General features: G+C 38.9%; 38 protein-coding genes across 53 annotated transcripts; 18 read left to right on the top strand and 20 right to left on the bottom strand.

The window, feature by feature from the left end:
- Positions 1-666: 666 nt before the first annotated feature.
- Positions 667-111,132, top strand: LOC108104055 (CUGBP Elav-like family member 2). Of its 7 annotated transcripts, XR_001772276.2 has the most exons (11): positions 36,409-37,326; positions 68,418-68,905; positions 75,390-75,472; positions 79,058-79,106; positions 96,501-96,682; positions 96,754-97,051; positions 97,137-97,343; positions 102,576-102,725; positions 108,857-109,286; positions 110,703-110,798; positions 110,862-111,132. XR_001772276.2 is itself a non-coding variant. In XM_017209904.2 (10 exons), the coding sequence occupies exons 3-10, from the start codon at positions 68,428-68,430 to the stop codon at positions 109,123-109,125; spliced, it is 1,716 nt and encodes a 571-aa protein (XP_017065393.1). In that variant the 5' UTR covers positions 667-1,041; positions 2,706-2,810; positions 68,418-68,427; the 3' UTR covers positions 109,126-109,462. The 7 variants fall into 7 exon arrangements, 6 of the variants coding, with proteins under 6 accessions (XP_017065393.1, XP_017065394.1, XP_041674969.1 ...); XM_017209904.2 differs by lacking the exons at positions 36,409-37,326; positions 110,703-110,798; positions 110,862-111,132 and adding exons at positions 667-1,041; positions 2,706-2,810 and having other exon boundaries at positions 108,857-109,462; XM_017209905.2 differs by lacking the exons at positions 36,409-37,326; positions 110,703-110,798; positions 110,862-111,132 and adding an exon at positions 667-1,041 and having other exon boundaries at positions 108,857-109,462.
- LOC108104056 (2',5'-phosphodiesterase 12) lies at positions 8,009-9,936 on the top strand. Its single transcript, XM_017209908.2, has one exon. The coding sequence runs from the start codon at positions 8,101-8,103 to the stop codon at positions 9,934-9,936; it is 1,836 nt and encodes a 611-aa protein (XP_017065397.2). The 5' UTR covers positions 8,009-8,100.
- A 27,200-nt stretch (positions 111,133-138,332) lies between the features above and the next one.
- LOC108104050 lies at positions 138,333-138,898 on the top strand. Its single transcript, XM_017209897.2, has one exon. The coding sequence runs from the start codon at positions 138,362-138,364 to the stop codon at positions 138,896-138,898; it is 537 nt and encodes a 178-aa protein (XP_017065386.2). The 5' UTR covers positions 138,333-138,361.
- A 5,206-nt stretch (positions 138,899-144,104) lies between these two features.
- LOC108104023 lies at positions 144,105-144,531 on the bottom strand. The gene has a single exon (XM_017209855.2). The coding sequence runs from the start codon at positions 144,222-144,224 to the stop codon at positions 144,105-144,107; it is 120 nt and encodes a 39-aa protein (XP_017065344.1). The 5' UTR covers positions 144,225-144,531.
- Positions 144,532-153,498: 8,967 nt separating this feature from the next.
- Positions 153,499-200,085, top strand: LOC108104076 (CUGBP Elav-like family member 1). 4 transcript variants are annotated; one of them, XM_041819105.1, is made up of 9 exons: positions 153,502-154,563; positions 159,695-159,915; positions 161,185-161,267; positions 164,472-164,520; positions 188,415-188,593; positions 191,893-192,361; positions 195,943-196,434; positions 198,572-198,712; positions 198,784-200,085. In XM_041819105.1, exons 1-9 carry the CDS (start codon positions 153,779-153,781, stop codon positions 199,053-199,055), a joined length of 2,691 nt encoding a protein of 896 aa, XP_041675039.1. In that variant the 5' UTR covers positions 153,502-153,778; the 3' UTR covers positions 199,056-200,085. The 4 variants fall into 4 exon arrangements, with proteins under 4 accessions (XP_041675038.1, XP_041675037.1, XP_041675039.1 ...); XM_041819103.1 differs by lacking the exons at positions 198,572-198,712; positions 198,784-200,085 and having other exon boundaries at positions 153,501-154,563; positions 195,974-196,288; XM_041819106.1 differs by lacking the exons at positions 195,943-196,434; positions 198,572-198,712; positions 198,784-200,085 and adding an exon at positions 194,498-195,446 and having other exon boundaries at positions 191,893-192,383.
- On the top strand, positions 158,093-159,608 carry LOC108104078 (ribokinase). The gene is given in 5 exon segments (XM_017209973.2): positions 158,093-158,243; positions 158,298-158,466; positions 158,468-159,148; positions 159,150-159,257; positions 159,259-159,608. Coding segments are annotated over 5 exon segments (1,308 nt in total). The 5' UTR covers positions 158,093-158,181; the 3' UTR covers positions 159,547-159,608.
- A 620-nt stretch (positions 200,086-200,705) lies between the features above and the next one.
- LOC108104034 lies at positions 200,706-204,092 on the top strand. The gene is made up of 9 exons (XM_017209869.2): positions 200,706-201,510; positions 201,581-202,071; positions 202,128-202,519; positions 202,576-202,807; positions 202,868-203,095; positions 203,152-203,394; positions 203,452-203,699; positions 203,760-203,810; positions 203,864-204,092. Exons 1-9 carry the CDS (start codon positions 200,706-200,708, stop codon positions 203,970-203,972), a joined length of 2,799 nt encoding a protein of 932 aa, XP_017065358.2. The 3' UTR covers positions 203,973-204,092.
- Positions 204,093-205,909: 1,817 nt separating this feature from the next.
- Positions 205,910-224,909, bottom strand: LOC108104122 (nardilysin). 2 transcript variants are annotated; one of them, XM_017210024.2, is made up of 5 exons: positions 224,718-224,909; positions 212,255-212,425; positions 210,391-210,569; positions 210,015-210,302; positions 205,910-206,837 (listed from the first exon to the last, which is right to left on the bottom strand). In XM_017210024.2, exons 1-5 carry the CDS (start codon positions 224,779-224,781, stop codon positions 206,256-206,258), a joined length of 1,284 nt encoding a protein of 427 aa, XP_017065513.2. In that variant the 5' UTR covers positions 224,782-224,909; the 3' UTR covers positions 205,910-206,255. The 2 variants fall into 2 exon arrangements, with proteins under 2 accessions (XP_017065513.2, XP_017065512.2); XM_017210023.2 differs by lacking the exons at positions 210,015-210,302; positions 210,391-210,569; positions 212,255-212,425; positions 224,718-224,909 and adding an exon at positions 207,111-207,131.
- A 2,989-nt stretch (positions 224,910-227,898) lies between these two features.
- On the top strand, positions 227,899-229,416 carry LOC108104152 (protein FAM92A-A). The gene is given in 5 exon segments (XM_041819041.1): positions 227,899-228,112; positions 228,166-228,325; positions 228,374-228,514; positions 228,580-229,089; positions 229,092-229,416. Coding segments are annotated over 5 exon segments (1,212 nt in total). The 5' UTR covers positions 227,899-227,972; the 3' UTR covers positions 229,353-229,416.
- Positions 229,417-229,952: 536 nt separating this feature from the next.
- On the bottom strand, positions 229,953-230,704 carry LOC108104153 (heat shock factor-binding protein 1). The gene is made up of 2 exons (XM_017210054.2): positions 230,509-230,704; positions 229,953-230,426 (listed from the first exon to the last, which is right to left on the bottom strand). Exons 1-2 carry the CDS (start codon positions 230,605-230,607, stop codon positions 230,265-230,267), a joined length of 261 nt encoding a protein of 86 aa, XP_017065543.1. The 5' UTR covers positions 230,608-230,704; the 3' UTR covers positions 229,953-230,264.
- Positions 230,705-231,031: 327 nt separating this feature from the next.
- LOC108104141 (probable tRNA (guanine(26)-N(2))-dimethyltransferase) lies at positions 231,032-233,035 on the top strand. Its single transcript, XM_017210042.2, has 4 exons — positions 231,032-231,111; positions 231,166-231,620; positions 231,674-232,753; positions 232,811-233,035. Exons 1-4 carry the CDS (start codon positions 231,085-231,087, stop codon positions 232,980-232,982), a joined length of 1,734 nt encoding a protein of 577 aa, XP_017065531.2. The 5' UTR covers positions 231,032-231,084; the 3' UTR covers positions 232,983-233,035.
- A 43-nt stretch (positions 233,036-233,078) lies between these two features.
- Positions 233,079-233,910, bottom strand: LOC108104142 (protein C1orf194). Its single transcript, XM_017210043.2, has 3 exons — positions 233,733-233,910; positions 233,264-233,679; positions 233,079-233,201 (listed from the first exon to the last, which is right to left on the bottom strand). The coding sequence occupies exons 1-3, from the start codon at positions 233,771-233,773 to the stop codon at positions 233,080-233,082; spliced, it is 579 nt and encodes a 192-aa protein (XP_017065532.1). The 5' UTR covers positions 233,774-233,910; the 3' UTR covers position 233,079.
- Positions 233,911-234,896: 986 nt separating this feature from the next.
- Positions 234,897-236,802, bottom strand: LOC108104100 (serine/arginine-rich splicing factor 2). The gene is made up of 4 exons (XM_017209996.2): positions 236,596-236,802; positions 236,347-236,477; positions 235,337-235,748; positions 234,897-235,223 (listed from the first exon to the last, which is right to left on the bottom strand). The coding sequence occupies exons 1-3, from the start codon at positions 236,671-236,673 to the stop codon at positions 235,373-235,375; spliced, it is 585 nt and encodes a 194-aa protein (XP_017065485.1). The 5' UTR covers positions 236,674-236,802; the 3' UTR covers positions 234,897-235,223; positions 235,337-235,372.
- A 392-nt stretch (positions 236,803-237,194) lies between these two features.
- On the top strand, positions 237,195-243,653 carry LOC108104099 (eukaryotic peptide chain release factor GTP-binding subunit ERF3A). Its single transcript, XM_017209994.2, is given in 9 exon segments — positions 237,195-238,187; positions 240,720-240,905; positions 240,969-241,390; positions 241,392-241,682; positions 241,684-241,740; positions 241,798-241,884; positions 241,964-242,140; positions 242,199-242,367; positions 242,426-243,653. Coding segments are annotated over 9 exon segments (1,854 nt in total). The 5' UTR covers positions 237,195-237,766; the 3' UTR covers positions 242,470-243,653.
- A 777-nt stretch (positions 243,654-244,430) lies between these two features.
- On the bottom strand, positions 244,431-247,400 carry LOC108104144 (solute carrier organic anion transporter family member 74D). Its single transcript, XM_017210045.2, is given in 9 exon segments — positions 244,431-244,926; positions 245,004-245,420; positions 245,423-245,688; positions 245,743-245,936; positions 246,001-246,494; positions 246,561-246,813; positions 246,874-247,115; positions 247,173-247,197; positions 247,199-247,400. Coding segments are annotated over 9 exon segments (2,244 nt in total). The 5' UTR covers positions 247,394-247,400; the 3' UTR covers positions 244,431-244,768.
- A 1,741-nt stretch (positions 247,401-249,141) lies between these two features.
- Positions 249,142-251,141, bottom strand: LOC108104145. Its single transcript, XM_017210046.2, has 5 exons — positions 251,007-251,141; positions 250,852-250,957; positions 250,550-250,799; positions 249,845-250,456; positions 249,142-249,716 (listed from the first exon to the last, which is right to left on the bottom strand). The coding sequence occupies exons 1-5, from the start codon at positions 251,102-251,104 to the stop codon at positions 249,505-249,507; spliced, it is 1,278 nt and encodes a 425-aa protein (XP_017065535.1). The 5' UTR covers positions 251,105-251,141; the 3' UTR covers positions 249,142-249,504.
- Positions 251,142-251,545: 404 nt separating this feature from the next.
- Positions 251,546-255,296, top strand: LOC108104041 (solute carrier organic anion transporter family member 1A1). Its single transcript, XM_017209875.2, has 5 exons — positions 251,546-251,757; positions 251,822-252,010; positions 252,682-252,838; positions 253,039-254,336; positions 254,403-255,296. Exons 1-5 carry the CDS (start codon positions 251,691-251,693, stop codon positions 255,191-255,193), a joined length of 2,502 nt encoding a protein of 833 aa, XP_017065364.2. The 5' UTR covers positions 251,546-251,690; the 3' UTR covers positions 255,194-255,296.
- Positions 255,297-257,339: 2,043 nt separating this feature from the next.
- Positions 257,340-347,097, bottom strand: LOC108104042 (protein bunched, class 2/F/G isoform). Its single transcript, XM_041819098.1, is given in 5 exon segments — positions 257,340-258,721; positions 278,438-278,489; positions 324,175-324,915; positions 344,336-346,221; positions 346,223-347,097. Coding segments are annotated over 5 exon segments (3,936 nt in total). The 5' UTR covers positions 347,018-347,097; the 3' UTR covers positions 257,340-258,259.
- Positions 347,094-354,682, bottom strand: LOC121529677 (nuclear pore complex protein nup54-like). Its single transcript, XM_017209884.2, has 2 exons — positions 354,623-354,682; positions 347,094-348,504 (listed from the first exon to the last, which is right to left on the bottom strand). Exon 2 carries the CDS (start codon positions 347,332-347,334, stop codon positions 347,107-347,109), a length of 228 nt encoding a protein of 75 aa, XP_017065373.2. The 5' UTR covers positions 347,335-348,504; positions 354,623-354,682; the 3' UTR covers positions 347,094-347,106.
- A 42,045-nt stretch (positions 354,683-396,727) lies between these two features.
- On the top strand, positions 396,728-431,123 carry LOC108104084 (protein nubbin). Its single transcript, XM_017209980.2, is given in 7 exon segments — positions 396,728-397,360; positions 397,362-397,441; positions 416,744-417,295; positions 426,233-426,277; positions 428,723-429,723; positions 429,725-430,445; positions 430,600-431,123. Coding segments are annotated over 6 exon segments (2,895 nt in total). The 5' UTR covers positions 396,728-396,767; the 3' UTR covers positions 430,349-430,445; positions 430,600-431,123.
- Positions 413,676-414,436, bottom strand: LOC108104085 (THO complex subunit 4). Its single transcript, XM_041819027.1, has one exon. It carries the CDS (start codon positions 414,359-414,361, stop codon positions 413,729-413,731), a length of 633 nt encoding a protein of 210 aa, XP_041674961.1. The 5' UTR covers positions 414,362-414,436; the 3' UTR covers positions 413,676-413,728.
- A 30,124-nt stretch (positions 431,124-461,247) lies between the features above and the next one.
- On the top strand, positions 461,248-489,518 carry LOC108104101 (POU domain protein 2). Its single transcript, XM_017209998.2, has 5 exons — positions 461,248-461,493; positions 463,623-464,288; positions 475,674-476,531; positions 483,843-483,899; positions 487,757-489,518. The coding sequence occupies exons 2-5, from the start codon at positions 463,835-463,837 to the stop codon at positions 489,070-489,072; spliced, it is 2,685 nt and encodes an 894-aa protein (XP_017065487.2). The 5' UTR covers positions 461,248-461,493; positions 463,623-463,834; the 3' UTR covers positions 489,073-489,518.
- LOC108104102 (endothelin-converting enzyme 2) lies at positions 469,981-472,211 on the bottom strand. Its single transcript, XM_017210000.2, is given in 3 exon segments — positions 469,981-471,105; positions 471,107-471,925; positions 471,927-472,211. Coding segments are annotated over 3 exon segments (2,004 nt in total). The 3' UTR covers positions 469,981-470,205.
- A 3,880-nt stretch (positions 489,519-493,398) lies between the features above and the next one.
- Positions 493,399-496,086, bottom strand: LOC108104104 (T-complex protein 1 subunit delta). 2 transcript variants are annotated; one of them, XM_041819029.1, is made up of 5 exons: positions 495,856-496,086; positions 494,649-495,301; positions 494,448-494,578; positions 493,692-494,385; positions 493,399-493,624 (listed from the first exon to the last, which is right to left on the bottom strand). In XM_041819029.1, the coding sequence occupies exons 1-5, from the start codon at positions 495,959-495,961 to the stop codon at positions 493,607-493,609; spliced, it is 1,602 nt and encodes a 533-aa protein (XP_041674963.1). In that variant the 5' UTR covers positions 495,962-496,086; the 3' UTR covers positions 493,399-493,606. The 2 variants fall into 2 exon arrangements, with proteins under 2 accessions (XP_041674963.1, XP_017065492.2); XM_017210003.2 differs by lacking the exon at positions 493,399-493,624 and having other exon boundaries at positions 494,264-494,376; positions 494,438-494,578; positions 495,856-496,085.
- A 73-nt stretch (positions 496,087-496,159) lies between these two features.
- Positions 496,160-497,077, top strand: LOC108104108 (PITH domain-containing protein CG6153). The gene is made up of 3 exons (XM_017210007.2): positions 496,160-496,552; positions 496,614-496,804; positions 496,858-497,077. Exons 1-3 carry the CDS (start codon positions 496,233-496,235, stop codon positions 496,980-496,982), a joined length of 636 nt encoding a protein of 211 aa, XP_017065496.1. The 5' UTR covers positions 496,160-496,232; the 3' UTR covers positions 496,983-497,077.
- LOC108104107 (intraflagellar transport protein 43 homolog) lies at positions 497,011-498,145 on the bottom strand. Its single transcript, XM_017210006.2, has 5 exons — positions 498,010-498,145; positions 497,710-497,951; positions 497,630-497,653; positions 497,438-497,560; positions 497,011-497,385 (listed from the first exon to the last, which is right to left on the bottom strand). Exons 1-5 carry the CDS (start codon positions 498,097-498,099, stop codon positions 497,124-497,126), a joined length of 741 nt encoding a protein of 246 aa, XP_017065495.1. The 5' UTR covers positions 498,100-498,145; the 3' UTR covers positions 497,011-497,123.
- Positions 498,146-498,179: 34 nt separating this feature from the next.
- On the top strand, positions 498,180-502,035 carry LOC108104103 (PRKCA-binding protein). Of its 2 annotated transcripts, none has more exons than XM_017210002.2 (3): positions 498,180-498,300; positions 499,328-499,439; positions 500,598-502,035. In XM_017210002.2, the coding sequence occupies exons 1-3, from the start codon at positions 498,254-498,256 to the stop codon at positions 501,948-501,950; spliced, it is 1,512 nt and encodes a 503-aa protein (XP_017065491.1). In that variant the 5' UTR covers positions 498,180-498,253; the 3' UTR covers positions 501,951-502,035. The 2 variants fall into 2 exon arrangements, with proteins under 2 accessions (XP_017065491.1, XP_041674962.1); XM_041819028.1 differs by lacking the exon at positions 498,180-498,300 and adding an exon at positions 498,325-498,652.
- LOC108104106 lies at positions 499,496-500,474 on the bottom strand. The gene has a single exon (XM_017210005.2). The coding sequence runs from the start codon at positions 500,395-500,397 to the stop codon at positions 499,603-499,605; it is 795 nt and encodes a 264-aa protein (XP_017065494.2). The 5' UTR covers positions 500,398-500,474; the 3' UTR covers positions 499,496-499,602.
- A 147-nt stretch (positions 502,036-502,182) lies between the features above and the next one.
- On the bottom strand, positions 502,183-503,825 carry LOC108104105 (thiamine transporter 2). The gene is given in 3 exon segments (XM_017210004.2): positions 502,183-502,889; positions 502,951-503,661; positions 503,664-503,825. Coding segments are annotated over 3 exon segments (1,299 nt in total). The 5' UTR covers positions 503,697-503,825; the 3' UTR covers positions 502,183-502,334.
- Positions 503,826-504,861: 1,036 nt separating this feature from the next.
- On the bottom strand, positions 504,862-507,417 carry LOC108104143 (ATPase family protein 2 homolog). Its single transcript, XM_017210044.2, is given in 4 exon segments — positions 504,862-505,479; positions 505,481-506,382; positions 506,438-506,929; positions 506,988-507,417. Coding segments are annotated over 4 exon segments (2,400 nt in total). The 5' UTR covers positions 507,394-507,417; the 3' UTR covers positions 504,862-504,879.
- Positions 507,418-507,696: 279 nt separating this feature from the next.
- Positions 507,697-509,601, top strand: LOC108104137 (magnesium transporter NIPA2). The gene is made up of 2 exons (XM_017210038.2): positions 507,697-508,074; positions 508,519-509,601. Exons 1-2 carry the CDS (start codon positions 507,774-507,776, stop codon positions 509,373-509,375), a joined length of 1,158 nt encoding a protein of 385 aa, XP_017065527.2. The 5' UTR covers positions 507,697-507,773; the 3' UTR covers positions 509,376-509,601.
- A 212-nt stretch (positions 509,602-509,813) lies between these two features.
- On the top strand, positions 509,814-510,805 carry LOC108104138 (phosphatidylethanolamine-binding protein 1). Its single transcript, XM_017210039.2, is given in 2 exon segments — positions 509,814-509,940; positions 509,942-510,805. Coding segments are annotated over 2 exon segments (765 nt in total). The 5' UTR covers positions 509,814-509,889; the 3' UTR covers positions 510,656-510,805.
- A 273-nt stretch (positions 510,806-511,078) lies between these two features.
- Positions 511,079-514,453, bottom strand: LOC108104132 (uncharacterized transmembrane protein DDB_G0289901). Its single transcript, XM_017210034.2, has 3 exons — positions 512,531-514,453; positions 511,610-512,460; positions 511,079-511,541 (listed from the first exon to the last, which is right to left on the bottom strand). Exons 1-3 carry the CDS (start codon positions 514,272-514,274, stop codon positions 511,485-511,487), a joined length of 2,652 nt encoding a protein of 883 aa, XP_017065523.2. The 5' UTR covers positions 514,275-514,453; the 3' UTR covers positions 511,079-511,484.
- Positions 514,454-515,031: 578 nt separating this feature from the next.
- Positions 515,032-524,188, bottom strand: LOC108104071 (PIH1 domain-containing protein 1). The gene is made up of 5 exons (XM_017209951.2): positions 524,004-524,188; positions 523,818-523,926; positions 515,437-516,077; positions 515,233-515,376; positions 515,032-515,167 (listed from the first exon to the last, which is right to left on the bottom strand). The coding sequence occupies exons 1-5, from the start codon at positions 524,070-524,072 to the stop codon at positions 515,132-515,134; spliced, it is 999 nt and encodes a 332-aa protein (XP_017065440.2). The 5' UTR covers positions 524,073-524,188; the 3' UTR covers positions 515,032-515,131.
- LOC121530265 (GATA zinc finger domain-containing protein 14-like) lies at positions 518,942-521,223 on the bottom strand. The gene has a single exon (XM_041819097.1). The coding sequence runs from the start codon at positions 520,197-520,199 to the stop codon at positions 519,054-519,056; it is 1,146 nt and encodes a 381-aa protein (XP_041675031.1). The 5' UTR covers positions 520,200-521,223; the 3' UTR covers positions 518,942-519,053.
- On the top strand, positions 521,313-537,493 carry LOC108104069 (multidrug resistance-associated protein 1). 4 transcript variants are annotated; one of them, XM_017209930.2, is made up of 13 exons: positions 521,313-521,482; positions 524,585-524,713; positions 524,788-526,305; positions 526,377-526,514; positions 526,937-527,083; positions 527,900-527,984; positions 528,045-528,864; positions 528,950-529,320; positions 532,889-533,112; positions 535,317-535,534; positions 535,609-536,115; positions 536,178-536,559; positions 536,623-537,493. In XM_017209930.2, the coding sequence occupies exons 2-13, from the start codon at positions 524,660-524,662 to the stop codon at positions 536,812-536,814; spliced, it is 4,656 nt and encodes a 1,551-aa protein (XP_017065419.2). In that variant the 5' UTR covers positions 521,313-521,482; positions 524,585-524,659; the 3' UTR covers positions 536,815-537,493. The 4 variants fall into 4 exon arrangements, with proteins under 4 accessions (XP_017065419.2, XP_017065427.2, XP_017065425.2 ...); XM_017209938.2 differs by lacking the exons at positions 521,313-521,482; positions 532,889-533,112; positions 535,317-535,534; ... (1 more) ...; positions 536,178-536,559; positions 536,623-537,493 and adding exons at positions 533,378-533,598; positions 534,765-534,973 and having other exon boundaries at positions 524,485-524,713; XM_017209936.2 differs by lacking the exons at positions 521,313-521,482; positions 532,889-533,112; positions 535,317-535,534; ... (1 more) ...; positions 536,178-536,559; positions 536,623-537,493 and adding an exon at positions 533,955-534,175 and having other exon boundaries at positions 524,485-524,713.
- Positions 537,494-553,882: 16,389 nt separating this feature from the next.
- LOC108104024 (beta-1,4-glucuronyltransferase 1) lies at positions 553,883-558,222 on the bottom strand. Its single transcript, XM_017209856.2, has 3 exons — positions 558,191-558,222; positions 554,602-555,211; positions 553,883-554,449 (listed from the first exon to the last, which is right to left on the bottom strand). The coding sequence occupies exons 1-3, from the start codon at positions 558,220-558,222 to the stop codon at positions 553,901-553,903; spliced, it is 1,191 nt and encodes a 396-aa protein (XP_017065345.2). The 3' UTR covers positions 553,883-553,900.
- A 507-nt stretch (positions 558,223-558,729) lies between these two features.
- Positions 558,730-560,223, top strand: LOC121530260. The gene is made up of 2 exons (XM_041819089.1): positions 558,730-559,752; positions 560,179-560,223. Exons 1-2 carry the CDS (start codon positions 558,730-558,732, stop codon positions 560,221-560,223), a joined length of 1,068 nt encoding a protein of 355 aa, XP_041675023.1.
- The last annotated feature ends 16,493 nt before the right edge of the window (positions 560,224-576,716 follow it).

Raw genomic sequence — 576,716 nt, 5'->3', positions numbered from 1 at the left:
AAAAGATGTTTAGCTAAATGGTACGGAAAAAATAAACTGCAGTTGAAGGTATTCAGTTGAAACATTTTCTAATTGAAGGGCTCTAATGGGATTGGCAATAAATTTTAGAAGGCTTCTTTACTATTAAACTGTGGCTGTGGCTGTAAAATCTTAAAAAGATTTTAATTAGAGAAATAATTTAGAAAGCTAAATGGGTTTTGCATATATTTCCTAAAGGGCAGTGTTAAAATTCAATAAATTGTATATATAATTAATAAGAATTATTCTGTAAAAAACTTCTGACAGGGCAAAGGTCGGTACTTACCCTTGAACTGTTCCTGCGATCATATTTCAAGTACTTGAAGATCGCCCACCTCCACTATAGACTGATAAGCGCCAATGCTCTTGAAGATTTCCTTTCTCTTTTTTACAGATGCATTGATTTCCAATCAGTTTGTTTTTTTTCGGACTCAAATGCCAAATCGATCGATACGTAGCGGTCTTATCAATTTTCGAAAATAGATCCGGCGAGGGAGCTCTCTTTTTTCGAAACAATTTCTCTGAGTTGCGATCGCCGCCGCCTCTTAATTCGATCACGAGCATTATCACCGATCTGCTGAATACTGCCAGTTGTTATTTTATTTAATTTTTTGTTTTATTTTCTTAGTTTGTCAGAGTCTGTTGTCTTGATAACGTTGCTGATCGTCTCCAATTTGCTAAGCCATTTAATTCGACTATTTCTGTGTGTTTCGTCTAAGTTTTCGTTTTGTGCGTTTATAAGAAGAAAAAAAAATTCTGGCTAAAAAAATTCTTTAAATTAGTTGAAATTGTATGGAAAAGTGCCGTTATTGTCGTGGACGTTAAGGCAGTTAAAGAAATCTACAAAATTATTGTACGCTTATGTCATTACGTCTCGTAGCGTAGCGTAAAGTCACGTCTCACGTAAAACGTAAACAAAAAGTGCCTGTTTTGCTTTCTTTGTGGGTTTTTCTTGGTCTCTATATACAATAATATATATATTTCGATATCTGTCTGTGTCCTACATGCATATAAGAGTCTTATGTGAGTACATCTAGAGTGGAGTATCTTTAGTTTTTAAGCCTTTAAGTTTTGTTTCAATTTCAATTTCAATTCAATACCCAAGTCTAACCTCATTTAACTGTGTTGTCTCATTATAAACCACATGGGTTTAACTCGGCTATATAAATCAGTGAACGTTTATATATATATGTTTGTACATATATAAAAGTGTATAAATGTGCTTATAAATGCAATAAATCTTTGTTGCTTGGGTTATCTGTTTTCGCCTATTTGTTTTTGTCGTCGATGTTGATGTTGATGTTGATGCTGTGGTTTTTATTTGCCGTCGATGTGCCAATAAAGGTTTCCTTATCCTCAACATTGTGTTTACTTTTTTATGGAATTATAATTGATTAAAATGTTGTTATATATGCATATCGCATTTCCCCGGGTGACAGATTAATTTAACAAGTTTTTATTCAATTTATTGTTGCATTTATTAAATAGTTCGTCTTTGGCAGGTGCGAGAGGCTTTAGGCCAAAAACTAATTGAGAAAAAACTAACTTTATACAAAGGTATTAATCGGTTTTGGTTGGTTAATTTGTGGCCTTTTTTTTTTTTTGCGGTTTAACAATAATTAATTCCTAAGGGGTAACTTTTTCAATTGAAAAAGCCATAACTTATCTTGTTAGTCGAACTTTTTCGGTTGATTTAATTGAGATTTTGTTGTATTTTCTATGTAAAAATTGTTTTTAATTACAAAATCAATAAAGAATAGCCAAGTATATATTTTATTATTTAATATTTACTGTTTTCTGAAAATCCCTCAACAAATCAATTGGCAAATCCCAGAACTTTGAGCCATTCAATTAGCCGTAATTAGACGGAAGTTGCCGGTCTCTGCCATTGAGCATCACTTGTTGCATGAATAATGTTGCTGCCAATAATAATGCCGTTAACAAGGGGCGAGGAGGGGATAGGGAGCGTGGCCAACCCGAGTAGCGAGTTTTGTTTGCTTTGACAAATACAAGTTGCCTCCCGGAGCCATAATAATATTATTTATGATGCCCGGGAGAGGACATCGCTGAGTAGGAGAAAGGGCGAAGCTTAAGGAGCGGGAAACGATAGAACTGGTTGACAATTTATAGATGTTTCATTATTATGGTAACGTAAAAGGGGCGTGGTCTTAGCCTTTCGCATATAAATTGCATTGACAGAAGGGGGAGAGTTGGAAAAAAGAAGCTTAAAGATTTTTATTTCTTTGCTTGTTAGCAATGTTTTAAGATGAAGGAAGCTCTCTAGCGTGCTTGTTTTTGTTTGTGATTTTGTGATTGTTTTCTGTTTTTTTTTTTTACACACACACATATACATTTTGTAAGACTTTTTATTGTCTCTACTTGCTTCGGTTCTCGTAATATGTTCCCAATGTATCTGTGGGTTCTTGGGTTGTCCCTTTTTCTTCTTCCTTTAACGCATGTCAAGCAGGAAAAGCTCCTTGTTTACGCTTTTCGTATGATTTTCCTCTTTTCCTCCAGCTTTTAACATATGTTTCACTTATGTTCCAAGCCATTTGTTTGATATTTACAAAACAAAGCAGCTCTGACAAAACAAATGTATATTGATGAAGATGTCTTGGCAAAATATATATCGTATACATATCTATTCTACATTTTGGTATATAAAACTTTACTTTGTGCCTTTACAGCTAGCCAGTTCTTGCCCTTGGAGCAAATTAGCTAACTTAATATAAACTTTTAAGCCTTAAAATAAGTTTGGGTAACAGCCTTTAAGCCTCGGGTTAAGTTAACAGGTGAGTAAACTTAGCTGTTTATTGGCGAAGGTAAAACTTGGTAGATTTCAGTTTCAGATGTTTGAAATGTTCTTGGAACAACGGGAAAACTTTTACTTCTATATTGGGAAACCTTTGAAATGTTTTTGGGTTATATTCCTAAAATAAATACTTTTAAAAATAGGTTCCTAGAGGAAAGTGCTTAAAAATTAAGATAGCCCACTTTTAAACTCTTATGTTCAGTTTGTTAACAATGTTTTTTAAAGAAATAACCTAAAATAAAGTATTTTTAACTTAAGTTACACTCCATTAACATTGAATATTTGGAGGAATTTGCATTTTAAAATGCATTAACAATACCCCTATTTAGTTCCTTTCTTACCCAAAACTTCCAAAAACCCTCCGAAAATCCTACCCCCTTGCAATGGTTTTTCTCCTTTTTTCTTAAGCATTTCTTTCCTACAATTGCCATGGTTATCCTTGACAATTATTTTCCGCACTGAAGACTTTCTAAATGCAGCACACCATGGTGGATCCCTTATAATAATTGCCTAGGCCAAAAGGACCCAGCAAGAACCCGACCATCTCATTCTAGCCACCTTAATTGCAGCCGTCTTCTCTCTCGACTCCTAACCGAGTCAACTTTCCACCAACCAGCACTCAACACTCACTTATTATTAAGTTGTTTTCGAAACTAGCAAAAGGAAAAACACAGAGGCAGCAGCAACGGCAAGAGGAGGAGGCGGAGGAGACGGAGGAAAATCCTACCCCGGGAAAAGTTAAATTATAAAATCGTCAAAAGTTGACGAAGACATTTTGCGCCTATGCAAACAAACACACAAGGAAAATGCTCGACCAAAAAATGAGGAAAATTGCTGGCTGAGAAGGAGGAGAAGAAGGAAGAGGAGGCGGAGGAGCCACTTAAGATGCTTAGCGCCATGGCAAGCGAAAATAATGACGCTCATAAAAACTAACTAAACACAAAAATAAAGCAAATATATATATATATGTTTGTACTTATATATAGGATGCTCTTTAGGTTGGGGAGTGTTTTTAAGCTCGAAGGACGCACGCTTCCTGAATGACAACGATAATGATGTGCGATAATGTTTGTTGTTTCTTCGTTTGCTTTTGTTTATTGTGCTTTTTCATTTCACAATGCTCGAAATAATGATGAAGTTGTTATTGTTGTTGTTAAAGCTAAGACAACTGTCAAAAGACTTTGCCAAAGGATTAGTCGAGCTGTTGTCTTTCGCCCTGCTATACCCTGTAATAATAATAAAAGTGGGGAAGGATGTTTTGTAAGTTGTTTTAACATAAACACTAAAAACTAACAGAAAGGTTAAAACAAAGTATGAAAACTTAAAAATTACTTTATATTTTTTATTTATGCTCATTTTTATAAAATTCCTTTATCGTTATATTAATCTTAATAGGCCTTTTGGGTTTCAAAGCTATTTCTGATTAGTAATTAGGAAAACCTTTTTCATATGGAAAAGGAAATTCATTTAATTACTAAGTATTTTCATAGTCGATACAAACTTAAATACCACTTCTGACTGGTTTCCATTGCGCCTTTCCATTAGTTTGGTCCTGTTCTTATCGCAGTCGTAATTAAAATTGCAGCAGACGTAGTGAAGTTTTGTGCTTTCTTCCTCTTCGACACCCGCTCAGCCACTCTTCGATTTAATCGCTTTGACTGCCTCCTGCTGGTTGTAATTTATTTATTGCCCAAAATCGTTCCCACTCTTGATTTAACCTCCCTTTCCCCACTCTTTGGTTGTTGTATTTTTTAATTGATTAGAAACTTGAGTTTTGTTTTGTTTCTTTGCCTTCGATTGGCAAGAAGCCAGAAAATTTTCAGCCTCATTGAATTTCTTTGGGGGTTTTCTTTTTGCTCATCACCCTCTTTGACTCTCTTTTTCGATTCGCCAATTTTAGCAAATGACTTTCTTGGCAAAACTTTTATATTTGTTGATTCATTTATTTATAATGTCAAACGTTCGACTTGGCGAACAGATGAGATAGAGTTTGGTCATCAGTTAATGAAAAGTCTAGGAGAGGACTTTCTTTACTTTACTTTCGAATTTCTAAGAAATATGTAAAAAAAAAAAAGTTACAATCAAAGTTGGCTGCTTTGAGAGCTTGTCAAAACGTTTGAATGTTCAAATTAATTTTTTTAGTCGTAGTGTTTCCAAATCAGATTGTGTAGCGTACATATAATTTTATAAAAGTTCATCAATTTTCGGCTTCTTGGTGGCAAAATTCTCAATGTGTTAACTTTTCGGCCGTACCGCGTCACGTTCCATGCTTTTATCAATAATTAATAACAAATAAAAAAAAAAAAACAAAATATATATATATATGATTATATATATATATATATAAAGAAGAAGCTGCTCTCTCACCAAAAAAATAAAACTACAAAGGAAATAGCCTAGTTCTCCGCTTTCGGCTACAAAATTTTCAAGTGTAAAGAAGGAAAAAAGAAGAAATATTACAAATTCCTGCAGCCAGTGAAATAGGTGAGTGCGAAAAAGTTGTCCAAGTGTCGAGACCCAAAACCGGATATTGTGTAGTTGTCGAGTTGGGGCAGAGTGAGTGTTGGGGGGGGTGGATTAGTGTGTGGGTGGAGGACTGAGGTGTTCCTCGACTGCATGACAGATTATCGCAAGGACTCCCCGTCCTTTGAGTGTTCTCAACGGTTATTGAAATGGCTGCAATTGAGTTCGGAGTTCTCGAAGCTATTTAATTGCTGCCTGCCTCTAAGATAGAGGTGGTCGAACTTCCAAGGCTTTTTTGTTTTATCCAAATACTTATTTTGACATCTGGATTTTGGGTGACACTTAAATCTTAATATTTCTTAAGGGGAATTATATTTTAAAATGCCATTTCATATTGCTTAAAAATCAACTGTTTTACAATGGAACCAGTAATCATGAGCGTTCTGAAATTTGAAAAAAATTATCAAAAGTAATATTTTCAGATTTTAACGCCATTTGGATTGGGAATCGACTTACAAGCTCAACGAGGTTTAACACTTAACATTCTGATCATTTTTCGCTTTGTTATGGTCAAAATACTGACTTTTAGGACGAAAAATCTGGATGTGCCAAATGTTGCACTTTCGGAGGGATTCTATCATCTAATTTTGAGAAAAATGGCAAAAAATTTACATTTTAAACTATGAATGCAGTTTTATTGGGCATTGAATTACAATTCTAACGAGTTATAATAAATATTCCAAGTTCTGACCATTATTGGCTTTGTTATGCGAAAAATACTTATTTTTAGGGTGAGAAATCAGAGTAGTCCCAATTTTGGACGTTCATCTAATTTTGCGAAAAAATGCAAAAAATATACATTTTAAACTGTGAATGCAGTTTACGACCATTTTTGGATTTGCTATGAGAAGAGTACTGATTTTTAGGGTGTAAAATCCGTGTGGATTTTCGCCCTTTTTAGATAAAAAAAATTGACATTGGACAAAAATCTGACAAAAATGAACTTTTTCAATTTAAATGCAGTTCGATGCAGCTTAATCTGATTTTCTTAAACTGAAAATTGTTACCTAACTAACTAATCCTTGACCAATTCCCCGTGTTCAATCGAAGTCTTTTGGGCCATCTCTAGTTCGGGTCAATGAGGATGGAGCTCTGAAGAAGCAAGCAAGCAGTGCTCCTCCTTTACCCGCAGGTGTTGTAAGCCAGCAAACGAATCCTGGACCAGAGCCAAAGCTGCTTTCTCTCAAGTGCTAACTAATTTCGTTGTTGTCCTTACCGCTTCCGCTCCAAGTCCCTTCGCCTCCAAGGATGCTCTCTGCATCCTCGAGCTTAGCCTCATTCCCAGGCTCATCCTCATCATCGGTGGCGTCTTCCTGCAGTTTCGTTTTTGGTGTCAGCAACATTTCTTCAATTGGTTTCGTTTTGCCCTGCTGTTGTTGTTGTCGTCTTTGGTCCTTCGTGTCCTTTATAGAGTTTTATGCGATTTTTCTGTAGATTTTTTCGTTTCTCGTTTTCCGTATTGCAATCTTTTTGGCAAACTCTTGTGTGGCGCACAGTTGTTGACTCTGTTTCGGGGCCAAGCCAATTCCTTTTTGGCCCTGGCCAAGTCATCTCTTGGCTTGTTTCTGCTTTTTATGCACTTGTGCTGCCTTCCGATTTTCTTCTCCCCCATTTCTTCTCCCCTCTTCCAAATACGCTTTTCCCCCATATGATCTGGCTTCTGTTTCGAATTTTTATGGCCGCCGTCTCAGTTGTCGTTCCTTAACTTGGCCGAAAGTTGAGTTTCTTTCGGTTAAAACATGTCTCATTTGGATCGTAACAGTTAGCTTAATGTTTATGGTATTTGCCGTGTGTGGAGAGTTTCACCTGATGTGAAATAGGAGGTTTTATAGTAGAGTTTGGTTGCGCTTTTTGGAGAGTAATTGGGGCTTAAAAGGAAGACTGAAGCATTTAAGGAACTCATTTATATTGGAAAATTCTAATTGTAAATTAAATTCTTTATTTTTTAGAACAGGGAAATGCAATATTACATTGCTTTTCTAGTTTTCAGGATTTTTTAAAATTAAAATTAAATTATTTAAAAGGAAAAAAAGGATAGGTTGGTGCTTATACAAAAATGTTTTTATAATTTATGTTAAAATTAATTTTTTAACTTGGAATGTGCATTGTGCAGCTTATAAAAATGAAAATTAGTAAAATGGTTTAAATGTGTTTTATTTTTAATAGTTGAATATTATTTTTTAACATTTGTTTTAATAGTAAAATGTTTAAGGCTTCAAAAACTAAAACTTAATCTGTGATCAATTTGTCAATATTTTTAACAACGGTCATATTTGATGAAAATAGTTAGAAAAGCAAACATATTTTTGATTTTGAAAGAATTAAAATTAATCTCTGAAAGCTTTTATATAAAAGCTTTCGTACAAGCTTTTTCAAGATCAGCTGTTTGTCTCTGAAAAGCATGTGCTGCGCTGCGCTGTGAATGGCAAAAAGAACAGCTGATCAGTCATAGCGTGGCAGAGCGAAAAGTGAAAAACTCTCTTAGTTTTATCGCGATTGCAGCAGTTTTCCCTGAATTCAGCCGTTCAGGAAGTGATGTTTTCTTGTATTTTCTAACTTAATAAAGTGTTAAATCACTGAAAAACTTAAAAGAATATCAGCTATAATTGTGAGTTGGCTTAAAGTTCAAGGCAGCAGTTCAAGTTTTTATACTGTAATTATTTCTCAGATAAACACCGGCAGAAGAGCGGGAGTCCCCCACTGCAGCAACGATCTTCACTCGCACCTAAACCCTCTCAGATGTTTTCATGGGTTTTACAAAAAGTGCAAAAAGTCTGGCCTTCTGTTATATAAAAACCAGAATCTTCAACTCTGATTTGTTTGTCAGAATTTTAAATCAGCCAAAAGATAAATTTTTGAGCAGATTCAAAAGCACTTTCAGTCCAGTCAAAATGGACAAGGTCTACTTTAGAAATGCCAGCGATAGCACAGATCTAGATATAGTCTTTCGCTTTGTAAACGCAAATCTAAACATAAATCGGGAGTTTAACTTACGTCGCCAAATGACTGAGCCCATAGAAGCTATATTGGCTAGGATTCAAAATAATGTACAAACAAAGCTGGCCAAGTCCTCCAAGAAATCCAAAAAACCAGCTCCCGAAATAGAAGTTAAGTTGCTGAAAGACAATAATGAGGGAAACTTCAAGGAAATGACATTCGGCGAGCTGTTTTCTAAGGATTTCACTGGAGTTAAGCTGCAGGTGTTGGATACAGCCTACGAAGTGGTCTTCAATCCACCTTGGATCTCATCTATTAAACTGCCTTCGTGCATCCTGGCAGGATTCGTGATTTACCCGACCAATCTGCAGATACAATTCGGTGAAAGGGAGTACAGCAAAGGTGTGTGGTTAAAGGCAAAAAAATCAACAGACGCCGAATGGACGCACTGCGGAGAAGGCTTTCAGTACCTAGTAAAACCAGAAGATGTCGGTTACTATTTAAAATTTGAATTAACCCCGAGAAATGAACAGGGAATAGATGGTCCTGTGGTGGAGAAGATATTAAGCTCTGCAGTGCAGGAATCACCAGGACTTTGTCCATTTCAAAAACGACAAACCCACACTCCTGATTACCTAAGTAACCCAAATGAGATTCGGGTGATAACCTATAATCTGTTAGCTGATTTATATGCCAGCAGTGACTATGCTGGTAGCACTCTCTTCTCATATTGCCCTTCGAAATACCTGCAAAAAGACTACAGGAAGCCGCTCTTCATCAACGAAATCATAGGCTATAACTCCGATCTTATTTGCCTGCAAGAAGTCGATCAACGCATTTTTGATTTCGATTTAAAGGAAATTCTGGAACAACCTCCTTACAATTTCCAGGGCCTGATGGCTCCCAAAGGGAAATGTGCCGAGGGAGTGGCCATTTTCTTTCGGAAATCGCGCTTCGAACTATTGGACTCTCAAGTTCTGCATTTAGGACCTAACATCCCCAAACTGCCCGTTTTCCAGAGCCTTTGGAATAAAATCAAAGTTAATTCCCAATTAGCAGATCGAATCTGTGCGAGATCTACTACCCTACAAACTTGTTTGCTCAGAATTAAGGATACGGATAACTATGTCCTTGTGGCCAACACGCATTTATATTTTCACCCAGACTCTGATCACATTCGTCTCTTGCAAATGGGATTTTCCATGCTCTTTGTAGAGGATTGCATTAGGAAAGCCGTAAAAGATTTTAGTATTGGAAGTACTGAAAATATTGGTCTGATATTCTGTGGCGATTTCAATAGCGTTCCCGAATGTGGAATCTACAAATTGATGACCGAACAGCTGGCGGAAAAATCTCTAGAGGATTGGCGTAGTAACACCGAGGAGGCGGTCACCGATGTTGAACTCTCGCAGCCTTTTAAAATGGTTTCAGCTTGTGGCGCCCCAGAGTATACCCATTATACGACACTTTTTGCGGGTTGCTTGGACTATATATTCTACCAAAACGACCGCTTCGAGTTGCTCAAATATGTTCCATTGCCAACGGAGGAGGAGTTGAAGGAAAATGCTGGCATACCATCAGCGGTTTTTCCTTCTGATCATGTGGCTCTCGTGGCCGATCTTAGGTTTAAGTCGGTTGTTTCTTAAATAGAGAAGTTGAGGTAGTAGAGTAGATGATGGTAGAAGATGCTTAGGTTGTCTAAAAACTCTGGGATTTCAAAAGCATAATTGTATGAAAATTAAAATATATTCTTAAAAATATATTTTGTTTATTTATTTTTCTTTCAAAGCATTTAAATTCTAAGTACTTCCAAAATAAAACGTTTAAATATTAGCTTTTTAAAAGTTAAACCTTTTGTCTTATTATCTCAAAAATACAACAAATATTTTCCTAAATTAAAACGAAAGAAAAAACAAAAAAATCTTCCAAAAGAAATTGCGGAATGAAGTGACAACAAATTGAGTAAATCCCTGAGTGGCTTAGCTCGCCTGCTATATAGCATCTGCCTCATGCCTGGCTTTTTCTGGCTCCTGTTTTCCGGCTGATTGCAGGACGCCGAGCAATTAACGTGAAAATTCGCCAAGGAAAGACCTTGTGGAGGTGGCAACAACAGAAAATCCGAGAGAGAGTGTAGAAAAAAATAGTATCCCAGGCCAACTGAAGTGATTTTCGCACTAATTAACTGCACTTAGTTGACACATACCAATCTATTCACACCGCCACTCTCACTCCCATTGCCCCTCCCAGGACAACGTTGTCGTTTGCCATAATCAGAGCCAGTGCAGCATTTTAATTGGTTTCCACACAGTGCTGCCAATATAAAGTCCCATATGTGCAATCGGAATTTTCCACAGAAATTATTAGAAAGCAAATGAAATGTGAGTGTCCCGATGTAAGCTACATTGCGGGTTAAGATTATAGTTATGAAAGTAATGATGGTTATTATTATTTAATCTTTGTTTTAATTACAGAATTCGTTTATGAAAATAACTACAAAACATCTTTAAAGAATTTACTTTACCAGAAGTTTAAAAAGTGACTTTTAAACTTTACTAGATTCTAGTAGCAAAATGTGCTATTTAAAGGGAGTTTTAAAAGGATACAATTTTGCATCTTAAAAATAGAAAAATAAAGTTTAACCAACTTATTTATACTTAAATACTATTAATTTTCCTATAACTGTACAAGTTCGTGTGTGGTGTTTTGTAAGCCCTGCAACTCTATAATTACGTGGGACCGTGTTGACAACTAACTTCTTGCTGTGAAGGAAATGGGAAATGCTGTGGGGAAGCAAGGAAAAACGGAGCTCTCTTTTCAATTCCCAGTTCAGCTTGCCTGAGCTACTCATTTTCCAGCACATATGCGGCATATTGTTATTGCACATCAAAGTGAATTCGCTTGATTTAGTCCTGATTTTTCCATGGTAACATGGGTTAGAGAAAATTCAAAAGAATTTAATGAGTTTCTGGGTATGGTTATTAAGTTTATTAGTTGGTTTCTGATTAGTTTTTTTATCAATATTAATAAGGTATTTCCTAATTTGACTTTTAAAATAAAAACCTTAAGAAATACTTTTTCTTATTAAACCTTATTTATGGCCCAAAAGTAATCTCAAATTTATTCGAAAATACATATTTATATGTGACTTTTTAAGCCCTAAGCTGGAGTTCATAAAAAACTGACAGCAAATTACCTCCCAACGACCAAGGGTCAGTAGCCAGGACATTTTATTTACTTTGTTGATTAAGCTAAAATAGCATAACAGCTGGGGAGAGAGAGAGTGAGAGAGAGATCATCCAAGTGGCAAAGTTACGAGCCAACTGCCAAGGCTAAAATCCTGCACAAAAAACTCCCAAAAAAATAAAGCAATGAAGAAAAAGCAAACGGAAGCATACGGAAATGCCAAGAGCGTGGATTACATTAACGCAGTATTTTCATAGACGAGGGTGTAGTAAGAAGAGTGGGGCTTGGATTTTGGTAGGACGGTGCGAGTTGGCAAATTAAACGCCCGGCCGGGTCAACTTGTGACACGAAACTCAGTTGCAGGGGTAGGTGGCCAGGAATGCTGAGTGGGCAGATTTTATACAGAGAAAAACTTGAGATTTAGAATTAAAAACTTGAAGTTTTTTTGTTAATACTTTCATAAAATTTAAAAGGCATATCAAAAAGTTAAAGTTAAAGTTAATCCTAAAATCTAAATGTAAATAGAAAAATGAAATTTATCACAGTATCTCTGAGTTGAGAGGGAACAGCTTGTAGTATTTGGCAAGTTCAGGGACATTGCCAGGGGACAGTGTCAAGATCAAGTCTGTGAGTCCGCCTCATTCATTCTACTTCCCCCCAAAGGTCTAGTCGGTTTCAATTAATTTCACGGCGAAGGGCATGGTACACGGCTGGCTGGGGAAAAACTAAAGAAAAACTGTGTTTTCCAGGCACTTTTGTGTCAAAAAGTTGTCGTCGCGACGTTTCCACTGTGTCGTCTCGCCGCCCGAGTTTCCCTTTTGCCCAGATTCCTCCCCTTGATTTCTTTCCTTTTTTTTTTTTGTATATTTTGCCCAGCCATTCCTCTAGTCCTTGGAATGTTTTTATTTAATTTTTTTTCTGCTCTCGAGTGCAGGAAATGCGTACTTCCTGTTTGTTGTCTCTGCAAGCTTTGGCATATTTGCGTGCCTGCCTCCTGTCTCTTTCTCGCCTTTTGGCAGCCTCTTTTTTCAACTCCCCCAGCGATTTTCCTTTATCTCTGTGTGAGTTTGAGGGACAATGAATGCACTTGCTCATGGTCTTGGACTTGGTCTCAGACTCTGTCTGCGATTCTGCTTTTCCTTCGACTTTGTGGGGGTCACCCCATAAAAGTTTTCCTTCCTACTGACGCATAATTTTACATGTTGTCGTTCTTGCTTTCCCTTCTCTTGCAGATACTCTAGGTTTGAGGATGTTAGGGTATATAATATTCGTATCGGGAGTACAAAAATAATAACATATTACAGAATTATCAACTAACTATACGTGGAACCCAATATATTTCCCTTTAGAACTTCAACTATATATTTCCAAAGCTAAACAGGGTATCTTATAGTCCTTAGTTTTTAAGGATTCTTGGGGCAGGCAGGCAGGAAATGTCTGAGCTCAATGCACTGCCCGTTCCGTTGGTTTTGTTAAAAACTTGCTACCATTTATCTGTTTTGTGTACGTGTATGTGGAGACGGTTCATCCTTCAGCTCCTTCCCAGCAGTTCACATCCCCGGGACTCCCCCAGTGTGGCAGATTCATCCTCTGGCTCAGAAAGGGTGCGTTGATACAATTTTTTTTGTAAAAGGCTCTGTGCAAAATTTTTCCGGCAGGAGCTTATTGGAATGGATAGATTGGTTGGAGAAAAAGGAAAGGTCTCTTGCAAGTTACTTCCTTTTTGTCCGCATTAAAAAAAGCCACCTTTCAGTGCTGGGACTTTTCTGTTTAAACCTTTTACTGGCCAGCAAAAAGAAAAAGTAGCAACTTTTAATAGAGAAAACATAAATAAAAGCGTATAAGTTAGTCCTCCTTTATGTCTAGTTTTCATCATCAAATCAACATAAGTCTGCCAGAATGATGGGTAGATGTTGTCATAGGTCAGTCATATGAATAGAGTCGCTTCGTCAACAGAAGTCCCCACCCGAACTGAAGTTTGTGTGTTCATTGAGGGCTTTGAAAAGGACTGGGAGAGTATACTGCCTTGTGGGCGTCTGTTTCTGTTCATGGACATGTATATGAGAATGCTCTGTGTTGACCTCTTTGCACTGCCATTTTCCCCACTTCTAACTACTACTACTACTACTACGAGTACTGCTCCATTGAGAAGCTTGGGGCAGCACTCCCATCATAGAGACAACAACACATTTTGGACACACTCCGAGCAACAAGGACTACAGCGGTATGAGCAACAAGCGGCGACCACAAACGCAAAGTTCTTCGCGTCAACTTAATGGAGTTCGGCAAAATGCCACCCAAATCACAGAAGGATAGTGTCTTATGTCGAATCTTGAAATACACTTTGGAGTCTTGTTTTAAAAAACTTCAAAGTGAAAATGATTTTTTTTTTATTAATAACTATCAAATAGCATAGTTTTAGGGGTTTTATTCTAGGACTCTGATATCGTATCCTGAACTCAGTCTAAAAACCAAACTAACCCAAACAGAGAAAGGGAAAATTGGAGACGAAAAGTGCACTAGGTTTTCACCGCAAGGTTCCAAGTGCTTTGTTTCTGTTGTTCCTTACATGGATTTTCAGAAACCGTCTCCATTGGAATCTCCCTGCCCTGCCCCAATGCGTCCACCACTTCTGGAGCTTACCACATGGTGCACTTTGTAATCTGTCGGCGTTATTGCATTGTGTGGTCGCCCGCCGAGGTGGGCGGTGTTCGGCTGTGTGTGTGTATGTAATGTCACCTAGACTTTTGAGTGCATTTTCCTGCGGTCGCTCTTTGCAGTTGCTCAAGAAGTTTATTGGGTTCTCAAGGAGCAGCCGCCTTTTGGAATTTGATCCGCTTTCAGGGCGAAAATTCACTAGAACCTTATCCAGCTAATTGATTTGTATCTTGTATGAGAATTTTATGAGGCTTTCCTCTTTAAATTGTTTTATAAGGAAAATTCTTATCAATCAAGTTTTTGGGTGCGGGAGACCGCAACAGCCACAAAGGAATTTCCACTCTCTCTGTGTCATGCGATCTGGTTGTGCCTCTTATTTTTCCGGCTCACCTTAACAAGAGCCTCATAATCGCATCAGGAATTTTCTTGTTAAGCGTCAAGAGAAACAAAATAAAAAAAATAATAAAAAAAAACAACGAAATTTTCGCAACTTTTAGCGCGCGTCGCGTCGCCGCAGAAAAAGTCAACAGAGCGGGGAAGTGGGAGGGCAGTATAAGAGGAGTCCTTTGTGGACCGGGCTTGAGGTCCTTTGCCTCTCCTCCCCTTCCCCCCCTCTTTCTCCCTGGATTGAATATACAAACAAGGAAAAGTTTGTAAACAAAAATTCTGTTAAAGGGCAGACTCTCCTTTATAGCGGGGATGGAAGGTGGAAAATCGGAGGTCTTTGGGGCTTTTGGGTTAGAGGTTTTCCTATGGGTTAAAGCGCGGGGAGCCGGGAAAGTTTTTACATCATGATGCGGCGATGATATGGCTCGGAGAGTGTGACAGGGACAGCGATGCTGTTGTGGCTGCCCTCCATCCACCTTGAATTTTCCCTCTAGACCCTTCCTCCCGCCACCTCATTACCCTCTGCTATGCTCCATTATTGTTGTAGTTTTTGTTGCGTATTTATTGTCGTCTAGGTTCAACTACGGCCCACATCCAGCTCCCAATCCCACGGCCATTGCTGTTGCTCCTGCTGATGATGCTGGATACATTCCGTTTCCACTTTAACTTGCCCCATTCATGCTTCTTCACTGCGTGATTATACTCTTTTCGGAGAGTTTTACTGCATTTTGCATTAAAATGTTAAGTATTATTTTAAAAATCTTGAAATATTTATTATATTTTTCATATATTTAATTTAACTTCTTGTTTCTGCACATATGAAAAGTAAATCTATAACTTTCCATAAGTCAAAAGCAGATATTTTTGAAATTTGTTAATAACAAATCTTTCTGGATCTGAATAAAAGAACCTTCGATAAATATATTGTAAAATAAATAAGAGTATTCAAAATATGTTTGTTGCGAAAACCAGGTTTTCCTTTTGTTTTTTCCTTGTTATTTTTGTTCCTTTTTCGCGGTTAAAGTTGCCGGCATTTGTTCTTCTGCTGGCCACACAGTTCGTTGTCAACTTTTGTGGTTGTTGTCCTGGTTTGTTGTTATCCTTGTTTGTTGCTATCCTTGTTTGTTGTTATCCTTGTTGTATGTCCATTAGTTGGTTAGTCGGTTGCTGTTTGCGGTTGGGAAATAAACTAAAAGGGTCTGCATTAATAGGTAAACTCTTTACCTACTTTAGGAACTAATCGAATGAGCTAAGTATTCTGTTAAGTTAAATTAAGATTAAAGGTTAAGGCGATTTAAAATTAGTTTCTTTTATTTATTGTTTGTTTTATTTTTCTTTGATAATTTATTTATTTTTTTGAATATTTTATTCTCCTCTTTCATTGTTTACATTTTGTTGTGTACAATTTTTGTTTTGGTTTATTTTAGACCAACCGTTATTTCCCAAACCGTTTCTTGAACTAAAATTTCCCTTAACCGCTAATCAGCTCAACGCCTGCGCGCTCTTTTCATGGGGTAAATATTCTCTTCGAAATCTTCAAAAATATCCCTTGGCTTGATAATAAACTTTATTTATTTAGCTTTAGAGAATCTTTTAAGATATTGAAATTCAACTTTTTAGTTTTCTTTCAGAACAAATGTTAAATTTAAATCAATTATCTTATTTAAAATGTTTATATTTCATGATAAATAAATAAATAAAAACATGTTTTGATAAACGAATAAATATAATATAAAATATTAATATAATTATTAAAAAGTTCTAGTTCTAGTAAATAAATTGTAGTTAATATGCTTCCACTTCAGTTCTTTCCCTCTATCCTCCTTTCTTTCATTCATTATTTCTAAAGACTTACTATCCTTGAAGGGAATGGCATAATGGCTAGGCTAACAGGTTGCTATGATGGCAACATGTGGAAGAGAGATTCCTAACGGTAAAACCCGAGCGGAAAGGCAAACGAGAGAAAAAGTACCAGAGAGTATGAAATTATTCTCTGTGGATTTTTAAATTTAGAACACAACGTTTGCCGCCTGTAAACAGAGAGCCAATTCCTGCAGGACCTTCGCCAAAGGACTCGGTGTGCGTGTCTGAGTGTGCGAAATTCAATTTTGACAATTTGCCGATTCCGCTGCCGAAGCGAAAGCAGAGTATTTAGTATAAATCGTGCTTTCAAACGGTGCGGATGTTCCTGATCGGCGGCGTTATCCTGCGTCGCTCGTCTTCGTCGATTGTCGTTAGCCATTGTCGTTTCGGTACCGTTATCGCGTAACGGTGCGCCCTCTTATGTAGGCAATACTTTTTGTAAAACTCACATTTAACTCTGCAATTAACCAAAAATAAAAAGGAGAAAAGAAAATTTTACAGGAAGCAAGGGCTTCTTTAATTATTTATTTTCTGTCCTTGCCCTCTCATTCGGTTAAGTGTACAATTAGGTGCGCCGAGAGGAGAATTCAATCAGTCAAAGTGGAAAAGAAATCTATATGAAAAAAGAGGAAAGTGCGTCTGTGTGTGCAATAAAGAAGGGACAGGCTCAAATGATAACAGTCGTAATAAAAGGCTTTCGGTTGGCCTTTGTCCTTTGTTGATTTTGCCGTGAATTCGATTTTCACCCGTGCAGCTTAAAGTTCTTTCTTGCCGATTACAGTGCAACATCAAAGTAAGGAAAATGTTTGTTTTCTTAGATAAAATAGCTTAATGCTTAAAATAGTGTAATGTTTCAAAATATTTGAGTGTGTGTGTGTTGTTTTTAGAGGGCTTATTCTTATTTATTTTAAAGAAGAGTCTGTTTATTTTCACTAGCAAATATTTTTGTAGTAAATATTGTTTTATCAGAAATAATTGCAAGATTAAATCTAACAATTGCCATGAATGTTACTTAGTAAAGAGGATGTGTTTGTAGACAAACAAGTCAATAGAATACTTTGCCTTTGAAAAGAAATTTAACAAATCAAAACTCATTAAAGTTTTAGGAAAAGGAAAATAAAATAGTCTGAAAATATTCCTGAAATATTCCTTAAATCATAATCACTCATATCTGTTCTTATTTTATACAAGATTATTCCAGGAATCTTTCCTAAAGTAAATACCTTTAAGTTGCATTTATCTGATTCTTACTGTGTCTCTCTGCTGTGTGTCAACGTGTTAAATGCAAATGAGTTTTGTGGGCTCGTTGGTTGGTTTCTCTCTTGCCTCTTTTTTTGACTGTTAAGCTTTATCAATGGGCACCAACAATTACACATTGTTACGTCTTCAGATTGTGTCTTTCTCACTCCCCCTGACTATGAATACATATATATATATATGTATATGTCTATATATAAGTGTGTGTGTTTGTGTTTGCATACCGGAAATGCAAAACTTCAACAACAGCAATGGCAGCTGCCTTGACTGCCTTTCTCCATTTTCACCCCCAACCAAATACATTTTGCAACTTCCCCGCCATTCCCACACTCACATTTTTGCGATGTGTTTGCGCGTCTGTTTTGCAATTGCAATTCCCATTTCTGTTACAGTGGTTGCCAGGTTATGGAAAACTTGAAAAGCCAGACTAACAAGTTGAGGTTTATGTTTAAAAGATGGTTAAATGAAAAGGATTATGATGGGGGGTGAAGTTGTGGTTCAAGAAGAGGCAGGCAGTTGTCTTGCCAAAGTATAAAAATGATATTGATATTTAATATGACAAAAAGTGCAAAAAATGTATCAATATTTTGTAAATGTAATAGAAGACATATCAACTTATTTTAATACAATCTTTTTAGTGCCTCCTTAAAGCCGCTTTTCTTAGTCACATAACAGAAAAACATATTTTCCCTCCTGTAAACAACAACAGCTGAGTCATAATAAATTTTTAATTTCATTTCGCCTTTGTACGAGTATATTTACTGCCGCCTCAATTACATTACAGTGTTCGCTGGCTTTGTTGAATTCAGAGCCAGGCATTGTTCCTGTTGTTGCTGTGCCAGTCATTTTTAAGTACTCTTGGCCGCCGCCATTTTGTGTGTTTGTGTAAATATTTAATTGATTTTTAATATGCGCAATGCATATTTGATAAGTGTTTTGATTTCTTCAGGGCAGCAGCAGCAGCGGCGGCAGCAGCTGGCGATTTCTGGCTGAGGAAAAAAGGAGGAAAACGAGTGGGGGGAGTAAATTTTCGTTTCGTTTTTATTGTCTGTGCATAATTTGTGAGTGTTTTTGTTATCTGACTGGTTGCTCCAGGGCCTTGAAATTTAACATCAAAATTTAAAAATAATTTTGGCTGAGAAAAAGATGGGAAAATGATTTGGGTTGAGTACAGTTTTTTGATTTAAAAAAGTTTAAATTAACTTTTAAATATTTTCTAAAGTTGTTTTTGTTTATTTGCATTAAATTTCACCATTGAACATTCCAATCGAAATAGCACATTCATTTTTAATTGACAAAATCGCTCAAATAACTGCCAGGCAAAAATCAAGTTAAATATTGGTCAACACTTTTAATAATATTTTTTCCCATAAAACTGTGACACTGAAGTGTGCGTTTAAAAAAATGTATTGCATAAATGTTAGACCACAAAATTTAAATTGCCAATTGCTGCCGCAAGCGCGGAAACAAACAACAACCAGAAATCAACAAAAATGAAAATTCATCGCAAATCACGTCCCGGCGCGGTTGCCTAGCGGAAATAAACGCGAGTGCGTTTTCTTTGCCGGCGTTTTTTCACGCCTCGTCTGTTGACAGCAAAAGACGGCGAGAATTTTCTGTATAAGGAGATATACCAGATATAGCATAGAAAAGTGGCGAAAGGAAACGGTTTTTTAATTGAAAAACGTGATTGGGTTTTGCAAAAAAAATTCCCTTGCCTTGCTTTGCATTTTCCTCAAAAACTTTGCATTTTGCATTTGATTTTCCTGTGTGTTGATTTTTTTAAATGTGTAAATGTTAGCTCTTGTGTTTGTTATAGACTTTGCCCTAAGGCTAGAAATGGTTGAATGGTATTTGCATAAAGTTGTCAGGCATTTGATTTATAGCATTTAATTAAATCTTTGACATCTGGGGTTGATTTCTGATGCTGAGGTGGAGAAATGAGGGCGAGATGTTATGGGAAAAATAGAAAGAAAAGTTGGGGCTTTCAATGCATACAGCTTTAATAGGTTTTCATTTTGAAAATATAAATTTTTATTAACCTTAATTTACTCTAGTTTAAGATCTATCTGCTGTCTCTTCCTACATAAGAAAATCGTTCCCCTTCTCAATTTTCTTGTTGCCACCCCCAGAAGATATATTTTTTGTGTTCTAAAACCTGAGTTATGGCTGTCATTTATATTCCCAATATAGCAAGCATCCCCCTGCCATTGGAATTTTCCTGGCACGCTCGAGCTAACAAAGCTTCCTGTCTGTCAGTTCAGTGACCTCTTTCAATGCTTTTCCTCTGAATTAATTTTCCTTCCACAACAAATACGAGTAAACCCGAAACTCTTTGTGGAAATCTTGTTTACAGAAGAGGGCAAGACAAACCACAAGTTTCAACTTACATTTGCCCATAATTATGCAATTACGTAACCATTTAAATAGAACATCGGACGAATTCAAAGTGAAATACGAAATACGCAGACGGAAAAAAGCAAAAAGGGAAATGAGCAAGGGATGCAGACAGCCTTTGACGTGACTTGACTGTTGCGTTGCCAGTCTGCGGTCTGTGTGCTGGTCGAAGGGAGAGGGGCCAAACCCTGCCAGACTGACTCCATCTTCCTCTTATTTAAGTACCTAAGCATACTAATTTTTGTTAGTGTGGGTATGAAAAGTCCTGCATACATTTAAAAAGAAGAAAAGTCAAAAAGAAAGCTAAGGAAAAACTCAATAATCTACTTTGAAAATAACCACACTGAGTTCTAGATTTTTCATAGACTGAACTGCAGAAAAAAAAAAAGAAGCAGCCACAATAATACGTCCTGACTTTATCCCTTCTATGTGCAATTTTCATAAATGTCCTGGCTAAGGAAAAGCGACTTAAAAAAACGAATTGAGCATAATTCAATCCACTCGTTCGTTTAGTCATTTGGATTCCCTTTCAATCGGTTTTATTCACGTCGCTCCAAGAGTCAATCAATCTGTCCCTGTTCCATCTGCTGTCCTGTGTCCTCTATTGCTCCTCCAGTTCTCCTTTCCATGCCCATTCCTTTCCCTCGTCCTTCGTCTGGCTGTCATGTTGGAGTATCTGTTTAGTAGTGCGCTTAACTTGACTTCCGTTTCCGCTTTGAGCGGCTTCCGTTGAGCGTTATTATCTAACTAACTAGTGGCACTCGTGCGCGTAACGTTCTTTATGTGAAGCGGGTGGAGGGGTGGAGGGAGCCATCCCATCTCCTGTATCTGAATCCTCGTCGTCGTTGTATCTTTGCATCTCTGGTCGGCGGATCGCAAGTCTCTGGCAGTGTTTGAAAAATTTAATTACAAACTCTCTGAGGCATTATTAGAGAGATAACAGGATAATAACGATGGGCAAGGACGTCCTCAGTCGGCAGCTGTGCTCCACTTTTTTTTTTGCCTTCCCCCAACCAGACCAGTCTTCCTTGCCTCTGTCCTTGCGTCCAAACCATCCTTTGTAGGCCATCATCGTCGTCATCTTTTTTGCATGAAAATTTTGTTTACTTTTCCTTCCGTCTGCCTTTCAATTAGTTGTTGAGACTAGACTGCACGTGACAAGCCTTTTGCTCTTTTTCTTCTGTTCTGTTTTTGGTTTTTTATAACAGCAGGGATTTTTTCATTATAGCCACAAACTTTAATTAAAGACAGTGTCTTTATTTTATTATGGATTTTTTATTGCCAGCTGCATTAATTATGAGTTTAAATGTTAAAATATGCCACTGGTTGTGGGTCATCAAGTATGCATTTAATTGCCAATCATATTTCAATTAATTGCTTATCAAAAAAATTGGCTCAACACCAAAAAAAAACCATTGCCATGAATATGCAATGGAAAATGTGTTTAAAGCGTTTCATGTGGAAATTTATAGTTTTAATTACTTTAAGCGGGGAGTAGAGATTACTGATAGTAAATGAGAACTAACATATTATTTCAAAATATAATAATATTAAAATAGTTTTAAATTTTGTGAGGTAACAATTTTACCTTTTTTGCTTTTTGATTTTCTAATTTCTATTGCAGAAACTTTAATAATAAAATAATAGTAAACAAACCCTCTATGTAGAGTATGTTTATTATATACATAAAAATCATTAAACCAACTTGGACAGCTTTATAAAAACATCGCCCACACATTAAAGGCTAACATCAAAATGAATTGACTTGGCATGCATTAAGTATACGCCCAGTGAACCCTTAATCCATTGGCAACAATTAAAAGCTTTATTTGGAATCGCCGCTGAAAAGTATGCCACGTTACTGAGCTCTCAATATTTTATTTTTTTATTCTTCACTAATTGCCCTCGTTTTGTGCTGAACAAAAAATGAAAAAAATATTGTTTTGTTATAAAAATTAATTCGCTTGTAAAATATTTTGTTTTGTTTGCCGGCCATAATTGAATCGAAAGCGAAAGGCAGAGAGGGAATGCATTTCAATTTATAGTTAATTAATAAATGGCAATGAATAAACGCCGACGCACTCAATGCAAATGAAAACATTTTTATTTTTATTCAACTTTTGTGCATTCGAGGCTAAGCCTGTAAATTGTTTAACAATAAGCCAAACAAAAATATTCGCCAGTTAAGCTTTTGTTGTGAAAAAACAGGGAAATAAAATAAATCTGTAAGTTCTGCAGGAAATATTTTTGTTAAATATTAAAATAGCTGCAAAAATATTTAAAGGCAAATTAAAAGTATTTCTGAGAGGCTTTTAATAAGAAATCAAGCACAAAATCCCTGCGAAATCAAACCAAAATTAGAAACTCCCTCCTATTAAGCTAAGCTTTTTCCTGACTCAAAATTAAGATATGTAAAAGCCTGGAAAAAGAAAAACAAAACAGAAACAAAAAGATAAAGAAAAAGCAAAAAAAATGAGAAAAAGACGAGGCGCCGCTCTACTAATTGTTTAAGTATTAGCCAAACTCCGTGGCATTAAGTCAATTCTCCCCAAGCAAAGCAGAAAATTTAATTAAAAAAGTTATTTTTGGGGCTGAATTTAAAAATTCATTTTGGAAACGCTTTTTGCTTGCCAGGCCAATGGGAAAGACATTTTGTGTACTATGAAAACTGTTTGACCAGCTGGCGCAAATGAAATGAATTGTTTGCTGGAAAGGGAAATTGGCCCAAAAACTGGTGGGCATATGACTCTCTCTGGGTCCGACAGTAAACAAATTAGCCCCAGTTCGCAGGCATAAAGAAAATGTATTGAATATCTGCCAACGTCAGCTGACGCCTCACAGCAGCAACAACGATAGCTACAAAAGCTACAATAACAACAACAAAAGACGCAGAAAACTCAACCGCAATGCAAAAGCATAAAAAATGCAGTGAAAATCGCCAGTAAATTGTGCAACATCTGAGCCAAATAAATAACGTTTACAATGTGGGCTTAAAACCGAGCTTAAATGATGGTGGAACAGAGTTTTGTGGGGAAATGGGTTTACCAGAGTTGGAAATATATTATATATAATATACATTTTTCTGTGTCTTTATTGGGTTTTTGTTAATGTTGAAACTCCAATTTCTTCATATTTTTGCATTCTTAAAATCTTTTCTTTTTAAGAAGTAATGATAAATGTTCATAATTAATAATATTTAAGAATTATTTCTAACTAAAAAGTAATATAAATCGAATTTTCGTAATAAATTGTTAATATGGAAGAATATCAAAAAGTATAGCCTACTTAATAGGGCTTTCGATGTTTTTTTCATTTCTTCTTTTATTTTAAAAGATTATTTTCTTTAAAGTTTGAGCTGCAATATTTTGATTTAACCTATAGAGAAATAAAAATCTTTTTCTGCCCAAACCATACAAAATTTTTAGTGCCTTATCCTAGGTGATTTATTGCTACCCTCAAGGCATGAACCTTCTTGTAGTTACTCCCACTCTGTAAAACCATTTTGATCGCTATTTTTTATAAGCATTAACATAATCTTTATGGCCTCTACTAACATTCCTTCCCCTTTTTTATGTGTGTGTGTGTGCGGCCAATTAAACCCAGCCCATATAAATAAAAATAAACAATTTCTGCAAACAAAAAAAAGGGAGAGAAAAGCTCACAAAATTTGAACATAAAATGAGCAATTTCCATGAAAATGTTAAGAAAAATGTGGAAAACATTTATTGTTTGAGGGAAAAGGAGAATGAAGAGCATATGGAACATAATTTAGAGGGGCAAGCAAAAAGGGGAGAGAGAGACATCATTTAAGTGCCGCCTTTTGTTATGCACAGAGAAAAAAAATTGCGTAAAATATATATTTTCTTGGCACTTACCCTCTGCTCCTTGCCAGTTTAGCACTCGGAAACAAGAGTAAACACATGTCTGCTGAAGCGCATCAAATAACAGAAAGGACGAGGCAACAGGACTCTCCCACACACTCACAAAGGCCACTAAAATATTATATCTAATAAACCAAAAAAAAAAAAAAAGGAGGAAAGTCTGGGGGCGAGGAACAAGATGAGAAATACATAAAAGAGAGAACAATAACAAAAGACATCAATCATAAGTCACTGGGTACACGTCCACATAATCTTTCTTACCCACCTCCCCTCCCGAAAAAGAAAAACTTTTATGTATATTTCTAGAGAAACAGTGAAAAATTGTTCTTAGCCAAAAATGCCCATTGACATTGATGTTTGTTTGTATTTCAGCCATGGCTAATATCTTTTTCCACCTCTGAACTACCACTCAAATCTCAGCTTGTTTCTCGCCGGCGGCATATGTTCATTAAATTTATTAAATTACGGACACACACGCAACACTAATACATACAGATATATATATATATTTGTATAGACCCCCCACCATATGGTCATGGCAGATGTTCAGACATTGAGAGCATTTAATAAAGACATGAGCCGGGGACACATGGTGAAAGCTGTTGCTAAAGATGTGCGCTAATTGGGCTGGGAGGAAATTGGGTGGCCAAATTGGCCCTAACTAGAGTTTATTGAGTTAGTTGAGAGCAGAAACAGCAGCGGCGACATCATGTTAAGAGTAAAAACTTTAAAAGAAACAACTTTGACATAACAACAATTTTAATGAACAGAAATTTTAGAAGAATGAAACAAAATTTGTCTAGAGGGTAGAAAAATCTAAGACTTACATAGATTTAGTCAGAAAAATCACTTACTCTTTGTCATCTTTAACAGCTCCTCTCATAGTAAATCACTTCACTAGAGTGCTGAACCTACTTTGACTTTAAAATAATCAAAAAAGAGTTTACCAACTTCACAATTTTCGTCGTGAATTTTCACGCTTTCACTTAATTGTTAATATCTGCGAAATAAATGCCATCATGGCCATAAAGTCAAATCTGAACGTAAAAACAGCAACGGAAATGCAATCTCTATCTCTGTCTGACGGCTGTGGGAGGCATAAAAATGTCCTTGACATAAAGATGTTAGCAGGGCATCTCACTCTGGCGTTTTTGCACTCCTATCTTCGCTCAGGAGACTTTATTAAGACATTTTACGCTGAACTTTATATATATATATATGTATGTATATATCTGTGTATAAAAGTAGAGAAACAACAGCGAGTGGCGCCTACTGGCGGCAATAAAGCCAAGCCAAAAACGCAGCTGAGTTTCATGCAGAAATTGTGAGATTTATGACAGGAGGGTGTATATGTATATGTATATATATATCCACCCACTTGCCACCCAAACCACCCATGGTTTTTCCATAAAAGCATGCGGGAGAGGAGAGAGAGAAAAGCCAGTCAGAGGGAGATGGCAAGCGACAAGGTGACTGCCGCAAGTGCGGTTTAACTGCCAAGCCAGATCCCAGATCCCCGAATTCAGTCCCCGTAACCAGAGCAAACAAAAAACATTTGCCGACTTTTGGGCGTCTGGCGGCGCGGTACAAACGTCGGCTTGTGTTGTTTGTGCCAGGCCATAATTGGGCCAAGTTCCCAGGGCTTTCTATAGCCAGAAATTCTGTGAAAATTTCCGCAAGTGAAATCACTGAATATGTTTCAATTTGATGGGTTAAAAAGTGAAAGGATCCTACAGTGAAGGCTGCAAAAGAAATCTTTAGGGCTTGGAAAATATTTTGCAAATGGGTCTAAAAGTATGCAACGGATCTTTCTATCAAAAAATCTTAAATTTAAACGCCAAAAAATGTTAAATGGAAACAAACAAATTTCGAATTTCCTAAACAATTTCCTCAATTAAAAATGGATAGACTTTCGAAGAACAAAAACCTGAATATCCTTTCCACGTATTGTTTTAAAATCGATATATTTTTTCATTTCCCTTTCCATTTTTCCAACACTCCCCCTTAACAATTTGTTTTTACACGCCGCCATACAGCAAAAATGGTAAAAAGTGTCTGCAAAACCAAACAAACGCTCGCCACTTCCGTCGAGGCCAAAAATGAGTATTTCCATAAATAAAAAAAAATATGTATAGAATATTCTACCATTCTACCATAAATTAAATTCATTTGGTAAAATGCATAAAACATAAATCAAACCCGATAGAGAGGAGGTGAAATGCGTTGAGGGGAAGCGCCTAAACAATGCCTGTCTGTCTGTCAAATGCACTCAGCGCTCGGCGCCGACGAAAATTTAAATGGTCAAAAATATATAGGAAATTAATAAAATATTTAAAATGCAAAAGAGACACGGGCAGAACAACAACAACAACAGGACAATGCAATTTTAGCCAACAATTATAAGCATATTAAACTATTAGGATTTGCATTAGTGTGCGTAAATGGGGGTATAGTGTGTGTGTGTGTGTGTGTGTGTTAGTGTGTGGGGTTAAAAATCTGGCGCAACTTTATTATGTAGGCGCAAAATTTGCATATCAAAGCTGCTAATAGAGAGACACGGACAGGTCTGTGTGTGTGTTTGAGTGTGGAAACACACTCACATGCCTATGTCTGTGTGAGTTCATTGTAATGTGTCGTGGCCCCTGTGCGTGTGGCTGTGCCATAAATGCGTTATTTATGAGCCATATTAACAAGCGACAAACGACGGCGACGTCGGCAACGACAACATAACTCATACGCACTGTGTTCTGGAGCACATTTATTGTATTCAATTATTGATGTAGTTCAGTTTAGCAAGTCTAGCTTTAATCTCTTTCTCTCTCTCTCTCGCTGGGTTGTTGTAAAATATATTTATATGTTTTGCAGATAACTATTAAAGTCGTTGAGCCTGAATACGGTTTCATGGAATATTTATGAAAATAAATAGGAAATTAATAATTAATGGTAAATGAACGGTGTGCATGGAATCACTGAAACTTACATTTCCTTTTAATAATTTAGCTAGCCTAAGGGATTTAATATCAAATCTGTAATTTGTTGTTTTAAATCTGAGATTCTGTATTTGCTGATCACTTAGTTTGGTCTTTAAATGGGTTTTAATCTTAACATGTTAGTAATAAATTTACTTTTAAATTTAAATTCAAAGTAAAAGGTGTATGACAATGTTCTATAAACTCATTGATCCGGCAAATTCAATGATAATCCTGCATATTTAAGTTAAACAATTACCTTCAGCCATAAAACCCTTTCAAATCTTTGTAAAATCTTAAATTAAATTCCGATTCTGCAAAACAAAAACCCGGAAAAACAAATCTCCACAAACTTAATTCAATTTTTCAACTTGAAATGCAGAAATAAAACCCTTTTTTCATATCTCTTAAACAGAGAGCAGGGAAAATTGCTGATAATATTTTTGTTAGCCAGACAGACAGACACAAAAGATAGGGAAACCCTCAGAGTGGCGAAGGTCCAATGACTGGTCAAAGTCACAGGACACCTGCAGATTGTGTGTAAAAACAAAGAACAACCCTTTTTTGATAAGCGTGCGAGACGGGGTTGACACAGAGAAGCAAAAACAGAAATCGGAAAAGGGAGAAATATATATCCTTTTTTGGTCTTTTTGCTGATTTCGGCCACATTGTCTATTACACACGAATTAACATGAAACCCAAAAATAAACAAACGCCGGAACGGGAAAGGGAGAAATCCAAACCGGAGCTATATAGCCTAGCCCATTCAATCCGTATCTGTATCTGCTGTATTCACTCCATGAATATATATATCCTCCACAACATGTCAACAGCTTTGTGTGTTTTCCCCGCTTCTCGATATATCTTTCGTATATATTTTTTATTTGTTGAGTTTTCCTTTTTTTTTATAGACAGGTTTTTGGGTATTATTTTGGTTTTGTTTTTTGTGTGTTTTATGTGCGAATGCTGCACCCAATATTTATTTGACAAAAACCTATGGCAGACCCGATAAGCACACCAGATGCACAAACAGACACACACAAACATGGAGTGAAAGATTTAAATGCAACGTTTGAAAATCAAGGAAAACTGAGGGGATATGTCGCAGCAGTAGGTGGAAATATGAATGATTTCGGCAAGAGTTGGTTTTTTGATGGGATTTTTTTCTATATTTTATATAAAATGTGAATATGGAAAGTTCGTAACCAACATAAAGCTTCATAACTTAACGTTAAAAGCCTTGAATTAAACGATTTTCTTGTATTTTAATCACAAAGCAGATGTCAGCTTAATCCGTAGATCTCACCTCTCCTTACTTCTGACCATTGCATTGCTCTGTCAACTGTTTTTAATACATCACAATTCTGCCAGAAATGGCTAACGAACTGCATGACAATGTCAAATTTCGAAGGCAACAAACAATAAATTTTCACGAAAATTGACAACATCAAATTGATGGCTCGCAACAATATTTGAAGGGACAGACAACACTCACACAGACAGAGGATGAAAAACAAACGAACCCAGTTAAAGATAAGAATACAAAAAAAAACAGAGAAGGAAAAGCGGGAACAGGAGCATCGCGTGTCAGGAAAGATTATGATAGGATATATTATACAACAGGAGCAAACAAACAAGAGCAGGAAGTCGGGCAAACAGAATCGAACGTCGCACAATTTGAGTGACATGTCAGCAGAGAGCAGGAAAAAAGTACAACAGGAAAAATCGATGTGTTGGTGGTGGTAGGTGGGGGAAAACTGAAAAAATATACATATATTTATTTATGAATTTTTATCAACAACGACAATACAATATTGTCAAAGTTTATTGCATTTATCAATGTATAATTTTTATATTTTTTGTTTGAGCACTCAAGGGAGTCGGAACACTCTCCGAGTAATTAGTTCAGTTGAGGAGTTTTCCCAACCGTAGTTGAAAGCCAGACAAGTGTCATTTATGACTAGCCCATGCCCTGAATGTCTGGTTTTTGGTTTTCCCAGACAACCAACCAGAACAGAAGGCAAATCACTGCGGAGCCATTAAACAGAACCAAAGTTGTCTAGCCGTGCAAAATGGTTTCCAAGGCTCCTTTCGCTTAATTTGTTAGTTAAAGCTATTAGCCTTTGTCATTTTATGCGTGAAGTAAAAGAGTTAAAGGTGTTCCTATAAATGCTATAAAAAAGGGCAATTTTCAGATATTTAATAGGTTTACTATTATTTAAGAGAGGTAATCTGTTGGTAAGACATCTTTGAATAGGGGCTGAAACCGATGAAACTTTACATTTTTATATGTGTTCCATTGGTTTTCATAGATTTTTTCTTGTAAAACTTCATTAATTTCAATATAAAGTATTTAATTTCACTTTAATTTTGATTTCCCTGAAAATAAAACAATGTAAAATACTCATCCATAGCCAATTATACTGTAAAATAAAAAAGCATTTCGACTAATTAAAGCTGACGCAATCCGGAGATAAGAACAAAGTCGACTGCTTGCTCGTTAACTCGTATTATACACATTTCCAGCCACCACAACGGGTCCCCGCAACAAGAGGCTTCACATAAAAATCAAGGGAATTGGCTCATGTTTCGCTTTAATTAGTATTTAATTACTCAATAATGCAACCCACGCGTCGTATGAGCAATATAATTTATTTCGTAGCTCCCGAAAGAGGCTATAGCCAGTGGTTAGGACGGGAATGAGGGGGAGGAATGACGCTCAGGAAAGCCGTATAAATTAATAAAACATCAACGGGACGCCATTAATTTGATTTCGTACAAATATTTTTTGCGTGAGAGAGCAGTTGGTCAGAAGTTAAACGCTCCTAAAACCTCTCCCCGTTGAGGAAACACGCAATTGTACAAAAGGCAGTTTTCCCCTATTTTCTGTTCTTTTTTTTTCCTCCTGCTTTTGTTGGACATGCCAAAAGTCGTAAAAACACAAATCTCGTTGCCAAAAGTCGAAAAAGCAAACGCAACACAAATTGATTTGGACATTCTTCTACGTTTTCTTGCAGCAAAAAAAAAAAGAACAAAATTTAGTTGTTTCAGCGTTGAAATAAATGGAATTTCTCGAATTAATTAGCAAATGGTGAAGGCAGTTAAATGAGAAATGTGCCGCCACTGCTGCTGCGTGTGGGTTCCATAAATAATCCCCCCCTTGATTCCTGGCCAAGCAGGGCCAATAAAAGGTAGAGAGCCAAGCTTTTTGGATATATAAAATTGTTCAGTTTGCGAGTGTTTGGCACGCAACTTTCTGTTTTGGGCCCGCGCTCATCGATAGGCCAAGTCGAAAGTGTTTTGGCATTTTGCTTTTTCGGCTCTAGGCATTAAAAAGGTGGACAATGTGTTAATTGCTTTGGGCACGTCGTGAAGAAGGTGAAGTTTTTCCCAGGGTGGGGTGGATTTGGAGTGCTACTTCAGTGGAATTTATGGTAGATAAATGAGCCTTAAATGGAAGTCATGCATTTCTACACAAGCGATAGGAGGACTAAAAGCATTAATTAGAAAATATATTGAAGAAGATATTTCATTCTTGCATTCTAGGAATATAAAAAAGTGCTTTTAGTAGCATTGATGGTTAAAAATATCCCATAAAGAAGACTAAAATCTTTATTTTTCAACCCAAAAAATTAGTGTTACTTCATCAACCTACTTTCCCTACTCCTCCCAAAGGCAAACTCTTCACTTTTCATCATCTACTCACAAAAACTGAGCCGCAAAGGGCAACAGCTCATTTTCAATATGAAATTGTCGGAGTATTTCTTTTTAGTTTTTCCATTTTCCATTTTTGGGTTTTTGTTTTTCTGTTGTCTGTTCATTTACTTTTACGAGGCATTTGAGATTTGCATAAACAACAAATGGCAGAGTGTTCAGCACATGGACATGCTACTAGCTACATATCCCTGACACAACAATGGCAGTTCTGTCCACCCAACTTGTGCAGGAAAAATTCAAACTACAGCCAAACCAACCAACCCACCCACAACACCAATTCCAAGCCAATAGAAATTTCATGAGACCCAGAGAGGAGTGTAGTGGCTGTTGCTCTGTTTTTGGCAATTTTGCAGTTTGCAATTTTTGGTCAAATAGATAACAGAAAATAAATATAAATTATTACAGACTCGTCGCAGTTCCCCAGTCGGTTCCGTGTGAGTGGAAATTCGTTCAGTTACTGTTTTAATATTTATACTAGGTCAGTGCTGTGCTGCTGGCCTAGAATGTTGATATCAAAAGGTAGTCATAGGCTGGCTATTACCTTATAAAATCAGTTAACTTTTTCTGTTAAAATTCTCTTAAAATGGTTATATAAATACAGTTACTAACCATCTCTTAAAAACTCTTTTCTTGATAAATTCCCTTTCCTATATCCTTCTTAGAATAAGTATACCTACACTTCCCAAGGATATCAAGAGCTGAAAACACAATGAAATCGAAATTTTCCAAATATTGTTCATTTATTTTCCTCTTTTGAGAATTTCACATTTTTCTCTCTCTCTCTCTCAGCTAACACTTGTTTGTTTTTATTTACCTTGGCTTAGCATTGTTTGATCTTCCAAACATTTTTCATTTATGAGAAATTTTCCTGCACCAAAAATTAGTGATTTTCTGGGAGAAGTTTTTGATGTTTTTAAATTAGAAAATCTTGAAGTTGCCCAGTCCAATCAAGAAAATTAATAATAATTTTTCCATGGCTTTTTCTACAATGAGCCAAGGCAGGAAAACCACAAATTCACCTGAAAAGAAAAGTGTTGTATATAAAAAATATATTTCCCCAGGAAAAAACGAACTTCACTTCACTCCAGACAACTTGCAATTGCTTGAAATTTTCTACGAAAATCGACAGATTAACGCCAAGCACAAAAGACTAGCAGTCGGCGACAGTCGATTTCGCAGGACACGTCAGCAAAGTTACAGAAATGACCGGGAAATTGACCAACTACTACTCTTGGCTGAGATAAATAGGAAAAGGCGAGAGAACGTAGAAAAGAGCCAAAGAAGTTGAACGCAAAAGTTGGCCATTCAAAAAAGGAAAAGAGAATATTAGGGAGGAGAATAAGGAAGGTTATAGTCTTAGTCCTGGGCAAAGTTTCCCGCTAATGAGAGTAAGAGTTTTTCCCATTTTGCGGTGCAAACTTGTAACTTGTCGCACTTCCTGTTTTCCACCATCAGCAATTGCCTCTCTCTTTTTCTCTTTTTTTTTCATGTTTATTTGGCTTAATCAGTTTGGCCGCGTTTTTTCTTTTCGGCGCACTTGTTGGCATAAATAATTCATGAGCAAAATATTGGACTAGAGCCTGAACTTTTAATTAAATCAAAGTTGACTTTAATTAAATACTTGAATGGGCGAGAGAGAGGTCGAGAGGGCTGAGACAGGCTGGCCTGCTAAACAAAGGCGAGCCGAAAAACGCTCTCGAAAAAGCTATTAAGCCTTAAAGTCTAATAAAATAAACAGTAAACACACTTAATGCCTTGATTACCAGCATCAACATGGGGTTCAAAGTCCGTTCCCAGGGACTCGCCACAGGCCAAAAGGAGTGTGGGTCCAAGGAGATGTCCTGTCCAAAGGCAAGACGGCTTCTTCGGTGTAGTTTGCTCTCAGATTTATGCCAGACCATCCAAGGCTGACCTCAAAATTTGTGGCCCACTTGGCTGGGCAGGCTTCGTCTTAACTTGGCCAAGCAAAACACATGTTCTGAACTAACCACAAAATACAGTGAGAGAGTTTTGGTTCGGTAGGGAAAATGGGAAAGTCAGGTATCAAATCGGTTTCTTAAGGGTTTTAAAAACTGATTTTAATCTTAGGTTGATCTCAGCAAAGTTTGAGAGATTCATTTTCAGGAGTTTAACAAGATTTTACTTTAACATTTCGCTTAAAGATATTATAATTTTGAATACTAATATCTATCCAGCTTGAGAAAATCAGTAAGGAAGGAATTTATGTCTGGAACCGCCCACAAGAAGTTGCCACTTTGTTGTTCTGTTCCGTTGAGTTTTCGGGTCGTTAGAAGAGCGGCAGCATGAAGTAAATTTATAGCAAATGATGTGGCTGCTGGTGCTCGACTCCTTGTGGCTGGGTGTCTTAAAGTAAAATATTGACAGTTTGAGTCGAAGCAAGTGTAGCATAAACTGCTGTCAGGGCCTCAAAAAGTTTTCTATTTTTTTTCTCCTTTTATTCTGTTTTTAGGGGCAGGGCCAACGGCGACGTCTTGTAAAGTGAAGCAACAAGCAAAGCAGAAAGTAATTGCTTTCTCCCGCTCTCATCTTGACTTTGGCTTGTTGCGGTTAAGACTTTCTTCTTTACAACAATGAATTTAATTTCCCAGTTTTCTAGGAAATACTTAAAGTGACAGAGAGAGATATGTTATTGGTGTTTCTAGGGCATTTTGCTGCTTAATTAGTTACTCGATTCGTTTACATTTGCATAGCTCTTGTGGCTCCCCCAGGCAGACCACCACACATATCCATCCATAAATGTCTAATCATTTTAGCCCTGAGTTTGCATTGTTTATTAAATTGTCAGCTGACAATTTATGCCAGTATCTCGGGTTTGAGTTTCTCAGGACTCAGGATTATATTTTGCGAAGTGACACAATATTTGTGCCCGCAACAAACGATTCATTTGATTTAATGCTGGCCGAAAGGAATATTTGCACTAGTTTCATGGAAAATAATGCCAGCCAGGGAAATTGTGACTCAGATTGAGCTGATAATTGAATATTGTGTACATATTTATTCATGGAGCAAGAAAGGTTAGGTCTTTGAGGAGCAAAACGACAGGGAAATTAATTAGTTTACATATCGAAAATAATCTCAGATAGATATTGTTAAATGAATTATTCGAAAGTGGGCATTTATGTCCTTAAAAAAATTCAAGTTCCTTTTCTGGCACTCAATATTTTCTATGATAATCTCTCTCTGTCACATTGGATGCCATGGAAAATCTTATTATTTGTAACTCCGCAGTGGAAAATCCGCATTGAATGTGTCTCATTCGGGTTTTCTTACCCTAGCTGGGTGTTGAAAAGCTTTTGCAGTTGCCGCTTATCAACTTTTTCCGCTTATACATAGTACATCCTCATCTCTCTCTCTCTGTCTCTTGGCCAAGGAAAAGCATATTCATTTTTCTTCTTGCCAGTTCACTTTATTTAGTCTACGCCAAAGGATTTATGTTTTTGGGTTATGCCGCGCGCTTGTCTTTGAAGCTCAGAAAGAGAGTTTTTCTCGTCTAGCGCGATTTTTCTCTTTAGTTTTTTTTTTAATTTTTCCCTCTACTTTTTGCCTTACTTTTCCGTTTGTTAGTTTTGATAACACACCCACACTAGCACAGAGAGGGTGTTCTTAAAGCCCTTTCAAATTCTATTACGAAGCCATGGCTGGCTAATGAAAAGGACAAAAAGGAACTGACTTCCAACTGTCTGGCGTCCTTTGCCTTCGGGCTCTGGGTTGAGCCTGATATCCTTTGAATGCAATTAGCTGCATGCCTAATTAAGTTGCTGAATTGTTTTTTAAAGGATTAAAGCGAAATTCATTGGAAATTAACATATGCAAATTAGGGTTTTTATGCATTTAATTATAGCCTTTTAAAGGGAAGGCTTTGTAGTTTTATTGGAGGTTTTTTTGGGTTAATTTAAAGCTGTCTGACACAGTAATGTAATTATGCTATTAAAGTTTTATTCCGAAAGAATTTCCTCATTAATTCTGACATCTCAAAGTAAACTTTAAACTTAGTTGGAAAAACCCGCCTATTGCCTGCTAATTACAGGCAAAAAGACTCCTTTCTTTCCGTTACTCTAGAAGCAAAGACATCCTGTATGTGTAGGCAAATATCCTGCAAAGCATCAGATCTTTCTGCTCTTGCAACTTCCTCTGCATTTTCATTCCCATTCTGTGCTTCCCCATTTGTGGCTGGGACTTTGATAGCCAAGACTTGCAACAGTGTATCTGCAATAATATAATGTCATGTAATAAGGAAGTAACATTTACAAAAGCCAACTGCTTGCAACAGCCAAACAAATACATTCGCACAACGTGTTTGTATGTGTGTGTGTTTTAGATCCATTTGCGTGTGTGTGTGTGTGTGTGCTTATGGAAAAGCGGTCGACGCGTGTAAATTGCAAAGAGTAAAATCTTGTAAAAGGCAAATTCCTTTCAAATGCAACCATTGCTCCGGATAGAGAGAAAGGATGTGTGTGAGAATGTCTATGTGTGGGCAGGGAGAACTACTTAAAGTTGCAAGGCACTAGAGAAAGAGAACTGCAGGACTCTCTGTGTGGGAAAAAGGAGGAGAAGAAGAAGGAGTTGTGGTGAAATTTACACAGCGCATTCAAGTTGACTTTTATAGTATGTCATACAACAAACATCAAGAAGAGGATATCACCCATCCACTCAGCCACACCACCCACTACCTACCACCACCACCCCCTCAATCATCGCTAGTAAAAGATACTAAGCAAACTTTGTAGTTTTTTCTTGCAGCAGCCACACAGAGCAGTCTCAACTTGTTGTAAGCTGGAAATTTGATTGAAGATATTGCAGGTGTTGAGTAGAGTGGATAAGGGTTTCTCTAGGCTGCCAGGAAGGATGCCAAGGAGTCTGAGAGAGTGTCCATAGACCAGGATGAAGTGCGGTCAACATGTTTGCCATTCAGCTCCCTCTTGTTACTTTATTGGAATAGCTTAGCCTTCTCAACTAACCACAAAGTATTGCCATCTTGATTAGTTTTTAGGGTCTAAGATGATCTGCAAATGATTTAAGCCGTAAAATGAGGATTTAAAACCAAGAAGATATTAAACTTATACTCATCAGCCAACGAATCTTCCCCTTTTTCATGTGAAAAACCTTTAGCATTTCTCTTGATTTCCTTCATTTGAATGTCCTACCAATTATTTTGACCAGAGATGGCTAAAGCGACTTCTGCCCCTCGAGATGTTTGTGTTTGCCAAGGGGAGTGGTGGCCATGTTGGACTGCAAGGGAAGTGCTGGGGGTGTTGGGTTGGACAAACACTGCACACAATGTGAGTGGCAACCACTCCACCATTGCATCCTCCTCTCATCCCCAACAAACCCCCTACGTTTTGCCTTTCAAGCTGCTGGCCCTTTTCTAGTTCAAGTGTTTGCATTTTACGACCACAGACGCAGACGGACACGGACATGTGCTTGTGTATAGATGGTTGAGTAAGTGTGTGTGTGTGTGTGTGAACTGGTTCTTTATTTTCGAGTTTGTGAGCTTAAGTGAAATGTAGCTGACCTAAGCTATTAAATAAACAGAGGATAACCGTAGATTGCATGCCCGTTTGTCTCAAGGTCTCCTCTTACTCACTCTCTCTCAATCACTATCTTTCTCTCTCTCTTGCATCCACTCATTTATCTACCTTAACTAATAAATATTCATTTAAATTTACTAATCCATTGCAATCTGCCTCCCAACTTCTCCTTCAGGCAAATTTTATGAAATAAGTGAAAAACAGAGAAAAATATTAGAAAAGAAAGTAAAAGAGGAAAAAAAAAACGAGAGAAACCAAGACCAAGAATAAGAAGAAGAAGGCCAAAAGCAGCACAGTGCTTGTCTAGCTGGAACAAAGGTTATAAGGTCGAGAGGACTCTGCATGTCAGCAAGAAATCCACAGGCAATTGGCCATAGAAGAAGGATCGGTTATAGCCGCTTCCGATCGATCAGCGTATCAATCAAAATGCTCAGCTCGCTGGACGCGTTGGCTGGCAAAATAGCCACTGCCACGCCAGGAACGGGAGCTGTAACGGCTGACAGTAAGAATACACAGTCCCTACATCATCATCATCGCTTGGAGTACGATTACTCGGCGGTTGAGATTGAACCACCAGCCGAACAGTTGGCCAATTCGCCGCGCAGCGAACGGGAAAGATTGCAACAGGCTCAGCAGGCCTATGAGCAGCAGGCCCAGGCGGAACTGGAATTTGGTCTGGCCGAGGTGGATGCCAAGATGACACAGCTGAAGAGCAGTTCAAATATGCAGCACCACCATTCCAGCCAACATCAGTTACAGCGCCATCCGCATCACCATCAGCTGCACCACCATCAGCCCCACCACAATCAACATCATAATCATCATCAACATAATCATCATCATCCCTACCAACGACCCAAACCCACATCGCCGTCCCATCACCAGCTGCATCAATCGCCCTCCTATCAGCAGCAACTCTCCCACCTGGCCGCTCTGCAGGATCACCATGATCTCCTCCAGTCCCAGCAGGAGCTCTTCCACAAACAGTTGGCCAATATGCAGGAGTACCAGCGGGAAAGGGAGCGAGAGCGAGAGCGAGAGCGGGAGAGGGAACGGGAACGGGAACGGGAGCGAGAGCGGGAGCGGGAGCGCGAGCGGGACAGGGAACGCAGCAGCTTTATCGATAGCAGTGACTACGATTCCCAGACGGAGTTCAAAATTTGCCTGAGGGAAAGGTGAGTGTGCGAGTGATTCATTCCTCCGGAACCCCAACATCCACTCACACTAACCTCTAACTAATTTTTACCATTAATGTTTAATTTTAATTTTAGCTAATTTTAATTTGTAATTTAATGTTTAAATGTAACCTTTTCATTATGTTTTAGTTTTTACTCATTTTCTTTAAGTTTTACTCTTAACCTTAGTCATGATTTTTAAACAATAATTTCAGCATTAAACAAAAATAAAAAAAACATATTTAAAACCCTAAAATCCATAACTTACCACTAATTAAAACACTTAATTATATTAACTAAACTTACTTATTAAATCAGTTTGCAAATTTCATTCATATTCGAAAAAAGATTTCCTTATCTAGTTCATCTTTCACCCCCTTATAATCATTATACATTCCATGGCTATTTATATATTTCCTTTGCCTTTAATCATAAATTACAATTTCCATTTTTCTTAGGAAATCTCTCATAAGAAACTATAACAACAATAATGAGAATTTTCTTTATTATTTTTACACTCCAACATTGCATGTCTGCATGCACGAAACGAAAGTATTTTAAAATCCAACTTAATTCATTAGCTAAAATCGGCAAGAGGCGGCCGTATAATTATAGTTATTAAAAATGAAATGAAAATGTTAAAGTCTTCATTTATTCGGGTTAATGGATAAATGAACACTGAAAGTCAAGATTTGTAAGAGAAAAAGTAGATTTATTTTATTCAAAAGACAATAAATTTATATGAAAATATGGGGATACAATCTTCAAACTAATAATCCTCTAAGAAGCTAATGAGTTTCCTCACCTATTTCAGTCTTAGACTTCTTCAGTTTCCACCTCTGTTTTACCTCAAATGTCCAATAGAATTACCCCTTAACCTCAGATGGCGATTCTCTCTAGTCTCTTCCATCTTAATTTTCCCATTCCGGTGCTGTCATTTTGGGTTGTATCCTCAGTGTAAACACACGTCAGGAAATCAAAACTCGAAAAACACGCACCTTGGCAACGCCTCAAAGCAAATGCATGCAGCGCGAATCCTTGGGTAGGGAAAGGGAAAACTCAAACCAAAAATAATAAAAACATTTGTAATTTTTGGCCAAACGAAAATGTCACGTGACAAATTGCTGCTGGGCGAAAATGAGCTTAAACCGCCGCCAAGAGTAGCAAAAGGAAAATCAGCTTGCTATGGGAGTGTTGGGAGGTGGCATATATATATACTTAGGTGTAAGGAAAATCGAGTTTTCCAAGCACACATGCTTAACACGAAACCCCCTCGTCTTGGCACCCTCACAGCGAACACGACAGGCAACTTTATTATTCACATTTGTTTGGTCTTAACTAATTTAATGTGTAATATCATTTGACATATTGTTTTCATGTTCCAGCCTTTGATTTGTGGCCCTGTAAAGGGTTTTCTCGTTATTTGTTTTGCCTTTGCGCCCCTCCTTTTTTGTGGCAACAACCCCCCTGTCTGGGCCTTATCACACATGCAAATAGTTGGCGCCTAAGGGAGGCGCCATTCTGACAGTTACCACCTATACCGAAAACGCTCTAAATGGGGTTCGTTTTGGTGAGGATAGGGATGGTAGAAGGGGAATATGAAAAGTATAATGATAACTCTTCTTCAATGATATGATTTGAATCTTCGATATCTCAAAGTTCTTCTTCATAGTGTACCCCAGAAAAATATTCAAAATTTCCCTTTTCCCATCTCTAACTTCTTCCGGAAAACAGCAAACGATGCGTAAATTTTTTTATAGCCCACACTGAGTATGACATTTTATGTTTACTGCCACTGCCTTGGCAATTTACAACTTTTGCTGCTATTTCGGTGGCATCCCATGGTTCTAGGCACTTTATGGCTATTTTAAAAGGCTTTGACATTTGCGTGCGCCTGCAATTGTGGCTAAGTAAAATGGCCAAATACCGAATACCGAATCGTTCATTGACTTTAAAGCGCGTGTTGCAATGCAATTAGCTTGGACTAAATATAATGCTGCACTTGCATGTGACATTCAATTAGTTGGGCGCTGGGCGTTGTGGCTTCTGATGAGGCAAAATTATAATTATTCATAGCCAATGGGGGAAAATTCTCAGCTGAAAGTGAAATGACTCTTTTTCTAATGCGCTACAAAACCAACAAACAAATAATAATAAACAAAACAGAAAGAAATGTTGGAACAAAACAGCAGCGGTAAACAAATAGATGTGGGAAAACAAAGCTCCGAGAGAGGTTTTTCATTTATTAAAGTGGCCGTGAGAGTGGGTGGTCGGGGATGAGCTGAGCTTTGGGCACGTAAGCAAATAATGCCAGCACATGTGAATACAAGGATGTGTTGTTGGAAAATAATGTCTAGGCGAGTGCTGAGAAAGCAGCGCTCAGCTTTTGTGTGGCCAAAGGTAAAGTGACAATGCAGCGTGTAAGCCAAGCCAAAAGGAAAGAACACGGGAAACCTAAGGGAAATTATAAAGGAAAATGTTGGCTAAGGATTTGCATAGGCTAGCCTAAATTATTACTCTGGTCGTATGTGAATTCAAATAATATTTAATCTTAAAAATAAAAGGGAAATGGTGGTGAATATTTTATAAATATATTTTTAATATTTATTAATGATCATTAAAATGACTTTTTCTAATAAAAAACTCAATTTTTTGTGCATTTTCTGGCTGGAAAGTTAATCCCACAATCATTTGCAAATTTCTGCATTTAATCTGAAGGTCATTTTCTTCAATTTCCTGAAGTACATACCACATTCTCCTCCCCCTTCCTAGTTTCTTCTTTCCTCGTTTTTCTGCCTATGCTTACAGCAGCCAACAAAAGCAATTGGAAAGAATGCTGCGCTGCTTTTTCTTCTGGGCATTATGAAAAAAGGAAAAGCACCTACAACAATTCCTTCTACATTTGCCCTACACCCACTTTTCCTCCTCCCGCCTGCAGTCTATTTATAACCCAAAGCTGGCATTGCATTTCACTTTGCAGCGTTCTTTCTCAGTGTGTGTGTTTGTATCATTTCAATTGTTGCTGCTGCTTTTTGCTGTAGCTGTTGTTTGTTTATCCAGCAACCGCCAAGCCACCCACTCACACCCAGCTTTTCTTTATTTGCGGGTGTGTGTGTGTGTGTGACCCAGGAAAAGCTAATTTAGCTGCTGGATGAGGGACATTCAAGGATAACCCAGTGAGTAAGCTCAGCTCCCGCGACTTTTTTTGTGGTGTTTTGTTCTAGTGAAATCGAAATCCAACAGACAGGGGCAGTGTATGCATTTTTCTAGGCACTGAGAGAAAATAAGAGTGCCTTTTGATGAATATTTTTAGCAAAAATAAAAAGTTTTAAGCGGAATTTCATTTACAACTTAACTAAGGGTTAAAGCAACTTACATTTTAAGGAAATTGATATATTTTTTGAAGGCACTGAAACTCCTTAAAGAAGAGTATCCCTGATTTTTGTTTAGTGCTTAAAAAGAATATGTGCTCTTGAGGGAGACAGGACGCGTCAGATGTTCTATGTTTGCCATTTGCATAGTTGCATGTTGGAGTCCGGCTCAACGTGCATTTGTGTTAGTCATGTATGTCTGCATACTTTTCACCTTTATTGTTTTATGAAAATTTTATTTGTACAAAAAAAAAAAGAAAAATAATATGTTAAATATTTGTGTGTGTGTGTGTGTGATGTGTCAGTTGGCTTGAGTTGACTTGCATCTGCTCAGTTTTTCAGAAATTTGTTATTTAAATAAAAATAGAAAGTTGCATATAAATTACATGCATGAGTAATGTTTTTCAGTTGAAGGAAAAGGTTGGGGAAAACCCTCTGCAAATATTTTGGGAATGTATAAAATTGTTTTTCAGTTATGTTTGAAAATGGGCGAAAAGCTGGAAAAACTGTCAGAACTTGAATTTATAACAAGGTTTGGGTTCTAATTAAAAATAAAATACTTCAAAATATTCAATAAAATGGATCAAAATGTATTTTAAAAATGAAATAGTAATTAGTAATAATTTCTTTTCTCCTTGAAAATCAATACAAATTGTTCAGATTTTAGCCAACAATTTGATTTACCAAACATTATTTTGAGGGTTCTATTTTACAGGGTCATTGTATAAATATTACATTTCCAATTTTAATGAGCGGCAATCAAATAAACAAATAACAAACTTTCAACCAGCAAAATAAATTTTGTGTAATTTGTTAGGCAGAAACCTGAAATTGTTGAGGGGGGCAATGAAAAGCAGAGGAAAATTGCCAGTTTCGCCGGGTCAAACCTTTTTTATTCTTGTTATATTTTTCAGTCGATTTCTGCTGTTGGTTTTATTCTCTTTATTTTATTGTATTCAAGTGCGGTTTGTTCCCTGGAAAATAACTCAGCTCGTTAACTGCACAAATAACATGTCAGCACTTTTCCTTTTCTCCCTTTCGACCTCTGGTTGCCGCAAATTTGCGGAGTCCCCGCCATGGATTCAGTTCACTTTTGGTCTGGCCATCATTACTCAAGAGTCCTTAAAGTCGGGGCAAATAAAAAAATAATATAAAAAGGGGAGCAGCAAAAAACACACGACCCCCTCTCTCGCTCTCTCTGTGAAGTGGTTAAGTCAAATAAAACACAGAGTTCGGTTGAAGTTGGGTTTGCCCTGTGTTTTTTAATGCCTGACCAAATGTATTAATCACACACTCGCTCGGAAAGGGAGAGTGGCCACACAGGACCCTTCGTCTGCAAACTTTTCTTTTGGAGCCCACATATCAATGAACCCCCTCAAATCAATAACTAAAGGTCCTTTCCAGCAACCAACAACAAAAAAATTAGTAAATGAAACTGCCTTCAAATGTTGATTTTCGGTTCACTTTATTTTGTGGTTTCTCCTTCGGTCAGCAAATAAAAAGAGAACTGAATGTGACCCCAAATAAAATAAAATATAAAGCAATAAAAAATATGGGTGGGCAATATGAAAAAAAAAGAGTGAAAAGTGAAAGCAGCCGCCGCAGTTTGTTGGTGCAGAAAGCATTAATAAAATGGCGCCGCGTGATATGCTATACTTTTTAGTTTTCGGGGTTTGCCTATATGCTTTGGTCCTTTAAAACGTGAGAAATGTTAGTTTACCTTTAATGAACTTTGTTTCATGTCACTTTTTCATTGAAATAAATATTCTATTCTATAAACCATATGAATTATGTATAATAATTTTTTTTAATAATAAATAATATGCACTCAAAACTAACAAATCTTTCCCTTGGCCAAGGCTTTCCTATTTTTACATGGTTTATAAAACCCTATTATACACAAACTTATGGTATTAAACACTTCGTTACCTTTTATCCAACTTCATATCCTTTTTTATTATTCCTTTGCCTTTTCTAGTTCTATCGCATGCAAGCGCCTCGAAAATTGCGGTTAGTTTTTGGTTCTACTTTTACCATTTTTTGGTGTTTGCTTTCTGGTATATGCTGAGTGCGAGTGTGTCTGCGTTTTGAAGTGTGTGTATGGGTGTTTGTGTTACTGCGTTTGCGGTCTTCGAATGCTTCAGTGGAAAAACAAAAGCTGGAAAGCTGCGTTCGCTTCTCCCCTGCATAACCTTCCCTTCATCAGCCCGAAATCCCCATTTCTTATCTCACTTCCCACTCGACCCACACAAGCTGTGGCCCGTCTGAGGGCAGACTGAGAGAAATTCTAAAACCCATACCAATAAAAATGTCCTAATTTATAAAGATTTTAAAGATATTTTTAATATAAATATTAAGTTTTTCACTTTTTCTAATGCAAAAATTTAAACGTATGTAACTTCATTTTTTTTATAAAAATTTCTTAATATTTTCCCAGTGCATTTCACTTACTTTTCCCTTTCCTTTTGCCTGCATCTGTTGGTTCATTGATTTTGGTGTGGAAATTAACTTTGCTGGTTTTTTCCTAGACCCAGTTCCCCCTTCTCCCTCCCTCCTTCCGCTTCACTATCCTGCAAGTTGTATATATATATATATATATATCCACAGCAGTAGTTTCTTATGGATGGTTTTGGTTTTTGTTGGTAGATTTTCGGCACTTTGTAAGCATTATTTGTTTTCGCTTTTATTTATGTTGCGGTTCGTTTTCTTTAGTATGCAATTTTCGGGTTTTGAGGGCAAAACTCTAAACAAATGAAAGTTGTAAAAAAAATAATAGATTTACTACGTTTTAGTTTATGGTAAATAAACAAAATTGATTTAAGGAAATAACAATAGTAAAGCCTTTTTGGATTAAAAATTATAAAATTGGTTTAAATAAAATGAAATGACAATGCCCCTTTTTTATTCCTAATAAAAACTCTAATCCTTAGTACAATATCAAATAAAACTCAACTTTATTTAAGCCTCAGTGGCCACAATAACTCTTAATCCTTGACACACCTCCTTTCATCTGCAGTACCTGACATTGATGGTGGAGAGTCCACTTTCATTTGTGCCAAAACATTTTCATAAATTAAAACGGCGCGTCAGCGGCAATGCACAAAATGCCAAACACATGACGGGCCCAAAATGAATTGCAGGCAAACAAACCCATGTATTGTTACAGTGAGAGAAAAAAGGGGTTATATATAAAAAGGAATTATTCATATTTTTGAAGTATATGCGAAATGAGTGAATGGTTTTACCCAAAACAAACAAAATCAGAAATATAGAAAAACAAAAAAAGTACACAAAATATCTTTCAGTGCACTTTGGACCCGCCATGTGAAAACAATAAAAACAGAAGCGCCAACAATTGCTACCCAGTGATCCTTCCATTCTGTTGTTTTTCGTTATTACCTTGGAGATTAATTAATTGCGAGGCAGAAATATGCTACAAGTTCAGATCCCTTCAGGCCTCCCCTGACCTCCCTCTCATTTTTTAACCTCTACAACTGTCAGTCATCCAACACCCCGCCCACCCCTTCGTTTTAACTCTTTTCCTTGCATTTATGAGTCGAAATAACAAAAACAAGGGAGCGCACGCCCTCTGCCGGAGAGTAGGGGTAGCAAACGAGCAGGAACATCCATGGTAATTTTCGGGCTCGTTTTTGTCCTTCCCCTTCCCGCAGACCCCTTTTGTTTATGGCTTTTCTTTTATAAAGTGGAAAATTGCAGACAGCATTGTTTGTTATTTATTGCCATTTTGATATGAAACCTTTTTTGTTTTTTTTTTGGTATTTCCTGTAGGTTATATCCTGGATCTCAGGCCTCTAGTTGGCCTCTTTGGCTTGTCATAAAATCTGTAGAACATCGTTGAATAAGAATCTTTGGTAATAACAAGCTATCAAAGTTATTGGTAGCGAGGTAAAGGGTTAGTATTGTATATTAAAGAAGCAATTACTACTGTCTTTCTGCTATCTAACTTTACCCCCATCCTTCCACTGATATCTCAGCCAACCATATTGACCTTCGATAGATTTTTCCGTATTGAAACACAATCATTTATTTAGCTTATAATCCGATCCACTTGCCCCACCGATTACCCGAGCTCCACCTTTATCCGCTCAGCCATTTGCCATTTGCTAACTCAATCAAGGCTCTTGAAAAATGGCATGGCCAACGCCCTTTCTGGCCCGAACATTTTACCTTGTCAACCCATTTTAGCGTTGAAATCAATTTGACAAAAGCCACATAAATTTAAATAAATTGCGGCTGTACATAAATTTAGACATTGAGAGCGTTGGCACAAATACAACGAAGGCGGCCAACTTAAGGAAGGAAGAGGCGGCGGCGGCTAGTCATTTGCCATTGGGTCGGGCTAACAAGAACGAGAAAAAAAGGGCAAACAAGCCACCAAGCTGTGGGGTTTTTCTAAACCAAAATACAAATAAACTTGCCCAGGGACGACGACTCAACTAACAAAACAAACAAAAAATTGAGTAGAGCAGAAAAAGTGGCTAAAACCGGGCTAACTAAAAAGGGGTGAAGAAAAATGTTAGTGGCTCTGTGTAAGCTAAGGGGAGTCGATTTTCCAAACCAACCAAGCAACCAAGCCACGGAAATAGAAAATAGAAGAAACAAATACAATTTGAGCTGAGAAAATCAAAATGAAGCATAAACAAACACAGGCCAAAAGCAAATGGAGCCAATAATAGAAAAAATATGCGAAAAAAAAACTAAATAAAGCATAACAAGCAAAGACGATTTTCAGATAGATTCGATTTTGCCAAAAGAGAGAGAGGGAGGAGAGAGGGAGAGTGTGGGAAAAAACTGAATTCAGGAAAGTGTATAAATGAAAAGAAATCGAAACCGATTGGAACAAAGTTGGCAGGGGGTAAAAAAAAGGGAGGAGCAGGCAGGAGCGATAAGCAGGCAGGAGTCAAACACAAACGGACCAAAATTCGAACCCGGGGCCAGCCAGCATAAATGAATCCTAAGCAGGCAAGTGCACAGTACAGTGGGTCCAAATGGAAAATTAGTAGATCATGTTGAAAAGGATATGGAAATTTCAAGAGAAAAACCATTTTCCCCACTGTATCCATCACAAGTTCCCGAATCCGGCAGCGGGCGACTACAACCCCTTAGGGAATTCTTGCTTAGTCTGTCCCGCAGAGAGCTGCGTCCTGGCAACGTCCTGCCACGATTTCCTGGTCCTGGTCCTAGACCGGTCTGTTCTGTTTTGGGCCTGGCTAACAGGCAAAAAGGGCTTTTCATAATATTTTTAGACATTTGACTTTTGATTGAGCGCATTACACGCGATTCAAATGGGAATGAAGTCGAAGTCCGGGCTTACATTTCAACTGAGGCAATTTATTTGGCCCGCATTTTGCTCAATGTTTCGCAGCCCTTGTTCTCTGCCCTTGCTCTTGCTCCTGGCCCCTCACCCACTTCCTCCTTCTTTGGCCATAAAATTAGATTGTCCTGGCTTATGCAAAGGATTTTGCTGGCTGTTGCTGCTGTCGCAAGCATTTGGCTGCGTAGATTGGCACAGTATTTTATTGAAAATCTAAGTCAAATATCTAAACGACGGTGTTTTATTACCTGTTTTCCACTCTCTCTATCTTTCTCTCTCTCTCTCTGGCCATGTTTAGCGAATGTTTTACATTCAGAAACTAAGTCAGTTGGTTGGCTAAAATGGTTCTTCTAAGTGGTGGGGCTTAGTGGGATGAAGTGGCTCCATTACTGGTTCAGGTTTTGAGGTGGGTTTGAATGGTTTTAAGTCTCTGGGAATTCTCCTTGGGATATAAAAATATCTTTGGGTTTTGTTAGGTGATACTTATGGTTTGGGTTTTAGGATTGGTTTACAGTAGGAAAATATAAAAGGGAAACGTACAAAAAAGGTTTAAAAATAATACCAGATTTTCTATTAGGAGTTTTACTGGATTTACTTTCTGAAAGTCCATAACTTCTGCTGACTTCCTACTATAAACTCCAACAAAATCAACCCACAAATTTGTTCTCGTTTATTATCACCATTAATGCGCCTCTCAAAAAGTTGTCTTAAAGAAATTAAATTTCCCAAAACCCCTCGCTTAATTCGTCAAGCAAATGACGAACAAATCCGGGAAAATTCTTCAGTAAGCTTTGAAAAGTGAAAGTGACAGAAGAGCCTTAATTTTCAACTTTTCCCAGCGACTTCCTTACTTCTTCTCCATCTTTGATTTTTGTGTGCTTGGAGCAAAAAAGGGGCCTGTCCTTAAAATGTTCGTTTTGACTTTTTTTGTTAGATATTTTTTTTATATTACAAACGTCAACTTCGACGTCGCTGACTGACTTCCTTCCGCTTAGCTCATTAAACATACAAAAAAAGAAGCGAATTTCTGGAATCAGACCTCCTCCTTTTTCAGTCTCAAAACTCTGTGAAATTCTCGCTGTTCTCCAGACATCCAAAACGAATGTGTTTTCTTTATTTTTTTTTTCTGTAAGAGTGAATTTTCTGCTCGTCATAATGGCCACGTTGAAGGCTCCCCGGGGAAAAAGCAGAGCCCGCCGCCTCTCCACTCCTTCGTTTTATTTATTTGCCGTGTTTATGCTCCCTCCTCCGCCCTTCAGCATAATTTTATTTGTTTGCTTAAAAAAGAATTAAAAGCGGTTTTCTGCTGTATTTTATTTTTTATGTGCACTTTTTATCCTTGTGCTTTTGAGTGCGCGAAATCGTTTTTATGTGCGTCTGCGGTGGCGGCAAAATGTCCTCCGAGGGTGAGGCCCAAGGACCAAACTTGAAAGAGAAGCGCATTACTTGGCAATTGTTGACATTTACATTTTTGGTTATAATTCGGAGTTTTATGCGGCATATAAAGGGCAATATGTGAGGGGGTTTTATGGGGCTTTCATTTTTTAGTGTTTTGTGGCTTCAATTTTTGAGTAATTCTATAAGAAAGGGCTGTAAAATATAGTCATTGTGTTATTATTAAAAAAGTTATCTTAAAGGGTTTATGATTTATGATTTTTGTGGATTTATTAAAGAACCGATTTTTTTCTTATCAGAGCTTTGGGTTTAGTTGTTATTTTTGATTAGGTAAGTAAGCTTCCTTTTAAGCTTTAAAATTACTTTGTGAAATCTTCACCACTTTAAACAACCCCTCAGAATATCGAAAAAAGGGAAATCCCCCATATTCTTTCCTTCCATTAAATACTTCCAACCACCGAGAAGGAGTTTCCCGCTCTGACATTGGCGCATAATTGATGCCTCCGGGGAGCTGTGATAAAAACAAATCAGCGGCACACACACACAAAAAAAGTGGGTTTGCCACACACACCCTCTTCTCACATATAGCAGCTGGTTTTTCCAACATGTGCGTGTGTGTAGGTCGCTTAATATAATTCACACCATTAAACCGAGAGCTGCGGCATTTTGCCCCTGTTAGACATAAATTTTTATAGACAATGCACAGAGCTGCTGCTGCTCTCCGCATTTCCCCTGAAAATATGTTAAGTTAGCCCGGAAAACTGGTCGCTTATCAACTTTGTTTTCCCGTTCTTGTTTTTCTTTTTGCTAAATTTTTCCTAGAGTTTTTTTTTAGCTACCTATCTAAGGGCTGCTGCATCGCCCTTTGGTTTAACCCTTGAGCCACATGTGGCGGCGTTGGCAGCCAGCCCTTTGCCTTTTAGCTTATCAGGGCGCGTTTATGCCAAAACACAAACACTCCTCGCTGGGCGAAACCATTTCGACGCTACTGTTGTGCTATAAGGACAGTGGGGGTGGGGTAAATATTTGAATGGGTTTTGGATATTCTAAAGGAATTATCAGACTTGGTTAAGTTTTTCCCATTTCGAAAGTTCAAATCGGGTTTGATTTTAGTTCTAGTTAAGGGTTTGAAAAACCAAGTGAAAGGTGTAGAAAAAATATATATTCCCGATACAAATTACAGCGTAAGCATAAGTTTTTCTTTATGTTTGTTCCACTGTAATTGGACTTTTGGTATCCCAGGTAGGCGCCAAGTGAGTTTGCTCTGTTCTCGAGAGTTTGTGTGTGTGTGTTTTGAGGGCATTGTGGATTCGCATATGGGAGTGTGTGAGGGGTGGAGAGGGGAAGGGGTAATATCATGTGTGTGTGCTACTTAGCCTAATGTAAACCATATGCATGCCTCGTTGCGCACCCAACAACAGCAACAACAACAAGAGGAGAAGAGCGGCGACAGCAACAACATCAAACACTTTGCTGTGCAGCGAGGCTTCACTTTAGTGGAAATAGGGTGGTTGAGAAAAGGAAGGGGGTAGTCAAGTGATAGGGTGGGAAAAGGGAGCTAGAGGAAGAGGTACTCCTCTTGGCATACATTGACACAGAAATGGCGAAAACTTGTGGCAAAAGTAAGTTACCAAAAAAAAGGTTGAGGTGGCTAAAATACCACTCTAAACTACCCTTCCTTTAACTGTTTTTCTTTTTTTTTCCCCCGCAATGCTTGAAAAATACTTTTCGCCTGTCACGTGGTGCAAACTTTGTACCTCGCTCTCTGCTTTTCCACTTTTCAGCTTTCCTCCACTCGCGTCATCTGATATTCGAAAAGCGCCGAAACTTATTAGCAAAGTGCATTCTTTGCTATCTCTTCTACCTTTCGGGGTCAGGTCTGAGTTGCTTTTTTACTCATTTCTCCTCCCTTTTCTTCCTTCTTGTTTATTTTTTTGGCTTTCCATTTTTCAACTTGTTGAGCGAAAATTAAATTTTTAATGAATTTTTCCCCGAAACGAAAAGTTTTCCCATACGTGCCGAACGTAGGGTGGGCTAAGAGGCAGGAGCTGGGATGAGCAGGTTTGCTTTTTTGATTTAATTAAAAACATTCTTTGACTTGCCAAAGTGTTGCAAAATTGCTGTAAGCAATGTTTCTATCTGCTCCTCCTCACTGGCTTTTTCTCATTTACTCTCCAAACAATCTACAGTGATTCCTCGGCAAAGTTTACAAACTGCAAAAACTGAAAGTATTTAAAATTGGGTTTTTAAAGAGAATTAAAAGTAGCAATACCTAATTATTCTTTTCCAAAAACCAAAAATAAATATTATTTTCACATTTTCTAGGTAAACCAGCCCCTTAACCTCTCTCTCTCAGTGTTCTTTCCCCATTTTCCAGCAAATTGTGAAAATCTTTAAAGCCGTTTAAACTGTTTTGTGTGCCAAAATTGGGCAATAGATTATGTCTGTTGGAATATTCGGAGCACCAGCTGTGTGCTATCCTGAGAGCCAATGCCTCCACCGTTTTGGGGCTTCGTCGTCGCTCTTCTATTGATTTTCAATTAAAAATCCATACAAACTCTGGCGGAGGCCAATTAGCCCAGTTTGCTGCCAACGGATATGGCTAACAACAACAATTAGCCCGGAGAGTAAAGTATTGCCCGAAAATTGTTGTTCTTGCCACTACTAGTGCCTCTATTCAAGTGCCGTTTGGTAAAAGTTTTCAACGTGAAAATATGTGTGACTGGGGGGTGGGGTAGTTTGGGAAAGACTTAAGCCCCCGTCCCTCCATTCTGTCTAACGGTGTTCTCATCGCATTTAGGCCATAATTGCAAGCAGCCGCTAATTTCACAGGCACCAGACGACAACTTGACAGGCGCCTCTGTTTGTGGCGACTGAAAGAGGGAGGCGAACGGGCTGCGACCTGCTGCAAGGGGCAACCAAAAAAGGGGGGATGCAAGGCGAAGTGTTTGGCAAACGGAATGACTCGTTGATTGACTGAGTGAGTGACTGCAATGACGACTGCTCTAGGTTGGCTTGTTTGTGTGGTCTTCACTTTGTGGACAGGCAGAATGCACTGATCGAAAATAAAGAGAGATTTTGGATAATTTTAGTTAAAAAAATACAATTTCTTAAGTTTAATAAGCTTAAAGATAGGCAATATCGACAGGAGTTTATCCAAAATCAACGAGAAAGTGCGACCACGCTGCGTATGAGCAATAAATCCAAAAAATACTTTTAAAAAATCAATTTTCTCTCCTATAATATTTCTTTTCTTTTATTTCTTGTGTATTATTTTCTTTTTTACTTATTAATAATTCATTTTTTATTAGTGTAGCTTACAAATGCAGGCTAACAAAATTTTTTGGCTAGACGGCGGCGGCCTGTCAGCGAACACACAGCCAGACGATGCAGTCTTTCAGCGTTTTTGACTTGGCAATGTTTTGAATGCAATTTTTGGTCTCTGTGTGTGTGTGTGTTAGCCTGGCTTTAACCAGAAGCCAAGTATAAAAGTGGTTGGAGGAGTAAGCAAAACTTTGCCAGCTGGTTTGTGTGTCTGCTCTTGATGTTCGCCTCGAATATATACACAGCAACTGTTCGTTCCATCTTTTTGCCCGTGCCACATTGTAAACGCATTTGGCCGGAAATGATATCGACTCCTGGGTTAAAGTGTGTTCATGTTGCAAGTTGCTGTTACTGTTGCTGCTGCTGCTGCTGCTGTGTCGTGTCGTGGTGTTGCATTTGCCGCTTCGTTGCACCGGCGATTGGCAACTGGCGGACACTGAACGGACAATGGACAAGGGACAAGGGACCGCCGGAGTCTGCCTTTGTCTTTAAGTGGTCAATGAGCAGACTCTGGTCCGTGTTCCCTGGCTTTGTGCTCGTGAGCCCCCTTCTTCTATTGTGCAACTGTCAGGTTTGTTGTTTCGTTCTGTGCTTTTGACATCGGTTCGATATTTCGGGAAATTTCTGGGCTTTAATTTCATGCCAAAATAATGGTAATGGAGAAAGCCATCATTTATTCCGAAAGTGAGGTGCCAGAAACACAGCTGGAAATGAACTAATTTGAAATCCAGGTTTAATTTGGATTTAACAGGAATTTCATTCGAATTTGGTTTTGGTAATTTACTAGCTAGTCAATATTTTATATAGAAACCTTGCCATACAATCATAGATAACGAAAATCGAAGGATAAATTGCCTCTTCCAACCCAATTTATCCTTCGATTTTCGTTATATTCCCCTCATATTCCATGCATAAACGCTGATAAAATCCCATTTAATTATTTCTAAAATAAAAATTAAGAGGCCTTTAAACTGTTTAAATAAAAACCAGAACATTATGAATTTACAATATTTAAACTAAAAATCAAATAAAAACTTTTTTTCACTTACTTTTAGCAAAAAGTAAATGCTTTCAGCCCACAATCTCTCACACTCTTTTCACTTTAATTAGAGTTTGATCCCTGGTTTTTTGTGCAAAAAACTTATTTAATTATCACTTTATGAGCCCTATTTGGGTTACCAGCTTGCCCACCCATACATGCGTTAATGCGTTTGAAAAGGTTTCGTTTTCATTTTTGTGCTAAATAGGGATTTTTTTAAGCACTAACAAAAATTCTAAAGAACAGGGCTACCATAGTGTAAATATGTTTTACGAGTACACACGAGCTGCATCATCAAAAAAAAAGGAACCCAAAAAATGTCACGTACTTTTTTTGTATTTTCATTTTTGTAAAGGGAAAAACTCTCCCACACACTACTATTCCCTTTAATATTTCCCGCTCTGTGTGAGATTTTGCTTTTCAATGTTGGGTTTCCCGCTGCAACGACAAATAGCGGGGAAAATGATGTCAAGTGAAGATGAGGATGCGTCGACGTGGGTGTAATTAGGAAACTTGCCTCCCCACTTGACTTGCTTTTCAGCTAGAGAGTGAGATGGATGGACGAAAAATGAAATGCTAATATGAAGAGTAGCTGGAAAACGGTGTCAAGAAAGTGTTTTGAAAAGTTTTTAGAATATTTTTCGATACTTTAATTCCTATCTTTTGGTTGGGAATATTTTTTACACTTTTTGTCTCTGTTAATGCAGTAAGTAACTAAGATGGTTTCTGTCAAAAAGATGCCTCTAGGAACCTCCAATTATTAAGGGTTCTTAATTTATATGTGGACAAGAGCTCTTGCAATTAAAGGAGCCGCAGACATTGTAAAAGTCTGAGGAAATGTTGCCCCAACAATTTTAATTGTCACATTTTTGGTTGCATGCACATGAGACCAGACAAATAAAAGAAGGTACAGTGAAATTTAGTTAAGAGTAACTGTCTGATGAAGAAATATAAAGAAGTAATGAAAGGCAACCTATTATCTTGAATTTGTTGCATAGATCCTTGGAATATAAGTTTTGAACTTGAATTAAAGATGAATGGTTACCAGGAAGAACATTTTCCCAATCGAAATATCTTCTTTTCTTCTCAGCCAGATCCATTCTCTTTCATCTAACTGTATTTCCCTGCACATCGCTTTGTTTATATCATTTGGTTTTCCCTCTGCCTTTCCCCCCCCCCAACCCACTGCGATGGTCATTTTAATTGTCTCGTTTTGTGTTTAGAGTGGATTCCAAGCCTGGGTTGCTGTGATGAAATATTTGTCTCAAACCAAGGAAAAGCCAGTCCAAATTAGTTTCATTGATAGCAGCCGGCCAAGGAGAGCCACCTTCATCATTACAAGTTATGTGGGAAGAAGAACAATTAAAACCGAATTCATTCAGGCTTGAAGACGATAATGATGATAGAGAGAGCAACTACAACTACGACTAGAATATAATTATGTTAGCTGGGAAACAAGAAAAGGGCAGCAACAATAAATGCTGGAACTTTCCTTTTGACCAGGCTAAATGCATGTGCTTTTCCTTTTGTTGGACAATGAAAAGGCAAAAATATAAAAGAGGCCACGACCCACGCCCCCGCCCCCAAACACATGAGAACAATTAAGGTTTTGATGTAGTTTTTTCTTCATCTTGTTTTTGTTGTTTTAAGGGAAAGAAGGGGAAGCCCATAATTATGATTATGAGTACTGCCACTCCCACAGCCTTTTCCCTCATTATTATTGTCCTTTCACTGGTGGCTCACTTCAAATATGGCAACTCAGTTGGTTTTAATTGTTGAGGCAGTCTCAAGGGGCAGATGATGGTGATGGGTGGGTGCTCCTGCACTTGTAGTTGTAATTGTACTCTTTGTGCCCTTCTTGTTGCTGCTCAATTGTTGGTTGGCTGCTTGAGTTCTGCTGTTGATTGCTTCATTCTTTGGTGAGGAAAAGTACTTTGGCCTTTAATAGGTAATAATTTTTTACAATTTTCTTTCCTACCACCTTTAAGAATTATCATCCTGCTGTACTCTTTTCTTTCAATAAGCTTGATTTTTAACATCAAAGTGGAATTTTCTTTTCTTATTCCACATTAATTTGGCAGTTCCCCGTTTCTCTTCAACCTTTCTTCTCATTTGCCACTCCAGACTTGCGAGTATCTTTGATTATTTCTCGCTGATAAACCGCAAAAGTTCCCTTTTTTGGTTATATGTAAATTTCCGTCAGGGTCTTGACGTGTCCTTGTCTCCTTTTGCACCCCACGTTGATAATGATGATGATGACGGCGATGACGATGTTTGTTTTTCTTCCACGAGTTAACTTTTCTTCGTTTTGTTGGCTCTCGCTCTGGCCTCATTGCCGCTTCATTAGACCCTGCCTTGCCGCAAGTTGAAGAAAATAAAGTAGGAAAAATTGTGTTGCCCATCAACAGGCGCTCAGTCGTCTGGCTAAATTTTCAAGGATATGAGTTGTTGGTTAATGTTATGTGGCACATTTCCTCCATGCTTGCTTCCTTGCCGCAGCGTAGATGATTGCCAAGAAATTTGCTCTCTGTTTTGGCCAACAAATTTCCCTCAGCTTCCGTTTTCATTCTTTATCCACTCGCCTTTTGTTGTTCTTCTGAGGGAAAATGCTTATACTGTCGTTTAGTTAATGATCCAGCATGTAGTAGTGGCATTTTCCCAAACTCACTTGAGCTTACACTTTACTCTCCTTGACTGTTATCTTAAGTTATTTCGATTTAAGAAGCAGTTTGAGTTTTAGTAACTTTAATTGGAATTTAACTTTTAAAAATTCAGAAATTGTTAGCAGACGAACTCAGCATTTTAAGTTCCCCAAAAGTCGCTTCAATTAGTCACCCATATGGCCTTTGAAAATTCTCCAAATTAAATTCTTTGGTATTCACCACCCTTTTCAAAGTCCCAAAAAGGACTCCTGGGAAATGGAAAACTCACTAACACACACACACACACAGAAAGTCGCAGCAATTATTCCATCTGCGGGTGCCGAAAGTCTAGACCAGCTCCTCTTCTTCACTTGACCAAATGGTTTGAGAAGCGTGAGGAGGGGCAGCGAGAGGAAAAGCCTTTCCACGGCTATCACCTGTCACATAAATAGCTAGCGAATGAATTATTAAAGCAAAAACTGTGAAAAACAGAAGGAGCCCAGCGGAAACTTTAACCCGCAAATGTGTGTGAGTGTGTGTGTGTGTATGCCCCAAACCCCAAAATGAAAACTTTTTTTAAGATGCTTAAAATGCGCCGCCGTCTGGAAGAGAAGGATGTGAGGAGGGAAATTGGGGAAAAGGGGGAGGCCAGCGAAATGGCTAGCAAAGTCTGGCCAGCAGCGGGAAAGCAAAAGAAAAGCTGCATTCGGGAATAATATAGACCCTTTGAATACCATTTCAATTTTAAATTATTTAAAAAATATTTTTAAAAAACAGTAATTAAATGTAAGTAAAGTAAGTAAAAGCTATTTTCCTCTACTTTAATATTCTTAAAAATAAACTACCTATTTTTAATGGGAAAACCTCCTCCTTTTAATCGTTAATTCTCATAATTTTGAAACTTTGAAAACTTAATACTTTTGAGATCTTTGATACCCTTATTTTTTATCAGAAAAGTTTCCTTTGGGTTTTTCTTCTTTTTCACTGTCTTGGTTATAAAAACCGTTATAATAAGCGGCAAAACTGCGGCGCTGGCAAAAAGCGGCAACAAAAAGCGCAGTCAACTTTGCCTTTCCCTCCACTCTTCCCAGCTTTTTCCTTACGGACCGCATAAGTGGCACCTGTGACCAAAGAAAAACCCACACACACACACAGACACACGCATTACCAAAGTGTGTGGCTGTGTCTATGTGCTGGAAAATGTTTGGCGTCGCGGCATTAAATTGGTTTGTTTTTGGGTCCAAATTGTCTGCTGCTTCTGAGGGCTTATAAAATATAATTCGACAGACGACAACCAGGGGCTGCAAAGATAAATATATTAACAAGAACAGCAGGCATCGAGCTGTTGCTGCTGTTTTGACGCTTAAAATGAAAATTTCTACCAAAAAGTGTTTAAAAAAGTCTTTATATGATATGTGATGTGGTTTTATGATGTATATTTCTTTATTTTTTATTAAGTATAAATCATACAAATCATTTTTAGTACAATTTATAATAATAACCTTAAGGATCGACCTAAACGTATCCCACTAGACACAGCCGAGTCGCCTAACCTCTTCTAATCCAGTTTAACAATCAGACGCACTATGGTAATGCCAGCGAATAGACAAAGTTAATAGCAGTTAGAGGACCTCTGTTCTCCTTCTGAACACAAGCACATAATTTTAGACTGCCTCCTTCTGTGTTTCCTTTTTGTGCCCTCCACATTCAAGGATCCTTTCTCTGGCTTCGTCCTGCAGCAATTTGCCAGCCGTTTTATTTGCGGTTGTCGTACATTTATGGGCTCGCTATTTCCCTTTGCTTCTCTTCCACAGACTTTCCATCCTTTTTCCTTGATGATGTTGCTCCTTTGTTTTCCCATTTGGCTGTGTGTGTGTGTGTGGGGTTGCATTCACATTTGTATTTAGTGTAATCTGTTTTGGAGTCCTGCTCCTTGTTGACCATTTAAGTGCAGCTCTAATTACACTGCAAATTATTCGAATTATGCATTTTTAGAGAGCACTTATTTGGTAACACCCGCTCTTAAGCTGTCATTAAACTCTTTGGTTTGTGTTTTAAGAATTTTAGTATCAAATTTTTAACCTTATAGCTCTATCTAATAATATCTCTCTTTTTCTTCTCTTTTCATATACCTCTTTTACTACCAATTTAGGTGAGTTAACTACTAAATCTAATATTTTATAAGCCCAGTTTGAAATAGAATATCCCCCAGAAGGATAATCACTCAATTTAGTCATTCGTTCTAATTCATTAATTGCTCAGAAATATTAAATTCTCTCCACCTTAAATATTTATTGGTCACTTGAATGGAAAGTTCAATTTATTTCTTTTGTTTTTTTCCAATTATGAAAAATTTATTGTTTGACATATTTTGCATGAATTTTCCCTAACGAAAAAAGGAAATGAAAAAATTCAACGTTGAACAAACTATTTTTGGTTTAATTTTCTTTTATTTTTGGCACATTTCGCGGCGCCTTAAAATATGCAACGCTTTGTCCCTGTCATGTGGCATTAAGGCCGCCCAAAATGCGATTGACAGCGAACACACAAATACACACACATGAATATGGCCAAAAATAATACCAAACAAACAAACAACAGTCAAGTGGTAAACGAATATTTGCCTATTTTTTTCTGGGCTTTCCACCTCTCTCTTAACGCTTTTCCAGCGATTGCTAATGCATAAAAAATTGACCCACATTTCGATTAAATATACATATTCATATTTACGTTTGTTTAAGCAACGAAAAAAACATAGGAAACAACCAACGGGAAACCTTTTTTCATGAATAATAAAGTATTATATACGAAAGTTGATTCGAGCATGAAAATAAAATCGAATCGATTTATCAATGTTTCTGGTGGAGAGCAATTCAAGCTGACAATTTAATAATCACAAGGAAATGCCTTTGAAAAGAAGTTATTGAAATATCAGAGGAAAAAGTGTTGCATTCTTTTGGGGATTTTAGGAAATTTTCAATTTACGAGTAGTTAAGTTTATTTTTGGGAATTTTTGTTTTTCCTCATCAATATTAGCTTAAAATATATTTTTCTTTTTACAACTGAAAAGGTTAGTTTTCGCTCAATTTGTTAACAAAATGTTCCATATTGAAGCTACACCTTCGTTGTATATTTTCCTACCTGGCATTTTAGCCTTTGGCAATATTCAACTGACAACAGATAAAAGCTTCGGCATTTCGCCATCGGAGTATCTGTGTGTTAGCTCTGACTTTCTTTCTATACTTTTGTGTGTGTGTGTGTATGTGGGCGAGTGACACACTTATTGATGTAATAACATGTGCATTAAATATTTATTGTATTGGGTAGACAACATGGCACTTTCTTTCGCTTACTTCTGTTCCACTCAGACAGTTTTCCCCCCTTCGCCGAACCACTTTTTATGGCCCCACACACATGGAGCAAAGATCGTAAGTGGCCTGGCCCAAGGAATTGTCTTCAAGTCAAATGATTCGAAAGGTTTTTCCTTTCGGAAAATACAAGGTGGCAGTGTGCAGGTGGAAGGAAAATTGTGTCACATTCGATGATGGCAAAACAGCAGCTTTTGAGGGCATGCCTGAGCTAAGGAGCCAAGATGTTTGCATTATAAAATATGAAAAGGCAAATAAAATGGCAAAAATCAAACACTCGATGCGAAATGTGTGAAAAATTGATGTTGAAATGAATTGAAACTGAAATTGGGCAATCGCATGTGTAAATAAAAAGTTCAATTGCAGTTTTAAGTTGCATATTTACATTGTGATTTATTGGTTTTAAAGGGGATTTGAATTTCTAATAGGAAAATTTATTTACTAAAAAAAACACTAAAAAATATGAATTTCAATTTATTATTGAAGGTAACTTGCCTCCAGGCCTTTAATATTAGTCCCAACATTTTAATTAATTTCTAAAAAAAGAAACATTGGCAATTAGAAAAAGGCAGATGGGAAATTTTCCAACGAATATTTGCTTTGTCTGCTTGACTCAATTAATAAAATTTGATCAAGTCAGCAAAAGGGTTTTTTGTGGGTCCCCCAAGCAGTTAATCCCTGAAAGCTGATCCCCCTTTGGATACCCAAACACCACCCCCTCTTGTTAATCAGATGCATAAAAAAAGGGAAAAGCAGCTCAGACGTACAAAATAATTGTTGCTGTTTTTGTTGCCTTAATAAACAACAACAAAGCGCGCCAAAGTCTATTATTCCTGCGTGTCTGTGTTTGTTTTTCTCTCGCGTGTAAGCCTAAAAGCTGCTTAAATTTTTAATGACTTTGCTTGTCCTTTTAATTGTGTGCATGTGCGTGTGCCAGTGTGTGTTTAAGCAGCAACAATTTCCACGAATGAGTTTTGTGAAGTATAAAATTTCAATTGGAGTTTTGACAAGGTTTTTTCATGGACTTAATGAGTGGGTTTTTAAAAAGTTTATTATTTGTAGTCATTGACATTTTGGCTGACTCTAGCTTTTGAACTTTAAAATAAAGGTAAACTAACTTAAACTAAAAGAACTTATAGATTTCAAATATTATATACCTGTTAAGTTCAATAAGAGATATCGCTTCCCAAGCCAAGGGCTAACAATACTTTATCAAAAAACAATTTGCTTTCAAGCCAAGATAAACACCAATCGTAGGCCACAATTCGAAGGCGTTAGTTTCCCTCTTCCCCTATCCATTTTCCTTTTAGCCACTACTACACAAAATGGCAATAAATATTTACCCAAGCCAGCCGAAAGAAATGTTTGTATTTTCCGAAAAAAAAAGGAATCCAAGAAAAGCTTTTCAAGTATAAGGCTACGAAAAAATGCCGCCAAGTCACGTAAATAATTAAACACGTGACATGCGTCAAGTAGAGCCTAGCTAAAGGAGAGGGCAAGCTCCAGCAGCTTCTCATGTGTGTGCGGAAAGGAGGGTGGCTAAGGATATAGCCAACTTGATGTCGCGACATTTTCTTTTGACAAGTGTGCGTGCGTGATTTCTTGGGCTATATTTGCTCAGCTTGCTCGCCAGGATGTAGAGAAAGTTTTTTATTTTTCTTTAGCTAAAAATAAATTGTCAACTTTATTGTTTTAACCTTTGGAGAGTCCATTCTATTTTTAATAGGAAATAAAATATTTTCTTAGATCAATGGTCTTAGAGTAAGCTAAAAGGAAGGTTCAACTTTATTTTTGTTGGAAATATATATTAAAATATATTTTAATGGTATACCATTCATATATAAAATAATAAACCTTCACAAATTGATTTCCCTTTTTCCGTACTTTTCACAATATTAGACCCTCTATAAAAAGAAATAAACGAAATCGTTAAACATTTCACCCCGAAGGATCGTTTAAAATATGGAGCTTTTCCTGGCCCTCTGGCTGCTGGCCAATTTATGTCTCAAGATTGTTTTTCAATAAATTGATGGCACTTCTTCTCCTCTTTTTCCCTTTTTCTCTCCTTTAAGGATTCACCTGGCTAAGAGAGAGATAGCTTTTTCTTGTCCTTTTAATGGCCATTTTCCTAGGCAATTAGAGACACGGCCAAACGACTTGGCTTTCCTTGCAAAGCTTTTTCTTATCCCTCGTTCTCTTGGCCATGTTTTTCCCAGGGGTCTCGTTGGCCATGTCCCGTTATTATGATTATCGTTTGGTCGTTTTGTGGGCTATTTTCCATCTCGTTCTATCACGGCCCCTTATCCTTTCGCTTTCGCAGCTCGTTTTCCTTTTTTGTGCCGCGTTGACAAAATCATAAAAATGCACACAAAACAGAAAACACAAACAAATTATACAAATGTCTCCCGCATGAGAATGTTAAAAGAGGGACTTAATTTTTTATTCCCCTCCCTGCCCTCCTTCTCTCCTTTGTTGTCACAATTTTGAGGTAATGGTCCCTGAGAGACCAAGATGGCCAGCAAGAGAAGCAGGAGTGTGTGTGTCCCTGGCTAGGATAACGATGTGTTTAAGTTTTGAATGGGTTAAGAGGGGGATTTAACGGTTAAGAAGAAGGCTTTAAAGGAATTATTTTAATATGCAAAAAAGATTGAATTCGATTTGTTGTAAAACAGATGAAAAATTTAAAAGTTTAGATAAAAAGTTATCCAGAAACATAGTTAGGTTTTACCTTTACAATAAGTATGTACATAACTAAGCCCTTTAATATGTTCATGAAGATTGACTTTTCGATCATCTAAGTTTTCCCTATTACCAGCATGACCAATTCATTAGCATTGCAGGAGGGCATCCATATTCAAGTGGCAGACCAAAGACCAGTAAATTTTCCTTGGGGCATTTCCATCTGAAATTTCCATTGCCCCGAATACCCCATGAACCATCAATTTATAAAATGCGCGTCAAACCAACAAAATTTATGCGCCACTGCATCGAATTGTGAAATACGAAGAGCCATGTGGAAAAGCGCTGTCTGTGGGAGAAGGAAAACTGTGCAGTTAAGAGCATGGAATTGTTTCAATTTCGTTGGCAAACAACAATTTCCAAAGAGTGGCGACAATTTTTGCCTGCCTCAAGTTGCGAAGTTTTCATGTGGCATCCGCTTTCCTTTTTTCCTCTTTTTGTTTTTGCATCCCCTCTCAGCACTTTGGAATTTTCATTTATAATTTTCCACCTTTTTTTCTTTTCTTTTTTTGAATTTTTGCACCAAGACTTATGCTGGAAAAGTGTTAACCCCTTGCTCTGTCTCTGCCGGAGAGAAAAATAAAAATCATTTGATTCAATTTTCCACATATCTTGGCCCGGTTTGGTGGGTGGAAGTTTTCCAAGGGGGCGCGGTGAGTGTGGAATTCTTTTTTTGCCGTTACCGGGAGCCATGCAAATCATTTTCTTCTTTATCCAAGGCCCCCCAGTTGTCGCTGTTCGCATTCGGTTTGGGGACTTTTTTCAAAATGAATCAATAAATTCCTTTTCCAGGGCAAAAAGTTTTTTCGAGAATTTCATCTTTTCGAATTTTAAAATCTTTACCAAATAGGGTAAGGTACGGTTACTCTATCGATTGGATTTTAAAGCATAAAATGTTTCAGATTTAAGTTTGAATTACTAAAAATAGTTTCTAAAAACATTGAAAGAAAACAGCCTGCTAAGGATATACAAAATGACAAATTATAACAAATACTAGAGAAATAATTTACCATTTTAAATTTTAAATTTAAACATAATTGATATTTCTCTGTTCTTTTCCTTTTTAATATTTTTGATCAAAGTTAAGCGTATCTAAACTTCGCTGTCTCCAACCTTTTCCTTTGCATTTCTTTTCACTTTTTTATTTCTGCTCGCTAAAGCCGTTGGCATTGTTGAAATTTCTGCTCCGCAGTTGGCCGAAATGCCTGTACTTTTGTTTTAACACCATGGCCATGGCCCGCCCCCTTGATCCTTGCCCGGCATGTGTGTCATTGCTGGTTTCTCTTAAAGAGGGCCCAAAGTTTTCCATATACCCCAAAAAAAAAAATAAAATAAGTCAGGCCCAGAAAATGGGAATAAATATATATTTTTTCTGGTTAGTACTCTCACATTTATTCCATTCATTTCATTGTGGTTAAAGCCTGGTTCGAATCGCCTCTCTTGGACTTTTGGGTTTTTGGCTGCGTTAACATTACGTTTCACAATTTAATTTTCCTGCCTTTTTTGTTTTTGGTTGGCTTGCATTTTCCTCTTTTTTGCTAGTGACATTGAGAGCCCAGAGTCCTGGCATATCCTGGCATCCCTTTGTGCTTTATCTTTCGACACAATACATACATACATACATTTTATACCCGATTCGGCTTTCGGTTTTTCATTTTTTGCTTTTTCGGTTTCATTTTTTACATGGCCACAAGATTTACTTATTTAATTTGGTTTCCTGTGTGGCGGATATTTATTGCACACTTTTTTCTTGGGCGACAATGTCGATGGGGTTTTTTCTTCGTGCCCCTGGCTTTTTAATTTCTGCGTCATTTTCAGTTGCGAAGATTGAAAGTTATGGCTGAGCAAATGAAATAAATGAATTGGGAAAGTCATTTAATTAATATTTAATATAATATTTGAAGAAATAATTGAAATATTTACTAAGAATAATTTTTAAAATCTTCTTAAAGGGAATTCCTTTAACATTTTTAACTTAACTTTTACCCACTTAATCATAGTCAAAAAGTCAAAATCCCATCGAAACTTCAAGAATTCCCTTGAGAAAACCAACCCCAACTTAATTCTCAATTTTTCTCAACCAACTCCCCAATGAACTCGTTCCCTCATCAACCTCTAATTAGTCAACATAATCCTGTCCAGACTTTTCAGTGTGGTGCCAACTTCAATGCCCCTTAAATTCCTCGCTGTGATGAGGAATTCAAATAAAATGCCAACTTTGATCTATTTACAAGTGATTATTAACAACAAAAAGAGAGAGTGAGAGGTTACCAGGCGGCAGACAAGGACAACAACTACAAACGATTTCGAATTTTTGCTTAATTACACACGAGTCCTAAACCTAAAGAGACCCCTCCTCCCTCTCTCTCTCAGAAAGTCCCTTTCGGAAATCCCCAGAGTCGAGTCAAAAAATGAGCTGCATCACCTCCATCATCCTCTGAGTCCTTCAGCCCCTGTGCCCTCGCTGTCTGCTTTTGGCCATGTCAAATATTTGTGCAAAGTCCAAGCTTCACTCCCCTTTTCCCTCCTACCCTTTTTTCATCCTCATAAGCCCCATTCCCACACCACTTTCGTCAGAATTTTCTCATCCAATTGTCGCAGTGGAAGGACGAAAAGGAGACCAAGTCGTCGGACAGGTTAGGAAAGGATGAGAAGGAGTCTTTGACCAAAAAAGAGCAGCCGGTCAAAGGGATAAACCTGCATTTACCTCTTAGAAAAACCAAATAAAACCAAATATTTTTTTTTCTATTTTATTAAATTTTCTTTTTAAAGAAATCTTAGCAGGTTTTTTTCATTAACTTTTGTTTTTTGTCAAATATTTTAGATAGGGTATTTAAAATGTCGATCAGTCATAAATTCCTTTCTTGGTTTTATTGTTGGCATTGCCTTTTTCGGGGTTCACTGACTGTCAACATTGGGCCACCCTCTTCCTCCTTTCCTTCCAGTCTGCTACCCTGCAAAATCGTATGCCCACGCAACGAGAATTTTCATCCAGTGTTGCCAGACAACGCACAGTCAGCGGAAAAAGTCGCGTTGCTCGGCAAAAAGGAGAGGAAGCAACGACAGAGGTAGAATGAGGCTGGAGAAAGTGCCAGGGCCTGTGCGAAAATAAAGCAAAGAAATCATTTTTAAATGCGGCTTAAAATTATCTTTGATAAGCGCGCTGAAATGCTCTCATATTTTTTGTTTTCTCCCATTTCCCAGCCCAGCTTTTCCACAGCTTTCTCTCTGCTGCCTTTTTTTTCTGAGAAGTTCAGTAATTTATAGTCTCCTGAACTTGAGTCGCATTAAAAGGTTATTCCTGGGCAGATCAAAGAAAAGCCTCTGCTTGGGCTGAGGGCGAGTTTAAGCTGCTTAAAAACCGCGATGTTGGAGATATTAAGAGGCGGATTAAAAGTAAAGGAAAAGGTACATACTTTCTCGAGGTTATAGTTTAGCTAGAAGGATATTTTAGTATATAAGAATATTCACATTTTATAAACTATTTTTGTCTTTTTTATTAGTTTCATTCACTGTAAACTGTAATTCTTGAAAACCATTCCCTCTAGTCTTAAAGATCTTCTTATTAACCTTTCGTCCTTGTCAGTCCTTGTTTCCCTTTGCTCCACTTTAGAAATTACAATGTTAAAGCTCTTCAAGAAATCCACTTGGGTTTTCCTTCATTCCCATTGATTTCCCATCTCTAGCATACCGCACTAGCAACAAAAACCAATCAAGGAGAACAAAGAGCAATGAGGAACAAAAAACAAGAATCAAAAGTTCGCTCTTCTCTCACAACAACAACAATAACATGAAGTGGAGGACTCCACTTTGCACTTGATTTGTTGTGAAGCAGACGTTAGACATAAAAAAAAATTATCCAACTCACCTGCAAAATAAAAGAGATCCGAAAAACAAAAAACAAAAGAAAATGAGAACAAGCTAAAGTTTTTCACAGAATTTTTCAGCTGCTACCCATGCACTCAAAAAATAATAATAAATTTATATAAACAAGAAATTGATTTTAAATTTAAGATTTCTAGAAGGAGGTTACGGAGGTCTGAATTGTAATAGTTGCGAATTGCTTATATCCTAAACCTTTTTTTTTCATAACCATTTTGGATTGTTTTTCATTTAAGAAATTTCTTTTTGAAAACTTCAATATTTTTTCAAGTGCCTTCCTTCTGCTACAATTTTTTCTTCATTTTCTTCTCCATTGTTAAAAAAGTTCCTACTCTTTGTCCTTGTCCCTGTCAAAGTGTTGACCCATGTCGACGCCGCCGAAGATGATTTTACCCGTCCACCTTTTTCGCCGCCCACTTCAACATCTCAGTTGGCGATCCCAAGTGTGCCTTCATTTTGAGGCTAAAAAACTTTTATAATAGATTTCAAATTTCTCCGCCGCCGGAGATATTCTCTGGAGTAATCAAGCAAATTAGTGAGTTTCTCGAGAGAATTGCAGGCGTGGTCCAAGCACGAATCCCAATGCCGAATCTCAAACACTCCCACTTTCTTCAGCAGCTCCCTCGACAATTTTGCGGTCGGCAAATTGTTGACAGCTGCTCCAGCAGAAGGTCCTTCTGCTTGTCCTTCTGCTACGACAAATGAAGATAAATGCCAACAAAAAAGTAAACGATGGAATAGGGCCAAAAGTTTGCTCAAAAATTTAAAGAGCGAAATCTTCAATTTGTAACTGGAGTTCAGTCTTTGGGGTGCATTATTGACAAGCAAATGCGATAGTCCTTTTAAATCCAAGGACTAAGTCTAAGAAAGTGGAACTTGTTAGTGTACCCTGTAGTGGAAAATGTATGGTATATGATGATGATACGGTTTTATGAGTTTTTCCTTCATAAATAACATCTTATAAAACATGAATCTTTTGTTACTGAGCATTTATTTTTATGACTTTAAAATTAGTTTCACGGAAATTAATTTATTAATGGGTATTATTGAGTTCAAATTTCGCCAACATCACATGTTTCCACTTTTATTGCATACTTTTTGCTGATGAAGATGAATTGCAGTTTGAACTTTGATAGCAACAAAGTTCAGTTCGTTTTACTCGTTCATTCTTCGTTGGGTTGTTTTGCCGACTTGTTTTTGCTGCTCGGGTGAAAAAGTTTTGTTTTTCGGTTTAAAAAGTTTTGGATAAAATTGTCGCAATTGCATGTTTTATTGGAACCTAAGCTGAACTTGGATCGTGTACAATTTGCACTTCTAGAAATGGTATAGCACGGAGATAAAATTGAGCTTAGGGTTTAATAGTCTTAAAATATTAAAATTAATTTGGATATTTTTTGAACATACTAAAGTACTAAACCTATATTATAATACTACAATGTTGAAACAAAACCTGCAAAAAACTTGCAACATTTGTTTCTCTGTAGAAAAGAGTAAGAAATGCAATAAATGTGTCAAAGGGTCGTTGCAATTACAGACCTTCCCCAGAGAGTCCCCTCGACTTTGCACTCGAGTGTAGGGGCGTGGCAGCAGCCCTTCTCTCCAGTGACTTACAAACTTTAACTAAATTAAAGTCAAGACGGCAAAGCCAAGAAAAAGGGTTAAGTGGAAAGAGAGAGCGGAAAAAGAGAAACAAAGTTTGGAGTCTGGAAAACAAAGACCAAAGAAGAAGTTCAAATTACAGAATGCAACAAAGAAGTCACCGAGGGAGAAAAAGAACTGGAAAGGGATGACAGGAATTTGCTAAATAAAAGTGAAACTTGTAATGAATTAAAACACAAAATAAAGTTAAAAAGAAAGAACAAATTTGTGGCTAAGGCAAAGGAGTGGAAAAGGAGAACAAAAATAGTCGGGCGCTGAGTTAATAACGGGATTTACAGTATTACCTTGATATATGTGGAATCTTTATATTATTAATAAAATAAATAAACGAAAAATATATAAAATTTACATATATATATATTTATATATATATATATATATATATATATATATATATATATATACATGTGTTAAAATATATATATATTTTCGATTATCGAAACCTTTTAGTTATAGTTCAATAGTGCTTTCAATTTTTCAAATTTTCATTATAATTTTTTTTTTTTTGGTTTATTTTTTTTTTTTTTTTTTTTTTTTTTATTTTTTTTTTTTTTTTTTTTTTTTTTTTTTATAATATTTAAAAAACTTTTATTTTTTTTTAATTACTTTTCAAAACAAAAAAATTTTTTTTTTTTTTTTTTTTTTTAATTTGTTTTTTATAAAAATAAAAAAAAAAAAAAAAAATTTATTAAAAATTTTTTTTTTATTTTTTTAGTTTCTTTTCTTTTAAAACCCCCCCCTTATATATATAAAATGTATACTAAAAACACCATTAGGTTTACCATGCAAAATTACATCCACCTTCAATATCACCTTACCTTTTCTTCACGTCAGCCTAAATTTCTAATTACGCAAAAAAAAGCAATCCATTTTATTAGTAGTCTGCCTTCTTAGCTGACACTCCCTGTTATTCGATCCCATCCTTTTCTCTGCCTTAGCTAATACATTTCAGTCACTCTCTCACATATACAGTAGAGTTCAACAGATTAGTTCCTGTTTAAAAATTAAAAACTAAATTAATGTTTAGAAACAACACAATGCCGGATAATTTATTTTTAAAATGAATTATGCTATTTTAATATTATTTAACTTAAAAGTGAGCACTAGTATTTGACTCACAGCTGTACATGTAAGGAGACAGAAACCGTTTAATCATCAGGTGTGTTAGAGGTCCTTGTCCAAGTGTTTGCTCATCGCGTTTCGGCTGGCCCAATTCCGTCCTAAAAAGCTGAAATCGTTTATTTACACAGGCAAATGGCCATTAGGTTAATGCTATTTGAGGTTTACTCGACCAGAAAATCGCCAAGGCAAACAAGAAAGGCTCACTCAAGCCGAAGTCGAAGTCGTTTTAAGTCTACAAATTACCTTTAAAGTTTATTTGAGGATGAAATTACAGCATATCACATTACACATAATTAAGCTCTTCAAACACAAAATTAAAGAAAACCAACTAAATAGTTTTTTATTTTCCGTGTTTTTATTTTAAAATCAATGCTCTCCCTTTGTAATGTTGGTTTTATCTAGTTTGTTAGAATAGGACAGAGCAACCTGTCTCTCACTTCCAACTACATTTAGATCCTCTCTTCAGCTGTTCATCTTGGAGATCTTTGGAGCAGCTTTCGCTTATTCTTCCTTCCACGCTCTCACTGGAATCTATTGGAGGGCCACCAATATCTCATTACAATTGCCTCTTCGGTTTCTCGTTCATTTGTCCATCGACGATTGACCGGGAACGAAGTGCGAGGAAGGAGACGAAGGAGGAGAAGCGAATGCGCTGAAATTATATATTTAATTAATATATAGCTTTTTTTAATTAGTCACGTTGAGTTCCGAGTGCCGTGTTAAGTGGAAGTATTTATTTAGGCCCTTAATTTAATCAATCCGACCTCGAGTGTCCGTGTGCGTTAACAGTAAACGTGAAGCGTATTGGTATTGGTAATTGACTGCCAGTAAATTAAGAGTTTCCAAGTTTTTCCCGTTCTTTATTCACGTTGATAGTGTAAAAAATTTGAGATCGCAAATATGTTCAACAGTCGCGTTTCGTTTTTGGCCAATCGCCGCATGATTTTCGATTTCTCCGAGAAGAACAACGATATCTACATGGAGTAAGTGTGTGATAACTGTAAATGGTACAGATGCAGTGGGTACACGTTAAAGATAATCCCAACTTCCATAATTTACATAAAGGCATAGACAAACTAAGAAATGTTCTCATATTTAACAATAAACTAAAAACTATAAGACAGATTTTTTAAAAACATTTTAATATATGTTAATTTCCCGCTTATCCCCAGATTACTGTACTAATACCTCTTTCGTCATTTCTCTCTCTTGCAGTGCTTTTGGTATGAGCGATAAGAGCAGCAGCGCAACAAATAGTCTGCCAAATAGTCCCATACACAGCAACAACAACAATCCCTCGCTGCTGAACAACAACAATAACGGCAGTAACAGCAACAATAGCTTGAACGTCGGCAACAACAACAACAGCAATCCGAACTTGGTCAACAGCAACAACGCTCTGGTGCCCGTCGGAAGCAACTCTATAATGTCCTCCGCCGGTTTGGTTAACAACAACAACAATGCTTGTAGTGCCAATCGAAATGTGGTAGCACTTGTAGATGATGACGCCTGCTTCCGGATGGACACTGATGCCGCTGTGGTCACGTACGGCGAAAAGGAACCGGATCCGGATAACATCAAGATGTTCGTGGGCCAGGTGCCCAAGTCGATGGATGAGTCGCAGCTGCGTGAAATGTTCGAGGAATACGGCGCAGTGCACTCGATCAACGTTCTGAGGGACAAGGCCACCGGAATAAGCAAGGGTGAGTACATACAGTACTCCTTCGATTAAATAGATTAATAGCTGGAGTGGTTATACATATTAAGGTTACCCATAGGCGATCGCTTAAAAGTATGCTATTTATTTTGCTACTTTAACTTTTAAAAGTCAAGAAACATTAACAAAAGTTCCTTTAACCTACGTAACACTGTAACATTTCTCCTTCTCTCTTACTCTTCGCTTTTGTCTGGCTGATAAATTGCACCCGAATATGTTGCGGTAAATAGCCAAAGCTCTGCCAAAAGTTCTTCGTCGCCCGTCATGGAAATGAGAGATGTACAGACAGAATTAATATGAGATATTGGTCTAGCCAGAACTCAAATATATACGTATATATATATATATGTATGTAGGAACGTCGTGCGTTTGGTGCACACACATCTTTCTATGTCTCCTTCTCTCCCTTTTAATTGCATTCACTTGCAATTGCCATTTCATTTCATCAGCAAATTGCTTTTTGTTCGCTATTTGTGTTTGAGCAGAAATTTCAATAGCCTTGAGCTTTGCTAATGGAGATTGGGCCCAGAGTTTTGGGAGTAGGGGATCTGTTGAATTAAATAATACAATTCATAGTATTAAATTGGCCTGTACTTATGGAGATTTTAATTCTTAAATTTGTGTTGAATTTATTACATTCTAATTTTTTTCATAATGGATTAAAAATGCAGATTTCCCAGACGATATGTGTTTACTTTGTTCACTTTGTTCACCCGTCAGTGCTAATTGAAATCTCTGCAAGTGAAGATAAAACTCAGTTTCATTTCTTTCGTCCTAAACTCCCTTTTCCATTATTCCAATATCATTCATTGTTCTGTTCATTTCTCCGCCCTTCTTTTTTACTGAGGCCTCTCAACTGCAGTCAAGTTTCTATTTTTATTGATGTGCCATGCTCTTTTCCCCCTTCATTCACTCATTCATTCATTCATAACGACATTTCCACTTCTAATCTTTTTCATTTCCAATTGCCATTTTGCTCGGATTTTCCTATTCATATTTCTGTAAGAGATTTCATTCTTGTCTGCTGGCCATTGTGTATTTGTATATTTTGTATTTCGAAAACGTTTTGTTTATTTTACGTCATTGTTATTCCATATCCAACTGTCTATTTAGCTTTTCCATCTGTATTTTTCTGCCTTTTTTTTTTGCTCTTTCTAGTATTCCGGCTGCCACTGACAGGTTCATCCTTATTTTTGTAAAAGTGGGCGTGACATTTTGGTTCTGGTGGTCAGTAGTTGTAGCAGTGTCCGAAAAAAGTGGGCGTGGCATAGAAAGAGGAGGATAGGAGGAAATCTGAGTGGGAAAAACAGTTTTAGAAGCACTTAAGTGGCGCGTTGTGTTGATGATTTATGACAAGCAACGAAAAGTAGTCACAGCATTTGCCACTCCCCAAAGAAGTGCTCCTCATGTGAGAATGTTCGCTTTTATTGCCATTATTTTTGTCGCCGGCGAAAGAGCTCGGAGAGACTTGTGCAAGTCACAAACACAAAATCGACACAAATTGCATTTCAAAGTTATTATTTATGTCAGCGCCAAGTAGAGAAAGGAGGCGGTACGTTTTTTTCCGTGGGCGTGCCAGTGACCTAAAACGAATAGTGGCGAAAAAAAGTTCAAGCGAATTTTCTTCTATCTTGGTGAATGTTTTTTCAAGGAGTACATAGGACTGAGCGAAATAGGAAAACCTTTTTATAGGATTTTTAGAATTGATTTTTATATTTTAACATTGTTAATTTAAAAACAATTAGCTCTTGAATATTAATAAATTCTCCTTTTAAATTGTTGTTTATTTTTTAAGATCTAATTTGACACTCAAACATGAAAAAAATTCAAAATGGTTAACTAAACCTTCATGCCTAAACTATCTTTAAAACTTTCTCTTAGTGAACTAGTTTTCATTTATAGACTTTTTTGGGAACACCATTTTCTCCTCTTGCATGATGCATTTTCGTTGGTCGCCTTTTTTTCTCGGTTAAAGCCAAGCAAAACTTCCTGCTAACAACATTTCCATTTAGATGGCAAAATGTAACCCAGTTTTTGGCTACCAGTTGGCTAAAGGACCTCATCCATATCCTTAGACTTGTGCAACGATTTTTTTTCTGCAGCTGCTTTTGTCTGTTGCATTTTCCGAGTTGTTTTTTTTGGGTAGTTGCTGTTTCGCTTTTTCCTTTAAACCAAACAAAATGCAAAATGACACTTTTAAGTGCGATGGTTGACCTCTGAACCAGAAAGTCGTAAATAACTAAAAATACCAACGGCAACCAAAGCAAGAAAAAAAAACAAAAACACAAAAACAAAATTGTATCAACCAAAAAAAAATTTCCTTTTCGTTTTGGCCAAGTATTTCTGGGCTTCTCTCCGTTCTTCTAGCTTCCCGAAATGGTTATCCTTTTTGGGGCACTAAATTTCGTTAGCGGGCAGTTTTTCCTCCCATTTTCCACCTCGAACTTTTCCACCTCTTTTGGATGTTGTTTGTGGGTGTTGCGGTTTTAATGGTTGGTGTTTTTGTTGCACTGCGGCCAGCAGATAAAGGTGAGAGGTGTGAAGGTTAAAGGGGAAAGTGGGGGCGGTGGTGGAAAGGTGGAAACCAGAGCGGCACAAGGTTAAGCGCTCGGGTCATAATTTATTAGCGCTTGCGGTTCGGCGATAGTATGGGAAGTATTTTCCGAATACGGGATAAATGGGCGTTATAAGGGGTCGTAGTCTGTGGGGGGTTGGGGTCATCAGGGCGAATGAACTGAGGCATAGCGAGAAGGATTTTCTGCGGTTCCCGTTTCGGATTGTTTCAGGTGAGAAAAGGTAGAAACAGGTAGCTTTTAATTCGATATTGAGTGAGCTGGATTCGAGGGAGAAAGTAGGGCAGGGCGAGCTGTAAAATGTTTTGTGGGCTTTTCGGTTTGGTATTTTCAAGTTTTCCGCGGCTTTTGCGGCCAACGAAACGCAGCCAACTATGATGAAATTAAGATTTTCCCCTCAGAAATGCCGTTACAATTTAAAGTGAACTTAAAATAAATTGCTTTTCAGCTTAGTACATTAAGCGATTTAAATTTTGTAGAACTCTAAAGTGCTCCTTACTTCTTGTAATTAACTTAATTGAAGTAACTGTATTTAAAATAAACATCCCTTAATTTTCTTTTGATAATCATCATCGTTTTCTATACCCTTAAGCTAAGCTACTGCAGATAAACCAGCCCAAAACATATTCAATTGCGAGTTTTACCTCCACCCCAAAACAAGACCATATGTCACAGTTCCCCATTAAGGCAGCCACTCCCATTGCACCCCCAACGCCCTCGTTTTCCTTTCGTTTTTTAGTCAAGCCTGTGATTTATGACCTCCGCCTTATAAAAAACTAACTCGCTGACCAAACCAGAAAAGGAGAAACTGAGAAACGCAGATGAGAATCCGACGAAAAAACCAAGAAAAGGAAATAATATAATTCACACAGAGTGTGAGTTAGAAATCGGGGTTAAGTGGGGTTTTCTTATTTTTGGAGGGGGTAAGGAAGGGGGAAAATCTTAGTCAGTTAGCAGATTTCTTTGGCTGTTTGCCGCCTTCGTCCTCGTTTTCGTTATCTTTCGGCTGCCTTGAGAACTTCATTTTGAAAAGCTTTTTCGTGCTCTAAGACCAGCTGTCCAGTGTCTCCCCGGAAAAAGGAAAAGTAACGCACTTATCTAACGCCTTCATCGGCCATTACTTTTTTTTATATATTTTTTTCTATTTTATTTCCCTTCTCCCAGGAACTTTTTTGCTCTTGACATTTTTATTTAGCTGCTGCACTGAGCGTGAAAAATGCATAAAATTTCACTTAATTTTATTCCCCGCTCCTTGCACTTCCGCCGCGCCAAAGGAAAAGGCGAATTTCAATTTCAAATGCAGGTTTTCAGTAGTAAGGAAGTAAATTTCCCACAGCTTGAGTTTGATTTTTCTCTCTTTTTTGGGGAAATTGGAATTTGGTCATGACTTTTAGTTGCCACTGAAGCATGGCTAAGCATTTGTCACGCTTCAGGTGAGAGATCTATAGGCGGGATGTGTTGGTCTGGTTTCTTTTTTTATTTTTTATAATCTTATGGTTATTAGTTAATGGTAATTTATCAAATATTTAAGGAACAAAAACACTAGAAAGGACCAGCGAACTGCATCCTTGATTGTGTGCACTCTTCCTGCTTTAGTTCCACTTTCTTTGTGTTCCTTTAGTCGCAGTCAGTAAATCTGTGGGTGGCAATGTTTAAGGACATTGATTTATTTAACTTCGATTAATTCGTTTCGGTGCTCGCCTCGTCCACAAACGTGTGTCCAACGGTTTGTATTTTATGGGTGAATGGGTGGCTATATAGGATATATATATATATATATATGTCAGGATATATATATGTTATAGGTATGTAGCTTTTTTGCTGGACTTTGGCACGTCTTGTCTGGCGGCTCTCGATTTCATCTTCCTTCCACTTGCCGGGATTAAGTTCTTTTTGTCCAAAAACGTGACTGGGTGTCGTTTTCAGCTCTATTCCTGCCGCTGCTTTTTCTTCGATTTTCCTTGGCTTCTCCCATAGTTTTCCTCCTTTGCCATACTTGTTTTTATCGCTTTGTTCTATTTTGTTGCCTGTGTGTGTGTGTGTGTCTTTGGTTTGATTCTAACTGCAGTTGACATGCACATAATGGGAATTGTGTGAGATTTTTCTTCGTTTTACTTCGTTGTTTTGATGCATTTGCAGTTGCCTCCTCCTTCGTTATCCTTCGATTGCTTTCTTTATCTATAGCCAAGGATATCAGCCCTCTCCTTCTCTCCCTGGAATATAGTATCCTTTTGCCCGCCAACTATGTTTTATTGCTATCGAAATGGTTTCGATTTTCTTCCATTTGTTACATTTAACGCTAGTTTAATTTTAAATGATATTTAATCTGCGCTTGCCAAATGGAATTGAAGTGAATTTTCATTCGATATTTTCTCTTTGCTTTCCTTGACTTTAAGTGGAATGCGATATTTTAATGATGGCTTAATAATAGATGAAAAAGGAGCTTTGTTGAGGGTGTAATTTGAGAAATATTTTCTTTGTGTTGTTATTTATACTTTGTCCAATGATTTAAGATTGTTGTTTCTTAGAAAGTATATAAAATTCAACTTGAAACGACATTTTTAAAATATACTGCAAACTTTTGATCTCATAACTCACTCACACGGCGGATGTGGCCACGATTCCGTCTAACCTCTTTTCACCGGATATTTAACGGCAAAAAAAGGTAAGAAAAACCAGAAACGAGAAATGAAAATATTTGCAAATATGTATGTGAAAAATGCAGAAAAATGTTGGTGGTGACATGGATGGCAAAAAAAAAAAAAAAAACTGCGACAGATTGAATTTACCTGTGTGTGGGGTTTAATATCTAGTGCCACGCCCCCTTTTTGGCCAAACGGCTGAGTGCGACCAACCAAAATGGTCACCACTAAATGCCGCCGATACGCTGGTGGGTAATTGCATTATGCAACTATTGCATTGCCATATTAAGTTTTGTTGTAACCATCGCTGCTGCCATCACACACCGCTGAGCCTGAGGTTGAAGGTAGGCCTTGAATTCGGGGCGGGTAAAAGCGGGGTGAAAATTGCGGAAAATGCGGGAAATGGGATGCACAGTGAAAGGTATATGGAATGTATGTGTGTTCAGGAGCCGGAAATGGATTTAACCAAAGCTCTGGCTGGCAGTGTGTGTGTGTGTGTGTGTGTGTAACTTGGCCACAGATTTGGCACAAAAAGAAAGGGAATTTCAGCCACATCCCAAATAGAAGCTAAAAAAAAAAATTTTGGTGAAATGGAAATGGAATGCAATGCAAAAAGAGGCCAAAACATAAGGGTAGATAAAATGTTTTCCCTTGAAATTTAAAGAGACATTCGAAATGTGTAAATTATAAGGAAAATTACCTAAAAATCAGCGTATATAAAGAAAAAATCAATTTAATTTTACGATTTATTAACCTGTCATTAAAGTTAAATGTTTTCCCAACGGAAGTTTCACCACATTCGAAGGCGAAATAAGCATTTCCAAGCTAATGTTTGACTTTAAGTATCACTTAATATGCTGCCCGCCACACTTGCCTTCCACTCGAACCCTCATAAATTCAAATACCTTGGCCACCCTTTTTGAAGCCCAAATCGTGGCCCAACCCTTTCTTGACACCCTTCTTGCTCCGCCCCTGCTAGCTTGCATACTCCAATCTTAAACGCGACACATTCGTTGGGGCCATAATGTTTAATTTAATGCCGGGCTGTCATGTTGTTGCCACATTTCTTGCTGTCGCTGGCCACCACGCCCATGGCTTCCTGCCTTTTCACACGTTTTCCCTTTGCCGGTCCCTGCTAATAATAATAATTTTCATAATTTCCCAGTGCCACCTTTTTCCCGACGCGCTCGCCTCGAAAATAAACTCCAATTTAACCCCCATGCTAATCTTATGCCGCTCTCCTTTTATTTTCCAGGTTGCTGTTTTGTGACGTTCTATACGAGACGCGCCGCCCTGAAAGCCCAGGATGCTTTGCATAATGTTAAGACGCTGAATGGGGTAAGGAAATTTTGATTTGTGTAATGATTTTATCAGGGCTCAGCCCTCTCAACTCCATTATAACTTAAATTAGGGATATTTTTCAGCTACTCATAAAACCTAATGGTCTTTGGTGGAATGTATTTGGGAAAATATGATTAGGAAAAGTTTTAGAATCAGGTTAGAAGCAGTGATTTTTCTGAGTGTAGTAAACCCTTCTCAGACTGCGTCACTTACCTTACATATTACCATTAATGCCATGAAGTAAGTCTTCTAGCCTAAATTGGGGCAGCGTCTAAAGAAATGTAAAAGACATGACCATCTTAGCCTTTAATTGGAATTTTCGCTGATCTGGCACAAACAAGGAAAAACTCTATAAACTTATCATGGAACGCTATCAGCCGTCTGACAGGACAACAGCCAAGAGGTTTTTCCGAATGGGATGGAAAAGGGATGGGGGATGGGGTTTTGGTAGCATCATCGTCGTGATTCCTCTCGCCTCCTTCATTATGGCTAACTGACTCGCTGACTGACAGATTGACTGGCGTTTGGACTGACAGAGCCATGACACCGCACAAAAAAGGCAGAACACTCTTGGGGGCTAAAATAAAATGCATCGCAAGGGGAAATGTTTTTCCGAAACGCCGACTTAAAAAACCAAAAAAAAAACCGTAGAACGTGAAATTCTTCCTCCTCTATTTTCCAATATAGTAGTTTTTTCGCTACGTACATTTCCCTATAAAATGCAAGTAATTTTAAAAGTTTAGCCCTGTGTCCTGTGGCAGCTTAAAAATAAAGAAAGACTAACAAAAAATAGCGAAAATTGTTAGCACAAGATACGCGCCAGAAGTTTTTCGTGTTTTCTTTCAGTGAGGGTATGATGAAATTTGTCAGAAAGTTTGTCATACTTTAGACTCTACTCTTTGTAGGTTGTTTATGGGGATAAAATTTAGCAGAAATTATTAATATTACTAATAATAATAATACTTAAACAATCAAACTTAATTACTAGATATTCGAGTCGTCGATCATTTAAAAATATTTGATTTCTGACGGGAAGAGAGCAAACCGCAGGCACAAAAATGTCAATTTGCACTTTGGAGCAGAAGCAGCTGAAAAGCGGAAAAGCAAGCAGAGTCCCGGCAAAGTTGTCAGCACAAGTGCAAAGGGAAAAAGATGTTGAATGGGCGGAGAGGGGGTTTCCAGGGATAGGTCAGAAGATAGCAGCACCAGCGAGCAACGTCAGCAAAAGCGAGCGACATTTGGCAATGTTGCTTTTTATTTTCGGTTCCCAATTTTTTGTTTTCATTTTTCCCCCTTTTTTTTTTGTTGTATAGCGCCATCAAATAAGCATTGAATATTATTATTATTTGAAAGCCATGTGTTGGCTCAAAAAAAAAAAAAGAGGAAGGGTTTCTCCTAGGGACAATGCTTATGTCATCACGTTATCGGCTTTGAAAAATCGGGGGAAAAAAAGGAGGGAAAACTGACATAATTTGCATGTAACTTCGTGGCTGCAGCTGCGATATTTATTTTAGAAAATTGCTATGGAACATTTTGGGGCGATGACGGACGGGTTAAAGGGCAGATAACGGGACATGTGCGTGCTGCATTTGATTCCCATCGTCGTTGCCGTTGCTGTTGTTGCTGTTCTTGCTTTTGGCAGTTCCACTGACAGGCTTTGACGTTAGCTTGTAATTTTCTTGCACAATTTGCGATTGTTATCGAAATGGGGGGAAATGCTTTTGGAAATTCATGTTGATTGCCGGGTTCGTCGAAGGGATATTTTCAATTTTTACTTAACATAGTTTAACATTAATGTGAGAAAATGATTGGTATTAGGAAAAAGGCTATACAAGATCAAGATTAAAAACAATATTATTAAAATCAACTTTGCGGTGAAATGAAATCCAGTACCTAAACAGCAGAAAATATAAACTCTTTCATAGCCATTTGCCAATTTTCAAACGATTTACTTTCCTTGCCTTGCCAATTCGATAACATATATCGCAGGGCTGCATTTCACGAGCCACTTTTCGTTGATTAAGTGCAGACCGGCCGATAATTGCCCCAATAGAAAACAGTCGCCTGCGATATTTCAACCAATTACATGGAGGCAGGGAAAAGCCAACCACGAAAGCTGCCTTCGCTGGCTGCCTGACTTGCCTGGTTGACAAAGTGAGGAAAGGACTCTCTCTTCCACCTTCGAAACTGTTTTCGCCCGGTGGGGGCGTGAATGCCGCCTGTGTTTGACTGGTAATTGCTACTTCCTGCATATAAATAAATTGGCAAAATAAGAAAGCCAGAACAGGCAGCGGCGGAGGAGCAGGTTGACTTGGACTGCAATTTGTAACCAGTCCCGTTGCGTGTATTATTTACGGCCAGAAAAGGTTGGGGCAGGGCAGGAAAGTAGGAAAAGCAGTGGGTAGTGAAAAGGATGAAGGGAGGATGGGAATAGGAGGGAGCAGAGTGCCAAAGGGAAGAACAAGGACATTGCCTTCTAGCGTCGACTGTCGTCGTTTGCTCGCTGCCCGTTTGCCAATAAATCACGCGCCATTATCCAAGCTGTAGTTTCACGCAGAGGTGATTACGTGACACGCGTGAGAAGTTCATTAAAAACTACTCACTTAGTATAAGAGATATTGTGGCTCAAAAACTGTGGATAATCTTTTATAAAACATTTTAATACTAAATTTTTGTAATATTTATCTTACTTTTTACATCTTACCTTTAACTCACGCCGTCATCTCTAACTATAGAATGCAATCTGACCTCGTGCCGTTTTCGCGGCTTCTTTGAGTACGGAAAAGAGGGCATGGCTAGGACAGGGGCGAGCTTTAAGCTTGTTTTAATTAGAAGACGCTGTGAGGTGTGTGTGTGTGTGTGGGGGAAAAATTACATTTAAAACACGCTGCAAAGTCTAACGCATATTTTAGGATTTTGCACATAGCAGAGAGTGAAGTTTTCCCCTTTTCCTCGCTTTTGGCCAACGCCCGTGTCCTTTTTAGCGACCGCTGAATAAATGTGTTTGGCTTTTGTCAAGGATTTAGGCGGAGGCTTTCTTCCGTGTCCTGCGAGGCTCCTTTTTGCCATTGCCTGCATTCCATTCATTATGCAGCTTAAGTGGATGGTGGTGGTGGTACTATGGGAAAGAGGGCTTTCCACCCCATTCCGATTCCCCATTTTCACGGCCCTTCTACAGAAAATGCAGTCCCTTGTCGCCGTTTTTGGCGACTGCATTTTGGCCCTAAGCTCTGTAAATTAATCGCGGTCCTCTCTCTGTCTTTGCCCGGAACCACGGAGCATATTGCGCTCTAATATTTCAAATGTGATTAACAAGGTCCGGAAACGGATTTGATTTTAACGAGAGAAAATGGAGGGATTATAACAAGGATAAGGGAAAGAAAGAGATTTGCTGAGTTTTTGTGTTGGGAGTTTCCCTAACCATATTTTTATATTAACCTATTAAAGACGAACAAAAATGACACCAATCTTATATTGACATACCAAATATGCAAACTATTTCAAGTATTTTCCCAAAACAAATCTAAAGAATTTACCAATTTAATTCTCATTAAATTTTCTCTTGATTTCCTTTCGTTTCAGATGTATCATCCCATTCAAATGAAACCCGCCGATAGCGAGAATCGCAATGGTAAGTTTTTTTTTACCCATTCACAAAAACAAATTTGACAAAAAAAAAAAAAAAAAAAAGGAAATAGAAATAGAGAGCTATACACACACAATGCGGTGAATAGATGCGGTGTGTGCATGTGGGTGCCTAAAAGTATGCCAAGCCAAAATATTTCCACCGCCAGCAAATCAACAAAAATCGGCACAAAGTGACCAGCCAAGCGTGAGAAATATGTGTGCGATTTCCTATCGAAAGCCAAACACAAATTGGGGCTTACGGCTGGGAAATGCATAGACTGAAAGGATAGTATAAATATTTCGGAAAATGGTTATTTTCCTCTTGCAAAAATAAATTTTTGAGAAGATTTTGATTATTTCCTACCCTTGACAAGGATAATATGGATCTTCTTTAAGCATCAATATATTTAAAAATCTTAAGTACATGAAATTGAGACTCACAACTTTAGAAGTAATTCTTTAAAATATAGTATTTTTTACCTATATCATTTTAATTTTCCTTGCTTTTCCCCCGAATCTATATCACCCCATCCATATCCAAAGTAATCCCCAGTCAACAAAATTCTGAAAGAGAAGAGAGATCGACATAAAAGAGTGACAGAGATAGACAGTGACCGTTCAAAATTGTTTGGTGTGGCTGTGCGAAATTGCGTGCGAAAAACGCGGTCAGCCTAAAAGCGGGCAATAGTATTTGACAGTTTTTATTGGCAATGGTCAAAAAGGGGGAGCGAGGACGATGAAGAGCTGAGCGCGATGGAAGGGAAAATTGCGAAAAACATGAAAAACGACAGCATTCTCTGTGTCTGTGTGAAGCGAATTTTTTTCGCAATATTTTACCGATTTTCCATTGAACTTTCATTCATTCGTGCATTTCGCCTCTCCATCCCTTTGTTTTAAAGTTCGTTGTCAGCTGTCGGTCACTTGGCAGTTAATTAAAAACCATCAATTATGTGAGCCAGTAAAAATTTCCCAACCAAAAAAAAAGTGTTCAAAAAGCTGAACACAAAAAAAGTTGCTGAACATTTTTTAATTTATGTTAATTTCAGACAGGAAGAGCTACAACCCGCCCACACTTTGGGGGCTGCTTCTTTTAATTACACCCATGATATTAATCTGCTTAAGTGACCACAAAAATGTTGACTTTTGCCACCCCTCACACACTCTGAAGGGGTGGATGAAATAGGAGAAGGGGAGAAAAGACTGTACAGAATGCCACTTTTAATTGGACGACCTCTAGCGGCGTTTATTGTTAACAAGTTGTAACAAAAAAGGAAGAAAAAAACTGCAAAACTGAGTGCAAAAAAAGTTTCGCTGGCATTGCGAGTCTTCCTGACAGGCAATCTCCTCCCCCTTACGGAAAAAAAAGAAGCTACCACCCACCCACCATCTGCTTTTTCAGCAGTGTGTAATTACGCTTGTACAACATGGCGTATGCTTAATAATTTTCGGCACTTTTTCCTCTGTGTGTGTGTGTGTGCTTTGCTAATTTTTTGGGTGTTTTTATAATGTGGCTTGATGATGGATAAGTGCTTTCAATGGTGGTAATGAGGAATATGATAGTTTTTCATGGTTGGGAAAACAATAGAGGAGGAATGAAGGGTTGAATATAAAGTAAATTTGAAAGCTAAGTCGTCTATAAATAGTCGAAATTGACGTGTGGGCTACTATTCAATATACATACCATGTTAATTTCTATTTGATTTCTGCCCATGTACAGCAGGGAAACTTTTCCTAATTTCTGTATAATGTTTAGTCCATTTAGCGGCTTGGTTGAACTCCAAATTCGGGCCGAAACCTCCTGCGAGGGCATTTCAATTTCAGATAAGCCCTTTGGTGGCGACCGCCCGCATTGCGCCTAAAACAAATTCGATGCAAATTCAAGTTGGACGCCATCCAACATTTGCCGCATTATAGACAGACGCCGCCGACTACGACGACGGCTCCTACCGGCAAACAGCGAAATTGCAATTCAATTCAATATTCCAAACTAGACAGAGAGAAATGTGGCTTGTTTCGTGATTTGGCACTTTAACCTCGAACACCAGGCATCAGCAGCAACAACAATATTTTTTAAATAAAAAACCAAAACGAAAACAAACTGACAAAAAAGTTTGGCTGGGATCCACACAGGAAGCGATATAATAGAAAAAGATGGCAGAAATATTTTTGCCATGTTTTCTATATATATATATTTTTTTTTTGTAACTTCTGGTTTACCGCCATGGTGTTTGAGAGAGGGAAGGGGTAACTCTAGAGTACTCACAGCCTAGAAATCGAAAAAAAGTGTATATAGGAAAGACAGTCGTCGTCGTCGTCTCAAACGTAACAACAAACGGAAGGTGGCAATTTAATAAAATGCTTGAGTGAGTCGCCGAGTTTTGTTTCCTGCTTGGCTCACGCTGCTTTTCTCAAGTCTATACTCGAATTTGGCTTTCTTTTTGCCAAAGTTTTCTTTTGCGAAAGTGTTGCATACTTTTCGGCTGGCGGAAATCGCTAAAGAGAACAACCCCTCTGATTGGTTTTCTTTCTTTGTTCTTTTGCCATTGCTATTGTTATTCTTGATTCTTAGACTAGTTTTTTATGAAATACATTTTAAAATGTTCTTTATATAGGGAGAGCTTAAGTTAAAGGTTTGAACTGGCGTGGGAACGAAAGCAGCTGTCGACGAAGAATATATGTCCGTTTTCATAAGCACTTTTCTTCGAATTGGCAAATGGGTTTCTTAAGAAGTCTTAAACTTTCCAAATTACACTTATGAAGTATAAATTATTCGATACAAAACTGAAGCCATCAAATCTCCCCTTGAGTGTTTTCCACAAAGGAGGAGCTCTTTCTTTACTCAATTTTAGTATTCCGGATTAAAGCGATTTCAAACAATCAAATGAAATTATCCCCAAACGATTTGTTTACCTTTGATCTTTCATCACAAATTCAATCAGCGATTGCTACTCTCATAAAAAACCAAACCACCCCCCAAACCCACAAAAAAGTGTTTTCTTGAGAAATTTCCCTTCTGCCATAAATAGCGAACAAATGACTTCTCATTTCCACTTAAATTGAAGCAAAGGGAAAAGCAAAAATTGCATTCAAATTTTATGACACTCTGTGAGTCCGCAGCTTTTTCTCTCTGACGCTGGGCTGGGTAGCCCCTCAAGGAAAAGCGTGGAAAACCCGAAGGACATAAATACCTCAAGGAGAAAGCAGGGGAAACAAAGAGAATATTGTCTAAGGGCAAAGAAGTGCATAATAACAGCGATTTGCATTAGGTTAACTAAAAGGAAAACCAAAGAGGAGGAGGGAGGAATGGCAAACGAGACAACAGCAAAAAGTGCAAGCAAATCAAATGAGTAAGCAAAAGTGGAAAAGGCGAGAAAAAGGGGAAGGTGAGAAAAACTGCAACGTGGTAATCAGAGCAATTTACATGCAAGCAAACTTCAAACAGACAACGAGGAAAACGCGGAAAATATGGGGGGAAAAGCAGAGAGAGGGGCAAGAAGCCGAAAGAGAATGTCAAGTTTTGAAGGATTATGAGAAAAATGGATGAAGGAAAATGGTAGCTTCCACTAGGGGCGAAATTAAATTCTCAAATAATCCACAATTTCCCTTTTTTTCGGTTGCAGCAGAATGAATGAAGGTGGAAAAGCAGAACTAGCTTAGATCAACGAAGTTAAGAATACCCTTTAGTATATCAATTGGGGAAATTTGTTATATAAGAAAGAAGAATCTAATTAAGGAAAGTTCCCTATAAAGATATACCTTCTCCCCAAAAAGATCCAAAAGTGAGAGCAACTGAGTAGCGATGAACATCGTCATGTTTATTTCATATAATTTTGGGAAAGCACAAAAAACACGATTGCATTTGCTCGAGAGTTGAAGGAAAGCCGAAAAGGAAGTAAGGAGTGGGTGGGCTCTGCTGTTGTCGTGGAAAAGACGCGGGGTAACATATGAATTTTTCCTCACTGCATATGAAATCGATATGCAAATGTTGTGCGAGGTTTTTCCCGGCGTCAACAACAGCTACAGAAAAAGAGGAAAAACACAACGACGGCTCGGCTCCTTTCTTTCTGCTGCTATATGATGATGATGATGATGATGCACGTATTGTTTGCTTGTAAACATGATAAAAATTCAAATTAGCCATAATATATATGGCAAGTCAAGGAGAGAGTGAGAAGAGCGCACATATGAGTCTTCATTTTGTGGCGTTGAAATGCAAAATGTGCCAAGAAATTACGGCAAAAACTTTTACCCAAGGGTCGTACGAAGGAACCTTGAACAAATTACGTATTGTATTTGCATTTCTCGTACTTTGGTGCTGGCGTAGAAATCAATGAGTCAACAAGAAGGTGAAAGTTGAGTGCAAACACTCTATATAGATGGTATCTATTACATATTGGCGAGAAAAACAGATTGCTGTCTAAAAGTATGCAACTTGTTGAGAAAGAATGGGAAATTTGAAGTTTTCCTCTATTTTATTACCTATTTTGATTGATGAAAGAAGATTTTCTGTACTATCTCTTGCAAACCATTTTCCCACCTGGCATTTTAACGCCTGCGTGCATCTCTAAGGTTCTCCTCTGAGACAACTTTTTCTCTGTAAACAACAAAATGCCCGAGCAAAACGTGTTAATTAGCTCATTAGCATCAGGGGGGCGCTACTCCAAGAAGAAGAACAACAACAACTACAGTGGACGTTCGTTAGATGTGAATGAGCAAAAAGAATATGAAAAGGTAGAGATGAGAATAAAAAGTAAACAAAGCTAAACCAACATTAAAAGTCACTTAAAAGAGCTCAACTCAAAGTCAACCAACAATTTCACAACGCGACCAAAGTTGCTAATCAAGTTTTTCCAGCCGAGAACCCTCTTCTACATCGTAAGAGCTGAAATTAGATCTAATATGCGAGATGAGTTTTAGGGTCTAGATCTCGTACGCAGGTCAGTTGCATTTCCAACGTCAATCAGTTCGAATCGAGACAGAGAGAGAGAGAGGCGAGCAATCAACTTGATTTATTTTACCCACATCTCTCCTCGTCTACGTGCTAAAATTCCAATTTGAATTTTTCGCGATTTTATTTGCACGTTCTTTTTTTTTCAAATTGAGCCTATTGTTTGGTATTTAAATACGAAGTGAAGCCGCCTGCCCTGTTTGATTCGCTTTCATTAATGGACATTGCATGTGTGACGTTGCTTAATTAGTTGCCATCGGCGCATCGGTATCGTCTGGTTGTGATGACTTTTCCTTTTTCCTCGGCCCCTGATTGATGTCAATTTATTTTTAGTAGATCGAGTTTTGCCAATACGCGCGCTGTTGGAAAATCACAAAAAAGTAAAGTAAACAAAAGAGTGTGAGCCTTTGCACAAAGGAATTTATTTAAATCACAGCGTAACTTATCGGCGATGGGCAGGCTGTGAAAGTGAAGTAACAAAAAATAGCGAAAAACAAACAAAATCAATCCGAAAACAGGGTGTCTGTCTGGAAAGTTTATAGGAAACGGGAATTTAAATGAATGTAAGTCATGGATTAGTAAATAAAATATTAAAATTATAAGTGAAGAAACTCTATTTTCTTTCTTTTTAAACTTATTAATATATTAGTTTATTTCGATTTAAGGGTATCAAAAGGGTGGTCACCCTCTATACAAACAGTCCATCAACATTTTCCCCCAACTAACCCGAAAGCAAATGTCGCATGACTAAAATAAATCGAAGTGTATTGAATCGTTTCGAATTGAAATCGGGCAATCGAATTCTTTGTCTCCGAACAGATTCTAGAATTACTTTGGCCAAACTAAATTTAGTAGCGTTTAAGAGGAAGGCGTCTATATAAAAGCAGAAGTCGTTGAATCGTTAAACGCATTAATTGCGATCACAGGGAAGAACTTTCTCGATGCCAGCGCTATTGTCTGAAAGAGAACTCTGAAATCACACGCTGAAAGTGCGAAAATTTCCCAAAAAGAAAAGCTCACTAAAAACTAAATGTTGTTCATTGTTTTATGGCAAAGCGAAACCGGAAAACCATTTGTGTATTCATATCTCTCTGATTGTTACACGTTAAACGTTATAAACAAAATACAAGAAAACTGAACCAAAAAAGGAAACCGAAAATCAAAGTAAAAATAAATAATAATATTTTATAATTGTGCGTGGCTAAAAAGAAAATCAAACAGTGTTCTTCGATATATATAGATAATGAATTTCTTGAATAATAAATAAACAACGTATGGGAAGAAGTGTTAACTTGCTGATAATTGAGTTGAATATTCGTGTTTAATATTTATTATATTTGCTTATTGAATTTTCCACTTCACTCGCCGCCTGTTCGAGACTCACGATTCTTGTTCTGTTTTTTAACGCACTTTGCTCTCTCTCTTTCTCTTTATCTGTGTGTGTGTGTGTCTATCTGTGTGTTGGTTGTATCTGTGTGTGAGCCTGAGTGTAAGTGTGAAATATTTTCAAGAATTCTCTCTTCTCCGCTCGCCAACGTTGTCGTCGTCATCTCATCATCATCATCATCATCGTCGGCGTCATCTGACATGATAAATAATTCAACTGCAATCGGTTTCGTAAATAGCCAAAAAGGAGCCAACGAATGTGGATGCGGATGCGGCGACGAATGCGTACGCGGATGCGGATCCTTTGAGGAAACAGTGCGAAAATCTGAGTCATCTCAGCCAACAGCAGCAGCATCAGTGGCAGCTGGGAATGTGGCCTCCATTGGCAGCAGCAACAGCAACAGTCAATTATCCTCAGTAATTGAGAATTTATCCAATAACAGCGAAGTTGCAGCCACATTGTCCTTTGCCCCAGGACCACCGTCATCATCATCGCCATCATCATCATCGTCAGCGGCATTATTATCATTATCAGCAAAAGGAACAGCTTCAGCTTCAGCATCGTCAGCAGCAGCAGCTTTAATATCATTCGCTAAAGGAGCAGCATCAGAAGCAGGAGCAGGAGCAGTCGGAGGAGCAGGAGAATCCACCACGACAACGACACACCGCGCCACGCATAAATCCTATCCGCCAATAAATTCAGCATATTGGCTGCCATCGTCGCATCCATCACCGTATGCGGTGCCAGGTAGGAGTCGCAGTTTCCTCTCAGATTCCACTCTCGGTATCCACTACTCCACCACCTACTACCCCTGACTTTTCCCTGCCTTCAATCCCGGTGGGAAATTCGAACTCTGGCTAGGGATGATAACGTCATTAACGTGGTTAACTCTATCTATTTATATTGGGAAAATGTGGAAAAATATTGCAATAACACTTTTAGTTTAAATATAAAAGTATTTAAATACAGTTTTCCCAATTTTCTACTTTATACATTCCTTAATGCCATCTCTGGCGCTGTTCTGGTCCATTTTCGCTCACTCACCTGTCGTTCTCGACTTTCTGACCCCGCACCCTGCACCCACTCGTCCGCCCTGCTAGCCACTCTCTTATTGATGGTCTGTTGATGTTGAGTGTTATCTACCTTGTCGCAGGAGTTGCCAGGAGTCGTCAGCTGACCAAATTGCCTTACATTCACATTACGATGTATATCCCTCAACGTGGGTCTCTCCTTTGCCTGCTGACTGCCTTTTAAAATTGGGTAATTAAGGCAATTTATTGGACGAGGCGGCGGGCAGCACATCTCGTCCTCGTTGTCATCCGCCGGTGGATTGAGATTGAGGCAGGATACACCGGCATCAAATTGCCAAGAAATCGTCATTAAGCAAATTGCCCATGACCCGAAAAGTCGTCTCTTAATTGTTGCCAAAATAAATACCAGATGTGAGGGGATTGTTAAGATGTTTTACCTTTGGTTATGTTGGTTTTTGTGAGTTAAAGATTTGCATTCTTTAACCTGACTTATATATTCTTTTAAACCCTTAACTTCAATTGCCTGGAATCGTTTTCCGCCAGCAGCCACAGGAATCTTCGTTTCTTTTTCACGTTTAATTTTTCAACCTTTTCCGCACACACAATTTCCGCATTTCATTTTATTATCTGTTGATGCCAAACCGCAAGCGAGACAAAAAGGAACAACATCTGGTAAACATGTTTAAAACCTTTTTCTGGCTCTTTATCACCTGAATGTGACCAACACAGACATGCCACGCCCTCGCTCCATTCGCCGCCCACACACGCACTCATCAGTCGGCCACAAATTTACACTTGACTTGGACATTATTAACGCACAGAAACTGTTTTTCCTCCTCCTCGTATATTTAACAATAATTTTCCACTGACATACACGTGTTGCCCGGCCTGACACTTTTCCCGCTTAATACACTCCACCAAGCAGTCGATTGAGGAGCGGAGAGAGTGAGCAGAGAACATTGTCCTTGCATATTTCCCTCGAAATGAAAAAAGTGAAAATTTATATTTTGCACTTCATTTTCAATGTGCGTGGGCCTGGGGGTGAAAATTCATTCAAGAGTGTTTACAGAATTGCGGGTAAAGTGTGAAATGATAAGGAAAAATTTGAAAGAGGAAATAAGCTATATAATTTGAAGGAACGTAAGGGGTTAATATATATATTCAAGATCCTATAAGAAAGTCTATAAATTATCAATAAACCAAAATTCGTTTAAAATTCGTTTAATTTAAACACTTTCTTCATTCTTTCCAAGAGCAAATACCCTTTAAATTATTCCTTGCCATATTAAATCACGTATCCTTTCTATGTACCAACCTTAACCCTTGACTTGCCTCCGTATCAGCAGCACTTGTTACTCCATAAATCTCAGCTGGCCGAATTGCCATGCAAATTTTAACTGCTCTTTAATTTTCTGCTAAATTAAACGTTAAATAAACTGCCAGAGAGGGGCCATGGCCACTGTCCACAGAACGTGACTGCCCACCCAAAAGGCACGGCACAAAATATAGAAAATTTAACAAAAAAAATATTGCAGTAAAAAAAAGGAGGTAATTTTCCGAGTGGGAGAGATAGAGAAAGAGAATGAGGGAAATTTATAACCTTTAATTGCTTTGACCCAAAAAATGTGCAGCAGCTACTCCTGCAGTTCGGTGGCTGGTCCTGTGATCCTGGCCACAAATGCCACATATAGGCTATGGGGGAGACGGGGGCATGGCCCAGACTAGCGGACCCGCATAAAATTATTTTGGTTTTTTTTTTGTTCGTTGCGTGTAGGCCGCTTCTTTATTTGTTGTTGTTGCAGCCTAATGCATTTTCACATTCAGAACAAGGCAGCGTGTGCCATTTACCCACATATAGATGGCGCTTTTGACCCCTCATACGCAGCTTGCACTCGAAATAGTTTTCGTTTTTCAAATAAGATTACATTTTCATAAAAGGAAAATGCTTAAAAACTATATAAATAACATTCACAAAATGTTAGAAAAAAATCATATAATTACTAATTTTAATCACAATTTCTATAATATAAGTTGAGTTTTATCCAAGTGTATAGTAACTGGAATGATTTGGCCTGGCCTCCATTTAGAGTCTGATGGCGCAACCATGGCATTTCCTAATCTGAAAGCCAGTTGAGTTTCAGTTTCCATTTCCCATTTTCCATAGCTGCACACGCAGACACCCTGTGCTCTATTTTGGCCCAGAATCTAGTTGCCATTTTATGCAAATGAATTGGTTTTTAGGGAAATACTTCACACTTTGTTTGGCCGAGAAAAGGAGATGCTACAGAGGCAAGATGCAGCAGCGTCAGGGGGGAAGGAGGTCATCTTCTGGTGGGACAAGAACTCAGGGGCAGGGTATTCGCACACAAGATGCAAATGCATTCCCAGAGCTTCTTTGGCTGGCTGGTTTGTTGGTTGGCCTGTGCTGGCAGTTGTTGGTTTGAGTGACAGACTGACGGACTGACTGAATGATTGCAGAACCAACTGAGGGAATGACCGACTATCTCACTGACTGACTGACTGACTGTCCAACTGAGTGACGTATAGCAGCCACGGCCAGCCTTGTTGGCTAATGCGAAATGGGAATATGGCTTAGAAAGGCTTCTGCTGCGTTGGCCACCATTCTTTAAATAACTACAAAGCTAACATAATCCTGAGGAATTTGTGATGAAACTAAGGCTGTAATTAAGGATTATAAAATAATAAATTGAAGTTCATTTTAAATTTAAAATAAATATCAGGCTAAATCACCATCAAAGGGATAAAAAGTTTAAGGGGAAAAGAAATTCTATTGTTTTCCGCTTATCTCGTTCAATGTCCTTATTTATTTTTTAAGGCCCAGTTCAGGATTTGCATATTTTCCATATAATATTGATAAAAATGGTTTTGGCCTGGCCCATAAAACCGAACCCTTCTTCCTATTCTTATGCAGATGTGTTATTATCATAATCAAACTGGAACTACTTACTTTCACTTTCCCACCCTTTGCTATTTATCCATACACCCACACACACACAACATCCTTTTTCGTATAATAAAAAGGAAGTGTAGCCCAAAAAAAAGGAGAAAAATTGTGTGGGGGAACCATAAAATACAATAAAGGAAGTTGAAAGTTCTTCGACACAGAAACCCATTATCACAGTTACACACACACCCATACACCCGCACACACACACTCACTCATTGTTCAAATCAAAAGTTTTGACCCCACATACTGTATAGTATACACCCCATATAATGGACATCCATTCATATTTCCCCTCTCTTTCTCTTCATATAACACTCTTTTTGTGTGTGTGCCCTTCGTGCCCTTTGCTTGACCCTCAAAATGTGTAAAAATGCAAATAATTTCCAAAAGCAATAGCCATCTCTTTTGCTCCTACTTTCTTGCCTTATTGTTATGCTCTTGATTATGTTGTTGTAGTGTGTTTGTGAGTGTGTATGTGTGTGGCAGGATATAGGGATATCTGTGTTCGTGTATGCTGCAAAAACATGTCCTTTTTATTGCCTCGACATGAAAATTTATGTTTCCCTGGTAGTTCCTTTGCTGTTCTGTTTTCCTTCTTTTTTTTGTGGCTCATTTTATTGGTTGCTTGTTGTTGTTGTTGGACGGACATTTTTGTGGCTTTCATGTCATGTCGATTTATTAACCTGTACGAACTATTGTCCATCGCTGGCAACGAATTGATAAACGAGGCAAGTTTGTGGAAATTGGTTTCGTCTTCGCCTCCTCCATTTTATTATTGAGGGGTGTTGAAATTTATTTTCCTTCTTCGAAGCCCCCTTCGCCCGCGTATTTTCCTAATGGAAATTTATACGCAAAAAGTTCCATTCTCGTTGCAATTATTTTTGATATATATGCATAATCCTTGTTAGTCCTTCGGCTGCTGCGCTCCTTCAACTCCGCCGCAAAACTCCACTTGATATTCAATATTTTTTTACGCTAAGGAAGAGAAAAACGAAAGGAAAATAGATTAAGCGCAAAGCAACACAATTTCAATGCAATTAAAATGTAAATTTCGTTTATGCATTCCCAAAAATAAAAATTGTATGCCAAGGAGAAGGCTGAAGAGGAGAAAAGCAAAGGATTTGCAGAGTAGAACGAACAAAATGAGATGGGAAGAATCTTTAAAAACATCTTTGACAATTGAGAGCTTACTGTATGGAAATATAACTTTTCCGAATGTAAAATAAACACAGAAATACCCTGTAAATCCTGGCAGTGTCAACGAGTCCTTTGCCCTTCGTTTAACTGCCGACTTTTCTGGCTATTAAAATTTAAATTTTATACAAGCAATACAGAATTTGCCATAATTTTGTCGGTGGCGCTCTCCTCCGCTGACTGCTCGAAATTAAATTTAATAATGCATTGCAATTGTGCTGGCATTGGCGGAAGGAAAATTTCATTAGGCAGCTGGAAAAGTGATATATATAAGTACAGCTGGTTGGTAATGCCAAAGGTATTCGGGAGTAAGTGTTCCAAAAGTGAGAGTTGAAAGGCAGTTAAGTTTAAATGAGGATGATTTAAAGCCTTGTAAAAAAGTGTTTTTAATCTTGTTCTTCTGGTTTATTAGTCAATTTATTTATATCATCATGCAGAAGTAACTTTTCTTTTACCTTTAATCATTTCCACTAACCTTAAATTGATTTAATTTCCCCATTTTCCATCGATGTGCCCGCGTGTGTATCTATGCGAGTGCATTTTGATGCTGGTGTGCGACTATTGCCGCAGCGCTTGATTAGATTTTGCCACTCACTTTCAATACCCAGCCAGCCCACTAACCACCCACCTGGTTTTTCACTGTATGCGTATAACCGCAGCCACAACAACAACAACAACAAGCGAGGTGGTGGTGTATAGGAAGGGGGAGAACAACAACGCGAGTTCAGCATGGAGAGTTACATTATTTTTGCGAAAATTTGTTAAATATGCCAAACACGCAGCGATGCATGCAAAGTGGCAAAAGCAGCCAGGTGAGGAGGAGTGCTTAGGTAGAGGATGGGTAGGGGTTGGTAAGTGGGCAGTCTGATGATGGGGGGTGTGGAGTAGGGGGTTGGGCGGTTGGGCGGTTGGGCGGTTGGGCGGTTCTAGCCAACCAAGGCAAGTCCATCCAGCCATGGCATTGCGTACGCGTTTGCTCATATTTGTGACATAAATAAGCTAAGCCAAGTGTACGGTCTAAAAAGGGGTGGTGTGAGGTGGGTGGGTATGCATATAGGTGGGGCTTACTAGGTGGGTTACTAGGGGATGGTTTGACTGAAGGATGCACAGCCACATTCACACACACATACACACACTCGGCTGGAATGGCGGCAAATATGACCCGTTTTTATGAGCGTTGCGCGGCTGCCATTTTTGGATTTTCGGAAATGATAAACTGGGTGAGGTTTTCAAAGAAAAGAAAAGAAAAATATAGGGCTGTAATTATTATGAATTATATTTCATAAATTTTATAGTTTAATAGAGAGAAAATGTTAAATTTGATCCTTAGAGGGTTTAATTTGTACACCGTTAAGGATTACTTACTTATTACCTTTGAAAATTATTAACTTGAAGGAGTCCCTGAAGACGTGGTAGGCTAAAAGCTATCCATTTAAGAATATTTAAACGCAATCTCGACGCTCAAAGTGAGCGTTTCTCTAGAAAAGGCTTACAAGGTGTTTAATCCACAGTTTCCTTAAGCCCTCCTGATACTTCACTTTTGTGTAAACAAACTAATAGGTATACTTGTAGTCGTTTCAGTACCAAGATTAAATATTTTGCATAACCCACTCATTACATGCAGAATCCAAAGAAGAAGGGGGCGCGAATGCAGAGTGGGAAAGAGGGGCCTTCAGGACGTCGATGTCATGGCTCGTTCGCCCTGCATTTGGTTTCGGTTTTGGGTTTGGGGTTCTGGGTTTCCCTGGCTTCCCCAACACCCAGACTCACTCTCTTTGGTCGTAGTTCTCCGGTTCAGGTTTTGGCGGGTTTGGTGGTGGGGCCAGCGAGGTTCGAGTGGTCGCTCGGTTAAGTTGAGTTGCATGCAGAAATGGCCAGCGCAGAGGAGCAAGGAAAAATAAAGTCCTGGGTAAATGTGTGTATGAATGTAGGTTGGAAAAGTGGCCCGCACTTTAGCCGCTTCCCTGGCTGCCACCTCCCCTCCTCCTTATCCTGCTTCTGCTTTATGTTTTCAAATTAAAGTCGAAAGCGTGGCAACACTTAATGTGCGCCACTAGAAGCAGATTAGTTGCATTACCCCGAAGCCGGCTCACTGACTCGTCCATTTTCCAGCCACCCGACATCCAATCCCCTTCATTTTGGCCGGGTTAAGAGGAAACTGCGACGAGAGAGCAGCCGCCCGGGTCCGACATATTAATAATTTAAAACTAAAGCAATTTTCCTGCCAGGACTTAAAGGTAAAGTTTTCTCGTCGGCCGTCTTAGTCGGAGAATTTAAGTTTAAATTGAAAGCTGGTTGAGACTTTGCGAGGTTCGCTAAGCAGAGAAATTCTTTTATAATTCTTTTCCTTAAAGACTTATATCTCCACCCAAGAATTTCCTTTTAATTTAAGTAAATACATAATATTTTCCCATTCTGGCTTGCTTGACTTTAATCCCTCGTTGGCGATAGGAAAAGCTTTCAATTTGCAGCTGATCGGAACTAATGAGGTCACCGCCACGCCAAGTTTGTTTACTTTTTCGGGAAGAGGGACTTGAATTATGGAATTGGATGGAGGATAGTGGATAGAGTGGGTGGTGTGTATAAGGGGATAGAGAGGGGGCATTGGCATTCAGCCACCGTCAAGAATCGAATTCAATGAATTTTAAAATTCCTTTTCCCAGTGGAAATGTTGCTTCTGCTGCCGCTGACTGCGCACAATTTCTGCTAGGATTATGATAATATAGCTCAAGTGCAGTTAGTCGATGTCGCTGCTGCAGTTGCACTTGCAGTTTGCGATAATCATAATAATAATAATGGTGCAAGTGCTCTCTCTGTGTGTGTGGGTGGGTGACTGTGGGTGTGTATGGTTTTGCATTTGATAACGCCTAGGGGAAGATGATGATAATAATGATGACGATGCAGCATCAGCACTTGGAATGGCAATTGAATTGGGGGCGGCGATAGAGAGACCAGCAAAAGGAGGAGACTTTAGGAGATGGAGCCGCATTGCAGCACGGATGATGCCTTGAAATGTGGCAAGCAGCAGAGTAGCAAGTGGCAGATCGAAATGGGAAAGGGTGGAAAACCCGAGGCATTAGAATTCCCAGCCATTAAGCTGAATTTCAACACTCCTTGCGGTTACACCACAGACCATCATAAAAACCCTCCCATGGCAGTAGTAATAATAAGTTTCGAATAGTAATTTTAAATACCCGCGCAAAGTCAATGACCAGAATGGCTACTAAAAATCAATTTCCACCCCATAAGCAGCTTAATTATAATTTTAATTGATTTCCAAAAACAGATTTCCAAGTGGGCGGCTTATGGCCAGCTTTTCCGACCTGGCAAATTGCTTGCTGGCCGGCCGCATAAAACATAATTTGCATTGGCTAAAAATTTGGCGTTTATTGAAGCGATAAAATAATAATTTATAACAAAAGCTATTTTATAGACGATTTTTCGGTGGATATTGCCAAAAAATAGTAGTTGGCCAGCGCAAAATATTAATTGGGCTTTGTTGGGGGGGTGGTAAGGCAAAGGGTTAATCTACAAAGGGAAGGATGAATAAATATGTAAGGACACTAATTTGGATGCCAAAATATTCGTTTAATAAAGTTGTAAAAACAAGAAATTAGGAATAAAAAACTTTAAAAGAGGAATTTAGAAATGAATTTGAAATCTTCTGTTATTAGAGGAATATTTATACCCGTTACTCGTAGAGTAAAAGGGTATACTAGATTCGTTGAAAAGTATGTAACAGATAGAAGGAAGCATTTGCGACCCTATAAAGTATATATATTCTTGATCAGGATCAATAGCGAAGTCGATTGAGCCATGTCCGTCTGTCCGTCCGTCCGTCCGTCCGTCCGTCCGTCCGTCCGTCCGTATGAACGCTGAGATCTCAGGAACTATAGCAGATTCAACGTTGAGATTAAGCATGAAGATTCTTGAGGTCCCGGGACAGCGCAAGTTTATTACAGCATCCTGCCACGCCCACTCTAACGCCCACAAATCGCAAAAAACTAAAATTGCTGAAATCTCAGGAACTAATGGAGTTAGAATGTTGAAACTCAGAAAGTATAATCTTTAGATGGCAACGCATCTTATAGTGATACTACTATCCGGCCACACCCACCCATACGCCCACACGGCTCAAAAGACGGTTTTCGGATTTTCTAGAAAAGCTGATATCTCGGTAACTATAAAACATAAAAATTTCGGATAAAGCATGTAGGTTTCTATAATGCTCCCAATGCGAATTGTTTTTTTCCGATCAAGCCACGCCTACTCTAACGCCCACAAAACCCGAAAAACCAAAAATGCAAAAATCTCAAAAACTATAAGAGCTACACAATTTTGCTTAGGAGCACGTATTAAGGAGACGCCTCTGCAACTTGCCACGAAATTGCACCCAGCCACGCCCACTCTAACGCCCACAAACCGCGGAAAACTGTGGCGTCTATAATATTATTATGAATGCCTTCGTTTGACCTCGTGTAACTTATTTCTGTTAATATCTATCGATTTACCAAAGATTTTTCAAATCGAAACATTATTTCGCTGTTTATAAAGAAATTAAGTTATAAGGCCTTACATGGGCAGTGACGTCACTATAAGCATCCTATAAACTTCCTCTGACAATAGGTGGCGCATTGTGAATTTCCACTAGCAAAATAATATTTTAAAATTTTGTAAAACAGTAACGGGTATCTTATAGTCGCGGCACCCGACTATAGCGTTTCCTCTTGTTTTGTATATCAAACGATTGGTTTTCATTTTCCCTTGCTGTTAAAATACAAATTTAAACCTATGAAAATCTTTAAAATTGAACCTGTCATAAACATTTGTCGACATGAAAATCCCCCAAACTGAATTAGGTTTGTTTATTTATTTTTGCCGAGTTGTACAAATTTAATCCGCTCGGCAGTAATCGTCAGCACTTTAAATGTATTTAAGCCAATTGATTTGCAATTTGGTTTAGTTAAAAGATAGAAAGCCCAGCCAACTGAAACGATCTGCTGGTGCTGCTGCTGCTGCCGCCCGCACAAACAACCGCACATCACATCATGGAAATGCCTCCCCCCCGCCGCTTTTCCCAAAAAACATTCTCAGCCAATTGCACATTCGATAACAATTAATTTGTGCAGTGCGCATTTTGCGTGTTTGTGCAAATAAATTAGTTGCCCATTTTCCGCCTCCCCCACGCCACCGCCTAACTTAGAGCCCTTCCTTTTCCATGGAAAGTGCAAATATTTGGCGAAATGTTAAATGCCTGCCAATTAGTTATCGAGTCCAGACCAGTTTCACCAGGGAGAGCAGAGGAGGAGGCGAGGGAGAGTTTTAATTTATGTAAAATTAATTGAGCATTGCCAAATGCTGGAATTAACTAAGCCTGGCTGAGCACGACGACGACGACGATATGATGCAGTCGGTCTGGACCAGTTCGAACTCGAACCTGGCCTGGCCTGGCCTGGCCCTAACCCACTTGACTGTGTGGCACTTTTCAATGCCAAAACTCTCAGCCAAGGCGAGGCCGTTGGCTATTGGATTACAGTCGCGCTCGGCGATGTGGTTGAGGCTTCCGCCAGCGTTTCACGCAGCGATTAATTTACCAAGGCCAAGGTCTATGTCTAACTTGGCTGGGATTTATCTTAGTTTGGTTGGAACTTATTTGAAAAAGGCAATTAGCACTTTGGGCTTTTTTATGGTTAAAAAGGGGGAATAAACATTAAAAAACAACTTCAAGTTGGTAAATAACCCAAAAATAGATAACTTTATCAGTAAAAACTTTTGACTTGGCATACTTACATACCCCAAAATATATCTTCTTAGTTCCTTTCTCAGTCTAATCATTTTAGTTTCTTACTAAATATTAATTTCTCTTTCAGAACGCAAACTCTTTGTGGGAATGCTAAACAAGAAGCTGAACGAGAACGACGTACGTAAACTATTTGAGGTCCACGGAGCCATCGAGGAGTGCACCGTTCTTCGGGATCAGAACGGTCAGAGTAAGGGTTGTGCCTTCGTCACATTTGCCACCAAGCACGCTGCCATTTCGGCCATTAAGTTGGTAAGTCTTTTAAGTTATATCTCTATATATATGTATCGATCTATAGCTATATATTTATCAATCCAAAAAAGACTCTTAGTCAGAACAAAATCATGGAGGGCTGCACATCGCCATTGGTCGTCAAGTTTGCCGACACTCAGAAGGAGAAGGAGCAGAAGAAGATCCAGCAGATTCAGGCTAATTTGTGGAACCTGGCTAGTAATATTAACATCCCATTGGGACAGACGGCCACGAGCGTGGCCACGCCCATTCTGCCCAACCCGCCGCAGCAGCCTTCACCGGTCCTTGGCGCCGATGCCATTACTCCGGCCTCCATCCAACTGCTGCAGCAACTGCAGGCGGTTGGACTGCAACAGCAGTTGCTACAAGGTGGGAAATATATATAGCTTAACTACTCTCTAGTATTAGGTTACCTAAATTAAAGACAGTTACTAATGATCTTAACCCCTTACAGCCCTCACAGGACTGGGAGCCCAGCAAAGTACAGCGGCAACGGACACAAGCGCTGTGACAGCCGCCGGACTTTTAAGCCCGATGACCGTCCAGAATTTGGCGGCCATTGCGGCCATGACGCAGCCGAGTCTCACGAATGCCGCCGCCGCAGCAGCTGCTGCCTCCTCGCCGGGAACGGCCCAGCTGACCAACACGGCTGCCCTGCTCTGTAAGTTTTTTTTAGACTTTAAGACGAAATTTAAGAGAGTTTTTGGGAAAGTGAATTGGAAAGAAAGGGAAAACACTTGAGGAAGTTCCATGGCTAATAATTCATCAGGATGTGTGGCATAGCCCTCAGTTTCTTTAGCTAATTATCTAGTTTTCCTCCATTTCCTTATTGTAGTTTTCCTTGTGCGTCGTCACAGGGCTTGCCCGTTCCTCTGCTTTTCCGTCAGCCTGTTGCTGGCTTTTCTTTTAGTGTCTGCTTTATCGATTTCTAATTATCTTCCGGACACTCGAATTTTTTCGCCGCTGTCCTGGTTATTGCCTTTAATGAGTGTCGAATGGTTATGGCGTAATAATAAAGTTATTTTTGGTTTGTACAAAAAGTAAAGCTAAAGCCATAGTTAGAGGAATTTCCTCAAAGGGAAATTTAGGTTAAATAACCAGTTAATATTTTCTATAATTGGTTAATTAAATTGTATATTGTATATAATTTTATGCAGCCTAAGTAAACCAATCGATAAACTCATTAATATTCATTGGCTCTCCTAATTTAATTCGTCAATAATGAGGTAAACTTTGCACTCGAAAAAACCCTCACAACGAAAATGGGCTTTCTATTCTTGGCTCTGCTGGCAACAAATGTGTCATCATCTGACAATCTAAGTGGCCAATTAGCTTAATTCAATGAAGGCCTTGGCTTGTTCCTCCAACGTCTTCTGTTTTTCCAACTTAACTGATGGAGGTAAATTAGAATCGTGGCCTTGTCAATCTTCTTTGGAGCGAAAACTCGGAGGATATTATTGACTTAAAATAGCCGAATAAGAATTTTCTTTGCCAAAATGGTTAATGGGATTGACGTCATTGCTGTTCTAGTCTAATTAGCTTTGAAGATTAAACTTTCGGTTGTACTAACAAAAACATGTACTTTCTTTAAATCTTCCTGAAACATTGCTAACCTTTTCTAAAAATAAATGTGGCTTAAAATAAAACCAGGCCTTCTGGGCAAAAGAGCAGCAGCTAGGAAAGCAGGTAAGGATTCGCGTGGAATTCCTTTTAGGTTTACAAATATTTCAACTTATTTAGGGTTTATATTGTCAAAAAGATTAATTATTTTTAAGAAATTAACTAATTCACTGAAATATTATCTTTCCCTTGCCTAAAAATTGCTTATCCTAAAAACAAAAATGGATTTTAATGAGCAGCCAAAAAGAAAAGTAAGAAGTCCTTTGAATATTTTCAAAGTTTTCTGCCTCAATTTTTATTTTTCCAACACTTATCAGTAAGTTTTTCCCCTTTTTGAGTTTTCTTCGCCTGCTAGCAGTTGACATGTTGCTTTCATTTTCATTTTGTCATAAAAAAAATGTGTGTGTTATTAAGTTTGATAGTTAAAGTCAACGAAGCATTCGACGTAACGTTCACGTGCACCGTAACGCGCTTGTTTAACGTCGCCTGCTTTACGTCACCAGTCTGTAGAGAGTTGATGGCCGTATCCTTACAGGAGGAGAAGGGTTTCTCGGATCCGAAGTACAGGAGAGAGACCCTACAACGTACAAAATTACAAGTTACACTCTCTTGCGAAATTAACAACACGGAACTTATTGCACCAAAAGCCTCTGGAGAAGGGGGCATGAAGTTACGAGTGGGGATCTGATCCTGGGAAATGGGAAATGTTGCGGGGATGAAGAGGCAGCCACGCTGCACAGCACAGCAGCTCCTTCTTGGCCTCATTGACTTTTTCGCTTTGGGGAAATTGCAATGTTTTCTGCTCAGTTCACGGTTTTCATTTCTCACTTCTCGGCTTTCAACTTTTGCAGCTGCAGCTGGAAAAGGCGAGTAAAAGCGGCAATAGGGAATTAGGATATTAAGGTCAGGAAAATATGAAGTTTATATAATATAAATTTAAGTAAATATCAATGGAATAAGCTGGAAGGTAATCCTTCTGCTAATTTCTATGTTTTTATAAAGAAAATAGAAAAAGTTCTTCTAAGAATTATGGCCTGTCGCCTCGTCTTTTATCAAATGAAAAACCACAAGAAAATTCCACTTAAATGTGGCCAAGACAGAAGCCAAAATGAAACACAAACAAGAAAAAAATATAAGTTTTCTGTTCAGGGGAATGTCATTGCCTATCTGTGGGCATTCGCTGACCGCATTTTCCGGCTTTTCCACACTCACTTCTTAAATATTTTCTTAGCAAGTTCATTTCGAGAGGGATCTAAGTTGAGAGAGAAGTAGACAGAACAAAAAACATGGCCAAAAATACGAAGAAAAATCTGCGGCTGACTTAACCAGAAAAATGCCAAAAATTAAGCGGATTTCCACAGGCTTCCCCTGTCCTTTCGCAACGCTTTTCCCTCTGAGCTTATCTTGTAGGGGAGGATTTTCCGTGAGCTTTGGCCCTTGTGCACTTGTGCGTGCTCATCGTGTGCCACTTGAACGATTTCCGGGCACTTCATTTAATGAAATATTAAAAATTCTTTGCCCAAGAGATCGGATGGAGTCCGGCGATGCTCGGACTCGAAGGAGATGTCCTGCGTCTCTTACATCCTTCCCCTTTGAATTGAAAAAGAAATTCAGTTCAAAGTGCAGTTGACAGCAAGGATGCGCCTATCTGGGGGTCCTTCTTTCTCCTTTTTTCTGATACCCAGTAGTTTAAGGGCGTATATTAGCTGGTTGTGATCATGAACTTTCTTATGGAGAGATTATCAGTTTTAAATTTTGGTATCTTTCTTATAATTAACTTAAATATTTTCTTCAAAAAAATGCCTGTTTCTTCCTTCTGTTTCGGATTTAAGAACATTCTTACAGCTTAGGGAATCCCAAAGTCAATATGCTTTTCCCACAGTTTACTTGCCATGTTGCCATACAGAGAAAAACTAACTTTCCGCTTGGTATTTTCTTTTTTCCCTTTCTGGTCGTCGGATGCATAAACTAAACTACAAAATCGCTTTCCAAGTTGCCATGAGTAACAAACTTTTTGCAGTGACTGTGCCGTTGTTATTGCTGCTCTCGGCTTTTGCCAGCCACAAATAAAATGGACAAACAAATTGAGCTCTCGACTTTGGTCCCGCTTTGTTTGTTTGCTTGTTGCTGCGCCCCCTCCCGAATATTGTTTATGGAAAATGTATCCGAGGTTGGGGGGGAGATATTGGAATGAAAAAACTAATTGTTTTAGGGTTGGTGGTGATATTTAAGGGGGTTAGATAGAAATTGGTGAAGGAGGGATGTAACTCTGGGATTTTGGTTTCAAATTTGAGTTGCAGGAAGATGAAGGAATTAGCATATTTAAGATATTATTAATCAGTTTCCTCTTTCTTCACATAAACTAAGTTAGTTAGCTGTAAAAATTAAGAAAAAAAGGCAGGAGTGGCCTTTTGTTTTTCCTTTCCTTTTAACCCCAACTTGATTTTCCGCCCCTCACCAAAGCTAAAGAGCAGCCAATTCAAAAAGTTTTTCGAAGCTAGCTCACTCCTTTGACCTCTCCAGCAAGTTGGGTAGTTACAGAAAAAAAAAGAAAGAAAAAGAAAAAGAAAAAAGAAAAGCTGAGCCAGGCCAACAACAACAACCGAAAATCTTAATCAAAGTTTGGCTCAAGTGCAGTAAACTATGTAGTTTATACTACCAGCCCGAGGTCCTTCAAACTGATTTAGGGTTTCAACACGTTTTGAACTGCGTTGAGGATTCTTTCTTCCTCTTCGTCCAGACAGACCCCCCACTCTCCATTACGTTTGTTTATACACAATTTTTAGTTTTTGCACTTGAAAATCAACAATAACAGTGAGTAGAAAAAGTATTCTACCGCCTGCAAGTGGCAAATAAGATGAAGTGAGGAAGAGAGGGGAACTGGAAATTGTACAATTTCGCAGCTCAACTCGGACGTACAACAAATTTCCAACTGCAAACTAAAAACTTGCAAATACAAAACAGACAACATCCGGGCCAGAAAATAGTTTTAGGCAATCTTTTCGACTTCTTATGCTCTGTTCTCTTGGCCATTTCTTCATTTTCAGTCATTGTTTGTTGTTTTTAACTGGTTGTTGTATGGTCAAGTCAGAGAACAGGCCAGGGCCACTCATGTGGATTATTATTGGCCAACTTAGTTAGCTCAGCTCGTCTCTCTCTCCTCCTTGATGATGATGAGTAGTTTCATATACATATTCCACTCCTCACGACTGGACGACTTTTCTTGCCGTTTTCAGTGCCAAACTTTCCTTCAACAGCAATTAAAACAATTTTCCGTGCAAATATGTGCAAAAGTTTTCGCTTACACGCTTCTGCAAGATTTAGCATGTCTCTTTGTCTGTATTTAAATTAGTAAAGTTTCCCGTTTGATTGCAATTCTAATAAATTCTTGGAAATTGTAAATAAAATAAACGGAAACTTAAAAGGAAATCAGAATGAAAGATTTGGTTTTGGTACGGTGTGGGGCATTAGGTCAATGTAGTGGCCGGCATACAACACGACCACATTTCAGAAATTTCGCACTCACCGAAAGGTTTGCAAAACTCATTAATAACGCGGTGATCATGACAGGGGGTGGGTGCCGGTCAGGGGCGGATTGGAAACCACAAAATTGCATTGCATGACGGCCAATGGCGAAACACGCAAAACAACTAAATAACAAACAACAGGCGTCAAATTACACAAAACCCGAAACCAGAACACAACCAACAGCCAGCAACCAACAAGCAACATTGCACAGAGACAAATTAATTTCAGATTGGCTATTGCGGATGTCATGTGTGTGCTTTGTAAAATAATCAAATGTCGCCCCGCGTGGCAGGGCACGAAATTCGATGATTAATTACGTCTGACGAAACGACGAGACCAACTAAATAATAATTATATAGAGGCAAATTGGAGGTAAAACAATGCGGAAAACTAGTTCTGTTTAATTATGATGGTTGGTCGGAATTTAATTTGAAAATATTGCAAGTTCACAGAAATATCTAAAAAAATATAGTAAAATATTTTGTAAAGGATAAAAATATGTGAAAATTGTTATTCTTTAGTTGGTATTGCAAACCTTTTTCCTTATCAAACTGAATATTTATTTGAACTTTTTTTTTATTACTCTCTTTGCCCTTTCATAAACGCAAACTTATTTCCCGATTTTATACCATCTCATCCACACCGTATTATGATTTACTTTACAAATTTTTAAAATTTCCCCTTGTACGACACCAACTAATATGTACTTCCCTCTCTCATTTCCTGATTTTTCATCTATATTCAGGGTCCGATCCGAATCCATTGGCATCGGCCTATATGTCAACAGCCGCCGGTCTACCGCAGTTCGGGAGTGCCAGTGCATTGTCCACTTCGCCGCTGGCCAGCGTTGCCCTCAGTGCGGCAGCAGCCGCCGCAGCGGGAAAGCAGATTGAAGGTGAGTCACCCGCAAAAAGTATACTGAGAGAAATATATTTAATTTGTTTATAATAGAATTCAGTTCAGGGAAAATAACTTAAAAATCTTATTGGAAAAATACTACAGTAACACCAGTCGTATACGTAATATAGACAGTCTGTCAAGTCCTGAGCTTTAAATGCAGAAATTAGTTAAAAAAAAAAAAAAACATTTTTATTATTTTTTAAAAATAATTATTAGAATTTCTGTTATATTTTCGCCGGTACATTGGCACTTTAGTGGGTAATCAGTTTTGTAGTAGAAGAGGGGGAAAGTGGTGGGGCAGAGTTACACGCCCACGTTAGAAATAGAAATGTCTAAAAGCCTGACATTTTGATAAATGTAGTAAAATGGCCGAATGAGTGCCGCTGCGGTTGTGTCAGTCCAATACCAAATTGTTCGCTTTGTATGCGATATTTTTTGGTTATATAAGTTTGGAGTCTAAATACTCTTATTAAAGTTGGTATATACTAAAGGGGAAATGTGTGAACAGCAAAATGTGGAAAATATTAAATTTTTACATCTTTTTAGCATTCTAAAAGTTAGGGTATATACTATTTAACATAGTCCTTCTCCACTTGCCACATCTGCTGTTGTATTTGGTTTCTGCCGCTGATGAGGCAACATCACATGCATTAAGCCCGCTCATCGCTGTCAGCGTCATTCGCTCGTGTTGCGGTTATTTTTTGCATCCTTTTTTGTTGTTTTCTGTTCATTGCCCCTGCATTATTTCCATCCGAATGTCCTTACCCCTTACGCTGCCAAATCCCACTTGTCATGGACATTTTGTGGATGTCTGTCTAATCTACTTAGAGTTTTAGAAATGCCATTGTTCTCGACGCTTTTATTGTGTTGCAGGAAGAGAAGGAGGAGCAGGGGCCCTATTTTTTATATGAAAAGTCATCTATCAAATGTTATGCAGTTGGATAAAAGATGGAATTTGTGTATGAGAAGAGAGAGCATTTTCATTTTCATAACTTTGAGTAGAAGATTTTCAAGTCTCTCCGCACTACAAATCAAAATCCTCGAAACGAAGCTAAGATATCTCACAAGAATTTCAATCTCCTTTGCCACGCCCTCTTGACTGCACAGACGCCCCTTTAATCCGCAATCGAATGTCTTTTGCTGACACAAATCCTTCAATGCCATAAGCCAATGCCTGGGAGAGATGTAGCAAAAATCAATAAGATCCATCATCCTGTACGCTTCACTTTTCTGCCCTCTAAACTCCTCTTTCCAGCATCTCGCACACACTCGCTAAGGAGAATTTATGAGGAGCGTTTTGGTGGGGCTTAAATTTTTATCAGCTCCCCGACACAGTGTAAATATTACACACACTTGACACACAATTCCATTAGTCAGACGTACGTCGCTGTCGATATCGGGGAAATATGGCAACCGAGCGTTGCCTTTTCCCGCCCACTTTGGCACACATAACATAACATTAAAGTTGCAACAGGGAGAGAGATATTCGAAATGTTGGCAAAATGCAACGGAAAATGTTTTGGCATTGCACTTTTTGCTGTATTTCCGGTTACATAAGCGAACATCCTTCGAGTGTGGCTGGGTGAAGGGCCGAGGGGTGCTTCATCTGTTATGCAGGTGCAGTGGGAAAAAAGTGGCTTAAAAATATGTTAACTACTAAGCCTTGATGTTAACTCTGAATAACATTTTCCTGAAATTCATATAGCAAGTTCCATCTTAAAGGAAATGTTTCTTATGTTTCCAAATCTATTTGCGAATTTAAAGGACATTAAATACCTACTCCCATATTTCTCTCTCTGTATTTTATACACCATATAGTGAGATATATTTTTGCAGTTGAGTGACTCTTCTCTGGCCCTTCGTCTCCTGTGACTCCTCCACTTTTGCTTGCCTCGTCCTTTGTCCTATTGTGTGTGCGAATCCTTGTTTGGTCTGCTGACTCATGACGTCGCCGAAAATTCCCTTCTGACCAACTACAACAACAACAAACCGGGGAATCGCAGGGTCACAGCAGAGAGAGGAGTCCTGAAGGAAGCGAGGACTGTGTGGTCCTGTCTGTGGAAGCCCAACAAATTGCTCTTGCTAGTCGAAATGCGAAATGTGAGCTGCCATGTTTCGCCTCGTTTGGTTGGACTGTGAAAAACTATCATAGATGACTTGGAGCTGCTTAAATGGAAAACGACTTTTGGCTAGGGAGGGGGGTAGGGATAGGATCTAAGCTCTAAATAATTATTGGATGAGATAGGGGGGAGATCGCAGACAGGAAGTGGTTAATGGGTAATTGACTCCGATTTGACAGGGTTTGTGGAAAAGGAGGGGCAGCTTTAGGTAGTTTCCATATCTCTTCTTCCCAATCGGCTTAAAGAATTGATTTCTAAATCTTATATCCTTGTAATGCTTTCCAAAACTCGTTCCAAAGCCAATTTCATTGAACTTCTTAGGTTAGTAGGGAAAATGTATGCTTGGAAAATTCTAAAAAACCTCGGATTTATGCAATCTGCGTAGCGCAAAAGGGCAGAACAAGTGCAACAACAATGTCTAAAGCAGATAAATTCCCAACATGTGAAATTTATCAAATGACGACAGCTCCACAACAGCAGAAAGGAAGGAAGGGGCTTGGGCTGGGGGCGGCGATAGTGGGTGGTTAAGCGGAAGATAAGGATGGGCTTGGAAGCAGGAAACAACTTATAAGCATGTAGACAGGGCCAGACGACAGGCACAAAATTAAGCAGGAAACGGAGGCGAAAGAAAAAAAATAAAATAAATATAAAATATGAAAAAAATATGTTATAAAATATCAAAAAAAGAAGTCAAAAGCGGCCAAGAACTACGCTTTTAAACGACGAGGAAGAGGCCGGAAACTCCGGTTGAGAAAGAGGGGGGCGGACGGAACGGAGGGCAGCAGCAAATATGACAGTGACAGACGATGGGAATCCCCCTGCCTTCATCATCGCATGGGTGACCCTAAGGCGGCAGCGGTCGCCTCTCCTTCCGGCTGCATCCGGATTAAAGTCATGTGCATAAGCCGGAAGTTGGAATATAAAATAACCAAATGTTGTATGTGCACCAAGAGAGGAGGTGGGCCAGTGGTGAGGAGCCACAAAGATGGCCAGAGAGACATCGCAGATTTGCGACTTTTGCGCTGGGATGCTGGGCGGAATTATATATTATAGAAGGGGTAAAGGATGTGCCTGCAAGTGAGTGGCTATGGTTATGAGGGGGCAGAAATTAAAGCACTCAACAAAAAACTGAGTTCATCTTGAAAAATATATTCTTCATCTAGTTTAGCTGAGAAAGATAGGATTACTGAGAAAGATAATCAAAAATATCTCTGTATAAGATTGTGATTTTGTATTGCCAAGTTCTCGCAGTGCACAAGTCGCATTAAAATCAATAAAGAAACTGAGATATATGTGCAGGCTGAACTGGAACTGTAGCTTATGTGCCATAGATTCCATTTGGCTTCCTTCCGCCTCGTTCTTCGTGCCCTTGAGAGGAATAGGAAAATAAAGGAAGACTTTCTCCAGCTCAGTTCGGTGAGCGCGACAGCCAGGAAAATAGCAAAAAATGTTGGGTCGCCCTAACTGTGGGAAATAGAAGAGAAGGAAACGGAGGGAATGTGCATCTGCAACTAACATCTCCCTTTATTCCCCTTCTGGATACGAGTGCATCAATAGCGAAAACGGGTAGGGGACATCGCCAAGGCGGATGGCGCTTCTTTGCTCGACGGAAGAGGAAAATGCAATATAGGAAATCGTTTTTCGCACACTGAAAAATTCCAACCGAAAAAAGAAGCAGAAGAAATTTGAGTTGAGAAAAAACAAAACAGGAAGTTTATTTGTAAGGGCAGAAGAGAGGGGAAATCCTTGGCGAATTCCAAGAAGTTACACATTTCTGGTTACCAAAATATGGGGAAAACATTTTGCAGTTGACAGCTAACTGAATTTATAGAAAGTTGAGTAAACTCCCCCCACTGACTGCATATGGATTTAGTTTTGAATATAAATTTGGTTCTTAAGGAAAGGTTTTGCGGATGGAAAAGTTTAAAGTTGTAATAAATAGTTGGCTGTATATAGATTTATAGTGCAAGATTTCTGCAATGTTTCTTCTACTTTTTCGTGCATTTATCATTTAATGAGAAATTCTAATATTAAGGGAGACAAATATAATGGAGGATAAGGTTTTTCCACTCAACTCGAAAGCTTCTCCCAAAAATCACTGAAGTGCCATTCAAAATTGTTGCCTTAATTTGTTGCCTTGAGAACAGCTCGCTCGTGCCTGCTTGCCAGCTTGCCTGCCTGCTCAAGCGCCCCTACATTTGTCCTTTCATCTAATTATATATCGTGTCGGGCCACACGTGTCGCTTGTTAGTCGCGTAATTCAATAGCTTGAAGCATTTTTAATTGGAGTTTTTACTCCGCATTTTGCTTTTCACTTCCACCTTCCGAGAGCCCAAATTAATTGATGGGTGTAAGGCTGTGAGCGTGTGCAAAATTACAGAGCAACAAGTGCATCACGAACCCTGAGTCAATTAATATTAAAATCCTGGCAACGTCAACGGCTTGTGACCGAAGGAGATGCCTCCGGAGGAGCAGCAGCTTTCTTCGCCATTCAATTTGGCTTCATTTTGTAATCGCATCAGCGTCGGCCAATCTGTCAGCAGTCAGTTTACCTTGAGGGGCGTGTTGTCATTCAGAGGGAAGGAGAATGGAGATGTGAGAAGTGAGATTGGAGGAGGGATTGAGGGCTGTGAAGGTGTAACCTACCACTGGGATTGCAGGCCTACGGTGGCCAACTCATACATCAAGGTGATCAATAGCAGTGCTTCTGGCAAACGATGATGGAGTGAGAGTTATGGTAGTGGGCTGGGAATGGGTGACTGAATGATGTCCTGGAACACCACCACTACAAACATATCAGATTACAGCGATGGGTTCGTGTGGGGGCACATCAAAGAGTGTAGCAGTTTGCTTTAATGATATGATTAAGAGGACATCATCGAAGGGGAAAATTGAAAACTTAATGAGGTAAAACATATGGAGACAGCATTTGTGTAGCATACTTTTTGGGGTTGTAGGAAAAGAGTTTCTCTCATAATTAAGTTCGCACTTAGACTGGTTATTTATTATTTATTATCTACATATAGTTAAATATTAATATCTTTGTTCTCCTTTTTCACAAGAAGAGGGTTTTCTCTTCTTTCATTTACCATTGTTTTTCCTTCCTTTTTTGTTTTTGTGTTTCATTCTGATAAAAATGAAAGACCGCAAAATGCCAGTTGCCATTCGAAGCGTTTTGCTGTCATTAAAAAGCATCATGAAAGTGAAAACGCGACTGCTGACGCGGCTTTCACCCTTCTCCTTCTACCAGTCCCAGCTCGCCATCTCTGTCTATCAAGTAGCTCCGTCTCTTTCTATCTGAGCTGCTTTTGCTTTGGATTTTGGATGCTGGTGGGTTGTATTACTGCTGACTGCTGACTGCTGACTGCTCATTGCCAGTGACGTTGACAGTAATTTGCACGAAAAGTGCAACCGCAGCACGAGGCGCGAGCGCCACATTAATGTAAGTGTGTGTGTGTGTGTGTGTGTGATGGTGAGGAAGGGGGGATAGGGCGACAGAGCGACAGAGCGACCGAGACAGAGCCATGATGATAGTACCAGGAATGGCGATGATAATGCTCCAACAGATAATGATGACGATGTCAGCAGTCGCAATAGCACGTGCTCCCCTAAACAAAGTGTCACACCCACACACGTACAAGGGGAGAGCGCTTTGGGTGTGGGGGCTCATCATATCCGCTTCCGTTTTGGCAATCAGCTGCTGCTGGCGAGGTTTCCCTTTCCCCTAATCTCTGCCAGTGGACCCATATAATTTCAGACTTTGTCCGCTCAACTTTCCGTCTCCGTTCTGCGGTTTGGTGGGTGGAAAATTGGAGGGGAGGAGTGACTGTTAAGGGAAAACGCAGCGCGTAAATGGATGCAACTAGTTAATTAATTGTTCTGAAAGGTGTGGGTGAAATGTAGGAGTAGAAACCACCAAAGCTGATATGGCACTACCCCAAACAAGGGGAAGAATAGAATGAGAAGAAAACTTAACTTTAACTTTATTCTTTAACTTATTTTCCAGGGCCCGAGGGCTGCAATTTGTTCATCTACCATCTGCCGCAGGAGTTCACTGATACGGATCTGGCCTCCACGTTCCTGCCATTCGGCAATGTGATCTCGGCCAAGGTGTTCATCGACAAGCAGACCAGCCTGTCGAAATGCTTCGGCTTCGTCTCGTTCGACAATCCGGACTCGGCCCAGGTGGCCATCAAGGCGATGAACGGTTTCCAGGTGGGCACGAAGCGCCTCAAGGTGCAGCTGAAGAAGCCCAAGGACTCGAAGCCCTACTAGAGGGCAGAGCCGGAGGATTCCAAGCATCAGCAGCGTGGTTGTCCGGGCACATTGAGGAGAGGAATACTGAGATTTGTGAAATATGGAGTAGTCAATGAATGAAGAGTTGCCCGTGTAGAGCGCGCGTTGCAAGAGTAAACGATGATGCGAAAGCCAACGTTGTACGTATCATGAAAAAAACCAAAAACAAAAACAAAAACATAAACAAAAAACAAGAGCAGAAAAAGACATGAAATCTGTGCCAAAAGAGACAGAATCACCTATGATTTATAGCACGTTATATGTTGAATTAGAAAAAAAAAAAAACAAAAAGAAAAACCAAAAAAAAAAAAAGAAACGAAAATTACAACTCTTAGACCGTAGTTAGTTACCTTTCTGTTGAAGTTCCCCTGGAACCCAATCTTTTACGACTTGTTTTCTTATTTTTAAACTGTCGTACGAGTTGGCTGAACCACCATCGCCTTTTTATTAAATATTTTGTATACATTTTCATGACTCACAAACGAAAAACAAACAACAAAAAACGAAAAACAAAAAACAAAAAACGGAAATTAAAGAAACAAAAAAATAAATACAAAGATCTGTTCGAGTGTTAGTTGATAAGTTTTTGATATATCTCATAATTTTATACTCGCTCTTTCTCTGTTTGATTTGTTCATCTCTCACGTTGCAAGTCACAATGAAGTTCTTTATTACGATATATATTCACCCACATGATATATATTCTAGTTATAGTTACAAGTTACTCGTTTTGTTCAATGGATTATCTCTTTTTATATATATAAAAAAAACCCCACATTTATGCCTCTGCGCATAATTAGTTTTTAGTTATCTGATTTGTTACTCCCCCAAAACTAACTCACACATTTTTTATTTGTACTGAACAAAAAAAAAGGAAATGTTTTTGTAAACATACTACTATTATTATAATTATTAGTTGAACAAACAAATTTACCTACGCTTCTCAGTGTTAATTATGCGATTTGTAAAAACGGAACTATGCATAAAAAAGACAACGAACCAAATGAAATCGAATAATGAAAAACTTGTTATTTATGTTGAAGTCTCATTAATGAAGTTTATTATTTTATTTTCCCTTAGTTTTCATCATTTGCTACATTTGCCACATCCAAATTTACATAAATCTGGTATTATATTACTATATATGATTCATATCGTTGTAAACTCTTTGTTTTAGTTGAAGTTTATTTGGCTTTCTGTCGTCGCACATCTCTGAAGTAGATAAGTGCCTTATGTAGCATACTTTGTTTATGTAAAAATCATGCACATATGTAAACACTTCATACCACACACAGCATATACATATCTAAATAAAGTTTTGTTCTTTGTTTCAAATGCACAAAAAAAAAGTACTTTAATCTGTGTGCCTAAAGCTTTGCTTATGTCTCTTTGGTTAATAATACGAAAAGGTAATTATTTGTGATTTATGTTGATTACTTTTTAGTTTATTCTTTCATTCTTTTCAGTGAACATTCCCTGGTCTCTAAACACTTTAACACAACTCTAACTAAGCAAATGAAAATGTAAACTAATTAGTAACTATTTTTACTCCCCAGATGATATGTTGAGGTTTGCAAGAGTCTTTGCAAATTTATTTTTATTTTTGGAAAGGCAAAGTCGAGTGGTAGTTGATGCAATCCGCCAGTTAAGAGGTAAGTTTTGAGCCGTCTTCCTTTAATTGGTAATCTTATTTTCTAATGCCTTTCCCATTTCAGTTGTTTGCTAATCGTTCTTAGAAGACGCTTAGGTCCCTGAAACTTGTAAATATTAAAAGCTTGAGTCTCGAAAGTCCTACAAAAATAAATGCCTATTCCACTGCTGTCGCATAAAAATTCCAAAGAACTGTACATTTTAAAACCACAAACATATTGGAAAAACTGTAAATTGAATATGGAAACATGTTGTACGATAGCCAAGAAAAGCCATTTTATAAGCTTGTAAAGCAAAAAATAATTTTAACAAAATAAATTTATAAAAACACACTGAGTTCCGGTTTGTGGTGAAATTGGTTTTAGAGCCGAAGAAAAGCATTGACAAATCACATGGAAAGGTTAGCTAAATTATTTTCCGTTTTTCAACTGAGTTTTTAAGTTTCCGTTTTAAGTAGAGTCTAAGCTGTGTGCATTTTATACAAACTATCTGGATGTGGCTTTAAATTAAAAATAATTTCAACGCAGAAATTAGCATTCACCTTTAGGAGTCTAAGATTAATAAACAAGAAGTGTTCTTTGTGTAATTAAATGTGTAATTAATATTTAGCTGCTAAGTGTAATTTTTTAGAGAAACAAAGCAAGGCTGTGTGTTCTGATTAGATTTTAAGCTAACTTCACTTTCGGATAAAGGAAATTAGAATACGATTTAATATTTGCGAGCAGAATGAAAAATAAAAGTTTGGAAAAACTAAGAAAATAATCGCCGAGGCTCTATACTAAGGCAGTAAACAGCGAGAACGTAATTCTAGTGATAAAACGCAGTTAGTTAAGTAAATGGATTATATATGTATTTATTAAGTCTTCAGTGTATATTGCTATGCAACACACGCCCACACCACCCACACCCACACAAAATCACACATCAGCATCCGAAACAGAATAAGTAAATCAATAAAAGGTGTCATGATTTTATTAAAAAAAAAGAGAACACATTTTTACTGGCAAAAACTTACACAGAAAACTCACGCTGGATAATTTATCAAAAATGTCTTAAGCCAAAAAACTTTCCAAGGAAAAACTTTCAGCCAAGGCAAGTCAGGAAAAATGAACGGAAAACATACAAAATGTTGACGACTCACAGAGAGAGAGCAAGCGAGAGTAACTAAGGAAAACTTCAACAATAAACGAAATATTTTGCTAAACTTGCGATTTGCATATGAGAAACTTTATGCCAATTGTTGAGCTGTCGAGGGGGTGGAGGTAACCCAGGGGTTCTGGCGAGATTCTAAAACCAGGGTGCTGCGAGGGGCCAAAACCGGCAGGAGGACGTGTAAACAAATTTGCCAACTACGTGACGCAGCAGTTCCTTCTCCAGTTCTCTCTCTTATCCCAGGCCTTGCATAATCCAAATCCAAGTCGAGTCTTAACGCAAGATTTATTCCCATTTAAATCATGCGTGGAAAAGTTTTCACAGCTTCTGTCGAAAGCAAATGCCAGACAGGGGGAAGGGCGTCAAGCGGAGCTTACACGGCAATAATTTCGTCTTGGCATATTCAAATATTTTGGCATTTGATTAAGCCAAAAAGTTTTTGGCATTCCTCTAGCAAAATCCCAATAGATAAACGGTGCAAGAATGGTAAGGTTGGGAAATTGATTGGCGGCGCATTGATCTGTACGATGGTTTGGAAAATCTTGATAAAAAGGGATTATTTAATTCTAAAGAAAGTGCTCAGGGTTGTATAGTCGATTTTTCGGCACAAAATTCTTTTGTATCTGCCATAATAACACTGAGAATGGTCGGAATATAGAATGTTATACCTTCTTGTTAAATAATTTTATTTAATGTCGTTTAATTATTTACCATGGTAAACAATTTGATTAATAAGGGATTAGCTAATATTAATGCATATTTAAAGAGCACTAACAGAAACCATTATGAGCCTGGTAATTGAGTTCCAATCTGCCGACCCCTGTGAACCAGCCTGGCAGTAAGACAACAAACCCTCTCAACTAACGCTTAATCGAAATGCCTTCCGCCTCCAACTCCATCAGTTTCTGGTTAACAATTTGCCAACGTTTGATGAGATCTTTTGTCATGCTCCACTGGATAAATCGCTATTTAGGCCACTAAATTTGAGCCGCATCAACGAAGCGCGTTCCAGCCAACGAACCCACGAGAGGATTGGTACTACATGTATGCAGGATGTACTCCAATCTAGACGTGAACAAAACACATGAACACGGACAGGGACACGAACACCACGAGCACTGACACGGTCATGAACAATATGGGGGAAAAGGCGTGGGAAAGCGTTGCTGGGGAAACCGAGGCAGATTAGCAAAGTTTGTAATTACGTTGGTAATTGATTAGGTTCGAACAACAAACTGCTAATAAGATTATTGCAGTTGAGAACAAACCGAGCTGAAAAAACAAAAGCCCAGGCCCACTTCATTCGCCCTCCTCCACCAATTCGCCAAATTATCCTCCAACTGTTTCGGCAAAAGAGATGAGTGGAGTCAAGGGTGGGAGTACCAAAATTGAAGCGATTTGTGGCACAACCTCTGTATGCACTCAAAGAAAAGAAGTTAAAGTATGGAATAATAATAATAATTTATCTAATTAAAGATAGTTCTTTCTTTTAAAAAATATAATACTATCTTTCTGATATACAATTTTAACCTTTGTTGCACATAAAAACAAAAAACAAATTTTTTAAGTGCTTCAGCAGCATCCTTTCAGAACAACCCATTCCCTTGAATCCACTCTAACATCCGCTGTTTGTTTGCACAATTTACCCAGCGCAGGGGCGGCCGAGGAGTAAGGGGCGTGGCTGGGGCAACAGTAAGCTCACGCAAGCCGGAAGAACAACAATCGACCACCGAAATAACAATGGATTTGGCGCGTTTGCCCGTTTTTGGCATTGGGCGTATGGTTAATGGCATTGCACGCACATCGATGGGGTACTACGAAATGAAGGGACATTCGGATTGGGATGGGTTGCAGCATCAGAGATTCAAGCACACACACTCCCATACACACACACAAAAGACAAACAATTTAGCGGCGTTGCAATGCGAACAAACAATCTGTGGCCAGAAAGATGGTGTGCCAAACCAAAGTTGGGGGAGTGACGTTGAATGAGAAGCCAAATAAATTAGGGCGAATGCTAATAGGTCTTATGTGTAAGAGCACAATGAAAACAATATATAAGGAAACCTATAACCATACTATAAATAAAATTAAGCTTCAAAATATTCTAATTAGAATTGTGTCTAAAAACAAACATAAGTGAAAAGTACAAAAATCCCAAACTTTAGTCTCAGTACTATTGTCTTATAGTGTGTGTACGGGGTGTATAGCTAGTATGAGGATTGCACGAAATATTGGCCAGGAAATTAAAAATTCAGATATTGAAGGACTTCCTCCTACCTCTGGCTATGTAAGCTCATGTATGCCTAAGACAAATGCCTGTACTGGCAATCAGTCAGCAGCTCCTTTGTTCTCTCAACTGGCCGTCCCTTTGGTGTTCGCAGGAGGACGATTGGACGAATGGACGTTACCACAACCGATCGGCTTCCAAAAGCTGCCTTCCCCAACCAAGCCCAACTTCATGGGCAGCGACAACAGCTGATTAAAATCCTTGGCAGTCCGTTTCCTGTTCGCATCGCATCCTGCCCGTCATCGTCATCGATCACACTCCAAATCGAACTCGAATTGCACTCGCATACGCACATCGTCACAAGAACATTCACAAAGTGCACTGAGGAAAAATTTTCTATTCTTTTTTTAGTTTATAAAAATCATCTTATTTTTTAAAAGATCACCTTAGTCATAACTTAAACCAATATCTTAATTGTTAATGATGTAAAAGGAAAGCTATAATGTTGAGACTGGCGATTTCTTACTATAAGAATATAATTTTTTCCCAGTGCATCCAACAAAGTGAATTCGATTTTGAAGGAGAAACCGAAACCCGCTAGGGAATCGCTGCAATTTTGCACGTGAACACGCTTAGCGTTCTTCCTTCCAACCTCCATCCATCCCTCTCCATATATCCGTATCACTTCCAGTTCACTTGACAGATATGGTGGGGGCGGTGGCATAGTGGGCGTGGGCGTGGCCAAACGCCTTCCCCGATTCGCTTCTTCTGCTGCTGCTGCTGCTACTCCTGTTTTGAAATGCATTGGCAGAGACATGAACGGATGGCTTTGGGACGGCGAGTGGGCAGAATGGTAGATGGCTAGGTCAGGGGTTAGAGGGGGCAATTGTTATTTTTGTTGGGAGCTTGTTGGCCGGAGAAATAGAAGAGGAGGAGAGGTCATGTTAGCGAAGGTAAAAAATCTCGGCAACTAACCTAGTTTTTGTGCTTTTCATGCCACAGTTCCCTCTTGATACAGCCAACTACTTGTATTTTTGTGTGTGCGGCTTTTATGACAGGCGGTTCTCTCAGTTCTCTCCCCATTGATATGATTGCCCAGTGAGTGTGTCAGTGAGTGTGTGTGGCAGTTTGAAATCCGTTACTTGTGGGATATTGCATATTGATTTGGCAAATGTGCCGGGGAGTTGCTGTTGGGAGTTGAATGTCAGATGAACATGAGGGATCCTCTTCTATTTCTACGAGCACCCCGTTCAGAACTGTGATTAAATCATGTTCACTGGGGGGTGAGAAACATACCGTAATTATGCCATTTAGTTTTGGTTTCTTTGAAAGATGTCAAAAATTGATAAGAAGAATTCACTTTAAGACAAATTTAATTCGCTTGATTACATTTCCAGTCCAGCTTTGCGTCAAACTAACCATTTCCGCTCAACCAGGCCTAATCACATCAAAGTTCGACCAGTTTCTCCGCCTTCCCTTGCCACTTCCTTTTTAGCTACAATAACACAATTTATGCTTCCTGTTGTTTACTCGAGTTTTGCCCCCCACCAAGCCTGCATTTTATTATACAAAATGTTATTTATTTATTTATTTTTGCGGCAAAACTTATTTTTCCTGTTCCGCTTCTCCCGTGACCGTCTGCCGATGATTACGCAGATTTTCCAAAGGGGGCTGGGCGATGCAAGAAGCCGCTGGCAAAATCAAAATAAAAAAGGAAAATATAACAACGGAAAAACAGAAACATTAAAAGCAGCCGCCACCGCTCAATTGAAGTGGCGAAGGGGGTCGGAAAATGAAAATGGAAAGAGGGGGAAATCCGCTGCTTGAAATCTTGCCTGTTGTTTTCTTTGATATCGAGCGGTGCACGTGGAAAATAACAAGCGCAAGAAAACTTTGTCATACCCAGGCAAGAAAAGAATAAGGAGCTGCTGGCGAAGAAGAAAAACTTTACCATATTTCCATGAAAATTCCATTGCCCCGCCGCCTCTGCTCAATTTAACTGCCACACTCGCTCCGACCATAACATTTTAGCCACACACACACACAGGATTCCATTTCATTTCACTCATATTCAGCACTTCCTTAAACGCTCCTTTCATTTCATTTGATATTTGCCGGCTGTCGTTCCAAATCTAAATTAAATCAAATTCATGTGACAAAATGGCTAAGAATGCATTTTATTACACATTCATACGGCTCGATTCGGTTCGGTGGGATTTGGTTCAGTTCAGTTGGTCCTAACCAATTTTCTGCTGCCTCGGTCGGCAGTCGTGCATTTTGGCAAAAAGCATTTTGCAGCATGAGAAAAACTCAATTAAAATGGACTTTAGCTTTATTTCTGCGTGACAAGACGCAAATCAGAATATTTCACTCAGTCTCATCCGACTGTCAGCCGACTTTTCCATGGCCCTGCTCAAAGCCCTGGCCGTGCCACAAAATGTACATCAAATATAAATATAACAAGGGATGGCTAAATGGTATTATAGAGGATGGTATGGTGAATACTAGATGCTCTGTCAATGGGTTATTATATCTCAATCATTATCCCAATCCAAACATTTATAGTTAAGGGCTATATTTCTGAAAGCTTTGGCAAAGTTTCTACTTGAAGTTGTTACAAACGAAGTCCCTTAGTCAACGGACTTCTCCCTTTAGCAAGTGTATTTTCTATCTGACCTAACCGTAGCTGTCTTCATTTGTAATGCATTCATCTTTTTCCTGCATATGTCTCGAAGTGTGGGCTCTGAAACTCGGTTTCCCTGTGCCCAAAAACTGCCACACGATACAGACAACAAGTAGACAAGTTACTGACAACACACAGAGCCCACACAACCTAGCACATCATAGTCTCCCATACTGAAAAACACCCATTTCCACACACACACTGAGACCAGACTCATTTCAGCTTAATTCTGTGGTCTGCTGCTGCAACATTTTTTGGCTTAGAATTTTTGGGAGCCGCTCTCGCTTACTCCAACTTCGTCGACCGTCTCCGTCTGACATTTTGTTCGGTTTGCGGCTTTTTTGGGAAAGGGGCGACTGTTAAGAAATCAACTTTCTGGCTTTTGCGGTTTTGTGGCGTTGGGACTGGGCTTAAAAACTGAATTTTCCTTCTAATTGGCGCACTTTTGTTTAGCATATTACGTATACGCCTTGAGGACTGGACAGAGATTTTCTTTTTAGTTTTATTTTCCTATTTTTTTCTTCTTCGGCTGGAGTGTGTGTGTGTGTATGTGGATTAAAAGTCTTGCAAACATCTAACAAGCTAAGCAATTACCATGCTTTATATGCCTAATGAGAGGCAGTTGGACTAAATTGGGGGAATGGTTTTCGGGCTGCCACTTAGAAAGGTTTTTACATCGTGAGACGTAGGCAGGATTCTAAGAAGACTCCTTATACATCTCTTAAGTTATAATAATTTCAAAAGTATAATATTAATTTTTAAAGGAAATTATTTAAAAGAAAAGATATTTGAAAGAATGGCAAAAAGAGGACTCCTTAAACTCACTTTTCAGTTGCAGGTTTCCCCTTTAAGTAGAATTTTTCATTTTGTCCTGGAATTCTACAAAATATCCATTGATTTTTTCAGAAAATATTTAATAAACATTCGGAATACCTAAAATATGAGCCTTCAAATTTATGATTTACCCTCGGGCTTTTATTTCCGCGTGTCTTCAATTTATTTCCTCTGATTTGACTGCGTTAGCAGCAATAAAATATTCCGCTGTGATCCAATGAAGGTTTTTATATGTTCCTCGAAACATCCTGGCTAATATAACGCCATCCCGCCCAACCCCCACATTAACCCTTACCCCACTACCTAGCCACCTTAACCCTTCATACGTTGACGTTGGGAGAGTTCTACTCGCATATGGAAAAATCAACTGGCATTTGTGCCTGTGGCGTTTTGCCTCTGGCTGTGCTATTAAATTTATGACGCAAGTAAATTGAATTTTAAATTTGAGTATGACAAATGTGCCACGCCCACCTGAGCCCATCCACCTTCGCAGGACGATAGAAATGGCCTATGAGTGCTGGCGCAAAAGTCATAAGTCGGCAAACGAGCTGCAAAAAATGGTTGGATTCGCAACAACAAAACACCAACAACAACCACAACAACAGACGTGACTCGAACAAAACATATAACCCAAATGTGTGGGCGTGGCAGGTGTTTGCAGCGCCCTACTCGCTTGGCAGTTGGAAAAGTGTTGACGCAATGACTAACTGAAACTGCCTGGGCTGACTGATTGAGTGAATTTGAGATTGACTGACAGAGGCGGGGTGAGCTATGGGAAGGGATGTGGACTCATTCGGGGGAGGGGGTAGTGAACAGCAGGCAGCCCAACATAAGGACAGCAAATCAAAATCAGCACAACTGTAATGGAAACGACAAATACGTGCGTTGTTTCTCAAAAAATAAAGTGAAAGCTTACAGAGCGGGGGAAAGACAAGGGTGAGCTCTGTGAAATATCAAGGATCTAGGGCACAAGACTAACGAGGCAATTATTTTAGAAAGTATTAGGTCTAGAAGAACACTAACTTTAAATTTAATATACCAAAATTGGTGAAATATCTTCTAAGCGTAAGACTTTTCACTCAAGAGAACAGATTTCCTTCCACAAGAAGAGATTTCCCTCTTGAGGGAGGACTTTCCCCCCAACACAAATGACGCAAACAAATTACAATTGCTTCAGCCAATTATACCGCTTAAGGAAAATCGAAGCAATTTTCATTCTATTAGCCCAGGAAATCAAATATGCAAAACTCCATCCCCATCTTGGGCTAAAAGAAGATGGCGGATGGCAACTTGAAAATTCCTCACACGTTGCCGCATTTGTTTTGCCATTGGCATCAAATGTAGCGTTAACTTTAGCTTCCTTTCTTTAGCTTTCCCTCTCGCACCTGCCCTCGAGAAAATCTCAGTGTGGAAATCAAATTACCAAAAACTCAACCGAAAATGTTCAGCAAAAAACTCACGTGTCATGATGCACTTGAGACTTTGGCGCATTTGTCTGTCCCAGCGCCTTTCTCCCGCCCTCTTCCTTTTGTCCCCCTGGCTTTTGTATCCTGTCTGAAATCACCCATCTCCTGCAGGACTTGTCATTGTTTTCAACAGGAGCTGGCGACAGATCCTGGGATAGACATTGACATTGTCTGACAACGCAAATCAAAAACGTATCAAATAAAAGTTTGTACTTTTCCTTTTCTTTTCTCGTGTTTTTTGCGAACTCAACACGTGCTCACCTTCGTCAACCCCCGGGGATAATTTCCTCGGCAGTGCGACAATTTTCCGTGGGTAGCACAGCCACTCGGGGAGTTTTCAAGCGGGTGCAGGAGGTTTACGAAAAGTCGATGACACACTAGAGATGACATGGCGTAATAACAGGGCATACAAAGGAGTCCCAAAAAAAGGAGAACACTTCAAAAACACAAATTCGATTATATGTTGCAAGAAGAAATGCTTACCCACTTCAGAAACTTTATTCGAGTTGTTGAAAATTTATAAAAATATTATCCGTTCTTAAATTCCTTTACCTATATTGCCCTTTAACTGCCCTAAAATAACATTAAATTTACTCTAAACTTTAATCAAACACAAAATGTTTGCGGACACGCGAGCTTTAATTGTGTGTGTTGGCACCCCTAACTAAGTGTATCTGTGTGCGTGTGTTCTTGCGGGGGCGCTAATTAAATAACCAAAATGCTGCGTGGCAAAGCGCTGGTCGCTTGCAAAACCTCGAAATGCATATGATTAACCCACATATGGAGAGAAAAGCCCACTACGAAACCCCACCCAAAATCAGCTGCAGGCGAAAAACCACCCTTCCATCAGCCACCCCCACCCTGCCCGCTTTTCATCACTCTTTGAGTGGTTGAATGTGTGAAAGTGGTCTTGCATAATTTCATTAAAATAACTGTCAAAAATTTCACGAATGCCCACATACGCGGCATAGAAAACCTCCTGCCCAAGAACCCAGGAAAACCGAACCCGAACCCCAACCCGAAACGCTTCAAATTCAAACGCGAATTTTCCAAAGACCACCGCCACCAGCCCCACCCCGCCCACTTTTACTCGCACAGCTGTCAATAGGAATTCTGCAGGTGTCAAAAATATTTCAGGCATGGAACTGACTGTCTATACATCCTTCTACAGCGCTCCCTCTGCCAAATTGGCATAAATTGCTTTAGGGCTTGCGGCTTACAGTCTCCGCGGGTATGTGTGTTGGTATATCGGTGTGTGTGCGTGTGTATGTGTCTGTGAAATTAATTTTCATTATTGGATTTTGCGACTTAGACATCATTATCGTGTTCTTATCGATACACATCAGCCATCTGAATTTTCCTCTCTCTCGATGTGGCGCCTAATCGCTCAGAAAGCGTTGAAAATTTCCACACAAAAATGACAAAATGCCAATCGATTTTCGCCCTATGAAATGCTGCTGGCTTTTCGTCAGTTTCACTTTGGATTTGAAATTGAAATTGATTGGCCTAGGACTGAACACCGCACATAAGTCAAGGATATATCAGATGGATATAAGCGAATTATCGAGGAACGAGCCTAAGCCCCTGCTTTATCATCGTTTAAATTTTCCCTTATATTCAACTAAGCTGTGTTTAATGTGCATACAAAGCTCATTATATATACAAACTACATTGATTACTCACATTTCCACTGAAATTCTAGACGATTGTATTTGCAGATTTGGCCTCATTAAATGAAAATCATTGATACTACATGGCAAAGTATTTACTATTTACTAATAAACTCCTGGATTTAGTTTCTGAAAATATTCATTAAATATCTTTTGAGCAAAAATAATCATTTGGATATTCAATTTAACTTTTATAATTGCAATCTCATTAGTTTAGGCTCTCTAATTTATAATAATTTTAATTTAAAACCCAAAAACCATTTCAATATTTGCTTACCAGTTAAATTATATTTTCGAAATACACACTTTTAATATGCAGCCATTCTAATATGCAGTTCTCTTGTGTTGAAAAACTAATGCCTATTGTTTGCCCCCACTACTGTATGTGTGTGTGTGCTATCACACATTTTAATTACGACTCGAGTCGAGTCAAAGAGTTTTCCGTATATGACAGAGCAGGTCCAGTTTCCCAGGCATTGTGCTCGGAAGATAATGAAGAAGAAGCCCCTTCTGCTACCACTCCTCTGTGTGCTGGCAAACAATTTTGTGGAAGCCACAGAACTAACCAAGCAAATAATTTGCGAAAATTCAATTTTCCTATGAATATGAATATGCAGATATGAGGAGTTCAAGGAGGGCATCGCTCGCCCGGCAGAGCTAAGCAAATTACAAATAATTTGTGGAAATTTAATATGATTTTCAGTTTGCGTTTTCGATTTCAGTTTTCCGGTTTTTCCTGTTTGCGCTTCATTGCCAGCTTAATTGCAAAGTTTCTCTGCATCAAAGTGGGCTTTTTCTTCCTTTTTTTAAGGGGGAGGGGTAACGTCCAAGCAACCAAAACGAATCCCAATCGAATCACGTCCACTTCAACGGAAAATGTCAGCTTGGAGAGCATTCAAATCTTTGGAGTACTTCGACCCTCAAGGTGGGCCGCAGAAACTTTTCAAAATCAACGCCGCTCACCTTTCGCCAAAACGTGAACTGACTGGGAAATAAGTGGTGGGCGTGGTCGGCTTGGGTTGAATTTTTCTTTGGCGGGGGGGTAACTGGAAATCGAAAGCGACAGGATCTGGGACTTGGAACTCGGAACTCAAAGCTCGCAAACATTTTCGTTTAATGAGACCAATAAAAGGTTTGGTCCTTTGACTCGACCGACTTGCCAACGAAATCAAAAGTTTTTGCAAATTGCATTTCGTAATGGCAGCGAGGCCTAAATCTTTTATGAGTCATCCGCCCTGTGTCCTTTTGGGTCCAGTGCTTGGCGTCTGTTCAAAGCTAAGTGGGAAGTCGGCCGACACAAATGAAATAGAGCCAAATGAAAGCGAAATTGAAAACTTACGCACGTGTCGCAGGATGGTCGAGCCCATCTGGGCACTAATTGTCCACATGGGAGGACTTTGAGAATGCGAAAAGGGTTCCGTCTCAAAAGGAATGGCCAAGTGAATGTCGATGGTGGTGATATCAGAGGATGAAATGTACAACTGGAATTTGCTGTTTAAGAAGGCATTTACGGGGAAATAATCGATTTTTATTTAAGAATTTTCCTACAAATTTAATCAGTACCTGTTTAGCTTTGCCATAATTTGACCTCCGAGAATTTAATTAATTTTCGTGTTTGAAGACACTTTGATTCCCCCGGCTGACCTTAATTGCTGAACCCTAATTAATTAACTAGCAATCATTCAAAATTTAACCCATTAGCAAACTGCGACCATTAGCAGGAATGCTAAGCACGAGTTGGGTCTTTTTTTTTAACAACTAGCGAATCTCAGCTAAATTTATGGCCAACATTCGCCACCGTAAAATGCAAATGAAAATGAAAATTAATTGCGTAGCGAATGTCCCGTCCAGACAATTAATGAGTCATCAGCTGAAGGACGAAGATATGATATCGGAATCAGGAGGAGGAGGAGATGGAGATGGGACTGACTCCTTGGACAACATGCAACAGTGGAAAGTAATCCACTTAAACTCGAATTTGTCAAAAGCATAACGTTACAATGGGAGCTACAAGGAAAGCGCAAGGCGAATGCGGAAAAACTGGAGGAACTGGGAAAAAGTGTATTGACAAACGACAAACAAGCAAATACAACTAGCAAAAGGGGGAAATACAAATGATCGCTCATAAAAAGTGACACTTTTTGGCGCTCCACAGACCGGGGAGTCGGAAAATTGGGTGGGAAACTCCGCCAGTTTGCCATTTGCCACTTGCCACTCCACTTTCATCGCATCCGTCACAGCGATTCCGTCCTTCCGCGTTCACTTAGATTGGAAATTTGTTACAATCAAAAAACGGAGCCGCGGGTCCATGTCCACACGTATAGATATAGCGTAGGTATATATATAGCCACCGATATAGATGTGCCATATCAAATCACTCAAAGTGCTGCAGAGACAACGCCAGACACATTCGAGTTTATTGCCAAATGGTTATCATATTGTTTATAGATTTCCCCCTCGCCACGTTTTTTGTTGGCTCCTTCGGCCAGGTGACAGTGATTGATCAATATGAGCGCCGCAGTTACCTAACCCAACTTGAATTGTCAACTCTTGCCGGGATGTCCGGTGTTCCGGCGAAGGAGAACCAGCTGTTGGGAGGATTTCGAGTTTCTGCGATTAATCATTTGGTTGGTTCAGAAAAGTTCTACTTCTTCTTCTCCTCCCTCAAACCCTCGAACAAAAAATTAAAAACTTGAGCTTCATGTATTTGCCATTTAACTGCTGCACACAGTCGGCAGTCGAGGCAAACAAATTAAAATACATTTAGGCAGCTGTGACCAGCCCGCCCACAATTTACGCAGTGCAAACTTATATTTTATGACTTTGATTTGCGTGCCCCAAAAAGTAGGCAACGAAGTGTACACTTTACAGAAGGTTGGCAGTGATGCGAAAATTGAAGAAAAATATAATAAATAAAAATGAAAATAAAATATAAATTACATTAAACGAATTTGTTTAGTAATCTCTGAATTATTTTCTATAAAATGATGTTTGTACTCAGCTAAATTTGTTACTAAGTTTTTCATTTATGACTATCAACGATATTTTAAAATGAAATCAATTAAGAGTTTTTAGTCAACATTTTAGTTGTTAACAATTTATTTCCTTTAACAATTCGACAACACTGTTTGGCAATGTAAAACTTTTTCCGGCCTTGGGGCGGCAACAGGAAAAACCCAGTGCGTACTTTCCGATTTGATTTTGCCTGCGTTTTCAAACAATTTGCTTGGCTTGGCAACGTGTTGAATTCGCAGGGAGAGAATATTTTTTGGCATAAACATTTCATATGGAAAACACACGAACATATGCCACATTCAAGTTTTCATAACTCAAACGTCAATTGTATTTTAATAACATAGCAATACACGCACAACTCACACAGACGCACACATGCAAATCAGTCACGCATTGAATTGTCAAACAAGAAGTTGAAGTTGTCGCAGATGTTTCAAATTAGATTTTATTTTATTTCGGTTTTTATAAATTTAACTATGAAACGGTGACTGGAAGAACTTAAATTTTAGATTGAATTTTATAAGTTAGTTGTTATTTCTGAATAGCAAGTTAAAGTAACTTTCGAACGACCATTAAATATGTCTAATTAAGCCTTTTACTTTGTTTTACATGCTAAATTTAGGGGGGACCTGGAAAATAATTCACTTTAGGCTGGTGAACATAACTGGGAAAAAGGGGAGTGAAGACAGCAATTACCAGGACTTAAAACGCCTCTAAAATACTTTTTTCCTTGTAACATATTTTTATCATTTTCTGCACATTTCATTTGGTCCATGGGACCTTCATTTTTTTTTTGTTACAGAGCAAAAGACAGCCCAAACAATTTGGTATAATTTAATTAAATGGGCACAGCAGCAGGCCAAAAAGCAGCGGGAAAGGCAGGACCTATCAAGTCGGTCTAGACTCTGGATCCCGGACTGTGTACTCTGCCCCGATTCTTGTTGGCTGGACCAGTGGACCAGAGTGGCCTATCTAGATGGAATGCTAAGGTTATGGGAGAAATTTCGTGATATCAATGTTTAACTTATGAATGAAAAATGATTTCACATATATATGGATATTAAACATACCCCCAAATTTGATAATTTAAGTACAAGTAGCTATATTTTGCTTTGGAAATCAAGTTTAATACATCACTACATGCTTTGAAATAAAGCATCAAACTGGTATTCGCCGTATTACTCCCGCATAAACAGCATAAAGGTCGGACGAGTCCTGCCAATTCACATTGCATTGTTCGCTGGCTGATGGAGAATAAAGGGGCGAATTGGGAGAATGCTCCGAATGACAAAAGTTAATGCCTAGCAACCTTTCAACAAAGGCAACATCAGCAGCAGCAGCAACAACAACAGCAACAGCATCATCAACATCCACTATTAGTAGGCAGTCAAGCTCGAATGAAAATAATAAAAAGCTATGACGATGCTGACGACAATGACGATGCCGTTGATAGGCAACCGCAAGAGCCAGGACCAGGTGGGGCAATAAGTGAAAGAGAAAGCCATAGAGGACACCTGCTGATTAAGATCACAAATTGAAAATCATGCTCAGGCCAACTCTGGACTTCGGTCTCTAGGATGTCCTGGCCTTCTCCTAGTGGCCACGGCAGGCAGGGAAATGAGCTAGAAATATCTGACATTTTCATTAGTTGCTGGAAGGCAATTCCCATCAATTGCAGAATTGCAAGGAAAAAAAGGGAATAGATGTTGGAAAAAAAGGAAATTTAAATTTCAATACTTTTTTGTTCGTTATTTTAAAAAGTTTTAATATGCATTATTAAATAATAAATAATTTGACAAAGTGTAAATCAATAATCGTTTAGCAAAAAAATGGATCATATAAAACCTTTCCAAAAGTGCTAAAACTTTATAATTAAACTTTTAAAGAGGAGCAAGGGAACTTTTCAAATTAAAATTGGCATCATTGAGATTATCAATAGGACCAGATTGTTTCCCTCATTTTTCGCAATCAGCTGCCAATCTTCGTGACTTCAGACAAATGTGGAAATTGGCAACAGCTGTCAGCCAAACAAACAGACAGTTTGTCGGGGAAAGGTAGAGGGGTAGGGTGTTGTCAAGGCGTTAATGAAATTGAAATCAATCGAAAGGTTAAAAGTCAACGGCAGAGTGACCACAGCAACTAGCTTCTGTCCACCCTCAAGACTCACCCTAATTCTTTGAAAATTCGTTGGAAAATTTGCAGTTTACTTGAAAAGCCGCAAATTGAGTTTTCCGAAAAACAAATTGAGTTTTTAACTAAGGAATATTTTCGTTAAATGTTCTTCGGCAAAAGTTTTTGTCACTCGGAAAAGTGAAGGGGAAAAACTGGAAAGGGCCGCCCTGGCTTTTCACATATGTCAGCAAGTTTGTGTGGCTGGCAAACTTTGCAGCTGACAACTTTCCTAATTGTCTGATTGAATTGATGATTTAATAACTAAAATTTAATTTCAGCAAAACGGAAGGGAAGGGAAGAGCAGCGAGAACGGTGACAAGTTCCTGGGGAAAGTTTTCGAGCTTTGGTTTTCATTTACTGCGGATTTGGGTTGAGTTTTGCGATTCCGGCAGGAGTTTTTCGAGGAGACACCTTCAGCTGTCGGAAATCGCAAAACAAAAGTAAAAATCAATTGAGGATCCCCCCACCACTGTACCGCCGCCCACTCTGCCGTGCCTTTGCCAGGCCATTAAGCCTGGGAAAACCCGAACCGGTAACAAAAATAAAGGGCGACAACATCGATGTGGACAATGCCACAATGCGATTGCGGTCAGGGCTCAGCTGTGGCCCTGCCTTAACCCGCTCAGGCCGCTCCGCCCACGAGTTTTCCGCCTTTTCCGACTTTCCTCTTTGGCCGTTCACTGGGCCGCATTCGTGTCCGGCTTGCAGCTGGAAACTAAAACACAAAAGCTCCGGCCGGCTCAGGTCCTGCACTTAACAGGCAAAAACCGAGCCGAAAATCCCAAAGAAAAACAGTTACAAGTGGAAGGGATGATCTTGTGGGGATAGTCGACCAGGCGGATATCCTGTAAATGGTTTTTTGTTTTTTAATAAAAGTTTGCTGTGAAAATAATGGTTGGTTCTTGAACTTTAATCTGATTTATATTCAAAGAGCTTATAATAATCTTAGAGATTAAAAGTAAATACTACTTGCCCAAGAAGACAAAGGAATCAGAATGATAAGATATTATACCTTAAAAATTATCAAACTTAATACAGCCCAACCAACCTCAAAAACCTCTAAAACCATTGATGTTGCAACTGCAGGCCAAGTTCCTTGTGGACAGGTCGAGGTTGGTTTTGGCTGCCCAGGCTGCCAGCTGTTGGCTCGGTTCAGTGCTGAAATCTCAAAAGAAATCAGATTGTGGCCAAAAAACTTCAAAACGAAGTTTAGGCAGCTAATTAATTAAGTTCCTGCACTTTTGGTCGTTCCATTGGAACAATCCGACGTGCGACGAGCCACAGGAATAAATCCGTCTGCAGACCATGTTCAATTTTAAAGTGGAGTTTCCATTGTGTGGGCGGTGGAGGAAATTGCTTTAACCCATGGCAGCAGAATGGCTGATTAACACGGCATAGCCAATGTTAACAAATTGCATTATTCGAGGAACAATCGAGACATTCCGCTACGCCCCACCACCTCTTCAGCCCAAAGGACTTTTTTCTGAGTGTTTTAAACGATACGGAAAGTCGCCGGGCAGACAGTGTAAATATGTGAACAGTGGGTGGAATAAGTGCTCGGCCATCGATGCCGCTATCGGCAATATGCAAACATATATATATAGATCGGAATATATACATGTGTGACTCTGAACGCTTCAGGTGTTAATGATATAATTTTATTTCGTGTACAAGTAAATTTCATTACCCTTGATAATGGGTCCATATAAAGAGAGTGTCCTCGAGCCACGCAGGACGGGGATGCAGTGAGTGTCGGGTAATGATAGCCGCCGATGTCGAGAGCCCCGGGATTATACAGATTGTTCGTTGGCCCTGACAAAACTGACATCGAACTGCATTTAATTTTTGCTGAAAATTCATTTTTTTAACTCTTCAAATTTGGTCATTAAAGTACAGTATTTAAACGAGAATCTCATTTTTATGGTGTAAAAAACAAAACACATAAAGTGTCCTGCAAATAATTTATTAAACAATTCTTCTGCATAAATTAATTCAGGCCGCCAATTAATAAATTTCAAATTATTAACAATCAATTAAACCAAGAATCTCGAATGAAGATACCATCAGATTGTTTGTGGTGCCAAAAAAGTATATAAAATGGATGATAAAGTAGCGATAATTAACGATATCCTGCTGAAATAGTGATGTAAATTCATTCGGTATTTATTTATTTAATTTGGCTGTGAATTTATGCCCCGCTGTCCGAGATGCCTCGGATAGTATTCTTGATTCGCATTCATTTGCTTATTGAAATATTATAGACAAAGGACAAAGGGTATGCAAAATATGTTGTTGGCGTAGGCGAGAGGGTTGCCTTCCCAGAGTCCCCTTCGTATCAACAGCAACTCCGAATTCGGGCTGATAAATATTAATGCTGTGCAAAGTGCGCACTGAGCCCTTGTGGGCAAAGGACTTTGGTGTCCTGTCCTCATACCCCCCGCCTTCCCTCAGATTTCGATTCTCGGCATCGACTGCCAGAATCCTGGCGGCATTAATATTCATTTCCATGGCTACAATAACAAAGGGGGCGCGGCCACAGGAGGCGACTGCCATAAAGACAACAACAACACTGGCAGCAACAGTGGCAGGACACGGTAGCCTCGGCTCCTCCTTCGGGGGAATGCCAATGTGTGTGTGTGTCTCTCTGAGTGTCAAAGGAATTGTTGAGGCAGGACCAGGACCCCGAAAACACACTGGAGTCTGGGGCAACCAGGAGGAGACACATTCTGAATGCTCGGCGACTGCTCTTTGACATTCATTTAATTGACTCCTCTTCTTCGATTTTGCATTTCAAATGAGGCGAGAATTCAATTTTTGTTTTTGAAATTAATTAAATTTCTAGAGCCAGCTCTCGTAGGCAACCGCAATACAAGAAATTTGAATATAAATTTAATAAGCCTGCTGCATGCCGCCAGGCTGCCAGGCCTTCCTTCTGCCACCAGCTGATTCTCAACTGCCCCTGGCATTTTCATCATTTTATTTTATTGTTATTATCGCTTTGGCAGGGATCCCACAAAAAATCTCAAGAGCTGAGATAGGAAAGTGTGATGATGATGTAGGGTGGCTTTTGAATGCTCTTTATTTGGTTTAAGTAAAGAGAAACGATACTCACATTCTCGCTCTAAAGCTTAAACTAATTTAAAGTTAATTACTTAAAATAAGTTTAAACATTTTTGCTTATTAGTTTCATGCCATAACATAGCTATGGGTTAAGTTTATTAGTACAAATTGTTATTCATTTTCAATACCACTGCCTAGTTAACTATTCCTACTTCTTAAACAAAGTGTATTTCTAGCAACAATGTAATATTTTGCTTAACTCAATTCAGTGAATTTGATCCCTAAGATATGTCCTTAGTTCTTCCAGCTCAACTCCTTGTTGGCAAGAGTATGCAAAAGGCAAAAAGCCAAGAAGAATGCTTTCGGCCTTCGTCCTTCGTCCTTCACACTTTGTCAATGAGAGTTGGGTGTGAAAAATGAAATTATAAGCAGAACGACAGGCCGGAGAAGCAACTCCTTTGCCAGGACAACTCCTGGCCTTGTCGCGTCGTCATCATCAGCATCATGACAGTTGAGAATACATCTTAGGCGCATTTTAATTTCATGCTTTGCTTGGCTCGTTGTCTCACTCCCATCTTCTCTCGATTTTCCCCACATTCCCCAGCTGCTGTTCCTGTCTCTCTTTTTGATTGTTGCTGCGTAATGACATTTAATGTCCATAGACCATAATTGACAGAGGGGTTTTGGGAAGGAAGGGAAACAGCCAGCGGATCTTCATGCGCGACTGCACAGCAGTTAAATTCCGGCCGAATGTCTTCCCTTTGTATATCCATCTCTATATATGTTTTGTAGGCCGACATTTGGCAGCCGCTTTTGGCCATTTGTTCGTTCTGCCATTCTGCCAATGAAAGGCCCAAAATGATGGACGGGGCAGAGATGTGAGGCGGCGGATAGCCATAATTTGTGGCCCAAAGTGCAGTTGAAAGCTTTCACGGTTCGAATTTAATTGTGCGACAACGTTATGAGCACGAAGGTGAAACTGGATGATTCTAACGAAATAATGAAAGATTTCCCCTCATTCCCAGGCCATTATAACCAAAAACCAAATGCCAAATGATTCCAGATGGCATGGCCTTAATGGCTTGCCATTGTTGCGAAATGCTAAGGATAATGATACGGCTTTTATTATGGATTTCAGAAGGAAGAACAATATGTATGCAGGGAATATTCAAGTTGATGTTTCTAACAATTTAATATGCCTTTAAGATGCTCAGCTGTTTATGAAATTTTTCACTTTTAAGTTAATTAAATATTAATTTAGTTCTGATTGTTTTTTTTCTACTTCAACAGCTAAAACTAATTAACTAATAACATTAAATTAACTCCTCTCTAATATTCTCATAAAAAGTAGATTTATTTTTCACTTATTTAATATTTAATGCTTGAACAGCCTACCTTTACTTTACCAGCTGTAATAATATTTAAATCATTTTAAGGGACAAACTTAATTAGCTTGCAAAAGGTTTGAAAAACTGCAGTGAATGCATGGAAATCCCAGCTTTTGTTCTCAGCATGGTGGCTTTCATTTGATTAAAACTGCAGGTAATTTAATATTCAAATAATTGCGTATTAATTAAATCTATTTCTATGGACTTCTCTTTTATTTAGGCCACATACTGAGCCTGAGTCGAAGTCAGCCAAAGCTGTCCAACAGTTTTGAAATGCAGCTGTCCAAAAGGCTTTTATGCACTTGACTTGGCTTGAGTGACTGACTGACGGAGGACTGACAGCCCGGGCAAAAGTTCATTAAATTAATTAATGGAAAGTTCTCGAAAATGCATTTTCCGTGAGTATCATGTGGCCGATGGTATAAGCCATATTCGAAGCTCCTCTTAGCAACTGAGTGCTGAGTCAAAGGCAGTGGCAGGCCAAATCTTAAGGCTTAGTCAACCGCCCTTCACCAGCCCCACCCGCTGGCACTTGAGCCAGTTCACTTTAAACTACCTCCTCTCCAGTTGCTGCAACTCCTTGCCAAATCCAATCCAATCCAATCCCGACTTGCCACCAACATGCGTATCCTTCGCGCTGCAGTCGAACAATGAGCCACAGCAGGGCAGCACCACATTTACTTCCACTACACTTCCACCCACTCCTCAGCCACCTCCTCCTCTTCAACAACAACAATAGCTGCTCCTTCAACAGCTGCCAGGCAAGTTCAGCCACTCCTCCCGCCCTACCACTCAAGCCCACTCTGTAGAGAAACCCCAAACTGAGCCGCGTGATGCATTTGATCTGAAACCAACAAAATGGCAGAGTGCGCAGGGTGTCGGGGCTATCCTAGTTATCCTTTGGGCGGAGGAGTTCGTTTCAGGACTGGCAAGTACTTGAACTCCTAAAGTTTGGCTCGCCTCGCTGGTTCGCCGTATTTCACTTATTTTATTGCTTGATTTGTGGCCTCACAAAGCGATTTTCTAAGACGAACGAACAGAGAGTGCAAGATTTTCCCTTTAGTTTAAAGTTTGTAATATTATATTATTTTAAGATTTAGTTTTTTCTTTATATTAATATTTCCTAGTTTTAGCCAACATTTGTACCTCCCCTGTATTACATTCCCAGCCAAGAAAATTAATTACCAGACACGCGTTGCGGTAGACAATGCATTCTCCGTCATAGTTTTCAGTTTTCACGCTCACCTGCCGAACCCCACTTTCTTGTTGCTGTTGTTATCCAGGGCAAATATTAATTTTCGCACCTTTGGCAGTTGTTTTCGCTGCGTTTGGCATTGTTCGCGACCTGTCAGCCATCCGATGCCACAATGCGCAATTGTTGATGGCCGTGACAGGGACCCCACAGCAATAACATCGTCAGAAAGGTGCAGTCGGTGATACCCACAAAGCTCTCTCTCTTCGAGATGGAGCCGTACTTCGTAATCAAATCAGGCTGCATTTAAATGCATGTTGAGCTCATTTAAATCTACTCGAGGCGTTCCCATTCACAACAATGCACATGCCCATGCCCAAGTCCCCTTCCTATAAACTATCACCTCAGTTCACCTCCTCTGGAGTGAAAGCATTATTCTGGCATTGTTCCATTTGAACTTGAAATAGGTGGAGAGGGAATGCAGCTGAAGATAGTTTTGTCTTTCAAAATTCTTATAGAGATGGGCGTGGAAATATAAAAAAGATTTCCTGATGAAAAGCATTCTCAAAACTGATTGGTTATCAAGTTTCTAGAAACGAAGATTCGATCTTAAGATCCAACATTCATTTTTATTAACAAAATCTTAAAGTAGTTAACCCCGTTGATCGTGAGTCACGCTGCCATCGCCGGGTGACGTTGCTTTCTGTTGATTTTACGTACGTGCCGTAACCACCAATAGAAACTCAACAGCTTCGTCCTGCGTCCTGGCTGCCAGCTCCTTAGTGCTTAGTTCAAACCGGACTCGGCATAATCTCGCACGTAATTTGTATGTATGCGACAGAAATGTCCGGTGCACCTGTCGCCTAACCTTCGTCTCTCCCATTTTCCGTTCCCCTACCCTTGCCCCACGTCCATTTTCCATTTTCCGGAACTGTCTGCCCCAAAGCAAAACTATTGTCTGGCCAAGTTGTTGACAGGCACGTTGACGTCATTGTTTCGTAATTTGTATCCTTAGCTGGCGCATTAGAGCTTAGTTTATGTCCCCTGTAGCCCTCGGAGAGACTTGCCAAGAATTGAAAGATTTTGGCCATATTTTTGTTTATTTTCATGGAGTTTGGTTTAGGTTTAGTCTCAGAGTTTAAGAAGTGCTAATTGATTAATGTTGTGTTAGACATGGCGTATGAGTAATATTTCCCTGTATAATCATAAACAAAGAGTAAACATTAATACCAATCGCTTTTCCAGTGAGTTAGTGAAAAATGTCAACCAAATTAAGGCGGTCGTATCATATTTAATAGATCTCCCTGGCGAATGGCGAAAATATCTGAATTTGTCTGCCATTTACATGCTCAAAGTTGCTCAAAAGCTAAGCGGCTTATGCCAGCCGGGGAGAAAAAATAGGAGTGAAGGGGGCTCAGTCAGGCAGCCAGGCAGATAGTCTGGCCGTGGGCTAAGTGCCGGGGAAATAGGACCCAGGACCCAGGGCTCCAGGACTCCAAACCCTGGACCACTTCCATCACATACACGTATCGATGGGAGACGCTAAAAAAATGCATCTCGTGTTCATTTGTGGCGGAAATAACTTTTTGAAGCTGTGGAGCCGCATTTCACCTGGTTTCACCAACTATCCTTTGCTCGGCTTACACTGCACGAAAAAAAGAGCATTCACGCTGTGTGCAGCGAAAAAAAAGTAGAGTGCTCTGAGTGGCAAAGACTTAAAGTCCATTACTATTAAAAAAGTTTTTTTTTAGAGCGACCATGGAAACTTTGTTTGTGGGGCCTAAGCACAAAGATGACATCAAAGTTGGGTGAGCTTAATGTAATGGCAAGTGCGGGGAGTTGTAGAAGGAAAAGTGGAGGGGTTGGAGGCTGGGAAAGTTCACTCACATGTTTAGCTGCTGTCGAAAGTTAACTCCGGCCCGCTTCTTTGGACAGCCTTTGGCAACTTTGTTGCACAATCGAGTACAAAATTCACTCGACTGGATTAAAAGATTACCGAGGAGATTATGAATCCTGTGGGCGGGGAGAAAAGGTGGATGTGCAACACAAAAAAAAGAAGCAGAACCCTTCAGTTTTACAGGCTGGGTAGTTGCAAGTTTTCCTTTGAAGGCGAATTCTCAAATGTATTGCTCGCCCCTTCTGTCATCCGCAGAAACCCAATTCAATTTCAATTTTACCTTTAACCCTCGCTTTTTTCCTAAAACTTCGCGAATTCCCGACCCTAATTTAACGCGTTGACAATTTTTAATTTTTATTTAAAAACTTTTACCTGGCCAACCCTCAATTCAAATCAAATTTTTTCAGCTTCTCACCTCGCCAAAGTCTGTCCGAAAAAAAGTTGTTTTGCTCATTAGAAATTCGAAAAGGTTTTCCCTCTTCCGGCCACCGCAACAAACAGCAAACTTTGTGCATTAATTTCATTGCTCGGACAGAAGCTCAGGCTGGGAAAACCTGGAATGACAAACCCTCCAAAGAGTTTTCCAGGCAAAAAAGTTTTCGATTAAGTTGTGCTCGTTACGTTCTTTTTTATTTTTTGCCAAATTTCTTTGTAAGCTGTCAGAGATTTTCAGCTTGTAAATTGGGTGTCCGGTGTTTGTTTTTTGTTGGCCAAATGAAGTGCGCAGATTGTTTACTTAGGGCAGAGGGCATAAAAGGATTACCAGGGGACAGTTGAGGGTCAAAGGACTGCATTGCTAATGTTATCAAGAAAATGGCCCAAAGGTAAAGATTTCAGCCTATGGGAGAAGTCTTAATGGTTGCTCAAAATAAGTAAAATAAATTACGAGTATATTAGAAAGACTTACCAAAAATTGTTGATCAGAGTATATATATATGTTAAGTTTCCTGTTGAATAAATTCATTTTATGCCTGTTACTTAAATCTCTAATCTTAATATTCCTATGAGATTGCAGCTAAGGGCTGCCCTGGATGACTGAGTGACCTGTGTGGTGGGGCTCCATTTCTGATTGAACCTCTCGGTAATCTCCCCTTCCTGGTCATCTAGCCATCCTGCCGTTTCATGGCCATTGACATGGTCGACTCCCATCGTTGACCCCCGATTCTGATGGCTCTTGGACAAAAGCGTTTGTGACAGCCACTCCAAAAACAGGGGGGATACCGGGGAAAAAACGCACTGGACAGTCGGCTTAGGATCCACTCCTTTGGCCCCGCTGCCTCAATTCTCTGACAGCTCTCCAAGGACTCACACATCCCAGGGATTAGCCAGGCAAAGTAAATTTCAAAGCTGGCATAAGTTGAGTTTTGTCACGCGCCACCCCGAAAAAAGTACCCAAAACAGGATGAAATCGAATAGGATGGAATCGAATCGAATCGAATCGAATCGAATGGCAACCGAAAGCAATGAAATGGAAACCATGTGTATGCGAATGGCGTATTATGTTTTCAATAAAGGTATATATGAGAGGCAGGCACTACAAGCGCCACTTTTCCCGCTCCCCTGGCCCTCCTGTCATGCAAATCTCTAGCCTGGAAATTTTAACACTTGAGCGATTTTGATCCGTCGTCCCAAGAAAAGCTCCTGGAGCAAACATGAAATATGCCACAGTTCTGTTTTTTTCCCCCGTTGTTGCTGGCCACAGGAATGTTTGTTAATGCCCAGCCGTCCGACCGAACTAGGGAAAGAAACTGCCAGGGCCCCCAAAAAAGCAAATAAATAACGAAACCCGCTCTCGCAACATTTCAGCAAATAATCGCATAAAGCATTTCGGACTGCCCATCTGCTGGATCGCATATATGTAATGTGTGGCTGGCTGTAAGGGGTATAAGGGATATGCGGAAGGGGGTTGGGGTAGCTCCTCCATTGTTTGCTAAGCGATTTGGTTTCGGGTCGCTTTTGTTGCTGGCATTAACTGCGGTTTCCCGTCCACAGTGGCGAAGGACCAAATGCTCCTTTGAAGTGAAGGGATATGGGAGGATAAACCAAGGAAACTCTATAAAAAGATAAAAACTCCAAAGAAATTTTATAAAATGAGCATATACCCAGTTTTTAATGCCTTACTTTATTTTTTTATTTTTTTATATTTTATTTATTAAGGAAAAAAATAGGGTCTTAAGATTAAATCATTTAAATTGGGTGACTTACAACTTGTTTAAACTAAAAAGCTAAGTTTTAATTTTTACCTTTTCCTCCGTAAGAATTCGTTAATAAATAGGGGGAAACCTTAAAAGACGTGTCCTTAAAAGGAACATTTTTTACCTTTAACTTTAAAATTATTTATTCCATGGTTACTTATACTAAATTGAAAATATAAGCTAATCATTTCATTACTCTTTTAACTTTTCAGTCTCCAGTCAAAAGAAACTTTCTGAAACAACTCAAAGTAAAAGCGGCAATATTTACATATTACCCAGCCTCCCACTTTTCACTCACTTCACTTTATAATCGATTAGACAAACTGAGCATAGGAGAGATTTTCCTGACTGGCCTCAAGGGGTTTCCCCATAACTACAGCTCCAACGCCTACTCATTCCTACTCAAGTAAGTGCAGAGAGGAAATCAACACGTAAAATTCCAATTAATTCCGCTTAGCTAAATAAATCGTTTCAACGCAAAACACAAACTGATCATAAAACTTAATAACCAAAGGCACTCAAACACAAATACTTTCACGCACACATGGGCAACGGGATAATTGGCCATGTATGCGTTGTGTAAACAGTTTTTTGGGCGATTTGCTTATCGGCTGAATTGCAAGTTAGTGTGGCAAAACTTTTTGTGCTGATTAATAAGAAAGTCCTTTGCAGAAGGGAATGGGATTGGTAGTCGGTAAGGGGGAGTAAGGATTACATAGCCAGGGAAATTGAGACATTAGCCAGCTGGGCACGCGATTCCGATTCGCATCTTTGGGCACATCGCAAACGCATAAATCCAATTGAAAGTGCTTAGCTTTGATTTTCGCTCTCGAGCCCACTGCCGGACCTACTCTTCTTCTTCACACATATATATAAATATATATATCTGATATGGAGTGGCTTAGCCACCCAACTGGCCATGGGAATATATATATATGTGACCCCCAGTTAGAGTTTAGTTCGGATCGGATCGGTGCGTACGTGTTAGTTTTTATGCACGGCTTTTTCAACACTTGGACACTTGAGTGTCGAGCGCTACGTGCCGCAATTCCCATCGACAGAGTTATCAGGACATGTCCATATATTGATAAATGCTCAAAGCGAAACATGCACAGAAAGAAATCAATGGTACCTAGGAAGTAAGTACTGCGCGAGTACGTTTCCAGAAATAGCCAATATTTTTAAGTTTAAGCTTAAATAAAGCAAAATATTAAATGTTCTTAGGAACTTCTTCCTCTCAGTGTAAGAGTTTAACTAACCTCTGCCCGAAATCCCCTCCCCCTTTTCGAATAGAACAAATATTTAGCCGTATGCCTGCCGGCGGTGGAAATTAAGTCACGTCGCGGCAATCGCGCACAGCAGTTGAAAGTTTTTCCAAGCCGCCGACATGGCGAGCAAGCGGGACGACGACTGATAGTCGAAGGGAGCGGGGCACGGGGCACGGGGGCTGCTATGTAGCTTGAATAAAGGTTATTTGGCTGCGCGGAAAATGGTTTTGGCAATCTTGAAAGCGAAGCGAATATTGAAATGCCATTTCCAATGCAAATGCAGAATGGCAAAATTAATGATGTTCATTTCCTGCAGCCAGGAAAAGGACCCCCCATTTCCAACCCATACCACACCATAACAACCCATATCCCTCCCCTTTGGAAAACCCTTCAACCGAACAGCTTACAGGAGAATTATGATTGTGAAACAATAGACTTTTCGCCATGGTCTGGAGGCCGAATCGTTTGCTGCAGGCGGCGTGCAACAAGATTTTCGCATTAAGCTGAAACATTGAAACCATCCTCACTCCCCCATTTCGCCAGCCATGGAAGGCCATTACCATTTTCGGTTAGCTGCAGTTTTGCGTTGCAGCTGACGGCGTCGTTTTTGTTTCTTTTGTTCCCCTATACTTGGCAATTTTGTATGCACTTTTTACCACCACCCATCCTCCACCCCATCCCATTTCCCTTGCAACGGCTACCAGTTCTTTCCGCTGTTGTTTACATTGTCACAGTTGCCGCTTTTCTTTGCATTCGAAGTTTTGTCTGCTCAGAGCCGAGCTCTGGGCCGGGCTTAATGTTTTTGCATTTTATTCGCACCACCCATCTCTGCACCACCCACTCACTGTATTTGCCTTTTCAATTCCCCAGCAGTAAAAGACATTCGCTGCATTTGCTTAATTGCCTGAGAAGAAACCATTGAAAAGTCTTAAATGCAGTTGGTAGCTGGCTGAACATTTGCTACATTATTGAACAGTTTATCCATGATTTTTGGTAAGCAGAAATCAATTATATTAATTGGAACATAATAAACGATTATCTAAGAAAAATACACGGATTATGAAGTTCCGTAGACTTCTAATTTACTACGCAAATTCTACCTTGGTTTGCCTTAACAAAGTCAGTAAATAGAGTCGTAAATCTTTTTCGAACTAAGGCCACTCATAATATGACATAGTAATTATGCTTTGACCTCCATAACTAACCCACCTGCGACCTAGCCCCTAATAATCTAGTATCTTACTGCCTGTTAACTGAGCATAACTCATAACTATCGGTGGTACCAGCATGCTATATAAGCTCAACATTCTAAAGCAAAACCAAGCAGTTGTCTGAGAAAAGCCATGGCAATTTTAGTTTTAACAGTAATTCTCCTTTTAGGACAAGGGATCCTCAGCCAGAATACTAAATCCTTAGAGCCCTTGACAAAACTAAACGAAATCGTCACCTCCCGTTTAAAGGAAAGCCTCAAAGAAGCCCAACCTGGAGAGTTTTCCTCGCATTACTTGAAACTACAGCAAGCAGCTGAGCTTCCGTTTTACCAACTAGATCAAAAAATAATGGTTTTTAATGAGATCAATGTTCTTCAGCAGAATGAAAGCTCCTTGAACTCAACCAGTGCTCCAGTCAACCAAAATGACACTTTGACCGAGGAAGCATCGGCATTACGGCAACTCTCAGACAGGGAGTTTCGAAGGAGAGTCCTGAGACTCTTAAAAAGGCTTGGTATCTACGATAGTTTCACTGACCGAGTTTTTAAGGCAATCCTAAGCGATGAAAAGCAACTGAGAATGCTTAAAAAAAAGCTTGACTCTTTGGGAGATGATAACAAGGAAGTGAGCAAAGATGCCCTCTGGAGCTTTATTCACGATCTATTCTGAGCTGCGACTTAAAAGCAACCTACTGTACTTTTTCGTATATCAATAAAAGTTATAATTATTATGCACTAAGAGATGTTTTTTTTTTCCTTTTAGTTTAAAAACAGCTCAAAATATTAACCTCCAGTATGATCTAAATTTTACACATTATCGTAGTTCTTAGTCCTATAATCCGTGGGTGTATCTTTCTGGAAAAAACAGTGTGAGACTCAAAAATTAAATCATAAACAGCACAATCAATCTACTTACATTAATACTATCAACTTTTTTCCTAAGATACTTGTGGATGAGAGTAAAAACGTAGTTTATTTTTCGAAATATCGCCATCATGTACTCTTGGCCCTTGTCCCATAACTTTTTACGGAGTTTAACCAACCACAGCTCATAGGTGGGATAAAGTTCGACTGAGTTCACAAACTCATTGAGTATCGATATAGGCCTGCTTAGGGCATCAATGCCAAGGTCAGCCCACAACCTAAAGTGTGCCTTCCACTTGACTGATTCAATTTGATCGTACAACTTCCTGCGAAAGGCCTCGATAATTGCTTCGTCGAGAATATCTGCATTGGTCACTGGTTCAACCACTTCCTTGTCTCGATTGTTTGTGGGCTTTCGCAATACAGCCATTACTACATCTTTTGTTAATTGAATGATTTTATAGGAGCTAGATAGAGTTAGAAACTTACTGTTGGCAAAACATGCGAGCAGAATAAGGGCAAAAACTATCATCTTGCTTGGCTGAGTTTTGGGTACAACTAATATTTGTTATTTCTTATCACCTCTAGTTTGTCATGGCAAATCAATTCGATAAGGTCTATTTTATAAATAATCTAGTTAAGTAGTAGAAAACTCACCTCTTCAAACGTATCTTTGAGAATATAAAAACTTTATCGAGAAAATAAATCATAAATTTCCAGTCCATCGCCCTCGAATGCCTGTTTTTCCGGCAGGTGTAATCTCAGTGCGCTCTCGAATTATGCAATTAAATAGTGAAACATTTTGGGCGCAAACTTTGCCTGAGCTCCGTCGCTCAAACTGCAGGATTCCCACTTTTTGCACTAATTTTTTTTTTCTTTCCAGAAAACTCACTCAACACTCACTTAGCAGCATGAATAAAATTAAACTCACGGCGCAAGTTTTATTTTTGGCAGCAACAAAAAACGTTGAAAAATAGAAGAAATGGAAAAAAGGCGAAACATACGAAACTTATGGCAAGTTGGGAATATTTCAAATACTGAATGAATTTTGCACATATTTCAAACTTGATTCCATTTTTCCCCCCACCCTGCCCACTGCTGCACGTTGGAAAAGTTTGCGTGGCAAGGCAAGTTTTTCCCCTTTGGTTGTTGTTGGTGTTGATGTTTCACTTCTCGATTCTACTTTTAATTTCTGGCAAAGAGGAGCGGCTACAAAATAAAAAACGAGAAGAGAAAAGAATAAAATACTTTGATGGCAAAGTTGCTTATGGCGCTACTTTATAAGAGAGGGGGGAATGTGTGTCAAAATTAATTAATTTCATGATTTATGCACGAAAACTTTCCCAAGGCAGTTTTTCACAGGCATAACACAGCACTGCACTGCGGGTTAAGTGGTGCTAATGTTGGCCCATTGACCGCTGGCACTCCACCAACAAAGGAACCCCACACCCAATGAAAAACTGAAAACTAAAACGAAATAGAGGAACTCCCTGCTAAAACTAAACAGGTCACGTCGTCGGCCAGCAAAGTATTCTCCCTCTAACTAAGGAACCCCTCAGAAAACTTTGCCACCTCCTTCGGTCAAAAGTTGGAGTCCCCAAAAAACTGGACTAGCCAACAGTTGTTACCAGCACTTCGAGAAATATTAATATAAACATTTTACGATTTATTAATGCATGTGTTTAACATAAAAATCTCCCTTATTATAGTCCTAAATGGTAGTTTATATGATAAATAGATTTTAATATCCAAAACATTTCTTCCCCAATAACTTTCCAAATCAAAAATTACTTTCTCTCAGTGCATAGCAAATACTATTGCATTTCTGGCTTCTACTGTAGGTGTGAACATTTATTTCAACACCATTCCTCTGATTAGAGCTCTTTCAAGCCGCCTCACCCGCCTACCCACCCCCTTCTATCTTGATTGGCAAAGTTGAGTTTTGGGTTTTCATTTCCATTTGGCTTTCCCCGCCACCCGCGCCCCTTGCATTGTGCTGTGGAAATCCTTTCGGCTGCTTATCGTTTTTGCATTCATTTGTTTTCAATTGTAATTAATCTTGGCCAGAAAAGTTTTCTTTTGACATTTTGTGGCTCCCAGGGCGCTCCTTGACTCCGGCCTTAGTTTTGCCTGGCTTTGTATTGTCCTGACAAACTTCTCCTTGTTGTTTTTGCTTTTTTTGGGCTGGGTGGCGATGGCAACAACGTGTTACTGTCACAATTAAAATAAACTTTCTTCACTAATTGAAAAGTGTCAAGTGTAATTTCTTTAAAGCTTCCCAAAAACGAAAGTATCTTGTGGCTTGACTTTTTATCTTGATATTTTGACGAAGAAATTGATTTCAGGGATTGTGGGTTTATTTATAATAATTATAAATTATTTGTTGGCAAAACTATAATTGGAATTTAGACAAGTCAGGTGGTTGGGAAAATAATAATTTATTTATATATTGATATGACCAAAAATATAAGTTAAAATATCTCCGATTTCCAGAGAGGCGAATGAAGATTACTGAAAAGCCAAAGGGCTCATCCTTTTTTCACAAACACAACATATTAATCGCCACAAAAGTTTAATCTTTTACAGACCCACCTCAAGGCTGCTTAATCAAGCATTATCAAATACATTAGTTCAGGATCTTAGGCAACCTTTGCTCGCGGCACAATTTTCATAATCCATGTTTAAATAAGAAGAGCAGGGGAGTTTGAAAGTATTTTGCATTGCATTAATTGAAATTTTTGCCACATCAAAGGGCATGAAAAAGCCGCAAAAACATGAAAAGCTCCGACCAATGCATTTCCCACCCCAAAGCCAAAGAGATTTTATCCGCAAAGCTGCAACCGCACGAGAACTAATTACACTAAAGTGTCAAGTAAGAGAGAGTGAGCCAAGTTTTTAGGAAAAGTGTGCAGAGTAAGGCAAAGTTTTCTGTCGAAGGCAGTCAGCCAGTCAGCCAGCCAGCCATAAGTAATGCCGAACTTTGATATAATAATTTATAAGAATATTTGCAAATTCCAATAGTGGCAGGGAAATATTTTCGCCGAGATGCCCGAAAGTATGCAATGGCAAATGCACTCGCAGCTGCTCGACACTGAGCGGCGAAAGTATGCAGCCAGGGCGATAACGCAAATCTATTGGGGGTGAGTTTTAGCCAAGGAATACGAAACTTCACCCGGCGAGAAAACTTAATCCCAGACCCGGGAGCCCAAAGTCAAACAAACAAACAAATGCCGTGGGTTTGGGTTTGAAGTTGAAGTTGGTGGGGATTGGGGGGATTTCGAGTCCCTGGTCCTTAAGCTGCCATTCATCAGTTCAGTTTCGACTGGCCAAGTATTTAAGCCATTTGCTCTAATGAATGCGGTCGCGCATTTTTAAACGCCCACAAAACTATCCAAAGGGTTTGAGTTGGTGGTGGGACTCGCAGTTGCTCACAAAGTTTGCCAAAGGAAAGTTTTAACTTATTCGAAACACGTGCAAAATTATGCTTGCCGCCTTCGGATTTGCATACCCTGTATATTTTTATTCAGTTGAGTCTTTTGGGAGAGATTTATTTACATTAAAAAAAACTTTTAATTATTTTATAAAATTTATAACAACTAGAAAATAAATTAAAATATGGTTTACTATTAAACAAATTATATATAATAGTGATAAAAAATATATATCAAAAGGGTATATAAACATTCGTAACTATTCAAAAATCTCCAGTTGGTTTAGCTGCTGATAATTATTCGACCAGAAAACCCTAAGAAAGACAAAGAAATGCAAAACTTAAGTGGCTTGAATATGACCAACAGCTATTTTCCACATTTTCTTGTTTTCCCCAAAATTAGATGGATGTAAAATTGCAATAATAAGGGGTTTATGAAACTCACAGCCATTGACATTGAGCGCTTTGAATAATTAACAATTGTTTTTCATTTTAGCCTTTTTCAGAGCTCTAAATTAAGATCTTTTGTTCTGATTTATGGAAATGGGAAGAAGGAATGAACTTGACAATGCTGCGAGATGAATGATCGATGAATAGCAGCGGGAAAATGTACTAAAGCTGTGTGGGAAATTTTGTATGTGGGAGGGAAAAACAACACGGAAATATATAGTTAAATTTGTATATCAACTATAAAATATAATCCTAATGTTCTTGTCTAAATCGTACAAGTAGAGTAATAAATCCTAGCATTTTAATCCAAAAGCCCTGTAATATCATTTTATTTAATATTTATTAAAAAAATAAAGTTAACGTTTTGACAAATTTCTCTCCAAAGGCAAGTATTGGCACTCTCCAAGATCCCTCGCCTTTTAATTTATAGAGTGCAACCCAAATGGTTCACATCCACATCCATTAATCCCCGAGCAATATTCAAATTGTTCGAGCAGCGCAGCCAAATTAGATTGCCACCCACTTGAGTGTCTACTTATAGAGCCTGTCAAACTAACGGCAAAACTAATCCGCCTGACAACATGTCATGGGAAAATAAAAATAATAGGAGAAAGCACACCTAGATGTTCGGGCCATCGGAAGAAATTAGTTGGCCACGTAAATAAAAGACAAACAGATGTTCTATTATGGTTTTGTTTGTTTTCTGCTCGGGGAAGCTCGTAAAAGCTGCAAATCGATCGGAGATCTATCTCTGAGATCGAGAGCCAGAAAGAAAAGATGCGGCCTTTCACTCGGATTTTCCGATGACGCCCACTCATTGACGCCTTTCTCTCTGCCCGGCGGACACTTGCTGACAGTTTTTCGCGAAAAACTTGAGAAATTAAACAGAGCAGCAAGTGCAGCGGGAGAGAGAGGAGCGACAAATTAATTTGTGTTTTGATTTAAATTATGGTCAACACGACCGCTTCGCTTACCCGCTACCCCAAAACACCCCGCTACCTCTCCTGCTAATTCAATTAAATTCTAAATAAATACAACATGCCTAGTATTTATTTCTCGAAATATTATTTATGCTTATAATTTATATTCCGGAATAAATAACGAGTGGTCCGCTGGGCGGCTCCATGGACTGTCAAGGCGATCGGCGTGGATCGCCCGGCAGTGCCATCTTGAACGTTCCGCCAGCCTCACGCGAGAAAATCGCGCGCATCGTCGCCGCCGCCGCCGTCGCTTTTCTGCCGCCCACTCGCATTTTCACTTTTACACACCCGAAAAGAAAAACACACGGATATAAAGTGCAATATATATACACATATATATAATAATATTTTTGTGGCCCAGTGCAGTTTTTATGGAAATCATGTCACTTGCAGTGCCAGCTGAACAGTGAGGAAATTCTAGCCAAAAGTGTAAGGGAGTGCAGTTAAAGTGGCAACCGATCTCAGAAAATCAAAAAGTATGTTCAAATGGTTAAAGTTATAAAATACATAAAAAATATTTTCTTACGAAATTAACAAAAAATATAAACAGATACTGGAAATATCAATAAACAATACATAGAAAGCACTGTTAGGCCATCGGATAATGTGAAAAAAGGAAACAAGTTTCGTGCTTCTCAGAATGAACTCTTTAGTACTTTTCATTTTTAGATTTTTAATATTTTCAATATCTTTTCATCTTACCTTCATATTAAAAGTTAAATATCAATCAAATTGTTGGCCAAGAACATCAAAAAACATAAAAGGAATGTGTTCCTTAATTAAAAGTACTTATTAAAATAATAAAAATGCATTGTAAATGTTAATAAAAACATAGTGAATTCATAAATATTGTTAATTTGCCTCTTTTATTGTTTGTTGATTGTATCTGCAGCGCGTCGTGTGCGTATCTGTATCTTTATCTGTAAATTGTGGTTCTGCGAGTGCGTTCGTTTTGCGGCATCCAAGAGAGATTTGACCTCGCACTTCACCCATCAAGTGAATTCATTTGTCGTCCAACTCACGCGATCAACGGTGTCTCCTCCTCGTCATCGTCATCATCGGTCGTGTGTCTTCTGGGATCTTGGCCCTTGGATCTTTTATCTTGTATCTTTACAAACACACAATCAGCCAGGCAATTTGTCACACAAAAGAAATCATTCTAGTCTACGGAAGTTCTTGCACATAACTAGAGCCAATTGCCATTGAAGTAAGTCACTTACTAAATTGAAAACTCAAACAAATTCCAGCTGATCTTTTGGGAATGGGTTTTGTTCTTTGGGGATACTTTGCCGGTCGCATTCAATATTTATTACCCCCCGAATGCCCAACATGTGGGCCGCATTGCAACAAAAATAGCCGGCATTGAAATGAATTTAGCAAAAACATACTGAAAATCGGAAAATAGATCGTGGAAAAATAGGAAAAGCATAGATAGCTATCCGAAAATAAACAATACAAAAAAAAAAAAAAAATTATTAATTAGTTTTTGGACAAACTCTCAGTCGGCGCTGTGCTGTGTTGTGTTGTGTTCGACAGTTCCGTTCCATTAACATATAAATCTATATATAGGCCAGTGGTCCATAAATCTTGCACATCAGATGCAAATAAAAAGATATAGATTTAAGTTATGGTTCACGAATCGCTTGTTTATAGTTTGGATGCCGTTGACAATTTTTATTTGTTTAGAGGTTGGTTTTAGCTTAATTTATGTGGATCCCCAAGTCAGCTCAGCTGATGTCCAGCGGGGGTATATAAAATGATATCCAATTAGCAGACACAAACACACTCAAACAGACACACGGACATACTATAACATACAGATGACCCCAAAAACTAAAGCAATTTGTCAGGGTCTCGGGATTGGTTTTGGGGCTTCCATTTTCCATTTTCCACTCTCCGTATTCTCTCGTATATGTACGGTTTTGTCATTACGGTCAATAATTACCGCAAGCATGTCAACCGAAATTATTGCCCAGATAGATTTTCCAACCCCGTTTGCCACACTTCGGTTTAAGTGTCCGGCCATGTGTTGCAGTCAAACCGCAAGGACTCTCCGGATCCTGCCTTTTCCTTCTGGGCAGCCCGCTCTGCCGGAAATAATTACTCAGCTTGCTTTTCTTTTGGCTCGGTGGTGATGGTGATGGTGGGAGCCGGCGGCAATGGGGGAAACTTTCCCCACATTTAATTTATATTATTTGTGCTTCCTTTTGTCTGCCTTGACCGGCGACCCTGCTCTCCTGCACCTGCTTTCACCTGGCTTTATTAGTAGTTCACTGTCTGTCTGTCTGTCGGTCGGTCGGTTGTTCGGTTGGTTGGTTGGTCGGTTGGTTGGTTCGATATACCGCCCATACCACCCATACCACCCCCCACCCAACCCACTCAACTGACCCAGGAGTAAAGGACGTGTCCTGGCTCCTGCTGTTGTCGTTATTCAACCACTAAACTGTGTTTTGGCTTTTGTTGCATTTTCAACCGCATTCCTGTGGTTTCTTCAACTTCGATTTTCCAGTTGAGTTTCTAATAATATTATTGGAATTGAAGGGTTCTTGCAGCGCTTACTCGGACATAGGGTGAATGTTTGATGTGTTTCGGGGGGAGGTTGGAAGTGTTACGTTTAATATTTCGACTTCACAAACAACTTTAGCTATGAGTGTGCTTTCCTCTTACCAAAATGCTTCGGTCTAAATTATTAAATAACATTTTCCGCTTAACCAACACGCTCGCCCGCAGTCAGGCAAAAGTCTGGCCAAGAACGCCGCCGAATCGTGGCTATAACCATTGGTCAAATTCAATTCAATATTGATCGCCATTCGGGGCCAGCCGAAACAGAAGGGGCAAACCAATAAGGACAGGAAAAAATCGAATTGCAAGAACAAAAAGGGTTACTAGTTGCCATATAGGTACACTAAGAGAAAATAGAGATTCTATATCTTAAATAACATCAACTAACAGTATTAACACAGGTAATTAGGTGGTCAATAACAACTACTTTACTGTCTTTGATGTAGTTTCTTAGAATTTACCTATAGGAAACTTAAACCTACTTCCTACTTTTCTGCGTGTAAAAGAGGGCAATGAATGGGGCAGCAGTAACTATCCATATACGGCTACACCATCATATATCTTCGATTCCAATGGCTGACTTTTTATGGCGTCCATTTACCAGTACCCACTGTACCTGCAAGTGTACAGAAGCAGACGTGACCCACTGTGTCTGTCGCAACCCGTGAGTTGTGGGTTGGTGTTCTAAGCCATAGAGGGGGGTTAGGAGGGGCACCTGGCATCAGAGGAAGTGCGGAGTAATTGCTCGAGATAAGAATCTCAGATTAGATAAATCGGTAAACAGTTAGGTACAGACGCTAGCTCCCGATAAGCAGCAGCAGATTGCTATCAGAACTTTTTGGTATACAGCGTTAATTTATATTTGGCTTAAAGGCACTAGGAAGGGGGTTATATATAGGCTGTACGGATCATATATATCTTTTTTAGGTAACTACGAGCTCCATTTAATCACTTGGACCCTATTGCTTTGCTATCTTTACACTAGATTTTGGTGTTTGCTCTAATAGAATGATTAACTAATCTGGCCTAGGAGTTCTAATACAATTTCACATTGTTGTCAAATTCTCTTAGAATATGGCACGCAATTCTTATCATCTGATAGCTGGCTAATGGCAATGGTTTGTGAATGAAGCTATAGCTGTGTAGTAACTATCAGAAAGTAGCTATCACTAGAATCGACTAATATTAATTTAATAAATTGCTTTGTAGGTATCTCAGGACTGAACAGCACTTGATTAATCAACCTACAAAAAGAGAGCCAAATTATAACTCGGGCCCATGAATAGATAATTGAATTTTCGATTTTTCCATTTTCGATTCCGGCCAAGGCAGGTAAAAACCAATTGTCCACCCTTCCCTCCCACCTTCCCAAATGATTATATCCTTAGAAGGGGACAGAAAATGATAGAAATAGAGGGTAAGAATGAGACAGACTGAGACAGAGGCCGTATGTAAAGTGACACACATTTACCACTAAATAGTCGCTTATTATAATTTGATGGCACAATGACAAACAAACCCACAAAACGCAGCTTTCCTTCGCCGACACGTATCGGTTATTTACCGGTTCTATATAGGATATCTAGTATATAGACCGACCGGCAAGAGAGAGTCGCTGGCGATGTTATGGCCACGGCTGAGAACGGCTGTCCGGTCACACGACCCCACAAAGTCGCCCACTCGAAACTCATCGATACTTTGGCTACGTGGCAAGCTCATTGGTCTCCATTTTCTCCACTACCCTCTCCCCCGCTTTGCTTTTTCCCACAAACTGCTGGCAGCGCTGGTATTTGTGTGTAATGGCCCTGCAGACACACAGACTGATGGACGGACCCCGGGCCGAGGGATATATTTCCGTACATATAAATTCAGAGCGGCCACTCGCATGAGTTTAGTTTATATTTATGAGCATTATAGTGCGGATATATGGAGCGCGAAGTCGAGAGTTGTCCGAAAGTAATTGCAGTGACTGTTTATACTCCTTTATGATATTTACCAGAGACTCAGTTCAGTTTCGGTTTCGTCATGAATTTTGGTAGCAGATCCGTATCATATACAGTGCTTGCCGTCTGCCCGAATGTTTGCTGGATTAAGCCCGGTCTGACGAATGCCACCTACCGCTTCCCCAGTCGATGCACTCCGCCGTGGTCTCGATAAGATAGTCAATTAAAGAGCTCGACAACCTGTACTATCCCTGCGATAGATAGGAAAGTCAAACAAAAGCCAACATTTTCCAACACGACGATAGGAGGAGAAGTGCTCTCCGTTCGGAGCAAATGTTTGGCCAGAGAAAACCGTAGCGTGAGAGAAGGCAAAGTGAAATTTACTTTCCTGGCGGCAATCAGCGAGCAATTATGCGATAAGCTCTTATCAGACAGTAGATAACACTTTCCCGAGCGAGAGACGACGGCCCACATTTCGTGGCCGAGAATTATGAAATCGGAATAGTTGTTCTCCATTGGCGTCTACGTGCGGTCGTTTTTTTCGTCGATTTTGATCAGTGCAGTTCGCGAGTGACTTTTCAGAGTGATTTACCTGATTGATTTAACTGATATCTGTAGATAAAAGTGATTGATATCTGCCCTAGGAAAAGGTTTTTGTGGCATAAGGTGTGTGAAAAATCAAAAACTGTCTTTAGAGCAACTTATTCTGCGGGATATTTGTTATTTTGATGTGAGTAATAGTTGCCTAAGAACGCACAAAGACTGTGTATATTTTGGAATGCATTTCAAGGCCTAAGAAGCAATCGATTAGCTCTTTTGCTTGAGTTCATACATATTTTGGTAGATTTTCAGACTGTTACTCAGCCACTCTAATTGTTAACAATATGCGCACTTGAAAAACTGTTATACAAACTAGTATACACACTCAGACTTCCGCAGATTGCATTGGCTTAACTCTTAGTCTGGACTATGTTACATATTTTTACTTAACTTATTATCTTAGCTTATCTTCACCTGTCTCCCCAGCGGAGATTAGTCATACGTCTGCTGGAAGTAAGACACTATCTGAAGTTCCTCAGAAACTATATAGATAAAGACCTGTTCATCCTCAGTCTTCCAACTCCAACTTACTTGGATATGAATGTATACCATATTGTCTCCAAAAATCAAGCAGAAGGTAAAAAAAGCAAAACCACAATAAAACGTATAAAAGTGGAGAGATAAGATAAGGAAAGTCGCTCAACAAGTGAACGGGGCAAAGGGAGGCATTCGGTATGTGAATCCGACATATGGGGATGTGTGAACGAGACATGTGTTGGTACTATAGTACCAGACCCAGACCATATATATAGGTAGATGTAACGACCATGACTATAGCTACAGTTCACAATGCAACCATGGACAAGTGACATCTTTACGAAATGTCAACTGTCAGAATGGCAAGACGCTGACAGAGAAAACACCGAGAATCGGGGTCAAAGTGTCCCTGGGACCAAGACCACTACCAAGACTCCGTTGCCCACATTTGCATACAATGGGCAAAGTTTGATTATCTCTCGGTTCCGGTGGGTGGCAAGAGCAGGGGCAGGAGCATGTGGCATGCCCCGACTCAAAGGCAAACTGGGCAAAATATTGTCACTAAAGTTAATTAAAAACAAGAGGAAACGCTATAGTCGAGTGCCGCGACTATAAGATACCCGTTACTGTTTTACACAATTTTAAAATATTAATTTTGCTAGTGGAAATTCACAAGGCGCCACCTATTGTCAGAGGAAGTATGTTGAGTATGCTTATAGTGACGTCACTCCCCATGTAAGGCCTTATAACTTAATTTCTTTATAAACAGCGAAAAAATGTTCCGATTTGAAAAATCTTTTGTAAATCGATAGATATTAACAAAAATAAGTTACACAAGGTCAAACGAAGGCATTCATAATAATATTATAGACTCCACAGTTTTCCGCGGTTTGTGGGCGTTAGAGTGGGCGCGGCCGGATGCAACTTCGTGGCAAGTTGCAGAGGCATCTCCTAAATACGTGTTCCTAACAAAATTGTGTAGCTTTTATAGTTTTCGAGATTTTTGCATTTTTGGTTTTCGGGTTTTGTGGGCGTTAGAGTGGGCGTGGCGTGATCGGTAAAAAACATCGCATTGGGAGCATCATAGAAACATACATGCATGATCCGAACTTTCTATCTCTTATAGTTACCGAGATATCAGCTTTTCAAAAATCCGAAAACCGTCTTTGAGCCTTGTGGGCGTATGGGTGGGTCTGGCCGGATAGTAGTAGCACTATAAGATGCCTGTCATCTAAAGATTATACTTTCTGAATTTCAACTTTCTATCTACAATAGTTCCTGAGATTTCAGCAATTTTAGTTTTTTGCTATTTGTGGGCGTTAGAGTGGGCGTGGCAGGATGCTGTAATAAACTTGCGCTGTCCCGGACCTCAAGAATCTTCATGCTTAATCTCAGCTTTGTATCTGCTATAGTTCCCGAGATCTCAGCGTTCATACGGACGGACGGACGGACGGACGGACGGACGGACGGACGGACGGACGGACGGACGACGGACGACGGACAGACGGACCTGGCTCAATCGACTCGCAATGATCGATCAAGAATATATATACTTTATAGGGTCGCAAAAGCTTCCTTCTATCTGTTACATACTTTTCAACGAATCTAGTATACCCTTTTACTCTACGAGTAACGGGTATAAACAGCCAGGGGCCCAACATGTATCCACACTCACACACCCGTGTTGGGATTGGAATCTGGTTTAATAAAAATGCCAAAGGGTGCCAGGGGTTGAGGTGGCTGCACTGGGGGTTGAGCTCTGCCTTTGGGGGTAGCTCTCTGTCAACGCTGCGTGGGCAAACAAAGGCAAATAAATAGAAAAGAGATACTCAATAATCAATAGATAAATAAAATTACAAGGTGACAGCAGCAGCGATGAGGATGGCACAGCTGGCTGCCTTTCCCCACCAATCTCCTCCTGTATATCCCCCAATATCCCTTGGCTCTATGTGCGTTAAAGCTGCAGGAGCCACCTCGGCGATAACTGCTCATAATGCAGCAGCCATGGGTAATCGTGTGTGGGTTAGCATCGAATGGGAAATACTCTAGAATAAAATGTAGTTCTTTATTGAAGTCAAACCAACAAAGGAGACCTGATAGTAGGTTTAAATTATACAGTCTTCCACTCAATCTTTTACAATTTAAAATATCTTTAAGGTTTTTAACAGTATACCCCAAATATACCTTAAAAATCGCATACCCTAACACTAACGACGTTGGCGTCGAGGTTGTTGTCGTCGACATCGTTTGATGGCGCTAGGATAAGCGCGTGGCAAGGATCCACAGGAGCTAGATGGTGGGCGGTAGGAGGGAGGGAGGCATGGCAGTAGCAAGAGCACGCCGCTGGCAAACCGATGACTGCCTTCCTAACACGCTTGCCTCAGCTTGGGGGGAATTTGACGGGGGATGCAACAAGCGCCTCATGGCACGACAACGATGCGGATGCGGATGATGACGACGACGACGACGACAGTTGCCACAGCCTGGCCAAGAGGAGCGGACGGAGCCAAAAAAATAAAACAAAGCACCAAAGCTCGCTGTGGAAATAAATAAGCGGGGAACGTAAATAGAAAAGCGCGAAAATATGCAAGCGCTGAAATTTATTAAAAAATAATAGAAAAACCGGCGAATTTCGTGGCGATTATCGGGAGAACGAGAGAATTTCGTTCAAGCTGGGGGAGAGCTCGAAGTGTGTGCCAGAAGTGAACCTTAAATTTTAGTAAAAAGATGTTCCAGTATCAATGAACTTCTTTTAGTAAGAAGATCTGAAACTTAAAAGGCTTAAAACGGCTTAGCTTTTAACCAATTTACTTCGGATGTATCGTAAGAATATCTGTGTAACAAATTTAAGGTCTTTAAGGTTGACTTGTAGCCGGAAATTGAGGTTGTTAATACTTTAAAGTGCCTCAAATTCAAGCTTTAATGCAGCTGTTCCGGTCACAGAGCAATAATACTAACCGTAATCGCTTTCCTTGCCAGTACGGCATGTGTATCCGTCCGTCCACACTATATCTACAGAAATCGGTGTATGTATGTGCAGACGCGTTAATTAAGGCGCCCATGCCTGTGGCCAGTCAAGTGCGACAACAAATAATTTGATTTCAATTTAACTAATTAGCTGGAGCCTTCAACATTATGCGGCCAACTGAGCTCTCGCTCTCCACTATGTGAGCACTCGAAATGCTTATCTGTTTAGCGGCAGATGCCAACATCTACACTTGAAAACTTAAAAGTATCTTCATAGGTTTTACCTTTAATCCAAGGCCAAGTCATCAGATTGAACTTCCTTTAGAGGTTTCGATTGTTTCAATCTCAACTTTGAGTATAGTTTACATTGATTAGGCAGCTGTCTCATTGAGGAGTTAAAAATCTTTAAGTTAAAACTAAATTTCTCTCAGTGCACTTGCATTAGTGTGGATCTATATGCCGGAGTATGTGCAGTGATATACTTCTGTGTGCGAATCAAAGCGGGCACTTCAATGCAGACAGTCGAGTGGCCCAAGTACTGCGGTCAGTCTGTCAGTCAATATGCTTTCCATTCAAATGCGCTTAGCTATGCAGTTAGGCTCCGTGGGCGGTGGGATTAGCTAGGAGAGTGCGCGCCTTCGGGGGGCGGAAAGGCAGCCATTTTGACTGCGGTTTTTCCTAGTGGCTACTTAGAACATTAATAAATATTTGCCACGCTGCTCTTTTCCGGAAAATGTAACACAGAACTACCTAATTGGTAAAATTCATTTTAATTAAACATTTTTCATTTCGAATAGATAGATGTTAGGGTTTATTATGTAATTTTAAATCACTAAAGATTTATTATGACTAAACTACCTTAATTTGTTCTCATATACACTCTACCACTCTTTTTTAACCGCATCGCGCACTCAATAATACAACTTGAAAACTCCTAATACACTTCTTTCAATCAGCTAACGCTTTGTTCTCCATTTAATTACAGTTGGAACTCAAGCTCAACCCTCAACAGAGATAACAAAAAAAAATAAAACGCAGAGGCTAATTGTGAAAGCGAAATAAAAAAGAACTGTGATAGAAAAAGGATAATCAAGGGGGTAGAAAACTAAACACAGAAAGAGGACCCTACTCCTGCCAGCTGGAAAATAATATACAATTTTAATAAAACTAAAACCCGAAGCAAATTAAAAAGCAAGCGACGCCAAATGCGGCACTAAAAGTAATTAGCGACAGGAGCTACAGGAGTTGGCAATAAAAACAAAGCAGAGGTGTAATAAATGATGTTGCAATCCTTGAGTCTGCACGCGGATAAACTAAGCGGCAATCCACCAGCAGCAGCAACAACAACAGCAGCAACACAAGCAACATCAGAGGGAACAACAGCAACAGCAACAACAATGCTAACAACAGCACCTGTTGCCCATGTTGCTAATGGCAACAACAGCAATTCGAGTGCCGGCAGCAACAGCAGCATCAACAACAACAGCCTTTACAACAATAACAATTTAAATACCGGCAACAATAGCCAGCAGCAGCAGCAACAACAGCAACAACAACAACATCAGCAGATAAAGCCGGTCAAGTTCGAGTATTTAGAGAATCTAACGAGCTCGGGAGCAACTTCAGGTGCCATCGCAGCGACAACAACTTTTACGGGCGCTGCAAAAAGTTTTCATCCCTATTTGCGGCCCACCGGCAACAGCAACAACATCAACAGTAATACCAATATCCCAGCATTATCTACAACAACACCAACGCCAGCAACAGCGGCAAAAATGTCGACAACATTGTTCGAAACACTCTTGCACAACCAAATAAATTCCAGCCCAACAGCACTGCCAGCAGCAACAGCAATCGCAGCTATATCTGCAGCAGCAACACCAGGCACCGCAGCAACCGCAACAGCAGCAGCAGCATCAGCAGCAGCAACGGCGGCACCGTCAACCCAGCTGAATTCCAGCATTAATTCCAGAACTTCATTAGGCGACCAGGGTGGTGCAATTGTTGTTACCCCTGCACCGCCCGTTGTTGCACCACTGCCACCCATCATCGGTTCAGCTAGGTGAGTGTTTCCCCCGTATTCAAATCCGAATTCTTGTCCCGCTTTTTTTGCATCATTGCTAGCTAATGACTGCTAATTACACTCAAATGATTTGCTGCAACAGAGAGTAATTTTCCATAGAAAATCTAGGAAATGCAGATAGCCCTGCGAAGTATGCTATGGTTTATGTTAAAGAATTTACAGAGCTATTAAAAAGAGTAAACCAGATAATAATGTCTTCTATATACTCCCAATTTTAAGCAGAAAAACCTTAGCTATGTCTGGTAATATCCTGTTTTCATTTTACCTGCTCTTCGGGAAAAATGCTTCACCAACCTCTCCCCCACATCTTCATTGCTTATCACTTTGCATATTACCTTTACCGTTATGGAACATTTCAATTTCCTATAGCTTCCCAGGACATCACCTGCCACCCTCAGACAACTTTGGCTATCACATTTCAAATGGTTATTTCTCGGACGTGCGCCACATTTTCTATTTGTGAGCTTCCTTTGCCCGGAAATTATAAAAAATTCCCACCGAATGTTGAATCCGTGGGCGGCCCACTTCTCAGCCTTATTTAATTAAAATAAGTGACAATGTGCATTGGCCAAAGGGTGGGCTTGGTAATTGGCGTATTGGGTGGAAGTTCGAGGCTGACATTGAGTAGCTAATGATAATTGCCATTGCATTAATGTTATTAATTGGCAGGAGCCATCAAGTCGACAATTTTCACATAGCCCAAGTCATCAGCGATAATGGCGAATGATTATTGACAGGACATTGTAATTATAATATTATAGCATCTTCATAATGATCTCAAAGACGATAATGTCGAGAGGGCAGAGTGGTAAGAATCCCGGACTCTTCCCTTCCGAACTCAACAACAATCTATCCGGCTTTCTCTGCTGTCGTGCTCGGCCATTAAATAATAAAGCAGAATTATTAAATTTATGTTGGGTCATTTTTATACGGCCTGTGTCCAACGCAAGGGGAGGCTGCACTGCCTTATCCATCCCCAACTTCTTGTAAATATATATTTTTTTTTGCTTCCTCTATCTCTGAGCTGTTTGTTTTTGTTGTGACAGGCGCGGCATAACAAACTGCCATCATAAATTAAGTGCCACGTCATGGTCATGTCGCCGCAGTGCACAGTGGTTAAGAATAGAGTCATAAAAATGTAACTGTGTTTAAAGTCTGGTTAAAAGTTTATCTTCGGATTTAACCGTTTAATGTGAAAAACTATGTTAAATAGTTCAGGATTGTCGATTAATCCTATTTGTATTTATTAATAATTAATAAGTTTTTGAATAACAAATAGTTTACCAATAATTCAGCAAAATGTAGGCTTCAGTATAAACAATTTTTAGCAAGACATGCAAAATATTCGCCAAACTCACTGTCCGGTGACATTTTGTGCCCCTCGACAAGGCTTCAAGCTGTTGATTCGCGCATTGAGCTGCGTTACCAACATCCTCATCAGCTTCATCGTCAAGCTCATTGGCGGCGATGTTGGAAAACACCTGCTGTCCTGGTGCCAAATCCCCATTTCCCAGTGCCCACCCACTCACAGCCACAGCCACAGCCACACCTACTCCCCACACTCCCATTTCACTTTCTGACGCGCTTCAGCTCCCACCGCAGGCGATTTTCTCATTAGGCCTGGTCGCATTTAAATGAAACTGAATTATTAATGCACAGGCGCATCCCCGAGAGACCCGCGATGAGAACTTGGAAGGGAATCAGGGGCAAGGGAGCAGAAAGATAGTTAGCTGCGAGCTGGAAGCTGGCACTCGGGGAGCGTTCACCTGACTCCCCGATGGATTCGCGCCTGGCTGAAATAATTGCCTGCCCGACTCCAGGGGCAACACACCTGTCGCTGCTTTCTTTTTCAGACACCCCCATCTCTTTTTCTTATTTGGTTTAATATATGGAATTTATTTTTTTTTTAAATTTATGGTAACACACTCGAGAAATTGGCTGATGCGTAAATGGCTCCCGTTTAGAGATTTATGCTGCAGGCATCGAAATCGCGATGGATTACGTTGGAGCCTGTGCTCTTTCCCAGGTGATTCGACACCCCAATCTTGGCTTATTCACCTGCAGGCAGGCCTAAATTTATCACCTTGACATAGACAATTTGGCTCGTCCTCGTTCCGGCTCTAATAGATTAATTTCGTTTTGTCATTCGATGGCCCGCGGCAGACGCGAAGCTTTTCATGGGCTTTTCACTGAGTGTCGCTGGGTATTCATCTTTGGGAGATGGGAAATGGGAGGAGCGGGGGCAGTTCATAACTGGCTAAGGAAGTAAGGGTAGATGAATGGATGGCGGCTGCAAGCGCTGGAATTACTTACGCAGGAAATTGGAAAATGAAGAAATTTAAAAGTAAATTGGAAGTAATTTCCTAAATGGCATCGTCTCAGATGACTCCGTGCGATAGCTCGAGTTAATAATGTACCAACACAGGGCAGAACTTTGTCACTCTCTGTACTGAGATATATGGCACTTTCGATTGTCAGCCTGAAAGTATGCAAAGCTAAAATTGTTTTGCATTATTCAGATTTGAAATGAACACGAATCGAGATAGAAATTGCTCAGAAGACTAATACATTTTATTTTCTATTTAATGGATGATTTAAAACGCATTTAAATTGTATCATAAAGTAAAAATTAAGCTACTAATGGTTTCCAACATGTTAAAAATCCAGTCAGGAATAATCCCAATTACATCCGTGAGATTCAACCCAACATACCGCTTTCACTTAGACATCCAACTAACTAGCTTAGCCAATTAAGTGCTGAAATTTATTGGGCCAACTGCTTGACAACTTCTGCTTACGGCAAATCGACTCCGTAACCGAGACCTCGAAGCAAATTGACAGCCAACCAAAAGTCAATTTCGTACACCATCAAGAGCACCCAATAAACCCCCATTAGGAGCAACAACATCGGCTGGGAAAAAGGGAAAACTTTTTCGGCAGCACACAAAAACCAACTGAAAGTGACCTCAAAGTGGAGCGTTCAATGCGTTGCCAGTCACTCAAAGACCCACATCCACATCCCCCAAAATGCTCCTCTGGAAAATGCTCCGCCCAAAACCCGCCCATTCCTCGAATTCAGAGTCGGAGACTGGTCAACCACAAAACAAAAGTAACAACGTTTACAACTTTTTAGATTAGATTAGTTTGCTAATAACAATTAGTATTTGTATTTTATGCTGTTAGCCAACTTCGTATCAGACAAGGATGGAGAACAAATGGTCCTGCTTGTTGTTATCTCCCTCTCCTTTTTTATGGTCATTAGCAAATGGAGTTAGGAACTGGAGGAGTTAGATTCTGGTGTAATGGCAAAACAATATGTTGTCCATAAAAGTTCAATGAAAAAGTTGGGAACTCGCATTTTAGATTTGCAATCACTTTATATGCGAGTGATGGAAATAGATTTGCTAATTGAGAAATAGAAACTGTTGGCATTTCGTCAGCTTCAAAGTGAATTGGTTTATTTTAGATGGAAACCTATTTTTTGTGAACTACAGATAGATCCCATATTGTTACACGTCGGAAATGTAGTTTATCATCAAAATCATAATTCCAGTAAAATATATTTAAAAACAGCTAGGCTTAACACCAGCCTTTCAGATGGGAAATTCTAAGGCGGTGGATGTCGTGGTCTTTGGGTCGGCAAATATCGAATACATAACGTAAGTCTCGTATAAAGCACTAAAATCCGTAATTATCAAACTAAAATACCAAAGACATGTTGCTGAGCTGCCGAAACCCGGAGAACTTGTCGCCGGAACGTATATGGATACATGCTTCGGTGGCAAAGGAGCCAATCAGTGTGTGGCAGCTGCCAAACTGGGAGCTTCCACAGCACTGGTGGCCAAACTGGGAAAGGACGAATCCGGCAATGGTTACCTGAATCCATCTGAAGCATCAAGAGGTTAATGTGCTGCACGTCGAGCAGGTGAAAAATAATCCCACGGGCATGAGCGAAATCGCGGTGTCCGATGAGGGACAGCAGTACACGATCAACGTGGCCGGTGCGAATGCCCTCCTCACGGCCAAAGATGTTAGCCGGGCCAAGAAGGCTTTTAGCGGTGCCAAGGTGCTTCTCTGTCAACTGGAAACAGACATGAATGCCAGCATGTGTGCGATGCGGCAGTTCAAGGGAGTTTCCATTCTACACATGTCACCCATGAGAAAAGAGATTCCAGCTGGAATGATCGCCTTGCCCAATATTCTGGTTGTAAACCAAGAGGCAGCAGCTCAATTAGCCGAATTGGAGGAGGTCAAGACCCTTGAACAGGCTAGAGAAGCAGCAGTGGCTATCATAGAAAAGGGAGCCAAGAGCGTGATCATCACCATGGGCGACCAGGGTGCGGTTTATATGTCTAAAAAGGACACCGATATGTGCACTCATGTGCCCGCTGCCGATGTGCCGCATTTGGCCGATCCCTCGGGAGCGGGAGATGCCTTTCTGGGCAGTTTGGCCTATCACATAGCGCGATTTCCGAAACTGACCACAGAGCATCACATCAGTGCAGCCAATTCCTGTGCTGCCTATTCCGTTGGCCGACTTGGCACTCAGCCCAGTTTTCCGGGCAAAGGATGGTGCCAAGAATGATCTATGCTATATGACACCCACCTTCAATGTTATACCACCTCCAAGTGCAGAAGCTGAACCTGGGGAAAATGAGGAATCTGGGGAAACTAAAGAAGCAGCAACCGCCAGTAGTTGCTCCTCCACCTGAAGAAGCTCCTGCTCCTGAACCAGTAGTTGAAGAACCACCACCACCTCCTCCGCCAGAGGAACCTGTTGCAGAAGCTGCACCTCCTCCACCAGAAGAAGCTCCTGTTCCAGAACCAGTAGTTGAAGAACCACCACAACCTCCTCCGCCAAAGGAACCTGTTGCAGAAGCTGCACCTGTGGACGTTGAAGAACCCCAACCAGTAGAAACTTCCAATAAACCCACAAAAGAACGACCATCAACTAAAACATAAAAACAATATTTTTACTCTATGCAATATTCCTTAAAAAATTTTAAATAAACTTCTTTTAGGAAACAACGTTTTCTTGTTTAAGTAGTACTTTTTAAGAATTTTTTTATTTTCTCTTTCAAAAAATAAGTACATTTCCTCTCTTTTTCAGCAACCAAAGTCCCATTCGTGAGCCCTCAATTAAGATGGAAATGATGGAGACCAACAGTCCGGATTCGATCAAGGATCAGCCGGATGCGGACAATATTAAGATGTTCGTAGGCCAAATACCTAAGACCTGGGACGAGTCGAGGCTCCGGCAAATGTTTGAGCAGTTCGGACCCGTGCACACATTGAATGTGCTCCGGGACAAGGTCACATCGATTAGCAGAGGTGAGTGCCACAAGATGGAAACGCTAGCCCCGGGGCATACAAATGGCAGGATTATTCCGGGGGCGGTTCAATGAAATTTTACAATGTCCATCCATTCTGGGTGGGTCCCCGGGCTCTGCGGATAAACATCAAGTAATATGATTATGCTGATGGCGAACCCATCAACATTAAAACCTGTTCCCAGCACACGTGTTGAAGGGCAGGAATGCGGTGTTGGCCAAAGTTTTTGCCGAGGTAATTGGCCATAATTGTGCGTGTATAAACGGGAGAAACTTCCACATACACAGATACACACACACCCTAACTGTAACTGGCGGCAGGATGCAGGACATGAGCATGTTGCTCTGGTTAATTTTGGGCTGTATTAGAATAATATGCGCATTTGCTTGCAAACTTTCCTCGAAAGCGAAAAGGTAAATTCTATTATGCATATTTATGGTCTAGAGGGGTTGATCCTGGCCAAGAGTGTGTGTGTGTGTGTATGGGTGGATTAATCCTCAGAGCAAGGTGTTCGAGCACGGCTAACTCGATGATATCCACCAAAGGGAGAAGTGTGGTTTATGTGGCTGCCAGTCGGAGTAGGATTATAATTTAATCTTTGTAATGGAGCAGTGGATAGTTTAGATGGGTCAGAGGAGGCAGGTTGTATACCAACTTCCAGGAAGTTTCGTAAGTAATCCGATAAAGATAAATTAAGGCATAAAAGAAAAGTAAGGTAACATAAATAATAGTACTTATTGATTTGAAGGGGACTTATGGTTATGTAACAAAGATTTTTTCTTAGCACTAAGAACTAAGTAATAAAGCTATCGGAACTTTGTAGATTTCAAAAGTCCTTTTAAGACGGAAAATATTTCCTTATCATCGAAGAAAAAAAGCAATATATCTTAGCCTAAGCCTCACCCAGTCCTTAGTTCCATAATTTTTGTCCACGTCCCATTTGCTCAGCATGGCTTGCATGAAGCGCTCGTCCCGTGTCCAAAATTCTGCATGCCAATTTAGATCTATATCTATCTAGACTTAAGCCTCGATCAATCTGTCTCAGATGCATGATGAAAAGCTACAGCTAACGAAGTAAGAGCTTAACTTTGTAATGGTCCCCAGTAAATAATACGTAATGCATCCGATAAATTATATATATTTAGTAAAGTTTAAATATATATATTATATATAAAATGTTCGTTCTGTATCATATGTTCTGTGCTACTGTCTATCGATTCGTTTGATTTGTATTCGATTTGTATTCGATTGTTTCATTTTCGTTTACAGGGTGCTGTTTTGTCACCTACTTTACAAGAAAGGCCGCCCTGCGCGCCCAGGATGCGTTGCACAACATCAAGACCTTGGATGGGGTAAGTACCTCCCAATACCAAACCACCTACACCGTACACCCCCCACTCACACAGCCCTATACCATCTATGTAGCTTTGAGTTCTGCCCGTTTTCCTGTTATCTGTGTCCATGTATGTGTGCATTTCTTTTCGTATTTGCGTATGTACGTGTGCGCGTGTGTGTCTGCGCCTTTTCTTCGTAGTTCACATACACATATATATATATATATGTGTATATATATATGCATATACCCAGTACTGTTTGTGCGCCCTTTTGAATAATACAGCTTGAGAAAGTCAACCGCTTGCTACCCGATCGATCGATGACATACTTTCAGCGCATGGTTTTCGGGTGGGAAGGGAATCGAAGGTATCGAAATTGGAACTGTATTGGGCAGGACATGCAGGGACATTGGTGGACTATTGGTGTATGGCCAACACAAAATGTAATCATCAGTCAATTAGTGGATTCAATTATTGAGGACAATCTCATTGTTAACGTATTAAATGAAGCGTTCCACGCACAAGCAAACACACTAAGATTACTGGGCGGGTTGGATCACCAGGGGCAGGTTGAGTGGGTAAATCTAGCTAGTGGATGTTACCCTGCACAGTGGCTCAATTATCAGTCAAAAATAATGATAGCAACGGTGATAGAAACTAATGCTAATCGTTAGGATCCTTAGTAAGCTAATACCTGAAAATATTCCTGGTTTTTGTATTTGTTTATGAAGCTGCCTAAAAGTATGCTGAGATAATAATAAAGTAGTCTGGAGTATTTTACTATTCGAATTTTTTTCTTCAATATGTGGTAATTACAGTATTGAGGTTTATTTATATCATTTTAAAAATAATTTTTATCAATTAATTTGCCGCAAGTGAATGTTAAAATAAAAGTTTCTCCCAGTTTCTTCATTTGAAACCACAGTTGGCACTCGCTCCATCATTTACATATTCAAATCGTTAATGGAAAATCCATATAGGAACGTTCGGCTAGCAGTAAAACAAAGACCCAAACTCACACAGAAACATTGAATTTAGGAGGGGTTGATTGGGTGGTGGTGGTCGAAGGGACCCTGGCCAAATGGCGCCACGTGTGTAATTGTCAAAATAATGACCACATGTGGATGTGTGTGTGTGTGTGTGAGCAAGGTGGATCTTTGTTTGTATAAGTAAGTGCCTGGATGTACAGCTATGCGTGTCTGTATGAGTATGTGTACAGCGACTGGGTGTGAGTGTGTGAGCATGTCTGATCCTTTAATGCATTTGGCAGGCTGCCCTCAACGGAAAGGACATCGATGTCGACATGGACGTGGAGGTCCTCGTCAGCTCTGAAGCTACTTAATTTACCTGAAATAATCGATAGGTAAACAGACGTTAAAATGTCCACATTTCCAAACACACACACATATATACTCTTGCGGAGACAGAGGAAAAGCCCAGCTTGTCAACGGCCACAATAAATATTTTGTTTTGAACTGCCCACAATTCTCTGCGATTTCCCTTTTTCTCTCTCTTATATATATATATATATGTAAGTGTTAAGTGTCCTGGGCAATCGTTGACCTTTTTCTCGGTCTTTTTTTTTCTGGCACGTGTGAAAATTTACAGTTGCAAGAGTCCTGTCAAAAATAAGGAAGGAGAAAACAAGATATTAAGTGGGCGGCCCAAAGCTGTGCTATGGATATTTAATTTGACAGTTTCTGTACAATTTTAAACGACAAAAGTATTTTAAAATTCCTTAAAGATTGATAAGCCATGTTTTTCCCTCTTTATTAATTTATAGTATTCACTCACTTAAGTTAAGAAATTTCTTGGGAAACTGAAAGACGTTTCCGTATTTGAAATTAATTAGAATACATTCCATTTTATCATGACCCTTATTGTTCATTTTGATGAAATTCCTTGTTTGCAGTGTACCTGTTCTTTATTTGTGCAAGGATTTGGATGCTTTTTTTACAAGAACCAAAGACTAACCACAATATTTGGACAGCTAATTGACAACCGGAGTAGGTCTAAAAAGTAACTTGCTGCAAATCGCATTATAGCCTGTATGCCATTAAATTGAAAAGGGTTTTCCATGCTGTATTTGGCCAGCACAAACATACACATCCACACTAGACGGACAGTTAAATGAAATGTCAGAAAAGAGCAATTCAGATTGAGGCAGACGGCCATTTTACTCATTCAACTGTCAATTTTGAATAATAGAGCAGCAAAATGGCGCAACAATAAGAGTGGGAAGGGTTTTCCGAATGGAAATCGGTGGCTGGTCGAGGAACACGGACCAAGGACCAAGGACCAGAGGCGGTGACATTTTCTCGTAATTTGTGCAAAAACCTTCTGGCTTCAGTTCGGTTTTATTTGGTTTGAAAAGAGATGCGGGGAGGCCTCAGCACGAAAGCATTTCATTTCAATTTGCTGAACATCATTCAGTCATTCCGTCACTTTGTCCGGACTGTGCTCCCACCCTCCTCCTTTTCCTTCCCTTTCGTCCTGCCAATGGGAAAAGTTTCCTGCAATTGAAGCTCCATTTTCTAATATCGCTGTAAGTATTATTATTATCATTTCCGCTGCTCGAATCGTTTGAATGAAAAGTTAATTGAAATCAAAGTAATGGCCACTGCCTGACAGGACCCAGTATCAAGGACCTTATCAGTTCGCCTTTCTACGAATGTAAAATAAATGGGAAATTTGTTAAAAGCATCTCGCATTGAATTGCAATTCTCAAGTGCTAATGGCCACGTTAATGTAATGGGCTCTCTGGTTCCCTTTTTGTTTCGCTCACTCCTTCTGTCGAACTTTGATTCCTTCCTTTCCGAGCTATTTCATTAGCGCTTTTCATTTTGCATTGGGCCAAATTCAAATCTAATGAGATCGAACAACACTTCAATAAACTAATGAAATCATTGTAGATCCAACAAGGGTTTCGGTCTGTTGTTGCCTTAATGGTAGAGTAAATAAAGCGAGTGTTTGAAACATTAGTTCCTTAAGCTGAATGCAGATAGAAAAGTAATTTAATGTTGATGGTAGAAATCAGGAAATGATTTTCTGGCATACAAACATATTTAAAAACAGTAAAAACAAAGCAGAACTCGCTGATTTCAAGTTGAATTTCAATGTAGAAAAAAATCTTCAATGAAAGTGATGTGTATTCCAATCACATATCCCAAAAATATTACCCATTTTTTCTAACGATTTTCAATTTTTCTTTCTCTTTGACAGATGCACCATCCCATTCAGATGAAGCCGGCGGATAGTGAGAACAGAAATGGTAAGTTCCTCTTTAGACATCCTTTCAGGGCATATTTGTTCGTCCTCCGTCTCTGACCCGCTCCCCTGTCTCGTTCCCCGTTCAGTTGATTGCTAGTTTCTGCTCTTTTTTATCAGTGTGCAAGAGCCTTTTGGGCTTAATCACAAGCAAGGATATGGGGATGTAGTGTCTGTATTTGATTACACAAAACAACACATGGAAAGGAATTCGAACAGAGAATGCGGCAATGAAAATGAATAATGCTCAAACTGACAGGACGGGTGGAGAAAAAAAGAGAGACGGAAAAGAGGGGGCTAACTGGCTACAATCGTGTATTAGTTGGATTGTGAGAGACCAATAAATCGATTAGGAAATGTGCTGAAAAGAAGAGGGAAAAAGCATAGAAGTCATTCGTTCAAAAAAGTGCTAACAAAAGGTTGATGCCACAATCCGAGAGCGATGAAATATTACTTTTAGAAAAAAATATGTGGCTTACTTTCTTTTAGGAATTTCTGTGAATTATTCTTTAAAATACTTAGATTTTATCATTGTTAGAATAAAGTATCCTTAGTATTCTCTTTCATAGACTAATCAACATATAATTCTCACTGACAAATCTCATAGAAGTTGACAGTTCTACCGCCTTTCTACCTCCTTTCATTTCAAAAGTCAAATCGGAAAGTCGCTATGGCTTCCATAGCACAAATTGAACGGTGATTTCCCTTCACGTCCTTCTTGTGTCTGCTTCTTGCGCTCCACTTATGCGCTGCGTTTCCGTTTCCGCTCTACCGTGTGTGTCAGACGTGCGTGCTTGTGACTTTTGGAATTCCTGGTTGTTTTTAGCCTTGCTCGAATGCAACGGAAATGTTTAGGGCATCGCTTGCATTCACCTCGATGTCCATCGATTGTTGTTCCCTTTTGTGTTTTCCCATGCTTTCCCGCTTTTCCCTATCTTACATAATTGCTTTCCTTCGTTTTCGATTCGAGTACAAGTGGCTCAAGGGCCAACTACCTCGCAGAGAACACTTTTTTTCAACCAACCCATTAGCCATATCTCAGCGTATATATAGGAGAGATCCGAAAGCCATTTGAGCGTGTTCTGGCCGCTGCTTTTGTTTCTCCTCGATTGCCTTCGATTGCGTCAAGTGTGTACGCGTGACAAAAATAAATCACAAAATTAAAAATACGTAACACGGAAATTTTATGGTAAATTAACGAAAAATTGGCACCCAACTGAGCGAGAATCTCTCTCGACACTCTCTGGGTTTTAGTTTTGTTTTTTTTTCGCTGTTTAATAAACGAAATATTAACAAATCGCATCACTAAAATGAAGATAAATGGCCGAGAGTGCGAGGGAAAAATACTTATCCAACACTTGATTCGGCTGGCAGTTTCTTTTTTCTTCAACGTATTTCTGAAAATGCACTCAAAAACGATTTTGCCAGAGATTGACAGGAAACAAGGTGTTTAAAATTTTGACAAATACATAAATTGTAAGACGAAGACAGTTACATGCACTTGCAGAAATTATTTAATCTTAAAGATATTTTCCAAATACAATTGAACCAATAAAATCAAGTTAGACAATGGCATAGTTTGTAGCTCATTAAAATAGATTTATTTAAAGTTGTTAAATATTAAATATATTTAATATTATTCTCAAGGATCCTTAACCTTTTCGAAAAGTGTATTGGCAAAAAACAAATGCCAAACATTTTCAAATGCCACACAAATTTTCTCAAATGCAACAAGTGCAAGATTCGCCTAAGTACACACAAATATTACCCCTTTCTCTCTCTCGTTCTCTTTCTTACCATCTCTTTCACTCGCTGTATAGCTCACTCTCTCTCTCTCGCTCTGTAGAGCCGTGCGTGTTGTGCGAAATGTTTTGGCGACACTTGACAAAATGCCAGAAATTCTAAATACTTTTAGCTGCCGTTTGTCGACGTCTGTGTAGCTGTCCGCCTTTTTAGCCTGCCCTTTTGGCTTGGCTTAGTTGCCGAGTTGTTCGGGAAGGATGCCTTATTTTGTTGCTGCCTTTTTGCCGGCATATTCTGGCCATCGATTGTCAACGTCTCTGTTGCACATTTTGGCCAACTAGCCAACATGCAAAATCATTCCAAATTAATGAGATGCGAGCAAATGCAAGTAGATGCCCGCTCGTAGGCACGATTTTATTTATGAACACAATTTCATTGCTATGCCTTTTGGCTTTCGAATTAATGGGCTCAATAATTTGCAAATTGTCAGACGTCGACAACGACGAATCAATTTTCATTTCACCGCTAGGATGTGATGACAAAAGATTTAACTTTTTAAAGTACCAATAAAAGCCAAGTAGTAGGTAAAATTAAATTCAGTAAAAATGTTTCTAATAGTGTTAAAAATGACTGTGTAATAAATTTTTTGTGTTACTTTACCATTCATAAGATTTTTCACAGTTTAAATGAATGTTTCTCTGTCGGTATCTTAAGATCTCAAAATGCATTTTCATGTTTGCAGTTTCAGCCCACAGATGACTTTGTGTTTGTGTGTGTGTGTGACCCGGTATCTGGCAGATACTCACTGAGAAGCTTAACTGCCGGTCGCATTAGCACACTTTTCGATTCAATTATAAAGCGTTCTGCGGGCCTGGGAGCGAAAACAAAGCGCTTTTTATGTTCACTGAGTTTTCAGGCCCGAACAGCTCTTCAATTGATTTTCTAGCTGCCCGCTTGACGTGATCGCTCGTTTAGCCAGATACATAGATATAGATACATCTGCAAGATACAGATACAGAGATACGGCAAGTATTTTTTCTTTATCGTTTATTTTTTGTTAGCTCTGATGTTAATTGCTCGCGTCTCGAAACCTTTTAGGTCGTCGCGATCTTGTCAAGTGAGCGCACAACTTTGGCTTGGCATTAAATGTGTTAGAAGAGGCGATACTTGCTGTTGTTGTTGCTGTTGCTGTTATATCCCGGGATGGGATGCACAAGGGGCGTGGCTGGGGCAGACCCGTTTGGGAAGATGTGTGAAAGAGGTTCCAGCTAAATGTGCAGTGATTTATGTTATGTCACGACAACCAAAGCTGCTGTAAATCGTTAAAGTTATTTGCTGGATTTATGAATACATAATGTATGAAGTAAATTGAAGCTAACTGGGCTTAAGAGAATGACTAAATTAAAGACGCTCTTCACCACACATCTCATGTTCAGATACAAACGAAGAAACACTTACTGGTCTAAGCCGGTTACTAAGTACATTGTAAATAGGTACTCGCAAATATGTGTTTACCCGCGTTAATTTTATTAGATGACATATGGGCATTGCTTATATAACTAGTTAACAATAAGTTAATGAGCGGAAAATGATTATTAACCTTCAAGATAGAAGGTAATTTAAAACCTTTTTCTAAGTTTAGTTTAATAAAGTAAATAAGAGTTTATTAATTTCTTAAAGCCTCTAATAACATGGGTCCCACTAATTAACCTATAGAAAGCTTTAGATACCATATCTCCTAAGCCTATATACTGATAAAAACTAAACCCAGTCGTAATAAAATCAAGTCAGTTAACACAGAGGAATCAAGTATCCGCTCCGCGAGCAGGAAAACCGCTGAGTCAACTGCCGGCACTGATCGGAAAGAGAAGTCAATACGAGCCGAGAGAGAGAGGCAGTGAGAAATCAGAAAAGCAAGAGAGAGCTACTCATACTCGCACTCATATAAACGAAAAACTGTCAACCGCTGATGACTCCCCCAGCAAACATAAATAAACAAACAGCCGAAAGGCAAAAGGCAACGAGCGTGGCTAATTGGCTTTCATGTGAGCGAGCCACAAGTGTCCGCAACAGCTGTTTAGAAAGAGAGGGGAAGTGAACAAATAAGAGAGATGGAAACAGCAAGAGAGAGAGAGAGAGAACCGGCATTGCCAGCGGGCAAAAGTATCTGTATCTCATCTCGAAGTGCAGCGCAATTGATCGCGGGGCAAAGTGAAGTGCCTGGGGGCTTTTCAGTCGATCGGTGATCGTCGATCGGGAATCATTATTCGTTATTCAAAAGTCGCGTTCACATATCCGAAAGCTATACGTGCCGTAGTTTGTCATTCATTCGCGGCACGATCTCCGTATCTTCGTATCTTCACCGCACTTTGTGGTTGGTCAACTGCAAATGAAATTCTTTAAATTAAATCTACGCCAACCGCAAAGCCTTAATTGAAAAACAAAAAAAAAAAAACGAAAACTAAATGAAAAACGTTTGAAGATATTGATAAACTATTGGCACATCCAATTGATTAAATTGCTTCTTCATATATATCGGTAGACGACTACGTTTATACGTGTGCCTCGTACTTAATCATCGTTGATTTAGTAATTGTGAATATGATTTCGAAATTGACAACCGTGCGGTGTGCTAACCAATTGTTAATTGGCTCAAAAGAAACGACTATAAAGTGCAATTAAATTATTTAATAACCTCGTGTGGATTTCATTTGAAATTACACAAAAGCCATGAGCATAGTCTGCATTCTTGTCTAGCATTGGGGTACTTAAAGCGTCCTGTTCAGCTTTTAATTGACTTTTTAATTTATTACATAATTATCAATTATAAGAAATACTATAGTTTAATAGCTAAAGTGATATAAAATATTTTTAAAATCGGGTTAGTTTAGTTTAAAATTCAAAATTTTCTTCTTTAAAACCTATTTATGAAACTTAAAAAGACTTCTGAAAAATAGGTTTTTAAACTCGAAATTTCCTTCGAGATTAACTCATAATTTACAACCTTTCAGAATACAGAAATATTGACTTTTTAGTAGCTTTTTAAAATCTAATTAAAATCCAAAGCAAACAAACACAATTTTCTTTAAAAAATATTATTAGGCTTTGGAAAAGTGCTGGGAAAATCATGAAAGTGTCACAATCTCTTTCGTTCTCTTTGGTCAGGCAAAAGACTTTCGCCATAATTCAAAATTTAGCCAACATTAAGTTAATAGCTTTGCTAAATCTACCGAAAATATCCGGCAAGCATACCTCGGACATATTTCAATTTCGATTTTTAGGGGGTGCCCGAAATAAATGCCATCAAAACATTAATTTCCTATGCCAGAACGGCACCAGCGGCCACAATTCAGTCGATTGGACTTGTCATGCCGTTTGGCAATTGCCAAAAAGTAAACACAACAGAAAGCAAATATAAAAATGTAGAAATCAAAATCGAAATCGAAAACGAAAACAATATGCAAAGCACTTCCCAAACGAATAATTAACTGCAAAAAAAGGGGCAAAAACAAAAGTCAGCTAAATAAATTATAATCTCGGCTGCAGTTTTGAGTCATTCTCCGCCGGCTTCTCCCGGATTCTCTTCATAGCTTCTCGACTTCTCCTCTCTGGCGAACAACCGGCTGAGGTCTCAACCAGTTTTCATTTCATTTCCATTATTAGTTTATTTTTTTCCACAGAAATTAGCGTTTTTCACCCGTGCTTCTGTTTATATAAGTCAAGTCAGCTGTTTGCTGTTTTTGTTTGCAGTTTGTTTTGCTTTTGGCCAACTCGTAACTGGGCTCTATAGATTCTAGCCAAAGATTGCGTGTCATTTGCGATCGAATGCGAAGAATGCCAGCCACTAAAAATGGAGAAATTTTCGTTGGTTGCGTGTTGAAAGTGCGTTGCATTCTGCGTGGCAATTGCAACAGGCAACAGCAATTGCATTTGCAGCTGCAGTTTGTCATGTGTGCCACAAGACATTTCTTACGCTTGACGAGCGGTAATTGAAATATGTGAATAATTGCTAGATTTGTGAGCCAAAATGGCAAGCCGCATGAAGAAAGATGCATGGGAAAGCCGGAATAATGACAAATGGCCCGGGAAAATCTCTCCACAAGGAGTTGCGTTATAAACACTGGGGATACTAAGCCATTTGGGGCTTAAAGTTTGATATAGCGCGACTTTATTTCAGGAAATCGTTCATCAGGAGCTCGTTAGCATATCATTTTCATGCGAGCTAAACTTGTTAGCTATTTATAATCATCTTTACTCTATTTTTAGATATTTATTAAGCCATTAAGTCATCTCAACTAACCCGGAGTACTTAGAACCTCCACTAGTTAATAGAATTCATACGAGATTTTTAGGCAAACGATGGTAAATGTAAATAAAGTTACTTTAAGAGGTACTTAGGTTGTATTCTCAACTCCATTTTGAATCAATAAATCATTACTTAACATGAATAAGATTTTCCTTTGTTGCATGCACCCACTCATAATTGGCAAGTTCCTCGTTCAAACATTTAGCATATTTCTTGGGCAATCCATGTGGCACAAACTCTTTGCCGAATGAATTGCAATATCTTGACAATTGTCATTGTTTGAGTTAGAATTATGCATATTTTCAGGGACCTTTGTTGCAGCTAGTACAATGGTCCGACTAGTTCTTCTCGGACCTCCAATTAGGTGTAGACAATGATGGGAAAAAAGAGTTCTGAGTGCTGTCAAGAACGACATTGTGCAGTGTTCAAAGTGCTTGGAGACAACAATTAATTGAAGAAATCACGCACGCCCAAGAAGGGGGTTAAAAGGGGGGTAATAAATTCTATGGAAATAGGGTCTGATGAGGGGCAGGAGGCAAGAGGGACTGCAACAGAACAAAACAGAGGCGCAAAGTGAATGACAACCAATTCCATGATGACTTCTGATGGACAAATACGGCTAACGGGCTCTATGACCCAAAAGAGTGGAGGAACTCTGGCGACATGTTTTGCATACTAACAGATACAAATTGTATTATGTATGCCCTGCAGTTGTTGCCTCTCTTATATGGTTCTCTTTCACTCCAATTGTGGACGTCGGGGCCGATCCTTCAACCCCCTTCCAGCCCCTCGAATCAGAGAATTTTAATTATTATTTTCAATTATCGAAAATGGCCTGTGCGTCTGTTCTTTTCAAGTGTTTTCGCATTGTATCTGCAGCTCTAGCTGTATCTGTATCCGTATCTCTGGCTGTAATTAGGGGGCGTATTGTTTTATAATTCCACTCTGCCACAACGCCCCTACGCCCCCTATTTTTCCAGCACTTGTCGGCGGCATATGGTTTGCTTTTGTTTTCCCTTTGATATTAATTAAATTTTCAACTTTCATTCCCCGATAAGCAGGGCTCTTCAAGCTGCATTTGTCCAAAAAATTAACCTTCAGTAGTCAGCTGACAACCAGATTGTTAATAATTTTCAGCTGAATTATGATCTAGCTACCAAAGCTTTTAGCCCAGAGCTGTTAACTGATAAACTAAACAACTGCCGAAGAATGAGACGGACTGTAGCTGTCTGATGAAATGCGAAACGAAAATAAACATAATCGCCAAGCCCGAACCCAAAAGTTGGAGTCTCTCGCAGGTAGAAGTTTCGAGCCAGGAATATGAGTAATTATGAAAATATATATAAGCAATATGGCTGAAAGGTGTATGAGATGCAATGCCAAACTTAGCCAGCTAATAGGAAACTAAGAAACTCCTTCTTGAAAAGTTAGATTTCTGTATCTGATAGAGAGATATTTTACCTAATAAACTTTCCTTAGGCTTCGATATTCAATCAGTGTTCCGGCTACCCCCTCCCAAAGCACTTTAAAACACATTTAATCTTCATAATTCTCGCATTTTCCCAAGAACAATTTCCTCGCCGCACGCTTTTCTTATTGCCATTTTGACACAAAGCCGAAAGGCAGCAGCAATAATAATGATTTTTTCGTATTCGAACTGTTTGCCTCTGTTGGTGTTGCTGGTGCTGTTGCTGTTGGTTTGACGTCGCCATGCGGCTCATCGTGAACTGAGTACACAATGGCTAAAGTACATACCAGATACAGCTACAACTACAAAAATCAAGTAAAATAAACCGCAGAACGAAGCGCAAAAACGGCAGCGAAAAAATAAGCGTCGCCAGCAGTTTGTCACTCAATCGCCCAGACATCAGTCGCGTTTTCGGATCGACTGCGAAAAAAACGAAATACAGAGCCCGAAAAAAAAGTACACAGAATAGCAGCAACAAAATCGTTGAAATTCTCGACGAGTATCTAACTCAGATATATACTCTCAAATCGGAGACGTGTCGTCGAAATCGGAGAGAAATATAGCGATTTGTGAGCCTCAAAAAACCAGCGGAAATTACAATTGCCGCGCACGCGCGTGTCAAAGTTTAAGTTCAAGACGTGCGATCAATCTACTATCTATCTTTCGGATACAAAGATACTATAATCTACGAATTGCAGCTAGTGAAGTTCATTAAGAATACGCCAACAAAGCGCATTTTTTGAGTGTGTAAATAAGAGTTTAAAATGCACATAGCATTTGCATAATTAGTGGACGATAAGAACTTTGCTTGACTCAATTGAGAGTACAGTGGGTACTGCTAAATAGTGGTTACGGTTTTCGGAAACGTTAGAATAAATACATATGAATATTATGGCGATCTACAGGTTTTTTTTTAACTTGATTTTAAATAAAGTTTCTTTAAATGTCCATCTTAGTCACTTACCACTGTTACTATATATCGTGAACTTGTTGCTTAACTCTATTTACCTGTGAAAATAGCCTCAATAATCGCGTTGAAAATAATTGAATTCACACTGAATAGTGAATATAGAACAGCTGATGAGCTTTTGGAATAAACCAATGAGTCGTAAGGGGCTGGGTAAGCAGATGGGTAAGGGGATGGGTAAGGCCGATGTAAGCTGGCAAATACAACAGACAAAAAGGCGATTTCCGATCCAATTGGCGTTCCGGTCGAGTGACTCGAGTGTGTGAGCTTGGAGCTGGGTGTGCCGGGCCATAAATAGCCTCGGATGAAGGCTGTCGATGAGCTCTGCCCCTTCAGCACCCTTCGTCACCTTCCCTCGACACGCTCTCTCCTACAAGGTCAACTTTTAGACCCTAACTCATCATTCCATTTAACTGATTAAATATATATTTACTGCATAGCCAAAAAAAAACTAAGCCCAAGTTTCTACTTTTAGATTTCTAATACGAAATTCCACTAATTGTAATCCGATTTTTCCCTCACGTAATGCTTCTTAAAATGAAAATGAATCATGGGAATGGGGAAAACTGTCCCTCAAAAAAATAATCACTCAAAAACGAAGTCAACAAACGGAAATTGTCACTTGTCAAATTTTCTTTCGCTTTTCATTTTTGAGGAGCCTCACACGAGGCAAACGCCACAGAAAGAAAAACCTGAGTGCAGGCCGTATTAAATACAAAATGTCAACGGCTCGTCAAAACCTCGAAAAGCCAAATACATTTTCCGACAAACTTAAAAGTGTTTTAAAAGATACACCAAGCTAAACACATGGGAACTCAATAATGATCAATATTTTAGCAGATTTAATTAAATAAATTGTTAGATGATCTTTGGCTTCGATATTCTATTTAAAAAAAGTATGAGGGGTATACTAAGGTATCAGGATCCACGCTCATTTCAACATTAAACAATATTACTAAGGATTACATAACTTTTCAACCTACTTGGCCGAATCATACTTAAACCACTTCCGTCTTGCATTTGTCTCTTTCTGAACATCAAACTCACTTTCGATATTCTTCGAAACAGAAACCTCCACATTAGATATTATCATGCTTCGAATGGGCCGCTTATAATGGTAAAGCGTAACTTTCCGCTCTGAATATTTTCATTTAACAGCAATAATAACAACAAAAGCAACCACAATAAAGCAACAACAAGCCACATGAGGTGCTGTGAGTGTGGCAGAAGCAAAGTTCAGAGTGTAAATGCTAAGTTTATGTGATAATTGCGAGCGAGTTTGTTGCCAAGTCAAATTGCACCTCGGAGCGCATTAGACAGCAAGATAATAATACAAAGTTTACGCAAAAGTGGGTTTGAAAATGTTTAAACGACAAAAAAACGAACAACTTCAACTCGACTAATCAGCTCACTTAGAAAAAATTAGTATTCCGCAATTTAAAATCGTCTGGTAACCAGCGAAGCGTTAACAAAATGATTACAAAAATGTCACAAGGGAACACGTGTATATATCAGCATATATATGTGTATATAGTAATAGCCAGTCGGGCGACGAATCAATTGGTTTCGCATATGTCGCAACCATCAACAGAAAACTGTTCCACTTTGGGCCACCTGCAAAATGGAAACTCTCGTCAATATTTGCACTTTCTTCTGAGTTACATTCCCAAGAAGAGGGACGGGGCCCAAGACCAAGGGGAAACTGTGTCTATTTACACATATTTATGTCTATATGTTGGCCATGTACAAACAAGAAGCCATCAGCCTTAACATCAGTCCCAGCATCCTCATCATCATCATAGCCATCATCATAATCATCGTCTTCTTTAGGCAGTCTGTCAATAGACTGGCTAACGTCAATTTCAGTTTGGGTCAGGAGAAATTGAAAATAGACAGTCGAGGCGACAGGTGGCGAGGGGAAAACTAGAAATTAGAAAATACGAGTACGAGTACTCTAAGAAAATATTCAAATTTCACAGAATTCCGAAAACGACTGAAGCCGCAAAATCAATTCGAAGCAATTGCGTTTCAACCAGATATGAAAATGTTCAACAAAATGGAAATCTGTTTGAAGGGAATTTTTAACAAATTCGAATATATGAAAAATTCTTCTTATATTGACAATTTATGAACCAAAGTAGTCGGAGAAAGCTGTTATTACGAGATAAGCAATTCTAACGAAATTGAGATGGAAATTCGAAATTCATTTTCATTATATGAATATTTCGATATGATTATGAGTTTGGCTAACTATGATAGTAAGGTGTTTTAATAGCAATTTCCTTTCTGTTATAAATTCCAAACTTTATTTGAACTCTATTTTCTGGTGACACTTCTCAAGGAAATACCCGAAACTTCAGTGTCAAACAAATGCGGTTGTTGTAGGAGTATATAGATAAATAAGCTTGAAATTTCACAATCATATTGTTCGTATATGTTTAGGTGTCGAACAGTTGTCGGCTTGTTTAGATTCCAGCTCGAAACTCCCCGCCTGGCTCTCAGGTTACTTATTTACCCTGAGTTCCCTTCTCATTTATTGGATAAACATAGACATTCGTCTCTTCGAAACTCTACTCAAGCTGATTAGAGCTTCACACAGGTGTTATATATACAGATAGGTAGAAAGGCCAGCAGATGGGAGTGGCTTAGTGCTAAGTTGGCCCACAGTTGTGGATATTTTAGCATAGGGATAGGAATTCACGAAACATTTACACAGGGTGAGAAAATATGCGTTTTTCAATTTGATGTTTTTGCCACATTTTAATTTAACTTATTGGCATTATATAACAGTCTATGGAGTAGATAAAAACTACATTATTATGATATTATACGAAATGATACCCCTCAAAGTGCCATATGAATAGGCAATAAAAATTGTTTAAGCGAAAGCTGGATGGATTAAAAATTTTTTGTTATTTATTTGCTTTGGATTTTTCAATGATTTTAATATCGCTGACGGGGCTCCTTAACGGACATTAAATGCAAAATCAAACAACTGCGCTATGTGATCGCCATAATAATCGTAACAATAAAAACAAATATGGTCCATCTGTATGAGCCACCCGTACGGTCGGGTCATGTCCGACCCATTAGCGCTCGGTGCGTTGATGTGGGGATGTGCAACAAATTGAATGTAAATAACACAGAACGACAATAAAAAATACTGCGTTATTGCAAAAGGCAAACTGCACTCGCCGGACAATATGGCAAATTAATTAGTTATACAAAAATGGTAGACCATAAAACGCTGTGCTAAAAAACCAAACGAAATCGTGTGTGTGTGTTCGTGTTTGTGTTTGTGTGTGGCAAATAAAATTCAAATTATGCACAAGTGAATAATTGTGGCATTTTAATGGCAGCCCTTGCTAATATAAATACAAATAAAATATTGCTTTTCGTTTTTAATTTAGCCCTCGAGGCCCATTAAAAAAAAACCAAGCAAAGTTTTAGCTAGACCAAAAAATATATTCCAAACCCTTCGACCCTAAATTTTTTCGTGTGTTCGTGCGTGTGTGCAGTGGCGCCATCTAGCGTCCAATAAATAACATGAAAAATCCAAATATCATGGAATGCAGCAATTCCTTCAGCAAAAAAACAGCAGCAATGGTGGCAATATCAACGGAAACGGAAGTGGAAATGGAAATGTCGGGCTTGGCGAACAGCGCCCTCTATCGGCCAAAGTCCATGCAGCATCTCCACCGCCCGTCGCCGGCAGCAACAACAACAGCAACAGCAACAATATGATCGTCCGGTATATTAGACGAAGCTCGGGCAGCTCCTCCGCGGACTCATCGCCGCCACATCATCAGCAGCAGCATTCCCCACCACTGTTGCACCATCAAAGCCATCCCAGCCACCCCCAAACCACTCAGTCCACTCGTCGTCAGCCATGTCCACAAACATGGCCACAAATGGCCATCAGTTGTATCCGGCGATAACGGCAACGTATTGGCTACCGCCACCGAATCCGGCGCCATATTTAGTTCCAGGTAATTAGTGTTACTTGCACGGACCATCGTCCAGTTAAGCTTAGTCGGTCCGAGCACAGGGGGTCTGTATAAGATGAACCTGTTTTAGGATAAACATAAATAACTTTCAAAACTGTATTAAATTACATATTATCAATATTTTATACTTTCCAACCGGATTTGTAACATTTAGCTAATAATTTTAATACATTAATCAATTTGTCTGTTAATATAATTTATACAAAACCAATCTTAATCAGATGAACAGAATAGATATTACTTGATGACATTTTAATCGTGCGTATCTGACAGCTTAATTTATTTAACAGGTCAATTTAAAACGATAAATAATTAATAAGGCTGACAAAGGTCATAGATACATTTATTCGGAAAGTATAGTAAATAAAGCCACTATTTGATTAATCACATGCTCTCACCACGTTCCACTTATCGAGCAGTCACTGTAGAACATCTATTGTCTAAAACTCATTGCATTTCTGCGCTTTGGCAGCGGAAGCGCGTCGCCTGCAAAAACGTTGCAAATTATATTTTCGTGTTTATTGTGAAGCTCGCGAGGATTACAAAGCCAAGCGGGTGGGCGGACTGCCCGCTAGGGGGCGCCAGTAGAGCAATTTTCCGGAGAAAAACACGGTGGTGCAGGGACGAAGGGCGAGTGTTTCATGTTTCGATGCAAGTTTCGTGTTTTTTTCCCTGCACTTTTGTTGGATTGTCGTGTATTTTATTTCCTTTTCGCGCCAAGTGGCTAAATGTTAAACCAATGTGTGTGTGTGTGTGTATGGATAGTAGAGGGGGGTAGAGGGGATATATGTGGAGTTTGCATTTCCTTTGTGTGCGTGCCTCAGTGTGAATGTGTTTGTATAATTTCATTTGCAAACGCCACTTGCTGGGCGGCTAATTAAATTTTAGCTTTGTCAAGGGACTTTTGAACTCCCCAACAAGAGCGAATAAAAAAAAATGGCGCAAGGAAGGGGGAAAATCCTGTGTGGGTGCTGCCAGTGGATCGTCTCTGTTCCGCAGTGTTTTTATTCGGTTTTGGAAAGTCATTTTGTTTTGTTTGCGGAGATAAATAAGTTATACAACATGGCTAAAATTGTGCATTATTTGCATGTTTATTTTAAGAATAATCCAGTCTTACAGATTTCTGAAATTTACTACTCTTTCCACGTGTTTCTTTCTAACCAACTCCAGCACCTCAAAGCCGTTTTTATATTGCATCACCTGAACAAAAATTTCGTGACCTGTTAATTAGCAGAGCATTGCTAAAAATGTAACCAACTAGCAACTGGAACTTTAATCATTTCGAAGTGGCTCAAGACATATATTTTTAGCCACTGCTTTGGCTTTGTATATAATTTAGAATATTTCGTGAGAGTCTGACAAGGAGAGTGACTTTACTGTATGATTTTCGCGCTCTTCCTCTTGCCACTGGTTTCCTGTCTGGCCTCTGAGATGTGACAGTTTCTTGGGTTGCCTCGGGTCACACGACTTTTGGGGTCTTTGGGGTTCTCTACTGGCTCTGTCGGTGGCATGCAAAAGCTACGTGACATGTGGATAGTTGCTGTTGCATTTGTTGTTACCACAGCGAAACGTGTTACATTTATGTTAACGCATTTGCACACGTTAAGTGAGAGGGAGACAGGCAGCGTGTGAGTCGGGAGTAGGGAGAAAATACATTTATAATGCCTTGCCACAAATTCTGAAATTCTGTAACCAACAACCTTATGCAACACTCACAAACATACACATCCATCCAGCTGTTACATTTCAGTTTTGACTGACAGCAATTTTGACATACCTACATACGCCCCCTTTTCTGGTTAACACCCCCACCGTCGAAAGTCACTTGATCTTGCCATAAACTTATTATTTTCCGTTCGACGCTCGGCTACATCGAGTTGCTTTCCAAGTACATGCACTTTATTTATTTATACTTTTCCTCTATACTTATACCATATCGATTTTCGATTGTTCTTTATTTATTTTTTCGCCCTGTATCTACTTATTTATCGACTCTTTGACTTTGGCTGCCTTTTGGTCACATTCAAAGTCGGACCCAAAGTCGAAGTCAACAATTCATTTCGCATATATCGCATAAATATTCAAGTCATGCGCCGAGTTAGACGGCAGACAATTGATGTTGGGGTTCTACTATGGAAAGTTAGTTACTATGTAGAACCAGAGGCAGTAGTAGAAGAAGAAGAAGAACCCCTGTCAGCAGTCACAAGTTGCAATTCCCCAAACGCTGAGGTAATGTCTGGTTTTCTGAAAGCTTCCAATAGCTGTCAGAGTTGAATGCAAATATAAATATGGAATATATGATGAAAACGAGAAATGGAAAAACAGAATATGAGCTATTACTGTTGTTAAATATTCAGGGATTATCCATATGCTAGTGGCATATAAATACCACCGATATGGGTCAGTTGGTGGAGTAAAATCCAATATGATCAAGATGTATGGGAACCCAAGTTGTTCCCTTGTAACTTCCTCTCTCTCCCTTTTCGAACTCAATTTATCTGCAGCTAATTCCGGACTGGCAATTGGCCCAGTGAGGCCCAGTTCCGACGCTTAACCCCTTGGTAGCCCCCCACCCCATTTTGTAAATCAAACATCGAATGCCGGGCGACAAGTGACCAAAAAGTTGAACAACGAGCGAGTTCAACGAACACCGCAGAATGAGCAGCAGCCACAATTTTGCATAGACAATGCACGAGAGCAACAAATGCTGAATGCGTTACAGTTCAATAGCTATAGACAGGGGTGGGGTCATACGAGGGGCTTCTGAGGGGCAACGGAGGGGCATTGCAGTGAGGGGTTCAATGGGTCGCTTGATCGACTGAACGTCCCATAAGAACGAAATGAAATTCTGTCGCGACAAATACACAACAATGTGGAATACGTAATCAATTGATTCGGATGTGGCAAGGGGGCAACTCGAGCAGATACATACGTATCTGTAGCTGTATCTGGATTTCGTATCTGTGAGTTTGTATCTGCATATATTTACATGTGCCCCGAAACAAAGCGAACTCGAAACAATCAAGCACCAAACTTTAGATTGCTGTAGAAATTCAACCGATAAGCAAACTTCCCAGCAAATTCGCATTTATTGCCTATTTATCTGAGCAATCGGCCATGGCAGTATCCTAATATATATATATTTTATACATATTTATGTGCATCTTGTGGAAGGTTATCTTTCGAATGCAGCCCTGAAGAGGTCCTTCGGCCTGCAGCTTACGCATATGGAAGATGAATTCCGCTTCAGGAATTTTAAGCTAATTAGGTCTGGATGCCTAGAATGTGCCAGGAATGCTTCAGAAGGCCAAGTTAGGGAGAAATTGGCAATATGTGCAGAAGGCGATAGAGATGCCTTGCAGAGGATTATGGAGAATCCCATTTGCATTAGTGGTCAAGGTGCATAGGACCTGGCTTTCAAGCCTTCTATTACCGTTCTAAGAAGAAAATCAAAGTTTTAATAAAGCAATTATGGCTTATACACAACGACTCACCTATAATAATAACACTATTACTTAAAGGCACTCCCTCGCCCTAACTCCCCACCAAAGTAACCACCTAAAGCCATTCCATTTCTATACCAAAGATCCCCAACTGATTACTATGCAAAGCGCATTTTGGAGGCAAGTTAAAAAAGTATAAAAGACAACAAAAAGCAGCTCAAAGAACGAGGGACATGTTGAGATATTTTATGAGCCTCGGCTAGAAGATTTGAGCAACTTGTTGGGAAGATGCTGAGTGACTAACTGACTGACTGTCTGGATGGCTGGCTGACTGGCAATCAAAATTACCTTTGACGTGACATCTCACAGCCGCAAATATGCAGAAACACCTGGCAAAAGCCGGAGAGTTTTGAGGTGTGGAGGGAATCTACGAGATTAAATGTGCAGCAAGGCATGAGCTATATAAAATGACATAAGATACGACGTCAAAATGTATCTTATGAATGTCTGAACGCCCCCTCCCACAAGCCATATGCACGAAAACAAAAACGTTTATTGTCTCCAGAGCACGTGCGTCATAGAACCAGTTTGCCAGAGCCCCAAAAAAAAGAACAGACCTGGCAAATAATGAGATAGCAAAAAACGTAAATTCATTTGAAATTCGAAATTAAAATTAATCTTGGAGATGCAACCAGAGCAGAGCTTAATTTGTTAGTTACTTTCAGATATTTTCGTCTTTGACCTGTCCGAATTGCAATGCCAAATGATGCAATTGTGCATTTAGTTCTTGATTATGTTGTCAATTAGTAAGCCAAAAACAAGATGTTTATAGTTTGAGGAGGAAAAACCCAAAGCCAAGTGCACATTTTGCTGATTGATATTGGTCAAGTGGTTTTTCATTAAGTCATTTCCATGTTCCACTTGAGACTTCAGCTCCTTTGTAGTTCCATTTCAACAATCTCCGAGTGCCGCCTCTTGCCAAGAACTTAAGAAAAATGTTGATACATAAAAAAATAATATAGCAGCAATAGGAAAAAATTAGGAAAAATATGTTTATGGACTGGGTGGCAATACCCCTACCCCTCTGCCCCATTGCACTTTCAGCTTTGTTCTGCCCTCAACGCTTGATCTTCCACGTCCCCTTTTTCTCTCTCTCTTTTTCCCCTCAAGGCATTCCTCATCTTCAGGGCAAGTTGCCAGTGAAGCACTTGAGAACATCATCTCGGGGCCAGGGAAACTTCGGGCGGGGAAAATAGGATGGAAAACATTAGAATAGGAATAGCCGCTGGCAGCGGTAATTGAATGAGGAGCACAAAGGCTGCCAGAAGCGGTCATCGAATGGCTACAGAAATAAAAAAAACCAAACAGCAAGGAAAAATATATTTTAAAATGGTCTTTAAGTTAGAATAACCGAGTCATGAAATACCCTTAGCTCTATAAGGAAACTATCAATTATGTCAGATAAAAGAGTTAGGGTATTAGGGGTATTATCTTAAGTAACATCGAAAAAATATATTAATAGAAAATGTACACTTTTCAACTATTATAAACAGTCTCTGAAAGTTAAAGCACCCCCTAGAAAGGGCATCGCAATAGAGCACAAGACACGAAATATTGCTCGCATAACACACAAATGAACCCTTCAAGCGAATGGCAAAAATGAGCAACTCCCCCTGACTTCTCCTGGCCAAAAATCCCTTTTGGCTGCTGGCAGTTTGCCTATTGCAACATCTCCCCTCTCCTTCACCGCTCCTGCTTCTCCATCTTTGGGAGACTTCCCCCCTATTTTTTTGCTGCTGCTGCAGCAGCGGAAATTGTGGCGCTCGCGGGCCGGAAGTGTTGCCAACGTAATCGAAACGTGCCCGGGTGCCCAGCTCCTGTCAACGCAGTGGATCGTGGTCATCGGAATGGGCAGGCAGAAGGGCTCGAAGGGATCCAAAAGGATTGGGACTTGGTTCCAGGGTAGGGAGATTATAATGATTTCGTTCATTTGTCGCCGCGGTTGGCACAGCGACGGGCATTAGCTTTTATGACGGTTAATTGTATTTTGTGGTCGGGAAAAGGGGTGAGTGTTTAAAAGAGGGTTATACAAATGGTACTTTCTAAAGTGGTTATGATAACATTAGCCGAAAATTAGTAGTGGCTGTGTATTTTGAAGTCATTAAATTTATATTTTTAGTCCAAATTTAAAGATATTAGAATGTAATGATGGTTATAAGGTTCTGGTTCCTCGTTTTTAGATAAATATCATAAGAAACGCCCACTAAAAATAATTATTTCACAATAAGCATCGCCTTTCACCTGCAAATGGAGTCTTCCTTTCTTATTACAAACTAATTACATGCACATAATTATTCCTTGCAAAAACGTCAACGGTTGGCAAAACGTTGGCCCATGAAAGTAACATAAAAAAAAATTAGTTGAAAATTCCATTTTAATTTCCGTTTCCGCATCAACATTTTCCGCTTGTCAATTATTGCAAAATTATGCAAATATGCTGCGCAGGACGAGAAAGCAGGAAAGAAATGTCGAAAATTTGTGCGCATTAAATGCGTCGCCCACAGAGGTTTTTCATCCACCTCTCTAACTCCCCTGGCACCATCCAGTCTGGGATCCTTCCTCTTGGAACCGCCAGGGAGCTTAATTGAATTAAAACATAAAAATTTCTGCACCGCAATAAGTTTGTCTGGCCCTTTTGGGCCGGGCCATAAACTCCGCCAGCAGGGGAATATGAACAATTGGGGCGGGCAAAACCCAACGCCCATATATGTATGTAATGCCCATTTTAGTGCATTTTGATGCCCAGAAATGAGCATCATAATTTCCACAGTTTACAACATTTTTTCTCGATTGGCGGGGCTTTAAATTAATTATGAGAAGCCCCCGCCCGAAAGTATGCAATGTGAATTGAAAGGCGCCGCCTTCCACGGCACACATGAACATTTTCTGCAATAAATATTTATGCAGCTGAGACTGCGAGTTGGAAACGCCCAAACTACTTAACAACACAAACAGATACAAATATGTGAAAAGTTGCCTCCAACTCGTGCAGCACTTCAAAATTGCTGCTGTTGTGCCACGGCTGATGTTGTTGCTTCTTTTGCCGTTGATGTTGCTGTTGCACATGTGTGCATGCCATTTTCATTTATCAGGCCTCGTGTGAGCTCAGCGCTTAATCTGTACAGTACACACAGAGTAACAAAAACAACAACAGCAGGGACTACAACACATGGCACTAACAGTAGGAAAAATAGTAATAATTACTATGAGAAGCTGAAAAGAAGTTTAACACTTTTATTAAAATTAATAAATATTAAGAAAGGTTTATTATCAATACGAACAATATTAAGTATATCAACAAATCATAGTATTTAACTAATTAATTGTTATTAATGACTTTTTATTTTCTGCCTGTGTAATGCGTTAAGGCCATCCCATGATTTTCCCTTGTAGCAGGCAGAGTGTTGTTAGAGTGTTTATGTTATAATTGAAAACGTTAACTGTTTTTAGAGATGGAGGATCCGTGAGTGAAACATCCTACTTCCCGAGTACTTCACTTACCCTCTGCAGTTGCCTGCTCAAGGCTGTCCATGTCTTATGCAAAATTTTAATTGAAACCTGATAGACGAGGAGCTGCGATGTGGCCTAAGTAGCTTAAAATGTGATTAGATGCTGTCTGAGACAAGCTCTATTATAAAGTACCTTGATTAATTCAAGACTTAATTCAAGTTCTTGGATCAAAGAGACAGCTAACAAAGCGTACTTCCTGTGACTAAACTATTAAATGTAATACCAACCAAATAGCTTCAGGAAATTAAACATAAAGTCTCTCCCTGATAAACTGAAACAATAAGCCAAATATAAATAATATTTCTGAAAACTAAGCTTAAATGGCATTTATATTGTTGAGAGAGGTGAGAGAGGAGAGAGGAAATGAAGGCGGGTTAAAGTCATGGCCATTAGCTAACTTGTTCACATCTGTTTTTACATATGTATTACTTTACAGCTCCTCTCTAGCCCCTGGCCAAAATGTTCTGAATAATGTTGCATTCCTCGAATTCGAATGCCACAACTCGTATTTCCGAGAGTGTCTATGTGTGTGTTTTGTATAAATCTGGCTGGCGTGTTTAACATTTATCCTTTCGCTCCTGCTCCACTCTGCCTGCTGTCCTCATTTTAATGTTCTTCACATTAGTAGCAAATTTCTGTACCATCCATACGGCGATATATGCAAATCTCGGTTGACAGCTCACGGGTGGAATTTTACCCCACTTTCGGTAAAAGTTTTATGCGCTTCATTCGTTTGCACGGATGCCATTGTTCTAGTTAATGCGTTTGACTTTTGTTTGTGGTTTACACTATTGGGAAAAGGATTGGGGTAGATCAGCTAGGAAGTAGGTAACTTTAATTCTAAGATAATTTCAGAAGAGAAAGAAAGAGGAGCATTTTTACTATTCATATCTTACATTACTCACACTCATTCCTTAATGATTTATATACATTAAAGAGTATCTAAAATCCTTAAAACCTACAACTTTCTTAACCCTTATCCTAGCACGCTTAAGTGCATATCATGCCAACATACACTCACACGCAAAAACGTACATTTGTGTGACGCCAGAAAGTATGCCAGGGATTTCGGATTTTCGAACATCTTAGCTTGTAAACATTCGCACAAGGCGCTTAATTTGTTTATGCCAAACAAACACAACTGCGGGAAATAATTAAGAGCTGACGAAGGATTTTTCCAAGAGCGAGCAATTTAATTGCGATGCAAATTGAATGCAATCTAATGCTTGGCTGACTCCACAGAAAAACTCTAATAAGATAAAAGATACGTAATTCGTGTGTGTGGAAAAAGTAAATTATGCACATGGCAAACTTTGCCCGGAGTCACAAAATTTTTGTTCAGGCAGTCCCAAAAACCGACTTGACACAAAAGTTGATGTCTCAAGTGTGAAGTGAAATATATGAGGACCCAGTAGATATGGGGTTCATCCCCCTTTTTGGCCCCCCAGACATAAGTGCAGTTTCCGCTTTTGACTGTGCATATAAATCTTAAGACAGTTAACGACATCATATGGCAGAGTTGGCTCCCAAGGATGAACTTACAATGCATATGCCACAGGCGGAAGTCCCCACATTAAACCCTCCCTTCCTCTCATCCTGAAAAATTCCCTCGAGGGGGTGCAACTTTGCTGCATAATTGTGAGGCGGAAGGCACGAAGAAGTAGAAGATGAAGAAGAAGCAGGACCGGCGAAACGAAACGAAACGAAAATGTTCGCCCAGCCAGTTGAGGAAACCAATTTGTGGTAATTGTCGTGAAATTGCAATTTCTGCAACTGTAATGGCCCACAGGAATGACAGAGAGATGCACCGAAAGTGTGAGCCGAAAAAGAAGAAGGCCAAAAAGGCAGGCAGTGACTTCACTTAAATGAGATTCCTGCCATTTGGCGACACTTTCCACTGGCACTGCTTTTTCTGGCCACCACCGAAAAAGGTGGAAATGATAAACCGCCTAAAGCTGAATTAATGAGGAGATTGCACCGGCAGGTGACCACGACCAATGGAAATGAGCCATAACTTGAGTGGATTCCAACATTAAAATCGCATTTGTTATTAATTGGTAAAGAAAATAGGAATGTAGGATACTTAATTTATATCACATATTTATATGGAAACCACCTTTAACGCACATCAGTTGCTAAAATAAAAGGAAATTCCTCAGTATTTTTATTTTCCTTGCCATGGACTTTCCACCAGCTTTTATCAGCCCTGAAAAAATCACGTGCGCATAAAACTTTCCAATCAGCGATGCCAAATACAAAAGAGGTCCTTAACAAGCTGTTCGAGAAGGAAACGAAAGGGAATCAGCGGCGGACCCAGGTGCCTGCAATAAGTTTTAACCTCCTTTTGTCATAGCCCTTTTCTCTCGTGCCACTCGTATCTTCGCTGGCAAAGTTTCAACTTAAAATGGCAAATCCATACAATAAATATATAAAATGTTACTTCTTGTGTCACACCTGAACTAACCTCAAATAAATTTTGCACATGTGCCGGACAGAGACCAAAAAGTGGGCAAAGTAGCATGTGCACGGCAAACAGAACCTGGCGAAGAAGTACTATAACTTCGTATGTATTTAGCACACAGGAATGCCTTGCACCTCGTTTTCGAGAAAGAAAAAAGTTTCATCCACACCCACCCACAGATAAGACGGCCCCTTCGGGAAGGCAGGTTGAGTGCGTTCTGAGTGCCTTGGCTGGGGGTCTCCACGGATCACCATCACCTCTCTCCCTGGTGCCAACTCCAGGCAAAAGCAACAATTTCCAATCACTTCCCTTGCAGCGACACAATTTTCTATATTTATACTTTACGACACCCATGCTCAAAGAGGTGAAACTACGAGTGCTTTGTGGTAGAACTTGCCTTACCCTTAAGCAAAGTTTATGACCAAAAATCCATCAAAACTATCTGCCAATTTTTTACTGCTTTTAAAAATAAGTTCTTAGTACCAGCCTTGAGTCAAGCGGTAAATATGAAAGACTGCGACTTATGTTGTATACAGTTTTAAAATGTGAAATGAAACATTTTACCAGTCAAACTTTATTTTTAAGCAACTCTCTGACTGTTACGGTATCAAAAAGTGGTTTGAACGCATGCTTAGTTTGTTTTTAAGAGAATTCCTAAATCCTCTGCCCCTGAATTCCTCTATATGTATAGTATGCGTTGTCTCTGGGAAACTTTAAGCCAAGATAGGGCAGAGAGAGTGTGCTCGAAAGTGTTGTAGAATGAAAAGTTCCTCTTTCTTATTGCAGCAGTTTGCAGCAGTTCTTGTTGCATTGATTCGATTTGTTGCGATTGCGTTTTTAGTCTTTTGCATGTGCGCTCCCAAAAAACTTTTGCAAAGCACACACCCCTCCCCCTTCACATGGGGACCAAGATAAAGCATAACAATTGCCATGCACAAAAACTTTTCCCTTACAAATGTTCTCGTTTCGATGAGGGAAGAGATCTTAAATCTATGGAAAGACCAAAGGCGGAGGCGATTTATTGGAGCAGTTTAAAATTGTTTCTCCTTTACAGGTCCCAGCTGCTTACAAAGTTGTTCCTGATTAATTGCGACTCCCTCCTACGAGCGGAGGAAACCCTCAAAAAAGAAATATCCCAAAATATCACTCATACGCTGTGTGTTCTACAATTTGGGTTAAATGCCCGCCGCCCGATCGTTAAATGGAGCCAACACGCACACTCATTAATGAATTTAAGCGTTGGCTAAGAGTTCCTAAAAGAAAATCCACCAAAATATGTGTTAACAGTGATGGCACGGGTGGTTCTCTTCATTATATAAAATCATGCCAGACTTTTAAAAGTAGAACCTGAAATATAGTTCATGAAAATATAGAAGTATATATATTTAAGGTATTAAACTTCTCAAATTCTTTGTCAAATTCTTAGTTTTCTTCTATTTTTCCAAATGTTAAGCTTTTGTTTCACTTCGAACGTTGGCTTGAAAAGCGCTAAATTTCCATTCATTTGTCACCTTGGCTACCCATAAGCTTTAAAGCTGTTAAGCCACACCAACATGCAGTCATTTTGCGTTTTTTAATGCTATTTTTATGGCTACCATTTCGTTTGCAACTCTCGTCAGTCAGTCACCCAGTCCGTTAGTCAATCAGTCAGCTACCTCAATGGGGGCAACATTTTTACAGCCCCGAATGAAGTACCGCACAGGCCATAATAATAGTTCCCGCTGCATTGGCAACTCATTAAGTTTTCGGGGGGCCTTTAAACAAGAATGTTTGTAGTTGGACGAGCTCTTGACCCGCTCTCACCCAACCACAATGGTTATTTATGTTAATGTTACCACTCTCCTACAACCAGTATTTATTTTATGTTTATTTCTGTAAGCATTTCGTTGGAAAACATTCTTTCATTTCGCATTTTCCACTGATGTATTTGCAGAGCGTAAACTTTTCGTTGGCATGCTGAACAAAAAGTACACCGAGGCCGATGTGAGGCAGCTTTTCACGGGCCACGGCACCATCGAGGAGTGCACGGTGCTCCGGGATCAGGCCGGTCAGAGCAAGGGCTGTGCCTTCGTCACATTCGCCACCAAACAGAACGCCATTGGAGCTATTAAGGTAAGTTTAGAAAGTGATTATAAGTTATCTAAATAGAACAAAGATTTCATAGAAGCCATTTGGTTTAAAACCACCTTTTAAGTAATTTTAAAAGTATTTCGTGAGTAACATTAAGCCAGCTTCTCTCCTTTGTCCATGGTATTTTCGGCGTTATAAATATTAAAGCATACTTTTAGACGTCTGTATATAGAAAAATCGCCTATTAAAACATCAAAAACAGATCATTGAAAGGCCAAACGATCACCTTAAAGTCAAGTTAACCCCTTTAAGCGCATTATTGTCTTTGGGTCCTGTGGTGAGTGAGGGAAAAACTGTCGCAATGATTAATTGCAGTGGCGGCAAGAGTCGCGCATATAAAACACGTTTCTGCCAGACCCACACACACACACACAAATGCATAACACACTAGCACAGCTTCATTCCACAATGGCGGCAACAACAACAAAAACCGCATGCAACTGCAAACAGGAAGCTGGAACGCAAGCAAGACGCCGCCTCTGGCAGCGGAAGAAGTCAACGGTAATCCTGGCAACCAAGTAACCCCCTGCTACCACAACCCCTTCAGCCTGCCACGCCCACTTTTAAGCAAACACACACACACACAAACCAACACTCGCACACTAACAGAGACTAATGCAAGTTTTGTGCCGGAAACAGGCAAAATTACAAACTTCCGACAGCCAAACACAAACACATGTAAGGGAGTGGGAGGAAAGGAGATAGAGAGCTGCGCTGTCCGAGCATGCTGTCTCTGTTCTGTGTATATTGCACATAATTTGTCGCCTTTTGCAAGATGAATGTTGTTGTGGGCGGGCGACCATTATAAAGCCATACATGCATACTACAGAACACTCTCAGGAACGTAGATACAAGCAAGAAAGAACCATCTAAACAGGCTATAAATGTTTCTTAAAGATAGTTTTTCCTTTACTCTCCGAAATATTTTCTATGGAGGCATCATTCTGGACAAATCAATATTTAATTGATGATTTTATAAAGCAGACTTTTATGATATATTTCCTAGGTATTACAATATTTTGAGTGCCTACTGTACCATTGTGTATGTGTGCGCCAGCGATTTTAATGCATTTGAAGTCAAATTACGGGATGCTAGGCACGCACACGCCATGCAATGAACTGGGGCCAAGAGGTCCAGGATCTAAGAGATATTAAAGTGAAAAAGTGAATGCCAAGAAGATGACTGGCCGGGACCAAATGATTTGGTTCGACGCAATGAAGCAAGGGTTGCAAAGTCATTGCAGTCCATTGACGCCTGAAAGTATGCAACGCCATCAAACGCAATCCAAAAGCGGTGCAAGTTGCCCATCAAAATATAAAATGCCGAAGGCCCAAGCCAAAGACTCTCGAGCTAGAGCTGCTGGCAAAGTGCATTTAATATTAATGTGCCATGTTTATAGCCCAGCAATTTGTTCTCGGCTTCTGCTCTCCTCCATTAAGTCTCTTTCTCTTTACAAAAACCAGAATGAAAGCAAAAAATAGGAAGAGGAGTGGGCGGTGGGTGGCCAAATGATGATAGCATTTTTCAACGCATGCAGATTTTATTTTTCGCATTCGTCTCGCTAATTTGTCAAGTGGTTGGCGCTGAGACCAGGCCAAGTTGGGAATGCGGTTGAGTCTCCAGTGCTCACTGTTGCCCAACGGGTCATTTAACCCGTTTTTTGCTGCCCCCAAAGGGGGAACTGAGATGTCGGACCAAGCTGTGAAAAATGACTCTGGATTAGTAGGTGACTTGGGAATGTTCCTAGTAAAGGAGTAAAAACTCGAGTGCTTCTTGAATGCCAAGACGTGGTGTTGGATTATATATAGAAAAATATTAATTGTAGAAGGCAAAAGTAAATAACTCGTATTCCATTCTTAAAGCTACGTTCTTAACTCACCCAAAATAGAAACTTAGTTAAACATTAAATCGATTGAGATCAAAGTGAAGTCCTGACACACCCCTGATAACATCAGCTAACCACAGGTTTCCCTCCTTGAACAACCACAACAACTTCGGTACAGCCACCACCCACAAATTCGCGGCATTTAGAGGTCGAAAACAGTTTTGATAAGTTTTATGGCAACGGCAAGTCGGCTTACAGCATCAAAATAATGACGCGCACTTAAGCTGCCTCCGCATGTCCGCCCGAGCGACAAGCCACCCAACCACGGAACCACCCACTGCGGCATTAACCCTCCAACAACCCACCATCCCACCCACCAGATAGTTTAGCCCACACAGCCATTTGTCCGCTTAGGCGACTTAATTTACACCTTTCTGCTAAGCCCGAAAACAAACAAAATGGCCAGGGAATGAGAACAGGGTCGTGAATCGAGGGTGGCAACTCTGGGCGCATCACGAAAACCAGGCCAAACATTTAGCGAAGGCATTTAGGCTGCGGTCTGATGAGGGGCCAACGGGCCTTTTGGAGGGGGTTTGGCAAGCCACTTTACTTATTTTCCGGTTTATGTAGACTTTATCATTGAAACTCAGCCGGGGCTATGGCGACCCGGGCCGAAACTTCCGCTCAATTGTGGCGGCGGTGGCAACTCTGGCCTGCATCCTAGCCTGCAACCCGTCTGTATCGTGGCAGCCACCAGAAGTGCTCTTTAATTACATTGACTATAATTCTTGCGGCTCTGGCGCGACTTTTATGGCCGGCGCATTGTTTTGCACCTCCTTTTCCCCATCCCCGCCCTGTTTTTCTACCATCGTGACACTGCTGCTCTTGGCTACAAAGTAATTAGGGAAATTTCCGAGTTTTTAAACAGGTCGCCATGGCTGCACAGTTGGCACGCAGTTTTGCGCAGAGTGAGGAAATGGCGGGGCAACGCACATTTCTTGACTTGAAAGGGCTTAAGAAGGGGTTTTCAAAGGCTCTGAATAATTATATAAAATTGAGTTCAAAAAATATCAAGAAGTGTATTTCGAAACGGCAGACTTCGATTACAGAAATATTTTAAATTTGAAAAATTAAATAACATTCTCATTCCTTAAATACAAAATTACTTTCAAGGAGCTTAACTTTTAAAGTCATAAAGTTAATCACATTTCTAAAATGTACTTCAACGATACTATAATAAGGTTTTAAAAATAACCCCGTAAAAGGTATGAAAAATAGTAAAGCAATAAATAAAACCTTGTGACTAAAACGCTCTTGGGTAATGCCAACATTGCGTATGAGTAATTTTTCGGTTCTTGTTTAGCTTTACTAAGCTATCCGTAACCTATTTTCTAAGCAATAAAAAGAAAAGCCTCAGAAATTATAAAAACTTCAAAATGTGTCCTATCTTTCCAGGCCCTCCACCAAAGTCAGACCATGGAAGGCTGTTCAGCTCCGCTGGTCGTGAAATTCGCGGACACCCAAAAGGAAAAAGACCAAAAGAAGATGCAGCAGATTCACGCTATTTGTGGCATCAATACCCCTAGTGGAGCAACTGCAGGAGCGGTGACGCCCACCATTAATGCGGCAACGGCTCTAATAGCTGCTCAGCCCACTGCGGGACGTCCCAATCCGTCGATGGCCGCCGCTTTGGCGGCAGTGCCTCAGGTTCAGCCGGCTGGAGCCGCAACGGCACAGACCACTCTCGTTCCACTGAACTCCTCAACTGCTCTGAGTGCATCTTTGGCGCCCAATCTCCTCGCCAGCAATCCCCACCAAGGAGCAGCCGCAGCCTATTTGGGGGCGGATCCCGCAGCGGCGGCACATCTCCATCTCTACCAGCAACTTCACGGATACGGACTGAGTCCAGCGCACTATCTGCAAGGTGAGTGGACAAAGCGATATAGGTTTCTTCATAGGTTTATCTGTTAGGCCTCGCCCCCTTGTCACCTATTTGAATTTTCCCACTCCAACCCTCAAAAAATGTATCAAAAATATCAAATTCGATCAATTTTAGTCACAGACACAGAATAAATCCACAGCGTTGCATCTTTCCTTCTATATAAATCTCGATCTCTATCCGTAACTCTTCATTCTATCTGTCCTCGTTTCCTGCACACATCTGCTCGTTATTTAGTCTTCGTGTTCTTTTTACTCCTTGTTTATTCTTAATTTCTCCACTTTATATGTGTTTTCTCTTGCAACCCAACAGATATGTGTTTTAAAATAAATTTAATTTTATGTGCCTCTAACTTACTTGATGATCTCATTTGAAGCGATTTTAAAAGCAGTTTTCTGCTATTTTTAATTTTGAACAAATTGAAAGCTGCTTGTCGATTTAATATAAATATGGTTAATAATGGTCTATGTGTGTGAAAAGCTAAGGAAAATGTAGTTAGTTTACTAAAAAACAAGTTTCAACTTTTAAAAATGAAGCTTAGTAAGACAACGTAAATCACCTTATGCCCAACATTGTTGATTAAAAAGATTAACGGCATTCATAGTCCCCAAAGCTTGGTTCCCTCCAGTCATTTGTTATGACCTTTAACAAAAAAGTTTAAATCACTCCCCTTTTTTTGGGCTGCTAACATCATTTATAACCTGCAGATTCAAGCTGGGCAAAGAATAAGTAAAGCAGAATCCAGCAACAACTGTCAAATAATTAATTTCAATTTAAGCAACAAAATTTGCATAAATGCAGGGCCAGAGAGACGGCAAGCAAAGTAAGCCGGAAAAGTTGGGGAAAAGTAAGGAAACGCGGCCCGGCTCTTCAGTTTGCCTGATGAATAAAACAAAAACATTGTAATAGGATTAAAAGGTGGACAACGACAACGACAACGAAAACGACAATGACGAGATGACACGATGATGAGGATGATGGCTCAGACGGTTTCCCAGATTTCTGGTCAACACACAAACACACATAAAAACAAACGCACACTCACGTACATAGCGTCAATGTAAACGTGTTGCATATGCAACGCCGCTTCATTAGAATGACCGACGTGCCACGCCCACTGGCCCACCCCCTGACCAGTCTCGACGGGAACGTGGACATTTTGCGCATAACAAATCAAGCTCGAGAACTTGAACAAACAGCCAAAGCCAGTGGCCAGGGGAAAAAGTAAAATAAAAGAGGGGAATCACAGACAACCAAATGTTGAGCGGCGCGTGATGTAATCGCACAAAGCGCAAAAAATCTGCCACCGAAATGGGGATTTCGAGGTGGATGAGATTCTCTAACAAAAATAGAGTTTTTTACGATACACGAAGGGTTTTCGCAACTATTTATTTGGGCAAATATAGTTAATGGATTCAAGAAAAGAAGAGTTAAAAAACTTGCAAATATTATTTCAACATAAAAAGGATTGATAAAATTTTAAATAGCGACTGTAGATCTCTAAATCTTATCGTAACATAGCTAAGCCAAGAGACATCCTCAAGCTGACAGATCCAACCAAGAAACAGGATATGCGAAAGGGAATCCCGAATGGAGAAGAAGTGACAAAAGAAGGAGGAGGCGGTGGACACCGACTGACGGCAGTAACTGTAAACGGACAGTGAGGGCAACTGTTGGGCAGTTAGGGGAACTTAGAGCGACGACGTATGCCACTTGAATAACAAATGTCGTTTTTAAATGCCACATCCAGGAGGTAGACGTAGGTCGAAGGGGGAAAGAAAGGACTCAACGACTCCGAGCTCTGATGGCCAGCAAATGTATGGAACGTGTCCTCTGCGCTCCTTCATTTCCTTTATTTTTTTCTTGCTATATTTAAGTGCCGAATGAAACCGTTAAGTGGATGCGGCAGACCTGTAAACGTTTGCTGATTTGACCAATTTCGAAAAGCCAGCAATGACAGAACAAACATTATTTGATTGTGAGTCTTCAAGAGGAGGTCAATTATATAAGAGATGAACGAAAAGAAAATGTTTGGAACTGGAAAATAGTAAACTAGTTTACCATAGTTAAAGCTTTAGCAATGACTTTCATAGAAATAAAACTAAACCGAAATCCGCAAAGGAATAACCAAAAAGGAGCGTCTTTGTCTACCGTTTTCCCAGCTTTTCTTTGCCCATTTTCAGACTTGAAATTTTTATAAGTCTTGCCAAAGGCCCCAAGGGCAAAGGCACCATCAAAGGTGGCCAAAAAGAAGGAGCCTCATATATACACTCGTACATAGAGAGTGTATGGCGAGTGAGACTGCCCCAATAGCCGGAGGCATGGCATGTAAACAAATGCAATTCCAATGTGGCAACAGCAACAACCTGAAGTTGTCCGCAGGTGAGAACACTTAAAGTTTTATTATGCCCACAAAAAGGGGGAAGGGGGCTACCTGAGGGGGCGTAACCCTCAAGGATGGCCAAACTATGCACACACACACATAGTACCTAGAACCATCTACTGGCAGCTCATTCAAAGCGAGGAAGCAATTTGAAAAATATTCCTTAAATATGCTAGACAATGCCCTTCTCCTTATGTGAATGTCTGTGCTCATCTATCTCCCTCGCACACATACCACACCTGCCTGCTCTCTCTATCTACCCCCTCTCTCTCTCTTTCTGTCTCTGTGTGTATTCTTCGGATTCTTGTTTTGTGTAGAACAGCTTTCAATCTTTTGCCAGCGCCGCCAAGTATGCAATATAAAAGAATAACTCAAGCCGGAAATAGAGAATGGAGAATTTTTCATTTCCTGTTTCCCACCGCCCAGCGTTCTTAGAGTTTTAATTACTTTATGAAATTAATTTAAATGATTTTTATATAGTTTATGTCTAACTGCATTCGATTGATCTGATTTAATGTCTTGCATTTGTATGTTTTATTTCGTTTACTTTTTATTTTCACCTACGTATTATTTGCATCCCCGTTTTCTTAATTTATGTATGTTTTTTTTAAGTTCTTAATTCGTTCTTATTATTATTTCATTATCATTTAAAGAAGCCTTTCTTGGAATGTTTATATTTATTTTATATTATTTATTTTCCTATTTTTATTTTCTGTAAATTTTGAGTTTTCGTTTTCTTTATTTTCGTTTTAAGTTTAATTTATTTTATTTATCTTGCATTTTCTGTTTCGCATTTTCATTTTGTTTTCCCCTCTTTGTTTTATTTCATGTTTCGATGTTTTCAAATTTTTATTTGTTTTGATTTGTATGTATTTACATGAAATTTACAAAATCGAAACACCAAAAAACCAAACCAAAAATTATATCAAAATTAATTTTTTATAATTTTTTTGTATATGTAAATAATCCAATTGGGTGTGTGTTTTCTTCTATGTTTTTTATATATAAATATTCGTTGAACATTATTTGGTATGTCTATGATTGACTCTGTGGTCATGTACAAAAAAAAAAAAACAATCAATCAACTCAATCAACCAACTCAACCAAAACCTTAAACCATAAACCAACCAACTCAAAACTGTACAAAACAAAACAAAAACAAAAAATAACTATGGAAAATCAGGACTAAATTTCCACCACCCACCGGAAAACAGTGCCCACCACAGCCAGCACAGTCCCACCATCGGCGCCGCATCAGCAGCATCTCTATCGGCTGCAGCAGCAGCAGCAGCAGCAGCAGCATCTCACCAACTTGGCGGCGGCGGCGGCGGCCCACCACCACCCACACCACCCACAAGTGCCGCCGGGCATGCTGCTGGCGCTGGACTGCTCGCCGCTCCATCCATGTCTATGCAGAATCTGGTAACCCTACTAGCCACGCCCTCCGCCCACCAGCAGTTGACCCTTCACCATAGCAGCAATAGCAGCAGCAGCGCCAGCAACAAGAACACCATCTCCGCCAGCGGCTATCCCAACCATCGACTGGCCTACGCCGCTGCACCACCACCACCACCACCCACGGCGGGCACCTACAACATGTCGCAGCTAATCGGTCACACGGCCACGCCCACTCAGCCAGGGGGCACCGGCCAAATGCTGACCTTGAATGCGCTGTGTAAGTAGATCTTGATCTTGATCAAACGTACAATTTGATTTAATTCCCAATTTCGGAACTTTGTTTTAAGCTATTAAGATCGTCCATTTCAGAAAGATAATTCTTAAAATTTCTTCGAATCCAACCCCAAATTTTTAATTTGTTATAAAAGAGTTTTAAATGTCCTCTAACTTTTTTTTTGTACAATTTAATGAGCAACCTTAAAAGTATACTACATTCTGTGTTATTAACGTAATCATATAAAATTGAAATTAAAATGTTTTAAAATTTATAAAAAAAAATTGGAAAAACTAAAAGATTTGAAAATTGTTCCAAGATTCAGAGACTTAAATAAGTGTGAATTTAGGTAGATAATTATAAATGTGTGTAATGGGTTTGGGTGGTTGTGTTCTACTTTTACGTATGTATGTTGTAAATCTCTTTGTGTTCTATTTTTTCGTTTTGTATTGTAATCAAAACAGAGTTTTACCTCTACCACTTAATCACACTAACTATAAATGATATAATCCTTAATATTATAACCCCTTAAACCAACAGCATGAGCCTACAACTTCGCCCTGCCAAGCGCTTTCCTTACTTAATCAAAGTACTAATTCTACACAAAACCCTTTTTAGGTTATTTTTGTGAAGTTCATCTGTAGATATTTATGAACTATGAACATTTTTCCTATCCTAAAAGTAAAATATTCAAATTAGTTTAATTATTTTCGATTGACAAAGTCCGTATGGTACTTTGTATGTTTACTAATATTAAACGCTTCTATTTCCCCGTAGTCGATTACAATTTTCTGCCAGCATTTCTGTGTGAATATTTCTAATTCCAAATAGTCGTTTTACTTTTTGATGTTCGTATTTTTAACATTCTATCTATCTATCCGTCAATACACAATAATTTTTTTTTTTTACCAAACAAACTAAAGTTAAATTGATAAAAACAGAAAAATTGTAGAAAACCGGCGAACGCGAAAAAAGAATCAAATCCGTGTTACTGACAACAATAAATAAATGCCATTCCATACAATACGTTCTTGATTGCATGGCAAGAAAAAAGAAAATTTTAATAAAACAACATGAAAGCGGAAAATATGGGGAACAATATGGAAGGAAAATGTTTGAAGAGCCAAGCAGGAATTTGATAGCGTAGGGAGGGAGAAATTTGGAGTTTCTTAGAAGATTATTATTATAAATATTTTAGAAAAATATTTAAGGAGTTTAAATTAATAGATTCGAACTCAGAAACTAAAATTCGCAAAAACTGAAGAAGTTTTATAATTTTCTAGAAACATAATGGTAAAAAAAAACTTTAAATAAAACTTAAAACAAATCATAAAAAGTTGGAAATTCTATTTCCCATAGGATTTTCCACATCCCCGACTAAAATTAGCATTTCCATTAGCAACCTTTGTGGTTTCCCCAGGCTGAAATATTAAATTTGTTCTAAAATTTAGCCACACAAATGGCCAGCATTAAAAAATGTGCCGCTATAATTTTCGGGCTCCGTGAAAAATGCAATAAAGGAAAACGAAAAACTAAAAGAAAGTAATAAATTTTTAGTAGATTATGCAAAGGGAACAAAAATTTTGGGCAATGCACAAAGGGAACTGCAGGGGAGCCGGGAAAATGTTTGGTTCAGAGCTGGCAGGCTCAATTAAAAAAGCTGGCGCCACGCGGGGAAACCCGAACAACAAAGGCTAACAAATTTTTTTATGATACGAGTACACAAACAAAAGGGGAAAATCAAAATAAAATTTAATAATAAAAGGAGAGAGGGCCACAAAAAAGTAATACAAAAAAAACATAAAATGGCTGGGCACAAAGTGTGAAAAGGAAGACTAAAAATAATCATAAATAAAATGGGCGAAATCTCATATGCGTTAACTCAACTTGGGTTATTTTATTGTTCAGATATGTGGTTTGTGTGTGTTTGGATATATACATATATATTTCTCTGTGTGTGTGTCTCTGTCCCACTGTGTGTATGTGTGTGTCCGTTTGTTATTGTCCCTTCTTGTGAGTGTTTGTTCTAAGAAAAAACTAAATAAAGGAAAATTCTTGGTTATTATATAAAGTTTTCTTTCAGTTTTTATACGTGTATATGTTTAGTTACTAATTTTGATTTGCATTAACAACTTTTTAGGGCCCACAAGTACTGCTGATCCCTATTCACCATCCCTGAGTGGACTGACAAATGGAGCTGCCTACGGAGCTGCCTCCCAACCTCTGACTGCCAGCGCCATTCAAGCAGCAGCTGCTGGCGTGGCTGGCAAGCAGATAGAAGGTTAGTTTAAGTTAATATATATATTTTTCTTTAAACAATAATTATCTCCTATTTCTTCCTCCCAAAACTAGGTCCCGATGGCAGCAATCTATTCATTTATCATCTACCTCAGGAGTTCATTGACACAGATCTCGCGTCGACATTTCTCCCCTTCGGCAATGTCCTCTCCGCCAAGGTGTTCATCGATAAGCAGACCAACCTGTCGAAGTGCTTCGGCTTCGTGTCCTACGACAATCCACATTCGGCCAACGCGGCCATCCAGGCGATGCACGGCTTTCAAATTGGCACCAAGCGGCTGAAGGTCCAACTGAAACGTTCCAGGGATGCGGCCAAGCCGTACTAGGCAGCTACAAGAATCAAGGGGCGTGGCCATGGCACCCAGCACACAACAATAATAATTCACAAAAACATTAAATGGATGGATGAAACTCTAGTTTAGACAATTGTGCCTTTTTAGCAACGTTCAGAAACCAAAGGACCAATTACAAAAATGTATCTGATAAGTGAACACAAAACTAAAGATAAACAGAAAGCTTACAAATAAAGTTCTCGAGTGCACAAAAAAAGGAAAAACAAGAAGAATAAAACCGCAAAAATCAACCCTACCAAAGAAGTAGCTTAGAAGTTGCATCCTTCTTGTAATCACATTTGCTGAATACCAACAATCATTTTCATTAAATCAATCAAACTATCTAACGTGGTCGGCAAACAAATCCTGAAAATAAAATATAATATAAAGGAAATTCAGATTAAGCTGCGTTGTGGCGCCAAAGTATTTTTCAAAGCCAAATAGTTAAGCAAACAAAAGGAAAAACTAAAAACTAAAAACTAAAACCTAAAAACAGAAGATGAGAAAATCTAATTTTTGCACTAAACAAACAATAAAACTTAGAAAGTAATGTTTAGGCTACAGTTAAGGTAATAAATATATGAATAAAATGTAGTAGGGTGAAAAGCCAACAAAAACATTCGAAATTCCGTTCGTAGTGAGAAACATTCAAAGGGATAGCTAAAAATATTAAAACTATACATTAAAAAATTCTTCAAAACCCATGTGAAAAAACTAAAGTTTCTAGAAAACTGAAGCTAAACACTTCTGGTTTAGCTTCTTCGTCTCTATTTCAAATCTATTTTATATTCATTGATAGTTGAAAACTATAAACATACGAAGCAAACTTAAAACATTTTGTCAAATTTGTACTTAAATTGCACTTGATGTTAGAGGGCAAAATTAAACTGAACTAAAGTCCGAAGAAATGTAAGTGTAAACAATTTAGCTTGTAATTAGTTTAACATTTTACTGAAAAGTGTAAAAATGAAGCAGTCAAGCGGTTTCAAAGATTTACAAATAAAATATGAAATATTTAAAAATATGAAGTTTTTATGTGTCTGCAAGGCAACTCCTTCGTCAGCTTAGATTCTGGAATGTGAATCTCCTTAAAGAAAGTCAATATGCATCCTGCTGCTAGTTGTGTCCTTCCAGGAACTCCGAGATGCACTCGTTGAATCCCATCCCATTCCCTTTCCCTTCCTCTTCCCCTGCTGCAATTCAAATGTTGGCGTTAACGCATGAAATATGCATATGCCAGGAGTCGCCGAATGTGCAGCTGTTGTCTGGGTTTTTCCTTTTTCACTTGCCACCTGAAAACGTAGCTGGCTTAAACAAGAATAGCTGCAACAACTATAAAAAATATAAATCCCAAGGGAAAATACAATTCTTATTTGTAGGAAAGTAAAGTTTCTTTTTAATAAAAAAAATAAAAAAACATTCAACGAGAGAGTTTTTATTTTGAAACCTCTTAAAGTAAAAATCAAAATTAACCAGCCCTTTACCTGACTCTCCATCAAAGTAAGCATTCTTTTAACTTCAAGAAACGTGCCTGTCGTCAGGGTCAGCTCCCAACATTATTCAGTCTGCTTCTGAGCGTGCAACTTGAAATATTATTTTCTTAATCGTGAAAATCTCGCAAGCAAATAACAATTTCTATAGAAAATGGCCCATAGAGGCCAGGGGGAAAGGCCGGCGGGAGGACCGTCAGGTTCTCCACCGCCCCGTCCGCCGAAAATACCACCACCCACCTCGCCCCGTGGAACTTCAACGGCAACGACACCGGGCGATGTGACTCCGGCCCGCGGACCTCCACCAACTCCGGCCACAAGGCGGGTTTCGATAGGAATGGGAACGGACAAGCCGGCTTCCGGCAAGGCTGCCAGTACCATGGCGTCGCCAGCAACAGATGCAGTAGCATCATCGCCAAAACCATTATCGCCGAAGAAAGATCTTGGACCATCACCACCATCGCCACCTAAATCAAGTCTTCGCGATCCTGGCCCATCAACATCACCAGGAAAACCATCCACACCACCTCGGACAAGTGTCCCGGATTCCGAACCGGGACCATCTACCAGAATATCCATTCGGGAAGCAGGTCCATCCTCGTCTCCCCGAGCTACTACCCCGGACTCGGCAGCTGTATCCCCTCGGCGACCCAGCGTTGATGCTGGCCGAATATCTTTTCAAGCAGGTCCGTCGACCTCCAAGGCTGTTAAGCTAGCCGCTGCTGGGGACAGTTCATCCCAAAATCCTGCAAAGGAAAAACTTAAAATGTTTCGAAAAAAGAAAGGCGACGAGACATCAGCGTCACCCCGTGGCCAACGGCCGGGTTCGCTCACGACACATACAGCAATGCAAAACAGGGCCAAGACCAACCGAATCCTTTACACGACCGATGAGGAGGTGCGCGAAGCCCTTGTGGAGTTTTCCGTTTTTATCATTTTTCTGATCCTAACATCTCTGGGTAAGTTTGTACTTAATAAAAACCAATGATTAGTATCGCAAAACTCATAAGCCCAAAACTTATTCCACAGTCGTTCTCTCCGTCCGTCACTCGTATATGTTTTACTTCAACGACACAATGAAGAAACTGTTTACTACTCGGGAATTGGTGGTGGCACCTTCGGTCACGATTTGCTTTGAGAAGCTGATCACTGTGCCAGATTGGTGGGACTATCTGATCTATAACTTTCTGATAACTCTTCACGGCGATATGACTTTTGGAGACGGTCTTCCAACGGATAATAATACGATAAATGATCAACCTCCGCCTCAAGAAGCACCTGTTGCGAATGAGGATTCGCCTGATGAGTTGCCGGGCGAATTGCCGGCGGAAAATCCCGAAGAATCCCCAGAGGCTGAGAGATTGCAAGAGGGTAATCCGTACAATATGGATGGGCGTACTAGGTATATCCGGCAGGCGGAATCAGAAGAGGGTTCACCCGGAGATGACAGCGAAAGTGTTCAAAATGAAGTTCCACCCTTAGATCATTTTCACAACAACATGAGTTCACATCATTTGGAGGCGAGTTGATTATTATGTACATGGATATATTTAAAACCATAATCTCTGCTTTCTAGGGACGTGTCTTTCTTTATGAAAACCTGCTATTGGGTCCGCCACGTCTTCGGCAAATTCGAGTGAGGAAGGATAGCTGCTACGTCAACGACGCCTTCATCAGGTACTTCAACACCTGCTATGCCGCCTATTCCGCCGGAGCGGAGGAGCGCAAGGTGGTGCACAAGGGCTCACTATATCGGACGATGAACGAACTGGATTCTACGCCCATTTGGACAGTGCTGGCTTTTTATCGCACCGGTGGATACACAGTAAACTTGGACTATGAGAAGGACAAGAACCTGAAGATCATTAGGGACCTTAAGGAAGTTCACTGGCTCGATCGGGGCTCACGACTCTGTTTGGTGGAGTTTAATTTGTTTAATGAAAACACGGACATTTTCCAAAGCGTAAAGTGAGTGGTTCCTCGTTTTATATTTTAATATTCTATGTATTTCTTTAATTGCTTAGGTTAATAGCGGAAATTCCGCCTACTGGTGGTGTTATACCCCAGGCACATCTGCAAACTGTAAAACAATATTCCTTCTTCACGGACCGCAGCATGGTCATGACTGTGATCTATATTTTCTGGTATATTATGGTCGTCTACTATACCATCTACGAAATCACTGAAATACGCAAATCCGGATTCAAAAACTACTTATTCTCCATGTTAAATATTCTGGATTGTGTTATATTGCTGGTTGGTGTCTTCTTTGGCATTTCAACATTTTGAATTTCAAATAAAATAATCTTTCCCCAGGGCTGTTACCTTGCCTTGATGTACAATATTTGGCACACCTTCAAAGTTCGGTCCCTAACTGCCAAAGCCGAAGTGGAACTGACATATCAAAGCCTGGATGTACTCTGTTTCTGGAACATCATCTACGTGGATATGATGGCCATTTTGGCCTTTCTTGTGTGGATAAAGATCTTCAAGTTCATCAGTTTCAACAAGACTCTCGTGCAGTTTACTACGACTTTAAAAAGGGTAAGTATAATCATAGGCTCTAAAAATTAGAATACCCTATTATTTTAAACTCTTAGTGCTCGAAAGACTTGGCTGGTTTCAGTCTAATGTTTGGAATTGTCTTCCTGGCCTATGCCCAGTTGGGTCTTCTGCTATTTGGCACCAAGCATCCGGATTTCCGTAACTTTATTACCTCTATTTTGACCATGATAAGAATGATCCTGGGCGACTTTCAGTACAACCTCATTGAGCAAGCCAATCGAGTTCTGGGTCCCATTTACTTTCTCACCTACATTCTGCTTGTGTTCTTCATTTTGTTGGTAAGTTATATTGTTATTCTACCATTATTGTATACTAAATTAGTTTCTTTATAATAGAACATGTTCCTCGCCATTATTATGGAGACCTATAACACAGTCAAAAGTGAGATCACCCAGGGCCGCAGTCACTTGGGCTCCTATATTTATAAGAAACTGGCTAACATGCTCTACTGGATAACCCATTGTGGACGAAAGAGGCGACCTCAACCTCAAGCATCTGAAGCGGAGGACAAGAATGCGGAGCAAGAAGCCAATGCCGCCCAGGAAGAGCCTCAGGAGATGCGAAAGAACCTGACACCAGCAGAGTGAGTTATTAAAAATACCTTTCAATTATTTCTTTAATATAAAAATTAAATATCTTTCAGGCAACAGTATTTCAAGGACATTCCACCAGAAGAAAACCATGACATGGTTCGGTAAGTAGTTAAATTTAAGTTATAAAAACTCCCAATAATTGCCTTCGTTTCAGTCTCAACAATCGTGTTGGTCTATTAGAGGAAATTCTGGAAAAGTTAATCACCAATATGGATGACATTCTAAAACGCGTTGAGAAAGAACGCAATACAAAGAAAAAATAGGAAAACGTTAATTTCCTTACCCCTAATTACATTCTTAAATTTGTTTTTGTTACTGTTTAAATTTAACTAAGACACCAGTTAAGATTAATTCCAAATCTATTAAACAAACATTAAAGCTCAGCTCAGCAATTTCTAAAATTTTATAATGGCTTGCACACATTTTACCTGGCAAACAATCAAATAAGCGAAAATTAATTAACTTCAACTCCGGCGGCAGCTTGAGACTGAAGCAAACCCACAAAACCGCATGAACCGAGCGCTAATCTCTGCCGAATCCGTGCCAGCTTTGTGCCCTTAACCCTCTATTCCCCACATGCCCTGCTAGTTCACACCCGCCATTCATTTCTACATTTGGGAACAAAGGCATAAAGAAATTAAAAACGCAGGTGGAAAAAGGAACCTCGAACAAAGGGGCGAGCCACGAGTGTTTAGTTAATAGCAAATAAAGGGAAATGCACTTTAAAAATGTAAAATTAAAATGCAAAATAAAATTACTAACTTAATCAGAATTCCAACCACCTTTGTGCTATTTTAAATAAATTTCAATTTCCGAATATGACCAAAGCTTGGCCTAAAAGATTTAAAAATGCCATGAAGACTGAGCTATTTGGCTTTGTTTACAGCTCAAATTTGTTAAACGAACGAACGATATAAGGCATATAAGGCCCAGTTCATACAGACATAGCCACATTTATATGCCTCGCATTGTTTCGCTTTTGTAAATACAAATTGAAAAGTTGCAATCATTGCACCGGCCAAAGCAAATACACATAAAAATGGGAACTGGAAATGGAAGTGGGAGTGGGAATATAAACCATTCAACAGACAGGTGAGGAAGAGCACTTGAAAAGACCCAAAAGCCCAGCCCATCCTTCCCATTCCAGACCAGAAGAATCACGGATTGAGAGCACAGGAGCCATAATTACTGATATGCTTTTTACTCACACCCCGATGAGCTCAAAAACAGTTTACATCCTTTATTCGCTGAATGGCTCTGCTGCTGTTGCTGCTGCTGATGATGATGATGAGGGTGGCAACTCTGGTTGTAATGTACAAATATGTGTCGGCCACTTAAGCATTCAATGTGCTTGCCACCCAAACAACATTCGTCCATCAGCAACGAAATTTAAAAAGTAAATTCTGTACAGCTTTTCATTTTTGTTCATTAAATTCACTTATTAAAAAGTTAGCAACAAATTAGCAAACTTTTTTCATTCTGTTTTTCGGCTTATGAGTTTTCATTTTTGAGTTTCTACTGAAGTTAAACAAACAACAGATTTATTTGGAAACCTGAAATTAATGGCTGTTCTGCAAACAAGCAAAAACATAAAGAAACAAACTACCTTTTTCTCTAAAAAATTGTTGAAAAAATTGAAAATTGTTTTTTTTTTTACTTTTCAGCATAATAAACTTTTTAGCTTATAGATTTAGCCAAAGTCCAAGAAAATCAGATGGGATTTATGAAAATGACATTTTCCATTGCCGTTTTTCACTTGCTGACTATAATTCACCAATTAATAAGCTCTTATGGCCCATGGTTTTGTTTGACAAAAGAATAACAGGCAATTAAGTTAACCATAAGTTGACCACAATTAATTACCCAGATGCATAGTATGGAAAAAATAATTAACTAGTAGTATTTTTTTTAAATGCAGAGAGAACTAATGAGGCACATAATGCCTATACAGCAGTTTATGTCCATATTCAATTTAAATCAATGGAATTCCCTATGGAAAAGCCTGAAAGTATGCAGCACATTCATCGAGGTATTTAAGGCCGTTGCTGAATTTGGTTAATAAAATAAGTGGAAGTATCATCAAGAAGGATAAATCATACAACCAGAAGAGTAATAATTATATTATGTGAGGGTGTTATTAACCCTTTTCGATTTCACTTTGTGGGTTTAAAAATAAATAATAACATTAAAAACCTTTACAAAAGCTTCAAGTTGTATTTATTCTTCGTACGATTAAAATTTTTTAACCAAAGGCATTTGAAATGATATTATACATATTTTTGAAGGTAGTGTAAAATAAAGCGAACTTATTTTTGAAAAGTACTTTAAAGTATTTTATATTTTTATTTTAACATAGAAATAAATAATTTTCAATGCAACAAGGCACACCTAATACTCGTTGTCTATTCTCAAAATAAATACGATAAGTTACGGTTGAAGAGAATGCCGATTTCTTTGGATCTCCCAGAGATATCCTCGATGAAGTGTTACAGACTACTTACTTAAGATTAAAGGTAATGCCTAGACTAGATAAGGACAAAGGGTCCTCATTTCGAGGGCTCTGCTAAGGAAAGCTTTTCGAACATGGGCATAGTTCTGACAACAGAAGGGTGCACAATGAACTCGGCATCGGGATTATGGGGGAAATCGGGATCTGCGGCAGCCATATCGTTGACAGCGATGTCGTTGGACAGGTCAACGGGCACAAAGTTTTCCTCGATATCGATTTCGTTATTCAGATCGTTTCCAAAGTCTAATTCTTGGTCATGATCTTGATCTTGATCTTGATCCTGGTCGAATTCAGCCCACTCATCGTTGAAGGTTTCGCTCATGATGACGGGAGTAGTGGCCTCGGCATCTTCATCGTCTGAGGAATCGAATTCTTCGCGCTCCTTCTTCTCTTTATTTTCTAGGTATTCCTTGTCCTCCTGATGATCCTTCTCCAAATCTTCTTGATGTTGAATCTCCCCTTGCACGGATGCCATCATTTCCTTCAGCTGATCCATCGTCTTCTTTTGTTCTTCCGAGAGGGTCTCCACTATTTCCTCACTGATATCAGATGCTTCGAAATCGGAGTCTGCGGGTGAGCTGGTGTCAGGTTGTGTGGTATAACTCTTGGTTGTTGTGGTCTGTGCATCGTTTTGTTGTGAGTTTAGTGGTGTATTGGTGCATAATGTGTGCGTGTGTGCGAAATAAATGAAATAAAAGTTATGATTAGTTATAGATGGTTTATAAGAGCCAATCTTTTGAGTTAGATATTAATAAGCACTAAATGCAGGGGCATGCATTCGGTCTTAATATATATTTTTAAGATTTTTAATATAATCTATTATAACTTTTGATTTACTGTTTTTAAAGATTAAAATAAATTCTGTCTTATTTTAATCTTGTTTCAAACTCACAATTACGCACTTCTTCACTCGTTTCCCTCAAAATGTTAACTGAGCTGCTGGCAAGTCAAGCTTAAACTTTTATAACAGAAACCTTTACAGAGACCATGGTAAACAAGATGGAGAGAAGGAGAGAGTCCGACTAACAGCAGTCTACACTGAAGTCTGAATTGGAATGAGTGCAAAAGAGAGCTAGCTACAGAGCTGGACCTTTACATACGTATCTTATCACTCAGTTCCCTCTTGCTGTTTAAAAAATATATTTCTCTCCCTTGATTCATTATTTTCGCTTTATATTATTCATTGCTTAACTCGTGAATCACCTTCTTTCCCTGTTAAATCAGCATTCAGCTTATAGCCTCTCTCAGCTACTCTTGTATGTGACGTCATATATTGATTTCTGTACTTCAAACTCGTTAGCCTTTTCTTAGAAATTTATATTAATAGCAACCACCACTTTTTACACATTTCTTTTGTTTTTGCTTGTTGAGATCGATTAATTATAATTTCAGATGATTTAACTCAACGGAAGCATTTTGAGTTGAGATTAAAATGAGAGGTAAGAAAGAGTGTGGGTTTACTAATTACTTACTATAGATTTTATGCAGATGAACTTTAACTGAGTCACCTTCTCTGTTTCTTAGGAATTTCTTGAGAAATGAAACTGCTTGAAAAGAGGAATCACCTTTGAGATGATTCAAAATATGTTTGATGATTTACTGACCAAAAGAATTTCTAATGACAACAGTTTCTGACCGCAAATAAAGCAATCCTGCTCGTCGCTTTTGCAAATAAATTAGGTTGCTGAGAGCAATATTGAACTCACATTTTGTGTGAAAAAAGTATAACTACTAATCCCTTGAATTCCGATGCTGTTCAATATTATATTTATATTACATTTTTAAATAAACATTTTGATGCTTTTAAAATTACTTTACCATGCAGTTACACACTTTTCCCCAAATGCCACTGCAATTACTTTCATATAATTCGAAAAAACTGCATATGTAAAAGTTATGAAAAGCTCACAAGTTCACAACTGCGAATTATGTGGATTTCCATGGCTGTTTTATACATTTTTTTCATTGGAAAATATTAATAAAACGCTCAGTCGTTTGTAAGTTTGCGATTACGCCACATGCTTTTTGCAAAAGCTTAAAAACACCAAATTGTTTAACGGCCTTCAACAATTTTTGCAATATTTCAATGCAGCTGGATAAGGAGTTATGGCCAACCCCTGACCCAGGCCCTCAAAAGCACCCTGCCGTGTGTATTAATATTTATAACCATGAATATTAAATTCAAATAAACGCATGAGAGGCCACCTACACCCTACACCAGCCCATACCCTCTTTCCCAAACACAAACCACAACTTTCAATATCCGTGCGAGATGAAAAATAAAGTTGAAAACTCACACAAAAAATTAAAATGAAAATATAAAAACAAATCGAATGCAATTCGCAACTTGTGCGAATAGTTTTTATTTTATATTTTTTTCTCGTCTCATGCGATTCGCTTCCGTTGCGGGTTGGAAAATGTCACCGCTGGCATTATTTAAATTTTAAATTGCGTATTTAAACGTTGACATGTCACTTACAACTTTAAAGTTGTTAATAATTGCGCTTTACGCCGCATTGCATTTTTTTTTACGGTCATTTATTAATTTCTCGCTGATTTATGCCGGCACGCAGAAAGCAACAAAAAATTTATCCAACCGGCACTCGTCGATTTCCCCACAATAAATTCTCATAAATACATCCAACGCCGCCCACCTGCCACGCCCACCATTTCGCGGTGGGCCAAACGCCCAAGACAAGGATTTATGCGAGCGGAGCACATGACTTTTAATAAAAATTAATTTTTATTATGGCCTAAAAGTAATTAATGGACTTGCAACAAAAAAGTCAAGAAAAATGGTGGCATATGATGCATGCACCGCTGATGGAATGGTAACACGTGTGTTACCAATTGCCGTTGGGTGGGGAAAATTGAGGTTGCCGAAAATGTATATATAGCCCTTGATGGGAGCAAAGTGCACACGAAAATGAGTAATTTTAAAAAATAAAATTTAATCATAAAAACCTCAGCTAAACCGAAATTTATCAACCTTTAACTTTGTCATGTTTTCACTCATAACTCTATATGTCAATTACACAACTCAGATATATACACTCCCCTCTCATCACATTAACCCTTTTTACTTATCTACACATTTGCATAATATTTTGTTACATCCGATTTTGCTGTGGCCACAAACTATAATTTGTTTGCATTATTAATTTAGATGCAATCCAATGCCATCGAAAAAAGAGTGAGGATAAAATTACTCACAAATCCAATGAAGCAATATGCATATTATATGATGGCAGAAACAATATTAAACGGGAAGAAAAAACCATCTAATTGTACAATTAAACATTTTGTCGGGTTAATAAAATATTTACGATTGCGGTTTGAACAGATTATTGGCCTGACAAATTAGCAAAACTTAATTATAGGGCAAACGAAACTAAAAAAGGATTAAATTAAAAATAAACAGCATAGTAGAAACTAGCAAATGAAAGCTTTAAACAAACAGAAGTAAATAAAAACTAAAATTATACCACAACCAAACCAAATCACCATTAAGGTTTTATTCCAGTTGCATAATTCGATGTTATAGTTTTTTTTTAGTAATAAGTAAAATAAACGCAGGCAGTTTATGTATTATATATACAGTTGGGATTGTTTAGTTTTGTCGAAAACTTTATTTAAAAAAGAATAGAAATATGTATATAGGTATATTACAAGTTTATAGAAAGATCTCAATATACAATTCGCTTTTTGTTTTGGTTAGTAGAGCGCTTGCCAAGCATTTTCAGGTTAAATGTTCTTCAAAAGAAAGTTCGATTCTTTTTCGAAAATATTTCTATACCTCGGGCTCATCGATGTCACGCACCTCGTTGTCCTGGGGCTGTTTTTCCAGCGGCTCGCGGCGATCGTCCTCATCTTCCTCATCAGCCTCCACAAACTTAGTGGACTTCGGTGGTGCAGAAGTGCTGGGAGCAGCAGCAGGCTGAAAGTCGCCACCACTGGTGTGCACACCCTGAGCCACCTCCTCGCCACTCTCCAAGGGACGCACGTTCACCAAACGAACCTTGAAAACGCTGTTGTTACCACCATATACCGTTTCGTTGATCTCCACCTTGTGACCATCAACCACCTGAATTGGTTATTATTTTTTTAATGATTAAAAAATTATTTAAGTTTCTAGATAATTTAACCCTTCTTGGTTGCTTTTTACCCCTTACCTTAACAGTGGAGGTGGTGTTGGCGTTCTTGGAGTCCAGGGGAATCAAGGGTCGCACTGCGAAGGAGAAGGGATTGCCACTGCCGGACTCATCAGAGTCGCCATTGGGAGAAGCTCCATCCTCACCAGAATCGCTGCCAATCGCAGGCCAAAGACGGGTGCGCAGACGATGGAAGAGATCTAAGAAAAAAGTTAATTTAAATAAATTAATCATTTTGAGGAATAAACTAATAAGGATGTTAGGACCAATGTAATAAGCCCTTCTAAAAAAAAAACACGGAAATTTAAGAAAAAATGCTCACAAAAAATTCAGTGAGAAACATGGCAGGTGTCCTTGGTCTAGACAAGTCCTTGAAAATTCCCTCTATATCTACTCCATCCTTGAGAAAGGAAAGACATTCCGTTGTCGTCTGTGTCTCATGCTAATGTATTTTTCAGTTTGAAAATCCCTAATCCGTAAACGCACTAAAAAGCGTTTTCTGTGTCGCCGGCGTCTCTGTCTTTTTCTTGTCTGCACTTTTGTAAGCCCCAACCCCTTGACCCCATCTCACCCCTATTCGCCTCAGTTTCTTTTGGTCTTTTCCAGTCTAGTTTTTTTCTTTGTGTTCTCTTCAACCTTGTCATAAATTCTTGACCGCATTGTTTGCACGACTTTGTTTTGGCCCGGTTGCTGATTGCCGTTTGTCGACAAATTCATTTGCTGGCTGCATTTTAATGCGTTTAAATGGCTGCGTGAAATAGTTTACGGCTGGGTAAAAGTTTTTCATGCCAGTTAACGGATGAAAAATTCGGAAAAATCCAATAAATTATGTATTTTTGTAGGTAAATGATTTCTCTTCTCTAAAAAATGGCTCCTTGTGTATTAAAAAGAATTTGCTGACAAGAAACTTCGCTGGCCACCGCAACGTTCAACTTTCTATTTGTCTATATGCCATTTTCCACGCTTCGTTATCGTTGACCCCCCACAATCTGCAAAACCCCCAACTAACCAAAAAAAAGAAGATATAAGACAACAAAGAGTATAACAACTTTTATGCATATACAATGCCCAGGGCTTTGGAAAGTTTTTATCCTGCCCCTCGAACTCGAATGTATTAGGATAAGATTTATGAAGTTTCATCTCCATCGTCGTCATCTGCAACGTCTTAGGGTCTTAGTTAAGCAGAAATTGGCAAGAAGAGGCGCAAAACTTTTCACTTTTAATGGTCAACAGACTGGTTTGACCTACTCCGCCTTCACTCCCCACTTCCTTCTTTGCCCACCATAAATATAGAAATAAATACAAGAGAATAAATAAACTTTGTCTGGGCTACAGGACTTTGACATAATATTTTGATAAATTGTTTTTCATTTCACTTCTCTGGAAGTGGGTATGGAGTGGGCAGAAATGGAGAGGCAAAAGTTTAAAAGTCCCCGAAGGACAGTTGGCTAATTGGCCTGGCCAAGGGAATATGCTTTTAAGCCATGGACACCAATTAATAGAAATATTCTCGATGGCTCTGATACTCTTTTTACTAAAATTTAAAATTAAACAAAAATGACTTTAATTAATTGTATATTCTGATTAGAATATGATAGAATAACTTAAATAAAAACAGAATATTTCTTCTGCAAACACAACATAAACCCCATTATACCCTTTCGGCGTTTTATAATATCAAGTATACGTAATGTGTCATCCGTTCGATCATCGTTAAGCTGAATAATAATGACGACATTAAATGCATTCGAGACTTGTAATTGCATTGCATGCTGTTTTTGAGGCCACATTAAAATATTGTTTAATTAAAAAATCATTATAAATGCTCAAGCCGATTAAGCAGCACATCACGCATACGCCGCATGTGACGCCGCACGGCACTCACCATCGAAGGAACCGAAGAAGCCCAGATTGAAGCTGGAAGGATTTGGCTGGAGGAAGGGATAACCAGAGCCCGTATCGATGACGCCGCGGAAGTTATGGAAATCCGATTCCTCGGGCTGAGGCCTTGAGGGCACTTTAATCACCTCCGCATCATCCTGCGGGTCGTTGCGAGCTGAAAAGTAATAAGAAAAAGGGAAAAGGTTATTTCAGTGGGAATTAAATACTGTAAGTCCATCATTAAGAGGCAAATTGCCTGGTGAAAATTGGATTGAATTAGTCAAATCAGCAGGAAACGACCCCTTTTTGCCTGCCTCATTAACGCTGATTACGCCATCTTTACTTTGCATAATTTTTCCGTCTCCCGTTTTGGTCGGTGGTTTATGATAATGCAAGTGCTCTTTCCACTGGACCTTTGCTCGATTTCTAAGATATGCTGTATATATAATATATATGGGAGCAACTTTAAATACAAATTCTCGCCACTTCAACAAACTGGGCCAAGGCTCTATCTGAGAGCCCCTAAATAACGAGTCCTTCGCTGGAAATCAGAATGAGGGAGTGCAGTCAGGTTGCAGGCATAGATAAATTCACCCCTCGCCTTCTGCTTTCCGCTGCCGCTCAATCTTTTTCTCCCTTAATCTTTAGTCCTGGCATGTTGCACTTCATAAATCTCGGCAGCTGACACTGACAGCGACAACAGGCAAACAACGCAGCACAACCATCATACAACAAGTGGCCAGAGGGAGCACAAATAACACAAATCAGAGGGGAAAAAGAAAAGGCGACCTAGGTTCTACCCAGTAATAAGATTATCTTAAATTACCAAAAGATATAGTGATCTTTGATTGCCTTAAATTACATCAGTTTTTAAGGATTATATCCTACTTATTTTTAAAGCATACGTTTTAGGTTGAACCTTAAATGAAATATTTCCTATATTCCCTATATAAAAACTCTCAAAGCCTCAAAAACTTATAAATATCGATTACAACCCTTCTCCCAGAAACCAACATACCCCTCCATATCAGACACTTGCAACCCAACTAACGACGTTAAAAATAAGTCAAGCAGAGTTGACTCTCCTCAACACAGATCTGGGCAACTCAGTTCGCCTCCAGTTGGAATGAAATGTGAAATATGAAAAGCTTTATGTGTTGCGTAAAATTGCTTACGCAGAAGGCGAACGTATGTGACCCCGAAGGGGTCATTCGGTGGGGGTATCCTACATGATGTCTGATTCAGGGGTGCACAAAACAAATGCATTTTTGCGGCTCCCCTTTTACGTTCGCTTTTTAAGCCGATTTATGAGAAATATACACGATGCCCGCAATATGTTTGGGTTTTTGTGAAAAAAATGTCACCACCATCACTACCCCTTACTTGTGTACAAACACCTTTTCCCCCCTTAAGTCCCGCCGAGCTCAAACATAAAGTGGAGCAATTGAAGAAACAAAAACAAAGACCCCAAATATGGGCCAGAGGCGACCCGGTTAAAGGGGGTAGATTGGCAGACGTGAATGTCATTTACAAGTGCAAATATTTACCTTTGGTGGTGCATATGAAAGTGGGCTACCTGCTGGCAAATATGCACCATGGATATATTTATTGGTATTCATAAATGCACGGCAAATATTTCGGAAAGTTATCGAATGTAAAATTGCTCTGAAAAATGTTTTTATTAGTTGTTAACTATATATTTAAGCTTTTTTGATAAGTTTTCTTCACTTAATTACAGTTTAAATCTACATCTTAGTATATAAAGCCTTTCAGGTAAAAGAATCACAATTTAACTTACTTAAAAAACGTTGAGCAGGGGAAAAATACAAAAGATAACCCCATCGTTGCTCTCCATCAACCCCTCATTTCAAAGGCTATTAATCATGCGAAACGTGGAGAACGCAGGAAATATGAAAACATCTAACATGGCAGTTTCATTAATTTTCCAATAATTAAGCCCAGACAGGGGACTACGGCTTTTTCTCCCGACTTTTCGCATTATAACCGCCTCGGCCCCTGCTGAATTATGGAATTAATAAAGCCAGTTGGCAGATTTTTGGGAAGCCAAAAAGGGACTGCGCAAATTTCTGCAATGCGCTGCGCTTTTGTTCTAAACACAACGAACAATTTTGTTGCTAATTATGTAAGGTTAACAAGCGAAATGGGCGTGGCACTCATATATATACATTTTTTTTTTTTGTATTTTTGGGGGCTTTTCACTGTTTTTGGTTTCCTTGTTCTCTGGGAGGCCAACATAAAATCCCTGGCAATCGCTTGGCCTGCGTTTTATGGCGCTAATTGGCCAAGGGGCAGCAGTGGGAGTGCCCTGGCTGGCTGGCTGCGTCAATTAATTAACATAATTGTACAATTTTGCATAATTTAGTGAGCAGCAATGATGATTTTGTGTTGTGCACCGGACTTCTTTGCCTTGGCCCTGGGAATATCCCGAGCTTTGTGGCTGAAGTTGCTACTTTTGAGGGTTTTCTTGCTGGAAATAATATCCGAGATTTGGTTTTAACTACAATTGTTTATGAAATGGTAAAGAATTGTGTATCGAAGGGGATTTGTTGAAAAGGGAAGTCGAAACCTGCTTTGTTATTACATTTTTAGAAGTTAAATTAAAGACTGGCAGAGTTTCGACAGGTAACATGGATATAATGTCATATTTTTAAAATTTTTAATTGAATACAAAGAAAAGCAGAGAAAATCTATTAGCAAAGTCAGTTTTTTATTACAAAATTTGCCAAAGCCAAAACTTTCCTGCCTGAGCCATCAATGCATAATTAAAAGACAGGTTGAGAAAGATGAGATAGGAATACAATATTTTACTAGGAATAAATGCTTAGAGATAATTGCCAACTGGCCATGGTTATTTCTTCTTTTGCTGTGGAAAATTGCTGGAAAATATCAAATGCTCTTCGCAATTCCCAAATTGCTGCGCTCAAAATGGTAATTAAACTGCTGGCCAAATACGTTGGGCTTGGGCCATGGATTCCATTGCAATTGGGTACCAACGGGGCTCATCCCCGTTGGGGGGGGCTGAACCATTTTGGCCATCAAATTTATATTGCGGCTGTCCAGGGCAACATAGATGAGTGGCTCCAATATGGTTTTGGCCAACATACAAAATTGCAATTCGCTTTTTGGCCATCATCGATGCATGCGTTTTCAATTACTTGGCCGTTCAAATTGTTGATGAAATATGTGTAATACTCGCTCGTTTATTGCCGAGACAAGTTTACCACTTTTTCACTATTCATTTGCCATTTTCCATTTTCCGGTCTCCCTCCGTTTTCTCCCTTTTAAAATTGCAAATTCAATTCACAGAAAATTTGATCTGCCGCCAGTGCGGTAGAACTTTTCTAATTAATATAGAAATAGTGGCGAATAAAATATGAAAAAATTTTGTTGAAAATAAATACAACTTTTCAACTTTTACTGCGGGGCATTCTCATTAAGCTCTGGCCCGCCTCCTTTTCCCGATTTCCATTCAATTTATCCCTTTGGCCTTCTATCAATTTTTTTACCATTTTAACGTTCACAAATCAATTTAACTTTTCCAGCGAATTTTTGCCTCGATTTTGTTGCTCCTTTTGCAGTTGCATGCAATTAATGAATTTTTAATAGCCGCACTTTGGTTAATGTAAAAAGTTTTCTCCCCTAATGCCTCAGGGAGAGATGGGGGGTAGTAGGGGCTTAGGCTACTTGTTGTAATTATGATTGTAGTTGCAAAAAGTTAGTTTCCTATGTAAATCTTCGAAGGCTCTTCTTTTTTCACCGCCAGACTACGAGCAATTACTAAAAGGGAGAAGGTAGTAGAAAAAGGCTTAAATGGAGAAAATCTGGAAATTATTGAAGTCTCTGGAAGCCCCTGGTAAAGATGAAATTAAAAAACAAGAAGCCCCAATTTATTATTTAACATGAAAACCTAGATTAAATATTTAATGAAAATAAAGAAAATTGTAACTTTTTGGATGTTTTGAGTGCCTTTACTTGTAGGGAAAAATATCGAAAATAAACCCAATTAATTCTTACTTAATTGCTGTTATAACACTTTCCCCACTCCAAGGGCTTTCGGTTTTAAAATCACCTTTCCGGTCCAAATCCATTAGCCTAATCCCACCACAGATTAGATCCCGACCACCCAAATTTTGTGCAATTGCAGCTGCAAGAGCGAGGGGCCATCAACGCCTTTGGAACGCAGCAGACCAAACCCAAACCCGAACCCAAGACCCAGAGAAAGGCATTTCAATCACATACAAACATTTGTGCTTCCTCCGGCCGAAGTGTGTGGAAAGGATGTTGGGATTCCGCCTCCTGGCAAACTCGATTGTATGCAATTTGGGTTAAAATGATTTCAAATCAGTTGAAAACCACTGGCCAGAGACAGACGAAGGAGGCCTGTCGAAGAAGCCAAGGCAAATGGGAATGGCCACAGAGGAGGCGGTCTATGTAGCTGGGAGTGGGCGTGGTCCGAGTGCAGACTTGTGTCACGTTCAAGAACTCTAAACAGGAGGAAAATTAGTTTGATGCCCCACACAGACGCATATCTACCGACACTTGATGGCCCCTGAATTGGGGGGTTAATGGGGGCATATGTCAACAGCAGTCGAGGAGAAAGTGAAATCAAAGCCAGCTTTTCAGCTGGCCACCCACTTGTCCATCGCCCATCGACCAACGCCCACCTCCCCCACCCACTGACAGACCCAATCGAGTGAAAGTGCAGACTGAAGCTTAGTTGCTGTCATTCTCCAAGTGAAATGCCATTCAATTGACCTGCGTGATTGTGTGCCCTGCTATTTTGCTAGCACGCATTTATCACTCACTTTAAAATAATTGTTTAACTTAAATAATATTATTAAACATGAGAAATAATGTTAAAAAGGATATAAAAAGTCAACCAACTCCTTTCTCCCGAAAGTATGCAAGAAAAGGAATATATTAGTAATGTTTTTGGTTATTTATAAATATCTTCTTTTTTTATACCTGTATTTCCAAGATTTGTTGAAATAACTTTTCTCGAAAGTTTAGTTTTCATAGATTTATAAAATCTAAAATTGTGTTCAGTGCATACACACGCACATGTTATCATCTCCCATCCAATCACAGTTCGATGGAAAAAAAAAGGAGAAGAAAAGTTTAACAAATGATGGACGTGCAGAACCCCTTCGCAAAGTGCACATATCGTTCTGGTTTGAGCTTTGGAAAAACGAAAACGAAATTAGTTTAACGTCTGAACCCCTAGCTAACCGCCCTAAGTCCCCAACCCCTGGTCAACCCCTTTTTAGGGGCGGCTGTCTGTCTGCTTGCTATCAATTCTAATTACAAATGTCAACAATGATTTTTCGGCCATCCCCTTGATGTGCGAGTTGTGCGATGACGTTGGCTTTGCAGAATGGGGGCTCTCCCCTCGCCACCCAATCACGACTAAATCGAAGGGGGTTAGTGGGTAGGAGGTAGGATGGTGCCACACTGGGTGCCTTGATTAATGTGACGCGTTGCAACAACAGCTGGGGTCACACACACGGGTCTCGTTTCACGGCTGTCTCCTTTCTGCAGACCACTCTTTGGGTTAAAATACACTTGAAGAAAAGTTAACTTAAAATACTCTCTAAAACTGATTTGTTTCACAATCTTAAAATTTTTTCTATCCTTAAAACTTACATTTTTATGAAACTATTAATAAAATTAATGACCAGTGGCAATCACTGAAATTTTTTCTCAGTGCACGCTTCATGGTGTGGCGGATACGCTGCCTATTAGAGGCTGCGGTGCAGTTCTAGTTATCTGCATGGTTATTTCCCTCTGTCTACAATTGATTGGCAGTCGCGTTGAGTGGCGACTCCATATGAGGCTGTGATAAGTTGGGGCACATCCAGAAGAATGGGTTGTGACAGATTCGAGTTATATGGCTATGTGAGGCTTCAATCGGTCTGATGGCCAATGGCAAAAATGTCTGGAGTGGGGATGTTAATGACTTGAGCGGAGATAACAAATGCGATTTAGTGGATAGCTCAATGTGGAATTACGAAACAAATTGGTGGGATTACATTTAAGGATGTGAGATTGTCATTTAAAGCTAGAAAGGCAAAGCAGTATCTTCATTTTATACCCAAAATATCTTTAAGATTAATAAATGTAATAAAAATCCATTACAAGCAATTTTCTCGCCCTTTTATTTCACCCACAATACAACTTCATTAGCCAAACAAACAAATAACTTAATGAATGAATCTTTCAACTACCCCATTTCTCGTGCCCCATAATAAGAGTGTAATAAAATCAAGATTTGCATGACAAACCAATTTTTACGTGCCACGCAGATGGCAATGAGGAAGTCGGAAAGAACCGCTAACCAAAACAAAACGAAATAAATATAAAATCAAATTTAATTCAATTAATTTTGGGTCGCTAGGTCAGGCTGTACCACCCACTCCCTCCCCAACCCCACAACTTAGCCCACAAGTCAAGTCAGGTGCTACGTTCATTTTTCATTTCTCTCTCCACTTCATTTGCATTTTCGCAAAACAAAAACAAAACGCGATCTGAGCCTAAGCCGTACAGGAGAAAGAGAAACACCTCGAATGTAACTGTGAAGAATACACAGAGAGAAAATATGACAGGCAAGAAATGTTGAATGATTTAAAATGCTTAAAAAGAGATATCTAGAAATATTAGATGTATATGGCGAAAACATTATTATAAATATAATAATTATTTCTTCCTGTGTAATCCATCTACCTCGCTCTCTCCCTTGGGCACTCTCTCCCGATTGCCAAATGTGACAATCGTGTCACGTACTCAATGTTCTGGAAGATTGAACGTTACGTTTGTCGCGTTTAAAATGAGTTTTTTCATCTGAATTTGATTTTGATTGTTTGGTCCCGGACACGAACCGCACCGCCCCCTTTTCCCACACCCTTGGCAATTGTTGTTGTCATATCGTCGCCACATGCAACAAATTATTCTGCAAAGCAGCAAAAATGAAATTGCCAAAAAGTAAAATTGTTTAATTTTAGGCTTTCCCCCGGCCATTGTTTGCCTTCTCAGCCTTCATTATTCCTGTTGGATCAAGAATCATTTTTGCCGCCGTGTACGTGCAGAAAATTTGTAAAGAATGAAAAAGCATTCGGTTTTTGATTTCTGTGCTTGATTTGTAAATGGTTTTACCTGGTCGTGGGAGGGGAAGGGGAGGTGAGTGTGGCAGGTGCTGCAATTGTTAATGATTTGTGTGTCTGAGTCTGGCCCGAATGAGTACGAGTCTCGTTCTGAAGGCTTTCACTTTAAATTTGGCATCAAATGGCAATCGATGGAGCGAAACACTGGGCTACAAAACAAGGGTAGTATTTGGTAAGTTTACTGCCTTTGGATATTTTTATTTTTTTATATATTAAAGTGTTCTTCAGGAAAATGTAGTAAGTCCATATAAACGTACAAAAATATATACTTATAGCTATAAATAAATACGACAGCTTATACTACGAATAATTACTTAAAAATCTGTCACCAATTCAAGCAGCTGAGTGTTATAGGTTCCGAGAATTCAAAGAAGGCCTGTAATTAAGTTCTGATATGCTCAAATAAATCCCAAAACCTCTCTTTATGCGACGCAATTTTGGCAGTCATCCAAAGGGTTCCTCGGTTTCTTGGTCTCTGCCAGATATGCAAAATTTTCATAAATGCCACAGACTGCAGGGCTTTTGTGGGTGAGGCCCAGAACATGATTTACGATTACTAAACTACTTAATGTTAATCAATTGTGCAACAGAATCATGACGATGATGGACACATTTCGTTGCCCAGATAATTGCAGCAGACACTTTGTGCAATCATTGCAAATGTTGCATGGTGACAATGCTGAACGCAAATCCAAATCAATTCAAAGTGAGGGAAATGAAGGAAAATCAACGGTAAGAAGGCTGAGAAGGGGGCGGAATGGTAGTTGAATTTCGCATATTTTTGGTTGGCTGCAAAAACCGCAAATTGCTATTAACGAAAATCTAATCATAACCGGAAATTAATTTGACAGGAATCTCATTAAATTTACAGCCATACCAAAAGGACATATGGCAGCAGCTGCTGACGGGTCTGGGAATCCGATCCCATTCCACATTTTCAACCCATTTTCAGCCCATTTTCAAACCCACTTTCAAACCCACTTTGAAATCCTAATTCGCCATCCGCAAATCCCCTTTTGGCAAATCGTTTAAAGCTGCATTGCGTTGACATTGCAACTGCCAGCTGAGTATTTGAGTAATGTACGGGATTTCATTATAATATACAATTATTCCAGTGCTTTCTTATGTTTACACGAGGGCTAAGATCGTGAATTTTGTAAAAGAACATAAAAAGGATGGAGTATAATTTAAAAGATAATAATGAAAACTTAAAGGCATTGCACTTTTATAATATTATATAACTTTTTTTAACCGAATTATATTATAAAACCATATATTTTTGTAAAACTTTATTCCGATATAGCCACCCTATAAACTGATAATTATAACTGCCAACTAATTACTGATTACACCATTCCGCATAACCATCTTTGTGCGATTGTTCCATGTTAATTCGCCCAGTTTGTGCTGACTATGAGGAACTGCCTCCTCTGGCTTCTCTGTCGACTGGCTTCTGTAATTTATTTCTGATTTTGGGTTTGCGCCATGCGTGGCTGAGCATTAGAGCCGCTTGCACATTTTGCCAGCACATAAATTAACATAAAGAGGCGGCAAACTGAGAGGTGAGAAGGAGGCGTGGCTGTGTGGGCTAGGTGACGTCAGTGAAGAGAGGGAGTGGAGAAGGGTTATAAGCCTCTAGGGAGGCCTTGCAGCGATTACGTGACATTGAACCAGAGCCAAAGTGGCTGATTCTGATGTTCTGTTGCAGTAGTTCTCAATCACAGACGACGAGAGTTTGAGTCACCGTCTAATTGAACAGGGACGGCGGCAAGAAGGGAGGCCCGCTTAATCCCTTCGTGACATCTGACAATTGCAATTCAGCTGGCGAGTTCAGAGTCTGGAAAGTCCGCTGATCTATTGTCTCACGGGGGTATTGTTGGCTTTTCATTGTTGATTAGGCAAATACTATACAAAAATGCTTAGTTGATGTTTTTTTTTAGTTTATTTTTAGTGTATTTTTACAGCTGGCGATGAATCATGGATCATTAAGTTAGGTCTCATTCCTGGCATTTACTGTTTTCACAATATTTTAACTATATTTATTTGACTTATAAAATACATAGGAATTCGAATTGTTAACTAAGCAAAGCTTCGAATAAGTTACTTAGTTATTAAAATTAAAATTATTCTAAGACCATACTCAATACAGCAAATATTCCCCCATTCAGCCAAAGCTTTTTGCTCATCTAGCTAACAATTACTAAAAGCCAAAATAGAAAGCACACATTCTAAACACCAATTCTCATGTCTACTATATTTCCCTCCACTTTTAGAACGCAGTAACGTTACAACGACAGAGTTTTTGTGTAGATTCATATAGGTTTCCATTGAAAGTGATTAATCATTCGACTGCAGGCGAAACAGATGTTGCAATACCAAATTAACAAGCTGCAACTTAAAACACTAGTTACACTGTCATGTAAAATGATTTCATGTAATGAAATCCACAAAGGCTTAACATTTGAATGGATTAGAATGGCTTAAAATAGTATAAACTAAAAATTATCTTCTATCTTTGAAACTCCAAACAAAGACAGCTTGCCAGAATTCAATTGAATTTCCCAAACTTAATTGTTCATTTGACCAAAAAACAGTGGAAAAATCTAAATAAATTACAATGAAAACCGAAATGTTTGCAAAGCTGATAAATTAATTTTATATAAATTAGTGTGACAAGACAGGAAAACACAAAAACTCCTTGGAATAATAAACCAATTAAAGTTTGCAGTTCAAATTCCAAAAAACAATTTCATTTCATTTGAATGTGGCTCCAGCTCGTTGGCCTTGTTGTTTTTATTCATTTTACAATTCATTCGAACAAAGCTCAATTTATTTGGATTCGTTTTCGTTTCCCTTAAGTCACCGCAAAAGTCCAAGATTCCAAAGCAACATGATGGAGTCAAGTTAAGTCAGTTTAAATTAAAAGACCAGATTTTACGCATTTTATTTAGTTAGCAGAAGTGTTTTCTATTTAAACAATTTATTCATTTAATTGACTTTGGTTTCGAAGCCTTAATCTAATAAGCCTTTGATGACATGGGTATTAGATAAGAAAATATCAGAGTTCCCTGGGAATTGTGATTAGAGTTTAGTTTATTTTAATTGAATTTCGATTTTCAATTATATTGTCAGCATAAAATAAAACAAAGCAATGAAAATCTTTTTTAATTTATAAAAAATAACTAAAAATATTATCGCTTGATTAGGTCCTTGAATTAAACCTCAATTAATTGCCGCTTTTAGTGTTTTGTCAACAATTTTCCATAATCAGCTTAGTTGCCCCGCCATAAATGAACTCTAAAATATTTCCACTTCATAACAATTGCCACTGATTTAGGCCAGACCGACACAAAATGCTAATTACCTGACCATTCATCATACAATTTAACCAAAATATTTGTAAAGGTCCGAAAATTAACTTCAATTTGCATAAATAAATATCTCTCTAAATTAAACAAATTGCCCGGCCATTCATTCACCAACAATGAAAAATAAAAATAATAATTTACCAATAATTTTCATAATTGTTTTGAGTTTTATTACTCCACGCATAGTTCCACATACGAGGAGCAGCAGCAGCAGTAATAAAAAAATGCAAAAAGTGATTTATGTGAACATGCAATTGCAATTTGTTCTGTGGCCGAGAAAGACATTCCCTGGAAAAAGGCCTTAAAAGCGAATTATGGCCATAATTAACCCAATTCGCTTGGCCATGGGACACTGGCATGGTACGCCGCCGTTCCCATAAAAACAAAATTAAGAAATATAAGAAAAGAAAACAAGCTGAGAAAAATGCTTAAGAATTTCACTTGCAATCAGGCCGAGAAACGAAATGGGCCAAAAATGACAGAACTTGAGTGTATAATATTCACATGTGAGTTCGTTCAACCGATTTTTGGTTTGTGAAAGCTGAATATCACAATAATGGGAATATATGAGAACTATCAAGAAATCTATAGATATCTATCATAGGAAGATTATGTAAAACATCTCTCAGATGTAAATAAAAATCATCAATCCAGTTTTTCCACTTTTATAGTACTTTAGTTTGTTATGGTAATTCTTTTAATTGTACTTAAGTTTCTTCCAAGCTCATTCTAAATGAGAACAATAGAATATTTAATCAAATTAAAATTTAAAATTCAATTATTTATAACTCACTTTAAGATTTTATTTTAACTTATAATTCCTACACTCAAAACTATCGCACAAGCTATAAAATTCAATTTAGTTTATAAACATTGAATCAGCATTAAATCAAGACCTGTCGGCAAGTTTTCCCATCAATTTACCAAATAGTTCACAATAATTTGGGGCACTCATTGCAAAGATGAATCTTGAGCCGAAAAATGGAGATTCAACAACGAGTGTTGCATAAAATTTTCATATTCCTTGCAAATGATTTGGACTGCACCGAATTTGACAACTTCAAGAGGCTGTGGCAGCTGCCAACCCGCTGCCACGCCCGCTCTTTCCTCCAACCGCCCATCATCTGCAATTCACTGGCAGCTTCTTCAGCAGCAATTTATGCATTCAAGTGGCAGCCAAAGGCAGCGAACAGCAAACGCTGATGATGACAATAAGGACGCTGAATCCCTGATGCTGCGCCGAGTATTCCTGATATTTTGCCATTTGTAGTTACTTGTGTATCTGTAAGATGCATTTGGCTGATTGTCAAGTGCCTCGCTTTGTTATCACGAAGCTGCCATCATTATCCCGCAAAGAGAATCGACTTTAAACTTCAAGCTGCTATTTTTTATAACTAAATGCCTTTGTTTAATCAATAGAGATTAAATATATTGATCAAAGACTTGTTTTTATTTAAAAGTTTAAAAAAATATTTCCTGTTTATATTTAATTTAAACACGTAAACATCAACCTATTTGCTTGAGCTGCGTTTGATTAAAAACATAGTAAATAATGTCATTAAAAGCTTAACTTAACTTTGGAATTGCTTCGAAATCTTTCAGAATTCACCAGAATTTTCCAGATTATCAATGCATAAGAGAAATACAAAAGTGTTCTCTTGGAATTCCCTTTTCTTATCAATTTTCTTTGTTACTAATGTCAAAAGGTTGTCGCTGCTATACAATATATATTATGTACTATATGTAAATTGTATGCGGAAGAATAAATCTGATTCAATACTTCGAAAAGATTTAAATCCATTATCTAAATGTATTATATCACAAGTGGTTGACTTTTTAAAACCTATTTTTTACTATAAACTGCTAGTTTCATTGCAAATTTGTAGACCTAAACGGCTTATTATAAGGGCTTTTTACTCACCTGGCAATGAAAAGACTCCACTAAGGGCCAAAGTGGTCATCAGCACTCCGAATAACAGCTTCATTTTTATTTAATTTTTTTTTTTGTTTCTCACAATGTCTGGGTACTTTTGTAGATTTTAGTATTTGTTGATTTAGGGGTTCAAAGTTTTTGAAAAGTTGTTGTGAACCAGCAACTAGATTCGATTCTGTTCTGTGTGGAAAGACAAACAATCGTCAAATGCGCTTAAATGATTTGAGGAAGCGGCAAATAAACGGAAAGCAAGCGAGTGAGTGAGAAACCGAGTGAGTGACTAAATGACCGCTCTCTCACTCTCCCTCTCACTCAATTAGTCGCTGGTTTTATAAATATTCTAAATGGACAGAACAAAGTGTTGTGGGAAGACCGTTTCACCATGCCGGTCAGCTGGGTTCAATATTCTGGGACACTAGTGTACTGTCTGCAGCGTATGAGTAATATTGGTTTTTTCGTATGCAAAATGTTTAAATATTTTGAAAAGTTATTTTAATAGGTATTTTTAGATTATGTAGTTTACTACATTTTTAAACATTTTTTTAGGTATTTAATTTACTTTTTTTTTAAGGGGATTTACCCGCCACTATGCCCACCTCAACCTGCCGTAAATTTAGTTGAGCTTTCAATTTACTTAATCAGTTTTTGTCTATGCTTCGTTAACTGCACGCGGGCTTCTCTATTCCTCTATATTTTCATTTACTTTACTTATTTTATTTAACTTCGGCCCTGTCACAGTTGCTGAATGTTTTTCTATTCTACGTTTTATTCACAGTTCGTATTTCGATTCCACATTGATTGCATTGAGTGGAATTATGTCAATTTGACGACTGCTGAAATCACCTGTTGAACGAGCTTGGCTTAGAGTTCAAGGTTGTACTGTAGCTTATGTAAAACAAAAAGCTTATATGCCTGTTTCCCTCTAGAGAAACCATAGAGAATGGTTCTCTTCCAAAGAAATGAAAACGGAGATTAAACGATGGGGCGATTCTGTGTAATTAAATTGTTATGATAAAGTGCTTCTTGTTAATTCTCCAGATAATGCAGTCACGCCTTGATTGAGCCGAGTCCAATCACGACTTGGCTAAATGAAATGGCCAAGATAGAAGATTTATAAGTAATCAATATGGGAAGTTCGATTATGAATGATCTTTTTTGACATTTATTACATGAAAGATCTTACTACAGGATATCTGAATAATATATTCAACTATTATGCAAAATTTACAATTGAATTTTATTTAAATTTTTATAGGGTTAGGAAAAATTTTTCTAAAATTATTTACTTAAAAATAAATCTTTCAAGGTCTGAATATTCAAGAACTATAACTTTTTATAGCAATTTTGAATGCCTGATTATATTGAAAATCATTTCTTTATACGGGACGCAGCATAAAAGTTAGCACAAGTAAATATTTCGCAAACAAATGGGTGAACAAAATTAGGGTGGCAAATTGTTGAGCAGACAGCCTAAATAAGCTTGAAATTGTTTGTTTGTAAACATTTTTGTCAGCGTCGAAGCGGAAATCGTTCACGCATAGTATTCCACACAGCACACACATATTAACACACCGACACACGCGAATTTGCATAAACTTATTGTATTGTTACCGGTGTCATACAGTTATTTCTGTAGATCGTTTGAATCATTCGATTCGAAAGATCGGTGAGGAACGCGCGATCTTCGACGTGCGTTGGCTTTAATGAAATATTTCGGACTAAATGGTTGCGTACGATTTTGGCTTCATTTATACCAGCGCACGTTGCTCCCCCACAAGCAAACAAAAAGAGAGATTGAGAAGAGAGACTGCGACATGGGGAGGCAGTGGAGAACGGTGGAGATCTTTAAAGGGTCTTTAAAATGATCGAATTTTGTAAAAAAAACCTGGCATATCCCCGGCAGCATGTTTAATATTAAAATCTTGAAAATAATAATTCAAATGAATGCAAAAATCTTACCTCAACAATACAGTTCTTAAATTGTTAAGCCAAGAAGATTAGGAAACGGAAAATCCCTTGTAAACCCATCTTCCATAACCAAACGTCTTTTATGACTTTCAAAAGTAACAGAAATTTCACAAAAAATAGCATTCATCGACACGTCATTGGCGGCAGAAGTGAATGCAATCCGGACTGTGGGCCAGCGTCCAGGGCAGTTCCTTGACCAAAACAGTTCGAGGTGTTCGAAAATCAGAAATTCAAAGCAGATAGCCGACAGCGCTGGAGAAAAGAGACGGTTGCAGAGGAAGAGAAAGAGGTGGAGATATTGACAGCGACAAGGAACGCGCGCCAAGCGACGTTCTTGGATTGACAATGAACGCCACCTGCCCCCTTTTACCTGAACCTCTTAACCTCCCGCTACAGAACCCGGTTTCCTTTATGGTTCTTGCCCAGATCGAAATCTTCGATCGCTTGAGCTACAGCTGTTGGAAACTTCTGTAGACCGCTCTTCGTTTTTCTACAACTTGTAATTCTTCTCGTCGCCCCGCGAACCGGATTCTGAATTAACTGCACTTTCGTTGGTTTTATTCGAACTGCTATTTTTGTTTAACTACATACAGGTTTGATTGCACTATGCCTTTAAGTGGCAGAGGAGCATTTAAAATTAATTGCCATTTTCGGTTAATTGTTGACACAACATTCTTGCGGTCGAGTCAATAAATTCCCCAAAAACAAGATTTGCCTGTCAAGGCTTTAAAGAGAGAAGAAATTGAGTCAGTCTCATCTTATTTAAAAACTTAAGGTATAAAAGAGGCGTTAACATGTATTTTTCATTCTATATAATGTTTGTATTTTCCTTATATTTTATATTCTTTAGCATGTGCAGCCTCTACGTTACTCATATATATTTCCAATTTAAATTTAGACATGTCACCACAGGCGGCAACCCACAAATTTTGAGAAGACATGGTGATCTTGACCTTGACACTTTTGGAAGAAATATATTTCTACAAATTAAGAACCATTATTCAGGGTTTTATTTAAGGTTTGACTATTTTTAGATTTTTTGACATTTCTTTAAATTTCTTTAACAAGAATTTCATGGCTCCATCTATGAATTTTTAACAGCAACCGATAATAGCGCCATCTACTGCCAAGCAGCTGTGTTAATTTTACAGAGCTGTTAACTATGTTAAACAGAGTTGCCAGCTGGTTATTAAACGTTGTCTTGGTAACGGTTTTCACTTGATTTTATTGTCAAAGGAAAATATAAATAAATAGAAAAAAGAAAACAAAATAATCATGTTTCGCCGTGGAAAACTATCTTTCCTGAACACCAAGGATGATCGCATTAAAATAATCAACGAACGTATCAACATAACAGAACGACATTTGATGGAGATGTGTTCTTCATTTGCTTTGGTAACAAGGAAAATGGCGAAGTGAGTTAGATATTATTTATGATCCCTTGCCTTCTAACTTCGAGTCTTTACAGATATCGCGATTCCTTTGATGACTTGGCCAAAAATGTAAAGAGTTATGCAGATGATGAGGAAATCAACGAGAGTCTCTGCCAGGGACTAAAGAGCTTCACCAATGCGGTTACCATTATGGGGGACTACATGGACATCAATGTTCACCGGTTGGAACATAAGGTAGGATACAAAGTTATTTCAAAGTATTTTCTAATTCATTACTCTTAGATTGTCAATGAATTGGCGCAATTCGAGCAGCTCTGCAAGTCCACCCGGGACAATCTCCGCCTGGCTGTTATAGCCCGGGATAAGGAGGTTCTGCGTCAAAGGCAGATGCTGGAGCTAAAGTCAAAATTTTCAGCCAACAATGTATGTAGAAAATCAAATCAATTCAAATTCGTACTTCTAAAATAATCTTTGATTGACCATTCCAGAGTGCCGCTGATTCAGAGCTTTTTAAGGCCAAAATGGAGGTGCAGCGCACCAACAAAGAGATTGACGACATCATCGGGAATTTCGAGCAACGGAAGTTACGTGATATAAAACAGATTATCACCGATTTCATCCTGATCTCCATGAAGCAGCACACCAAGGCTTTGGAGGTCCTCAGCGCAAGTTACTATGATATAGGAAACATAGATGAACGCGACGATTTTCTAGAGTTCCAGAAGCTTATGAAAACGAAAGAAGAACCCACTCCCCGCAAGGCTGCATTAAAGAAGGGTCTCCGATCACAATCCATGGATAGTTTGGATCACGAGCACTTGGTGAGTCCACTGCAGAGACGCCAAAAGCTATCCAGGAGCAGCAAAAATTTGGCAGGAGCTGGAATTAGCCATGGTAGTAAAACAGAACCCGAAGAGGAAACTGACGAGCAAGATGAGGATGATGATGATGATGAGGTAAGCTATGGGCAAACACTTTCTATCCCTTAAAATATAATTAAAAAGAAGAAGAAGAGGAATCTGGATCCGCAACAGATGATGAAAGGGAGCCGACACAGCCGAGCAGCCAGGTCACTCCCCGAGAAAATGTGTTTGGGGCTAAAATCCGAACCGCTGGCAAAGAAAGCAATACGCCCTCGACCAGCGCCAGTGGGACTTCTGCTCCTTCGAAACCCATCAGACAAACAGTCAAACATCCTTTCAAGGCGGTGGCCTCCACCCATGTAAGGCTGCAGAAACAGTTCCACGTGCCCCAGCACTAGCACTGAAAATTCAAGAGCTCCTAGAGGTCACATCAGTATTGCAGACTGAATTAGTCACATATGAATATAACAACAAAGCTAAAATCAAATTAATTAAAAGCAAGATCCAAATATATAAGCCCTAAGCTGTTACTTTATTTTGGTTGACCAACTTCTTACCATATCATTTTCCTCTTTACCATTACTTTTTCTACCTAAAAGAAATCCCTCTTCTAATTTACCTTGTTGCTATTTATAGACGAATACTTAACAGTAGTATACTGTTCTGTAACTGGCTTTTTGCATTTCCATTCCCTAAACACACCCACTTTTAATTTGATATGAGTAAGTTTTCTGATCACATTTTACCCAGAACGTAGTAGACAACGCTGATTTGCATACACTTCTAATGGTCACGGCACACGATTTGCATTATTTGCCCCAGATAAACAAGAATAAATATATGCATAACATAACTAATCAAGCGGAAATTACACTTTTCTCTCCCCTAAACCGCCAATAACGCCCCTTACTTTTCAGGTGAGAAGGCGAAAATCGGGAGCAGGTCGCCTGGTAACCGTTGTTAAATCGAAGTCCTGAACCCCTAAAATACCAGCGATCTTACAATTCTCGAATTTTAATTTATAAGTAGAAACTAAACGGCAATAATTCAAAATTATTGGCCATTGCTCACAAGAAAGAATTACTTTACTTAAATTATGATGAACCCCGCGAGTGGGAGAAACTTAAAACTATGTAATAAACAGATGATGAGCAAATGTGTTTTACAGAGCAACTGGGTGCGGAGGAGATTAAATGAATGTGAGAGCCTGGAATTGTAAACTTGATTTGGGTGATTGGGTGCCAGGAGTTCGATGTATGAGCTTGGGATGTAGATTGCAAATGGGCGTGGCTGAACCAGCTCTACGGGTCTCATTTCTCCGGTCCCTGTCCCTCGATCCCAGCCTGGTTCATCAAATCCGCAATGCTCTTCTCCAGATCGTCGATGCGGTTACCCATGTCATCGATGCGCGTTATTATCTGGTCGGACATCGTCTGAAACTTGTCTTGAACGTTCTGCAACAGATTTTGTACCTGATAACAGGAGGCGGATTTTACTGGGTGCTTATTTCGGGTCTCTATTTACTGGGTGTTTCCCGGACCGGGCATTACTCACGTAAATGGTAAGCTCCTGCATGTTCTTTGGGTCTGCATTGCTGTTTAGGGAGTAGTTCTGGTCCAGATCGCTGTCCATCTCGTTGCGCAGATCGGTCATTCTGTGGCTTCTTTGTGGCGCTGTATAAAAGTACAAAATTCCTATCGCTTCTAGATGTTATGCTTCTGTTTGCGACTACGGCTGTTTCACTTCTGCAAATTAATTTCTTTATCAAGCCTAGAGGTGGACTCCGGCCCGATACGCGATTCGATATATATAGTGGTGGCAGGATAGCTATTTACGGTAGGCATATACTTTATGATTTATTTTATACAAAATATTTTCAATACCTTATAAAATAAATAAACGTATTTATTGTTTCATAAAATTTGATCATTTTAAAGAATAACCTAAAAAAAGTTTTCGGAATAATGAAAATATGTAGCACAATTTTACAAAGCTTTTTGACATGACAGTCGAGCTATTTCTCTGAAGATTTAGCTAAAAATTTTATAGCCAACTACATATGTTGCCAAGGATATTACTCAACACTGCCCCACGTGTATTTTTTTATCGCCTCCAAAATTTGGAGTCCAAATGGAAATCGAGGAGGAAAAACCGCAGGTTGTTAACGAAAACCCTGATTTTAAACCATGTAAACTTACTACTCTCTTACAGATAATTGCGGAAAACCCCAATGAAAACGTGATACGAGAACGCAACGCCGAAATCGTATCCGGCGGAAATGTGTTCTATAATCCTGTGCAGGAATTCAATCGTGATCTGAGTATCGCGGTTCTAAATGTTTATCACAAGAGATTAATCAAGGAACGAGCCGAAAAGGCGTTAAAAAAGCAACGAAAAAAGGTGAAAGAGGAGAATGTTGAGAAAGCCGCTCTTGTTCCCGAGGATCTACCTGTTTATGAGCCTGGAACTCGCTATGAAGATGGACTTCGGATCCTAGAGGCCCTCGCAGCCACCGGCTTGCGAAGCATTCGCTACGCACAGGAAATCGCCGGAGTACGCCAAATCGTGGCTAATGACCTTTCCCGGCAAGCGGTGGCCTCCATCAGCACAAATATCCGGCACAACAAGGTGGAGGAGCTGATCGAGCCCAGTCACTCGGATGCCATGTAAGTGGAGAGAAATTTTTCAAATACTGTATCTAATAATACGTATCTCACAGGACCCTCATGTATCTTTCAACTCACCCCGAGAAGCGCTTCGATGCTGTGGATCTGGATCCCTATGGATGTCCAAATCGTTTCCTTGACGGTGCCATGCAGTGCCTAGTAGATGGTGGTTTGCTCCTGGTAACTGCTACCGATATGGCCGTACTGGCGGGCAATGCTCCGGAAGCTTGCTATGTCAAGTACGGATCAGTGCCGCTGCGAATGAAGTGCTGTCACGAAATGGCATTACGTATCTTGCTTCACTGCATCGAGAGTCATGCAAATAGGCATGGGAAGTACATCGAACCGCTTTTGAGTATATCAGCGGACTTCTACATCCGGATCTTTGTACGAGTGTATATCGGACAGGCCCAGTGCAAGCTGTCGATGAGCAAACAGTCGTGGATATACCAGTGCACCGGCTGCGAGACCTTCACGTTGCAGCCCTTGGGCATAACTAAGCCGAATCCCACGGCTGGTAATCCTCAACAGCTGAAATTTGGAATTCCCACTGGTCCGGCTGCCAACACGCAGTGCGAGCATTGCGGTCACAGGCACCACCTGGGTGGACCCGTCTGGTCGGCTCCAATTCATAATCCTGAGTTCGTACACGATCTGTTAACAGCCGTGCAGGAAACATCGTTACAATCCCTGGGTACGCAGAGGAGGATCGTAGGAGTGCTTTCTATGGTCCAAGAGGAACTTCACGATATTCCCCTTTACTATACTCCCGATAAGCTGTGTTGTGTGCTTAAGCTGGAAATTGTGCCTATGCTGAAGTTCCGCTCTGCCATTCTCCATGCTGGCTATCGAGTGTCCTACTCGCATGCATCGAAGAACTCTTTGAAGACCAATGCTCCTCCAGCGGTGCTGTGGGATATTCTGCGCAGCTGGAGCAAACGACACCCGGTTAACCCTGAGAGGAAGATTCCCGGCACTCCTCTCGAGGCTATACTTTCGAAGGAATGCACAACGGACTACGAGTTTGATGAACTTCACCCGGAGGCGAACCCGAAGAGCCGTAAATCGGCACTATCACGGTTTCAAGAAAATCCAACACCCCATTGGGGACCAGGAACAAGAGCCACTATCATGTAAACTTAATAATCTAATCTTTCATTTTGGTTCACTAAATTTCCACCCATTCCCAGGATTGGCGAAAATAAACTGCCCAAGAGCTATCGTAACCAGAACAAGAAGCAGCGTCACAAAGCTTCGCAACAACAGATGGAGGAGGATCAAAAGGATGCTCCACAAGCGGTCGAGAATGATGATGATGCGGAGCACCTGGCCAAGCAGCCGAAACTAGAGGCGACTGCGTGACGACTGCTTCCATGTCATAAATTTATTGCCAATAATGTTTGTAAAACCCAAAACACCAAACCGTATTTCTCATGGGAAAGAAAACACTTCTGGATGATTAATAGCGGAAGAAGTTGCCGTCAGAGGTCTGGCGTGAGAATCCGTTGTTGACCAACTGGTTGTGGACACCGCTGCATATTAGCTTCACACTGTGCGGATGTATCTTTTCCTTACAACCGCCTGAAAGATCAATTTCCAAATTTTAAAAGTAGTGTTGCTGACAAGATTGAATATAACTTTACCAATACGAAGCGGGTGACCGAGTACATCCTCTTGCTTACGCCGAATGAAGCGAGTGTTCCGTAACACCCGAAATGACTTGAGTTGGGAACCTATTTCTTTTGCCGCACCGGGAGCCGACCAGCTGCTTACGGCGCGACAAGTCTCTCGTTGCATCACATAGTCGACCTTATCAGGAAAGGCTTCACGGGTATGGTCGTAGCGTGCCTGCAGCGAGAAATCCAACGTATCCTTCGGGATGTTCGGATTGGCACGGTAACGCTTGCTCGCACGCACCGAGTTCATCGTCTGGTGATAGAAAAGCCGCTGGTACGGCTCCAGATGGCCATACCATGTCCCCGGATTCAGTTGAGGATCCGGCTGGGGAGGCTCAGGAAAGGAGCACACATAGGTGCCTTCAGTATGCAATTCTGGCTGCCTAAGAATTCACCATTAACATCCGAAACGAACTCGATTGAGGGTAAAACTTACCATGATTTATTTTTGATCTGCACAGTATCATATTGAATCATCTTACAGTAGGAATCAAATTAATTTTGAGTGAAAGGATAAATGTTTGACGAGAGTGGAAAATTACTGGACCTGCTTTAGAAAAGCTTGTATTTGTGATTTTGGCTTCGGTTTCCCTGAAAACTGTTTTGTCAATAAACCTCCCGACTGCCTTGTTTTTGGTGTCAATGGAAACCAAAACATCAAAATTGTTTTTTGTGGAAATAGTAAAGAAACTAAATCGCCCTTTTTGAATATTGCAAATGTATATCATTATTCAAATGTTTAATTCCATTTCCCAAAAAATAACATTGTTTAATATAAATCAAATTCAATTTTATTGTATATTTTAGCTGCAAAGAGGGTTAGTTAAATATCAAACTCACCAAGATTCCAGGTCGTTGATGTTATCCAACCATCGATCGAGTCAGGTCGTGATCTAAAAACGACATCGCTCACATCGTCGAAGTGGCTCCGCTGGAAATGTTTTTTCTCCTAAAGTCTAAAGGGACGCCCACCAACATACAGGAAAACACCAACAACGCCAACCAGCAACAAATCGCGAGACGAGATGAGACGAGAGAAGAAGTGACGGGAAACAGGAAACTATGAGTGACTGCTGATCTCAGCTCCCAAGCTGGGCACTCTGAGAATCTGGAGCTATGGCAGCGGCAGCGGCAGGGGCTAACAGGAAACTGCTACGGCAACTGCGAACTGCAACATCAGCGGCACCGGCAACAGCGTCGTGCAACAGCAACGTGCGACAGCAGCAGCAACAGCATCTTCGGCAGCGGCAAAAAAATACAGCAGCCACGCGACGTCCGCTCCTGGGAGGTAGGAGTTGTAGCTTAGATGATGCGCTGCTGCTGATTCTCCCTCGCGATTTAACCACAATCTTATCTGAACCGCAACAACTGCCACACACCTTTTGCCTGCATGTATATAATAAACGTGTGGGAGAAGCTTGTTAATAAGTTTGTCGTTAAAAAGATACAAAGAACGGAAACGGGCAACACAAACGCAATCGAATCGAATAGTATCGAACGGAACGCAACGAAACAAACAGATTCCTAGAGCAGTCCTATCACTCGTCCTTCTCTCTTTTCCCCTCTTGTCTGTCCTCTGATATTTGGGTATTAAGTTGAGGCCGTGTTAATTTGAGTTTATTATGTTCGGTTTCTGGTTTTGTTCAAGTTTTCTTCTACGCTACTAATAAGTATATCAAAAGCCTAATGTGAATGAGCTGACATCGAGGGATTGCCCATTAAGCGGGCATCGCGCTCGGAACATAATCTTGCCTGTTCTCTACTTATATTCACTCTGTCGAAACTTAAAATAGTTCGCTATAAATAGTTGTGTAAAGTGTAAGACTGTTTAAAGGTTTGTATACCTGCTGTTCTGGTACAGCACTACACAGGAGGAGCCACAGACCCGTCCGTGGAGACGGAATCGGGCTTTGTCAACGAGCGATATCTGGAAAAAATAAATAACTAGAGTTAGAATACATCTTGTGATACGTATTAGGCATTATATATTTGACAATGACACAGAAGTAAAGTTATATCATACTATATATTTCACTTTACCTCGCACTTCTAAAAGTTGGAACGTTTCTTAGATATTTAAGAGCGGCTGCGACTGCGAGACGCAGCTGTTCCCAGGGCTCCAGACCCACTCCCGATTCCGTTACGACTGTCGCCGCGTACTGGACTGCGTGAGAATTTTGATCGACGCTCCGGCGAATGGCTACCAGCTGAGCGGGAACGTGAGTATGAGCGGCGACGCGGACTGCGCGAACGGCGGCGCATTGGAGAGCGAGATCGTGAACGACGACGTCCGCCGGATCCACCGCCTCCGCCACCACGACGGCCACTGGAGCTGCGAGTGGGCGACGAGGGGCGGCCATAGCGAGCCATCTGGACACGGAGCTCCCTGCCGTCCAACATGCGACCGTCCATTGCCTCTAGTGCGTCCTCGGCATCACGTTTGTCATAGAAGCTGTAATAAAAAAAAAGTTTAGATTGAATTAGATCTTTGGACTTTAAGCTTAAGTACTATGCAAAAAAAAAATGTTTAATTGTGAAGTGTAGGGTTCACAGTATGTTGGCTAGCAGGGTTTTGGTAGGCAACAGTTGCAAGTAAACACAGTCGATCTGGCACCTTTTTGCTAAGGAAAATGTACAGATTAAGAGCTGAACATAATCATAAATAGCAAATAATGCATATTAAAAAGGGTTCATAAATTTCAGATGTAGTATTCTCAGTATGTCGGCTAGTAAAAGTTGAGTAGGCAACAGTTGCAAGTGAACACATTTGGTCTGGCACCCTTTTGCTACTGAAAACGTACAGAAATATAACTGATACTCTTTCAATGATAGCAAATAATGCAAATTAACATGATGACTTCACTTCACTTTGTGAGTCTATAAAACTAGTTTGACTTTAATATAATAAATAAGATATAGTATAATAGATTCCTATGGCTGGAATCGAGACTGTACTAGGGTCAGGTTTTTAAAGAACCTGGCAGGCAAAATAAAATAAAAACTAATGCCGAGAATAGGCCGTAGTAAAAAAAAAAACAGGGATTACTTACCGCACGAAAGCGAATCCACGACTCTCGCGTGTGTAGCGATCCCTGGGTATATAGATGTCTCCTACTTCACCGCATCTTTCGAAGACGCGACGCAGGTCCTCCGGTGTGGTGCGATATGTGAGATTGTCGACCTGCGGATATTAATACACGCGGGTTGATTAACATGCGGAAAAAGAGGTTATCTAACCAGGCAACGTTGCCAGCCGGTAGCCATTTTGAAAGCGCTTCGTCGGTTTTCTAAATAATTACCTTCAGGGAAACCATTCCATCGATTCTAGGAGGAGGACGCGCTGCGCCCAGTCCCCCTGCACTACCACCGTTGCTCATTTTTTATGTACAGATATTTATTTTCCCTTAAAATGAACTACGACTGAAAATAGGTTTATCTTCGGCAACGATTTTTTCTTTTCTATTAAAATGGCGTAAGGCAAGACGTTAAGGCTGGAATAAAACCGATTGTTATATTTGACAGCCTATCGATATAAGTATAGCAGAGATGCAGAAAAGTACATTTCTATCGATGAACGGTTACTTCAAATTAAATAATATATCGTTTAAAATAACAAATACACATATATTTAAAAAACTCCCAATTCATTAAATTCGTACCTCTGTTTTGTGTATTAATGTTTTATAAATGGCTAAAAACTTTGATAAATGTTTCATTATATTATCTGAACCTTAATAAAAATGTTGTTATTTGAATTATATCTTAAATTTATTTTTAATAAGATATGAGGTACATATGTAGTAATAATTTTTTGCTTTAAATAAAAACTAGTGTCCCGGAAATAGTTATATATTGCAATATTCATATCTCTTTCGTTTCCCAGTAGACCTTACTGTACCCGCATCGATAAGCCGATAACATTGTCCATTCGTGACAACCCTAACTCCATGCGTGGCTTGAAACGTGTAAAATAATAAAAGTTTTGTTAATTCCGAGCACTGCATTTAGTGTTGAGGTAGTTAAATCGCACCTGCAGGTCACCAGGTGGACGCCACTGCCTTAAACAGCCTATAAAGCAACAGATCGAAAACGTCTGGAAACCGAGTTGGCTGGGCTAAACACCCACAACAAACAGAATACACCGAACCATAATATTTGGAGTAGACCTCATTGAATTGAAAGTCTGGCTTTAATACCCTCCGCTAAAGCATACACCCCCAACAAGCTAACAAACATTGAGGAGTCCGTTTGTGTGCGCGTTTTTTAGTGCCATTGCCATTCCCAATTTCTATTTCCATTCGCTATCCCATCCCAAGAAATCTGACCGCGTGTGTTCTGTGTGAGTGCGGGAGCAGCAAGAAGAAGCAGCCGTTTGAAGGAGGGCGAAAGTGTGTCGTCGCGTGAAAAAAGCGAGAGAGAGCAAGATTTTCATCGGGAAAACAGAGGAGGATTAACGGACGCACAGCAACGATGGCCGCCCAGGAAAACACGGAGATCAGCACAAAGTTCTCCACGCTGAATGTGAACGCGGTGGAATTTGTGCCCAGTTTCAGTTACAATAGCGTTGTCGCTGCGGCCGAGGAGGCGGCGGCGGTAGTGGTTGCAGCGGTGGCACAGGAGGCGGATCCGGGTCCCGCCTCTGGCTCAGCCACGCCAGCCACGACACCTGACTCCGTTGGCAGCGGGGGATCCACAGCGGGAGCAGCACCACCGCCTGCAGCTTCACAGGCGGCGACTGCGGCGGGGGCACCAGCACCACCCGCATCATCTTCAAATTCCGCATCGCCAGCACCGGGTTCGCCAGCCACTACGCCTTCTGCAGCAGCAGCGGCGGCGGCGGCTCCAACGCCCATTGAAGGTCTCAACCCCCCGGATAAGATCGCAAACAATGGTAAATAGAGCTAGCGAAACCCCCTTGTGACCCCCTTCCAAATCTCCACGCCCCACGTCCATTGAACTTTATTCCTCTGTGACGTCAACAAAGAAGCGTGTTATTGTTGCTACCTGCTGGTGGAGAAAGACACGCGAAAGAAAGTAGAGTGGGGAAAGGGTCATGCTGACATAGGGAAAACCCCGTGGAAAGGTTGCATTCACCAGGTTTTAGTTTAGGTTATTATCGGCGGATGAAGCACATAACCTCAATCTTCGCCAACGTTGCAGTCGGCATCGCATGTGTTGCTCGATTTCTATTAGATTTGCGTGCTTTATTATGCCGTTAAGCAAATTGCTAATCGCTTTTGACCGCCTCAGCGAAAAAACAGTTCATTGGTCAGGGCCTTTTCTTCGCCTGCTTTTCACGTCGTCGTGTCGCCATTACAGCGATGCCCAGGAATCACGGGCAGTCACTTTGTGATGTCATTAATAGTTGAAATACTTGGTCCGCAATCTTATATAAAAGAGTAGTACATTAAAAACTACGCGACATTTAGAGAGGCCATTCAAACCTATACATTTATACATATTCCCATAAACGATTTTTGAATAACTTATCTGTTCAGAGATATTTGTACCTACTTGTTGATCATATTCAGAATATGTAACACTTTTTATTATTATTTTAAAGTGAACTATAATGTTTAGTTTGTCTGAAATAATAATTCCTAATAATTTCCTCTTGCTATTTTTATTCATAAATTCTGTAGTGTAACACTTAAATATAGATGTTTTTATAGTGAAACTTGAATTTTTTGAAAGGTGCTTAATTGTTTCTTTGCCATTTTTTTTTTATAAGTCCTATAATTACACTTGCAAAATATTGTATTTTTTATTTTATATATTGTATATTTTTTTGAATTATTCTATAAACAAGTCCTCTCATATTGTTTGTTTGAGTATTAATTATCACTTCACATTCACTTCTTGTTACGCTGTTCCCAATCACAGCGCACCTCTGGTGTCCACTCACCCATTTGCAATTCGCCGGGCGACGCCGACAAGCAGCTGTTAGCGCTGTCATTTTACACCCGCTACGCTTTGTGCCGCTGTTTATTTGGCCATTTGCCTTGTCTCCTTCATCTTCACCCACACTCCCCAAATGGTTCCCCGCTATTCATGTGTTTTTGACACGTTTGCGTTTTTGCCAGCCGTTTATTGGAGCTCACGCTTTGCCCAGCTTCGGTTCGCGGACTGGAATGAAATGAAATAGGCATCCGTTCAGCTGGCTTACTCGTCGTTATCGCAGCGACTCCACTGTTTCTACATTGTATTCGTTTGGGCCGAATGGAAGCGCTTAGTGCAGCTCGCCGGCGGTTGAAACCGCTTCGAACTCGATTCCATGGCGTTTGGGCTGTGCGACAGGCAAGCCAAACCAACGAAAAAAGAATAATGTGCTGTTGGATGTTAGACTTTCGCGCGATCGCAGCTCCGCTCATTCATCTATCCGTTCCTGTTACCAATTCGATTTTTAGTTTTATGTATCGCAATCATGAGTAAGGGCGCCGGTTCCCGATACATTTACTCGAAGAAACCATCGTTTTCGAGTTGGAGAAAAAGTTAGTAGTCGGGATGTTACTAGTCGGGATCTGCATATTTTGGAATCCACTTCCCCTTCAGATGGTTAGATGATCTTGTATAAGGCAAAGGTTCGGGATTCTAACACTTGAAATCCACTCTAAACCGAGCACGTTGTCACCAGCACTTGATTCCGGCACATGACTCATCAGCCAGATGGTTGAAGTCAGTGTTTACCAATTAGCATGTGGCCGCCAGGTCAAGCACAGCGATTGCATGTGGCAGTAGTTACTGTACTAACACAGATTAGGCTGTAATTGAAGTATATAATTAAAAAAAATTGGTTATATTGTAGTTCCCACAAGTTTAAATAATAAATATTTGAGTGTTTCCTATTTCTTAAAAAATCATCGACCTTCTTTAAAGGATATCTATTTGCACAGTTGTCTCTTGTGGCATAAATTAAATTTTCGACAAAATTTGAAAGTTTTCTAAAAATAGTGATCTAAAAGATTCATTGTAATTCAAGCAAAATAGCAACGGAGAAAGAGAAAGCTCAAGTGAAATTTCTTTATCTACAAAACATTACTTTGCTGTGGGAAATTTCCAAACATACCAGAAAAAAATTCAAATTAACATTTTTACCGAAGTCTTTGTTTTTTTCGGTTTTAAACTAGATTAATCCAGTCAATGTTTTCGACTGTCTGCGTCACTATTTTAAGAAATATTTAAATAGGGTTAATTTTAACCCTATTTTTATTTAGCATATCTCATTCTTACTTAGATTTTTCCTTTTAAAATAGTGTTCTATATTTCCCTTTGGCAAATCTATTTATGATATAAAATGCAAAGTATGAATAGTATTGTTCTTCTATGCTACCCTATACCTAATTCCCCAGAAAATAAAGGCATTTCCCTACTCAAACAACCTGGAACCCTTCAGTAAATAACCATTTATTTATTTTGTATTTAGAAACCGATCCCGCTGATAGCTGGGATGTGGACGATGCAGTAATCACACCCGAGGATGAGGAGGTTGAGGATTCCGAGTTCGCGGAGGGCGAAGCCACTCCCAAAGTGTCCAAGAAGAAGGTAGTGAAGGTGGAAGAAAATAGAAGCAAGCGGGAGCACGTGAATGTTGTGTTCATTGGCCATGTTGGTAAGGAGTCAGGATTTAAAAAATTACGCCAAAACCCTTGCTAAATGGGGTTGTTTCTTTAAGATGCTGGTAAATCAACAATCGGAGGACAGATCATGTCGCTCACAGGAATGGTGGACAAGCGGACGTTGGAGAAATATGAACGAGAGGCTCGTGAGAAGTCGCGCGAGAGTTGGTATTTATCGTGGGCGCTGGACACCAATCAAGAGGAGCGTGACAAGGGCAAGACTGTCGAGGTGGGACGAGCCTTCTTCGAGACAGATCGTAAGCATTTTACCATCCTGGACGCTCCCGGTCATAAGAGCTTCGTGCCGAACATGATTGGTGGAGCGGCGCAGGCTGATCTCGCTGTATTGGTCATCTCGGCGCGAAAGGGTGAATTCGAGACGGGCTTCGATCGTGGCGGCCAGACCCGAGAGCACGCCATGTTGGCCAAAACCGCTGGCGTCAAGCATCTGGTCGTACTGGTCAACAAAATGGATGATCCCCACTGTCAGTTGGGATCAGACGCGCTACAACGAATGCAAAGACAAGATACTACCATACCTCAAGAAGCTGGGCTTCAACCCGGCCAAGGACCTTACCTTTATGCCTTGTTCTGGCCTTAGCGGCTACGGCCTGAAGGACCAAATCCCAGAGACGCTCTGCCCCTGGTATCGGGGGCCCGCCTTCATTCCGTTCATCGATGAGCTGCCCTCGCTCAACCGCAAATCTGACGGGCCATTCATCATGCCCATCGTGGACAAGTACAAGGACATGGGCACTGTGGTGATGGGCAAAGGTTGAGTCCGGAACGGCGCGAAAGGGCCAGAACCTGCTGGTGATGCCAAATAGGGTAGGGTTCAGGAGCTTTTTGACATTTGACATGGAACTAATGAATTATTCTTTTTAGACGCAAGTGGCGGTGGATCAGTTGTTCTCCGACGACTTTGAAGTCACATCTGTTGGTCCCGGCGAGAATGTCAAGATCAAGCTGAAAGTAAGTGTGCTTTTAGTTTTTTTTTTTTTTTGATTGAAATCAAGTCAGCTCTGTTACTAACCCTGTATTAACATTTTAGGGCATTGAGGAAGAGGATGTCTCTCCCGGTTTTGTGCTTTGCGACGCCGCTAATCCCATCAAGACGGGAAAAATCTTTGATGCTCAGGTCGTAATCTTAGAACACAAATCAATTATCTGTGCGGGTTACTCGGCTGTCATGCACATACACTGCGCTGCCGAAGAAGTCACAGTTAAGGTGAGTTTGTCTTAAAACCCCAATACTATTCAGGTTATAATTTTTATTTTATTTTTAGGCCCTTATCTGTTTGGTCGATAAAAAGACTGGCGACAAATCAAAAACACGTCCACGGTTCGTTAAGCAGGATCAGGTTGCAATTATGCGAATTGAGTGCTCCGGAATGATTTGCCTTGAACAGTTTAAGCTATTCCCACAAATGGGCCGTTTTACGCTCAGAGATGAAAGTAAGTCTTAAGTTCTCTTTACCAATCCAATAACTTAACTATTATCATTAACTTTTAGATAAAACGATTGCCATTGGCAAGGTGCTGAAGGTGGTCGAATAAATTGAGCCAAGCTGAATTCGAGCGCCCGCCTTTAACTGCGATTTTCGAGATAGCATTGCCTAAGAAGAGAAAACAGCCACAACAACAGCAACGCCACGCCACGCTTTCTTCACATTTGACAAATCCACATAAAAACAGTACACACCCACGCTCGAGCTCTCACTCTTACATATGGTTACTTTACTTTCTACCAGAAATAGCAATTGATTATGCATTGATTAGAGGAAGGTTAAATAGGAATCAAATCGAAACGGAACGGCAATGTAGAGTGCATTATAAGAACGGCAGGCGAAAAGTTAATTTAAAACCCGGACGCACGGATGGAGAGTTCAGAGATAGAAACAGAAATGCATTATATACGAAATATATACTATATTATGTATAACTAAGCAGCAAAATCGAAGCCAGCGAACGCGAAACAAGATGAACTATTTATATATATACACAAACAAGCGACTCACGTATATATAAATAATGTATGCGAAGAGCGAAAGAGAGTTGAAGAGGAGCCACGATTGATAACTGATAAAGCATTCATAGTTTCTTGGAAAAATTTTGTTTGTTAAGGCCCTCTCTCAAGGATATTGAGAATTAGTCGTCGTTTAACTTTGGTTTACTATTTTTGTATAAACTGTAGGCATAAAAAAGCGTCACGTACATGCCTAAATCGCGCGCAAGACGTGAATTTTTTAATACTAAAAACTAAAAAGCTGCAAGCTACCCCATTTTTGTATTTGTACAAGCAAAAGCTAGAACCCAATCCTCCTTACCCATTCAACTTCCTGTATGCGCCTTCAAATTGCAAATTTGTTAAATACCCTGCAAAATACAATACGATATTTCCGCTCTTCTTTTTTACATGATATAATCTAAATGCTTTAATTTAAGTTTAAGCTTAAAGAAAATGGAGTAAAGTTCGATTCGTAAGCTCAAAAGTCTTTGAAACATTGAAGAACACGACGGAAGAAGCCTAACAGAGAAACGAACATTATCACTTACGTAAACATCTTATTGTTAACTTTAATCTTAGCCCTCTGATAATACCACTTTATTTTGCTGATTCAAGCTAATATTTGATTTTTTACAATTTAGTTAATTGAAGAATTCGTGCGAGTTGAACACGAAACAACTTATGAAAAAATAAAATGCCTTTTGCTACCAAGCAGAAACAAAAACACAAAGAATCGTTCGGTTTTTATTATTATTTTTCGCCAAACGTTGTTTTTATTTTTACTCATCCAGATCCAGGACCAAGGCGGTTTCAAAACATATATCCCCATTATTCAGAATCGGTCTTCCCTTTTTATTATTTAAAATTCAATCTTTGTTGAAATTGAAAGTTGTTGCCCTTACAGAGTCAAGTAAATAAATGAATCAAAAAATAATATCAATTAAGCACGTTGAGCAGTCCCCTAAGTTAATTTAATTAACTTATCAATACTTAAATCGAGGACATATTTAATGAAGGACTTGAACCAGCTTTTGACGCTTTTCGCAGCCTCCTACGAATCGAACTCGAATGATAATTAAATCATATTGTAATAAAACTAAGTGCGATATAATTGTTGACAACGCGGAAACTTATTTAAAATGTTTCACACTCACACTCCCTCAACACACACACACACACTGACACTCAACCAAATCACACACGCAAAGATGAAACGGAAGTCGAGAACTACGCCACAGAGGAACAGGAGCGATCGTAATAATAGAAATTATATAGACAAAACGGGAAATTTATACAGAAAACGAAATTCAAATGTATTATTATTATACATATACGTATGAAATGAAAAAAAACAAACGATCTGCATAAATTTGAACATTTTTTATCAATAAAAGTGAAAGTGAAAAATTACAAAAAAAAGATGAAAACCAAACGAAAAAAATGAGTGATTTTATTTCTTTATGGATTATTTATAGATGGAAAATCGGAAAAAGAAATTATTACAGCTGCATAATTTCAAACAATTTTATTTATATACATACGTACAAATAAATTCTTTTAGTTTTCTTTATTAAACTAGACTTGGTACAGTAACTTGAACTTAGGACGTAATAAAAATAATTAACAATTGTACATTGGAATACGACATTGGATAGTGGAAGTCCAACACCGAAGATCCTATCATATAGCTGGAAAGTTTGTACATATGGCTTTGGATTATTGGCTTCGCCCGATCTTTGTCTCTTTACAATCTTTACAGGAACTTAGTCCTAGGAATGAATCTGTAGTGTGTATTGTACGAATCTACTCCTTATAATTGAGTATCACGGATGGGATAGCCTTTTAGTATTATTCCTGGTCTGTTTTCTTTGCCAGGAGTGGTGTGATAGGTTGGTCCCTTCTGTTGGCTCGCTCCTCTTCCTTGATTTCCTTCATGCCATAAATGTCCAGAGTCCGTCCGTAGTACCAAACTAGATAGTCAAAGAATAGTCCCATAAAGGTGAGAACTGGAAGTAGGAGGGAGATTTCAAGTTTAAAGGGTGATATAATATTCTATGTGTATATTTTTAACCTTAATACTTACTACAAGACAAAAAGTTGAGGTAATATCGGAATCGAGTCTGATCGTAAAGCTGGCAGTTGCCATTGCCGTTGCAGGTCTTCGTCCACACTAGGCACGTGGAGTCGATAAGCCGGCCGAAAATGATGGGACCCGGTATCAGAGCCAGCAAGCTAATCATCATCAAAGCCAGACCCTGGGCAAAGGACTTGTCCTCGAAGGCCACAGCTCGATAGTTGACCAAAACGTTGCCCACTCGACCGGACGAGCCAAACCAGCTAACGATCATCGAGGTGATTGAAAAGGCCCAAAAGGCCCAGTTGCAGTTCTTCGTACAAATTCCCGGCCGTAGCACCGAATCGGGAGTGGATCTCCTGGTTCTCGATAGCAACTTCTCCTCGAAATCATCCTCATCCTGATCATTTAGGAGGGGCACTCCATCAAAAAGCCATCAAAGTCAGTAGTGCTATCCAGTTCTGGTTCTGGAGTGGGTTGCAAAAGATTCAGCAGGCGTTGGGCTGCACTCTTGGGGGGAGTGTCATAAGCAAGACAGCTGCAGTCCTCATACAACTTAGAGGTGGCATTGTAACCTCGGCATCCGGCATGGCAGGCTGAGAAGAAGGTGGTGTCCGTTGGCTCGTGGCAGACGGGTGTGTAACTGATGCCCTCACAAGAGCAGTTCATGTTGCAGGAACTCGTCAGGTTCAGTCTGTGGGAAGAAAAACAATTAAATGAATTTTTATATATATTTCCAGCTACTTACTGTCCCACATGGGTCATGGAGAAGGTGTCCGGGCAGTAGAGGAAGGCGTATGAGATTTGTCCCAAAATAGAAACTCCACCAACAATCACGTTCCACATCAGCACCTTGCTCACATGGGGCTTCTTCTTGGACAGCACCACACCGGAGCCAATCAGACCCACGACCATGCCGAGGATGGAAATGGGACCAACGATCTAAATAAAAATTAAGAACACTTTTTACAAAAACATTTCTTATAAAAAAAAGTATAGCACCTACAATAGTGGCACTTTGAGGGTCCTTATGGAACTGCACCTCCATGTATTTGGTGAGGAAGGTCATAAAGCCGGAAGCTCCTAGGATATAGAAGACCGCCGAGAGGATGTTGAAAATGAGCAGCTTGTTGCGTAGCAATCGCATGAGAGCGCGTGGGAAGTCCTTAAGCTTTGGGAGCTCAGCATTTGCCCCCGCTGCTGCTCCAATGGTATCCAAAGCTGCGTTCGAAGAGAAACGGCTGCTCAGGGAGAGATTCTCCTCCCGTTTGAGCTCCTCCTTCGTCTGTCGCAGTGCCAATGGCAAATGAGAGTTGGTTCTTGGCCCGTCATTGACCTTAGGCAGCTGTTTGGGGAACAGACCGATGAGTCCTGAGAAAAGACACATCAGGGTGCCCAGAATCACCCAACCTAGCCACCAGGCTCCCAGCCAGCGAGGATCCTTTCTGTCGATCAAAGGAGTTTTGGTGGGATCAATGAAGGTGTTTAGCGACAAAAACCCTATAGTGGCACAGAAAGAATAAATTATTTATTAATCGTTAATTATTTAAACTTTTTAAGTCTCACCAAAGAAGAATCCCACGATTGGACCAACCATCCTCAGTGCCATGGCCACCGCCAGCATCAGGGGAGTGTTTGTCTTCTTGGTATTATCATCGAGATAGGTCTGTCCCAGGGAGTAGTACATGGTGTTGCCCACGCCCAGCACAAACTGTGAGACAAAGATGAGCACCAGTGGCACGTAGGAAAAGACATCATTGCACTCGTCCTCCTTATTACCCGTTCCACAGAGTTTCTCCGTCTGCACAACACTGATATTCTTCATAAAAGAGAAATCGTTTAGAAAGATATTGATAAAAGGGCAGTGAAAGTAACTAACCACCAGGGTCTGACCATCATTAGAGGTGCCATTTAGGAGGCTCTCCTGGTACTCCTTGGTGAACTGCAGAACCTCGTGACCAGCTCCGTAGATAAAGTGAGGCAGGACGAGGATGTAGCAAGACAGACCACAGAAGACAATGCCCCAGGCTATCCAACGAGGTCGGTTCCGCTGACCACCGATATAGGACAGGATGAGGGACAGCAGGATTTGAGAGATTTCATTTCCGCTAAGAATAATTCCTAAAAAATTATGCACATTAAAAATGTTTAAATTTATTATTCGTCTTTTTATTTTACCTGTCGTTTGACTGGGAATCTTGAAAGCGCTTTTCCAGCGTGGTGAGGGTGACAATGAAGTACATGTAGGACATGGCCTGAATTGTGCCGAGTAGTCCGTAGACGCCCATGAACATCTTGGTGGTGGCATACTTCTGCAGCCAGGCCGGATGCCAGTTGGCCATGCCGCACAAGTAGTGCCCGGGTGGGGGATTCGATCCCCGACGTTTCACTTCCGTCATCTTCGATACCGTACCGCCTTCAACTGCGGGATGCTAGTGTCTTGTCTATGTGACTCTCAGCGAACCATCGATTTCAGGCGATAAGATTGCGGACACGGCTTCCCGATTGATAGTGAAGTGATAGCCAAACAGTCTGCAAAGGGACAGAGCAAAGGGAGGGGTATCTTGTAAATAACGAGTGCCTTAAGCTTTCCAGGAAAGGATTTCATTGCCGGAGTGTATTTCACCACGCTCTCTGAAACTTAAAAATCACTCCCGTAATCATGACTCTCGGGATCCAGAAATCTTCAAATATCGTTTAGGGCTTATAAAAGTTGTTGATAGGGAAATTCGTGGTATTGATTAGGTATCGATAATGGCACCTCTTCAAGATCACATTGGGTCTAGGCCGAGGCGATTAGATAAACTGGTTCTCCTTTGCCAAACATATGATATCTTTATTGTCCGGTTAGCTTCTATAAACAGCAACATTTACTTCATAACGATGACCACTGAGACATCTCTTTTAGATTGATCATGCCACCAGCCAAATTGCCTTGGATTATGGTCTATTGAAAAGACCTTATCGTGTGTTTTTTAAGGAAGCAGCTCTTTATCCTAAAACTATGATACTATGACATGCGAAGAAAACTCGCTTGAAAATTCTACGCACTTTTAAGAATAAACTTCCCTTATCGACAACGGTTCTACCTTGAGTATCAATCATAATTACGACTTTTTGTGGTTTTCGAACCCACAACCATTAACTGAAATCAGTTTGATGAACTCCGGGAATAATGTTTGTAATGTAATTCCTTGCTTATCACTTTATTGAATAAAAAGCCTCTTTTATTGTGACTCAGACAATTTGATGCCAATTTTATTTGTTGACCGCTTTCCATTTATTATTAGGTATGCCAACAACAGTTTCGTCTGGTATAAGGAGGCTTATCAAAATTTTGATTTGAAATTTAGAAGTGACTGATTAGTTAAAAAAAGCGGTTTGGTGTTTCCTAGCAGTAACTGCTTATTCGCCATGCTTCTTCAAAACAAATGGAAAAATACATACTAGAACCATGCATAGAATTATTTATAATTTGTAACTATTAAGACTAAACTTTTTAAAAATATATCATAAATCAGAAATATTACTATAAAAATACCTGTTAATGTTTCAACGTTCAATACTAGAAAAATCTGCAAGTTTTCCATAAAATTCAAATTCAAATTGAAGACGGTAAAATGAGCTTCAGCTTTCCAATTATTTTTAATTGACCTTAAATATTTAGATAGAAACCCCTCTTAAAGGCGTCTTCAGAGATCTAAAGATGCCCGGCGAGGACATTATATTGAGGTTCCTTCCGCATATCAAGCTACAGCTACCCCAATGTCGAACGATGAATGCCGCCCCGATATCACAATCGAACCGATTACCAGACAGGTGTACGTACGTTTCAAGAGTCGAGCGATGAGTTGCCTATATAGTGCGCATTATATCAATTGCCAAATGGTAGTCACACTCGTTAACCGTACAATCTAATCGGCACTTATGCGATTAATTAAATTTGCCGTTTGGAGTTCCTTTTTCGCAGGAACTACTTGTGCTGCATTGAACAGGTAGTAATAGTTGGACACGGAGGCGTTGGCTATGGCGGAGATAGAGATCCGTACCGAATCGAGGCGCGAGTAAAACTGAGAAACGAAATTTGAAAATTCCCAGGCATTCCCGCCGTGTCCGCTTGACAGTGCCGCCAATCGAAGCCTGATAAAGCTTTATCAGGCCATAAAGCCGAGGGCGGGAACAATCGGTTCTCTCATCGCTGCTCTGGCCCACGTGCATATCAAATATTTTTGGACATATCTGTGTACTATGGCTTATCGGACCTCTTTGTTTTCTTCGTGGAGAGAGTGGGGATCAGTGGAGACTTCAGCCGCAATACAATACAAAGCGAACAATAAAAGAACGCGACAATGACATTATTATTACGATCTCTAACCCCCAGCCCCGACCCACACCCCCACCATTCGCAACCCCATGCGAATAGAATTGTAAGCAAGTGAATTAGCAGAATGTGTAGACTACTATGCCGCATGTGCATCAAAGAGTGTGGACAAGGGTTGACACCAAAGTTCTAGGTATCCGTCTTGATGTGCAGGTCAGGATCGCTGGCTTTCTGGAGGTGTGAGTTCTGGCCAATGGCAAGTAGCATAGACATGCCGCTCCAAAGTATCCCTACGAGGATCAGTACTACGAATATGGACTGCGCCAAGCTCGGCGACATAAGCGTAGAACATGACCAGCAGGGCTTCACCTCATACTTCTCGTCCTTGCCGCTATTCGTATCTGCAAAATATATCGAAATCATCTATATTAGTTATAGCATTTTGTTAAATAAAGATAATAAATTATAAAAAATATTTCTGCGAAATTTAAAATAATTTATATCCCAAAATTCCACGTTTACCACTCACCTTCTAAAATGATGTCCAGGTAAAAGTCGAAGAAAGTTAGTCGCACCGCTTCCAAAGCATAGACCGTGATGTCCGTGCAACAAAGACTGAATTCATAACCGAAGAATATGAGGTCACGGGGGTAGTGAGAGGAATTTCCGGCGACGATGCGGGTAAAAAACCAGTTGCCATTCGATGGAACAAACTCCATAAGTAGAGGACCGATGCTTGTGTCCAGAAAGAAAACGACGCCATCGATCATGTCGTGGCCGTTGAGGAAGCCCACTTGGATGTCCTCCCTCCCATAGGTGAGGGTTATCTCCGTTCGATTGACGGGGGTCAAACGTCCTCTCCGCTCCATTGTTGCCATCAGGATTTCTCGAAAGGATAAGACAACAATTTCGTGACGCAGAACGGTCCTATTATCAATAATACTATAGCCACGGTGGAACCCGGTATCAGATCCATTTGATGCTCCACCCGAGTTCTTTGATGGCTCCGTTGTTTTGGACAGTGGACGACTCTTGTAGGCTTTACGACGCTGGTAGGCCTGGTCTTCCTCCGTATAAGCCGTATAGACATGAACCACGGGGCAATCGCTGAACTGATAGGTTGCCACGGCCATGGCAGCGTCTAAAGTAATAAATATTAATTTACAATGTTAATAGATCATAAAAATTTTCTGCATTTATTAACAATTATATTGTTTTTCCAATAAAAACTCACCATGTGCAAGGACATTGCGATCGTTAAAACTGAAGGCGTGTATCTTGCCTTTTTCACAAGGCAGCTCCATTTCCACCTCCAGTTTCCTTATATCCGTGATGACTGGGTGGTGCCAGGTAATCCGACTGGTTCTCCCACGAAACCGTTCAACGGCCTCCAGAGGCTCTTCCACCTGGCTGTAGTAGTTCATGGGCTGAATTTTACTTATGTAGGGAAAGCACGCCTCACAGTTTATATCCTTGGCAGCCAGCTAAATAATAAGGTTTTAACCATATAAACACTTTAATAGTCTTATGAATCACCTCAGAGGCTAGGTACATCACTATCATATTGTCCTTCTCCAGGTTTTTTATTATCTTGTTGAACTGCTCAGAAGTAACAGGACGAAACACACTCGTACCTTTAGGACTTCAAGGGAGTTACTTTTAAGGGATTATATTATTATTACCATATTTACGTATCAGCGCCCCAGATCAAGACTGGCGGAGAACTGGTCACTTTTGCCGAAACCAAAGAGAAATTTACTAGCAATAGGAAACTTATTAGGCAATACATCTTGAATATTTCTCTTGACCTTATGAAATTTCAAGTAGTTTCAAACTGATTTTAGGCTTAGTTAAGGTATGACACATAATTCCGGCTTGCTTTTTTTTATAGGTTAATCCTGTATTCACAATACACAATTGCTCTCTTCAGGGATAAAAAATCTATCTTACTTAACCTTATTTTTTCACCTTTTCTGATGGATAAACTTTTCCCACAGTCAGGTTTTTGGTAATTACGATCTTATTCCTCCAACAATGCTTAGACACTTGTTGCTTCAACATGTTGCTAATGATCCAAAAGTATGCGTAAGCAGTGGCAATAAAGTTGCAATCAAAAAACAAAACAAAAAACCTAAAAACGATAAGATAAGAACTAGCTTATCACAGAAATGACGGAAAAAGAGAGAGGGAATCGGTTCTGGCCATGTAAAGCTCCTCAGTTCGCTCCCATTCTTCTTTTCGAATAGACGTTAGTGCGGTCTTAACGCGGTTAAAATGCCAACGAACCAGGGCCACTAACTAAATTAATCAATGACCAATAACAACAAGCGAGTGAAGTGAAGTGAAAATAACCGAATCCGAAATCGAATACGAATATGGCGCACAATACGCGCAACTCCGATTTATCGCAGATAGCGGTCAATGCCAACAATATACCCGATGGTGGGTGACCCAAATCGCATTTCGATTTCCTATAATTTATTGAGAATTTTCTTAACCCAACCAGATAGCGTTGATTGCGGCATCAAAGGTCTGGGCTGGTGCCGCGGTCCTGGATGCCAGAAATATGCCAGACTGCGCACCTTTATTCTGGTCTTGGCCATTTCGGGAACACTCCAGGGTGCCTGTGAATCCTACTTCCGTGTTTCCGCCAAACAGGCCGCCTTCCAATTTGACTATAGTCCGCTGCTAGTGGGTGAGTAAGCACTATTATCGCAAAAATGGGAAAATGCTAACATGGCCGGGGAAAGATAATTGAGGTGTTGGCCCGGTTCTACGTGGAGATTTCAAGTGGTGTTATCAGTTGTGCGATATTCTTGACGATTACGCTCTATTTTCCTACCTGTTACCCCTAGGTCGAAATTGAATATTAGTCGAATTTATTGAAAAGTTTTAGTAAAAGTCTTTATAAAATACAATCAGATATAAAATATGTAATTGACTAATTGAGCAAACACTCCCAAAATACAAGCAATAGCACAAAAATCCGTCAACAATTCACAGTACGGCTGATAAAGAAATCTAAAATAAAATAATCAGCTTTACGTCTCTAATTGGGAGAGTGGGTAATACTTATTCGTCATCGTTTTGTGAGGGAAACAATGCGTAATCGTAACAAAAGTTGTACGTATTAAACATTTTTTACTTTTTTTGAAAACGACAAAAAAATTCACTAAACGGAAGTGGCTTTCTCTCAATCAAAGTGCGACTTCAGATATAGAAATAACTTTTTCCATCATCGCGTTACTCATACGTCACGTCTTCGTCAGTGAATGGGTTAGATAAGGTTAGCAAAGGGACTCACCAACACTTTTTTAAAACACCTGTACGTTTTATTTACACTTCATTCTACTTTAAAACACACAGATTGGCTTCTGGTGGCCAGCGGATTGTTCCAGGCCGTGTTTGCATTAGCATTTGCCTACTGGGCGGACGTCTATCATCCCATTAAATGGCTGGTGGGAACTCTGATGTTCCAAGCAGTCACCTGTGTAGTGGCTGTGATTCCCTCCAGTATGAACTTGTGAGTAGCTACTGAAATTTGTAAAACTTATATAATTGGGAGTACAAAGGCAGACCAGATATTAATGAATGTTTAATTGGGATCAATGTCCAAAATGTAGAATCAAAGCAACGTATCAAAGTCTTAGGTTTCCGCAGGAGGAAACATTACTTAAAAAATCGATCCATCTACCTTTACTAATTCCAAAAAAATTATTTCAGTGCCGAAGGTGTCAAGGCAAAAGATGCTCTAGTAGATGCCAATCTGTGCGCTACATCGCTGGCGCAGTTCCAGAAACTCACGCTGACCGAGGCCCAGAGCAGCACCCTCACTCTTGCGATGCTTTTCGTCCTTCAGTTGGCCCTGGGAATGGGTGGCCTGGCGTATTACACTATAGGAGTGAGCTACATCGATGACAACTCCCTGTCGCAAGATAGCCCGGCGGTGATAGCAGCTGCACTGGCTGCCCGCATCTTTGGCCAGCAAGCGGGCTCCTTTCTGGTACTTGGAGTGGGTTTGACCAACGTGGGATGGTGGCTTGGCTGGGTGATACTGGCTCCGTTCATTTTCGTCGGAGCTGTGCTCTTGGGATTGTTTCCCAAGCGTCTGCCCAAAACGGTAATCCACCAAGCTGCCCAAAGGATCATCGAGCAGTCTAACATGCGAACGTTTGGCAGCCAGTTTTCCACTTACCTGGATGACTCTGATTTCTGGCCATCGCTTAAGAGGCTTTTCAACAACCGCCTACTAATGTTCAACCTACTGAGTATTATGTGTGTGCAGAGTGCGTTGGTTAACTATGGCCTCCAGGAGGAAAGCTATCTGCAGAGCAGGTTCTTCTTGCCTTACAACGAGCAGGATGGCTTGACTGCGGAGTGGAGATCGGCCTTTGTTTCTTACTTCCTCAAGCCCCCAGTAATGGCGGTGGGAATGCTTGTAAGCGGTCTTATTATTTCGAAGGCTCAATTATCTGCCCGTAAAATCACAGGCATTAACATAGCTCTTAGTATACATCTGGTGGCCATTTTCGTGGGCCTGGTCTTTGTTCAGTGCGATGTGGGTGCTATTGCTGGTGTGGAAGGTGGCAAGTTGAAGCAGCCCTACTGCTCCAGCCAGTGCCTGTGCACCCCCACTGCCTTCATGCCTGTCTGCCCGGAAAACAGCGCCATCACTTACTTCTCGCCCTGCTACGCTGGATGTACCAAACAGACTACGATTAATAGCTTCGAGCTGTTCGAAGGATGCAGCTGCAGCGCTGATCAATCCCTGAACTCCACTGGTCAGATGAGGGCCACCGCAGGAGCCTGTAGCGCCGACAAGTGTCAGTCGGCCATCATCATTTTCCAGATCATGAGCATTTCGGTGGCCTTCCTAATGGGTGTGGGTGCCATTGGCAAAACGTTGATCACCTTAAGGGCTGTCCTGCCACAAGATAAGACCTTGGCCCTGGCCTTTGAACTGATGATCGTGGGACTCTTTGCCTATATTCCAGTTCATCTAAGCTACGATATAGTGACCCGTAAGTGCCTCAGTTTAGGGAAATTTTAATAGAATACAAACTAAATGGATTTTTTGTTTCGACTAGGTACCACCTGCGTTTACTGGGCTCCCAACTATGAACGTTGTCTGCTGCGGGAGACGCCCAAGCATGGCAATATCCTTGATATCCTAACAGCTTCTTTGATCTTGGCCAGTGTGATCTTCGACATACTCGTATACATCTTTGCCAAGGGATTGAATCTGTACAACTGCAAGGTGACGGATAATAATTACACGCCCTCGCTGTATGCCCCAATTCCGCACGAGGATGCGACTACTTCGCCCAGTGGTCCTCGTGGAGGAAGTCCTGTGACCACCACAACCACTTCCTCGCCCATGCAACGTAGGGATGCGCCACAAGAGCACCAGACGACTTCAGTATTTAGGAATCCCAGTTCTGTGACGACATCGTCGGGCGGAGCCCAGAGCATTGTGGAGCCCAGTGAAAGTGGAGTAACCTATGCCCAGGTGGTCTTCCCACCAGACAGACGCAAGCCAGATGACGGTAGCGTTAGTCCCAAACGTTTGGCTGTACCAGCAGATGTTCCATTGCACCATCTCTCCGAATCGGATGTTCGCAGTCAGTTGGGGAATTTGAGATCTTTTAATCCTCCCAAGCAGGAGGCCGACTTGGGTCGCGATACCGTAGATACCGACAATGTGGTGGTCACACAGCCTCAAGCACACATTCAACCACAGGTCCAAGCAGTGCTTCCGCTCCAACAGGTTCACCCTCAAGCTCAGGAGGATATTTCAACAGATACTATGATTCAGCAACTAAATCATCAACGGCAACCCGAAGACCCTAGGCCACAAAGCCCCGAAACGGACTTCTGAGGAGGCCACACATAAAGTATTCTAAAATGTTTTAATTACAATTCTTAGCTTAAGACCGATCCAATGTGCCAAGACAAATCAAATAAACAAACAAATAAAGTTATTCTTCATTTCATCGTAAAACCATTTAAGTGGTAGATTTTGAAAATCGGAAATCTGATTAAAGGCGATGTAAAGATGTTTCTTCCCGCATAATGCAAGATCTTTAGGTGATTAAGGAGAGAGAGTAGTATACTTTTTGGCTGAATCGAATAATTTTAGATCTGCTTTCTAAACCAAACAGAATGAACCTAATTTGAACGTATTGCACACTTTTCAGCGCATCACTATTGACTCATGTAAAAATCATATACTGTTTGTGTTTATTTGAACGAAACATCCAAAAATGCATCCAGTATACTTGTACTAAATCCATAAAATATCCAGCTATTTAACTAGTTTTTAGTTCGACTTTAACATCACTTAAGATTTCTTGAATTACATCGATGTCACAAATTTTTTTTAGTTTTTGACGTTTATCACTGATCGAAGCTTCTGTTTAGAAACCTGAAAAATACAAAATAATCTCCGCTGAAAGATTTTCGAAGACAAATAAAAATCAAAAGTGAGATTTTGGTTTTCAATATAATTTTATTTTTTCCTTTATTTTAATATAGGTTGCTTGCAGTTATTTTGTTTAGATTTATTTTAATTATTCTTGCGCTTACGAACTAATTAATAAATTAATAGTTAGCTTAAAAAGAGGCTTAAGTCGTAAAACTCATAGGAGAAAAACTAAACATGAAACGCATGAAGATGGTTCTTTGAATTGAATTGAAAATATATGAAAAACATAAAAGGGAAATACTCAACAGAATGAGTTCGGGGGATGGCATTAGTCTTGTCCGTCCGTCCGTCCGTTTGTCTGTCTAATTGGTCCTTCCATTGCTCCTTGCCTCGTAGACTGCCAGTTTTAAGCACTTTTCGATTGGAGTATTTTTTTTTGGTTTTACTTCACATTTTAGTCTTCTTTCACTTTTGATAGTCCTCACACTTTGATGTGTGGTGAGTCATTTGCTTTTCTTTTCTAAGCCACGCTAGCCTTAGACAATTTCGAGTCTCCGCAGGCTGCTTTGTGTGTGGCATTGTGTCATTGGGGCAGGATCTATTATGAGTCACCTGCCCCTTCCGAATAAGTAAGTGCTCTTGGGCATTCTACAAAACTTGGCGTCTACGAGGCAGTCAACTTCGGACTGGGGGACAACTCTGGGATAGAGCTAGTGTCCCTTTTAGGTAATCACACACTTCCATCTCTTCATGGCTGCAGCAGCAGTTCAGCTTCTTTTCAAGGTTCATATTCTGGGTCTGTCGGTCGTAGAGTGCGGGGGCGGTGGCGGGATCGGGGCCGTGTGTTGGGGTAAACGAATAAAGATTAATGTGAAGAAAATCCTATAACAGATTTCATATAAACATGGAGGAATTTTCAAACTAAGGTTAATACAAAATTATCAACTAAATAATTATAACAAAAATAGGACGAGTTCTTCTTCATCTTATAAATTTCGATATTTTCTTCTTGTTTTCTTTTTAGTTAGCTTTCATATGGTTTGCCATGGGTGTTCTTTTTCTTCTTTATCGTGACTTTAGAAGTTTGTTCTCAATTTAAAGTTCATTTTAGTTTTACACAATATTTACAGGTATTTTAGATTTTTGGGTTCTTCATTTTGCAGATAGTTTTAAAGTTTAACAAACAATTTTGATAAGCTTTCATTTTGTTTGGTTGTTGTTCTCTATCATGTTTTTGCATAGCTATACAATCTTTAAAAATATATAGCTTGAGAATATGCTAGAATTACTACAAATTTTCTACGTGTTTTGTTTTAGTTTATCGATTTGTTTAATTTGAAACATATTCATATTTTATGATGTAGTTAATATTAGTTTGTCAAAAAAGTCTTGCGGTATTTTAATATTATATAAATACCGCAAGACTTTTTTGACAACCTAATAGTTGCTGTGTTTTGTTTTCTTTTTTTTTACAGTAAGTGTAAGAATTAAAAGTAAATTATAAAAATAGCAGCTGGCCTTTCTTTTGTTTCATTAAATTGTATTTTTTGTATTTATCGATCAATGTTTGAATATGTTTGAAAATTTGAATCCTACTTTCCTGTCCTTTTTCTTCGCTCCTCTGGTTTATGCTTTTCTTTATCGTTTTTTACAATTTACATCTTATGTCTCTGACTGCACAATGCAAATTATCACATATTTTTCATATTTAATTTCCCTTCTGTCCTTCTATTTCTTCTGTATGTGTTTATCCCTGGCACTCTATTACACTTTATCGATTTGTATTTGTATTTCTGCTGCTGTTTTTTATTTTTTTTCTGTCCGTCTCTTTGTTGGCCAAAAATTCTACTTTCGTCAAGTATTATTTTGCAGCCAATTTTAGTGAGTGGTTGTGTGTTGTTCTAGATGGGGTTTGTTTATGATTTTCATGTTTTTATTGGTAGCGTTAACAATGTGGAAACAAACGGGTAAACAAAAATAAAAAGTATTAAACAAAAAAGTTGTGGCGCAGCAGCGCGATGTTAAAAAGAACACCTACATGTATACTCGCTTCGAGTTAACAGCGGACGTTAACAGCGCCAGCCGCAGTCGCTGTTAGCGTGCAGTCTATCTGTGTGTGTGTGTATGCATGTGTGTAATGTGGTATGTGTTCTATATGGATGCTTGTGTGTGTGACATGTGTGTGGTCTGTATGTGTGTTAAACAAATATCACAATCGAGAAATTAACAAAACGGCGGCTGCAGCAGCTTTAACAGCCAGCAACAACATAACAGTCCTTAACGACAGGTTAGCCTAACATGAGCTTAACATGTAGGGGTATCTGTCGATTCTTCTGCTGTTGTTGTTGTTAGTGGCCTAATACTTTTGCTGCTCTCCTCGGCCCCGTCTCATCCGGGTAAGAAAGAGACCAGGCTGAGTTTACATTACGGTTTTCATTCTTAAAAAACGTTCATTTTCCCCCACATTCCAGAGCGTGGGCGCTTAAAAAACAAACACTGTGTTCTTGGCCACAGCAGCGCTTAGGACATGGGACCATTGGTTGTGGTTACCGCTGTTGCCGCTGCTGACGTCACCTGTTGCTGCTGCTGCTGCTGCTCCACCGATACCACTACTGACTCGACTGCACTGCCACCGTTCTCGGCGCTGCCGTTGGGAATGCTCGTGGGGACCACCGCTGACGCTGGACTGGTGGCTAATCCCGTTACCGCTACCGTTCCAGCGGTCTGCTGCTGACCGCCCTGTACTGCCTGTCCCGCGGCAGTCGTTGCCGCCGGCGCCGCTTGAATGGCTGGCGTGGCCGGGGGGGCGGCAATCTGTAGCTGCATCTGCAACTGCTGCAGCGTCTCCTGCGGGATGTTCGACTTGAGAATGTTGTTCTCCAGCTCCAGCTTGTTGATCTTTTCCATCAGCTCGGAGATGCGCTCTTTTAGCACTTCCACCTCCTCGCGCACCGCTATCATGAGATGCGACTTGACCAGATCCTGAAAATACCAGAGAAAGTTGTCATAAGTAAGGTGTTAAATGCAGTCAGTGAGCTTGTAAATATATTCTTAAAGCAAATGCATAGTTAAGTCTCCCATCATATTAGAGATGATAAGTTATTACATGTTTATTGCGTAATCTGAATTGGTCATCAGAGCGAAATATAACAACGCCACTGATTTTTTAGTCATATAAGAAGTTCTAAAGGGATTTATTCTGACATTATCTGCGGTTTACAGCCTCAGCTTGGGTACACTTTTTAAAGTGCACTACTCATAAATATTTACCCTACAGATTAACAGTGGCCCACTGTTAGCTCTACTTACATCCTGTTGCCACTTGTAAAAGAGCGTCGTCTGACTCATTGCAGAGATTTAACATGGCCCACGGCTGGGTCGGGCCATTCATAAATCAAATTTTGTGCCAACGGCATGGCGAATGTTTGCCCAATGTGGCGTGTTCGCGTTACATATATATATATATATATATAGTACATATATATTTTGCTTTATTTGCTGTGTAAATGTAAATGTAAATGGTTCCCCGAAGAATCAAATGCTTTCGTGTCATTGTCAATGCCACAGCCGCAGAACACGTCATCGAGACCGAGACCAAGACCGAAACAAAACCGAATCGGCACACAACATCCATAGCCATAGCCGTGGCTCACCTGGCTGCCATGCACCTTGTGAAAATTTAATAAACCCATTAAAGAGGCAGCCAAAAGCTGAAAGTCGAATGGAAAACGCGTGCAGGCGGCGAATAGAATAATCGCACAAGCGTTTGTGTTTGTTCCCCCTTTTTTTTTGTACTCTGCATTTAACGGCACGTGTTGAGGTGATTTTTTCCCATATTTAATGTGAAATGTCAATAGACCTAATGCCCGTGGATGGCAACAATAGTAAAATGGAAAGGAAAAGGGGTGTTATTTGGTTTTTGGGTTGGAAAATGCTGACGACTGCGGCTGTTCCGTTTTCACGACAGAGTTTTCTTTCTTTCTCAACTCTCCACACTGCGATCTCTATAAATAGTCAGCGCGGATGCTTTCGTCGCCGTCGTCTTCACTTTCAACAATTTCTTTCAACATTTTCTTGTTGTTGGTGGCCTGATTTTTTCCCAACGCAATGCAAGAAATAAAAGTTGAAAGTAAAAAAAAAACTTAAAATCAGCAAAAGGATTTAAAATCTTAAAAAAAAAAATCTGGTACGTCATTTAGAAAAGGCAAAGCGAATGCTTAAAATAAATATGAAATTTATAAAAGAACTCTGAACACTTCGTACGCCTCACTCATTAGTCATACCTCAAAATTCTATATGATATAGTATAGTAGTATATATGTATCTAGAGAGCATGAGCATGAGGCATGGAAAGCCATCGGAAAGTCGCATGTTCTGGCAGCAGTGCCAAAAAAGCAATCGTAAGAAATACAAATTTGCACGTTTTTCGCCTGTTTCGAGGCAAGCTAATAAATACAATTTTATAAAAATATCAAATTGTATTTTTAGACCCTCACAAGCACAAATTCCCTCGGTTGACCGATCAATAAGTGCAAAAATTACCAAAATAAGAAGTCAACGGAATAAAGAGAAGAAAAGACGATTTGATAAAACTCGAAAAAAGAGCCACCAACTGACAAACAATAGGAACCGCTTTAAGCAAATGCAAACCGGTTGATACCGCTTCGGCTTGTTAACAACGAGGTGCAAAAAAAGCACAAAACAAACGAACACGAAAATTTGGCATAAAAGGGAGAGGTTCAAAATTGTTGATCAAAAAATAATCACAGGTGTGCCTAAATATTTGGGTTTTCTACCAACTTTTTGCAATAATTTGAAGTGAATTAGAGAAAATCTCCTGAGATAGGAGAATAGGCAATCTCCGTTTCAGGTAAGGGAAAAATAAATGCTAATTATACACACTTGGTCTGAGAAAAACACAGGGAGTGAGAGCGAGCGAGAGAGAGGAGACCTCTTGGCCTGGAGAAGCGGGTTGGGTTGCCTTCTGGGGTCAGGTCACGCGCTTCTCCAGTGTTATCTCTTCTCTTCTCAAAGTCTCCTCTGCAGTTCTCAGTTTCGATGTGTGTTTTTTTTCGGTTGCATTTCTCAAACAAACATGGCGGACGAGGTTTTTTGTCTGTTTTTTTTTTAAGTACACTTGTCGGGGATCCTTAGGTAGAAATCATAAGTCTTTGTTGTAAAGAACAAAGGATTCCCTTCCACTTCATTATTTTTCCTGTTTTTTTGTTCAAAGCAAAGGAAGTGGTGTCTCATTTTTTTGCACTTAAGTTAGAGTAATTTATCAGCGAAAATAAATTGACAAGTGACAGCACAAATAACGTTTCTTATTTCGCTTTTTTTCTCAATTTTCAGTTGCCTTTTGACGACATTGAAAAGTCGCCAGAAAATCGCCACGAAAACGCGCGCAGCCTCACGAAATACGGCGAAAAAAATCAATAGAATTGCATCTAGTCAAGGTAAACTGGGTGTTTTTTTTTTTTTTGTTTTCGTTGAGATGGGGGTTTTTGGCTAGGTATACATACTTTTGCATTGGGCACCATCACATAGCAGGGGCTGTCGTAGCCCTTCTGCCAAATCTCGTAGAGCCAATTCTCTGGCTGGCGCAGCGACATTGTGCCCATCATATTTGGCTTTGGTTTGGAGTTTTTCACGGGGTTTATTAATACGATATTTGGTTGCTTTCTTTCTACTTTTTTGGAGACTTTTTAGCTCCCACTCTCGCACTTTTATTGATAATCTTTTTTGTATCAGTTTTTGAATCACAGTTTGGTTTTGTTTAAAAATGTATTTTCTGTATTTTCACTTGGGTTTTTCTTTCTTAATTTGATTTTTCTTGCCTTTTTTGGGCTGTGTGTGTTTGTATGGCAAAAGTTCAGCAAGAACTGAATTCGCTTTTCAGCTTTTTGTGAGATTTACGAGACCGGCGCAGAGCTTTGGCGATATATACGAGCTTTTCTCGATTTAAATTACTGCTTTTAGCGATTTGCGTCTGCTTAAAACGAATTAATATAATTCACGAGTCTCTGGTTGGCTTTTGACTGATTGTATTCTTGTTATAGTTGGTTTTTGTAAAAAGTAATTGTTTTAGTTATGTATATATATTGTATTTCTTTTGTGTTTTAGTATATAAAAAACTTGTGCCAAGTGAAATTGCTAACGTTGTGGCGTGTAGAAGTTCAACTGGCGACTGAACGTCTGCGTGCAATTAGCGCGGATTTTATATGAAATGGCCGGAGAGCCTCTCATTGCGCACTCCATAAAGGGCTCTCTCGCCTGCTCGCTCTCTCACGCTCACTCTCTCTGTGCGGCTATCTTGTGTATCTGTATCTGTATCTGGTCGCCTGTAGATATATCCATCAGCATTTGCCAGATACAAAGATACTCACAGATACTCTCTGTTTGTTTTGACGCGCCACTCGTTCCTCTTGTTTTCTCATCAATTTACAAAGACTTCCACTATTTATTCGATCTACGTATATTTATATGTATTTCTTTTTGGCTCTGCTTATTTGCCAAAAATGTTTGACTGAATTTTTAAACAGCCAGCCGGTTTTTTTTATTATTGAAAAAAAAAAAAAAAACATATACATATGTTTCTTTCAGCTACTGCGACGCAAAAACTTTACGACACTTTTGTTTATCAACCGCTCTGCTCGCCAGTTCTCCAGCTCGCTCTTTTATTTGATTTTATTTCCTTTTATTTTTTTATTTTTTGGGTGGACGTTCTTGTAGATACTTTTTCGCTTGCCACGCGGTGGTTTTCGATTACTTTGGCATTTCTCTGGGAATTTGTGCCTATGTGGGGTGGGTTTTCTTACCTTTTGCGCATTGCGTTTTCCCCCTAACCGAGTTAAGTCGCCTGAAGTCAACAGTAAACAAAATTCCTCGATAAAATTTAAGACTTTACATAATTATGAAGTGGAATTGTGAGGGTAACAAAACAAATTGTCGCTTTTCTTTGGGCTTCAATGGAACGATGAGAAAATCTTAGCTAAGAAACAAATAATCCTATAAGTAAACTGAAGTTCTCATAACTCCAAGACATGGTTAGTGATTTCTATACATTTTTCAGATATAGAAAACATTCTAGTAATAGCAAAAGATAACTATATTCTATTATGAAGTTTATTATAGATTAAACATTATACAACCCCACCCTTGACACACAAACCATTTTTGGCAATGAAGAATCACTAAAAAAAAAAAAAACAATAAATTCAAGGGCTTAAAAAGTATGAGCGGGTAAGTAAACTATAGAACCCGCAGAACGAAATGTATAGAACAAAAAACAAAAAAGAGCCAAACATGAACGGAACGTATCGATTTCACGCGCATGTTGAAGGAAGCGTTTTTCTGTCAATCCATAATACATGCCATATAGATTTCGATCGATCTATATAGGAACCAACAACGACGGCGCATCAACAACAAATTGTTTAACAAAAAGCGAAACAAACATCCGCGTTAAAAATTATGAATGAAAAAAAAAAATAAAAGAAAACAATATTTTTAATAGCCGGTGAAAACAGCAATTAAATGCACATTTAAATAAACAAATGGCAGTGCTGTAAAATAATATGCAAACAAACAGTCGTAGGAAGAGAAGTTCCTTAATTGCTACCCAAACTGCGTAGATATGGAATTGAGTTGGGATTGTCATGGGTCTGGGTGGGGTCTTCGTGGGGAGTAGTAATGGGTTGGGTTTTCGAGGGTGGTGGAGGGGAATTTCGGAAGCTGAGTGAAAAGGGAAGTCTGTCAAAGAGGCTCTAATTGCCTACAGTTCCGTAGGTAGGAAATAACGTTTTTCTTTTCAAAATATTTACAAATTTTAAATCAAAAGATTTTGACAGCAAGGCGATCATAAATTCACCGTCTTTATCTAAAAAGCCTTCCTTGTATTATCTAAGAACTAACCATATAAGAATTTCTACCTGCCCTACTAACTCTATAGTTTTCTTTTAGGCTTACACAAAAGTATTGATAGGTTATCATAAAAGAGTAGTTTTTGAGATACGAGGGACTAAACTTATCAAATGATAAAGGCTTTTAAAAGGAAGAATAATACAAAAGTATCATCAATCTTTGCAATCAGCAATCGACTTGGAAAATTCTAACAGCGATTCCGAAAAAACTTTCCTCTATGAGTTGGCTTGTGTCAGTTCTAACAGCTTTCCTCCACACATGCATATTTTGCATGCATTTGACTGCTTACAGCTTCTGTGTGTGTGCGAGTGTGTGTGTGTCTATGTAAACAATATTCATTAAAGTGCCACACACATTGCATACTAAAATCAAATAACAAAAACAATGCACATTCTTTGTTTCTGTATTTGTGTTTGGAATCAACAAATGAAAATTTCAAAATCGTCGCCGCGTCTGGCAATCAATAAAAATTGAAACGCAACCAAATGCGAGGGGGTGGTGGCGGCGTGTGCAAGCGAGAGGGAAGCCCAGATAGAGCAAGCCAGCAACAATAACAAGTCCAAATGTTTTGTAATAGCCTGACCACATCCCAAAGAAAGGGTGATAACAAAGGCGGGGTAGGAGGAGGAATCGCCACCCCCACCCACTCTCTCGCACTCATAACAAATTTGTACACATGCGGAAAAGTTATAAAATATTTGAAAAATCCGAGAAAATAAAAAGAAAAAGCGTGTGGAAAATTACAGCATTTCTCTGTTGTTGATTTCGTTGTTGATTTCGCACGCCCACAACACGTGGCCCGTGTATGCAAGTAGTGGTGGGTTTTTGATGGGTGTGGTGGATGTTGATGCGTTGCTGAAGGGGCCTGTGTGGTGTATTTTTAAGCAGATTAATCGAAAATATCGAAACATTACTCGAAATTAACCTTTACAAGCTATTAAATTATGGAAAATCTGAAAAATCTTGTAAGTAGTAATCATAATTACTAAACAAAACCAAACTAAGTATCAACACAACAAAGTATCTATTATATTATTATTAGTATTAGTCCTAATATCTTTATCAAAGATATTTAATTATATTTTCATCATTTCTGTCGTGTAACTAAAATAAAGAAACGTCTCACATGCAACAGTATTAAATCTGATTCACTTAGCGGCGCGTGTCGAAAAGTTTGGAGGATCAGCGGGGGAAAAGTTGGGTATTCGTGTGTGGGAAAATTTGTAGATTTAGTAGCAATTGTTGTCTGTCAATAGTCAGGACTGGACTTTGGGGCCACCTTTGAACGAGTTTTAATTGGTTTCCATAGGCTCGAGTGCTGATAAGATAGGTTATCAACGTATAAAACCTACTACAACCGCCTGACAGGTTGTCTAAGTTGCCATCCTCAAAAACAGGGCTATAAAACAACAACAAAAAGTAGTGGCACAGAGGGTTAAAGGAGGGCCAAGTAAGTCGTCTAGCAGTCTCCCACATAATAATAATACACACATAATCCATAACAAATGCGGTAGCCGAAGGTGCATTTCGAAAACAAATGGTAGTGGGTGAAGCAGTCTCACAGCAAGTGGAAATTTACAAGTGTTTTTCTTTACTCAGCTAGTTAGTCAGTCAGTCAGACGGACAGAAAAGGACAGACAAAAGCTTTAGAGAGGGAGAGATAGGAGAGACATGAACAGGCTGTGGAAAATGATTGTTTATTATTTATTTCAAATTTTGGATAACAATCAAGAGTCGTTCGTCTGAGTTTTGAAGAGGCCAAGATCTCAAGAGGAGATGCTCAAGATCTCAGTGGAAAATTTATACAAATTTTATTGGTAATTTTCCATAGGTTACAAAATAAAAAGAAGAGGATTTCATTACAGAATCTAAGTTGCAAAATGCGCAAAAGAATATCCACAAAATCTCAACAGTTCCTCTCAATTCTCTTTCCATATCCAACAATTTGAAACTATTTTTTTTATTCCACTCAACATCATCTTTTTCCCAGTAAATACAATTTATTGAGCTCGTTTAGAAATTCCACAAGTTTTTTACTTTGGCCAATCGACAGAAACCGTTTTGATTAGTGATTTCCTTATATTGACAAGAAAAAAAACATTTGCGTGTGTCTCGCCGTATCAGTATCTGATAGATACAATTAGAAAATTACAACGGACAGAGGGGACGGACCAGGGCTCAGTGCAAATTGATAAGTCGACTCTGTGAGAAAATGGGTTTAAAACAAAGAGTGTCCCTTGTTCCCAATCAATCCACGTGCCTTCGAAATGCAGATGAAAATCTGGCAGACACGCGCCAGTCAAAAATATCTAGGCAATTATTAGCTATATATATAAAACTATCTCTCTGCCCTAGTTAAAATAAATCATTTAAAATAAGTTTTATATATATCCATGAACAAATCAGATCAACAAGCCCACGCAAACTGTTCCTATACATTCGTGATCCCTGATAGTTTGTATGCTTTTCTCGATTTTAGATATTCTAATTTCTGAGGTAAACAAACTTTGTTGATTCTAAATGTTGGAAGATGGAAAACGATTACACATCTTCCATAGAATCAGTTTGTTCTATTTGCCTTTGGACAAGCGAATCACGCCAGGGGCTAGTGAAATGAGCTGGCTGATAAGGAAAATATATTAAATAAATCGCAATTAAACATGTTCCACCAAAGTTTAGCTAGACAAAAAGGCAAACTGATAAGCAGCAGGCAGGCATAAAAAGATGACTTGATAGTGCTTTTCAGTTTTTGTAATTTGTTAACATGGGACAGGGAGGGGGGAATGCTTGTGGCAATTTTCTCTTTTGATTTGCTTTTAATGAATTTCAATTGTCGGCCATTTAGCAGCCAGCCATACGTCAGCAGCTGTGTGTAACAACGACAAAATCGAATAAAAATCAAAACAAAGAATTTGAAAGTTGAGTTGGGACCGCTTAGAACAAGTTTCATTTATGATTAGCAGCTGCGGAGCTTTGCCTTTTTATATTCGCATTTTGATAAGCACATTTGGTAGTTCCGTTTTGATAAGGTTCCTCATCATATTTGTGTTGAGCGGCCAAGGGAACACCTTGAAGCAAAAGTCAATAGTATATATTTTTGTGCACATAACAGTCAATACAAGTCCAGGCAGCTGTCCATCACGTCGACATGTCCATCAAACGGTTTCCCTTTCTTTGACTATCACAAACATTTGTCTGCGACGTTATTTGGCACAGGCAAAAGAAATATATTCGATTTTCGGAAATTGCAAACACATGATCGACAGGTGTGGCATGATCGGCCAAGAAACAACAAAGGCGGGGGAAATCGTAGGAACTTGGGAACTGCAAACAGGGAGAGCCAAAAAACTAAAAGACGGCACATGAAATTTGGTCAAGGAGCAGTTAGTTTAGTTTGCTATATAAAAAATTTATTTCTAGGAAATTAATAGTTTTAATCATTAAAATCCACATCTTCAAGAAGACAGTTGAGCTTATAATCTCTTGGGAAGTCGGTAGTTTGATTCTGGTAGTTATGTTAATCTTGAAGGTGCTTCGACATTACCTTATTTCTCAACAGATACAACTTTTATTAAATTACAACATTTTAAAGTTGTAAAAAAAAAAACTAGGTTCTCGTAAGGGAACTCATAAAAACCAATCACTTGTCATAAAAATTAAATAAAAATAAGCGCTAACCATGTATTAAGTTTACTCTTCCCCCACTGCACCTGGATTGCCCGCAACAGGTCATAAAAGATGTTTTCGCATACTTAATTTTTGGCAACTCATCCATCCACTTGAAAACTAATGCGTCAGCAGATAAAAATAAAAGTGCAAATTTGCAAATTGCATTTAAATCGTCGACGGGCAGTCCGGGCTGCTGCAGTTTTCGGGCGAGACATTAAATCGTTTTATGGGCCCGCGGATCGGATCCTCGTCGTCACCCACTAAAAGTACAACCATCCCAGGTAGACAAAAATACAGGTAAGGGGCCCGCCCGCTAATTGCATTTGAATGCGCAAAAATGTTTGTTGCTGTAAAAAGAGATACGACAACAGCGATGGCACGTGTGGCTAATTAACTTCTGGCCGAGTGTCAAGCATCGGGGAAAATGTCTCGACTTTTCAAGGTTTATCGTTCAGAATGTATACATATGCCTAACATTACTTGGAAATCCTTTTCTATATCAACAATTTATCTATATCATTTTCTTGTCGCGGTTTATTTTTAAGCAATTCGGTTGAATAGACTTTCACCATGACCTGAATTTTTCCGATGTTTCTATACTCTTGGTTATTTTCTTGCCTTTATCTCTTGTTTATTTTGGTTTAATAATAAAAACTCATTGAAAAATGCATTGAATTTGTTTTTGCCTCAAATCCTTGTGACCATTTTTTTCCCCAAAACTATAATTTAATTGAAAAACTTTCGGAGAATTTATTTGACAATTGGCGACAAGTTTTGGGTTAAGGACAAACATGCCAAAAACCAATTACTCATAAAATTTAGCTAATTGAATTTGTTGGCTTGGAACGGCATAAAAACTAACATAATTTAAAAGTGTCAAATGTTTTAGAAATATATTTGAAGTGTTCTTAAAACATAAGGCAATATATCATATTTTTGTTTAAAAATGTACTAAGAAATGAACTTGGAAACGGGATGGAAAATGTATATTTTTCACTCTCTTAAAAGCTGCATGGCAGTTAATTAAAGATGTTCTTAAAGAAAAATAAGTAAAAAAAAGTTTAAAAACATTTAAACCAAAGTCTGACACCCTATACACCATTTCCCATTATTTACCCTCGAAATACGATGAAGCCTATCAACTATTTGGTCACAAATCAAAAGTTCTTTTTCCACCTCTGCCAAAAGGGCCCCAAAAACTTGGTAAACAAATAAGCAGAACAAAGAGGAATCACAAAAAAAAAGAGAGAACCATAAACAAAACCAAATGAAGAGCCACACAATAACAACCATTAATGAAAAATTAAAACTTAAAAGCGAACAAAAAACAAAAAACGAAAAAAAAAAAATAATCATGAATTATTCAAGGCCAATCGAGGCGGTCACAATAACACTATTTGATATATAGTTTGTGCTTGTGTGTGGATATATCGTTCGATTTGTGTGTTTACTATTTAGTGTTCTGCACCCAAATCGAACTTTAAAGCTGGCGTTCTTCTTACTCGCACTTTACTGTGTACCCTATAAGAAGAAGGGTTGTTCCTTTCTGGTGATAGTTTGTAATAGTTATTAAGAATCTAGAAGTTGGGTAGGAGGAAAGGGTATCAAAGAGTTTGTTTTTTTTATGATTTGTTCTTCTTATTGGCACTTTGTTGTGTACCCTATTAGAAGGGTTGCCAGTTTCTGGTGATAGTTTGTTATGGTAAATAAGAATCTAGAAGTTGTAGGTAGGAGGAAAGGGTATCAAAGAGTTTGTTCTTTTCAAAACAATATGTTTCCTATATCATGCTCTATTTGAATGATATATTTCTGGCTTGAAGAGAACCAACCTAATGCGAAATAGCTTAATTATTTTGTTTTTGCTATATATTCTCTAAAAATGTGTATTTTGGCAATAAACATTGAGAACCGTCTTCCCAGCTAACAAGAAACTATTTGAATATGTCAACATAATTTCCATTCCTTCAATTATTGTGTGGAATTTTTTCAGACATTTTTCAGTCATTTTCCTCTCTATTGTTTTGATTGCTATTTATTCAATTTGTATGTGGAATAATTTTAACTGTCCCAAAGGAATATCTATATATATATCTATCAGATAACTAATTGACTTACGCCGACCGCAGAACAACAAAATTTGCTGTCTTATTTTTAGGAAATTTTTGTTTTGCTTACCTGCAAAGAGAAGAAGCAGAATAGAGAGTGTCAAAAATATGTAAACAAAATTTTTGTCGAATATTTTGTTAGACAAATAAATTAAGCTGTCAGCGAGAAAATAAATTTCTAGGAAATTTCTTAAGTCTAGTAAATATTTTTGTGGAATATTTTAAAGCTTAAATGTTAGGTTTTTTCGTGTTCTTTAATTTTTATCAATTGATTGAAAATCACTTATGAACCGGATGCTTGGCAGTAATAACCACTTCACATACTGAAGTGGATCTGCTCCGATTCGGTTATTTGTCTTCAAAAAGTAGTGATAAGCGAAAAAACAATCAAATAGAGATCTAAATTGTTCTGATTTCCCAAATAAACAAACATTTTTCACATATTTCCCGCAGAATCATTTCCCAAACGGAATTTTCCCCGCCATTCTTGGCCAGACAAATGTTTCTCAATAGGTCTTTAGTTGAGTTATAATGCGGAAGCTAAAGTCGCCACAGTTTTATATGGCTGGTCTAAGCATACACACAGATATCATATATAGACACAGACATATCTCTCTTTGATATATTTATTGGCGTTTTGTTTTCATAGCGATCGAGACGAAAGGCGGGGCTCCCAAAGAGCAAAATAGAAATGCTTATGGGACGGAATAAACTTTCTGTGGGGGCCTCAAATTGCCGCCAGGCAGGCAGGCAGGCAGTTCGTTTCGTGTTGTTCCAAATGACATATTGGTGTCAATTAAAATGCAAAAGGCCCAAAAATAAAGCCAAAGACAAAGGCAAATCTCGGCAGGGAATAAACAAACAAAAACCAACGCACACATTAATCATCAATTGCAAAATCTTTTTTTAAGTTTAACGAGTGTGAGAGAGAGAGAGAGATCGCTATGTTTTTTGAGCCAAAAGCGCGTCGTTTCGTGTGTTGGCGGCGTTCGATCATGGCCAAATTTAAATCATATGTCCGACGATCTCTCAGGTATAAGGTAGGTGTGTCTCGGCCAGGCCAATTGCCAACGCGCACGCCACGCACACGCAGCGAATTTGTGATATTTTCTCAACTTGCCTCTGAGATCTGAGATCAGAGATCAGCTGGTTCCAGTTCATTTGCAAATAAGTTGTCGAACAGGTATCCCACCGAAATAATACAAAAAAACAAAGTCACACCTCAACTTAAATCGATTAACGCATGTATTTAAATCAGTCGATGGCGCAGCCATTTACAATTTATGTCAGCACAGCAAATGCACTTGAAAATATGCTAAAATGGAAAACTTAATTGACACTCTTGGGCTGGCTGTAGGCCTTAATGAATTGTCTTGCTTTCTGTTTTTGTCAATGATTAATTAACTGATTAAAAATCAGAGATGGAAAGGAAAGAAATATTGAAAGGGGTTTCCCCAAACAGAAGACTATCCATGTTTATTTTTAATTGTTTTCTTCCTAAATATTTTAATTTCCAATAAAGTTTGATTACCTGAATTTCGAAACAGAAATCAAAAGTAACATAATTGGCCATCCTTGACTCTGAGTAAACCCGAAACTTATCCGAGATCGTTAAACCATTTTTATATCCCTGCTCGAACGAACTCATTGGCAACTCTATCAGGTAGCTAGTCCACATATAAACAACCTATAAAAAAAACTCGCAAAACTGAACAATGTTAAACTCCGCCAAACTGGTTTTATTTCCCTCCCCTCTCTCAAACTGTGATGTCACTAACCCAATTAGAAAGCAAGTGCCGCCAAAATCCCAAAAAAAAAAATACAAAACCAATAATCGGACCCTGAACCAGACAAATTGCTGCCATTAATTTTTTAACCATAATAAATTACTAAAAATATATTTAAAGGCAACCCAAAAGATAAGAGCTTTAGGCAAAAAATATAAACCCGCGTTTATTTATAACATTTTTAGTCCATTTTTTTGGGAGCTTTTTCGCATGACAAAAATATAAAACAAATAATTGGGTCAGCAACTGTTTTTGTCATTTTTCCCAATAATATTTTCATTTTGGTTTTAAAACAATTTTTGAGTAGATGAATACTTCGCTGAGCTAGCAGCTTGCATGGCAACACGATTGGAGAATTGAAAAATAGGCAACGAAAATGGCAAAAAAAAAAATTGAAAAACTTTAGTGGTTGTCAAGTACAGTTGTGTGTGACAGGTGGACAGGTGGACAGCTGGCTGATTGACATATTTAGTTGTTGTGCAAAGTGGCACACAGGCCATGGGCCAAAAAAATAATTGTTTACCCGAGGGGAGAAATCGTTTCGGTTTTGAGAGTACGCCTTCTTTTTTTGACACACCTCCCACAAACATTTTTAGTTATAGTTAAGCGAACGCCTTCAAAGGTCAAAGTTTGGCAGCAGGAAGGTCTAGGACAGAGAGGCTGCTGCCTTTTGTTTTGCTTGATTTATCATCCGCGGGCACATGTTTGCAAATTAAAAGCGATTAAGAATACATTGAGCTTTGCTTCCTGCATTTTAAAAGCCAGCTTTTTTAATGATTTTTCTCGCCTGATTGCGGTTTCATGAACAAAGACGGAAGATATCGGCTAGAGTTCAGCGTATATGGCACAAAGGTCAATAAATCTAAGCCACATTTATCATATTGACTTGCCCGACTGGGGGATTAACTGAATACAAGCGTTCAAATCGTACGACTGCGCCTAACGACATTAATTTTACTTCGGTTTTTATTTAAGCGCAAGTCAAAAACCAGTTTATGACGTTCACGAAAACTTGTTTAATATTGAACATTGGCAAGAGAGAAATATAAAAAGCCAAAACCCATAAATACATGCGGTTGAAAGTCAAAGTGTTGTGAATTAGAAAATGTTTTTGGCAAACATAAGGCATTTTTAATGTGGTTTTAAAGTTCCGCATAAAAACAGGCAGGAAACTGGCTGTCAAAGCAGAGAGATCTTTGAAAATAGCATCGATGCTAATTTTAAAAAGACAAATTCATTGCCTTGTGATGCGCCGATTATGTCAAATTAATTTTGTATATTGAGGAAAATGTTTTGGCAGACAAATTGTTTGCTAATTATACGCTGATATAGGAAATTAAAAAAAAATATACGTCCCTCCTCTTTTTTAAACTAATTTTGTATTATTTTGCAATGCTGTAAAAGTAGTCTGAAAGTCCACTTCACATTTTGGGCCCTTGGGGCTCTTAAAATTTCTCGATAAACTCTAAACTTTACAAATGCACAGACAAAGCTAATTCCCAAAGCGTAAAGATAAAGCTAAATTCCCTAATGATTTGGCTTTATCTCTTCTAATGGTTGTTCTGTAGGAAATATTAATGAAATAACACTTGCTTTATACTCCATAAACTATATCATTAAAGTTAGTTCAAAAAATATCTCCCAAAGATGCAATTTTAAACCAAATCTCCCAACAGACATTCACAGCACACTTTTTCCATAACGACCGCAGTCACAAAGTTTGTTGCATTTTGCATTTGTTTTTTCTTGTTTTTTTTGTATGAAAATTGAGTGCGCTTGGCAACAGGGGACAGCCGTAAGCGTGCCAGCAAACAAACATAAACGAAAATCAACTGCATCGGGTCGACACCAGTGTGTATATGGGCATATAGACTTGTATTGGCGATAAAACTGACCCACTTTTAAAACTGCAATGCACGTACAAACAAAAACAGCGGCCAGCAGTTCGAACGACAATTGCAACTTAAACTAAAGGCTATCTCGTACGCCGGGCGTCTGGCTACGAAATAGTAAAAAAAAATTCACTAAAAAAAAAAATGTTGAATGTCTGGTCGCCGATGGAGAGTGACTTTAGTTTGGGTTGCAGGTAGAGGCAAGGGGTAAGAAGAAACCACAACAAGGCTCTCTCACATTGCAAACTGAAAACTCTCAGAAAAAAAACCCGAACTTCACTCCCACAGATTCAGCCTTGAAGGTTACAGAAAAAAACAAACAAAGTTCGATTCGGTGGAACTTTGCTCGCATGGACTCTAATTGCAGTGAAAATTTCTCGCTAAATTGTGGCATTTGTGAGTCATTAGGAGTCAGCTGTTGGTGGTGGGAGGTTGGCTGGTTGGTTGGTTGATGGTTCGAGGGGTGAGCTCATCGCCGTTTGTGAAATGTCGGCTCATAGCCTTATTACCTTTCTCTGTTCTACTTGCCACAATTTCCCCCTCAATTCCCACCGATTTTTTTTCGTTCTTGCATTTCACGTGAATTGAAAGTCGCCGACCTCGACGGGGCTAAGGGAAAATATAAAACAAAAGGCCAGGCTTGAATTTCTTCAAGTTCTAAAGAAATCTCTTCTGGTTTTTTCGTGTAATACGTGTCTACATGTATTATGCATTTCAATAGCGGAGAGATCATCATCCGGGCCATTGTTATACTGCACTTTCTGACGCAATTTGATTCTGAATAGATGACGTCAGCATGGTGGCTGTGACAAAGTCCAATGCATGCATGACATTTAATGTGTTCTAAGTAGATATGATGCAACCTTTAGTAAGCTATTGTTATAGGTTAATACTATTTATTTAACTGTGAAAGCTTAAAAGTATATCTATCGATAGTTATTGACAAGTGTAAGACATATTTCTGTTACTAACTGTTTTTTTGACATTAAAGTTGGAGTAGATTGTAGTCTTAATTAGAAAATTAGTATGTAAAATGTCTTGCTTTAAAAAGCAAGCGATATCTATAGATTTTAATCGAAAATTAATCAAAATAAATGTTAGAAATTATTTAAACATAAATTGGGAACAAGGAGTAGAAACTTTTCAGATCATCTACTTTCCTTCTTTCGATTATTTTCCAGGCATTGTTTGCAGTCACGAGTCCATCACTATAGCCATAAACTATAGACCAGACTAGATCGACTGATAGACACGCAGCGCCAGAGGCAACTCAGCGGGAGCCTTGCCGACAGTGCCACGTCTAATTAGCACTTAACTGGCCCGAATCGTTTCGGGCTTAGGATAGACAAAGCAATCGACCTACCGACCAACCAACCGACTGGCCAACCTACCGAACGACCGACCGACCCACGTTATTGTATCGATTCTGACGTCAATTGTCTCAAAATTGCGGTGCTGCACATTGTCAATGCAATTAGACCGAGTACAAGCGATAGATCATGATACTAGCCATAGATGGATAATGATGCCCTTGTACCTACTTGAGCATTGGTTATGGATACTTGGACAGACCAGTAAATGAATTGTTCCGGACAACTGTGATTCCAGCGCCAATGTTGATCGGATAGATCATGTAAGAGATCAGGGAAAGACCACAGCAAGTCGCACGTGGCCAGAACACACTTTTGTGTGCCTCAGATAAACATATTGGGAGACCAGACTTAGTCAGATATTTACCCATCCTATGGCTATGGCCATTCTTTTGCCTATGTTATGCAATCATTTTTGTTTTCCCCCAAACGATTGTCTGCTGTTCTTATCTGTTATGTACTGATGATGTCTGGAAAAGTAAATTATTTAACACTACTATTCTTAAGGCTTGTTTTTCCACAACGCCTTTAACCTGAAACTCCCCACACTTGCACAAATATAAAATCGAGTGGTAAAAACCCAACACAACACAACAGCCCGACCAGGCCAATGTGTTTTTTTTATTTATATCTTATCTGTAATGCTTTTTATGGTCTTGTTTATGGGTTCTGCATTTTGTTTTCTTCACTTAAGTTGAGGAATAAAGCCAAACGGCCAGGGGCTCGACAAAAGTCAAGCCATTCGATCCGCACATCGGGCAAAATAAAGCTTCATAAATGTCATTAAGTCATTAAGTTGTCTTAGCAAATCAACTTATCAACCTTATCTTCTTGTTTTTCACAATTTTTTTGGTTCAGACTGTTGGGAATGGTTAGGAAATGTTGAGTCTTCATGATTTCCGAAATGCGAAGAATCGAAAGCTGCTTAGAGACTACCTTTTTTATTGGGGACTTTCCAAGGAAATTTCTTTAAAAACCTAATAAAATCATTGACACCTTCAGCGCATTATCATGGGAACTATAACCCATCAAGGTTTCGCTTACATCTTACCTTGGCTAGAATCTATTTAGTATTTCTTAGCTGATAAGTCTATTCTACTCCCCCCTGCTTTTAGTGTTTGCCGGGGCTGGGGCTGGAATCAATTATTAAATATTAGTATAACCTAAAAACCTTATCACTAGACTAGTCGTTGGCATGGAATGTATGGAACTTAATCATTGGCGCCAAGTTTTCTATTGTTTTTTCCTTACTTTTCTATTTGAAAAGAACTTGTTTTCATCATCGAACAGGGAAAGAGATTAGCACAGAAAATTGGAGCGTGTGAGTGGCTGTCAAGTATTCCCTATAGACTATATAGGCTAAAGATTGCATTTCGTGGAGCTCTGGACAATGGTTATCGCCAGTTTCTGGGACTTATCATCATTTAAATTCGCTTACAGTGAAAAATCGCAAAAGTACGAAGATCAATGACGTCACTTGATTGATAAGTGATAAAAAGGGAAATAAACAAAACAAAAAAAAAAGCGATTGTTTAAGGAAGCAAAACGCTTCCGTGTCATTTCTTATATGCAAACTTTGCATTTGTAAAACAGGAAAAGACTGTCGAAAATAAATTACATTTTATTTGACGGGTCTTTGTTGGGCGTAGGCAACAAATGACTAAAAAATTCATCTCTTTTCATCTGACTCAGCCAAGGAATACGCCACAGAATAATCCGTGAAAATCCGCAGTCCGTAATCCGCAATCTGTGTGCTCATGTCCACTACGTGACAACTGAACCGAATGAGTTTATATACTATATATATTCTATATATATTAATGAAAGCAGATCAAGAAAATGGGAAGTGTCCTAAAATGTGAATGATATGCGACATCTGCCTGGGGTTAGAGAACTTTCCCGAATCAAATTGAGGCTACACCTGGTGGAAAACGTCGAAAGAGACCATCATGACTCAAGAGCCTCTAGTGGAAATAAACTTGTTTTTAATTAATATAATCATTTGTTAGACTTTAAAGTAAACTAAAAAGAAAACCAAAGACGAAGATTTGTCTGGCAATGTGTCACAAAAATAAAAAAAAAACACAAAAAGCTGCCCCAAAGCCAATTTCCATTATGATGATTGAGTTGAGTAATTTCAATAATTATCTCAAAGCAAACAAAATTCTTTTATTTTTTGTGAATTTATTTGCTCATGAATTGGCAAACAATTTATGGCACATTTGAAGTGTGGTATTTGCTGGCGGCTGTTATATGAGATAAGCAATCCCCACACACGCACACCAAACACACACACACACACACACTGAGAATAAAAAACAGTCTGCCATTTTGTAAACAAGACAAAAGCCTGATAAGCGCCGCCGGGAAGGGAGCTCATAAAAATATCAGCCTTAAAGTCTCGTATATAAAATTGTATTTTATTTCTTGGCTCACCAAGGTCAAAAGCAACAACAGAATTAAACGCATAAATTCAGTGGCAAACAAGAGTTAAGAGTAGGAAAACTCAAGACGCTTGGGGAAAATACTTTCACAAAGTGAAATAAAGGGGAAAAACATTTCTAGGTGGTGGCCATCTAGAAAGGAATTTCAAAAACAGAAGAAAGAGAATCGAAATGAAATGCGTTGAAGCGCCCAAAAGAAAGTAAGGGGAGAGAGCAATTGAATTGACCCAAATGACCATTATGGGTGGCAAGTTGCAACTGCAACGGAGGCACAACAGCGGCGCACTGCCTCTCAATTGGATTTCGTGGAAAAGGAAAAGTTGATTGACTTTAAATGAGGCAAAATCAAACAACATCCAGCAGGCAGCCAGTTGCCACAGCAAAACAAAAATGTGTCATCAAGTTCCGCTTGGAATTTTCTACTAAGACAACGCTTGTTACTTTGCTTGTAAGTTATTAAATAAGAAATCTTAATGAAAAATCTTAAAAAATTGTATTTAATACTTGGAATAATGGTATTATTATTGCGCTGTTGGGTTTCCCATGAGATGACAACTTTCTTTTAATTTTTATAAGACACTTTAAGGGGCTTGAACAAGGTTGTTATTAGCAAATAATACCTAATCGATTTTTTGATAGCACATACTTCAAAAATTAGTCTATTAGGCTTGGCAACAACTCTGTCTGGCTATACCAATAGAATACTGTTTTTAATACTGTGAAAAAATCATTGAAACTTTTATTTTGGCTGATTACAAAAGGCGATTACAGACCCGATTAGATTGCCTCACTTAAGATTGTTTTTGGTTTGGTGTTCAGACCATATATATATGGTATGTTAATGGTTTTCCATTCATAACTCTCGACACAGTTCATTTCAGTTCATTGAAAAAGACTCGAAAGCAATTGTCATCTTCATTGTTTTCGAGAGTCTTGGGTACTGGCTTTTAATTGGGTCTAAATATAGAATTCTCAGCCTCCTCCTCGATTGAAATGCCTGCCAACTCAGTACGCAGCAAATTCAATTCAATTGAACTAAATTTGTACTTTATGCTCGTACAAGAGCTGAGAATCTAGAAGGAGGGCCAGCCAGGCAGCCAAGCCACTTGATTGAATTGTATCTTTTTCTGCTCTGAGCAAGGCGCACCACTCGAACATCGCTTTTTGAGTTTCTTATGGCTATTTATGGATTGCTGAGACTGAAGACCTTGCCTAATCGAGATTAAGAATGGACCATCAAGATGCCCACAGCAATTGTGTTGAAAAACAACAACTGTTTTCACGGTCAAAAGTTCAAAACGCTGAAAGCTCACTCCATGACGTCTCTTCTTTCCTTGTTTTTTTGCTTGATAAGAATTATTTTATGACAATTGTTCTCTACCATAAAGATTAACAAAAATTTCATGTTTTTTCGAAGTCTTATCTGCAATTTGGCACTCGCAATTCTGTCTTTTGTGTTAAATTTATGAGTATGTATAAATATCTGCGATAAAACAATTAAAACTTACCATTGCCTGTTCGATTTTGTTATCAATCGCAACTGCACTTGTTCCAGATGCACTGAAATAGAAGAGTAAAAAACTCAGTTAATACAAAGACTAAGTAAGGTTTTTGCAAATAACAGCTAGCCTCCTTCAACTTTTTAATAGCCCCATCATCATCTTGCCAGACTTATCTAACCTCTCAATTAAAAACAAATCAAAAACCTATTTATTAGTTACCTTTTTTTTTTGAATGCCTAAAATCTTTTGCTGGCAGACCTTCGAATGGAAGTTATTTTTGGCAATCTAACCTTGCCGATGACAGCCTCAAATTGAGGTCAATACGACAATAAAACTTCCTCGACTTGGCGGATTTATAAAATAAAAAAGAAAACGCAAATCTCCCCATCTAATTGCAATGCCAAATGAGCAATTAAGTTGTCATAAGACCAAAGTGAAAGATGAATGGTATGAAAAGTGTTCAGACTTTTTGATTCAATTTAAATCCGATATATAATTAATTTTATGCAACCACACAACGGGTTTTCCCCATCTACCCCATACGATTTGACCAATCAAATACGGTTTGGCATATTTCTTTAATTGTTGAATGCAGGCAAAAGTGCAAATTATTACATTGCTCGGTCGATTGGTTGACAAATGATTATGAAACAACTCGGAGGAAAACTAGAAAAGCCATAGAAAATGATAGTTCTAATTCTAAAAAAAAAGTACTACATCTTTAAGCTGCTCAAGAAGTAAAAGTTTTTAGAAGAATTTCTGAAAAATAATAAATATAACAAGCCGAAGGTTTAATACCCTTGCAGATTTCACGAATGAAAATTTGACTGAAATAGCAACAGGAATTAAAATGCAGTTTTCACTCGTATTGTTCCTATGGGAGCTATAGGATATAGACAGAGATGAAACAGACGGACATGGCTATATATACTCCCCTATTGATCCTGATCAAGAATATATATACTTTATGGGTTCGGAAACGTCTCCTTCACTGCGTTACAAACTTTGCAAGGGTATAAAAATGTCTTTAAGATAAGGAATAATCCGGAGTAATAAATCTAACATTTCATTAAAAATACAACCAATTTCACCAACTCACCAACACATTTATATTTTACTTTTTATATATTTCTTTTATCATTTTATCAATCACAATGGATTTGATTTGTGCTTCGAAAATGCCTTCCCAACGCAATAATTTCTAATTATAGAAATGGCCTGATACTATGGAGTGTGTCATTACACATTATGAAGGAAGGGAGTAATGAGTCATGAGGTGGGAATTCTTAAAAGGTTGCCCAAAGAAGAGGCTTGGCATAAGTTATAAATCGTAATTATTTCGTATTATTATAATAATATTAAGAGTTTCATTAAAATTTCTTATAACATTAAAGCTATTAATACTATAAATTGATGTGCAAATTGGTAAAAGAAGCTCAGCTAGTAGTTTATTTTATTTCTTTTTCTATTAGTACATAAAATTACAGTATATAATTTCAAGAAAAAAATTAAAATTTACTTAAATTATTTACATCTTTTCTGTGTTTATATATATATAAACACCCTGTGAAAAATAAAAAACCACATCAATGGACATTTATGATTAAGACATCATGATGTTTTTAAGGCTTTTGCTGAAAAGCATTTTATTTAAATAAAAAAAAGAGGAACGAGATGGATTTGCGGCCTGCAAAATAATTAAAGTCAAAATCAACTGGGAGGCAATAAAAAAAAAAGCGAAAAGAGGGGCATGCAACCGCAGGAACCGAACAACATTACGAGAGTTTCATTTTCAGAAACAGATGGGGAAAACTTGTGACTCTACACCCTGAGTTAGCTGGCAAGGACGAAAGTTTCTTAACCTGCCTTCGGGAGGCGTCAAGGGAACTTAGTTTACGACTTTCTATATCACATCTCTCGCCTTGCCCGGGAAAATAAAAGTAAAAGTCTCGCCTTTTTGCATCCAGACGAGCACACGAGAGTGCAATGACTCATGTCGTGACTTTTGTTCTCTTTCTTTGGGCTATGGAAAAATAAACAAAACAAATAATACAACATTTATTCGCCAATGTCATTTCGGACACCGGTCAATGGCGTCTTTATCGTTGTAGTTGTTTATATTTATTTTTGTTTTTATTCTTTTTTTTTTGTTTTTACTGGACACGCGGAGTTTCTGGCGAAAATTCGTTTTCGCATGGCCATTAATTTTAATTCGTTCGATAATGAAATGGAGAGCAATTTGAACAAATAACACAGTTAATTATTTGTCGGTGAATGGGCGTATAAATTATATATGGGTTTCGGTTCAGTTGGGGAACTTTTAAATATGCATTAAAGTTAAACCAGACCTAATTTAGTACTTTAAATTGAAAATAAACAAGGACAGAGAATGGTAATTAAGTTAATTTAACAAAAATTTGGTTATGGCCGTGTTTAATTGGGTTATAAGGAAGTTAATACTTCAAAAATATGGTCTATGTAAGCAGCTTATCTTCTTACTAATGCTAATGAAAAGAATTTACTAAAAATTCCTAAGAAACTCAAACTTCTTCATAGTAAAGACGACTTCTTTCTGATAGTGCCTTCAAAATTTGAAACTACTAAAAACTAAAGCAATCCCGCACAGCTGGTGGCAGGCAGCATCATCATCATTAGAGCAGCGATTGTTGTTTTGCTTCGTTATCATCTCTCCAGGTGTTATCAGCAGGCCGTCAACATAATAATATTAGACATGGTAAGAACATGGGAAGGCAGACAAACAAAAATAAAGAAAGAAAGGAAATATAAGAGATAGTAAGGGGGAATGAAGGCAAAAAATCACGCAACGGGCAACAAATTAAACACAAAACACTCTATACTAGCATATATGTACATACATTTTCATTATACAAAAGCACCCAAAAAAAACAACGAAGAAAACGAAGAAAAGTGCAAAGTTTATTAAGGTTCAAAACGCCGCCATCGAAAGCTCGTAAAAATATCAGTGATGTCATTTATTTATTTACTTTTTTGTGGCTCTGCTCTTTGTGCCAATTTAAAGATTATTTATTTACTTGGCATTCGGCAGCCAAAGTGTGGTTTATGCTAAATTTTTGTTTTGTATTATTTATCCGGTCACGTGATGTTAAGTTTAAGTTTGCATAAGAAGAGAAAAATGTGTCATTGACAAAAAAAACAGAAATGCAAATAACAAAAATACGAAATTAATGCAAAGTAAACGAAAAATGGCAGCTTAAGAGAAGGAGAAAGAGTTGATTGAATGAAAACTAATAAAAAATATTCTCAAATGATTTTCCTCGCCTCATTTTTAATCCCTAACTTGTTGATTAATTCAAGATAATCCCTAGACTTTTTCAGTTGGCGCCTCTTCCTAAACGTGCCACTTTTTCTTTTGGTTTCCCATCGCCAATTGCTGAAGTCGAATTACAATCGCCGCCAATGAGTCGTCTCGAAAGCAATCGAATCGATCTGAATAAGCGCATTATGTGTGAATGAAAGTCTGGCCAAGTGCCAGGCTAATCCCTTGATGAATGTCGCTGCTCTTTGGCATTTTCTCCCCGTCTATTTTCATTCAAAATATCAACATACGATGACTTCTTTCGATTTTTGGGATTCACACATCTTTAACTCTAACCATTTTGCACATACACATTTCCGAAATTTTAAACTTGCGGATGCCGATTCAGCGATTCTCTCTTAAAATACAAATTACTTGCCCAGCAAATGCCCTCCGCTGACTTGCCAAAATCGAACAATGCAAAAAAAGAAGCAAAACTGTTTTCAGGCGCATTGCTGATGTAAGCGAAAAGAGAACTTGGCATACATATTCGCCATTCCGAATCCCTCGATGATTTCCCGTCACTCTGGCATAGCATGGCTCTGTTTTTTTTTTTTGTTATTTTCTTGAAGTGTTTATTTGCATTTAGAGGTCTCAAGAGCTGGGAACGATGACACTTGGTTTACGACTCCAGGAAGTTGGCGAGCGAAAACAAAACACATCGTAAAAATTGTTGAGTAAAATAGAAACAATAAACGATCGGAAAAACGGGAAGTGAATTTATAACAAAGTTTCGGGAGCAAAGAGGAAGCATTTTCGAAGATGAATAAAAAGTTTATATAATTAATTTGTCATGGGAAAGTATATCTAATGGATATCTGATGTTGTTTTGGTAAAAATTTAACCAAAAGATTTCCAATTCTGTAGATAAACTAAAACTAAAATCATACTTTTACTGTACTACTCTATTTTCTTAAGCTCATAAACACACATGTTTTCCAAAGAACAAAGGAAGTTTTTTCACAAAGCAAACAATAGCGGCAACTATAAAAATGAAATCATCAAAACCTCAAGTCTACATAATGAGCAAAATAAATAAAAAACAAGGGATTAAATTGCCCCTGACCCAAATTAAAATCGCAATGAAATAAGCATCTATATATAGAAACGGCCAAAAGGGTTCGCAAAACAGTCGGTTCCGTAAAAAAAACTCCTAAAAAGAGAGTCAGTAATCGAAAAAAGAGTAGATTAAAGTGGTCCAAGACCAAGACCGGTTCATTTTTACCGCCTTTTCTTTGTAGGAAGCCTTAAAGTGCCAACGAAACCGCCGAAGAAATGTCGCCAACTTGGCAGGCTTCATAGTAAGAGGCGCGTGGCAGATATGCATGCTCCCGCCCGCCGCCTTTCTCCTGAATTTTCCCCCTAAAACGCCCATGCAAACGCAACTTTGCAACAAGTTGCCTAACTGGACGTAACGGACCAAAAAAAAAATGAGGTCAGCGCAAAAAATAGTATTTTATCCAACTAACGATGCGTTGGCCCGTTTTCCCGATGATGTAAGACCCCAATGGACAGGACAGGAAGCGGGCCAGTAACCAGTCTTTTTTCATATATAATTCGATTATACGGTACAGTTTGAAGTAGAGATTTGCCAAAGAAATATCCTACGGGGATTAGTCACAAATGTGCCAAAATAAAACCATAATATCTTAAGAGATCAAGCATAAATAATCTCTGATCCACAGAGAACTTAATTTGCCTATATAATTAGAGTTCGTTGCCGCCGTCTTATTCAATCGATCAATATTTATGCATGCTTATAAAATCAACACTCAACAGACCATCCAATATTTATTCTCGCCATCAACAACTTAGCACCTTGAAGTACATTTTGCCATAGGCTGTGTTTTACTTGGAGCTCCGATCAAAGATCAGTAACTCAGCTGGGTGCTGGGTGGTTGCCATGCACAATATATAATATCATTATAGATCATCAGACCGCTAATTGGAGAATCACATCAGCTGTGGATCGGAAGTATAATATATATATAATTTTGCCTGTCTATTTATAGCCACCTGCTCAATTGTCGTTTGTTCAGTTGTATGAAATTTTGTTTTCCCTTTTATTTATTTTTTTATTTTTTTTCCTTCTGCTAGTAGTTCACACAAATTTGCTTAAATTAGCTGACACTAAATTGACAGTTTACTATAAACAAGCTTGGTGGAGACATCTAAAATTAGTCACCAATGGGTCTGTCAATCATCAGGTGATGATATATAACTACTTTACGATAGGGTAATGAGAGGGTGATGAGTACTGTGCTAGATAACTATTTAACGTCAAACTTCTGCTTAAAACAAATCATTTTAAGTTAGTACATTGCCCCTAATCAGACTTAGGAGTAGTAATTAAGTCGTATTTGGGCACTTCCAGAATAAAATAAAATCTATTTCTAGGCATGGAATGTGCCTACACAGATAAAAGCTCGAATAAAAATATCCAAGACTTTACTATCTGAACAATCTTGCATATACTATTAAATTCCCGTGCTCAGCTACTTAATCTTAAGATCATATAGTGTTTCTCCTACAATCTTACCTAACCAAAACCAGTGTAACAACAATTTTATCTCCCAGATAATGCTGTTGATCAACAAATATTGTAAAGAGCTACTGTTTTACCCAATGAAAATCCCCAGCCAAATATGCTGCTTTTATCTTGGGATAGGGATGACCTCTTCATCAGTTTGTTATCAGCTTGGACAATAACCCCATACCTTATCTAGCCAATGTTTGATTTCCCACAGGCTATTTATATCTGTTTTAATCGCAAAATGTCGCAATAGAAATATTATAAGAGAAATTCTTGCACTTTTATAAATGTTTAATCAAAATGTTCTTACTAACTTTCTTAAATTGAAATAGTTGAAATTTGCTTCAAAATTCTTAATTAATGTAAAATTTGATAACATATTCCTATCGCATACTCACTCTGGCAGAAAGTAATCGATATATTTCATAACAACTTCGCGAACGGGATCCTGTTGCTTGCCCGAAATACTTGGATACATATCGAAGTCCATTTTGCTGACGGTGTTATTATTATTATTAATGTTGTTATTGCTACCAGTTTCAGTTTTCATTATCGAATAAAACGATAGTTAAAAGTGATTTCTTAACCTTATTTAATATATCAAAGTTTTAAGAACTTTATTTTTAAAATGCTCAGCAATGATATGTTTAAAATTTAATTGGAATGTTGTTTTTTTTTTTTCGATTGTCTAATTTGACAAATTTGTTTGAGGAGGTCGAAGCTGCTGCTTCTTATTAGATATACACACACACACGAACAATTGGGAGAGCATACACACTGCTTTCAGTGTATGCGTTTGTGCAAACAGTTAATTGGGTTCCCTTTTTTTAACAGCTCCCTTTTAATGAGTTTCACTTGCAGTTACACATGTATTTTAGGTGTTCGCTTTTTTAGGCTTTTTTTTTTATGTTTTTAACACACCAAACAAAAACAACAAACTGGGGAGCTCATTTATTTGTGTGCTTGAGAGAGAGTGTTAAAATTTGAGTCTCTCTGGCTCTCTCTTTGTGCTGAATGCGGATTTCTTTCTTATTCAGCAACTCCGCTGCTCTCCTCTCTCTCTCGGCTTTCTCTTGGATTTTCTCTCTCACTGAGTGAAAATGTTTAAAATGCGCGCGAGACGTTTTTCGCTGTTTTTTTCTTTTCCGAGATTTTTATATTCAACGTCTTGGCGAACTTTTGCAAATTGTTTAGGCCACTTTTGTAAACAATTTTGCCAGCTTTTGTTCTTCTTTTTTTTTGTGGATAATATCTTTTAACCCCCCTTTCTCTTTTTCACAGATTGCAACACAACCGCACAGACAAAAATTAAATATTTTTTTCACACAATTTACAACAATTGGGCAACGGAATAAAATAAAAGCAAGCTCAAGCGACAAAAGCGATTCCAAGTTTTAACTTCTAGGCGATTTTCGTGTTTGAATGGAAATGAAAAGAGCTCAGCATAACTGGAAACGTTGACGTCGCTGCGTCGCAGTCGCAGTCGCTGCCATTGCCGCCAAAGAGAGAGAGACCTAAAACTGAGAGCTGAACGTGCAGCAGCAGCAAGTATAACAAGAACAACAACAGTTGTTACAACAGCTTTTTGGTGGTGGCTTTTTTGAAGTTTCAAAGTTGGTGGAAGAGAGAGCGAGAGAGGGAGTACGAGTGAGCTATTGTTTTTGCAAAAATGCAGAGCTACTGAGAGCACAACAAAGCAGAGCTTGGAAGGTAAAGTGAAGCTTGCAATAAAATAAATATGCAATTGTTTTTCCTATTAATTTAAATACACAAATCTGCAAAGCGGAAGTAAAACTTAAAATAAAAACTTAAATACAAAATTAAAAATAATAAATGATCAAATACTTTCTACTACATTTTACTTAGACTTATCATGCAAAGGCTTTACTGTACATCTTCTTGTCTGCGATCTTTATTACGGAAACCTTTTAGGAGAGCGTTTCGCTGCGGCATTCCCATGGCCGTTCCACGTTTTTGGCTGGGCTCGTGTTGAAGGCAAACAAAAAAAATGCATGAAAAATAAACAAACAAGCGATATAAACACTGAAAAAGCCGAAAAACAGACAAACAAAATCTTTCCAATCAGTTAATTTATGAGGAGAGAGCAACAGAGAGAGAGCCAGATACCAACTCCCACACTCTCTCTATCACTCTCTGCCATAAACGCACGCACACACATACATGGACGGTAAAAAAGCAACATGGCTGCTTTTTTGAAAGCTTTTTAGCTGAATTCCAGATACTGAGAGCAGTATCTAAAAGAGAGAAACCATACAAATGTGGTTTTGTTTTGTCAGCAGAGAGAGAGCAAGCGAGAGAGAGAGCGCGTGGTGTAACGGCAAAAGAACTTTTGAAATCCATCGAAGCGATGCAGTAGCAGCAGCAGCATCAGTGTTGAAAAGAGACAGCACAAGAGACTCTCTATGCCACTTGACTATGATGACAAGTTGCCACGTTGAAGGCTCAATAACCCGTGTGCTAACTGTAGATTGGTGGGCCACCAACCCACCAGCCCATTAACCCACCTATACACCAAACTCACCACCCACAATGAGAAAAAGAGTTTTCCTTGCATATTCAATGATTTTCTCACGCTGTTGCTTGGTGAAATATTAAAGATGTTTGTATATTTTGTAGGTATTACCGAATCAGTTGATTTTTTGGTAAAAGGGGTGATTATGGTATACACCTTTATAATACTTATACTTTTAGGGGATTGTAGCAAATTTTTTTTAACAATTTTCGTTTAAGTTTTCTTAAAATCTTACCAGACGTGAGATACAAACCAAGTAATACACTTTTTCAATCAAACTCACCTGCAAAAGAAAAGAGAAAAATCATTAGTAAATTATGCTAAGATCAATTAAACTTAATTATATTTCCCCCTGAAGACACCTAAGTGTAACGATTTCCTCCTATTAACGCATTTAGATATCCTCCTCTTCCGCTATTTATACTTAATTTCCCTGCGTTTTCTTAGTTTACGACTTTTGCAACACCCTGAAGCTATGAAACAAAACCATTTCGAAATCGTATCGAAATTGTTGGAGAAAACTTTTGTTGGTCACGCAATGAAAATGAAAATGAAGTAAGGAAAAGGAAAGTGAAAGAAATGTGCGTAACAATGGCGCAGGGGAATTCCTGAGGATACTATATATATTAAATAATTAAGACAGTTTATATTTTATAAAAAGCACTTTTAAAAATCTTAAATCTACAGATTTTTCCCACTCTTTCCTTCTAGCTGACCTGAATTGATCCCATTTACCTTGATTTCCGTAACCTCATTATTTGCGTTTAACATGCGTTCCGTCTCGATGGAAGCAGCAATAAAATAAAAATCTCGAAAATATGCAAATTATTTGTGCAAATTGTTTTTTGTCAGCTCGGCACAAAAAAAAAGCGCAAATAAATGTCAACAAAAGCAATATTTGGTATTCATAGCTGACAAAGGCAAACGTGTGCCAAGCCCTGCCAAAAGACAAAAATAAAAACAACAAAATAAACACATAATAATACTTAATACAACAAATGTAACTCAGCAATATCGCTAAGATACTGGAGCCTCCCTGTTATTGAGTGTTATTTTGGTGTTTTTGGTTTTTATTGGGTGGTAAACAGCTGGTTCGACTGTTGATTTTTCGCACAAAACAACATATCGTTGTGTTCGGATCGTGCCACGCCCCTACAATTAGCAAAAGGCTCAGGCCATTATCGAAAAAACAGCCAACCAAGAGATCTGCCAGTTGGCAACATGTTGCCAGCCGGATTTAGTTTGGTCAGCAAAAACAAAAAATAAAAGCAACAATTGTGTAACATAAAACACTGTCTAATAACTGTGAACATACTGTGGCGGACGGAGGAGGCAAACCCACAATAAGATAGATGGATATTTCCAGGCTTTGTCTTGTTATTGCTGCTGTTGTTATTGTTGTTGTTGTTATGAAACCCAAGACAACCAACAACGAACAGCAAACGAACAACCCAAGAGACATACTACAACATACAACAACATTTAATCGCTTGGCTTGAGGCGCCGCCGTCTTAGCCGCATCTCTCCACACTCTTTGAAATATAGGGTATATAGACTTTTATCTGTCGATGTTAATGTCTCGTTAAATTGAAGTTATAGAAACGCTGAAGATACAATCGCTTGGATATATATTCAAAATCAAGAATTTCAACACAATTCTAAGAAGATTTTACAAGATAATACTGAAATAATTTCCCATATTCATTAAAAAAGGGTATTAAAAACTCGCCCTAAGCTAATTTGTTTACATTTTCTTCATCCAAAATCGTGAGCTCGACGACTTGGCTTTGTTTTTTGTTACTTTCATTTTCAGAGTTTTTCCAGGCAATGGCAATTTAATGCCCAGGCTGCAAGTCATTAGGTGGCGCCTGCACCTCTGACCCGGCGAAAACCTGCCCCCTCGACGTACCACGACGACCAAGTTGAAAAGCGAAAGGCGAACTCACGTCAAGTTCAACCTTTGACCTCAGCTCGCTGCGGTGGTTGTGGCTGTTGTGTGTGGGTGGTTAGTGTTAAAAGCACACAACATCAAAAACAATTTGAACACTGATTAACCACTTGAATGTTTTTCCCCTCTAATTTCCACTTGACATGTCAATCCAACATTAATTCAAGCTGAGTGTCGGGCTGCAGGCATTAATGAAAATACAAACATTTTCCGCTGACATTGGGACTCTTGAGAGGGAATTTAAACCAACAAATGACATAAATGTAAATGAGATTAAATGAGGTTTTCATTTGCTAAATGAAATTTAAAAGTTCATATGGTCTTATATTTAAATTTTTAAGCATTTTAATTAAATTTCAACGCCGCCATGTTAGGAAAATTCCGTCACGCGTTTTAATTTAATTTTTATGCAAATCTGCGGCAGTAACTTAAATATATATATAAACTTAATAAAAAAGCGTCAAAAAGATGTTAAGGTTAACTTGCTGGCGGGTTTTTCGCCTTTCACTCACGCACTGCTGACGCAGGCGAGAGCCGTAAATTAAAAAGATAAATAAAGATGTTACTCATAAATACAAATAATAATGGTACTGATATAAGAAGGCAAAAATAAGCAGGTGACATTTGAAGACGAGATGTTACTCTGTCAAAATAAGTCATGTAAATGAAATATTAGGAATTTTTGGTGCCATCTAAATTATAACCCCAAAAAAGGCCTACAAATCTATCAACATCTCTATGCCATTCCAAATTTCATCTCTACCCACCATCTAACTTAATGACACTCGCTGGGAGCAAATGTCCCATTAGCCAAAACTCTTTCTCTTTCATCTTTGAAAAGTGCGTGTTTGCCTGGATAGCCAAATATAGACACTCTCGTAGTATTCATAAATCTTTCGACAATTTGTTTGTTTGATGGTTGACGTCATGTGTTCGTTTGTCGGCTGCGTTCACCAAAAAAAAAAACAAAAAACATTGAAATGTTTGCACTTTGCGTATTTATCTTTTAATTGAGTCATAAAATCAACGAGAAACCAAAAAGGGGGCCACCATCGCCAGATGAAAAATGGAAATATTTACAGACAAAATACGATCAGTGCTCGGTTTGCAATGAGCAAAGAAAAATGACGTCAAAAAGAGGCAAGAGGGAAAACCCACGGGGGGTTAACTTAATGAAATTGCAAGGTTGTGGTCACACCTAAGTAAATGGATTGATTTTCGTTTTACAGCTGAGACAGCCTGGCGGCAGTGCTGCTATATACTATATACTATCGTTGAGACATGAGCTCGTGGCAAACTTTTTAGCATTATTAAATCCATCTAGTACCTATGACTCTCTTGCTAGCTAGAAAAAACGTAACTTAACCGCAGTCGAGTAAACAAATCGTCAGGAAAGACACGTATAACCGGCAGCACTTACCACCCCCCACCTTGCCACATAACTTACTATCGCTTGACCGCCTATAGACGACTATCATTCATGTTTCACGTGCTAATCTTGTAAGTGGCTAGGAAAATATGGAAATGGAAACGTGTTTGTGCAATCAAATCAATCTTAAGCTGCGACCCATGATAATGCCACAGCTATATATACGATTATGGATTGTCAATTATCAATTCTAAGTCGTTTCAATTCCTCGTTCTTATAGCAGTCAAGAAGCTTTATAGTAATGCCTAGAGAATTAGTCTTTGTTACCCAAGAACCAAACCGGTTCTTCAGACATGACACCACCCACCCATCGGGGTGATAACTTTCTTTCCACTATTCATGGTAATTTGTTATGGCTTAAGTTCTATAACGAGGAAATATTTATATTAATTGTTTATGGTTTTATGATTGATTCATGAGTTAAGCTGTAACTTTATGGATTTTTAATGATAAATTAATTTTTATCATCAGCTGGGTTGCAAACCTCATTGTTAGTCAGTGACACCACCCACCGCGTTGACAACCTGCGCTGGTTTTTATATTTTTAAAATGTTGCTTATGAAATACTTTAAAACCACAACTAAGTGTAAGATTGGAAAACCTATTGGTTTTGCAATGACATTTATAGAAAAAGAAATATCTTACTGTATAAATATAGCAGTCTTAGTTTAAAGATTTACGAGCTAAAAAGCAAAACATCGCATGAGTTAACCTTTTTAAGGCACACATTTTGTGGATTTATGAATCATCATTGGGAAAATTACTCAAAAAATTCATGAATGGTTTTAGTACAATGAACATAAAATCAATTTAAATTTCACAACCAAAAATACTACACCTTATGGACTTTTCATGAGTTTAAGCTGTAGCTGCTTTACTAATTGACTCATAGCTGAGGAAATCTCTCAATTAGTTTTCACATATTTTGGCACAGACCATTTTGGCCCTCCCTTTATTTCTTACAGCCACGGAATAAATTTTTGGCGAAAACAAAATTCCATTTCACACATACAGCTAAACAACTTTTTAGCGGTTGAACACCTGAAGGAAAATAGGCAGCCAAGCGAAAACACTTTTCATGGTCAATCTAATTTGCATGTGCGTTACTGAAAATATGTATGTGCCGAGTATATATAGCCAGAGGTGTAAATATAGGAGAGAAAAGGGTAGATATTTTCGTTATATTCATCTTTTACGAAAATTAAAAACTATGAAGATTTGTTTAGCTACAAAGAAAAGGGAAATTTATCATACAAATTAATATGTTTTAAGCTTTAGAGACCTTGAAAGTTCTTGTTTCCTACTCAGCATGTGTAATTTTTATTATGCTTTTCGCTTTAATTGAGAAGAACAGATGCCTTTATGGAAAGCAGCTTCAGTGGCGCCTTTTTCACCTTGAATTTCCACATTTTCCACACAACAACCCTCTGCCCTATCGTCGGGAAAACAGAGATTTATGCCTCCCCCGCTGTTATTGTTTATATATATTTTGCTAGCTTTCTGTTGTTTATATTCCTGTTTCTTTTTTTCTCTCTTGTTGTTCACGTTAAACGAATATTTATTGAACATTATTCATTCACGTAGCGAAATGAATTGGCGAGGAAAGTCGGTATTCACACGTTTGTAGCAGGTACAGAAGATTAATTGTTGCAAACCGCTTTGCATTTCATTTCATTTATCATGATTTGACATTAAGACAATGTCAAGGTTAATGCATTATCTATACTTGCGACTTGCTTTGTTTCGTTTCGGGTGATTATGGTAGTATTTATTTATAATTGGTCATGAAAAATGATGCTTGTTTTTATCTTTATATACGAAGAAAAGAAGTTGTGTTAAATTGAAATTATTGGATTTATAATGAATAAGCATTAATTAGACTGAAAAGTTTCTCTTCACAATTGTACATTCTTGCTCTACCAACTAATAATTCCCCAACAAGTTCTAGACCCGCCTCGTTAACCAAGGGTTAATGATAACATCAAAATGGGCATTTCTTGAAGGCTTACATAATATCCGTTAATATCCAACTCATTCCAAAAAAAAAAAAACAAGTCAATAAACTTTGTCCACTCCCGGTAATTATAAATATATCCAATCGATATCGAGATATAAATAAGTTGTTTGTCAATTCCCTGGCGATAAGCCCGAAGAACGATTCGAGCTGATGAAAAGCCTTTGCCAGCCACAATAAAGAACATGTGTTGCCGCTTTCACGCCGCTTTTCCACTTGAAAAACTCTGCGATGAGGCGACGAGGGCCTTCTCTGCATACATATATATCACAGTTATAAGCGCTGCTGGGCACGAAAAGGTCAAAGGTCGCACACGACCTTTTTGAGGTGCATTTACCTTTTCAGTCGTTGACACAAAAACTTTATATATATCTTTTTTTTTTTTGCCTTTGTAGGCGTGTCACAAGCCCTTTTCCTCTTGTTATTATTGTAGTTGAAATTCTTAGTTGCTAGTTCGCCGTCTGTCTGCCCGCTTTTCAAGATTTCTGAAAGCTTTTGTTGATATTTTTGTTTTGATGCGAGTTCAAGGCAGTTCAGTGATATATAAAAAACACAACAACTAATTACCGCTCATTGTTCAGTTGTAGGCGGGAATTAAAAAAGAGTTATGAGATGGGAAATCAAGAAAACCCCTGAAAAGGTAGCACACGAAAGGTAACACCGTGCTTGCAGGTTAAATGAGAAAGGCAAGCGAAGAACTGTAGTTCAGTAAGACATGAGGTTAATAATGTCTTGTCTGCACAGATAGTGAAAATTACTTTGTGTTTTGCAGATTCATGAACAGGAAATGCTAAGATGATTGGATCTCATATTTCTTACATAATTTCTTTCTTTCATCAGTACATAGAACATCGTGATTGCATGTAACTCTTAAGATAAGATTCGGATTATATCATTTCACAAATTATTTAATAACAAAAGATGTAAGAGCCTTGAGCTCATTACCAGCCTTTAATCGATTATCACCAAGGTTGCCCTTGTAAAGTGACTTTACAGAGATAACGACTATATAGATTCTAAGGGCAGCAGTACAAAAGAAATAAATAATAAAAGTAGCTGAGTAAATTTGCGTCAGAACCGGTCGAAAGTCAATCGCTTTAATGATCTTAAATATATAAATAATTGCTGAGACAGCTAAAAATAAAGATCATGGCGTTGTGTTTAAATAATGAATGCATGTCGAAATCGAATCATTAATCTGTGAAGTGATTTTTTGAAAGTAACAGCTACCTTAGCTTGATCTTTGTCCTTCTCTTCTTGATGCACTTTGGTTTGGTTTATTACAATATTCTAATATTAAGGTAGTAACTCATTATCCCCAAATCAAGTTATCAGCGCCTTCTTTATCATATTAACCCCATTATCTATACCGTTACTTCCAGACCATCAATAAGCTATGACATCCGGCTAGAATAAAACGATTTGCCACCTTATACGTTGCACTATAAAGTGCAATTTGCAATTAGAAATGCAATAAGCGATGAATGCGATAAACGTTTAAACAAATGAACTTCTCTGTGGTAAAAATGCAGCAACAAAAATACTACTGAAAGGGTGAGACGAGGCACATGTGCGCGCGTGGCTGTTAAAATAAACAAAAGCCACCCACAATCACAAAAAGCAGAAAGAGAGAAACGAATCTAAAGAGGTAAAAAGGCAATGAGGTGTTTAATAAAAAACAGAAGAAGGCGTGGCGGATGTTTAAATTGCAGCGATTCTGTTGCTGTCGCTTCCTCACCATTGACTTTTCTTCATTTTTTATTATTGATTTTTTTTATTGCAATTTTTTAGCTTAATCTTTTTTGTTAACTTGCTTTTTGAGCATTTTTACTGCTGTTTTGCAACTATGGAAATTAATTATGCAGAGGACTTGAAAAATATTGCTTTTCAGGGCGAGAAATGGCGACTTGAAATGGCAAAACAACACGTTTTTGTTGCGGAAAAGTGGGAAATTTTAAGTAGTTGGCATTAATTAGGTAACTAGATCTTTTTGTTAGAGAGTTAGCTCTAGTTAGGTAATACCTGAGTTAAAAACTAAAAAAGTTAATAGATTTTCTTCATGCACGATTTATATAATCCTGCCGTTTAAAATCAGTTACTATAAATAACCCATTCTAGAGCTCCTCCATGCATATTTATAAGTCTAAAGGTGTAGGGTCGGGAAAAACTAGAAGTAATTAGGCATAAATCTCATAGCACATGAGGCCAGTTGTAATTTAAATTTGAAATTTAAATTGAGGTTGCTCAGGAATTCGCGCTTTCCCGAAGGTCTTTCAAGGTCTTTGGAGTTTGAGAAAAATAACTTTAAAGTTAAAAAATTTTAATTGAAAGAAAAACCATATCAGGAATGGAATTTGTGGGTTTTCATAACAGTATTAACTTTCTCAAGTATGTTAATTGCGATTAAGGTTTTATTTTTAAATCTGTTACTTTCCTTCCCCGCTTGCCAATCTACATAAAGTAGACCATTAGAAAATCCCAGTTAGCCCTTATCAAAAGAAAATTCTACTATAGGCAAGGTCTGGTTGCTGATCGAGGACAACTTACTTATCAACTTCTGTGCTGAACATTCGCACCATGTGGCGCTGCAGATACTGGGGCACTGATTGCGGCGAGGCTGGCGGCGTTTGATAGGGATTCATCATGGCCTCATCATCATCGTAGTAGCCCGACGAGGTGGACGAGGTTGTACGCGGATATTTCAGCATTTTCTCACAAAATTTCTTTGCCTTTATTTTACGTTGTTTTTTAACTTGATGCTTACAGCAATATATTGGCTTGCTTAACGTAAATATTTACTTTTTCACTTAGGAGTTTATTTATTTTTGGCCTAATAAATTAGCGCTTTGGTTTGTTTTCGTTTTTGTTTTCTTTTTTTTTATTTGTTATATAAAAAACACAGTGATAAATATTGGGTATTTAATTATTATTCAATCGGTCGAAGAAAGGAGAAACAGCAAACGGATTGTGTAGCCGGTCGAACGACAACTAAAAACAAAAATTGCTTTGAATTTTCGAATTTTGCATTAATTTTATTTTTCTCGCTACCAAGCGAGAGAGCCGCCAAGAGAAAAACACCGAGAAATAACCCAGAGAGAGAGGAACATGCACTTCAAACTTGGACAAAAACAACTCAGCCAGCTCCCAATACGTTGGCCAATTGTATTTATAATTTTATTTATATATTTTTGCATACATTGTTGCTGTTGTCGTTGTCGTTTTGTTGTATTTCTCTCTGATAAATTGTTAAGCGCTGTCTGGAACTGGTTGCGCGTGCCAAATAGCAAAAACTAATATGACTTGCTGGATAATACCCCGAATGGTGGCACTGCGAGAGAACGAACGAACTCCTCTCGGATGGCAATTAATCAAGTCTTGACTAAAAATAAATATTAACCAATTAAATTTATCTATTAAGATACGCACAGAGGCAAAGGCAAAGGCAAAGGCACAGGCACAGCCACACAGAAGAACTCCAAAGATACAAAGTGGAAATTGCAGACAAATTCAATGTTTGCCTTGGCAGATAAACGAGGAATTTGTGTACAAAATGTCAAAACGTGATTTGGGTTCTAACTTTGTTGGTACTTAAAAGTATTTAATTTCGTAGTTTTATAACTTTTGTCTTTACAAACTGTAGTTATGTTTAGAAACTATGAAAGAGGAAGGTTTTTAGTTCTTAAATTCCGATTTAGCGAAGAATTCCCATTTTATAGTTCAACATCACTTCCACTTTTATATTTATTACAATTTTTCACAAATTTAACTAATAAATTTCGATTTTTATCCGCACCATTTCTGGCTCCATTCGAATGTGAAAACAAATTAAGCGATCTCCTACGCCCACCAAGAACACCCAGAAATGTAAGGCAAAACTTTTGAACCACCCAAAGTTTATATTTTCCACAAATTGTGTTTTGCCGCTTTTGCCTCATTTTGTTTTTCGCTAGCTAACTATTTTTAGAATCGAATTCGATTTAGATAAATTGTGCGTGCGATCGGCAAAGTACATAGATAGATTTGTATCTCATCGGTAAGTATATAGAGAGTATAGAGTCTCGAAGCAAATCGGTAGATAAATAAGCAAAGAATTCACAATCAGTCAGTAACAAGGTCAGGGTATCGAGCCATCGACATCGACAACGGCGAGACAAAAAACGACAGCCAGCAACCATTAACGCACGTCATCACTCGACGCGTATCCGTAAGATATAAAAATACAAAATATACGACAGACAAAGATCTAGCAGTCTGCTACTTAAACTATAGCAAATTGTTTAAACAAATATATATTTTTGGTCTTTACTTTTCCGTTGCTGTAAACTTTCGCGTTCGTACAAGTTTTGTTCGGGTTTTGCGTTGCGTCTCGCGCCGGCGACAAGTTTTTGTTTACTGAATTCGAACCGAAAAACTGAATTTTACACAATATCCAAAAACGACTAAGCGGTACACAAACGGAAAACGAAAAACCGAAAAAAAAAATCACTCAAAAAGCGGCAACGTAGTCGTCGTCAGTGGTGGCTGCGCTCAAAGCCAGCAATAAAATTATTTTTGAAAAATACATTTTTTCTGCGTTTCTCCTCTCTTTAGTTTGGAAACGACGACGATGGGCGACGAAAGCGCCGAATAATAGGCGAGAATCAAAATTTACACACACGACCAGAGCCGAAGCTATTTTTTATTATATTGAATTTTTTTTTTTTTTTGGAGCAAAACACCAACGCCGATGAACGATAACAAAATTTAGACGAAAAAAGTAAAAAACGAAACGCGACAAGCGAAAAAAAACAGAGCAGATTACATCGAAGAACTGTCGTGTGTCCCTTATCACAGAGAAGTCTATCTAATCGCCGTCTGATAATTAGCATTGAGTGACAGGTGGAGCAGGGAGGGAAAATTTAGAAGCAAATAGACGTAGGGAAATTGGGAGGCTCAGTGGTGGGTGGCCACTTTTGAGGGGGATTTAGAACAAGAAGAAGAGAAACCCATGGATGCTGATTGAACAGCAATCATCATCAATTATATGGCTGTCTGGGAAATCATTCTGTTAGGACAAAGATCTCAATGTCCATCGTTTAGAAATCAAATGGTTTTTAAAGATTCTTCCACAGATATAAATATTATGATGTATGAATTATAAGCTCCTTAAAGCTATATCCTTCTGATTTGCCTTCTTAAATGCCAAATTTAAAATTGCAAAATATTCTCTAAGTTGTTAAAAAGAATCGCCGCCCTTGAGCCAACCTTTTCTTAATCAAGTCCTTATCTTGCAGTCAATAAAAGGGTCTTAAAAGGGTCTTAATATTTAAAGTCTCTACAGGTCTTAAGCACATAAAGCCAATATGTAAATGAAATTGATAAGAAATCAAAGCACAACAGGAATTAATCATGGGCTTAGTTAAAGAAAAGGAAGTTCAGCTGATAGCAGCAACCACTTTGCATTGAAGTAACCGCCATAATATATAAAAAACTTAAAAACTTTTGCTAAAAATGCAAATAATTCTTATTATTTGGTTAAGTTTTCCCAGCACTTTAATCAAACCTCCTCAACAGAATCAATACAAACTGTACATTGACGTCATGAAAACCAAATAATATTTATCTAATGACAGGAAAAGCGTGAGCACTTTGATTATAAGCCACTCGACTAGGCCAACTCTAACCAAGTAAATAGATGAAAATGCGAAAAATGAAAGTAAATAGAAAAAGCCCAGGCACATGTTCTATTAGATATATCAAGTGACTGAAAAACCAAACCGATTTAATGCCAAATTATGAATAGGGTAAGAAAATAGATGTCATAAGCCAATCGGGGTGGTAAATTGCAGGGAAAAACATGAAAATTAAAGGAAAAGAGATTGCGACAAGTGTTGAGTTAGCGTGAAAATTTATAGCCAACAACAGGCCAGCCTGAGTGGCTTGTTGTGAACGAAAGAAGGAAAGTAAAACGCCAAGAGAAAAGCGTAGCGGCGTAGCAAAAGGCAAATGCAAACGATTCAGTTTTGCTTTCTGATTTAAGCAAATTACAGCAGCTGGCCACCTGCGCGTATACGTAATGTGAATTTATTGGCTCATTAGAGTTGAGCAAACGTTAAAGCGGCAAAAATAGTTTGCAGCTAAGGCGAAATTTATGCTTGGCATATTTTTTTCCCTCCTGATTTTCCTTTTACCAACTATCTGTATATATTTCTATCTATACAGATCTGTTATATATAGACGTCGTACACATGTCTAATTGACGTTTAATTGCAATTGGTAGGAAAGGCATTTCAAACTGGCCAGCTGTCAACGTTCTCGTCAAGGAACTCAAGTCTTATCGCCTGGCTGATAATCTATATGGTCGAGCGACGATAAGCCACCGTTATGTTTGCTTTATTTTGCAGTCATTTTCTATATTTAGACCATTAGTCAGTATATATATTTCGATATCAGATTACTCTTTGCAATAATTTATTAAGAAATATTGGCAAAGATAATGATTTATATTAAAGATTGCTTAAAGTATTCTGATAAGTATTTCTATATATACGAGGTGTGTTCAAAAAGTAAGGTGACTCTTCAAATTTCGCGAATTTCAAATTTTTCGATTATCGATTTTTTTGTTTTGTTATATTGGTACACTCTTCCCTAACATCTGTACCAAGTTTCAATGGAACATCCTCTTTTGTTTGGTTGTGAGAGGCGTAAAGTTACAAGTTGTTTTGCGAGCTCGGCGATTTTTTGCTATCGAAAAATATGGATCAAAGGATTTGGATTTTTTGGCCAAAAACAACACCACAATAATGCCTCAGCCACCATATTCACCGGATTTGGCCCCATGTGACTTTTTCTTGTTCCCAAAACTGAAGATAATCGAAAAATTTGAAAAATTTGAAATTTGAAAAGTCACCTTACTTTTTGAACACACCTCGTATAACTTCTAAAAGGTTTCGATAATCGAAAAATTTGAAATTCGCGAAATTTGAAGAGTCACCTTACTTTTTGAACACACCTCGTATATACGATCGGTTCTAAATTCGAAAAAGTTCCTACTCTGTTTAGCTTGAATTGGTTTTGGCACTTTGGCAGTTTGGCATTTTAACAGTTTTGGCATTTTTTCGTTTTGGTATTTTGGCAAGACAAATAAAGGCTAAAGCTAAACTACCTAAGCCCTAAACTAACTGTTGAGTATTCAATTATTGACCAAAATATTCGCATATCATAGGATAATAATATAATGAAAAAAAGTATAAAAAGGCACTGACCTTACTTTTGTTGAAGGTGAAGATTGATCAGCATCGCAATAGACATTTTCGGTGTCCCACGGGGAGTAATATACGAGGTGTGTTCAAAAAGTAAGGTGACTCTTCAAATTTCGCGAATTTCAAATTTTTCGATTATCGAAACCTTTTAGAAGTTATACGAGGTGTGTTCAAAAAGTAAGGTGACTTTTCAAATTTCAAATTTTTCAAATTTTTCGATTATCTTCAGTTTTGGGAACAAGAAAAAGTCACATGGGGCCAAATCCGGTGAATATGGTGGCTGAGGCATTATTGTGGTGTTGTTTTTGGCCAAAAAATCCAAATCCTTTTGATCCATATTTTTCGATAGCAAAAAATCGCCGAGCTCGCAAAACAACTTGTAACTTTACGCCTCTCACAACCAAACAAAAGGAAGATAAAAAAAAAAAAAAATCGATAATCGAAAAATTTGAAATTCGCGAAATTTGAAGAGTCACCTTACTTTTTGAACACACCTCGTATATTTTTTGGTAAATATAAAAATACATTTAGGCTGATATAAGACCATTATTCGTTTTTTGTTAAGCAGATGTTACGGTCACGTTCCTCTGACTTGGACATTGTTTTTACAGCTCTTACAGCAGCAAAAAGTAAATATTTAACTGGCATTTTTTCTTCTTAATTAACAGTCAATATTCCGAGCACAACTTCAGCTCTAAACTCTGCTGTTCTTATGAAACCATATTAAGTTAAGCAAATATGTTCTACGGACTGAGACTGAATGCGAAAAGAGTTATCCAAGGGTTTTATACAAGAAAGTATCAGATGGAGTTAGTTAATGGGGGAAATGTTTTTCAGGATGAGGCACTTATAAATCGTGTAAGGCAGCCATTAATGTAAGTTCAAGTATTCACATTTTGTTTCAGATAGCCCGTCTGCTTAACTCCTCTAAAATTATCTTCAGTTTCTATCTTTTTATAAATTCCATAACTACTTTACCATAGCTAGAAGCCTTTGTTTAACCCCTTCATTGATTTTATTTAACCAAAAGCCTTCTCTGAATTATTAATCATTTCCCATAACTCAACTTAATTATCTTTCAGTCTCAATTAACCCAACCCAAGCCCAAACTTACTGTCTTTTGTGGTGAGTTGAAATGGAAACAAGGCTTACCTGAAAAGAAAATGCAAAAATAAATATCAATTAATTAACTGAAAACGAATACCAATCAATTTCAAGTGCTTATGCCTGGGCAAATAATTAATTTTAAACTGATTGAGGGAAAGATTGAAAAAGCTGTCGATTTGAAAACGACGCAAAAAACTTGCCATCGTCGCTGTAGTTGACAATGAAGATGAAAATAAAATAAAGCAGAGATTTAATTAATTGTCGTAATCAGGTATAGCAACAAATTAAATGTAAAAATACATTTTCAGCAATTTTAAAGAGCTAGCCAGCTTCCTGCCAAAAGACGTCACACGAGTGCAATTTGTTGGCCAACACAGAGGCAGAGACCACCCCCTAAACGACCATCAATCGAAATGAAAAGGAAAATAGCATCAATTTTTACGGTTAGCCAATTTTGGCAATTTGGCTTTGCGATTTCAGCGAGTGGGTGTTGATGGCTGAAAATTTGACTCTATGCAATTCTTTTACCCTTTTTGCTGCGACTTTTAGTATATTCTTTTGTCAGTTTGTTGGCAGGTGGATGAGTCAAAGATTGAATGGGTTTGGTTTTTATAATTAAAACACTCTGCCTAATTTGGCAGTAGTTATCGTCAAAGCAAATGAGATGAGGAGGGGGGTTAGGGTTTTGCAAGAGATTTCTGGGAATTTTAATGAAAACACAAACCTAACCCAACGAAACAACAAACCAAACGTGACAATTGCTTTCTAGAGAACATTTCGAATCCAATTTTCTTCTTTACATATATTTTCTAGCTAATAAGTTTGCGTGTCGGACAATTTAAAAGCAATCCAAAGCGTTTCCATTTAAATCGAAAAAAGATATAAAGATTTTCCTGTGAATTCGTAGATTTAATCAAATGACACAGAGTTTCCAAGACAAACCCACTTAAAATCCCATCAATTTTATTGAAAAGATTGAAAATCATCATATATTTGTCTCATTCATAAGGCCTAGAGGCATACAAAAATTTAGACCCAAATCAGAAATTTTCCTTTTTTAACATTCAGACACATTCCCATTAAGAATCCCCTCCGAATCCAGATCCTGCAGACACTTCTGTGGTACTATATCCACCAGCAAAGTTTCTGCTGTTAAAACCTCATTTAGAGTCCTTTTCGATTTTGTATTTGAGATAATTTGATCGGATTTAGTTTCATTGATATTTGCTATATCCTCTACTATATCCTTTTCAACCACATCAGCATTTTGAGTGCTTTGAGTCTTCGCTGTACTTTCAACCTTTTCGTTTAATGGCTTTCCAAACTCATCGATTAAGATACCGACACATGAATAGTTCGTTCCCAGAATGGCTTCCCAACAATCTAAAATCTTGACGTCCTTCTTATTGGCGGTGAAGAGCGACTGCAGATAGTCAGTCATATCCTTGCCCGCTATATGAGACAGCGCGCCGCTTGGAGAAAATTCTGGAAAATCACAGGAAACATCATAGATCTTTCCCTTGAGGGCCACCAATATTCTGCCATCACTTCGTGTCCCATTGAATTGCAATAACTGACCCACGGTCAGTTTAATGCGTGGCAACTCAGGTAAGTCAAACATTTTACTAGCCCCAAGATTATGGTTCGAGCTTACTTTCCGGTCATAATGATAGACGTATAAATATCCCAGGACAGCGGCACAAAAGATCAGCATAACGCTGACAGTCCAGCTTAAATCTGCTAACTCCTCTTCCATATTGGCCAAAATGTTATTTTTAATCGAAAGTCGAATTTTTATTTATTTCTACTTAACACATCCTCTGGGGGTTTGCCTAGTTCTAAACTGATTTTCCAGCCTAATGCTCTAGAAAAGTTTTCTCAAGGCTAACTCTGGCTATAAAAAAGGGTTGCTTGTTGGGAATTTTTCACTTTGTCTTTTGGTATATGAATCTAAAATCTCTTATATAAATTTTTGATATATTACAAAAAGAATAACCAGGGACAAAATTTGAGCCCTTCTACCTTCATGTCTAGGTGCTCCCATCATTCGCTTTCCATATTGTATCTGCCAATATTTGGTGTGATAACAAAAGTTTATTATGCTGTTCTGCCAGAGTTCTGTCTGAGTTGGGCCCTCAGAAATATAATATCAAGTGGCTGGCTGGCTGTTATCAGGTTGCTGCCATATCACTTTCTGGGCCAGAGCAGGTGATAATGCCAGAAAGTGTATTAGGAGCACAGAAATTGGAGCACAGCCAGCCATCAGCACAGCCAGGCAGTCGACACAAAGGCAGGCTGAACAGTTTTCTTATATTATCAGTTGATTAAATATGAATTATATGAACAAATAAAGGCACAAATACACACGCAGTTATTTCTAAAGTGTGTGTGTGTGTGAGAGAATGTGTGTGTTTGTGTCATGAAAAATGATAAGCGCCGGCTTACAAAACCAGCAACAGAAAATAAACCTAAAACAAAAATTCTGATACAGGGTGTTCTCCGAAAAAAGATTCGGAAAACCTGAAATAAACGAAAGAAATTATGAACTCCCAGCCTTGAGGTGCTAATCATAATTTGCACTAGTTTCTAAATTAAACTAGTTTATATATGCAAATAAGAAATGTTTAAGACTAAATGGTGTTGATTATGTTTAATTAGGTGTTTATAAATTTTTTCAGTGTCACTTTTTAGTAGTATAAACTTTAAGTATAAAGTGTATGCTTTTTAGTAAAACAAATTCAATAATTGTTTAATTTAGAGATCGTTTTTGGCTGTTTTCAGTGTATAAACATGAATGTTCTTATTTTTTCTGTGTATAAGAAAGTGGTAAAAACTGTTTAAATTCGTTAATAATATTTTTTGGGATTTTTATGTCCATAAACAGGAATTTATTCGCCTAATTTGTTCAGAAAACTTTATCAAAATCATGCTTAAAATAAACTTTTAAGTATTCAAATTTATCTTATAGTTTCTTTTAATCCTTTTTGCCATCCTCATTTCTACTTACCCAATGAAATCTTTGATAAAACAATAAACCTTAAATAAACCGCGATCATTATTGAGTAGATACTCGGGCTGTATGACAGCAGCTGGCATTATATTGACGTTTTGTTGTTGCATTTGTTGTTGCTGCAGCGTGGACTCGCTGCTGCCGGCACCGATGTTGTTGCTGCTACTGCTGGTCGTCGCCATATTGGCAGCCATTTTGTTGGCTAACGCAGCCATTTTGTTGTTACTGTTGCCGCCATGCTGGCAACACGTATGCTCATGCAATTCTTGTTGTTGTTGTTGTTGTTCTGTCGCTTTAGCAATTATTGTTTTTGTTGCATGAAAGTTAGTCGTGCGATTTGATAGCGCACTTTACTGTCTTGCTTGGAGCCAAATTCGAATTTAATTCAAATTAAATCGATCATAAAATTTAAAATACAAAAGTTTAGAACTTGGCAAGGCCAAAGATGTTGAATAACCATTGCAAAGGGGTTTCAAAGTGAAGTTTCTCAATATTTTATAAAGATATTTTGACTTAATTAATAAGAAATTTCAAAAAAAACAAATATTTTTTAACGTTTTTTTTAAATATTTCGACATTAATTTGTTTATATTTGCAGAGGTAAAACTTGTCAACTTACTAAAAATTCTTTAAAATTTCTTTCTTTTCAGTTTGGGAACAAAGATTATCCAATAAAGTTATATATTAAAATTATATGATATATATTTTGTAACAACTTAGACAAGTTTAACGGACATACACAAGGACACATTAAATTGTTTCTTTTTTAAGCTTTAAATTTAAACTTTAACTTTAAGGTCATAAAACCTAAAATAAATCCAAACTTTATTTCCCCCGCAATGGTTATCAAAAACTGACTTAAAATCAAAGAAAAAACTAAATTCAAATTACAAAAGCAATTGGCAAATCGTATTTTGCTTTCATTTGAAACTTTGCCAATTTGCATTAATTTGTGTTTTTTAGTTGCAATTTGTCGAGCGGTGTTGTAGTTGTTGTTGTTGTTGTTGTGGCTGTTGGTGTTGGCATGTTTCTTGTGGTGATTGTGTGGGTGTGTTGCATGTGTCATCATTAAAAGCGAAGTTTTTTGGTGTGGAGTAAAGTATTTAATTAACATTCACAGAGCTCTCAACATGATGCCGCAAGGCATTTCTGTTGCATGCCTCGCACAGAAAAACCATGAGATAAAATATACAAGGCTTGCATAACACTCGTGAAAGGGGATGAGGAGAGGGAAGCATGCGAGATGCAGTAACAGAAACAATTGGGTTACCCAATGCTGACAACAACCAGATTTTTCTTATAGTTTAACTATTTTTGGTTGGCTTTAATTTATATATTGTGTATCCCAAAGTTAAAAGTTGTAAGTAAATAAATATTTTTCTGGTTTAAGAAGTTTTCTATGTTTTTTTTTTCAAATTTATGAAACATAAAGAACATAGAACCTATTTTATCAAGTCTTTTTCTGGTTTAAAAAGTTTTCTAAGGACCATAAAGGCCGTACCTTAATATGAAGTATGTTAGCCTTCTGCTATCTGAGATAGACAATCCTTCATTTAATTTAACTTTAAGACTTTGATTTCCAGATAGTCATATAAAATCATGTATGCAGGTTTCTTAATCCGGAATAAGTCCATTCTACTTACAAATTTCATAATAAATAGCTTCATCTTTATCAACTTCTTAATGATTGATTTCCAAGCTCTTTAGGATTTCCTTCCTACATCTACATAAACTCATATGTGTATTTCTAAGTACACCAAACTCTTGCAACACAAAATAAAACCAATGTGTTTTCATTTAAAAAGATGCATTTCCCCAAAAGTGTCAAGCAAATGCAATTTTTAACATGACCCCTGGCATAATTTAACAAAGACAGAGAGCCAAACCAAAATGTCTGAAATAAGATCTTCTCTTTTTCCAGACCATTTTAATTTCAAAAGTAGAGAGAGAGTGTGCCACCGCTTTGTTTAGCCATAGATATTGCTCCCGACCGCCTGTCAAGTGCCACAAAAATGTAATATGTCTCTGAAGCAAAAGTTAGTCAGGCACTAGGTCGCCAGTTTCCCATCTTTTCCATTTCGTTTTTTTTTTACCCCCCTCAGGTTTCAGTGGGTGCAACAAATGGCGCCTGCTGACAGCTAGTTGACAGTGCGACTAGAAAATATGACAGCTCCAGCTGGAGGCACTTGTGTGTCAACAACTGTCCAACAACTTGTTTAAGATGCGATAAGCAAGAAGTAGAGACATTCCAGCAAATAATAAGGAACGAGAGATGACTCCCCAGAGAGCTATTACAACAGAGCCTCCTAAGTGTGACTAAAATTGATGTTTACCATCCACATTAATTAGCATTTTTAATCACCCGAAACGGAAAAAAGAACCAAGGTTAGAAGGGGTACGTGATGGAATTATTTATATACATTCTCATATGCTAAGGTTTTTTTAATACAGTCAAGTGGCGGAGGCCCTAACGATGATGTTACTCGACCCTGACATTGACTGCCCACACACAACCAGTCGACCAGTCACGTACCAGAACAAGTACTTTTTTTTTCGTCAAGGGTCCTCACTTCTAAGCCCTTGCAGAAGGGGCACCACCAGGCAGCACCATCATCATGGCAAGTATTTTCATCCAAAGAGTTGGTGGAATGAAAACCTTGAGTTGTGCTCTGCCAAAGAACAAACTCATTCACATTCCCATTCACATCGCCTCCCCATCCCCCACTCAATTGAAACTGACACACGGCGGCGCTCTAACATCAAGAAACAGAAAAACAAAAAAAAACCATTTCGCCTTGAAAACGTTTTCATAATGGAACCCCACCAACAAACACAGCGCGAAACAAGAAAATAAAACACGAAAATCTCTATGAAAATGAACTGCAAGTCTAATGCTCGAGCAGCCATTGTAAGGGCATAATTCCTGAGGTGGCCAACATCACACACAATGCCTGAATGGTTCATGTTTGACAAGGATTTTTCTGATTTTTTCTGTTTGTTTCGTTGGGCACGTGCTGGGGTGTCCCAGTGAGCTTTGTGTTATGTCAGTGGGAAATGCACGGGAGTAATGGGAGATTACCTTAATGGAATGCCTAGTTCATCAGGCTTAAGCTAGGCCCCTTCTTGGCACATATTAAAATGCCTTGGGCTTGGGTTTTATCAAACAAGATGGAAAATGTATGAGTTACGAGACTTTGTGGTGTAAACAATTTTGAAACAAACTTAAACTTAAGTTTCTGATAAACTAGTGTTTTTTTTTAAATTATTCATAGTTTGAGTATGCATTTCACAAAAACAAGTCTAAAAATAAAGTTACTGATTAAAAGTTATCACAAAAAGTACAATTTTTTGTTTTGTAGCCAAAAACAAAATGATAAAATGAATTCCTAGACATGTTTGCTTTACATTTAAGGAATATTTAAGGCGAATATTTTGTAATTAAACTTAAAGAACAGTAAAAAAACAGATACCTATTAAAATCCCTTCAGTATACCATCTTCTTGATAGCTTCTTCAATATTTAAAATCAATTTTGTTTACAAAAAGCTTAGATTTTCCCTCTCCCAAATATGTGTTCCCATAAATAAATACTATGCCCTGCCAAGCGCTCAATAAAAATCATTTTAGCATGAAATTTATGCACATCATAGAACAAGAAGTCTCCTTCCCAGAGCCATCCCATCATTTTCCCCCTCCAACTTCTTGTATCTTTCTGCGAATTTAAGCGCAACTCACGCAGTGCGAAAATGGAATTATGCAAAGTATCTGTGTGAGGATTTCTGCAGGGTTGTGTCTGTGTGTGTACGCGTCATTGAGCTACGGAAAACAATAAAAAATATACAAAAAAAAAAAAAACAGAAACATGCACGGACAAGGACTCGTCAACTTTCCAAAAGCGCATTACTTGCTTTGGGAACAAGAGGAAAAAATACAACGAAATCGTTTTTGCCACAAAGGCGGGCACACATACAGATGCACAAGCAGCAGGCCTGACCTTGACCTGAAAATTGCGCCATGTGGAGCAAAACGAGGGGTGGGTGGCTGTTGGCCCGCTGCTGCTGCTGCTGCTGCTCTAGCCACCTCCTTGTTCGCTATCTCCCTGTGAATGGGCCAACAGAAAAATACGAAACCTGAACATGTTGTTATTTGAGTTTAGTTTGGTTCTTTGTTGCAACTGCTTCGCACAGATACACAGATACAGATACGGGCTGCTGACACACAGATACAGCCCACAATCACCAGCAGTAGCAGCTTCAGATACATTTACACACAGATACAGAGGCAGCATAAAATGCTCATTGTGTGGGTTGGAAATGTGGGTCGTGGCGGATGCTTTGCTATGTTCTACTCTGCCTCCCCACCACCGCATATTTACCCCTTGATTTTTATGATAAAATTTTTTATAGTTTTTCCCCTCTCGCTTAAACTTTGCTTGACTTCATGGCATCTCCAGTTGCATTTTCTGAGCGACTGACAATTGGCGCCAAATGCTGCCGCCAAGGACGTCAACATTTCCAAAACGATTTCATCACGTAAGCTGCATTTATGTAGAAAGGAACGAGGGCTTTGCCTCTACGAAATACCATTCCATTCGAGTCATAAATTTCCACTTTTATGGGTGGGGTATAAAAAAAAAGTCATGGCTTGATATGGAACTTGGGTTTTTAGTACTGCTATCAAAAGATTGGTTAAGTTTGGCGTGTGTCAGTTGGGTAAATTAAAGTTTAAGGAGGTTAAGCTGTGATTTGGTAAGTGATTTTGATTATTTTTCTGGAAAATTACAGATTTTTGGACATCATTATCTCTTAACTCTAAATAAACCTAAAATACATTTAGTTTTATTAATACCCATATCTAAAACCAACTCATTTAAGAAGTTTCTAGACAACAATAAACCCTTTCCACCTACAACTGCTTCTTTTTACGATAAATTCTTATTTACTGCCGATGACTTAATTCAAAAAGTTCATCAAAATTTGTGCTCAATTAGCTTCCGTAAAAGTAATTTCCTTCTCAATTCTTTCAAAGATGATAAAATCAAATTGATTTATCATTCAATCACAAATCAATAAATACACAAAAAAACCATCGATATTAGATCATTAAGATCCCAGAAAGATCCAGCCAAGATACCAGCTAGAAACCGCTCTAAGCCGGCTGAGTTCATCAAGATTCATTTACTCGATATCGAGAGAGAGAAAAAAAGAGATGCACAAAATGCGATCGGCTTAATAGGCAAACCCTCTATTAAACGAACCAGCCAGATGTTCTATCTCCCTGTATATCTATCTATATATATCTCACGTATATAGTCGATGATGTTGTTAAGCAGTTTGAATCAAATTATCAGCATGAAAAGATCTCAAATTAAATTGTTTTTTGTTCGAATAACCAAAATTGGCAAAAATTATAGGCAAAGTTGCATTCAAGCGCAAAAAAGCTCGATCTCGCAAATAGAAGTTGCTAATATTTTCGGGGTGTGTATTATAGAATTTTCTTCCTTTTTTTTCTACCACCATTTTTCCCACTTTGCTGAGGTCACCAGTCAAAATATTGCGTATACGTCGCGTTGACGTGACGCCATTGTGGCTGCCCCAAACGATAACCAAAACTATGCCCAAACCCAAGGGTATTCCACCGAAAAACGTCAAGGAAATGAATGAAAATCAACTTTCAAGTAAGACTTGCGTAATCATAGGGGATGGGGGGTGGTGGTGTTGGGGTTCTTTTCCTATTGCCATTAGACCAAAAGCCAATGCGTGGGAAAGACTACAACAAACACAAATAAGCTGACAACCTCAAATGCTTTTGGGTGTGTGTGTGTGTGTGTGCGGGTGTGTAGGGGCAAAAGAACAACAATGATTCGTTAAGAAAAGCTCAAGAAGAAGGGAAAATAGCATAAGATAGAAGAAAAATCAATGATTCTGTTGTCTTTCGTCGAAATGCCCTCAATCATGTTAGCACAATTAAACTTTTTTGCGCTTAACTTCGTCTACGATGTGAATTTGCCGTTTGGTTTCCCTTATTTATTGATTTCTGATTAATGACCATCCGGCTTTGGCCAGAAGGACACTTTTATTGGCCCATTAAGGACGCCGTGACATTGAGGGCTAAGGCAAAGCGCCAGTCAAGGCGATTAAATGTTTGCCTTTTCAATGACTTGCCTGTCTTTCACTGTATTGATTTGAATGGGGAGTGTGGGCTAGGGAATGTAAATATTGCATGCTAAGAGGATACATCCTTGGGGGATTGGTTTCTCTATAGGGAGGAGGTCTTATGTTGAAAATAGGGATTATATTGGAGGTTGTATATCATATAGCTTTTGGTGTTCGCCAAAAACTTAGGGATTTCGTTAATTAACTCAGAATATTTTCTTTAAGGAGGTTAACTGGCTCTAGTCCAACTGTGATAAGACCTTAGAAGAACATACTTTTAGGCTTTTTTTAAATTGTATTTGAATGATTTTTTATATAAAAAGTTTTGTGCTTCCCTAAAATATCACCAAAGAAGAATTCTTTTGACTTTACAAAACAAGTTAGGTTGGTAAAAAAGGTGTTTAGTTCATCTCTTAAGTAGTTAGTGCTCCAAAAATCTTAAAATTTTGTTTTAAATAACATTTTTTAACAAGACAAGCCATGCATAACGAACAACTGCATGCCAACTATCCCTGACTTAAACAAATAAATTAGTTTTTACGCATAAATTACTCTAAAGTAACTCATTTATTACCCTTGCCCAGAAATATAACCCCAGGAACCCCAAAAACGTTGACCTCAGCCAACCCAGAAGCAGTGAATAACCCCATATAATCCTAACTAATTAGTCGGAAATGGTCTCAAAATGTTTGATGTTCGTTTAATGTTGATCAGATGTGAAGAATATTTTCAATTGGATAATTTGCCATTTATTTTGTTGAATGAAATCATAAGCCGAAACGAAACGAATTAACCAACAACACAAACACAAACACAAATACAAATACAAATACAAATACAAATAATTCCAATTTAGATTGGTGGGTGACATTACCTTTTAATAAAAATATTTCCGTTATTAAAAGCGATTTCTAAATTGTTTTTGTTTTCCATGAATGAAACTTTTTTGTTCACTGCTTTTGAATATAATTATTATTTTTTAATATTTTTTTCTCAGTATGGCGTTTTTTTTATCGCGCTTTTTAAAACCAAAACTTAAAAACAGAAATAACAAATGGGCGCGAAATTCTAGAAATTATCTATGCAGTAAGAGCGAGCGAGGGCGAGCGTACGAGAGAGAGAGAGAGAGAGACACACACACACACACACACTCAACCGAGGCGTTTTGAATGAAAGATTTTTTTTTTTTTTGGTTGGTGTTAGCTTTTCTTTCACTTTTTGATCTGCCCAAATGCAAATTTTCATTCCCTTTTATTCGCTGATTTTTATATAATCAACTTGAAACACTTTGATTGGGTTTTAATTTCATTTATATATTTATTTTTATCTTTTTTGATTATTTTTCTGTACAACTTTGGATTGTTGTAAATTCTATTTTGTTGCAGGCACGCACACACACTGACACACTCACACACACAGCAAGCACACTCAACGCACACAAACGCTCGACGATGATGTCCGAATACGACTGACTGACGACAGCAGCGAAAACTTCCGCGTTTGCCACAGAAAAAAAAGTGACTTTTTCTGCAGAGGCAAAGGAAAAGCGAGCGTTAAAAATCACGAACTTCAAATTTTGTTCAAATTTCTTTTTTCAAAATTTGTTTAACTGAATTTTTATGATTTTTATTTCCTATTTTTTTCCACCGAAAATCTAGTATTTTGCCAGCTTGTTTTTATGTTTGGTTTAGCAAGAAGCCAAAGTGTAGATTGACTGACTGAGGGTAGGATTTTTTTTGTTGCTAGCTTTTTGTGGCGCGTTCATCGCCCAAAGCATGCAGATGAGAAAAAGAGAAAGAGAGAACTGTGGCAGAAAGAGAGCAAGCGCGAGTTCATTTTCGCCAGCGAGAGAATGACAGAGAGAGCCACGTGAGAGATACAATTTTTCGCAAAGAAAGTGAATTTTGTGCTCACGCCAAAAAAGAAAATTTGTATCTGGCTTTTCCTTTGCTTTTTCCCTTCCAATTTGAGTTGGTTTTCTGTCTAATTAGCAACGGCCTGCAGTGGCCCTTTGCTTCGTCTTTCCCCTCTCTCTTTCTCTATTTCTCTCGCCTGCTCTCTCTCTCTGTTGATGTATACATAAATATAGAATATATATGGGTTTGGGTGAAGCATAAATAACACCTGCTCCTGTTTTGGGGGGCTCTCAGCTTTCTCACGCCTGCGCAAATCGGCCCAGAAAACGTGCTAGCCCAACTTTATATATAGGAAATACGATAAAAAAAAACATAAATTCATCGTTATCATCTGTAATAAGTGGAAGAGAGATGGGCAGCCATTGCATGTGTCTGTGCAGGAATGAACACTGCACAATAGACCAAAAAACCAGAGAGAGAGAGGGAGAGCAAGAGAGCACGCCTCTCAGCTGTCCCCATTTTTTTGTAAGTTTTCCGCTGGCCAAAATAATTACAGCGATTTATAAATTATCAACGAGGCGAAACCATTTGAAAAAGGTCCTTACTCAAGGCTTCCTGAAGGAAAGGCAATGGCAGAGAAATACTACAAAAAATGTATTTTATATGGTATATCGCATGAGGGAATGAAATGCCAGCAAAGGAATTTCAATGACAAGGTAAATCAATGTCAGTTGCTTTTGGAATTGAAGGAATTTCTATTGTTTCCGAATTGAATAGCCAGTTCGTTTTTCACAGGGGACATTCTAAGGACAACATCCCAACATTAATTGGTTATATGTGGGCTTGGGCCCAGTCTGGCCTGCCTCTATCCAACGTTCTGATTACAAGTGGAGCATGACCCACATACTTGAATAAACAAAGCATAAAAATCAGCTATGCGAATGCCTGTTCGCAACGGAAAAGCTCAGAATCCTAACAAAACAATTGAATTTCGGTGCGTGTGAGAGTCGTCCAAGTGGGGAAAGTTAACTGGGTTAAAAGGCGACAAAGGGAGAGAAAAGCGAGGAACTTAGACTGATTCTTGTCATAAAAACGAAACCTAATCAATTCTATGGATTCACATTTGAAAGGACATAAGGGAGTTGAACTTCTGCTAAAGGAATTAATGTCCTAATATGTTTTGTACACTAGGCGTATACGTAATATTGTACAATGAGCACAAAACACTATAGTGGTATGAAAAATTGGGTAGTTCTCTTATAAACTAGGCGTATACGCAATATCTTGCTTGTCTTGTACTTTTTCTCATAAAACCTCCTTTATGGAAACTACGTATACTTGATATTTTCTAATAGGTTGAAAATTTATTGATTTCGGTCTTTGCTTTAGCAAATGAATTGACCATTCAAAACGATTTATATGAAATTTGGCTTGGCCTAATGAGGAAATAAATTTATCTAACTGGTGCGTATACGTAATAAATGGGGTCATAACCGGATTAATAGTCCAAACTAAATCAATCTGAGCACTACTACTTATAGCACTATTTGCTAAAGAGGAAAGGTCTAATCCTCTTTTCATATACAAAACTAATACTAAGTTCTTTTATTTAGTATAGCATACTTAGCAGACTGCTTTTTGGCAACCCCCAACCCAAAATGATCTACTTAAAATATGCTATAAAAATGTATATATACCAAAACCCCCATAAATCATTTCTCATTATGTAAATATAATTTAGAAAAACAAACATTTAGCCGTGACTAATAGATGCTAATAGAGACAAAGTATACAAAACTTATATATTGTACTTACTACAAAAATAAATTTCGAAAACAGAGATCGTCGTATACATACCTGAAAGTAAAAGAGAAATTTATTCATTAATTAGCACTTAAATTAAATTATAATTTATTAGTCTAAAAATTAGCTTATTATCAATCCATGCAGTGCAGTTCATTGATATATTTTTAGCGCAATTAGGCAATTGGAAGTAAATCAATCATGATTGAAGACATTTTCGAGAAGTAAACAACATTTGATAAGATTAGCTGCGAATAAGGTGTTGTAGGGTGAAAAACTGATTAGATGACGAAGCTTGAATGACCCTCTTTGTCCAGTTTTTATATTACCTTATCGGCAATTACTTTATAGAGTAATCATCAACGCTGTCTGGGGATTGAAAGAGTCCAAAAAGTAAACAAAACTGGTAACTGGTTGCCTGTAATTTTCCACATGGCAATGGGTGCAGCCTACAGACCAGTTCTTTAAAAGGTCGCCCTCCTCGATGGTCACGAGCAGTTCCACACTCGAAAAGTGATTTTATTTTTTGACTAAAGCTTTGATAGAAAGAATTGGCCCAGTCATGAAATTGATAATATAAAAACGATTTATGAGAGCTACTTAAGTAGGAGAGGTCTTAAAAGTTATAAAACAAGAAAAATTTCCTAACTGATCGAAGATCTGATCTTAAACTTGATTAATACTTCGATAAATTATCATCGTCTATATAATTTTCTTTTATTTGGAAGTCTTTAGTCTGTCTCTGCAACATTGTAAGCTGCCACGTGGCTAACCGCAAAGCTCACCTGAGAAAGTCCAGGTTATACATGATAACCCACAGGAAACTGATAAGAACACACCTCGAAGACAAAGTCAGACAAATAGAAAACTGCCGAGTGCCAGTAGAAGGGAAATCAAAGTGTGGGGTCAATGAAATTGAAATGCAACTGTCAGAAGCTTTTCGAAAAGTCGAGGGGAACTCGAAAGGTAAGCTATAGCGCTAAAGCCAATGTATAAAGCCAAACAAAAGCTTGAACCGATCGAAAAAAGCGGGAGAGAGATAATGGAGAGCAAGAGAATGAGAAAGAGAGAGAGAGAGAGAAGTGAGACCTGAAACCGGCACAACCAAACAAAGAGCCGAAGCGACAAGAAAACGAACGACATTAGCAGCAGCAGCAACAGCAACACCGCGCTGCCCATCAGCAACATCGTCGACAAACACGAGGAAAATAAGGTTCGACTGGCTGTTCAGTGTGACAGCGAACGTCGTACCTGTTGTGTGTGTGTTTTTCCACGATTTTTCAACTTCTGCCTCTGGTGTGTTGTGTTATGGCAGTAGATTCAAGTACACAAAATCCAAAACAAAGAGCTCTGTGAATATTAAAGTCAAACAATAGCAACAGTTGGCCAGCAGCAGATCGAACCAGTAAGAAACTGCGAAAGAGAGGACCGCCTGCAAAATGTTTGAAGTCGCCTGCCTGATGTTCATCTTCCCTTGGCTCATACTCGTCCTGCTAATGTTCATCGCCATGACTGTACTCTAAGGCTGAAGAATGTAAAAAGGAAAAAACGAAAACAAAACGAAAAAAAACCATTAAAATGGGCACACAAAACATTGCAAAACATCGGCTGGCTGTGTGCCCAGAAAATAATCATCGGAAATTAACTAAAAGATTCCTCTTGCGACACCCAAATATTCCTATTAAAATGTGCTTTGTTTTTGTTTCTGTTCTTGTTAATTAGCCTTATTATTTGTTTGTTGACCACACCGAGAGTGTAATGTGATTTAAAATTAGTTTAAAGCTTGTATTATATAAGAAATCGTACCTTATATGTATATATTTGTACTTAGGCTTTAAGCTTGGTAAATAAACTAAAGTTGGAATAAGAAAAATAAACTCTTTTTACGAGGTGGGCAAAGTTCAACTGGCATATATATATGTATAGTCTTTTGTTTAATTCCATTGTTAACTTTTATTAATTTCGACTTGAAAACCAGTTTTCTGTGCGATTAAATCTACTGGGCTTCGCTCTACTGCCCGGCCTCTAATCCAACGTGTTTGCAAAGAATATAGAGCAAGGAGAGGGGGGAGGGTTTTAGACTTTACATAAATAATCTCACTTATTAATGTTAATTAATCATCATATTCATGCATACTATTCACATTCATTATTGACCACTGAACAAATTTAAGTAATATTTACCCAAAAAAGGGTTTCCCTAACATGGAATACCCCCATTTGTAGGTTACCCAACTTCCTATCATGATTTTCAATCTATCTTTTGTTTAGTGATTGCCATAAATGAATGTCTTTTTCCGAAACCCACCAGCTGTCATATATTAAAAGTCTGCTTATTTACAAGTTGTCTCGTATCTGTTTCCGATAAGAGCTAATTTGGGACATGACTTCAGCCATTTCATTCACAAAACTGAAAATATTTGAATTTCTAAAAAGCATATATCTTAAATCTATTTATATATTAAAAATATAAATAAACAAAAGCTAATAACATTTCCTTGAATTAAAAGTACAACAAGTACTTGTTAAAAAGTGAAAGTTTGTCACAAAAGCGTAATAAGTGCAAAGACAATTACACGTGTAGCCTGCGTTTGTGCTTCCACTCAGCGTCATCGCTTGTTCAAATTATAACATTTTCGAACATATAATGAATGGAACAGAAGATGCCGCCATAAGTCATAGTCATTAATTATAAACATATTAAAAAAGATAAACAAAAAACAACAAAGGTAATATGTAGCTGTTTTTTGATATTTATTTTGAATATTTTTATTTCGCTGCTTGTAAGTAAGCAAGGTGGTTTTCTCTTTTTAGGATTTCTGTTTGTGTATTTGCAGTGTCGTTGAACTTAATTAGCAAATGAAAGAACAATGGAGGGCATAAAAAGAGTAACTAGAAGAAAAATAATAAAAAGTTCATCAATGTTAAAACTTTGACCTAATGCTCGCTTCTTAATGATTTAACATTTGTTAAAAGAAAATACTTTTGGATTACATACTCTATCTTTTAATAGATCTCTCTCCCTTGTTTTACTCACTCTTACTGAACTCCACCTCCTCTTTTGTTTTCCTCTAATACCAATCACCTCTTGTGCAAATTCACAAATATTATGGCTTAACTTTTATTTACTCAAATGAATAAGAGCAAATGTTGACCCATTGATGAGTGGGTAAAGTCAACTTAGTCTAATTCCATTTTGCCCAACTTTGACAGACTTTTTGGGGGCTATATTTACTTATGCACGACTGCAACGGTTGGAAAACTCAAATGCATTTTCATTAAAATGCAACAATTCGTGGAAAAAGAGGCCTGCACCAAGACATTTGAGACACATCGCGTGCTTCGGAGGCAATTTCTGTAATGTTCCGTGGGGTGTGGACACGGACACGGACACGGACATCGACATGGACTTGGGCCTGGGCCCAAGATGGGTGGGTGGTTTTGGAACTACAATAGTGCAATCACCTCCGGTACGAGACCCTTTTTGTGGGTCAGCAGGACCGCAGCAGTTAGTGGAGCTAGCAACAACAATGCTAGTATAAATTTTGAATGTTTACCCGTACAATTTCGTGCTCAAATCGGTTTGTCTGCATGCAAGGAGTGTGGTCTCTGGGCCTTTTTTGCATTTCTCGTAATGGGCACTATGAACTCATAGTTCCGGCTGAGACAAGTCAACAGTTCATTGCTCTAATTCCCCTCCTAATAATAACAACAACAAATGGTAAAAGTGGTGAATAATATTGTATGCGTTGAAAGAACGAACCAAAATCCGAAAGTGCGGCACGTTCTCAGATATTATTTTCCCTGGATATACCCTATATAATTTTAGATTGCTATGGTATATTGGGCAACTGGACCCTTTTGACCCTTAATAGAGTTTATAGAGCTTAAGTTTCAAAGTACGCTTTTTTTTTTACTTTTAAAGTATTTTTTTATGTTTTTATAGGTGAAAATTGGCATATTGCTCAGCTGGTTTTTGCTTTCTCACGAAAACTCTCTTAAGTACAGAGTACATCTTAGCCTTAACACCAACAATAAACAATCACTTCATGGCTTTGTTTGGTTTGAGGCAAAGTTGCTTTTATCGCTGCCCATAAAATCACAAATTTCGCACATAATTAAATGCAAAATGGCAGCGAGGAAAAACGAAACCGCGAGGCGAAGGCTGGCTAAAATCAAATTACAACTAATCATAATTTCAGCTTGTTTTCCATATTCATGTTTTTAGTTTTCGTTTTTTTTTTTTTTCCTCTCTTTGTTGCGGTTGAAGTTGCTTTGAAGTTTGACGTTTATGTGCCCGCTGGTTGGATTGTTGCACTTTTTTCTTTGTTTTTCCTTTCGATTGACTTGGCTTAGTACTACTTTGGCCATGCAATTATTCGAAATGGGCGGCAACTCTTTTCTCGCTGGCAGTATTGCCGCCTGACTTGGGGCATTTTGGGCTTGTCATAGAGCTGGTGAGCTGTGTGCCTGAAAGACTGGAGGGCAACACATGACCTCCTTTGGTTGCTTTGCTATTTTGGCTTTGGCGGGTGGAATTAAACGCCAACCAGCTTTCAGGTTTTACAACTTAATAAATGGTATTAAGTAATAGTAACATTAAATTACTAACTAGTGGGTGAAGTATTTAGGTACTTGCACTCCTAAAAGTCAAGTTTAAATATGTGAAAATCTGTCAAAAGAAAGTGTATTCGAAACTGCACCTCAACAGCTTTTCCTGCACATTTTGCATAATAATTGATAATACCATAATTTCAGCCGAGCTATGCCATTATTTTTCACATTTCGCAAGCATAACAAAGTTTCATAAGAATTTCCTTTGCATTATGCAAAAATGTCTATAAAGTGAAAACTTGTGTCTTTGGTCTTTGTCTTTTGGCTTAGTCAACAGTTTGCCATTTGCCGCATTTTTCACTGTCTCCGTTTGTTTGTGCCGCCAGAATGTCTGCCACATTATTAGCCATACTGCATACATATATCTCTTGACGACGTCTTTCCACTGCATGTTTGTTTTTGTAACCCGAAACCATAATGAACTTAAGCATTCTAAAAATGCCAACAATTTTCCCTGCCCCCCACCACCACCACCACCTACTATACTTTCCATCTCACCTTTCTTTGTTTTTGCTTGTGGCAAACTAATGAAGCAAAACCAACAGCAGTGTATATTTTGCTTTATTCCCTGGTTAAACTGTCTCACCTTCTGCGTCTCTCCCCCTCGGTTTTCCCCTTCTACTGCCATATATCGACTCATTAGCTTGGCCAAATAGAAGTGGCCAAATGGCGGGCAGAATTGTTTTCCCTGGCTGTCTGTGTTTGTGTTTAGCATTCGTCGGCTTCTGTTTAACATTGGCCACGTGGCTGCCAGTTCTAGGAAAAATAATTAAAACTTCAGCGGACTTCACGGACAACGAGGGTCTGGCCAAAATGTCTGGAATCAAGTGGAAGTCAAATAGAGGGACTCATTTACTCGGACTTTTGGTAAAAGTTTGGTTTATGGCTGGTAGGGGTAATTAATAAAGGTTGAAAATGATTTCTATAAAAGTTTATTAGTCAACGAAATCAAATTTATAAACCAAATATGTGATTTAATAAGGTAGCTTAGGTACATTTTGTCACTTCTATTGATATATAAAAACCTATCTGAACTTCATTAGCCCACAAAAGTCATAATGCAGTTCTGATGAACCTGTTAAATAATGACGATTCCCCTCGTGATCTCCGTAACTCAAACCTTCTTAACTGATCTCTCACTGCCATAAATGACGTTCCCCATCAAATTGAGCTGACTTTGTCTTTTTAATCTCCCACCTGAACTGACGACCCACCTGTCAACCCTGAACTAATCTGCTCACGCCACTCTAGAACACAAAGAAGCAGCTGTCTGGGCATTATCAAATGCGTTTTAAAGTTCAATCGGAATGTATCAAGATGCAACGGGCATGCCCAGTAATTCCTTTAATTGCGAATACTCTTTGTTTTTGCAATGAGTAGATTGATGCCACAGAGCTTCCCATCGGGTACTTTGTTCTTTGGAAAACAAAAGCCAATGCCAATTAAAGTAATTAAAACGAAAAGCGTTAATTGCTGGGGACACAATCGCAAAAGCCTCAAAAGAAACCGCAATAGAAAGATATTTGACACGGCTAGATGGTATGTAAGGCATAGATAGTTTGATAGATATATTGGTATTACAAAATATCGATTAAAATGTTTCCATGATCCCCCTCCGTTTAGACTTCCCAGAAGGGATTTTGCTGTTTATTAAAAATTTCTATTTGCCACGTGTCATTTGTCTCTGCATATCGCCCAGACCCCTGCTCCACTCCTCCAATCCTAAACAATTTTAATAATAAATACCCCCCTTTCCACCCAACTTTCCTTTCTGCTCTACGATCTATAGTATTTTCCCCTACCCCACCCTGCAATAGACATTTAAAGTGGCAGCCATTTAAATGTAATTTTCCGCACACACATTGCACTGAACATTGTGAAGGGAAATAAAGAAAAGTGTATCTGTGTATCTGTAGGAGGTTTGTCTCTGACTCGTGGTTCACCTCGATTGCGGGTGGGAGGGCCACTGGGTTGGGTTTTAGGGTACAAAATTAACGATTTCCAGCGAACGAACGAACGAATGTGCCAGACATGATGGCGTCGACATCGTTTGCCATTGTTGTTACTCGTTAGTCTTCAAAGTTTCCCCCCTTTTTTTTCTCTCCCCTTCTCTCCCCAAACATTCCCAACGATGGCTATATCCATTTCCACTGTACATGTCTCTCTGGTTAATGCTAATGTAATCGCATCGATTAGTATGGACAGTGGAGTTGGCAGTCAGGCAGTTAAGGCTCCTCAACAACCACTTCCTTATGGACTAGATTTATGGTTATTATAGTTCATGAACTATCTTGTAAGGCGGTAAGGCCAGTAACGTGTTCAAAACTGGATATCTAAATATATTTTTATGTGTTTTTAGAAAGTTATATTTGTACATTGGCTGTACTTTTTACCACAAAGTGATCTTTGATAAGATTAAGTAGCTTTCAGCTGAGTTTGTTAAAATATTATTAATTATTTGACATTTAAAGTGAATATGGCAATCGGATAGGGCAAACTAAATAAGTTATAAAACTTATTCCAGTACTTAAGCTTGAAAATGAAGGTTAAAACTTGTTTTGATTGATGAAGAAATAACCATCTATATTTACAAACTTACCAAAGCAATGGTAATAATAAAAACAATTGCATAACATACCTGAAATAAAACCAAAATTTGTTTAGTGAATAAACACTTTTGGCATAGGGCTAAATATAGATTTATAAAATACACACAAAAACCAGACAACAAACCACAATCAATAAATAAAAAATATAAAAATATTAAATAAAATAATGAAGAAAATAAATAAATAACCACGACTCATCGAGTAGGCAATAATTTGGGATGACATGACAAGAGATATACTTGTGGAAAAAAACCAATAAATAAATCGAAATTTTTGCTCTGCAGACCAAAGTGGGCGAGGAAGAATAATCTTTGGTTTGTTGCCAGCTGAAGAAAGGTGAAGAATTCCTCCAGACAAAAGCCAAAGAACAACAGAGCCAGCGAGAGGGAGAAATCTTCAAGCCAGACCAGACAGCTAAGTAAACAAGAAGAATCGTTTTCAAGAGAGATCTTGGCCAACATGTACATTACTCTTGGCCATTAAAAAAAAAAAAAACGAACGACTGGCCTCTGGCCTACACTTCATCACACCGGCTCCTTAAGACATTTCCATAAGATAATTGTTTGTGTGCGAGTTATGCTCTTTTTTTCCACTTTTTTCTTATTTTTCTTATTTTTCCCTTACTTGAATATTATTTTTGGCATGTTTTGCGGCTTTTTTGGTTTGGTTTTGTTTTCTGTTTTGTTTTGCTTTTGTTGTCTGCTCTTTCTTTTTTCTTCTCTTTTTGTTTTTCATTTTATTTTTTTGGCCATTGTGTTTTGCTCGGCTGGCTGCAAGCATTTTGTGCCAAAAATAAATGCTGACATCATCCCAAGCAAACCATTCAGCCGCAGCAGCAGCCACACAAAAATCGAGCTCACTTTTATTTATGGGGCAGAAAGAGGGAATATTAGGAGGAGGAGGAGGAGAAGGAGGAGACGACCCTCTCGATAAGGAGAGTGGCACAAACAAACACCATTCGCCTCTCTTGAGTGAGATAAAGCCAAAGTTGTTCGAGATGATGCCTAATTGAAATTCTAATTGGTCTGGGTAGTCGTCGTCGTCGTCAGCAGCAGCTTCCATTCCATTGGCTTCCTCCCAGAAAGATGTACTAAGAGACCTAAAGGAACACCGGGTGGCTCCCTGAGATTGTTGACCTTGAACTTGAGTCTTGAGTTGGCTCTTCTCCCCAATAAAATTTGTGTTTTTTTTTTTTCAGTCCTCAGCAAGTCAAACTTCTTTTTTTCTTTTAAATTTTCAAACTGAATATCATTTTCTGCGCTTTTTTGAGTGCATTTGCACTGCAGTTTGGGGAGAGAGAAAGGATCGAGTTCGAGATGTTTGAACAGCTTTTGAGGGAACTGTACTGCTGTTGAAGGAGATGAGAGGTTTGCCAAGAAAATCACTTAGATTTAAGATTTCTTTAAAAAAAGGAATGGAAAAACTAGATTTTAGGTTTAAGTTTACCACCTTTAATGGTATAAAATCATAAAAAATAATTAAGAAAACTTATTAATTCTCCCTCTCATTGAAGAATTATTATTTTCCCCTCCATTTTCAAGTACAACCACCTAACTATATCTACCAATTGCAAAGATCAGAGATAGCTTTGTATCTAATCAGAGTTATTTTTGCGTGGGGGTTACCACAATTCATTCAGCATAGTTCAAGTTAAAAAGTTTCCCGATTAATCATCCGCAAATAGACTCGCTTCCTTATATGGCACACATTAGGCGCTATCTTTGAACTTTACAAGTGAGTCAAGTCAGTGAGTGTGAGTCACTAAAGGTAATCATAACTAGACTTTCAAATAGTTTACTTAGCTGGTAAGCTCATCTGCAATCTAAATAGCAACGCAGTTAAAGTTCCTACAATTGCGTCATTTAAGTCTTCTTTAAGCCAACATTGTTGACATTTATAGAATGTTTTTTGTTGTTTGTAATTTATCAGGCCCTTGAAAACATTTTATATGTTTTGTCCCATCATGTGGATACCTAATTTAGTGCGCCATTTCCCCAAACAAAGCCTCGCCTTTGTGGGGATACAAATTCTGTTTTGGCTGGAGGAGATGGGGAACTATCGAGAGACCCTTTTTCACTTTTTGCGCAGTTCGGTGGCAAGAAATTGCGTTGTGGCCAGGCCACCACCTCAAAGGAATTGCTTTTTTATTGCTTATGAGCCAGCAAATGCTAACGCATCATCGTCATCATCATCATCAACGGAACACGAAGCGAAAATTACAAGAGAAGTCAAGTTTAGGAATGACATCATTCCTCGTTCTGCCAAACCAAATTCAGAAACCAAAAGCCCAGAACCAAGAACAAATTCGCAAAACTTTTTAAATGCGTTGAATGTTGATTGAATTTAGTTGGTTTGGGAATCAAAAGCGGGTGAGGAGAAGGAAGGAAGAAACTTCCTCCAAGATTGGTTTTTTATAATTAAGCAAAGGGTAAAAAAGAAGACGAAGCCTTAAGGCCCTCGCGACTGGATTATAAATTGCTTTGGCCCACGAAAAGGATGCATTTTGCGATTTAGCCACATGAATCACCTGCGGGATGACGCAACTTGATTGAAAGCTGAAAGGGAGGCTAAAAGGGAAGTTTCGGAATTCCTGATAGGCATCATCGTGGGCTCTACTAAAAAGGCTTTTCAATTAAGAGTCTTATTAAAGAAATTCATTATAAAATTTCGTAGTATGAAAACTTTTTCCGTTTGGATTTTAATCAAAGTTAAAACTTTTAGATGAACTCTTCAAATGATGAATAAAAATGGAATATTTAATAGTATCTAATATTAAAAAATTATTAAGAGACAAATAAAATAAACTAAAGTTTCAGAATGAGTTTTGATTTTCAACTTAAAATAACATGCTTTTAATTTTGAACACCACAAATGATGGTTATTTCATGCCACACGTCGATAAATAATACTTTTAAGTTAATCAAAAAATATATAAAAATGTGAGGTGTAAAATAAATCGAAATTTTAATTAATTTTGTTTAAAAATTTAGACATTTAAGGAAAGGAATTACAAATATTATTACTATTACTATATAAGAGAAGCTTTTGGAAGTTTGTTTTTAGTGATTTTGAGTGTTAATCCAAAGACAAATATTATTTTGTTAATTTAGTGACGTCTAAACTCATCCACTTTAAAATGTTAGCAAAATGTGTTATTTTAGTTTAGTTTATATAATGAAATATATTTTAATATTCCATTAAAATGTAGTCCTTGTCAGTACATAAATATATTAGAATGTAAAGTAAATTTATTATCTTTTAAAACCATTTTTAAAACCCCAAAACTAAACATCTTGTCAGTGTTGTTCTGTTGATATGTTGTAGCTTTTCCATAAGAAGTAGTTGCCACAAAAAGAAACTTAAATACCGAGCAACATTCAGCGTGCAACACCACAGGCCAAGCGATTAGGAACACCAAAGACATTCAAAGGGGGGAAGGACACCAAAATAGGGGAACAAAAACAAACCAAGCAACAGGTAGACAAGTAGACATGAAAATTAGAACCCGAAACCGAAAATCAGATGATCAGATTATCAGATCACACCCACACCGACCTGTTGATCATGGTATCCGCTGCACCACCAACCACGGCACCGCCACAGGTGGCTGCCGCAGCCACAGCAGCAAAAACGGTGGCACATTCCAGCGGTGACCGTGGTCTGCGATCTCCGGCTATAATGGGCACTTGCAAACGCTGGAAGGCAGGATCATAGCTGAAGGATATGCGTGAACTGACATTCGGATGGTGTCCTGGCAATCCGGAAGTTTGAACTGGCGAGGAGAGCGAGGTTTCCGGTGAACTGGCATAGAAGGGTGAATGTGGATAGGCGTAGATCGAGGGGCTGGCACTGAAAGCACCCGCCGTCGAAGGTCCTGCACCTCCTCCTCCTCCTGCCAAAAAATGATTCATCCCACCAGCAGCAGCAGCAAACCTTGGCTGCGAATGATGCATCTGATGTTGTGGACTATTCCCAGCACTACTTGGAATGGGAATGGCACGACTTGCAGCATTCCTAGTATACATCGTGGGGGAAAACTGATCAATGGCCTCCTCATAGTCCTCATCTGTACTCGAACCCATATACAAGTTGGTATCGCTAACAGTTCCATTGGGATTATTCGTTGGCCACAAGGACTCATCCACGCAAAAGGAACTCCTGCCCGACTGCGATTTGTTGTAGTAATACAGTTGAGGGTTCAGTCGGTGCATGAAGGTTGGATCATTGGGACCTCCTATATGAGGATTGCTAAAGGCCCGTTTCCGATTTCCGCCAGGGATCGAAGTGGTTCTTAAGCTGGGTTTTCGTTTTTTTTTTCGTTTTCGATTTTTTGGATGGTTGGCAAAGCAAAAGGTCGCACGCATTTTTTTTTCAAAATAAAAAATAAAAAGTTTATAGGTATAAGAGAGAGGTTTGGAAGAAGCTTTAGATTATATAGATTTCATTAGATTTGCAATTTTGTGCTATTGCCAATTTGAAATTATAATAAAATTTCATATTTAAGGGGGGTGAGGGGAAGGGAAAGGATTCGATGTGGCAGGCAACAAAAGTCGATTTGGTGTTGCTGCTTATGAAGTGATCAAGCTGCGAATCGAAAGTGAACTGTGATCGGTGGCAAACAATCGGGTGAACTTAATCTTATGATTCGATATAGCCTGATTATGCAACTAATTTTTTGAGTTTCTTGGTTTTTAAGTTGAAATGAAAGTGTTTTTTGGACAATCAAAGGTTTTAAATGCCAATCAACTTGGTTAAGTGTGCTTTTTCTCATCATTATGGCAATGATTTTGAATAAAAAAGTGTCATGATTTTTGTTAAATTTGTTTAATTCATTCCCTTAAACTATTCCCTGTCAACATTCAAACTTTAATTTACAAAAACCACGAGAAAAATCTGCATCGGAACACGAAAAAGCCAACTCAATTTCCACTTCATTTGCCAACAAAACATCAGCAACTGGCAAAATTATGATGCAACATTTGCGGCAACGTGTCGATGCGCTCCAATTCTCAGCATAAAAACAAGCATCCAACTGCCGAGGATGCAACAGCGAATTATGCTGCTGCAGCAGCAGATGATGGATGTGGCATGCCACATGCAATTTATGCAGCGAAAATGAAACTGACAAAAACCAAAAAAATCTCCGGGGAAGTGCAGAAATTTGTCAATTACGTTGTGGCAAATTAATCTCCTTAAATAGGCTAAAAAAGAGAAGGAAAAATCACGAACATTTCCTTTTGGAAATCGTTTGATCTGTGACCGAGAGTGATGACAACTTTGTGTTTTTCCTTTGAGGGTGGAAAACATATTTCCGTTTTAAACAAAGTCAAGCTGTTTCTCCTCCTAAAGCCAAAAGTCATAAATTAAAAGCAACAAGGCGTGGAAAGAGGAGTTTTCCTCAAACTTTTCATACTTGTAGTTCAATATTTTAGTAGTTTGTTTTTCCTGATTTTCCAATGTTTCGTATAGAAAAACAACACAATCTGAGTGCTGGAAAATAGGAACAACATTCAAGAAAAGTCTGTGGCCAACAACAACTATTTTCAGCTGCAGTCCAGCGGCAGTTTCCCTTCCTTTTCTTTTTGGATCATTCTCAGGGGAATAAAATGGGCTTCACATGTCTGTTTTTGCTTTTTGGGGTTTGTGGTTTCACATTTTCCGCCTCTTTTTTTTTTTTTTTTTTTTTGAGTGCAGTAAAAGTTTTGCCTTTACAAGTTGGTTTATTTTTTGTTGCTTTTCCCGCCACGATTTTAATTGTTAATTTTAAGTTTCGGGAAACTTTTTAATGTGCCCCACATTGCAAAAAATGTAACTTTACAGAGAGCAAGTTTATCTCTTGGCTGCGGAAATTAGCAGGATGTAAAAAAGTTAAGCAGAAGATGAGAAGGAAATTGATTAGGAAAATGGTTTGTAGTTTATAGTGTTTTCCTGTGTATAATTTTCACTGCCTAATTTTCAATACTTTCACCCGAATTTTCTCGAATCATCCTCTTGAAAGGAAAACCCAGTGTCATCCTGGCAACTGGGCTGTCATCATCCTTTCTTCTGCCACTTGCTGCTTGCATAATAGCTGGCAAAGTAGCAAAATTAGCATAAAATGAACAAAACAAAAATGGGTAACACACACAAAAAAAAAAACTAAAACAATACGAAAATGGGAAAAAACAGGAGGGAAAAAAGAAAACGACCCCATTGAAAACTATGGAAAATTGCGGCTGCATTGTTGTTGCAGCAACAAATTAAATGCACATTACATGCAGCATTTTCACCCCTCCTCCTTCCATTACCATTTTCATTTACCATTGTGTTTTCCCCTTTGTTGTTGTTGTGGCTGTTGTTGTCGCCCCAAAGCCAACAAGGAAATAAAAGTTTTCAAAAACAAAACAAAAAAGAAAAAAAGAAAAAAAAACAAGCATTTGTTGTTAAAGAAAATTAGGTGAATGGAGCTAAGATGAAAGAAGAAAAACTGCAGAGAGCGGAGGGAGAGAGGGAGAATTCCCAAAACGGGAGCCTCGGAAAACTGCGATCGCAGATAAGACAACGGAAAAAAATCGCTGAAAAGAAATTTGCAGTCAGCTCAAAGGAATCGCGGGGGGGAGTGGTGGTAAATTAATCGTTTTGTTTTCGCAGTTTATCTGCGAATTTTCATCGTTAGCTGCCGCCTTGGCTGCTGTTGCTGTTGCTGCTGCTTTTGACCACTTTTAACCGCCAAGACGAAATTTATTTACGAATTGTCTTTCATTGGTTTCTATTTACGTAAGTTGATTTCCAAATGTTTTCCTTGCGCTTTTCGGCAGTTTGATTTGACAGCACAATTAGCTTGAAAGGACAGCAGAAAGGATTGCGTAAGCGCGAAAGGAGATAGAAAAGTAGGGAAGAAAAGGGAGTGGAAAACTTCAAAAACTACAGAAACTACAAAGTGTCCGCATGACTTTGGATTGTTTTGAATTCAAGATTAAACATCTTAATTGTGATAAAAGAAAAACTGAGTTCAAAAAAAATGTTTTCACTTCCACGAAATAAATGAATTCTCAACTTTTCTCATGCGGACATAATAATTAATTTAACTTTTAATTTACAATGTTTCTCTAGTCTAAGTTTATTTACAAGTTAGTTTTTTTGATGCTTGATTAAATTGTTTTTATGCATTAAATGATACGACAGAGACAGCGATAGAAACATAAGTAGAGAAAGACAAAAGGAATGCATGTTTTTTTTAATGAAAGGTTTTTTGGGATATATGCTGATGTCTAGTACTTACGCAAAGGATATTAGGGGACAAACATTTCAGTTTCATTTATTTTTGCTTACCTGAAAATAAAAGAAAATATTGTTTAGTAAATAGTTAAAACAGAAATATTTGCGCATTTTCTTATAAAAAATATCAATTTTCAAATTTTACTTCTTGCTTTGTACTGCTTGTACATTTCTACATTTACTAATGAATTATACTGCTTACTAAAGAAGGAAACATCTTATTTTCTACACTTAAGTATGGTTGTATTCCGCCAGAGGGCGTTTGTGAACTGCTTCATAATCACAAACTGCTCACAACTGCTTTTCAATTTTTGAGCTGACATTAGAACTGCTTTGTACAGTTTTGTTACTATGCTCTAGCTGTACTGAATTATTCATCCAAGTTCAGTGGCTCTGAAACTGTAATAAAGCAGTTCAAGTACACAAACCTGCTAAGCAGTTTCAGTAGTGCAACCAAATGAAGAGTATATTTCATGTAGAATGTAAGAAACTTATTAGCCAAGTAAAATGTATGTAAAATAAATTAAAAAGTTGAAAAAATCAACAAATCAAAAATTAAATAATAAATATAAAATAATATTACTACTCATATTTTAAAAACTAAAAGAACTCAATATTAAAAGTACGCAGCTAATGAACAAAAAATATTGGAAATGATGCAATTCAAAATTTTTTAAAACTTAAAAAACAGAAACGCAATAAAAAATGTGTTTACGTTTGGCCATAATTTTTCCCTTTTTTTGTTATTGTAAGAAAAATGGCAACAAATACAAACAAGGCGATAATGTGCAATGCACAGAGGCACGATCAATAACAAAATCGGAAAGAGAGCAAAGGAGGAAGACGGAATGAGAGAGTGCGACAGAGACGGAAGGCGGTAAAGAAATCAGAAAACAATAACAAAACAAAACAGACGACGATAGAATGCAATTAGAAGACGCAGTTAAAGAGCGTGGTGAGAGAGAGGGAGAGACGAGACAAAAACAAAAATAATTCACGTGTGTAAAAGCCAAACGATGTAAGAGAGTAACACACACAGAGAGAGAGAGAACTCAAGTGATAAGCTTTTCTTGCCCTCTCTTTCTCTCGCAGAATTGATTGTCTTCAAGTCTTTGTCGCATTTGTTTTGTTTTTGTCGCTGGTTTTTGCATTCTCTTTTTTTCGTCTATAATAAAAATAGCAATTTGCGCACTATTTTTAAATGTTTTCAGAAATTGTTTAATTTATTTATTTCTCTCTCCCTCTCACTCTCTGTTTTCCACGTTTTGTTATTTGTCCGTTTCAGTTTGTTGTTGCTGTCAATCACAAAAGGAGCAACAACAAAAACAAATATAAGAAGAGGAAACGATAGACGAAAATCAGGGAAATTATATCTGGCTTTTATACCCTTTAAAATATAAACTTTTATTATTTATAGACAATGTCCTTTGGTTAACTTTTTATTTTGGTTTTAAGCTGAATTAATCGCTTTGATCTTATGAGTTAAACTGAACTTTTTGGAAAGAAAGCATTGTTGTTAGAGGAAAAACAGAGTACCCTTTTCAAATCTGTATAAAGTTCATCATAATTAATTAGTCAGAAACTGATCATGATTATAGCTAAAACATACAAACATCATTATACCCTCTGCCAGAGAAAAAGACAAAAAAAAAGGCAGAAGATTGGCAAAAACAAATAAGAGAATTGGCGAATTGGAACAACCCCTCACACGCCCCTTTCTATCGAAATATCGCGTATACGTATCTGTATTCTATATATACTATATATATGCACACATGACAATTTGCTTAAGCGCCTTGGCGCCAGCCGACAAACGACAAAATCTATTATTTTCGATTTTTTTTCACTATTTCGTGTACATGTATTGCATTTTGTTTAAACCCCTGACTACTTAGTTTGAATGTGTAGGGGTGTAGGTGTATATGTGTGTCCATATGTCCAAATGACTGGGGAATTCACGTAAGACAAGCATAATCGATGGCCTGCCAGCCGGTTGTCTCTTATCACACAGAACCGACGACTTCGCTTGATACTTGATAAGAGGAAAGTAACAAGCAAAAAGAAAGAAAGCAGAGACAAACACGAGCGTGCTGCAACCGAGGCGACTTTTAATTTCCCCAATTGATAAATGCCAAAAATACAATTTTTCACTTCATTCTTTTTGTAATATTTCCGGGTGACACACAAAAAGCCAGAGAGTATTGCTCACATGCTGATTGTCTTTATATAAAAAAGAAGATCATTTTTAACTCTCTTTTGGAGGTCGGTTTTATTTTAAAATAAGTCAAACACTATCGCAAATATGTTATCTTTTCTGAGTTAGTTTTACTAAATAGTGCCTACTATAACAAAATACTACAATCATTGCAGTTAATAAATCAATTAAATCCATAAAATAATACTTTTCTTAAATACAAACTAACAACTTTCGTATTACAACTTTAAAATCCTTAACATTCTTTAAATAAGCAAACAAATTAACACTTAAAACCACCTCAAAACCAATCACTTTTCATTTAAAAATGCTTCAACAACATTAGACAACCAGGAAGCAGGCTTTGTCATAAACTATTTACACAGTTGTAAAATAATAGTTTTTTCAAATTGTTTAATGAGTCTCGATCCCCTCCCATCCCCCAATTGGAACCTCTAATAACCGCACAAATAAATCACCAATATCGTCAGAATGCAATCAATAGATCGTTTGCTGACCTCCAATTACCTTATTGGAAATTGCAAAGCAAATTTTGCAATAGATTTTCTCTGAGAAAAATTACACAGCACAGTACATCGAAATACGTAGAAAATAAATTTCCAATTGATTTATGCTTTTGCCACGAGAATTAAAGCGTTTTCTTTTTTCAAAAATGTTCTCATGCTAATGATGCACCCTGTGCGGAAATCAAATTTGGCAATGACAAATTGACCGATCCCAAGGCAATGTAAAATGCAAAAGGAAAATTTAAAAATTCAGGGATTAAGACTAAAGAAACACTCATTAATTGCTTATATATATATTTAAATGTTTTAGAATTTTATTTATGTCATAAAAATTTATTTCTTTTATTTTAATTACATTTTTAAGAATGACCCCATAAGGTTCAGAATAAAGTTAAGGATTAAGACCAAGGGATTACTCTTTACAAAATCCACTTTATTTTAAGTTTCATTTTTAAATGTTATAATAATGTTAAGATTTTATATTAATGAAATCTTTAAGCATACCCCTCTCCTGAGCTAAAATAAACCGAAAGACATTGCGAGAAAAATGTTCATTAATTTTTCATTATATTTTTTCTTGCTATTATTTGGCGTCATCGCCGTTCGTTCGTGCAAACAATTTTATTTATTTAATTTGAATTTATCTCATTTTGTTGGTTTTCATTCGTTTTTCGTGTCCATGACAACTGCATGTGTCTCTTTCAATTTTCCGCCCCTCTGTAGGTGTGTGTGTGTGTTCTGTGAGTGTGTGTGTGTGTGTTTTGTCTCACTGACAAACAATAATTAGGCAAAGTAAATAAATTAATTTCGCATTTTCGCGCGTGAAGAAAATTAATGCGAAATTAATGGAGCGTCAAGGCGTCTGCTACTGCTCACTCGAATCGCCCAGCCATATCCCCAGACATATATACACTCACTCATTCAATTTGCCAAGTGTTTGGTTGCAATTTAATTAGCTATTTATTAATTGGCACTTTGGGCAGCAGGCACCAGCAATGCAACGGGCCAGACAGCCGCAAAAATGATTCACAGGAAAAGTGACTAAATGCCAGCTGATGTGCCATAAATAGATGATAGAACATGAAATAGTTGATAAAGGTGTATCAAGATGGAAATAAGAAAAATTAGCGCTCTCCTTGGAAATACTAATCAATAAATTATTCACTGATAAACCTAAAGGACGCTCAACTCTAATGATTAATCATAAGACTAAAATTATTTTTGAACAAAATTATTTTCATTTTTTCATCTTTCTTGTGGCTATCATCAGAATACATAAACTTTTAAAGATCTCTATAGAAATTCTTCTTATCTCATACAAGCTATTTTCACTGTAAGTTTAATTTTAACTTTCAATTTAATCTGTATCTTGTTTTAATGGCATTGGCATAGCCTTTCAATTTATGATCAGTTGATTTCCCATTACTCCTTACTATAAATATGAAAAACTTCATTTTCCGCCCACGGATCTTTTGATTAACTTCCTTTGTAAATATATATATGCCTGTCTTTGTATTAGTCAGTCAACGTGTGGGTGTGTGACTCTGTGGATGCCATGTGGGCGTTGTCAAACGAATAAGAAGAAGAAGAAGCTGGCTGGTAACAAAACAGCTGTTGACTGGCGACTCCTCACAGCTGCTATATAGCCAACAAAAAAAAGTAAAAACAAAATGAAAATACAACAAAAAATTGGCAAACAAAGGGGCGCCAGAAAGAGAGAGAAAATGCCATAACATTTATGGAGTTTCTTTCTGTAAGTGGAAATCGGAGTGTATATATGCAGGAGAGTGTACATGAAATGATGACTAATAAACACACACAAAGAGCCTCTGCACTCCACAAAGCACACAGCAACAAACAAAACCATAAAAAAAAACTAAAAACAAAAATCAAAATAAAAATAAAAGCCGGCGAAATAGGTAAAAACGAACAGGCCAGTTCAGACAAAGAAAAAACCGGCTTAAAACTATGTGTACCTCAAGAGCAAAGAAAATAAAAAATAAAAAAAAACAATAAAAATAATAAAAACAGATGAAAAAATTATACTCTTAAAGCAGACACGAAATTGCATAGAGAGTTAGTGGATTTTTTTAATTTTCTTTTAAATAGAGAGTGTAAGACTATAAAGATTCTCATTTTATTGGTTTGAAATAAAAATAAAAAGCATATAAATTTAGTTTAATTTTAAGTGACTACTGTTATTTCCAAATTCAGATAATCATAAAGAAAGAATTTGAACGTCGTTTAAATACTTTAAAATTACGAATCCCCAAATGTAAAAACATTTTCAGGGGAATTTCCCTGCTGATCTGCGTGGGCAGAAACATTCTTAGTCAGCTAAGGAAAACTCAAAATGTCAAGACACACAAACTAGACATTTATTACTATTGAAAATCTTTCCGAGCTAATTAAAATCTGTTTAAAAATCTCACAAATTCAAAAAGTATTCAACACAAAGTTGTATTAATTAATACAAATTTACGGAATTATGCAAAGTTAAAGAAGAGATAAGAAAAGGAATGTGAAAGGAAAACAAGTCTGACAAAATAAAGATTAAGAACAACAAAAAAAAAAACTGATTCTAAAAATCAGATAATACTTTCAGCAAGTCATTCCATATATTTTATATTTAAATGATTTATTTTTATTATCTGAGGACCTTTAATCTTCGATAGAAAGTTGAATGAAAGGCGAGACAAAGAAGTCGATTAAAAATATGAATGGAACTAAGAGAACGTGATTGTAAATGCAACTTGAAAAACAAAAACGAACGAGAGAGATACAAACGCTTAGCTTAGTGGAACGGAAGTGAATTGAATTCCAATAAGGCAGACAAATAGTGTGAGTCAAACTAAATGAGAATATTTAAACAGAAAATCAAATTGTTTTTCCAAGTTCGTTGACCCACAACAAAATAAATTAGCAAATTAGGTGCGAAAATGAGCGGAGGAAACCCCCCAAACTAGGCCTACACAACCCTATTTGGTCAAAACAAATGCCTGATAAGAGAAATGCATTTTGTCACGCACATTTTCTTGTTTTGGAACCGCTTTTGAGCTTCGGTTCATCGTTCATCGTTCATCACCTGCCATATTTGGGGAAAGAGGGAGTTTTCTAGTCGCCGACACGCTTATTAAGTCTTTGTTTTTCACCCACTTGTGGATTTGAGGTCAGCAAATATTAGTCTGGGCCAAATGCGTCACAATCAGAGTACGTCAATCGGGGTTAGAAAGAAGTTCATTCACTTTTCTAATAAAAAGTTTCTGGGTAACTTAATTCTAATTATTAGAAATTTATGACAGAAGCTTATTATACTTATTTTAAGTTTCTTAATTGAAATTGATTACTTTCCCTCCTTAAGTTTGCTTCAGAACTGCACTAACCACAACAAAAAGAAAACTATGGAAAAGTTGAAAAACCATTCGGTAATTCCCATCGAACATTTTAACGACCTTTTCCTTTACTGCAGAAAAACTAACGCCCCCACAATTTGTGCGAACGATGCTAATTGAAGGAAAGGTGCAACTAAAAAAGATGTAAACACTTTTTTAACACTTTTCATGTCTACCAACTTTCACGTTCAACTTCACTTTTCACCCAGGAGGCACCGTTTGACATTTTCGCGGCGCTTTTTATTGATTTTTTCCAGTTCGAGTAACTTTCCAGTTGCGGCAGCAGCAAATGGAAATTGCGTTTCAGTTCAGTTTCGAGCCTTCCCCCAAAATGCAAATCCATAATCAACTTTCTGCGATTTGCTGTTTGTTTGTTCGTTTGTTTTGCCCACACACGATAATAATAATTTTCCACCCGTGTGCCGACTGTTATTTTTCGCTGTCAAGGTCGTTCTTTGGCAGGTTGGTACCTCCGCCTTCAGCCTCCCAACTTCCGTCGTGCCTCCCCCCTCAATTCACGGTTCTCAGTTCCGGCAACAGTTTACTTTCCCTTAAGCAGACATTTCCCCATTTTCCATTCGGATTGTTTGTGTTCTTTTCGCCCATTTGTGGTCATTGTTGTGGCATTTTTATCTGACAACAAAACCCCCTGAAAATAGGGAGGCAGGTTGGGTGTTACCAGTTGATTTATGTACTAGCACAATCCATTAAAAAGCGGACAACCTAATGCAGGATATTTTTAAAAATGCTATCGTAAACGGTTCTATTAGGCTTAATTACTTATCATAATGGGGGAAAGTGCTCTTAGTAGAAGGCATTTAAGATTTTTTTACAAAGAATATCTAACAGAAACAAAATTTAAAGATAAGTTACTACTTTTTTTTATTTACTACAATTTTAGTTCAACAAACTAGAAAATCAAAAAGAAAATATTTTGAATTGGCGTGAAATTTTTTACATATAAACCTTTTAATTTGAAAAATATTCTATAAATGTTTTGAATTTCTTTCCAGGTTAGTAGCCCTATGAAAACTACCCTCAATCCTTAACCCAATCCTCCAAAAATACTATTCCCACTCCCCAACAGTTTGCCTGGTTTGTTATTTCGATTTTGTTGCTTTTTGTTTACATCCCAACTCCTTTCTTTGCTTTTTAAAGAAGGAGACTCTCTTTCAGCCCTTTGTTTTGCCAAAATATCAAATTAAGTTTGACATGCAAAAAGAGCGAAAACGAACTCAGACAACTTTTGGCACTGTGCGAGGAATGACATGATTAAATGAAAAAGGAATGTTAATTAATCAACATGTCCATCTAACCTTTGGATATGCCTCGATTCTGAAGTCATTTAATTAAGTTCTCCACGGATTGGGAAAGCAGATACAACGAAAATAAAGTTGAAGTTTCAGATTTAAGTTTAATTTTTCTTGTTCATTCTTGTCGAAGGGAAGAACTAAGAAGTTTAAAGTTTGCACCTTTTATTTCTCGATCAAATAAATCTTTTCCCTTTAAACTACCTTTAAATTATACATTATAAAACGTAAGAGACTTAATAACTGCAATTTATTTATAAACTTAAATCAACGAAGGCGTCGATCTTGTCATTTTAATCCCTCCACACATTATCCATTAAATAAATTCCCAAAAATGTGTTCTGATACATAAAATTTGTAAGAACTTTGTATGAAAAATGGCAATTTGCATTCTGAGCACATAAACTCATTCAATTGATTGCGATTATTGACCCACTGTGGGTAGAATCGCACCAGAAACATGGCACTTGGCAAGAATTTCTCTAGAGAACACATTCCGAGGAGAATCTGAGGAGTGAGATGGCAGAGGGGATGCCGAAAGAGATGGGGACATTGTGTCTCTGTGTAGTGGTTGTTGGCTATCTTTCGCGGACCGTAGAAATTTATGAGCAAATAAATATGCCTGATACTGTGGGTTGTTTTTCTTTTCGTTTTACTTGCTTTTCTTTGTTATTCTTGTCTTTAGTATTTAAATCATGTGCTCTGGCTTCTATCCCCCTATTCCCTGACATTTCCCTACATGCTATCTATAAGATCACAGCCAGCACCAACTGACGTCTATCAATAATTTTGTTCTGTATTTTCGGTCTCTTTTTTTATATGGTCTGGAGAATCGACTTTTTCCCAGTGCTTTGCCTTTTTTGCACTCTTTTACTTCGACTTTTGGATTTACTTTTTTTTTGGGCTCAATTTGACTTGCAAATATGCAAGAAGTCAATAGCCAAAGTCAAAGCCAATCATCAATCAATCAATCAGACGATTCCGAGCGAACGAAGAGGCGCCCATAAATCAATAAAAGGCGTTTCACGCTCTGTCAAGGTTTCAATTTTCAGCAAAAATGTCTAAAACAAGTGAGAGAAGTGTCAATTGTTGGGAAACAAAAAACAACAACAAAAAAATGTGTAAAAAGCGAGCAAAAAACCCTGGGGGCAGTCGTAATCTGAGGTATTCCCTCTGCCGGCGGTTCGCATTTAATTTCGAGCGATGAAAGTTCAGCTCTCGTCACATGGAAACACCTGTTCAGCATTTCAGTTCGCATCGCAACCACAGTGGGGCAGGTTGTGAGTCGTCAGGTTTTTTATTCCTCTTTTTGATATTTGTTTGATAATGATTAGAGAGAACACCAAGAAGGCACACACCATACACACTCACACCTCGTTAACATTCCTGCCTGGCAACAAAAGGGAAGTTCGTTTTTGGATTTCGCATGGAATTGGAATTCAATTTGGAATTTATTTTTGGACTTTGTGGGGGAAAATAGATGAACAAGTACTTGCTGGTCTCTAATGAATGTTTGGATTTCTTTATTTATTTAGATTATAGATTCCTTTGTTTAGAAGTGCTGACTTACAACTATGACTAAATAGTTTTCTCTGATGTATGGCATATAATTTCATAAAACTAAAAATATTTAACCAGAAAGAAATGATTATTACCCGCATCACCATTTTATCTTGGTTTATCGAAAAAACACAGAATTCACACTCTGTTAAATGTTTCCATTATGCACTTGTGCGCCCTGGGCCATCAATGGGTTAAACAGCCACTTGAAACGAAGCAACATTGTTGCACTCACCAGACGCCTCCCCCTCCCTACGCCCGTCCTCACACATCTTTTGAATTTTATCTGAGAAAAACAGCTCGTGGCGTTAAATAGGAAAACAAACAAAAATGCCAGCAACAGAGAAAAATTGGAGAAGGTGCTAAAAATATTGGCGCGAAAAAGTACAAAACAAATATTGCAAAATGCTGCGCAAAATTTTAAAAAACTTTGTCATAAATGAGAAATTGAAAAACGTGCAGAGAACAAAATTAAAATCTTAGTACATTTATTTGAAGAAAACAAAGAACTTCAGCAGCTAATATTTAAATCAGTTTTTCATTAACATTCCAAGGAAGAGAATTACTAAGCATAGGGATCTATAATTTTCTTTGTGTAATGACCGAGAATGTTAGAGGAAGAGAGGCAGAAACATGAATTAAATCTAATTTATTTCATTGAGTTTAATCAACGCATAAGAAGACTGCGTCCTCTCTTCGCTCTCATTCAAGTTTCCCTCTCTCGAAACGCGTGAGAGAGTAGAAATAGGAAAAAAATGCCACGCGCAGCAGAGTTTATTTTTAAACAACAACAACGCATTATAATGAAGGCAGAGCAGCAGCAGCAGCAGCAACAACATAATAGCATTAACAATAACAACAACAACTAGTGAAATAGTCGCACATTGATAGGCGATGCTTGATAGCAACAACGGACTAACCAAACGACTCGAGGGGAGGGCGCGGAAACGACGAGGTTTTCAGGGGGGCGGAGTGGGGTGTTTGGGGGTATCTGACGACGGCCGTATAAAAATCAACTTCAATATTTGTGTCTATTTTTAGACACAAAACGAAGCGATACGAACGCATGACCGTTGATTGTGTGGGTTTGAGTGTGTGCGTGTGTGTGTGTGTGTGAGGGGTGTGCGAGAGCGGGAGAAAATGAGAGTGGAAGAGACATCCAGATGGAGAGGGAGAGAATAAGAAGAGCTTGCTACAATGCGCCGGCCAACGATCATTTTGCAGTTACAACAACATTAACAGCAACTACAAATCCTAGGAGTCATGCAAAAATCTCTCAGCCATACCTATGTAAATGTTTTTTCTGCCTCTGTGTGTGTGAGACGCCAGACAGACCCAGCGACGTCAGAGAGACGTCTTATTATTGTTGTTTTTTAAATACCTCTCATTTTATTAGCACTGGGGTATACAAGACTTAATGGTTATAGCAGAAAAATCACTTTTTAAATTTGTTTTCTTTTTTTTATAAAGTTATAAAAAGGTAAAAAAAATCAAATACTAAAAAATATAATCATAATGCATTACTTTTAATGATTAAAAGAAAGGTAAGAAAATCAGAAATTCAATAAAATATACCATCTGATTTTCTTAGTTTATGCATTTAGAAATCCAATCGTATTTATAGTTCCCTTCATATGGTATTCCCTATAATTCCCTTTAAGCTTCCATTAGTGATTTCCACGTTTATCGCAGTAATAGTAATTATAAATATTTAACAAAGCACTCGAAACTATTTCATCACCAATTGGAAAGTTGTGTGGCGCCTAGATTAGCAAACAATCCCCCTCCTTCACCACCACCCCTTGCCAACCACTTTTCTTGAGAGCATCGAATTTCCCAAGCGAAGGTCAAGCTGTGTTTTTGGTTTCGTTACATTTTTTTCCGCACACTGTTGTAAACGAATTTTTTCCAGTTTTTACTACATTTTGTTACTTTTTTACATCACAATTTTTCCCCCATACACTTGGGCATCGAGTAAGTGCGCAGCGCATAAGGCGAAGCTCATTTTAGCGTAAAGCGTGGCTTTTATGTAAGCCAAAAGGGGGTGGAAAGATGGACGGGGGCTGCAAGCCCCCAATATGGCGTATACTTTTTTATTTTAGTTGTAAACGAGACGAAAATAAAATGGAAATGCATGTTTGTATACTGTTTGTGCTCATGTTTATTTAGCTTCATGCAGGCACAAATGCATTATGAGGAAGTGAATAATGATTCAATCTGGAAAAGGTGTTTTGGGTTATTTATTAGAAAATATCCATGACAGCAGTAGCATTACGTTAACAAAAGCAAAAGTTCGGGTTTGTTTTTGTGGTAATGAGAAACTATAGACTACTACGAAATCAATAACTGCATTTAATTTCTGTTCTGAACATTCAATATTCCTTAATAGACGTTGACAAATTTGTTTACATTTCCAGCAACAAGACACTTGAAACGGTACCTCACCGACTTTTCCTAGTAAAAGAAATTAGTAATGTAAATTATCTTTAGCACGAAGAATGGCAACAACTGTTGCTGATAAATAAAGGTTTTCATTATCTGAAGATTAGAATCGTTTCGTGTTTGACCAAAAACGTTGCTAACTGTACAACTTGAAACACATTTTTGTCCTAAAGATTTTAACATATTTTTTATAACAATAATAAATAAAGCCTTCTAAGCTCTTTTTTTTGGTAATCTAAACTGGTGGTTTGTTGCTATACCGGACTTGCAGATACATTTGTTCAATCTTTTATCTTGGCAAGTGAAGTTAATTTCGGTTTAGACCAGTTCCTCTTTAATTTAGATAAACAAATGATAGACTAGGGCAAATTTTGTTGGTTGGCCGTCACCCGATAAGGCAGAATCCCAAAAACGGAAGTAACAAACCACCTCAAGATGTTCTTGAGCGTAAAATAATGGCACAGAAAGTTGCCTCCTTAGTAGGTCAGATGCGTCAAAAGCCGACAGGGGCAACGAAAAACCAAACAGGCGGCAGTTTTAGCCAAGGCAAAGTAGCAAAAGAAATGATATATATTTTGGCACATGTGAGACGGGAATGTTTTTGACCTTGTGGCAAAAAATAAATACAAGTATTTTCAATATTTTCGTATCTCCGCAAGAAATTTTCTGCAAAAAACTGGAATCACAGGGATGAAAATTATTTTGAGTTTGGGAGATGATTAATGGTTTTTAGTATAAACCAATAATAAATGAGATTTTAGGAAATTATTAAGCAAATTATCAAGCTACGAAATTTAGGTCTAGTGAATTACATTGAACTGCCTTAACAAAAACTTTCAATTCGAAATATTTAATTTATGTTAAAATATTTAAAAACAAAATCGCACATCATGGCAAAAGGAAATATGAGCAGCAAAAAAGCTCGAGCAGGTGTTCGCTAATTTCTTTCTGACTTTTCTTTTGGGAAATCTGACAAACCCAGACAGGTATACCTTTCACTATGACTTTGACATAGATTTCAGCGCCACCGTTCAAGTACACAAAACCAATAACAAAAAATGGCAAAACAAAAGAATAATGACATTAAAGAACTCTGTTGAATGCTCAATTTGATTCTCCTTCCTCTATTTGTTTGGCTACTTCTTTATTCATACTTTATTATTGTTGATTCCGCTTGATGTATATACAAATATATATATATATATATATATATGAATCAACTTCGATCGAAGAAGAGTGAGTAATTGACAAAGCATTTCTTGGCGCCTCTCCCTTCGGTTCGTTCCTCCCATTACGGAAGTTCATTTGCCGAGGTCATTGGTATCCAAGAGCAGGCCTAACCTCCCCATTTCCCAGCTCCTGTTTCGGGGCTCTTTCAATTATTCTAAGTCGGTCAATGCCAGGCACGCGTCAAGTTAACATTTCGATATATATACATATTCAAACAGATATATACGAGGCCCTGCCTTGGTCGCGATTTTAGCAACGCATGAGGTAATCACATCCACTGATATACCCATATAGTTTCATATTTCCGCAAGGGGATTTGGGATTGAGGGAAAGGTAAAGGTGTCTCCTTCTTATCGGTGCTTCTTCGTTTTGGGTGACGCATTTCTCCTGGCTCCGAGAATAACGATCGGGTCGTTGCCTCCGCGGCAAACCAAAACCAATTGCAGTAAATCTGTCAATTGCCTGCACACAATCACTTAAAATCTACAGACTTCTGTGGAGAAGAGTGTGGCGGATGAGTGAAACATTGTTTAATTTGAATGATAGCAAAAGAAAGTCAGGAAGAGACTCAGCCAAAGCTGAGAAAAAGTGTATAACTTTTTCTTATTAAATATGATTCACGGCGTTCACTCATTTAATGCACAATCTAGGCATTTCTAATATAGTAATTATGCAAAGTTCCTTTATTAAACGATTCACTGTAACCAAGGGTTTTAGTAATGAAAGAAATTCTGCCAACAATTCTGCATAAAGTCTTCCACTTTATAGAGACATTTTGATTACTTCTGCCCGACTAATTGGCAGCTTTGACTGGACAAAGGCAAATTAGTTTCCAGTGTGTGCGTTGAGCACAAGTTATGAGCTCAGCTCTTGGACGATGACAACATTTGACCATGGGGCCAGCCATGCCAACTCGGGCATAAGAAGTTAATGGAATTTATTTTTGTCATTAAAGCTATTCAAAAATTGCAAATTTCAACGGAAGGGAATTTATATTCCAGATGCTTGTCAGACGCAAGCAGCGATTTATATTCTAGCAATAAACATTTGCTGATTTCAGAAGAATAACGATGATTAATCCGTGGATGTATACAATTTAAAAGAAGATCAAATATTAGGTAACTAAAAGTATCTAAAATCGAATTCTTATTTATATAAATTCATAAAAGCAAAGCTTTAAAAAAGTTCTTCAATATCTTTCAATTAATTTTGAGCCCCCTTAACCAGTTCAAACTTATTTATTATTCAATTTTAATCCAACAAAATCTTCTTTTATATAAGATACAGTGATACACAATTGCAATTGTTACAACAGACCACATTGAGTGTCATTCAGTAAAGACTTTCCTTTTCAATTGACAGGGCTAGAAACTGGTTTCCCTCACTCCTTTTCCTTTATAGCCACTTGTCCCATGTAAGTGACGTAAGTGGACCTCAAGGGGTGGTGGGGGAAAATGTAGAAAACCATGGGTGAGCGACGCCCTTGGAGCCAGTGCATCAATCAGTTGCTCTAATAAAGAAAACATGGACAAATTGTCTGGCTGAAGAAGACGAGTTGGAGAAAATGAAATGTGAAATGAAGATTGAGAGGGGAGTTTGCAGAGGGAGAGGGAGGTTGTCAAGTGCAGGCCGTTTTGGTCTTCAAGTTGTTGCTAAGCCGACAATCGCAAACACGAACAAACCACTTCCAACTTTACATATGTGGAGGCATTACTCATACGACGCATTGTCAGTGCTCCCCGACCAACCCCCTTTCTGCAGCCCACGGGCCCTGGGTGCCGGCTATTTTTAATACCCAAGCCACATAATTCATTGTAATTTGCCTTTTGCTGCCACAGTCTGCCCCTTTTTTTTTACATTTTCCAGTTGCATTTCATTGGGTAAAAAAAAAAACGAAAAGAACGATCGTTCTGAAATATATGGGGAGTGACTAAAATGGGCGGGATGGCAGAAGGGGTCTTCTGAGGGGGCAGTTGCAGACACTTGACTTGTTCCTCGTCGTCACACGCAAATGCGCAATCTGCCAAGAATATATAATATACAGATATCTTTCGTATCTGCTGTATCTGTATATCTGCTGAATATGTACCTACTACACATGTTTCATTTGCCTTGACTTTGGTTCTTCTCTCTTTTTAATCTCTTGGCATTTGCTCAATGTTTAAACTACTGAAAAAGATCCCCCGTTTTTTGTATGCATTTTACTAGTTAATCAGTTTAGCAGCAGCAGAATGCAAAAACCACCGAAAAACTGAGTCATCCAATAAACTTTTTCTATGGCAAACAAATTAGTCATCAAGCCTGATGGCGGCACCAGTGACAACAAAAATGTCACCACGTCTTAACACGAAAAACAGTTGGTCAATGAGTTAGTTTTGAAACACTCTAAAAATGTGATGAAACAAAACAATAGTTTTGGATGATTGCAATTTGCAATGTATTGTTTAAAACTTAACACAGCAATGAATACAAAAAACCAATTAATAATGTTTTATATTTTGATTTCGTTGTATTCAAATTATCTGAAATATTAGGATATTTTATGAAATCATTAAACATTGTCCATAGCTTAAAGGTAAGCTTAAATTGAAAACGTTCAACTATAATTTAACCAATAAATCCGAATTTATTTTGTCAATTTAGCCATAATAACTGCAATTTTCTACAATTTCTTGTCAAGTATTTTTGCAGTGTATGGCAATTGAGTAAACTGTTGTACGCTTTAAAACGAACTTAATTAAAGCGACCTTTTGTGTCACGTTCGTGTTTTTGCTGTTGTGGTTGTAGAGCCACCGCCCCCACAAAATACACACTGAACTGCTCCTCCCCCCATTTAGTTACCCAAAAATTTATACACCACTCGCTTTCTGTGCAAACATTCCATGGCTAATTTCATTGATGAATTTTTATTAAATAAATTATTATAATGAGGTTTACCCTCTATTAGAGGTCTTTCTCTTTTTTCCTCCTTTACCAACTATCTCTTTCTCTTTTTACGCTTCCCGCCTAAGCAAGCAATTCCAGCAAATGGACGCAGCAAATTTGCAAACAAACAAAACTAAATAAAAAAAAAAAACTATAAAAAAGAGCCAACAACAAATTATTTGAGTGGCGAAATTATTTCTTGTGACCGAAAGAGACGGCGTAACACAATGAGAAAGAGAAGGCGGCGCGTGTTGGCACTTTAGCGACTCGAAATGAACCTGAAACTAGCCCTAGACGATAATATTCAGAAAGGGGACAAAGGGGGAAGGCGCGCTGTCAGGCCATCGGGCATTCTCAAAAACTTGTTCAAACAACGTTTTATGCGTTCTAAATATAGTCGAATGCAAACCAAAGGCAAACCTCGACTCTGTCCATAAATAACTTTCGGTACCTTTCGGTCTTCCGAATTAATTGATTAAGTCCCACCAACAGTACAAAAGCAGACAGAGCGGCAGCGTTTTGTGTATAATCGTGTAAATATTTGATCAGGCCAATACTATTCGAGATAAGACAACCAAATGCCAAGTCGTAAATGTGGAAAACCAAAGTCACAAGTTTTTTGTGAATGAATTTGAAGAGGAAAATGGAAAAGTCGATAAGATAGTAGCCAAATACATTAACCCATTGAACTAAATACTTTTGATTCGACTTAAAGAAAATTGGAAGAAGTTTTTAGGGGATTGGTTTCAAAAGTAAGAGAAAGAAATTTAAAATATAAAAAATTTCCAAATCTTTTCGTTAATTTCCTTACATTTTCTATCTATATATGTATCTAAGATCATTCAATAAAATAAAATATATATTCAGCTCTTGACTTACCTTTCAGTCTCGGATTCTGCATTTGGTTGCTGTTGAATTTGCTGCTGCGTTGTAGCTGATGACGATGTAACTCCTGTTGCTGCTGCAGCTCCGGTTGCAACTGCAACGGCAGCTGCAGTGTTTGCTGCCGCGGTCGCCTGTTCATCGGTCAAGGTCAGCGTGTTTGTTGTTGCCTCGGCGGTGGCCACAACATTCGTATTCGTTAGGTTTAGATTACTATTATTGGCACTAGCACTCGCGATATTTGCTGTCGGAATCTGTTGCTGTTGTGTTTGTTGTTGTTGCTGCTGCTCCTCCTGCTGCTGCAGTTGTGGCACCATCAATTGCTGCGGATCGGCAATTGTCGAAGGAGCACTCTGCAATTGCAGCGTGGGAATTGCTGGCGGGGCAGCCACCGATGTTGCTGCTGCGGCTCCAGTTGCTGCTGCTCCAAGATTGGGCTGCTTATCGTAGCTGTTCATGTGTAATAACAGCGGCAATGTCTGACCCTGGCCAGTGGTTACCGCTGCATTGGAAGTGTTTGAAGTCTGTTGTGGTGGTGCTGCAGCGACTACAGATGTTGCAGTTGCTGCTGTTTGCTGTGGTGTTGATTGCTGTGGGGTCTGCTGCTGCTGTTGTTGTTGTTGTTGGTTGAATGGCTGTGAGACTATTCCATCTATCTGCGATGTTGCTTGTTGCTGCTGCTGTTGCTCCAATTGGAAGTTGGGCGATTGCCCGGCAGCAACAGCTGCGAATGTGGGCGCGGCCTGGGGCGTTAGTGGTGCCGGCGACAATGGCTGCTGTTGCTCCACATAGCTGGTGCTCAGCTGGGACTCTCCAGCTCCACCACCGCTGTTGTTGTTGTTGGCCGCCCCACCAGCAACATCGCCGCCGTTTTGGTAATTTGGATAGCCACCTGGTGGCACGTCCATGGCGTCTTCGCGCTGCTTGAGCTGTTGCAGCGTTTGTTGCAGTTGCATGGCCGCCGTTCGAGCATAGTCCATGTTGTTGGGGTCACCGGGTGGATTGGGTGAGCTGGCATTGGCATTGACGCTGTCGAAGAGTTGTTGTTGTTGTTGCTGGGCCTCCATATGTAGTTGATGCATCCCGTGAACCACTGTTGCGGGGGCCGTCATTACCCCACTGGGCGTGGCACTTATCTGAGTCTGCTGTTGCTGCTGCTGCGAGGATTGCTGCTGGGATTGCTGAGACGCTTGCTGCGACTGTTGTTGGTGTTGCTGCTGCTGCTCGGCATAGTTCCAATTGGCATCGGTCGAGTTGGCCTCCAGGTGATTCTCATTTAGCTTCTGGGTGGGCGGCAGAATCATACTCTGGGTAGTCTTGTGAGGCAGGGCCTCTGACCCACCGACCACACCTGCTGCACCATCCGCCGTGGCAGCGTGCGCATCGGAAGTAGAAGAGCCAGTCTTTTCGTTGTTATTACCACCATTACCCACACTCGAGTGATCCAGGTAATCCATGCACATCCAGCGTCCTCGCTTAAACGGCTCCGTGGACTCAATTTTGACCACCTTGAACCGCTCACTGCGATGCTGTGTCTCCTTGTTGTCGTCCTTCTTCTTAGTGCCACCAGGTGTGACGGCACCACTCACCACATTGATTATGTTATCCGACACGTTCACCTGAACGTTCTGGATCGTCTGGCCCAACGAAGGACCAATGGGATCCACCACCACGAGGCCGTATTGCGAGCTAGTCGGTATCACCGGCGCATTCGTGCTGAGGGCATTGTTGGCATAGTATACCTCCTCCTTTGAGAAAGTATCCTCTGACATCGAGGGCGTTTCGTTCTCCAGGTCCGTTATCCGACTATTGTCATCCGTGTGAGATTCGTCCAGATCATCGGCCGACTCGTCTCCAGTATCGCCGGCCGCATTTAGCTTTGGGATGGCCCACCGTCACCGAGGTGATCTCGAATGAGGAAGTCGTCTTTGGTTTGCGATTGGTGGCACCACCAGCGGTCGCCGAGGAACCTCCACCACCACCACCTCCGCCCGCAGCTGACACACCGGCGACGGTCAACGAAGCGTGTCCTTGGCTAAGGCTAGTCTGTTGCTGCTGCTGCTGGTGATGGTTGTGATGCTGATGGTGGTGATGATGATGATGGTGGTGATGTGGCTGTTGGTGATGACTGCCTGTTGCAGTGGCAGCCGTTGCAGTTCCTCCACTCACCGTACGTGCTCCATTGTTGTTGGGCGAACTGGCCTTGGTGAAGCTGTTGTTGCTGCTGCTGCTGCTAGTGTTGCTGCTGCCCACCGGTTGTTGCTGCGGGGTCGAGTTGCTGCCACCACTGCTGCTGCTCGATTTGGGGGCCAGCGATGTGGAGTTTGATGTGGCCAGACTGGAGTTACTACTGGCCCTGGACACTGATGTGGCTGTGGGTGGTCCCACACGGCTCAGCGAGTTCAAACGCAAACTCTCGCTTGTTGTGCGCTGCAAAGCCGAATTGCTGCCGGCATTGTTGCTATTCTGATAGATGTTACTGGGGGGATAGCAGACAGCAAAGTGATGATTGCTGGTCAGCGAGTTGACCTTGGTCAGCTTGCGTATATTTCCGCCAGTGCCAGCCACACTGACGCCTCGGGCTGGTGTCAACATGGAGTTTCTGCGTCCTGGATTGTTGCCGGGTCCGGCATTTGAGGCCGTTGGCTTGAACTTGGCATTTACCGTGCGATCAAACATGTTGTTAATGCTGCTGCGTTGCTGCTGCAATGTATTGCTGCTGGTTGCTGCAACTGTGGCGGCTGCTGCTGCTGCTACTGTTGCTGCTACTACGATTGCTGGCGTCGCACCAAGGGCAATGCTTCCTGGGAATTTTCCGGGGATGAGGCCTGCGAGTTAGTGGGCGACTGATTAACTAAAGTCGTTGTGGATGAAGCGGCGGTGACTGATGATGTGGTGGCTAGTGGTTGCTGATGTTGCTGGTGTTGTTGTTGCTGCTGCTGATGTTGCTGTTGGTGACCGGAATCTTCGCTGGCCGCACTTTGATTCTCGGCCATAATCGAATTGGATTTCAGCGTACGCAAAGTCTTTAGCAAATAATCCAGGATTGCTAACGATTCTTGGATTATTTGGGCCACGGAAAAAGTTATACCAACGTTTACGTTGCGATTAGTTTTGGATATTAAACTACGATTTAGTATTACTAACTGTCTATATTTATATATATATATATATACTTGATTATAGCCTGGGTTAATGAAGTTCTGTCAGTTGTTTTAGCTGCTGCTTGCCCGCCAATTCGAATGAGATTTTTGCACTGTTTGCACTGGCCAACCGACGACGCCGATGCATAATAGCGGTTAGCGTTGCGTTGTCAGGTGCCACCGACTGACTGCCAACTGATCCGATCTGATCCGTAACCGTCCGTACTACAATGTTCCGTTCCGATCCGATCCGAGGACTAGCGACGATCGCGACGAGACGCGACGCAATTTGAACCGACCGACGATGGGTAATGCGAAACTCTTGATTATTACTTATTTTCCTTTTTTTATTGTTATTATTTTGTGTTGGGGAGTTGATTTTGTTATGTTAATAAATTGAAATTTATTTATTTGTTGCGGCTGGGCTGGTGGGCGGTTATAATTTGCCTTTCCGCGTTTTATTCGCTGCAGCATCAACAACAACAACAACAAGGGTACTGGTCAAAGGCGGCAGCGAGAGCGCCATCTAGCGCTTGACTTTGTTTAGCGGGCGTTTCAATTTTCGCCACTAACACACACACACACGCACACACAAAGTAATTCGTACACACACGAAACACTCACGTAGAAGCACACGCTCGCGCGCCCCCTACACACACAGGTGCATGTGTACAGCACAGCTGTTAATCGAATCAATTCGATTTGATTCGGTTTTTCAAGTTGATGATTCGTTTTTGAAAATGACTATTACGTTGTTTTAGAACTTCTGTTATTTATCACACTGGAAATATTTCTTATAAATTATGAAAATATTTTGGTGATCTTGGTTTAACTAAGGATTTAGACTTCACGTTGATTTTCTATTTTTTATTCATTTATAGATCTGTTGCACTTTTCCACTTTGTCGTCACACGCTTAATTTCTTGGTTTGTTTTCTGTTATTTTACTTTATATCGTAGAGTTAATCAATTTCTTCGGTTAAGTTTTACTAGCAAAGTGCAGTAAATTGTAGAAATGAAGTTCCTGTGGAAGAACAGAGCAGAAACGAAAAGACAATTAGAATAAATTTCAATTAAAATGGTTGGCAGGAAAACAAGTCATAAGAAATTCAATCAAGAGCAAACATAAATATTATTTTCTATTATTTGTTTATTAAATTAAATGCACACACGAAACGACGCCGGCCACAAAGATCGAAGAACAACAGGGAAGAGGAGAAACAAGAAAGGTAAATAATTGGACCGAACAACGCGACGTATACGTAATATAAAAAAAGGGAAGGCCGAGACAACCCCAAAGTGTAAGAACATTTGTCAAGAGTTCATTTGGGTAATTAAATGCATTTAAATAATAACCAAACATTATTAATGTGCCACTCAATACAGAGTTATCTATTGCATTCTTTTGCCAAAGTATAAGTTGAACTTAAGGTGCTGAATGTAGTGCAGATTGCAATAATATAAAATAATCTATTGCGTTGCTTTTATTACACATTTTATTTATCATTACCCTGCAGTCCATAAATAACAAATTATTCTACTAGGTTTAGGAAATACTATACTATCTAAACGGATATCGTTGGCTTATACATAATCTAACAATAATAGAAAAAACCTTGCTTAGGTTCTATATAACAAAGCCTCAATCAAAAATTCCGAATATTATTTGCCTGAAGGTAAAAGACAACCTTCTGCTTGATTTTCTATAAGTATCTAGTTAAATTTCATAACTGCGTAGTTCATGTTCGTTTATTATCATCATGACGATGTTGATGATGGTTTTGTGTGCTTTTCATTATTTTTTGTTTCGCCTCCTTTTTTTATTATTGATTTCATTGAGTTGTCTGTGCGGTGGGTACGTCGTAGTTTTGTTGAATTAGTTAAGTGCTACATTAGAGGAAGAAGGTTTTTGGGAAGGGGGTTTCCTTCCGAACCTATAAAAAAAACAAATTGTTTACTTTTAATAACTTTTTTCCTCTTATTTCTCTTTCCGACGATCTCCTTATTTATTTTTGCATTTGCAATTGAATATTCAAATATTTATTTTCTTTTAGAATTGAATTTTTTTTTATTTCGGCCCCACTCATTATTTAATCGATTTCGTTTACGGAAATCAGAAATGAGCGCGCAAACCAAAGAGAAAGAGATAAAAAGGCAGCCACAAAACGAATCGCGAAAAAAGTTGCCGAAAAAGTTTTGCAAACATTTTTTTGGGCACACGCGCCGTTTTTTCTCTTTTTTCACCGCACTTGTGTTGGTTAATAACCGTAAGCTTTGACGATCATTCATAAATTGCGTGGACTGGTTAGAAAAGAGTGTGCTAGTATTTGTTAGCACAGTGAAGACTCAATAATGAATCTTCACTAGAGAGATATTTCCAAAGATTTAAGAGATAAGAATAGGTTGTTTTTGATATGTCAATTGAATTTTAAATGTAAGCAATTTCCAGATTCCAATTTCTCCTAATTTACATCCAGATTTTTTAGTGATTACTGTAGTTGCGTTTGAACTCTGCGTCTGCCCTGCCAGAAGGCAAAGTCAAGACCTTGACGGTGCTCTTTTATTCTTTCTCACTCGCTTAATTTTGTTTTATTTCTTTTGCCTAATCGAGTTATAAACGATGCAAAAAAATCTGATTATTTCGTGGCTAAAAGAGGAATTAGTTTGAAAAAAAAAAAAAACAAAGACAAGCTACAAAATCAGCAAACCAGAAGAACAACCGTACAACAACAAAAAATCAGTTATAGGTCAACATTGGTCGTAGCACTCTGTCAAGGTGGGTTTTTTTTTTGTTGTTTGTTGGGTCTTCAAGAGTCTGTTGGCCTTGTTCTTGAGCCACGCAGGTGTTTGCCAAAGCTTCTTCCCAAGCGTTGGAGATCTTATGGGGGAGTAAAGGAGTGAAAATTGTGAGGTCGAACAACTAGCTATTAAGGAATAAGACTATTAAAAAATGTGCTGGTTCATTCAACTTTAAAATGTCGATTGATCGATTTTGATTAAATAGGTTAATAAATTAAACAACTTAAGTTCCTTAACCTAAAATAAGTCAAAAAAGATCGTCTGGTCGAGATGGTAGTAAATGGAAAATATAATATAAGGAAATGATGCTAAAAATTTGGACAACTGAATCCTTAACCGCCAAACATCAAACCACAAGAAAGAGATTACCAATCCGATCATTCTGTCCAATAGAAAACCAATCAATTAACGGATTAAATCCCTAACAATTCCATCGCGTTCACACCCAGATTAAGTATGCCCCACCTATTCAGGACTATTAGATAGGGAATACCACTCCAATAATTCAACTTCTGGACAATAAACTTGGGTTTACCCACAACCCTTTTAACCCCCGGCAGTCGATAATCAAAGTATCGCTGTAGGCACCAGATTTTGCACACAAACAAATCGGCGAATAGGGAAGATGGAAGGAGAATTTCTTACATGTCTTCCTTTCTCTCACGCTCTATCTCAGCCTTCCTCAATAGAAAAACAACAAAAACAAGATGAAGAGGGGGTTAAAGAAAATGAGAACTAAAAGTGCAGACAAGAAACAAGCAACAGAAGAAGAACTAATTGCAACGACAAAGCATAAAATCGATGGCAAAGCCAACAACAACAAATGTAATGAAAAGCAACTACAACAGATAGTACAGAAAGAGAGAGAGCGATGAGGAGAGAGCGAGCGAATGCGCGTTGAGAAAATTGCAATCATAGAGAGAAAGAGCTCCAAAAGAGCGAGAGAGGCAGCCTGTTGGCCCCCCTTTGCCACCTCCTTTTCCATCTTCTTCCATCCAACGTGGGCGCCTACAAGTGGGCGGGGCGGGGCAGGGGCCGCATACCAAACAAACCGCAAAAGGAGAGCGGCTGACCGCTTACACTCACTCTCTGTCTCTCTCTCTCGCGGACAGCTGCCGGTAATCAATATTGATGATGATAGCGCAGCACCAGCAGCCGAAGAAGATGAAGAGTAACAAGAAAGGTGTCCCGATTGTTTGCAGTGTATCAAAGTAAATCCAGAACAAATATTTAAGTCCTTTACAATTTAACGATTGTTCTTTTCTTGCTATTAAATCATAATACTTTTTGTATCCGAAAGGCATTTTAAATGAACAACTGAATAAAGTGAATGTTATTAATAAATGAATATTTCCAGGAAAACATTGATATTCATATTAATAATTTGTAATGAGCAACAAAATTACAAGAATAGAAAACAGCCGCTCTACAGTATAAAACCTTTTAATGACTAAACCTGATAAGTAATTTAAGTAAATAAACAGGATGTATGAATATTGAATTTAAATTACTTTACAATCAGTACTTTCTTTTCCTTCTCTTTCCACAGGGACTTCCCACCTCTTTTCCTTTCCGTAAGGAAATGATTCACAATGCAAAAAAAAAAAATGGCAAGGGAAAAGGAAAAGAAAAACGAAGGCGTTGTAGGAGGAAGTAAAAGAACCCGAAAGAAAAAGAGGGAGTGAGAGAGAGGCCGAGAGAAGGCAATGAAAATGTTTATCAAACGAGAAAAGAGCAGCGGAAGGGAAGGAGACGAAGATGAGGAAGAGGCGGCTGCAAAGGCAACAACAAGTCAGAGATTACAATGACATTGCATCCATAAGATATTCAGATACAATTTGAAATCGAATGAAATTTCTCAATTGTGTTGGACGGCAAACAAAAATAAAGATATCTAAAAGAGATATAGTAAAAACCTGTCCTCAAAGTAGCAAAAGTTATACTCTAGATAAAGGGTTTCTGATCCTATTCAATCTAAATAAAAATCTTTCTTTAGTAATAGTTCGTTTTATAATTTAAAAGTAAAAGCTAAAGAGTAGATTAAAGCTTGTTTCATTTATATAAATCAAACCACACGACCAATAGCTGAATTTTTTCATTATTTTTTAACAATCTAACAAATGAATAACAACCCCGAAAATTCCTACATTACTAAAGGGAATTCAACATTTTGAGAGATTGAATCTGTCGTTGGTAGACGTGACTGCCTGCACACGCATTTTTTTTCGTAAATCCATACGAGAATTTTTCAATCTTTAATCGATCCTTGTGATTAAAAAATTATAATCAAAACAATCACGACTGTGCCAAATAGTGGTCGGAAGGAGTCAAAAACGTATCCGATTTCTAAACACAAACTTATAGTCCAGTGGCAAATTAAAAAATGGTGCAGGGTAAGCAAAAATTTTAGCCACGCGGCTTGACAAGAAAACCGATCTGGCCTGAGGTTTATTTTGTTTCGCTTTGAAATTGGAGATGTTATGAAGGGATGATCATTATGATCTTGAAGATGATGTATGTAGGATAGGTTCAAGGTCAAACAAAGCTAATCAGATTTAACTGCCATCGAGTTGGTAAAAAACGGTTCTAATACGAAATATGAAAAAATGTTTCTTATAATGATTTTGTTTTGCGATCTTTCAATGTTGTTTACCCATTAAACCAAACAGGCAGAAAAGCAATATCAAAAAAAACTTCCAAAGATTCTATTCAACCGTTATTTAATACACACTTAGAATCTTAAACACTTGTGTGTAATATGAGTTACCGTTAACCGAAACACCACTCATAAATTCTAGTGAAAATCACATAAAAAATAACCCATAATATCGGATGGCAAATGAGCAGAAAATTGCAAAATGGCACAAAAACAAAACTAACACTTGACTAAACAATCAAGGCGAAACAGAACCGAAAATAAACAACAATGCCGGACCAGCTGACATTATAAACAAAAGCAAATGGCACAAAAAAACAATACGGTAAAAAAAAGAAAGAAAATTGGAGTTAATCAAATGCTTGCCCAGCTGTTTTGGAGAAATGAGAAGGGAAAGAGGAAATGGGAAAATCTAAGGTACAAAGTGCAAACTGCAGGAGGAACAACAACAAAGCGAAAGTGTAAAAGAGGAAGAGCAAAAAGGATGGGTGCACACACACGCGCAGGCACACACAAAATTACGCGACACTTTTCCACTTATATTCCATTGAATTTCTCTGATTTTTCTTTCATTTAAAACATGTTTCCTTTTGCTTGGATTTTTCTATTTTTTCTTCTTTTTGGTTTTCTGATCGATTTGTTGCACTGTGCGGCGGCGGCGATTTGTCCGTTTATGCCTCTCCTTTCTCCGCTTTTTTTTTTCGTTTCACTTACGCGTAGGACCAACGAATTAAAAGTACTACGTGTCTTGGTATAAAATAATAAACTAAAAACAAGCGAACGGCCACGATTTAAATTTGGATGGGATTTTAGTTTTTCGTTGCGTTTTGCTAATCGGACAAAAGGAAGGTAAATGACAGTTTTGACAGTTGGCTGGCATAAGCAAAAAACGGAGAGCGAGAGAGCCGGAGAGAGAGAGCGTGAGAGCTAGAGAGATAAAGCAAGAGAGCGAGAGCAAGATAGAGGGAGAGAGACAGAGAGGTATTAAATAAACGAAAAAGCGTGCATGAAAGATTGGCAAAAAAAGTTTTTTGCAAAAAAAAACTGAAACGCCGAACTGAGGAAAGCAAACAATTGAATTTAACAATTTTTTTTGCACATTTTAACGACAGGGACTTTTTTCTTTTAGTTTTCCTGGCAGAGGCGGCTCACACCCACACATACACAAACTCCCTCTCTCTCTGATTTTTACACTCTCTTTAATTCTGCAGAGAGTCGGCAATCCACAATTTTTTCGCTTTTTTTGCCCGTCTCTCCGCTTGTCACTTAACTTTTCGCAGCTCTTTGGCTTTTTGCAAATAAATTAATTTTTCAGCGCACATATAAATTTTCCATCAGTGCCTTTTGTGCTCCGTTTTCTTATTCAATTTACACGCACACATAGCCGTAGCAACAACGACACACACAACTATACATCTGCATGCCAGCTCGCTCACACACACAGCGAACGCACACGTCACACTCACACAATCACACGCACGCACATACACAGTTTTTTCTTCGATTTTGCGCTAGCCTCTCAGCCTTTTTGCTTTTTTCTCAACGATTTCAAGGGCGCCGCGAGTTTTACAATTTAGCAATAAGACCACACGATACTTTCGATTTTCACCTACTGCGATTTGCGCTTTTCGCTACACTACAAGTTCGGGGAAAACTGCTAAAAAATAATATAAAATAATGACCTTACGTTAAAACGATAGAGCAGTGTTACCAGATGGTGAAACGGCTTAAAAATCCGAGCGAAAACTGAGAACCGATACCGATACCATATCGATAGTCATATTTAAGGGACTAGCACGATATAATTAATCGAAACAATAAAAATACAAATGCTCTTAACCAACAAAAAATAACCTATAAAATCCCTAAATACTAACGCGCGTTAAAATTCAAAAATTAAGTTTTGCCTTATAAGATCGTAAAAAATAAATTAATTGTAAAATTTTTTTTTGATATCCCAATAATATTTTAAAGATGGAGAAATAGCTAGTATTGTGTTCTTCAAACTTTAAATTATGTGGAATACTGCAAAAATATTTAATTATTAATTAATTTTTATTTTGATTTCATTAAATATTATGATTGTGCAGTATATATATTTCAGTAGATTATCTTTTATAATGTAGCTTTAGGAAAATACTGTTAATGCGATAGTTTCAAATCAAATTAATTTCAAGCCCGATCACTCAAGAATGGCGATAGGTTCTTGATAGGCTTTCAATTGACTGTCGATTAAAATAAATAAGCCGGCGCTATTAACCTGTTCAGCTATGGACATCTTTGAATATCCTATGGTATGTTTTAATTGAAAGTATTATAAATATTATTTATGTAAATGTTATTTTCTTATTATTATAATATTTTTGTTATTGTTATTGAAGGGTAAAAGTCTTAGGAAGTATAAGTTGGAGAAATCTTTAGTTAATACATATACCATTATATAGGCTGGTAACACTAATTATAGTGCTGCCATACCTCTACAATTTTAATCATGGAAATGCTAGCGCTTTCGGCCTTTGTGGTCTAACTACTGCAGGGGCTTTGCCGCTAGATGTCGCTATTTCATAAGCAAAAACGTAGTTAATGCCCAAAATAAGTTTTACTTTTTAATTAATATATTAAATTTATTATATAAACTGCATTATTTATATCAAATCCAAGCTTTAGAAATTTTGTTTCAAAAATTCGTTTTAATTTCGATTTTACGTTGCTTATTATAAATATAAAAGGTAACTTTTCGGTATTTCTTTAGAAATAATTTTTCGAAATCCGTTTAAAACCTTTGAAACAATGTCCTAAAAAAATACATTCATTAAGTAAAAATTTGACTATTTTTATTCTTTTAATTAGTAATTATGTTGTCTTATTTAAAGAAATAACAAATTAGTAAAGAATATTTCCCGTTTTAGGAAAACACCTTCAAAGTAATATTTTTCCTATTCCTTTACAGTTCATTGATGCGTTCTGAGTTTCTTGGCGAATTTTCCTGCTTTCCTTGGATGTCAAAGCGGAAAGAAATCACGCTAATGATCGACGCACCCTCCACCAGTTGAGACTATATGTTATATATGTATATATAATGTACATACCTCCCACACTGAACACTTCGTCTGCGATGGAACGTGTTCGGGATTAGAATTAATTCCTCTGAAATGCCCCGCCCACTTTCCTATCCACCCATCGATTGCAGGCGACACCCTTGCGTTTGGACAACGTCTCATTTAAATTGCAGCAGGCAGGAAAAAACATTGGGCAAACAGAGGCCTCAAGGTCCAGCATTTTCCCCCAAACGGAAAACTCCCCCTTTTTTTTTTGGTTGCTTTTCCGACATTCAAAAGGTTTTTGCTGGACATGTTTTGTGCGTAATTAGTGCAGACCGCTGCATTGCACCCTTGTTAAATGGCAAAGTCCACAGACTTGGCCTCCAGTCAGGCATGCTCTTCCACCTCACCTTCCTCCGGTCCTTTTCGTCCTGTTCCGTTCGAACCTTTCGGGCATTTCTGCTTTTCTTTAACAATTTCCATTTGATTGCATTTCGAACGGAGGGAAAATGCCGGCCTGCTCGAGATTCATTAGGGTGACCAACGTCGGCGGGCTTAACTGTCATTTCCATAAGACGCCCATTTGGTCAAGCATGCACTGAGCGAAATAGTTTGTCCATTTATATATTTTGTTGCCCCTCAGAATGCATTCTCTCTCCGGTTTTATGTTTTGATTTTATAAGTTGTATTTTATAAATTTTAAATTAGTTACAAATTAAGATATTTTACTTTAATTTTATTAATTTTAAAAATTCAATATTTACTTAAGAATTAAAACTAATTGAGAACAACTTAAGAACTTACAAACTTCTTTTCATATATATAATAACCTAAAAGTCACATTATTTTCTTCAGTGTAGTCGCAGAAAAGAGGGAGAGCTTCTCCAACTCCCTGGCACAACACTCACACACACATCCCCATCGCATATGCAAAACTTTGCCGTTTCATTTGAATTTCTTCACTTACGTATTCCACATCCTTCTCCTCTTTCTCCAACTTTCTTCTTCATTTCGTTGCCCGTAATTATGAAGATGAATGTCCTTATTGCTTTTATATCCCTTTTGCGTGTGTGTGAGTGCCGGCAGAGTGAGTATGTGTGTGTGTGTGTGTTTGGTTGAGTTTAGCCGCCGACATTCTCTATTAATAATGCTTTCAGTCACACTCTGCATACATGTTCGTTTGAATTTGTTGCCATTCGGACTGTTGGCATTTTTTTTGTGTGCTCCCTAACAGTGGGACAGAATCGACGAAATTTGGAAATTACTAAGAATTCAAAAAATAATGTAAACAAAAAACTACTTCCGAAATCTCTTAATAAAAGTTATATTGTATATATTTTGTCTCCCTTTTTGTTAAAAATACCGAATTCAAATCCATTTTGCCCCACTGTCCGCGCAGGAGGAGCGCGTGCAACGTGCGCTGCCTCTTCGCCTCCCACGCATCTCGTTTCTTTTCGTTTCGACGACGGCCGCCGCAATAATAAAGGAAAATCCGACAGGATGCTAATGCGTATTTAGTTATTTAGTTTGTCTGCGTGTGTGTGTGTGAGTGTGTGTTTGGGTGGGTGGGGCAAGTGGGAGGGCAAACTAAAGGACTTAGGACTCGCCGCGTTACTATTTGTTTTACGCTCGTGCATGTGTGTGGGGGATGCAAAAAATATTTGCATATTATCGATTTTCTTGTCTCCCTTTGGTGGAGGGGGAAATAGTAAACAGGATACACAACCATTCTAATAAGAAACAAGAAGGAGAACAGAACCTTAAAGCTCATCTTACATTTATAGAAATGTGAGGACATTTAAGTAGCTTAGTTTAGAACTTAAACCGATCAATTTGATTTTCAAATGGGAAAGGAAATTCGAGACTGAATACGAAACGTGTTGGACAACACACAAAATGGCCGAAGTCCTGGCGAGGAACGTAAGCGGATTTCAACAATTTAAATAGAACTTTTTTTTTTTTGTTTAGAGGGCAAAATGTCAAACGTAAAAGAGAAACGAATGCGTCCAATTAGATTTGGGCTGGGCCCGAAAAACTTTCCAATCAACCCTCAGAATATTTTTTCTGCGTGGGATTTTTGAACAGCTGCCTTGAGGGGGAGGAAGGGGCTGGTGTGGTGAGGTGTAGGGGTGGGAGGTCCTTGCTACATACTTTGATCAGTGTACAAGGCAGGAATTATGAAATCGAATGAACTGTAAATTGAATTGGTATTGTAAGGAATTTGGCAAGGGAAGGGGAAGCAATTTTGAAATAAAAACACTAAAAAATAAATAAATAATATTTTTGTGTTTTTATGGAATAAAGGACAACAATACAAGCTCCATGATATGTGTTTTCTTAGAACTTATTATTATTAATAATTATTAATTTTAAAATATATATGAAAAGTGTTATTCTAGATTTTAGTGATTTAAACTACTAAAAAGTTTTAAAATGCCTAACCATTTCATATTCTTTTCCATAATTCCTTAAAAATTAACCTAGATATAAGGCTCTTCCATTCCAGAAAAGCATATCCCATTAAAGGTCCTTGAATAATCCTAGGCAACAACCATCATATCACACGTATAAACATTAATAACAATCCAATAGGAATTACAATGCATTGCAAATGTCATAAATATCAATATGAGTGGACAGTTGACTTTTTGCGTTGCTTTTTTAGATATAAATTTAATTTTAATGGGCGCCATGGTCTAGGCAGGATAACATGAATGTCCTATTTAAAGGATTAGCCCATTGAGTTATGAGCTAACAAAGCCCAAACATCGGACATTCGCCACGATAAAATATGTCTGTGAGAATTTGCTTTTTAAGTTAATTTTATTTTATGTCCCCGTTTGGATGGCGGATTGGCCGCTGCGAAAACGCGTTTCTTTTTTTAATGGTGATTTATCTGAAGCAACGGAAAGCGAAAGTGAAGGAGTTTCTTGTGGGGCGGGATGGGTAGGTTAAATGGGGGTGCTGCAGCGGTAGCTTTTTTATGGCCACATCCAGGCTGACAAATGGCCAAAAAGGACTTTGCCATTAAAGGCTGTTGAATCGAATTCGGATCTAACGTGTTACATATTAATTGCCCATAATTTATGACTGGCATTATAGAACAACTTTCCTCTGATTTGTAGACCTTTCTTCTCTTCTCTATTTTCGATTTCAATTCGATTCTGCTTTGCTTTTCAGTTTCCAGAACTAAATTAGGCGTAGTTCGTACGCCAAAAAGACAATTTCAAAGCTCATTAAATGTTCTGCTCACTCGATTTGTTCCCTCAGCAGATCTTCTAGTGGATACGTCTAGTCAGAAATTATAGCTTCGTTTTTTTTCGGGGAGTTCCTTCATATCAGGGTTGTCTAAGAACCAGACTTTTTCACTTAATTTTCCTATGGATATCTGTCATCTGATTAAGGTTGGGGTTGACGGCTCTTGAGGGCGTGCAAATACTCATAAGTGTCGGAATTGTTGAATGATGCGCTACAAGTTATGGCATATTAGGATAAAAATGCGGAAAATGCTTTTTAATATAAATTTAAGAACATAATATAAACATAAAAGGTTTCAGGGGAAAGATTTGAAGGTGTTTTATTCATTTCTTTATATATTTATTTAAATATTTACGTAATAATGTGTGTTTTAAATTTTTATATTATGTTTTTAAGATTAAAGATCTAAAACTTTGTTAGAATTTTAGAAAGAACGAATAGCCAATAAGGAACTTTTCGTAAGAAAACAAACAAACTAAAATAAAACTTATTTAAGGAAAAAGTTATCAACTTTTTTTTTATTATTAAAAAGGTAATGGTACAAACTCCTAGCTAGAGATTTAGGATAATCTATTTTATAGGCCTTCCAAAAGTATTCAATGTGTAGCATAGTCTTTCCCCTTAGAGACTTACTCATCAACCGAATCGACCCTTCCCATCAAAACTTATAAGTAATTTCCCTTTGACAGCTCCCTGCTTTCGTATTATGTTTTTATCTCGACACTTGGCAGAAATCTATTAGATTCTGACTCAGAGATCTAAGGACACGACTTCATGCCCCTTCACAGGACACACTGCATCAATCCTGGCCATGGACCCATGCACGTCGCCTGCATTCGTAAGTCTGCACATTTGTATCCCTTTTGTGGCCATGGATAACTTCTACATATTCACAATTAATATTCAAGCAACCGTTTTCCCCCTCAAAGGACTTGGACCTGGGTACCCATCTCTGATCTACTTGGGATTTCACTCGGCCTTCCATTGGCTTCACGCCCCGCCATTTGATGGGGTGCGAATTGCGATTCAGCAGGGTGCGATGCGACTTATCCATAGGGTCAGGGGCTGCTACATCCAGGGCCGCATTAAGTGTAGACATTATTCATTTTTGATGATGAATTTCCATGTCTCGCATGTCTAGGGTTTTTCCTTGCTCGTATTCGTTCGGTGAGTCTGTGTGGGTCCAGTAATAAGTAATAAGTGCCGAGTTGGGCAAAAAAAAGGGAACAGGAGATGAGGGAAAAAAGTAAAATAAATAAATCCAAGTTGGGGGAGGCACATGAAAAAACTTTTAGTTCTGTTGCTGTTTGGCATACAAATGAGTTAAAGTTTGAATGGCAGTTGGTTAGGGGAAATGGCTACTTTTTTGGGGGTACTTTGCCCCTTAGATCGTGATGATGATGGGGTGTTGTTTAAGTGAATTCTGGAAGGACTTCTTTTTGAGGTCTATATGTGGGTTGTTAAAGAAAATGCAGGATAAATCTTAAAATTTATAAGTTGATTTATGTTTTTTTTAGGCATATAAAGATCTTTCACAAATTTACTGATCAAAATTTGCTCCATTTTCATTATAAAATACGACGAACAAAAATGAACCAGGAAACATTTTGTAGGAACCATTCCCTTTACTGGACTTGTCAGCCACGCCCATGACATTTATCTCTGAATCAAACGAATGACAGGGCCTAACCATTTGTATCCCCATCCTCAGCCAGAGTTGTCATCACTTTCACAACGCACACAAAAACACACACAAACTCACAGAGAGAAAGGGAAAGCGAAAGCCGAACATTTCTAGCGTGTAAAACTCATAAAACACATTAAATCCAATCGAATAATCGAAATGTCACATTAGTTTCTAAAATATGACCAACCAACACGTAAGGAAGTCACCTACCCCAGGACAATGTCCCCTTCCTTATGGCCACCCACCCAAGCAGTTAACGAGAACACAAATGTGACCAACCAAATAAAAAAATGGGAATGGAAGGAAAAGAAAAGAAAACTCTTTTCAAACATCTTCTTCTGTCTTTGTGCAATTTTCGAAATGCCAATTTGGTCGTTGGGCATTTCCAAACGATTTCATATTCAAGTTGGAGATATAGACACTCCTCCCCTGTCTCCTGCCCCGAACACCTCGCATCCTTCGCTTTTTATGCCTGCTCGTCCTGTGGGTATAATTTTAATGGTCAAATCGCTGCTGGGGAATTGTATCCATGCCTCTCTCTCCCTCTGTCTCTCTCTTCCTTGCTCAAATGGAAATTGCTTTTCTATTATTTCCATGTGATTTTGTACGCTTTTCCCTTGGAATTGGCATTGAAAACGCATAAAAATAAGCATTTCGCATTTACAAATGCTTGGAAGATCCGCAAGATTTATTTGCACGCTGAGCCTGGGGATATGGGAAATGTATTTGTAAGATTTTTTTAGATGAGGTTTGAAATGTAGAAATTGCCATCTTGGGATTTGTTGTTAACATTGTTGGCGAGAATGTTTTTAAAAGATTTTTTGTAATTCTTTTTAAATTAATGATGATTTCTGTGTGCAATTTTAAAACTTTTTAGAAACATTTCTTTGGCAGTTGTTAATATTTTAACATATTCAAATGATTTATCAAGTTTAAAGTTTGATTATTCATATTTTCAAATATTTTATAACATCTTTTAAGCTCTCACCACGCTTCTATACCCCTTTCAAGGTTAATTCCTATTAAATTTCCATCAGGCAGTTCCCCATGATTAAACTTCTCCCCTTTCCCCTTGATAAACCCATTAAGTAACCCAAACGGAGCAGCGTAAATGATTCAGCTATGAAGGAAATATGATTGATGACCTTCCCCTTCCCCCAATTTACCAAAACTCCTCCCACCACCTTTTAACACTTGTTTAACCCTTTTGTGTGGTTATTCCACCCCAGACCCCTGACCAAACTTCCTTTGGCCGTATGCTTAAAGTTCATTAAGAAGTTTTGCGTGATCCAAAAATGGCGGCGCATTAGAATCGTGACAGTGTGGAAACTCTGTACCTTAGGGTTGCAAAACTTCAGAAAGCATTTCCCTTTACCCTTCGTTTTTGTTTTTGGGGGTTAAGAAATACAAATCCAAGAAGTCCCAATCCCGAATCCCGAAGTTTGGCAGCAAAGTGCCTGAGACAGGTTAATGACCAAAGGCGGTTTTGCATTCAAATAAGTGTATGCAGCAACCCTCGCACGAGGGTTGTCATGACAGACGAAAATCTAATTTACAACATGCAATTGCCATTTTGCAGGGGTTGAATTTTCTCCATGAAGAAATGATTTGGGGAGAATTTTGGGCGAGAAAGAGATTAATTACGCTTTGGGGGCAGTTAATGAATGCTCGTTTTCGCTGCAAAGGCGGGGATGGCGGGCGCTAAGGGGTTAAAGCTTTGGCCAGCTCAAATTACCGAGAAACTTTCCCCTCGATGAGTATGACAAAAATTGGAATTTTCAACTCTTTTCCTTGCGGCCAAGCATAACTTTTCCATTAACACAATGCCGACGATGATCCGGCAAATTAAGGAAACCAAATCGGCAAAACGTAAATGAAAATTATACTTGATTGATTTCATATTAATTTCTATGAAAATTATGAATCGGTGGGAGAAGGAGAAAGTGGAAATTGCAAGAGAAATGATAAATGATTTAGGTTTTGTCATGATGACTAAAAGGATTGGAAAGTTAGCAAAGATGTGGTGTCAAAAACATTAAACATTAAAGTAAATGTGACTATAACAGCTTCTAACTTTATCTCTTATTTTACAAATTTGATCATCTGAAAACCAATTTAAGGTCTAGATCAAACTTTTCTAATCCCCCTTCTATAACAAATTTAAAATAAAATATACTCTAAAATTAACTAATTTAATGGCTCATATCCCATTGACTACTTAGGAAATCTGGACACGTTTTCTCCTCCAGCCACATAAAAAGAAGCATTGGGTATTGAGTAAAAATGTCAGCCCTGGAGCTTGACAAGCCAAGATATGGCCCATCAAAAATGTTCAAATGTTCTTTTTTAAATAAATGTCTCATTATGTGGCAGCCACGCCCTGTCCTGCCCCACCACCACCGCCCACACACGTGCCGCCTTCCGGTTTAGTTTTTGGAAATGGTACCTGCCCGTAGATAGATTTTTCACTGCCGACATGTGTCGTCCAATCAGTGGCAACGTGCAACGAACCGTTGAACACACGGAAAAGAAACTCAAAGCTCTCAACCTCTCGAATTTGACAAATTTTCCAGCAAAAAATAAATAAAAAAGAGGAAAAATTTTGCAACATTCTATTTACACTACACAGAGAGAGGGAGACCAGCACAGAGGACAAAGTTGGAATGGGAACTGTGATTATTTGTCTCGTGCCAATATATGCCCTGCTGCATATCAAATACGAGATACAAAATAAAACTAAATAAGGGGAAAAAAGAAAGCATTTCAATTTCAATGCTGATGAACTCAAGTTGGCAACTTTCTTGTTGTTCTTCTTTCATGTTTGTTTAGCGTTCGAAAATTTAAACAACTCCCGAAATGGGCCACATAAATATTGGCAGAACTTTGTAATATTTACTAACCTAAATGAGGAAGGTTCATGATTAAAATAAGATGGGTTGTTGGAGGTATAAGCCATCTGAAGAACTTATCAAAGCTTGAAAAAATATAATGGTAAATTATGGATTCCATGTTAAAAACTTTTAAAGTTGCCTTTTCTGGATATCATGAACTTGTATCAAATACCAAAATATTTAAGATGATCTTAAGATTACGTTCTGCAAATGATAGTATTTCGACAGCTGTCTTAACATTCCTTTCAGCCTATATCCATTTAAAACCAAAACAGCTTTGAAGTTCTAACCTGGTGGATAAGAGACGCCCTTCTGCCCCAATCAAAAGTTCAAATTAAAAGAAAAATGGCATCTCTACTTGTCAGACATGCCACTTTTCGACTAATCAAAATGCCTTTTGAATGCCTGAGTAATCAAGTTGGATTTTTCATTTTCCACCGCCCTCTAGAAAAAGTCAAAAGGCAAAGGAAAATGCGTTGAAATTAGCACAGACTTGAATAGACACACGAGTGTCGAATGCCTCGAGAATTGGAAATAAAAGTGGGGACTTTTTCAGGATAAGAATGAGTAAGAGTATGTTTGGCCTCCAGATAAGACAGTTTACACACTTACGCACATGGATATATATATATATATATATATATATATAGTCAATTTCATTACTTTGTTGGTGGAAGAAGACTCCAACCATTCCTTCTGCAGTTTTTCTGCTTTTAAATGAACAAAAAAGTGCGGAGAAAGAAATGCCAAATAGAAAGTTGAAACAGAAATTCGACAACGTCAAATATTTGACTTTGTATTGTATGTAGTATATATATATATATATACATATATATCTGGAGTATAGTACATATATATGTTTTTCTGCTTGTGTCATGTGCGTGCCAATCAGGCGTGTGTCCTTTTTAGGACTTACAGGAGCATTTTGGTCATTTCTTTCTTTTCTAAATTTTAAATTACGTTTGCCATGTGCTTTTTTCCTGCAGCTTTTTTTCTTAGGGTCAAAAGTTGTTGTTGCCTGCCACTGACACAAACTCACATCAAACTCACAGGGACCCTCCAGCCAAACTTTCATTTTCTGCTTTGGAGAATTTTCATTTGATTTTCGTTTGTAGGTTTTTGTTTATTTTGTAGAGGGCCTATGGTAAAGAGGGGGATTGGATATCAAGAAGTTCTATAGACCTAAGTCCTTTTTGGTGCAGAATGCATTGAGTATTGGAATATTAAAGGCATAAGTCATTAATGTTAAGCAAAGATAGTTCTAAGAGTAAATAAACTAAGAAAGGTGAACAGAATCATAACTAAAATAAGTCATCACCACAACAAAGAGCCAAAAACTAAAACAATCTTTAACTTTCTTCCCCTGAGCAATTCTAGGACTAAAGTGCTTTAGCTCTTGGAATAATTTGAGGCTCTTGCCACTTGAGCTGGCGGCTCATCAATCAACATCAGCTCGCCTCTCGCCGAATATGAATATGACATTTTTACGCAAATTACACGCCACTCGACAATTGGGCAAACAATGGCCTTGGGGGCCAAAAAACGCCCAACCACCCATACGATACATGGCTAAATCAAAGTCAAAGGACAGGAGGGAATTCTGGGGGAGTAATCAAGTGAGTAAATCAAATTTGAACAGTTTTTCAGCTACTGTTGCTTTATTGTTCTGTTTCTATTTCAGTTTCTTTCCCCTAAACTTTCCTCTTTTTTTAAACGCATGAAAAATGATGGTCCTGCTTGGATATGGACAATGGAGGAGAAGGATCAAGTGCGGACCAGAAGAGTCCCTGGGACAGCTAGGTCATTCATCATGACACCCTTCGGTGGGGAATCGAGGACAGCGTCCTTGTTTATTATGCAAGCTCATGCCAGTGCCAGTACCACGGGGCGTATGAGCGACGAAATGCTAATCTCGAGACAAGGGGCAGACCCACCACCATAGCCGACTTGATATTAATGAAATCTCACAAGTGTCTGTCTCACATGCAAAATGGCTCTGGCAAATGCCATGATTGATTGACTTTATGTAAATTCCTGGCAAGCAGCCACTTAAACTTCCATCCCCAAACATTGTCCGCCTATTCTAGCTGGCCAATCTAATCAGCCAGAGTTTCGTTTTTATCGTGCTCTGGGGCTCGATTCTTTTCTTACAAATAAATGCCATTTTTTATGGCCGCATATGTGAAATTGTAAAATCTAATTCTTTGCCTGGGCCTGGAAAATGGAAAAAAGAAAGCTCAATTCGATTTTCAATTGCGTAATGTTGCGTATGGAATTGGTTTGGTTTGTTTGTGGGATATTGAGGAGTTGGTAATTCGATTTGGAAAGTTATGGTTAGCTTTGGCTACGTGAAAGGGCTTTGAGAAGGGTCTCTTTTAATAAAAGGTCAAAAGAGCAATACGGAAAGAGTGGAGAATTAGTTTATTATGATAGTTTAAATTATGAAGTAAGCGGCATATAGAAGACTGCAAAGATAGCTATGAAGATCATTTTATATCCCCCATTTCACCTATCTTACAGTGATGTATATAAGGCAACATTATATACATATTAAATCTATAAAAATATATTATAAAAAAACCTCTCCCAAAGAACTACATCTCTATTCCAACCCCATCAACCCACTCCGATGCTATAAATATTTTTAGCCATCGTGCGTGGTCTGCGGCGAAGAAAAACAGGAAATGCTGAAATGTCACTATGATGCTGCCATCAGCATTCTCCATTCAACATTCAGCAACATCACCATGAGGCAAACGTCGGTGGATGTGCCACCAGGAATAAAGGCTGCCCCAAATGGAGAAGCTTACTCAGATGTCATCTGCTAGTCCCATGGAGGATGGCAGGCGTAACGAATGGCCAAGGAAGCAGGATACAAAAGGACCACATGGATGGAACACAAGGAAAATAAATAAATTATAAAATTATTTCAGCATAATAACATGTCAAAGTTTAGCCCCCCCTCCCGCTCACCGCAACCCTCTTGGGATGCGAGAAGGCGGAAAAAACAACACTGTTAACATGGAAAAACTCGCCCGTGGCCACACATACAAAAATTATACATTTTTCGAGGTTATTTTTTATACATTTTATTCATGTTTTTTTCTACCCCTAAATTCACTCATATGTGCATGTGTGCGTCTGGCATCAAGTGGTTTTCTTTTTGGGGTAATCTTTCATGCGGGATTTACAGGCCAGACGCCCTCCCAAAATTCTGGACATTTGAAATTTTTCACTTTTTTTGTGGCCAGATTGTGTTTTCCACCTTCATGGCCCTTGTCCTTTTTTATTTTTTATATATTTTTTTTTTGGTGGAAGGGAAATAGACTTTCCTGGAGGGTTGCGAATGAATTGCGAATTTGTTTTACATTAGAAAAATAAAATTACTCTTTCGTAAATGAAGTTGACCATTCGTTCCGCACTCAAAGACCAATATTTATTTAGAATTTTTGGCATTTATTTAGCATTTCAAAAATATCTTACATTATTCGCAATTTTTGTAACATTTTATGCATTTTTTGTAGGAAAACGCTTAAGGGAAAACATTTTTGTTTACACCCTTGTCAGTCTCTTGGGGGATTTGTCCTGCTCTCCCTTTGTGACCAAAAAGTCCTTAAGCTGTCCAAATGGAATTTAAATCTATTTTGTATTAGTTACGTGCATTTGGCATATGTGAATGGGGTTTATTTTATGATTGAGGGGGTTTTAGAGGGGTGTACTCTGTGATAATCTGTGAATTTAACATTGCTTCATTGTGGCTTTGGAAAAATTTTTATAAAAAAAGGAAAGGCTTTGGGAAATTTACTCAGCTTAAAATAAACCTGAAAAGTAAAAAGAGAACTTAAGAAATGAAAATAATTACTAACAATTTAGACTTCTTTTTAGATCCTATGATATCCCTAAGACTACAGATGGCTAACAATTCTTCCACTTCTGCATTGCTCAGCACATTTCCCAGCTTTCATCTTACCCCGCAATTTATAACTTTTTATGACGCACTCTAAGAAGATATCTCTTTGTTCTGCTTGATAGTTCCAATGCCATCAATTATTCAAAGCTACGCATTTCCATGCGCTTTATTCGAGCTCTTAGAAACATTTCTCATTTATGGTCATAAAAACAGTTGCAGCAAAATGTGGCAAGTAGAAATATTAAGGAGCTAAGCAAAATTGAAGAAAAAAGGAAATTGTAAGGAAAATCAACATAATCATCAATGCAATTCCATTGAGCAGCAATTCAAAAACATAGCCTCAGACAAGGGGATTCCCAAATGGACAAAGATGATGACAATGGATGAGAGCAACAAATGGAGGAGGGATGGTTCAAGGGGAAGGACACTGCCTGGTCAGCGCACTTACTTTAGAACAGTGGTTGGAAAATATTTATTAAAAGTATACTCATTTATTTGCTAAAAACTTTTAAGTAAAAAGTGTTTACATATAATAAAATTTACAAAGTAAAAGAAGAATAAATTTCGTATGAAAATTCCTGCTAAAACATCTTAAGATAATATTTTTATTCAACATAAAACAATCTTCAACCTTCATAAATTTATATTAGTTTGACTTATTTAAGATTAATATTTATAATAATTTCATTTTAAATATTTCCTAAGAAACTAATGAAAATATTCCTCGATTTTTCGACCACTGTAACTCAGTAAGCAAATTGAGTTTTGTTTTTGTGGCTGTTGCTTTTGCTTTTCACATTTGGCAGTTTTATTGGTATGCATACAATACACACACACACACACACATTTACCAACACACTCGCACACAGAAGAGGTCCTTTCGCACACAAACACTCAAGTGAAGATACATTTTATTACGCTGGACAGCTATTTTCAATATATTACCCGAGGCATAAAAGGCAAAAGCGCACTTGTTCTTTACATACGCGACGCTGAAAGGATGTCTTTGGCTGTATGTATGTTTATGTCTGTGTGGTATATCCTTGCGCTTTCCATACTAAAAAACGCATAAATAAGGACCCGTCGGAGAGGAAAATAACGGTTATGTCTGTTTGCTGGTGGTGCGGCAGGAGACTCGCGTGGTGGTTTTCCACCATCATCTCTGGTCCATTGGTGGTTGTTTTCCTTCTGCCTCCTGCTGATATTTTCCCCGTTTTTTTCTTTTTTTTTTTTTGCCTTTTATGCATAAAAAGTGCTTAGCATAAAGTCGTAAAAAACGTATTTGCTGCTATAGGACGAGCCCATCGATGTTGTTATTGGCAGGATGCCTATGGCCACGGCTTTAGCCGATTTCGAACGATTTAGATGCCTCCGATAAGTTTTGCGTTCTGCTAGTGCCGGTGCTTATTTGCGTTATTATGAATTTATGACACTTTGCCCAAGACGAACGACGCTCATGGGTTGTTTTTGGGGGGTTTTCGTGGGTGGGTTGCCAGAATTCAGTGGGTGAGTCCGGTATTTTTTCGAACACTGGGGAAAAATGTAGTGATAAGGTTACAGAAACATTTCATACGACTAAAACTTCTATAAAATATAAAAAAATATGAATGCTTGCTTAGAGTTGACCCTTTTCATTAACATAATGTTGGATAACTTCCATCTACTCATGAGATTTCCTTATTTGATCATATTCATCTTTCAACCGTTTCATCAAAGAATCGAATATATATTTCAAACATTCCCAAAAAAGGGTGTCTATTATTTTCTTCAGTGCACTTTCCTTCCAACGCAGTGGTGAATAATCGCTGCAGCATGAAAAATACGCTGATTCGCAGGAAAATTTCTTTGGTCGTGCCGTTTGCCGCGTTTTCTGCGCTGCTTTTCCGGCCTTAGCCTTTTGTTGTTGTTTTTGTTGTTGTTGGCTGGTGTTTGCTTGTGTTTGCTTTTTTATCTGCACAAGGACCCTGGCCATTTTTTACGCAAATCGTTGCCGGCACTCCAGGCGCAGGCCTATCGGGCCAATAACCAGCTAGCTCCTGGACACCCGGGGAGGACTTGAATCAGCTTTATTGCTCGCATCATTATTTTTATTATTATGACCACTTACATTTCCCGGCACCCACACTCGCACACACACGCTCATCTATATATACTGAAAGCAATGAATTTCTGGCCTCTTTCTTTTTTTAGCCGCATTTGGAAATGTAAATGTTGCCTTGGCTTTGGCCTGTTGGTAGCCAAAGCAAATGAAATCGCGTAAATAACTTCAACCCATTTGTCCAAGAAGGAAGAAGAAAGGGCCTGCCAGGCCGTATATAAAAATAAATTGAATTGGAATGCTAATTTTATGTTAATTGAAAGAGGCTTTTATGCAGCTGTAGATTTTATGTCCTGTTTTTTCTCTTGGCTTCTATTTTTTCGGAGATATTTGCTGTGGTCAGCAAATGTTCTGAAGACATTTGAAGCATTAGCACTAAAAGCATGTCATCACAGCGGTAATTGTTCGTGTAATTCAATGGCTAAATCGACCACTTTCTACATCTAATCATCTTTCTTTACTTCTGCTTGGCAAATTGATAGTTTCGCCTAAAAGCAAGCTACATAAATTGACTTTTATTTGCTTCTCTAATGTTTTTGTTTACAATTTTGTTTGGCGGTTGTATTTTGGTAATAACCATTGAATTTAAATAGGAAAAGATGATGTTGGTTTAGGTTATTAAGTAAATGGTTGTTATATTAATGTAAATAATTTACATGTTTTTTTATTATCATGTAACATATTCAAGGCGAGATACAGGGCGAGTTTTGATTTTAAAGTTCTAAAAATTCTTGTAATAATTTAAAAAAATTTGTTTTTATTATTATGCATTGGTGTTAATATTATTTTTATGAAAAAGTACATTAAATATTTACTCTTTTATTAACTTAATATATACAAAACTTCCAATTACCATAAATTTTAATTTGCAACATTCCAAACTATTATTACCTTAAATAGCATAGAGCTCTTCCTTTCCAATCGACTGATGGCCAAAACCAATCACAGGACCCTTTCCCTCGACTGTCTGTGCAAATACATTGCAAACCGGACATCCTGCTGCAGGGCAGACAGATCTCACACACGTAAGTACACTTGCAACAGGAAACTCGAAGGCAGACGCCCCTTTTTGTCGGACTTTTCCTCTTTTCCAAGTTCTTATCTAGCACGCACAGTCTGGAAGCTGTTTCCATTTACTGCCCAAGGCAACTACAATCTTTGATTCTCATACCCCCGCACATGCAAAGCAATGTCCCTGCCTCTTGCCATCAAGCAAGAAAAGAAAGTTTTACCTCCGAAAAAAGGGGAAATCCTCGGTGAGCAAAGCGTATTTTCTTGTTCAGTCTATCTTTTTTCTTTTTTGCTGGCTGCACATACAATGAGGAAAAGCCACCGTGGCAAGTGACATAAAATCGATTTCATTTTCCCTGTCTAGAAATATTTGGTTATATGTACATATTTTTTAGATTTTGTGCAATATGAAGAAGTTTTCATCTTTTCTTTCAGTTACGGCGGCCATTTTTTAAGATTTTTTTCAAAAGAAAGAGAAGGAAACCCAAATCAGTTCCATTTTTTACCATCCGCCATTTAAAAATTTGTTTAAAATTTAAATTCTAAACCCAAGTCACCCTTCTATGCCAACCATCTCCGGTTAACCCCGATTTCTTTGCTCTTCATTTGCATTTAAATTAAGGGTAGTATAATTTTACATAGCCCAGACCCCCACCCCTACAAACCACCAAATCAGCAAACATAAATCTTGGGCTAGTAAAAATTATATACATTTGATTAGTCATAAATTCAAATGGCGAAGAAAACTTTGGCGAGGAAAAGAAGCCATGAACCATGATTATTGTATGCATAATTCTGTTCCGTCGTATTCCTTCGGCAATTTTTATGATTGTTATTATTATGCATGCAAGGCAAACTGAGATATATATATATATATATGGTATATCTCCTTCTATAGCCAAGGATTTTGTGCAAACTTGGCAGTTCTAACGCTTCACTGGAGGCTGCGAGTGGGTTGTGGGTGGTTCTGGTGGTTCCGCTTGTGATTCATTGTTGGCATTTCTGCCAGAAACTTTCTGCGCACCACAAAAGGTGAAAGCCACAAGGAAAATCCAGCCATATCCGCCAAAAATATCCCCCAACCTACGACCTGGACGCGGCTCATTAGCATCGAACAACCCTTAGTGCTTCATTGTTAGATTTATGTGCTGCGCTGTCATAAACCTAAATATGCAGCCATTTGAATAAGTTGATGTGGGATGTGAGTAGGGAAGACCTAGGGCTAAGTTTTGGTATTGGGATGTTTACCAAGATTTTTGTCTCAGAATTCTGTTTTGTCAAAGGAGAAATGTATGCATAATATGAAGCTTAAGAACTGTTTTCTAAATTTAGTTTTTATGTTTTTCTGAGAGTGTTCTATAAATAAGGTAAAATATGATTTATTAAACGACCAACTGATATAAAGTATAGGTTTTCTCTCTACCATATGTTATCAAGATTTTCTCATTTCAGCAATAAACCCACTTCCTTTACGTTTTTCATTCCTTTAATCCATAAAGGTTTTGCTCCATAAAGGTTTATAAACGTCCAAAGTTTATTGTGATCAAAGGCCTGTTTTTATCACCAGATTAACATCTTTCTCAAAAATAAAACTAATTTAGCAAATGTAACTGTAGAAAGTATTCAGCAAATAGCAAACGGAAAGTTAAATTCTCAAATCAAAGAAAGGAAAAGGGAGTTTTCACAGAAAGCTGAGAACAAGAAAATGGAGCCGGAGCCTGTCAGTCAAGTGAAAAAAGGGCATTAAGAACGAATTTTGTAGGAATTTTTTCGCTTTACAATTTGTGGCCCAAAAAAAAAAAGAGGAATGAAAAGAAAAGCAAAGCAAATAAAAAGAAATAAAATCGAGTAGGAAAAGTTCGACATGGCCAAGGAGTGTGTGAGTCAAGATAATGCAAGGAATGCGAATGGGGAGGGGTTACTTTTTCCCGACAGGGTAGTACTGCTAGCTGGACTTTGATTATAATTCCAACACCTACAAAGGAGGTTGAGAATGGTGAAATTGCGACGACGATTGACAGTTGAAAATATAAAAGCGGATTTGTGTCCATCCAAGTTTCATGTGTGTGTGTGAGATGGCGAAGGGTAGTATATGGGAGATTCACACACAGTATTCACCCTTAGCCAACATGAAAGGGCAGAAGAAGAATCCCCAAGCCCGAAAAGTGGAGCTGTGGGAAGTGTGAACGAATGTTTTGCTGCAGATAAGCAAAATATCTGTAATAAGAAATTCTTTTTTATTTAGCTCTCCTTCCGTCCGAAGTGTTTTTTATGCCACACGTCCTTTCATTCATTCGCTGTTGTGTTTTATTCGCTTGCTTTATATTCAAAGTGATGTCCTGTGGGGCATTCCTTGTTGTCTTGTTGTCCTGATGTCCTGTTTGTTTTTTCTCTTTCTATTTTTACTGTCTGTGTGCGAAAATGTCCATCAGCCGACTGAGATGCGTGCCTAAGACGATTTCTTTTATTATTTACGGTTCAGGAAAGTGGGGCTAAAGGAGTTGGGGAGATTGGAAATGGAATCGCTGGATAGAACAGACATATGTCTAATGCTCATTGTTGTATGTCCTTGTATTGTCAACACTGAAAGGCAGACGAAGAGTTGCGGATGTTTCAGATGGACGGACCGGAGTCAGCCGATAAGCTTCACTAATTTTATTTCTCAGTTTTTTTTCAGGATGAAATGAATACGTCTTCTCGTGGAAGTTTAATGGTTGAGTAAGAAAATGATCTCGGCTTTGCTTTTAATTTTTAAAATTGTTAAATGGTACTTTTGTTATATTTGTATAAAAAATAATATAAATAATCCCATAAATTTCGATTCCTTGATAATTTAAAAGCTTCTCAAGAAGGCAATTTCTGTTTATTATATAAAAATTTTAATCAATCTTTTTAAAATGCCTTTTTATGTACTCATTCTTTAAGGCCTTATGCTTTTAAGATATATCTTAGAAGGTTAAGAACTTTTCTGCACCTACAGAAATATTCTTGATTTTCTAAGTTTTCCTTCAAGCAATGAAAATCTTTGCAGGGAACTCTATAATGAAACTTTATTTTTACAACTCCAACGATTCATGGCGTGCCCCAAATGCAAAACTGGAGCAGAAATTTAATGCATTTTCCTATGCATAGCTAATTGCGGCTGAGGGAAAACTCTTTTCGAGCATTCGCTGCCTTGGCCAGTTTGCATGCGATCTGGCAAAAAAAAAAGTATTGTACGAAAATAGAGTGTTAATTTATTGGTCTGGAGGTCCAGCAGCAGCGATGGCCACCTGTGGTGGCAGCTCCTCCTCCCTTACTCCACCTGTCTGCATGAATTTGCAATATTTCACACTTTACTAAATTTGCATGATGCACCAACCGTGCCACACGAATTGCGCTTTAAGAGTGCTCGTTTTTCAATCTGACTACGATTTTAATTACTTTTAAGCTTAGAGATTCCGACTTACTATATAATATTTATGCAATATACGCAGGTATATGGAATTTTGTTTTCTAACACGAAGAAAAAACATTTTTTAGACAAGAATTATAATTTAAGAATGAGGTTATGCTTTGCTGGCAACCTAAGACTTGATTAAAGGTTTTAAATTCTGAAGCCCTATTCATGGTTTCTGGATAAACTATTAAACCGCCATAACAAAAAGCATAATGTTTATGCGTTGTAGGCATTAAATTAATTAATTTTAATTTCTTAATCCAGAATGCGTTCCTGTTAAGCCCAAAAGAAAACCCCCACTGTAGACTATAATAAGTTCCGGTACTATGCAAAAAAAGAACTTAAATCTGAAATGATCGCTATATCATTAAGAGTTACGGCCACGCCCCAACATATCTAAATCTGTAAAAGCGATTAAACAAACTATGGCTAATATAGCGCCAGTTTATGTTGCAGATCTTCACGCAAGACGCAAGGAGTCCAGCCTAACTGGATCAGGCAAAGTAGTTTTATTATTATTAAATTATTCCCACAGACATGTTATTACGTTGTTTAATAATGGGTTGTGGGCCAACAGCTAATGGCCAACTGGCTTGCAAAGTGCAAGCTATCTTTCGCCGTTCCCCGTTGTAAAATGTATTAAAAACATATTACATTTTAATGTGTTTATTAGTTAAGAACAGGGATTAGACTAAGGAGGATTTGCATGCCTGATTCCCATAAAAACCTCAGCCGCAGTGAGTGCAAATCTGTTCGTAGGTTTAACATATAAATAACTTGGATAAACAAAAACTGTATAGTATATACCCCTGAAGTGAGTTTATCATTTGCATGTCAAAGTGGCATCAGAATTAAATGCTAATTGTTAGTATTCCCCTGACTGAATAACCCACCTGCCTTGTCCTCAACCCATTATCAATTTCCATTCCATCAACGTTTGCCCTTCAATTTTCGTAGTTAGCATAATTTTATGTCTTACTCTGGCTTAGTATATGTACTAAGGCTAAGAGATAGACCATCTTGGGCGGTATAATGATGGGTTGGCTCTGACCTCAGCTGGCTCGTTGTGAACTCCTTTCACAATTTATCTATGCATAGACAATTTCTGTAAGTTAATTTTCGTATAAATTCAAATTGGTTGCATGACGTTGGCTATTTAGTGGAAATAGTTATAAATGTGGTTGGGTTTACTATATATTCTTTATATATATACTTTTATTAAAGTGTTTATATACATTAAGGCTTATGAATTTGCTAATTTTGAAAGTTTCTCTTTAAATGATTATAAAACTGCAGTTAAATGGGGAATTGTTCTCGGCTTGGGAATTGGAATGGAACTTTGAAGTTTCCAAATTTTATTATCATAAAAGTTACTTATCACTTTATTTTTAATGAGGAAGCACTAAGATTTAATGTGTTTAAATTAAGCAAGATAATGGATTCTTTTCTATCTCTTACATATTTTCCTAACTTATAAACGCATACAAATTATGATATTTTTTCTCTTTATGCAGTAATAGGATACTTAAAGTTATTTTTTTATTTTTCTTATCCAACCAATTTTAATTAGTTATTTTTTTTTCAAAATGACTTTACAATTTCTCTGCCAAAAGCATAGGAAAATCAAATTCCAAATTAAAATCAAGATAACAAATGGCATTTTATGATTGCAGCCAATAAATCAACTTGCGCCAGCGCCATAAGATATGGCAAAATTATGCCAAAATATGAACTCTAAAGTATTAATGTTATTTCTCAAAATTAATTTCGTTTTCTGAATGCGCAGTTGCACATGATGAGTTATATGCCGCAAGTGCAACAAATCGCTTCGCGGCAACAAATATAATAAAAACAAAAACGAAATAAAAAAATAGAAAATGAAATAAAAGGAAATATTAAATAAATTATAAGGCGAAATGAAGAGATATTTGTTTGGGTGCAGTTTTGCGTATCCGAGACTATCTTTTGCATTGCCTTTGCAGCCAGTTAAAGACTTTATTTCCTTGTTGTTGTTATAGTTTAAGCTGTTGTTGTTGTGGTTGTTGTTGTTATTGTTAAAGAACCATTGTTGTTGTTGCTGTGGCAAGCGACAGCAGCGGAAATTAATGAGCTTAATTAACAACACGCAGGACGGGCATGGAGTCGAAATGATATCATTGCATGGTCGTTGGGCTGAAATTTTTGGTGTTGTGCATTTTTATTGCCACTTAGCTAAGGTTTTTACCATTTTTTTTTTTGTATTATTAGTTTGGGTTTTTTACTGCCAATGCATGTCTATCGGTACAATTAAATTTGTTGCACTCGCTGCACAAAATGCATAAACAGTTTCTGGCTTTTTCGAGGCGGCTGCCTCTTCTGTTCACAATTTGGCACGCAAATCGTTGCTGCCTCACTTTTCGACTTCGACTTCCACTTAGAGTTAGACTGCGAAGGCGGTTAAGTATTTGCTTAAGGCCTTCAACGAGGCAGAAACTCAAAATCATATTAAATCAACATCTGTTTGCGATGTTTTCATTGCTAATTACAGCAAATTAGAAGTGATAAAGATCGGCGAATAGAAATTGGGTTGCAATAATATTAACAGAAATTGGGCAAAGAGAAATTTTTAGTAAAGGAAAATTCATTTAAAATAAAGAGTCTTTGTGGAAAACAGAACAATAAAAAAAGAAAATGTTCCTATATATTGAAGAGAGCTAATAAACTATATTTAAATGAATTTTTACTCAACATTTTTGGATGGTCACAAGAATATTCCTAAGTTTATAGTCTAAAAGTAAAAAATAATTTAAAAAAAATATATTTTGTTGATATTAAATCCACTCTTTTGTTATCCATAAAGAAGTATAATCCAAGGCAGAGTAATCCCAAGTTCAGATCCTTTAACGAGTACCGTCAAAACGCGATTGACTGCAAAGTCTTGACGACTGCCTGTCTTTTATACAAATTTTAGGCATTGGAAAGGCTTCCATTTTAAAGGCAACTGAGGGAAATTTGAATATGCGCAGTGAAATGTGCGCGACATTAATAAAAAACGGATATAAACCTCCCTTTGGAAAGGTAAAACAAGATTTTTGGGGTGGCAATGGAATGGTTAAACAACCCTTTGGTAAAAAACAAGAGGAAGTCTAGCCATAACCCTTCTTGCCTGGAAAGCGAAAGAGTATTGTTAACCCTATCTTTATTTTGTAGAGTTTTTAGAACAATCTCAGTGTGACCCTGTCCAAGAATAAACTTTAACCCCTCTGATTCTACCCAACTTCATAACCCCTTTTTTGGAAACAGCATTGAGTAAAACTCAGATTTTTAGTACATTAAAAAATACCACACCTTTCAATTTGAAAATAACAATTTTAAGTATTTTTACGTTTTGTTTTTTTGTGGAATGCCTCTTGCTTTTTGCCTGCCTCATTATCACATTTGCCAAATATGCATCCGTGCGCATGTCCAATTTCGACAATCTCCACTGCTGTCAATCAAAATGCAAATAGTTTTACCTCATTAAAAGCAACTTGAGGGACAGGCCAAAGCAACAAAAGCAACAAACAACGAAGCATAATTTACATTTTCCAAACTGACAAAACACACTTTTGTTTTTGAGGAGAGGCGCGCGCTTGCGCATTGCCAACAATTAATCGGTCCGAGGGGAAAGATGAAGAATCGTCAGCGGTTGAGTGACTGAGAAATCTGGTGACAAAAAGCGTAAAAACTACAAAATCAGACGGGCATTATCGGTTGAAGAGGGGAGGGAGTATATAGAGATGAGAACTATTGTTAAGATATTAAAGAAAATATGCTTAAAAATCATTTTTTAGACTCCTTTAGGAGAAACTCATTTAAAAATGGATAAAATAGTTTCTGTTCTTAAACAATTTTTATAAGCTTAAAAAATTAATCCAATAGTTTGAGAGACATGCTGAAACTCTTCTTCTTGTGTTGATTTAATATTTTTAAATTTTATTTGCATTGCAATGATTTAGATTGCCGCCCCTCACGCAGCCATCTCAAAAAGTTTAAATTGAAAAGCTGTTGCATCTGTTGGCTGGCCACTTCAGCTTCTACTGCTGCTGCTGCTGGCGACGTGTCGTTTGTCGTTTTCAACGGTTTTTACACGATTTGGTCAAAAACGTCAAACTGACTGACAGCTGCCAAGCTGCGGCCCCCGGGCCAACAACACTTCAACGGCAATGTCGCCTCGTTGCCAACTTCTCTCTCTTTTTCGCGCCGTGTGTCAGATTTCAGTTCGATTTTTGCAGCTGTTGGAAAACAATTTTTCGATTGAATAATTTGCCAGGTTGCTTTTTTTCGATCTTGCTTTGCCTTTGGCTTTGACTTCTGCTTATTAACGTAACAATAATTGCAATTGCAAATCGAAAATTTGCATAATTATTTAGAAATCACGAGGCTAGTTAGTCAGTTAATCGAGCGCTGATTGGAGTCCATTACCATGAACTAAGTTAAATGGAATTCTTGAAAAAAAATCGAGCACACATCAAGATTGAGTAATGATCGATTAATGATTTAGTGGACTTTTACAAACAGTTTTGATTTCGATTTACTAAGTCCTTAAGTGTTTCTCAAATATTTATATATGAAAAAAAGGAACAAAATTTTAACTTTTTATCATTTCATTTATATGAAATGTCAAAAAAGTGAAAAGTAGCATTCCCATCTTTTATACATTATAAACTATTTCCGCTTAAATATTATTCAGAATGAAGTAATCCCAATTATTATTCACATATTCGGAAATGATACACACAAAGGCCGCCTGCAATTACAAAATAGTCTACAAAAGTGTTCATTGTTTTGCTGATTTTTTTTTTCGCAATGCCAAAACAAATTCCATTTTCATTTCCAATGAATGTAAATTTTCCGTCTCCGATTTTGTAGCCTTTCAAATCATAGTGAGTGAATGAGTCAGGCCTCAATTAATTTAAATATTGCCTCAGACGATGGCAAAAAGAATGTTGGCATCTGACGGCTACTGTTCGGGCCTTTCAATGACTCCGATGATGATGATGATGATGTGTTGAGGTGTCGGCGCTTTTCAAGATCGCCGACACGCCCCACAGTCATCTGAGTGCATCTGAAGTGGGTCGCCGTCTGCTGTATATTCCAAATCCTGATTTTGCGCTTATTAAAGATTTTTAAATACTGTAATTTGGCCAACAAGAAGTTGGACTTGAACTTGCCGCTGGTAGAGTGCCAATTTATCAGAGTTTCGTCACGGTACTTTTTCCTCTTTCAGAGTAGCTAATTTACAATAAATTTATGAAAAATCATCCAACTAATTGTCGCTTTAAGAAAATCGACAAAAAAATCCTTTTAAAGCATTTTAGCAACTGCCATTATCGTTGCTATTGATAATAGTTTATAAACAATTACGGCCAGGTTTCCTTTTCAATTTATGCAAACATTTTGCTGCCCTCAATTGACTCGATTCGAATCGAAAACTTACATATTTGCTCTGCTTGTCATTGAACTGATCGTTGTGCCTTATAAATGTGAATGTTGTTTTGGGGGTATGGAGGTGTTCGTTGACTATATTAACTTATTTGTAATGAAAAAGATTCGATTAGAAAAAGGTCACAGAAATCATGAAAATTGTGAAGAAAAAAGTCATTCAAATATTAATCAAATTTGTATCCTCACAAATCGACTTAAAGGACTAAAAGTTTATGGTTATTAAAGTTTAAATTTTAAAACTTTCTAAAATAATGTAAAATATATATTTAAGAACAAATTTCTTAAGAGTATCCAAACTTCACCATTTAGCTTAAATTCCAATTTTTGCCTGACAAACTGGGCATTACGATCAAATGCACTTGAGAATTAACATTCGGAATGCCTTTAACAAGTGATCGAGCTTTGGCATTTAATTGAAAGTCAACATACTTATGCAAAACCCAGCGGCTGACCACCTAACGAGCCGCCTCATATCCCCTCGATCCCTGGTCACCTCATCTCAGTGGACTTGAACCGACAGGGACAAACGGATTTGCATAGAATGAGATACGTTGAGGATTTTTGCCATGCTTATTTGCATGTTACTAAGGAAGGAGAAATATATATGTACGTACGAGTATCTACCGGATACATGGATTCCTTAGGCAAAGAGCAGGCAATAAATTATGACTGAGGTTGCATTAAAATAATTTACAAATTAAACAGCAGAAATTACATTAAAATGAGTGAAAATGTGGCAGCCGACGAGAGAGACGGCAAAAAGCGGAGATTCCTTTCCGAGAAAGCCAGTTGGATGCCGCAGACCAAGAGCTGATGCTGGCAGTTTGCAGCTTCGAGCTGAAGACAAGGCCAGAAGCCTGAATCTGCGCTTCTGCCGATGCTGACTGATGTTAATAAGGCGTCTCATAAATTATCAAGGCGAAACGTGCCGAGAGACGAAGAAGAGTGCCTGCCAATGGCACTCCATTGGGTTTTACCATTAGAGATGGCAGCGTGTTGGGTTTTTCCTTGGGGCCACGCATTGAAGTTTTTCTATTTTTGATATAAAAAGGAAAATATGTTTATAAGATATGGTAATTGAAAAGGAATCTGATTTAAAAATGTTAATCAATAAGAGATTTATTAAGAAAATCATTCCAGAATGTTAGAGCTAGAACTCACGGTGCCATCTCCAGTCTTCCTCTTGGTAAACCTCATCTTTGGCCATCTCCTCCGTGAGCGTTTTGTTGTTGTCTTGACATATGCAATGGCGCGCAGAACACAAAAAAATTTACATTGCATTTATACGGATGCGAAATGCAAGACAAGCTCAAATGAGGTGGAGATGGATGGAGGTGGGCTCGGGGACTGCGATGAGGATGAGGATGGGGTTGAGGATGGGAATGGGAATGGGGATGGCTGCCACTATTAACGTGACAATTTGTGATTTGTGCTGGATGCTGCTGTGACTCGTTGGTATTTAGAATTTCTTTCTCAGTGCCAGCTTCTCAGCATCTCAGCATCCTGTTGGTACCGATACGATTCGCCAAGCCAAACGTCGCCAACGTTCTTGGGCTTGTTGTGCTCTGCTCTGACGATGACTGCATTTAGATTACGGAATTATTTAAAATATTTTATTAAACAGCAGCTGAGCGATCTCTCCTTAAGTTTGCAACTGACTAAATGCCAGCTGTGCGTGGTCAACGTAGCGGGGTATTAATTATCTAAATTATTCACAAGCTTGTCTGCCATTAATGAAATGTCAACGCAGTGGAAATCGAACAAAAATCCTTCAATCAGCGCCATCTGGCGTTTGGAACTGGTTCAGAGTTCTCATCGAAGGGGTTGGAAGAGTTCTAAAAAAGTCAAGTCCATGGGTCTATGCAAAAATCAGGGACTGGAAGTGAGAGACCATGTAAAGGGTTGAATTGTTGTTTATTTTTTAACGAAAGGGTGGTTGGAAATTTATTTTTTACATTTAACAGTCAGTTGGTTTCCAGATCTGAAGGAGTAAGGATAAAGGATATCGAATAGAAACATTTTTAAGCAATTTTGGATTATTTTAGGTAGGCAGGGTGAGTATATGAAATAATATGAGCTTATTTTGATTTCAAATCTAATTTATTTTAGAGGCTCCTTTTAAATAATAATATGATTGGAACAGTCTGTAAAAACCATCTGGAAACCATGGAAAACTTAAAAAGGTGAGATACTAAAAGTTTATATAAACTTACTCAGAAAATATAACACATTGCTAGGGAATACCTATAAAAATATGCCTTAAAAAAAATCATACTACTTTAGTGTTTAATCAAAGTTTAAAAAAATTTAAGAAATTATTAAAAACTGTGTGGGTTGTCTGTATGAAATTCCAAGTGGTTAACATTTTAGAAAGATAAATCCTTCCAAAGATATATTTTCTTAAAAGGTTGGCATCATGACCACACTTATTGCTAATTACTGAAAGTCTACCAGATCAAGAGCCTCCAATTTTAAGCTTCTTAAGTTACCCCCTTCTTTGATTTGTAAGCTAAAAAACCAAAGATAAACTTCCCCATGTATGCTCTGCCACGAACCCATGACAAAATAAACAAACAGCCAAGCACACTTTCCTCAATCAAGTCGCAAAATAAGCATTGTTTGAACACGAGCTCAATGGGATCAATTTAAATATATATATTTTTGTTGGGTTTCTACCAAACCCATAAACCTGGCCACGCTTTCAAATTAATTCAAAACCTCAAAAAAAAAAAGTAAAGTCTTTAAGCCAGAAACTTTTTGTCGGATCATTTCCGTTTTACCAACTAAAAATATTCGAGTCAAAACTTGACAAATTAGACAAATAGAAAACATGTCAAAGAACTGAGCGGTTCAAGCTGACTGTCCGCCCCAATTAAGCGGCTCAAATTTATATTTTTTACCAGTCATGGCAAGTGCGTAAGACCAGTGGGGAAGGGTAGAAAAGGTGTTGAGGTCTACCACCTTGCTAATTAGAATAAGGCCCTGAGGGAAAACTGTTTATTCATGTTTTATGAGAGAGAAGGTGGGGAAAATGGACTAATTTTTGGTATCTTGAAAGGCAGATAAATTTATGGAAAATTCTGTAGTTTTCGTACTTTGAACACTTCGAAATTGGTATTTTAATTCTTTCAAATGTACCTACAACTTGGAGCTTTAATTTCCAAAATGATAGAGCAGCGAAGTTAAGAACAAAATGAGTTATAAATTGTAGATCCACAGTTCCCTGATATCGATCAATGAATGCTGACGGCCTGTAGAAAAAAGGCGTCCAGTCATGCTTCCGTCTGGGAGAGAAAAGTAAGATCCCCCTCCTTACTGACCAAAACCATCTCAATAGAATTCAGACACCTTGGGCCCATGTCGTCCCGATGGCGGGGCCGGCATTTGGCCGTAATCAAAATCCTTTTATAGCATTTACATAGCAGCACATACAAATCAAGTAATGCCTGCTATTGGTCAGGTTTTTTTTTTTTGTAGTAGCTTTAGTAGCCTTAGTAGCCCGATCAACTGGCCACTTGTTGTGCAGTTAGAGTTAGTCATTGAGACTTGGGCAGCTGACAGGCGAGCCGATCTCTTGCAGCAGCCGATGCAGTTGATGCAGTCGATCGTGGGAAAATGATCGATTTCATCAGGCTATAGGAGAGAAGTGTCTCTCCCTCGACTGAAGCAGCCATGGAGTACATGACATCGAACATGCCTGGCGAGCTGGCCAAACGCAATTGAAACGTGTTCATAAAGCAATTTTCGACTTTTTTTTCCACTCCTCACACCGGAGCCATCGAGATGGGGGACTTTTTTAAGCTTTATGAAATGCATCTGACAGATTGTTGCCAATTTGGTAGTGGAGGCTTTTTGAATATTGATTTGATGACCGTGGAAAATGCACTTTTTGCACTGGCTCTGATCGATCGTTAGCCGTAGATAAACACTAATAGACGTTTAATGATTGATTAGGTAAAGATGTCATGGGGAAAATGGGAGGGATTAGAGATGGCTGCTAAGTAGGGATTTAGAAGATAAGTTAAGGCAGTTATTGTTCTACCTATCTTAGAGCTGTAGTATTAATCTTTTAAGTTAATATATTAACTTAAAGGAAGCGGTCTTTATGACAAGTTATTTCCCCAACTAAAAGTCATAAACTCATTCCCATCAGCCTATCATAACTTTCAAAATATGAAAAACAAACCTGCTCCGCCCAAAACAAAAACTATAAAAATGTTATAAGCACAGCCTTCTCGGCTCCTAAAACTCAACCCAACCTTATTGGCAATGCTAATTTTGATAGCCAACATTTTTGATTGAATTATTTTTGCCACTTTTTAGTTGGGCTTGCCTTTAAAGGCAAGCTTTTCAGAGCTCTCTCACCTTGTAATGGAATTTGTGTCTAATTGCTTCGTTAATTTATTTCATGCCATTTTAATTAATTCTCTTTATTAGATTAAGACTAAAAAAAGCAACATGAATGTGTGTATCTGAGAATATAATATTTTCTTCTATATAAATTCAGGAAACTCACTCAGCCAAAAACGGATTAAGTGGATGGCAAAAAGCTGGCCAAGAGGAGCAAAAACTTGACCAGGCCAACGATGGACGGCGGGGAATTATTATGCAGCAGCAATTACTCGCCAATTGTCGTCGCAATGAGATTGTAGAGAACGGGAACAAAAGAGGAAAAAGTGGTTCGAAAAGGCGATAATCCAGTCGGGAACGACGACGATGGGATCTCCCATACGGATCGCAACGATCAAAAGCGTCTGGAACCTGGGGATCTTGGCCAGCTCAACGGTTTTGGCCTGGCCCGGTTATGACCAAATGCAGTGGTTCAGCCAGATCAGCCGTCGCCTCCTGTGATTATTTTTATTATAATTGCGCGTTTATTGGCGTGAGGATATGTGTTGCCACTCGACTCCATGGGGACACATGGGGGACATCAAACGACTGTGAGAGTGCCACAAATTTCATAATCGAAAAATCAAACACCAATTATATATATTTTTCACCTTTTCTCTATAGCCAACTAACCACCAACTACAACTGCTAATGACGACGACACCTTGGCTGGAATACCCCTTCTACTTCTCATCCCGCCGACTCCATCATCTCTCTGGGATACTGGACAATTCGAAAACATCCCACTAATTTTTCCATATATGTCCAAAGTGGTACACAAACGGCAAACGGCAAAGCGACTTTGATTTGTGTGGCAAACTTGGCGCTTGTTGTACAGCATTTTTGCGTCTCTTAAATGCAGCATTTTCTTCTGCATTCGTTGCACTTTAGTTTATTGAGTTTATATGCCAGAGGGTTAGACGATAAGTCAAAGTGTTTTGCCGACTATTATGCAAGTTGGAAATTATGTTATATTAGGTTTTCAAGGGGTTTCTTGAAGGAAAATAAACAAAAGTTTGACTTGGCCTTTGATTTTCCTTAAAACCTAGCGATAAGATGCTTAGTTTCTATACCTCTTTTTGAATTATTCCCAAAAATGCTATAAGACTTCACCGCTTATAATTTGTTAAAAAAACGGGACCCTAAGACCTCAAATCAAATCAAAATCTTTCACTTATCCATATCAGATTTTTCCATATTGTAATATCTAATGGCTTATTTCCCACTTGTGATATCTAAGATCTCTACTAAAGCCTCACCTTCATTACCTCATCAATTATCTCAAGCGAATGCAGTTCAATTAGGAAGTGCATTTATAACAGCCCAAGTCGAACTCTAAACTCCAATTAACCAACGTTGAAGTTGATCTCAAATCAACCAATTTTGTGCTGGCGCCAACAGATCCAACAAAGCCCTTAAACTGTTGGAAATCTTCTAAAAATAATTAACCATTGAACTGAAAAGCAATTGAAAATACAAGAAAAGTGTTTTCCAGATGGAAATCTCAAGCAATTGTCAGAACGAACCGCCTTTTTATGGAGGTTATTTGTTACAAGAGAGAAAAAAGCACTTGTAATGCTAGAATTTATTTTAGCCACTAAAAGGGGCGTGGTTTTGAGAGGTTGGTCTTTGCTAATAGATATTTAATTGGTATAGTTTTTATCGAAATTATCAACATTTGTTATATATTAAATCAATCCTAAGAGATTGAGCAAAAACAAAGTTGAAACTCAAAAAGATTTTTGAAATATTTATTGGTTTTTATGTCTAAGCTGAGTATCTTGAAGATGCTTATATTTTTCATTGGAGCTTAATAAATATTATATTTATAAGTTTGCTATCTTAAATTGTTATTGAAGATCACCAAAGAATAAAACAAATTATTATAATTTAAATGCAACTTCACTTTATTACCTAAAGCTTTTAGCTAAAATTATTTCCTACTAAATCTTTATATATTTTCATGAATATTTTTCCCTTATTTATGCTCGATAAAGTTTAACATAGTTTAAGTTAAAACTAAATATAAAATTAAAGCCAGACATAGTTTGCCTCTGGGCTCGATTTGGTTAAAAACAATTAAACAACAGAAGAAGCGTTAATAAAAAATTAAAATAATCAAGGGAGTAGCACGCCAATGGCTCATTTGTAATGCTCGAGAAGAATTCCATGTTGAAGAGAGGTGATGGGGATGGGGTTATATAGTAGATATAGCATATATATAATTACATGGCCTTTTGTTGTCTGCAGTTTGCTGTGGCGGGTGTTGTAACGCGACAATTAAGGTTATAAAACTTTCTGTTTCTTGGTAGTAAGCCTTAGCATAATCGCACAATTTGTCAACGGGCCGGTTGCAGACAACCCTTTTCATATCACATTTAATTGTTTTTTCCTGATTGTTCGCGCTTGTTTTTCTCTGCTTTTTCTCCTGTTTTTTGTTTAATATAAATGCAAAGTTTTGGGGTTAAGCAGTGGTGTTTAAATGCGTTAAAGAGAAAAATGTTCTTGGCATGGCGTGCCAGCAAGTGTGAAGTGAAAAATTGGCCTCCATATAAATGAGAGTCTGAGCCATTAGGGAGCCAAAGGTAGAAAAATCTGCACTCGAGAAAAGTCGGGCTTATTGATTTAAGTGGCCATGGCATATCTGGGGTCATATTAGCAAGTTCGTCGGAAAAATTATACAAGCAACACCCATTATTTAAGAAGCTATTATGTATAATAATATGCAATAAATTATGGGAATATATTAAGCAGGGTAAGAGGAATCAGCAAAAGTAACACTTTTTATATATTTTAAAATTTTTATACTTCTTCTATTTTGTATCTCTAAGCTAATATTAGATTATTAAAAATTTATTCCACCAAAAATAGCCATTCGTAAGACCAGTAGCGCTTCCTGATTACTTCCTCATCCAAACCCTTATCAGAATCTCTAAAACCACCATTAACTTTGGCATAACAATCATTTCGAATATTTTATGCCTTTGTTTTACCAATTATAATCAGATTAAACAAGGAAAATGCATTGCAAAATAAAAAGAAAACTCATAAAGCAACCGAAATTATGGCAAATAAATATGGATGTAAGAAAGAGGAAAGACTTAGCCAGGCTAAGAAGTTGATTTGCAACAACTCTTTCTATGACATTTAAATGGAATACATGAAATCGAGCAGTTTATGTTGAACAAAACTAACCATCGGGATTAGACCATAAAGCATGCTAGAATGCCTGGCCGGCGTATCTGGCAGATTTCTAGATACCAACTATCTAGTATCTAGTATCTAGACTGTGCGTGTCAGCGAGTGTGTCGTTCTGTCGGATTTCTTATGTGGATTTGGATTCGGATTCGGATTCGTCGGATGCGCTGTTGGCTTCATGGTGCACTGAGTCTGGGTTTGGGCCTATGCCTTGGACCATCAAACCAGAACGGCCTCCTATGAAGAATTCTGCCATAAATCATGGCCATAAAACTTAGCTGTAATCTGTGAAGAGAAATACTGAAAGTCTTGTTCTTGGCTTTTTTGCGGAAGCATTGCGGACTTTCAACTGAGCATAACTTTGATTGATAATGATGTGTCAATAATATGTGTTTGCAATTTTATGCTGACTGAATAATGTGAATGTAGCATTGTGATGAAATGCCTCGGCTGGAGTAACATTTAAATGGTAATTTGAACATAGATTGAAGTTCCAGGAACCAAACCAAGCATGACGGACAGGCTGGTCCATGAGGACAGCCCAACATTTTGTAAGGCCTAAACAATGGAAGTTTATTAGGCAAGCATTTAATGAGTATATGGATTAGAAGTTTCTGAACTACTACCAATTCAGCTTATAATTATATAGGATAATGTAAGAGGCTTATAGAGTAAACTGGCCAGAAAAGAGTTCTTTACATAAAAAATTAAATATTTTATTTTATTTTTAGATTACAAATATTAAAGATCTCTCCATTTCTGGTAGGGTATCCAAATACCTTAACATTATATCCATAATTTCCAGCTCACTGTGCAGCGGCAACATTTGAATGACCAAAAGAGCGAAATGCCTGGAATTTGCATTCAAATTCAGGCCCGCTCACTGGGGAGGTCGGCGCCTTGAACAAAGTGGAAATACCGCAGAAATGCAAACGACAGGCTAATAAGCCCGAGCGGACAGTTTGGTATGCCTGGCCGGACTTCATATGGTAAACAATTGGCCAAGATCAGCTCCAGTTGCCCGTTGGTACGGCATTATGCACCCAGGTCGCCGATTGCCAACCGCCGTTGACAGCTTTCTTAAACGCCGGCAAATTGAGCGCCAGGTAAAATCCCGCAGCAGCCCGCGGAGGTGAATCAACTTAATTGCTGGAGGAATTGTGTCAGCAGATCGTGCGTTTGAGATTTGCGGTGCGGCTGAGAAACGGCGCCTGGCTAAACAAAAAAACAATGCCCTTCGCTGGAAACTCCTCAGGGCGAGACCAACTTGAATGCTCTTCGGGGGCTTAATGGATCATCATGGGTCCATTTGGGAACTGGAAATATTTTTGTAGATTTATTGTTGATTAATTATTTACTTTATTGAATTTATCTAGATTATGGGAAATTAAGTATACGCAACGACTGCTATGAAGGGTTTAGAGTTTAAAAATAGACACGAATGGCATAGCCCATATTTAAAGCTATTAAAGTGTTTATTATTAAATCATGATTAAATCTATTAATTAAGTATTGTAATATTTAAAAATTAATGAAGAGAAAAGTAGGTTTTCATTTTATATTTTATAGTAATTTACGTTATTTTAAAGAAAAAACTAAGCCTGCAAGATTTTCAGTGCAATCTTATACACATTATTTCTAATAGCGACCCTTTTCACTCTTTAGAGATCGTTTATTTAATCTTTTACTTAATATACCTAAAAAAAATACTATAAATAACCCTGCCAATAAGAGGCGTTGGCGAAACCAGTTTGCAAAACACAAATCCAATTGGATAGCCCCGCTGCCCCGAAATAAAGATAAATCCCCCCACTTATGTCAATGTGACAGTTAACGAGGCGATATATGCAGGCGGACTGAGAGTCTATGCGAGTGTATCTCCCAATTGGACAGAGGAGCACGGCTCCACCTCCAATTGGATTAACCAGGCATACACACACACACACACGAAGGCCATAATCATAAATTTAAATAAAGCGAGGGAGCATGTGAGTGTAAGCGGGATGGCGATCAACTAGATTTGAATAATGCCCAAGTGTGTGTAGTAAATTAGCAAGAGGGATTAGTTGTCTCTTTTTCGCTTATGGGGAGCAGCTTTTTGTGGAACCTAAGAGAGCGATCGCAACTTTTTGCAGTGGTGTGAGTGGGGAGAGCGCTAAGAGAGAGAATGAGAGTTGTGAGATAATTTTATACAGAAGGAAGGAGAGAGCTCTCGAAGGAGTTTTTTTTAGAAAAATAAAACTTAATATAAAAAACTAAGTTATCACACATTGAGAGAGTTTTGTTCTCTTCTAGCCAGAATTGCAATGTTGCAAGCAGGTGTGTGTATCTGTGTGTGCAGGTAACTGCAACAGATACAAATATACGAAATACTCACACAGATACAGTAGTTACCAACACAGAGACACTTTTGGCACTGCAATTGTTTGAGTGCACTGCCGTTTGTTTATTTGCCTTTTGCTGTTGTTTTTTATGGATTTGGCAAGAAACTTGTTGCAGCTCGCTGCCGTTAAAGTTGCCGATCTGTTGCGCATCTTTAAGATACTTTTTGGCGAGCTCGCCTCAGTTGAGTTCAGCGTTCAGTGGTTGTAAGCTCAAGTGCGCGCGCTCCCCGGACTTCTTTGCAACTGTTGTCCTCCGCGAGATCCCATGCGATACTCTATCGATACGAGACGATACGATCCCATTCGATTCGATTTCAAGAACCCCTTTCTATATATAAAAAACACAACAAAAATCCCCTTATTTCTCATCGCTCTCGCGTCGCGATTCTTCTCAAAGCTCTTTTGTTCCGCAGATTTTTGCGTTTTGACGACGGCATTTGTGCAAATCGAAACGTGCTGCGAATGAGACGCAAATTCCGCTCTGCGGTAACAACACAAATTGTTGAATAAAAAAACTATAGGCTTATAGTTTTTTAAAAAGTGCCTACCTGTGTGCAGATTAAGTAAAGTGAATACTAATTACAACCAATTCGGTTGAACGGGATGAAATTTAATATTTGTTAGGCTTAAACTGTTGGTTTGAGCCAATCAGCAATAAAGGTAAATTTAAAGAGTTTTGTACTTAAGGTTTGAAAGTCATAATAGAAGCCTAAGAAATTTTTGAATTTAGTTTGAAAATAATTGGAATTTTATAAATTGTGACTCTAAATTACAAAGTAAGCAAAAGGCTGCATAAAAAAGATGTTACTAAGTTATTTTAAGGAAAATACCTTAAAAAATATATCCTTGTTCAAATCCAAATAAGGGAAATTTTGTAACTCCTTTATCTTAATACCAAAATGTAACATTAAAAGATTCTTAGTTGGCTGCCTGAACAAAAGCATTTTAGTTTCATATTAACCATATTTTACCAAAAATCCAAAAATCAGTTGTAAGCCAATTGACATCCAAAAATATGTTAGTGATAAGACCAGGCCACCTGGACCCTAATCATGAATCATTCAATTAATCAAAACAGTGCGGAATTTCACAATCCTAATCGGTAATCTTTAACAACCTTTAATAAATGAAACATTCTTGAATTTATGTTGCTTTGCCTTTGCCTAAGGGGGCTTTTCCCTGCCTCCCAGTTTTGATTATAAAGCATATGGTCTTTTGCTACTATTTTAGAAAGAGATTGAAAGTCACAAGGTTATAGGAATGTTATAGATATAGATGTATATATAAGGTATTCTCAGAAGGGGAGATGTGGCTTAGGGCGCCTTGAGTTTCAGCCAGGAGGTAAACAGAACCTGCATCAAAGTTTACTCAACCAAAGTTGAAGTGGGGCGCCTCCAGTATGCCTTCTTTCGCAATATCGTTGGGGTGAACCGATAAATAATATTGAAATTGAAATAAATACAGCAAACAAAGTGTAAGGAAAAACCGATCGATTTACACTTTAAATATCGTCGTACCTGTGCCCCGTTCGATTTGTTTAATGTATATATCTATATCAATACACACACTCGTCTGTGGTATTATGTTGCCTTATTGATAAGAGACGACGATCGACTCGATATGTTTTATTTATTAGCATAACACTTGTGGTGCCCCACACTTTTTGAGTTCAAGTGCCTTATGGACAAGTTGGAACTGCATTTCCTTTTTCTTCTTATTCAAATGCCGTTATCTGCGACGGCGTATATAGATACAGTCGTTCAGATACAGATACCAGATACCATTACCATTTGCTGTAACGATCGAGTGATTGATTATTTTTACAGTACAATAATAAATATTTGTCCAACGTTTGTGGCGTTGCCTGCTTAGCCTAATTAGATAAAAATGGAATGAAACCAGCTCCTCTTCCTTTTCCTTTTACTTCTCCTTCACCGTTCTTCAAGTATATATAGTATTATCTCGGCAAGTGCGTTTACCCATTTACCATATTCGGAACTCAACTCAACTAGAACTGAACTGATTAAGCCCGACCAGGCCAAGCCAAGACGAGTTGGCCCGTCTTATTGGAGTATCTCTATCTATCTATCTATCTATATCTGTGTGCCGTGTAGACCCGTGTCGACAATTGCGTCGAAGCTGTTGTTTAAAAAGAAAAATGAGTTCAATTTGTTTGTTTTTGGCCTGATAAGACACCGCCGGCAGGTGAGCTAAGGCATGGTATATGGTAAGGTGAGATAAAGTCACCAAAGAACCTGTGTCATGCCAGGCACTTCCACTTCAACTGACTTTATGCCTCAGCACTTTGCATATCATCGTCAACGTGTTCCAGCAATGACATTTGCCCAAGCTTCGAAAAACTAATCAATTGAATGGCTATCGGTGGGCTGGCGAATCCTTAATGGTGACAAGTGTATGCTCTGTTTTTGGGAAATTGAATTTGAAATTTAAAGATTTTAAAAGCATATTTACATTTTTGAAATATCCTAAAATGAGTTTTGAATATTGTAGAAAAGTTGACTACAAATATTCTTAAAATATTCTATTTCTAACGAGCTTTAATGATTTTTCTTTTTAACCTATTTTAAATTATAATTTATAGTTTACCCAACCTTGTATATCATTCAAAGGAGTAAAAGAATAAAAAACTAGTTCTTTCTGTCAGCTTTTTTCGAGCGTCACAGGAAGTGCATACACAGAAATGAGCTATCAGTTCTCAGAAATCTTATCAATCCGGTAATTTCCTTATAAAATTTAAATATTCACAGTGATTCACTTTTCTTATAAATACTGCACATAAGTCTTTACAAAAACACCAATCGTTTGATAAGAATTATATATTTCTTTGCCGCTTTGATAAGGCAATTTGACCAAAAAAGGATCCTGCCTCACCTTCACTTCTATCCTCTATTTACTGAAATGCGATACGAACATGCCAATAAAATATAATTTGCAAAATTAACAAATAAGTATAAGGCCTGTGATTAGAGTTTATTAAATTCACCTGATTTCGTTTATTATGGCAGCCCACTTCGCCACTTCAGCTCACTTGAGTTAAAGTTTAGTGAAGTGAGTTCTAGGAACTCGTAATTCTTTCACCGCAGTTAACAATAGAATCTCGAAATATGGGCTGATGTTTAGTCTCGACCAAAGTTCATTGGGGGCCTGTTTCTGTTTTTTGTTTCGCCTTTTTGCAATCTTTGCAATCGGCTAGCACCGGTTTTCTTCGATTCTTTCGCTTGGGTAAGGTAAGTTGTCCGATGCGATAGTACTAGCCTCAAGTGCCAATTGGCTTAAGGGTGAACGATTTGGCGGGGTTGAGGGCTATATACCTGATATTTTGGGGCATTAAGTGATATTTATAAGCAATTTTGGCTAACTCGTAAGAGGAAATGAGTTGCTTATCAGTTAATGAATGCAAAAAGCTTAAAAGTAAACTCATTAACATTGGGAATTTTTGTAGGATTTTTAGATCTAAAAGTAAGGATTGGATAATGATAATCATTTCTAACCTCTGAAAGCTATGCTTCTTTACCTTATTTAGTTCGTAATATCCGTCCTGAAAGTCATTATACTATATCTTATATATAATCTTATCTTTAAAGCAGCCCCTAACTTGACAAAATAAGCCAAATATCGCATTTCCAAGAATCATTCCCCTTTTATAGATCTTTACTAAGCTTAAGTTATGTGCTTCCCCTTTATTGACCTCTTCCACTTCCTCAGTTTGAAGTACACACTCTCCTTATATAAATCGATCAGTTAAAACCACGTGATAGCCATTAGATGGTCGTCTGTTCTTGAGAACCAGCCTGCCAATAAACGTAACCAATAACAATCGAACATGACACAAGAACAAAAAGCCAAGTAATAATAAATAAAATTTGTCACAAGTTGGAAAGAAAAAGTCAGCAGTAAGGGAACAATGAATGGCATTCATTAGTCAATTACAGTAAGACCTGGCTAGTTAACAAACACAGACTGCTATCAAGATTGTGGCCCCACTTTTGATACCGCGAAATGGAAATGAGTCAAAGGCAAGTGCCAAATGTGGGCCGGAAAATGCTGTTGTCTAGATAGAAAGACAAATAATTTGTTTAGCATTCGAAAGAAGTTTGGGGCTCTGACAATCAGTTAGGTGTTGCTAATTATTATTGAACTGCAATGGGGTTTAATTTGTCTTAGTTGCTAAGTCACAAATTGTTTCATTTAGTATTTAATATTTAAGGTTTGTTTTTTTATTTTTCTAGCGCAAAGCTAAGCCAACTTAAGCTGCTGGAAATCTCCCTTTGGCACTTTACGAATGGCAGCCCATTATTCATAAATATAAAATCAAAAACAAAAAATACAGACCCCCTTCGAAATGTTGACAGAAATCGATGGGAGACCTCTTCTATTTGGTTATGCATTAAATGTAATTAATTTTGTAAATTCCGTTAATATTTATGGACTTGCAACTAAACTTCTATTAGCATTTTAAGTCCGCAAGTTAAAAATATATTTTCAATTAATTGACAATTTTTTATATGAATTTATCTACATATTTGTGACTGCCCTAAGCCTTCCCCAGAAATTGATTAGCTAGGCAAGCAAAAATAAATATATTCGCATGAAATATTCCTAAAGAGTAGGTGCTGTTACACCCATAATGAGTGCCAAGGCATTGTCGAAACTTGGGCAAAGGTCATAGCCATAACCATATGTATGGGGCAGACCTGTTCTATAAAGCTTATCAATATTTACATACAACTATGGAGCGTGTGTAACCAAAATATTTGCTATGAATTCATTACTTACTTGGGAACGATGATGAAATTAATGTGAAAGCTGACTAAGCAGTTTCAGGTGTTCGTTCTCCGCAGCTAAACATAAGTATTAACAAAAGTAGATCAGTTAGTTACTATTACCAATCATTTATATTATCTTTAAATGAGAATTTTTCTTATAACAACTACTTTATGTTTTTACTATTATTATTTATATTATACAGAAAAGTACTCATCATTACTGATTAGATTTAGAAAAAGTCTAAATAAGTCTCAGATAATTTCACAATAATGTTCTTTATTATTAAGCTTTTTAAACATGCTTACTTCATAATTCCAATCTAAATATTAAAAATATATATATTTATATATAAAACCATTCCTAAAACTTGACATAGATAGACTCAGGTTTCCCCTGCTTAAACTGTAAACTGTCTAAAACGAACCGTTTGTTCCCATTTACCAACAGCAATGTAAGTTTCGTAATACGCTTATAGGGTTAAATGTTGTTAAATATTTAACAATAGTTAGAAGAGAAATCGGCCGCGTCACTTTCCACATTTCCGCTGCACTCGGATCTAGATCGGGATCGTTATTATCCTCGTGATCGGAACATGGAAACTCTTCTCTTTTTCTTCTCCCAATAATAGAACATGACTTGGTCTTAACAAAATGTTCTCTCCGCACATTTAAATGGCATTAGCAATTATGCGTGTTTAGGCCCAATACATGAATGGAAATTTGTTTCTGTCGGTGTTTATTGTCTGATTATTATTTTATTTTTATACGATTGCCTCCTTCTACCGATGGCTACTGGCTACTGTCTTTTCCGTCTATTCAACTTTGCGTTTTTTTCTTTTTGTGGCTTAAATGGTCAAAAACATCAGGTAGATGACTTGTAATTACGATGCTCCGAGATCGGAGTCTGTGAGGGGTTTCTATGCTGGAGTTGGGGAGTTTAATGCGCCGAAAGCGTTGGGGAGCTTGTAAATATCAATAGGTGCACTGAAAGAAATGAAGTTGATTCGTAGAAAAATGCATCATCAGTTTGAAGATGCTAAACACTTTTAAAAGTGACTGCATTTTCCATTACTTAGTGAAAAATCTATTGTTTTTTATGTGGAATTTTCCCAAGATATATTTTAAAATTTATCCATGGTAGATTTGATTTAAAACACAATAATGATGAATATTTAATACAAATACAAACAATTTATACGTATAATAAATAAAACCACAAGCACTTTTATAAATTTCTACCTTTAAAAATACTTTCCCAGTGCAAGGCAGCTAGCTATTTTCTTCGGCCGGCGATTATGAATATTCAGTTCGATTGACCGCTACCGTTGACAGAATTTGTCAACGCTTTAGGTCACCTTCGTTGCCTTTCATCTGCAATTGGCTGATAAGCTAAACAAAAGTAAGAATGATTTGGCATTTTTGGATTTTAATTTTCGGCCACGTCATGTTATTGCTCTGGTCGCCGAGTGAAATTTCAAGGCAATGATCAGATTTAACCAAAATAACACAAGACCAAATTGAACTAATTAAAATGACAAAAAAAGAAGAAAAGAGGAAGAGAAAGAAAAGCCAAGCTAGTGAGGGCTTATAACTTGCAGATAAACAGGTTCACATGTCCATCATACTTTGCGTGCGGAGTGATGAGTTTGCATAAATGAATTTTCCAGGCTGCTCGTCTTCTAAGCCGAAAATGCGATTTGAGCTCTCTTTGAATTTCTAATTGTTGCGGCTTTTGGCTTGCCCAGAATTTCTAAAAAATATTTATATAAAATTTATTTATTACCATGACAATTGCTTTACTATAATTTATGACTCTCCCAAGCTCCAAAAAGCTTGTCGCCCCCACCAACCGACACACCCTTTATGGCTAATTAATCTTCTTTTGGCTAATTACAGGCCAGCATTTCGTCCACTTGACCAAGTTGCGGCTATCGCCGCTAATCAAGGTTCCTGAGCTGTTTTTTGGGAACCTTTGTCAACTGCTATCTGCTATCTGCTCCGGGGGGAGTGATTACCTATGCGCTCTCTGCCGTTGCTGCTATTGGCACATTTAGCCGTAAACACTGATTATGCCATTGTTGCTAGCAAACTATTATCAGCAGCAACTTCAGCAACGGCAGCGGCAGCGTGTTGCTAGCAACAACGGCATGTTACTTGAATACAAAAGCCATTGCAATACAAATCAGGCTAGCAATAACAACAACAATAACAGTAGCAGTAGCAACAGCGACAACAACAACCAGCGACAGCTGTCCTCAGCGGAAGCACTAACAATGTCAACGCCGACAACAACATCGAAATATAAGATCAATGGCGAGGCCACCGAAAGCGTTGCAGCATCCACATTGCTCTATCATCATCCGCATCACAATCATCATCATCATCATCATCACCATCAGCAGTCGCAGCAGCAGCAACAGCAGCAACATCATCATCACCATCAGCAACAGTTGCTACTGCAACAGCAACTCCTGCAGCAACATGTGGCCAACAGTTCGCCATTGCAACATCTGAGCAATCTGTTTGGCCAGCATTTGCCTACGCACAGCCTGCAGCATTTGATTGCCGCCGAGTACTGGCAGCAACAGCAACAACAGCAGCATCAACAACAGCCAGCAGCAACAATTAAAAGCGAGCCAACAACTCAATCAGGGGCAGCAACATCGGTCTTTAGCTTCACGCCGCAGCAACACGTCAATTTCGCCGCCTCATTAGTCGCATTACAGCAAAATGATTCCTTGCCCGAGGCAACAATGGCAACAGCAACACCAACACCAGCGACAACTGCATCAGCAGCAGCAGCAGCGTCAGCAATGGGCCCTGCAGCAGCGACAACATCAGATACATTGCAGGCGCCAACAACAGCAGCAGACCATTGACGACATCGATGATGATGTTGCTGATGATGACGACAGCAACATCGGCCAGCACATGCAAAATTCAGGCGGTAAGTTTGATGTTTTATGATTATTTTGGCAGCTGCAGATAAAAACGAGGGGAGTTTAAAAGGTTTTACAACAAAAATGATAGCAGATCGTGATTTTTCTCACCCATTTCATTTCTCATTTTGATAACAAACCTTTGACATTTGCTTTTTTTAATAATCTTTCTTTCCCTATCGATCTTCTATGGTCTCTCAGGCGAATCCTTTGAGAACCCCTCGCTGTTTTGATAATGCAAGCTCATTTCCATTTCCTGTCCCGATCACGCTTCGTTTTTAAGCCTGCTTCGTTTTCGTTTTGGGCCAGCACTCATCTCCGTTTTGGCAACGTGTGTGTCTTTTGATTTATTATGCGGCCTTTATTTCATTCATAAAATGAAATGATTATGCTATATGCCATGGCTGCTCGCTCACACTTTCGTGTCATCTTGGCCCGGACTCATTTTCATATCATTAGCCTCATCAGCAGACACGTTTGCCTGTTCCTGCACTGCACATCCGCACCCCGCACCCCCGCAACAAACGTTGGGTTTTTTTTAAGCCAAGAACCTGGCCTCTTAAACATCATCATCAGGCGCAACATTAACATCATCGCAGCGCCCTCTCATCAGCCAATCGTCGACTTCTGTTTCCCTTTTTCCTTTTGTATTTTCATTTTTTGTGTCTTTCAGTTTGCTTTTCACAAAATCGTCTGTTGTCTGCACGCAATATTCGTAGATATAAGAAATTTATACTTTTTTTGTTGGTTTTGGCCACCATTACTTGACGTGTTTGGTAGGTAACCGGAATGAATATTATTATACTCGTATTCTGTGGTCAAGTTTTGAATATCTGCTCGCCTGATAAATGTCTCGGTCTGAGGAAATTTACATGGTCGCCAGAGCTCAGGAAACGAAAATCGCATGTCGGGCAATTAAATTATAAGTTTTGTGGCGCGGCATTATGTAAATCAGCAGAGAGCCTTTAGGGTAATATGATCTGATTAATTAAGAAATCAGACTGGGCATCAGCATAATGTAATTTTGATTTGGGAAGTTATTAATTTTGATGAGAGTTAAGAATAACGAAGTATCTGCCATATCCCTTTAGAAAATTCAAATCTGGTAAGCATATTTCTATACCTCGTTTCTTTACCTCGTTTTCCTGCTTCTATTCAATATGAAAATCATTAATAACCCACCATAAAGTGTTATAATCACGTCAGAGGTGTCAAAAGCGAATACCCCTTCACCGTTCCTGGGGGCCAACCCACCAGCGCCTAGACATCTAACAAATTGCCAGCCTCTGTAAGCACGTGGATAATTGATGAGCGGAGCCACAGTCAAGCCTCTGTCGAAAGACCATACCTCCTCCCGCCTTTTGCCATTTTAGCATAATTTCAAGTGCCCTCGAAGTGATCTCAAAGTGCTTTGTGTCTATCCCATAATTATGCCATTTGTACAACAGTTTTGAGCCCTGACTTCAGACCGGCAAACATCAAACTAATTTGAATATAATTTCATAGAAAACTAACCACTTCGTTCTTGGCTCTCTCTCACTGGCTTAGTTATTTATTGCTTAATCCTTGTGGTTTGTCTCGTGCTTCGGCTTTTTGTCTTTTATGCAAATTCTTTTTTAATAACCCCCCCAACCAAGGAGGGAATTCTTTGGCAGCATCTTTTGTTAACTCCACCTTGATTGCAGTCTGTCAGCTATTGTCTGGATTTCTCGGAGGCCCATCTGAAGCCGATTTTTTTTGGTTTCATTCAACGCTTTTGATGGCTTTTGATTATTATTGAAAGTGATAAATGAAGATGAGTTCGTGTCCGGGGCGAGTGCAGTAGCAATTTGAACTCATCAGGCTGCAGCCAGTTGACTGATAGCTCTGATTGCTACCTGAAAGACTTACAAAAGAAGCGGTAGCTGAAGATCATGTAACGCTAAAAAGCTGAGAGTATTCAAAATAACTAGTTGGGAAGGATCGAATGTGATCTATGATAGTCTTAACTTAAAAAAACATTGAGCAATGGTGATAAACTTAGCCAAATGAACTGATTTAATGATTAGATTCGATTGAAGTTTAAAGCGAAAGTTGAGTATTTAAATAAGCGCTTGGCAGTCTCAATAGTCACTTAATCATTATCAGAACTTGAATAAATTCCCAATAATTATTTATACTTAGCCTACTAAGCCTCAAAAGCTAGTACTTTAATTAAACTCAAGCACTGCTAAAATAATATGTCCATTTAGATTGATAAAGTTAAGTTCTCGAGGTATGCATAAATTTTAAACAGGTACTATCGGTAAGACTATAACCGATCACCCTGTGAACTGGAACTGATGATTTATTAATTGTATTAAAATAGGAACCGGCGACCGACCCCGTATCAGAATCATCAATCAAATATAATTTATGGCAGATTTCGCATTCATAGAGAGAGCGCTTTTCATAAGCGTTCTAGACAATTTTCGATAAGCTGGCTGGGCCTGGTCTGGGCATTAAAGTTCAATTCGTTATCCCCATTAGGCCATTAGGCTGCAAAACTATTACCATCTAAATGCCCAGTTAGGCATTTGAAGTTTGCAAATTGCTGGGAGAAACATTCTGGCTCCAACATTGCCATATAACCAAATCCCTTGGCCAAGGCGATCATCAGCCATTTGGCCAACTACAGCAGCCATTAGGCCCAGCTCAGCACCGATCCGGTGCTCCTTTAACTACTTAACTTAACTTAGGTTGACTGCCAGACTGAAACAGAAACCTAAACCGCGAGAGAGCTGACAACTGTCAGAATTTAATGGCGGCTTCAATTTTTATAACCAAAGCACGACTACCGTCAAAAGCGCGGGGAGCAGTCAGGCCCAACCACATCCATCCAGAACCAAGTTCGAGTTATAAGTCGGAGCCAAGTTAAAACAGATTACGCCAGCCAATCTGACGAGGGCTGAGACCGCTGCCGCTGTTGCTGCTGCTGCAAATAAGAAATGCAAACGAGTTGGGACCACGTTCGGTTTGAGCCTGGCCAAATGCAGATTTCAGAGGCACGATATCGGTTCAGAGGGGAGTTTACTACGTACCGCTCTCGCGGTGAGTTGTATGTGTGCAGCATGCAATATCAGTTCCCACAGTCGCCGCGGCGGTTGCTCTTTGGCAACGCCTTCGAAAACTGATGACGTTGTAAGGCAGCCGCAGCCGCAGTCGCAGCCGCAGCCTCCTCCGGCCCCACCTCTTTCTTCATGCGCCCCGTTGCCCCCGCGAACTCCTACTCCTTTTGGCTGATGACTCGAAGACCTCGACATGCATATGAGCTTGATGGGTTCGAGATGGGTGCGTGAGTCATGGATAAGGAGGAAATCTTCGGCTTAGAAAGCTGAATCTTGACGAACATCGTAAGGCAAGGATTAAAATGAATTTTAGTGTGACCATGAATGTATTCATATTTATTCCAGTATGCCCAAGTGTTAGTAAAACAGCAGTGTGGCTGCGAATTTCTATTTCTATAGTAAAGAAAGTTTGATAGATTGAACTTTCTTTGCCCTTTCTTTTTTATAAAATATCAGCAATCTTAAATACTGAACTGTTAATTAAACAGAAAATTATATGCGAATCAATAAGCCATTAAAAATGTGTAAAAAACAATTTGAGCTATTAGGCAGCCATTCAGATTTCCATCAACCCATCACCATTTCCTTGATTTCATTAAATTGACTTCTGCACCTGCTTAAACTTGGTCCAATTGCAATATGCTTCAGTCACGCTCACATCGCCAAGCTCCGGGTTGTGGACCACAACCATAACCATCACCATCATCATCCACGCTCGTCTTCGTCGTAGTCGTCGTCGTCGCTTATCTGGCAAAATTTGATCAACGTTTTCGCAATTCGGGAGCTCCGCCCCGAAGGTATTTCCATAAATATTCCTTGGCCCCAGCTTCAGCGTTTTGCCTGGCTTTTGCTTCATTTTGGACTGCTCAGGCTTTTGGCTTTTTACTTTTATAAGTTGGCCAGTTGTCTGTGCTGTTTTGCTTTTTGGCTGTTGTTGCTGCTGCTGCTGCTGATGTTGCTGCTACAAATAAATTAAAATTATGCATGCTTAGGCATAGGGCCCTGGGAATTTGTTTTGTGGGAAAGCCTCTTTTGTCTTTGGCTTAACATCGATTTTGGTTTTTTGTTTTTTTGTTTTCATCTTTTTTTTGAGTTGCGTCTTTTTGGGCTGAACTTAAACAAATATGTTTCGATGGGCGCAGATAATAATTTTTTGCACTGAAATTTATGTGTGTGGGAGCCGATCGTTTTTGGGCAGGAGTCTTGTCATGTCAATGGGTGGGTAATAAAATGTTCAATTATGGTAATTGTTGGTTGAGTTTAGCTTAAACAAGGTTTTCAATTTTTGGTCTTAGAAGAGATGATACTAAGCTTACTAAGATGCTAGACATATATTTTAAGGTGTAACACAGATTTTAAAGATCCTTTTATTATCTATTAACGAACTTTCTAATGTCTGCCCTAAAACGTGTCCCACACAAAAACCATCCCCTGGAAAAGCTCTTCGCCCCAAGCACGAACTCACCCTGTTTGCATGGCATTTAAAAATTTTAATAAAATTGCATAAGGAATTGCATTCGATTCTGTTCGAAATGAAAGCCCCGCGATCAGGCACGTTCGAGGCAGTTAACTTAGTTTGATTGCCGGCCAATGGGCAGTCGCCGAAGGAACCAAACCAAACCGAACTAAAACCGAAGAGGGAACAATATGTTTACCATAAAAAATGGTAAATTTGTGCTACGTTCTGTTTGAATTGAGCAATGCAGAACGGGGAAGTCTGCATCCTGGCGCCTTCTTTAGAACACAAGCCGCTGAATTTCCAACGAATCGAGCGCATCGTAACTCATACGCCTCGTGGGCCTCGAAAGCCAGCGATTTAATTTGCACCGCCGCAGACTTCACCTCCAATTAGCCATAATAAAGTTGAGACGTGATATTTTATTTCTTCGCTTTTGTGGCTGTGTGGAAATTTGCCTACGTTTTTGGCATCAGCAAAAAGGCAAGGCTGGGCTTCTTCTCATAAAAATCGACTTCGACGTCTCTTTCCGCAGAAAACCCCGAAAAAAAGGCAGCTGGTCAAATTATATGCATAAATAATAATTTCAAAGAGCAGCAGGCGCAGAGACAAAGGAGTAGAAACTATAAATTTGTTTCATTTTCGAGTGTAGAACGTGAGTTTTTATATTATTTTTGGCAAGAAAGGATATGTTCAGAGGGAAGATTGGGGGAAACTCCCCTGCTCAGTCAATGTTCGAACTGCGAAACCCTATCATTAGCATTTCCGCTTTTTATTATTGCTCAGCATATAAGCCATGGGAGAGACCATGTGAGAGAGTACCAGATGATCATACTTAATCATAATTTAAAGTCTTCGGGTCGCCGAGGATTTGCGGATTCAAATTGCTCGGAGAATCTCGCCGTGGCTTGTCATATGAAAATTGCAGACCCATTAAAGGGAGTCGCGGATACCGCGGGTCAACGGATATGTTCTTCTCTGAAAATGTGCTCAAATTATCCCTGTGCTTTGGCTGGGAGAGAAAGAAAGGGTGAGAGAGTTTTGGGTCAAATTGTTGCCGGGATCACAGTGGTTGGGGGCATCATAATTGAGGCCATTTACATTTGCCTTACAACATTTTTTTGCGGATTATAAAAAAAAGATCCGGGTTTTATGATGAAAAATGCCTAAAATTGTGGTTCTCATTTTGATAGGATATTTTGAACTCTGGTTATTCAAAGATAATCAAAGGAACCCCTTGGGAAAAAAATGATTCCTTTTTAAGAGCCCCGGAACCACTGTTCTTCCCTTGTTCCGAAAATTAATTGACTTTGCCCTGAAAAGATCGCCGACAACATTTCGTAGGCAAATTAGCTTTGTTGGCCAGAACAGAGAGTTTCCTGGGAACACAATTAACCAAAGTTCCTTTCGGCCGGGAGGCGTTAGACGACGGCAACCCCTTTTACAGTTAGCTGCAAATTGAGTTTCGAACAAGGCCAGAACCAAAGTATCAGAAAAGGACCTACCTGAGTTTGCAAAACGAAATACAAAACAATTTGCCAGCCACGGGAAAGATTAATGGTCGCCACAAGGAGCTGGGTCTTCGGTAGCGATTGCTTAGACAGTTCCCGGTATTAATTTTGAATTCATAATTCAGGAAATCTCATTCAGGGAGCCAAACACTCCCCTGTCGGCAAACTCTTTTCAAATTCCCTCTCACTCACTAGCTCCCTTACTTGAAGACTTGACCTTCACAGGCCTTTTAGTCTTTAAGGAGTCTTTTGGAGGCGCCGAAGTGGAGGATTTAGTATCCAGTCTTCGCGCCACACCAGAACTATTCACTCTCCCCATGACGCCGACATTTATGGGTCTCAGTTTAACGCCAGCGCGTTTCTCTGGTCCAAAAGTTGTGCTCATCTGATGGTCTTGCGGTTATAAAATTGTGCCAACATTTTTATTACTTTTCAACACATTTTCAAGTTGACGTTCAACTCAGTCGTCCTCGCCGGTGTTTTCGTTTTTTTCTTGGCTTAAAGTGTTTTGACCACACTTTGTATTTAAAAGGGAGCGCCAGAGCAGCTGTTCCTGAGCTGAGCAAGAATTATCAATGGGGAAGAACAAATATTCATCAATTCCAAAAACCTTATCATCATCAAAAAAAGCTTGACAAAATTATCGCCAGCTCTTTAAAATTTCTGAGAAAAACTAAAGAATGAATCAATTTCGTATAAATGACCAAGAAATCCATATTTGAAAAAGTGTAAATTTTTTCATTTCCAAATAATCGTCTGCTGATTAGGTTTTTGCAGATTTGTTGTTCCTTAAAACAGTTAAGAAGTAAGACTAAAAAAATAATTGGAAAAACAAATTTTACATTCAAATTAGTGAAAAAAAACTATAAAGATACTCCTAAAATCTTTCATATTATATTTAAAAATCAATATCATATAAATGATATATTTCCTGTTACTTAAATCAAAATTTCAAAAATATATAATTTTTAAAGAGAAAACTTTATTTTTATGCTGCCCAGCAACAAGACAAGTGAATTGAATGGCTAAAATGAGGCGCAGCTAAAAGAGCGTAGAGTGCACAACGAGACCACAGGTTGGACCTGTGCCCGACTGCATCCCGATCTGCAAGTTGCCACAGTCACTATCCCCCTTGTGGAGCCACCCCTTGCACTCCCCTACCCAATCCCCTCGATGCGAACCTGAACCGATCATCCATTGCCAAAGTCATGGGAACTTTTTTGCTGCTTGCGCCTTTCGTACGTTTCATTTAATTTGCATGGATCGTGCGGACGTCGTACGTAAGACTGACGACTTGGAATTGCCGTAGTGCCTCCTCCTCCATCTCTTTCCCCACACCACTTGGTTTCCCCACATCACCCGCCTGCTTTATGCGGCTACTTTGTGAGTTGTTGCTGCTGTGGCTGCGAAAGAAGGACGCGAGTCATCATCATAATCAACTGCCATGGCGGCTGCTGCTGCTGCAGCTCTGAAAGCCTATCATTATGATTATGACGAATATTACTTTTGTATATAACTTTTACGCTGAGCCAAAAGAGATCCTCTCTCTATATATAAAACAGGTGTAGTCAATATAATAGGAGTGAATAGGCAATAAAAATAACATACATAACTGGTATAGAAATATTTTTTTTATTTCTTATATCTTTTTAACATACCTATTAAGTCATGTCATATGTTTCAAAAAAGTTAAAATATTAATTTAATACTCTCAGTGCTATTGCGTTGACCCCAGCTGTATGTACATGCACACGGGCAACATGTTGCTGCAGATTCTTTTTGCATGTTGCTGTGATTGGTTTTAATTCAAGCCGAAGCCGAAGCTTGGTTAGGTTCAGGCCACTCTGCTCTTTCGGTCGGGATCGTCCAACAGAAGCGACCTCTTGGCCACAATGGAGGGCGTGCTGCAGCAGCCGTGGCAGCAACATCGTTCGATGCATATCTGAAATTAGTTTTGGTAAACCCTTGGATTCCTTCCCTTTTCGATATTTTCTATATCATATATATACATATATATACACATATTGCCTCGCCGTCTGTCCAATCTAACTAATTAGCTCCCTGAGCTCCTTGTGCGATCTCTGAACTGCCATCATAAACATTTACAATGACAAATAAAATAAAAACAACTTCATAAAGTACAGTAATTGTTATTTTACGCTTTGCCAGCCGCCGCTAGATGTCGCTGCAAGTGTCTGTCACGAGATCGCTTCATTGTGGATTTTGCTGTCTTTTTTTTTGCTATTTTTGCTAGTGAATCATTTGTGGCCTTGGTCGCCGGCAAAACTTGTCCAATTCACGGCACTCGCTTTTGTTGTGGCTATAAAAAGTTATTAACTGTTTCGCTCTTTTTTTTTTGCACCTCAATTGCAACCGTAGACAAGCGGCAGACAAGCTCCGTAAAGAAGTCAAACAAGTTAAAAATAGTCTTGAATAGAAGAATCAGATGTTTTGGCTGGCGGTTAATGGAAACTTTCTGGGAAACGGTAAATAATACAATGAAATTATATTCAATAAATCGGTTGTGCTGGGTTTTGGAAGATTTTTTTATATTTTTAAATGATATGTCTGGGTCAAGTTGGTTTATTGACGGTTATTGATCTTTGTGAGACTTTATTTTATTTTTGGAATTTCAAAAACTTTTTGCAATAAGATTGGTTTGCCACCCTTAAGAACTCTTATTAGAATTAAAATAAATCTGTATGGAAATAACCTCCAATAGGATCCGAACCCTTGGTATATCTACTCAACGCTAGATGGCTTTTTTGCAATGTTTTATATTTCCTGTGCCAGGAATTACTTTATCAGTTTTCAAAAATCTTAACTTATGACAATATTTTCAACGGAAAATGTTCAACCCAAAGACCAACTTCTGGATAACTGCACTTGACTTCAGACTTCACCTCTTCTAAAACCAACTTCATGCAGTGCTCAAAAAGCAAAACTAATTACAATTGACAGGCAATTGTGTCAGTTCCTTGGCAGCGGCAACTACAACTCACTCAGTTGCTCGGCAAGTCAAGTCAAGTCACCAAGAGCAATTAGTTAAGCCAAAAGAACCCAGAGCCGGGGCTAAAAAGAAGGAGCAACTAGCGAATTGTGAACTATAATTAAACATTTGCTAATTACCCCAGCTAAAGTGCGGCCCCTAGTCGAAGAGGGGCAAAGGGGTGAAACCCTTAAGATGCAATAAAAAAACAATATAAATGCAAGCTGCAAGCTGGTATAGAATGACAAAAAAAATGGGGAAAAAATACACACAAAAATAAAAAAAAAAAAAAAAGTAAATGTGTATTTTTAAGAGATTTATTTATTTTGTTAGTAATTTAAAAAGTTGCCTCTAAAATCATTCAAAAATAGACATAATAATACTTCTTTTATGTAAAATACTAAAAGTTAGCCCAAGTTATTCCCAGTGCATTCTGGCCAACCTTAACTGGTGACTGGCTACACCCCCCGGGGTCAGCTAATTGAACGCTTTTGGGCCCGATTGCTATTGAGAACTTCATTTCTCGATCACAGCTGGAGAGAGAGAAATATGGCATTGAATCGATAGATTTAAGCTGATTTATAGGGAAATTTGCATATGCCACAGTGCTGGAAAGCAATTGCTTGCCCCAGCTATGATCAACCCCTCAGCTCCTTATATCCCCCGGTTGGCCCTAGATCTACATAAGATGCCAGCGAGGTTCGTTGCCTCAGTCTTTCGATTCGCAGACGTTCTGGCCTGTTTGAGCAGTTAAGTGGTTTGTCTCCCTCACTTCTCCATCCCCTCTCTACTGGTTTATCTTATAGTATTCCTCTATGAATATGCGTTAATTGAACTTTTGCCGAGACAAACGGTTATGCGCCTGCAGACAAATGCTGCATCGACATCGCTGCCTCAACCAACTCCAGCTCTCAATTACAAAGCTCAGTTTTAGTTTAGTTCGAGTCAGCTCAGTTATAAAGGCAGCAGAAACTGCAACAAATATTTGCGTATCTTTTGTTGTTTTTTCGGTCTGTTGTGCAACTAATTAGTGCGCAATGCATTGCACCTGTTGCTATCTAAAATACTCTGTCTTTATGGGCGGGTATCTAACGCTATGGCAGGGAGTTTGAAGCTATATTTTGTCGTAACCTTATATTTGCTTGAAATGTGATTGTATTTTTATGCTGGAGGTATGAAAATTAGCTTTTATTCAGAATATTTTATATAAAAATATCAACAAAATGAAAACTGTAACAGTCTCTATATAATTTGCCTGTATATGTTAGCTTTATATTGATTTTTAGAACATTTATTAATATTTTGTCCCTTCTTAATAACTTTTAATAACTGCAAAGTTAGGCTAAAAAATAATTCAAACTGGAAAATTACTTTAAATTTTCCTTACCCACTAAAGGGTATTTAATCTCCGGATAATCCCCACTAACCTCTGGCGCTCTTTTCGTGTTCTCCGCGATATTTTGCACCCAGGGAATGTATTTTGCATGCGATCGCCGCTCAGATGCCGTCGCTGATAATTATTTGTTGTAGTTCTGGCTGCAAGCTCTCGTTGTTTTTGTAGCAATTTGCAGGGAAATATAATTTGTTGCCGTTGTTTTTTGTTGTTTTTTTTTTGTATTCTACCTACAATTAATTATATGTTAATCGCAATGCATGCTAATTACCCTTCCTCACTCCCCTCCCAGTCCAACTTTGTTGGTAACTTAACCCTGACTGCGAATATGCGTGCTTTTTTTTTACAACGAAAATGCAATTGCTGTTCGTTCAATTGAAAAATTACAACTTTGGCTTATTTGCGTACATTTCGTGTTTTGATTGTTGCTACCATTTAAAGGTAGTTTTTTTTTAATTTTTAGCCTTACATCATCTGGGATAACTGTAGTCTAAATGGGGATTAATTGCTAATCTTGGCTAGGAACGAGCAAAAGCTTCTGGGTGGTTATTAAAAGGGGGCTTAAATAGCTGTTTTAATGATCTAATACAACCTTAATTAAAGCTTTCAAATATACGAAAAAGTACTTTTCTATCAATGTTATTTCGGTAATATTAGCATTCTTGATCGCATTATGACTTATGTGACTGCCCTAAAAATTGAATTTTAAAACCTTCTAAAAAGTATGTTAAAAATGTTATAAGATAATCTTCCTTTGCCTGATTTATATTTATTTAATACTAATTAGATCTATAGCCATAAGGATTCTACAACCATGATCCCCAACTCTCTGACATTTCTTAACTATTTTTTTTTAACAATTTCAATGTCAATTTGTTTTTAAGCCGAGCTTAGAGACAGCCTGGGACTTCTTGGGGAATTCTCGTACTGTTTGACTGACTCCAAGATGAATGTCAACTACGAGGGGATTGTTTTTTTTTTTTTTTTGTAGCTCGTTTAACGCTGTCAGAAGATCAGCAAGTGGTGCACGAAGGGGCATGGGGCATGGGGCATGGAGCCTCGAAACGGACTTGTTTAGCGGCTTTTGTTTCAAGCTGAGCAAAATTTTTTTTGTTTCCTTTACTCCCCTCTCTTGAGTCTTTTTCGCTGCCGCTTTTGATTTTCTTAACTTTTGTGGCCGATTTTCGCATTATTATGAATGGATTGGATGGATGGATTGGCTGGCTGGATGGATTGGCTAACTGAGAGGATGAGAAGAAGAAGACGACAGCCGAAGAAATCATCATAACAAGACAAGAACAGAGCCGAGATTTCTGATCCTTGACTTTGATCTTTGGCTGCCACATTTCAGCAGCGGCAAAGTTGAAAGCATTTCTCAATGATTTTTCGCATTGGTTTTTTTCTCTCTTTGTTTTATTTATTTTTTTTTTATTTTTTAAGTCGGCTTGACTGTGTGGCACGCATCCCCAGTAAAACTGTAAAGCTAATTAGGGGGTTCTGCTGCCACAGCCAGTTAAAAAATTTATGAAGTGCAACGAGTTTCTTTCGTTATTTTTTCTTTTTGCATAAAGATATGGAAATTTGCGTGGCACTGGCAGAGGGGAGAAAATATTGCGTGTTGTGCGGAGGAAAAAAGTGCGAAAAACTCAGGTAACTAACAAAGCGAAATGGAAATATTTGAAATTTATTTAGATTGTTTAGAAATAGAGAGAGAGAGAGGGGGGCGAGGCGGTATTATAATGAAATTCAAATAGTTTGCTGCGTTTATTTCGATTTTGAAAAGTGTGCAAAAAAAAAAAAATAATGAGTTTGGTTTTTGCAAATTGTAAATTACAGAAACTCATATACGAGCCAAGTAAATTGCAATAATTGTACTAATTGTTATTGCAATTATTGCTGGCAATTACCATGACTAATGTGGGGCAAAATGTTTGAGCATATTACGAGTACAAAGACAGCCAGCTGAGCTTCAGGCAGTTGAATGCTCTAAGATGTTAGATTAATGACTTTTGAGATAGTTTAAGATGAACTTCAACTTTAAGGTTGATATCATTTAAGAGAACAGAAAGAAGCAAGAGGCTAATCATCAAAAGAAGAAGTTTCCTTGTTTTATTTTGACATCCTTTGACGATCAATTTGCAGATTTCTAACCCAATATTTCAGTAATATCTTTAACTGACAGAACACCTGCATTTCCCTTTTATCCACGACAATTGGCCTTCATTTGATTTATGTACTGGTGCACTTCCGTGTTCATTCCCCATTTCCCAGTTGCAGCATTATTGACCGACTGCCCCAGACAATCGAATCAAATCATTGGCCCAATATCCGTTTGGCTAGAAAAAATAAAAACTAAAAGAGATGGGAATCAACTTGGAGGAAGGGTGGATGGCAATTCCCTTCCTGGGTCTTTCATTTTTGTTCCAAATACAATTAAATTTCGTTTAATTTATGGAAGGCCCAGCAAGTGCCGGGAGCAGACTATTGAGGAAAATCCTTTGCAAAAAAAAGGAAAATAAAAACACAAAATAAGAAGAAAACTCCCCCAAGATAGGCGACTTGTTTACATTCCCACGTCCCTGCAAGACACCTTGCTGCATATTCAAAAAAAAAAAAGAGAGAGAAATAATAAATAATAATGAGTGCCCATCAATAGGATAATGCGAAATGAGTTTCGGATCCTTTCGGTCTTCGTACTCCTTACAGTGCAATCTCCTTTCAAGTGGAAGGCAATCCAGTGAAAGTTGTCCTTGCCGCCAGCTGACTACCTGGTTTTTGCCATGCAATTTTCCATGGATTTGCAGGTGAGATTGCCTCATCTTAGGACTGTTTCCCAGGATGGTTCTTAGGGTTGTTTTCCAGCTCAATCTTATGCAAAATCACCTTAAAGTAAATTTGCATGGGAAAGTGTTTGTGCGGGTTCCTAAATGGAACATCTATCAGGGTTATTGTTAGAGGGATTTATCCTTAAGAAGGAAAGTGCCATTTCATGGAGACAGGTTGATATGATATAAATGAATGGGCATATCAAAAAATAGTTAAAATTTCAGGTACTGGGCTTATCCTATGAATAATTTAAAAAAATAACAAGAAACAAGTCTAGTAAATAATAAAAAAAACCATAAAATTTATAGTTTTAGTAATATGATTTGTAGGTTTATTGGCTTACCAAATTCATGCTCCGAAAGCTAAACTTTTAATTGAAAATTTCCATTCGCTCAATCCCAACCACACCTCCTATGGGCAAACCCATAATTATTCACTTAACACATATCTCAGCCAAGCATCTAAATTAATAACTTTTTGCTCTGAAAAAGAAGAATTGCTGGAAAATGGAAAAGTAAATAATATTTTCTTGCTCATGCTGCAGGGCTCATTAATTTTGCTTGTTAACATTTTCAGTTAACAAATTTTTCGTCTGCGCTTGCCACATAGCCAGACGAAAAACCAATTTTCCAAGTTGAAATAAAAAAAAAAAACGGAAAAACATCTGTTAAGGCATTTGCATGGCTTTCACTTTTGTGCGTAGTTTGCCGTCTGCCAAATGGAAATGGAAAATGTGGAAATTTGTCGCAAATTACTTTCACTCATGTATCATATTACATGGAAGTCAGCGGCGGCGACAGCTCAAATTTGAATTGAGAACCAATGAAATCGAAAATCCTTTCGCCAGAACAGGGGACACCTCCAAAAAAGAGGGGAAAAATGTGAAAATGTTTGCATGTCAAATTTAATTTCCAAACAAATAGAGGGAGAGCAGCTGCGACCCGCAGTGGCCACAATCCTTTGGCACAAAAGTGAAAGGATCTCGAATAGGGGGCAGGATATTCGATCGATGTCGATATGCGTGTGCCGTGCCGTGCCGAAGGGCCGCCTTTAATGATGATAAATGCGATGCCCTGCCACTGGAAGCTGCAAGTTCCGCCACATTTAGCTATGACGACAAAACATTCTCTGTTTTCAAAAAAGGAGTATATGTGAAAGACTCGAAACAATTTTAAAGCAGGATCCTAACCCTTACAGGGGATTGGGTTACACAACACGAGGGACAATAACAAACAAGGCGCGCATGCGCAGCACGCTTGGTTTAAGGACTCGAGCGAAAGGCGCATCCTTTTTCCCGCACGCGCTGCTTTCGATTCTCTTATTTTTTTGGGTTTCTATAATGATCACAATGATATCTCTTCCTGTATATAGTCATCCCATACCCCCATCCACTTTTTATTTGATTTGAAACAATTTTTTATTGGCCCTCGGGAGTTTGGAAACTTTGTTTTTTGCTTATCATTCATGTTCATGCAAAATAGGGTTGAAAATTCATGTACATATAGTTTTTTAGATTTTGTTTTTTATTTTAGAGCCATGCCCACATTTAATGGTCGCCCCTTTTCCACCCCTTTATGGCATCATGAGCAGCTGCCATCGAGAAAAAATCAGAAATCTACTTTGCGCGCTCAAAATTTTTGGTAGAAAATCTGCAAAAAACGGCAAGTAATTGCCTGAAAAAATCTCAGGGTGCGAAAAAAAATGAAAATCGAATCGGCTTAAGTGACATTTAACCTCTTGAAAATATTTCTGCCGTTTTTTGGCAATTTTGTAACGTATTTTTTTGAAATCAAAAAAAGGATTTTATGGCCACCAGCATTAGGTTGAGTGTTTTCTTGAGAAACATTGATTTTGAATTGGAAAAAATTGAGGAAAAATGGAGGAAAACACATTAAAAAAAGAAGAAAATATTGCGGGTTTTTGAGGTAGCGTGGGAATGGTTGTAAATTTTGATTTATATTTTGTTTGGAAATGTTGCAGAAATATTAAAACTCACAAAAGTTGAAAAGCAAAGAAAAATCGTAAATTTTCTTTTACTTACACTTTTTCCTACAGTTTTCCGATTATAATAATTTTTGCAATTATTTTTCAATCAAACACTAATGAATTATTTATTTCTTAGTTTCAAACATATCAACCTTAGCCTATAATTTCCACAGACAGCAATTGAAAAAAACCACCATAATTATGGTCTTGCCACACATTTTCACTTCATTTTGCTTTGGCGAAAAAATTTAAATGCAATAGAAATAAAAATAAAAACTAAATATATGTATTTAATATGAATTTACGCAATTTAAGACTAATTTTTGCAGCCCGCTGTTGTTTGCTTTTATAATGCGAGTCTTGGGCCAAATAACTGCAATTACAAAACGCAAAAACGCAGAAGAGCGAGTGGGGGGACAAAGAGGGGCATTGAAGCGCGCGTCTCGAGCGGTTGCACATGCAAAGTATGGAAGGGAAAGAGACGGAGCGAAAGGGGGCGCGCAAGTGCCTGGCACGAAATTTATGCAAACAAGCAGCGAAGTGTAGAAAGGCGTGTTAAAAAGAGCGGGGGCGTCAAAAAGGAAGAAGAGTGGGTCGAACGCACTAAGCGCTATTTGTGCTCAGTGTATGCAAAAGCAAAAAGCAAAAAGCAAAAAGAAAATAAAACCAACGCGTTGCGTGCCAAAAGCGCATTAAACAGAGCGCGCCGTTATTTAAATGAGCGCCAAGCTCCGCAGATTTGCTGGCAGTGTAGTTTATGCATGGCTCAAATACATGCATTGGGCGGGATTCGAAAAGAGGAAAATGAGAAGAAAATATAAATGAAAATCGTATGACAATAAATGGTGAACATAAAGAAAAGATTCAAATAATTGAACGTTTATTTTGTTTCTATGCAGTCAGTGGCTCGATGTGACAACTTAACAAAGTAGTGTAAATTATAATTATTTTGTAATTTTTGAAAATTTAAAGCGATAAATGAAACTCATTTTCATCAGTGAATCCTTGTGTAGTGTTCGTTGTACCTTTTTAGTTCTAAGTTTTAGTTCTAGTACGGTTGCCAAAAGTTGTCCCCTTCGTAGAAGTCCCAAGTCCCCTCATCATCTTGGCCACCATCACGATTGGAATGTCGTGGCCCGAAGGAAGAATCACTCCTTAAAGAAGGATTGTTGAAGGAACTGCTGCGGCGTGAACCACTCTTAAAGAGACCATTTTTGAAGTCGGGCGTGATCTTAACCAGATGTATCTTCAGTCGTCGGCCATCCAAACGGACTCCATGAAACATTTTTATAATTCTCAAGGCATCTCCCCTATGTCTGAATATCAACTCTGCAGTGCCCATTGAGTTGCCCAAGCTATCGTAGTGCACACTTCCTTTCTCCATCAGGCCATTTTCATTGAAAAGTTCCTCCAGGTCCGCGTCGGTCACCCCGTAGTCCAAATTGGTGACTAACAGGCGAGTTGGTCCCATATATTTCTTGGTGTCATAATAGCGTATGGTTGGGCGCTTTTGTATGCCTCCAGTTCCCTTGCGGATCCTGAGAGCATCTTTGGATCGGGTTCCTTTAACTGAGCTCTTGGTAGATCCATTGGCTTCCTTTTGGGACTCTGAACGTTTTTTTTGAAGGCTATCCGCCCGGATGATTTCGTCAAGGCTCATTTCAAGTTTATTAGTCTTCATAGTGCTGTTTTTCGCTAAGATTTGTATTGATTTTTTAAGGTAAAAATAGTAGAGATAGTTACAGCTTTTAATTGCAGTTTTCGATTAAAAGTTTCTTTTCGAAGTCGAAGTATGACAGACTAGACAGTGGCACACTTTGATTAGGTCTGCTTAAACTGACAGCTGCTTTATAATAGCCTACTAGATTGTCCGATAATTAGAAAAAGCGTACAAGATAATCGATAACTTAAGCAAGAAACTACAAATATGCACAAATATTGCTTAAGTTCATCTAATGATAAGTTATAGGAATATTTCCCACTGTTCTGTTTCTTAAATTCCACCCATATTATAATACCCTAAGATACTATATAAAAAGTCGCAAAAGAAGAGGCAATAAATTCACGTTTCGCATAAACAAAAGAGCAAAAGTCGCAACAATAATCACTTTGGCCCATTGTGCCGGCGTTTTGTTTCGCTTAGTTTTTTTTGGTGCGTAGCCAAGTGATCACAAAGGCTGAGTGATCATCATTTCCCGATTCTACAGATTCGCTATTGTCTAGAACCGGGTTTTCCCTGAGCCAGTGTGTTACAGTTACACTTTGTGTGCCGAAATACGCAGCGGGTGTGTATGTTGCCGTTGCAGTTGCAGTTGCAATGGGACAAAAGCCAAATTGCACTTGGTTAGGTGAGCTCGCTCGATCCATTGTCCTTTGCGCAATGTGCAGTTCCCACGACCGATGCTCCTGTATTGCGGTACATGGAATCCTTCTGGATGGACCCCAGCAACACCTCCTTTGATTCCTACACCTGGCAAGATCAGGTGGGGTGAGTAAGAGAGATGGAAGGACATCGATCTCGTTCAGGTCTCTCTCTGCTACGATAGCTCCTCAATTAAATGTCATGGCTGACGGGAATTTATGACCGTAGGAGGATCCTTTTCTCGGTGCTGCCACTTCCTCGTAATTGTGCAATTGAAATGTGCTGTCAAACGGTAAAAAATCTAATAATTTCTAGACTCCTTTGTGGTCATTCGTTTAATACTGCAATTCGTTTGTAGTTGCAGTTATCCTTATTATATCCCTGTCGGCTTGGCCTCAGAAGTTATCCATTTTCCTTTTAAGATATTCAGGTTGCGCAACAGGCTGAGATTTGTTTGCTGAAGCGAGAAATTGAAGTCCTAAAATCCTGAAATATCGCAGATCCTAAATACTTTTCGATAAAAAACTAGATGACGAGAGTTCTTGGAAACGGGAAAGGAAAGTGGAATGGACAATGGTGATGTTGTGGGTTTTTTAAGACTTATCTTTGTGGTATATCTAGTTTAAGGAGATTACAAATTTGTGCATTAAGAGATTCGAATCTTAATCATTACAATGTATAATAATATGGAATTCTTAGTACTTTCAATATCTACCCAAATCACATGCCTTAAGTTTTCCTGATTTAACCTTCCTTAAGCATTTAGTCTTTTCCCCTATTTTCGCCTTTCATTCAAGAACTTTCACACTTTAGAACCATCCATGTGAGTCATTTTTAGTGGCATTCCTGAACAGAGAAATTACCCAAGCAACAGGAACAGGACTCAATGAACATATGATGGTGATATCCTGCCGTTATTTCAAGCATCAGTTACCCAGAGACATTTCAACGCCTTGCCATGAAAATATTTTTCATTTTTCCCCGTTCGTTCTTTATGTTTTTCTTTATTTTTTTGGGCCACATGCGGAGTTCTGACTCTTCAGCCAATGAAATGTGCCCGGTTGGTTGCTTTTTTAAGAGTCGCCCCCTCTGGCTCGACCCCCTTCCAACATTTCTACACTCTCCACTCGAAAAAGCGAGGAAAATATGACGTTATCAGCATATTTCCAGGAGTATGCGTAGTGGGCCATCAACCAACCCCTAGGGGCAGGAAATATTAAAATGAAGGCATGACTCTGCCCGCTTGTTTTTTATGTAAATCAACCCCTTTTTTATGGCCCACCAGAGAGAAAGAGAAGCTTATTCAAATGGCTTAGGGGGTGAGTGGGTTATAAAAAAGGGTTGCTGTGATTCCATAACGATAGGCTTATGTAAATGCCGGGCAGTCAACCCTTTTCTAGAGATAGCTATTTATGCTTGTGATTGGTTCTTGGGCTGTGATTTGAATATATAAGCCTACAAAATGGTGTACTTTTTTAAGAACCATGACTGGGGTTGAGTAATAATGGATTTTGAATTATTAAAGATTTTCAAAATATTTTCTAAGTAGGTTAGGTTACCATTGCAAGCCCTTTCCTTATTTAACCAACCATATCTTGAAAAGACTTTTAAGGTTAAAAGACTAGCTTAGCAATGTAAAATCCTTGCAGTTTCATATTCCAAAACACTAACATAATCAACTGCAATCGTCCTTCTTTCCAGTTGCCAACTTTAAATTCGAGCCAAGCGAGCAGCATGACGGGGCTGCGAATGAAGATGTCCTAACGAGTCCTGAAGAAGAGAACAAAGATGGAACTTTGACTGCTGTTGACACAAATATGCGCGATGTCAGCGCAAATCACAGCAGCTCCTTCCTATCAGCCGCCTCCCCATCTTCCTCAACACTGGTGTCCAGTCACACCCCCTCCCCATCCCCACCTCTTTTGGAGGAACACGAAGAAGGGGATGCAAGGATAAGGGACAAGAAGCTAACGCTCGAATTGAAGTTGCAATCGTGTGATGAATATGTTGAGCAGCCAAAGGATAAAGGAGTCAAACGGCTGCATCCAGCTCAGATTGCCAACAACAATGCTTCGTCGCCTCTGCAGCTGAAAGTGGAGAAACAGGAGGAGCAGGAGGAGGATGAGCGGGAAGAGGAAAAGGATAAGGCCCTGGAACTGACCGGAGCAGCAGTTGCTCTCTATGGCCACTTGAACAATGCCAGCAAGGATGTGCGAGATTTAGAGCAGTGCCTGAAATTGCAGGACCCAAGTGGTGAGTAAAAGAAAAACTGATGCGATGGAAATTAAAGTTAAGAAGATTTTCCAGTAATGGGTTGAAGGTGGGCTATATATGGAGATGTAAGATTTATTTGGGCATTTTTATTCATAATTTATCAACATCTAAAATGTCTCCTAAAGTCAACAATTCCTGTCCTCTAGGCTAGCCTCCCATTTTCATTTACAATCTTGGAACATTTTCCTATCCCTGATGTCTGCCCTCCAATTACCCTAAACAAATACTTCATTAGGAAACTGTCCTCTGTCCAAAACCCAGCTGAAGGCTTGCAAAAAGATTTCCGTTTTTTACCTTAAAACTCGTGGGAAACTTCCGCAAAATAAGTCCCAAAAAAAAGAGAGTATGCGGAAAATAAATCAAAAACCGTTAACAACCACAATCGGAGATCTAGGTACACTCAGAATAGTAAGGAAAAAATAGAAAGAAACGCAATTAAGGAAACTCGCTATAAAACTCCCGAAAAAAAGAAACGCAGAGAAAGTTTCCTAACTACCCCTAAGCAAATAGAAAGAAACCCGAAATTTTCATGCTAAAAATTGCATAAAAAAGCGGAAAAAAATGATGCCGTTGGGGGTAGGTAAACGCCTCGTTCTATATGCATATCTCAGGATACTATGGTACTCTAAGGGCTACCTGAGGGTCCTGCCAAATGTGTGTCCTTACTTCTGGGGTGTCAAATGCCAGCAAAATACCGTAGCATGTTCTTTACCATTCCATTGTTTAGCTCCTCGTTATATCGTGTGTTTTTTAAGGAATATTTCCTTATCGAGGTAGGCAGACAACGCAATTGATTTCTGTTCTTTTCTACCCAAAAAAGAAAAACAGACCGAGATGTTCTTTAAGGACATAAATAAGAATCATTGAATGTCATCCTCCATATCGTTGATTTGGTGCTTCTTCATGTTACCCAAAACAAAGACAAACTCTGAATCGAAGTTGCCATCGGAGATATGTAAAAAACCTTAGGGGAATGCTGTGCCAAGGATCATGAATATTTGTGGACTGTCCTTGGCTGCAGCTTTTCCGTTTTTCCCTCCTTCCATCCAGCTGAGATCTACCCTCTCTGGTCCATCCCCAAGTTAGTTGAGCTCAAATTTCCAATAATTTCAAGCAAAATTGTGTGCGGATTTTAGGAGATGCTAAGCTGCTGATTAGAATGAGGGACAAATTTAATTAACGCACACACTCTCGTTGAATTTAGGGTGAGTTTTCCCACTGCAATTTATAGTTACTGAAAGGGTGCATAAATAGAATCTTTTGAAAATGTGCCTAGGAATGATTATGAAAATGCATTTGAAATCAAGGAAAGTATTCAGAAACCTTTCGTTGGAACATGACTTTTCTTTACTGAAAATCTGCCCTTAAACTAGCGCCATAAAATCCCTTAGTCCCAGAAAAATATATAAACTTTCTTTTTAGTCTAAATTCCGTTTCCTTTTCCCATTAATCAATGCACTAAAATCTAAAAATCAGAAGAAAAACCCACAAGTACAAGCCCCAAAAAAGGGAGATCTCACTAAAATACAAACACATGCCAACATGTTTGTTGGCCCAAAAGACTTTACGACTTCATTAGACATTTCACTTTTCATTATTTTCTCAAACAATTTACCAAGTACCCTCCAAATGGTTACGGAAAATCCCCTTTCCTTTTCTCTTTTCTTTTTTTTTTTTAATATTTTCCGGCTGCCCCAATAAAAATGTTGTTTGCCAGGCTCAACTCTTCTGGACTTTTTGCCTTTTTTTAAGATCTTTGCCTACATTGACTTAAGTAATTCTCGGCAACGAATTTTCTTTTACGATGCTCCGCAAGGACGCCTCGCAGTGTGAGGTGAGCGTGCAAAAGGGTGGGGCTATGACGGAAAAGAGAGGGAGATAGCGGGCGGGCCGACAAATAGTTTTGATATTTTTTATGGACACGCACAGTAGGCCACATACAACTCGAGTTCACGCAAATAAAAAAGTCAAACGGTCAGCAAGTCAAGAGCAGCGAAGGGGGATTTAACCTGGCGACTATCTTGATACCCTAGGATTTATATTTTTAAAGAGACTAACTGATTTAAAGCAATCATATTTTATCAAAAGAAACATGACTCTTCTTAAATTTTAAATTTAATGACAACAAAACTACCAAAACATTATAAAATACTGTAAAAAGTTATAAATTAAGATTAAAAACAGGAGAATACATCAAAAATTACATTGCTTTTTTCCGCCTAATACACCCTCATATACCCTGTAGGACATCCCAGAAATCCTTTTTTTAACAGCCCTTCGCGAACGTGAGAGAGCGGATGACCAGTAGTCGGTCGGCTGTTGGGCTAATTAACATGAAGACCCAGGATGCTGGCCAACAGACCGACTTTCTGACTCGGTATCCGTATCTGTATCCTGAGATACCGAAACGTATCGAATGTTTTTTATGATTTACGTGGAAATCGAGCCAGTTTGCGTCGTAAAAAAGATGGCTAGGAGCGCGAAATCTCTCGTACCGAAAGGAAAACTAAACCGTACCCTAGGTTGCTATCATTGATGAAGAAGCGTTTAACGCTTGTCAGGACCCAGTCACAGTCTCAGCCACCTCTACCTTACTTTCATCTTACCTGTTTGTAATTTTTGACTTTTTACGACTTTGTAACAATTTTTTATGATTTTTTTTCCATAACAAAGCGATGTAGGCATAAAAAAATATATGTGTATTGACCAGGTAGTTGGGCTAGTTTTTTATATGGCCAAGATTTTGTTTATGTCGCCTTGAAAATTTGACTTATTCATTATAATTTGTTTGTCTGCGCAGTTCTTGGGAATATTAAAAAAAACGTTTGTTTTTCAATATGCATAAAAAAGAAATTCAGGGAAGTTGACCTGTGGGAATGATTTTTCAGGTCACAGGAGTTCTTGGAGAGCTATTTGGTTTTATAGATTTATTGGGAATATAATATATGAAGAAATTATTTAAATTGTGGGAAATGTCACTGAAATTGTTCAATCTTTATAGTAAAATTTTCCCTTTCTGGAATTTTTTAATTAAATTAAAGTCTTTAACCAATGGATTACTTAACAATCCATTCAAAAATTTAACATTTTAATAAACAAAGTTAAAGTTTAATTTTCTCAAGCCAACTATGTTTATTTTATACTTAAAATATTTCTCGCCAATAAATGTCGTTTCCTCTCAAAGTAACTCCAAAATCAAAACAAATCATAAAAATAATAAAAAACGGAAAACGGTAAAGAAAATCTGCCAGAAAGCAAAGAAAGCCCAAAGTAAAGAGAATGCTGCCAAGTGGGTGGCAAGCTGGAAAAAGGAGATGCCAACTTTCAGAGGGGAAGTAAGTGGGTGTAAGGGGGTTTCTCTGCTCCTTACTTCTTGGCAGTAGGGGCCCTCCGCACATGTGTGCATACATGAATGGCAAATAAAATTGCGAAAAGGGAGAGAGGAGATGAAACGGGAGCCAGAACAAAGAGCAGAATCAGAGGACGACAATGCTGCAAATATAAAGTGAGGTTTTTTTGTGTTTATTTTTTGGTAGAGGGGTGGGGGGTGGTTTGATTCTGCTGCAGTCGACGTCGACGCAGCTTTAAAATATTTTTACATAGCCCACAAACATACACTCACACATGGACAGCATTTTTGACTCGCCAATCATAAAATAATATGCATACACACATACAGCTCCAAAGGAGCGGGGCCGTATAAAAAATCCATTGGCATTTGAAAGCCAAATTTAAATTTTAAGCCACGCCTCAAACAAGCGCACGCATCTCGCACACAAGCACAAACACACACACACACCCATTCCCATTTTATACACACGTACAACAATGGAGCCCACGAGCGAACCACAAACGAGGTAGCCCCCACACTCACACACTCTCACACTCTACATTTTAAAGCGCATAAAATGTGTGTGTTAGTTTACAATTCACTCGGCTTCGCCAGTGAGAGAGAGAGAGAGTGGGAGCGAGAGCGAGAGGGAGAAGAAGAGCGAGCGAGCGTAAGAACTTCTCCTCTCCAGTCCAATTGGATTGTGGCGTGTGCGTGTGTGTTCTTGTGTGTGGAACGCATTTCTAATGCTACCGCGGGCGACAGGGAGAAAGGGAGAGAGCGAGCGCGCCCCAAAGCTCTTCATAGCTCTCTCGCTCTTCTGCCAGCGATTCTGCTTGTTGCCCCAAGTTCCAATTCAACTGCAGTCGACGCGCAAAAGTGGAACCAGTTAAACGTGTGTAGCGCTAAAATCGCGTTTTTTATCACGTATACGCCACCATTTCCCCAGTCGGTTTTTTATCCCCCCTCTGCATTGGTATATGTGTTAGTGTCTGTGTTGTAAAAAAGAGGAAAAATCAACCCTTAAGACTTTTTTAGGGGTGCAACAAACACAACAAATTTTTCAAACTCAAAAACCCGAAACGCCGGCAAAAGGAGAGTAAGGGAGAGAGAGATAAGGAGAGAGAGAGAGCACTGAGAGAGAGCGAGAAAGAGAGAGAGCAGACACAGCAGACCATCAACATCATCATCGCACCATCATCATCGTCATAAGAACAGAACCCAAACATTCAGGCCTAGAGCGATTATCCGTTAGTTCGCTGAGAGCTATCCTGCCGCTGCGACCGCTTCTCTGTTGTCAGTTTCACACGAGACACGAACGCGTCCACACGAAAGCGGCGCATTACCAAAACTAAAAAAAATCAACTTAAATCTAAAACAACAAACTTAATAAACAGCAAACAGCAAATAAGAAACAATCAGTTAAGAAGGAAAGTGCTTATAGTGAATTTACAGTGCTCAGAACATTGAACATATCGCATATAAACATTTTGGCCCTATTGAGTTGTGAAAATGGTTATGTCGGAGCTACGTTGGCACACCGCAAGTCCCGAGGATAATAAGAACTCCTTGAAGTGCGATTTGCTTAAATCCACACCGACCAGCGCCCGCGAGGCAGCCGTTCACATAATGCAGAATCGATGTAAGTTTATGGCCTTTTATGATGTCTTTCAGAAACTTGTTTATAATTATATCATTTATAAAATGTTATTATATTCTTTGATATCAATTTAACATTTATAAAGATTTGTCTCTTGTAAATACCTTTTTTTAAAGTTCATCTTTTGATATTGTAGTACTAATATGCGGGAAAACTTTCCTTTTCCTTTGTAACTGATTTTTGATATCATTTATCCTTCTTCTCTCACCTTTCTTTCAAATTATGTTCCTCTTAAGTTCGTTTAATTTAATTTTCTTTCAAATAAACACTTCTTTAAAAATATTTATTAAATATAGTCAACCTACAGTTATGTCGTTTTCTCATAAAGTTTGAAAGTAAAAGAATTAAAATCTGTTAAAAATAATAACTAAAATCCTTTTGTCACAAAAAACAGAAACTTATTTCAAACTAAGAAGATTTTTAATTAGATAAACTTGAAAATTGATAGCGTAATCCGGTGATAAATCACTTATGTCCCCAATAAGAACATTTCCAATAAAAACTCACCAGAAAATCTCCCTACAAAAACCCAACTAAAAGCCACCCAATTTCGATTTCCCCAAAGCGTTAGTGCCTTTCACCGCTGTATTACAAAGCCAGACCTCGTGAAAATTACCATGGCTGAGTCAGGTGCTCTACAAATACAAGAAAATATAAAGAAAAAAACCCAAGACTCAATGCCCAAACACAAGCTAGAACAAAGGAAAAGTGCAATCTGCTTATTGAAAATAAACACCGGCACAGGTGTCTCCGCCATAAATATTAACTCCCAGCGACCCACTTAAAGACGGGTCTCAAGTTTGAAGACTGGCGGTGCCAGGCGAGAACTACAACAACCACTACTAAAGGAACTTACTAAATGGGTATTACAAATACCAGAGACCATAAAAAAATATTTATTAAAGACGCATTTCTTGCACAACCACAGACCAGACCCCATCAATATGACCATGTAAATGGGAATGGGACTGGTATGGGGGTACCGAAAGGCACTCAATGGAACCGCTTGGCCCGCTTGTAAACAATACTTTTAATTTGTTACCTTATCAATTATCGTTTTCAAATGCGGGGCAATAAAAAAGCGCATTTCGATGACAAATATTGTAAAAAACAGAAACAACAACGAAAATCAATCGTGAAATATGCGTAATAATACCGATGAGCCATACTTGAGTTGCACCAAGTGGCACGGACTCAAGACGGATACTTTGGAATGGTTTTATGATTGATTATGTAAAAAGACTGAAGTGATTAAGTTGGTATTTAGCTTGCGTATACAAGTCGCCAGATAAGCAGGTGACTTCTACAACATTCTAATGAGATTGTCTCAAGGTGATAAAAATGGGGATTTTTTCCCTTAACTTTTAAATAAATTTACACCGCTTGATCGTTCAGGAGTACTCACTTCATTGCCTCGTTTCGAGCACGTGACGCAAATGAAGGGTCTAATCTAAGTCAGAAAACTAACGATAGCTAATATATGTCTCATGATATTCTTATAAGAGTTCACCTTGTACACGATTTGCTTATCACGAGTCGCTGCTTATCGCTTAGAAAACCAGAATCGAAGTAACGTTTTGCACACCTGCAGAATACTCAAAGATTCTCAAGAAGTCCACCACCTCTTAAGGTAAACAAGTATCGTCATATTTTGATGATTTTAATAAATTAATCGGAGCCCGCCGAGAAATACTGGTTTGCCAATCAGTTTTAAATTAATATATATATTTGCCCGATTACGGCAATGGCAATTGACGACAATGTCCAACTTGAATAATAACATTATTTTTAGTCACTGTCCATGAGCTCATGCAGAATTTTCTATAAATTTTTGTTGTTTTTCTTGCTCTACTAAAAAGCCTTATCATCAGCTATCGCCGCTATAAAAGCCGATCAAGAAAGAGGGCGTGTATTCGTTGGCTCAGCGATTTTTTATGGGTAATTCTTGGAATTCAATGGAAATAAATGAAATATCGATTAAGATTTACAATTTGCAAAGCGGAAATTGATAGAAAATGCAGACAATATGGTTTTGTAATCCTTTTTAAGTGTTAAATTAAATGTCAATAAGGTTTGTTGACTTTTCAAGGGTCTGTTAGAACTTAAAACCTAGGCGAAAGCTTACATAGACTAGTTGCATATTTAATTAGCATTTAGTTTAAGGTTTTAAGACTAAAATATATTGTTATGAATGTTAATTGAGCATTTGGGTTTTTAAGTATTATTTATAAAGTATTTTTTGTTAATAGCTGCAGGGTTAATAACACTTTGTATGATTTTGAGTCCTGAGCGTCTCTCCCTAATTATTTCCCTACTCTCTCTCTCTCTCTGATATCCTCTAATCAAGCTTTCATTTCGCCGCACTTGAAGCTTTTCTCTCTTTGTGATTTTGCTAGTTTTGTTTTGCTACGAATATACAGGCAGAGACAAAAGGCCAAAGAGCACGCACTTTCTGTGTTTGCTTTTCCCTTCGTTCTATTATATTTTATTTTATTTATTTATGTTTTTTTTTTGGCTACTTTTCGGGGGGCTCCCAGTCGATACAGCTTATGGCCCCCAGTGTTGGAAATGGAGGGGTCAAGAGTTCAAGACACGCAGCTTCCGCCGACGACGACTACGACGACTCAATCGATAGTCAGTCTCAGTCTGCGCACGTGATGACCATATAGCATATATAGTCGGTTGGTTGAAAGGTTGAACTGGCTGTGTGCGTTAGTGCTGGTTTTAGCCACCCCCAGCCAGCCAACTGTCGAGGTCATTGACTAATTGTGTGAGCCACACAGTCCGATTCCCCTTCATCTTCTTCAGCCTCATAAACCGCCACCCCCGCTGGGCGATTCTCTAAAATTTTATTTAGTTTTTGGGGGGTGGCGGCAGCCGCCTGTGGTTTTTGCAATTTCTCTGCCAAAAATTGTAAAATTCTCGAAAAACCATTCAAATGCTGCAATTCGGAAATGCTCATTTCACTCGTGCTGGACACGCGCGAGGGTGTTGAATTTCCTGGCCATACTCCACCTCCCAAGTTACATAATTTATGTGGCATTTTAACGTCGGGTTTTCTGTAAAATTCTTCTCAGTTACCTAAGTCTAGTCGAAATTCTGTATCGGGGCATATGCCGCACCACTTCAACGGGCAGCAGTTGTGCCGCTTAATTAGCGGGTCAAAGGCGTGGCCAGATGAAGGCGACAGAAGTGTGCCAGAAGTGAGGCAAGATTGTGGTGGCAAAAGGGAAAGAAATCCATTTCAGATAAACCGATTCATTGGGTTAAGGATCTTAGGTAGCCAAATCGAAGGGAAAGTTATTCAAGTTATAGGGTCATAATTCGGGATCTGTAACTAAAAGAAAAGCATTAAGAAATTTGAGAAAGCGTTATTAAACTAAGTTATCATATCAATATAAACCATTTTTACCAACCCAATACTTAAGAAATAGAACCTCCCAAAAGAAATCTTTAAAATGCATTACTCCCCGCCTCAAAAATGTCATTCTACACCCCAAAAATAAAGAGCACTCTATTTCCAATGCATTTTAGAGAAGTCACTCGTAAATTAGCCAGCGAGAGCAAACAAAACTCAATTTCACCAGACATGAAAATGCAGCAAGCACGAATGTTGTCCGTTAGCCAGCCATTCAAATCCTACATGGACACCAGGTGTGCCTTGATCTCCATTTCAGCTCCATTTCGAATGCCCCTCAAGGAGGTCCATAAAAATATCCTTTTATTAGGCAACGGTGTCGACCGGACCAGACTGGTCAGTCCTGGCTGTATATCGATAATATCGATTTTGTGTATCGTTAAGTTGAGAGTTTTTGGCTTCTAGGAAGCACTTTTATGTTCGCGACGTGTGTTATATTTTACTTTTAGCTTTAAGTGGTCTCTATTTAGTCGGTCTAAAATTTGTGTTTTCCCTTTTATTTTTCAGATATCAGTCGCCTGTCGCGTTCACCGTCGCCACTTCAGTCGAATGGTAAGTGTGTTTTCCTCTATTTTTCCCCCATTTTAAAAGTATCAGCTGTTGTCCGAAAACGATTTACGAGATTTGTCCACTTCATATATGGGTATATATATATGTATATATATATTTCTGGTCTGGAACATCTGCTTGGGGCATCTCTCGGTTTCACTAAATCACTCGCATGTTTTCGGTTCAACCAAAAAGACAATAAACCAAACGGAATATCAACCCTTGCCTGCGACAGCCACGCGCTAGGCACTGGATATATAGGGTATATATATCTGGTTTGGGATTAGGGTTGGTTTGTTTTTTTCTTCGTTTCTGTAGGGAGGATATCCCCTCGCACATTGGCCTGTCAAAACTTTTGTCACAGCCCTTTTAGGCTGTGATTTAACCGAGAGGGGGAAATGGGCGTCTTTAAGTTGATTTTGATGTCTTATTAAATGGGTGTTTCGACTTAACAGCTTCTTAAGTAGTTTCTGAGGTGACAATTGGGTCTGTCAATTCCCCTAATTGTTACCCCTACAGTAAAGACTCATTGTGTTTTTGAAAGTCTTACTTTAGGTGCTCTATAAATTTTTGATAGATTCATAAAACCTTCGATTATTATTCATAACTCGTTCTTGGAAGAAGGCTGCGTTCAATTTGCAATTCACACTTTTCAAATTTCATGGACTTCGTTAGTCACGGTCCGAACAAAAACCAACTTCAACCTTTTTCTGGGCCCCCTTAACATTTTCACTTTTTTTTTTTTACCACATTATTGACAGCATTTCGCTTGATTTGAATTCGAATATGTGTGAGGGAGGCTGTCTGTTGGTGTATGTGTGTGGGACTGGACACAGTTGCTGTGATTTCTTTCACGAACATGAACATATATATATATTACATATATTTTATGCAAAAATTATTCCGTTATGCTGGCCGTATGTGGGAGCGCTTTTGGGGTAGCTCAATGTGCAGTCAAACTGACCATTTGGCTTTTTTTATTGGTTGTGCTAAATGGAACAGGGGCGTCCTTCAAACGGGGGTTTTACTTTTGGGGATATCAGGTGTATGTCTCTTTCTGATATATAACCTATAGGTGCTTGATTTATACTCTTAAAAGAAATGCTTTCTTTGCAAGGATAGACGTACTTCTCTTTTACTTTTTATAAATATAAAGTTTAATCATCATTGCTTCTATATTAAACCTTCAATTAGCCTTCTCCCAATTGCCTAAGAATCCTTAAAATCCCTTTCATAACATCAACCTTCTCCGCCACTGCCAATAACCATTCACACAACACATACAAATCGAATTTGCACATCATCTGAATACCAAATGGACGCACGTAGCCCGTCCAAGGAAAACCGAAAAAAAATCATTCCTGGCCAGTCTACGGTCGCATATGTAAAAAGGATGACCATGTGGTCGGTGGGTCGTCCACTTGGGCGAATAAGTCATCAAATTCACGTAGCAACTGAACCACCAACGGATCGAGGATGAGGATTCAGATTGCCATTGGGTTTCGGGGCATCAGGAGGCGAGCGCACAAGTCATAAAGTAGCCCAGGCAAACATATGCAAAAATTGCCAGCACTGGACAGGATGTGGAAATTGGTTGTGGGAGGAGGGGAATAGGATAACTGGGGATGGCAATGCGAAATTTTAGGGATCTTTGAAGACCAGAAGCCACTTCAAAGGGTTTAACTCCTTTGATTGCCATTTACGTGAGGGAGGAAGTCTGGCCATCTAGTTTCTGCTAGTTTAGCCTCAAAAATGAACTCGTCATGTATTTAAATATTATTGCAAATCAATTGGCCTTCGACTGAAACCACCCACCCCTCTCACTTCTCCCATTTTTTCTGTCGTATAAATAAAATGCATACAAATAGCAAATTTATACAAATCGCTTGGCCAGGCATTTGAAATGCTAAAATGCCACTTAAAAGCGGCTAAAAGCGTCAGCCAAAATGAAAAGAAAACATGAGAATTCCATTTGATGTCAAGGTACGAACTATGTAAACTATGCTCTATGGTCTCCGAAGGGGGTGAAAGGAAAGAAACCCGTAGACATTTTCGCATAATAAACTGCTGTGGGTGGGTGGTCACGTGAAAGGCTTTCACTCGAAACCGAAAAAACCAACGGACTATGAAATTGAACGAAAATTATACAAAACGCTCGTGTGGCCTATGCTAAATTTATGCAAAAGGACATTCGAATGGGAGATGGTCAGGTCCCCGCAGGGTGAATCATTTTTGCATAGCATCTGGAGATGGGAAAATACATTTTCTATTTTGGGTTTTGGTTACGCCTTTTTTCTAAGGTTGATTGTAATAGAGTTTGGGGTTTCTTTGGGGAAAGTTTTTCTTTTGGCTTAGTATAAATTAATAAAGAAGAAATAAATAAAATAGCGAAAAATTGTTCTAGTTTTTCATTTCCTTAACCCTTTACTTCTTCTTTTTATCTTACAGCTTCCGATTGCGATGATAATAACTCGAGTGTGGGCACCTCCAGCGATCGCTGCCGTTCCCCTTTGAGTCCTGCTCTGTCCTTGACCCACCAGCAGGCCAAACGACAGCTGATGTCGCTGCAGCCTCACCCGGCTCACCATCACCACAATCCTCATCATTTGAACCACCTGAACCACCATCAGTACAAGCAGGATGAGGATTACGAGGATGCCAATGGTGGAGCCTTGAATTTGACCAGCGACAACAGTCGTCACAGCACTCAATCGCCGGCGAATTCGGTGAAATCAGAGATGGCTTCACAGGTTCCGGTGATTTCGGTGCCCTCGCCAGTGCCGCCCATGATCTCTCCGGTTTTGCCGCCCTCCGGTGGTGCCACCACACCCAATTCCATGGCAGCAGCAGCAGCTGCAGCGGCCGCCGCTATGGCTTCCTCAATGGGAAGTGGCATATCGCCTTTGCTGGCCATTCCGGGATTGTCCTCGCCACAGGCTCAACTTGCGGCAGCTGGTCTGGGTATGAATAACCCACTGCTGACTGGCTCACTATCGCCACAAGATTTTGCCCAGTTCCATCAGTTGCTGCAACAACGTCAAGTGGCATTGACACAGCAATTTAACAGCTACATGGAGCTGCTGAGAAGTGGATCCCTGGGACTGGCACAGGATGATCCGGCACTGACCACCCAGGTGGCAGCTGCCCAGTTCCTAATGCAGAGTCAACTGCAGGCTCTGAGCCAAGCCACCCAGCAATTACAGGCCCTGCAGAAGCAACAGCAGAGGCAACAGGACGAGCCACTGCAGCTGAACCACAAGATGATGCAGCAGCCACGCAGCTCCACTCCCCACTCGGTAAGGAGTCCCATTGCCATTCGCAGTCCGGCCAGTTCCCCCCAGCAGATGCACCACCACCACCCACTCCAGATTACACCGCCCAGTTCGGCGGCTAGTTTGAAACTGAGTGGAATGCTGACACCCAGTACACCCACAAGTGGCACTCAGCTGAAACCAGAGCACCACCACACCGCAGCCCAAGACGGTGGCCAGTGCTGCAGCTGCTCGGGCAGCGGGTGAACCATCGCCCGAAGAAACCACCGATCTGGAGGAACTGGAGCAGTTCGCCAAGACCTTCAAGCAGCGTCGGATCAAACTGGGTTTCACCCAGGGCGATGTGGGTCTGGCCATGGGCAAACTCTATGGCAATGACTTTTCGCAGACCACCATTTCAAGATTCGAGGCCCTCAATTTGAGCTTCAAGAACATGTGCAAGCTGAAGCCGCTACTCCAAAAGTGGTTGGACGATGCCGATCGCACTATCCAAGCCACCGGTGGTGTCTTTGATCCTGCGGCTCTACAGGCCACCGTCAGCACACCCGAGATCATTGGCCGCCGTCGCAAGAAGCGCACCTCCATTGAGACCACCATTCGCGGTGCTCTGGAGAAGGCCTTCCTGGCAAACCAAAAACCCACTTCTGAGGAGATTACCCAACTGGCCGATCGCCTGGGCATGGAGAAGGAGGTGGTCCGTGTGTGGTTCTGCAATCGCCGGCAGAAGGAGAAGCGTATCAATCCCTCTCTGGACAGTCCAACTGGTGCTGATGACGATGAGTCGTCCTACATGATGCACTAAGGGATCAAGGATCGGGTTTAGAGTGAGGTCACATCTAGGGACAAAGACAGTGCAATGAGAAAGAAGGAAGAAATCTAAGGAAGCTTAGCAACAGCAGGTGTGTAATCTTTCTTTGATGATACTTTTCAAATATAGATGTTCCTTCTGAACTAAAGTCTTATTTCACTTAATTTATTTATTTTTTAATTTAGTTTTTATATTTTTATAATTTTTTACTAACCTTATCTCTCCGTTTTCTTATCATCTTGCAGGTTCAAAGTCGCAAACACATCAAATACTAGCATAATTCTGTACTATGGATAGCTATCAACTCCTGAACAAAGTGGGGTTTGCTTATGTTAACTATTAATGGTATTTATTTTAATGTAATTCTATTAAAAGTCAAAGCCAAAATATTGCTAATCAAGTTGACAGTTCAAAGTCCACTTGATAACCAACATTTTTCAGATCATAAGGAAATGGTATTTTCTTCTTTTAAATTCCATTTCCTTAAGACAGTTCTTGGCATTTGTGTATTACTAATATTTAAGTACAGTCTCTGCACAATTTTCAAAGTCAACATTCCTGAATTCCTAGCGAATAATCATAAAGTTAAGCACTTTCCACGTAACAAAAATGGATTACCTTTTAAGCATATTTATTTTTCGCGTGAATACTGTGATAATCAATTTGAATGATTTTAATTTTAATTAAAAGAAAATGAAAACCAAGAAAAACAATATAAAACTAGCTGTACTTTGTATGTTATGGGCAAGTAAACTAACACAAACAAAAAACAAAAAACAAAATCTAATTTAAATCTATCGTATTTATGTGTAAAAACCAATTGAATTTATAAAGAAAAAGAAACAAGAAAACATTTACAATTGTAAAGCATGAAGGACACTAGAATTTTTAAATGTATAACTACAAAAAGACAAAAATGAAAAACTCACAATGAAAAAAATAAAAATTATTATCTTACAAAAAATTATACAAAAATATTGTTTATTTGGGGAGAAACATTCAGCCTTTCAGCCTTTTAGGTTTCTTATCCAGAAATATACAGAAAGTATCTCAAAGATATCAATCACAAGGAATGGAATTTGTTTGTGAAATTAGCTGAGCGGCTTATATGAAAGGGCATCACGAAAGAATCGCAAAGCGTCTGGAAATGTTGGAAAAGGCGATCTGAAATTTTAATAAATAACAACATGCAAAACTGAAATTAATTCATGGAATTCCAAAACTGAGAGGGAAGCGCGTGCAGAGCTAATAAGAACCAGACACCCGCAGTACGGCAACTGGACCGATTCGATCTCATGACCAAGATATCAACATGCAGATGAGCCACATGAAACGAGCTGCTGCCACTAGGGGCGAGGGATGGGGTCCAACCCGGGTCATTTCCAGTACCCGTACCCACACTCTATCAATGGGAAGCCGACAAAACAAAATGAATTCACTGCGATTTGGTGAAGGCGGTGGAACGAGGTTTGCTGGCTGTCATTGTCGCTCCTGCTTTGAGCAATTAAAAATTGTTTACTATCTCTGTGAGTTGGCAAGTCGAAAGTACAGGTGGGATTGGCTAAGTGATATAAGGTAAGGAATATTAGATTTTTTGGAAATGTGGAATAAACCATAGGTTTAGGCTTTCCAAGCTATAAACATCAAAAATATCTTAAAGCTTAAATGATGAGCAGCACGTTCTTCATCTACTAGTTACCACTGTATTCATTAGCAGGGCAGAAGCTCGACATATACGCAAATGATGTTGAAAACAGATGCAGATGCCCTCCCATCGACCTCCCTGGAACTTTCGTACCGCCCCTCTGGCGCAGACACTTGTTTGCATGAAAAGCGCATAATCATCGCGTGTCATGTGGAAATTTATACTATTTATGGTCTGTTTGTTTGTAGTCAGATGGAATCAAACTGGGAATGGATAGCGTTGGGTGGAATCAAGGGATGGTTGGGATGGGGACGCGAGATGTTAGCCCTGGGCACTTAAGCCAGGCTTTTGCCCTTTATTTTAATAAATTCATGGAAAATTGCTGGTAATTACGAGACAAGCGACGACCATTTCACAGGAATTTCTGCATCTCAGCCATTTTCATTTCCCTACCAAAAGGGGAGAAAATTTGCATATAAGAAAATTGGAGCTCATAAACCCCATTAACGCGTAAAACTAACATTGTAGATGGATAGCGATAAATCTTTTTGGCCCCTCGAGGGCATCTTAAACCCTCAGAGCCACTGAGTTTGAGACCCCCAATTGGCATTTCCCAGGGAACTTTCTAAAGGTGAGCGAAAAGAAGATTTTGAATATTCATTCGGAAGCAGTCTTGCCTAAGTCTCCAGTCTAAAAGTTCTACATGCTTAAGTCAACTGCATTATACAAATTAAAGCACATTTAATTACCGTCTCAAGATGATGCGAAATTATAGCTTTAAGGTGATGGGTCGCCTAGGAAGGCACTCCGTTTCCATTCCATTTAAATCACCGATATGACGAGCCTAACACCTGCTTCTCGTTTTCTTCATGTCATGCAGTGGCATCAAAGAGATCAAAACTAACCTGAATGAGGCATAAATTTCATCAGACTATTTCTTTTTTTCTATCCAACTTTCTAGTCGCAAACTACTACTACAACTACTACAAAAAAAAAGTGGAAAATTTGCAATGCATTGCATTTTAGTTGGAATTGCTTAATTTATCAGTTCAGCACACAGTTGGCATTTCCAGCCCGGAAAATGGTAAAGGGGGAGGCCGGCGCGGCACGTATTCCCCATGAATATGCATTGTGGAACTTGCCTCTGCCACATACTTTTAGTTAGACATTTTATTTCATTGCTGCATATATATGGATACACCTTGTTTTAGTTACTTTTTTCAAAGAAGGCCTTCGGTTCGATACTAGGAATTGCTAGGCAAGGAGGTGGGGCTTGCCATTGAACTATTTAAAAAGTTAATATGATTCATTCAGGGTTCAATATATTTACTTTTAATACAAATAATGTGTGACAAATATATGTTCATAAACAGATTTTTAAAATATTTATTAATAGTTAATAAAACCCACGTTGAAGTACTTGCTGTGTGAATATTATTAAAGTTCCCTTCCCTTTGGCTTCTACAAAATGAAAATTCTGACTCATAACCACATAGCCACCTCCATCCCTCATCAAATCAATAGCTAACACAACAATATTGACCTTAAAATCATACAAAGAACTTGGAATTATTACATTTGCGTGTACTTAATGAATGCAAGTGCAGACCACAATCGAATGCCGAAAACCCAGAACCCAATAACCACCAGCAGGTGTTCTCCAATACCAAATTATGCAACTTTAATTTGCCTTCAACAAAAAAAAAAAAAATGAATAAAAATATGGAGAAACAAAGAAGCCTGATTAGCATTTGGCCAATGCAAAAAGGGAGCCAATTTGTAAATTATATGAAAAGGTCGAGCATGCAAGTTAACCACTTCCCGTTCCTGCTGGTCATTAATTAAAAATTAGTTTTGTAAATATTTTGCTCGCCTTTTTTTTGCTCAGTTCAGTTTCAGTTACTCTGGTATTTTTCGTTGTTTTTTTTTTAATGTATTTTCTTTGTTTGTTCCTTTCGGAAATTAAATTGTTTTATAACGAAGTGTCTGTGGGTTGCGAAGCGCAAAAGTGGCGCCGCTACCCTTCCGTCTTTTCCGCGGGGGCAATTGGTTAACTTCCCGCCACTTTGCATGTGATCATGCAATTGCTCTGCTCGGAGTGGGCGGTCAAGTGGGCAGGACGGGAGGCGGGGCCCACAACCCAGCACCGGTCTATATATTTCATTTTTGAATTTAATTTACGGCTCGCAACTCATTAAAGCTCGTGACCATAGAATGTCTCTGATGCCCAGCTTGTGATTGCCCAGGGAACCGGAATCCGATGAAGAAATGTAGATCTACCTCCCTCCTCCTTCCACCTTCGACTCTCTTGGCTGGGTATGTTAATACTGGCTGAGTGGAGAAGAGGACCATGTAGCCACAACACCTACTTCATTACAGGTTGCAGAAATATAATGCAGGTCTGGTTTTCATGCCTTTTTGTGGTAATTCTTCATAAATGAACAGTGGGTCGAAGGGTGAAGACAATCTGGCTGGAAGTTAGACTGTAAGTAACGTAGCTTAAGCTATATATATACTTAACTTTTTTCAATGAATATGGCAAAGAACTTATAGACGAAACGGTCGAGTATATGAGTAACATGATAGTAATATACAAAAAACATCCTTAGAAGAAAGTTTCTAAAGTTTTCATCTTTGGAAATTAATCAAATGGCTTAAATTCTTCGCATAAAACCAATATCTTTTACCACTGTTCCAGCTACAAATCGAGCCGGTGCATTATGCCAAGAACTATCAAAATCTTATTAAATAACAATGTAAAAGCCAATCCTCTGGGGCCCAACGGATCGCGTTAATAGAAAACATCATCAAAGCGAACAAATATACATTTTATGATTGCGATAATCAACAGAGACACACAGACACATAGTTAAAGAAGGGAGCGATTGGCCATGGTCAGTGGTTATGATGAAAAATTATAATATAACTAATTAGTAAATATCATTGGGATTTATGCCCAGAATATAGACAACGGCCATGCAAACACATAAAATCAGTCTAAAAATCTGCAATCTGCAATCTACAATCTAACAGTGATGAAGACTGCCTGAAATATGATCTCGCACGCAATCCAAACTGACAGCATTTTTATTTCTCATTAAATGCACATTAAACCCGATGCTAATTGTATTTCCTTGTACCGCTGGTTCCATGCAAATTTCTTTCGACTTTTGTGGGTGTTTTCCCTGTCAACCGAGTCCGATATCAGAGGGGATTCTCACACAGAAACCCAACTTGATTACTTATTTAGAGAGGGTTGGGGGATAGTTGGATTCTCATGTCGGCTGACATGAAGCCAATTAAAGCTGAAACTGCACTTGCAACAGCAAGTGTCATAAAATTTAATTTATTTAAATTAAGACAATGGCAAAAAATTTGCGTTTTTAATTGTCAAGTGCGGCGTTCAGCGTTCGAAAAGCTTATAAATTTTACAACCGCTGAGGAAGTAACAATTTTGCTTGGGGATCTTATGAGTCTGTAGTTCCTGTAGGAACTTTTAATAAGTTTTTGAGGATAACTAAGGTTGGAAATCAGCTTTTTTTTAAGAAAAGGTCAAGTTAGATCGAAGTAATGATGACAATAAATTATTTATGGTTTTTTTCCTTTCTTCTGTGGTTTATTTATTAAAGTTAAGAACTACTTTCTTCCAACTTTTTATTAGGCTATATCTTTGTAGTTTCACCACCATTGAAAATCTTTGCAACCTCACAATGCCACCAACCGTTTTGAAATATCCTTTTGACCCATTAATTTTAGCCCTAGAAAATTGCAGGCGTTCGAGCAGCTACCAAAAATCCAAAGATTTTGTTTAACCATCCCATAAGGACAATACTCGAAATTGAACAAAAGAGCATTGGAAATGCGCTGGCTGAATGCAATAAAAATTAAATAAAGTCATCAAGTCTATTTACGATTTTTCGAAATTGTTTCATTCAGCGGCAGACAAAAAGCCATTGTCAAGGGGAGCGTGGACGAAGAGCGTTCAAATCAAAGAACAGCAGCCATCGAAACGGAGTTTGTTGAGTAATTTAGTTGAACTGTAGAATCGACGACCTAACGGATGAACTATATGACCTGCCTTGTGGGTCGCCCACAAAAACGCTTCCAGGTGCAAATACTGATGACCGTTTGTATCTATGTATCTATATATATCTCTCTCTCGTCCAGTGATTTATGATGCCTTTTTGTCTCGCATTCTGGGGAAAAACTCTGGGCAAACCAACTGCCCAACTTTGTGTAGGCGTCCAAATAACACTCGATGTGTGGACCCGATCATCCACATTCTGTGGTCATCTTTCTGTATCCCATCATCTCCGATCATCCCCCATAATGGCATCCTGTTTGACCAGCTCACTTTTGGCACGCTTCCCAGCCCCTATACCATTACTATACAGTAATAACCCTACCCAAAAGTCCTTTTGTTACCTACTCGTCCTCCTCCCACTCCTCTTTTACATCCAGCGATCCCAGCTAAACGCTCCGTTTAGGCTGCCCTTAATTTCTCGAGTGGCGTGGCATTAACCTTGACTCGGTCCGATCCTTATCGCGATTGCCTTTATTGTTTATTGTGTAACATCCATCGAAAGTGCTTTGTCATTCCACCGAAGAGATCCCCGAGGGCAGCGAGCAATCGAAGAAGCGAGGGTGTTTCTGGCCCCTCGATTACATATTTCTCCTGGTTATATAGCCCTATCGGTATCCCTTCGCTTTGTTCCCCGCAATTTATTATGACATTTGGCGCGTGTTGAAAGGTTTTATATACAAGGGGGATATGGAGTGTGACCATGTGGTGCTGTGAGATGAGGTCGATTTGGGAAACGGATCAATGATCTATATTTTAGGTTTAAACAAAATCTTTTTTTTACTGTTCTGTTCAGTACTAACAGCTATAGTATGTTTTGATGTAAGTCATAACTATAAAATAAATATAAATAATTTTTCTCTACAACCTCTAATGGATCTTCATTGAGAACTTCTTCCCTTAAAGATCTTCCTTTCCCATGGTCAAGAAAGAAAATTATTAATTGTCAAAGAAAACCTTTAAGCCAACGGCCAAAGAAGTTGTCTAACTTGCAATTGGTTTCCACTTGCCAACTTCCATAGAACTCCTTCTTTTTCTTTTATTTTCCGTACATTTTTTTTTTTTTGACTTCACACACCGACGCCCACTTTTCTGGAGCACCGCCCCATTTATCAATATTCATTTAGTGTCGTCGTCAACTTGTTCTTATTGTTGTTCTTGCGCTACTCCGCCCGTTTTGATGATGATCATTAAACGTGGAGGGTGTAGGTTGGGAGCTGGCAGTTGGGAGTTGGGGGGTAAAAATTAATTGACGGCGCATAATGACAGTTTATCTGGAAAAAATTGTTTGCCCCGAGTGTTGAGTTTTAATTAAAAATTATTGGATTACTTTGTTTGTCACAGGCAGCACTGCCCTCTCTTTCTCCTATTACTTGCCTTTATCTAAACAACTACTAGTCCTACTTGGCTATGCCTAAGTGTAAGCCAAAGCATTTCATCATTTTAATGATAGTCTAAGAAAAAGCTAACTTCTTCGAGTGACAAAACAATTTGCGAGGCAGCTCAGGTCTTCGCAGTTAATACACTATCCTACACAAAGATGGTTTGAAGGGTGTTGTAGTTGGGTTCTGGGAAATTATTATGGCAGATGGAATTTGCAGCAGTAAGGCGTTGGATTAAGTTGCTGCTCTTGGCTAATTGGTGTTAGCCAACAGCCAAATAAAGGTATGACTTTTTACACTTGAGAGGTTCTCAGAAGTGTTAAGCTGGGAATTTAATAATTTTCTAGCTAGGAAAGCCACTTTATTTTTTAGTTTCTTAAATCCAATTATATTTAATGGCTTAAGTTCAATTTAAGGTTAAACTAAACTAAAGTCCTCAATATTAGTAATTCCCTTTTTAAGCAAATCTTCTTCAGTAATCCTAAAGATTAACAAAAAAAGCAAATCTCCCTCTTTGACACTGTCCGATAATTCCTCTTGCGACTTGTGATGATCCTCGGTTATGGCCAAGTTGACAACCTCATCATCATCATCATGATGTTGGCCATCGGAGAGCGGCTTTTGCCTTTCTTGACTTCCACTGTCGGCCGTATGATTTTTGATCATGCTGAGGACCTAAGCCCCTTCACTCTTCTGCCCCCTTTCGATTGTTGGTCGTGGCTTTGGCCTTAAGGAAGCCATTACACGCATATATTCAGCAGGCAAGTAAAGTCGCTCTTATGAACTGCAATCATTTCTGCTTTTTCGATCCCTGTCGCACTTCAGTGCTTGATGGTCGGTTACGCTTTGTTGTTGTTATTGTTTTTGTAGTTGTTATTTTCGATGGCCGCTTGTAGATCGCACAATTTATTACAACAAATTTAAATGTCTTTGCCTTGTGTTCGGCATTTTTATGGTGTTTTTTGAGGTATTTCTTGGCCATTTAACATGCAGATGGGGAAGACATTGTTTTGAATTCTTAGTCCTGAATTTTCTTTTGAATGTATATGTTATATATTATTACATATAGTTTATAAATTTGTCTATAAGAAATGAAATATGAAAATATTTCCCATAATTGCCTAGCCAACGAAATATTTTTAGGACACTTTAAAAAAATATTTTATATTTCACCTTAAACTAAGCAAATTATCTAATTTATATACTTCCTTCCCTTACTTAAAGAGACATTAAACATAATTAAAATAAGTCCAGGAGCAAATGTAGCAACTGTTGCTCTGCAAACGACATCCAGATAGACCCAGTACGTCAGTCAATTTTCGCTACGCCTTAACAATGGAGCTTTGACCGGGGAGTTGTGCATAGTTTTTAAACTCAAATTAAAGCACAAATTGCTACCGCAACGAGCGACTTCAAAGACACAAAAGCCGATGGGGGCCAGGGACAACGGCTTGGAGTCTCCCAACAGTAGCCCGAAAAGATTTGCGTTGCGGGCTTTTGGAGTCGCAAGTCCCTGGCCAAGAACCCCTCCTCGCGAGCATTTCAGCCAACAACATTCACATCCATCAATTTCTGACGCTTTCATCAAGCGGCAGCGACATTTGCCACAAAGGAAAAGGCAAGAAGCACAGAGAGCTGTGGCCATGTTCTGATTATTGTTGCCACTGTTATTGGACTCGGGGATCTGGATCTGCCGCTCCTTCTGCTCCTCCTGTTCCTCCAGTCGCGCATTTAAATTGTCGGCAGGATCCAAGCGTTTTGCACTAATATCCACCAAAAGCAGCCAGTCCTTGTCCCCAATGCATTCCTTCTGTTTTCCAGCTTTTGTCTTCCCGTTGGCGGTTCACTTTTTGCGACTTCTTTTCATGGCATTGACATCTTTTCGTCAAAGTCAAATCATTCATTTTGCCGCATCAAAATGCATAAATATTTTCGGCTTTTCGGGTTTTTGGGGTTATAGATTGAATTGGTAGTTGATTGTCGACGATTGTTGTTTGTTTGCTTGGCTTCGCTTTTGGTCTTTTGCAAACGTTGCAGCCGTTTCTTGCCGCAGCCAAAAAAATTTAAATCGCCAACATTCTGTCTGCTGAGGCAGGCGAAAAATGCTGGTTAGAGTTGTCAAGTCAAGTTATGTTTTCTTTATATATTATATTTTAACTAAATTATATTATAAAATGAGAATAAAAAATATGATTGATACATCTTTAATATACATAATTTATATATGTTTTTGTTTATTTAGTCCATTATTTTCACTCATTTCATGTATTGTCTTAAAACTTGGCAGCCCTGAAAACTACCGCTATTATCTGCGAACCCTAAACGTATGACGGAATGCCAAAAGCAGATACAGAGATACATCAAAGGCAGATCGATGCTAATGCCTGGCCGTATTCTATTGCTACTGTATTCCGCACCGGATTTCGATATCCCCCTCCGCCACCCCTTCATCTTAAAGGACTTGCGGCACCGCTTTGAAGCTCGATCGTTTTTGGTGTTCACAATGCCATCAAAATTTAAATAGCAAACAATGAAGGAGGGGCGGTAAAAAACAGAGCATTCCCCTATGTCTGCATCAGTTTTTTGTCCCCAAAAGATTTTCTTTTTTTTCTTCTTTTGAAAGCTTTGTGGAATTTTTGGTGAATGCCTTTGTTTTGCAACTAGTTTTTGTGGCCCAAAGCGCCTAACGGTATGGCAAATGCCTAACTTGCGATTTTATTTATAATAATAACCACGAATGTCAAGGTCAGGAGGAGACAAGAGTTGGGACTGCAAAGAGCCAAAGTTAACTCCCCGTTTTGATTTATGCGACTGTGAAAATATCGAAGACCCACAATTACACAGCCGCCGAATGACAAAGATGAAAAACGAGCTCGATCCGCGGCTATGGAAATGTGATAAGCTATAATTAAGCGACCGAAAAGGATGCGAAATGCTCCAAGCCGCCCCGTCATTTTGGGGGCGTGGCATATGCTAAACAACATGCAAGGGGCGTGGACAGTGTAAGCAAATTTAATTTATACAATATCATGCCAATATGCAAAGAATTAATTTCGTATTTGCGGCTAAGACCAACCCAGGGGCGCCCAAAGGGGTGGTGAAGGGAGAAGGGAAAGGAGGGGCTGGCTGGAGTCTGAGGAGGGCGTGGCAGTTGTTTGGCATTTCAATTGGATTAAGTGGCGCCCCGAACTGGTTTTCGAATTACCAATTGGCATTTGGTTAATCCTTTGCCAAGAACAGAAAAAATGGGTTTGATTAACCCATTGTGATCGGAGATGGTCAAGATCGGTTTATAGTTTAAGAGCTAAAAAAGTATTCGAAAATCTTTGCTAACATTTTATTATTAAAAATTACATTTCTTTCATTTAAGTTACTTAATTCAAAAAGTAAAATTAAATAAAAAGCTTACCCCAAAGGATCTGCTCATAACACATATGGGTTAATCACTCAATGGTTGTCTTCTGGGTCTTACCTCCTGCTGACCACAGAAATTATGTACGAAACATGCAATATGTCATAATATTTATTGTTTTTTGATCGGAAAACCCCCTCCTGGCCATAGTGCACGTCCCCTAACCACGACGACAAACATCGACGTAATCGATCAGGTGTAGAACCCACGGCAATTGAGTAATAATTCATAAACATATTTCCACTCGAAAGAAATTAATTTGCCGGCCAAGTTCCATTCGGTGGTCGATTCAGTGCGGGCTTCACTGGTCATTACCCAGACGTGTTGACGTTTGAAATGACAACAGCCAGCACACACATACACACAGCTGTCAATCAATGTTTGGGTTTTTTTTTTTTTTTTGGGTGTTCCAGTAGTAACTACACTTATTGGCCACGGCCAATTATTCATATTGTTCCAATGAATCGAAAAAAAAAGCCGGCAGCTGTCGCGGTCGTAAATAAGAAACTTTTTCCTTCTCGATTTCCCCTTAAATAGTTGGCGGATATATCCGTTACGTAGAGTCACGCAAAGAGTGTTGTGAAAATTTGTTGAAAATTGCTTCAGGGGAAATGGTCAAGAAATTGTGAATAATTTAGGAATCTAAAAGGAGTTTTCAGTAGATTAGAAAGCATATTGATTGATTTCTGTTACTGCTAAGAATTTAGGTTTTCCTTCACTTACAGGGCAAAATATCTTTTACTTATTCATTTCCATGAATGATTTCTCAGAGAAATCCTATATTTGTTTGATTCCCCCAAGGAACTTGTTCTTCCTTTATTTACATCCCAAAAAAAATGCAATTCATTTCCCTTACTCCCCAACGCATCCGCATTATCCTCTATTAAATGGCCAATTGAATTCAGAATTTTAGCATTTAAATGTCGGCTTTCAAATACACAAATTTCCATTTGATTAATTGTGTATTTGATGGAAGAGCTGTGAAAATAGTTCACAGTCATGCTGAAGTGCTTGCTTTTTCTGTCGGTTGCTAGACGACGAAGTCAACTGTCTGTGTCTAATGAGATTCACACTTAGGTGACTTTCTTCGGGGTATTTTCTTTTAATTTGAATATGAACTACATTCACTTTGATTTTATTAAAGTTAAGTAGGTCTAATTACCAGCTCTTTCTAGTTTAGATAATTTGAATATGCATGCTTGGAAGGGTTTCTGATGAGGTTGTCATTAGAGGTATGCGATTTTCCTATTAACCATCTTAACTTTACTTGTACTTTTTAGTATGTAGTTTTAGTCGCAAAACCAAACCTTTTCCTTCTTTTAATGCCCTTCCAATGGTCAATAAACCCCATAGACCCACAGTCTTTCAGTTGGCCATGTCATTCAATCATCAATATCGAACACACCCAGATGACACATATCACCTACGAGGTATATATACGCTATATATGCATTCGTACCCACATATTTACTTAGCAAATTAACTAAAAAGCAAATGGAATAAACGAGTTCTTCACCACAGTGAGGGGAGGGGAGTGGGAGATCTGAAATTGAAATTCAATATGATGAGCGAAGCAAATACGTTTCGAATACAAATAAATTGGAATGCGATAAACGTTGCAATCAAAGGTAGAAAACAAAGAACAAAAAAAAAACCGTAAACCACACCCCATGGGGACCCTTAGAGCCTGTATTTTTGGCTGCAGGTCCTGGCCATGCGATACTCTGTGACAATTAATACGCTAAACGATGGATAAAATGCCGGCAAGGACAACGGTTCTCATCGGAATCGGAATGGTATATATATATATATATATATAGTTAAAAAAAAAAGAAATAATAGCCAGGGGTTAAGGAGCACGCCTAGCAGGCTGAAAATTGCCGCAGGACACGCGTCGCGCTCGTTTGGGCAACTAAACTGAAATTAGTTGGTAAATGATGCGACTCCACCCTCTGATAAAAAACAGATAAAAAACGAAACTTAACGCGGGCGAAAAAAGGAAGGAAAGGGGGTGAGGGAGAGTAACCGCAGGACGACCACAAGAACGCATCGATAATGACTGTAATAAGGATTCAATGATTGTCGTGGATTTTGTTTTATTCTATTTTTTACCGACTTGCGCCACCCTTTTTCACTCTGTTTCCATCTCGGCTTTTGATAGGGCACCCTTCTGCCAGGGTTAGTTTCAATCCGAAACCAAATCGCGTTAGCCTGGTGGGCAGAGTCATCCCCGATTTTATATGAATTTTGCATGACAGTTTCTCGGTGATGAGGAAATTTGTCAAGAAATGGTCCACCCTCTTGGGAATATTAGTTTTTTGCCGGCTTCGCTTGGTCAAAATGCAAATCATTTTTTGTGTAATTTTTATGGACAGTCATAGTTATTGTTATGTGAAATTAATTCTATGGGAAAACTACAAAAAAGTTGGGAGAACTAAGAAGAAAATGCTTTGATAAACGTATGATTGGAAAGGAAGTCTGTTGAAATTAAGAAATTAAAATGAACCATAAACTATTGACAATAAAATCTTTACAACCTTTTAAGTTCATGTAAGGAAAACTTAATTACCTTGAGCTCTATCTGCAAAATCAATATTAATTAATAATTAATTTTCATGTTCCCCTGCTGAAGAGCGCTTATCAGTCTACACATAATATGATAATTATTGCATTTTAAATGCAATTTATGTAATTATTTGTCTTTCATTAAGTTGAACAAACATTACAAGATAACCAGCGGCAAACAAGCAACGAAGGACCAAACAGGAACCCAACCACAAGATGCGTCATTAGAAGCCATCGCAGAATCACAGGCAAAATTGCATATCGAACGGTGGACAGGCATAAATTAAGAACCGACCAGTCCCCAGTCGAGCAAAAAGTGGTAAGACCCGACAGAATGCAGATACTCCGATACTCAGATACAGGAGCCAACGATGTCCATCGTCATTCTCGGTGGTGGATGGGTCTGGCGACTCCACTTCTTTCGCGCTGGATGAGACCAGATCCAAAAGGATGACTGCGCCCAGAGAGCAGTTTGTCATTGTGACTTCGACTACAAGACGTGTATTTAACATTAACAAGAGTATATTAGCTATAGAGAAAATGTCATTGAATTAGAAATTAGAATTTAATTGTTGGAAAAGAGTACAAGTCTTTAACATACTTTTAAAAGAGAAGATCTTTTTTTGAATGCTTTAATAAGGTATGCTAAGCTAGTTTAAGGAAAAAGCTAAGGTACAAAATCAAGCATTTAACAAACTTTCTAGTTTCTTAATTTGAATTTAAGAGTATTTAAAGTTTCTGTCTTAATTCTTACTTAGCTACCACCTGCAATGTAAATTTAACCTCTGGAGTGTGTGTCCGTGCACCTCTGGAAGTTAAGTTGGCTTTTTTCTGGCACCACAAGAGCCTTGCATATTTATGTTTTCTCCGATGGAAGGCTGGAGAGCCAATGGATGGAGGGGGCCTTAACCCGACTCCATCTTGTATCTTGTATCTCGGCGGTGCATGCAAAAGGCGATGGGACAAAAAACTTGATTGATTGGCCTGCCAAAGGCAAGAGATAGGGGTTGGGGGTTAAAAAGGGCAATAAAAAGCAACAAAGAGAATGCAAAAATCTTGGGGAATATATAGAAAATGGCTGACTTTAGTGCCAACTTAAACAGAGACTTTCCAGTGGCATTTCCGCTTTTAACCAGTTGCAAAAAAAAGTGCACTTCGACTTTGACTTTGACTTGTTCTATAACTTGTAATATATACTCCTATCGATTCCTTATTTTCTACGGGAAATCGTGGCTACATTTCTAGGAATTTCAATATTTGTTATTTATATCAGTCAGAGGGGGAAAAAAGTCGAGATAAGCGGTCGCCGCATCGTCACCTGTGGAAAGGTGCTCAGCCATAAATATCATAAACAAATAAGAAAAAAGTATAAATTTAACAACAACAACAAAAAACGGAGAACAACAACTTCGACGACCGAAATTTGTTTATACATCGATAGCAATTACAATCGCTGCGTTTTCGTTTTGGTTCCGGAAATTTATTAATTGCTTGTTCCCCCTCTCCGCCCCTCGATCCAATTTGAATTGAATTACGCGCCCGATTATTGTGTGCATTATTATCAGTTCGCCTGATTACTCCCTTTATTTATTTAGGCCATGACAGGTCCGTCCACCTCGTTCTTTAATGAATTTCATGTCTCAAGTTGCAAGATATTCCCTGCTATAGCTTGTCGTTCATATACGAGTATAATCGGTCATGCCTCGTTATATTTATCGTCGTATATCTGTTTCCCTAGGAAGGAAATTTAAATTTTCATTTTCCCTTAGATAAGGTGGAATAACTTATATATATTTATACAGTTTATTGACTTTAAACAATTTTTTATTTTTTAGTTTTCTTATCGTTTTTGGGTTTTTTGAATATTTATCATTGATTATGGGGTTAATTTTCCATTGATAGGCAAAAGTCATAAAAGACTGACTTGTTCATAAACTTTTATGATCTTTTTTAAAACTAAATTTATCATTTTATATGCCCTTCAAGGCCAAACAGGCAATAAAAAATTATTAAATAATGTTTTGTATTGCCAAAACATAGTAAAACATAATTTTTATTTTTTTTTTTTTAAGTTTAATTTAAAACGAAGAACTTTTTAAATAAGTTCCATTTTTGTGGAATTATTTCTTGATTGATTTCACTAACTTTCTTTCCTTAATTTTCACCCTCAAGACTTTGATGGCATACAATTTTATTTAAATGACCCTCATAACAATTATGCATTCAATTGAGAGGGCAGAGGCGAGTATCCGCAGCCAATTAATTAATTAAATTGTTGATCGGCCCACACAGTTTTGATCTGCCCCGTTGAGTGGTTAGTTTTTTACATAAAACAAAATGCAATGAGAATTTATGGCCCCTGAGAAGTCAATGTTGTCAGCGAAATTTGTCAAAGCAAATCAATAGGCACAGTTCGACATTATATATCTATACGATGCATATATATATATATATCTTTCCCAGCCAAACTCAAACGGTTAATTGTAACTGACGCCCAAAGGAGGTCGGTCCAAACGACATTTTTGTGTTTCTCCTAGGGGAACGAGCTCACTCGAAATCGATACGGAACTAGTCGGCTGTTGTTTTGCTAATTATTCAATTGAAGAACGTTTAATTTATTTCAATATAATCGAATGAAAAGATCCATGCAGAGCACAGATGGAAGCCTGGAGGAGCGGATGGCGGGGAAATGATTTGAGAAGGAGTTGAGCTGGAGAACAGAAGGCCAGATGAGGCTCCCACGAAAGTCAAGCAAATTAATTTAAGGTTTAATTGGTGAAATAGTGGGAGAAAAGCGGAAAACAGGGGAGTAACAAAGGGGTTTTCTTAAGTTAACTAACTATTTATTATAGAAAAAATGTGTTTTAACTTCTTTGAAAAGGGAAGTTTTTTCCAGAGTGTTTTAATTCCTAATTTAGTATATAGAAGGCACTGACTACGCCCCTGCCTGGCGCTTGTCGCCCTTCCATTGACAGAAAGATGCCGCCCACTTGAAAGGCAATAAAAAAAGACAGCGAATTTAAATTTGATTAAAGCCAAGCGGAAAATTTAATTGCGAAAACTGGAGTTTAATTAAATTGTCTTCGATTTTGATGGGAAAAGTTTTACAACTTTATAAATGGATGGGGTAAAAAGTGATTAAAAAATATGATTATTGGGAAAATATAGAAATTATTCTGTAAGAAATAATATATACAATAATATTGATAGAAATATTTTGAAAAATTTCTAAATCTTCATATTACTAATGCCCAAAAAATGGAAATATTAAACAGACATCGATATAAAACATGTTTTACGCCTAATGTCAAAGCAAAATGGCCATAAGGTTAAACATTCGCTTACTACGGCTAAAAGCAATTAAAGAATCATTTTAATGAGCGTCAACATTACGCATAAATTAATTAACTGCCCGCTCCCATTCGCGGTGACAATGAAAGTCGAAGTCAAATCGTAAATGTTTTTGTTATTAATACGTTATTGGTCGTTCGGTCAGTCAGAGTCCACGGCAATTAAGCATATACATATATATATATATATATGCACTTGTAGTGTATATATATGCATTATTACTATGTATTACTAATGTATTTACGATCAGCACAAATGTGTCAGCAATGACAACTGCCATCCAAGTCGGTCGAGTGGTGGCAATGGGGCAAAAACCGTAACACGGCCACACAACATGACACAAAATTTAATAACAGAAACGATTTCATTGTATCTTAAGTGTCTCTCTCCCTCCCAGCCAGCAATCCATCTATCCACATGTGTCGTTTTGAGGTGAAGTCATTAAATTTACAATAATGCGTACAATAACTAAAAGCGTATTAAAAGCCAACGAAAATAGAATAAAGCTGGCCCAGAGATATCGTCGTCACCCGCTGAAAAAAGAACGATATGGCTAAATGAAAAAGATGTCAGCACGTAATGATAACACGAAAATAGATTTTTTCGGAGAGAATTTGGGTGTTAGAGGTGGTAGAGTTAAATATGTTTAAGGGTATGTTTCAACTTTAAAGTCGTTACAAAAGTAAAATAATTTATACATCCAAGAAGTTCTTAAATCCATTTTAAAAGTTCTTAAGTCCTACAAACTTATATTAGTAAGAGAAGACCCAATACTAAAAAGTCTTATAGTTTAATTTTTAAATATTTTTTTAGTACCATTCTTAGCACATTTTCCTCTCTAACTCAAAAATCCCCCTGCTGATAAGCACTGTGAAAAGCAGCCATAATTATTTCCTTTAAATTCAATTACGTGGTACAACGTTTTTGGGAAAATGATTTGATTTTGTGAAAATTAGAATTGTTAAAATGGTGGGTAAACAAAGATTGGTAAGCAAAGACTGCCAGCAATCAGGGAACATAAATTCATTAATAACAACCAAGTCAGACAGTTTTTTTTTAACGTCTGGCTGAAGGTTATCAGTAAATTAAACAGTGATAAACCCAAATGGAATGTGGTTAATTTGTTAAAGGCTTCTTATGCATGTTAATTCTGGCTAATCAGAAAGTGAGAAAAAAACGAAAACTCATCGATGAGTGCAAAAAAAAAGTCAGTATAAAAAGTCATTTCCGATACGTGATCTTCGCATATTTATCGCCAGCATCTGAACTGCTGCACTGGTCTAGGCCATTAACAGGCCTAGTAACTTGGCCAGTAATGAGGCCAGAGATAGCAGAGATACAAGATCTGTGCGAGGAGTGGGAGTCCAAGTGGAGGGCAGAAGCTGTTCGAGATGGGCCCATCCGATATGGTAAGCACTCAAAACTGAACTGCACTTGCCCATCTATGCAGAGCAGGATCCGATGGCTTCCTTGGCCTCTTCAGCTTAGCTCCTCCATCCGATCCGAGATCACTATCTGGCGGAGTACGCGAAACGCGTGCACGAGCTGTCAAATGGCTTAAACTCGATCCAAAACTTTTTCACCATCGTGCACTCATTATGATTATGACTAGCTCATTGTGTTTTTTCGTTGGCTAACCGAGTGTAAAAAGTGGTGCAGGGAATGTGGAAAGTTAAGAATGGAGCTGATATTTGTATATTAAGATACATTTATTAAGAAGTTCTAGATAAATTACCTATTATTTTTTTCTGATTAAAGTACAACAACCAAACTAGCCTCACCTTTTTAAGCTTAAACTCTTAAGTGCCTTGCCAGGAATCCCTTAAAGCAAAGCCATGAAAATAACTTTTAGTTAATTATCCCAAATAATTCACTGCATATCTGTGATAATTTTCATAAATTCTATGGCAATCTAGTCTAGCATTTTGAGTTGACAACTAATTGGCCCAGTCCCTTACCCTTTCATCAATCCTTCCTCTCCAACCAATTAATGAAAGCCATGGCCTAAAGATTCTTACCTCAACCAGAACTTCAACCGAAAAGAGAGAAGGCGCAGACAAAGTACGGGTATAAAAATGCTTTACAAGTACACAAAAGTGTCATTCCATCACTCACTTAAAGTATTCATCCATTAATTGCCCGAAAGCCATTGCCAAAGGAGGAGGAGAGGAGGAGGATGAGGATGAGGATGTGGCAGAGGATCCGAGGACATGTCGATGTCGCCACCAACTGACGCCAGACGAGGACGGGCCAAGTCGGTGCGACTTTCAAGTCCAAGGCGGCAGCCATAATGCAAAGAGGAGCTCCAGAGGCAATTACCATGAGTTGGAGTTGCAGTTTGCCTGGGTTGGAGATGGAGATGGACCTGAAGATGGAGTCTGGAATGGGGCAGAACAGAAGCAGGACTGGAGATTTAAATCAGACTTACGACTGCTTTTTGCTGAGGCATCTCAGGGAGATGGAAGCGTGATTGGGGAGGTCTTTCGGAAATATATTCTTAATGATGTGCAGCTCTTTAAATTAATATAAAAATAAAGTAATTATTATATTATTTATCGTTATTTATAACATTTAGTAATATTTTTGTTACATGCATTTTAATGGCAATATCTTAAAACTATACTCTTTAGCTCCAAAAATGTCTCAAAAATTGTTAAAATATTTTAATAAAATTTTTTTTTTTAATCTGAATAAAAAGGAAATTCCTTAAAAAATATTATTATCACTGCATACGATATGAAGTCCTTAATAATACCTTTGACTCAAACTTAAACTATCGGCTTTGCTTAACCGATAGTGTCACGATCTCCTCTCCAACTCAACCAACTGACGAACGACGACGTTGACATCCCGACTGGACCTGGATCGTCTCTCTCTATCCTCCGACCGACTGGTGATATTCAAAGTAATTGCTTGAAAAATGCAATAAAAATGTACAAACAACAACAAGCTGGCGAAAAAAAAAACGAGGAGCAAAGGACGTTGTCGGAGCGAAATGCTGGAAGACCGAAAGAAGAAGATGGTGGAATCTGGCTGGGAACGCCTGAGTATGTGAAAAAGTACAATTGTTATGGTGGCATAAAACTCTATATACGTGGACGCCGGACAACTGGATAGTTGGAGACCTCAACAGCAAGATGCCGCCGATCCCCATACGATGACGACCACGACAGCTGAAGAGCTGCAGAGCTGAAGACTTTGACAGAGCCAGAGTCCAGAGTCCGGGTTCCGCGGGACATTGGGACATCAGGACATCGGGGCAAATGGCGCGCAGTGATTGGATGCATATCAAAGTAGACAGCGCGGAACAATGAAAGGCGGCAATTGTGGTTGGAGTCAAAACCACAACGAAGCTCCTCTGGTTAACTCCTTCTAGATCCCCCAGACACCCTCATGACCTGACTATACCCTGGCCATTCCTTGGACATCCCTATGCCTGGCTCGGGCTTTTGGATTTATATTTGGGTAACGCCTCTGACTCTCTTGGTGATGAATGACGCAGCTCTGATTCGTCCAGGGAATGATAAGCATTTAGGTTGGAATAGCCAAGGAAAAGTGTTCGTGTTACTCATGGATGGGTGAAAAGTTGAAGTAGAAAGAATTACTTCAAAGTTGAAAGTAAATATTAGAAAGAATTTTAAAGGTGATATTTTGACTTTTGTTAGGCAGTGTTGACTTGCTATAGCTTTTATGGCCTATCTTGTAACCTGAGTCTTCAACTATTTCACTGTGCAGTCTAATCTTAATATAACCGTTTATGAAAGGGCCCAAACGTTTAGCTCACCTCATACAAAAGATGATTAAGAAAGCCCTTTAGGTGTAACAGAACAAATTAGGTGAAACCAGACGACTTACATAAGCCAGGACACAAGCCAAATCTACAGCAGTCAATGAACTTCAAGGAGTAATTGCCGACAAAAATTTTGAAAACTTAATATTTCATCTTGGTAAGTTGAATACTTATAAGTTTTAGCTTTACAATTTTTAAGCATTTTGGAACTTTGTTTTAGCAAGTCATTAACCTCAGCAGTTATTCTTTCACCTTATGCTTCGATTAGTTCACTGATGTAATATGATAGCTGAGGCAGTTAGCAAACCTATATTCATTTCATCTCGGTATTAACGTTTATGAAACTCTTTAGGCGTTTACGAGCTCGTTAACCTGGTGGTTAATCATAAGATTACCAAATCAAGTGCAGATAATAAATTATATTTTCCAATTTGATATTCTTTTAATTCAAACATTTTGAACCTTTACTCTTGATCTTTGTATTTGACCCTTTACTTTATCCTTTGATTAATTCTGTGTGTAAAAGGAGAACTGACCCAACTTGACCCACCAGAGAATTCAGTAAATCTGAGTACGCGAAATGTAACCAGACGGTTTACATAACCCAAGGAGGACATTTGCCAAATCGAGTGCAGTCGATGAACCCCATGGAATGCATGCCCAGTTACAAAGATACAGATACAAAGATACTGAGAGTGAGAAAGTGCCCACTGCTAAATACTCGTACTTGCAATTTTATGAGCCAGCGAAAAAAGTGAAAACTGGCTGCGAAGAAGGAAACACACAATACAATTGGACACAGTCGGTGGCCAAGACGCAGGAGTCAAGGACATGCCACAAATCCGGGCAGACAACGTGGTGGTATTGGGTTGAGGATAGGGATGGGTATGGTTATGGGGATGGGCAGTGGTGGACTGAGATGAGAGGGCCGACGAAGGTCAATGGAAGAAGCCAGAGTGCAAGTGAAAAAATTCGCGCGAAAAAAATAATCAAGTTTTGCAGCGAAAGTGAGATAAATAAGTGGCGGTTGTGAGAGGGCGGGTGGAGAAAAGGGGCGGTAAAGGTCACTTAAAAGGGGTGGCACGTTATCGAAGTCAACAGTTTGCGCTTGTTTTGGTATATTTTTTGTATATTTTTTGGTAACTTTGACTTAAGGCCCAAAGCAACTTGCCGACGGTGTTTGCAAAAAGTCTTAAAATATGAATTAAAATCAAAATCCTGAAGTAAACTTAAAATGAATAACATTAAAGGATTAAAGGTTTTTAAAATTAATTGTAAAGAATATTTCTTATTACATATTTTTAAACTTTCTGATCAAAAAGTTTGATTTTTCATTGCCTTCTTAGTTAGATCCGTTTTAATTAACCCACCCCCGGCCAAACTCAATTCAAGACGCATTCTAATCAAAAATTATTAGGTGCGTGTCCAGAGAAAGACCATGAATGAATGAGTATGAATAAAAAACTTAAAAAAAGAGATTTTACAGACACGCAAAGAAGAGGAGGGGGAGTTTTCGATGTAGAGTTGGGGTAGGCAAGCCATTTTCGCGTCTTAAAGGCGACGGTCGCGCGCATGACTCGTAAATAAAATTGTAGCCACAAGCATAGTCAGTACTGATCTTTTGGTAGGCACTGAAAAAAAAATAAGTTATATATGAGAATTCGAAAAAGCTACTTTCCTGGGATTTAAAGATATATTTTTGTTACATTTTCTGTTTGAACTTTAAATTTGTTGCAGTGCACACTTTTGAGCATCGAAGACCGAACCCTGCTAGCGGAAGCCAGCCAAGATCAGACCGCACAGCAGCCAGCGGATTGGGCAAGGTTAGGATCAGCTTCATCTCTTTGGCTGGTAAATTGCTGGACTTGGTTTTGGTTTTTGGTTGCGAGAGCTTATCAGATCGCTGGGAGGCTGCCTGAATCGAGGTCCAGATGTGCTGGCAAGTGCTCCCGATCCAGAGGGGCGACGGGGTGTCATAGTCTCCGGGATCTCAATGTGTGGGAGCTGCTACGTAGCCATTTACACGTGTGCATCCTCATTCTCATCTTCACCCCCATCCTCAACTTCTTTTTTTCCTTGCTGGTGCGTGTTCCGTAATATTTAAAAATCGCAAAAAGTTAATTGCGAAAATTTGTGGCTGGCTTTTTTCATTTGGTTCGGTTTCCTTTTTTTTTCGTTGCGTGTGCAAAGGATAAATGATAGTGATAAGGAAAGGCAGCCGAAGAAAAGCTTACGAGGATGGTTGCTTAAAAACTGATATTACATGTCGGTAAAGTGTTTAAATATTAAGCTTAAGGTTGAGCCTATAATAGATAGAATGGTTATTGCTAATCTTGGTAAACATTTTTGGGCTTACTGATAAACTAATTAAATTCAAAGATCTAGAATATAAGTACAAGTTTAATAATATATTTTTCTTAAGAAGGATGATAACTTAAAATACCTCAAAATTAAATAAAAAGGGTTCAGAATTTTTGGCCAAAAATAATTTCAAATGAGAAACAAGATACCTGTTTTAAAACGGGTTTAAAATTGTTGAAATTTATATAAATAAATGGGAAAATATTATTTTAATTTATCAAAAAAAATATCATTTAGTTCTTTTCACATAAAAATTATAATCTAAACACAACTTTAAACTCAATTAAATTCGTTGCCTGGCCATAAAGATCAAAACTTATCTGAGACTATTGATACCGCTGTACTCGATGCATTATGTCTAGTTTATTTGCTCTGCAATAAGCCAAAACCAAAGCGACCCAAAGCACATGGCCCAATACAGCGAAAAAAAACGAAAAAAAAAAAAAAAACGATAACAAGACAACAAAAACGAAGAAAATATAAAAATAAATAAAGTAAAGCGAAGTGAACTTAAGGAAAGGAACTTGGTGGCGGAGGAGTTTAAGGTGGAGGACGGCCTCCCTCCGGCGGAGGTTACTGCCACACCACCACCACCACGGATAGTGGTAAGTGCCGGGCTAAATGGCTTCCCCATTAAGGCTCATTTGAAATCAGACACGTCCGATTAAAATCTCATTTCTCACCTTGTGGTCCGTTTCGACTGCAGCTCAAATTGGAGTTGGGCTCAAGCTCAGGCTTGGAAGCTAAAGCTAAAGCTGCGACTTCCATTTCGAGGTAATGCACTGAGAAAAATTTGGGGACAATATAAACTTAAAGCTTGCATTAAAAAACAGACATATAAAAGGTAAAAAGTATCTTAAAGATTAAAGTTGCAATGCTCATATCAATAAACTCTTTGTTTTTTCTTTTTTGTCAACTAACCTACTTTTCTTTCAGTGTACCATTGGCAGACTGGCAGTCAGGTATGGGGAAAGGTAGAGACAAAAAACAGCTGCAGAAAAAATCATATTTAGCTGGCAAGCAAGGCAACAACTTCAGCTTCCAGTTCAGCCACTAAGGTGGCCAATTCTACAGCTCCTGCCATTGATAGGCTGCGATAGAGGCCCCCGCCGCCGAAGGTATTTTCCAAACATCCCAAAGGCAGTCACTATTTCACGCCTTTTTGCCACTTATTAAAATAGGCAAAATGTCTATTAGCCCTCCACTGAACAGCCATTCGGGCCACATCGAAGCCAGTTTTATGTGGGTGGCTAAAAAGAAAAGAAACACCTGGAGAAGGCGTTGAGGGAATGGGAAAAAAGGACTGGTTAAGTGTCATGATGCCAGCTTCGATTCTCATAATCATTTCGCTGGCTCGACTCTGTGTGTCTTTCTCCCAGATGGCGATCATTGCTTGAGCTTGATTTTCAATATCTCTGATGAGATATCAAGGACGAGTGGAGAGGTTTCTGGGCTATGGTTTGTGTCTTAGAAGAGCTGGTAAGAAGGTCGAAGACTACAATTTTAATGAGGTTTTAGTTTGACTTTTTGATTACAAATAAAAGTTTTTAAATATATAAAATATTATAATATTACATTCTAATTTACTTTAATTTTTTAAAAGATAAAACCACGTTTTACAGATAATCTACCCCAACATCCTTGACCAACTCCCCCACTCCTTTGAACCATTAACCGAAAAAATAAACCTTAATAATTTTCTTTGGCTTGTGCATCGCGATAAACACGCAAAATCCACTCCACACACACACTCGACACCTTTTTGTTCTGATTTCTGGTCCTTACGGAGGTCCATATGGCCAAAAGAGATTTTAGCCAAGCCAAGCCAAGCCACCCATATTCCGCAATGAATCGGATCCCGATCGTCCGTTGTCCCCTTTTGGGCTATTTAAGCAAATGATCAGCAGGCACAGAGCAAGCTGCCGACACGCAACGCTCCAGTCTTCCCCTTTTCCTTGTCCTTGCCCCACCATTCCCACCGCCAGTCCTTGACCAAGTGTGAATTGTTTCGTGCCCAGAGCTAAGTTGCCCAGATAAGTTGCAGGTAAGGTTGAAATGAAAATCTTGCAAATCTGGAATTCGGAATACTCTTAAACTCTCTTTTGTAAATTTTCATTAATTTCCGATTAAATGGAAAAACATTCCATTCCATTCCATATGCTTCCAAGAAGCATATTTTTTTAAATTTTAATAAAATTCTTTAACAAACTGATTTTAACCCCTTAAAAGGGTATTAAGATGTAGCCCAACTTGCAGCTGCCCGAGTGCAGGCTTTTTGCATATGGAGAAAACTGAGACAGAAGAGACTGAGAAGCCAACGGAAATTGGCGAATTCTCTTGTGGTCCCTGGGCTGGCGTGCAAATTCTTGACGTTTTTTCCCACATTAAGTGCATTGTTTCGGGGGCTACTGGGCTTGAATGTGGTTCGGTGGTTTGGGGGCTCAGTGGTTCGTTGGTTCGTAGGGCACCTGAGAGATCTGGCTCCATGCAAAACAGCTTGTTAAGCACTTGTGCCTCCAACAAAAACAATAACAACAAAGGCAAACAGCAAGGTCCCACATTGTGTGCCCGACTTTTGGCTTGTGGACCTCTTTAGACCTCCGTTCTTTAAGCTTATTAAGCAAAGCGGAAAAAAAGAGCCAAGAGAATGGCTTATAAAAAAAAAGGTAGCAATTTCTGCGCTTAACTCGATCACACACTATTATCATAATCAGTTTGGACAAGGCGGAGTTGCACTCAGGGCATCATTATCATTATCGCTATCAAACTATCACACGAAGAAGATTTTCGAGCACTGATAATGGAGATTTAACAAACTGGGGGAATGATGGGAATGGGGGAAATCTAAAGTCATATAGGCCTTCCTTCATATTTCTTAACCAATAATATTTTCCAAGGAAATAAGGATAATTTTCTTATTAAATTCAAGCCCACTTATCCCCCGTTATGGCCCACACATATTTTCATTCGCCATGCCAACCTAAAACACGAAAAGCACATTACTCATACGCCCTGTGGCGGCCTTCTGTTTAACAAAATGAAATTTCTGTCTCATATTTCATGTAAAGAAACGAGAAGCAACTACAAAATGAACTCTAGTACACACACTCCACTTGAAAATTCAATAAAAAATAAAACCGAAGAAATTGATCAAAATTGAAAATGGGCAATCGTTTTGACCTGCCCCTAAGCTCCCTTCCCTCGAATGTAATCCTCCGTTTTCGCTCCTCTCTCATACAAACATAAACAAATATAGAAAAGTTTTTTACTCTGGGAGCGGCCTTTGGTACAGTTCGGTTCGGACTCATAAATATTTAAAAATTAATTTCACAATATGTTGAGAGGGGCGCTGTACTTGTGTGTGTGTGTGCGAGCGATTTTTCAATTTCATACTTAATTTTATGGCATAAATGCCAAAGTTTCAGTGAGGTAAAAACATAGAAGAAGAGAGAGGCAGCGAGAGAGTGGAAATATTTGGCTTATATAAGATGCCTTCATATTTTATAGTTCGTGTTCCTTTCTGAAGGAGGAGAGCTTCTCCAAGGTGTAAAACTGGGGGTGGCCACCATAATTATATACGACCACCTACTTCGGTACTTCAGGACCGCCTTTTATATTCTAAAAACCTGCACACAGGCATAACCGATAGATTGTGTATATGTAGAGTGACTCAAAAGGGGGAAACTCCCAAGAAATACCTTTCATATGTAGCACTTTGCTCCACAGTTATCGTATTTTATGTGCAAGAGCTTCGTTGTCCTGCTACCAGGACCTCTTTTTCGGTAGAGGGGAGCTGTGCCATGCCATTCCCTCAGTTTTAGCACCCCCTCAGGTCATGTAGTTTTGCAACATTTTCTGCACATTTGTGCAGTTTTTCATGTTCCATGCTCTCATGTGCACCAGCCAGGATATGAAAATTTTCCAAGCGCAATGAACGAGTCCTGCAAACTATGAGAGCGCGTGCGATAGAGAGAGAGAAAGGCAAAGCCAGCGGATGAAAGGGACAGACTGAGTGCATCTGTGTGCGCATTCAAGTTGGGAAAATTGTGCACTTACATTATCATAATGGAAATGCTTTTGACTTGAGTGGCCAGGGTTGTCAACAGCAAATATTTATAAGAAAAATTTTATTTAAATTTTGGACCATTGTTAAAATACAGAATTTACTGAATTTACAAAATTATTAATATTTAAAATTTTAAAATGAATAAAAAAAAGATCAGATGTAAAGAAAATAAGAATCTTTAATAAATATTTGTATATATGAAAACTCTTTTTAAAGACTTTGGTATCCAATAACAATTTTGATGACAACGAATTCCAATATTAAATGTTACTTCTTTACGCCTTTGTCCCCAAAATTCTTAGCTCTCAATCATGTTGGCAACCCTGTCTTAAGCACCTCTATCTTGCAACTCTGTACGTAAATGCAAGCGAAGCCAACTGTGCCATATTGCCATGCCCTTGCCGCCTTCCCGCCCCTTCACACACACCCATGTATATAGCATCCTCATCCCCTTTAGAAGCCCTAGGCAGCCATTGTATTCTGATTGTGCGCCCTACGGCCCAGGACTCCTCCAGGGCGCCCATATATAAGTATGTGTGAGTGTGTGTGCGAGTGTGCAGAGATGGAAAAATATTATTTTTCATAAATTTTAAAATATACCAGAAGCACGTCTTTTGGAGCGAGCGAAAGCGAGAGAGAGGTCGAACCTTATGTGTGTGCTTCTTTTGTCCTGCTTGCTCTTTGTATAACGGTAAATGGCAGTAATACATAGATATACATATACATATATGTACATATGTACATTTCGAAGGCAAAGTAGAGGAAAATGTATGCAACATTTTACAATGCAAAAGCCATTTACTTGGGCAACGAAGAAAAGCCAAGGGAGATGGAAAATGAAAGAAAGAGAAAAGGACTTTTTTGTGAGAGTGTATATGTGTGTGTGTGCAACTGTGTTAGTGTGTGTGAGGCAGTCAGCATATGAAAAATGAAAAGTCACAAATGCGAAACGGAGAATAAGAAAAGAATACCGTTGAAATACAGCCTTAGGAAAAAAATATTTCTCCTCTTTGTTTCCCTCTATGTACTATGTATATATATTTATATACATTTTCCACCCACAAACACTTATATACCCATAAACATTATGGGAAACTTTCAACTTTTATGTCGCCTCGTCCTCGGTGGGTAATGTAAATAAAAAGAGACAGGAAATGTTTCTGCGATATGTATGAGCACAAATACGAATACAAAAAAACATATGAGAACCAAAAGAAAAAAAGGAAAAGTGCAAAATTCTAAAAAGTTTCCACTGAATGTGAGGCAGAGTGGATGATGTGGCAGGAACCATAACTTAGGGAGCCGTCAGCTTAGCTTTGTTGGTTGGTCCTTAGGTGCTCGCCCTTCAATATGAAAAATGAGTCCAGGGTGGCTGAAAGGTTGAAGTTTCCGGCAGTTGGGGTTGGGTGACATTTTCAAGTTTTATGGGGCGTATACGGAATGTGGAATACGAAATGGAAAATGTAAAGGCAGAGTTTTAGGGGAAGGTGAGAGGTCTTTACATAGTATAAACGGTATACATAGGTAAATCTGAATATAATGAAACTAAAATAAACTAAAATAAACTAAATAAACTTTTCTGGTTTTGTCTATCAATGGTTCATGTTTTGGTAATTGGAAAATATAGAAAAGGAGTTGCATTAACTTAAATATTCCCCATTACCATATATTAAATAATGATTAAAAACCTTTCACCCAACTGTTTTATTTCCTTTTAACTACTTTTAGTTCCCATTATCTTAAGATTACTAAAATAGTTACCCCACAAATACCGCAGACCACACTTTCCAGAACCTACCCCCACAAAACTATACCATTTTCAGAGCGAAACCATCGATTAGTTGGATTTAACCATCTCGAAATAGCGACATCTTAAATGCTTACAAAACACAAAATACAAAACAGGAAAACTAGTGGAGAAGAGGAAGCAAAAGGCAAAAGGGAGATGAAACCAAAACACAAGCAGACGGACAGACAAGTAAATAGAAGTGACAAACCAAAAAAAAAAAAATAAAAAGAAAAGGGCGAAGGAGGGATTTCCTTGGCGCTAATCAATGAAATTAAAGTTCTGGCCAAGGCGAAATAACTTTAAGGACTCACTACAGAAGGGGGCGGCGGAATTCTAAGGGGGGGTGTGGCACTTACATATATAGAAATAGTGAGCAAGTCGAGTCGCTGCCAACTTTAATGAACGGAAATTAGCAGTCAAAAGGTAAAAGCCCTCTCGCTCTCTTTTTTCATTCCCCCACAGCATCTGTACGCCGCGGCGAATTCGCACACAGGCAAACAAATTTACGAAAGAGAGAGCTACATGGAAAAGAGCGAGCATGCGCCGCAAGAGAGCGCCAAAGCTCCATGACGATTGGCTGTTGGCTGCCAACTTTGAGTGTGTGCGGATGTGTGGGAGAGAGCGGGCTTGTTGGATATTTCCCCAAGATTTTCTACTTCTTCCTCCTCTCTCTCCCTCTCTCTTTCTCTCTCTGTTCAGGCATAAACAAACCATTTTGAATAAAATCAACAGCAGCAGCAGCAACAACAGCAACTACGTTGTTGCAACAATGTGGATCCCAAGTTGCCGAGAAAACTCCGATGATTCAACACTCAAAAAATATGTTATTGGGAAATGTTTACTTTTTATAAGGAATAAACTCTATTTTTCCTAAATTTTACTATGCTTTTTTTTATATTCTTTAATTTTTTATTGGAAGACTTTCAAAACTTATTAAGAAAGCTTTCAGAAATCTTCCGAAAGTGGCAATACAAGCTTCTATATTTTCTCCAAGTGTATAGTTACTATAGTTGCTGCTTCTATCTGCTTCTTCTTCGATTTATACAGCTAGTACTGCTCTTCTTCTAGCTGCTTTGGCCTGGTCAAGTTGCATTCAATTGCAGTTTTTCAGTTGCCACTCCGTTGGCCGTTTGTCGGTTGTCGTCGTCCTCGCGACTTTTCTTGTTTTTTTTTCCTTGGCCCCAGCTAGCTGTGCGTGTGAGTGTGTGTGCGTGACAGCAACAACAAGAAAAACAATCTGAGGAAGCCTCTTGTAATTATTTTAATTTATGCGTTTATCGCTTTTTGCCTTTTGCCGCCGTTTTGTAGCCGCTTCATCCGTTTCTGTTGGTTATCCCGCTGCATTTGCTTCTCTTTCGATTATTTTTTCCTGCCTTGACATTCGCATTTTGACAGAGCAGCGAATAATACTCGGTTCTGCCATCATTGCAATTTCCATTTTTTTTATTTTTCTGATTTTTCCTCTTGCTGCACGGGGCGTATGCGTAACGCGAGTTGGGTGCTGTGATTTCTGACAAGTGCATTGCCGTCGGAAGATGTTTTTTGGAAGGCAAGAAAAAGGAAAAAGTCGTATTTCGTCTGCAAAGAAGAACAAAAAAAACTAAAAATATTTTAGAGGAAAAAACTAAATAAAAATTTCAGTTTTCCTCCCTTTTTTAACGAAAATATTATTAGTTTAATTACAGTAAATAATAAATTCAAAAATATGAATTTAAATGCTTTAAAAGGTTAATCATTGATGTGAATATAAACTTACAAGCCGATAGTTTTATATTTCTTAGAACTTATAAAAGTGGAGGCTTATATTTTAGAAACTTTCTTCTTACCTCCTTCTTCTTTACCTTTCTACCTTCAATTCAAAAAAGTACATTTTCATGCCGCTCTAAACTACAAATCAACTTAGGAGCCCCTATATTATTTCTCCCCCAAGCGTACAGAAGCAACGGCAGTCAATACATACATAATTTCGAATCCGATAAGAGCCACCCACCCATATATGCACACATACATATAGAAAAGGCACACACACACATACACTCGACCATATTCCACCCACACAATACACGCTTTTGATTTTAAAACCTCCTGCAAATAAAAAAAAAATAAGCAGTGAGAGAAGGAAGAAAGAAAAACGAAGTCAAACGCCCCAAAGCACCCACGCACCACCCCCTTCCACCTGTTTTATAGCCCCCACACACACACAATGGCAGGCAGACCAATACACTCACTCTCTCTCTTTAACATCTTCTATAAAAAAAAGAAGTATTTTTTGTACTCGCTTGACATTTTGTGGATACGTCGGACGTCGTCGGAAGTCGTCGTCGCGAACTTGGCTTCTTTTTGCTCTTTCTCTTTTCTTTACCCTGTTTATTTTTTCTGCCGTTCTTACATTTTTTTACTTTTTGCCCATATCTCCTTGCGCGTTTTTTTAAGTCAGTCGTTTGTCGGAAGTCAATCAAAAAGCGTGTCTCGGAGAATTGTCCCAAAAGGCAGAGATCACCTTTCCTCACCTCACTTCGCCGCCCATCAAGAAAATCCAGAAAGGGCGTGAAGCTGTCGCGGTTCTCGTTGGCAATTACAATTTATAAAAGTGTGGCAAAATAAACAATTAAATTATAATTCGTGACAGCAAAAAAAAAAACAATAAACTAAAAAGAGTAAAGGGAAAACCAGTAAGGAGGTGCGCCATCATCCCAAGTAAGTTTGCCCCTTTTTTTTAAGATCGTTTGAGTGTGTCAAGGAGCTTGTCTTGTAACGCCCACACTCGGTGAAATCGATGGATGGATCTATGGATCAGCTAGGTGGCTGATGTAGTTGAGATGAAAGAGGAGAGAGAGAGAGGAGCTTAGTTTCCTTTGGCTTGTCAGATTCTTAATGAGCTTTTCCCATGTGCCTGCCCGTATTTCTGTGTCCTTAATTGGCCATATGTGTTTCGAGGGCCAACAAGTGTCCCGATATGGCCGACTGTTGGACAGGCGAACTAAATCTGTCATTGAAGGAGACCTAAGCCGGGCTTTCTGTAATCCCAAGAATATTTTATCAGTTAGGAAACTAACTTTTAATAAAGGAAATATATTACACATTTTATGTTTCATAACAGAGTATAAAGTTGAATTTTAACATTATTTTTCTATTAATGTTTCTAAACATTTTTGAATCAAAAACTTCATGTGACTTAACAACACTATCTCCGATACCCCACATATACTTTTTATGATCTTTTAACTGCCCCACTCCTGGCAATGATTCGATAATCACGACAAACAATTTCCCAACCGAAAGCCAAGCAAATCACATCATCAAACTTAGTTGCCTGATATCTTTACAACCGAACTGTGTACACCCAATGGGAAATTATGAAAACACAAATTCCAAATTAGAGACAAACAAACAATCGCAATGTTCGGTATTATACGATCTTCGATACGATCCCGAACTGGAGTAGAATAAGCAATTGTGTTTAATTTTAAAACAAGATAAAGTTAAAACAGAAATAGCGAAAGGCCAATAAGAAATTACCGGCTCGATTGGGAATTATTGAAAGTAGCAATGGGGCATAAGAAGTGACTGCATTTAGTCGGCATTCACTTTGATGTGTTCGATATAGATATATATATATCGATATTCTTGGCAATTGGTTGCTGACATGCAAAGAACATAATTTACCGACTGGCAAAATTGATAAACAATCTTCGTGTGGCACTTTGCCTTTGGCCAATTTGCCGTCGATACTGACAACTCAATTGATTTGTTTACAAGTGCCATTAATGTTAGTTGCACGCCCCACCTCCTTCTCCTCCTCCTCGATCTTGCCACCTGTATGTCTAGTACACATATGGTTATGTATGTAAATAACCATTTCCATAAACTCGATGCACTTTTCAGCACCGTATCTTATCTAGCATTTGACTTGTTGTTCGGGGCATTTGATCGTCGTCATAGTAGTTTAATTTCCCATTTCTATTTCCTTTGATTTCATCGCCTATTTGCGGTGATTTTTTTTTCTGCTTTTTGTTCAACTTCCAACCAGCTCTTATCTCATTCGACTTCAATTTGTTTTCAATTTACAACAATTTCGTTTCAACTCACATTTCGGTAAATATTCTTTACCTTTTCCTATGTTTGCATAATATTACAAAGTTTAGGTTTTAGTGCCTTTTATGGTGTCTACTGCTGTAAAGTTTTATATAACCTTTTTGGAGTTGTGGGAGCTGATTTGGCCAGGCCAGACCATGGGAAATTTTAAAGAAAATGTTTGTAAATGTCATAAAAGAAAGTTGGAAAAGAGCAAATATGCAAGGTGTTTCAATTATGATAGGGATTTTACCAGTTCTTCACTTCAAAATTTGCTTATCTTTCTGTTTTTATATCTTGAAAAGAGATTTAAAATATTTTAATATAAAGATTCGTGGCGTAGTAACTAGGACTTTGCCCTAGGAAGTTATTTTCTACAACTCATTACCTTTCCTATCAATATACAAACTTGCTAATCACAAAAAGTGCAGACAGTGCGACTTACTCATGAGCCAGTTATTAAACTAAACTAGGTAATCTATCAGTGATAAAGTTATATGCAAACATCAGTTCGATTTCAAACCAATTCACTGTTTCCACCTGCAACGTGATCTAGGGCCTGAAGTCAGGTGGAAAACTCACGTGAATGAGAAGGTGAACTGGTCAGTTTTATGATCTAGAAAATCAATTACTTCCGCTATCTATAGCTATGTGTATATAAATATATTTAATAACAGCTTTTTAAAATGCACTTAACAGCAAATTAAGCTTTCAGCCGAAGAAGACATTTTTAATTATCAACCATTTTGCAGGCAGCAGAGGAGAAGAGCCAGAATAATATATATCGCCAGCGGTCCATGGGTCAATATCATAATCTGAGACAGCAACCGGAGCGGCAAACAAGTCGCCACAGGCAGCAAGGAGCAGTTGTGGTACCCATAAATCAAAGCGACGCAATTTGCTGCTGACGAACTGCAAAGCAACAGCAGCAAGAGCAGCAGAGGCAGCAGCAACAGAAACAACTATGCCATTACTGCTGGCCACAACACTAGCCAACAATTCCCATCATCAACACTTGAGCGCAACAGCAGCAGCAGCAGCAGCAGCAACAGCAACAGCAGCAACCATGTTGCTGACGTCGCCGACAGCAGCAACTCATTGCCTTGCAACAGCAACATCGGCAGCAGGTGTTAATGTTCAAATTACTGGCCAAGGCGTTTCAGCAACTCTAGTCGACGATCAACTGCAACTGCAACTACCACTGCCGGGCATGGCAGCATCAACGGCTAATTATGCCGCTAACGTTGGCCATTTGAATGGCTTTAACCCTAAAGACAACTGCCCACCAGTTCCACCCACCAAGGAGGCATTTGAGGGATTGCTGCGCCTGCCGCAGATACAAGTTAAGCAGGAATTCATGGAGTCGCCACCAGAGCGGAGTCCCATGAACCAACAGCAGTCAGCGGCAACATCATCAGGTGAGTTTGGTCTTCTTTTCATGGGAATGGAAAGAGGTGTAAGACTAATAGGTAGGGGCTGGTAATGGGATGGAGTTTATGGGTTATAATATCAAAAATATTTTCATTCTATGTATGAAAGATGGAAAAAACTATTAACAAGGAATGAAAATATTATTATTCCCAAAACATCTGTAAACTATACACCTTGCAAACTCCTCTTAAAAACATAGCCCCCCATGAAAGTCAACCCTTTTTCCGCCCACTTATCCTTCCCCAAATGGCGCCACTCAAATGCATATGTGTATTTAAAAACCCGTTAAGTGAAAAATGAGGTATTTACAACGTGTTAACAAGCGCACGACCATTTCTCATGGCCCTCAGCCCAAGGAGCAAGCCTCAAGAAATGGGGGAAACCCCTTTTTTTCTGCCAAAGAAAAACTCGTGCCAAACGCATGCTTATGGGATTTTCAATTTTTTATGCAACGAAACAGATTTCATTTTTTTATTGCCAAGAAAAGGGTCGCCGTCATCTTGATAGAGAGTTGCAAAGAAAAAAAAGGATGCGACACAAGGGACCCGAAGCCAGGAGCCTGGCTAATATTGCAACAGAGAGACGACGCCCTGTGCCACGAGTGCGAACATTTATGAAGATTGAAAGGGTTGTCAAACACTTCATCCGTCTTAAGGGCTAAGTACAAGGACAAGGAGTATCACAAGGGGTTAAAGAGGGTGCCACTCACACTCATCCTGTTGCTTCTGTGGCACAACCCAAAAAGGGGGTTGCAACACATCTTGTTTTCTTTCGATTATTGAAATTGCCATTTTACCCGTTTGATGATCTCACTCATGGGACCTCAAAAAGAAAAACTTCTCGTGACCTCAATTGTATTTAAAGGCAACCCAAACGAAACCTCAATTTGGGCATATTTAAATAGGACTCATTACCATTCATCTTCATATGTAAATCCATTTCCTCTAATCCAGCTCGGAAATGCTCTCATGACATGCAAAACCCCAAAAAATATATAAAAACTAAAACCTCCTTAAGTGCGCAATTATCAAAAATTTAAAACTAAAACAAAAAGGGCGGAGATCACAAAATGAGCCCAACACGCGACCGGAAATTAAAGTCGATTTAAGCAAATGTAACTCACCGAAGTTGGTTTCTTTGATTAGATTTTCTGTTAGATATTCGTGAACATGATATTCATCTAGGCCCAAGATGAAGATCGTTAGCATTTGAGGCTATCCATCAGTTAGCTCTGAGGCAAGCTTCCCATTACGATTTCAACAATAATTTGCCATAAATGAGCTAAAGACATAAAAAAAGAGATACATCAAGGGAAGTGGTCTTTCTAGATGCAATTCAAAGGCAGAGATTCTTATTCTGTTATTATTTTAAATTTTTAGGAAATATTTTATATATTTATCCACATATTATCATAATAATCACAGTGGGCTCTCTTCTTTTATATAAACTTACATGCATATAATCTGAATTTCATCTCATTCCTCTCAATTCGATCTCTATCTAAAGAAGTAACATAAACATAAACCCCCTTGCCCTCAGGAGGGTATTCAAAATAAGTGCAGTTCATGCAGCAAGTGCCGGAAATGCAAAGAAAAACAAAACATTCGGATGCATCCTCTAAACCAACTTATGCTACTGGTACTGGGATCTGTGAGAACTCCAGCAAAACCCTGGATAACAAAAGGGAAACGGCGTTAAGAACTCAAAGATTTCATTGAGATCGGGTCTGGGGATTTATCTCGCCAATCTCCACCAGCAAAGAGATGAACTGCCAGACGGAGATGCTCAATGCAACGCCGCATGAATGAAAATAATTATGATAATTGCAACTGCCACGAGATCGGATGAGATGGTCTATGATGGTATAGAGTCTCATATAGGGTCTTGGTTTCCCAACTAATTGTGGGCTCTGTGGCAAAGGCAGAACCGCAGAAGCAATTCGAATGGGGAAAACTCAATAAATCCATTGTTGCGCTTAATTATTGTCGAAATTCAAATTGAAATGGTTGAATGGTTACCTGCCGGCTTGTCTACCTGTCTTACCTGCTCTATCATTTATCTTCCCGAGATGCGCGAAATTTGAATGCTCAACGACTGCACCTGATCTCTCTATAAACGCATCTCCATATGATCTTTTGTTAATCTCTACCCTATACGAGTTATATATATATATATATATATTCATATAAAAAATGGGTTTTTCTTGTGTGGAAATTAGATCCTATTTGGCCCAGCGTGTGATTAGCGCGTCCCTTTGATCCACGCTGATGTGCGGCTGTCGGTTGCATTTGATTTATATTCAATTGAGGTTCTCTGATGAATCTCAGACAGGTTCTGCCTGCTGTCCGCTGCCCTGCCTACTGCTGCTGCAATTAAATTCAAATCAAACATTTATTTAAATTTTATGCATCGGTTGGTGGTTGATTGAATTGCATTGAGCGGAGATTTTCTACGAGCTACTGAAGATGAGAACAATTCGAAATGGTTGAAAACAATATTTAATGGTAAAAGAAAACCAAAATGGGTTAATATAAATATTAGTTAGCTTTAATGACAGTTTCCAAAGCATATTGTTTTTTGTTATGTACTAAACTATCTGATTTCGAAGGTCTGTTAATAAGTTTCGTAACCACACAACTTTCTTCTTCCTCAACAACCATTCCTGTACGAAGTTCTTACTTACTTTCTTGACCCCTTCAACCCTTGGCGATCTCCTTTTCAAAGAAAACCAAACCGGAAAGGCGTCAATTAACTAAGACCCAACAAATATTCCCCACCAAATTATGCATCATTAATCAATAAATGGTCACGTTTTGGTAAGATGAACCTCCAGCTGACGCCGTCACATCTTCACACCTTCCACAAAGAAGGTTGCAGGAATTGCCGAAGGAAAAACCCTTGCAACAGATGTGATGCGGACCGCTAATATCATTTTAATCGCGTCAAATTAAAGGTTCAATGAACAAACAAGTCAACAGCAACGAAAATTCCCAGCATTTTAAGATCAATATATGGTAAACAACGAGAATTTCCTTGAGAAGGAGTAACTTTGATCCAAAAAGCAGAGGAGCGTGTAAGGCGGCTCAGAAAATTAGATTTTTAATTAAAATAATTTCGTATGCAATTTAGATAATCGTTGGCAGCAGAAGCCATGGGGCAGAGTCAGAAACCCCAGCGATCCATGCGATCCATATGCGATTTGTTTGGCTGCATTTTCGGCTTGCCTGCGTTTTTTTGGAGTCAAAGAGTTGGGGGACTCGGAGTTTTCGGAGCTTCAGAGTTGGGGCGTTTACCCATGGAGGCGGACGCCGGTCGCGGCCAAATAAAATGAAGCACATTTTTTATACAAATCGAGAGGAGGCGGCAGCATCGGCAGCAGCAGGAGCAGCAGGTTGCATCAAGATCCGCATGCATTTGCCCCGCTCCAATGATGTTGCTCCTACTCCTGCTCCTGCTCCTGCCACTGCCACATCTGCTAGTGGCTTCTTGTGGCTGAGTGGCTCAGCACCGCCACAGCTGAGGGTCAGCACGCTCACGCACCACCGGCAACAACAATTGCAAAATATTTAAATTGATCATCTCCATTTAATAAAGCCAAGGGATCAATGGTTGCATGGATCTAAAGGTGGCAGCGTGAAGAAGTCTTCTGTACTAAGCAATCCTAACGATCCCTATCGATCATTATTTATGACATTATTAACTTATAGACACATACTCTAAGCACACACGAAATACAAATTTAATTTCATAATAATCTTTTCTAATAAACATATCGAATTTGATCTTAGATCTTCTTCCATTCTTCCGTCAAAGGCTAAATTTATTTTAAAGTTTTAAAATACTACTTTTTGTAATAATTTAATATATTTAATTTAAATATGAGAATCTTTAATTCCAAATACAAACTTCTCGCGCTCTTCTCACGCTACCATCACCATCGGCAGCTTCCACTGCTGCTGCCTTTTTGCTTCCTGCTAAGCTGGAAAAAAAGTTCTTAACTTAATTTCGCAACGATTTTCATAATTCACCATGAACACCCGACTTGGCAGCTAGTGCACCGATGGATTCCTGCCGATCCCTGCCCCCAAAAAACCCTCCCGAAAATTCCGGGCAAGTGCAACTGTTTTGGTAGTTCCTACCTGGCTCTGTTGTTGGCCGGGCTAAGCTTGACTTTTAACTTGGCCAGCGACGACGCCCCTTTTGTTCAATTTCTGTTGCGATGGTGGAGGCAGTTGGAGACGATGATGATGAGGATGGTGGGTCATCGAGTTGGGGCATTACAGTGGAAAGGGGTGATGGGTGAAGGTTGAGTCTGATGCTGAGGTGGATGAGGCATTATTGGCTAAGCGGCGGAAGCAGGTTGCCGTGGCATAAAAGGCATTCTGCATGTAATTATGGAAACATGGTTTTGGCAAGTTGTTTGCACAGAGCACAGTGTAATAGGGTTGCCAAGTCAACCTAAGATTATAAAATTATAAATCAATTTGGATATTATGGTTCTTCTTTTATTTATTTAAGTGAAACTTAAAATGAATTAAATTTTCTTTCGGATACCTAGCAACCCTTTAGTTTTGCCGTATTTCACGCTATAGCCCCAATACCGAACAGCACCCACCCAGTCTGGAATACACCCCCTCTGCTCCACAGGATAGCTTTCCCAGCAAGTTGATTTTTTATTACATCGTCTACGCCTTTCGAATTACTAGCGACAAGCCCTCTGCGAAATGGTTTACATAAATGGAATTAATGCGATCGAAAAGGGGAAAGTCAAGGTGGTCGAGAAGGGCAGGGGGCGGAGACCCGAGGACCTGTGCTAGAAGATTACAAATGAAGGCTAATTTGACTGGTCCATTGTGCTGGGCAAATGCAATTATAAGATATAAAGAGTCTCGAATTTCCCAGGAGCCTAGGAGATTTTGCAATTTGATTTGCCCGAAGAGACCACCTCCAAGATCAGTTGTGTGATGTGGGTAAAGACTATATATATATACCTTATATATACAGGATTGCACTTTGCATTTCCTCGTGCACAAAAGCCATTAAATTAATGATCTATGTGCAATGCAATGAGCCGGATTTTTATGACCTGCCAGGAGTCAGAATTCCCGCTGTGAGGATGCAAAAGGCAACGGGATCATTTACCTGCCAGTTGGCCAGCTAATAAGAGACCTGGCGCCGAAAATCCATAACAAATGCATGAAAATCCGTTAGGCCGCCGCTCGGGCGTCCGAGATAAGCCCTAGAATATCCTTAAGCAAATACATATCCTTATTTCGTATGCAGGCTGCATTCTCTCGCTTCCCTTTCGGACTCTCACTTAGTTTTGTTCTCCGTATCTGACTCTCAAGTGACGACTAATGATAGTAGAAACTGTTTTTCTTTTTGGGAAAAATAGTAAAACAGAACATGCCAACGGTTTTTCAACTGAAGCCTCACTTTCTGCACCTTTTCTTGTGCCCGGTGACTTTCTTCTCGGTCTTTTGTTGCACCTTTTGTTGGCCGGCCGAAAATGCCATTAATTCGTAATGAGAAAGGTGTCATCGTTGCAAAGTCAAAAGACAAATATTGCCAGGACCCGCCCACAGTTCAAGATCTCGCCCCGGTGGGAGGTTCCTCCGGCAGGTTCTGCATCAAATCAATTAGTATTTTTGTTCTATTCGATAGCCATCAGCTGTTCCAAGTGGGGGGCGTTAGTTTAGTCCATGAAATATCGATTTTATGCCGGCAGGAGAACCAAGAAATCGCTGATTGTTTTAGGGGTATTCAGAACTTGGCCTGAGTAAATGAAGTCGTCATTGGGGCTGGCTTAGCATTACTTATTTTGGTTTATAAAAGTATTTCCCCTCTTTAACCCAACAAATACAACCAACAACCTTCTATTCTCTTCACAAAATCAATTTTATTTCACCAAACCACGCACTTCTTTAGAGGATTCATTTCCGTGCCCAGTTTGCAGTTAAAAGCCTCACTAAACTCGGGCATATTGCTCAAGGTGCCCTGAACCCGGAACTCATCGTAGGCATGGACATCAGTCTTCAGTCTCCGGAGCTTATCGCCGTTGTCTTTGCCATTGCACCAGGTTTGGGCAAACTTGACGAAAAACAGTTGTTTGTTAGTGAAATTGACACCCCTCAGAGGTTTTTCCGACCAAGCCTTGTCGCCAGTTTTCCGCTTGAAGGCATAATATGCCATTCGGGTACCAACGTTATCGGCTATATTATCGCCAGAGGTGAGAGTACCATTCGTTTGGACACCCATTAGTATAAATTTATTATACTGCGACTCCAGACACCGATATCGTTCCTTGAAGTTCCTCAACGAAGCTGATGACCACCAGTTGCTCTTCTTTCCATCATAATTGTACTGATAGCAATATGAATCGAAGCCATGGGCCATCTCGTGTCCTATAATATTACCCACTCCGGCGTACTTCAAGACATCAGGAAAATCCATATGATAGAAAGGCCACTGGGCCATGCCAATGGTGATAAAAGCCAGGTTGAGGAAATCTGCATAATATGCATTCACAGTTCTCGTTGGCATGAGAAGGGGAATCAATGCCTTGTCCACCGAACGCAAGCGTATCCTGGCTCTACTTCTTTCCAGGATACATAGGTTCTCAAACCAATTTCCGGTCATATTGATATCATTATAGACACCATCAATCACCTCGCGATGCTGCAGATCATCTGTGTAGCCTACTAAAATATCCATGGAAGCCAGTTTGGTCTTGGCCTGCGATCGAGTTTCGTCATCTAGCCAAGTGTGATGGTCCAAGAGATCATAAAACGTATCCTTTATATCCCTTGGCGACACTTAGTATATCTGCACGCCTTTCCTTATCGAAAACCTTCCCAATAAACCAAGGCAGGAGAGCGTAGTTGAAATAAGTCTCCGACAAAGAGCGACATTCACTTTGGACTCCTCCGGCTTTAGTTTGAGTTTTCCACAAACCATAGAACTTCAGCAGCTCCCTCATTTGTATATAACTTTTCAATGTATCCAAATTGGTTTGTTCTAGAAAGTACACCAAATCGTTGATATTATCCAGTTGGTTGAGCACTGGCCAGTGGGATTCCTGACTGCCATTGAAGGCCAGTTCAAAGTATCGTGTCCAATTTAAACGATCGTGTTTGTGTTTCGCTAAGAAATCTTTAAAATTTAACTGCTCCGTTTCATTCCTTGCTTTGGCTAAGGAAATCAAACTCCTTTCGAACTGTGTGAGGTTGGTAAAGATTTCCACAAATTTGGTAGCCTTCTCTGTATCTAAACCAAACTCATTGGTCATATTTTTCAGTTGCTCTGAACTCATGCTGGCTAAAACTTTACTCGGCAGCGTTAAAAGTAAATCAAACTTCCTAGTCGATGTACTGTAATGTACTTTTAAGGGTAACAGAGGATATATATCATATTTAGACATAAAGTTGATGTACATCCAATCGTAAGTGGCATTGCTATCCTTCAAACGATCCTCATCGAGTTCTTGGAAATACTCATAGCCCAATGATAAGTTGGCCTTCACTTCCACACAGCTGGCAAAGAACTGCTTGGCTTTAACTTCCGCCGATTTGGTTCCATTAACACCCAGATCAGTCAGCTCTCTTTTGGTAGCATTCTGCAGGAAAAGCCAGGACCTGCTCATCAATCTTGTGCTGAATGGCGTGGAGAAAGCTGGTATTCCTGGCCTGTTCCGGTACCAATTCCGCTTTTTTCCAACCACCACAGCTGAATTCGTAAAAGTTCTCGCATGGATCGATGGTCCTGTTCATGGTGGATAGCAGAAAACGGCCATAATCCTCAAGCAACTCCTCGCGGTGATCCGTGGCAGGTGGCAGGGAAAATAGATCGTTAGCTAGAACACGGCCGATTAAAATAAGCGATATTAACGTGGCCCACAGAGCGTTGACCATGGTCCAAACCCTCCAAAAACACACACACGCACGATATGAGAGCAATAATTAAATGAAGTTGCGCGCCCGCCAACAGACAGAAAAGTTCTAAACTTTTTTGGCAACGCGCTTTGGCAATTTATACAATCATGATCTGTCCAAAACGAGTGAAAAAAGGGGGGGCATTCGGGTTGAAAATGGGGGTAAACACACACGCTTCAGTGGCTTAGGTAATACAAGCACAGATTCACCACAAAAATCACATTAGTGGAACAATTTATTGTTCTACCTTAGAGCAGTTGAATCTTCCGCACAAATCTTGGCATTCTTCAATTAACCGCAATTCTCCAAAAGAGCCTCTTATCACTCTAGAAAGCTCTCGCTGCCCTAAATGCTGATTTAACTATTTTATCACTCTCCGGCGATCTCAGCCCAAAGTGTTTCTCTTTCGACTCTTTCCCAAATTTGTTTGTTTTTAATTCTGTTTTTTATTTTGTTTGTGGATGTCACATGTTAATGACCCCGTTCCGAAATAATCACCGCAATTATAATGCAAACATTTCTAAATGGTTTTTAACTCTCTCATCTGTTGGTTTTATTTTCCTTTTTTATATATATATTTTATTATCGTGTTTTATGTATTACGTATTCCGACTGGGAATAGACTCGTTACATCAGTCAGCAGGGCGAAAGAAATTTTGTGGAGAGGGGACCTTGGTTATAGTGCCTGGAATTATACCAATTTTAATAGCTGAAAAAACGTAGTCAGACAAATTATGGTTTTAAAATAGTGCCATATTTCAATTTAATATTCGCAAAACAATTTATGCTTTTTTGGGTGACATTTTACTAGCACGTTTCATTATAAATGTTACACTGGTAAAAACAATTTTATTTCGCTTGAAAATAAAATTAAAAGTGTGTTTTTACTTTGCAAACATATTTAAAACATTATTATTATTTAATATTTTATTACCTTTCTCCACTACCTACAACCTCAATATAAATTCGATCAAAAATCTCCCTCTTTTATGACCACTTTTTACCACCATCAGCTGCCAGTCGAATATTTTAATAACCTTTAAGACTTCTCACAATCAACCAACTCCCTGCTGTGTGGTCCAATTTCTCAATTAAAAATATTTCCAAAGAAAAATCATAAAAAAGATACTCATTTCGATCGAGCGAGGTAAATAAGAGATATTCAGCGAATTTCCTTCTCGTTTGGGATTGCGTAATTGAAAATTCTTAAAGGATCGAAGGGAACAAGCCAACTGCCAATGCATTGCGCTCCTGACACTTTTTCCCCTTTTCCTTGGCCCCGCTTTTCACTTTTTCTAATGTGTTTGCCAGCCGGTGCATGCAACAAAGGGGCACAAAGGATAAAGGATATTGCCGCAATGGGAAATCAAAGCGCATAGGAAAGCAATAAAGAGGGAAAAAGGTACCGGAGCAGGATGCGCGTTAATCGCCATGTTGCAGGTAAATATAATCGCACAAAGTAACAATGCCAAAAAAGAAGAAACCGTGATGGCAGGAGGATCCTTTTGGAGCGCCTTCGATTTAGTTGAAACAGCTTGCCAGGCTTAGGATGAACGGGGGCCACCGAAAAGGATGCACGGCATCAGTGGCAAATTGAGCCTGAAAAAAGGATTTAATGTTCAGTTTTTTAACAATTGCGGCTTGTGCGGCTAAAGGCAGCTGCAGTTTCCGATGGCAACTGTTCAAGCAGCGACTCCATTTACGTCCCTTCATTTGATTGAAACTTTCACCTTTGGATCTTCATCTTTCAGCGAGAGTTGAGTTTTCTTTTTTCCCTCCGACAGATTGCATTTTGAAAAGGACCTTGACTGGCACGAGCATTCAGGCATATTGACAGGAGCAGCAGGAGGAGGAGTCGTTTGTATATAGAAATCAGGAAGCCTTTCCAATTATAGAAAGTCAGCTTTCTATCCTGGCTCGCCCTCATTTCATTTTCAAAATCCCCGGCACACTTCTTCGCTTTTAATGGAAGATGGAAAAATATGGCAAATAGCTAGCCTTAGCTCGAAACCAGCTAGGCTTGCCAACACTGTCCCCATCAGATGTTTCTGCACCATTTCCGGTGTATGTCAACCCTTTTTGCATCTTTAAGATTGTCGCGTGGCCAGCACAAGCCGAAGGGGTGACAGAGGGTTAAACGTTAACTAATATTTCCCTTATTGTTATGCTAAAGAATCCGCCTCAATCTATGCCAAAGAGGAAAAATAAAAGGGGAAATGACTTTCCTGCGGCTTTGGCGGCTTTGTTCTACCTGACCCCCGGCTATAAATCAAATTAATACCCATAACATCGACTCTGATACCATCTGACTACTGCCTCCAATCACAATTATCTCGGACTCGTGATTCGTGAACTTCTCTCATTATTCAGACGGTTTTTGGCGCTCTAATGAACATTTTGTGGTTACCTCGGTTGGACTTCAAGCTATGGCAATCGTATTTAATGTTTTTTATTTCTATTTTTGTGCATCATTAGCCATAGGTCAGAGTTTCATTCATGAAGTGTTCTACTGCGGCCCATATAAATGATCCACAATGAAGTGATCAAGTCAAGCCATACAGTAGCAATTGTCGGCGCGGAAAATAAATTTCGGGGTCGGAAAATGTAAAGAGTAAAGTATTTCGAGGCTTACATGGCGCTTGTGTTTAATTATGGATCATCAAAAAGTTCTTTTATAAGATTTCTGGTTTTAAAAAGTAAAGTGATTGCAAGATTTTGGGTCAGTTTCTGATACATCTAAGTAAGTTCTTGTCAATGTACATAAGTTATAATTATACAAAGAATACATTTTAAAAATATATCCCCTTTGATTCGATTTTACCTCCATTAGTAGTCCTAAAAGCCAGCTAATAGAGTTACCCCATGTCTAAGCCAAGGGCGTGTCACTCAGAATGATGACGTAACAACGCCCACACAGCGCTGAACAAATGTTCAAATTTGACTCCCTCCTTTATCTTTATCTAAAAACTATAAAATCAAAATTATGTACAGATTTCATAATCAATCAAAGTCATAAATGAAAAGATCGCCGTAGAACAAAAAAAAAACTGATTGGAAATATGGCGTACAACCCCCACTAAAAAAAGCAGCGTAACCAAATGGGCTAAGGGTGCCGAATATACAGAGGGGGGTAACAAGGTAGAAAGGCGTATCAAAGTTCCATAATGATGAGTAATTGATAGTGACATAAACGGTTTCCATTGGCAATATGCTTTCGGGAAAAAGGGGTTGGAGGTGGTGAAAGAGGGCTGTTTACCATCAGAGGGGTGAAAAGCCAGCAAGTGTTGATAATGATATCGAAACCCCTTTTTTTACCCTTTTTTTAGCCCATTTTATCAGCTATTTTTTGGGATAGTTCTCACTTCATTTCGGTTAGTCTATAAAAATGCAATTGTTTAACCCTTTTTTTTCCTCTGCGAATTATTTTCCTGTGATTTATAGCGCTCGGTACAAGCTGTCGTGGCAAAACAATATTAAATCCCTGGTATCTAAGGCCCGCCGACGGCATTGGATATCATAATTATAATAGCAACAACAACAATAGAATCAGCAACGGGGAAATCAACAAGGATGTTGGCCAACAGATGACTTCCGCATGTGGCGATGGCCAGACATGTCTGCCAGTCTCGTATTTTGGCATGGAGACGCTGGCATCTGTCAAACAGAGACAGAAATCCCTGCCAGACTTTCTAATACCGTTGCACGAAATTATGTTCCAACAACATCATTACCAGCAAAGGACAATGGGCACATTAATTAATAGTCTGCCGCCCGGCTTGCTCGGGTATCCCCCCAAAACAGAGACGTTCAAGTCGTTAACCCCGCCGAAACCACTGCATCACCAACACCAGCACCAGCCCCAGCTCCACCATAACCACCCGAATCATCAAAATCACCAGAATCACACCGGCGACCATTCCTTCGTCCGGCACTTTCACGAACGAGATCGCCTCATTCGGGAGCACCAGCTCAAGCAGCAGCAGTTGCGTGACGAGGAGGAAGTCCTTCAGGAACACAACCATGAGGAGGAGCAGGAGCCAGGGAAACCCCAGGATGTTCCATCGCAGCTGGAGCATAACCATCATTGGCATAGCATCGTTTGCAATGCCAATGGCCATGCCACGAAGCTTCTTCATGTTACCCCTCCAAAGGCAGCAGCCTCACTACCATTGCCGCCAGTCAGAGAGGTCCTGCCCCCGAATACCACATCCTCCTCAACGGCTGTGGAGCCACCCAAAGAGCCAAGCATTTACGAGCAGTCAGCACCAAATGGTCGACATTGTCGTCCTGCCAACAAAGGTAAGTTTTATGCTCGAATTAATTGTTTAGTGGGGAATGAAAACGTTGAGGAATGGGTTAAATTGTTGGTTAAATGTGAAAAATATATTTCTCTTTATGTATTTTTATATTAGACGAAACTTTTGAATAATTTTGGTTATTTAATTTAATATTTATTTCTTCTAAATACTTGTAAAATAATACTAAAATTTGAAAGCTTATAATTTTTCCAAGTATCCATAAAATATCATTAATTTACTATCATAAAACCAGACCTCACAATCATAACGAATCTAATCCAATGTAACTTAACACCCAGAACTCGAAAAGTAAAAAATAAAAAGAAATTTCAACTCAATTACAAGCTCTCAACTTAATACAAACTCAATCCTACTATCAACCACCACAGAAACCAAGTTCCCAGAGAAGAATAGAGAAAGGCAGGAGGAAAAGTCCCCCATCAGGATGGCCAACATACAAACTCCATTTAAAATCACTAAAATATTAATAAATTTTACAAAAGTGCGAACAAAATATGCGTGAAAATTCTCAAGTACTCGAAGGCAACCTTTACAACTTTATTTAATGGAATTTAAAACCACTTTGCGCAGCCAGTGTGGGTGGTTGGGTCAGCCTTGGGTCATTTGGTGGGTGGTTTTCAGGTTGTTCGCAAAAAAGGTTGCTGGCGGCGTTCGACAAAAAAAAAAAAGAAAAACCGAACCACAATTGCATGAGGTAACCTTTGACAGGGACACAACAAAAAGCGAGGAAAAGAACCCACCCCGGCCACTGGAAAAAAGCAAGGGAAAATCCAAAAGAAAAGCTCTGACGGGAACTGGTGTCATTACCAACTGTGACCCGGTACTTTGAGCAGCTTATGGCCAATTGAGCCCCGCCTCAGGGACCAAAACTCCGCTTCAAGGGTGGCCGTAAATCCAATAAAAACGCTTTACAAGCTGTAAAGCAAAGATCATAAATCCATTTTTGTTTTTTACCCACCACCTCGATTTAAATGCGATTTAAATTTCTTTACCGACTCAAAAATGGTTGCGCAACAGCATAAGGGTTAGATTTGCATATATTGATGTGGATTTTGATGACGAAGAAAATGGAGTTGGATCCAAAAAACATCTTATCCTTTTGTATACCCAAAGCCTTTCAAAGTTTTCCCAACTGTCAACCGTTACATAACCAGAACCCTCTCGAACAGCCATTCCCTCCAAAACTTTTCAACTCTTTCCATCTGCTGAACCAAAAAACATAGTACAAAAACCCACAAAAAATAGCGCGCCAAAATAGTGAAAAAAGGGAACCCGATTAAAGCGAGTGCAAATCGATGAGGAAACCTCAGCAGCGGAAATCAATAGAGGATGAGGACAAAGCAGCCTCTAAATGTCCCTTTACTTCCGCATTCGTAGCGCCGCATCTTCCTTCCTTCTTGGATTATTTATTAACGTTTATTGATTTCGACTTGCCCAGCGGCAATCTGCCACAGAAAATCGCTGTCAATCGGCGCTGCAACCCTTCGGAGAAGATATTTCAACAAAAAATAAAGAATTTTCTTCACAATTTTTTGCCCTCACAATGCCGAAGAAAATTGCGCGCCGTTTTTTGGGACAGAAAACCAAAGAAAACGGCAGAGACTCAAGGGTAAAAATTGAGGATCACTGTCATGGATTACCCGAGATCTTCCACGGCTTAGCTCTAAGGTAAACGCAGCTCACGAGGGGTAACAACCCCTTGACCTATTCGGCTACCTAAGGGTGAATGTACCCCAATAATGCGTAATTTTTTAAGGTAAAAATAGCTCGAAATTGAAAGAAATTCAAATGGAACAAAGGCCAATTTTTTGGGTGATTTTTTGTGCGATTTTTGTGTCTTCAGGGAGGGTGAGAAAAAGGCACGAAAAATTGCGGTTCCTTTTTTACTTTTTTTTTTTTGGGTGCCAGGACTCTGATTAAGTACGGGATATCTAACGGAATTTTCGCAAAATTTTCTCACTATTTTCTTGGGCTTAGAAATTATTGATTTATGTGCCTGTTTTTTAACCCATTTTTGGGTATAGAAAACGTAATGTTATACAAGAAAACCGTTAGATGGGTTTTTGTTGAGAAAAAAAATTTTTCATTACTTTTTGGTAAAATAAATGTTTGTGGCTTAGAACATACGAGGTGTGTTCAAAAAGTAAGGTGACTCTTCAAATTTCGCGAATTTCAAAAATTTTCGATTATACTTTTTTTGGGAAAATACATTTTAAAATATGGTAAGGCTTAGAACATATTTATTTTAAAAGATAAAAACTTTTTTAATTTTAAATTTGAAAAGCCCTTAATATTCAAAATTTGCAATTTAAATTTAAGAGTCAACTTTTGAACCATTTTTAAAAAACTTTTTTTATATCTTTGCAAGTCTTACAAATATGTAACTCACCTAATTTAATTATAAACTAAATTTAGATAAATCTTAAGAATGACCCATAAAATTGAGCTTCCAATATAAATATTTTTCTCATAAATTTTCCTGAATCAAACTGCGCCTTAATTCTTTTACTATAACGCAAATGGAAGGCCATAAAATCCATGCAGAAACCACCCAACGGGCATGAGATATGAACCCCAACTAAAACTACTGCCCCCAACCGCTTAACCCAGCATTTTCCCCCATACGAATGTACAACCAACAACTTGAGGACCAAATGCTAGTCTCGTCTTATTTGCTTAACGCAAATTGGTATGTCATTTTAATGCGTTGCAACAACAGCGATGGCAGAACGAGAAGCGACAGGGAAATGCCGGAGTTTTCACAACCACCCGACATTGTTTGGTTCCGGGTTAGTGCTCCCACCTCCACCTCCATCGACGATGTCCTTGTCCTTGTCCCGTCGTCTGTTTTCGTCATGCAAAGTGTGTGTGTCTATGTGTGGTTACCACCCAACACTCCCCATTTTCCTCTTGATTTTCCGGCGATGCTGCCAAGCGTTTATTTTCTTGATTAATTTCAATGCCCAAAAACTTCTATGTTGCTATGCACATGTGTGCTGGTCCCCCTTTATTTTTTGGTCCTGTCTGGTGTGTCCAGTGATGTCCTGGCCGTCCTGTCTGTGCCGTCTGCTCCTGGCAAATAATCAAATTGCCTAGACACCGCCCAGCAAGCACACAGGGAAAACTATCCAAAGTGAGGAACTGTTTATCTTTTGTCTCTCAGTGACAAGTTTAATCAGCAGCAGCGGCAGCAACAACAACTCCAGGACCAAAAAGGATAACTATTGAAATTAGTTTGGGGGAAAAACGAACGATTGCTATTGATTTTCCTGGGTTTTCCTTTAGTTCTTAAATCAATTTGACACTTAAAGGCAAAGTAAAATTATTATTTAAGAATAAAAAGAAAATTTATTATGGAAATAAAGTTGAAAGTTAACTCTCCATTAGTTTGTTAAAAATACTAATTTTTGTATTATTATTTATTCCACAATATTATACAAAAATGAAAATAATCTCAAAGAAAATAGAATTTTATTAAATTAACAAGTTATGTATTTATTTAAGTCATATTATTTTATATTTCTTTTGCTTTTATTGGTGACTTCAACATTTTTTAATTGTTTTCGTCTTTGGAGCGAAGAGGAAATCGAGTCCTGAAGGCGAAAACATTAATTTTGCAGTTTTAATTAAAATGGTTGGGACGAAACGGGAAATGGGCCCAAGTCAGCCAGAGGAAAACGGAATGAATTTCCCTCAAGAAAGAAAGAATTTTCTTCTGCAACTCCCACAAACTTGAGCAAAAACAGAAAAAAGAAAGCAAAGGCAAGTGCAGTCACAGTCATAATCATAAAATGTATGCGCTGTCACCAGGGCTGCAAAAGGTCCTTTCCTTTGCTTTTCCTTCTCAAAATAAAAAGAAAGGAAAATCGCAGTACGCTTGTGTTTTTGTGTGTGGGTGGTTGGTTGGTAGGTGGGCGAATAAAAAGGAACAGGAATAGTGAGCAAGCGAGAGAGCAACAACAACACTTGTTGTAATTACTCGACCAAGTCTCGGTTCAACGGCTGCACTGATGTTTATATGAATGAGTTTTGTGTATATATAATCACACCGAAATGCTCAAGTTGATGGGTGGTTTGGATGGCGGGATTTCAGGATGGCAGGATCTCAGAAAACGCTGCCATGGAATAACAAAAAAGAATGCAATACAATTAGTGAGTGTTTATTTTAACTCTCGACGGTTTTCGATTGCTTTTAGACATTTTTATATCTCAAATTTAAAAAATTTGATATATACGAAATATTTTCAAAATATTTAGATATTACTCTTAAAATAACCGTTTTATTGTAAAAAATGGAAAGCTTAATGAAGGTTTCTTTTAACTCAGGTGTAAACTATATAAATTTCAGAAAAATCTTAAACAAATTAAAAGTTTCACAATTTAGTTAGTTTTTAGAATAAAGTATTAGACAGTTTCTGTGCCAAAAATCACTATTTATGAGAACAAATTCAAGAACATGAATGTATCGCCGTCATTTAGTAACAACAAGGTGTCGAAATAAAAGCTAAAGTACCCCCAAAACCCAACCATTCAATCCGTTTTATATAAAATTGTATAACCCAGCTAGTATATAGAAACCAGACGATACCTTCCACCACTTAATTATGATTTACTTGCAACTGGGAGGAAAATGCTAGGTATGCAAAGAAATGCTGCATACTGCGCAGAAAGTCGGAAAATGCATAATACTCGTACATAGGCCACACCCATTTCGCAGGAGAAGTCAACTTGTGGCCTATGCTAATGCAGGAAAATGTGGAAATGCAGGAAAATGTGAAAATGCAGGAGAGAGGGCAACAATGGAGTCCAAGGAATATTCTGATCAGAATGCAGGCGACAAAGGATACGTTCCACACACGCATACATTGAACTTCGGCTAACGGTGCAGGGGTTGATTGTATGAGGGAAATGAGCGAGTGAGAGAGTATATGGAAAGCGGAGAGCGGAGAGGAAATGAGGAAAACTACTGTGCTGCAAATCATAAAGCATATCACACACACACATAAACTAACAGCCAGGAGAGAGAGAGAAAAAAGAGAGGGCAGCGAGTGCGAGCGAGAGATAGCATGCACATAGCAGAGAATGCAGCAAAGTACGATTCCACAATTCAGTTTCTAAGTTGCATTCGACTGAAGAAGTTGAAGCCAATCGGTCCGGTTCTCTCGTTTAGAGTTCTTAAAAAAAACTATACCAAATATCGAGAACAGAACGGAAGAATAAGATCTCGTAGACTTTCTTCCTAGTGAATGTTTAAGTGCTTATTCAAATATCTTAACCTAAAAACATTAAAAACTAAGAAAACTATAAATATGATGGTGCTACAGCAACAACAACAGCGTCTTTGGGATGCAACAGCAACAAATAACACAAACACAAATGCAACACAACAGTCGGCGAATGTGGAAAGCAAACCCAATAAAAGTTTGCCATCAGGAAAATGCAACAACAGCGGCACACACATGTGAGTTACCTCAGGGTTACCACCCCACAACCTGTCAAGGAAGCTTTTCGATAACTTTGCTCAGGGTTGTCAGGTGCCGAGGGATATAAGTGAACATTTTGGAATATTGAATGGAACTTTCATTATTTATTATCGGAATAATTAAGTTTTAAATATATTTTCAAATATTTGGATGAATATGAAAAAAGTCAAATTTATGATATCTTAAGAAAGTACAAATTAATATAAACCAACCAACACAGCCTACCGAATCAAACCCAAATCCTAACCTGATTTATATTTCCCTATACCTGTTACCAAAACTTTTCACTTTCTCGGGCAATAAATTTGTTTTAAAAAGGACCAAAGAAAGGAACCAACTTAGACAAAGGTCAACGATGATGATTACACGCCCACACATTATCCCGGGCAGGCAGGGTCCAGATCAGATGGAATAGACTATATATAGAAGAGGCACATACAATTTCACTATCAGATGGATGATTTCATGGCGTTTTGCAATAGATTTGATGCGATGTCCTGCTGCTGACGGTGTCGTTTTTGGGCTGCAGCTGTCCTTGAGTGTCCCACTGTGCGAGCGTGTGATCGGAGTTTTTAGATTTCTTCTGTTTGCATTTGCATCCTGGCAGTGTCCTTTTTACCTGTGTCCAAGACGTTGTCTTTTTTTTCCTAAGGGTATTTTGCATGGCAACAAAGAAAAAGGAAACGTTTATTTTGTCTCCTAATTCTTGGCATTTTTTCTTCGTTTTTTAGGGGAAAACTGTTTCCCAGCCTGGGATATAGGTAATTTTTTGGGTGGAACAAAGAAAAAGAAACCAAATTAGCCACAAAAGGCAAATTTTGTGTAATTACATTTAAGCCAAAGGTGTGTTGTGCGGGTAAAAAAAGGGAAACATATTCTAACATGCAGATCATGTGCACACCTAAAATCCCAAAGATCCTTTGACTAATACCACTTGTTATCCTGCCAACAAATGAGGTGTGAGGTCAACCAGCCTCCGACTCCACCTAAGCCGGACCCCAATCCCATCGGACAAAAACCATTACCCAACCACAAGGACAACGCCATCCCAATGGCCAATGGGTAATCTGTATATTTATATTGTCCTGCACTGGACATTATGCACAAGGATTCCCCAAGTCACAGCGTCCGCACAACAATATATTGTCGTAAAAATATGTTACTTTTTTCTGTACTGCCCGTTGTCCTTCTCGGGCAAGGATACTACTTTGCTTTACGCCCCGGGGAGCTATAAATTTAATATCTACTTTGCAAAACAAAAAACCAAATGGCACAAAAAAAGGAGAGCTGAGGGAGGACAGTGGTAAATGGATGAAAGATGGTCAGGATTTTAGGGCGAAGTTTTTGGACAGTTTTTGGGATTTTGCAGCTTAAGTAGGAGGAATTTATTCAAATAAAAAACATTATATATATGAACTTTCTTTTAGAGCAGTCAAAACACAAATCTACAAAAATTTTCAGTGCATTTTTCTTTGCCTATAAAAAAAGTGTGAAAACTACTTTATGCCAGCCATTTGCACTCGGAAATTGACTCTTAAAAACTTTACACCAGCGAGCACTCAGCCCAAAGCTGGAAACATTTTTGCATGTTATATACGCCATAAGAAGTGTATTATGTCCGAATTCCTAATGGACATTTTACGAGCCAGACATGAAATGAAAACACCCCGACACTGAGACACCATCTCCACACCCTGTCCACACTCGTATCTTTCTTGAGTCAGGAGTACGTGTCATTTGCATTTAAGTTGACCATGTCCAAGCATTATTAAAAATTTAAAAATATGTTTTTCGTTTGTTTTTTGCAGTTATGCGGCACATGTCCAACTCACCCACACCGCCTTCACCGCTGCGCTCGCTATCAGGTAAATATATATAAATATAGATATACATCTATAATATGGCTAATCCTTGGCCAGCATTCAGCCGACATGTCCTTTTTATCCTGCTCCCGGTCTCGTGTCGGAACGTGGCTACTTTGTGGCTAAATTGATTACTCACACGACAGACAATTTTTATAGTTTTCAGTATTCCTCGCTTTTTTTTTTTTGCAATATGCAATAAGCCACGCACCCCTCTCCATCACTGCATCCATCCCCTATCCATCCACATTGGGTTTATTTTAGGGTTTGGCTTAGGTAGTAACTCAGAAGTGCCGCCAAGGACTGGAGTTTCTGGCTCTGTTATTGGTAATGAGGCATTAGGTTAGGGCACCTATAATATTTATAGGTGCTGTTGAGGAACCAGCACGTGACCAGAGTGTGACTGGGAATGAGGCAGAAGCCTTTGGGTTGGCAATAGGAAATTCGAGGACGAAGGGCATATAGAAAGATGTTTAGCTTCCTTATTTGTAGTTGAAAAGCAAACAGTTTTTCCTGACGTTTTCGCTTGACAACCTTTAACAGAAAATATTTAGAATAATACTAATTTTAAATTTTAGAATTAAAAAAAAGTTATAAATAATTGTTTTTAATAGTATTTTATAGCGTTCCATTGTCAAAATTGATTTAAACTTAAAGTAAAATCCCTTTTCAACCATTTCCATAGAATGCCACCCAAAATCTCTTTTTCCACACCCCCACCAACAACCTCCCCAGAAAACAACCCTGCACAGGGAAACAAGCTTAAACTAGAGATCATCCTTTTGAGACCCCTATATGCTCTTTTGACCTCCACCTCCACCCTGCCCAGGATGACCCTAACACGACCCTCTTCTGTTCGCAAACAAACAGAAATAACAATTTGTCAAAATGTAAATTTCGGCTTTGGCGCATTTAAATGATGGGCTGAGCAATTATGTAAGGACCCCAGGAACCAAGGCCAGCCCAACCCCTAACGAAGTGCAGCTAATCTATGCAAAAACATGCAAGGGAAATCCACCCCATTTGAATATAAATGCCGAGCATTAACAGGGTTACCAATGCCATCCGATAGTAGTTGACAATTAAACTTGCATTTTTATTGGTTTACACAAATTAGGCGAGTCAATCGAGCTAAGGGTGCCTAACCCCTCTCTCTCTCACCCCTCTCTTCAGGCCATTATGCATATTCAAATGTTGTCAAAATAATACGGTTGGGAGGGGCTTGAAACTCTTTATTCACAAAAAAGGGTTGCTTCAACCGCTAAAAAACTCAAGTGCCGTAACATTAGCATCGCACACAAAAAAAGGCAAGCTGTTGATCCCGCTCAACCCTGTTTAACATATCATTTGAATAGCGCCGAGGTGTGAAGTCGATTGAAGGGGTAACCCTCAGCGAAGGGTTACCCTTGCCACCTCATTTTTTAAAGTACCACTTGTTGAACGATCTCCCCTCGTTTAGGTATTCAAATTGAAAGGATTAGGTTGCGTGAAGTTAATTGAGGCTCTGGGAATGTTTAAGGGGTAATTCGGGAGAGGAAGCGCGTTAAGGATATTATAATCAGCGGTTCTGATTGGGTGCTCTTTTTTGTATTTTGAAAAAAGTTCATTCAGAAGGCGTTTCGAGGGCGTTTTGTGTGGCATGCAAAGAAGTTGGAGGGAGTCGATGGGCGTGACGAGATTTAATGAAGGGGTAAATGGAGGTAATGAAAGTGCTAAGGGTTAAGCTTGGCAAAATGAGCGTAGTAATAAGCTTTAATTTGGTTAAGGAGGGAAATTAGCTCCATAACTTAAAAGGGTTTTAAAATGAATACTAAGTAAGAAATAAGCTTTGGTAATTGATTTATTTCTTAAATCGAGGACAGACTCATAAATTTCTAGCAAAATATTTTACAGAATTTTTGCAATCCCAAGACCTTTTAAAATCCACACTCATTTGTGAAAGTGGTTTTTAGCTTAACTCGTATGTAGATAAACTGCATGAGATATGCTAGAATAATTGGATTGCCAGACTAGTCCCCTCTATCGCCAAAAACTCTCTCAGTGCACTCTCTATATATCTGGCTATATCTTTCCCATAAATCGAAAACGCACTTTACTTTAGGGACAAATTCAACCCCTAAAAACTGCAGAAAAAAGGAGTACACAGAATTCAGAGTTTCAAATAGAGGCAACACTTCATTTGTCAGTGGAAACATTCACACATTGCCATTGTGGCAGGACTAGGAACTCACATTCACCATGTAGTCCTCATCAGCAGGACAACACATCTGCCCCGGGATAGAGACAAAGCGGCATCACCTGGTTTTGGGTTTCGGAAAATCGAGGCTCGAGGATTGTGGATGGCTCGCTGCAGGCGCATTCCACTTCACAAAGGATCACAAACAATGTTTCTTGCCTTGGCTTAGAACTTGCTCCAGAGCCTTCTTGACTTTCCTCCTATTTTTTCATTTTGAGAAACCAAATAATGCAACTTGGAACCCTTTCCTTTAGCTGGTCTTGTTCTCCATCCAATTGCAAGTTGCATTCTGATTTTGCTCTAATCCGCAACTCGTGCATTCGAAATTGTAACGAATTTTAAATTCGAAAGGGGGTTGAAAAATCGAACCAAAAAGGGTGACAAATTTTTGACTATGGATAACCCTTGGATGATTTTCATTTCTGACTGGTTCCCAATGCGTTTCCAATGGCTAATTTTATTACGGCGCATTCAACTTTCGTCGTTCTACATAAAGGGAGTCATAAAAACAGCTGCCCACATGCAATTTATTAGCAAAGTTCGTACGCCCGCATTGGAAATATATATATATTTTTTTGAAACATTTCATAATCCGGTGAATCGAGTTTAACATGGGGTTGAATCCGCTTAAGACTATCAATTCTCTTTATTTTTAAATCGGTTTAAAGCGCTAAATTTTTTACATTTTTTACAAATGTTTGAAAGTTGATTTTTTAGTTGATAAGGCTGGAAAAGTTTGATCAGCTGTACAGATTTGTAACCTACTTTTTTGCTCAAGATAGAACTCTTTAAAACAAAGATCTATGATTCCTGTCGGATGTTCCTATTTCATTATAATATTTCCCCTCAAAATCAATAATTTTCTTTTACAAAAATTATGAAATCCGATCTCCTTACGTTGCTCTACTGCGCATTTATCTTAGACAAAGAAGGAAGCTTCCTGTTTGACTTCGCCGAAGCCTCTGATGTATGGCTATTTTTCAATTATTATGCATGATTGGGTTTTCAACAAGGATGTTGGGGGAGGCAAATGGTTGATGGGGGTAGTGGAGGCCACAAAGGCGAACCCTTCCGCTTGAGCGTCTATCGTAGCTAACCGCAGGACGCAGACATTGGACAGGATAGCGAAAAAAGGATGGGCATTCAATTGGAAGATTGAATAAAATTTGCCTTAAAAAGGCTGAAAGGAAAATGTTTGCAGAAAGTCGATCAGTGAATACACTTGGTAAAGGCATGTTTAAAGGCATTAAGAGGAATAAAAAATAGAATAAATTTCGTTTGTTAAAAATGGAACGGATAAAACATTTTAACATGTAAAACACAAAGCAACATTAATATGGTTAAAGATTTTGTTTTCTTTCATATGAACCTTGGAACATTGATTACTATAACATTATTCTATTATTAAAATCAAACTTCAAGTCATATCCGTCAAGCCCCCTGAATACCCTCATAAATAGCTGCAGAAATATTGAAAAACTTTCAGAGTCTTTTGGTTAAAATCAAATTATGCTACGCGTGCGTTGACCAGTCCGGCTACTTGAACTTCATTGAGTTGGAAAATTGAAAAGCAAACTACCCACAATCATCTACTATAAAAATATCTCTTTTCTTTTTCTTGCAGACTGTGAAAAGAGCTTTAAGGAAGAGGAGGAACTGGAGCTAGGCGACTACTGCGAGATGCCGCAGAATCTGAGCAGCAAACGCCAGGCTAGGGAACTGGACCCAGAGCTGGAAAACGAGGTCCTTGACTTGGCACCGCCCCCCAAAAGATTGGCGGAAAATCAGCTGAAAGATGAAGAAGAGGAGGAGACAATAGCCAGTGCCATTCCGCCACAGCCTTTGGGATTTGCACCAGAGGATATGCATCAGGCAATGCAAATGCAGCTGCATAGTTACATTGAAATGGTTCGCCAATTGGCTCCAGAGGCTTTTCCCAATCCCAACCTGGCCACCCAGTTCCTGCTCCAGAATTCCCTGCAAGCGTTGGCTCAATTTCAGGCCTTGCAGCAGATTAAGCAGCAGCAAAGGGAGGATCCCCTGCCCAGTTACTCCACTCCCTTGACAAAGTCACCTCTTAGAAGTCCCTCCCTGAGTCCGGTTCCTAGGCACAGCAAGTCCCAGCAGCGAACTCCACCAAATTCGATGTCTGCCAATTCTCTGGGATTAAGTAGTGCCGTAATGACTCCAAATACGCCCAGCATGCAGCAGCAGCAGCCACTCCAGCAGCAGAGCACCCCAAAACCATCGAGTGGTCTCACTGTTGCATCTGCAATGGCCAAACTGGAGCAGTCACCCGAAGAAACCACCGATCTGGAGGAACTGGAGCAGTTCGCCAAGACCTTCAAGCAACGTCGGATCAAACTGGGATTCACCCAAGGAGATGTGGGTCTGGCCATGGGCAAACTTTATGGTAATGACTTCTCGCAGACCACCATTTCCCGCTTCGAGGCCCTCAACCTGAGCTTCAAGAACATGTGCAAGCTGAAGCCGCTGCTCCAGAAGTGGTTGGAGGACGCGGACAGCAGTGTGGCTAAGTCGGGCGGTGGAGTGTTCAACATCAACACGATGACCAGCAGCTTGAGCAGCACACCGGAGAGCATCCTGGGACGCCGTCGCAAGAAGCGCACCTCCATCGAAACCACAGTGCGAACCACTCTCGAAAAGGCCTTCCTGATGAACTGCAAGCCCACGTCGGAGGAGATCAGTCAGCTGTCCGAGCGTTTGAACATGGACAAGGAAGTAATCCGAGTGTGGTTCTGCAATCGCCGGCAAAAGGAGAAGCGCATTAATCCCTCGCTGGATCTGGACAGTCCGACGGGCACTCCCTTGAGCAGTCATGCCTTTGGCTATCCACCTCAGGCTCTTAACATGTCCCACATGCAACTGGAGGCTGGTTCGGGCTCCTTCTGTGGCAGCTCCATCAGTTCTGGGGAATAAGGGAAGACCGGACTCAAAAACCAACCTTGTACATAGTCAGCTTATACTCCAAATTCTTCCACAACATTCCACATGCCACACACTCCATATCAAATGCAAACAATGCCATGGATGTATTTAGTAAACTAGGTGATAGCCAGTCGTATCAGAAAATCCATTACGAATTTATAAGTACATATAGTTCCACTACACTACCTATTCGTAACTGTATGCATATAGAGTTCCTAGTTCTAACTATCCCCCCAAGAATGCCATATATCTGTTGTGTCCTATATCCACTATGCCACAAATCAATTGTCCTAGTTGTATTTAATGTGTATTGACTTAGATGTGTATCTATATGTATACCGATGTTGTTGTACGATGTCCAATTGTAAATTGATCTTGAACACACTTAGATCTTAACATCCCAAAAATTTCAATAAAATTATTCCTATAAAATAATTTATAAAAAATTAAAATGTTTATTTATTTTTGGTTGGGACTTTCAGGAATGCGAAGATATAAAAACAAAGTCCATACTTTTCAATAATCTTAGCTTATTATTTAATTAGCCGATACTTTAAGTTCATTGGCTGGCATATGCCTTCTACAAACCCACTCGAATCTCATTAGGCACAACCTAAATAAATATTGAACGAGATATTTAGTTAACTGATTTCCTTGGCCTGTTCCAAAAGCGTTTGCCAGCCACGCGACAAAGGCAAACACAACCATTTTTTAATAAACTTCCTGGCAAACGCGGGCCAAGCCAGAAAGGATGCGAAGGACCCAAACCAGCAACCCCTTTTTCATGTCGAGTGTGGATTTGTTGGATAAGAAATCACTTCATCTTTTTTTGGGCCCGGCGACAGTCAATATGGTAGCCCAGCCCAGCTCAGACAGAAACCCTTATTTGTATATCGCTGCAAGCGTGTAAATCCTTTTTTAGCAACCCCCAACTCCAAACCCTCATCCTGGATTCCCTCTTCTTGCCTTCCCTTTGAAAAGTTTGCCGGGCTGTGATTCGTTTAGGGCACGAATCTCTAAAAAATGATAAGAGTTGGGGAAGGGGAAAGGGTTCATGCCATCAATTCACACATAGTTATGTCATATGGTCCTCGCTCCGGTGGTTGATTTTGGTCTTGTTCTGGTTCTAGTTCCTCTTGTTTGCTGTTTTCTGTTCTTGAATGTGGGCAGTGGAAGTATTTTATGTTGTCCCAGTTGTATCCTTTTGAAATCGCTTAAGCAAGTCAAGTCCTTGATGGAGATATCTTAATGGAAGTGTGCCAATAAATTAGGTAAATGAAGGTTTAAGGAAAAGGAAAAAATAACATATGTGTAGGATATATTTGAAAGTTGTTAGGTTATTAAAGGAGACTCATGTTTTAAGAACTGAACCAGGATAATTGTGAAATATAATAAGATTTAAAATATTTATAAAATACTCGTATATAATAATATAATGTGAAAACATCTCTCAGAATAATGAATTTTTTATACTTTAAAAATATAGTTGAAGCTTAGAAAGGTTTATCCCTGTCCTAACAATATTTCATAATGATTAAAACAATTTTTATACCTACATCTTATCATTTTTTATTTTTTGAATATGTTTGCAAACTTCAAGCAGACATTCAAACCAAACATAAACCTCATTCTCATTCGATTAAAACTTGACGATATACTAGCCCGCAGCTGTCCAGAGTTGCAAATAAATTTTTAATCTGTCCAGAATTGAAATCTCGACCAGGATACTTACCCTATTTAGTTTTCAGGCCATTCGCCCACACACACAAAAACACTCGAGCACACATCAAACGGAGGCCAAAAGGAAAAGCCCATCGATGCTCGGCACTCACACTTAATTGGCGAGCACTCGAATCTCTGCTTGGGGGTCTCTGGGACTCTTTGAATGTTATCAATCCAGTGCAGACGACGTCTGTCCATTTCAAATAACCAAACTAAACCAAGGAAAACCGAAAAAAAAAGATTGGAAACGGACGCCAAATGGCTTTGAGCTATTTCGATTTTCGATAGGGGAAATTTCAATTGCATTGGTCATATTCAAAGTGCCGTAAGTCGGAACTGGTCAAAATGGGTTGATAAGCCCCGTAGGCTATTCAGTGGGTTTCCCCGGTGGTTGCAGATCGTCCGGTCGAGATTTCATTCAAGTTTTTCTTTTGATAGATTTCTTTTCGGTGGACTGGCAAACATTTGCTGCATTTGCAAATTGAATTTTCTCTCCGAGAGAAATGTTTCATTTCTGCTTTCACCCGCTTCATTTATAACAATTTAATGAAATTTTCGAATGCGTTTTCATAATATTGTCGTGGTCCTGCCATCATTAATCACTGGCCACTTGGCAGGACTAACGAAAATTAAGTTTTCTTTATGCTTTTGCTATGGCATTTCTTTTCTTGTATAGCTTTTCCATGAGTGGCATGAACTAGATGAAATTGTTTTGTTAAACAGCTATACTAAATGTTAAAGATATTAAATAAATACTGTTTGGTAGTTGTTTATAAATTGTGATGTTTAATGATGATGTTTGGATATTTATTAGAAACCAACATTTTTAAGCTATACTGCCTCATTTATCTCTGTTAACTTTTTATATAATTTTACAATTTATTGATAAAACTTAAAAATAATATATTTCAATTTTATTTATTTCTTTTAAATTGCCATTTTCCCCTTCAACTTGTTAAAAACTCAAGATGTGAGATAGCAGACGTTGGTAATTTCAGATGAGTTTGGTGAAATAAAAAGTGCTGGCAAATTATATGGCGGACATATGTTAAATTTCTGCGTGACTGGCTGACAATTTGGTGCTTTGAATTTCAATTCGTCTAGCAAAAAGTAAAGGAAAGTAAGGACAACGAGGACACACCCCTTTTTGCGCCCGACTGGAGAACATAAGACTTGTGCAAACATTTGGACAAAAAAAAACAACAGCAGGAGCGGGGGCAACACAATTGAATTACAATGAAAATATGAAATGAGCAAAAAGTAGATGAAGAAAATCGCATACAAAAATTAAGCAAACAGGCGAAACAAAGGAAAAACCCCGAAATGAAAAGTTTCAAAAGTGTGGGCCACTGGCTCTGGCAAATAGCTTAGGAAAAAAAGCGCAAATCCAATATTTGCACAAGAAACAAATGGGAACGAGGACGTGAACGACAATGCCTCAAGACAGTCGAGCAAACAACTAAAAAAATGTAGCAAAAAAATAAAATAAACACCAATGGAAGCTGCTTTAACCGAAGATTTTTAGTACCCTTCAATACAAAAAGTTCCTTAAGTAACTTATTATTATTTATTTATTATTATAAACAGGAAGGACTTAATATACAAAATTGTAAAGAATATTTATAAAACCCTTTCCCATAAGGACAAAGCAACTAACAAAAAATGGTTGCATCTGATTTAATTTTCCACCCTCATCACAGCAAAATGGAAAACCCACACAAATGGCCGCTAAAGAAATAGACTTTAAAATGAAAAATTTGCATGCGACCCCTGAAAGTTGATGATGGAAAACCTACCCTTAGAATTTTCCACCAACCAATTAGCAGAGTAGCTTTTTTCGTGGAAGCTCAAAAATCAAAGCCAATCAAAGGCGTGATCCGAAATCAACACCATCTCGGCCAGATGGGTGGTGGGAGATAGTGGGCTGGAAAACTTGATCCCTTTGACATGTTTACACATTTAATTAACTTACACGCGCCGAAAGTTCCGGACACGAGAGATAGTCCCCATCTAATCATGCCCAAGCGTAAACCCAACCCGCATTAAGTTCCCAAAATGGGGCTAAGAAAACAAAAGGATAAAAACCCTTTCAGAACCCAACCCGCTGCCATGCCAGCTTTTTTGACAATTTGAAACCAGTTCAAGTGGTTTAATCATTTAACGCACATCATAAAAATCGCATCAAGTGATTTTTATTTACACGCCCAGGACAAAAAGGAGCCCAAAAACGAACCGGAGTGGATGCTTGGGGCGGGGCCGAGATATGGATGGGGTTCAGCGAACCCTTTGAAACCCAAGGTGGTGGTTGAAAGCGAGAAAAATGAGTTCGCACATTAAATAAGGATACGGTTAGTTGATAATCATTTCGGTTGTCCTTAAACCAAAGGAGTTGCTTCATACTTTCCTATTTCGTAACAATATTTGGAGTAGGAGTATGAAAATAAGCTTTTCCAAACCTACTTTCAGGGTGAAATAAAATAATCAGCTAACAAAACAAAAAGGCGAGGCTGTAATACAAAGCTAAAAATAAATATTTCGAAATATTTAAACAAACATTTGACAACTCCAGGTCTTCATAATTCAAAACATGATAACTTTTGGGTTGTGTTAGCAAAGTATTTAATCTTTTAGTTTTCGATTTTTTAAATACATATTAAGCTGGTAAGGCGTAGTGTATATGTGAATTTTATTCAAAATTTAATGCTTAATCGCATAATGGGTATAGATGTGAGGGGTTAGATGAAAATGATTTAAGATTGATCTTGATCAGAGACAGACAACCGAAAGAGGCGGATCACACTGCTTAACTGAAGGTGTTAACCTGCAAAGAAAATGAGATAGTAATTAATAATCAATGAAATCAATCAACAATTAATTATAACACTTACAATATCGTCGATCTTCAAGATCGAGCGAATCGTCTCTGTGGCCAGGGTTATAGACGAAATACTGACCAGCAGGGGTTGCACCACGTTCTCCGCGTAAATGTCTGTGATGGCGCCCTTGCGCACATTAATACCAGCTGTTTTCTCACCCTGGGCGTGGCGGTTGCGCAGCTCGGTGACCGTGGCAATGGGGTTCAAGCCAGCGTTCTCGGCCAGAGTGGATGGAATGACCTCCAGGGCATCAGCGAATGCCCGGAAGCAGTACGCATCCACACCCTCCACAGTTTGAGCCAATGCGGCCAACTGCAGAGCCATCTCAATCTCAGGCGCTCCACCGCCCACAATCTGGGCGCGCAATTTCACCAGGCATCGGACCACACAGAGGGCATCGTGCAGGGAGCGGGCAGCCTCTTCGAGCACAAGCTTGTTAGAACCACGGCAGATGATCGAGACAGTGCGTCCCTTGTTCTGGATACCAGTGATCTTTACAAACTTGTTGGTGCCACTGGCAACCTCCTCGACCAAATCGGCACTCGACAGGTTTTCGGCTGTGAAGTGATCCAGCGAGGCGATTGGTCGGCATTGCAGAGTTTTGCACACGAACTCAATGTCCTCGCGTTCAACATCCTTAACAACCAGACACTTGATCTTGTCTAGGAAATGCTGAGCCAAGTCAGAGACAGCATCACTAAGTATAAAATAGGGAATAATGAGGACAAAGTTGAAGGAAAACTGTGAGCTGAACCTACCGCAAGGATAGACTTCTGAACCAGCAGGACATTGCATCCAGACTTCTTGATTTGCTTGACAATGTTAAGGATGTAAGAACGCTCCTCCTTTAGCACACGATCCATTGCAGCGTAGTCTGACACAATTACATTGTGATCCATCTGTAAGTTAAAACCATTCATATTATTACCCAAGTCCAAAACATATATTATAGTATTATTTATTACTCACATCGGTCTTGGGGGCCGAGATGCAGAACTGGATGAGACCAATCTTGGCCTTCTCGATGCGCTTGGGAGCATTGGATCCAGCAGAGCGGCAGGTAAAAACTAAGCCATCGACCAACTCGGTGTCTTCGACGGTACCACCGAGGCTGGAGATGACCTTGATATTCTTGAGATCCACAGAGGTCTCCTTGCCGGGGTCCGTGACCTTCAGCACGGCATCCACAGCAATTGGAGCCAGCAGGCTGCTCTGCTGGGACACCACCTTGGAGTTGAGCGAGGTAGAGGCACTCTTAATCAGTGTCTCGCGGTCGTTCAGCTCAATGGGCGTGGACATCTGTTTAAGGATCTCCACTGCCTTGTTGGAGCAGCGCTGGAACGAGTCCGAAATGGCAGTAGGATGCAGACCCTTCTGCAGCAGCTTCTCGCAGGCTTCCAACAGAGCTCCGGCAATAACCACCACGGAAGTGGTGCCGTCACCAGCCGCAACATCCTGAGCACGGGAAAGCTCCACCAACATCTTGGCAGCCGGGTGCAATACGTTCATCTGCTTCAAGATGGTGGCTCCATCGTTGGTGATGGACACTTCGCCATTGCCTGCCTGGATCATCTTGTCCATGCCGCGGGGGCCCAAGCTAGTACGAATGGCATCGGAAACGGCTAAAAGAAGAAGATTTTTTTTAGATTAAGTTCATTTATAGGTAAATATTGGTTTAAAGTAAAATTCCTGAGCTCTTTATTTTAACTTAAATTGTTTAAGTTCACACGAGCATGACTGAGTAATGCGACATGTGTTTAGTTTTATACAGAAAGCGCTAAAATTGTATGACTAATCTGCACATAAACAGACAGATGGTCTAGACATTTCTGTCAGTGTTTTGTTTTAACTTTTTTTAATAAAAAGAAAGTATTCTTATTTAAGCAAGATAAACTTTTTTTACATGGGCTTAACTACCCCCTAGAAGGGCACTAGAAACCTTAAATTTTCCTCGCTTCATTCATCACATGAGTAATGCTTGCTCTTCTTCTTCCGCCCAAGAAGTTTCCAGACAGCCGGCACCCAACTGCGATTTTCATTGACCATTTGGTTAGCAATTCTGGGCTAACATGGCACCAAAAGTTATCTACCTGACTACTAGCTCCACAAATAGAGTCTAGTCAAACATTTTATTTCTTAAATATCCTTAATTGTGTTATTTTTCCATATTTCTCACCTTTTGCCGCCTGGATGTTGGACAAACGCACATCAGTGGGTTTCGACTTGTCTTTGAAAGCCTTCGCCGTGGGCTTGATGCCAACCGATTTTGCCTTGGGCGCCATTGAAACGTTAAGTTTTAGTTTTCAGCAAAACACAAATACTCCACACTAAATTCACAGCGATTACCACAGATTAAAAATGGGTAAAATTATTTTATTTTGTGCTGAATTTAGTGTGGCCGCACTTGGTGAGTTGAAATATGCCGCGGTCTTAAAAACATCGTTATCGACGTCATCGTTATCTTGGGAATGGTTGTTTAGGGTTACCGTATTCTTAATAGTGACTCGGCTGGTTTATTTACGTTTGATTTTTCTTAAATTTTAAATTAAAATAATGCCGCACGGACACTCACATGATCATGGCGAATGCAGTCATGAGGCCTCGGATGTGGATCATGCTTTGGAAATGGGCATCGAGTACAGTCTGTACACGAAAATCGACCTAGACAACACAGAGTGCTTGAACGAGGAGACGGATGGCCAAGGAAAAGGTGTCTTTAAGCCTTATGAGAAGCGCCGGGATCTCTCGAAATATGTGCAGAGCGATGCGGACGAGGAGCTTTTGTTCAATATTCCCTTCACCGGCAACGTTAAGCTCAAAGGAATCATCATAAGTGGCGCCAACGATGAATCTCATCCGAATATGGTCAAAATGTAAGGAACTCTATTCTAAAATTGTTTTTAAGAACTACATGTATATTTTATATATATTCAGCTTTAAGAACCGACCCAAGATGACCTTCGACGATGCCAAAGCTAAACCAGATCAAGAATTCCAGTTAACCCGCGATGCCCGTGGAGAAATTGAGTACTCACCCAAAGTGGTTACCTTTTCCTCCGTGCATCACCTCTCACTATACTTCCCCAGCAACTTTGGAGATGACAATACACGCATTTACTATATCGGTAGGTGCACCAGAATTCTGGTTAAGATACCACTAACAATAAATTATATACAGGCCTTCGAGGAGAGTTCACAGAAGCTCATTATCATGGTGTAACCATTTGTAATTACGAAGCTCGTGCCAATGCCGCAGATCACAAGGAGAAGGCTTTTGATGGAGTAGGCAGAGCCATCCAATAAATCCCTTAAAGCTTGTAAAGATTTAAAATTGAGTATCTCTGTTATGTATATTTTGTGATCTTTTAAGGCAAGAAAATGTTTGTATTCCCTTAAAATTTAAAATGAGTATTCGTATTGCACTGAAATTGTAAGTTAAATATCTTAAGAATATTGTGTGGGCGGCACTACATCAGGTCCTATCTTCATGCCAATATTGGGCACCTTATCCGAATGGATTTCAGCTGTGACTTCTGTAAATAGTTTGTCCCACTGCCAGAGTTCATCCTTTTCATTGAGACTCTCCTGTGGAACTAGGCAATCGGTAAGGATTGAGAGATCAAAACCGTCCACAGCTGAAAAGGCATACTGAGAAAGCAAATCGGAATTGGCTTCCTTTAGAACTGCAGAACGAGATGTGCCAATACTAAAAATATGTACTTTGTTAAAGTGGATAAAACATTTCATCTTAGACTTACGTAGGCGGTTCTACTATCTCATTAAGCATAATTTCATCCTTAACATCATCCATATCAGGGATCACGGGAATGTCATCCGTTGGAATAGAGTTTGTCGCCGACTTCGTTTGCCTAAAACGTTCGCTAAAATACATATATAATTAAGTCTTTAACAAATCAAGTCTTATAAAAGTTTTTAAAAAGAAATCTTACTCATCGAAGGAATTCTTCTTTGACCTATAAGAATATAGAGCAATCAATTATAAGCCTACATAGTAGTTAACTATACCCACTTTAATCCCTTTAGACCAGAATCCGCCCAACCCCCCGAAATACGACGAATGGGTGGACGATGCGATTCGAATTCATTGTTGTACGTGGACGAAGTGGCCGTATCCGAAGTTGTGGGCGGGGTTCCTGCCTGAACATTCAGAGTGATGTCAATGGAAATATCCTTTGAGCCTGCAGCCACCTGTGCAGGCTCCTCCTTCAACACATCACGACTCTTGGAGCGACGACCCTTCCTGGCCGTCGTCTAGGGTTCAAAATATATCCAATCTTTAGTAAACATCTATTTAAACATTATTTTTCACCTTTCTGATGGTCATCTTGAGTTCTTCGGCCCAGTCCATCATCTTTTGTTTATGTTTTTCTTCAGCGTTTCCTAGGCAACAAGTGGTCATGGTTACTCCGTGGGAATTTCCGATTTTCTCCTGGAGTTTGCCATTCACAATGCATTTATACGATAGTTTTCAAATCAGTTACCTATCGCCGATGACAGTTGAAGGAGCTTCAAGTTGCCAAAATAAACAAATATATATTTTTTAATCACGCAAAATGTTGACGGACACGGAAGATGACTTCTTTTTCGAGGAAGATAAAATGTAAGTAGCCATTGGAAGTCACCAATTAACGAAAACTCTCTGCCAGCTTTATTTGAGCACAACAATCTGTTGCGATGTGCCAAAAAGTACCTGTTAAAAATCAATAATCGTCACAATTGAAACATATTGTTGGAATCAGGCCAACACCGCTGCTCATCCAGTTGGATGGGGATAATGGTCAGGTTGTCCAGCATCACAAGGATCTGCCGGAAGAGCCAGATAAGCCCTCCGGCGCTCCCCTTGAGGCCACCGTTATGCTCTGCTCTCCGGCGGGCTTTTCCTCCGATTCCGTATCCGGGGACAAGTTCGGAATCGAGTCAGCCAATAGGCAGAAATATGAGTTAGACCGTTTGTAAGTCAACTCCGTTGACCCGGAATCGTTTAAATATTATTTTACTGAGGTTGCTCTTTACATAGAGTTATTCATTTATTTTAAATTAAACTTGATAAAGTTAAATATAACATTTATTGGTTTCAATTAGTTAGTTATAAATATGTTTTATGTTTTTATAAATTTAATCAATTTAAGATGTATTGTTTCTTTGTATTTTGTATAAAAAACCAACCAATTTAGAACTAACCATATTTATAATGTATTAATTCCACCATAAAAGGAGGAATTTGAGTTTGTTTTCTGTGTAGAGATCTAGCTGCTTATATCTAACAAAATACTATTAATAGCTAGGCTAGCTAGTAACAGAAATATATTTACTTATTGACTTCGAGGTGTCCTTTGGCATTCGGAGTACCGATATTATCACGAAGCCTTAGAATAAACTGCCCCGATCAACAGTTTTAGCCCCCAGCAGCAGTAGGTAAATTTGATATAGTCCAATGGCCTTGCTAGAACTGGTAACATGGCTAATTAGAAAATTGCACAGATCGATGTGAGTACGTATGGAAAATTGATATCAAATCACCCACATATATATATGTTCATAATCATATAGCACGCGTAGTTCACGCTTGAATCTATTTGGTAATTTGTAAAATTAATGATCATACTCTATTATAAACTTTGATACAGGGGAATGACTGTGAGCACAAATGCCGTCGTTATAACCAAGGATCAGAGTAACCTGATTGGAATTAGCATTGGGGGTGGAGCGCCTATGTGCCCCTGTTTATATATTGTTCAGGTGAGTTTTGTAAATACATATTGGAATATTCATTAATTATTCATTATTCATTAATATTGAATTTTATGTAATACTGCTTTATTCAAAATTTTTGTACTACAACCAAAAGTAAGTTGATTTGGAAGGAATTCACTTTCTTTAGAAACTTTCTTTTAAACTATGTTTACTTGGTCCCTTCCCCAGCGGTAATCTTTCTCCGCCTCCAGGGATTTGCAGTTGCCTTGAAATTGGTCATTTTGCGGATCTTTATATACTCTGCTCGTTGTTGCTTGTACCAGTCGTTGATCCTCTGCTCCATCTGGAGATCCATCCGCATCCTTTTCCTCTCGTCATACAGTCGACGGCTGAAAGCCCGTTCAGAAGTATGGAGACGAAAAGGTTTCGTACGGGTATAGGTGGACTCGACTTGTGGGATGAAGGGCGGACGGTTTAAGTAGTCCATGGAAGACCCTGGATTAATCTTGGGAATAAAGTCGGACATCTTACTATGTTCTCTTTCCTCCTTTTTTCGTTTATGGAAAGCCTCGATGGGCGCAACTAGGCTACTAGGACATCGCGGCTTTGTTACCTTTTGCAGAGAGTTCAGATATATCTTCCTCTTTTCCAAAAGCTGATGCGAACGCTGGAAATCGGGCACAGGACTACTCCGGAACTGGGATTCTTTTCTTTGGTTGTGAGCCAAGATTTTAAGATCTTTGCGTTTCTCGGTGTACACTTTTTGGTAGTCCCATACGCGAGGGACCTGTTTATTGGTTCTTTTGGCTTTCTTGAATTTTAACCGATTTTGACCACCACCTGCCTGTTTTCGTTTAAGTGAATTCTTTCGCGCGTCTTGCTCTCGGAGTACCGACCTCAGCCTGTCATCCAGCCTATCGAATCCTGGAATCAGCTTTGGTCTGTTCTGGGGCTCACCTTCAAAGTCCTTTGCGGACCATTTATACCATTTGGCGATGGTCATAGTTTGGTCAGCCAAATGTTTTTTAGATGTTGAAAACTAATACTTTGAATGATTTTGAAAACTGAGTACAGACTGCTACTAGCTTGGATAAATGTTTGTAGTGCTTAAAAACTTGATTCCTAGATTTGTTCAACGATCTGTTGTCCAACAAAATATCTATAGATTCCCAGAATGTACAAAAATCTTCCCTTATACTTCAGATTTTCGATGGAACGCCTGCCGCAAGGGAGGGATCCCTACAATCCGGTGATGAACTGCTGGCGGTGAACTCGGTGAGCGTCAAGGGCAAGACAAAAGTGGAGGTGGCCAAGATGATCCAGACAGCCACCGACGAAGTGGTTGTTCATTACAACAAGCTGCATGCTGATCCCGAACAGGGCAAGACATTGGACATCATCCTGAAGAAGTTGAAGCATCGGATTGTGGACAATTTATCAAGCAATACGGCGGATACACTGGGTCTCTCCCGGGCCATACTGTGCAATGATTCGCTGGTGAAGCGATTGGAGGAGCTCGAGGGCACTGAACTGATGTATAAGGGGTTAGTAGAGCACGCCCGCCGAATGTTGAAAGCCTACTACGATCTCCTGCAGACATATAAGTCCTTTGGGGACTGCTTTACACAGATTTCTGTCCACGAACCGCAGCAAAGAGCCTCGGAAGCGTTTCGAACGTTTGGAGAATTCCATCGCACCTTGGAGAAGGATGGCTTGAGCATCATCAAGCAGATAAAGCCTGTGCTCGCCGATCTGGGAACATATCTTAACAAGGCCATCCCGGACACAAAGCTCACTGTTAGACGATACGCAGATGCCAAATTCACATATCTGTCGTATTGTCTGAAGGTCAAAGAAATGGATGATGAGGAGCATGGCTTTGCTGCCCTCCAGGAGCCACTTTATCGCGTCGAAACGGGCAACTATGAGTACAGATTAATCCTGAGATGTCGCCAAGATGCCCGAAGCAAATTCGCCAAACTTCGCACGGATGTTCTTGAGAAGATGGAGCTGCTGGAGTGCAAGCATGCTATGGATCTGAACAAGCAGTTAAGAAGCCTTCTGGAAAGTTTGGCGGAACTTCACCAGAGTTTAGTGGATCGACTGGACTCCCTTCCGCCGCTGTTTCCCATCGAAGTGGATTTCAAGGAGACAGACTTCCAGTACAAGTCAAGTACTCTAAAGCCGCAGGAACTAGACGACGATGAAATCGAGGCAAGCAATCATCCCAATTCCACAACATCCCAAGTCGATTGTGGCTTTGAAGCCGTGGAACAGCCGGCGGCTATCATTAATGTTGAGGTCAAGGCATCCGTTGATTCGTCTGCCACACAATCCACCAGTGAAAACGAAACGTTGCTCAAGGAACTGGGTCTATACGATGTCGACCTGCTGTCCAATCCGCAAACCATTAGCAATCAAAAGGACTCCATTGCGGCCCAGAACGATGGTTACGACTTCGATCTGTTCCTGAATCAGGCCACTACAGCCACCACCAGCTTGGAGCGAGATCTCATGTCCTCGAATGCCGAGGAGATGGACCTGCTCTTGCAATAAGCTTTTTTAGTACAAAAATATTAATAAATGTGTTAGGTAAAATATTAAATGTTCCAATGAGTGGTAATAATTATATCATACTTTATTTAAAGACTTTGATTTCTTTGAGGTAATAGTTCTATATATCCATTAAATTATTTTCTAGTATAGCTTTCCATTTATGGAAATCAAGTTCCTGGTATTGAAAGCTATTAAATTGGCTAAACAGTTTAGACTTCTTCATCGTCTTTAATTCAACATATTGATTTGTGTATTTAAACATTCATTTTAATTTATGTTATGTAGTTTCTTAATACTTTGTATTTACAAACATGCACATAATATCTTATAATTTTTTTAATATTTTGTTTTAGCTATAAAACTTGTATCAAATCCTATACTATCTTACGTTAAATGATCCACACTCCCCACACTTGAATTCCTATTTCTGCAGAACAATTTCCCCAAGGCAGACCCAATTATGTAAATCCCAGCCAAAACTATAAAGTAACTACCATAGACCACGTACTGATCTCGTGGCTCCAGAGCGAGTCCAACTTTCTCCACCACCACAATAGTCAAAATGGTCTGCAGCAGCAAACCCATTAGAGTATTAATACCAAATATCAATCCAAAGCTGTCCTCCACAAGATTCTCGGCCACCACGGCACCTGCCACTGTGATGATGAAGAAGAACACGGCGCAGAAGAGCACATAGTTCACATAGGCTACCCAGATTTCGTGTGTCTTGGCGGCGTAGATAAGCAAGGCTCCCAAGATACCGGCACATATGGATATGCCCAACATGTAGGAACCCCGTCGCTTGTTGGAGTTCAGCAAGCCAGCAAGAATAGCTCCAATTGCTCCGAGCAGAGTGGCTACGGCCTCTACTCCGCCATTATATACGCTCAGGTGATCGGGTGCCACTTCTTTCCAGAGGAACTGGATGTACGAGATTACCTGGGGTGATCACAGATACTATCTTACATTGCTCTTTTAAAATATTCAAAGCTGAACTTACTTGAATTTGCCCACACGTGGCAAGGGCCCACCACAGACTCCACTTTAGCACCACTGGATTAGAATAGGAGGAGACGAGGTGGTACCACAAAAGTCGACAGGCATTCGAGAAAGAGAACTTAGGTGCTGTAATTTCGCCACCTGGAGCGAGATTTTTATCGGAGGAGGCATAAAAGTAGAGACTCCGGGGAACGCCAGGTAGGAATAGGGACACAGCCAAAGAGATCACCTGGGTGGTAAGTGATAGGTAGTGCAACTGCCGGTAGTTCATGCTATCGGTGGACACCAAAACCTGGGCAAACAATCCACCCAGAAATTTTCCGCTGAGGATGGCAGCTCTCGTGTGACCCGTGACAATCTGATACTGCTCCTTGTTGACCTTGGCGTACATATAGGTGTAGTATGCCACTTCAGCGGCTGTAAAGGTGCCGAAAAATATCTGTGCCACCTGCAACATTCCCACGGTCTCCGTCCAGATAAGCAGCGAAAACAGGGTAATCCCGGCCAGAGCCGATAGCACGATAACCGGTTTATACCTCACCAGATCAGTGATTAGGAATACAATAACCAGCTGGGCCAGCACCGAGTACGTTCCAAAGGGGTACACATCCTGATAGATCTGCTCCGTAGTCAGATTGCCGTAGTCGGATGACAGATACTCCGTGACGTACGGCTCTGAGGGTCGAAATTCCCGGAAAAACCCAAACGTGCACACAGCAGCAGCGAGATCTTGAGCCAGTTCTTCATTTCGTAAATCGCGATACCAGCTATTGGAATGGAATCTCCTCCGGCAACAGATGTTGCGCCAATTGAATAGTGTCGTAACCAACGCGACGAACGCCAGCCGGCAACTGATCGCGCAAATTAAGAGCGGAGTGTCTACGGATCTCTCTGCGCCAAAGCGACTACACTGATGACCAAAAGTAGCCAAACACAACAAGTGCTATAAATAATGCTCTTACGCTGTTATCATATTTTAAATGTTATAAATAATGATAATTTTTAAATGGAACATATTTTTTTAGGAATTTTAATTCTAAAGAAAAAATATTTTTGACCTACTGTTTGACCTTAAGGTCGTGATTTGCAAAAAATATGTTTGTTGCAAAGCACAATTAAAACCTTCCGTTTTTTGATAAGAACTAAAAACGCATGTTTTTATTACATTCAAAAGTCATTGTTCTATACGTCACATATTTTTGGCAAATACTGTTTGACCTTAGAAGACCGTGAAATCTTTTTAGGAGTATTCCAATAAATCAATTCAATTCATTTTTAGTTATTTCAACCAGAACCTGTAACATTTATAAATGCACCAAAAATAGTGAAAAAAATAAGTTCAAGATTTTAAACATTTTTTGTTTATAAATAATACTAAATGTTGTTGAACCTATTTCCCCATTTAAGTGATTGCAAGGTAAGCTAAAGTAAATTGCTTCACCAACATAAAACAAATGTCTTACTTGGAGACATATCATGAGTTTGTATATCAATTTAATGTCAATTGAGTGACGCATTAATTGGAATTTCGCTTAAGACTCAGCGATCAAATGGTTCCCTCTTAATATTCATGAAGAAGAGAAAATAATGCTCTTGAATTTGAAAAGGGTAAAAATAGCCCAACAAAGTTTACTGATAACTCTGCACTTGCCATCTTATCTTATTAGCCTAATCTTTAAACGAACACTAAATAAAAATTCAGTAATGTCTAAATGCGAACGTGAACAGTATATCTCAAATCTGGTTTATTTTACAATCATTAGTTTGATTTTAAGGCTGATCTAGTAAATAACTTTGGAGAGGTAATAACATGGTCAATGGTTTAATAAAAAGTAATGGTCGGCTTTCTCAAGATCTTTCGTTTCAAGTTCTTTTTATCAACTTTGAAGTATACATACAATTATAATATTATCATCATAGCCTATTGAAACTACTTTCGTTTGAGGTAATCTTCATAGAGCTTTAGCAGCTCCGGGCTGGTCCGTGGAGGCACCGCCTTCAAGGCGTGTTCGAAATCCACCCATTTAACTTCTTCCGCTTCAAAGCTTTGCTCCAGGGCCCGCAAGGCAGCCTCATGGCACACAGCTTGGATTTCTGCACCGGAGTATCCCTCCGTCAGCTGCACTAACTTTTCCATGTCCACTGCCTCAGACACTGGCATGGCTTTAAGTTTGATCTTTAAGATCTCCCGACGGGCTTCACTTTTAGGTAATCCTACATAGAGAATTCGATCTATTCTGCCCGGACGGAGCAGCGCTTTATCAATCATATCTGGACGATTGGTGGCCGCCACTATGGTAACATTTTGGAGAGCCTCCACGCCATCCAATTCGGTTAGCAGCTGAGTGAGAACACGTTCCTTTACGGATGCACCAGAGCTGGAACCCTCACCATCTGCCCGTTCCCCGCCAATGGCATCGATTTCATCGAAGAAAACTATGGCTGGTGCGACCTGTCGAGCCTTTCGGAACACCTCACGCACCGCTCGCTCCGATTCGCCCACCCACATGGAAAACAGCTCTGGTCCCTTTAATGGAAAGGAAGTTTAGTTTGCTTTCCGTGGCCAGAGCCTTGGCAATCATTGTTTTGGAGCATCCTGGTGGTCCGAACATGAGAATTCCTCTTGGTGGCTTGATGCCCAGGCGTTGGAACTTTTCAGCATGAAGCAGCGGCCACTCGATGGCCTGCTGCATGGCCAATCGAAGCTCGGATTGACCGCCAATGTCTGCCCATTGAACATTGGGACACTCGATGAGGACTTCACGCATCGCAGAAGGTTTGATGCGAGTCAAGGCAGTCTGCAGATGGTGAAGCTGTAGGAAATTCTGTTCCGCCTGCAGCATTGCAGCATATATTAGATTCGCTAGATCTGCTCCCACATACCCATGGGTAATAGACGCTATATGCTCCACTTCATCTTCACTCAATTGATGCCTTAAAGACTGAATAAGACATCTTAAAATGTCCCTCCTTGCCAGAGAACTGGGAGCTCCCAATTCTACTTCACTGTCCAATCTTCCAGCTCTCCGAATACTTGGGTGCAGGGCCTCGATCTGTGAACTAGTGGCCAGTACAAAGGTCTTACTTCCCTTTAGCTGGCTGGGAGTACTCAGCTGATCCAACAGGGAAAGAAACGATAATGAGACGCGCTTAACCAGATCGCTGCTTTCCTGTTTGGGACACAAGTTATGGACATCTTCTATCAGCAGCAAAGTAGGATGTGGATAGTGATTGTACGCACGCTCAAAAATAGCTGCCAATTTTTGTTCCGTTTCGCCGAGGAATTTGCTGTAGACCTCGCCACTGTTGATACGGATCACTTGTACATTTCCTTGGCTATGTTCCTCTGCCACTGCGGACATGGCTTCCAGGATCATAGACTTTCCACACCCAGTGGCACCGAAAAGAAGCAATCCTCTAGATACCCGAAGGCCTAAAAAATAAAAGCACTGTATAAAGATAAAAATTTTTGTTTGGGTTAATCTAACCTGTAGGCGTTGTCCGAAAGCCTAAGGCGTACTCCATGCTCTCCTCCACCAGTTGTAATTGTTTATCCAGTCCTCCTATGTGGGATTTAGTTACCCTATGGCATATTTTCTGCTCCTCATGCTGCTGATTTGAGTTTTCAGTTATCAGTAGAAGCTTTGTGACATTTGTAATCTGCACAAACTGCAAAGGCTTGGCGTCCAGAGTGAGTCCAGCCAGAGCCTCTTCAACAGTTCCTTGCCAGCGCTCCAAGCGAAATATTAGAGATTTGTTGAAGAAGTTCATGTTGATCTGACTGCCCTTTGAAAATACCCTATTGACCAAGTCTTTTTTAAGAAGTGCAATCGCATCTTGGAGTTGTCCTGATTTGAGAGGGGACTCTGCGCTGTTTATCTGCTTAAGAGAAACGCTGGAAGCCGCTGTAAGGCGACTGGTATCCAAGGCAGATATCTTAAGGAGTTTTCCCCGCAGCTGCGAGCAATGAAGTTTGAAGTCTGGAAAAGATTACAATGATTAATCTTGAAAAATTGCTGTAAAGTTTATCTAACTTACCGCTATCGCTCACAAATACTGTGGTTAGAAATTGTTCTGATATGGGCCACACAATCCTTACCAGTGGGTGCTCATCCATCGAAGGAGCTACCAACACCACATGTTGGCCTATGTGCAGCTGAGCTAATTGCATCGCTCCCTCGGAGACAAATATCAGCATGTTGGCATACTTCCCAGGGAGATCCTTCAGGGATTCCACCTCGAAATTACGCTGCTGAAGGCTTCTCGTAAAGATCGCCCCACTCCGAACGTACTCCGCCTCGGAATCAGCAATAGCATCATCCTGGCTTATGGCAGAGCACAAGCCATCGTGGTTATCTCTGGCCTTGTAAGGAATGTGAGCACCGCAGGAGTCGCAGTGGTACCAACTGGCCTGATTTTTCTTGCTGCTCGATTTCGGCGGCATTTCTTCGGCCGGCTGCACGTTTTGTTTTCATTATCGTTGGAGGTGTCCATTGTGAATGGCAACTGTTGGCCAGCTCTAAGACTTCTTTTTCGAAAATGGTTATATTAATATATAACTGGATGATGCTAGTTTTTTATTTATGCTTTTGCTTCTGTAAATAATATTTTAAATTTTTACATGTACATACTGTTACATATTCTGGTAAAAATAAGAATACAGTTTTAACATTAAACCGTTTAGCATCACTGACAGTGTTGGTAAATTTGGTATTTTCCCCCTTCCTGCATGCAGCCACTCCAAAGATCCATTGTTGGTTTGTGAGTCAGACTTCTAAGTGCGTAAAGTTGGACACCAGAAGCGGATCACAGAGCGGATTAGCCATGAACAGCGACGGCGAAGCCTCATCACTGCAGATGCCCCAGATGACGGCCGGGGGCATCCTCCAGGGCGAAGCCAACCAATCGCCTGTCCCCGCCCCCATTTCAGTGGCGGAGGCGGTGTCGAACACAGACTTCTACATTGGAGTAGGACTGGCCATCTCTTCCTGCTTCTTCATAGGTTCCAGCTTTATCATCAAGAAGAAGGCCCTCATCAGATTGAGCAGATACGGCGAGGTCAGAGCTTCAGCAGGAGGATTTGGATATCTAAGGGAGTGGATATGGTGGGCGGGACTTCTCACGAGTAAGTGGAGAACAAGACTTGGGTAGGGGAATACCCTTGCAGTGTGATTGTTCTACTGTGTTTTTTTTTACTAAACATTTTTCCCAAATTTGACTGAAACTGAGTTTATTTAATGCAATTTTTTTTTTGCTAAGTACATAAATAATTAAATGTAATTATCTACAACAGACCTGGGGCCCTAATTAAGACTGATCGATTTTTTTTAACTTCAAAGATATGCTTTATCAAGGTCGAATTACAATTACAGTTCCCATAACACAGTCATTAAAATTATGATCTTTAAAATCGAGAGATAAGGAATATATATGAATTTAATCTATAGAATCGAAAGTATCTTGTGCAAACTGAATCACAAAATTATAATACCAAATGCAAGGGTATATTAACTGACAAACAAACCGCCTTATCTGACTGACTCATTGATTCACTGTCTTTTTCTTACAGTGGGTGTGGGAGAAGCGGCCAACTTTGCGGCCTATGCCTTTGCGCCCGCCTCTTTGGTGACCCCCTTGGGTGCCCTTAGCGTGATCATCTCCGCCGTAATGGCCTCCAAATTCCTCAATGAGAAGCTGAACTTACTGGGCAAGATAGGATGTTTCCTGTGCATACTGGGATCTACCATCATTGTGATTCACTCGCCAAAAGAGAAGGAGGTCGAGGATCTGCAGCTGCTGTTTGATATGCTTTTGGATCCCGTATTCATTCTGTATGTGATCTGCATCGTTGGATCCACGGTGTTTGTGGCCTGTTTTATTGCCCCACGCCATGGACACACGAATGTGGTGGTTTACATATTTATGTGCTCCGGAATTGGTTCCCTGACTGTGATGTCCTGCAAGGCCTTGGGTCTGGCCATCCGACAGACGTTGAATAATGGAGGAAATGTATTCCTCACCTGGATGCCGTGGTTCCTAATCTTGGTCACCGTTACGTTTATAGCCATCCAGATGAACTATTTAAACAAAGCGCTGGATATATTTAACACTAGTATAGTGACTCCAGTTTATTATGTGATGTTCACCACCCTGGTGATAGCTGCATCAGCCATCCTGTTCAAGGAATTCACCCACATGCGATTCGATGATATCCTGGGCGATGTCTGCGGCTTTCTAATCGTAATCACAGCTGTCTTCCTGCTCAACGCCTTCAGAGATATTGATATATCGCTGAATGATGTAAGAGGTCTCATGCGACCGAAAATGCAGAGGGTGTCGCAGTTCGACGAGGAAGTGCTGGTCACCAACAACTCTAAGGAACGACGTCTGTCCTACGGATCGGGCGATATGTTCCGGAAGGCCTGACACAAACAGCGCTACCAGGTCTAGTTGCATCCCCTGCAGCGGACGACCTGAAGACAAAGAGTTTACTCTGCATACAAAGCATTGGTCCAAATATCTGTGCATATCACTTGCATTCAAACATCTCATCCCCATTTATTGTTCCTTCGATCTTGTTATCTACACATTCACTAGTATAATAAAATAGGTTTAGGTTGATAACTATATTAAAAACGATTTACTTAACAAATATTTGTAATAGTCTTTATTGTGAATTGCATGCAGATGGAGATTTTGGTTTCCAGGCAATCACTATATTATTAAAAGTCAAATTATAAATCAAAGAATGCCTTTGTAGTTAGCGTTTCATTAAATTTCAAAGAACATTTAAAATTTTAAAATATAACTATCGCTATCGATAGCGATAACAAAAGTCTAAAAATTCCAGGTGAATAGTACTGTTGCCGTTTGACAATCAGAAAACAAAAAAATAAACAGTTATTTAATTAATCTTATTAGGTTCATTTAAACTATAAAGATGAGCTTGTTACGTTTAAGAGTATTGCGCAATATCAATCGTAACGCTTTAACAGGGCTTTGGAAAGGATTTACCCCGATCAACCGCTGTGAATGTCAATTCTTCTGCTGTCAATTTCCCGGCCGCCATTAGAACGCTGAAAACTTTTAACAACATCATAACCAAAGAGCCGCTCTCTGCATTTACACCATTTCAACGGCAGTATTCTTGCGAAAATATTGGTAAAACCATGGAGGAGAACTGCGTTGTTCCGGATGTGATTTCCAAGGCTCCCGCACAAACTGCTGTGGTTGAATATCCATGCGGCATTGTTGTTAAGCCGGGCCAGGTGCTGACCCCCACCCAGGTCAAGGATGAGCCATGTGTCAAGTGGGAGGCGGATGCCAACAAGCTGTACACCCTCTGTATGACCGACCCGGATGCTCCGAGTCGTAAGGACCCCAAGTTCAGGGAATGGCACCACTGGCTGGTTGGCAATATTCCTGGTGCCGATGTCGCTAAGGGAGAGGTGCTCTCGGCCTATGTGGGATCCGGACCACCTCCGGACACCGGACTGCATCGCTACGTTTTCCTTATTTTCGAGCAACGGTGCAAATTAACCTTCGACGAGAAGAGGCTGCCCAATAACAGCGGTGATGGACGAGGTGGATTCAAGATCTCTGTTTTTGCCAAGAAGTACGCCCTAGGCGATCCTATTGCCGGAAATCTCTACCAGGCGGAATATGATGATTATGTGCCCATCCTCTACAAGCAGCTGGGTGCCTAGTTCGTCACCATTATATAAGGCCAGTTGAAATTTGATTCATAATTCGCAAAACTATTGTAACCTAAAACCTGAAAAAAGACATATAGAAAACTTCGTTGCTGGCAATAAAATTGTTAAAGACATCGACTGCATAAATGTCTAGTTATTCCTAATTCACTGTATTTTATTTCTTATATATTGATCTTACCCATATCCTCGTATCCCAGTATTAGATATAGTTTTTACCAAATGCTTTATGATTCCGGTATGCCATGTTGTTATTCCCTTACTACTTTATACAAGTAATTTAAATGGCTGCCAAGTGACTATCCTTAGTCATAGCCTTAGTGACTATCTAGGCCCAATGTTCTCAAACAATATTTACTTTCATATTGAAAGTTCGCGCTTGATAGACCCTTTCTATAATTCCAAATATTAATGTTTATCTTATAAGTTGGTTATTTATTTTTTTATTCATTCCAATTACAAGCTACTTCACTATTAATAGGATTCTTCTATCGTCATATAAAATGTTATGAACTCGACGTTCATACCTAACAGAAATAAAAAGACTTGTATTTTCGACAATTGTTCTGTCATCCTAGTATGATACATTTGTGATAAATATTATTAAGTTTCCTCAAGAAGGGACGAAGATACAGTCTTCTGGGTAAGATTTGTTTTATTTGTTCAAATATTCTGATCTAATTACAGGCTACTTCATATAGTCAGGATGTTTCTTTATAATGTGCAATAAAGGTCTTTAATACAACTAGATACGTAATCATACAATCCATAAAATACTCCTGAAGAAGAACCTACTGTACGTTTGATGATGGTCCAAGTATTTTTACTCTTTAGTAGGAAAGGTGCTTTCGTGGTCTTTCCATTCGGTTGCACTAATTGCCTGTTAGAAAAAGATTCCAAATTAATTATTTAGGCAAAGTTTGTTAAAAAATTTAAGGTTCAACTTACCACTAGCTCATCGAAAGCCTGCTTAGCACACCAGTGGAAGCATGGGCTTTTCCACTCCCGGGCGATAGCCTTCTGATCATTGATATCCTCCTCGGCGGTAGACTTGGAATTGATAACTGTCTTATACTTCTCCCACAGGTAGACCATGCTGCGCATTTTATATACCCAAAGATCATTTGGAATGCCGCGAATAATGTCCTGAATCTCCACCATGTTTAACTCTGTTATGTTCTCTAGGAAGGTGCGGTTCATCAACGTGAATATAGTCTTCAATGTGTCGTACGGCACATCCGCATTCTTTTCGAGTCCAAAATGGGCGGACTTGATGATGGCATAAACCACCTGCTCTGTGCTGAGCTTGGGTAGATTGGGTAGGAAACAATGCTCCAGATTAAGGTTGCCGCTCTCTAATAGCTGCTTGTCAATTTCCTCGCCAACTTTCTTGTAATCCTTCCACCAGTTGGCCCAAACATTATACTTCTTCGATTCGTATAGTGGGGCCCACTCTGACCTCAGACGCTTTCTGTTGCGCTTTGCGATCTTGCGAGCAGATTTGTCGTCGTCGGCAACCGACTCATCCTCCGAATCCTCATTGAGAACCACGGCAGCGTCCAAAAAGTCCTCCTCAGTGGCGTCCTGGTTTGTACTGTAATTAAAATTCTGCTCGAAGAAGGTCAGGGCATATGAGTCGGCCTCCGGCTGCGGTAGCTTTTTAGGTTGGTCATTCATGTACGGGATCTTGTATCCGCCTATTAAGAAACCTCGTTTGCGGGCCACTCGGCGCCACTTCTTCACCGACTTGGGGGCAGCAACAGTATCAAGCGGTGGAGGGGGGGCAACGCGCTTCTGTCCTAAAATTATCGTTTTAAGCAGTGGGCAGTGTTTTTAAAAAAGTCATACTACATGGAAATCGAAACTTACCAACTTGAACTGTTAGTCCTGGAGCTTTTGGTGGCCTATTAGCTACGGCTGGTTTGGCTGCTTGTGGGCCGCTTTTAACAGTTGGCTGGCCAGCCCTAACAGCGGGTGCTCCCGGTTTTTGAGCCTGTGGGCCAGGTTTCACTCCCTGGGGTCCGCTGCGCACGGCACCAGGTCCACTAACAACGGCACCGTGTCCACTACGCACAACTCCAGGTCCCCTTCTCACTGCATGTCCAGCTACAGATGGTTTTTTGTTGGTTACTGTACTCGGTTTAGGCGCCAAATAGTTGACCGTAGTCTGATTGGCTACCGCATTGGTCACATTTTTTTGGACTCCAGCTGCATTGCCAGATCGTATATTGCCAGGCTTGCTAGGCTGGATGTTTCTGTTGTTGGCACCGTTGCTTCTGTCCACTGATTTGACGACTGCTGCAGCAGCCCGAGGATTGTTTCGCAAGTTCTGGACGGCCTTAGCGGTTGGCTGAGGTCCTGGTTTGCGAACAGATCCGCCATTGTTCAGATTCATCTTCTGCAGCTGGTTCCGCTTGGAATTGAATGCACGCTGGCTGGCTTCCCATCCAGAATTACTAGGTGCTCCTCCTCCTCCGCCTCCTCTACCACCACTGTTCGATTGATAGCCTGGGGCCTGGAATGAGGATGTTTGCGATTGCGAATTGTTCCACTTGTTGCGAGAGTCGTTAAAGGAGCGACTTATGTTGTTGCTAAAGCCGCCTCCAGAATTGTTATCACTGAAGTTGCCCCCAGAGTTTGGGTTAAATCCTGGGCCTCCTGATCCTCCACCTCCGGGTCCGCGATCGTTAAAGTTTCCTGTTTGATTATTACCGCCGAAATTTCCAGAGTTCTGATCAAAGTTGCCCTGGTTTCCTCCGCGTCCGTAAGAATCATTGAAACCAGTCTGCTGGTTATTAAAGTTAGAGCCTCTTCCGGAGAAGTTGTCATTGTTGAAGTTGCTGGAGTTTCCTCCATAGGAAGGACCACTGTTTCCTCCATAGGAAGAACCATTGATTCCTCCATAGGAAGGGTCATTATTTCCGCCATAGGAAGGGTCATTATTTCCGCCATAGGAAGGACCATTGTTTCCCCCAAAGGAAGGGCCATTGTTTCCTCCATTATTGCCGACAAAAGAAGGTCCATTATTGGGACCAAAGTTACCGAAAGAGCCCTGATTCCTGGGGTCATCGTTCTGAAACCTATCGCCGTATCCTTGCGACTGGTGTCCTCTAAAGTTGTCCGGCTGGCGGTCTGAGCTAAAATTGCCAGAATTTCCGGGATTGCGATTCTGGGATGCCTCCAGATCCAGTTGACGAGTTAAATTGCCGAAACTGGATGGTCCTCTGTTTGATTGGACGAAATTGGAGGACTGATCACCTCCACCACGGAAGTTGTCTTGGTAATTATCGCCGGAGTTCCCGGCGAACCGTTGATTGTTTTGATTAAAACTGGATCGATCGTCTCCAGAACGGGGAAAATTGTTATTGTTGCCGCCGCTGTTGTTGTTGTAGCCACCGCGATTAAAGTTACCTCCATCGATATTCTGATTTCGGTTGCCGCCGTAGCCTCCACCACCAACTGAATTCCCGCCTCCGCCATAGTTGCCGCCACCGCCGAAGTTTGAGGAATACATCCCGCCCCCACCTCCTACTCCACCACCACCGACGGAGCTTCCCATTCCACGCCGTTGACCAATGCCGTAAGCGTCGTTCTTAAGTTGGCGGTAGTCCATTCCGATTGGTGCTTACCCGGAGTTAGTAGATCGTTTGTTACTCTTATTTGTCGATTGCACACCTTTTGACGCTTATTTTCAACACAATTAAGGGCCTAAAGAATCAAAAAACTCTTTGCTTTCCCTAAATTTTTTCGCAGTCAAACATTCAGGGTTGCAACACAACGAACGCCGGCTACACAAACTGGTATTAAATCCCATATATGGTTTCGGTATTTTTTAATAAAAAAAATACTAGCATCAAAGGTTCTTTAAAATCTTCTAGAATTTAATATTTGTAACATTAGCATTATATTACACTATATTATTATCATTAAAAATACGGACTTTTTATGACCTTAAAGTGTTAGAATGTTTATCGCATGGAACATTACTTCTGTCACGACTTTATATATGTACCTTAGCTTAGATTTAATTTTGTATATAGTTTAATTAACTAAAATAGTGTTACGGAATGTCTGCATGATTATAAACTAATTTTTAAAAAACTGAAAAGTATCAAGAAAATATGATTTATTTTCGATACATAAAATACTTTTAGTCTACGAGCAATCAAATAATTTATTCTGGTTCAAAATAAAATGTCATCTTGTTGTGATGTTTCCATCCAGTATATAAAGTATATAAATTCTAGAGTAGACTAATATAAATTTCCCCTTTTTAATAAAAAATAATACTGCAACAGTCAGTATTTTTAAAATAAAAATGTTTAGCAATGATGAAATTCTTCCAACTGAAACCAAATAAAAGTTACGAATTTTTGAGTTTTAAAAAAATTTTATTAAAAGGTTTTAACATCACAAGGGTAATGATTCATTACATAAGGCAAACATTATTATTGCGCGATAATTATGTTTTTAGTTACTAAACACAGGAATACGGATTTGTAGCATCTGAAAAACCATAGAAATTCGAGATTAAAAATAATGCACCCTTGTTTGGCGTCTTAGTGTGTCACCTTGCTAGTTTTATCGAATAGAGCCTGGGCGCGATCTTGCTGCAGACGGTAGTTGACAAATTTGTCAAACACATAGCCATGTCTGAGGGATTCCACTAGGATACGATCCTCGCCAACATCAAGATTAACCTCATGCGAAGAAACCTGCGAAGTAAGTTGGTAAATTTTCTGTTTATAAACTTTCTGGATTTTTATTCTACTAACGCAGTTTGGAAGGTAAATCTCAGCGTGGATTTCATCAACTTTATCGTCCCGAACTCGGGCGCGAAGCTTGTACTGCAACTCCGACATTCTCTCTCCTAATTGGCGGCTATTCCTTATGGCTGCAGCATCCTTTTCGTTGATCTCCTGCACCAATTTTCCAGAATTATCTGGTTTCACTGCCGTATTCTGGTTTCTAACAGCAACCGGATCTCCAGGTGCGGGCTGAGCCCTTTGAACATCATCATTGCGCACGCGATGAGACACCAAGGTGCCAATGAACTTGCGATTATTAAGGATAATAGTCTTATCCATGTTGAGCTGCACATTGTACTTTTCGCTGAGAGCTTCAGCCACAATTTGCATAAAGAAATTGTTGAAAAGCTGGGATTTCTGTGTCTTAACCAGAAATTTTGGATTGATGGCAATATCGCACACATCGACTGTTTTATCGGAACGATCCTTGGTATGTCTTGGCTCTGAGATGCTCATGGGTACTCGATATGATCCTGGTGTAGTGGATTCTAATATGGCAATCAGTTCCTCCTCGGTGACATCTTGAGGTGCTGGAACTTCCGTAGCTTGGCACACATTAATGAAGAATTTCTCGTCGCTATTCAACTTAAAACTCTTCACACAGATTCCTAAGGAGAGGGCAAGGAATGGAAAAACGGATAAAATTATTAAAGTTTAATATAGTAAAAATTTAATATAACAAATAAGTTTTATGTCGATTTAAGCGTAGTTCTCCATTGTAGAAGCAAAAAGCATTTATTTATTCGATTAATTCCATATACAGTTTAAAGTATAGTTGACAAATTTTTGGGCTACGTTTCCTATTCATTTATGATTTCAAGTGAGGATAGATTTTATTATGATCCGGCCAAGCGATTTCACTTATTGCCTAGAAATATAAACAAAATAAGTGTATTAGTTGAATAGTTTTATATGTAAAAGTAAAGCCATCTGATCAAACGGTTATAATTCATATTACTTTTACTTAATATCTGAGTAGTTTTATCAAAATTATAAAAACTTGTGATCAGTTGCTTTTATTGCTGACAAAACTTTCACACCCACCTTGAGCTCATCAAAAGCTTGCTTGGCAAGCCAGTGAAAGGCGGGATTCTTCCAGACTCGTACAATGGATTGAAATTCCTTTTCATTATTCAAATTTTTTGGCGTTGGATGCTTTAGTGTGCCGTGGTATCTCTCCCAAAGGAACAACATGCTGCGGATCTTGTACAGCCATAAGTGATTCGGAATACCACGAATTAAGTCCTGTAATTCCTGCATTTGCTCTTCAGACAAATTTGCGAGGAAGTTTTCGTTCATCAATTGGAAAATCGAACGCATATCACGGTAATGGTTGAAAGTATTCCTCAGCAGACCCATGTGACCTTGTTTGAATATGTGGGTGATCACCTGGTCGGTGATCTTATTACCAGCGGGCGCAAAGTGGTTGCGAACACTACGATCACCGAACTTCTCGAGGTTTTTGTTAATTTCGTTGCCGCACCACTTGTAATCCTTCCACCAGGCACGCCAGTCCTTGTAGTTATTGGTCCTATATACCTTTGTCCACTCTTTGCGGAGCTGGACGCGTAACTTCCTCGCAGGGCTCTGAACATTGAACTTGGACTGTGTATCAGATCGGTTTGAGTCCAGAGAATCTGTATCAGACATCTCCTCTTCATCTTCTTCGTCATAAATATCGCCATCGTCAGTGGCATAAATGTTTGTGTTGTAGATAGGAGTTTGCTCGAAGAAAGTGACCGCGTAGGATTCTTCCTCTTCTTGTGGAAGTTTAACGCGATTGGTCATTATATAGGGCAGACGAATTCCGCCTATAATAAAGTTTCGGCTTGTGTTCACTTTCCGGCGTTTCGGGTCGGAATTTTTAGCACGATTTGGAACTCCTAATTCTACGGACTCCGCATCTCTTTTTTGTCCTGCAAAATTGAATAGGCTTTTTATATTTTGAAGGGATTTTCGTCTATTTGGGAATGCAAACCAAAAAAGGAGTCCTGGTGTTTCTGGTATTCCTTATATTTTAAACCCGATTATTTTTCAAAAAATTTCATAAAAATGTATACCGTTTGTATCATTGCTTCAGTTTCGAATCCAAGAAAGTGTTTTCTATCCAAAAAGTTTCGTTAGGGAAACTATTTAAATGGCTATTCTAACCATTAAGAAATCTACAAAATTTTCTGTTAAGAGCCAAATTAAAAAAAAAAACCGTTTGCATTCCAGGCTACATGTAAATGTAGGTGTAAAATTAATTTGCAGAACCATTTCATTAAATTAAGTACAAGAAGGATAGCTTTTAGAAAGTTCTCAATTGGTTCGCATTAAGTTTGGTTTTTATAATGAATTTAAAAACGTATCCCTTACCAGCGCGTGGCTTCGCCATAGCCGTAATGTTCTTAGTTGCCTGCTGACCAGATCTTGTTGGATCAGGATTTGTGTTCCTGGCAAGGTTTTCCGGTTGATTGGGTTTGTTTTGAGTCGTCACACGACTGTTGGGTTTTCCATCACGGCCTTGGTTTAAGTTCGGTCTTCCTTGGTTGGGACCACTAGAAGTTTTACGAGTTACTTGATTCGTTGAAGTATTTGGCCGGTTTTTATATGGACCATCAGAAATCTTGGTTGCGTTACGATTTCCAGAAATGCGTTGACTCGAATTAGTTCTGCTTTGATTTGGACCGCCAGCATTGGCAAGTCTTTTAGCATTTGGAAAGTTACGTCTGTTTTGGTTGGGCCCAGTTTGTCTGCTAGGAATGGGATCTCCAGATTGTCGGTTATTGAGGTATCGATCTCCAGAATCTGAACCTCGTTCATACTGATTAGATTGAATATGGTCATTTGAGCCTTGGAATGTGTCATCTTCCCCATGTGGAAAGCGTTGGATGTCAACGCCACGTGAAGAGTTGTTTCGCTGATTGAAGTTGTCACTTAAGTTGCGCCGATCGATTTCTCGATCGAACTGGCGCCTATTGCCGTCAAAGTTGCGATCGCGTCCATATGCATTACGAGCATTGTTGCTATGTTCCCGGAAATTGGGTTGGTTACCCATAGAGTCGTGCTGCTGTCCACGAAAATGTTCATCGTTGATAGTATCACCATCTATATCATCAATGAAACAAGGATCTTCAAGGAAATCATCATTGAAGTCTCGTTCAGCAACAAAATTTCTTTCATTAGCTTCAATCCAGTCCGTGCGACAGAGTGTGATTTGGTTATTATTAACAATGCGCTGATAATTGCGACCAGTTTGGGTTCTGCGATTGTTTTCGTTCATATCGTCAATATCTTCGTTATTAAAATGCTGCTGATGTTGTAGGTGATTGTCAGGCAAAACAAATCTGTCTCCAGACATTTGAAAGTTTTCACCAATATTGCTACGTTGATTAATTATAGAATTTCTATCCAAGTTGTGCTGTTGTTTTGGAACGAAATTCTGAGTATCAGATCCACGATTGTGGTTTGTCCGAGAGTTGCTGAAGTTTGAGGGCTTACCTCTGTTTGCCATTTGACCACGATTGTTGGTGTTTCGATTTGATCCCTGAGGATATTCATTCTGTTTGTTGAAATTATATTCCTCGGGATTTGTATTTCGGTTAAATTTTGGGTTTTGCATAACGGTTAATTTGATTTCCTTGTGGATAATCATCGATGTTTGGTTGATCGTCCACATCCATCTGATTAAATTCGTCATTGCTAATATTACGATTATTTCGATTAAACTCAACACTGTTGATATTACGATCATTTTGATGAAACTCATCATTGAAATCATTACGATTATTTCCCTGCGAATAATTAGGATTGAAGTCCTGCTGATTCGCATTACGATTATTGCGAAAGTTTCTATTGTTATTCGCATTTCGGTTATATTCTTCAGCACCCACAGTAGCGTTTGAATTTCTGTTAGAGCGATTAAATTCCTGCGGATTCACGTTCCTATTGGGACGATTAAATTGCTGAGCATTTGAATTTTCATTTCGATTAATTTCCGGTGCATTTCGATTAGTCCGATTAAATTCCTGTTGACTGACATTACGATTATTACGATGGAATTCTTGGGGATTCGCATTTCGATTGTTGTTTCGATTAAATCCTTCAGCATCCCGATTACGGTTGATGGGACCATTTACGGGTCCAGAATTCTTATTGATTGGCCCCCGTATCGGTTGATGGTGTTCAGCAAACCGCCGACTGTTGTCTCTCGGCGGTTGCTCTTGATGGGTGTTATTTTGATTACCAAAGTTGTTACTTCGATTGTTTCGATTGAATTCTTCAGGATTTCCTCTGGGGTTACCGCGATTGACGTCACGAATTGGTCCAGAATTTCTATTATTTGGCTCCCGCACCGGTTGACGCTGCTCCACAAATTCCTGAGTGTTGTTTCTGCGGCCTTGGATGTTGTCCTGCCTCGGACGATTCCTCGGACGTGATCGGTCATTATTTCCCGGGAAATTAGCCTGGTTATCGTTCCAATCGATGTTCCGCGGCGGCGAAGGAGTGCGAGGACGTGATTGACCACCGCCTGGGTTCTCCACCGCCTCTTCGATTGATCTCAGCACCTCCTTATCAACCACGTCCTGATGATCATCACCCAGCTCAACACTAAGGCGGTACCTCTGTCGCTGGAATTGGCGCAGGTTGAAGTTGCGCTTCGCCAGGGAGTTAGCCAACATACGACTGGCGCCCAGCTCGCGTAGAAACTGACGTCGATTGTCCAGTTCGATGTTTCCTAATTTCATGGTACCACATGAAATCAGAAATTTAGAAAATCAGACACGTTTTGGGTTAGAGCCTTGTCACGTTTTGCAGACCATTATTCCAATCTTATCTACTCGGCAATAATAATAATAATAATTTGTGCAATGACATTTAAAAGATTTTATAATTTACGATGCAAAAGTGTTAATTGAAAAAAAAAAAAACTGTTTATTAAACCAATATCAGAATTATCGGATTCATTGTTGGTTTAAATAAAATAAATGCAGGCCCCACATTTTGGAAGTAAAATGGGAAACTAAATTCAAATGCATTAATACTTAATTGCCTTTTTTGTCGGTATCAAATTGCTGACTCAGGTTGATGGTTGGTGTTTTTGTCAATCTATGAAAGAATCAAAGTCACTATCTAATATTTTAATTTTAACATTTGCACACATTGATTAGATAAACAATGCTATCAATTTTATATATAAAATTTCAAATATTCAATGAAATTTTTTTTCGATTCCAGTAACTTCTAAGAGTATTTTATTTTGATTCCAACACATTGGCTTACACATATGTATATAAAATATAAATATGAAATCAAATCGAACCGAAATGATAAGCTACTAAGGAACCCTTGGTCTCACGTACAAACAAATCGAACAGTAGGTGGTCATGCTTATAACAAAAACTTGTAGAATTCAAGACCAAACACCCATTAAATCCTCCAAATTTGGTAAGCTATCGTTATCATTTTCGACGTCTTCTGTTGCTCTTGAGACAACAAAATGCTTAAGAGTGCTCCACTCTGTGTGCTTTTTTGCAACTCTGCGAGCTTTACACGCGGTCAAAATAATTTCACCAGAGCCGGAAAGTCCCATAATATTGTTCATAGAGAGCGAGAGATATCTCCCGGTATCTGAGGGTTACTTTTTCTGCCCAAACATTGTCTAGTGAGAGGGAACCTTTATTGGGTTAATTGATCGGGGAAACCGTTGACAAGAGCGAAGTCAAACGTTTTATACTGGTATATATACTCTTGTTTTATGGGGTTTTCTCCCTCTCTCTCTCTGTGGCGGCTATTATCTCATTTTTGTTTTGGGGAGAACGGCTGGGCAAAACAAATAAGTTTGTTCGCAGCGCTTGGCTCGAATTCAGTTGCCTTTTTAGCTCGTTACGAGCCGGTTGTTCGTCGATATTTTGTGCTCTACTGTTGCTATTGCTGTCCTCAATCCATCCAAAACCGATCCAATCCCAACCGCTTCGATTCTATTCTCTCCGATCTGTTCGAATCGCAGCGATTTTTTTTCAACGTCGAGGTAATTATAAGTGACATTTCAGTCGCATTGATACCATCGTCCATTGTTGCTTCTGATGGTATTGTTGTTGTTGGAGTCCCCCAAAGCGGAACAAGTTTGTGTGTGTGCGTGCGTATCTATGTGAATATGTATCTGTATTTTTCGTTGTGGGTGTGAAAGTATCTTTGCCGTAAAATTGTGAAATTTTCGTCGAGTATCAGAGAATCCCGCGCAAACATTCCTCAAAATAAAAAAAATGGGTGATTCACTAACAAAATTGTTTGATAATAACAATTAGTGTTTTGTCATGCTTGTAGCGCGATTATTTAATTGATAAAAACAGTGTGTAATTGGTGTGAGCAAGGTTGATTCTTAAATTCAAATGAAATCAAATGACAATTGAAATAAATAGCTTCGTGGGTTTTACTGTAATTACTGTTGCAACTGCTGACGTCAGAGGCCATGAAAGTTTGTAGTCTATAGTTTCGACAGCTTCTGCCATCACGATGATAATCAGTTCAGAAAAAAGAAGGCCCTGAAGCTATTGAGGCAAAGAAGCAGCAGCAGCAGCAACAAGTAGAGCAAACAAGTGTGCGATAAGCAACTATATAAGGATTACTGCAATTCATAACCGGAAAACAGAATTACGACAAACACAATAGAAGAGTCTAGTATATGGTACCGATAAGGTTCAGCCGTGGGGGCCACCGATAAAGAATTGCTTATAAAAAGCATTTTCGCTATAGGGAAGTTCCTTCTTTTTCGGAGTTTTCACTTGGCTGAAAATGCAGCAAAGTCAGCTCCTTATCGCTCTGCATTCATTAAGACAACAACTGTCAAGTGTCGTTAATATATTGTAAATAAATCACGTTTGTTTGTCGGTGCTAAGAAAAGCGTGTAAACAATTTATGCCGGCAGGCTAAGATCCAGAGAAAACAAATAAAGTGTCATGTTAAAGTGAGAGAGAGAGTATAAGTTCAGCCGGAGAAAAATCCGGCGTGCTTTTTCCTTGGATTTTATCGAAGAGTCAAGAGATCTCGTTTTCATCTCATCGTGACTTAGCGCTTTTGTAGTTTGTTGAGAGAGAAATTTCGCGTAAGACTAAAAACAATAGACTTTTGAGCAATTGATTATTACATTTACTGGCGATTTTTGTCTTCGGATTGTTGTGCTTATATAATCGTTGCTGCTGCTTGGCGGAACAGGTTTCGCCATTAATTATATCTAACTTAAAAATACCCGTTTGTGCCGTGCTAGAATTTGATCTAAAGCCGCATGTTTTAAGCACATGCGTAAACAGGCAAACAAGTTTTTAGCGCCCATAAAATGTGACTAGCCCAACGCCTCTAACAAAATTCGCAGCTCCGGTCAAGATTAGCTCCAAGTTTGTCTTTCTTCTTTTTGTTTCTATTGTGTAAATTAGTTCTTCTTTGAGGCGGGAAAACTTGTTTTCGTTGCATATTTGTCATTGGCAATGACCAATCGGTGGACAATAAACTATCGCTTCAAGTGGGCGCGATGAGACCTTCCACGAAGTGGCCCTGAGCACGTAAACACTTATCTTTGCATAGCACACAATTACGATGGGCTAGATTACAAACTATACTGCCTGACCCTTTTAACCCACAAATGACGCCTTCTTTGATTTTACTAGAATAATTGGTAAACAAATATATTGGATATAGTTACTTGCATTAAAAAACTTATAATTGATTAAAAAGTTTACGCTGAATAATTATTTACTGATGAGATCTCTGAAGATAATTACAAAGAGGATTTAAATTGTGAAAATTTTTATTATCTCTAATGGCATTTGCTTTAAAAAAGCTATTAATAGATTGCATAGAAAAAATGTCTTTGTATTCTTAATATTGATGAAATTTAATCAAATTCCATATATGTACGTTTTTGTGCAATACAGCAAATGTTAATAGACAGTAGCTCCTGACTTTAAACACAAATATCTTTTAAAAAAGGACAGATTATATAATACTATTTAAATAAGCAAGGCATTTGAGGGTTAAAATTGGTTATGACTCGTTTCCCTTTCGCATTTGAAGTGCTACTTATTTCATTGTGTGTATAGCTGCGCTCACTGATCTCGGGCTACCCCTTCGGCTTATCGCGGATTCACTGTACTGAACGTGTAATCGACAGCGACGTGAGATGCTTATCTGGTCGACATGGTTTCGTACTCGCAGAGATTATGGGACGTTGGTATTGGGCACACAAGTGTCATGCAGCTCATAAATATATTGTCATGCCTAGCCGGCTAGAATCTCCCGGATTCTACGTTTCACCGGCAGCGATTTTGGTAGCCTGTGAAATTCCGGTTTTTGCTATGGACGGCACTCACCTGGGGTCGGCTGTACAATTATCGAGTCCCGCGGTGGAGCCTTTTGCTGGCCACTTCCGCCTGGATTAGCACCTTCGAAGAACTGGTTAATGTTGTCCTCAAACTCGTTCTGCATTAATAGATATACAAAAATATAAAATGAATGGTTTTTGGTGCTCTCTTCATCGTCTTTCTTCATTTTCTTACCCGCACAAAACGCAAGTTCTGATCGCGAAAATTGTCGTTGCCCTCAATGAAATTTGAGCGACGCGACATTTTGACTCAATAAAACCAAAGCAAATCTCGAATTAATAAATATGGAATGATATTTTTGTGCTTTTTGACGAGCAACAAACAAAATTTTTATTTCTTACAAAGGAGCTGCCAACTCGGTTTAAGAATGTCTAGTGTGGCATTTGGCAGAAAGGGATATTATACCAGAACGCATTTAAAAAATACTAGAATCTAATATCGTGAAGATGTTAAGTATCGTTATTAATCACCTATGGCAAAAAGGTTTTCACATTAATAAAAATTTAAATTCATAATAACAATAATAATGATAAAGAAAGAGTTCATGTTATATAAATTATTAAACATATATAAGAAATACAAATTAATCACGGCTATCTCACACCCACTGTGTCATTAAATACTAGAAAAGTACCATTGTTAGGACACACCTCTTCCCACTGTTGCGATTAGCGGTTGTTGTAGTTGTGTGGCTTGGGAAGGAACAGCTGTTGGCCGGAAAATATAGACCCGTTTGTTTCTTTGCTGCTTTACAGTTACCACATCGCCCGATATAGCTATATTCATAACCCAGTTGCACGTGGAAGAGGTTGTCGAGAAGACGAGTGACCATGGCGGAGGACACACTTTCGCCGATGGACAGATTCTGCGGCTCCACATTCTGGGTAAGTGCATTATCAGTTGAATGAGGGTCAGAAACTATAGGGTTTCCATTCTTCACCATTCTTTCACCTAAAAGAACTCAACGGAAACATGGTATACCACCGATCCTGACTTCACTCCATGCTTTGAGCAGACGGCTCTGGTCTGGACGCCCTGCGCCTTTTACTGGGTATTCGTAATTTTCGACTTCTATTACCTGAAAGCCAGTCTGGATAGGAATATACCATGGAACAAGCTAAGCGTAAGCAAGGCCTTGGTGAATCTCGGTCTGCTGGTCATCACTGCCCTGGATTTGATTATGGCTCTAATCAAGAAGGGCGGTGACTCTGAGCTGCCCCTCTACGACCTGGATGTTTGGGGTCCCATCATCAAGTTCGCCACCTTCTTGCTGATCTTCATATTCATCCCGCTGAATCGGAAGTATGGCGTGCAGACCACGGGCTGCCAGTTCCTTTTTTGGTTCTTGCTTACCGTGCTATCAATTCCTCGCTGCCGCACTGAAGTTCGGTTGGAGGCTGATCGCCAGGATATCCTAAACTCTGATCAGCCCACCAAACCAGACTTCTCCTGGGAGGAGTATCAGTTCGCCAGCTTCTTCATCTTCTTCACCTTCACCTGTATCATGCTGATCCTGAACTGCTTTGCGGACGGCATGCCCAAGCAAACCAAGTACCAGAGGGGCGAGAACGAGATTCCGGAGCTTTCGGCCAGTTTCCTATCTAGGATTACCTATCAGTGGTTCGATAGTATGGCCCTGAAGGGCTACCGCAATCCGCTTGAAGAGAAGGATCTGTGGGACCTGAGGCCCCAGGACAGCTGCTCCGAAGTGATGCCAATCTTTGCCCACCACTGGAACCAAAACGTGCGCAAAAACTACAAGAGCAAAGCCCGTGTGGAACCTAAAGCACAGTTCAGCAATGGAAATGTGACCTTTGAGAATCCCCATGGTGATAAGAATGGCCGCAAAAAGGGTATGGCCAGCATTATGCCGCCCATCTACAAGTCCTTCGGAGGCGTCTTCCTTTTTGGCGCCCTGATGAAGTTATTTACCGACGTCCTGACTTTTGCCCAGCCACAAGTCTTGAGCTTGATCATTACTTTTGTTGAGGCCCAAGAAACAGTAGCGGAGCCCGAGTGGAAGGGTATCTTGTACGCCGTCTTGCTCTTCGTTTTGGCCGCTGCCCAAACCTTCATTCTGGGTCAATACTTCCACCGCATGTTTATTGTCGGTCTGCGGATCAGGACGGCTTTGATCAACGCCATTTACCGCAAGGCCCTGCGCATTTCTAACTCTACCAAAAAGGAGTCCACCGTGGGCGAGATCGTCAACCTGATGGCCGTGGATGCCCAGCGTTTCATGGAGTTGACTACTTACCTAAACATGATCTGGTCGGCGCCTCTGCAGATCGGTCTGGCTTTGTATTTCCTTTGGCAGCAATTGGGACCGTCTGTGCTGGCCGGTCTGGCTGTGATGATTATCCTGATTCCCGTTAACGGAGTGATTGCAAGTCGCATCAAGACCTATCAGATTAGGCAGATGAAGTACAAGGACGAGCGTGTTAAGCTGATGAACGAAGTCCTGAGTGGCATTAAGGTGAGTAATCTTAGGATAAGGATTACATTTTGAGAGAGGGATTAACTTAATTATATTTGTATTCCTAACAGGTCCTCAAGTTGTACGCCTGGGAGCCGAGTTTCGAGAAGCAAGTGTTGGACATCCGTGACAAGGAGATTGCGACTCTGCGATCCACGGCCTATTTGAACGCGGGAACTTCGTTCCTTTGGTCCTGCGCCCCCTTCCTGGTAAGATATGCCAGCCCTGCAGGGCTCTGTGGCCATCGACATTTCTTTACAGCTGACTGAGATGAGTTGGACGTATAACATTGGACTAATCTGGCAAATATATGTACTTCGTGTCTGAACAATCCAAGGTTTCCTTAACCACGTTCGCAACTTACGTGCTAATCAGCGAGGCGAATCAGCTGAGCGTCGAGAAGGTGTTAGTCTCAATCACCCTCTTCGACCTCATGAAACTCCCGCTGACCATCCTGCCTATGCTGAGTGTTGACATAGCCGAGGTACGGCAACCATGATGACGATGGAATAACAACCTCTTCGGCTATGGTGCATCTCTGCCTCTCCTTTATCTCCATCAAGTTCAAAACAAGGATCAAGAACAACCATTTTTAGCAATGCCTTAAACGATATTGTGTATTATCTTTTAGGTTTCATTAGTCACATTCGCCACTTACGTTTTAATCGATGAAAATAACGTGCTTGATGCCACCAAAACCTTTGTCTCATTATCATTATTCAACATTCTCCGTTTTCCGTTAACAATGTTGCCCATGCTGATCACCAACCTGGTGCAAGTAAGTTATGCTCGATTGCAATACCAAATACTACCACTTTAGTCGATCACAGTGGGGCTGTTGGGATTATATATTCATAAACACCTCTTGATAATCCCCAGCCCCACTGTGATCGCCGATTTTGTGCCGTTTTGTGATTGTGATTTATGTTTATTTACTCAATTTTAATTCTTTTTTAGCCAAAACACCGAAAGATATCCTTATAACCAAAGTTCTCCCTTCCTTTATTCTTTCCTTGTATTCATTTTTATCCAGTTTAAATTTACATCATCTCATTCATCTGGGATTTAAAGTTGTCCGAACCAAACCAAATCCGATGTTTCATAGACAAGGTGGTGGGGTACTTTTTCCATCCGTTTCAATGGCAACCATTTGTTGGGGTTTTAAATATGCCCTTGCAGAGGGCATTTGAGTGGGATTTAATTATAGACAATGATGAAGTCATGAATATTTGTCTGTTTGTTATAAAAGAAATAGGTCATCAAAAGAAATATAAGTTTAAAAGAAGTTTACCTTATATCATTCGTAGCTCTTTTTTATTCTTTAATAACCTTTTCACCCTCTACGGTAATCTTCCAAATTAAAAAGATTAACCAATCCCCATTTATATTTTTTCGTTCTGCAGGGGTATATAAAACCCTCGGCAGACACCGAGGATATTCCTCATTCATTCAGTTTTGGACTATTACATTTTTCCCATCTCCCACATATTTTTCCTTTCCCAAATCTTTTACTAACGTATTCAGTGTATCAAAATAACATATATTGTGCAAACTATTTTAACCGATTTCCCATTTTCCATGTGCGAACGAATAGACGCAAGTTTCTGTGAATCGTATAAATAAGTTCCTGAACAGTGAGGAACTGGATCCCAACAGTGTCCTCCACGATTCCTCAAAGCGTAAGAAAATTAAATAAAATTCTAGAGATATAATTATTAACTCGTTTAATATACTTACAGCTCATCCCATGAGCATTGAGAATGGCGAGTTCTCCTGGGGCGATGAGATCACGTTGCGCAACATCAACATTGAAGTGCACAAGAGCAGCCTGGTGGCCCTCGTTGGTACAGTGGGCTCTGGCAAGTCATCTGTGGTTCAGGCCTTCCTTGGTGAAATGGAGAAACTTGCGGGCGTTGTCAACACCGTGGGCAAGTTGGCCTATGTACCTCAACAGGCGTGGATTCAGAATGCAACGGTGAGGGACAACATCCTCTTTGGACAGTCCTACGACCGGAAGCGCTACAACAAAGTGATCGACGCCTGTGCCCTGCGTGCCGATATCGACATCCTGTCGGCGGGAGATCTCACGGAAATCGGTGAGAAAGGTATTAATTTGTCAGGTGGCCAGAAGCAGCGTATCTCGTTAGCTCGCGCCGTGTACAGTGATGCCGATCTCTATCTGCTGGACGATCCTCTAAGCGCCGTGGACGCTCATGTGGGCAAACACATATTTGAGGAGGTGATCGGACCCAAGGGCATGCTGGCCCGTAAATCTCGTGTGCTGGTCACCCACGGCGTTACTTTCCTGCCCCAGGTAGACAGCATATACGTAATGAAAATGGGTGAAATCAGCGAAAGCGGCACATTCGATCAACTGGTTAAGAACAAGGGCGCCTTCGCCGACTTCATCATCCAGCATCTGCAGGATGGCAATGAAGAGGAGGAGGAGCTTAACCAGATCAAGCGTCAGATCTCCAGCACCGGAGATGTCCCTGAGTTGCTAGGCAGTGTCGAGAAGGCCATTAAGTTGGCGCGCACGGAAAGCTTGTCGGATTCTATGTGAGTATTATGGATTCATATTTTATCTTTTTTTATCTGGGGATTCTAAAACACTCGACTAATTCCTTTACTATTTCATCCTTAGCTCCGTTACCTCCGCTGATAGTTTAATGGGCGGAGGAGGAAGTCTCCGTCGACGGGCCAAGCGTCAAAACTCCCATGATTCTGTGGCCTCCGCTGCTTCCCTGAAAAAGAAGCAGGAGGTCCAAGGCAAGCTGATTGAAACTGAGAAATCACAGACTGGTGGTGTGGAGTTCGCCGTATACAAGCATTACATCAAGAGCGTTGGCATCTTCCTGTCGGTGGCTACATTGGTACTTAACTTTGTTTTCCAAGCCTTCCAAATTGGCTCGAATCTGTGGCTTACACAGTGGGCAAATGATCAGAACGTCGGAAATGACACTGGCCTCAGGGACATGTATCTGGGTGTTTATGGTGCCTTCGGATTCGGTCAAGGTAAGTCCATTGTGATTCGATTTATTTATTAAAATCTTCGTTTGAAGTTATCGTTGTTTCATGTTCGTTTTGTCCATTTTGTTTTCTTAGTTTTAGTTTGCTTTAATTGTTTTATAATTTTATTGCACGTTTTTTTAGCTTTCTTGTTACGTTTTTATGTTTTTTCTGTTATTTAAATAAGAATTAAGATGGTTTCAAAAATACATTTTCTAAAGGATAAAAGGCATTATTTGTATTAGAAACTAAAGTCATTACCATAACTACTTGAAATAATATTCAAATTTTCAAACTTTTTCCGCATTTTAAAATCTTTTATTCGTTTGAAACCATCTTCTAGAACATAAACTATAAACTATTTTATGTTTGGTTTGGGGTCTTTTTTATGTTTTGCTTATTTGATTGCTGCTAAATTTGCCATCAAGAGAACACATGCTGCTCAGCTACCAGTAGGCGGTTTCAACTATCCTTAGCCCCTGTCTTCTAATACTAACTAAGCTTATCACAAGCGCAAGCAAAGCACACAAACTAAAAGCACTAACACCTCAAACCTATAAATCTTTAAAATACTGCACGCTTACCAACCCGGACACAAAAGGCTTTCTATATTAATAAACGCTATTAATATCAGTCCTCTACATGTAGATTATACTACACGAAAATGTTTTGAGAGGCGATAATCATATATTGATAATCGATAAAAAGTGATCGATGTTATCGTATATCAGAGCATTGCACTTAACCCACTTAACTAACAGTTCTCCTTTTGTGCGTGTATGTTTGTGTGCGTAAATGTATTGCATAGCCAATTAATACACTTTGTGAATACCTACCGACCCTTTCTAATGTACAAACACCAAAATTATCGACCAATAATCGGTAAAATCGAAACAAAACTTGGAAAATTCTAGTCGTGACGCATTTCTTCCAATCCCTCGCCGTCTCATTGGGTTGTCTTAAGTGCTCGCAGATATTACATCAAACTCTACTGTACTACAACCTTCGCTGGCCGATGGAGCTTTTCGACACGACACCGCTGGGACGAATTGTCAATCGATTCTCAAAAGATATCGATACAATTGATAATATCCTGCCACTCAACATTCGTATCGTCATCATGCAGGCATTTATGGTAATTTAATGGATTGGGACCATATGCATTAACGAATGCCAAAAAATATTAATCCATGCACGGCATTAAGTAGTCAACCAGGGAAATCTAATCATTCTATGTATCATGGTTCTGATGGTCTGGCTCATCATATATAACCACATACTAATATTTAAAATATTACCCATAATTATGTTCTTCTGTGCTCTTTATATTCATATCCAATGATCTTTTTTTCATTTTGGAAAACAATTTAAACGAATTTTAAGTAAAAAAAAGAGCACGGCTGAAGATCTTTCGTCGGCGGGCAAGAGGTTTTTGTGGCGGTATCTGGTCACTAATTGTTGTACCCGTGTCTTCGCTCTCTCTGAAGTTGTTTCAGGGTATCTATCCACCCTGATCCTCTCGCTGGGCTGCGTTTATAGTGCCCGATTCATGCACAACGTCCTGCTCCATGACACTCTACGTTGGCCCATGGAAATGTTCGACATAACACCTCTAGGTCGGGTTGTCAATCGTTTTTCCAAGGACGTAGACACAATTGACAATACTCTCCCACTCAACTTACGAGTCGTCGTCCTGCAATTTTTTGCGGTAATACACCAAACAATACATTTCAATCTTAAAATTCCCAGCCATATCCTGTCAGCTGAGTAGGTCAGTTATTTTCTGTAGGTTGTCTCATAGCTTAATAAAGTGTTTTGTCCCTGCTTTCGCCACGTAATTCAATTAAGTTTTGGTTAAGAAAAGATTAAAATAAACTATTTAACTTCCAGTTGCCTCATACTTCTTTTGCTCTCTCACTTTGGCCCTTGGGTGCATTTATTGCTCCAAGGCCTTACACGAGAGGCTCCTGACATTTGTATTCCGCTGGCCCATGGAGCTGTTCGATACCACTCCCCTCGGCCGTATTGTTAATCGGTTCTCGAAGGACGTCGATACGATCGACAATGTCCTACCGATGCTTTGGCGCGTGGTCATAAGTCAAGCGTTTGCGGTAAATGTCTATTCTATATAGAAAGAGCGTTTCAAAACTGTAAGGCAGCGAATTTAGTAATTTATCTTTTTAAATAGATTTCCGAAATAGTTAAATAATTTTTATATCTTAGCTGACCTATTAGTATGAAACGCTCTGTTCAGATTACACATAAGTTTTCACATCAATGTTGCCCAAAGAATTTGAATCTCAAATCAATAGTTTTAGATTAGGTTAAAGGCTAAGACAAGAACTCTTATAGGGAATGGTATAGTTTATTGCAGTATAATTAAATTTCTTCTCTTCAGACTTTATGATTATACTTACTAACTTCTTTTAATTGGCACTATCCCAATAAAAGTCTTCCCCTGCCGCACAAATGCTAAAGTAAAATACAAAATAATCCTATTTGGCACTAACCCCAACGTTCTATGTTGTGTATATATATTTAAAGTGTATAGAATTACTCACTAACTCTCTGGGGGCTTACACCAACAAAAGCATGATTAGTTGAATCTTAAGTTTTTCCCTTAGAAAGATAGTTTTCTTTTAGCCTCCGATTAAAACCGATTTACGTTACATGCAGTGCTATCCAAGTATTTGTCGGGGCTGGCTTTAGCCATCGGAGGACTTCATAGCTCAATGAATGTATTCAACCAACTGCTGAGAACTGGCCTCAGATGGCCGATGGAATTGTTCGATACGACACCACTGGGTCGCATCCTAAGTCGCTACTCCAAGGATATCGATACGGTTGATAGCGTGCTGCCAGCGATAACCGTACAGTTGTTAAACACCTGCTTCGGGGTAAAGATTGATTCTTAACCTTCCAACCTCCATCACAGCCCGATGAAATCGGGAAAAAGCTTAGATACCTAATGCCTGAAAATCCTAACAAAAGCATCATTCTACTAACGAATACTACTACCCAAAACTGTACACTCTTATAATTTACGAAATCTTTAATCTTTTAACCTCCATCCTTTTTAACCTCTTCCCACTCTGCCCAACATTGATTACAAATCCCAAACCATAATCATCCCTTTACCTATCATCTAATAACTTACCGTAGAAGTTTATGCTGAATTTCATTTGCCTTTTATTTTGGATCAAAGCGCCTTTACTTGATATCTGATTCATTATTTGCCTGTCCATAAATTAGAAACAATATTTACTGGATGTGTGAGTTGTGTGCGCTAAGACCCGAAAGGGGAACTGAAACCATTTTAGTTTAAGCCCAATCCTAATCTGGGGCTATGGTGAAAACACACTCTGCAGATTTACTAGTCTCAGAGCCTTAACTTTAAGGTTTCTTTATAAGTGGGAGCTGTCATTACGCTTCGGTTGATCGAATTACGATAGATGATAATGTAGGAGATCGCCTCATTCAGTCAGCCATCCAATTGAATTGAATTTCCCATGAAATTTATCAAGTGCCTGTGGGTACACCTGTTCCGCCTCTTTCACCTTTCCGATTGTCCCAGGTGTGCTAGCCTACTTTGCGGTGGTCATCGTCTACCTGGGCGGCTTCCAGGCGGCAAAGACCATCCACAATGAGCTGCTGGCCGTCATAATCCGAGGCTCCGTGTGCCGCTTCTTCGATATCACTCCCATCGGGCGACTCTTGAACAGTTTTAGCGGCGATATGGATGTTGTCGACGAAGAGTTGCCCGCCACCATGGATTCCTTTATGACCTTTATCTTTATGGTATTTGCATATTTCATTACCCCAACTTATTTGTTTTTCAGTATTTTTTCTCTTTCCTTTATTTTGTTATTATTGATTAATAAGTTATAAATGATAACTTTTGATTTGTAGCTATACAAGAGTTACGGTTTGTACTTGCATAACTTTCGTTGTAGAAAGATTTTTCCCGAAGTTTTCACTCATATCTCTCTAACATTAATAATATCTCTTTATCCCATTTGAACTGTTTCCCTCTCTTTCTCTAATGCCCATTGAATCAAGTTAGGGCTTTGCAATTACGGCGCCGCCATTTCACTTTTCACAGCTACCTTACACGCCTCATCTAGAGTATTCCATCGACTTTTTAACAACATCATGCACTGTCCCTCTGAGTTTTTCGATATCACGCCCAAGGGTCGGATATTGGATCGCTGTTCAAACGATATCAACTGTTTGGACTTGGTAATGCCGCTTAATATAAGAATGGTCATGAGCACGGCCTTTCAGGTAATCTCTTCATGTAAACTTAAAAGGACAGTTTTTTATACTTTTGATAATTTGTAGTTTTCAAAAAAAAAGATAGAATCAGTTAGCATGATCGAAAAATCGACATTTAATTTTAGTTTTTAGGCTACCATTACATTCTTCAGTTTATTTCAAAGTTTCACTGATTTTCAGATAATCTAAAAAAATGTCCAATGATTGATTTGTATTGTCCTAAAAAGAATCCTTAACCTAATATTATAAGTAGTTTGTCTCCTAACCCTTGTCCTTAAACCTGTCTTTAGTAAGCCATAAATTATATTTACAAAGTTTGTAAAGTCCCGTCCAGCACTTATAAGATTTCACTTCGATATCCCAAGTCTTTAGCTATATAGCCAGTGTGGTTATCGTTTACCTGGGTGCCCTCATCGGCACTCGGAAAATATTCGTCCAGCTTTTTTGGCCACATTATGCATGCCCCGCAAGCCTTTTTCGACATAAAGCCCCGGGCACGTATACTCGATCGTCTGGCAAACGATATATACAAGTTGGATGTGGTATTGCCAGAACTAATACGCGTATTTAACTCGCAAGTGTTTCGGGTACGTTCGCTGTAACTAACTAACAATCAACAAGAATATATTGAAAACTAATCTTTAACTAACAAATGTTATGATTTTCATTGTATAAAACTCTCGGCTCGTAGCAATTTGAGGCTTTCTCCGGCATTCCACATTCTCAGATGTAGTTTGTAAATATATATAGTTGGATCAACGGGGCGGGCGCATGTTGTAATTCTCGTTCACTTCTAATCTCTTAGGTTAAGATTATTTTTCCTGTGGTTGTCTGCCCTCTCTTGGGAATCGCATATAGATAGCCTAAAAGCTCGATAAAACAAAAGAATTTACTGAAATTTTAAGAAGTTTTCGTACAAATAAACAAGTCTGTAAATTAGAATGTTGATTATAAAGCTTAATGCTACGATCCTATAACCTTAATAAATAAAATATATTCAGTAAATAATTTGTTTTGAAGAGTAAGCCAACCCCGTATCCATTTAGGGAATTGGCTAGGCAACATCTTTACGATTATCCTACTCGAATAGCCTTTTTCGAGCATCGATTTCAGTCAATTCGAATAACTAGATGTGAAATTTAATTCTCCATCCATACTGAATTGCCTAATCGCAGGTTTCACGTCATTCTTTTCGGACCTGGCTCCTGCTCTGGGCAGTTTGCATGCCGCGAAAGTCCTGCACTCGATGCTCCTCGAAAGTGTGCTGAAAGCACCAATGACCATGTTCGATACCACGCCGGTGGGTCGCATCCTGTCTCGATTCTCGAAAGATGTTGAATCGGTTGACCAGAAGATGCCACAGGTCATTAATGATTGCATTTGGTGTGCTTACGAGGTAATTTCACAGCACTAGGCACTAGGAACCGTCTTCAAATTGCTACAAAAAGTGTATACACATCGGCAGTAATCCCCCCAGTGGCATTAACCAAACAACTAACTAGTCCAGATTAATCTTCTCATTGGCGGCGCCTCATGAGTGACCCTCCCCTATTCCTTATTTCCAACATCATCAAATTAAAAGCGTTCGATCCAAAAAGAAGGCAAATTTCATTTCAAATTTCCTTTCATCATTTTTTCCTATTAACCCCCTGCATATCGTCGCACTCTTATTCGATCTTGTTACCCTGAACAGCGTTAATTTACATTGCTATTTTGCTATTGGCTAGGTTCTGGCTACCATTGTGGTTATTAGTTTGTCAACGCCGATTTTCTTGGCCGTGATCGTGCCCATTGCCTTGCTGTACTACTTCGCCCAGCGCTTCTATGTAGCCACTTCGCGCCAGTTGATGCGTCTGGAATCCGTCTCCCGATCCCCCATCTATTCTCACTTCAGCGAAACTGTCACTGGAGCTTCAACTATCCGTGCCTACAATGTGGGAGATCGGTAAGATTTCTCTATTGTGAAATGTATTCATATAATTTTTATTCTGTTATTAATAAACCATTTTATTACTTCAGTTTTATCGAGGAATCTGATGCCAAGGTGGACAAGAACCAGGTCTGCAAGTATCCCTCCGTGATTGCCAACCGTTGGCTGGCCATTCGTCTGGAGATGGTGGGAAATCTGATCATTCTGTTCGCTTCGCTCTTCGCCGTCTTGGGAGGTCAAACCAATCCCGGCCTGGTGGGTCTGTCAGTGAGCTATGCCCTGCAGGTGACCCAAACCCTCAACTGGCTGGTGCGCATGTCTTCCGATATCGAGACAAACATAGTGTCCGTGGAGCGTATTAAGGAGTATGGTGAGACGAAGCAAGAAGCTGCTTGGGAATTGGAGCAGGACAAGAGCAAGCCCAAGAACTGGCCACAGGAGGGACGCGTCGAGTTCCAGAACTTCCAGGTGCGCTATCGCGAGGGTCTGGATCTGGTGCTACGAGGAGTTAGCTTCGACATCAAGGGAGGCGAAAAGGTCGGCATCGTTGGTCGCACAGGAGCCGGTAAATCCAGTCTTACGTTGGCCTTGTTCCGGTAGGAAACCATTTCCATTTTGAAGTTTAGATTATCCTAAAAAATTATTCATTTCCTTTCAGAATCATTGAAGCCGCCGGTGGTCGCATCTCAATTGATGGCGTGGACATTGCCACTATGGGTCTGCACATGTTGCGTTCCCGTCTGACAATCATCCCACAGGATCCTGTGCTCTTCTCCGGTTCGCTGCGCATCAATCTAGATCCTTTCGAAATTAAAACCGATGACGAGATCTGGAAGGCTCTGGAGCTGTCTCATCTGAAGTCCTTTGTAAAGAGTTTGGCAGCTGGTCTGAACCACGAGATTGCCGAGGGTGGTGAGAATCTGTCGGTCGGTCAACGCCAGTTGGTTTGCTTGGCACGTGCTCTGCTACGTAAGACCAAGGTCCTGGTACTTGATGAAGCCACCGCAGCTGTGGATCTCGAAACAGATGATTTGATTCAGGTGGGTGTCAAAAATATAGGCAAAAATTATAAAAAATATACTAAAATTCAATTATTCTTATAGAAAACTATCCGCACGGAGTTCAAGGAGTGCACTGTCCTGACAATTGCCCATCGCTTGAACACTATTTTGGATTCGGACAAGGTAATCGTGTTGGACAAGGGTCAAATCACTGAGTTTGCCTCTCCCACGGAGCTGCTGGACAATCCCAAATCGGCATTCTACAGTATGGCCAAGGACGCCAACCTAGTTTAAGATCCACGAATGTCAACTTGAAACTCTACGAAACTCAAATGGAAGAGTGTGTGCCCCAACAACAAAAGAACCCATAAGAATATAGATGTACGAAAAGAAATTCAATGAAAGGTAGCTTTAAGCCATTTGGCACTGACAACTGGCAGTCGGAAAATGCTCTACCTCATGGCTAGGACAAGTAACTATGAAACAAAGCAAACAAACAAAGCAAAGAAAACAATAACCAGAAGAAATTAGCAAATACCAACTGATTGTTCATTAGCCTAAGAGAAATTATTCAAGCCAGTTGCGCCTTCGTTGGTAGCTCTATTTTCGTTTTTAATATGTATATGTATTTACATAGTCAAGTGTATTTTTCTATTGTCTATTGTACTTAGTTTTTTATGTAACAAAAAGAAACCGATGTTAGCAGACGTAAAACGAGGACGATAAGTCCACGAATGAAATGAACTTTGATGATTGCCACATATTTATGTATGTACTTAAATTTAAAAAAAAAATGTAAAATGAGAATGATACCCAAAACTCACTCAAGAATTTTTTGCCTTCAACTGATAAGATCAGTAAGAGAAATGGTCAGCGTAGTTAAATCAATATATTAAAACTTTTGTAAAATGTACTTACTTAAATCAAAAATAAACAAAGGGGATGAATAATCCTCAGGAAATCCCAAGTGAAACTTTTGATGTTTTTTTATTTGGCTAACTGTTTATGGTTTCTTGTTTTAAAAACTGAAAATTTGTTTCAGTGATAAAAGAAGCTTTCCATTATTGAAAGTCCTTTTTGGTTTGAGCCTTGAATTTTTAGCTTTCTGAAAAAGCTTTCATTATATATCCTTATACTGCTTTTTATAGTTACCTACGCAGTCGCATTCAACTCCTTACATTTAGCAAGACTATTATATTTTTTAAATTTTTCAGCAAGATACATCTTTGAGAGAAATCAGAAAGGTTTTTACATACCTTAGGTACTTATATAGAATATGCAATATTACTTATTTTTAAAATACATGTTAATGTAATGATTCCTTAAAACTAAAATTGCCAAAAATAGGTTGGAGTCAGTCACTTTCACTTTTAATTTCACAATTGCAAAGTTAAGGACGTAACTTAACCTTAGCTTTCAAATCAAATAACTAAGACAAAAACAAAAGCAATAGTGTTGTCATTTTAGAAATCCTTGCAACTTTTCGGTTTTGCCTTTGACAGCTTAAAGCTTTAGCCTCAAAATTTTGCCTGACTAATGTGTCAGTGGACGGGCCATAAATTATATTTATAAGCCTCGAAAAGCAGTCGAAACTGTTTGGAGACAATTTCCAGCCACTTATTACCCATCCACCTTGAGATATATGTATTTATTTTAGATATTTGCTGGGAGCCACCCACGGAAAATGAGCATTCCATTTGTCTTTATTTAGGCGCGCACACAAAATGGTTGCTTGGAGGCTGCATTTATTGACAATAAACAGGTCATAAATTACGTATTGAATGGTCTGAGAATTGTTGTTGCTTCCAAAAATTTCCAAAAAATATATATATATGTACACAAAAAATGAATGTCCTTGGACAAGCTTTAGTTTGTTTTTGGCACGACGAAACGAACTTCAAAGTGAAAGTTGCAAGGCCTTTGTTTTTCCGCTTTTTGTGGGGAACTTTTTGGGGGCGTGGCAGCGGAATGCACTTGAAAACAAAAAGCGTAAAGTTATTAAAGGTTTTGTGTGCGCTTTGTGTGCCCGCTTTCATGTCACTTACACTTTTGGCCATGTTTCAAAGCCCCTTTTAGCCAGCCCCTTCGCTGGCTTTTATGTGTGCCGGCTGGTCTTTCACTTGGTAATCTTGGCAACGCCTTTTGCATACATCTCGACGCGGGTTTGGGAACTGGGGAGCCCAAAACTTCAAGCGTGCGGCAAATTCAATTTGAAAATTTCAAATGTTTTTCTTATTTTCCAGCCCTCAAAACCCCCTCGCCACCTACACATCAATGCATATATTTTTTTGTTCTTCTTCTGTTTGCAAATTACATTTTTTATGAGGGGTGCTTCTGGCTCCTGGCTGGAGTGTCAATCCCCGATCCCCAGGACATGAATGGGTAGGCGTGGCCCTGTACCGCCCTCTGCTCAAACTCCTTTGAAAGTTGCATCGCCCTCACCAGAAAAGGAGCCAAATGAATATTTTATTGCCCGCGCATCAGCGGCAGCCGAAAGTGAGTGAAAGATTTTTGATGTATGGCAAGTTGCTACCCAGAAATTGGCCACCCGCCGTGCAGCAGCCGGCATAGGAGCTCCTTGAGGCCTCGAGCACTGTGGAAAGAAATCGGAAACCTAGTCAAAAAATCAAACCGTTGAATCGAACCGATTTTCCGGTATTCATAAGTGATATATAAGGATGTATTTGTTTAATTTATTCGCCATAAAACAGTTTGTTTTTCCTTCTAATGGTTGAAAATAATATTAGAGATATATAAGAGAATTAAACATACATGAAACGATTTTTATCCTTTAACTCCACCGTGCAGAGGAGAAAAAGGATCCCTTCCTGGTTCAGGGCCATCTTCTATGGCCGCTGTGGGATTGTGCGTGCCACGCAACTAAACAAAAATATATATCGAGGACTCTCCTCCGGGCTCCTGGGGGGCAGCTCCTTCGGCAGATCGCTTTGCTCACGCATCAAAGGAGCCATTTCGGATGTTGAAAAAGCTCCATAGTGGATGTCATGCGGCGCTTCATTTTCTATTGCTCTCAAGTTGCTTACTGCATCAAAATGTTTTACAAAACGAAACTCGTATATGAATATTTTCATATTTTTTTTTCTGTAATTGAAAGTGTGAGTGGAAGGGGTGGCGACATTTTCCTGGAAAGCGAGAGAAAGTCAAGCGAGTGAAAGTGCGTGCCCTTAACTGAAGGAAGCTTATTTAAATTTTTTTTAAGTTTTGTGAACAGAAATTAATAAAATATATATCTTAATTTATATTTGTTCCAGTCACTTGCAAACATTCTTTACCAAATAAGATCCACTACTAGCGCTAACTGTCTCTGCATTTTACCGAAAATAAATGTATTAAAGTTCTTATCCAGAGCGAAATTCACACGAGAGCCAAATCAGTTCCAAAATGTTTCACAAAATCCAGACTGGCAAGCGACGGATGTCCAAGGGAAAACCGCAAATTATCCAAAAACCGAATCACTGTTGGACGCCAACTCCCAAATGGTTTCATTTGGTTTTCATGTCCTGTCTATGATGCAAGACATATGAAAATGGGACACACTCCCGCAGAGGTGACAGTGAGCATACGGATTTTATAGCATACATTTTCGCGCCTCCTTCTCTTTCGGTGTCTGTCTCCTTATATTCATGTGACAGCTACCTGTCTAGGTACCAGAGTGCGAGTGTGCGTAAATTCGCGTGTGTGTGCACTTTAGAAAAATGTTGAAAATGGTTTAAAGGGAAAGAGCGTCGATTATGACTGATTTTTCTTAGAAAAACTTGTTAAGTTGATGAAAATTCTAAAATAAATTTTACCTTTATTCGAATACCATTTCAAAATATAATTTAAGGTAAAAAAAATAACAAAAATCATCATATAATCATTTCTATTTTTTCTCCGTGCATTTGAGTATGTGTGGCCATGCTAAAATTCATTTGTCAAAAGGATTACCATGGTAATAGGGTTTTAAGCATATCCCGGCAAACATTCACAGCTTTTTTGCTTGAGAAATTCTTTCTTTTTTTGGCTCGCTTGGCTTCGTTTGGTTTTGGTTTGTTTTGCTTTGTTTATTTTCGGTTGCGGCGGCCACAGGTGGCGGCTAATTAAAAAGCGGGATTAAGCAATTATGACTGACATTTGTACAACACACATAATCGCACCTTACCCCCGCCCAGGCACTCGGCTCACCTTTGGCAAACAGATTTCTTTTGGCGGCAAGCTGCTAATAAATTGACTGCAATCAAAGCTGTCATAAGTTGAGCAGGACAACGCCCACGCAGCCTAAACCAAAGGACAGGTTTCTGAGGTCACGTATATGAAGGCAGAGGCAGGTCTTCGAGAGGTATTCGTAAAAAAAGAATCTACTATATATTTTATATGCTATATAAACCATTTTCGGCATGATCAGTATCTTAAATTGTTTAGAAAGTATTTTTTTAAGTAACGACACGTTATAATCGACCATTATCCACCCCCCGTTGACTACGCTCCTGGGTTAGTGGGCAAAATCAACCCGCAGCCAAATGACAGCTTAATCGCCCAAAAAATCAAGCCAAGCGAAGACATTGTCCTCTACGAACTCAAGGATTCCTGCTGGCTGCCATGTGTCGCCTCTGCCATCATCTTCGCCACTGTGGGAAACTAACTCTCCGGAACCCCCCTGGAGAAAAACACCCGCCTTATGTGAGGGAATCTCCAACGAGGCGAAAATGTACAAATTGTTGTGATTTATTTTAACAGATTTTTTGTTAACCCAAAAGGAGCGAACGGGGGAACGGATAGAAGCATTTGCTACTCTATTGATGAATATGCTGGTGGGTCACTCACATGTGACAGGGGCCTTGATGGGGAGGGGGCTCTTGGAGAGAGTGCGAAGGGGGAGGACTGGAGAGCCCGGCGCGTGACAATGCGCCAATGTGTGGTCAAGTGCGCACGACTGAGCCGAGGGAGCCCCAAAGGAGGCTCCATCAATTTGTCCCCAGATGGAGGACTGCAGGATTGGAGGTGTGGAGATGAAGGCCGAGACCCAACGGGGGGATAGTACAAAAGTTAACGTTAACAGGTTTAACCAGGCTAAGGACAAGTGTGGAGACAGTGGCCAGAAAAGCTGATGGAGAGCGGAGAGCGGATGTCGGGACCCAGAACTGTGGTGTGGATGATGATGGGGCGCCCTCATCATTAGTGAGAAATGCTTGAGTTTTAACTGAAAGATTTAGATGAACACGTGTCCCACAGCGAGTGAGTTCGTGGTGGTCATCAAAGGCGTGCTCCTAGGGGGATGCAAACTTTAAAGGTTTATATTATTTAATATTTCAATATTTAATAATATTATTGTTAAGTAAATTATATTTTCGTAATCTTGGAAATCCCTACAACCCCTTCTGGGTACATCCATGATTGCCATGAAGATTCCTTTGGTGAGATTTCTTAACCAAGGACTAAAAAGCTTCACTTTAATGTGAACAGCATTGTAACAAAATGTTTAGCACATCTGATATCCCTTGGCTTTTGTTTTATAGAAAAGTGCTTCAGTGAAGTTTTTTCGAAGAGGAGAGGGTTTTCCTTGCCTAAAAGCCTTTATCTATTTGTGTTATTTGTGCTGGTTGGAATATTTTTGAGATGGGTTAAAATTTAACTTTCAAGGCTCATTGAATTCAAAAAATGTGTATTAATGTTTTATGCCTATTAACTGTTTTTTTATACTTTAAATAGATATCAGAAAAAAACATTTATTCTGCAATATGGAAAAAATTCTAGCTTATCAATAATATATCTAAAATGTTAGCATGGAGTAATCCACTTTAATAGGGATCAGAGTATGGAAAGCGTATTAACTTTTTTTTCTATTAAAATTAAGTGTGAATTTATGAGTAATCAAATTATTGCTAATTCAACTCCGATTCGTTCACCCTTTAAATGGTTTTTAAAACCGCTTGACTTTTTTAATTTAACTTTACATCAAACGAAATTATGAAGGGAAAATATGACAAAAAATGCCAATTAGCGTGTCCATCTGGACTTAGTAGCCTCTTATTCTGCAACTTTATTCCCACTTACCTTCTTTTGGGTTTTCCATTCCCATTTCCCCTGCCCTTTTTCGGTAACAATTGGCGTGGTTTTCCCTTATTTAGGCTAAACAAACGATGGCCCCGGATTAGGTTCCTTTCTGAGGGGTATCTATGTCAGCATTAGCTAATTCTATAAATCTGCTACAGCCCCTCGTCCACTCCGTCTTCACTTTATGAAATATTGCGGAACACTTTTTTCGCATTTTGGGAAGGAATGGATATAGAAGGATGTGGCAGGGGCAGATGTCAGCTCTGGCTCCCTGACGAAGATGCTGCACATCGATGGTGGCACGTACTTTGGTTAGCATTTCAGCTCAGCTGCGGCGACAGGGCGACAATTTAATTTATTTGGCCGCTTTACTTGAGAGGGGGCAGCCGGGCTGAGTGGTGGGCGTGGTTGGAAGTCAGCGAATTTACGATTGACATTTGCGTTTAACCTACTTATGCTGATTTGATGGCAGCTCATAAATAAAATTTAAACCAATTGCTGGACGCGAGACCTAGACCTCCTAGATCATTTCCGCCAAAAACCTCTCAATCTCTCTCCTCCCACTCCCGCAACTCATCATCAATCGCAGCTGCTATCAATGTGGGCCATCATCTGGCCCATCATTCTAATCATCATCATCCCGCTCTCTATTATTATCCTTCACAAGCTCCTCGTAATTGAACTCTTAGTGAGCCAAGCAATTTGGATTTTTAGTGCAAGTACTAGCAAAGACAAATATTTAAAAAGTCTTAGATGCAGAGAGAAAAAGATTGAAGTTGGTTATATATTTATTAATCAAATTCTTAGATACAATTAATAGATTTTTTAGAAAAACCTTTTATAGTTTAATTAACAACCCTATGAATACTTTAATTATTATCTTAAAGGATGGAAATCATATTTTCTCTCCGTGGACTCATCCACTTCATCCTGTCCAACTGCTCGACAAATTTTTGTCGTCGGTGTCAAATGACGCAGAAAGTCGGCGCAACGCCTAGAAATTAAAACGTGAAATGAGTCGTAAGAAAAACAATGAAAAACTCCTAGAAATGAGAACGAGAAGCGGGAAACTCGACTGAAAGTTTTTCGATTGTCTTGGGGAAATAGCAGAAGGCTGGCTTTCGCTGGCAAGTGAAAGGTTAGGAGTTCGGCTAAATGTGTCACTGGGGTGCAATTTGAAAATGAAATTTTACGTATTCTTTTGCAGCTATTTTTTTTTTTTTTTTTTTTTGGATTTTTTCCATTGCGTTAGTGTAACGCTCTGCTGGCAGATGACCTTGAGGAGGTGGAGGCTTGGAGTGTTGGGCTGCCTGGGGAGTTGGTGGGGTGTCCTTGCCGGAGATAGTTTCCCAACTTTTGTAACTTTTCATGTATATGCAGAGTAAGTTAATTTGATTTTTTTCCAATAAGCATTTTTCACATTTTTTTACAATAAACTGTTCCCCGGAGAGCTACAGTGCGTTTCATGGCCCTAAGGTATGGTATACTTTGGGACTGCTGTATGCTGGACTTTAAACGTATGATTTATATATATATATATATATATACGCTTATATATACTTATTAATAAAGTCGATGGGTCAAAGACTTACTTTTAAATGGACATTAAAAAACTGCCTTTTCTCGCAATTAAAAAAAAACGTTAATGCGATTATTAAATATGTAATTTAAATTACAGTTAACGACTGCATGAGCGTATGTGAAATGCGATGAGTGACCCTTTGAATATTTAAAATACACCCATTTTATTACAATATCCCACTCGGCAACATAATCTCTTCATAAATATAATATTTATTAAATTTCACAAACGGCAGCCACTGAGCCCCTGACCTTGGCCCAAACGAAACCCCCAAAAGACGCTTTAAAACCATCAGCTCCCAATACTTTTTGCAGTTATTCTTTCTTTTTTTTTTGTGTTTGCCATTTTATGCACTGGCCGGGAGTCAGTAAATGGTTTGAAATTTGACATACTTATGCCCAAACAATTCAAATAAAGACCGGGAGCCGAACAAAAGAGCAGTTGGAAAGGTTACGGAGAGATTTTGCGCCCCGTTTTCTTTTGGGTGTCAGCGCAGCATCCCATGGGTTAAAAGGGATGGGATGGGTTGGAGTATTCAATGGGATTGGATTGGTTACGGGGTTGCCCAAAGGTCGGCAACCCGCTCCCGACTAAACCCCTATTCAATAACTCTCAGGCAAGGCAAAAAAAAAAAAAAAAAGGAGTCTGTGATCCTGCAAGAGGTTTTCCTTACTACGTTTTTTCCTTTGCTTTTCCTTTGGTTACTTTTTTGGTTTAATGTGCATGTCGAGAACTGAGTCAAACAAATATTTATAAATGCTCAAATAGAACAGATAACTGTATTTTTATATGCACACACTCAAGCTCTCATCAAACACATCGTCCTCTGAATCTATATGAATATGTATATATATACATATATAGTGGCGTTCACTTTGCTGGAGCCAAAAGTATTTCGAGATTCGATTCGATTCGATTCCGCATCTCGTGGAAGTTGAGTCGTCGATGGGTCGACGCTTTCATTCATTCATTCAATGGCAACAACAACAAAAACAAAAGCAACAGAAACAACTACATGAGCAAAAACAACAACAACAACAACAACAACAACGGGAGTTACATTTTTATTGCTTGGCATCGAGCATATGAAAGCCGCTCGAACGAACTTATTCCTCCGCCAGAAAAACACACCCACAACCCTTTAATGCCATTTTTTGTGCCAAATACACTGGCTATGGGTACCATACCATACAACCATATATTATAAGAGATCAGGATTGGATTCAACTGGATTGGATCTAAGCTTGATTTAATTTAAGTTGAAATCCCACACTCAGGTGATTCACTTACTCAATTCTATATAAATTTGTATCCTAATAAAGTCATATATCTTGGAAAGGCCAAATTACAAGTTTTAAATATATTCTGAATATCATTTAACTTTCAAAAAATATTAAATTAATAAATAATTTAATCCAATAACTTCCATAACAGATTCAAAAATGCTTATCAGACTTTCCAAGGATATTTACTATTCGATCTGGCACATTATCCTTGCCACCCGTTTCCTGGTTATTTCGATTTTCCTTGCTGTTTTATTTCTGCTGCCAACCCAAACGAAAAGAGCGCAAAGGCGGCAGAAAAAAAGGAAGGAGGATAAAAGGTGGGGGAAAGGAAAAAGGGATTGCTTGCCAGCGCGCAGGAAAGAAATATATATTTTTCCGATATTTTAACATGAATTTTGCATATTGTTAATTTTGCCTTTCAACTGAAAACGTAGCGCAAACAGTGGAAAGAGGGAAAAGGGAAGGGAGACGGAAGTGGGAGTGCGCTTTTATAGCATTTAGCTTCCGCTTCTGAATATGTGTGTGTGTGTGTGTGTGTATTTGTATGTGCTTGTGTGTGACTAAGCGAATGTGGTCTTTGGTGTGTGTATGTGTGTGTAATATTTATTTGACAAGCGCATTGAGTTTGATTTTTGCTCTTAAGTATGCGAAAAGAAAGTCATTTTCCACCTGTTGCTTTCCCCCCATTTTCATCATTTTTCACGCGATGAATAACCATTTCACCCGCGTAATGGGAACATTCAACAAAAAACTTTTTATTTAAATTGCTGCAAGCGAATTTAAATTAAAAAAATAATTCAAGAAAAAGTTTGGAGTTTTTATTCTGTTAACATGAATATCTTCATTAAAAAACTGTCGATTTTTAGTGCAAATACTTGAAATGACCAGCCTCTGCAACAGCAGCACCAGGCAGGCAGGCATGCAGGCTTCAAACACGCTTCGAGCTATGGTTATAATGTGTATTTCCTATCACTTGCAGTGCGGCAAGAGTGTTAATAAATATATGCATTAAAATCAACATATGCAATGGAAAATCTGAGCGTGCTTGCGGCCATCGAATATCTTGAACTGTTAGCCAGAAGTTAAGTGGGCAAGATTAAATCGAAAAGCTTGAAAAGTGCTGCAGTTGTGGCAGGACTTTATGTAATTTCCAAAGTCACTTTAAAAACATGGAAATGAAGTTTAATTGGTCCAATTAAAATGGATTAATGAGTGAAACGTTCAATTTAATTTATGGCACGTTTTCGTTATTTAATAAAAAAAATGTAAAAAAAAGGGTACACCAATCTTAATTGAATAGTTTCTAACGGATCGTGAAATTAATGACTTATTCAATACAATTTATTAAAAGTATTTTAACTTATAACTAAGTTTTTTAAGCATTTGTTTTATAAATTTATTGAAGTGTTAAAATGGCGTTTTAAAAGCGAATAAAAGCACTTCATCTATCAGTAATTTGAAATAAAATATATCTTACAATTTAACCAAAAAGGTATTTATGATATTTTAAGACTTCAAGTTTTGTTTGGTAAATCCCTTCATTATTATTTTTTATTATTATGTTACGAAGTTTACTATAAATGGTGCCATATAAGTCATAATTATATAACTTGGCAGGCCAATTAAAATGATAAACCAGGGCAGGCCCAAGGAGACATAATAATAATTTAATAACTGAATCCGGTTGAATGTTGCAGCTTGTTTGCGAGAACGCCGCCATAAGTTAACTCCTGTTTTGTGTGTACATGAGTGTACATGACTGTGTGTGTATGCCATATATTAGTTGTTTGCATATGAAATTTGTCCGCTTGCCATTTGGCCATTTGGCCTTATTCACATTTGGCAAAACACTTAACTTTAACCTTAACCTTAGCAATTTTCTTCGCAGAGTTATGCATATTTCATGTGTTGCTGCTATGCTGCCTCGGCTTATGTTGCTCAAAGCTGAAGCTCATGTTGCTGCTGCAGCTGCAGCTGCAACTACTACTACTGCTACTACTACCTAATGCAGTGGGCAACAGCAATAGCAACAACCACTATCGAATTGACTAATGGCCTTGACTGGAGGTGGGTCTTAGAGGGTTAAGAGGGCAAAGAGGCGGGGGCCAACGGATGGAAACAGCAGCTGCATGCCCTGATAAACATTTGTTTAACATGACCATTAAGACAAGTCAAACTGCAAACGCACACGGGGCACACACACACGCAGGACCTCCGATAGAGACACTCATCCATGCAAATGGCGCAATATGGCATAGAACATGCAATATGCCATATATATATATGTATACATATACATACACATACACTCTCACACTACTCACACACCCAAATACCAGCACACATACTAATAAGTAACAAACAACAGACACGATTACAACCAAATGACACAGAAAATCACTCCTGGGCGTTATGTAGATGCTCATTGCATTCAGCCCGCTTCGCTTCGGTTCCGTTCATTTCAGTTCAGTTCGGCTAGGTCTGTCCCCCTTGCCACGCCCCCATCGCACAAACGTCCCCTTGTCCCCGCTGGTCAGGACTTCGTTCGGTTCATATGAAAGTAAATTAGCTTAGTGCCCCTCAGTACACGGAAATAGAAATTAGTTGTTAGTTTAATTAAAAAGAATAATACCTTTAATAATAAAAAGTTAACTTTGAAAAAGTTTCTTAAGAACTAGGATGTTACAGAATAAAGAGGTTTTTAAATTCTATAAGTTAACTCTAATTTTCTGCAGTGTATCACTGCTGACTTCTGGCAGCTATTTATGTGCAATCTGCGCCCCTTCCATCAGACCTCGTGCATGTTCCATAGGCTGGTGCGTGTCTGCAGTCCACAAAATACGCTGTGCCACAATTCCAATGGACGGCATAAGCACAGCCGACTGACTTAGTGACTCTCCATATCCTGTATATCCTCTCAGCCCTCCCGGCTCTCCTGGCTTCCTTTATGGGCCCGGTCCAGCCGATATGGCTTAAATCGACATAAATGCGGTCATTGGGGGGCCATGGCGAGCATTTCGCTTTCGATTTGTTTATAGCTGCGTTTAATAAATTGCAAATGAACTTGGAGACTCTCCCTTCATCTCAACCAATCTTCCCTGCCCTCCCACAATGAAGTGGATTTCTCTATGATAAGCCATCGAACCAGGAGCATTTGCATTGTTTCTAGGGTTTTTATGTTTGATATGTAGGGGGATTGCCGGAGTCTCTGAACAATCAAGAGGAACTGGTAGAAGCAAAGTTATGGCAAAATGTGGTTTGAATAATGAAAGTGCTGGTAAAAAGTACACCTGTTAGGGTGAGTAGCGGCATTATTGATCGTAGAGGGGTAAAGTAAATTGGCGAAATTACTTTTCAAAAACAATGTCTATAGGTTAACGTTTTCTATTAAAAAATGTATACAAACTATTAAGTTTGATACTCAAAAAAGAGATATAAACCTTATCCGAAATTTCTTTCTTATGAATTAATCTATTCACCGAAAAATGATTATAGAAATCTCTCACTTTCCTAACCCATTGTTGGACATATAGATTAGCCCAAGCTATTTGTTTCCCTAACCAAACATCCTCCTATGAAATAATTACAATAAGGCAATTTCAGGATGTAAAAAAGAAAATCAACCATATTTATTGATCGGTTTTTTGTTGTATTTGCTCTCGAGCTTGCCAATGTTTATTTTGCTCGCCTCTCGATGGTCCTCTCTATTAGTTTTTGTGAGTGTTTGTATGAGTTTCAAGAAATATGAGTGCCCCGTGGCTGGTCGAGCGACTGCTCCAAGTTGCAGCCTCTCGGATTCCGTTCGCCTTAACTCCTCCTGCGGCCCTTCGAGCCACAGCTGCCCCCGCAGTGAGTCATAAAAATAGTGCAAAATAGCAAATGCTACAAACGCCAACGAACCAAAAATGAAATGGCTTAAGCTTTCCAAAGCGTCGCCGATGGTAACTTCACTCTGTTTTCCCCCTTCCGAAACCCTTTTTCCGCCCCATTCCCAGCTTTCTCTTTCTCTTCCCCGTGATCCCTTGTTGTTGTTGCTGTTGCTGCTGCTGCTCAAATATAAATGCATTTGCGCCCGACCACAAAATGTGTTCAGCCGGAAATTGTACGTGGAGAGGCTGCACTGTAAAAAAGTGTTGTAACAAATCCTAGAAAAATGAATGGCTGTTAAATAGATTAATAGAGATAAAAACTTGTTAACCGAATAATTTTAAATTATATATATATATTCCATGCACACTGCGTATGAGTGATATTTAATATATATTTATTACTCATACGCAGTGAGGGTAAGATTTAAGATAAGAAACATTATATTTCGGGTAAACGTGACTTTAAAAGCTAAAAATAATCACGTTATGAATATGATGTTTATCCTTTTACTTTATTTAAAGTGACCAACGTGGCGTATGAGTAATCTTAATAATTTTCTACACAACAAAACATATTTCAATGCACAAAAACATTTAGAATGGCGATGGGGCATTCGAAACCCCCTTTCAGTTTTGTGGGTATATGTGGTGGCATGAGTGGGTTAAGATCCGCTTGGCCCTTGCTCCGGCAGCCATATGTTCCATTAGCTTTTTTTAAGCGCCTATTGCCACTGCTGAAATTTTAACAGATTTTCTCCTCCTGTTCCGCTGAACATTGCGGTTGAAATTTTCGCTAACCGACAACACGAGTCAAAAAAATTGAAACAGCAACTAGCAAGCGGCAAAAAAAATGCATTGAATCTGGATATAAGGTTAGCTTATGACGCTTTAAATACTCTAAAAGGATTGTTTTCATGGGAGTTTTTGGTAAATAGAATTTCATTTTAACATTGATTACTATGAAATATCAAATATAGAAAAATTCAATCCTGTTGAGGCAAAGTTTGTAGTAATTGGTAACGTAAGGCATTTAATTTATAGATAAAAGGCTAAGCTGTTCTTAAACTTCTTCCGATAATTAAAATACCCTCTGTTAGGGCATCAAAGCGTGATCGGCTTTTGGGGACTCAAACCCTAAACTGGGCAATAGCGGCGCCTTTTGCTTATTTGCATCGATTTGCGGGGGCAAACGAGGGGGGCAACTGGCTGGTTTTGGGTCTGCGGTCCAACAGAGGGGTGGTGCCAAGTTCTTTGGAGCTGTTTTGTGGACTCGTTAACATCGTCATTGCCGTCAGCTGCACCTGCATCTGCACCTGTCTGACGCTGCAGTTTCGTCCTGTTTCGTCCTGCCACACGATGCCGTGTCATGGAATTCTGAGCTGAGGACGCGTCAAAGTGCAAATGAGCTCAACGATGTCTGCCTGGGCTCCTTCACTGCTCCATTCCTCCATCCACCACTCCGGATCAGTGAGGATATGCCAACAGGACGAAGCAGCAGAGACTCTGGGCAAACACAATAAATGCATTCATGCAATATGCATCAGGTAATCTCGTTGCTTTTAATCGTTGTTTGACATCAAAATTACAATTTTCTTAAGACGCTCAACCCATCCATATGGCATTTTGTATGGAAAAGATATTCATTCAATGGCAGCTGTTTGCTTAAGCTCAGCTTTTAAAGGAGGGGCAGCATCTTAAGAAACTTTTCTGGCCATCTTCAAACAGCAATTTCTATGGCACAAAAGCATCTGTATGCCAACGCATCTTTTCAATCTTTTATTCAAAGGGAAAATTGATGCCGAACTCGGTTTTGGTTTGAGGAAAATCCCAGAGTTTGTCCATCTGGCTCAACCGACTTCCTGATAAATGCCGCAATATTTTGCAAGAAACAACTACAAACTACATTCCAATAAAGTGTCTCTGTGAAATGTCTAACATATTATGTGTATGAAAATATCATTCAAAAAGTTGTAACTTTAATAGGAAATGTTAATATAAAAAAATGTTAATATATTTTATTTTATCTCAAGACTTAATTTCATGCAAAATTATTAATTCACTAGGCTAATAGACTGATCTCTCTGGGTGAACTGCCAAGCATTCGGGGAATTAGCCCCTGGTTCGGTGTCCACTTGGACCCTCTATTGATGCCTCGACACGTTTTAACAATCGCTCACTTTGACGGCTGCCTATTGTTTGGAGTTCTTCCCCAGCTGTTGTTCACTTTTTTTGTTAGTTTTTTCTTGGCTACTTTTGTATTTTCCACGTTTTGTTTATTTCGCTCGTTGCTTTTTCCCTAGTTTTTCATACTCTATAACAATAGAGGTAGCTGGGAAATTGGGGTTTTCTGCTGGGGCCAAAGGACTTATTGAATGGTGCTCTCTGTTTCTGCCCTTCATTGTGGTCAATGCTAGAGGCTGTCAATGGGGCATCTTGGGTCGAGTAGCATTTTCGAGTTTTCCTTGAACTATAAAGTGTTTGAGCCTAAACGATAAGGTGATTTGGGACATTTAAGCTTGTTTGCATATTATTCGAGCGAAATTTTCACAAGAAGCTCGAGGCAAGAAAAAGCGATAAAATGTTTCTGGGAAATTCAATTAGCGCTAAGCTGAACAGATCCCAAATCAAACATAGTATTGATTACTAAACAAACTCTAGAAATATTATAAAGAGGTAAAGGTGTTTTAAGAGGTTATATGATCATCAATGAATCTGTTATTATGTCTCAGCTGGGAAATATTTAAAACAGGACACTACTTGTCGACCTTTTTTGATGCCAACTAGTTTCTTGTTTGCGGATTTGTCATTGTCTTATTGAGCAAAAGTTCTCAGATGTGTTCTGAGAATGGGCATCTGGAGTACGGAGCCTAGTGCATTCAGGTGAAACAGTTTTGCAATTTCACGCGGCCCCAGGCTCTGTCCCCCCATCTCGTTCTTACACAGCGGACATAATCGAGCAGGTTGTCTCTTTCTGTTTTGTTTTTTTTTTTTTTTTGAGGCAGATCCAACAACGTCAGCAGTTGGCTGGAAGACAAATGGAAAGCTTTTGCTTGCTTGGCTACTGGTGGCAGCAATTAAAAGATTTTCATGCTGCTTCAGCTGCTTTCGTTTTCCGTACTCCTTCATCCATCGTTCCAATCCTAGTAACCCCTTGTCCACCACCCACCAAGTCCTTCCTCTATCGTGTATAAATGTTAGTATGTAACCCCACCCTGGGCACACACAAATTTTTTGCTCTTGTCTCCATTTAGTCACTGTTAGTTTCAACTTTAAGGGTCATTTGTCTTTTTGGGAAACTTTTCGTCTCACTTTGTTTCGCCAAGTTGCCATGTCATTGTGATGGGCAATGGGAAGGACACTGCATCTCGCTCTGGTCAGTTTTTTATGGTTTGTGCATATTTATGTTTTGCCAGCGGTTAGTAGTGGATATTTTCAACTTTATAGGGTTCCGAACAAGCTGGAGGCTGGCTTCTATATACTTTCATACTTGGCTTTATATGGGGAATTCGATAATACAGGATTATGAGGAAGGAGGGAAAGGAGGGAATCATTTATAAAGATTGTTTGTTGATAAAAATGTGTTATGTATTACATATTAATCATATTTCCCCTTCAAATCCATTCCTTCCTTAGAACCATTTTGTCAGTGCCACAAAATACGATTGAAATTAGAAATATTAGCCACAAAGTTCTACCATTAAGTACAAATAAATCAATTATTTATTTTGTTTGTTTAATTTCAAGATTCAGAGAAAGCTTTCAGTTGGATTTGATGTCCTTGAGCCAAAATTATTATTAAACCGCATTTGATGATCAAAGCAGATAGGGCAGATAGATGACCAGGGTGCGAGGAGTCATGCGATTGGACACTTGGGTCATCCGCAGAGTGCAGTGAACCACAAAAATGGCGCATGACCTCGTACTCAGCACTCACACGAGTGCATTTTGTCTGCGTACGTGAACCGCAATAAACAATATGAATTTATATGCGCTCGGAAACATTTTAATTAATCACTGGAGGGCATCAATTGCATTTTGTATGCTAATAATTTGCGCTATAAATATTCCATAACCCTTTTGCTTCGCCCCTCCAATCAGCCTCTGAAAAGTTCTTTTTACTAAACCCATTCCCCCGCTTTACTGGTGCGCATTTGGAAATGAATTGATATTCAATTAAGCTAAAAATTTCTCTCTCTCTCATGGCTCTGATACACAAAACACACACCCAACCAGTAGAATGCTGCAAATAATAAATATTTATTTAGGTTTGCAGTTCATATTTTATACTATTGATGCTGTTGCGTTTGCTGTTGATTTTTTTTTGTTAACTGCACACCAGAAAAAGTTAAACAAACATTGACGGAAGCGGAAAATGCTTTTGCCCAAAGCCTTGGCAAATGTTAAGTGCCTTATAAAGGGCACTATAGAAAAAGGAATACGTTTGGAATGATTTTTCTATTCATCGAATCGTTAATAAAACCAACCAATTTAGAAGAATAATAATTTAATTTTAAGCTACTACGCAAATTAGATAAATTAACAAGGAATTTTCCAATATTACACTTCTGCTTTCTTTCAAGACAACTCTCCTAAATAACACAACCATTTCGTGAGCCGTACATAAACTTAAGTTCTTTAAGGATTTTCTTTTGGATGAGGCAATTATTACGTCGAGTTTGTGGAAAGATGGTATAGCTTTTAGCGGGTTGCTTGATTCCCGGCTTATGGACCAGATAGGCATTATCCAGGATGTGGAACTCATAATCCAGCACGCACATTGCAAAGGCCTGCGTCATTTTGTCTCTTTGGCCCTCCCAGGTCAAACGATCGTCATAGGGCGGATCCTCTATGGTGCCTATGAACACGGGCTCCCACATGTTATTCTGTTCCAAACGATGTCCCACATTGAAGACGTTCAGTTCATCAGAGATCACTGTAGCATTTATCCACTCCTCCAACAGAGGTCCCCGATGACAGACTTCACAGATTTCCATGTGAAATGGAACGGCTTCTCCAGATTTGAGCAATTTTTGTAACTCCTGCTTGGTGTTTGGAACTGAAATGTTAGACATGACCTCGAAAATACGCAGTACATGGACTACAGGCGATGTGGGCTGTTGTCCTGGTCGTCCAATTACCTGTGAAAAAAAAAAAAATGGTTGGTCAAAAAAGTAGATAACATTTTTCAGCAACCTCTTTGATACCAAAACCATAGCTTATCTTTTTATATGACTTTAAAAACATATATTGGCTTCCAGTACCAAATCAATAAATTTATAATAAACCTTACAAGGCGGCCCAGGAAATTCAAAAAGTCCGGCACCAATCCTGGCGTGGGATACAGTTCGATGTCGGAGGCCAAGACGTAGTGGGTTAAGGAAGCCTTTCGAGCGATGTTGCGTCCCATATTCACTGGATAATCTAGCCCCTGCCGAGTCCTATATAAATTCATCTTATTTACATTCTCATATGGAGGTGGACCTCCGCAGTTGGCCATCTTCATTAGAGCATTCTTGGGTGAGAGCACAACTTGGGGCAAATGCTCTACATTGAAGTAAATATGGAAGCTGGTCAATTGGCGAACCAATTCCTTGCGAGGATGGCACTGTCGTAGGTATAGAATACTCTCCAAACTACGTTCGAAATCCGTGCCAGGAGCATAAATGGCCAGGCTGAGAGGTGACTGCCAGCGTTCCAGGAGGGGCACCACATTGTCCAGATACGTATAGTCCGCATGAGTGGTGTAGGTCACATTGTCATAGCAGGCTAGTGGTCCATGTTCAGCCATCACATAGTTCTCCAGCACCCAGTAATCCTGGTAGATAGCGTGGCTCGATTGGTAAACCTTTTCCTTACACTGTACAAACTTCTTTAGCTTTACTTTGGTTGTGTTGTGTTGTCTACCGGATAAGAGTTAGAAATACGCTCGAAAGGCTAAAGGCCAAACATTTTGTTCTCCGATTCGAATTTATTTAGTTTCGGATTCCTTAAAAGGCCAAGGTACGGGCATACATTTTATTTCTCTGGAAAACTATTTTTTGGGTAACCGACACAATTTAATATTTCCTTTAGTTGAAGGGAAATTATACCCCTGATAAAAAAACGATCGAAAGGCTAAAGGCCAGACACATTTTGTTCTCCGATTCGATTTTAGTTTTAGTTTCAGGATTTTCCTTAAAACGTCACAGGGCATACATTTTATTTCCTTGAAAACTATATAGCTTATTTTGGCAGGTAAACCGACACAATTCTCCTTTAATATTTCCTTTAATTGAAAGGTTTAAGAATCACTTAAAACTCAATTAAGCCCACCTTTTCCCAAAAGACTTTTATCCAACGAAAAATAATCTGTTTCGAATGGGGTTTATTATTGATTAGCAGACATTTTAATATGCAGCCTGCGCAAATAAACAATTAATACGGAAAATTAATGTACATTGTTCATTGTTATTCATTGTAAAAGGTAAATCCCCAAACCCCAGTTCAAAATCCAGCCGAACGTCCCTTTTCACAGTGGGCGTGGACAACAAATTTTAATTATGCGCCAGTTTTGGCTTCTATTTGGTTGCGTGAGGGGGTGGCAGCGGGCCGTACTGTGTATATAGATTATGTATTTGTATGTATTTTGAAATATTAGTAATTACGAGTTGAAAATTCATGAAAATACAATTTGCGATTATTGTTATTAGTGTCAGGCAACAGGCAGGGTGCCACCGATGGGATTCTTCCCTTCCCCTTTGGAAACTTTTGCCAATGGCTGGGAAAGTTCGTCGTGTACGTTGGTGAAGCCAAAAGGGGATAGAAGGGCAAAGAACGAAGGACGAAGGACAAAGGACGCAGGACGGCAACAGCGACAGCAGCTGAAAAATTTATAAATTCAATAGCACCTAATTAAAATTAAATCTGAAAGCTTTCCGTATCGACGATGGAGCACGGCTTAGGCAGCCACCGCTGGAAAAGCAACAGCTACAGGATACAATACAACAGAACAGAGCAGACCCGACCAGACGAGTCGAGTTCAGGGCAGAACAGAAGGAGAGTTGGCCAAGGATACACGGCAGGATATGCACGGTAAACGCTGTAGCCGGAAATGAACACGTGCTGATGTGTGCCTGTTTTACACTTGGAAAAATAGATTATAATTTAGCATTAGACCGCATTTTATCTACTATTAAACAAATAAAGAGTATAAAATTTAAAGTAAAAGTATGTCCCAATAACCAAAATCGTAGCAAGTAAATTTAGTATTTTTCAGCTGAGCTTGAAATAGCTCACGACAATTCTTGTTTTTTTGGTTATGGTGAGGAACTAAAATTTGTAAATGTTGATTTTGGGCAGTGTGTGTGTGCGCGGCATGGAAAACTTTGCGAACTGAAACGTTCTGTGTGTTTATTTATGAGCTGGCGTTTGTTTGCCCAGCCAGCCCGACGCCACTGTGCACCTTTCTCCGTGGGTGGCTGTGGGCCATATTAATTATTGAAAGATTTGATATCGGCTTAAAGTTACGTTCGCCGTCTGTTGCTCTTATTGTTTGAGCTGTTGCAGCCGGCTATATATGGACACTATACCTAGTGCCACCCATCTCTCTTTTGCCAGAAACTTAACTCACTTGTCGCATGCATCATCATCAAGGCAGTGCCAAATCTAATTTACCTTGTCTACCTTTGCCTCACAACTCTGCTCCCTGTCTTTCCCCTCTGATCAACTTCCACTGAACCCGATGCACTTAGTCCTTCAGCCAGGCGCCTGGAAATGAACCAATAAATCAGTTTATAATAGTGAAAAAAAAAAAAGGTAGAACTACATCGAAGTCAGGTGCAACTTTTGATGCAGGGCAGATCAATGGTCCCGAGAGAAAGTTGAAAGTGTTTTTTTTCCCAGAGAAATTATATTTACCTGTGCGTTGGACAGAAATGTGTCAGGTGAGAAAGAAGGCGAGAAAGCAAAACTCACAAGGATATTCAAGAGATTCATCAAGCAATGCCAACTGAGATGGGAAAATAGTTGGTAAGCAAAATATGAACTTGTTTCCAGGGCCTATTCCAATTTATATATTTTTGCCTCGATGATGACTAAGTTAGATGAAGTAAACTAATTATGAGAAATGATATTCCCTTTAAGTAATGGATACTAAAGAAAGGGGCAAACAATGATGAAACGACATTTAATCTGTAAATATCTTCCATCATAAACTTTAAAGCTTACCAAGAGTGGGCCATTATTATTAGTATAATTTTCTCAAGTTTTTTGGCATAACCTAAAGCTAGTTTATGTCAAAGTAGTGCTTAAAACAATGGATATTTTTACAGAGATTTAAGTTTATTCACTTGTTCACATTTGCTCAATTGATTTCCCACCCGAAAGACAGTTTTCCATTGAAATGTCTTTGCTGTGTGAGACATTTTCAATTTGCTGGATGAAAAGTTTTCTGTTCATTTCGGTGCTAGCATTTATCATTCGAGTGCGCCGATTGTTTTGGTTCTGAGCCGATTCACTGCTAATCTTTAAGGCCGGATAACAAAGACACAGAGCCACCGGAAGCTTAGTTCAAGTAGCTTCCCCAAGTGGTCGCACGAATTTTGTATTTTATTTAAAATCTGGCTGGGCAGTCATCTCTGACGTATTGCAGGTGGCATTTAATGTGGCCCTCAGTCTGCCTGTCGACACCAGCCAACGTCAACATTCGTGCAGGACAATGCAAATGGGGCGGATGTCGAGGGTGTGGTAGGGTGAAGGGTCTCGAAGAGAGTAAGAGGTAAGCTGCATATTTTAACATTTCCGGTTTGATTTCACATTCCAAACAAAATGGCCGGCAGACGTGCTTCCGCCATCAGGTGCACGCACCGCACCTGAACCAGAATCAGGACCAGAAACTGTACCGAAATCCGGACTTGGGTCTGGCCAGATCCATATGTACATGCTCAACGCATGCACTGAGAGAAAACAATGAGAACAGAAATAATTATAATTTTTTAAATATTATTTTAAAGTAATTATTTGCTTTACTTAATATAGAGACTTGTATAATATTAACGTTTAACCCATCTGAATAAACTTTTATTTTTGCTCTCAAAGGCAATTTGCCATACCATAACACAGTCTAGAGTGCCATGGCCTAACGTCAAATAAATTTAAATAAGTTCTAAATCAAAAAGGTTCATTCTTTCGAACGTCTGAAAACGTTCACATCTAAATATTATTTTTCACAAAAGAAAACTTGTTTGGTAAAAATTTTCGAAAAGTTTCAAAAGTTTTTTATTTTACACAATTCAAAATGGTTATGATGACTGTAACCATTAGACGTGGGCCAAAGAAAGGCGGGGCCAGGAAGACTCAAGATTTTATTTTGTCCCCTACTGCAACCGTTTTAGAGTTAAAACAGAAGATAGAAGTTATTATGGGACTGTCTTTAACCCGCATGGACTTACAAAGCTTTGACAGATCACTGGAGGATGATCAAATAATGTGCAGCTTGTTGCGTCTCAAGACAAAGGAAGATCCTTCGACAACTGACATCAATAGCGTTGCGTTCTCTCTATTCGAAAAAGGATCGTTTGTGTCTTTTCTACAGTTCTCTACAAACGCAAGAGGCACTGAACCACTGCAGCTAATACCTGTTGAACGGCTGCCAATATCTGTTTCTCATACTTCTGCAGTATCAAGAAGTTCAAATTCTATTTTAGAATCTGTTGGCTACCAGGATGTTTCAGAGGTTCAGGGAGTAATTGCCAATGAGGCACCCGCAATGATCTACGATGCACTACCGAAGCAGATGAGCAAACACGATTTGAAAATATTTGAATCAAAGTTTCTAAAAATGGTTGGATGCAAGAGCGAGCCTGCTGCTTGCTGTTCTGATGAAGACTCTGATGAAGATCTTGATGAAGATTCTAATAAAGATTCTAATAATATGTGCAGGAATAAGACTAAGGATTGCTGTCGGAAGAACAATTGTGGAAAACAAGATGACCGTCCACCATATGCCAGGACAATGCCGGAGGATCGTCGTTTCGGTTTGGTCATTACTAACTCGAATAGTTGCGATGATGTGGATTTAGACGCAATTATGACCCATTTCTCGAAACTTTTCGAACACTGTGTCATACCAGATCTTAGTTTTAGTATATGCACGTCTTTTGCAAAATTTGGCAAGCACCTTTTAATAGTGTGCGAAGACGATTCTACCGCGGGTTGGGTAATTAGTGCATTATCAGAAATGTGCCCGCGGCACACCTGCGAACCATTTATTGAATTCTTTGATCTGAAAAAATGCACATTCGTCCTTCCATACGTAATACCGGACAAGCCATTGTGCAATATCTTCGAGTTGATGGAAACACAAAACACTGGCCTGGAAACGTTCAAATGGACAGTGACTGGTCAATGTCCTGTAGATCCATGCGAAGACGGGGAAAGTATCGTCTCAGAATTGTGCACCAATGTAAGAATCACTGCCTATATTGATGCAGAAAGTGAAGAATTAATCCGTGCGAATTGCCTAAAGCTTAAATATTGTTTTTGGAAAGTTAAATTCAATTTTGATTGAACTCAACAATATCGTTGTTTTCATATGTCTTAAATTTCTAAGTCAAATTTTTAAATAAACCACAAGCAAACGAACGTTGTAGAAGAACAAAATTATTTTGTATTCCCGATTTCTCGCAGTGCCTCCTAGCTTAGTTTTGTAAACTGGGGCTTGGCCCAATCGACAAATTCATTGTAAGCCAATTGATTAGATCACATGTCCTTTCCATCATAACAGGCTTATGTGGCATAGAGGGAGAGTGATAAAAAAAAAAACTGAAAAACAGGCCGAGTGGCGAAGAGATTGCATGAATGAACCCCTATAATCATATTCCATGCCCAGTATATAGTTTTGGGCTCAATTCGCAGCCTGTCGCAACGAGTATAACATTTAACTCTTTAATCTTTTTGATAGGGGACATCGACGGGCAGGACGGACAGGAGGGGGCACATAAAAAATTTACCAGTTGATTTTATGCTGGATTAAGCTTAAACTTTATACTAAAAGGAACTAAGCAAGCGTAAATGGAGTTTTTCCCCTTTTCTTTGGCTCTCGAAGTCCGCCACCGCCGCCGCTGTTGTTTCCAGTCCCTTTCCTTGTTAAAATAGCTTTAGTGCGGTCTTTTGCCTTCATTTGGTCTGGGTCCTGCCCCGAAGTCCTTTTTTTCACCGACAGCCAGGCCTCCATCATATGAGAAAGTGTGTGTGGGCGTGGCTGGGGATGAAGCTCTTAAGCTACGTCTGACTGATTCCGGCACATTTCGGATGGGATGTCGAAAAATATTTGCTGTGACAGTTTTTGGCCCAAAGTCTCCTCTACGCTTTTTTTTTTTCAGCTTAGAGGGGTTGCATTTGGGCCTACCGCATCTCCAGACCATAATTCGCATCGAAAACCCATCAAGTAAATTTTTGAAAAAGGCAGAGAAAAAAGGGGAAAAGGAAAAAATTGTGGCTTTGCTGCCTTGACGAAGGCAATTTTGTGTTCAGGTAATAGCTCTATTATATAATTATTGTGCATTATTGTCTGCGGTTTGGTCTGCTGCACACGCACTCTATAGTTAGATAGACATACATGTAAAAATCGGGAAAGTATGGTCACTGGATATGTTTATAAGATGGAAATATTGGATAGGATATGGAGATATCAAAGTATCCTTAAATTTTTTATAATAGAAAACATTCGATATATAGTTAACAAAGTAAACCTTGAATTAAATAACATTTTTAGTAAAAGGTAAAATAAAGGTAAATATTACCCAAAGATTCCTTCTGTTTCAATATCAACCACATTTTGCCATCCCTAACAGTGAGTGCTTTGACCTGACGTACTGGTAAAACTTCAGATTGGTTGAGGTATCCGTATTAATATGCTCTCGCCGGTCGTCCATCGAACGTTGAAAAGGCAATAAAAATTTGTGTCATTCAACTGCGATGACAACGATGAATCGGACTGTGAGTTTACCCATCCAACCATAAGCCAGCCAGCCCAGCCCATCGCATCCCTTCGTCCTTATTCCACGGCGATTTATTCCGGAGCACTATCGATATGCCTTGACAGAATCCAATTCCATTTCAATTGACCGGGCAATGCATATATAATACTGTGTATATATGATTTGCCACCCATCAACATCCAGGGACTCCGGAGCGTAAGTGTTGACATTATTTATTATGTAGCCGTTGCATATGATTGGCTTTTTGTATACCTCTGCCTTTGCATTTTACATAGCCATATCTATTGTACATGAAGCTTTACTTTTGTATACAAATTACTTTTTATACTTTTTTTTTGAATACTGGTAAATAATTATCGGGAATTTGCTTTTATTCCTCTTAAAGGATAGGATTTGCATAACTTCGTTCTACATTTTCAGTGGCAGAATTAATTAATAATTCTTTCCTTTTAAATAAAAGGCAAAAGCTGTAGCCCATAATGAAGTGGCTTAAACTCATTTATTAAATCACTTAAATTGACTTTAATACATCTTTCCATGTGCACTTCTTTTATATAAGTATAATTGATTGGTTTAAAGTTTCGAGCTACTCCTTTGACTTTTTCCCATTTCAAAGATCCAAATCTAGAGAATTTTTCCGAATTTTCCGACAAATTAAACTTAAATTTTCTCCCCCATTAATCTTGATAATCAATGGTTCATATCTGTCTGTAAATATTGAATAATAATTGTTAAAGGATGTCTGGTTTCTGTTCGTTGCGGTTCCTGCCTCTGTCGTTGTGTTTTTTATTATAGAAATGATCTCGCAGGAGGTCCAGCTGTGGGTGGATAATGAAACCATTGCAAATAAATCAATAATTTTTACTCTTTTGTGAATTGCCCGCGGCTACTTTGTGTTTGTCTCTGAATTCCCCTATCACTCCTCTTTCTCTCTCTCTCTCTCTCTCTCTTTATCAGGCCCCATTATTGGTCTGCCTGGCTGGAGAACAAAAAGAAAATATATATAATGTACATTTTTTTATATGTACAAAAAGAGACGAGCCAAAGAAAGGAGAACACATTTTATTTGGCTTGTTGTGGTTTTGGCTGCGAGCGGATTCGAAGCGGAGGCTTCACTTCCACGGCTCTAGTGGGTCAGATAAGCACTTTAAGAAAAATTTGCATCTCTTTATGGGATTGCAAAATCTTTTATAATAAAATTTGTATTTAAAGTTCAATTATTGCATCTATCTCTTATTCGTTAATTTTCAAGAAAAGTTACAATAATCTGAGGTTTAAAAAGTATAAAAAAGTGTAGATTTAGTAGACATTTTCCATGCTAAAAATCCTCAAACTAGCTTATGGTACTTCAAGATTCGCAAAAGATAGGAGCTTAGATAAGGCAGAATTCGAAATAAGGGATTTCCACATCTTTTCTCAGTGAAGTCCTTTGGGCCTATTTGTTGTTGGTAGCGGTTTCTGTGGTTTTCATCCTTTACAGTCTGCCTGGAGAATGTCCTGGCTTGGCCTCTTGTGTTCTGGTCCGTTCCTTTTTTGGTTTGGTTTGGTCTGGTATGCTCTTTTTCTTTAACCGAAAATGTGACGAAGGCACTGACTGTATTTCACCATCTCACAGATACTGATACACACACACACACACACACATATGTATATGTAAGTAGACTCATTGCCATGTTATCCTCTTTCCTTCATTATTTTGGCTCGTTTCTTGTAGTAGCCGCATAAATTGGTTGGCAAACTAATTGAAAATGGTTCTGGCCCCTCTGTCACCCTCACAAGCTTACATATTCAATAAGCTGGATGAGTGTATATGTGTGTGTTTGCGTGTGTATGTGGTGTGTGCAATCTAAACGCTAATTAAATGATTCAATGATTCCCTTTTCCGCCCTCTTTGCCCCTCCCTTCGCTGGCTACTTTACCTTAATTTCTTTTTATTGTTTTTCGCATGTTCTTTCAATTGCTTTTATGTGTATATGTGTTAGTATGGGGTGTTAGAATGTTTGTGTGTGTGTGTGGAGTCGAAGACCAAGTCCAAGTAACTCCTTCAAGTGAGCTGACAAGTGTTAGGGGATAGGGGCTGCACTCCCTTCAACACTCCAACCCGCCTTTTCTCTGTGTGTATTTGCGGGTTAATTGAATTTTATGTGTTGGTCTCCAATCCTCAAGATTGTCTTTCCCTTAACCCCCAACCACCACATTACCGATTTCAGCTCTGGTCCTTGGTCTGGACTTTGGAAATTAATTTCCTTATATTGACTTTTTTTTTCCCTTTTCAGCTCTACATTCCCACCACTCTCTCTTTCTGTATATTTTCTGCACTCCCTCAATTTCCGTTGCTGTCTGTAGAATTTCTTTGGAATTTTTTCGCTCCTGCTTTTTTGGGATTCCTTGGATTTATTGCCTCTGCGGTATATAGAAATTCTTAGGCTGACTAATGAGAAAATTATAACCAGGCACTGGAGTACTTAAGAATCTCTCCCTACACTCAAAAGCTCTCCATCTTAGTCTTCCCCCCAAAAACCCTGCCATGATTTCTCCTATCAGCAGCAAAGAATAGTTTACACTCTGAGAATTTGCTTAGTAATTTTGTATAAATTTTAGTTCGAAGGATCTTAAATCATTAAAGATTAACGTTCATCTTCAAAGTACCAAATTTGTTTTTCAAATCTTATAACTTATTCAAAATTACTGTAACTTTGATGTTGATGCTCTTGCCGCTTTTCTGAGTGCACTCTATCTAATGCTTCACTTGATGTTAATGGATTCGCACTTGCAATGAACCACAAACATATGCAAATGTCTCGAGCACCTGCTAACAACATTAACTAGCAGGGAGTCCACACACACACACACAACCACCTCCCCGATCCCCTCTCCAACCCTATTGCCTGTAAGTATACTCATCATTTTCAGGCCTGCTCCAACACTCTCGCACTCCATCAATAATTATATGCTGCATACATTTAGGCGCCGCTTTTCCACCCCACACCTACCAGTTCATCATCGCTTCGTTTCACTGTGCAAATGTTTGTGCAGCACTCGAAATGTGTGTTGCAGACGCAGTGCAGCAGGCGGGAGGGGATTGGGTGGTGTTCTTGGAAGAAGTAGAGGAGGAGGTGGTGTTTTTTTCTTTTGGGAAGGAAACGTCGCCATCACCAACGTTGCAAAAATAAGACGGTTAACATTTTTGAGTGCGTGGTTGCAATTGGGGCTGCCTCAGATGGTTTGATGTGAGCCTGGAAAATGGGGCGAAAACGATGTGTGTGGGATGGAGTAGGTGTTTCGGGTGGCTAAAAGGTGAAATTGCGGTTTGGGGCTTGGAGGTTGGGCCTTGCTGGATTCCTGTCGAGTGTGTTTTGAGGCTTTGCTTTGCTCTTTGCCGGCTGCACTTAAATATTTTGCATATGCGTAAAGTGGAGCATCAGCGACTACTACTACGACGACAGCAAACACTTTGTTGCAGCCAAAGACCTACCCGGATTTCTTTGTGCCGCTGCCGCTGGAATACTCCTTATACCAATTTGTAGTTCTCAAAAGGGAGCTCAGAAGATTGCCTCCGTAGTTAGTCAGGCAATGGTGGTTGGAGGTAATTGCAGGTATTTTGGCAGGAAGAGAAGGGAAGAAGGTAGATGTTTTGAGACTGTGCTGGATTGTTCAGTAATTATTAATTAGTAGAACTGATTCCTTTGATTTTGACTCCATTGTTTTGCTTAACCGTAGACCTTGGTATAAATACCTATATCCATTCAATTTTAATCAATATCTTTATTATTAACTAATTAGTATCCATCAATAGGGGTAATTTATAAAATTAAAAGGACTTGAAGAGTTTTTCACAATATAATAAAGGAAATCTTGAATGCCTTTTACCATTTTCCTTATGAATATTGAATAAAAATTCCTTTTGACTAGCTGCCTCTATAAATTGAGTTTGAAGCGACTCAGTTGATACATTCTATTCGATCCTGTTGGTTAATTGCATTTGGCTCATTGGCTTTGAAGTGGGGAGATATTACCACATGGCCGCAATTCAATTATTTTATTAGAGAAAAAGGGGGCCTAAGCAGAAGCAATTGCTTTGATTGCCAGCGGCACTAACCGCAAGGCGAGTAGTCAAGGCTGCTCTTACACAGCTCCACAACCTCTCATCCCCTACAAGAAGATGCCGACCTCCCGTCGAGCAGAAACCGCAACTATGATAAGGATAAGAGGTCGGGTGGCTGGGTGGTGGACTGATAGCAAAAATGCGTTTTAAATATGAGATGTGGTGGGCGGGGGTCTTTCGAGTGAGCTGCAAGGACAATAACCGAGAAAAGGCCTTGGGTTTGCCAGACTATTCGTCCTCCTTCTTGGTTCTAAAATTTAACCGCCACGCTGATGGCAGCAATTAAACAGAAAATGCCGGCCCGAGAAAATGTTCAAGAATTTGTGGTACAAAAATTCAATTAATTTTTGCCCCTACACACAAAATGGGTGGGTGTATATTTTTTGGGGGGCGGGCATTGGGGCACACAGGACATTGTTGTGTGTTGTCTTGTTCGGTGGTTAGCGGTTAGCAAAACTATAATAAATTATTCTACGACATTTTTGCCCTTGATTAGCATGGGCATCAGCAGCTCCATACCAAAATAAAATAAATTAATTGCCATAGAGTCTTCCTGAAAGGAAAAACTGTGGGTGGTGCAATCGACCAAATTAGAGGCGGAGCTGGGGGGTGAAAAAAAAATATATATATCACATCATCGGACAACTTTCTCTAGTGTTGATGCTAAAAAATTAAGTTATTAACTTTTTGGCGTGTTTGTTTTTTTTTTTTTTTTGCTTTTGTAAAAAGATATAGAAAACTCCAACCTAAATTGGTTCATTGTGTTACACAATTACGATGGAAGCCAATAAGAGTTTAGGGCGATTGGGTGGTTTTCTTGGGGGAGGTGGCACACAAGTTGGTTGCTTGGCTGCAATTTTGCCATTGATCGAATTATTTGACTTTCATTTCGTAATTAGTTGGAGCTTTTTGTTTTCAAGAGTAAAGAATTTGTTATCGATGAGTGAGTGGCAGGAATTTTCTAATTTGATGTACACAGAAATTTTTTTCATTTCATATAGATATATAGATAATGCATTAGGAAAATTAGAAAAATTAAAAATAAATAAAAAAATTATAAAACTTAATATTAGTTGAACTCCTGAAATAAAGAATAGGTACATCTAGACAATATTTGAAATATTTAAATATTTTTAACATTTTAGCTTACAAATTTAATTAATTAAAAACATTCAACAAAATTCAGATCCTGCCAGCTTACCAAATCTCTCTTGGGGACTTGCAAAAGATTTATATAAATTGTCCAAAAAGAGGCCATTTTCAATTTACTTGTATAGCAAACGATTTCTCAGTGGGAGTATAATTTATTTGATTTGTGGGCAATATCGACGGCAATTAAGATAGCAAAAATGTACAAAAAAAGATTCCAAACGAATTTAAATTGAACTTTTATTATGCTCTGCGTTTTTTGCTCTCTTCTATTTTATCTGCGCCTTGAGGTAGACAACAATAAATTCTTATAAATAAGTGTGTGGGTTCGGTTTTTTGGGAAATAAAAAATGAAATGAGAGGGACAGAGATGAGAAAATTTCCTTGGCGGTCGAGTCAGCAAAGCTCAAATTGCCTACGCAGGCAGAGACAACGACAACGGGGAAAAATCCGTAGGGGTTGGAGGAATTTAAAGGCCAGGGGTATAGCCTATTTACCATTAAAACAAACTCACCCGCACACCCACATACCACCACAACAACAACAACAACAACAACATTTCACGATGCATAAAAAATGGGCATACCATGGAGGCATTGCCAAATTCTTTTGACACTTATCCCTTGCCTCCCTGTTGTCTGCTTTTTAACAGTTGAAAAAATAAATGAAGACTCTTCTGATCTTGTTTTAAGAACTGTTTAAAATTGTTTTTTGATTATCAGAAAATGGTTTATTGTTATTAGTTTAAAAAATACATTTAGTTTTTGCTTTATTTTCATTCATTTAAATGAAGACTTTAAAATTTCTTTCAGTGCCTTGCAAACGTATGGGTGTGTGAGTGTATCTAGTCCCCTTGTCACCTGTCTCGCTTTCACTGTCTCGGTGTTCCTTCATTATTATTATTATTTTTATTTTGTTTTATATTTGTGTATCGTGCATGTGGGTTGGGTCTTTTTTGGGGGGCATTTTCGCTTCTTGATTTTTATTGTGGAAATGCGAACGTAGGCCGTTTTTTTTAAAGCCACCCACTCTCATACAAACACACACACACTTGGAGCTGGCAAGGATTCTAAGCTTGAGTGTGTGTTTTGTTTGTACGTGTAGCCCAACACTTACACGAAAATGATGAATGATTTTATGGTTTGCTTGACCTGAATTTTATAGTATGCATGCATGGCCCACACAAAACCCCACGCCACCGCCACCGCCACCTTCTAACCTCTCATTCGACCAGCCCATTGCGAGTGGAAAATTTTATGTTTGCATAAGAAATTGGATTTTTGCATTAGTTATGGAAATGAGAAAACTTCAACTTGATTTGTTTTTCACTGGTTCACTCGTTTCGCTTCGTTCTCTTCACTTCACCTCACTACCCTACGAATTTTCTTCATTTTTTCTATGAGTAAGTGTGTGTGTGTGTTGGTGTCTGTGTGTGCTGGTCAGAAGAAAACGGTTTTTGGCAAACTCTCGGAAAACTGTTTGAATTTCCTTCATTCATTTTTGGTTTTTCGCTTCGTATTTTCCCCTGTTGTTGGCGTCCATTGGTTTTTGGTTTTGTGCATTTGCTCATTGGGCTTTTGTGGTCCATGGAAATGCATGGGAATGAAAAAAAAAACAGTAACATCATGGAGATAAAGAGAAGTAGGAGGGAAATATACTCCTGCCTAATGCTTATTAGATTTGGCTCATGAATCAACCCAATTGCAAAGCGACTGCCGAGAGTGGAAATGGAAATAGTAGGAGCCTTCTGTAAGCTTACATTAAGACTCTTCTGTTTGCTCTTTGATTGTGTCTGTACGTCTGTACGTCTGTGTATTTGAGTTGCAGTTGCACTTGCAGTTGCATATTAAGTATACGCCAAGTGGTCGGAAAGATGAAGCACTCACGGCCAGCAGCTGCATCAACGTTGCCTCAACCAATATTTCACAATATGCCAAAACAATCGACAACGTATAGTACACCCACATATAGTACACAAATAAGATACCACAACGATTGGCGAAATTTGAAGGCAACTGCAGATTATTGATGTCGGAATACCCTTTAGAATGTTAATTAATGTATTTAAATATTAAAGTATAAATCCTTAAATATGCTATTGAAAACCTTTATTATATTATATTCCCATATTTCCTCTGAACTTCATAGCTTTCTTAGTATATAAATAAACCTAAACAAATAGTAAATATAAACTAAGAGCATTTCGTGAAGGACCATTCCCAGTGAACATCAAATATATTTCATATAAAACTGAGTTCGCTTATATGTGCAGATATATATTGTGTTTTATAGAATAAACTTTAGCTCTGAGAAGCAATAAAGCAGTTGAATGCAGCGCCCTCAAGTGAATGTGGTGCTTGTCGGTGGAATGGATGTGGAATGTGGGCTTAAGGATGGCTACTGGGACCTGAAATGTGGCTAAGACAAGGTTCAATAAACAGACACTTTCCCTGGGGCCAGCTGAACAGAAGACAGCTGATGTCTGAGACCACTGAATTTGACCGATTATAGCACCAAAACGAATTGCTACACAAAAATAGCAATAAAATTCTTTTCAGAATTTTTAACTGCTTGAGGAGGGGTAGTCGAATGTGGGATACCTTAAGATTGAATGAATATAATTTAAAAAAAAATGTTAAATTGCCTTGTTGAACCTTTAAGTTAATAAAAATATTTCATATAATCCTTATTTTTATAACTTAAGCCATTTTCTGATCATAACAGCTAAAAGCAGCAAACTATTTTTCCAGCTTTATAAGATTTCTTAAAGAAAATCTCGTTTTCCACCCTCTGCAAGCCATATGGAGACCCTTGCCCTTTTCCACATGGTACTTTTTCCAGAGGGTTCCTGATGCTCTCGCTCAGTTTTAATAATGGCAACTTTTTTAATTATTTGCTTGAAACGCTTGTCGATTTGTTGGATGTTGCCGGTTGATTTGTTGGCCTTGTTGTTGTGCCCGATGGTGCCAAACTATGGCGGCAATATGTGCCAACAGTTGAATAATCTGTCAATAAGCTTTTGTCATCGCTTGGGGTCCTGGGTTCTCCGGCTTCCAGGGTTCCTGGCTTTTTTTTTTTGTAAGAAGGACAACGAGCGCCAACTGCTGCTCCCGATGCTGCCGCAAACAAACATTTTTCTATTGGTTTGCCAGCGAAGCCCCGAGGGTCACCCTTAGATGGGGTTTTTTTCCGGGGGGCGTATACGGTGGGGGTGGCAAAAGTGAATGGAAGTTTTCCCATATATATTGCGTCTTGGGGGCCACTCGCTCGTTCTTCTTTTTTCTCCGTTTGGTTTTGGCGGTTGGCGAAAAAAAAAACTTTTTAATAAAGGTCGATTGCTGCATGTCAATTTGCCACCTCTTCAACTCGCCCTCAAACTTTCCGACCATGCCACCCCATCCATTTTCCCCTGCCCTTCCTTTGCCCTTCCCCTCTCTATTTTTTTTACGATTAGCTTTGGCAATAGTTCTGGCACTGCATGCGCATCCGGTGCCTGCTCCTTGTCTTTGTGTTTCCGTTTTATCACTTATTACTTCCGTTTCGACACTTTGGCACAAGGTGCTTGGCTCCTTGAGCTTAATGCCTCGTGTCACCTTTTGAATTTTAATTTATTTCCCTTCTTTCTCGTAATGAGCTGCAATTGCAATTGCAATTTCGACCGGGCTTTTACTCTTTCCTTTCTACTTTTTTTTTGTGACGGAATTAGCATTTATATGAGCAACTTTTCATTCGTCTAATTGCCAAGCTAGATGGCCGAAATAAATCTTGGCTCTGGCTAAAACCACTCGAATAAGTTGGCCAGCCAATCTCAAGGCTCTCGAGTGCGTGGTGGGTGGAGGTTAGGTGGTGGTTACTTTTCGCTTTCAGGTGCAACGTCGAAAGAGGAGGTGGGCGGTTGGTAGCGATAAAATATACATAAATAACCTTTATTACACATGCTGACGACGCTCGAGTGCTCGAACTTTTTCAAGTCCACTTTGCCCAGTTGTTTCTCGAGTAGTTTTTCGGTGGTGCCTTTGTTGCTGCCGTTGCTACCAAACACCAAACAGCAAACACCAACCCGGCCAGCCACCCACTAGCCGACTTTTACACACGTGCAAAAAGGAAAAACTTCTTTTATTATAGGCCAAAACGGTAAACGAAAGTCGATGGCTGAAGCATATATAATTTAAAGACGGAGAAAGGTTAAAGAAATTGGTCTCTCTTTGATGTCGGGGATAAAACAACAGAGAAGCAATAGAGAAAAAATAAAATTAATAAATGGTGAAAAAATATATATTTCTTTTTGTTTTTATGGTAAATATTTAGTATTTAAAATTATATAATTTAAAAATTTTAGTTAGTAAAAAAAATATTACTTTCAAAAGTTTGAGTATCCTTTCGATATGTTAGCCAAAGAATTAAGCCCTTCTTTGACCAAATAACACAACCAATGATTAGCCAATATTACATAACCCTCAGTAACCAAGACACCGTAAGATAACCCGATTTTCCGTGATGTCCTTTTGCGACGTGGAAATGGAAATGGGAATGGATTTGGTCAAAGGCGAAGATAAGGAACCCTGTTGTCGGCATTTGCAGTCCGTGCAACCAATTTGAGTTAATTAAACCACGCAAATCCTAATGTGACCTAATTGGGTTTAGTTCGGTACAGATTGGCAGATGTCCCTGAGGAGAGGGATTGAATGGGGGAAAGGAATGAAATGAAATGGGAGGAGCAGGCCTAAACACTTCCTTAGCAATTCGAGGGCTCCTCCTTCCTCATTTACACTCATTTCGGACATTCTTTCTGGCTGGGCTTTATGTCCAGCTCCTTGCCATCTACGTCTTTTCCTGATTTTCTTCAAGAAATTCCTGTATCCATGGACAAATGAGTATACTGGAAGAAAGTTGTAATAACTCTTTGAATTTTCAATGTAAGTTATTTGTGTTTTCGAGTTATAAGTTAGGTTTCAGAAGTAAGATGACAAAACAAGTTGGTTCTCTTCATGACAAGCTTAAAAAGTTGTATTAAAATTAGAAGATTAACCTTCATTCTCTAAGTGTACTCCTTCCGTTTTTCTATTTATAGTTATGACCCTTTGAGATGTATGCTGGTGTCCAAGGGCTGCTTGTTGCATCCGCGAATGCGAATGCCAAGAGCTGCTTATCCCGCCTTTTCAAACGCCCACTGGCCACTGGCTGACCGACTTCAGTTGTACTGTCCGCATTTTGAGTTGTCCTGCCAGGACATTCTCGTGTTCATTCCCGTTCCTCAGCTTGGGTTTTCCTTTTCGCCGCGCCCCTAATCCTACAAGCAACTATAAGCCTTGGTAATTATCTGCAAAGTGACCATTAGGCGATTAGTTGATGCTGCCCCGGATGCCTTTCGCCTTGCCGCCTGCTTAGCCGTACTTCCAACTCGTAGAGTCTCGATTTTAGTTCCCTTTCAGTTTCTTGCTCTCTCTGTCTCCTATTTTACTCGCATTTTACTCACGATGTGTCTCGGCTAATATAACGCCTCATGTGAAGCTGAAATATGTGCCATGCTCTTGGTTAACTTGAAGTTAAGGCGAAATAATCGCTTTACATTGCCACCCAGTAAGCACTCGGAGATTGCAACTTGAATTATGGCTAAGTGGTTTAAGAGAAATCATTTAAATTTGCCTAATTTCACTGCTATTTCATATTCTCCTTGTAAGATGCTAAATTCCATGAGATTTGCTTACATAAAAGATTAGTTAAGGTGCTTTAAGGGACATATGAAAAATTTTTTGTTAAATAATTAACATTGAATTCCAACACAAAAAGGTTAAATGTTAACAATAATTTATCAATCACTTTAAAATGCAAAAATAAATTAGAGAATAGTTTAAAAATAGAAAAATCAAACCAATCAGAGCAATAAAATCCGCCAATCTAAATAAGCAATGAAGTTGAACAACTGAACAATATTTATAATTTATTTTATTTGGCATTTGACCGTTTTAATGGCTTTGCAATAGTTTGAATAATGATTTCCGCAACTATTGACTACAACTAAATGCGAACGGTAATGAATCTAGTGGCTGATAACTCGCTTATTAGGTTATTAGCCTAAATTAGCAGTTCATTTCAGCTGTCACTGCCGGCCACTAATTAGGCCAAAAACTAAAATATCAATTTTGCTCAAATTCGAATTGTGAGCACGGGGACAAATTTATGATTTATATTTTTGGTTGTTATTTTGGAATTAAAATTATTTGCAAAATGTATATATTTACCTACTAATAACATAAAGAAAATTCCTGAAATGTTTAACGAAGGTGTTGAATCGTAAGTAATGCGAAACAAATTTGTTTGAAAAATGGACAAATATTTGCTTGTAATTTTAACACTCGGAAAGTGTAGTTTTGATTGAATTTTAAAAAATCAGCTGGAATTAACATAAAATAATTAAATGTATTAATAAATCAGAATAAAAACTTCGATTTTGAAGGAAGAATCTTCACAACTCAAGAAAGATGTATATTTTTTTGGACACTTTTATGTTTTAGTGAAATAAGAATAGTTTTAGCAATGACTGCCATATTTTCCTCTTAAATAAACTCTTTTTTTTTGAAAACTTCTGCCCCCCTCAATTGCGTTTCGTAACTTTCTATTACAGTCGAAATGTTCTGCAAACCGGATAGATAACTTTTCCAGTCTTATCCAACCGCATTTCTTTGTCTCGCTGTCATCTAATTTGCATTTGCATACTCTGTTCCTCCATGACCATCGTCTATATACGTCTATATATATACCTTCACCGTTATCCTTGCTCAAAATTATGATGACTCTCCTTTTGCTCATTTTGCATTTTGCTTTATGAACTGCTGCATAGAGCAAAATGTTCTAAGTAGCTGACTTAGTATGTGATAATTTCGCTAGCCGATAGTTACATTTTCATGTTTTTGTCATAAACGAGAGGACCCTTCGAACCGAAAGAAAGAAAAGCGCTGGAAAAAGAGCGCAAAAGCCAAAGCGGATTTCCATAAGCAGGCGGAAATGGTGAAGGAAGTGGAAAGGGAAACTTGTAGTCGAAGCACATGCGGAGCATTGAAAATTGTTTACGATAACGATCGCATAATCATAATAATAATCACATTATAATAATTCTTGGCTTTATGTGGTCCGTTGTGGCCTGTCGCTGGTTTTTCCACTTTCCACCACTCCGCCATGGTTTTTCCTTTAGGGACGTGTAATAGTTGCTAATAAAATGCAATGCCCATCGACAGGGCAGCGTAGTTGGCAAAGGATTATAAATTTCTGTGGTTGAAATACGGGCAAAGGGTGGACACTTAAGTGGGTGGTGGTGGTAGGGTGTTTTTTAAAAAAAATGGCAACTGCATTGATGTTATTACCTGAGCCGACAACTATTCGCCAAAGTCAATAAACCAAAATGACAGACTGGCCCAAAGGTGGGTTGTTGAAAAAAGTGGGTTCGTCGGGATATATGTGTATATATGAGGACATTGCAGTTATGTTTTCTTCGTTTTTTTTTGTGCTGCTAGCAAATTATTGTTATGCTTTTGGCTTTTGCGCATAATTCTGCAGTTTTCCGTTCTCTATTTGGAGTATGTTACTCATACGCCACGTTGGCCCGAACGAGGCATGTGGCAACTTTGGCATGCACTTTTAAATGAGCCATAGCCATAGACATGGCACCAATTTTTATTTCGTCCCCTTCGTAGTCACATTTGCGTGGCTTTGTTCACCCATTTTCAATTTGGTTCGTTGATGGTGTGCCGTTGAAGTTAGCTGTCGCCGGGTTTTTTTACTATTTTCAGTTTTTGTTCCTTTATTTTGTTTTTTTTTTTGGTTTTTCATAGCCAACTTCTTTATTTGTATTTTCGGCATGCAGAAGTGAGGGCAAATGACAGAGGTTGCTCGACATGGCAGTGCAAGATGTGGGTGGAAAATTGTGGTTACAAAAAAGAAAGAAAAAAAAAGGGAGCAATATTATGTTGAAAGAAGGAGGGTCGGGATAATGTTATCAAATTTAATGGGGCATCGGAAATGGCATTATTTTGGATTATTCTTTAAGGTTAAGGATAAAAGTAAAAATGGTTTAATTTATAAATATAAGTTTCCACTGAGAAATAAAAGATTTTTACTTCTTTTCTAATCCATCAATATTTAAAAACAGATTTAAAACCTATCCTTTAATTCTATAAATTTCTAATGATGACTTATTAACTTGTTAATCGGATTCCGAGCTTAGTTCAACAAGAAAACTGATTGGGTTTTATGAATTTCAAATACCATTTATCATTTATCACAGCCCAAAGCCGTTTAATTAGATAAAATAACCAACTGATTTATCATATTGATTTGCTTGCTCACATATGTGATTTAAACTAAATAAATACCTGCAGCTATTAGCGACTAGAGTATTCAAATGTCAGGCCGTTCGGAAAGTGTCGCAACTATTTTTTGGTGCCAATTTTGGTTTTGCGGTTGGAAAAAAAGGAAAACAACTTCGAAAAAAAAAAAAAACGAATAGGAAAATCGACAAAAGCGATGATGGAGACAGACTATGGCAAGTTTATTTATGCTTTGCGTGTCTGCTGTGAATTAGTGCCAAATTTGATTATCTATGACTGCACACATACACATAAGCCCCACACCCATCCATCCAGTTATATGGATCGGAGATATATACATATAGATGAATATATAAGGGTGCCCTGAAGGTGAGGGGCTAAACCCAAATAGCGTGGGAAACACGCCTCACAGTAAGTCACGATGGTTCTTCTTTTTCTTCTTCCTGGTTGTGGCTTTCTCTTTTTTGTTTTTGGGGAAATTTACGCCCACCTTAAATTGATTTCTCTGATCAGTTGAGAAATTTATGAATTTCCTTTCATTTTTCATGCTCAGCGAAAATTTTCGTTATGCAGAAAAGTTTGTTTCTGCCCGGCAGGCGGAATATGATTTTAAATTTCACGTGAAATAACTTTTAACTTTTCATTTCGAACATCGAACGAACGGGTTTTGTGGCCCGAGTGGGTGAGTGGGCTCTCTGGCCACGCCCACTAAAAACACGCTGGCGTGTATCCATAGATTTTAATGTCATAAGCCACATGCCAAGCTGTAATTAGCCAACTTTTGCCCTCATCATCCTTATGGCCTGGCGGGGCTTTAAAAGGTGTTGCTTTAAACCGAAGTCGAAGGATAATCAAACTGTTGATGGAAAGTCACCGAGGCGAGTGTCTCTATGCAGATTAAAGTGATAAATTTGATTAGTTCACTTTTGGTTGCCAGTATTAATTTGCAATTTCTTAAGCTCACGCAATTTTATGTAATATTTACCTACAGGCGTTGTTTTAGTTTAAGATTAATGTAGCAGTTGATTGAAAACTGTATATATACGGATGATAAAATTTAGGTATTCATTTTAGTCGGTTGTGGGTTTGTATAGAAATTTCTCAGGCCTTTTAAGTCCTTGATATATATTGTTGTTGTTTTTATTATATATCAACTTAACAACTACATTCAAGACGAGTTATTCAGTAAGGACTATATCTCACACTTCCCATAATTGGAGTTCAAGAACTTTACATAACAGTTCAGTTCATTTAAACGTATTATTCGAAGAACAATTATTTCGAGTACATCCTTCAGTAATAAGGCAATCAATCGGACTGTATTAAGAACAGGAAATATTAAATATTCCTCGCACAGTATGTGCCACACATCAATTATGTTTATTCCATATGATACGCCACAACAGATCTCTGCTGTTTCACATTAAGCTATTGTGAGTGAATTCAATGGAAACATATTCTGTGCTTTGTATGTGTGCGGGGGTTACGGTGCCAGCAACAATGAATTCAGGCTCACAATATCTAAATCTTTATTAATTCGACTATTTTGTGGCAAGTTCCGGCCCCCCTAAAAGACACCCCAATGCCGTAATTTTGCTGGCATTTCATTGGGCAACGCTACTCAACAAATAAATTAATAGCTATCAATCAGTAAATCTGCCAAGGGACCTTTTCCTTTGAATGCAAAAGTTCTTTTTCATCTCCTCGCCCCTACTTTCTCAGTATGTGTGTGAGTGTCCTTTGTGCTTGTACATGTGTTTGTGCTTAGAGGAGGCGCACAAAAGCGCGCTATAAACGCATTCAATGAATGGTTAATATGACGAGTGCACGCGCTTTCTCTGCCCGGAAT

Source organism: Drosophila eugracilis, unplaced genomic scaffold (genome assembly GCF_018153835.1).
Source record: "Drosophila eugracilis isolate 14026-0451.02 unplaced genomic scaffold, ASM1815383v1 contig_445, whole genome shotgun sequence".
Classification (NCBI taxonomy): domain Eukaryota; kingdom Metazoa; phylum Arthropoda; class Insecta; order Diptera; family Drosophilidae; genus Drosophila; species Drosophila eugracilis.
This window is presented reverse-complemented; position numbering and strand designations above follow the sequence as displayed.

Excerpts from the sequence above, each read along its gene's own strand:
- LOC108104023 (XM_017209855.2), bottom strand. The coding sequence starts at position 144,224 with ATGCGAGTGGGCGGCAGAAAAGCGACGGCGGCGGCGGCGACGATGCGC.
- LOC108104071 (XM_017209951.2), bottom strand. The coding sequence starts at position 524,072 with ATGTCGCGTCGCTCAAATTTCATTGAGGGCAACGACAATTTTCGCGAT. Across the intron at positions 523,927-524,003 it reads AGAACTTGCGTTTTGTGCGG|AACGAGTTTGAGGACAACAT; the intron begins GTAAGAAAATGA and ends CTATTAATGCAG. Across the intron at positions 515,168-515,232 it reads TATTCGATAAAACTAGCAAG|ATGCTACAAATCCGTATTCC; the intron begins GTGACACACTAA and ends ATGGTTTTTCAG.
- LOC108104101 (XM_017209998.2), top strand. The coding sequence starts at position 463,835 with ATGCCATTACTGCTGGCCACAACACTAGCCAACAATTCCCATCATCAA. Across the intron at positions 464,289-475,673 it reads GTCAGCGGCAACATCATCAG|CGCTCGGTACAAGCTGTCGT; the intron begins GTGAGTTTGGTC and ends TGTGATTTATAG. Across the intron at positions 483,900-487,756 it reads ACCGCTGCGCTCGCTATCAG|ACTGTGAAAAGAGCTTTAAG; the intron begins GTAAATATATAT and ends TTTTTCTTGCAG.
- LOC121530260 (XM_041819089.1), top strand. The coding sequence starts at position 558,730 with ATGGACTTACAAAGCTTTGACAGATCACTGGAGGATGATCAAATAATG. Across the intron at positions 559,753-560,178 it reads TCTCAGAATTGTGCACCAAT|TATATAGTTTTGGGCTCAAT; the intron begins GTAAGAATCACT and ends TTCCATGCCCAG.
- LOC108104137 (XM_017210038.2), top strand. The coding sequence starts at position 507,774 with ATGAACAGCGACGGCGAAGCCTCATCACTGCAGATGCCCCAGATGACG. Across the intron at positions 508,075-508,518 it reads GTGGGCGGGACTTCTCACGA|TGGGTGTGGGAGAAGCGGCC; the intron begins GTAAGTGGAGAA and ends TTTTTCTTACAG.
- LOC108104076 (XM_041819105.1), top strand. The coding sequence starts at position 153,779 with ATGATGTTGCAATCCTTGAGTCTGCACGCGGATAAACTAAGCGGCAAT. Across the intron at positions 164,521-188,414 it reads GGATAGTGAGAACAGAAATG|AGCGTAAACTTTTCGTTGGC; the intron begins GTAAGTTCCTCT and ends ATGTATTTGCAG. Across the intron at positions 196,435-198,571 it reads GCTGACCTTGAATGCGCTGT|GGCCCACAAGTACTGCTGAT; the intron begins GTAAGTAGATCT and ends ACAACTTTTTAG.
- LOC108104106 (XM_017210005.2), bottom strand. The coding sequence starts at position 500,397 with ATGACCATCGCCAAATGGTATAAATGGTCCGCAAAGGACTTTGAAGGT.
- LOC108104103 (XM_041819028.1), top strand. The coding sequence starts at position 498,555 with ATGCTCTGCTCTCCGGCGGGCTTTTCCTCCGATTCCGTATCCGGGGAC. Across the intron at positions 498,653-499,327 it reads AAATATGAGTTAGACCGTTT|GGGAATGACTGTGAGCACAA; the intron begins GTAAGTCAACTC and ends ACTTTGATACAG. Across the intron at positions 499,440-500,597 it reads CCTGTTTATATATTGTTCAG|ATTTTCGATGGAACGCCTGC; the intron begins GTGAGTTTTGTA and ends CTTATACTTCAG.
- LOC108104056 (XM_017209908.2), top strand. The coding sequence starts at position 8,101 with ATGGGTTTTACAAAAAGTGCAAAAAGTCTGGCCTTCTGTTATATAAAA.
- LOC108104085 (XM_041819027.1), bottom strand. The coding sequence starts at position 414,361 with ATGAAGACTAATAAACTTGAAATGAGCCTTGACGAAATCATCCGGGCG.
- LOC121529677 (XM_017209884.2), bottom strand. The coding sequence starts at position 347,334 with ATGGCCGAGAATCAAAGTGCGGCCAGCGAAGATTCCGGTCACCAACAG.
- LOC108104108 (XM_017210007.2), top strand. The coding sequence starts at position 496,233 with ATGCCGCACGGACACTCACATGATCATGGCGAATGCAGTCATGAGGCC. Across the intron at positions 496,553-496,613 it reads CATCCGAATATGGTCAAAAT|CTTTAAGAACCGACCCAAGA; the intron begins GTAAGGAACTCT and ends ATATATATTCAG. Across the intron at positions 496,805-496,857 it reads TACACGCATTTACTATATCG|GCCTTCGAGGAGAGTTCACA; the intron begins GTAGGTGCACCA and ends AATTATATACAG.
- LOC108104153 (XM_017210054.2), bottom strand. The coding sequence starts at position 230,607 with ATGACCGATCTGCGCAACGAGATGGACAGCGATCTGGACCAGAACTAC. Across the intron at positions 230,427-230,508 it reads TGCAGGAGCTTACCATTTAC|GTACAAAATCTGTTGCAGAA; the intron begins GTGAGTAATGCC and ends TCCTGTTATCAG.
- LOC108104145 (XM_017210046.2), bottom strand. The coding sequence starts at position 251,104 with ATGTATTGCCTAATAAGTTTCCTATTGCTAGTAAATTTCTCTTTGGTT. Across the intron at positions 250,958-251,006 it reads TTGATCTGGGGCGCTGATAC|TCCTAAAGGTACGAGTGTGT; the intron begins GTAAATATGGTA and ends ACTCCCTTGAAG. Across the intron at positions 249,717-249,844 it reads CCTGGACATCATTTTAGAAG|ATACGAATAGCGGCAAGGAC; the intron begins GTGAGTGGTAAA and ends TATATTTTGCAG.
- LOC108104034 (XM_017209869.2), top strand. The coding sequence starts at position 200,706 with ATGGCCCATAGAGGCCAGGGGGAAAGGCCGGCGGGAGGACCGTCAGGT. Across the intron at positions 203,096-203,151 it reads TTACTACGACTTTAAAAAGG|TGCTCGAAAGACTTGGCTGG; the intron begins GTAAGTATAATC and ends TTAAACTCTTAG. Across the intron at positions 203,395-203,451 it reads TTGTGTTCTTCATTTTGTTG|AACATGTTCCTCGCCATTAT; the intron begins GTAAGTTATATT and ends TCTTTATAATAG.
- LOC108104107 (XM_017210006.2), bottom strand. The coding sequence starts at position 498,099 with ATGACCACTTGTTGCCTAGGAAACGCTGAAGAAAAACATAAACAAAAG. Across the intron at positions 497,561-497,629 it reads AAGAAGAATTCCTTCGATGA|CGAACGTTTTAGGCAAACGA; the intron begins GTAAGATTTCTT and ends TATGTATTTTAG. Across the intron at positions 497,386-497,437 it reads GAGATAGTAGAACCGCCTAC|TATTGGCACATCTCGTTCTG; the intron begins GTAAGTCTAAGA and ends ACATATTTTTAG.
- LOC121530265 (XM_041819097.1), bottom strand. The coding sequence starts at position 520,199 with ATGAAATTAGGAAACATCGAACTGGACAATCGACGTCAGTTTCTACGC.
- LOC108104055 (XM_041819035.1), top strand. The coding sequence starts at position 36,494 with ATGTCAGCAAGAAATCCACAGGCAATTGGCCATAGAAGAAGGATCGGT. Across the intron at positions 79,107-96,500 it reads CGATAGCGAGAATCGCAATG|AACGCAAACTCTTTGTGGGA; the intron begins GTAAGTTTTTTT and ends TTTCTCTTTCAG. Across the intron at positions 102,726-108,856 it reads AGCGGGAAAGCAGATTGAAG|GGCCCGAGGGCTGCAATTTG; the intron begins GTGAGTCACCCG and ends CTTATTTTCCAG.
- LOC108104024 (XM_017209856.2), bottom strand. The coding sequence starts at position 558,222 with ATGGATCTGGCCAGACCCAAGTCCGGATTTCG. Across the intron at positions 555,212-558,190 it reads AGACCCAAGTCCGGATTTCG|ACAACACAACACAACCAAAG; the intron begins GTACAGTTTCTG and ends CTTATCCGGTAG. Across the intron at positions 554,450-554,601 it reads TGAATTTCCTGGGCCGCCTT|GTAATTGGACGACCAGGACA; the intron begins GTAAGGTTTATT and ends TTTTTTTCACAG.
- LOC108104142 (XM_017210043.2), bottom strand. The coding sequence starts at position 233,773 with ATGATTCAATATGATACTGTGCAGATCAAAAATAAATCATG. Across the intron at positions 233,680-233,732 it reads CAGATCAAAAATAAATCATG|GCAGCCAGAATTGCATACTG; the intron begins GTAAGTTTTACC and ends GTGAATTCTTAG. Across the intron at positions 233,202-233,263 it reads CGGTCACCCGCTTCGTATTG|GCGGTTGTAAGGAAAAGATA; the intron begins GTAAAGTTATAT and ends TTGATCTTTCAG.
- LOC108104050 (XM_017209897.2), top strand. The coding sequence starts at position 138,362 with ATGGCAATTTTAGTTTTAACAGTAATTCTCCTTTTAGGACAAGGGATC.
- LOC108104100 (XM_017209996.2), bottom strand. The coding sequence starts at position 236,673 with ATGAGCAACGGTGGTAGTGCAGGGGGACTGGGCGCAGCGCGTCCTCCT. Across the intron at positions 236,478-236,595 it reads ATGGAATGGTTTCCCTGAAG|GTCGACAATCTCACATATCG; the intron begins GTAATTATTTAG and ends TAATATCCGCAG. Across the intron at positions 235,749-236,346 it reads CGTGGATTCGCTTTCGTGCG|CTTCTATGACAAACGTGATG; the intron begins GTAAGTAATCCC and ends TTTTTATTACAG.
- LOC108104122 (XM_017210024.2), bottom strand. The coding sequence starts at position 224,781 with ATGAAGCTGTTATTCGGAGTGCTGATGACCACTTTGGCCCTTAGTGGA. Across the intron at positions 210,570-212,254 it reads CTTCTTCGGTTCCTTCGATG|ATCTCTTCCATCGTCTGCGC; the intron begins GTGAGTGCCGTG and ends CTTTTTTCTTAG. Across the intron at positions 206,838-210,014 it reads GTGACATCGATGAGCCCGAG|ACCACAACAACCAAGAGTTA; the intron begins GTATAGAAATAT and ends AACGATGCACAG.
- LOC108104104 (XM_041819029.1), bottom strand. The coding sequence starts at position 495,961 with ATGGCGCCCAAGGCAAAATCGGTTGGCATCAAGCCCACGGCGAAGGCT. Across the intron at positions 494,579-494,648 it reads TCTCGGCCCCCAAGACCGAT|ATGGATCACAATGTAATTGT; the intron begins GTGAGTAATAAA and ends TTTAACTTACAG. Across the intron at positions 494,386-494,447 it reads GTCCTGCTGGTTCAGAAGTC|TATACTTAGTGATGCTGTCT; the intron begins TATCCTTGCGGT and ends TATTCCCTATTT.
- LOC108104132 (XM_017210034.2), bottom strand. The coding sequence starts at position 514,274 with ATGGACTACCGCCAACTTAAGAACGACGCTTACGGCATTGGTCAACGG. Across the intron at positions 512,461-512,530 it reads AGGACTAACAGTTCAAGTTG|GACAGAAGCGCGTTGCCCCC; the intron begins GTAAGTTTCGAT and ends CGATAATTTTAG. Across the intron at positions 511,542-511,609 it reads AGGCTTTCGATGAGCTAGTG|GCAATTAGTGCAACCGAATG; the intron begins GTAAGTTGAACC and ends TTTTTCTAACAG.
- LOC108104041 (XM_017209875.2), top strand. The coding sequence starts at position 251,691 with ATGGCGCACAATACGCGCAACTCCGATTTATCGCAGATAGCGGTCAAT. Across the intron at positions 252,011-252,681 it reads CTATAGTCCGCTGCTAGTGG|ATTGGCTTCTGGTGGCCAGC; the intron begins GTGAGTAAGCAC and ends TAAAACACACAG. Across the intron at positions 252,839-253,038 it reads ATTCCCTCCAGTATGAACTT|TGCCGAAGGTGTCAAGGCAA; the intron begins GTGAGTAGCTAC and ends AAATTATTTCAG.
- LOC108104141 (XM_017210042.2), top strand. The coding sequence starts at position 231,085 with ATGGAAATCGAGGAGGAAAAACCGCAG. Across the intron at positions 231,112-231,165 it reads TCGAGGAGGAAAAACCGCAG|ATAATTGCGGAAAACCCCAA; the intron begins GTTGTTAACGAA and ends ACTCTCTTACAG. Across the intron at positions 231,621-231,673 it reads CCCAGTCACTCGGATGCCAT|GACCCTCATGTATCTTTCAA; the intron begins GTAAGTGGAGAG and ends CGTATCTCACAG.
- LOC108104069 (XM_017209930.2), top strand. The coding sequence starts at position 524,660 with ATGGCGGAGGACACACTTTCGCCGATGGACAGATTCTGCGGCTCCACA. Across the intron at positions 529,321-532,888 it reads TGCCTTCGGATTCGGTCAAG|GTGTGCTAGCCTACTTTGCG; the intron begins GTAAGTCCATTG and ends CGATTGTCCCAG. Across the intron at positions 536,560-536,622 it reads AAACAGATGATTTGATTCAG|AAAACTATCCGCACGGAGTT; the intron begins GTGGGTGTCAAA and ends TTATTCTTATAG.